The sequence below is a fragment of the Pseudophryne corroboree genome, chromosome 1 (genome assembly GCF_028390025.1).
Source record: "Pseudophryne corroboree isolate aPseCor3 chromosome 1, aPseCor3.hap2, whole genome shotgun sequence".
NCBI classification, from domain to species: domain Eukaryota; kingdom Metazoa; phylum Chordata; class Amphibia; order Anura; family Myobatrachidae; genus Pseudophryne; species Pseudophryne corroboree.
This window is the reverse complement of record NC_086444.1, coordinates 885,270,806-885,847,521: the sequence shown is the minus strand read 5'-3', so window position 1 is coordinate 885,847,521 and position 576,716 is coordinate 885,270,806. Positions and strand designations below refer to the sequence as shown.

General features: G+C 46.3%; 3 protein-coding genes, 1 long non-coding RNA gene, 19 other non-coding genes and 3 pseudogenes across 32 annotated transcripts; 3 read left to right on the top strand and 23 right to left on the bottom strand.

Moving 5' to 3' along the window:
• Positions 1-450: 450 nt before the first annotated feature.
• Positions 451-523, bottom strand: TRNAK-UUU (transfer RNA lysine (anticodon UUU)). Its single transcript has one exon. It is a non-coding gene; the product is annotated as a tRNA-Lys (tRNA).
• A 579-nt stretch (positions 524-1,102) lies between these two features.
• On the bottom strand, positions 1,103-1,175 carry TRNAK-UUU (transfer RNA lysine (anticodon UUU)). Its single transcript has one exon. It is a non-coding gene; the product is annotated as a tRNA-Lys (tRNA).
• A 6,804-nt stretch (positions 1,176-7,979) lies between these two features.
• Positions 7,980-8,052, bottom strand: TRNAK-UUU (transfer RNA lysine (anticodon UUU)). Its single transcript has one exon. It is a non-coding gene; the product is annotated as a tRNA-Lys (tRNA).
• Positions 8,053-9,283: 1,231 nt separating this feature from the next.
• TRNAK-UUU (transfer RNA lysine (anticodon UUU)) lies at positions 9,284-9,356 on the bottom strand. The gene has a single exon. It is a non-coding gene; the product is annotated as a tRNA-Lys (tRNA).
• Positions 9,357-9,935: 579 nt separating this feature from the next.
• TRNAK-UUU (transfer RNA lysine (anticodon UUU)) lies at positions 9,936-10,008 on the bottom strand. The gene has a single exon. It is a non-coding gene; the product is annotated as a tRNA-Lys (tRNA).
• Positions 10,009-10,586: 578 nt separating this feature from the next.
• Positions 10,587-10,659, bottom strand: TRNAK-UUU (transfer RNA lysine (anticodon UUU)). Its single transcript has one exon. It is a non-coding gene; the product is annotated as a tRNA-Lys (tRNA).
• A 579-nt stretch (positions 10,660-11,238) lies between these two features.
• On the bottom strand, positions 11,239-11,311 carry TRNAK-UUU (transfer RNA lysine (anticodon UUU)). The gene has a single exon. It is a non-coding gene; the product is annotated as a tRNA-Lys (tRNA).
• Positions 11,312-12,542: 1,231 nt separating this feature from the next.
• On the bottom strand, positions 12,543-12,615 carry TRNAK-UUU (transfer RNA lysine (anticodon UUU)). The gene has a single exon. It is a non-coding gene; the product is annotated as a tRNA-Lys (tRNA).
• Positions 12,616-13,843: 1,228 nt separating this feature from the next.
• Positions 13,844-13,916, bottom strand: TRNAK-UUU (transfer RNA lysine (anticodon UUU)). The gene has a single exon. It is a non-coding gene; the product is annotated as a tRNA-Lys (tRNA).
• A 579-nt stretch (positions 13,917-14,495) lies between these two features.
• TRNAK-UUU (transfer RNA lysine (anticodon UUU)) lies at positions 14,496-14,568 on the bottom strand. The gene has a single exon. It is a non-coding gene; the product is annotated as a tRNA-Lys (tRNA).
• Positions 14,569-15,147: 579 nt separating this feature from the next.
• Positions 15,148-15,220, bottom strand: TRNAK-UUU (transfer RNA lysine (anticodon UUU)). Its single transcript has one exon. It is a non-coding gene; the product is annotated as a tRNA-Lys (tRNA).
• A 579-nt stretch (positions 15,221-15,799) lies between these two features.
• TRNAK-UUU (transfer RNA lysine (anticodon UUU)) lies at positions 15,800-15,872 on the bottom strand. Its single transcript has one exon. It is a non-coding gene; the product is annotated as a tRNA-Lys (tRNA).
• A 579-nt stretch (positions 15,873-16,451) lies between these two features.
• Positions 16,452-16,524, bottom strand: TRNAK-UUU (transfer RNA lysine (anticodon UUU)). Its single transcript has one exon. It is a non-coding gene; the product is annotated as a tRNA-Lys (tRNA).
• A 579-nt stretch (positions 16,525-17,103) lies between these two features.
• Positions 17,104-17,176, bottom strand: TRNAK-UUU (transfer RNA lysine (anticodon UUU)). The gene has a single exon. It is a non-coding gene; the product is annotated as a tRNA-Lys (tRNA).
• A 579-nt stretch (positions 17,177-17,755) lies between these two features.
• Positions 17,756-17,828, bottom strand: TRNAK-UUU (transfer RNA lysine (anticodon UUU)). The gene has a single exon. It is a non-coding gene; the product is annotated as a tRNA-Lys (tRNA).
• A 1,231-nt stretch (positions 17,829-19,059) lies between these two features.
• On the bottom strand, positions 19,060-19,132 carry TRNAK-UUU (transfer RNA lysine (anticodon UUU)). The gene has a single exon. It is a non-coding gene; the product is annotated as a tRNA-Lys (tRNA).
• A 1,231-nt stretch (positions 19,133-20,363) lies between these two features.
• Positions 20,364-20,436, bottom strand: TRNAK-UUU (transfer RNA lysine (anticodon UUU)). The gene has a single exon. It is a non-coding gene; the product is annotated as a tRNA-Lys (tRNA).
• Positions 20,437-21,661: 1,225 nt separating this feature from the next.
• On the bottom strand, positions 21,662-21,734 carry TRNAK-UUU (transfer RNA lysine (anticodon UUU)). Its single transcript has one exon. It is a non-coding gene; the product is annotated as a tRNA-Lys (tRNA).
• A 1,231-nt stretch (positions 21,735-22,965) lies between these two features.
• Positions 22,966-23,038, bottom strand: TRNAK-UUU (transfer RNA lysine (anticodon UUU)). Its single transcript has one exon. It is a non-coding gene; the product is annotated as a tRNA-Lys (tRNA).
• Positions 23,039-29,790: 6,752 nt separating this feature from the next.
• Positions 29,791-29,909, bottom strand: LOC134937009 (5S ribosomal RNA; annotated as a pseudogene).
• An 8,577-nt stretch (positions 29,910-38,486) lies between these two features.
• Positions 38,487-38,605, top strand: LOC134941571 (5S ribosomal RNA; annotated as a pseudogene).
• Positions 38,606-40,255: 1,650 nt separating this feature from the next.
• LOC135050077 (uncharacterized) lies at positions 40,256-41,972 on the top strand (annotated as a pseudogene).
• Positions 41,973-91,886: 49,914 nt separating this feature from the next.
• On the bottom strand, positions 91,887-94,208 carry LOC134915497 (uncharacterized). The gene is made up of 3 exons (XM_063920128.1): positions 93,978-94,208; positions 93,730-93,873; positions 91,887-93,625 (listed from the first exon to the last, which is right to left on the bottom strand). Exons 1-3 carry the CDS (start codon positions 94,132-94,134, stop codon positions 92,418-92,420), a joined length of 1,509 nt encoding a protein of 502 aa, XP_063776198.1. The 5' UTR covers positions 94,135-94,208; the 3' UTR covers positions 91,887-92,417.
• A 21,345-nt stretch (positions 94,209-115,553) lies between these two features.
• RUFY3 (RUN and FYVE domain containing 3) lies at positions 115,554-398,322 on the top strand. Of its 8 annotated transcripts, none has more exons than XM_063920120.1 (19): positions 115,556-116,407; positions 284,261-284,314; positions 298,827-299,000; positions 299,545-299,662; positions 299,927-300,028; positions 302,197-302,320; positions 302,530-302,591; positions 309,915-309,980; positions 318,036-318,105; positions 318,200-318,280; positions 324,625-324,708; positions 325,335-325,502; positions 345,141-345,238; positions 350,628-350,747; positions 374,845-374,980; positions 383,210-383,283; positions 392,913-392,946; positions 394,556-394,630; positions 397,442-398,322. In XM_063920120.1, the coding sequence occupies exons 1-19, from the start codon at positions 115,945-115,947 to the stop codon at positions 397,583-397,585; spliced, it is 2,247 nt and encodes a 748-aa protein (XP_063776190.1). In that variant the 5' UTR covers positions 115,556-115,944; the 3' UTR covers positions 397,586-398,322. The 8 variants fall into 8 exon arrangements, with proteins under 8 accessions (XP_063776195.1, XP_063776190.1, XP_063776191.1 ...); XM_063920123.1 differs by lacking the exon at positions 115,556-116,407 and adding an exon at positions 273,950-274,739; XM_063920121.1 differs by lacking the exon at positions 284,261-284,314 and having other exon boundaries at positions 115,557-116,407.
• LOC134915486 (uncharacterized) lies at positions 369,537-370,329 on the bottom strand. The gene is made up of 4 exons (XR_010177393.1): positions 370,249-370,329; positions 370,106-370,168; positions 369,953-370,012; positions 369,537-369,737 (listed from the first exon to the last, which is right to left on the bottom strand). It is a non-coding gene; the product is annotated as an uncharacterized LOC134915486 (long non-coding RNA).
• A 16,146-nt stretch (positions 398,323-414,468) lies between the features above and the next one.
• Positions 414,469-548,753, bottom strand: GRSF1 (G-rich RNA sequence binding factor 1). 3 transcript variants are annotated; one of them, XM_063920118.1, is made up of 10 exons: positions 548,405-548,732; positions 489,429-489,579; positions 488,267-488,422; positions 480,853-481,041; positions 478,037-478,175; positions 476,872-477,047; positions 442,589-442,710; positions 442,285-442,423; positions 423,015-423,101; positions 414,469-415,118 (listed from the first exon to the last, which is right to left on the bottom strand). In XM_063920118.1, exons 1-9 carry the CDS (start codon positions 548,585-548,587, stop codon positions 423,052-423,054), a joined length of 1,305 nt encoding a protein of 434 aa, XP_063776188.1. In that variant the 5' UTR covers positions 548,588-548,732; the 3' UTR covers positions 414,469-415,118; positions 423,015-423,051. The 3 variants fall into 3 exon arrangements, with proteins under 3 accessions (XP_063776188.1, XP_063776189.1, XP_063776187.1); XM_063920119.1 differs by lacking the exon at positions 414,469-415,118 and adding an exon at positions 415,125-415,405 and having other exon boundaries at positions 548,637-548,753; XM_063920117.1 differs by lacking the exon at positions 414,469-415,118 and adding an exon at positions 415,125-415,405.
• Positions 548,754-576,716: the final 27,963 nt, after the last annotated feature.

Genomic DNA, 576,716 nt, shown 5'->3' with positions numbered 1-576,716 from the left:
TAGGGTCTCTTGATGAAATATATTTTAGTTTCCTCTGTGTTTAAGATGTAAATCCTTAGATTCGTTAAGTATCACCTTACTTCAATAATCACATTCAATTATTTTTGTCAAATAGGTTTGATTTATTACTTGTCTAATTTAATCACTGTGTGCCTATCAAAGAAGGATGGATTTGAGTTCCTGATGAAATAAAGTCTTTAGAACTGACATGTAGCGATACTACTTTGTGAAGATTATATTACTAGATGCCAATAATGTGTGCCTATTGAAGAGTGATAAAGTCCATTCTTAATATTCTACAGAATCTTTCCAATCTATTCACCTTCCCATTGAATAATGAACATAATCAGCATAAACAATTAAAAGATGGCTGCCTGCAGGAATGGATAATTTTAAACTCTGCAAAATTGTCCATTTCACAAACAAAAACACCATTGTTTAAAAGACACTCGCCTGAACAGGGACTTGAACCCTGGACCCTCAGATTAAAAGTCTGACGCTCTACCGACTGAGCTATCCAGGCTCTGAGCACTGAAGTTGCCATATTGGAAACTGCTCGAAATATATAAAACATGACAATTTGCTGTGCAATTACAAAAAATGTGGAAAAATATATGTGTTACTGCAATCATGAACTGAAAGACTTGGCTTGTAGGGTCTCTTGATGAAATATATTTTAGTTTCCTCTGTGTTTAAGATGTAAATCCTTAGATTCGTTAAGTATCACCTTACTTCAATAATCACATTCAATTATTTTTGTCAAATAGGTTTGATTTATTACTTGTCTAATTTAATCACTGTGTGCCTATCAAAGAAGGATGGATTTGAGTTCCTGATGAAATAAAGTCTTTAGAACTGACATGTAGCGATAATACATTGTGATGATTATATTACTAGATGCCAATAATGTGTGCCTATTGAAGAGTGATAAAGTCCATTCTTAATATTCTAAAGAATCTTTCCAATCTATACCCCTTCCCATTGAATAATGAACATAATCAGCATCAGCAATTAAAAGATGGCTGCCTGCAGGAATGGATGATTTTAAACTCTGCAAAATTGTCCATTTCACAAACAAAAACACCATTGTTTAAAAGACACTCGCCTGAACAGGGACTTGAACCCTGGACCCTCAGATTAAAAGTCTGATGCTCTACCGACTGAGCTATCCTGGCTCTGAGCAAGGAACATGCCATATTGGAAACTACTCGAAATATATAAAACATTACAATTTGCTGTGCAATTACAAAAAATGTGGAAAAATATATGTGTTACTGCAATCATGAACTGAAAGACTTGGCTTGTAGGGTCTCTTGATGAAATATATTTTAGTTTCCTCTGTGTTTAAGATGTAAATCCTAAGGACTTCCGGTTCCGGGACCCATGGAGTGAGCCGCACGCTGCAGGAGCTCCGTCCCGCCGCCCACCGCAACTAACCTTTTCAAGGCTGATACAGCCTCTACATCACCCGGCATACCCTCTGCAAATTCAGCGGTCAGCATGGATCGCTATGTGACGCCCATGGCCGCGGCTGCACAGGCTCCGGCAGGCGTAAATGCGAGGCTGGAAAAGCGCCGCGCGGGAACCAACATGGCGCCTGGCGCCGGCCCTGAAGTCACCTCCCCAGCCTCCAAAAAAGTTGCGGCCGAGGGGACAGACATCACAGGATCACAGGTATGCCGTGACCCTGAAGCCCCTGTAACGTATGGAGATGTAGTGGCAGCAATAAAGGCAACCATGGCCCCTCTGTTATCACAGGCTGTCACTGATATCACTACACAGCTGCAGCACTTACAGCAGAGAGTCACTCACACTGAATCCCAGCTGCAAGCTGCAACCCATGATATTGAGGGACTGCATCACTCAGTAAAATCTCTTACCACAGAGAATTATCAAATATGGAATAAGCTAGATGATACGGAAAATCGCTCAAGAAGAAATAATATCAGATTGGTGGGTTTACCAGAGTCACTTAAGGGCACAGCACTAGCTCATTTTGTACGTGTCACCCTGCCTACACTTTTGGGCATAGAACGAGACTGCAGTGATCTAGTTATTGAGAGGGTCCATCGTGTGGGCCCTGTCCCCACCCCCGCCAGACCGCGTCCACGGGTAACACTATTTCGCTGTCTAAACTACCTTCATAAAATGGCATTCTGGTCTGCATCCCGAAAAATGAAAGATATCCAATGGGAGGGTAACAAGCTTTTCATATTCCAGGACTATTCGGTGGAACTGACCCGGGCCCGTAAAGCGTTTTCACCTATTTGCACTCAACTTGTGTCCGAGGGCCGCAAGTTTGGATTACTCTACCCCGCACGCTTACGCATTTATGAGGGTACCTCCCACAAAGATTTTCTATCACCCGCAGACGCAGTGGCCTACCTCCGTAATATCTCTAGAGAAGACACCACAGATATTACAGATCTCCCTTCGGCGGCTGCTGGATTGTAATATACAGGTTTTCCCCCTGCGATTCCATCATATCTTCTGATCAGTGCTGGTTCTTTTTGCTAATGATCTCTTGCATCATAGTGACTGCTGCCGCTCTATATTTGATTCGGCTTCATTATAGCTTCGATATGATTACATATATACAAAACAAGAAAGAAAAAAAAAATGTTCTATAATTGTTTATCATGTTACTTGCATAGGCTGGGGACTCCCCCATTATCATGGACTTCCGTGGTTATGTTTACTTATTTGTAATCCTTCCCATATATTCTTTACATTACTCGACTCACTACATTTCACCCAAGAGCTGTTGTTTTTAGGAATATGCTGTTACCCTGCTTATTTTTTGAGGGATGCTGGGTGGGTATAGATAATAGAATTATGGCGGTGGGGAGGGGATCCTCCTTTCCTGCTAGTGCCCATCACTGTATACTCAGGCGCGGGTACACCATCACTGGTGCTTGCTCATGTTTGCTGACCGGAGGTCACTGGCCACTGGCATATTAGTGACTTTTAAAATTGTACTTCTACGATTGTACGGCCTGTTACTCACGACTGCCTCCTATCTCCCTTTTTCTTCTCTTGTTTTGTCTCTCTCCACCCCCCACTTCCCCACCCCCCATCCATCAGGTTGTGATTATGTCGCTGTTTCTTGTGAAGGTGGTAAAGAACGCATCTGTTTTGCCTTTTCCTCTGACATATGGCTGACCTGACGGTAGGATCCTGGAATGTTGGGGGCTTTAATTCCCCAGCAAAGAGACGGAAAATACTTCTCTATCTTAATAAACAACGGGTAGACCTGGCGTTCCTCCAGGAAACACACCTGACTTCAGAGGAGACGGCAAAACTAAATGCTTTGAATTGGCGAGTATTGGGGTTTGCCTCTTTCAATTCTAAAGCCAGAGGTGTTGCTATATTGATCAAACGTTCTATCCCGGCGGAAGTTCTGTCCACTGTGGCTGATCCTGAGGGTCGTTATGTGATACTATCTGTTAAGATACATGGTAGAGTTTATTCAATGTGTAATGTATATGCACCTAACGTCTATTCTAAGAAATTTTTTCAGTCCTTACTGGCCAAACTGACTCCCTCCCTCACAGATCCCTTGATACTCAGTGGGGATTTCAACCTTATCTCCTCCTACCTAGACAGATCACACCCACCAGCAAGACCTCTCTCATTGCCCAAATTCGGGGTACCCCTGCTGGCTGAAAGACTGCAGGTAGTAGATATTTGGAGAGCCTTACACCCCACAGACAAAGAATACACCTGCCTCTCTGCGGCCCATCATACATTGTCTAGGATAGACTACATTTTATTATCCCATTCTCTTCTACCACATATATCCGACTCTCAAATCGAGGCAATATCTCTGTCGGACCATGCTCTAGTCACAGCGACCCTTCACTTTCCAGACGCTCCCTCATCTCCCAAATTGTGGAGATTCCCTACATATCTAGCCAACTCCCTGAAATTTCAACAAAGACTGGAATCTTCTTGGGAATCTTATAAGACTAATAATTCATCCCATTTAGATGAGGACCCTATATTATTTTGGATGACCGCAAAGTCGGTTCTCCGAGGTGATATAATATCCTATGTCTCCGCCACTAACAAGAAATACGCCTCTAAGTACCTAGAGTTCCAGAGACCCCTGTCAACGGCCTATCAGCAATACAAATCCTCTCCTACTCCACACAACCGTCTCCTTTATTTGGAGGCCAAAACACATTTCGATGAATTTATGTCCTCCATGGGTAATAGGTTCTCCTTTTCAGTGAATCACAGGTTTTATAAGTTTGGCAATAGAACTGGAAAATTGCTAACGACTCTTCTTACTGGTTCCCGACCTCCCATGGTCACCCATCCCTTACGCACCACCACTGGCGCATTAACTACAAACAACCAGGAAATCTCGGAGATAATGAAATCTTACTATAACGATTTATACTCCTCAACACCACATCCCTCCCCCTCCACGGAACCCACCCCTTCACCATGGCCCAAGGAGTTTTGGGACACTCTTCCTATCCCCCAACTTCAACCCTCCATGGTACAATCATTGCTTGATCCGATCTCATTGGAAGAAGTCCAGAGTGTCATTGGTCAATTTGGCAGAGATAAAGCACCGGGCCCTGATGGCTTTAGCGCCGATTTTTATAAAATCCTTTTACCCCGCATAGGGGACACTCTAGTGTCTGTACTAAATGCGATTTTGTCCTCTGACACTCTTCCCAGACATTTTAATACTGCTGTCCTTAAAGTCCTTCCTAAACCAGGTAGAGATTTGTCCCAGCCTGGATCATATCGCCCGATCTCATTGTTAAATCTTGATTATAAGTTACTCACTAAAATATTAGCAAATCGAATTAAATTATTACTCCCCCAAATTATACACAAGGATCAAACTGGATTCATTTGGGGTAGACACTCAGAGATCAATGTACGGAGAGTTTTAACTGCCATTTATACAGCTTCCTCTTTTTCTTCTCCTTCTTCCACTCCTCTTTCCCCTCCCCCAGTTATTCTCTCCCTTGACGCTGAGAAAGCGTTCGACCTCGTGGATTGGGACCATCTTTTCTCTACTCTCCTGCACTTTGGCTTTCCTAACGACTTTGTGAATCTTCTAAAACTACTTTATACTGCTCCACAAACCCAGATTTCCTGTAATGGGGTACTGTCCTCCTCATTTGAGATACAACGAGGTACTAGACAGGGCTGCCCTTTATCGCCCTTACTATTTGCAATAGCACTGGAGCCCCTAGCGATAGCCCTACGCCAATCGAGAGTTTTTAAGGGAATCAAAATTGGAGACATTGACCTCCGTCTTGCTCTTTTTGCCGATGACATGCTGTTATTCGTTTCTGATCCATCGACCTCCATCCCGGAGATCCTAGGATTGATACAAGCATTCGGAACTAGGGCGGGATATAGAATTAATGTAGCCAAGTCAGAGCTTCTACCCCTGGGCCCTTCTGCCCATAACATTTCCAAACTCATCCCATCTCTTTCCTTTAAAATCTCCCACACAAAGCTTACCTACCTGGGGATTCAAATCCCAGCAAATCTCTCCAGACTATATGTGGAGAACTACACCCCTGCCTTAACACGTGTCACCTCGTTGCTAGATAGCTGGAAATTGCTGCCTCTGTCACTGTTGGGGAGGATAGCCGTCTTGCAAAGCATAGTCTTCCCGAAATTATTTTATCTTATGCAGATGCTCCCGATCCGCCTTAAGACTCAAGACATCCAATATTTACGAAAAATCATGTCAAAATTCCTATGGAAAGGGAAAAAAGCATTTATCACTTTGGATAAACTAATGGCCCCTAAGGCCGCAGGAGGCTTTGGAGTACCTGATTATATGTCCTACTCTATGGCGACTCTATTCCGATGTGCTGCTGATTGGCTGTTTGACAGGGAACTCTTCACAGACACTGCTCTAGATGAGGCCTTATTTACTCCCTACTCCCCGGGAGCATTGCTTCTGTCCAAACCCTCCCTGATCCCAACTCACATCCTTAACAATCCTCTTTTCCATGATATTTATTACAACTGGCGCACCCTACACAAGAAATTTAAATGTAACCCTGAGGTGTCTGTATGTATTCCGCTATGGGGCAACCCCGCCTTTCCCCCATCTCTCACTAACTCCAATTACCGGCTCTGGAAAGAGAAGGGTCTGTCAAACTCTTCCAAAGTGTTTGACCCGGGGGGCTCTATATATCCATTCTCATCGCTCCGAGAGAAATATGACCTGCCTCACTCTCATTTTTTCATGTATCTCCAGACCCGACACTATCTAGACTCAATAACTCGTATGCGCAACATACCACATGACTCATCCCCTTCCACTCACCCATTGTTAGTCACACTTAATATTCACAAAGCCGGACCAACACGCATTAGACAGATTTATACCATCCTGACTTCTCGCACAACAGAGAGTAGATGGGACAGACTATTTACCCAATGGTGTAAGGATATACCTGGCATAACTAATCACCATCAACTTAGTGATCATTATGTCTCTACCCTGAAAGCCCTGGCTTCACCTTACTTACAAGAGGTTCACCTCCGAACTTTGCAGAGAGCCTATATCTCCCCAACCCAACATGCTCGATTTCACCCCTTGGAAACCGGGGAATGCCCCAAATGTCATGTTCGAATAGCTTCCTTCTATCACATGTTTTGGGAGTGTGGTCTGATCCGACGTTTCTGGCACAAATTATTAGCCTACATTAATCAGCTATTGAATATACGTGTATCAGCAACGCCCCTTTCTTGTTTATGGGCAAATTTTTCGGAATGGGATCTAGGACCTGGGAAACGGCGAATTATTCCATTTCTCACTATCTTAGTAACAGTATCAAAGAAAATTATTTTATCCCACTGGTTATCGTCTTCTTCACCTACATTGGTAGAAGTTCATAGTAAGTTGTTACAGATCTTATATTACGACAGAAAATCGGCTCAAGTAAATATAGAGTCAGGTGTCAAAACTTTCTACAAAAAGTGGGGCCTTTACATTGACTCGCGGGATCAGACCACACAGGCCCAAATATTTAAGGTATTTGAGCACACTGAATGGTTCCTTCACAGGAAGATATTGGAAGAATCCATGTTATGAAACTATTTTCCGTACCTTAAGATAAGCCCTGGAGTTGAAATTTAGTACTCTCCGTCCTGATATTGAAGTATCAATTGCTACCATACTTTGTCTTTATGAATAAAAAACATCCTGATTCTTCCTCCCTACTTATCCTTATGTGTTTCCCTGTCCTCCCCCCCCCCCCCTCCCTACTTTCTCTCTACTATTCTTCTATCTCCCCCTTTTCTTATGGACTTATGTTTGATATAATGTTTCTAATGTTCTACTTCAAGGAAGGGTTTCCTGAGGTTTGATTTTTGGAGTACTATTTGACTCCAGTGCAATGTGTTCTTATTGATGAATCACATCTACTCCACGACTTTGACAATATTATAGATTTGATTCCTGACATTGATTGATGTACACACCAATGTTGTTTTTGTGCTTTATTCGTCAAATAATTGCTATCTGTTTCTGTCTTACATTGTACTCTATGAAAATCATAATAAACAGATTTAAAAAAAAAAAGATGTAAATCCTTAGATTCGTTAAGTATCACCTTACTTCAATAATCACATTCAATTATTTTTGTCAAATAGGTTTGATTTATTACTTGTCTAATTTAATCACTGTGTGCCTATCAAAGAAGGATGGATTTGAGTTCCTGATGAAATAAAGTCTTTAGAACTGACATGTAGCGATACTACTTTGTGATGATTATATTACTAGATGCCAATAATGTGTGCCTATTGAAGAGTGATAAACTCCATTCTTAATATTCTACAGAATCTTTCCAATCTATACACCTTCCCATTGAATAATGAACATAATCAGCATCAACAATTTAAAGATGGCTGCCTGCAGGAATGGATTATTTTAAACTCTGCAAAATTGTCCATTTCACAAACAAAAACACCATTGTTTAAAAGAAACTTGCCTAAACAGGGACTTGTACCCTGGACCCTCAGATTAAAAGTCTGATGCTCTACCGACTGAGCTATCCAGGCTCTGAGTGCTGAAGTTGCCATATTGGAAACTGCTCGAAATATATAAAACATGACAATTTGCTGTGCAATTACAAAAAATGTGGAAAAATATATGTGTTACTGCAATCATGAACTGAAAGACTTGGCTTGTAGGGTCTCTTGATGAAATATATTTTAGTTTCCTCTGTGTTTAAGATGTAAATCCTTAGATTCGTTAAGTATCACCTTACTTCAATAATCACATTCAATTATTTTTGTCAAAGAGGTTTGATTTATTACTTGTCTAATTTAATCACTGTGTGCCTATCAAAGAAGGATGGATTTGAGTTCCTGATGAAATAAAGTCTTTAGAACTGACATGTAGCGAAAATACATTGTGATGATTATATTACTAGTTGCCAATAATGTGTGCCTATTGAAGAGTGATAAAGTCCATTCTTAATATTCTAAAGAATCTTTCCAATCTATACCCCTTCCCATTGAATAATGAATATAATCAGCATCAACAATTAAAAGATGGCTGCCTGCAGGAATGGATGATTTTAAACTCTGCAAAATTGTCCATTTCACAAACAAAAACACCATTGTTTAAAAGACACTCGCCTGAACAGGGACTTGTACCCTGGACCCTCAGATTAAAAGTCTGATGCTCTACCGACTGAGCTATCCTGGCTTTGAGCAAGGAAGATGCCATATTGGAAACTACTCGAAATATATAAAACATTACAATTTGCTGTGCAATTACAAAAAATGTGGAAAAATATATGTGTTACTGCAATGAAGAACTGAAAGACTTGGCTTGTAGGGTCTCTTGATGAAATATATTTTAGTTTCCTCTGTGTTTAAGATGTAAATCCTTAGATTCGTTAAGTATCACCTTACTTCAATAATCACATTCAATTATTTTTGTCAAATAGGTTTGATTTATTACTTGTCTAATTTAATCACTGTGTGCCTATCAAAGAAGGATGGATTTGAGTTCCTGATGAAATAAAGTCTTTAGAACTGACATGTAGCGATACTACTTTGTGATGATTATATTACTAGATGCCAATAATGTGTGCCTATTGAAGAGTGATAAAGTCCATTCTTAATATTCTACAGAATCTTTCCAATCTATTCACCTTCCCATTGAATAATGAACATAATCAGCATAAACAATTAAAAGATGGCTGCCTGCAGGAATGGATAATTTTAAACTCTGCAAAATTGTCCATTTCACAAACAAAAACACCATTGTTTAAAAGACACTCGCCTTAACAGGGACTTGAACCCTGGACCCTCAGATTAAAAGTCTGACGCTCTACCGACTGAGCTATCCTGGCTCTGAGCACTGCAGTTGCCATATTGGAAACTGCTCGAAATATATAAAACATGACAATTTGCTGTGCAATTACAAAAAATGTGGAAAAATATATGTGTTACTGCAATCATGAACTGAAAGACTTGGCTTGTAGGGTCTCTTGATTAAATATATTTTAGTTTCCTCTGTGTTTAAGATGTAAATCCTTAGATTCGTTAAGTATCACCTTACTTCAATAATCACATTCAATTATTTTTGTCAAATAGGTTTGATTTATTACTTGTCTAATTTAATCACTGTGTGCCTATCAAAGAAGGATGGATTTGAGTTCCTGATGAAATAAAGTCTTTAGAACTGACATGTAGCGATACTACTTTGTGATGATTATATTACTAGATGCCAATAATGTGTGCCTATTGAAGAGTGATAAACTCCATTCTTAATATTCTACAGAATCTTTCCAATCTATACACCTTCCCATTGAATAATGAACATAATGAGCATCAACAATTTAAAGATGGCTGCCTGCAGGAATGGATTATTTTAAACTCTGCAAAATTGTCCATTTCACAAACAAAAACACCATTGTTTAAAAGAAACTTGCCTAAACAGGGACTTGAACCCTGGACCCTCAGATTAAAAGTCTGATGCTCTACCGACTGAGCTATCCAGGCTCTGAGTGCTGAAGTTGCCATATTGAAACTGCTCGAAATATATAAAACATGACAATTTGCTGTGCAATTACAAAAAATGTGGAAAAATATATGTGTTACTGCAATCATGAACTGAAAGACTTGGCTTGTAGGGTCTCTTGATGAAATATATTTTAGTTTCCTCTGTGTTTAAGATGTAAATCCTTAGATTCGTTAAGTATCACCTTACTTCAATAATCACATTCAATTATTTTTGTCAAAGAGGTTTGATTTATTACTTGTCTAATTTAATCACTGTGTGCCTATCAAAGAAGGATGGATTTGAGTTCCTGATGAAATAAAGTCTTTAGAACTGACATGTAGCGATAATACATTGTGATGATTATATTACTAGATGCCAATAATGTGTGCCTATTGAAGAGTGATAAAGTCCATTCTTAATATTCTAAAGAATCTTTCCAATCTATACCCCTTCCCATTGAATAATGAACATAATCAGCATCAGCAATTAAAAGATGGCTGCCTGCAGGAATGGGTGATTTTAAACTCTGCAAAATTGTCCATTTCACAAACAAAAACACCATTGTTTAAAAGACACTCGCCTGAACAGGGACTTGAACCCTGGATCCTCAGATTAAAAGTCTGATGCTCTACCGACTGAGCTATCCTGGCTCTGAACAAGGAAGATGCCATATTGGAAACTACTCGAAATATATAAAACATTACAATTTGCTGTGCAATTACAAAAAATGTGGAAAAATATATGTGTTACTGCAATCATGAACTGAAAGACTTGGCTTGTAGGGTCTCTTGATGAAATATATTTTAGTTTCCTCTGTGTTTAAGATGTAAATCCTTAGATTCGTTAAGTATCACCTTACTTCAATAATCACATTCAATTATTTTTGTCAAATAGGTTTGATTTATTACTTGTCTAATTTAATCACTGTGTGCCTATCAAAGAAGGATGGATTTGAGTTCCTGATGAAATAAAGTCTTTAGAACTGACATGTAGCGATACTACTTTGTGAAGATTATATTACTAGATGCCAATAATGTGTGCCTATTGAATAGTGATAAAGTCCATTCTTAATATTCTACAGAATCTTTCCAATCTATTCACCTTCCCATTGAATAATGAACATAATCAGCATAAACAATTAAAAGATGGCTGCCTGCAGGAATGGATAATTTTAAACTCTGCAAAATTGTCCATTTCACAAACAAAAACACCATTGTTTAAAAGACACTCGCCTGAACAGGGACTTGAACCCTGGACCCTCAGATTAAAAGTCTGACGCTCTACCGACTGAGCTATCCAGGCTCTGAGCACTGAATTTGCCATATTGGAAACTGCTCGAAATATATAAAACATGACAATTTGCTGTGCAATTACAAAAAATGTGGAAAAATATATGTGTTACTGCAATCATGAACTGAAAGACTTGGCTTGTAGGGTCTCTTGATGAAATATATTTTAGTTTCCTCTGTGTTTAAGATGCAAATCCTTAGATTCGTTAAGTATCACCTTACTTCAATAATCACATTCAATTATTTTTGTCAAATAGGTTTGATTTATTACTTGTCTAATTTAATCACTGTGTGCCTATCAAAGAAGGATGGATTTGAGTTCCTGATGAAATAAAGTCTTTAGAACTGACATGTAGCGATACTACTTTGTGATGATTATATTACTAGATGCCAATAATGTGTGCCTATTGATGAGTGATAAACTCCATTCTTAATATTCTACAGAATCTTTCCAATCTATACACCTTCCCATTGAATAATGAACATAATCAGCATCAACAATTTAAAGATGGCTGCCTGCAGGAATGGATTATTTTAAACTCTGCAAAATTGTCCATTTCACAAACAAAAACACCATTGTTTAAAAGAAACTTGCCTAAACAGGGACTTGTACCCTGGACCCTCAGATTAAAAGTATGATGCTCTACCGACTGAGCTATCCAGGCTCTGAGTGCTGAAGTTGCCATATTGGAAACTGCTCGAAATATATAAAACATGACAATTTGCTGTACAATTACAAAAAATGTGGAAAAATATATGTGTTACTGCAATCATGAACTGAAAGACTTGGCTTGTAGGGTCTCTTGATGAAATATATTTTAGTTTCCTCTGTGTTTAAGATGTAAATCCTTAGATTCGTTAAGTATCACCTTACTTCAATAATCACATTCAATTATTTTTGTCAAATAGGTTTGATTTATTACTTGTCTAATTTAATCACTGTGTGCCTATCAAAGAAGGATGGATTTGAGTTCCTGATGAAATAAAGTCTTTAGAACTGACATGTAGCGATACTACTTTGTGATGATTATATTACTAGATGCCAATAATGTGTGCCTATTGAAGAGTGATAAACTCCATTCTTAATATTCTACAGAATCTTTCCAATCTATACACCTTCCCATTGAATAATGAACATAATGAGCATCAACAATTTAAAGATGGCTGCCTGCAGGAATGGATTATTTTAAACTCTGCAAAATTGTCCATTTCACAAACAAAAACACCATTGTTTAAAAGAAACTTGCCTAAACAGGGACTTGAACCCTGGACCCTCAGATTAAAAGTCTGATGCTCTACCGACTGAGCTATCCAGGCTCTGAGTGCTGAAGTTGCCATATTGAAACTGCTCGAAATATATAAAACATGACAATTTGCTGTGCAATTACAAAAAATGTGGAAAAATATGTGTTACTGCAATCATGAACTGAAAGACTTGGCTTGTAGGGTCTCTTGATGAAATATATTTTAGTTTCCTCTGTGTTTAAGATGTAAATCCTTAGATTCGTTAAGTATCACCTTACTTCAATAATCACATTCAATTATTTTTGTCAAAGAGGTTTGATTTATTACTTGTCTAATTTAATCACTGTGTGCCTATCAAAGAAGGATGGATTTGAGTTCCTGATGAAATAAAGTCTTTAGAACTGACATGTAGCGATAATACATTGTGATGATTATATTACTAGATGCCAATAATGTGTGCCTATTGAAGAGTGATAAAGTCCATTCTTAATATTCTAAAGAATCTTTCCAATCTATACCCCTTCCCATTGAATAATGAACATAATCAGCATCAGCAATTAAAAGATGGCTGCCTGCAGGAATGGGTGATTTTAAACTCTGCAAAATTGTCCATTTCACAAACAAAAACACCATTGTTTAAAAGACACTCGCCTGAACAGGGACTTGAACCCTGGATCCTCAGATTAAAAGCCTGATGCTCTACCGACTGAGCTATCCTGGCTCTGAGCAAGGAAGATGCCATATTGGAAACTACTCGAAATATATAAAACATTACAATTTGCTGTGCAATTACAAAAAATGTGGAAAAATATATGTGTTACTGCAATCATGAACTGAAAGACTTGGCTTGTAGGGTCTCTTGATGAAATATATTTTAGTTTCCTCTGTGTTTAAGATGTAAATCCTTAGATTCGTTAAGTATCACCTTACTTCAATAATCACATTCAATTATTTTTGTCAAAGAGGTTTGATTTATTACTTGTCTAATTTAATCACTGTGTGCCTATCAAAGAAGGATGGATTTGAGTTCCTGATGAAATAAAGTCTTTAGAACTGACATGTAGCGATAATACATTGTGATGATTATATTACTAGATGCCAATAATGTGTGCCTATTGAAGAGTGATAAAGTCCATTCTTAATATTCTAAAGAATCTTTCCAATCTATACCCCTTCCCATTGAATAATGAACATAATCAGCATCAGCAATTAAAAGATGGCTGCCTGCAGGAATGGGTGATTTTAAACTCTGCAAAATTGTCCATTTCACAAACAAAAACACCATTGTTTAAAAGACACTCGCCTGAACAGGGACTTGAACCCTGGATCCTCAGATTAAAAGTCTGATGCTCTACCGACTGAGCTATCCTGGCTCTGAGCAAGGAAGATGCCATATTGGAAACTACTCGAAATATATAAAACATTACAATTTGCTGTGCAATTACAAAAAATGTGGAAAAATATATGTGTTACTGCAATCATGAACTGAAAGACTTGGCTTGTAGGGTCTCTTGATGAAATATATTTTAGTTTCCTCTGTGTTTAAGATGTAAATCCTTAGATTCGTTAAGTATCACCTTACTTCAATAATCACATTCAATTATTTTTGTCAAATAGGTTTGATTTATTACTTGTCTAATTTAATCACTGTGTGCCTATCAAAGAAGGATGGATTTGAGTTCCTGATGAAATAAAGTCTTTAGAACTGACATGTAGCGATACTACTTTGTGAAGATTATATTACTAGATGCCAATAATGTGTGCCTATTGAATAGTGATAAAGTCCATTCTTAATATTCTACAGAATCTTTCCAATCTATTCACCTTCCCATTGAATAATGAACATAATCAGCATAAACAATTAAAAGATGGCTGCCTGCAGGAATGGATAATTTTAAACTCTGCAAAATTGTCCATTTCACAAACAAAAACACCATTGTTTAAAAGACACTCGCCTGAACAGGGACTTGAACCCTGGACCCTCAGATTAAAAGTCTGACGCTCTACCGACTGAGCTATCCAGGCTCTGAGCACTGAAGTTGCCATATTGGAAACTGCTCGAAATATATAAAACATGACAATTTGCTGTGCAATTACAAAAAATGTGGAAAAATATATGTGTTACTGCAATCATGAACTGAAAGACTTGGCTTGTAGGGTCTCTTGATGAAATATATTTTAGTTTCCTCTGTGTTTAAGATGTAAATCCTTAGATTCGTTAAGTATCACCTTACTTCAATAATCACATTCAATTATTTTTGTCAAATAGGTTTGATTTATTACTTGTCTAATTTAATCACTGTGTGCCTATCAAAGAAGGATGGATTTGAGTTCCTGATGAAATAAAGTCTTTAGAACTGACATGTAGCGATACTACTTTGTGATGATTATATTACTAGATGCCAATAATGTGTGCCTATTGATGAGTGATAAACTCCATTCTTAATATTCTACAGAATCTTTCCAATCTATACACCTTCCCATTGAATAATGAACATAATCAGCATCAACAATTTAAAGATGGCTGCCTGCAGGAATGGATTATTTTAAACTCTGCAAAATTGTCCATTTCACAAACAAAAACACCATTGTTTAAAAGAAACTTGCCTAAACAGGGACTTGTACCCTGGACCCTCAGATTAAAAGTCTGATGCTTTACCGACTGAGCTATCCAGGCTCTGAGTGCTGAAGTTGCCATATTGGAAACTGCTCGAAATATATAAAACATGACAATTTGCTGTGCAATTACAAAAAATGTGGAAAAATATATGTGTTACTGCAATCATGAACTGAAAGACTTGGCTTGTAGGGTCTCTTAATGAAATATATTTTAGTTTCCTCTGTGTTTAAGATGTAAATCCTTAGATTCGTTAAGTATCACCTTACTTCAATAATCACATTCAATTATTTTTGTCAAAGAGGTTTGATTTATTACTTGTCTAATTTAATCACTGTGTGCCTATCAAAGAAGGATGGATTTGAGTTCCTGATGAAATAAAGTCTTTAGAACTGACATGTAGCGATAATACATTGTGATGATTATATTACTAGATGCCAATAACGTGTGCCTATTGAAGAGTGATAAAGTCCATTCTTAATATTCTAAAGAATCTTTCCAATCTATACCCCTTCCCATTGAATAATGAATATAATCAGCATCAACAATTAAAAGATGGCTGCCTGCAGGAATGGATGATTTTAAACTCTGCAAAATTGTCCATTTCACAAACAAAAACACCATTGTTTAAAAGACACTCGCCTGAACAGGGACTTGAACCCTGGACCCTCAGATTAAAAGTCTGATGCTCTACCGACTGAGCTATCCTGGCTTTGAGCAAGGAAGATGCCATATTGGAAACTACTCGAAATATATAAAACATTACAATTTGCTGTGCAATTACAAAAAATGTGGAAAAATATATGTGTTACTGCAATGAAGAACTGAAAGACTTGGCTTGTAGGGTCTCTTGATGAAATATATTTTAGTTTCCTCTGTGTTTAAGATGTAAATCCTTAGATTCGTTAAGTATCACCTTACTTCAATAATCACATTCAATTATTTTTGTCAAATAGGTTTGATTTATTACTTGTCTAATTTAATCACTGTGTGCCTATCAAAGAAGGATGGATTTGAGTTCCTGATGAAATAAAGTCTTTAGAACTGACATGTAGCGATACTACTTTGTGATGATTATATTACTAGATGCCAATAATGTGTGCCTATTGAAGAGTGATAAACTCCATTCTTAATATTCTACAGAATCTTTCCAATCTATACACCTTCCCATTGAATAATGAACATAATCAGCATCAACAATTTAAAGATGGCTGCCTGCAGGAATGGATTATTTTAAACTCTGCAAAATTGTCCATTTCACAAACAAAAACACCATTGTTTAAAAGAAACTCGCCTAAACAGGGACTTGAACCCTGGACCCTCAGATTAAAAGTCTGATGCTCTACCGACTGAGCTATCCAGGCTCTGAGCACTGAAGTTGCCATATTGGAAACTGCTCGAAATATATAAAACATGACAATTTGCTGTGCAATTACAAAAAATGTGGAAAAATATATGTGTTACTGCAATCATGAACTGAAAGACTTGGCTTGTAGGGTCTCTTGATGAAATATATTTTAGTTTCCTCTGTGTTTAAGATGTAAATCCTTAGATTCGTTAAGTATCACCTTACTTCAATAATCACATTCAATTATTTTTGTCAAATAGGTTTGATTTATTACTTGTCTAATTTAATCACTGTGTGCCTATCAAAGAAGGATGGATTTGAGTTCCTGATGAAATAAAGTCTTTAGAACTGACATGTAGCGATACTACTTTGTGATGATTATATTACTAGATGCCAATAATGTGTGCCTATTGAAGAGTGATAAAGTCCATTCTTAATATTCTACAGAATCTTTCCAATCTATTCACCTTCCCATTGAATAATGAACATAATCAGCATAAACAATTAAAAGATGGCTGCCTGCAGGAATGGATAATTTTAAACTCTGCAAAATTGTCCATTTCACAAACAAAAACACCATTGTTTAAAAGACACTCGCCTGAACAGGGACTTGAACCCTAGACCCTCAGATTAAAAGTCTGATGCTCTACCGACTGAGCTATCCAGGCTCTGAGCACTGAAGTTGCCATATTGGAAACTGCTCGAAATATATAAAACATGACAATTTGCTGTGCAATTACAAAAAATGTGGAAAAATATATGTGTTACTGCAATCATGAACTGAAAGACTTGGCTTGTAGGGTCTCTTGATGAAATATATTTTAGTTTCCTCTGTGTTTAAGATGTAAATCCTAAGATTCGTTAAGTATCACCTTACTTCAATAATCACATTCAATTATTTTTGTCAAATAGGTTTGATTTATTACTTGTCTAATTTAATCACTGTGTGCCTATCAAAGAAGGATGGATTTGAGTTCCTGATGAAATAAAGTCTTTGGAACTGACATGTAGCGATACTACTTTGTGATGATTATATTACTAGATGCCAATAATGTGTGCCTATTGAAGAGTGATAAAGTCCATTCTTAATATTCTACAGAATCTTTCCAATCTATTCACCTTCCCATTGAATAATGAACATAATCAGCATAAACAATTAAAAGATGGCTGCCTGCAGGAATGGATAATTTTAAACTCTGCAAAATTGTCCATTTCACAAACAAAAACACCATTGTTTAAAAGACACTCGCCTGAACAGGGACTTGAACCCTAGACCCTCAGATTAAAAGTCTGATGCTCTACCGACTGAGCTATCCAGGCTCTGAGCACTGAAGTTGCCATATTGGAAACTGCTCGAAATATATAAAACATGACAATTTGCTGTGCAATTACAAAAAATGTGGAAAAATATATGTGTTACTGCAATGAAGAACTGAAAGACTTGGCTTGTAGGGTCTCTTGATGAAATATATTTTAGTTTCCTCTGTGTTTAAGATGTAAATCCTTAGATTCGTTAAGTATCACCTTACTTCAATAATCACATTCAATTATTTTTGTCAAAGAGGTTTGATTTATTACTTGTCAAATTTAATCACTGTGTGCCTATCAAAGAAGGATGGATTTGAGTTCCTGATTAAATAAAGTCTTTAGAACTGACATGTAGCGATACTACTTTGTGATGATTATATTACTAGATGCCAATAATGTGTGCCTATTGAAGAGTGATAAAGTCCATTCTTAATATTCTACAGAATCTTTCCAATCTATTCACCTTCCCATTGAATAATGAACATAATCAGCATCAACAATTAAAAGATGGCTGCCTGCAGGAATGGATAATTTTAAACTCTGCAAAATTGTCCATTTCACAAACAAAAACACCATTGTTTAAAAAACACTCGCCTTAACAGGGACTTGAACCATGGACCCTCAGATTAAAAGTCTGATGCTCTACCGACTGAGCTATCCTGGCTCTGAGCACTGGAGTTGCCATATTGGAAACTGCTCGAAATATATAAAACATGACAATTTGCTGTGCAATTACAAAAAATGTGGAAAAATATATGTGTTACTGCAATCATGAACTGAAAGACTTGGCTTGTAGGGTATCTTGATGAAATATATTTTAGTTTCCTCTGTGTTTAAGATGTAAATCCTTAGATTCGTTAAGTATCACCTTACTTCAATAATCACATTCAATTATTTTTGTCAAAGAGGTTTGATTTATTACTTGTCTAATTTAATCACTGTGTGCCTATCAAAGAAGGATGGAATTGAGTTCCTGATGAAATAAAGTCTTTAGAACTGACATGTAGCGATACTACTTTGTGATGATTATATTACTAGATGCCAATAATGTGTGCCTATTGAAGAGTGATAAAGTCCATTCTTAATATTCTACAGAATCTTTCCAATCTATTCACCTTCCCATTGAATAATGAACAAAATCAGCATCAACAATTAAAAGATGGCTGCCTGCAGGAATGGATAATTTTAAACTCTGCAAAATTGTCCATTTCACAAACAAAAACACCATTGTTTAAAAGACACTCGCCTTAACAGGGACTTGAACCCTGGACCCTCAGATTAAAAGTCTGATGCTCTACCGACTGAGCTATCCAGGCTCTGAGCACTGAAGTTGCCATATTGGAAACTGCTCGAAATATATAAAACATGACAATTTGCTGTGCAATTACAAAAAATGTGGAAAAATATATGTGTTACTGCAATCATGAACTGAAAGACTTGGCTTGTAGGGTCTCTTGATGAAATATATTTTAGTTTCCTCTGTGTTTAAGATGTAAATCCTTAGATTCGTTAAGTGTCACCTTACTTCAATAATCACATTCAATTATTTTTGTCAAATAGGTTTGATTTATTACTTGTCTAATTTAATCACTGTGTGCCTATCAAAGAAGGATGGATTTGAGTTCCTGATGAAATAAAGTCTTTAGAACTGACATGTAGCGATACTACTTTGTGATGATTATATTACTAGATGCCAATAATGTGTGCCTATTGAAGAGTGATAAAGTCCATTCTTAATATTCTACAGAATCTTTCCAATCTATTCACCTTCCCATTGAATAATGAACATAATCAGCATAAACAATTAAAAGATGGCTGCCTGCAGGAATGGATAATTTTAAACTCTGCAAAATTGTCCATTTCACAAACAAAAACACCATTGTTTAAAAGACACTCGCCTGAACAGGGACTTGAACCCTAGACCCTCAGATTAAAAGTCTGATGCTCTACCGACTGACCTATCCAGGCTCTGAGCACTGAAGTTGCCATATTGGAAACTGCTCGAAATATATAAAACATGACAATTTGCTGTGCAATTACAAAAAATGTGGAAAAATATATGTGTTACTGCAATCATGAACTGAAAGACTTGGCTTGTAGGGTCTCTTGATGAAATATATTTTAGTTTCCTCTGTGTTTAAGATGTAAATCCTAAGATTCGTTAAGTATCACCTTACTTCAATAATCACATTCAATTATTTTTGTCAAATAGGTTTGATTTATTACTTGTCTAATTTAATCACTGTGTGCCTATCAAAGAAGGATGGATTTGAGTTCCTGATGAAATAAAGTCTTTAGAACTGACATGTAGCGATACTACTTTGTGATGATTATATTACTAGATGCCAATAATGTGTGCCTATTGAAGAGTGATAAACTCCATTCTTAATATTCTAAAGAATCTTTCCAATCTATACACCTTCCCATTGAATAATGAACATAATCAGCATCAACAATTAAAAGATGGCTGCCTGCAGGAATGGATTATTTTAAACTCTGCAAAATTGTCCATTTCACAAACAAAAAAACCATTGTTTAAAAGAAACTTGCCTAAACAGGGACTTGAACCCTGGACCCTCAGATTAAAAGTCTGATGCTCTACCGACTGAGCTATCCAGGCTCTGAGTGCTGAAGTTGCCATATTGGAAACTGCTCGAAATATATAAAACATGAGAATTTGCTGTGCAATTACAAAAAATGTGGAAAAATATATGTGTTACTGCAATCATGAACTGAAAGACTTGGCTTGTAGGGTCTCTTGATGAAATATATTATAGTTTCCTCTGTGTTTAAGTTGTAAATCCTTAGATGCTTTAAGTATCACCTCACTTCAATAATCACATTCAATTATTTTCGTCAAAGAGGTTTGATTTATTACTTGTCTAATTTAATCACTGTGTGCCTATCAAAGAAGGATGGATTTGAGTTCCTGATGAAATAAAGTCTTTAGAACTGACATGTAGCGATACTACTTTGTGATGATTATATTACTAGATGCCAATAATGTGTGCCTATTGAAGAGTGATAAACTCCATTCTTAATATTCTACAGAATCTTTCCAATCTATACACCTTCCCATTGAATAATGAACATAATCAGCATCAACAATTAAAAGATGGCTGCCTGCAGGAATGGATGATTTTAAACTCTGCAAAATTGTCCATTTCACAAACAAAAACACCATTGTTTGAAAGACATTCGCCTGAACAGGAACCCTGGACCCTCAGATTAAAAGTCTGATGCTCTACCGACTGAGCTATCCAGGCTCTGAGGGCTGAAGTTGCCATATTGGAAACTGCTCGAAATATATAAAACATGACAATTTGCTGTGCAATTACAAAAAATGTGGAAAAATATATGTGTTACTGCAATCATGAACTGAAAGACTTGGCTTGTAGGGTCTCTTGATGAAATATATTTTAGTTTCCTCTGTGTTTAAGATGTAAATCCTTAGATTCGTTAAGTATCACCTTACTTCAATAATCACATTCAATTATTTTTGTCAAAGAGGTTTGATTTATTACTTGTCTAATTTAATCACTGTGTGCCTATCAAAGAAGGATGGATTTGAGTTCCTGATGAAATAAAGTCTTTAGAACTGACATGTAGCGATACTACTTTGTGATGATTATATTACTAGATGCCAATAATGTGTGCCTATTGAAGAGTGATAAAGTCCATTCTTAATATTCTACAGAATCTTTCCAATCTATACACCTTCCCATTGAATAATGAACATAATCAGCATCAACAATTAAAAGATGGCTGCCTGCAGGAATGGATGATTTTAAACTCTGCAAAATTGTCCATTTCACAAACAAAAACACCATTGTTTAAAAGACACTCGCCTGAACAGGGACTTGAACCCCGGACCCTCAGATTAAAAGTCTGATGCTCTACCGACTGAGCTATCCAGGCTCTGAGTGCTGAAGTTGCCATATTGGAAACTGCTCGAAATATATAAAACATGACAATTTGCTGTGCAATTACAAAAAATGTGGAAAAATATATGTGTTACTGCAATCATGAACTGAAAGACTTGGCTTGTAGGGTCTCTTGATGAAATATAATTTAGTTTCCTCTGTGTTTAAGTTGTAAATCCTTAGATGCTTTAAGTTTCAACTCACTTCAATAATCACATTCAATTATTTTTGTCAAAGAGGTTTGATTTATTACTTGTCTAATTTAATCACTGTGTGCCTATCAAAGAAGGATGGATTTGAGTACCTGATGAAACAAAGTCTTTAGAACTGACATGTAGTGATACTACTTTGTGATGACTATATTACTAGATGCCAATAATGTATGCCTATTGAAGAGTGATAAAGTCCATTCTTAATATTCTAAAGAATCTTTCCAATCTATACACCTTCCCATTGAATAATGAACATAATCAGCATCAACAATTAAAAGATGGCTGCCTGCAGGAATGGATGATTTTAAACTCTGCAAAATTGTACATTTCACAAACAAAAACACCATTGTTTAAAAGACACTCGCCTGAACAGGGACTTGAACCCTGGACCCTCAGATTAAAAGTCTGATGCACTACCGATTGAGCTATCCAGGATCTGAGCACTGAAGTTGCCATATTGGAAACTGCTCGAAATATATAAAACATGACAATTTGCTGTGCAATTACAAAAAATGTGAAAAAATATATGTGTTACTGCAATCATGAACTGAAAGACTTGGCTTGTAGGGTCTCTTGATGAAATATATTTTAGTTTCCTCTGTGTTTAAGTTGTAAATCCTTAGATGCTTTAAGTATCACTTCACTTCAATAATCACATTCAATTATTTTCGTCAAAGAGGTTGGATTTATTACTTGTCTAATTTAATCACTGTGTGCCTATCAAAGAAGGATGGATTTGATTTCCTGATGAAACAAAGTCTTTAGAACTGACATGTAGTGATACTACTTTGTGATGACTATATTACTAGATGCCAATAATGTGTGCCTATTGAAGAGTGATAAAGTCCATTCTTAATATTCTAAAGAATCTTTCCAATCTATACACCTTCCCATTGAATAATGAACATAATCAGCATCAACAATTAAAAGATGGCTGCCTGCAGGAATGGATGATTTTAAACTCTGCAAAATTGTCCATTTCACAAACAAAAACACCATTGTTTAAAAGACACTCGCCTGAACAGGGACTTGAACCCTGGACCCTCAGATTAAAAGTCTGATGCTCTTCCGACTGAGCTATCCAGACTCTGAGTGCTAAAGTTGCCATATTGGAAACTGCTCGAAATATATAAAACATGACAATTTGCTGTGCAATTACAAAAAATGTGGTAAAATATATGTGTTACTGCAATCATGAACTGAAAGACTTGGCTTGTAGGGTCTCTTGATGAAATATATTTTAGTTTCCTCTGAGTTTAAGATGTAAATCCTTAGATTCGTTAAGTATCACCTTACTTCAATAATCACATTCAATTATTTTTGTCAAAGAGGTTTGATTTATTACTTGTCTAATTTAATCACTGTGTGCCTATCAAAGAAGGATGGATTTGAGTTCCTGATGAAATAAAGTCTTTAGAACTGACATGTAGCGATACTACTTTGTGATGATTATATTACTAGATGCCAATAATGTGTGCCTATTGAAGAGTGATAAAGTCCATTCTTAATATTCTAAAGAATCTTTCCAATCTATACCCCTTCCCATTGAATAATGAACATAATCAGCATCAACAATTAAAAGATGGCTGCCTGCAGGAATGGATGATTTTAAACTCTGTAAAATTGTCCATTTCACAAACAAAACACCATTGTTTAAAAGACACTCACCTGAACAGGGACTTGAACCCTGGACCCTCAGATTAAAAGTCTGATACTCTACCGAATGAACTACCCAGGCTCTGAGTGCTGAAGTTGCCATATTGGAAACTGCTCGAAATATATAAAACATGACAATTTGCTGTGCAATTACAAAAAATGTGGAAAAATATATGTGTTACTGCAATCATGAACTGAAAGACTTGGCTTGTAGGGTCTCTTGATGAAATATATTTTAGTTTCCATGGGTATGTTGTTTAGTGGTGTACTGCAGGGGCGTCACTGCCCCTGGTGACACCCGGTGTGGGAGGTCGCGAAATGGGAGTGTGGCCTACCATAAGGGGGCGTGACCTCACGGGGGACTCCCATTTTCGGCACTCCAGGGGGTTAAGAAGATGTTAGCTGCCCCTCCAGGAAGTGCCTCTATCCCTCATACATGCCCACTCTGTCCCTTCCTTCCCCCATCCGACCCCTTCCCCCCTCCTAAGCCTGCAGCCTGAGGCTCCTGAGTCTCTCACCTGTGTCCGGTCTGCATGTGAGTGTGCGGCACTGCCGGCGGGTGAAGCTGCGGCAAGTCTCTCGCGCACAGGCTGAATGCAGAATGCAGTACCAGATCCTACACAGGGACAGGAGCCAGGTTCTGCATGTATTGTTACAGTGCAGCACCCGGTTCCTGTCACTGAGCAGGAGCCGGCATTTTGGTGCCACCCCTCAGCGGGTGACACCTGGGTGCGGGCCGCACACCCGCACCCACGTTGTGACGCCACTGGTGTAGTGCAGCATAAAAGGGCACTTAGTATAGTGATGTAGTACTGTATGTTGTGCAGTGATGTGGTGCAATGTGTGGGGACACACATGGGGCATGTGGAGAATACGCTGTTGGGGGGCCATGTGACAGATGCTTTGCAGCACATGGCGCGCAATATTGTCCAATGATATCCACTTTTTTTCTAAATATTTGGTAATATGATACTTTTTGGTGTAAGAAGGGGGGGGTGGCGCAAAATTGCTTCCTTGCCCCAGGTGATGAAAAATGTAGTTTCGGCCCTGCCATCCGGTGCAGAATATAGAAGAAAGAGGGCAGAGAAGGAAGCTGAATTTCAGGAAAGTAGAAATAAATGTATGAACTTGCAAGACTATTTTACATCGTCTAATGCTATAGCTGTGAATGAAAAGTAGAGATGTGCACCGGAAATTTTTCGGGTTTTGTGTTTTGGTTTTGGATTCGGTTCCGCAGCCGTGTTTTGGATTCGGATGCGTTTTGGCAAAACCTCCATGAAAATTTTTTGTCGGATTCGGGTGTGTTTTGGATACGGGTGTTTTTTTTTCAAAAACCCCTCAAAAACAGCTTAAATCATAGAATTTGGGGGTAATTTTGATCCCATAGTATTATTAACCTCAATAACCATGATTTAAACTCATTTCAAGTCTATTCTGAACACCTCACAATATTATTTTTAGTCCTAAAATTTGCACAGAGGTCGCTGGATGACTAAGCTAAGCGACCCAAGTGGCCGGCACAAACACCTGGCCCATCGAGGAGTGGCACTGCAGTGTCAGACAGGATGGCACTTAAAAAATTAGCCCCAAACATCACATGATGCAAAGATAAACTAAAAAAAAAAGAGGTGCAAGATGGAATTGTCCTTGGGCCCTCCCACCCACCCTTATGTTGTATAAACAGGACATGCACACGTTAACAAACCCATCATTTCAGCCACAGGGTCTGCCACACAACTGTGGCTGAAATGACTGGTTGGTTTGGGCCCCCACCAAAAAAAAAGCAATCAATCTCTCCTTGCACAAACTGGCTCTACAGAGGCAAGATGTCCACCTCCTCCTCATCGTCCGATTCCTCACCCTCACTGTGTACATCCTCCTCACAGAGTATTAATTCGTCCCCAATGGAATCCACCATCTCAGGTCCCTGTGTACTTTCTGGAGGCAATTGCTGGTGAATGTCTCCACTGAGGAATTGATTATAATTCATTTTGATGAACATCATTTTCTCTACATTTTCTGGAAGAAATCTCGTACGCCGATTGCAGACACTTTCGGAGTACACACTGGAGGGGGGGCAACTTAGGTAAAATAAAGCCAGTTTGTGCAAGGGCCTCCAAATTGCCTCTTTTTCCTGCCAGTATACGTACGAACTGTCTGACATGCCTACTTGGATTCGGTCACTCATATAATCCTCCACCATTCTTTCAATGTTGACAGAATCATATGCAGTGACAGTAGACGACATGTCAGTAATCGTTGTCAGGTCCTTCAGTCCGGACCAGATGTCAGCACTCGCTCCAGACTGCCCTGCATCACCACCAGCAGGTGGGCTCAGAATTCTTAGCCTTTTCCTTGCAGCCCCAGTTGCGGGAGAATGTGAAGGAGGAGCTGTTGACGGGTCACATTCCGCTTGACTTGACGAGTGTCTCACCAGCAGGTCTTTGAACATGTGCAGACTTGTGTCTGCCGGAAAGAGAGATACAACGTATGCTTTAAACCTAGGATCGAGCATGGTGGCCAAAATGTAGTGCTCTGATTTCAACAGATTGACCACCCGTGAATCCTGGTTAGGCAAATTAAGGGCTCCATTCACAAGTCCCACATGCCTAGCGTAATCGCTCCATTTTAGCTCCTCCTTCAATCTCTCCAGCTGCTTCTGCAAAAGCCTGATGAGGGGAATGACCTGACTCAGGCTGGCAGTGTCTGAACTGACTTCATGTGTGGCAAGTTCAAAGGGTTTCAGAACCTTGCACAACGTTGAAATCATTCTCCACTGTGCTTGAGTCAGGTGCATTCCCCCTCCTTTGCCTATATCATAGGCAGATGTATAGGCTTGAATGGCCTTTTGCTGCTCCTCCATCCTCTGAAGCATATAGAGGGTTGAATTCCCCCTCGTTATCACCTCTTGCTTCAGATGATGGCGGGGCAGGTTCAGGAGTGTTTGCTGGTGCTCCAGTCTTCGGCATGCGGTGGCTGAATGCCAAAAGTTACCCGCAATTCTTCGGGCCACCGACAGCATCTCTTGCACGCCCCTGTCGTTTTTTTAAAAATTCTGCACCACCAAATTCAATGTATGTGCAAAACATGGGACGTGCTGGAATTTGCTTAGATGTAATGCACGCACAATATTAGTGGCGTTGTCTGATGTCACAAATCCACAGGAGAGTCCAATTGGGGTAAGCCATTCTGCGATGATGTTCCTCAGTTTCTGTAAGAGGTTGTCAGCTGTGTGCCTCTTATGGAAAGCGGTGATACAAAGCGTAGCCTGCCTAGGAACGAGTTGGCATTTGCGAGATGCTGCTACTGGTGCCGCCGCTGCTGTTCTTGCTGCGGGAGGCAATACATCTACCCAGTGGGCTGTCACAGTCATATAGTCCTGAGTCTGCCCTGCTTCACTTGTCCACATGTCCGTAGTTAAGTGGACATTGGGTACAACTGCATTTTTTAGGACACTGGTGACTCTTTTTCTGACATCTGTGTACATTCTCGGTATTGCCTGCCTAGAGAAGTGGAACCTAGATGGTATTTGGTACCGGGGACACACTAACTCAATATACTGTCTAATTCCCTGTGAATTAACGGTGGATACCGGACACACGTTTAACACCAACACAGCTGCCAAGGCCTGAGTTATCCGCTTTGCAGCAGGATGACTGCTGTGATACTTCATCTTCCTCGCAAAGGACTGTTGGACAGTCAATTGCTTACTGGAAGTAGTACAAGTGGTCTTCCGACTTCCCCTCTGGGATGACAATCGACTCCCAGCAGCAACAACAGCAGCGCCAGCAGCAGTAGGCGTTCCACTCAAGGATCCATCGGAGGAATCCCATTTAGGAGAGGACTCATCAGACTTGCCAGTGACATGGCCTGCAAGACCTGTCTAAGGAGGAAATTGACACCTAGGGAGTTGGTGGGGTGGTTTGCTGGAGCTTGGGTACAAGAGGAAGGGATTTAGTTGTCAGTGGACTGCTTCCGCTGCTACCCAAAGTTTTTGAACTTGTCAATGACTTCTGATGAATGCGCTACAGGTGACGTATAAGGGAGGATGTTCCTAGGTGGTTAACGTCCTTACCCCTACTTATTACAGCTTGACAAAGGCAACACATGGCTTGACACCTGTTGTCCGCATTTCTGTTAAATTAATTCCACACCGAAAAGGTGATTTTTTTTTGTAATTTGACCAGGCATATCAATGGCCATATTCATCCCACGGACAACAGGTGTCTCCCTGGGTGCCTGACTTAAACAAACCACCTCACCATCAGAATCCTCCTTGTCAATTTCCTCCTCAGTGCCAGCAACACCCATATCCTCATCCTGGTGTACTTCAACAGTGACATCTTCAATTTGACTATCAGGAACTGGACTGTGGGTGCTCCTTCCAGCACTTGCAGGGGGCGTGCAAATGGTGGAAGGCGCCACCTCTTCCCATCCAGTGTTGGGAAGGTCAGGCATCGCAACCGACACAATTGGACTTTCCTTGGGGATTTGTGATTTAGAAGAACGCACAGTTCATTGCTGTGCTTTTGCCAGCTTAACTCTTTTCAGTTTTCTAGCGGGAGGATGAGTGCTTCCATCCTCATGTGAAGCTATACCACTAGCCATGAACATAGGCCAGGGCCTCAGCCGTTCCTTGCCACTCCGTGTCGTAAATGGCATATTGGCAAGTTTACGTTTCTCCTCAGACACTTTTAATTTAGATTTTTGGGTCATTTTACTGAACTTAAGTTTTTTGGATTTTACATGCTCTCTACTAAGACATTGGGCATCGGCTTTGGCAGATGACGTTGATGGCATTTCATCATCTCAGCCATGACTAGTGGCAGCAGCTTCAGCACGAGGTGGAAGTGGATCTTGATCTTTCCCTATTTTACCCTCCACATTTTTGTTCTCCATTTTTTAATGTGTGGAATTATATGCCAGTAATATATCAATAGCAATGGCCTACTGTACTGTACAATGTATGTATACTGTTGGTCACCAAAATGCTGCACTGTAATACTATATATACTGCTCACAAAAATGCAGCACAGATATGGAATGGATACTTGAAGTGACACAGAGCTGCAAGATACAGCAATGGCCTACTGTACAACTATATACTGTTGGTCACTAAAATGCTGCACTGTAATACTATATATACTGCTCACAAGAATGCAGCACAGATATGGAATGGATACTTGTAGTGACACAGAGCTGCAAGATACAGCAATGGCATACTATACAACTATATACTGTTGGTCACCAAAATGCTGCACTGTAATACTATATATACTGCTCACAAAAATGCAGCACAGATATGGAATGGATACTTGCAGTGACACAGAGCTGCAAGATACAGCAATGGCCTACTGTACAACTATATATTGTTGGTCACCAAAATGCTGCACTGTAATACTATATATACTGCTCACAATAATGCAGCACAGATATGGAATGGATACTTGCAGTGACACAGAGCTGCAAGATGCAGCAATGGCCTACTGTACAACTACTGTATATACTGTTGGTCACCAAAATGCTGCACTGTAATACTATATATACTGCTCACAAAAATGCAGCACAGATATGGAATGGATACTTGCAGTGACACAGAGCTGCAAGATACAGCAATGGCATACTGTACGACTATATACTGTTGGTCACCAAAATGCTGCACTGTAATACTATATACAGTATACTGCTCACAATAATGCAGTACAGATATGGAATGGATACTTGCAGTGACACAGAGCTGCAAGATACAGCAATGGCCTACTGTACAACTATATACTGTTGGTCACCAAAATGCTGCACTGTAACACTATATATACTGCTCACAAAAATGCAGCACAGATATGGAATAGATACTTGCAGTGACACAGAGCTAATAAAGGGAAGAAAAGTAAAGAAAAAGTGACCTTTGTTGGGAGCACTCACTCTTGGAAACAGTTATGATTTAATTTATGCATAATAATGTGAATATGAGAAAATTAAAACGTAACCTTTAATTATTTTAAAATAAAATAAGAGTACACCAGAATTTTTTACTGTGTTTAAAAATATGGTTAGACAATGTAAACCATCGGTTTGAAACTAAGACTGTGAATATATAGATGAATAAATAAGGCAAAAAATACCAAGCCCTCCAGGCATTGATTTCTAAGGTTAGTGCAATAGCCGATGTATTGCCATCAGAAAAACCTACAACACCTGGTATTCCTTAGTGGTCAACCACCTAAGTACTGACCAGGCCCAACACCGTATTGCTTCCAAGATCAGACGAGATTGGGCATGTGCGGTGTGGTATGGTAGTAGATTTAAGGTTGATAAGGCAAAACCCTGCAGCTGGTATGCAGCTATTAGATACACCATAAGCCTGGTTGTTATGATGGGCAGATGATCTCTTAATAGAGAAACATATGTTTGACCGTCATTGCACCAAATTGTACCCCAAATGTATAGGTATACGGAGGTTTAAATCATATGGTCAATGAGTTTTGCCAACAGGAACCGCCTGTATGTTGCTTTTTGTGCTGTGCAACATCATTCAGAATGGGTTTTTATCGTTTGGTAAGGCAAAAATAAACCCTTGTTACACTGAGGACATGCCAACAAAATTAGTAAACATCCAAGCATAAATATGTTTGAAGTGATATAGTGTCATTAAAGCTGAAACTGAAATGATCTAGAACATTCCACCTTCCTCCCCCTCCACCCTCACAAAAGGTATAGGGTAGGAAATGAAAATGAACCAGAAAACATATTTGTCAGCTGAGAAGACAGATTTGAACAAGTGGATTAGGTAGATAGGAAATATATCTCCAGAGACACAATCTCTATTATCCACAGAGAGGCTAACTAACCCAGTAGAGCCTGAAGTACTGTCTTTGTAACAATATTGTTGAGCTAGTATGCTTTCAATAAAACAATTATGCATGTATCCACAGTGTATCCACAATGTATCAATCAAAATTGTGACATATGTCCATGCCAGGTATCATTTGTGTTGTCATAGCAAGGGTATATACTCTGGTTTTATGCCTGTATTTAGAACCTGTGTAGACAAACCCAGTGCTGATTTCGCAGGAATAAGAGAGTGACAACGCCTGTACAATAATTGCCACAATCCTAAATGGTAGCGGATTATTCCTGATTATAATGTGTCAGCCACATGAGGACACAGAGTTATCAAATTTCACCATATATTTTTATAGCACCTAAAAAGCAAAAGTTTTCATATGTAGTAAGTAATGCCTTTAGTGGATGGCATAGATTTGCCGGTAAAGACCAGTGGACATAGCGTTAAATTACATTAGTGCGTGGCTGGAGAGCGGGAGACCAATGGTGTGCAGGATAAGAAAAAAATATATACTTATGACCAAATGGTGTATGTTTCCTGCTCGCTAAGTGCCGCTGACCGCTCGAGTTCACGAGCTGTATGTCTATGCGGCTCGCCTGGTCTCCTCTCCTGCCGGTCTGCTGGTCACGTGAGCGCGCTCACCGTGACCACGTCCACCTCCCCGACGTACGTTTCACAGTTGCTTGTTCACGGGTAGTGTGAACACACAGTGTCTGGACCGGGCTTAAATCTGCAAGGGTAATCACCAATTGGCTGCACATGTTAGTCATTAACATGATAGGGTCAGACAACGTGTAGTGAGCTGCATGTTAATGCAGAAATAGGTAATTACTGAATAGATGTCCTGCACACAGCTATGGAGGGTATCCTAAAAGGGAAATTAAATGCTATCTTGATTTAGTATGAGTGAAAATGAGGGGTTTTTTTTATAAAAGTTGTATGAATAAAAATTAGTGATAGAATAAAACATTGTTTGTTGTATATATAAAAAATATCATTATATAGACTTATATAAATTGAAAAAGAATTTAATAGGTGTGATTAGTGGTGGGTAAATGGATGAATTGTGTAGTGTAGGAAAAATAGTGAGCCGTGTTAATTAGTGGTGCGTAAAGTTTTTAATTGCAATGAGGGTGTTGTGATGGGAGTGGAGGTGTGTGTGGGGAGAAAGGGAAGAGCAGAGGAAAAATGTGTGTGAAGTGAAAGAGTTATAACCTAAATAGTGGATTACTGTGAAAAATATGTTGTGAAAGTGCTATGAATGATTATGGAAATATATGTAGTACTAATATAGAAAAAAGAGGATGTTTGATGCTGGATGAGAAATTGTGAGAAAATTTGTGTGATGCTTATGTGAATATCTATATTGTGATGATATCCAACTTGTGAGTAGGTGAGATTGCTAAAAAGGGGGGGAGGGAGAGGGGGGGAGTTATTTTTTTTGGGGGGAAAGGGGGGGAAAGAAGGGGGAAAAAGGGGGGGAGAAAGAGGAAGGAAGGAGGGGAGTGAGAAGGGAAGGGGAAGGAGGGGGGGGGGGGGGGTGGGGGGGCGGGGGGAGGGGGGGAATAAAGTTAATCCTATTTGAAGATAATAGTTATTGCTAGCGTGATTCCCTAAAGTACACATGCAAACAGTAATAAATTAATCAGGTTGGAAGGAATGCTCCAAAATTAATGGTTTCATTAAGTCCTTGAGGATGTAGTGAGTCCAGTCTGAAAGTCCACTCACATTCCTTCCGTAAGAGGGTATTGGTCCAGTCTCCTCCTCGTATGCCAAGTTTAACTTGCTCTAGTCCACAGACTCTGAGTTCATCCCACCGACCTGCATGGTTGGAGACGAAGTGTCGTGCTACAGAGGTAATTTGCTTCATTTTTTGTAGATCTTTTGCCGCATTGCGAATGGATCCAACGTGTTCCAGAATTCTTTGCTTGAGGGCTCTGGTCGTCATGCCCACATATCTTTGTCCACACCCGCATACTATACAGTAGATCACTCCTTCCGTTGAACAGTTGATGAAATGTCTGAATTTGATATCTTTTCCATAACGGTCCTGGATATGATCAGTCTTAAGGATGTATTGACATGCTTTACAGTGACCACATGGATGTGTGCCGGTCGTGGGCTGTGATTTTCCTCGAGTTGTTTGGAAATGGCTGGACACCAGTCTATCTTTCAAATTTCTCAATCTCCTCCAACTCATGGATACTTGTGGTCCAAGTTTTTGAGATAGAATGGGATCCAGGTGGAGGATTCCCCAATGTTTTTGGATGGCTTGTTTGACCTGATGCCACTCTTGACAGAAGCCCCCTACAAATCTGATGGTGTTGTCCTCTTGTGTCTTTTGTTTCTTTTCAAAAATTAAATGCTCTCTCTGGATAGTCTGAATGTTTCTGCTAGATTTCTTAATAGAAGTATTGCTGTATCCTCTCTCGCGTAATCTCTTCGAGAGGTCTTTGCTTTGTTCCGCAAAGTCCTGGTCGTTGGAGCAGTTCCTTCTTAAGCGTAGATATTCCCCCTTAGGTATGTTCACAATTGTTGGAGGAAAATGGGAGCTAGTTTGATGTAACAAAGTGTTGGAAGATGTCTCCTTCCTATACAGTTTCGTTGAGAGCATTTCATTTTCATCTTTGTAAGTTAGAACATCCAGAAATGGGAGTTCATCTTGACTGATATGATGGGTAAGTCGAATATTAAGATTGTTGTTATTGAGATGTTCAATAAATAAGAGGAGCATCTGTACATCACCTTCCCATATCATCAAAATGTCATCGATGTACCTCACCCACATGATGATATTGGCTGTAAAGACATCGTTGCTGTCGCTGAACACAAATTCGCGTTCCCACCATCCTAAGAAGATATTAGCATACGTGGGGGCACAAGCTGCCCCCATAGCTGTGCCCCTGGTCTGTAAAAAGAATCTATTATTGAAAGTAAAAAGATTGTGACTGAGTATGAATTGAAGTAAGTCGGCAAGAAACACATGAAATTTCTCCATACCCTCCATATTCATGAAGTAGTTAACAGCTTCAAGTCCTCTATCATGGTCATTTGAAGTATATAGTGCCTCAACGTCCAGAGAGACTAAATATTGATTTGTTTCTAGTTTGACATCATGAATCTTGCGAAGAACGTCTGTGGTGTCCTGGACAAAAGAAGGAAGACCCAAAACGTGGTGTCGCAGATGTAAGTCGACAAAGAAGCTGGCTTTTTCAGTGAGTGATCCTATCCCCGATACAATCGGTCTGCCTGGTGGTTGCCTCATGTTCTTATGTATCTTGGGGAGCATATAGAATGTAGGAATGCTGGGATGTGCTGTCTGAAGATACTGATATTCCGAAGATGTTATAGTCCCTTCCACATGTGCATCGGCCAGGATCTTATTATATAATGTCTTGTAGTTTTCCATGGGGTTCAGTAATACTCTTTGATAGCACGTCTGGTCTTCCAACTATCGGTATGCTTCCTGTATGTATTGTTCTCGGGGCCATATCACCACGTTTCCCCCTTTGTCTGATGGCTTAATGATGACATCCTACCATGATTCGATCTCTCTTAGAGCATTCAGTTCTTTCCTGGATAAATTGGAATTGTACAATCTTCTAGTTTTCCGGAGGTGTATGTGATCGAATTCTTTAGATACTAATTTAGTAAATATCTGTATCTCCGGGCTCGTCTGTTCCGTTGGAAAAAATGAAGATCTTTTCTTGCAAATAAACCTCGTACTGACCTCCCATTGGTGGTCTGTGATTGGTGTTGATTCTAATTCCAATGCTTGTAGGGCCTCCAGAGCCTCCAGTTCTGGTCCTGTCAGATTTAATGTATTCATGTTGTCACTTGTTTCGGTCTGATTGGATTGGGTACAGTCAGTTTTAGAGGTAAATATTTTGTTATGAAACTTCGTGAGGAGTAACTTTCTACTGAATAGTCTTAAGTCTTTTTCCCATTTGAATCTGTTAAATTTTTCAGTTGGAGAATAGGAAAGGCCTTTGCTCAAAACTTGGATTTGATCGGGATCTAAATTGTGTGCTGAAAGATTGATAATTTTGAGTTGTGAAGAGGTGTCAGTTGGGGTTGAAGAGTCCGAAGTTACTTTCTGCGTGTATTCTGTGCTGGTTGTCTCCTTGGTGGTAATTGGTCCCACTGTTGTTGACGACCTCTTCCTCCTCTTGCGCCCCCTCTTTGTCTTTCGTTTGCTGGGTGCCTTGATCCCCTTCCCCTGGGGAGATCCCCTAAAAAATGTTGTTGATGATATTGGGTGGAGCTGTTACCCTCACTTCTGAAATTCGTGGTTAGCGATGCGTTGGGGGTATATTCGGGGATTTCTTCAGCTCCAGATGTATCAGCATCTGATGATGAGTAGTGTTCCGGGTTTCTAGGGGGTCGTTGCTGCCAAGAAGGTTTATTCCATTTGAATATTTTGCCTGATGCAAAGTCCTTTTTGTCTCTGGCAAATTTGTTTCTTTTCCTGTCAATTATAGTTTGTTCATATGTCAAAAGATCTGGTTTATTTTTCTCGAAGCAGCGTTGAAATTGTGTGTCCTTCTCCCAGGGCTCCAATTTCTTACTCAGTTCGTCCAAATCACGTTCGCAGCCTTCAAGTATGAGATGGTTATGTTTAATCAAAATGCCCATGAGTTCCATGGAGCACTTGAGGAGACTGTTGTCCCATTCAGTTTTGAGATTTTCACTGGCTAGATTGAAAGTAGGGAAAACCCTACATCGATGACATTTTGATGATATGGGAAGGTGATGTACAGATGCTCCTCTTATTTATTGAACATCTCAATAACAACAATCTTAATATTCGACTTACCCATCATATCAGTCAAGATGAACTCCCATTTCTGGATGTTCTAATTTACAAAGATGAAAATGAAATGCTCTCAACGAAACTGTATAGGAAGGAGACATCTTCCAACACTTTGTTACATCAAACTAGCTCCCATTTTCCTCCAACAATTGTGAACATACCTAAGGGGGAATATCTACGCTTAAGAAGGAACTGCTCCAACGACCAGGACTTTGCGGAACAAAGCAAAGACCTCTCGAAGAGATTACGCGAGAGAGGATACAGCAATACTTCTATTAAGAAAGCTAGCAGAAACATTCAGACTATCCAGAGAGAGCATTTAATTTTTGAAAAGAAACAAAAGACACAAGAGGACAACACCATCAGATTTGTAGGGGGCTTCTGTCAAGAGTGGCATCAGGTCAAACAAGCCATCCAAAAACATTGGGGAATCCTCCACCTGGATCCCATTCTATCTCAAAAACTTGGACCACAAGTATCCATGAGTTGGAGGAGATTGAGAAATTTGAAAGATAGACTGGTGTCCAGCCATTTCCAAACAACTCGAGGAAAATCACAGCCCATGACCGGCACACATCCATGTGGTCACTGTAAAGCATGTCAATACATCCTTAAGACTGATCATATCCAGGACTGTTATGGAAAAGATATCAAATTCAGACATTTCATCAACTGTTCAACAGAAGGAGTGATCTACTGTATAGTATGCGGGTGTGGACAAAGATATGTGGGCATGACGACCAGAGCCCTCAAGCAAAGAATTCTGGAACACGTTGGATCCATTCGCAATGCGGCAAAAGATCTACAAAAAATGAAGCAAATTACCTCTGTAGCACGACACTTCGTCTCCAACCATGCAGGTCGGTGGGATGAACTCAGAGTCTGTGAACTAGAGCAAGTTAAACTTGGCGTACGAGGAGGAGACTGGACCAATACCCTCTTACGGAAGGAATGTGAGTGGACTTTCAGACTGGACTCACTACATCCTCAAGGACTTAATGAAACCATTAATTTTGGAGCATTCCTTCCAACCTGATTAATTTATTACTGTTTGCATGTGTACTTTAGGGAATCACGCTAGCAATAACTATTATCATCAAATGGGATTAACTTTATTTTTTTTTCCCTCCCCCCCGGGCCCCACCCCTCCTTCCCCTTCCCTTCTCACTCCCCTCCTTCCTTCCTCTTTCTCCCCCCCTTTTTTCCCCTTCTTTTTCCCCCCTCCCCCCCCTTTTTCCCCCCCAAAATAACCCCCCCCCCTCTCCCCCCCCCCTTTTTAGCAATCTCACCTACTCACAAGTTGGATATCATCACAATATAGATATTCACATAAGCATCACACAAATTTTCTCACAGTTTCTCATCCAGCATCAAACATCCCCTTTTTTCTATATTAGTACTACATATATTTCCATAATCATTCATAGCACTTTCACGACATATTTTTCACAGTAATCCACTATTTAGGTTATAACTCTTTCACTTCACACACATTTTTCCTCTGCTCTTCCCTTTCTCCCCACACACACCTCCACTCCCATCACAACACCCTCATTGCAATTAAAAACTTTACGCACCATTAATTAACACGGCTCACTATTTTTCCTACACTACACAATTCATCCATTTACCCACCACTAATCACACCTATTAAATTATTTTTCAATTTATATAAGTCTATATAATTATATTTTTATATATACAACAAACAATGTTTTATTCTATCACTAATTTTTATTCATACAACTTTTATCAAAAAAACCCTCATTTTCACTCATACTAAATCAAGATAGCATTTAATTTCCCTTTTAGGATACCCTCCATAGCTGTGTGCAGGACATCTATTCAGTAATTACCTATTTCTGCATTAACATGCAGCTCACTACACGTTGTCTGACCCTATCATGTTAATGACTAACATGTGCAGCCAATTGGTGATTACCCTTGCAGATTTAAGCCCGGTCCGGACACTGTGTGTTCACACTACCCGTGAACAAGCAACTGTGAAACGTACATCGGGGAGGTGGACGTGGTCACGGTGAGCGCGCTCACGTGACCAGCAGACTGGCAGGAGAGGAGACCAGGCGAGCCGCATAGACATACAGCTCATGAAGTCGAGCGGTCAGCGGCACTTAGCGAGCAGGAAACATACACCATTTGGTCATAAGTATATATTTTTTTCTTATCCTGCACACCATTGGTCTCCCGCTCTCCAGCCACGCACTAATGTAATTTAACGCTATGTGCACTGGTCTTTACCGGCAAATCTATGCCATCCACTAAAGGCATTACTTACTACATATGAAAACTTTTGCTTTTTAGGTGCTATAAAAATATATGGTGAAATTTGATAACTCTGTGTCCTCATGTGGCTGACACATTATAATCAGGAATAATCCGCTACCATTTAGGATTGTGGCAATTATTGTACAGGTGTTGTCACTCTCTTATTCCTGTGAAATCAGCACTGGGTTTGTCTGCACAGGTTCTAAATACAGGCATAAAACCAGAGTATATACCCTTGCTATGACAACACAAATGATACCTGGCATGGACATATGTCACAATTTTGATTGATACATTGTGGATACACTGTGGATACATGCATAATTGTTTTATTGAAAGCATACTAGCTCAACAATATTGTTACAAAGACAGTACTTCAGGCTCTACTGGGTTAGTTAGCCTCTCTGTGGATAATAGAGATTGTGTCTCTGGAGATATATTTCCTATCTACCTAATCCACTTGTTCAAATCTGTCTTCTCAGCTGACAAATATGTTTTCTGGTCCATTTTCATTTCCTGCCCTATACCTTTTGTGAGGGTGGAGGGGGAGGAAGGTGGAATGTTCTAGATCATTTCAGTTTCAGCTTTAATGACACTATATCACTTCAAACATATTTATGCTTGGATGTTTACTAATTTTGTTGGCATGTCCTCAGTGTAACAAGGGTTTATTTTTGCCTTACCAAACGATAAAAACCCATTCTGAATGATGTTGCACAGCACAAAAAGCAACATACAGGCGGTTCCTGTTGGCAAAACTCATTGACCATATGATTTAAACCTCCGTATACCTATACATTTGGGGTACAATTTGGTGCAATGACGGTCAAACATATGTTTCTCTATTAAGAGATCATCTGCCCATCATAACAACCAGGCTTATGGTATATCTAATAGCTGCATACCAGCTGCAGGGTTTTGCCTTATCAACCTTAAATCTACTACCATACCACACCGCACATGCCCAATCTCGTCTGATCTTGGAAGCAATACGGTGTTGGGCCTGGTCTGTACTTAGGTGGTTGACCACTAAGGAATACCAGGTGTTGTAGGTTTTTCTGATGGCAATACATCGGCTATTGCACTAACCTTAGAAATCAATGCCTGGAGGGCTTGGTATTTTTTGCCTTATTTATTCATCTATATATTCACAGTCTTAGTTTCAAACCGATGGTTTACATTGTCTAACCATATTTTTAAACACAGTAAAAAATTCTGGTGTACTCTTATTTTATTTTAAAATAATTAAAGGTTACGTTTTAATTTTCTCATATTTACATTATTATGCATAAATTAAATCATAACTGTTTCCAAGAGTGAGTGCTCCCAACAAAGGTCACTTTTTCTTTACTTTTCTTCCCTTTATTACCTATGTAATAGACCTATGGGAGCACCATCGACAATCACCTTCTTTATCTACCTATAAAAATTTTCTCCTCAATGGTAGATGGTGATAAATTCCGAAAGTTTTCTTTGGGTTGGTCGGTTTTCTTGGAAACATACTCAAATCACTAATTTTCTTAACATCACTCAGTCCTGTGCGGCATCCTTAACCCAATTCTCTACTGCATAGTGACACAGAGCTGCAAGATACAGCAATGGCCTACTGTACTGTACTACTATTATACTGGTGGTCCCCAGTCCCCACAATAAAGCACACTGAGCACAGATATTTGCAGCACACTGAGCACAGATATGGAGCGTTTTCAGGCAGAGAACGTAGATATTTTCAGCACACTGAGCACAGATATTTGCAGCACACTAAGCACAGATATTTGCAGCACACTGAGCACAGATTACGGAGCTTTTCAGGGAGAGAACGCAGCCATTTCCTCTCCGTTCAATCTCCAATGCACAAGTGAAAATGGTGGCGACGCGCGGCTCTTTATATAGAATACGAATCTCGCGAGAATCTGACAGCGGGATGATGACATTTGGGAGTGTTCGGGTTAACCGAGCAAGGCTGGAAGATCCGAGGCTGCCTCGGAACCGTGTAAAATAGGTGAAGTTTGGGGGGGGTTCGGATCTCGGAGAACTGAACCCGCTCATCTCTAATGAAAAGTCTAATGAAGAGCTGCCTACAACTTCTGTGATATCTTCATTGTGTGACTCAAATAACAATATTGCAGATATTCCAAAGGAAGATGAACCAGATTTGCAGTCTGATGTTTCTGAAGTGGTTGATGTCGAAACATATGCAACCTCTTCTGAATCTATCAGACCCTGATGTATGGCTTAAATGTCTTAATAGTAAAATTATAGATCAGTTGGTTGTTCGAGGTCCACAACAAGTTCAGCGTAAACAATATCCACGTTATGCAAATGGTCGTCATTTCTCAAATGTTCATTATAGTCGTACACTTCCAAATGGTGAATGTACACAACGTAGATGGTTAATGTATTCTGAAACGAAAGATTGCATATTCTGTTTCTCTTGTTTATGTTTTGATCATAGTTCAAGATAATTTTTAGGGAGTGTACTAGGTGTCAATGATTGGAGTCATGTGTCATCAATCCTCAAAGCACACAAAAATGTTTCAAGTCACATGTTAGCTTATCAGTCATGGATATAAACTGAAACAAGACTTAAATCTGGAAAAACAATTGATAGAGTAGAACAACTGTTAATTGTGAAAGAATCAGAGCATTGGACAAATATTTTGAATAGATTGATGAGTATAATTCTATATCTTGCAGAAAATAATATGGCATTTCGGGGTTCTTCTGATAAATTGTATACCAAAAACAATGGAAAATACTCCGGTCTTATTCAGTTATTGGCAAAATTTGATCCAGTTATGCAAGAACATGTTGGTCGTATTTTGAAAGATGAACTGGCAGTTCATTACTGTGGAAAGAATATTTTAAATGAACTTATTCAGCAAATGGCTGAAGAAGTTCATTCTAAAATAATCTCCTCCATACAAAATGCTAAATATTTTTCAATAATTGCTGACTGTACACCAGACATAAGTCATGATGAGCAATTGTCTTTGACTATAAGGTATGTTGACTTAGCAAATAACAATGTTGAAATCTGTGAACAGTTCTTGGGATTCACCCCAATAGTCAACTCCACTGGTAAAGGTCTTTCAGATGAAATTGCTTGGAAAAAATAAAATCAACTTGAAGCATTGTAGAGGTCAGGGATATGCCAATGGGTCAAACATGAAAGGGAAAAATAGTGGAGTCCAAAAGAGAATCTTTGAACATAATTCACTGGCATTTTTATGCCTTGCAGATGCCATAACTTGAACCTTGTGCTGTGCGATGCTGCAAAAATCCTCTGTCAAATCTTTGTCTTTATTTGGAACTGTTGGCCGACTATAATCTCTTTTTGCTGCTTCTGTTTATCGCTGGCAGATTTTGATTGACCATGTAAATTCTTTTACTCTAGAAAGACCTAGTGACACACGTTGGAAGGCTAAACTCTCCAGTGTGAAAGCGATTCGATACCAAGTTGCAGATATTCATGATGCACTTATTTGTCTTTCTGAAAAAGAGGAAAAACATGACCATGAAATTGCACATGAAGCAATTACTTTATCTTGTCAACTGAAAGATTTTCGTTTTCTTGTTTCGTTGGGGATTTGGTACAATATACTTTTTCAAGTAAATGTCATCAGTAAATCGATGCAGAGTCAGAGTATGGATGTAATGAAAACCATGGAATTAACACATGGTTGTATCAAGTTTTTGGAAGAATATAAAAAAACGGCTATGAGACTGCTATATCAAGTGCCAAAGAGCTTGCAAAACTTCTTGAAGTTGTGCCTGAATTTCAAGCAACAAAAAGAATATGTTGTGAAACGACATTTTGATTATGAAAGTAGAGATGATCACATTGTTAAAACACCCAAGAAACAATTTGAAGATTAATTTTTTATTACATTGCTTGACGTTGCCATCATGTCCATTCGAGAGAGATTTCAGCAACTTAATCAGCATGCAGAAACATGGGGTTTCCTTTACTAGATAACTGAACTACCAAATAGAGAGCAGCTTGAAAAGCACTGCAGTGATCACCAGCTTGCTCTGACTACTGGTGAGGATGCGTATATTGAAGGTGGTCCTCTATGTGATGAACTGATCAGTATCCGGAAGTTTGTAGAAAACATGGCAATGCCAAAGCCACTCAACATACTGAATTTTATTAAAACATCAAAGCTAGAAGATCTATATCCGAATATATGGGTTTCTTTGAGAATCTTATTAACTACACAAGTTTCTGTGGCTAGTGAAGAGAGAAGATTCTCAAAATTGAAATTAATAAAAACATATCTGCGATCCTCTATGTCTCAAGAAATGTTGAGTTCATTAGAACCCTTTCTATTGAAAATGATGTAGCTCAAAACAAAGATTTTTCAGATTTGATAAAAAAAAATTGCTAATAAAAAATCAAGAAAAGTTATATTTTCTTGAGGATGAATATTTTCTATTTTTTTACTCAATATTCCTATTTTTGTTATTCTTGAGAATTGCAGTCTTTAATGGATCAATACCAAGAACAATCTCTTCTTTTTTGTTTACTCAGTCTGCTGTATTGTTGAAAGAATCATTAATGGATCTATGCCCAGAACAGTATCTTTTTTTTTGTCTACTCAGGCTGTTGTATTGTTGAGTCTTTAGTGGATCATTACCCAGAACAGTATCTTCTTTTTGTCTACTCAGGCTGTTGTATTGTTGAGAGTCTTTAATGGACCTATGCCCAGAGCAGTCTCTTCTTTTTGGTCTGTTCAGGCTGTTGTATTGTTGAGAGAGTCTTTAATGGACCTATGCCCAGAGCAGTCTCTTCTTTTTGTCTACTCAGGCTGTTGTATTGTTGAGTCTTTAGTGGATCATTACCCAGAACAGTATCTTCTTTTTGTCTACTCAGGCTGTTGTATTGTTAAGAGTCTTTAATGGACCTATGCCCAGAGCAGTTTCTTCTTTTTGGTCTGTTCAGGCTGTTGTATTGTTGAGAGAGTCTTTAATGGACCTATGCCCAGAGCAGTCTCTTCTTTTTGGTCTACTCAGGATATTGTATTGTTGAGAGAGTCTTTAATGGACATATGACCAGAGCAGTCTCTTCTTTTTGGTCTACTCAGGCTGTTGTATTGTTGAGAGAGTCTTTAATGGACCTATGCCCAGAGCAGTCTCTTCTTTTTGGTCTACTCAGGCTGTTGTATTGTTGAGAGAGTCTTTAATGGATCTATGACCAGAGCAGTCTCTTCTTTTTGGTCTACTCAGGATGCTGTATTGTTGAGAGAGTCTTTAATGGACCTATGACCAGAGCAGTCTCTTCTTTTTGGTCTACTCAGGCTGTTGTATTGTTGACAGAGACTTTAGTGGATCATTACCCAGAACATTATCTTCTTCTTTTTGTCTACTGGAGCGGTTTCATTGATAACTTGAGTCCTTAATAGATCAATGCCCAGAACAGTATCTTCTTTTTGTCTACTCAGGCAGTTGTATTGTTGAGAGAGTCTTTAATGGATCAGTGCCGATAAACAGTATCTTCTTTTTGACTACTGGCGGGACCTAGCAACACACGACGGGAGGCTAAAATCTCCACTGTGAAAGAGGTTCGATACCAAGTTGCAGATATTCATTATGCACTCATTTCTCTTTCTGAAATAGAAAAACCTAATCCTGAAATTGTATATGAAGCAATTACTTTAATGAAAGATTTTACTTTTCTTGTTTCATTGGTGATTTGGTACGATATACTTTTTTAAGTAAATGTAATCTGTAAATCGATGTAAAGTCAGATGTATGGATGTAATCAAAACCATGTAATTAACAAGTGGTTGTATCAAGTTTTTAATGAATCAATTCCCAGAACTGTATCTTCTTTTTGGTCTGCTCAGGCTGTTATATTGTTGAGAGTCTTTAATGGACCTATGGCCAGAGCAGTCTCTTCATTTTGGCCTACAAAAGCTGTTGTATTGTTGAGAGACTCTTTGTCAGGGCTGACTGTTTTTGTGAATCCATTAACCCTGGACCAACCGAAGGTGTAGGTGCTGGAGTACGGTGAAAACAGGGAAGATGAATAAAGTTCTATTTCATAATTTTATTAAAAGACGATTCCAATAATGAGTTAATTGACAATCAATAGTCACCGTATGTAAACTGTTGTACTGCAATGAATGGCATAATGATAAGCTGGAACAGTATTATAGATACATTGAAGAAATGTTCATACAACTGAGTTTGAACAGGTTTGAGAATGAATGCAGAATTGTCCAAATGAAGCAATGACTGGTGCCAAACTGAAAGGAGTATTAACTGGATATTGTAGACATAAATGAATAACTGTAGAGACTTTTACTGAAGCTTAAAGGTTAAACTGGAAGGCTGTAAAGAATTGTCCTTGAATGAGGCAACAATGAAGATACAATACTGAATGGAATACTTGCATGTTTGTGAAGATAATACTTTGAAGCACTGTGAAGAGCTGCAGCAGACGACAACGGTGAAGAATGAGTTAAACTGGATGATGAGAGAATGAGAACCAGGAGTAAATAGAAAGTTCCACAGACTGTGTGATTACAGCAGGCAGTCACTGAACAAACAGGGAAACCTCTCACAAGACTCCAGGAATTCACTTGTTTCCACTTGGAGAGCGATTAACCAACAGCACAGCAGGGAGCTGGTGGATTTCTTGTGGAGAAGGCTGCAGGCAGACAACTGGGAGCGGAGGCGATGTCAGGACCACTGGAACCACACAGGATATCACGGAGAGAGCACAGAGCTAAGGCATAGAGTAGATACAACAAAGCACTGGCTCAGAGTAACATAATCCCAGCCTACTTAAAGGCAGCACAAGCACGGGATTGGCTAACACTTAACCACAGGTGTTTCACAAGTGCTCACAGGTGCTCATTTGGTCTCCAACATGGCCACCTCCTATACTGCAGACACACAGCTGCGCCTTCGGGCAATCTGTCCCCGCACTCCCAGCTCCCAGAACCTGCATCATCTCTGCCGCTGACCGCACAACATGCCCACACGGCCACACAGCACCGTGAGCAACCACGCCGGCAATGGACGGACCTCACTACCCGCAGCGGTGAGTGATTGGTTTGTGACATTAATGGACCTATGACCAGAGCAGTCTCTTCTTTTTGGTCTACTCAGGCTGTTGTATTGTTGAGAGAGTCTTTAGTGGATCATTACCCAGAACAGTATCTTCTTCTTTTTGTCTACTGGATCGATTTCACTGATAAATTGAGTCTTTAATAGATCAATGGCCAGAACAGTATCTTCTTTTTGTCTACTCAGGCTGTTGTATTGTTGAGAGAGTCTTTAATGAACCTATGCCCAGAGCAGTCTCTTCTTTTTGGGCTACTCAGACTGTTGTATTATTGAGAGTCTTTAATGGACCTATGCCCAGAGCAGTCTCTTCTTTTTGGTCTACTCAGGCTATTGTATTGTTGAGAGAGTCTTTAATGGACCTATGCCCAGAGCAGTTTCTTCTTTTTGCCCTACTCAGGATGCTGTATTGTTGAGAGAGTCTTTAATGGACCTATGACCAGAGCAGTCTCTTCTTTTTGTCTAGAGGTGCTGTATCATTGAGAAATGGAGTCTTTAATGGATCAATATTAAACAGTACAGTAGGCGCTGCTGAATCGCATACCAAAAAAAACAAATTTAGATGTGCTTACAAATAGAAACAAATTATTTAATCAAATTGACAATATAAATAAATTTGTGAACTGTATCTTCTTTTTGTCTACTGGTGCTGTATCGTTGAGAAATTCAGTATTTAATGGATCAAGACCCATAACAGTATTTATATTGTTTACTCATTCTATTTTATTGATAAATGTAGTATGTAATGGATCAATACCCATAACAGTATTTACATTATTTAATCATGCTGTTGCTTCTTGAGAGACAGATTATGTAATCAATAAATTTAATATGTTGCTAAAATTGAGTACTTTGTATTTTTGTGGATGAATTTCTTTAATAAAATTTACTGTTAACAAAACTATTGGGGGGGGGGGGGCACTTCAACGTTTCTCGCTCGGGGTGCTAGGATTCCTGGAGCTGGCCCTGGATGTCACAATCTGCTTGGGCTATGCTTGGAGTTAGAGCCTGCATTTGCTTGCTGGCAGCCACTTGAGGGAGACATACACCAGGAATTGCAGTGTATCAAAGATTCTTCCAGCTTTTCCAGCATATGCTTTACAACCTCCAGCAGTCGGTATGGAGACACAAAACATGCCCAAAAACAGGACTACAGTAAGTCTAGAATTTAGGAATTAATTTAGAAGAAATTGAATTTCTTTGCTCGTAAATTTGAATTCATGATTGAGACCTAGGTAGGCCTCACATCCTGATGGCTCCCCAGCGTTTAAATTTGCCTTAAGTAGAGGTCGGGAATTTATAAAGACAAGAAGTAGACACACTATGAGACTCCACAGAGGAGGTTTCAGGAGTCTTCATCAATTGCACCATTTAAAAGTTAAAGCAATTAGAGAATACAATGTTGTGACAATGTAACCCTATTTGCAAAACAGCACTCAATCAGTTTGGCAGTGCAAGATATTTGCACATGCACATGGAAAACACATGGGGAAAAATGGATTCAGGAGTCAGTCAGTCTATTTTTGAGGACAGAATGGAAAACGTGCACCAGTCCTGGAGATACTAAAAGTATGCACCTCCATACCTTACTGCTTGCCAGACCCTCTTGCTGCTGTAACTAGATTTTGCACACCTAGGTCATCCTTCTGCTGCTCTATCTACATTTAGCAGCAGCGACGACAAGGAGGCAGGTACGCTCACACACACACACTGCATAGCTCCCAACTTTTTCCTTCTGTAAAGAGGGACACACGCGCGGCAAAGCCGTGCGCTCCCGAAAAGGGGGTGTGGCCTACGAAAAGGGGGCGTGGCTTCGAGGGAGGACCCGCGCTCGCGAGCCACGCCCCCGCTTTCATCACTGAAGGGGCATGCCCAGCGCTCTGTGAGCTGCTGGCATGCCCCCTCTCCCTCTGTCTCCAATGAATAGACGCTGTGCGCATGCGCACAGCGTCTATTCACCGCTGCTCTGTTAAGCAGGGCAGCGAGAGACAGAGCCTCCCAACTTCCCCCCCCCCCCACCACCACCACCACCGCGGGACACTGCGGCCCGCGGGTGGTACAGTGGGACAGTCCCCAAAAAACGGGACTGTCCCGCGAAAATCGGGACAGTTGGGAGGTATGCACACTGCTGTTTCCCATCAAATTCTCTCAGGATGGCTGGCTGGATGATGCACAATCATTTGCATGTGCTATGCCTCTAACACACATCTAAAAGATGGCTTCCAGCCTTCCTGGCACCATGCTATTCATTTGACATTGTAGTCAATCAGGCAGTGTGACATTATTCAATGGAAGGTTCTCTGGCTGTGTGGAGCCCTCCGCAATGGAATCCTGTAGAACCATGGAAGTCATTCCGAGTTGTTCGCTCGCAAGGCGATTTTAGCAGAGTTGCTCACGCTAAGCCGCCGCCTACTGGGAGTGAATCTTAGCATCTTAAAATTGCGAACGAAGTAATCGCAATATTGCGATTACACACCTCGTAGCAGTTTCTGAGTAGCTTCAGACTTACTCGGCATCTGCGATCAGTTCAGTGCTTGTCGTTCCTGGTTTGACGTCACAAACACACCCAGCGTTCGCCCAGACACTCCTCCATTTCTCCAGCCACTCCTGCGTTTTTTCCGGAAACGGTAGCGTTTTTTCCAACACGCCCATAAAACGGCCTGTTTCCGCCCAGTAACACCCATTTCCTGTCAATCACATTACGATCGCCAGACCGATGAAAAAGCCGTGAGTAAAATTACTAAGTGCATAGCAAATTTACTTGGCGCAGTCGCAGTGCGGACATTGCGCATGCGCATTAAGCGGAAAATCGCTGCGATGCGAAGATTTTTACAGAGCGAACAACTCGGAATGAGGGCCCATATTCCTTAATCTGGCAGCTAGCAGTTCCTGTCACTGCTGGTGTCAGGAAGGGCTCTAGGGTGCCTTTTCTGTGATGCTTGTTCTGTGATGTGAGGATTTGCTGGTGGTGTTCCATTTTCCATATGATGTGAGGATTTGCTGCTGGTGTTCCATATTCCGTATGTCAGTATTTGCTGGTGGTGTTCATTGTTCCGTATGAATCAGGATTTGCTGGTGGTGTTCCGTGTGCTATCACAATCTACTGGGGCTTTGTTTGAGGTTTGAGCCAGCATTTGCTTGCTGACAGCCACTTGAAGGAGACACACACCAGGAATTGCAGTATATCAGAGATTCTTTCTGCCTTTCCAGCAGATGCTTTACAATAGCGGTTGCTAACCCGTCGCTCGCAGCCGCAATCCATGTCACTCGACATGCGCTGGCTGCTGCCGCTGGCAAACTTCGGGGGGAGTCTGCAATTAATGCCCCCCTCCCCTGCTGGTCCGTAGCACTCCTCCATCAAGGAGGAGACAGACGCTAGAGATCATACTTGACCTTTAGCGTCTGCCAGTGTCAGGCCAACGCTATAATTACCCGGAAGTGATGGGAGCAGAGCTGGCCATAGCTATAGGCAAACTAGGCAATTGCCTAGGGCATTTGATATGCCTAGGGGCATCTGCAGCTTCTGCTGATTAAAATGATATGCGGCATGCCTATATTCTGTATAGCATTTCATATGCAGATACAGCCACAGTCTCACACAGTATATAGGCATGCTGCATACCATTTTAATCAGCAGAATCTGCTTGTGCATCCTAGCCACATAGCATTGCAAATAAGATGCATTTTCATAAAAAAAAAGGTGCCCGACGTTAGCATTGAGGCAAGATTTATGAGGACACATCTGTATCCAAGCAGAGGCAGAGGTCACAGTGTTAGTGGAAGTGTGAGTGCTGTGTGCATGTGAGTGGGTTGGTTGTGCAGTAGTGTTCGGAATATGTGTAAGGAGCATTATGTGTGTCATGTAAAAATGCATTAATAATGTGCAACACATGTGTAAGGGGCACTATGTGTGTCATTATGTGTATAAGGGCATTAATAATGTGTGGCATATGTGTAACAGGGTACTACTGTATGTGTGTCATTATGTGTATAGGGGCACTAATAATGTGCAGCAAATGTGTAGGGGGCACTATGTGTCATTATGTGTATAAGGGCATTAATAATGTGCGGCATATATGTAAGGGACATTATGTGTAAAAGGGCATTAATAAAGGTTGTCATAATGTGTAAGGCACATTATGTTTATAAGGACATTAATAATGTGTAAGGGGCATTACTGTGTGGAATTATGTGTATAAATGCATTACTAATGTGTGGCATTATGTGTATAGGGTGCTCTACTATGTGGTGTTGCGTAAAGAAAGGGCACTACTGTGTCATCTAATATGAATAAAGAGCAATAGGGTGTGGTGTAATGTGAATAAGGAGCAATTCAATGTGATGTTATGTGAATAAGGGGCTCTACTGTGAGGAGTAATGTTTATAAGGTAAAGTAATACTACTGTGGGATGTAATATGAATTATGGACACTATCGCATGATCAAATGTGAATAAAGTTGCAATACTGTGTGGCGTAAATTGGAATTGGGGTTACTATTGTGTGGCCATGCCCCTTGCCAGCAAAAACACACCCTTTTTGGGCTGTGCGCCAAATGTGCGAACTGTTCCTATTTAAAATATAGGGGGTACAAACACCAAAATAAGGACTGCTATGGGTGAGGGGTGATGGTGCTGGGAAAGAGGTGCAACCAGTGGTAGTGCTAGGGGGCACCAGCCAAAATCTTGCCTAGGGCATCATATTGGTTAGGGCCGGCCCTGGATGGGAGCAATCTGAGCTGGCTCTCCCGGCACTTCCATTACATGCGACAGTTGTGTGAGGGGGGGTGAGGTGGCTAGGGTGCTGGGGCACAGAGGCACAGAGAATGCTGGCGGGCAGGGGACACACACGCACCACACACACCCCACACAAACACACACTCTCTTGTCAATGAGCTGCATTGACAGGAGGGAGAGCCGCAGCTAGGCTACCTCCTCCAGCGTGGCGGCGGGGTAACACTGTGGCAGCGCCCTCATCATCTTGCACATGCTCTATGCAGCTGCGTACCCCACGTATGCAGTGGACTGACCCTGATTACACCCCTGAAATGAGCATTACGCCCCTGGCAACAAGACCCCTAACAACAAGCATGGCACACAGAGAGTTACACCCCTGGCAATGAACATTACACCACTGCCAACAAGATCTCTGGCTATGAGCATGAGACCCCTGGCAACAAGCATGGAACCCAGAGCATGACACCCCTGGCAACAAGCATAGAACCCAGAGCATGACACCCCTGGCAACAAGCATAGAACCCAGAGCATGACACCCCTGGCAACGAGCATAAAACACCTGGCAATGAACATGAGACCCCAGACAATGATCAGGTAATTTAAAAATAATTAGAAGCCTTATTGGGGAGGATAATGCATAATGGGCATTACATTGTGTGGCATAATGTATAACTGGCATTGCGGTGTGTTATATAATGTTTAATGGGCATTATGGTGTGTGGCATTACGGTGTGTATAACCAGCATTGCGGTGTGAGATAAAATGTGTAATGGGCATTATGGTGTGTGGCATACTGTATCATGGGCATTGCGGTGTGTGATATAATGTGTAATTAGCATAACGGTGTGTGGCATAATGTATCACGGGCATTGCAGTGTGTGACATAATGTATCACGGGCACTGCGGTGTGTGGCATAATGTATCACGGGCATTGCGGTGTGTGGCATAATGTGTCAGGAGCATTGCGGTGTGTGGCATAATGTGTCAGGGTCATTGCGGTGTGTGGCATAATGTGTCACGGGCATTGCGGTGTGTGGAACAATGTGTAAGCGGCATTACTATTAGGAGGAAAAATGCCAAATAATGTAAAGGGCATGAATCAAGATTTTTTTTTTTCCTGTGGTGGCCAATGTCTGGGTGTGCAGATTGCAAAACTGGGATAAAAGGTAGTCTCTTCCTGCAATGCCACACACCTTTCAGTGAGGCCACACCCTCTTTTTGGAGCACGTGTGCACCGTAGGCGCGCACTAATTCTTTACTTTTAATATAGCAATGGGAGGGGCGCCAGAAACCTTTTTTGCCCACGAGTCCAGTCTTAACACTGAGAGCGCGCCAGCAACCATTCAAGTACAGCTTTTTTTTTCAAAAACTTTAGTAGCTCCTCAGGAGGTTTAATTTTTCTCGAGTAGCTCACACCCCAATTAAGGTTGGAGACCACTGCTTTACAACCTCCTGCAGCCGGTATGGAGACACAAAAAAAATGCCCAAAAACAGGATTACAGTAAGTCAAGAATTTAGAAACTGGGTGATTAATTGTGGCCTACGGGCGCTGTTCACACCGTCGTAAGGGGCTACGCCCCCTTAACCCTTGCACACCCTTGTGGCGTGCAATATTTTTATTATATGATGGAGTATTACCTCCAATCATAATTGTGTGCGTGGTTAAATATTGCACGGACAAAGGGCGTGCAATGGTTAAGGGGTCGAAGCCCCTTGCAATGGCGTGAACAGCGCACGGAGGGCCTAGTAGGTGCTTTGGTTGAGGGAGTGGCGGGTGTGGGGAAGACTTGGATTGGATCTGGGGGTGCCGTGGGAGGGGCGGTTGCGGTGGTGCCACAGGTGGGGGAGGGGCTGGTGCGGTGGTGCTGCGGTTGGGGGAGGGTTGCGTGGGTGCCGCGGGTGGGGGTCCGGAAGCACCGTGGGTGGGGGAGGAGCAGTAGGGGGGGTTCCCCAGGTGGGGGAGGGGCGGATGCGGTGGTGCAGTGGGAGGGGCGGGTGCGGGGTTTCTGCGGGTGGGGGTCCAGAGCTACCGTGGGTGCTGGAGGGGGCGTGTTGTGGTGCCGCGGATGGATCCCGGAGGAACTGTGAGTGGGGCAGGGGCGGATGATGCTTATCCTGCTTCTCCACCTGTCAGCAGCTAAGCTGCTGTCCTCCCTTTGGCAATAGCTCTCCCAGAGACTTGCACAGCAGCCAGTCACTATTGTTAGCGCTAGTGTCCCAACGCGCTGCATTACAGGGAAGAAGCTGCACTCAATAAACTACAGCTCCCAGCGGCCCTAAGGGCCGGAATGTTTCGGCGCTAAGGGCTGCTGGGAGCTGTAGTTTATTTAGTGCGTCTACATCCCAGTAATGCGGCGCATTGGGACACTGGTGCCAACAATAGTGACTGGCTGGTGTCACACATGCAGCGGCGCCAGCAGCACAAAGCCTCCTCTCCCCCTCCCCTTCCCTGTGTGACATTCAGTGGCCGGACGGGAGCAAAAGGGGGAGGAGCTAGATGGGAATAAGGGGTGGAGCTAGATGGGACCATGCCGCAGCAGGAGGATAAGCTGCTACTGCTTCGACCAGCCAGACTTCATAAGGTAAGTGTCTGGAAAGAGAGAGAGAGAGAGAGAGTGTGTGTGTGTGTGTGTGTGTGTGTGTGTGTGTGTGTGTGTGTGTGTGTGTGTGTGTGTGTGTGTGTGTTTGTGTGTGTGTGTGTGTGTGTGTGTGTGTGTGTGTATACAGTGTCTGTGTATACTGTATATATGTGTGACTGTGTATGTGTGTAATGTATGTACAGTATGTATGTGTGTGTGTGTGTGTTTGTATATATATATATATATATATATGTGTCTGTTGTGTGTGTACTGTATGTGTGACTGCGGCACAATGTGTGTAAGCTGCACTGGTACAGGGGGCGTTACGTGTGTAAGCGGTACTGGTACAGGGGGCGTTATGTGTGTAAGCGGTACTGGTAAAGGGGGCATTACGTATGTAAGCAGCCCTGGTACAGGGGGCGCTACGTGTGTAAGCTGCCCTGGTACAGGGGGCGTTACGTGTGTAAGCGGCACTGGTACAGGGGGTGTTACGTGTGTAAGCGGCACTGCTACAGGGGGCGTCACGTGTGTAAGCGGCACTGGTACAGGGGCCGTTACATGTGTAGGCGGCACTGCTACAGGGGGTGTTACGTGTGTAAGCGGCACTGGTAAAGAGGGCATTACGTGTGTAAGCATCACTGGTACAGGGGGGCGTTACGTGTGTAAACGTCACTGGTACAGGGGGGGCTACGTGTCTAAGTGGCACTGGTACAGGGGCCGTTACGTGTCTAAGCAGCACAGATACAGGGGCGTTACGTGTCTAAGCAGCACTGGTACAGAGGGCATTACGTGTCTAAGCGGCACTGGTACAGAGGGCGTTACGTGTGTAAACGTCACTGCTACAGGGGGCATTATGTGTGTAAGCGTCACTGCTACAGGGGACATTACGTGTGTAAGCGTCACTGCTACAGGGGGCGTTACGTGTGTAAGCATCACTGGTACAGGGGGCGTTACGTGTGTAAGCATCACTGGCAGGAGCGGATCTTGGTGCGGGCAAGCAGTGCCTTTGCCCGGGGCGCTGCGGCCTGGGGGCGCGGCCGCAGTCACCCCGCAGGCACCGCTGCCTGCCCGCACTCCGCTCCCCGCTCCACGGCTGCAGCAGACGCCGTGGGCTGTGTGGGCGTCCGCTGCCGCCGGCTCCAGGCACAGACACTAGAGATCGTTATTGACCTCTAGTGTCTGTGCGGCGCTATGGGAGAGACGTCAATGACGTCTCTCCCATAGAGAGGAGCGGGCGGCCAGACTGACGGAGCAGCAGCAGCAGCAGAAGAAGCAGGAGCGGGGCAGTGGTAAGTATTGTTTTTATTATTTTGTGTGTGTGTGTGTTTGTAAGCGGGGGGCACAGCAACAGGGGGCAAATACAGAGGGGGCACAACAACTGGGGGCAAATAAAGAGGAGGCACAAATACTGGGGGAAAATAAAGAAGGGGCACAACTACTGGGGGCAAATATAGAGGAGGCACAAATACTGGGGGCACATAAAGAGGGGGCACAACTACTGGGGGCAAATAAAGAGGAGGCACAAATACTGGGAGCAAATAAGGAGGGGGCACAACTACTGGGGGCAAATAAAGAGGGGGCATATCTACAGGGGCAAATCAACTGGGGGGCACAGCTACTGTGAGCATAACTGTCCACGCCCCTCCCCTATGAAGCCACGCCCCCCATCCCGCACACTAACTATTTTGCCACGGGGGGGGGGGCGCCAGTGGAAACTCTCGCACTGGGCGCCACAAGGGGTAGAACCGGCCCTGATCACTGGTACAGGGTGGTGTTACGTGTGTAAGCGTCACTGGTACAGGGGTGCGTTATGTGTGTAAGTGTCACTGGTACAGAAGGCGTTACGTGTGTAAGCATCACTGCTACAGGGGGTGTTACTTGTGTAAGTGTCACTGGTACAGGGAGGTGTTACATGTGTGTAACCCTGATTTAGGGTTTAAACAACACTTATACTGAGGTAGTTATAATATGGTGACTAAAATGGAGTATAAGCATATATATTATTCATATAAAAGTTAATGGATGTTGTAATACTGTATGCATGTTTTGAGGTAAATAATACAGTTCACATATATGTAATTGTATGTACATTGATGTAAATGTAGTGGTGAATACAATTAAGGCTTATTTTATGGTTTCACAGTGTATCTAAAGGGTTAATGTCCTTGTGCTCCTAACTGTCAATCACCTAGTGGGGTGATTGCCAGTGGGCGGGGCATCACCTCAGAGTGGGTCATGTGACTACTAGAGAGGGGTGGAGAGGTGCTGTGAGTATAGCTGAGGGAGAGACTGCATATCCCTTGGTGAGAGGACATAGTTTTTTGCTGCTCCGGCCGTCGCCCGCATTAGAGCTGAGCGGTATACATTGCGGTGGCCGGAGGGGGCTTAGTGTGTGTAGCCAGAACAGGGCTTCCTTACTGTAAAGGTGGTGACAGCAGCATTGAGACTCAGCACTGTTCATAGAACCCGGCATTAGCGCTAGTCAACTCACCCAGCAGTATTGGAAGGGCGCACCGGTGACAGGGAGGCAGAGAGGGTTCCTTCCTACCTATTACCGGCACAGACTCTGACAGCCACAACAAAGAAGCCAGGACCAGCAGCAGAGGCTCCATTCTGTGTGGCTGTAAGTGTAAGGGAGGAGTCGGGGGAGCAGCTTGCAGCAGCATCACTAGATGGTAGAAGTGTGAGTGCATAATCCAGCCATTTATATTACCCCTACACTAAGCACAGCAAGCCATAGGTGACTATTGTGCATAGTCAATTTCATATTGGGACTAAGGACTCCAGGGCTAGCCCGCAATAATGGCTATTAAGCAGTAGGATAGTAATAGGTCACAGTAGACAGAGTGACCTATAATTACAGTTCCATGTATGGCTTAATCATAGTGCTAAGGAGAAGGTAGAAAGCACTGGGTATATATATGTAACAGGAGGAGTGGAGTGAAACTTGAACTGTTTAACGCTTCATAAATAGTTTTAAAGCTCCCCCATATATCAGCATCACATCAGTCAAAAGTGAGACAGAGACATTGTTCCGCAGCGCTAAATAGAAAGTAACACCCTAAAGCTGCCACCTAATGTGTGTATTTATGCCCCTGAATTAGCAGAATTAGAGTCAAGGACATTAAAGGTAGCCATACTACAGTGACATTGGATGGATGTTAAAGCCTCTTAGCCACAAAGGATTAGAATATCATCCCGATTCAAGGACTAGCTTGTGGCACTTTAATACAACTGTGTTATATGTATATTCGTGAACCCGTAAGAAGGACTGACACGTAAGAGACTATTAGTTTTAAAGTTAAAGGATTTGAGCTCGCTGTGACTATGATAAGAGAAACCATCTCTTGCAGATAATTTAATATAGACTCATCCTAAGAGACAACAATAATTTGAGGCATACAGGAATTGAAAAGCTATATATGCTCTGAAATATAGAAAGCATCAGCTACTTCAAATGGACACAAGGATGCAGCATAACAAAGGTTTATCATACCAGCTTCTTAGGAGTTTAGTTTAATACTGGACAACTACGGTAACATTTTTACTGAGGAAAGGATACAGATTCCTTGGTAATCAACTGTTGATGTTACTATCTATGAGCTAAATAGATACTTTCTATTATCTGCCAAGGAGGAACTATAAGTAACCTTATAGGAGAAAGTAATCGCTACCATAAGTAGACTGAGCCAAACATCTTTCTCTTTAACTGAAGGGAGAACTGATAGTTGATACTAAAACATAGGGGTATATTTACTAAGGTCCCGATTTTGACCGAGATGCCGTTTTTTCATCAAAGTGTCATCTCGGTAATTTACTAAGCAAAAATCACGGCAGTGATGAGGGCATTCGTAATATTTTGGAAGTCCTAGGAAAAAATCACGAATCAATACACCATCGGTCAAATACGCCTGCAATTTGCTAGAAATCGGGAATTTACTAAAAAGTGCAAAACACAAACACTGCCGACAATAGCCAAACACTGCCGTGATAAAATACAAATCGTGAAAAAGTGCTAAAAAAAACAGACCTGCTTTTTTATCCCGTGTTTGTATAGGCATGTTTTTCAGTGGGAAGGGGGGGGAAATGTTCTAAATTTTTGGGGAAAAAATTGTGTAGGGTCCCCCCTCCTAAGGCAAACCAGCCTCGGGCTCTTTGAGCCGATCCTGGTTGCAGAAATATGGGGGGGAAATGGACAGGGGTTCCCCCATATTTAAGCAACCAGCATCGGGCTCTGCGCCTGGTCCTGGTTCCAAAAATACGGGGGACAAAAAGAGTAGGGGTCCCCCGTATTTTTGAAACCAGCACCGGGCTCCACTAGCTGGACAGATAATGCCACAGCCGGGGGTCACTTTTATACAGTGCCTTGCGTCCGTGGCATCAAATATCCAACTAGTCACCCCTGGCCGGGGTACCCTGGGGGAGTGGGGATCCCTTCAATCAAGGGGTCCCCCCCCCAGCCACCCAAGGGCCAGGGGTGAAGCCCGAGGCTGTCCCCCCATCCAATTGGCTGCGGATGGGGGGCTGATAGCCTTTGTGATAAGTGTTTGATATTGTTTTTAGTAGCAGTACTACAAGGCCCAGCAAGCCTCCCCCGCAAGCTGGTACTTGGAGAACCACAAGTACCAGCATGCGGCGGAAAAATGGGCCCGCTGGTACCTGTAGTACTACTACTAAAAAAATACCACAATAAAGACATTACACACACCTTGACAGTATAACTTTAATACATCCATCCACACCTCCATATACACATACTTACCTTATGTTCCCACGCAGGTCGGTCCTCTTCTCCAGTAGAATCCATGGTGTACCTGTTGAAAAAATTATACTCACATAATCCATGGTTGAAGGCTCCTCGGTAACTCCTTTTGTAATCCACGTACTTGAAAAAATAAAAAAACGGATACCCGACCACGAACTGAAAGGGGACCCATGTTTTCACATGGGCCCCCTTTCCCCGAATGCCAGAAACCCACTCTGACTGATGTCTAAGTGGGTTTCTTCAGCCAATCAGGGAGCGCCACGTTGTGGCACCCTCCTGATCGGCTGTGTGCTCCTGTACTGTCTGACAGGCGGCACATGGCAGTGTTACAATGTAGCGCCTATGCGCTCCATTGTAACTAATGGTGGGAACTTTCAGGTCAGCGGTTGACCGAAAGTGACCTCACCGCTGACCTGAAAGTTCCCACCATTGGTTACAATGGAGCGCATAGGCGCTACATTGTAACACTGCCGTGTGCCGCCTGTCAGACAGTACAGGAGCACACAGCCGATCAGGAGGGTGCCACAACGTGGCGCTCCCTGATTGGCTGAAGAAACCCACTTAGACATCAGTCAGAGTGGGTTTCTGGCATTCGGGGAAAGGGGGCCCATGTGAAAACATGGGTCCCCTTTCAGTTCGTGGTCGGGTATCCGTTTTTTTATTTTTTCAAGTACGTGGATTACAAAAGGAGTTACCGAGGAGCCTTCAACCATGGATTATGTGAGTATAATTTTTTCAACAGGTACACCATGGATTCTACTGGAGAAGAGGACCGACCTGCGTGGGAACATAAGGTAAGTATGTGTATATGGAGGTGTGGATGGATGTATTAAAGTTATACTGTCAAGGTGTGTGTATAATGTCTTTATTGTGGTATTTTTTTAGTAGTAGTACTACAGGTACCAGCGGGCCCATTTTTCTGCCACATGCTGGTACTTGTGGTTCTCCAAGTACCAGCTTGCGGGGGAGGCTTGCTGGGCCTTGTAGTACTGCTACTAAAAACAATATCAAACACTTATCACAAAGGCTATCAGCCCCCCATCTGCAGCCCATTGGATGGGGGGGACAGCCTCGGGCTTCACCCCTGGCCCTTGGGTGGCTGGGGGGGAGAACACCTTGATTGAAGGGGTCCCCACTCCCCCAGGGTACCCTGGCCAGGGGTGACTAGTTGGATATTTGATGCCACGGACGCAAGGCACTGTATAAAAGTGACCCCCGGCTGTGGCATTATCTGTCCAGCTAGTGGAGCCCGGTGCTGGTTTCAAAAATACGGGGGACCCCTACTCTTTTTGTCCCCCGTATTTTTGGAACCAGGACCAGGCGCAGAGCCCGATGCTGGTTGCTTAAATATGGGGGAACCCCTGTCCATTTTTTTCCCATATTTCTGCAACCAGGATCGGCTCAAAGAGCCCGAGGCTGGTTTGCCTTAGGAGCGGGGACCCCACGCAATTTTTTTTTAACATTTAAACTTTATTTTATTTTTAAACAAAGTGCACAATGAAGCCCAGCACAGATCTCTCAGATCCGGCCGAGATTCATTGTATTAAAGTCGGCAGTGCTTTACAAGTCACTCACGTAAAACACTGCCAAAAAAAACGAATGACATCGACATCGGAAAACCCGAAAATGCAGAATACGGCAGCTTAGTAAATTAGTCGTAATCAATTCAAAAAGTTGCATATTTACATTTTCGATGTCATTCGTGATTGAACTTTGACCTCAAACGGGAAAACACGAATCTTAGTAAATTTACCCCTAAGTGTCAGACATTCTGTATTAACTGCTGTTATTTTTAGGAAGTTTATGGGCCCTTATAGTGCACTATCATATTAAGAGTACCCGGGTCACTCTAACACCTAAGGGTGTCTTGAAAAGAAAAAGGATTTGTTGTATTGCATGCAGGTACTGTGTATAGGCCTAATTGACAGGGGGTTAGCATGGATTAATGACTTAAAGGGGAATGTGTAATTGATGAAATGTTAATGTATACTTAATCCATTTGGTACTGGTCATTAAAGTGTTATACTTTCCATGTGTGTCTGGTCCGTCTGGAAGTTGATCTGAAGATCCTGGAAGAAAGAGACAGGTATATTAGATAATATATCTATGATATAAGGGAATCATCCCCTAAGGATAGAGATCAGGCTTACTCAAGCAAGCCTTAACGGTAGTTAAATACTACACATAGCTTGAGTGGAGGCACAGCTATTAGGTAACCATCCCTTAATAGAATACATAGACAGCTCTCGTTCAAGGTATTGAGGGTAGGGTTACATTTGGAGGCACTGCTGAGATAGAAGTTACACTCAGGCCCTGTTACACCACAGGTGTCAGCTGCCATTAATTATTATTGATAAAGTCCTCACATCCCTAAAAATAAAATACAAATATGGGAAAGAAGCAAAGGAACAGGGAGAAGGTTGGACATAAAGCCATTGCTGTATCAGTTGGGAGAGTTGAAGCCAATAGAGAATGTAAAAGTATGGACAAACAAGAGTACCATAAGGGACCAGGCTTAAAGGAAGAGGTGACATGCAAGTTTGTGGGAACTTTTGTAAATAACCTAGGTGTGATAAATGAAAAAATATTAGATGTCCCTGTAGAGTTGGAGAAGAGAAAGAAAAAATCAAAGGACAAGAAAGTCAGACTTGATCCCCACCTAAAGGATAGTGTGGGAGGTGTTAGTGACAACCTTGCTCATACTTTGGTCGCTAACATGGATTATGGAATGAAAGGAGATAAGAATGTTCTATCACTGAAAGAGAGAGTTCCAGGGGAAGTGAAGATAGATGTAGGTATACAGAAATTAGAAACTGTGCTAAAGCAAATAGCTGAGGATTATATGAAACATGGACAATTAGTATTAGCTCTGCCAAAAGATCAACAGAAGGACCTGCTTTCCCTGTTTCCAACTTTCATTGAGGAACCAACAAGAAGAGATAGCCCAGTGGATCTACAGACCCCGATAGAGGTGATAAGACATATAGCACTGGACAGGTCTAAACATATTTATCAGTTGTTGGAGGTTCTAGATGAAACCCGATGGAAGCTAAAAGAAGAACAGATGTTTAACACCAAAATTGATGAGAGGAACAAAGAGCTTGAAAGAGAACTTTGGTTTATACAGAGAGAGATGGAAACCATGGCATCTGATGAAAGACAAACCAGAGTGGATCAGGAGCAACAAAAGTTGATAATGTACCAGCAGCAGGAAGACAATATTCATTCTCTGGAATCAAAAATAACTGAGTTGTCTGAATTATTGGAAGTGGGTAAAGAAACTGAAAAGGAGGATCATATTCGTCTGAATGAAATGAAAGAAAGACTGTCTCAGCTAGAATCTGAGAATAAAATACTCAAGGATGCCAACTTCCTAAACAACTGTCCTGAAGACCGTATCCATGAATTTTCTATGCGACCGGATACTAAGGACATAGCATTACAGACTGAGGTAGTGGATGGTATATTGCTGAGACAATCTTCTATGAATAAAGTTGATAGTAAAGGGACACAGTATATGTCTCTTAAAATGACTGGCACAGTAATATGGTTCCACGTGAAGAAAGGCTATGGCTTCATTAAAAGGCATGACACCGGAGAAGACATATTTGTACATTGGACATCCATAATGAAGAATAACCCCCTAAAACTGTTGTACAGTGTAGGAGATGGAGAGAAAGTAGAATTTGAAGTGTTGGAAGGGGAAAAGGGTGTACATGCAGCAAATGTGACTGGCATAGGTGGAGTACCAGTGAAAGGGAGTCGATTTGCTCCAAACCGACGAGGATCATACAGTTATTGTTATCAACCACGAGAAAAAGCGGTTGCTGAAGGAAGTGCATATTCAGAACAAAGGCAAGGGAGAGATCCAGCTCCATGTCATCCTTCTACAACCTTACATTACCGACCTCTCTCGAGATTCAATGGTAGAGTAAATCAGTCCCAGGATCAAGAAATGGAAAATTCAGATGCTAAAGACTTGATAACTTTAGAAGCTTCGTCAGAGAAAGAAACTAGACTCAGTGACAATCGTAGTGAGGTACATGATAACTTTACCCTAGCACAATCTCTTAAATCTTCCATCCGAAGTCCAGTACTAAAAGAAGTCAATAAATCAGGTGTAGAAGAGCTAGGGAAACTAGCACAATCAGAGAACACTATCCCTGGGAGGCATGAAGGCTATGTAGTTCCATCCCTCCCTATTTGGCCAACAGTTAAAATGGTTGAGATGAGGTGGCTTGCTAATGGATGTGAATGAATATATACTATTTTAGCATAGTGAGTAAGGTAGATGGTGCATTGGCACCTAAAGATGTTAAACAGTGACAATGCACCAGGGGGAGAAATGTAACCCTGATTTAGGGTTTAAACAACACTTATACTGAGGTAGTTATAATATGGTGACTAAAATGGAGTATAAGCATATATATTATTCATATAAAAGTTAATGGATGTTGTAATACTGTATGCATGTTTTGAGGTAAATAATATAGTTCACATATATGTAATTGTATGTACATTGATGTAAATGTAGTGGTGAATACAATTAAGGCTTATTTTATGGTTTCACAGTGTATCTAAAGGGTTAATGTCCTTGTGCTCCTAACTGTCAATCACCTAGTGGGGTGATTGCCAGTGGGCGGGGCATCACCTCAGAGTGGGTCATGTGACTACTAGAGAGGGGTGGAGAGGTGCTGTGAGTATAGCTGAGGGAGAACCTGCATATCCCTTGGTGAGAGGACATAGTTTTTTGCTGCTCCGGCCGTCGCCCGCATTAGAGCTGAGCGGTATACATTGCGGTGGCCGGAGGGGGCTTAGTGTGTGTAGCCAGAACAGGGCTTCCTTACTGTAAAGGTGGTGACAGCAGCATTGAGACTCAGCACTGTTCATAGAACCCGGCATTAGCGCTAGTCAACTCACCCAGCAGTATTGGAAGGGCGCACCGGTGACAGGGAGGCAGAGAGGGTTCCTTCCTACCTATTACCGGCACAGACTCTGACAGCCACAACAAAGAAGCCAGGACCAGCAGCAGAGGCTCCATTCTGTGTGGCTGTAAGTGTAAGGGAGGAGTCGGGGGAGCAGCTTGCAGCAGCATCACTAGATGATAGAAGTGTGAGTGCATAATCCAGCCATTTATATTACCCCTACACTAAGCACAGCAAGCCATAGGTGACTATTGTGCATAGTCAATTTCATATTGGGACTAAGGACTCCAGGGCTAGCCCGCAATAATGGCTATTAAGCAGGAGGATAGTAATAGGTCACAGTAGTCAGAGTGACCTATAATTACAGTTCCATATATGGCTTAATCATAGTGCTAAGGAGAAGGTGGAAAGCACTGGGTATATATATGTAACAGGAGGAGTGGAGTGAAACTTGAACTGTTTAACGCTTCATAAATAGTTTTAAAGCTCCCCCATATATCAGCATCACATCAGTCAAAGGAGAGCCAGAGACATTGTTCCGCAGCGCTAAATAGAAAGTAACACCCTAAAGCTGCCACCTAATGTGTGTATTTATGCCCCTGAATTAGCAGAATTAGAGTTAAGGACATTAAAGGTAGCCATACTACAGTGACATTGGATGGATGTTAAAGCCTCTTAGCCACAAAGGATTAGAATATCATCCCGATTCAAGGACTAGCTTGTGGCACTTTAATACAACTGTGTTATATGTATATTCGTGAACCCGTAAGAAGGACTGACACGTAAGAGACTATTAGTTTTAAAGTTAAAGGATTTGAGCTCGCTGTGACTATGATAAGAGAAACCATCTCTTGCAGATAATTTAATATAGACTCATCCTAAGAGACAACAATAATTTGAGGCATACAGGAATTGAAAGCTATATATGCTCTGAAATATAGAAAGCATCAGCTACTTCAAATGGACACAAGGATGCAGCATAACAAAGGTTTATCATACTAGCTTCTTAGGAGTTTAGTTTAATACTGGACAACTACGGTAACATTTTTACTGAGGAAAGGATACAGATTCCTTGGTAATCAACTGTTGATGTTACTATCTATGAGCTTGTCAAAGTCAGAAAAATATCATGATGCACACTGCCATATTTGCACCTCATACATGTCCGCGCTGCGCATGTGTGCGCTCTCCCGTGCGTACGCATACCCGCTGTTACGTGCACCCGCAGGCGCACGGTATGCGCATTTACGGTAGAGTTTGTATGCGTCTAGCGTGCGACTCAATCGTTACATGTTTTAGCCATATAATGTATTTTGTAGATTATGGTCCCTTTGATAGAATCTGAAAGTTTAGTTAATATAGCATGTTCATAGACAAAGAGATCCCTCTTTGTTTGATACGAAGGGTCAGACAGGGGTTATACAGTGGTGTTTAGTATCCATCGGAAGAGTATTTAATTAGCAATATTCCGGTGTTGGTTTGAAGCGGATAACACGCTCGTGCGAATAGTTATGGACATAAGAAGTTTATGGACTTTTACTATATTTGCACTTTATTATCCATGCGGCGGGAAACCTAGTTTCCCACCCACCTGAGCAGTTGGAAATAGTCACAGCCCACCTGTATGAATCAACCTATGACCTTTTGTTATAATGCGAAGACGAATTCCTGTGTCCAATGAACAATAAGAATATAGGGACCATTGTACTGTATTGTGTGCAGTGTATATAAGGTCAGCCAGCCTGAACAGCTCCCCCACTCTCTCCACAAAGGGTTATCATATTGACAAACTTGGGGTCTGGTACCAGGCTGCGCTGCGATCGTTCCCAGTGTGTGTATGTAAGTAATTCTCTGTGATCATCTCGCTCTTTGTTTGTATTGGCCACATTCTCTCTCTTTCTGTTTAGTTTAAGATTGTAACTTTATTGTATATTTCTGTCTAGATATTCTGTTAGATTTATATGTTAGTATGTAGTGTATGACTTGTAAACTGTTTTTCCCCTTTCCGATATAACTTAAAGCTTGTTAGTAAAAGGTGTTGGATCCTTAGCACGGTATTGTGTATTCATTTTATTGCAGAGGGTAATAGGAGCGTCTCTATCGCTCAAACAGCTTTAGTGTAAACAAGGTTAAGCAGCGTTATATCGCTACAGTGTTTCAGTACAAGGTCTACAGTATAAGAATATCATTTCTGTGTGTTTCATTCAAGGACTACTGATTGTTATCTTGTGAGCGTCTGCGCCGCTCGTGATCTCCTCGTGGTCTCGAGCGTCCGCTACGCTGATAGCGTAGCATTACGGTAGTCGCTCACCTATAGTGTGCCCGATACCAACAGCGTATTCTCGCGAGCGTTCGTGTCGCTCGAGCGGCTCGCTCCCGATACAGCGTCCGCTACGCTAAGAGCGTACCCTTACGGTGCATCGTGCGCCAATTGCGTACTGTGTCTCTTAACCTCTTTATAGTGTGTTAATAAGGTAATCAATATCAGCATTCTCAATTGAGGGCTCGTCCGTCCTCCACACATCCATCCGCACTAGCGAAAACAGACTTTATCTGTCAGCAAAGGGCGGGAACGCTGTATCCTTTCGTATCCGTATTGGTGGTGAGGGATACAGTGGTGCTGACTTGATAAGCGTCTGTTACGCTACGCTGAAGGAGTGCTGGGGTGGAATCCGAAACCGGAGGTAAGAACAATACGCTATTTGTCTTTTAAAACTGTTTATTTACGCTTCTGCATACGCACACACGCATGCACGCACACATCTACATAGTTGCAGCTCACTTTTTTGTTGCCATTAGAATTGATTATTAGACACGTGCTGAAGAAATCTGGTGCTATTTAGTTGAGATTAAAATAAAGACACGCACACAGCATAACAAATACTGTGTGGTGTACGGTAAGCGATTTCTGTTGAATATTGTTTACATTGATAGAAGCGTGTTGATTGTGTCGCTGTGGGTATATCTGCAATTTGTGCATGTGTCTCGGACAACGTGCGAAAGCACGTACGTGACGCAAAGGCATACGCACGTGGCGTGTTTTACGTATTAGTTAAAAGAAAACCTTTTTCTACTGCAAACCCAGGGATTGGACTCCTACCTGTATGAAAGGAATTTCTGTACAGAAAGATTAAAAGTGTATATGAGTTCATAGGAGTGAGTGTGGAACTTAAGGTATTATTTTTGTGAACCCACAAATCGGGATCCCGTCGGAGACCACATCAGGTGAGTGGACACTTGATGGCGTGGGACTGGCTTGCCCGCGTTAACATTGTATAAGAAAAAGGAGCAAGTAGTTTCCGCAGACAAAAGGACTGCGAGGTATTTAAGCGCAGCCCCGGGGGGGTTTGGCGTAACACCCATATAGTCAAGGTAAAAGCTCCAGCTGAAGGTTTCACAGCCTAAACAACCGATTCCGTTGGTCGTAAGGCGGATAAGTAATAGTTACTTATACGCAGTGCGACTGTACCGCACGTAATTGTGTGCATTAGTTTGTTACCTTGATACCCATTAACAATTTACTGTGGGATCATAAACGCTATTTGTACATTCTAACGTGATTTGTGTAGGTTTTTGTTATTTTAAGGGAGTTTCGCTGTTCACTAAGGAAATCTCCAACAACCAATACTTACTGGGGAGGGATCGCATACTCCCACACGCCCCAGTAAATAGAGGTTACCGGAAAGCAGAAGTGAGTGAAAGCACTGGTTAAACTTTCACCGTCGCCTTACCGCGGGCAAATTTGGTCTGTTTGTAAGAATTAGCTAAGACAGCAATATCTACAAACGATGGGGGCCAGTTGCTCAAGGAAGGGACGTCCAACAAGGGTTCACGTTGGTAGTTGCTGGCCCAAAGGGTCCGCAAGGTATCAGGTATTATGCAACGAATGGGAACGTATGACAGAGGATGATGGGGAACAGTCTCCCCGGGTAGGCAGTCTGAACCCTGAGGTATTGCAGAACCCACGAAAAAGGATAGGTCTAATAAAATCTGCCAAGCAGAAGATTAGACAAAATGATTGTTTACAGTTATGGCAACGGGAAAGTGAAATACAAGGAGAGTTAGCTCATACAGCTGACTCTCACCTTGGTGAGAGAAATGTGGCAATGAAAGAGAAGGTGGTTACAGAGAATGACACACTGGTGAATGATAAAAATGCACTTAGTAACTGTATTAAGAATGAAAGTAACAAATGTAATAATGTTTATGAAAATGAAAGTGTAAAAATTACAAATGTTAACCTGTGCAAGTTGCACCCCATGTCAAACTCCCCTCAGGACTACAAGCAAGTACGTGAGCCCAGCACGATATCGGCACCTCTTCCAGCATCCAGCCTACGAGACATCCAGGTGGACGCGACCAAATTGGTAAAGACAGTAATCAAACCCCCTAACGGAGGGTCAGGTGAGGTCGTGTCCACAGGTACGTACAGTGTTATATATCACGCACAAACAAATGTACCCTATATTGTAAGACCAACACAAGGTGATGTAATTGAATTTAGTCCTGTCAGGGTGATCACAGTCCCCAATGGGAAGACTGACGATCAGGGAATCATTCCCGTCAAGGACAGTGCAATGCGCCATCCCTGGTCCCGGACAGAATTGAGATCAATCATGTCTGATTTCCCAGATCCTAGGAAAGATCTAGATGCATGTCAGAGATTCATTAAAGAACTAGGAAACTCAACAGAACCCACCAACAAAGATTGGCGGACAGTGCTGAGGGCATGTTTGCCCTCCAGCGTTGACCCTGCGAAATTTATTGCTGATTGTAAAGTAGACACAGAGGTACCTCGTACGGAGGAAAACAATCAGGAATGTATTAAGCAGATCAACCGACAGTTAGGAGTATATTTCCCGGCCATTGTCGAGTGGAACAAAATTTTCTCCATAAAACAAAACGAAGGGGAAAGTATTTCTGATTATTTCCATCGGGCATTGCAGGACATGACTAGGTACACAGGTATAGGAAACATTGAAACAAGTGCACCGCACAGAGAAGTAGCGGTTAAGGTATTAATGAATGGTTTAAAGGAGGTGTTAAGAACAAGGATACAGACCACCAACCCAAACTGGAGAAATATCTCGGTGGCTGCATTAAGAGAGGCCGCTATTGATCATGATCTGAACATTAGCAAACACCTGAAGTCACAAGGCAGTAAGCAAATGACTACCAGTGGAAAAGCCCTGACAACAAAGCAACACCAGCTTAAGCCCCAAACCCCTGCGAGAAAGTCAAAGATGATAAAGTGTTACAATTGCCAGAAGGAAGGTCATTTTGCACGTAAGTGTATGATCAAAGATTCACAGAAGGTATATCAACTCCCTAGACAACGACATAACCATGGTATCCAAGGAGTCAGGGAAGTACAGGGAAAGCGGTTGATGGTGATGAGCATCCAAGCGTTTGAGGAGGCATCAAATCAACCAAGACCTCAGGTCACTGGCACTTGGAGGAAGCCCAGGGCTTGTTATCTTTGTAAAAGAGAAGGGCATTATGCCAGTAACTGTAACAGCCCACATAAAATCAGACCCCCTAGACAAGAACATGAGCAGAGTTATGATACACAAAATCGTAATGGTACCACATATGTAAAATTTTGAGCTACACCCATAATATGTAGTCAGGAAAGGTGATCATTAGGACTGATGGTAAGCCTGAGGTTATTGTTAACAAGTTGGGAGGTCATTCCTTGAGGACACAGGAATGACCGAGTAAAATTTGTAATGTATATGTGAAATTATTTCTTTTTCCCCATCTCTGACGGTCATCGGCAGGACTCAAACATTGCATAGCTACCTGGTCCTTGCAGAAGTCTATCAAACCCCAGCATGACCTACCCGCATCAATGTATCCTGGCCAGATACAGAGGGTGGAGTATGGAGGTGCTGGTGGGAGGGACTGCGCAAGGAAACCATTGGACATGTAGATATGACAGCCTGATGAACAATGTTTTAAAGTGTTTGAAAAATGTGTTTGAAAAAAAAATGTTTTTTTTCCTGTTGTTTATTGTTGATTTATGTGATATATACATATATGAATTGTTCTCTCTCTCTTTTGTTTTTTTTTTGTTTTCTCTCTTCTCACTCATGTTTTCATGTTTTAAAGATGGTATGTCACACATCAGTTAGACAAATGGTAATGCAAGATTTTTGCTCCTTACAGAAAGATCGCTGGTTTGGAAGGAATATTGTATCACCAGAGTGTTCGTTTGGAAGACTGAGAGACAGCACCTTTGAGATGACAGCAGAACAAGAAGAACAACAAGACTAGAGAACTAATTATCGTAACAAGTTTCTCTCCCCCTCAAATTTTTATTCTGTACCCCCATTACAAATTTCTCCTTTTCTCCTCCTGTAAGATGGACTTGCCCCAAGAGACTGTGATATGGATTTTCCTGTTGACTATGATGTTGACCAGAGCAGTCTGTTTCGGTGAGAGTACCAGTGAGGTCGAGAAAGGATCCAGAAAGGTTCTGATGACTGAGACGGAGGTGTAAATTTCCAATAGCAACACAACCACCAAGCAAAGGCGAGTACCGGAAACGATCTAGCAGCCATGTTATTTGTAAACATTGTGAAGGATTGTAAGCTAAAAAGAACTGTATCTGTAGACACTGTGTAGTTTAGGATGGATGCATCAAGAGATGCCAATCCAGTTTTAATATCCATATGGACCGGCATCCATTGAGTGACTATCACTCCTTAGTGGGTAAAGTGTTAAATCAGACAGATTGTTGGGTATGCTCTCAAGTACCTCAAGGCCATAGTAAATCAGGCTTAGTACCATTCCCTTTAACGGTAGGGGAGGTACTTGAGTTAAGTGGTGGGAGGCCGGTGGACAAGAGGTTTAGTATCTCTAGTCCTCCTAGTTTAAAGCTCCACCAATACCATGTGGATAGGTCTTTAGTGTGCTATAACATTTCCAATCCCCGAAAGCCGGGAAATTGGGAAGTGTCATGGAATAACAAGACCATGACATTCTCACATAGAGCAGACGAATTGCTAACAGATACAGAGCTTATACGCCACATAGCCGGTAGTGGAAAATCTTTCCGATATAGGTATACCCTAGGAAGTAAGACCATGAAAATTGGAGAGGTATCACCAGGATACTGTGCAAACTGATACGTGTATTAAACAGATGGGAGAATTAGGGCTAGGAAATTTTATATGGAAAATGTGTAATATGGTTATGTCCTACTCCGTCCCATATGTTCTCCCCGATGATACATATTTCATATGTGGGAGGAAGGCGTATAAGTGGCTTACCCCAAACTCAGAAGGATTATGTTATATTGGAAAAGTACTGCCTGAGGTAATGACTGTACAGCATACAAAAATGAAAGATATTCACCGTGTTGCCCAAGCTCCTTATACTCATACTCATTACGAGCACATCGTTAAACGTCATCTAATAGAGAGAACAGAGCATCCGGCCTCTGACCTGATCAGTGAATCCACCGGGATTCAATTCCTAATCGCATTAGATATCACTCGTACCGCCAGAGGAGTGATAAATTATAAATATATATCTGCGCTTGCAAATTTATTAGACAATATCACTGAAATGTATGATGACACATTTAGGTATACTGGAAGGAAGCTCCAAGCTTATAAAACAGAACTGGTTCAGCATAGGATGGTTCTTAATTATCTCACGGCAGTGACAGGCGGATATTGTGTCACCCTAGCAACGCAGTACGGCGTAAAATGCTGCACTTATATTACGAATAGCACCGAGGATCCGGTCGAGGTCATAGACCAAAAGATGGACGACATTCTCCAATTAAAATGGGAATTTCGCAGGAGACATAATCTCACCCTTGCTGCTGTGGGTAATGAGCTGACCGGTTGGGTGTCATGGTTGAACCCGCGAAATTGGTTCTCTGGTTTAGGAGAATGGGCTCAAGGAGTCATAATGGATGTAGGGAAGTTTCTCCTATGTATCCTGGGTGTTGTCATATCGATTGGTTTGATATTTAGATGCGTTCAGGCTTTAACGAAGTGTAAACGAAGTACTAAGGTGATGAGTTTAAGGAGTGAGGACATTATAATTCCAATGGATTTGATTTATGACCCAACGATAGAGACAATGATGTGATGAAAATGCGATTCTGCGGTCCGTTTCTTTCACCTGTTTCTCGTTTTTCTCCAAGGTAAAAAGACCCGCTTGGAAGAGGAATTTGGCGAACCTATATACAGACAACAGATGGATTAAAGAAGAAGTTCTGACAACCTTGTACACAGATAATTGATGAACTATGCCATAGACCCCCAGTTTCCCTAGAAATTTTAAATTTACGCTAGCCCAACATTTTTGTAAGTCTATGGACATTGACAAAGCTTTTTGCCCGCACTTTTTGGCAAAAGCCCAAAGAAGACTGCATTCAACAGACACCAGACAAGACTTCAACCGACAAATGTTCATTAACCTGACATAGAATACCACTGCATTTACCATAATTGTTTCTTATCTTCATCTCTACAACCTTCAGGTAAAGCACACACATAGGCGATAGGGAATACCGGCACAGATATCAGCATTCACATATTCCCCCATTCATGTATCATCAACTAAAATGTGCTCCCCATTTGTTGCAACCAAAAGCCGAAGAGAGCTCGGTAAAGTTTGACAGCCCATCCACAGACCCGTACCACGGGATAAGAAGGAATTCAAATGTATACTTCGCAATACCTCGAAGCTTGATTTAAAACACGTACGGCACGATGATACATGACCCCCCAAACATGGATTCATACACACATGCTTCTGCTATCTCACTAGGTCATACCCTTTCCTACCTTCTCCTCTCCTCCCCTACCCAACCATAGAAATATTAACACATGACATATATTTTTTCTCTTTTTGAAATGTTTTAGAAAGTGGCAGTTATTGGTGACTGCCAAAGGGTGGACTGTCAAAGTCAGAAAAATATCATGATGCACACTGCCATATTTGCACCTCATACATGTCCGCGCTGCGCATGCGTGCGCTCTCCCGTGCATACGCATACCCGCTGTTACGTGCACCCGCAGGCGCACGGTATGCGCATTTACGGTAGAGTTTGTATGCGTCTAGCGTGCGACTCAATCGTTACATGTTTTAGCCATATAATGTATTTTGTAGATTATGGTCCCTTTGATAGAATCTGAAAGTTTAGTTAATATAGCATGTTCATAGACAAAGAGATCCCTCTTTGTTTGATACGAAGGGTCAGACAGGGGTTATACAGTGGTGTTTAGAATCCATCGGAAGAGTATTTAATTAGCAATATTCCGGTGTTGGTTTGAAGCGGATAACTCGCTCGTGCGAATAGTTATGGACATAAGAAGTTTATGGACTTTTACTATATTTGCACTTTATTATCCATGCGGCGGGAAACCTAGTTTCCCACCCACCTGAGCAGTTGGAAATAGTCACAGCCCACCTGTATGAATCAACCTATGACCTTTTGTTATAATGCGAAGACGAATTCCTGTGTCCAATGAACAATAAGAATATAGGGACCATTGTACTGTATTGTGTGCAGTGTATATAAGGTCAGCCAGCCTGAACAGCTCCCCCACTCTCTCCACAAAGGGTTATCATATTGACAAACTTGGGGTCTGGTACCAGGCTGCGCTGCGATCGTTCCCAGTGTGTGTATGTAAGTAATTCTCTGTGATCATCTCGCTCTTTGTTTGTATTGGCCACATTCTCTCTCTTTCTGTTTAGTTTAAGATTGTAACTTTATTGTATATTTCTGTCTAGATATTCTGTTAGATTTATATGTTAGTATGTAGTGTATGACTTGTAAACTGTTTTTCCCCTTTCCGATATAACTTAAAGCTTGTTAGTAAAAGGTGTTGGATCCTTAGCACGGTATTGTGTATTTATTTTATTGCAGAGGGTAATAGGAGCGTCTCTATCGCTCAAACAGCTTTAGTGTAAACAAGGTTAAGCAGCGTTATATCGCTACAGTGTTTCAGTACAAGGTCTACAGTATAAGAATATCATTTCTGTGTGTTTCATTCAAGGACTACTGATTGTTATCTTGTGAGCGTCTGCGCCGCTCGTGATCTCCTCGTGATCTCGAGCGTCCGCTACGCTGATAGCGTAGCATTACGGTAGTCGCTCACCTATAGTGTGCCCGATACCAACAGCGTATTCTCGCGAGCGTTCGTGTCGCTCGAGCGGCTCGCTCCCGATACAGCGTCCGCTATGCTAAGAGCGTACCCTTACAGTGCCTCGTGCGCCAATTGCGTACTGTGTCTCTTAACCTCTTTATAGTGTGTTAATAAGGTAATCAATATCAGCATTCTCAAGCTAAATAGATACTTTCTGTTATCTGCCAAGGAGGAACTATAAGTAACCTTATAGGAGAAAGTAATCGCTACCATAAGTAGACTGAGCCAAACATCTTTCTCTTTAACTGAAGGGAGAACTGATAGTTGATACTAAAACATAGTGTCAGACATTCTGTATTAACTGCTGTTATTTTTAGGAAGTTTATGGGCCCTTATAGTGCACTATCATATTAAGAGTACCCGGGTCACTCTAACACCTAAGGGTGTCTTGAAAAGAAAAAGGATTTGTTGTATTGCATGCAGGTACTGTGTATAGGCCTAATTGACAGGGGGTTAGCATGGATTAATGACTTAAAGGGGAATGTGTAATTGATGAAATGTTAATGTATACTTAATCCATTTGGTACTGGTCATTAAAGTGTTATACTTTCCATGTGTGTCTGGTCCGTCTGGAAGTTGATCTGAAGATCCTGGAAGAAAGAGACAGGTATATTAGATAATATATCTATGATATAAGGGAATCATCCCCTAAGGATAGAGATCAGGCTTACTCAAGCAAGCCTTAACGGTAGTTAAATACTACACATAGCTTGAGTGGAGGCACAGCTATTAGGTAACCATCCCTTAATAGAATACATAGACAGCTCTCGTTCAAGGTATTGAGGGTAGGGTTACATGTGTAAGCATCACTGGTTCAGGGGGCATTACTTGTGTAAGCGTCTATGGTACAGGGGGCGTTACATGTGTAAGTGTCTCTACTACAGGGGGTATTATATGCGCTGTGCCTTTGTAAAGTATGCAAGGGTGCAAATTAATAGTTTGCAGGGACGCGCCGAACACACTAGCACCGGCCCTGACTGCACATCCACTGCACTGCACAGCACTGTCACCTTTCAGCGTCCAAACATTACCCTCCGCGATATCACCCACTCTTTCCGTTACATTATCCATCTTGGGGCTTCCAGGCCGGCACCGCAGGTGCTGTGTTGCGGAGTCAGGGCCTCTGGGGATCTGGGCGCGGCTGTGGCTGGGTGGCTCCGGGGCTCAGAGAGTATGCGGCACAGGGAGGGCTATGAAAGGTTTCCACTGCGCCGCTTTCATACACATCTATGCCGGTGGCCGCGGCAGCTTTTGTGCCACCTGCGCCGCGGCTAGGGAGTGGGGATTGTTGATGCCGGAGGGGGCAGGCGGACTGGCAGCAGGACATAGGATGCTGCAGTAAAAGGATGTTTTTTCCCCTATTTACAGCGCAGACACTTGCTGCAGATGCAGTGGTATACCCTCCAAATGTACCTTTTTGGCAGGTACAGTTGCTTTTTATGGTCTGTACCGATTTTTTACTCTCTAAGCTTCCATTGAAAGTATTGGAAATGGGGCGTGACCACGCCGCTGTACCCGTGGCCACACCCCCTTTTCGAATTTGTATCAATTTTTATGTGTAAATTGTTGGAGGGTATGTTGTTGCAGATGCAGTGGGCCTATTTTGGGGTATGGGGCTGGAGTTGCAGCCAAAGGGCAGAGCCTCCCATTGGTTGTAACTTGTGTGGGAGGGCATTTCTCACCCAATCAGCTGTAGGCTGGGTGTGACAGACCTGCCTCTAACCCAATGAGAGCTCCTGGCCACGCCCAGCGTTAGAGGCCCAGGCACAGAGTCACAGATCTGGGCTATTATATAGGAGATTAATTTAGAAGTAATAAATTGAGTTTGTTTGCTTGTAAATGGAAATTCAGGATTGAGGCCTTAGGTAGGCCACACATACTTATGGACCCCCAGCTTTTAAAATTGTCTTGGATAGAGGTAGGGAATTCAATGGAGAAAAGAAGTAGACTTAATATGAGACTCCACAGAGCAGTTTTCAGGTGTCTTTATCAATTGTAGCATTTAAAACTTAAATCAATTAGGGAATACAATGTTGTGACAATACAACCCTAATTGTAAAACAGCACACAATCAGTTTGGCAATGCAAGACATTTGCACATGCGCATGGAAAATACATGGGAAAAATGGATTCAGTAGTAAGTCTATTTTTTGAGGACAGAATAGGAAAGGTGCACTGGGCCTGGAAGTACTGGAGGTATGCACCTCCATACCTGATTGCTTGCTAGACCCTTCTGCTGCTGTAACTAGATTTTGCACACCTAGGTCACTCTCCTGCTGATCTATCTACATTTAGCAGCAGTGGCGACAAGCAGGCAGGCACGCTCGCACACACACTCCTGCGTTCCACCAGTTTTTTTCTGGATGGCTGGCTGAATTATGTACAATCATTTGCATGTGCAATGCCTCCAACACACATCCAAGAGGCGGCTGCCAGCATTCCTGTCTCCGTGCTTTTCTTTTCAATCATGCAGTGTGACATTCTTCAATGGAAGGTTCTCTGGCTGTGTGGAACCTTCCGCAATGGAATACTGTAGAATCCGAATTTCTTAATCCGGCAGCTAGCAGTTCCTGTCACTGCTGGTGGCAGGAAGTGCTGTGGGGTGCCTGTTCTGTGATGCTTGTTCTGTGATGTCAGGATTTGCTGGCGGTGTTCCGTGTGATGTCAGGATTTGCTGGTGGTGTTCTGTGTTCCATATGAAGTCAGGATTTGCTGGTGGTGTTCCGTGTTCCGTATGATGTCAGTATTTGTTGGTGGTTTTCCGTGTTCCATATGATGTCAGGATTTGCTGGTGGTGTTCCGTGTGATGTCACAATCTGACGCTTTACAACCTCCTGCAGCCGGTATGGAGACACAAAACATGCCCAAAAACAGGACTACAGTAAGTCATGAATTTAGAAATTAATTTAGAAGTAAGAAATTGAGTTTGTTTGCTTGCAAATTTAAATTCAGGATTGAGGCCTAGGTAGGCCTCACATCCTGATGGACACACAGCGTTTAAATTCTTCCTTGGATAGAGGTAGGTAATTCAATAGAGACAAAAAGTAGACACAAAATGTGACTCCACAAAGCAGTTTTCAGGTGTAAAGTGCACTAAACTATATATATATATATATATATATATATATATATATATATATACAATTCGTATAACCGGCACTCACACTTCCTGTAATAATGCCGCAGTGCTCATTCCATAATGTGTAAAAGTTCCAACATACGGGACTCAGTGGGCTTAATCATCCGAAATAAATCACAATGCAGGCAGCATAAGCTTTGCAACGTTTCGGCACTTTATTTGCCTTCGTCAAGCAGCATAACCATCACCATACAGTGTAAAAGTGAATCTTAAATACCCTTACCTCTCTCCATCGCGTCTCGGCCTCCCTCCCGTATCTGGACACGTCACTACCGCCTTCCGGGTGAAGCACACTCCTCCTTCCGTACACGATACTCCGTGTATTGTCATGGCAACCCGCGTCTATTGATAGTCGCGCTTGTTGCCAGGTTACGTCACAGTGAGAGTTAGCACGGCTTGAGGGAGCTCCCCCGGATCAGTCACATGACGCTCCATATTGCAGGATAAGGAGTACCCAGGCATCTACAATACATTTAAAACCATAACATATACTTTAAAAACAAATGAATACACAGCTCATGTATATAGATCATCATGAAAGACACAAATAGAGATAGTGTTAACTGTACGATAAGCAATCATTAGGTCATGGCTAGTATCATACTAATTTCTAATTTATACAAATACACTGTGCTTATCGTACAGTTAACACTATCTCTATTTGTGTCTTTCATGATGATCTATATACATGAGCTGTGTATTCATTTGTTTTTAAAGTATATGTTATGGTTTTAAATGTATTGTTCTTTCACTTCTTATGGTATATCCCCTCTTCAGATGCCTGGGTACTCCTTATCCTGCAATATGGAGCGTCATGTTACTGATCCGGGGGAGCTCCCTCAAGCCGTGCTAACTCTCACTGTGACGTAACCTGGCAACAAGCGCGACTATCAATAGACGCGGGTTGCCATGACAATACACGGAGTATCGTGTACGGAAGGAGGAGTGTGCTGCACCCGGAAGGCGGTAGTGACGTGTCCGGATACGGGAGGGAGGCCTAGACGCGATGGAGAGAGGTAAGGGTATTTAAGATTCACTTTTACACTGTATGGTGATGGTTATGCTGCTTGACGAAGGCAAATAAAGTGGCGAAACGTTGCAAAGCTTATGCTGCCTGCATTGTGATTTATTTCGGATGATTAAGCCCGCTGAGTGCCGTATGTTGGAACTTTTATATATATATATAAATATATATATATATATTAGAGATGAGCGGGTTCGGTTCTCCGAGAACTGAACCCCCCCGAACTCCACGTGGTTTACACGGGTCCGAGGCAGCCTAGGTTCTTCCCGCCTGACTTGGAAAACCCGAACGAGGCAAAACGTCATCATCCCGCTGTTGGATTCTCGCGAGATTCGGATTCCATATAAAGAGCCGCGCGTCGCCGCCATTTTCACTCGTGCATTGTAGAGAGAGCAAGAGGACGTGGCTATGTTCTCTGAGTGGAAAGCTCAATATCAGCTCAATATCAGTGCTCATTATCAGTGCTGCATTGTGGTGACCAGTATACCACAGTACCAGGGCCGGTTCAAGCCCGCTCTGCGCCCCGGGCAGGAAATGGGGGCGTGGCTTAATACAGGGGGGTGGTCAATTACGCCCCCTGTACAGTAGTAGCGCTGCTTAAATGCTGAGCGGTGCGCGATGACGTCATCGCGCACCGCACAGCAAAATGTCCTCTCCACGAAGGAAAACTAGACGCGTAGCGTCTAGTTCCCTTCGTGGAGAGGACATTTGCTGTGCGGTGCGCGATGACATCATCGCGCACCGCTCAGCAAAGGTCCTCTCCACGAAGGGAAACTAGACGCTACGCGTCTAGTTCCCTTCACAGGAGGCACAGCCGGGGGACACAGCGGGCAGCGGAGGGCACAGCAGTGGCGGATCTTGCCATGGTGCGGCGCCCTCCGGATGGCGCCAGCGCCCTCTGGAAGGCGGCGCCCTGGGCAAAAGTTCTGCTTGACCGTGGAAAGATCCGCTACTGTACAGTACAATAGTCCAGTGCTGCATCTCGCTGCTCAGTGTCAGTTCTAGTATCCTCATCAGTGCTCAGGATCAGTGCTCATTGTCTTGTGCTGCATTGTGGTGAATAGTACACTACAGTACAATAGTCCAATGCTGCATCTCGCTGCTCAGTGTCAGTTCTAGTATCCTCATCAGTGCTCGGTATCACTGCTCATTGTCTTGTGCTGCATTGTGGTGACCAGTATACCAGGGACGTGCAGTCAGGGGAGGCAGGGGAGGCAGTGCCTCCCCTGTCATAATGATTAAAATAATAAAAAGAAGATATTTATAACAGAGTCTGTTATCAATATCTTTCTTCCTTATTTTAATAATCCCCCCCTGTGGCTGCTTGTGAGGGTGGGAGGCAGCGGGAGAGGTGCCTCCCGCTGCTAACATTAAAAATCCGGGCAGCGGGGGGCGGGCAGGGGGCGGGGCGCAGCAATGGGCTGTGAAAGCCCATTGAAAATGAATGGACAAGCGGCACCTATACTGGTGCCGCAATGACAGGGGCGTGCGATGAATGCACGCCCCTGTCAGTGTCCAGATGTGATTGGCCCAGCGGATCCAGTGCTGGATCCGCTGTCCAATCACCCCCTTCCCGGCTGCAGCAGGCGCCGTGGGCTGTGTGGGCGCCCGCTGCAGGCAGCGCCGCTACTATGGGAGAGACGTCATGAGTCATGACGTCTCTCCCATAGTACAGAAGAGACGAGCCGACGGAAGACGGACGGAGGACAGCGCTGCAAAAGCGGTAAGTATGTGTGTGTGTGTGTGTGTGTGTGTGTGTGTGTGTTTTTTTTTTTATGTGTTTGTGTTGGGGCACAGCAAGAGGGGCACAACAACTGGGGGGCACAGCAACTGGCACAGCAAGAGGGGCACAGCAACAGGGGCACTGCAAGAGGGGCACAGCAACTGGGGGGCACAACAACAAGGGGCACAGCAACTGGGGGGCACTGCAACAGGGGCACAGCAACTGGGGGGCACAACAACAAGGGGCACAGCAAGAGGGACACAGCAACTGGGGGGCACAGCAACTGGGGGGCACAACAACAAGGGGCACAGCAACAGGGGCACAGCAACTGGGGGGCGCATCAACAAGGGGCACAGCAACAGGGGCACAGCAACTAGGGGGCACAACAACAAGGGGCACAGCAACAGGGGCACAGCAACTGGGGGGCACAACAACAAGGGGCACAGCAACAGGGGCACAGCAACTGGGGGGCACAACAACAAGGGGCACAGCTATAAGGGGCACAAGTACAAGGGGCACAGCAACTGGGGGGCACAATTACAAGGGGCACAGCAACTGGGGGGCACAACTACAAGGGGCACAGCAATTGGGGGGCTCAACTACAAGGGGCACAGCAACTGGGGGCACAATTACAGGGGTCACAGCTACTGGGGGCAAAGCGACTGGGGGCACAGCGACAGGGGGCACAACTACTTCGGGCACAGCTAGGGGCAAAGCTACAAGGGGCACAGCGACTGGGGTCACAACTACTGGGGGCACAGCGACTGGGGGCACAACTACAAGGGGCACAGCAACGGGCACAGCAACTGGGAGGCGCAACAACAAGGGGCACAGCAACAGGGGCACAGCAACTGGGGGGCACAACAACAAGGGGCACAGCAACTGGGGGGCGCAACAACAAGGGGCACAGCAACTGGGGGGCGCAACAACAAGGGGCACAGCAACAGGGGCACAGCAACTGGGGGGCACATCAACAAGGGGCACAGCAACTGGGGGGCACAACAACAAGGGGCACAGCAACAGGGGCACAACAACAAGGGGCACAGCTATAAGGGGCACAAGTACAAGGGGCACAGCAACTGGGGGGCACAGCCACAAGGGGCAAAGCTACAGGGGGCACAGCGACTGGGGGCACAATTACAGGGGTCACAACTACTCGGGGCACTGCTACTGGGGGCACTGCTACAGGGGGCAAAGCTACTAGGGGTACAGCTACTAGGCTCACAACTATTGGGGGAGCCTGCTCCATCATCCCAGTTAGCAGCAGCACTCTCCCCTGTCTGTGCTAACGTCTTCCCGCGTCAGCGAGGGCATAATATTCATTAATTTCTCTCTCTCTCTCTCTCTCTCTCTCTCTCTCGCTCTCTCTCTCTCTCCTCCTGTGGATTACTTTGTTTGTAAGTATAATTTTCATTTTTACAGGTACCCCTTTTGGATTCTACTGGACAAGTGGACGTGACCGGCGTGGGATGTAGGTAAGTGATCTCTCTCTCATTTTTACAGGAACCACCTATTGGATTCTACTGGACAAGTGGACGTGACCGGCGTGGGATGTAGGTAAGTATGTGTGAGTGTGTAAGTGTGTTTTAATAAATTTTTACTTTCACGGTGTGTGTGTTGTGTTTTTATTTGGGTATTTTTTTTGTTTTAGAACTACAGGTACCAGCGGGCCCGTTATTTCCCCGCATGCTGGCACTTGAGGTTCTCCAAGTACCAGCAAGCGGGGGAGGCTTGCTGGGCCTTGTAGTTCCACAACAAAAAACAATATTCTTTTTTATACACACTTATGGCTATCAGCCCGGCACCCACCGCCCAGGGGTGCTGGGGACAGCCTCGGGCTTCACCCCTGGCCCTTGGGTGCCTGGAGGGGGGACCTCTTGATTTAAGGGGTACCCACTCCTCCAGGGAACCCCGGCCAGGGGTGACTAGTTGGGGGGGGTAATGCCACGGCCGCAGGGACCTACATAAATGTGTCCCCCGGCTGTGGCATTATGTCCATGGCTAGTGGAGTCCGGTGCTGGTTTTAAAAATACGGGGGACCCCTACATCTTTTGTCCCCCGTATTTTTGGAACCAGGACCGGTCTAAGAGCCCGGTGCTGGTTGTCTAAATACGGGGAACCCCTGTCCAATTTTTTCCCAGTATTTAAACAACCAGGACCGGCTCAAAGAGCCTGAGGCTGGTTATACTTAGGAAGGGGGACCTCACGCATTTTTTTTTTACATTTAACCCATTCAGATCCTTCTCCATTAAGTTAATGGAAGCCCTGGACAACAAAATTGCATTCATGTCCTCCTCCCACTCCCTTCCCAAACACTAATTTTTATTTTTTTCTATAAAAATGTACAATATATCACAAGTATGATGAGCAGGCAGGCAGCGGGCATTGGCGGCATCGGACTGAGGTGCAAATTAGTGGCGGAGGGCTGGGTCAGTTGATGGTGGGCTAGTTTGTAAGCCATTGGCTGTGGCAGCAGGCATCGGCTAAGTGGCAGTAGTGGGCATTGGCTCGGCGGCGGTAGGGGTCATCGGCAGGATTCGGCGGACATTATGGCTGTAGTGCCTCACCAGCCTCTGACCTCACCGCACGCCACTGCAGTATACTACAGTACAATAGTCCAGTGCTGCATCTTGCTGCCCAGTGTCAGTTCTAGTATCCTCATCAGTGCTCAGGATCAGTGCTCATTGTCTTGTGCTGCATTGTGGTGACCAGTATACTACAGTACAATAGTCCAGTGCTGCATCTTGCTGGCCAGTGTCAGTTCTAGTATCCTCATCAGTGCTCAGTATCACTGCTCATTGGTGGTCATTCCGAGTTGTTCGCTCGTTGCCGATATTCGCAGCGGAGCGATTAAGGCAAAAATGCGCAGTGCGCATGCGCTAAGTATTTTAGCACAAAACTTAGTAGATTTACTCACGTGCGAATGAAGAATTTTCATCGTTGAAGTGATCGGAGTGTGATTGACAGGAAGTGGGTGTTTCTGGGCGGAAACGGCCCGTTTTCTGGGAGTGTGCGGAAAAACGCAGGCGTGCCAGAATAAAACGCAGGAGTGTCTGGAGAAACGGGGGAGTGGCTGGCCGAACGCAGGGCGTGTTTGTGACATCAAACCAGGAACGAAACGGGCTGAGCTGATCGCAGTGTAGGAGTAAGTCTCGAGCTACTCAGAAACTGCTAAGAATTATTTATTCGCAATTCTGCTAATCTTTCATTCGCAAATCTGCTATGCTAAGATACACTCCCAGAGGGCGGCGGCCTAGCGTGTGCAATGCTGCTAAAAGCAGCTAGCGGGCGAACAACTCGGAAGGAGGGCCATTGTCTTGTGCTGCATTGTGGTGACATGTATACTACAGTACAATAGTCCAGTGCTGTTCTCGCTGCTCAGTGTCAGTTCTAGTATCCTCATATGTGCTCAGTATCACTACTCATTGTCTTGTGCTGCATTGTGGTGACCAGTATACTACAGTACAATAGTCCAGTGCTGTTCTCGCTGCCCAGTGTCAGTTCTAGTATCCTCATCAGTACTCAGTATCATTACTCATTGTCTTGCTGCTGCATTGTGGTGACCAGTATACTACAGTACAATAGTCCAGTGCTGTTCTCGCTGCCCAGTGTCAGTTCTAGTATCCTCATCAGTGCTCAGTATCACTACTCATTGTCTTGCTGCTGCATTGTGGTGACCAGTATACTACAGTACAATAGTCCAGTGCTGTTCTCACTGCCCAGTGTCAGTTCTAGTATCCGCATCAGTGCTCAGTATCACTACTCATTGTCTTGTGCTGCATTGTGGTGACATGTATACTACAGTACAATAGTCCACTGCTGCATCTCGCTGCTCAGTGTCATCTCTAGTATCCTCATCAGTGCTCAGTATCAGTGCTCATTGTCTTGTGCTGCATTGTGGTGACCAGTATACTACAGTACATTACTAAAAGTCCAGTGTCTTGTGCTGCATCTTGCTGCTGTAGTGTGCTGTGGTAGTTTCCTGTCACTGTGCATAGGAGTAGATAAAGTCAACCTTTCTGTCAAACTTGACAGTTGTTAACGCCCCCTTGCCCTAGGACCCGCCCCCTTTTAATATTAAATGATAGTGTTTTATATCGCTTAATATAAAATTAATATAAAATTTATAGTGTTCGATATTAAACCGTATTAAAAATTGTCGCGTAACACCAGTCGCAGAGTGTCGCGCAACACCCCGTCGCAGTATGTCACGCAACGCGGCGCGTCAAATCAGGCGGATGAAAGATGCATATTACACAGTGTTAAAACCAGGTAGTTTTAGCGGTATTGATAAATATTATGGGTCGGTTAAAAATAAATTTAAAAGATCCGACGTAAGAAAGTGGTTACAAGAACAAGACGCCTACACGCTGCACAAGCCAGCAAGAAAAAACTATAAAAGGAACATGATTTGTGTATCGGGTATAAACCAACAGTGGCAATGCGATTTGGTCTCGCTGATAGATTTGTCAAAATACAACGATGGCGTTAAATACATATTAACAATCATCGATATATTCAGTAAGAGGGTGTGGGGTGAAAGTCTGGCCGCTAAGAATGCAGCAACAGTCGCTAATGCTTTTGAAAAAATATTCCAGCGCGGTGATGTGCCGATGAAGCTACAAACCGATAATGGTAAAGAGTTTCTAAACAGAAGCCTAAAAAAGGTGTTAGAAAAATACGGTATAAAACATTTCACGACCAATAACGATGTGAAAGCGGCTGTTATAGAGCGCTTCAATAGGACTTTAAAAACACGCATGTGGCGCTATTTCACGGCAAAGAATACCTACAGATATATAGACGTTTTACAAGACTTCATACGCAGCTATAATAACACATACCATAGAACGATTAAGTGCGCTCCAAACGATGTGAATGACTCTAACGCGTTGAGTGTCTTCAAAACGACCTACGGTGATTACTTTAGAAGTAAGAAAGCCCCAGTTTGTTTAGGAATCGGTGACCACGTCCGTATTTCTAAATATAAGGACATATTTCAGAAAGGTTACGAACAGAGCTTTTCTGAGGAGATTTTTGTTGTACATAGTGTGAACACTAAAGGGATTAAACCGCTTTATAAGTTGGCAGATCTGTACGGTGAAGTTATAACAGGTAGTTTTTACCCCGAAGAGCTTCAAAGCATACCAAAAAACTATAACAGAGTTTACAAAGTGGAAAAGATTTTAAAAAATAAGACGGTCAGAGGCCGTAAATACGCTTTAGTCAAGTGGCGCGGTTACCCCGCAAAATTTAACAGTTGGGTCGCAGCATCGGTGATAAAAGACATATAAAGATCATCAGTATCTAACAAGACGAGCGATGGATGACAAGTCGTTCTACATAACCTTACCCAGCAACGCATCGGCTGTTACCTTCCCGCAAAATAAGATTTCTAACTATACGACAAAGTTGGCTAAACCGATAGACTTAAATGGCGAATGGGAAGTGGCACTTACTGAGATACAATACCCGCATACGTGGAATACATTGGATTTACAAGATTGTAGACTGCAATTATCATGGGATGGAACGGCGGAACAGCCGGTGGCGAGAGTCGCGAGTTTGTGCATTAAACCCGGTTTTTATGAGACAATCGAAGCGTTACTGAACGTAATCAACGCTGAAATTGTACAACTGAAACTGGACGTTGGATTAAGACTAACGTATGATCCATTTGCACGCGTTGTAACATGTGACAGTAAACTGTTGTATCAAATCCACGCCGGTTCTAAGCTGACATGGATACTGGGTTTACAACCTAAAACTAATATTTCTAAACCATGCGCCGACATCAAAGGCGGCCAATATACGATGTACGTGTACACAGACATTATCGAACACCAACGGGTCGGGGATAGTTATGTACCGCTACTTCGCACTGTTGAAATGAAGGGTTATAACAATGAGGTTGTCACAATACGATACGAGAAACCCGATTACGTACCATTGTGCAAAACACATTTTGACACGATAGCCATAGAGATAAAGAACGACCAAAACGAGAACATGGCATTTAAGTTTGGGAAAGCGATCGTGAAGCTACACTTCAGGCGCCGCAAAACTGAATTTTATTAACTAAGCAGAATGGTCGCTGTAAAAAATTATGGCGATCCGGGACTCTATGCGCAATATTATAAAACTCAAGCCGGTAATGGATTACCAGGTTTTCACGGCAGCGCATACATGTACGGCTGCGGTTTAGGCGGTATTTTTCGAAGTCTTTTCAGAAAAGCTGTTCCTCTTTTCCGGAGAGGTTTAGAGTTGGCTAAACCGCATATGAAGACAGCGGTTCGTAATATAGCGAAAGATGTTATCGGGCAAGCCACAACGGCCGTTGTGAATAAGATACACGAGGCGAACCAGGCAAAGCAAGACGGTTCAGGACTAATATATACAAGAAAAGGCGTGTCTAAAAGAAAACGGAAGCGTATGATAACGCTTCCGCCTTGGGACATACCCTTTTTAAATAAAAAACAGAGACGACGCAACTCAAAGAAGAAGAGAAAGCCGAAGAGTGCCGTTGGTGATATTTTTTAAACATGTCTTTCATACACCACGAATCCGTTGAATGTGCAAAAACAGAGCTGGATCTTTTTGACGTGCCCCCGACACAAACTAGCATAGAAAAAAGTCTATACGTCGAAGTTCAACCTTTAGCGGCGTTATCCGACACAGCACCGCTTGAATTTTATATAGCAGCCAGCGGTGAACACTACTACGATCTGAACAATACGCTGTTGTACGTGACATGCAAGATCGTACGAACCGATAACACGCCGATACCGCAAGGTGCGCGGGTCGCGCTTATTAATTACCCAATAGCGACCTTATTCAACCAAGTGGATGTAACTCTGGGCGACAGGCTCATATCACAATCCAACAATCTTTACGCATACCGCGCGTACATTGAGACTATATTAAATTACAGCTCGGACGCGTTGTCAACAAAACACACAACAGGACTATTTTACAAAGATGTGGATGGTGAATTTAACAACACGGCGCTGGACGGCCCGAATACGGGATTCAAAAAACGAGCAGGCGCAACAACGCAGAGTCGCACTGTTGAACTGCTAGGTCCGCTTCACTGCGACCTTTTCCATCAACATAAACTAATTTTAAACGCCGTTGATCTGAAGATTAAACTAACCAGAAACAAAGACGCATTCTGCTTAATGTCATCTGAGGCGGATGCCTTTAAAATACAGATCACAGCTGCATCCCTGTTCGTGAAAAGAGTTCAGGTCTCACCGGCCGTGCGGATTGGGCACGCGCAGGCTCTGTTAAACGGTAACGCGAAATACGCGATTGACCGCGTTGGGATGAAAATCTACAGCGTACCAGCAGGCAGTAGAGTATTTAATCTAGAAAATTTATTTTTAGGACAAGTGCCGAAAACAGTTATAGCCGGTTTCGTGGATAACGAATCATTTTCAGGAATACATAACAGGAACCCCCTGTGCTTTGAACACAAAAATGTAAGTTTTGCGTCCCTTTATCTGGATGGAACGCCGCACCCCGCCAAGCCATTTCAACCCGACTTTGAAAGCGGTAATGCTGTAAGAGAGTATATGTCACTCATACAGATCACAAATAAGCAGAAATCTGACAATGGTATACTGATTGACCGCGAAGAGTACATCAGGGGCTACACGCTATTTGCTTTTGACCTTTCACCAGAACAGGAGTGTGGAGAACACCTTTCCCTGATAAGAACAGGCAATCTACGTGCCGAATTCCGCTTTGCAGAAGCGTTGGACCGGACAGTCAATGTGATAATATATGCTCTATTTGATAACATCATCGAGATTAATCAAAGGCGCGATGTGCTGTACGATTATCTATAAATGAAATAAACTAACACTATGCTGCTGAAAAAATGAACACATTACAGATAAACTGTATTCTGTACGCCGTGCAAAGCACAAGGCATATTTTTAAAGGAACGTATCCGTGCGATATGTTGCCGGTCAGTAAACTGTCGCAATACCCCTGCGCGTTTGTAATCAATACGCATAGCAGCGGGCAGCCGGGTGAGCACTGGCTGGCCGCTTATTTTAACGAACAGCGTGAATGTTACTTTTTTGATTCTTACGGGTTAGCCCCTGACAGCCCCCTATTCCCAAAAGCGATAATAAATTTTTTAAACTTGAATTCAAAAAGTGTTTATCACCAAAATAAGCAGTTGCAAAATTTTAACAGCACCGTTTGCGGTCAATATTGCATATACTTTATATTTTACATGTGTAAAAAATACAAATATGTGGATGTACTGGCCCGTTTTAGTGATGACACAAAACGTAATGATTGTTTTGTTTCAAATTTTGTAAGACGACTCCCAAGAAGCCATTGTCTGAGTCATTATGAATATAGATATATACAGAATTGTGTAACTTGTAACCAACGCTGTGCGTGAAGCGTTTTATGTACAACGTGTCATAACTATGACACGTTGTACATAAAACGCTTCACGCACAACGCTGTGTGTGAAGCGTGTTACGCACAACGTTGTATTGTTTGTGTAACTTGTAATCAACATTCTGTTTGATACGTTTTATGTACAACGCATCATATCTATGATGTTTTTCTAATAAACAACGTTGTTTATTAAACTTTATATCGTGTGCTTGAAATTTCTTCCGTTTACAGCAATAGAAACAAAGAACAAAACGTTGTTTTATAAAGCATAAGCATATTTTATTGATATATGTATATATATATATATATAACACGGTAAAGATGCATTTAAAACATTACATAAAATATTATTGACATAAGTTAAACATTGTGGCGCAAAATACCAACACAAAATACAGTGTATAAAAATAATATAAATTAGTTATATGTTATAGTTTCAGCCACTGTGAATCCTGAAATAGATTTACGGATCTTTTCCTAGGCAGTAAGTAACCGTGCGGTGTTGTTAAACCTGGGGGACTTAAAACATTTATTCGCCCTTTGTTAAGGGTTTGTAACGACATGGGCGATGTCACAGCGCCATCAGAGTCATCCTGCATCTCAGCTTTTAATCGTTCTAAACACATTCTATTCCCCGCATTGGCTATGACGGTTGAGGGAATATTCAATTCAGACATAGCCCGCATAAATTCAGGCCAACCATTCGGTATATTACGGATCGACACACCGTTACTTTGCGTGATGCTTCTTATTAAATCTAACATGTTGGAACCAGGCACAGTGACACCTTTGTACAGAAACTCCCCTTTACTGTTCCAGTCTGTGATGTGTTTAGAGCGTGTCATTTTACTCAATAGTATTTCACAGTTTTTCTTATACCGGTCATTAACACCGCTCAAAAGCTCATGATAAACAGCATCGGGGGCAATAGGCTGTGTCGTATTATTTGATTCATCAACAGATTTTGCAACGGGTGATAAAAGAGCTAAAGTTGACATTTCACTATCAGCCTGCTTACTCAACACCAGGTATCTCTGCAACAACATTGTATATCGCTTTGCTTTTTCATATTCTGATAAATCATTATTCTGTAGTATTTTCACGATCTCTACATCTAGACCGTGCGTTGCTGTTTTACGTATGTCGTCGCTGTTCGTTTTATTATGTAAACGTTCTATCTGATTCTGAGGCACCAGATACATTTTCTCAGCGTACTCCATCAGCGATTAGACAATAGTCCTGTAATTAGCGGTATAGCAAAACCAAGCAGCGAGCCGATAAAACCACCCGACTGTTTAACCAGAATCTTCTTTTTTCCAATGGCACATTTCTTATTACAAAGTGATTTTATAAGCGCACGCTTCTTTTTAAGGTAGTTCAGCTGCCGCTGAGACAGCGGTATTTTGCCTTTAAGCGTGTTGAGCGCTATCTCACAAATGGCCGTGACTAAATCGTTTGAAGCGTTGGATAAAATAGCATTTCTTTGGATTGGTGTTGCTTTAATTAACGTTTTTAAAAGCACCCAATTACGTCTTATCCGCCCCGACATGTTCACCGTTGTTAGAATGGCAACAAGTGACTAAAGGTTGTACTGTTATAGCTTTATAGAACCACGCTTCTTAATGACAAAAGCGACAGGCTTGTCTGGTGGGAATAAGCCGCTTCGTAAACGATAATCGTCAAGAGCGTTGTTTCTTAAATCAACCAGCAAATACCCATAAGGGGCAGCCGTCGCGGATTCATAGGATTCGAGAAAAAAACGATGTTTCGATGGGTACATTTGTCTAGCCAGAATGCCCACCTGCATTTTATCCCTGGGGTTTTTGAACAGGACCATATATTTTGTGTTTAAATGTATAGTTCTGCTCTTTTTACCTTGACAAAATATGTTTTGGACAAGGTACAGGATACTGAGATTACGATGATGTACATACTTTGTGAAAGCCTTCTCAACCTCAGAATTATTACTTGCCGCGTCCATCAAATCATCAATCACTGTTAAATTAACCTTATCAGGGGGAAAAAGTTGATCATCGCTAAAAGACTCTGGTAACCCCTCTATAAAGCGCGTACCGGGGTAATCACGCAGAAGTTGGTCGTATATAGGTTGCCAACAGGTGTAAAACCAAACAACATTATCAGGTACATGAGTCATATGTGTTGCAGCGTGTTGCAACAGCGTTTTGACAAAATAACTTTTACCCGAATTGGACGGCCCCGCTAAAATACATGAGAAAGGGTGTTGAAATCTGGTGTCCATCTTAATAGCCGAACGGCAGTGTTGTGAAGTTGTCCGTAAGAGACCGTTTAGTATAAACACACCTTTGCGTCTTCTGCAAAGTACGCGTCTCTATCTGCCAGCACTTTTTCACACGTACTATACCGGGTTGACGGATCACAACCTTTTTCTGGTCATCGCCTTCGGGGTTTAAAGGATAATCTAAGACCAGTTCTTTCAGGCTGTCAAAGTTAACGTGCTGCGCATTATCAACATTGAGCGTTATACCTTTAACTTTTAAACAGGTCTTTCCGTTGTTTAGTCGATAGCCGTATGACTTGGGACCGGCTGAGACAAATTCTGTTATATGTGTGCCTGTGGGCAGTTCGCTGGTCAACTCACCTAAATAATCACCCAATGGCGGGCTCCAGTCACCGGGTCTACTGACAAAAATTACAGAATCGGTGTCGTGATAAAGACATCTATCTTGTAATCTATACAGTAGTTTGTACAGTTCAACACGTGCATAAGCCGTTGTAAAGATGGCTATAGTTACATTTGAAATTGCACCCCTGGTGTAATGATCTTTGGAATACTTCCAATTTACCATAACTGTATCATCGTCAATAAAATCCAAAGCGGACACGTCATAGTACGGTAAGAACGCGTATTCAAAAAGTTTGTCGGGGTCAGTCACTAGACACGTATTGGGCATGTTGCTACGTTGACCAAATTTACCCCATAAGGAATTTAAAAACAATTTTGAAATTTGTCTTTTAGCGGGGTTGATTTCTATGTGTTCGGGTCGTAAAGACACGCCTTCATTTTTTTGATAGGCGTCTATATACTCTTGGCGTTTCTCGGCGTCTGTACACCATTCGGGATAACCAGAGGCCTCTTGTTTATCCCTGAGGTGCGTTTTAATGTAGCCTGAAAACAATTTGTCAGATCTCTCATCAAAATGCCACACCTCATAGATTTTACATACCTTGTAACCCATTTCTACAGCCAAGTTTAGTTCCACGGTACACCATGTACCGATGAGCGCACGTTTTTCTGAATCATGAACGCACGGCTCAGTCTGTCCAGACTCAGCGCATGTGCGACATAATGGAAACATTAACTTGCCGCCCATTTTAACCGGCAGAACCGGAAAGAATAGGCCACGAGGTGGGTAAACTTTAACCCTGGCAAAACCGAAATACTTTGTGACATCACCAAAGTCCTTATAAATAATGCGTGGGTGCTGTATAGGATACGTTTTGGTTTTATTAACATACGGATAGAGGCTGGTGAAATCAAAATAGTGTATTTTTTCATCACAGCCTGTTTTGTGATACAGCTTTATGGCGTTTGTGCGCCCGCCATAAAGAGCATCACGTGGCTCCAAGGGTTCGGGTAAATCTTTACCCTTCAGAAAAGCCTGTAGATCCGCATCAGAATCTAGCATAGACTTCCATTCACAACCCCAGATTTCACGTATCTGAAATCCACAACGTTTAAGGTAGTGCAACTTTACCTGCGTCTTGTGGTGTAATTGACCGTAGGTCGTTTTAGTCAGTTTGTTTTTATCATCGGCGTTGTAACAAGCACCACAGCCGTGGTAAAAACAACCTTGGAATTCAAATGCAGTGGGTGTTCCGTTAATCACGGCATAACCATCCAGGCTGTATTTACCAACTTTCTTCTCACCCCCTTGTAAAGCGTGTCTTATACTCACCCCTTCTTTGTGTTCTATGTACATTAACCACTGTATGGCGGGCGTTGAGTAACGCTTCTGCGTCTTGTGATAGTTATCACCCGGTACAAGCGCCAGTGTCTTTTCCTGTAAAAATTTACACCGGTACATGGCCATGCATACGCTCGCCAACGTGACTAATTGAAAAGCCTCGATGTGACGTTTAACCACAACCTTTTTTTTTTTCTTTGTTATTAGAAACTCCTGTTCTGTCATGGCTATAACAGCAGATCTGAAAGCATCACAAGCTTTTTGTAATATTTTCACATCGTCTTTACAATATCGCACGAGCTCTTTTTGAAAGTTAAACGGTTTGTGTACGCACTGTTTATACCAAGCTGTAAACTCAGATAATTCATCAGGCATCATGTATTGTGGACCAAAATACTCTATTGACGGCATAGTTCCTATGTAATTTTGGTTATCAGCTGTGTTAAAAAAATGTGGGAAATAACCTTTGGTACCGTCAAACCCCATCGCCTTTGGTAACTTGCTAAGCCGCATGGGTAAAAAATTTAAAGAGTCGATAAATCTTATCTTCAAATCTTTTACCGTGATGCACATTATGTTGCCGCCTCTAGATAATAATTCAATCTTTAATTTCTCCTTAATCAGCTGGCGCAGCACAAAATATGCATCATAGCGACCTGCATTATGGGCTATGAATGTGTAATGCTCAAATTTTGGTTTCATGAACGTCTTTACAAAGTCTTCGATACACGCAACACCCTTAAACTCCCAGTCTTTCTCACCCGTTAATGTTAAAGCGTAACAGTAGTTTGGTATGTGCACACCCGTCTCCTGCATACACTCAAAATCATAAAAGATGTATTTCTTTGTGGGCTCTTCCGGCTTGATGGTTTGTATATAGCACAAATGGTTCGAAAACCCATCAACGAACACCTTACAAATGGGGCACTTTAGGCCTCTGCAGTTATGATCTGTTCGCCTGTAGAGACAACACTTGTCACAATATACATGTTCAAGACAGGATATTTTGTGATCAAGAGCTAAAGCTTTGTGTAGCTCTAAACACTCGTTTGATCGACAAAATACCCTACACACCGAACACCTTAAAGCCGTCACACCGTCGTCAATACAAGCCGGCCTGTGACAAGCCTTACAAAAGAAAAGACAATCGTGATTATTTCTATGATGGTAAGCGCTATGACAACGGACGCAGTAATATCGGGCACCAAGAAACGCTTTGATATCGAGTATCCCATAAAAGTGACAATCGTGATATAGCACAAAGATCGTGTCTTTGTAACGACTGTCTGCACTGTAGTATTTCCAAGACCCTTGACTGTAATAGAGGAGATTGATGGATACTTTTAAATAATTTTCAAAAATTGCAACATCGCTAAAGCTGACCGCTTTATCAAGCGGCAGATTCAAAGCTTTATGTAGTTGGATCGCTCTCTCCTGTATTACATGATCATTGGCATTGTTACCTTTATCCAGAAGTTTACAGACGCTAGCGGCCAAACACAGGTTATTACCTACGCGTCTGAAGTCATAGAGATATCTCTTTCTTTTATCTATTATTAAACTTTGGGGCAGGCGCTGTAAACTACGCCCAGTCAAACCAGACCCTGCCCTGTTTTTAAAAATACTGATCACAAATCTTAAGCCTGTGGATAATAAGAATTCAGCGTTACTTTGAAGCGTGTTTGTAATCTGATTCAAAAAACTGGCAGCGTCTAATGTTTCTTGCGGCTTACGATGCGAATAGATGGCATTGTGTAACCCACCCCCCTCCAATCTAAGCTGAACGCGGTCGGCCGGATCCACGCCCGCAAGGACACCATCGAGCATGGCCTGTATAGCCGTATGAATGGCTCGAACCCCCTCTACAAATGATGTAACCCTGTCCAAATTAACAAACCGATAGTGATTGTGGTACTCAACGGCTCTGAAATTCGGTCGTTGTCGTTCATAACTGTTAATTGCCTCTAAGTATACATGTTGCCGACCTTCGTCATTACCGGGTGACTCAACACGGCCTGCATCATCATATATGGGGCTTGCATCGCGCTCAATATTGTCAGCCTGTGATTCGTCATTCGGTAATGCATGGGGTGGGGATTGATCTAAATCTACACGCCTCGCACTGTGCTGACCGCCTACCACATGTTCCCTGTGCCGCTTGCGTTTTCTCAATTGGCCACCTACCGCATGTTCCCTGTGCCGCTTGCGCTTTCTCGATCTGATTAATGTTGTTACAGCCTGTTTCACCTTTGCGCGTCGGAATAACTGTGAGATCTTGTATGTTAAACAAGGTTTAATTCGTGGTTTTTTTTTACAGTCATTTAAATTTAAAACACGTTTCAAACCATTGCCTAGCATGCCTAGTCACGGATCAGTTTCATTTATTTCTGCAAAATGATGTATGTTGGCTTTAATAAATTCAGTGGTCTTAACCGACCGATCTATGTATTTTGACATGACATTCATATACGTCTCAACAACTTCTTTAACAATGTCTTGTTTACATTTACTACCGTGGCACACACCTTTAATGTGTTTTAACAAGTATCCGGCTTTTACGCCCATGTTCTCAACATCTTCCCGTATCTTACCCAACAGCGCGTAAAATTGTATTTCAGCGTCTTGGCCTAATTGTTCTGAATTTTGACATTCATCAACTATGTCGGGCGCTAGCCCTCGCGCCGGTACACAAGCATCAGCCGATGCGTGTACCAGGGCTGTCGTTGTAAAAATATTGGGCATTGATGTTACACAATCAACCGTTGTAGTATCACCAGGTATTCCTGCAACGGCTGATAATACTTCATCAGAACTATTCTGCGGATCTTGTGTCGTTGACTCTACACAGTTTGTAATAAGCTCTTGCCCATTTATGTCATCAATATCTGATATCACAGGATTACCGGCTATGTGTCTTGTTTCTGTTTCAGAGCAATCCTGTGTATCGGTAATAGTGATGACATCGGATTGCGACAATTGCTTAACATTACTTCTTGAGTCAATATTTGATAACAAACCAATGCCTGCTATGTGTCTTGTTTCTGTTTCAGAACAAACCTGTGTATCTGGAATTGTGATTACAGCGGATTGCGACAATTGCTTAACATTACTTCTTGAGAGACGCGATGCCCTCTTAACCTTTACAGTCTTTGTATTACCAGCGACATCCCGGTCTGCAGTGTTAAACGCTGTGTGTTTTGATGTTACAGCAACATCATTACTTACGCATGATACAGTTTGTAACGCGATCCTTCTCCGTTGCGGCTTATCATTTTCGGAATATGACAATTTTCTTTTCAGATCTGTAAATGTTGAATTATGACTTCTCTCATTCGTTCTTGGTCGAGCTGGCTTTCGTTTGTTCGGGACGATACAGCCGTTATGCACAGCCATAACTGATGACCTAGCAACGTCCTTATGTACAATTGCCGGCGTTACGAATTGATGGTTCTCCGCTTCAGCGGCGGTTGTGCGTTTTGATATTTTCCCGCTTGTACTAGGTCTGTGTATCTGCGCGCATGTATCACTGACTGTTGGTATCAAAGGAGCATAGCGTCTTGCTACAGCATCATCTGTAATACATATATTATAAAATAAATATAAACGACTCTGCATGTAAATCAGTATTTAAATCACCGCATAACAATATACCATATAACAGTGTTTGATTACACACCTGCTGCTGCGAATTGATGGCTTTCCGTTTCAGCGGCGGTTGTGCGTTTTGATATTTTCCCGCTTGTACTAAGACGGGGTATTTGCGCTACTGTATCACATCCTGATGGTATCGTCGGCGCATAACGCATTGCTACAGCGTCATCTGTAATACATATATTATAAAATAAATATAAACAACGCTGCCTGAAAATCAGCATTTAAATCAACGCATAACAATATACCATATAACAGTGCTTGATTACACACCTGCTTTATATTCGAATGTTTTAGCACGACCCCCTGTCGCGTGTGGGAAAAACGGTTGCTCATCAACAACATTGCTGTTCTGTATAGATGTGTTGTGACAATAATCAGGTTTGTTCAATATATCCCGTAGAATAACATCAGCCGTCGCATCATCCATTTTTGTGGCATCTTTAGCCGGTGAAAAATGAAAAATAAAAATAAAAAAAATAAAAAATATTACATACGGTATAAAATTAGAATAACATGAAAAAGCGATTCATTACTGAGAATATAAAGTGTGTACAGTTGACAACAAATCAGCACAACTGTACAAGGTTTATTTTTAATTCTTTAGCCGTGGAAAAATAAAAAATAAAATGAAAAATAAATAAAGATATCATGTTACTCACAATCTGGCGCCAATTCCAAAATATTATTAAAATCCGGTATAGCGCTGAAGTCTAAGCCAAAGGGACTATCAACAGACAAATCGAGATTCTCTGTATTTGTGATTACTGTCAAATCGTGGGAAATAAAAATGAGAAAATAATAATTATTTAATAATTACTATTTAATAATTACTTATCAATGTATCCAGACTGTTGTACGTTCATACTATTTAAACTTTTAAAAATGAACAAATTGTAGACCTTGACTATAATTTCATACTATTTAAACTTGAAATATAAATAAAAACGCGTCAATGTCCTTTATAGACATAGCTTACTTTGAGAGGTTTGATAACTTGGCAAAGCATCATCATCATCAGAAGAAGAAGATCTGTTTCTAACCATGAAAGTGTTTTTGTTGTTGATGTTCTGCATTGTCTGTCTCTGAAAATGAGAGACGGTTAATTTTAGTTGAAATATTGTGTTGGCGCATTCCCAAAATGAACCACTAGATGTCGCTATTACCACATATTTAAATAACATTCAGACAGCCACATTATTAAAACTATATGTTCTATGTGTTACAATGCATCGCTAAACAACTACATCAATGTGGTATACCCACATTGATGTTGCTGTTTAGCGATGCATTTCACATATGAGTGCATAATGCGCTTTGTACAATAGGTTTGAAATATTAACATATTATACATGTATGCCTAAAAACAAAGGATGCAATGGCAGGACAGAATCGTGTAACAGTGTGTATATCGTGGCATAGAAACAACATATTTAAACAGCATTCAGAGCCATATTTGTAAAATAAATAAAAAATAAAAAATAAAAAAAAAAAAAAAATGCAATATGTATAAATATAATAATAATAATAATAATTATGATAATAATAATAATAATAATAATAACAACAACACTTACCATTATAACTTCAAGTGTGTATAGCTGTGCGGCTTCAGTTGAAATTTCTTCTCAGTGCACTTCAGTGATGTGGTCTGTTCTTATAACACTGGCTGTGAGCCATATGGCCCCCACCAACCTGTGGTACGCCGTCCCACATTTCCAAGATGCTTGGGCGGGACTTTTAAATATATAAATTCTAGTCTATAATTTAGTAAATGTGATAAATATTTTCAGTTACAATAAAGATATAATCTTTTAGCTGTTTCTTAAATGTCATACACAGTGCATCAAACGCATACCAAATACATTTATATTATATATACAGAAGAAAAAAAATAAATAAATAAATAAAAAAAATAAAAATCCTGAGTGGTCTAAACTACTTGTATAGATTGAATGGAAGTCATTCCAAATGGGTATATCTTATACTGTAGAATATGAGGCTCATAAAAAGCGCATAAATTATTTAATAATAAAATGAATTTATAAAAAGCATTATACAGAAGTTCTTATGAACTAATGTGCATGAATACAAAATTATTTTATGATTCCATAAATATACACTGGCTTACTGATTTGTAGCTAAAATTACAAAAAATATTGTCTTTGTATATGAATACAAAATTATTTTATGATTCCATAAATATACACGGGCTTACTGATTTGATTAGGACCCATCACCATGATATCTCATTATGGTATGTAATGAATCCAAAAGTTGGAAAAATCCGATTTGAGTTAACACATAAACCTGTAGGTGGTGCTAATGTTCCTCTACAGAGATAACAATCGAAAATGGTCATGGTCAAATTATAAGCAATGGTCATGGTCAAATTTGCACATCGTGCTTCTGAGGGGTTTCTGTGACATTTAAAATGACCTTTGTGACATTTTAAAATGATCTTTTAATTAGTGCCATGTGTGATGAACCCTTGCTTCTAAGAATGGTCATGGTTAAATTGTACATCGTGGCTTCTGAGGGGTTTCTGTGACATTTAAAATGACCTTTGTGACATTTTAAAATGATCTTTTAAATTAGTGCCATGTGTGATGAACCCTTGCTTCTAAGAATTGTCATGGTTAAATTGTACATCGTGGCTTCTGAGGGGTTTCTGTGACATTTAAAATGACCTTTGTGACATTTTAAAATGACCTTTTAAATTAGTGCCATGTGTGATGAACCCTTGCTTCTAAGAATGGTCATGGTCATTAGTGATTATCCTTTTTAAAACTGTAACATGTGTGACTCATGAAGTTTCAGCTGCTGGAATGTAAGAACATTTTGTGTTACAAAAAAAAAAAAAAAAAAAGATGTATTTTAAAGTGTGTGTCATATGTGACATTCTGCGACGGGGTGTTGCGCGACACTCTGCGACTGGTGTTACGCGACAATTTTTAATACGGTTTAATATCGAACACTATAAATTTTATATTAATTTTATATTAAGCGATATAAAACACTATCATTTAATATTAAAAGGGGGCGGGTCCTAGGGCAAGGGGGCGTTAACAACTGTCAAGTTTGACAGAAAGGTTGACTTTATCTACTCATAGGTCATCATCATTCCAGTCACAGTGGTATCTGGTATCTATCTAGTGGTATCTAATTCCAGACATTACTGCCGTCTAATTCCAGATATATTACTGGCATATAATTCCACACATTAAAAAATGGAGAACAAAACTTTGGAGGGTAAAATAGGGAAAGATCAAGATCCACTTCCACATAGTGCTGAGGCTGCTGCCACTAGTCATGGCAGAGACGATTCAATGCCATCAACGTCGTCTGCCAAGGCCGATGCCCAATGTCATAGTAGAGAGCATGTAAAATCCAAAAAATAAAAGTTCAGTAAAATGACCCAAAAAACAAAATTAAAAGCATCTGAGGAGAAGCGTAAACTTGCCAATATGCCATTTACGACACGGAGTGGCAAGGAACGGCTGAGGCCCTGGCCTTTGTTCATGGCTAGTGGTTCAGCTTCACATGAGGATGGAAGCACTCATCCTCCCGCTAGAAAACTGAAAAGAGTTAAGCTGGCAAAAGCACAGCAAAGAACTGTGCGTTCTTCTAAATTACAAATCCCCAAGGAGAGTCCAATTGTGTCGGTTGCGATGCCTGACCTTCCCAACACTGGACGGGAAGAGGTGGCGCCTTCCACCATTTGCACGCCCCCTGCAAGTGCTGGAAGGAGCACCCACAATCCAGTTCCTGATATTCAAATTGAAGATGTCACTGTTGAAGTACACCAGGATGAGGATATGGGTGTTGCTGGCACTGAGGAGGAAATTGACAAGGAGGATTCTGATGGTAAGGTGGTTTGTTTAAGTCAGGCACCCGGGGAGACACCTGTTGTCCGTGGGATGAATAAGGCCATTGACATGCTTGGTCAAAATACAAAAGAAATCACCTCTTCGGTGTGGAATTATTTTAACAGAAATGCGGACAACAGGTGTCAAGCCGTGTGTTGCCTTTGTCAAGCTGTAATAAGTAGGGGTAAGGACGTTAACCACCTAGGAACATCCTCCCTTATACGTCACCTGGAGCGCATTCATCAGAAGTCATTGACAAGTTCAAAAACTTTGGGTGACAGCGGAAGCAGTCCACTGACAACTAAATCCCTTCTTCCTCTTGTACCCAAGCGCCTGCAAACTACCCCACCAACTCCCTCAATGTCAATTTCCTCCTTAGACAGGAACACAAATAGTCCTGTAGGCCATGTCACTGGTAAGTCTGACGAGTCCTCTCCTAACTGGGATTCCTCCGATGGATCCTTGAGTGGAACGCCTACTGATGCTGTTGCTGCTGGCGCTGCTCTTGTTGCTGCTGGGAGTCGATCGTCATCTCAGAGGGGAAGTCAGAAGACCACTTGTACTACTTCCAGTAAGCAATTGACTGTCCAACAGTCCTTTGCGAGGAAAATGAAATATCACCGCAGTCATCCTGTTGCAAAGCGGATAACTCAGGCCCTGACAACTATGTTGGTGTTAGACGTGCGTCCGGTATCCGCCGTTAGTTCACAGGGGCTTAGAGAATTGCTTGAGCTAGTGTGTCCCCAGTACCAAATACCATCTATGTTCCACTTCTCTAGGCAGGCGATACCGAGAATGTACACAGACGTCAGAAAAAGAGTCACCAGTGTCCTAAAAAATGCAGTTGTACCCAATGTCCACTTAACCACAGACATGTGGACAAGTGGAGCAGGGCAGACTAAGGACTATATGACTGTGACAGCCCCGTAGATGTATTGCCTCCTGTAGCAACAACAGCAGCAGCGGCACCAGTAGCAGCATCTCGCAAACGCCAACTCGTTCCTAGGCAGGCTATGCTTTGTATCACCGCTTTCCATAAGGGGCACACAGCTGACAACCTCTTACAGAAACTGAGGAACATCATCGCAGATTGGCTTACCCCAATTGGACTCTCCTGGGGATTTGTGACATCGGACAACGCCACCAATTTTGTGCGTGCATTACATATGGGCAAACTCCAGCACGTCCCATGTTTTGTACATACAATGAATTTGGTGGTGCAGAAATTTCTTAAAAACAACAGGGGCGTGCAGGAGATGCTGTCGGTGGCCCGAAGAATTGCGGGCCACTTTCGGCATTCAGCCACCGCGTGCCGAAGACTGGAGCACCAGCAAACACTCCTTACCCACCAACAGCTCCTCCTTCATTTTCTACCGCCACTGGAGCTGCCAGGAAAAGGATAAAATTTCCAAAACCACCTGCTGGCGGTGATGCAGGGCAGTCAGGAGCAAGTGCTGACATCTGGTCCGGACTGAAGAACCTGCCAACGATTGCTGACATGTCGTCTACTGTCACTGCATATGATTCTGTCACTATTGGAAGAATGGTGGAGGATTATATGAGTGACAGCATCACTGTAGGCATGTCAGACAGTCCGTACGTATACTGGCAGGAAAAAGAGGCATTTAGGAGGCCCTTGCACAAACTGGCTTTATTTTACCTAAGTTGCCCCCCCTCCAGTGTGTACCCCGAAAGAGTGTTTAGTGCAGCTGGTAACCTTGTCAGCGATCGGCGTAGGAGGTTACTTCCAGAAAATGTGGAGAAGATGATGTTCATCAAAATGAATTATAATAAATTCCTCCGTGGAGACATTTACCAGCAATTGCCTCCAGAAAGTACACAGGGACCTGTGATGGTGGATTCCAGTGGGGACGAATTAATACTCTCTGAGGAGGGGGATGTACACAGTGAAAGGGGTGAGGAATCGGAGGAGGAGGAGGAGGTGGACATCTTGCCTCTGTAGAGCCAGTTTGTGCAAGGAGAGATTGATTGCTTCTTTTTTGGTGGGGGCCCAAACCAACCAATAATTTCAGCCACAGTCGTGTGGCAGACCCTGTGGCTGAAATGATGGGTTTGTTAACGTGTGCATGTCCTGTTTATACAACATAAGGGTGGGTGGGAAAGCCCAAAGACAATTCTATCTTGCACCTCTTTTTTTTATTTATCTTTGCATCATGTGCTGTTTGGGGACTATTTTTTTAAGTGCCATCCTGTCTGACACTGCAGTGCCACTCCTAGATGGGTCAGATGTTTGTGCCGCCCACTTGGGTCGCTTAGCTTAGTCATCCAGCGACCTCGGTGCAAATTTTAGGACTAAAAATAATATTGTGAGGTGTGAGGTGTTCAGAATAGACTGGAAATGAGTAGAAATTATGGTTATTGAGGTTAATAATACTATAGGAACAAAATTACCCCCAAATTCTATGATTTAAGCTGTTTTTGAGGGGTTTTTGAAAAAAAACACCCGAATCCTACAAAAATTCTTAAGGGAGGTTTTGCCAAAACGCGCCCGAATCCAAAACACGACCGCGGAACCGAATCCAAAACCAAAACACAAAACCCGAAAAATGCCCGCTGCACATCTCTAATATATATATATATATATATATATTCTATTAATGTGCAGCTCGGTTCAAACTGTTTGGATCACAGGGCTTTAAGTTGCACGTGAACAAAGTGCACAATGTAACGCGCACCAAATGGTACAATTTATAACAGTCTGCAGCATGCTCCTGTACACTCAGCCACTATACTACAAAGCCATTTAGTCTGGTGTCTCTGGATGGACACAGCAGGGCCAAAACAGCAGAGTAGAGCGCAGCGTGCCCCTATATACACTGTCACTATACTGCACAGCCACTTAATCTGTAGTCTCTGGATGTACACAGCACAGGCAAAACAGCAGAGTATAACACACCGTGCAGTGTGTCCGGGTCCCTATATACAGTTACTATACTGCACAGCCACTTAGGCCGATATCCTATTAGGTGCTTTGAAGCCCAATAACGCTATCAGGCTATCCTATTACAGCCCACTTTTGCTGTGTGGTAACTCACCCATTATCGGCCAATAACACATGGGCCCTCATTCCGAGTTGTTCGCTCGTTCTTTTTCATCGCATCGCAGTGAAAATCCGCTTAGTACGCATGCGCAAAGTTCGCACTGCGACTGCGCCAAGTAACTTTACTATGAAGAAAGTATTTTTACTCACGGCTTTTTCTTCGCTCCGGCGATCGTAATGTGATTGACAGGAAATGGGTGTTACTGGGCGGAAACACGGCGTTTCAGGGGCGTGTGGCTGAAAACGCTACCGTTTCCGGAAAAAACGCAGGAGTGGCCGGAGAAACGGTGGGAGTGCCTGGGCGAACGCTGGGTGTGTTTGTGACGTCAACCAGGAACGACAAGCACTGAACTGATCGCACAGGCAGAGTAAGTCTGGAGCTACTCTGAAACTGCTAAGTAGTTAGTAATCGCAATATTGCGAATACATCGGTCGCAATTTTAAGAAGCTAAGATTCACTCCCAGTAGGCGGCGGCTTAGCGTGTGTAACTCTGCTAAATTCGCCTTGCGACCGATCAACTCGGAATGAGGGCCATGGTATCCATGTTAACATTGCTAACCCATGTGTTCGGGTAACAGGTCTCTGGGGGCTGGTTATTGGGGATTCTGCTTCGCATGCCTCAGAATCCCTGATAAGTGCCGGCTTATGGGGTTAATAGGATAACCCAGCCGGAAACCTTTAGCTGCAGTAACTCACCGCAGCTAATAGGATATTGGCCTTAGTCTGGAGTCTCTGGATGGACACAGCACAGTAAACACAACCGAGTATAGCGCAGCATGCATCAGCGTGCATTGAATGAAATAGAATGAAAAGTGGGAGCTAAAAATTAAATAAAGATAAGTAGAAGATATATTAATAAACAGCTGCTCACACAAAGAGGATCTGGTTATCCTCAAAATAAAGGAACACTGGACCTAGAGAATTCGTATTTTAAGTGTGAGCGCACAGAGAAATATGGAACTTTGTATTTATTTACAGGCTGCTGGTTTAATAAAATAATCCTTTATTAATCTCCTAAAAACAATGAATTATATAGACATTTACCAAGAAAACAGCTCAATAAAAATAACAATAAAAAATACAATATAAAATATGTATCAGCTCTGGCCAATTGGACTTTTTGGTCAATTAGTAATTTGCATGCATACCGGTAGGTTAGTGGTTAGTTTAAGCAAAGCACAGTCTTTTCATGCAGTCCTGTTGGTTAATAAATCTGTTATCTCCCTCCAAGGAATTTTTGGCATCAGTGTTAAAAAGCTGTTAAAGATGCATAATTAGAACTCTCAGGAAAAGTCACAGTCCTGTATTACTGATTGCTGAAATGTTCATTACTATGTAGCAGTTTCATTCAGGCAACAGTGTATGTTATTAGTTTACACTGATCATGGAATGCAGTGCTGGCTGACTTTAAGATCACTTTTTCCCCGGTGGGACACTCATATGGGCAATGCTTACCCCTCCACTCTGCGGTGGTTCTGGTGTCTCCTGTCGGGCTATATTGCACCGGCGGCGTGCAGCTGTCTCCGGCTGAGCGGTAACACGCTGAAAGCGTGTGGTGTGGCAGGGAGCGCTTGGTCACGTGCCGCGACTTCTGGGTTTTTCGGAGCTTCCGTCTTCCGGTGCGTTCCAACTGACGTTCTCAATCACCTGACGCATTTCTCCGCCTTTTGTGGGTGGCGGTTTCCTCTGAGGTTTAGATGTCAATTAGCACAGCCTATATTTATCCCCCTCAGGTACTCCTCATTGGTCAGAGATTTATTAACCATTGTTGGTAACATCTATTTGGTTCTTACTTGAGATACCATAATTAGACCAGCTGTTTCAATCCAATCATACCATTTTATAGAAATCTTTTATATTTAATGATATACAATATAAAAAATGTTTTATATACATATATAAAAAAATTAATATGTAAAGAAACTATTACATATGCTAATGACCACATTGAGGTGTCACATCGGTCCTAAGATAGATATCTAGTTTATACATATACATTTCAATTATCACTCAGACGGTTTGGGCCATTGATGGCAAGTAATTGTAATTATGATCACAGAGGATACTTTCAAGCCTTAATGGCTAAGAGATACTAAGCCTGTATTATTGCTACTGATTTCCTTATTTGTGCTCATCCTTTGAGATGGATCTGTATAATCTGTATACATATCTTTATGTTTGTGTGTATGTCTTTATTCCATTCTATTCTACTTATGCTTATGGTTGTCTATTAAGGAGAAAATAGGCTTAGTATCTCTTAGCCATTAAGGCTTGAAAGTATCCTCTGCAATCATAATTACAATTAATTGCCATCAATGGCCCAAACCATCTGAGTGCTAATTGAAATGTATATCATAGGTGTGTGCAGGGGGGGTGCCTGGTGCGCACAGGCACCCCCTAATGTCTGGCACCCCGATCTCACATGCCTGATGCAGCAATTGCCGAGCAGGCTGATTACTGTCCCCTCTGCGCTGCACCCTGCAGGACTGCATTACTGACCGGACGCCTGGGTTAATCAAGGGTGCCACTGCCACCGGCTTTCAACTACCCAGCTCCACCTCCATGTACAAAAACAGTGTGATGTGATGTGATTACGTCATGCTGCTCGCACGTCCATCCGTCACACGCCCACCTCTCTCCTTCTATGCTATGCCAACGCCAGCCACTGATGAGGAGCAGCATGCAGCCAGCGTTCCTCTTAGGAAGACAAATTCAATACTGGCAGACGGCCGGCAGCAGCTTCGACACGTCACTCGTTTTTCCAGCAGCAGCAGTAACTAGTCTGCGACTGTCAGTGTCAGTGAGTGACTGACTTGTAAGTAAGCTGCTGCAGCTTGCAGGGGAAAGAGAGGGGGAGCCAGACCAGGCTGAGGAGGAGCACTGTAATTGCATGAGTGCCATCAGGGGTGTTTGGTGCACACCACAACATCTGAGAATGTATCTGCTTTATTAGGATTGGTACAAAGGTGGATATTTTATATGCGTTGACCATCAATAGATGGTGCTAGACACACCCAAAAGGCGGTGCTAGACACACCCCTCCGACGGTGCACCCCCTAATAAAATGTGCTGCGCACGCCAGTGTATATGTATAAACTAGATATCTATCTTAGGACTGATGTGACACCTCAATGTGGTCATTAGAATATGTAATAGTTTCTTTACATATTAATTTTTTTATATATGTATATAATTTTTTTTATATTGTATATTATTAAATATAAAAGATTTCTATAAAATGGTATGATTGGATTGAAACAGCTGGTCTAATTATGGTATCTTATCAATGGTTAATAAATCTCTGACCAATGTGGAGTCCCTGAGGGGTATAAATAGAGACTGTGCTAACTGACATCTAAACCTCTGAGGAAACCACCACCCACAAAAGGCGGAGAATCAAGTCAGGTGATTGAGAACGTCAGGTGGAACGCAGGTGGAACGCACCGGAAGCTCCGGAAAAAACGGAAGTCGCGGCACGCGACCAATCGCTCCCTGCCACACCACACGCTTTCAGCGTGTTACTGCTCAGCCGGAGACAGCTGCACGCCGCCGGTGTAATATAGCCCGCAGGAGACACCAGAACCGCCGCAGAGTGGAGGGGTAAGCATTGCCCATATGAGTGTCCCGCCGGGGAAAAAGTGATCTTAAAGTCAGCCAGCACTGCATTCCATGACCAGTGTAAACTAATACACTGTTGTCTGAATGAAACTGCTACATAGTAATGAACATTTCAGCAATCAGTAATACAGGAATGTGACTTTTCCTGAGAGTTCTAATTATGCATCTTTAACAGCTTTTTAACACTGATGCCAAAAATTCCCTGGAGGGAGATAACAGATTTATTAACCAACAGGACTGCATGAAAAGACTGTGCTTTGCTTAAACTAACCACTAACCTTACGGTATGCATGCAAATTACTAATTGACCAAAAAGTCCAATTGGCCAGAGCTGATACATATTTTATATTGTATTTTTTATTGTTATTTTTATTGAGATGTTTTCTTGGTAAATGTCTATATAATTCATTGTTTTTAGGAGATTAATATAGGATTATTTTATTAAACCAGCAGCCTGTAAATAAATAAAAAGTTGAATGAAATAGCGCAGAGCCCCGGTTGTGGTGCCTTATATGGAATCCAAGTCCTATAAGAATCCAAGTCCTGGAGTATGATGTTCGGCCTCACCATGGGATCCAAGTCTGACGGGAACACCTGCGGCTCTGGTGGACTTGGATCCCCAAGGAAATCCAAGGAATCAGAACCACTAATCTCTTATTTCTATATTAATATATATTTATAGGTCTTTATATATGTGTGTGTGTGTTTTTGTATCTATCTATCTATCTATCTATCTATCTATCTATCTATCTATCTATCTATCTATCTATAATTCAAAAAAGTGGGAGCATTCACCAGTCTTCAGTAGCAATAACTTTTAATCAGACCATCAAGAGGCAAGGATATACATTAACGTTTCGGTCCTGGTTCAGACCAGTGACGTAACTACAGCCCCTGCAGACCCCGCCGTGGCATGGGGGCGCGGCGCCGGACAGGGACTGACACCCAGTAGCAGATTTACCGCTAGGCAACGCTGGATTACTTAGCAGTATAACTGCTACTGCTCATCAGTGCTGCCCGCCAGCAGTGTCAGCCAGTTCACCCGCTGCATGTCCGGCCGCCCTCAGGTAAGGTGGTTTAATTAGTACGGACGGGAAAAAGGGGGTGGCGGGCAGCGGATGAAAGACCCTCCTCTCCCTCCTCCAGAGATTACCACCTTGGCGCCTTCAGGACCTACACTCAGTGCTACCAGCTGGTGTTAACGTCCGTCACCGGGGAGCTTCTAACATCATGCACCTGATGTCACATGCACTACGTCCCGGGCCCAGCTATCCAGTCCCCAGCCAGCGCGAACATGAGATCCTGCCTCACTCTGCTTGTATATGCATTGCCCGCTGCTGGTTGCAGTAGCTGCCAGCTAGCTACTGTATGTGGAACGGGAGAGGGGTTGTCGGCTACTGCAGGTTAGTGGTATGTGTTGTATGCTTGTGTACGGGGGGGTTCAGGGTGGGCTCTGTCTGACCGCAGCTTAACTGAGAGGAGGACGGACATGGTGTGCCAGCCACTGCCTGTTGTGTTCTGGGGGTGGGGATGGGGGGAGGAGAGAGAGAGAGGAGGAGAGTGTAGGATAGCTAATGTGTGCGGTGGTGGGGGGTATATATATATATATATATATATATATATATTTATATAATGTAGAAAGCAGTAGACTGGTGGCGGCACTCATTAGGGACTTAGTCAGTGGCGATAAAAGAAGAGACTGCGCTCTAAACTGTGTTTACGTTTCAGTTATATTTAACTTTCGTCAGAACCAACAACATGTGTACAACAACATACCATTATACCTTCACCCTTCCATGTGCTGGCTTGCAAACGGCCCGGCGCGCTCGGCGGGGATTGCTGATGTCATCACTCCACAACCTGTGCAGTGCGCTCCATGCCCCGTCATCGCTCCGGTTACCATGGTAGATGATAAACAAAAAACATATCACTGTGATTAATCCTAATACCGTCACCATGGGGAGCCGGTAGTTTACAACACATTGAAGAATTTACCTGTCAGGCAACTGAATACATTACATTAAAGATTTAACTACGGAGTAACTGTATACACCTTACAAAACTTGTGTAAGATCAACATGTCATAATCACATTGAGTAGGAGACACATATACAAAGCTTTTTACAACATAACCATATATCTGATAGTTCTTTATTTAATAAGGCAATTTAAACTGAACTGCTCATTAAGTCCCCCTGGGACCACTGTGTTGAGGCGATGTATCCACCTTGCCTCCCGCTGCAGTAATAGTTTGTTTCTATCCCCTCTGCAGATGTTATTAGGCTGTTGATCTATTATTTTATACTTTAATGTAGATAAGTTGTATTTAAATTTCTGAAAATGCCTCACTACTGGTTGTGCTTGGCAATCACCCTCTAAGGCAGCACAGATGGCTGATCTATGCATCGCCATTCTTTCATGAAACTGGCACGTTGGTTTCCCCACATAAAGAAGTCTGCATGGGCATCTATTAAAATAAATGAAGTGAGTACTAGTACAAGTCAAGATTTTATCAATTTTGATAAATTTGCCTGAAAGGATGAGAGAAACCAGGGCCAACTTTCATGTAGCTGCATGTAGTGCAGCCTGAGCCAACACATTGTAACACCCTGGTTTTTTGGACAAGAACGTTTGTTTAGGACTAGGTTTAATGCCAGAGATGTCATTACATACTAGATAATCCTTCAGGCATCTATTCTTGGTGTAACTAGGCAAAAAAGTAACATCCTTAATAACACTTAACTGGCATGGTCAGATTTCATGCAGCTGCGTCGTCCCACCCTGTCCCCCCGTTTTTGATGAGGAGATCCGTTCTGCAGATGTACATAATATAATGTTTAAATATTTAAAAAAATACTTTTTCAACTTTATTAAATAAAATAAATTTTAAAAAACACTGTTTATAACGCCTTTGAAGGGAAAAATCGTCAGTTAAGTGGTTTTAAAGGTACTCAGATCTTTATCTGATGTAATGATGGGCCACGTATCCCTAACCTGTTTAGCATTTTCTTTACTTGCAGAGGAATATCTTAGTACAAATGGGATTTTATTCTCCATAGCACGGGATTTAGCTTGAGATCCATTTAATAAATCCTCTCTATTCATACTCAACACTTTAGCTTTAGTTTTCATGAGCTCACTCCACTTGTAACCCCTAGCTTTAAACCTCAAGGCCATCTCATCAATTTCAGAAACAGTATTTAATAAATTATCCGAGATTCTCTGGAATCTTAAGAATTGTGATTATGGTAAACTAAACTTAGTGGAGGATGGATGGAAACTAGATGCCTGTAACAATGTATTTTTGTCAGTGGATTTCTTATCCAAGTTGGTATGTAACTGGCCATCTTCCACTGAAATCTCCATATCCAGGTAATTAACTTTGACACTACTAATATTAGATGTAAATTTAATATTAATATCACTATCATTGATACATGTTATCACATCACTTAATTGTTCCTCCGTGCCAGACCAAATCAGGAACAGGTCATCTATGTACCTGACAAAAAATATCACTTTACTGGCAATGCTTAAATCAGAGAAAAACAGATCCTTTTCTATCTCGAACATAAAGCAGTTGGCAAACGCCGGGGAAACACAACTACCCATTGCGCATCCCTGATGCTGCTCAAACCCTTAGAGGGGGTCATTCAGACCTGATCGCTCGCTAGTGGTTTTTTGCAGTCCTGCGTTTGCATAGTCGCCGCCCACTGGGGAGTGTATTTTAGCTGTGCAAGTGTGCGATCGCATGTGCAGCCGAGCGGTACAAAAACACTTTGTGCAGTTTCTGAATTGCCCAGAACTTACTCAGTCACTGCGATCACTTCAGCCTGTCCGAGGCCGGAATTGACGTCAGGATCACTCCCTGCAAATGCTTGGACACGCCAGCGTTTTTCCAACCACTCCCTGAAAACGGTCAGTTGCCACCCACAAATGCCTTCTTCCTGTCAGTCTCCTTGCGATCGGCTGTGCGAATGGATTCTTCGTAAAAACCCATCACACAGCAACGATCCGCTTTGTACCCGTGCGACGTGCCTGCGCATTGCGATGCATACGCATGCTCAGTTCTGACCTGATCACATCGCTGCAAAAAACGCTAGCGAGCAATTAGGTCACTCTCCCTGTCACTGCTGTCACTCTCTCTCCCTGACCCTGAATTGTGGATCATACTGTATGGGATATTGTGAAATTTGGCTCATACTATGTGGCATATTGTGAATTTTGGTTCATTCCGTGAGGCATACAGTGAATTTTGGCTCAATCCGTGTGGCGTAATGTGAGTTTTGGCTCATTCTGTGGGAATTCTGGCTCATTCTGTGTGGCGTAATGTGAAATTTGACTCATACTGTGTGGCATAATGTGAATTTTGGCATATTCCGTGGGAATTTTGGCTCATTCTGTGTGGCATAATGTGAATTTTGGCTCATTCCGGGAGGGATAATGTGTAAGGGGCACCAGTACTAGATAGTATAAGGGGTCCTACTATTGTGGTGCATAATGTGTATATGGGGGGTCATTCTGAGTTGATCGTAGCTGTGCTAAATATAGCACAGCTACGATCAGGCACTCAGACATGCGGGGGGACGCCCAGCACAGGGCTAGTCCGCCCCGCATATCAGTGCCAGCCCCCCTCCGTAGAAATGCAAAGGCATCGCACAGCGGTGATGCTTTTGCATTTGAGGAGTAACTCCCGGCCAGCGCAGCTTCTGCGGCTGGCCGGGAGTACCTCTTCGTTGCCTGGGTCCCAGCGGTTGCGTGTGACGTCACGCAGCCATCGTGGCCCGCCCCCCCAACGGTCCGGCCACGCCTTCGTTGGCCGGACCGCGTCCTCTAAATTGCGGCCCTAACGCCGCTGTCCAGCCCCCTCCCGCCCAGCGACCGCCTCTGCCTGTCAATCATACGGCGCATGCGCAGTACTGACCCGATCGCACTGCTGTGATAAACTGCAGCGTGCGATCGGGTCAGAATGACCCCCCACGGTATGGTACACTACACTTAGGGACATGGCCCATTTTGAGTAACCAAGCCCCCTTTTGGGTGGCCACGACCCCTTTTTCCAGGGTGCGCGCATAACAGGGGCGTAGGGGCCAAAGATGGCTACCGTAGCCCTATAAGGGAGAGGGTCGCAGGCAGCCCGGGGGCCAACGGCGGGAATCCCGGAGGGGGGAGGAAGGGGGGGAGGGCGCTGGCAGGCTGGCAGGTCCCCTTCCTAACACCTGGCCGGCCCTGCTAATTACGGAGGAGGGGGCAGACGAGGGGTTAAAACGGGCTGCCGGGGGATAGAGGGCCCTCTTACCTCACAGCGCGGCAGGACACACAGCACCAGCAGTAGCAGCAGGCGGCGCGGCACCAGTACGCAGACAGTGGGGATCTACAGCAGCGGCAGGCGGACCAGGGCTGCAAAAGGCTTTCTGCAGCAGCGAGGACCGGGAAACCAAACGCACAGCCACATAATCCAGGGTCAGCGGGAGCAGCCACCCAGGAAGCATGGAGGTACAGAGGGGCACAGCCCACAGCCGAGCGACCGGAGAGGAGGAGGGCGCTCCCGACACGTTACAGGGAGGACGAGATGCAGGAGCACAGCAGGACTTCCTGCCATTCAAGCCGGCAGCCAAGTCGCAGGCAGAAGAGCTCGAGAGTGCCATCTGGTGGTCGGAGGCCCAGCAGCAGGAAACAAAGGGATACAGGCAAGTCCTCAGCAAGAGCGCACAGGCAGCAGAGGGCGCCATCACCCGGGGTAACAGCGGCAGCGGGGGATTACCAGCAAGTGCTAGTGGACTTACTACAGGAGGCCACCGAATCAGACTGTCCAGAGTCAGGGGGGGAGGAGCAGAGGCCCCGCATGTTGCAGCAGGGATATAAACCCCCTCCCGTAGAAACACAGCCGCAGCGACTCTCGCCACCCATCCGGCCAAGTAACAGACAAGACTCGAGGCGCAGGGAAGAGAGTAGAAGCCGGCCGCAGTCGCCAGAAACACGGGGGAAATGGGTGTTCATAGCTGAGACATAGCGGTATAACAGCCCCGCACGGCACCCGGGTTTTACCCCTAGATTCTAGGACATTAGTGGGCAGCGCGGGGGGGCCACCGTGGACAAGGGGTCGCTATGGGGGCTACAGGATTATCTCACACACTCCCCCCGGTACACCTCACCCCGCAGAAGGTCGTACCAGGAGCTTTTAGCCCCCGCCAGCAGGCAGCCGTTAATTGCAAGGCCGGGGTTGAGTCGGGAGACACCAGGGGCTGTGGCAGGAAGGCAGAGGGCTATTATTGAGGGCAATGGACACATGCAGCAAGGAGGTCAAGAGCAGCTCGACCAGGGGGACCTGTTGCAGACTCTCCTGACGCAAGCTAGGGGAGGAACCCAGTCGGGAGACAGCGCACCCAAGAGCGACACGGCCCACGCATCGTACGGCGGGGAAGCAGCGCAGCCGAGCGCCATCGCAAGCGCAGCACAGGCTCCGACGACCGCCGGCGCCCAGGCAAGCAAGGCGCAGAGACCTACCGACTCGTCACAAGGGAACGGTGAGATGAATCATGTTTATAATGTGCACACTGTAGATAACATGTTGACATAGGGTAATGAAATGCAAAGTGGGTTTGTCAATGTGGTTAGCGCGGGCAAGCCGCACAGCGATAACGCTAGTCTGGTTTAAAGTACAGCGGTTCAAGGGGCCAGCAGTGGCGCACAGGCCAAAGAGAGTGGTAGCGCAGGTGCGCAGGTCAGCAAGGGAGGCGATAGCGAGTCTGAGTCAGAGGACGACGAGTCCTGCAGGGTCCTGAAGGAGCAGCTGCGCTCAGCTAGGGCTAGTTGTAAAAGGAAAAGATTTTCAGGCCCAGGGGCAGACGCTGCACTGAGTAAGATGGGTCAGGCGGGGATAGCTAAGTCAGAATTCTTGCATTAGAGGAGCATTAGATCATGAGCTAGGCGCGCTGGATGCGCATTTGCCCATGCGGCTCAGGAAGGAAATTGAAAAGGGAGATTTCATTGATATATGCTCCCTTACCGAGGAAGGCTTGAGGGACAAGGAAAGATGCAGCGAAAAAGGAGGATGGCAAAAAGAGTCCTAAAAGACCATCGAGCATTGGGTGAGTGGTATGTTAGCTTACTCAGGCTGTTACATACAAGCATACCTGGATATGGCCATGAATATGCTGAAGTACGTCAACCTCATCTATACTATTTACAAGGATCAGGGGGGGCCAGGCATGGCGTCGATACGATGAAGCGTTTAGGCTTAGGGCGCAGGGGCAGAAACCCATTAAGTTTGGCACAAGAGACATCGATCTGTGGTTTAAGGGGCAGGCGAGAGGTGGAGTCGATAAGGGCAGTACGTTGCATAAGCCGACAGGGAGGCCTAACACGCCCAGACAGGCATAAGTGTTATGCCTTTAACGATGCGCAGTGCACCAGAACCGCCTGTAGATTCAAGCACGCTCTGTAGCCGGAACCATCCGGCAAAAGAGTGCTATAAGCAGAAGGGAAAGCAGGGAGAGAAGGTATCCGGAGCGCCTGTGCCTGGCAAAGGCAACTAGCCCAGTGAGGCTAGGGGGGATCCGGGAGTGGCTATCCCGGTACCCCAAGCGTCCGGAAGCCAAGTTGCTGCAGGAGGGGTTCCAATGGGGGTTTAGGATCCCGATAAAAAGGTGGTTACCCCAAGCGCATGCAGCAGAAACCTGCGTTCCATCAGCGAGCATTGAATCAGCATTTAGGCTGCTCCCCCTACACCCGAATAGTTTCCACCTCATGGGTTTTCGCTTGGAGGGAAAAATTTTCGTGGACAAATGCCTGCCCATGGGCTGTGCCATATCCTGCGCTTTGTTCGAAACCTTCAGCTCATTCTTGCAATGGTGTCTGGAAGTGCGTGTGGGGCACAGGTCGGTGGCACATTTATTTTTTGCTGGCAGGCCCACGGCAGTCAGACCAGTGCGCGCAGTCGCTGCGGGAGCTCGAGGATATGCTGGATGAATTTGGGGTCCCCATTGCCAGGGAAAAAACCGAAGGCCCTCAGACAATTATTTCGTACCTGGGCATCGAGATTGACACAGAAAGAATGCAATGCCGCCTGCCAGAGGAAAAGGTCAGGAAGCTAGGCAGGGAAATCAGTACATGCGCCAGGGCCGAGAAAGTGACCCTAGAGAGGATGCAATCTTTCCTGGGTTTGCTCAACTTCGCCTGCCGGGTAATCCCCATGGGCAGGATTTTCAAGAGGCGTTTAGAGAGGGCCACCGCGGGGGTGAAGAAAATGCATCACCTCATCCGCATCAATAGGGAGTTGAGAGAGGATCTGTTGGTATGGGAAGATTTCTTGCGGCAGTTCAATGGCGTGCGCATCTGGCCCAGCCCCGGCCAGTCTAACCACACATTGGAGTTATTCACAGACGCGGCTGGGGCCATAGGTTTTGGTGCTTATTTGCAAGGGGAGTGGTGTGCGGAAACATGGCCAGACAGTTGGAGGGAAAAAGGCCTCACAAAAAACATGGCAGCATTGGAGCTATTCCCTGTGGTGGTAGCCACCTGCATCTGGGGCCGCAGGCTGGCCAACAGATCCATCCTGTTCTGGTGCGACAACATGGGTGTGGTGCAAGCCATAAACAATCAGTCGGCTACATCGCCCCCGGTAATTAGATTGCTGTGAAGCCTAGTGGCGGCATGCCTCCGGCACAACATCGCATTCAGGGCGAAGCACGTGCCAGGGAAACAGAATGTGATTGCAGATGTCTTGTCGCGACAGAAATGGGAGCTATTTAGGGCAGCAGCGCTTGAGAAACAGGCTTAACATGCCTCTCTCATCTTTGGCAGATAGTCGAGCCGATCTAAGCGAGTTGGTGGAAATGTCCATGGCGCCTAAGACGTGGAGAGCCTACAGGGCAGCATGGGTGAGATGGCAGCAGTTCCAGGGGAGGGGCAGTTCGGAGGGGCTGGATCCACTCAGGCAGTTACTCTCTTTTCTGGGACAAATGAGGCAGGAGCGGGCATCAAAAGCCACGGCCAACACCACACTGGAGGGTATATCTTTCTTTTCTAAGCTGCATGGCAAAGGGGACCACACTAAGGCATTTGTCATGCGCACCATCATGAGAGGTTGGGCCAGAGCCGAGCCAAGGAGGCCGGACACGCGCGAACCGGTAACAATAGAAAGGCTCGCCACAGGATTAGCCACTTCTTGCCCGGGGTGTGTAGCAACAAGTACGAAGTGGTGCTTTTCAGGGCAGCATTTACCATGGCCTTTAGTGAAGCGTTCAGAGTGGGAGAGCTCGTAGCAGAGTCGAATAGGGCAGAGAGTTCTGGGCTGCTATTCAAGAATGTAGTATTGAGCGAGGGCAGGGTATTGTGCAGGATCCACAAGTCAAAGACGGACCAGGGAGGAAAAGGGAGATGGATCCAGCAGTCCAAGCACCAGGACGCAGCAGTTTGCCCATTTGTGGCGGCGCGTAATTTTGCAGAAGTTAGGCCGGCACGGGGAGAGAATTTCCTCATTCACGTGGACAGGGCGGCACTCACCAGGTACCAGTTCAAAGCAGTCTTTAAGAGATGCATCACGGGATTGGGCTGGGATGCCAAAAAATTCGGAACCCACTCAGAATCGGTGCTGCAACATCCGCGGCCTGTCAGGGTCGGTCAGTGGAAGAGATAAAAGGGCTAGGAAGGTGGAGGTCAGACAGTTACAAAGCGTATGTCAGACCCGTGGTTGCGACGCCACCACAAGATTAATTGTTGTAAGCTGCTGATGACATCCTCCCCCCCCCTCATGTTTCACAGAAATCGGTAGGAGGAAGCGGGTGTGGATCATTGGGCATTCGTACGTACACTGGGCAGCGGAGCGGGCTGCGGGCAGGCCATATGGGCGGCAGCTGGGACTGCGGCAGGAGACGGGAACAGTATTCTGGTTCGGCCACAGGGGTATGTCATGGGTGCAGGCCAGAGAGGCCTTGCGCAAGGCCGAATGGGAGGCGGGCCGGCCCAACGCGATTGTGTTTCACCTTGGGGGAAACGACCTCGGTAAGATCAAATCACTAGATATTATTAAGCTTGCCCGGGAAGACATGGCTTGGATAAAGGCGCAGTGGGGCAACGTACACATAATATGGTCAAAAATCATCCCGAGTTTAACTTGGAGGGGAGCCAGGGTGGGGTCAGGAATTGACAGGGCCAGAAAGAAGGTAAATGCAGCCATCAGTAAGTTGGTCACAGCCAGTGGCGGAAGCACCATTCAGCACAACGACTTGGCCATAAGGTGCACCTGTCCAGCATAGGCCTGGACATATTCAACAACGCTGTGCAGGATGCCCTGGAAGAGTTAGGGTGGTAGCCGCAGGGTGGGGCTTCGGTCCCCCGGTCAAGGGGACCTCGGGTGGCGGGGACGGAGCAGTGCACAAGGCATGAAAGTAGGGGATTGTCAGAATGCCTCGCATATTCACCAATAGGTGGCCGCACGCCTGGTTCCAGCAATAATGCGGAATGGGCCATACGGGTTGCGCGCCAGGTCAGGGTGCTGTGCGGATGGTAGCTGGTCCCAAAATGGTAGGGGGCGTGGTCGCGTACCTACAAGGTTGGGACGGGCACGCCCCAGGTGGTACAACATTGATAGAGCCATTACGCACCGCTTCCCCTCTTGCCCTGCGATCTGGTTTGTTGTGTTTAAGTGATTAATAAATAAAGCTGTGACCTATTTAATTTGCCCAAAAGTACATAGTCTTGTCTCAGTTATTGGTTGGCCCCCAGGTGGGGGCGCCGGTAAGTCGGCCTCTCCATCCTTATTACTACCTTCACTTTTCCATACCCCCACTCCAAAATTTCCACTTCGACTACTCTATCTATCTATCTATCTATCTATCTATCTATCTATCTATCTATCTAGCTATATATATGTGTTTGTGTCCACCTTTAACTATATATGAATACATCTATGGGTACAGATCTATATCTATACGTAGAGTTTAGGCAGAAACACAGAGAGAGAGAGAGAGAGAGAGAGAGAGAGAGAGAGAGAGAGAGAGAGAGAGAGTGAGTGAGTGTTACTGTAGACAGTTTTTGGAATTACAGTCCGCTCACCAGTTATGCATACAAAAACTAGCTAAATACTACATTTATTCATCGAGAACACTTACTATACTACAAGTATTTGTTTTGTCTACATCTAATGCATTGAATCTCATGATAAATCCAGTTTTATTAAATCAATCTTGCTAATAGCGAGTCGCTGTCGCTCATGCACACACTGTCTGCAGTGTCACCAGCAGGCGTGTGTGGCTACAGCCTTAGGAGGGGTGTGATGAGGGCGGAGCAGCAGCTAAGGAAGAGCCCGAGTCTGTGTAGTGTCTGCTTCCTCCTCTGGCTGACGGGAGAGTTCCGGGCGTACTGTACGTACGTTGGCCGGGAGAGAGTGTCCTTCTCTATGACTGACGTCTGCTAGTTAGCTTCTAGCTAGGGGTGCGCTGCTCCCTCCTCACCCCGGTGTGACTCCCGTGTGTAGCCTGACACTCTCCGCTCCCTCAGCGTGTGTCAGCATGGAGTGTGAGTGAGCAGGGCTGGCAGGGGGAGACACGCAGAGGATAAGGCACAGTAAGGATGATCAGAGGAGCTTTGTGAGGGTACCAGCAGATAGAGCCTCAGAGCAGCGCCAAAGCAAGCACCGACAGCATCAGCAGGGAGCGGAGACACTCGTCACACCCCGTGCAGCTGAGCATGGAAGGGGAGCAGCAGCAGGAGGAGAACGGCTTCCAGCCCGGCACAGGGGTGCACGGCAATGGCAGCCCCCAGGGGACAGCTCTGCATGGGCGTGACATGAAAGCTATCCCTCTACACCTGGAGGAGAGCGTCTGCCAGCAAGCAGAGCATTCCCCCCCTGCATCTCCATTGCCTCCGCCCATATTCCTTTATCCAGGTGCAAGGAGGCACAAGCAGCATGTGAGATCTGCCCCCTGCAGTGCTCCTGAAGCTGGGGTGCAGCTCCTACACGAATACTCCCGCGCCTCTCCCTCCTCTTCCTTGTCCTCATCTTCCTCATCCCAGCCAGGGAACCCAGACCTCCCATCACCCGGACCAGGGGCTCTTTCCCCCACATCCTCCCTGCAGCTCATGATGCTGATGATGAATTACACGGGGCCAGGCAGTGCGGGCACCAACAGTACAGACAAAGTGCAGAAAAGTGAGTAAAAATTATGCTTCATTATTACTGTAGGCTTCTGATTACAGTGATGAGCCGCTTATATTTCTGTGTAATAAGGTGTGTTTTGTTTATGTGCAGTTACAACAAATGTTGCTTTGTATTCAAGATTTTCATTTCATGTTGTAGACCTAATATTGGGGCAAATGTATTAAGCCTGGAGAAGAGATTGAGAAGTGATTCAGCAGTGGTAAGCGCAAGGTGATAACGCTCCAGCCAATTAGCGTATAACTGTCATTTTTTGAATCCATTATGATTGGCTGGTACGTTATCACTGCTTTATCACTTTTTTATTCCTTCTCAAGGTTAATACATCTGCGCCAATGTTTTAAGTGAGAGTGTGAGACACTCCTCCACCCTCCCGATAGTGTATTTCCCCAGGAGGCAGCTGCTTGGAGTACTACATCTCCCACCAGCCCCTGGGACTCCCATCAGCCCTCTCCCCAGTACAGAGATGGAGGGGAGATCACCGGGAGCTGCAGAGACCACAGAAGGGTTCAGTATAATTTGTTTTCCACTCGCGCTGCAGGGTTTTTAGCATTGAAAACCCAGCGACCACTATTTTAAACTTTGATACCATGGTTATCGGGAGCGTGCACACCCGTGGTAATCCAAAATTGGGCAAAGAACAACAGATAGCCAAAGACCGACATGTCAGTGATTTAACTGGTTATAAATATTTGAATGACAACTGTCAGGTATCTGGTACTACAGTACTTAATATATTTTTGCCATATTGCAGATTTCGCTGAACACAGCTATATGAAAGAGTAGGTATAGCAGGGGTGGGGTACCTCCGGCCCGCGGGCACTATAAGGCCCGCAAAGCCGTTGGTTCCGGCCCACCCGCTTGTGTCGGTGAGACGCTGCCGCTCAGTCCGGCGGCAGCGTGTCTCAGCTGTCAGGGAGGAGAGTGCTGCAGCAGCTATGTCCGGCGGCAGGTAAGTTCTCAAATCATCCGCCTGTTCATGAGCCAATCAGAGCTTGCGGACCGGCAGCCAGTCAGGAGCCGCCGCTGTCGGTCCGCAAGCTCTGATTGTCTCACGAACCGGCGGCTGGTTTGAGGTCCTACACGCCGCCGCCCGACATAGCCGCGCTCTCCTCCCTGTCCTGTCCCCGACACCCGCTGGATGGAGCAGCGGTGAGCAGCAAAGTAGGGGGGGGGGGGTGGGCATTTGTGGACCTGGCACTGTTGGGGGCATTTGTATACCTGACACTGTTGGGGGGCATTTGTATACCTGAATGAAAAGAAACAAAGTTACCACCTGCGCTCCTTGCTGGTAAACCGGCTGCTGGAACTAGAAGTGACTTCACCAATCACAAGAATACAATACAAATAAAGAAAAAGGTTCCTGCGCACTTAAGAAGGTATATGACACTCCTTATTCGGTGTCTTACGGATATGAAGCCAATCCTTCTAGTTGTAAATGGATAGGATCATACTAAATTTTAAAATAAATTCTTCCAGAGACTTTTTTCTCAAAGCAGAAATCTCTCAATTATAGAACATGAATGTCCCAATAGAGTCAATCAGTCAAAAAGTCAAGAATTAGATAAATCTCTTATCTGGTCTCCTCCTGAATACTCCAACCACTGGAAATATCCGATGGTTATAAAACTTGTAGTAAGTCGTCCCCACCGCTCTGCGTCTCTGTATCCCTTCCCTACCGCTCTGCGTCTCTGTATCCCCTCCCTACCGCCCGCGTCTCTGTATCCCCTCCGTACCGGCCTGCGTCTCTGTATCCCCTCCCTTCCGCCCTGCGCCGCTGCATTCCCTCCCTACTGCCCTGTGTCTCTGTATCCCCTCCCTACTGCCCTGCGTCTCTCTATCCCCTTCCGACCGCCCCACGTCTCTCTATCCCGTCCCTACCGCCCCTGCCTCTGTATCCCGTCCCTACCGCCCCTGCCTCTGTATCCCGTCCCTACCGCCCCTGCCTCTGTATCCCCTCCCTACTGCCCTGCGCCGCTGCATCCCCTCCCTACCGCCCTGTCTCTCTGTATCCCCTCCCTGCATCTCTCTATCCCCTTCCTACCGCCCCGTGTCTCTCTATCCCCTTCCTACCGCCCCCCGTCACTGCGTCCCTTCCATACCGCCACGTGTCTCTGCGTCCCTTCCATACCGCCACGCGTCTCTGTATCCCCTCCCTACCGCTCTGCGTCTCTGTATCCCCTCCCTACCTCCCCACGTCTCTATCCGCTCCTCCCTACGCCTCTGTATCCCCTCCCTACCTCCCCGCTTCTCTGTATCCCCTCCCTACCGCCCGCGTCTCTGTATCCCCTCCGTACCGGCCTGCATCTCTGTATCCCCTCCCTACCGCCCCGCCTCTCTGTATACCCTCCCTACCACTTAGGGCAGCAGTCAAGAAACACTGTCATTGCTAATGATCATAATTATAGTATTACTGTTCACAATGCCTACACACAGTGGAAGTAGCCATTTTGGCGGCTCAAACAATGTTTGTGAAACACAGCTGATCATTTCATTGAGAATTAGTGACTTCACAAAGGCTTTGGGAACTATAGACTATATCTCATTTTGTTTGATCAGCTCACAAAAACCTTCCTGGAACTGGTGGCCGATGTAAAGATTCCATACATAACAATGATTCTTTTTGTAAATATAAGCATATGGTGACATCTGATGCTGCTCCATCGCAAACGTGCACTCCCGGTGTGACTAGGCGATCCGGCGCCTAGCCACGCCACGGGAGTGCACAGAAACGCTCCCATTGCAATGAATAGGGCGCGTGCTCTCTGACACAAAATAGAGACTTTATCTCTCTGACAAAGTGATAGGCGCGCACAGACGGAGGCACTATTAGTGTGGCTCCATCTGTTCAGTGAAACATACAGGGGCTGGTGCAGTCAGTTTTGCAGATGTTTGTTTTGTGCTTTTGCCCTGTGTGCTCTCTGTAGTCAAGCATATACAATTACGAGGGTTGTTGAGTCATACACAATTCAGTCTAATTTCCACTTGTGGCTTAATGGGCGTAACTGGGTGGTACTATGGTGTTGGCAAGTTTAGCTGGGATTTGTCCTGTGCGTGTCAATGGAAGTGCGGACCGCGCATAGTTGTATGGAAGTGTAAATTCAGATGGATCTATCACACCAAGGAAGTGCAAGTTCACACTGATGGCTTTGAAACCAAGCATAGAGATAGGCACATGGTGACATATTTATTAAGCATTGGAGAGAGATAAAGTACCATTCAATCAGCTCATGTCATTTTTCAAGCACAGCCTGTAACATGGCAGTTAGGCGCTGGTTGGCTGGGACTTTCTCTCTCCAAGAGAGGACTGTAATGGGGTGTCAGAATAACAACGCAAGAGATTTGTCCGGCAGGGTCCACAGGTTATCCGCAGGATAACAATGGGATATGATGAAGCGACAGCGAATTTGCACCAATCGGTCAAAGCTTTTCCGGCCTCCGAGCATGCAACGGGCCCGTCCATATATCCCCGCCTCCTTGCTCAGGCCAATCATTTTTTTTGTTTGGTGCTTCAGGAGCCGTACCATGGTCAGAGGGCTACTGGTTTTTAGCAGCCCTAAGCTTTCTTAATTTATTTTTATAGTCTTATTATTTTTCTGAGTGATCTTTCTAAACAGCGTCTTATATGTACCTTAGAGTCGCGCCAACAAATCTCCGCCGGGTCGCGACAACACTTGTCAACGAGTACAGTGCTGTTTCGGCGGGCATCTGTGTCTGATATACTAGCAGGTCCAGCAGACGTTACCAGGCTGTGCCGGAGCACGGTGAGAAGGTAAGGTATCGGTTCCGCTTAGAAGGGTAATACGGACACAGCCGCTCTGTTTTGTGAGGAGACCACCAAACAGTCGTTGACGCTGCTGCCACCTTGGGTGCACCAGCGTTAGGCCTTAGGGATCAGAGGCTCCAGGAATAGTATGAGGCTGAGATCCCTAGGGTTGATGTCAGCAGTGGGGATTCAGACGCTCTCCTGGTCGCTCCTTCCCCCCGGTTCATGACCAGTTTCCTCCGAGTCTCCCGCCATGAACTGTTTCCCGCTTCTGTCTCAGATGCCGTACACGAAGGGGACCTAGTCGCAGCATAGGCGGTTGTGTGACTGGTGCATTCGTGTTCACTGAGCGCCTGTGTTCACTATAGGTTCATGGAGTGGCAGTGTACACTAGTAACGTCTGGATTCACTCAGCATTTGCTAACGTATTGATCAGTCCCGGTTATACAGCACTTAGGGGGTCATTCCGAGTTGATCGTAGCCATGCTAAATTAAGCACACCTACTATCAGGCACTCAGACATGCGGGTGGACATTCAGCACAGGGCTAGTCCGCCCCACATGTCAGTGACGCCCCCCCCCTTTTTTTTTTGCATTTCAGGAGTACCTCTCCGCTGCCCGGGTCGCAGCGGCTGCGTGTAACGTCACGCAGCCATCGTGGCCCGCCCCCCAATGGTCCGGCCATGTCTGTGTTGGCCAGACCGCGCCCTTTAAACCACGGCTTAACGCCGCCATCCAGCCTCCTCCCGCCCAGCAACCACCTCTGCCTGTCAATCAGGCAGAGGCAATCACTAGGCAACGACGGCCTTTGGCCCTTCTGGCATGCGCCTGCGTGCATTTCTGACCCGATCGCACCGCTGCAAACAAATGCAGCGTGCGATCGGGTCAGAATGACCCCCTAAGTCTCTATCTACCCTTAGAGTACGAATAGTTAGACAAGTGCCTATTGCATTTGAGTCTGTATACATTTCCTGTGGTTTCTTTCGCATTGCGTCTGAATATGTTAGATCAGTTTAAACATGATGCAGTAATATGTTCTCCTACATACTTAAAATGTAGTTGCTGATGTGCTCATATTGCTTATTATACTAATGTATAACGTGACTGACTGCTAGTGTGATTGCTGACTTTACTATATTTCTGTCAGTTTGTTTATTCCGATCCTCAATGCTGGTGCATGGGTAGGGTCGGATTGTAGATCATTTTAAGAAATTTAAAGTGATTACAGTCACAAATTGTGTAGTACACTGTGGAAGTGTTGATTATTTATCATGTCTAAGAGCGGCAAAGGTGAGGAAGGTACACTCACAGCAACACCAACACTCATATCATGTTTGTCTTGCAAAGCTGTGTTATACTCTCAGGATCTGGTTCAGGATGGTTTGTGTGCAAATTGTTTTAGCTTTCACCAGGGGTTAATGAAAAATACAAGGCAGATTCAGGTGCAGATGAATCCACCTTGGGCTATGTTTGCACAGACTTTATCCAGTATAGCTGAACGGATAATTACTCCAACTCCTGTACCGGGGATAGGTTACACTATTAACCCTTACATGCAGCTCCCCACCAATGGTGTATAACTTCCAGCAGCAGCCTCTCAAAAGAAACAAGCTGATAAGCCGGTGGTAAGCAAATCTTCACCCTGACAGACTACACATGATTCAGATGAGGGTTCATCGGAAGATGAAAGCTCAATTAATTCTCCTTCGGCATACGAAGAGGGGGAGGACGGTCTCAGCTCAGTGGATATAGCTGAGTTAATTAAAGCAATGAAAGCCATTATATCCTTAGAGGATTCAGCAGAGCCTGTTAAAACCAAGGCACCTGTGTTTAAACATCCCAAAACAGTTATGACTGAGTTTCCAGGGTCAGATCAGCTGTTTCCAGGGTCAGATCAGCTGATGGAAATTATGGAAGAGGCTTGGGCTACGCCCAATAAGAAGTTTAGAATTCCTAAGAAATGGAATTCCTATTATCCTCCTCAAGCTGGGGATTGTTTGAAAAGGGAGGTGGCTCCTAAAGTAGATACGCATGTAATTCGAATAGTGCGAAAATCTGCATTACCTTTACCATCATTAAATGATGTCACGGATAGGAGAGTGGATGGTTTTCTAAAAACCATTTTTTTCCCTGTCTGGGGCAGTCATAAGGCCAGCCATGGCTTCAGCTTGGATGGCAAAGGCAGTGGCTGCCTGGGCTGATGCATTGGAGGGGGATTTTTCTATAGCTTCTAGAGAGCAAAAATCCCATATAGCACATATAAAACAGGCTGCAATGTTCCTGGAAGAAGCAGCATTGGATATGGGTACTATTGCCTCCAGGGCATCAGCTTCAACAATAGCTGCCTGCAGAGCAGTTTGGCTACGTACGTGGAAAACTGATTCAGAATCTAAGAAGGTTTTGAAATCTTTGCCCTTTTCTGGAGATATTCTTTTTGGTAAAGAATTGACAGATATTCTGGAGTCAGAAGCAGACTCCAAGAAGATCAGGTTTCCTTCCACATACAATTTCAAACCTAAAGTTCCGGCTTTTCTGCCCTTTCGGTCTCAAGGAAAAGCTAAAAAAAGGTAGGAAAAAGTGATGGCAAGCAGCCCCAATACAACAAGTCTGGTAAGACTAAAAAGCATTGGGCTACCAGAGGACCGGTTGGGAAGACAGATAATAAGCCATCAGCCTGATGGTGCGGGACTCAACCTGGGGGACCCCAGGGTGGAGGGCCGACTTCTTCAGTTTGCACAGATCTGACAGCAGTCTACAACAGATGCCTGGGTGCAGGACCAGCCCGTCTCGGGTAGAGTCGAAGGCCAGGGCTTTGTTAGAAGCAGTTCAGAAATTGCTTCAGTCAGGAGTAGTCATTCCAGTTCCACCTGCACAACGAGGACATGGTTTTCACTCCAACCTGTTTTTAGTTCAGAAGCCAAATGGGTCATTTTGGCTCAATCTCAAAGTACTGAACAGATACATTTGGGTACCTCTGTTTCACATGGAGACGTTACGTTCCATTATTTTGGTCATGGAGTCAGGGGATTATATGCTATCCCTGGATATACAGGATACTTACCTACATGTTCCTATAGCACTGTCCCATCAGTGCTATCTCAGGTTCGCTATCCTCCAACAGCATTTTCAGTTCCTGGCTTTACCTATTGGGTTAGCCACAGCTCCCAGAGTATTTACCAAGATTTCTCTATCGTCCTAGTGGATGCTGGGGTTCCTGAAAGGACCATGGGGAATAGCGGCTCCGCAGGAGACAGGGCACAAAAAGTAAAGCTTTTTCAGATCAGGTGGTGTGCACTGGCTCCTCCCCCTATGACCCTCCTCCAGACTCCAGTTAGATTTTTGTGCCCGGCCGAGAAGGGTGCAATCTAGGTGGCTCTCCTAAAGAGCTGCTTAGAAAAAGTTTAGCTAGGTTTTTTATTTTACAGTGATTCCTGCTGGCAACAGGATCACTGCAGCGAGGGACTGAGGGGAGAAGGAGTCAACTCACCTGCGTGCAGGATGGATTGGCTTCTTGGCTACTGGACATCAAGCTCCAGAGGGACGATCACAGGTACAGCCTGGATGGTCACCGGAGCCGCGCCGCCGGCCCCCTTGCAGATGCTGAAGTCAGAAGAGGTCCAGAATCGGCGGCTGAAGACTCCTGCAGTCTTCTAAAGGTAGCGCACAGCACTGCAGCTGTGCGCCATTTTCCTCTCAGCACACTTCACACGGCAGTCACTGAGGGTGCAGGGCGCTGGGAGGGGGGCGCCCTGGGAGGCAAATGAATACCTATAAAGGCTAAAAATACCTCACATATAGCCCCTAGAGGCTATATGGAGATATTTAACCCCTGCCTGATTTTTCTAAATAGCGGGAGACGAGCCCGCCAGAAAAGGGGCGGGGCCTATCTCCTCAGCACACGGCGCCATTTCCTCTCACAGCTCCGCTGGTCAGGACGGCTCCCAAGTCTCTCCCCTGCACTGCACTACAGAAACAGGGTAAAACAGAGAGGGGGGGGCAAATTTATGGCGATATTTTGATATAACAAAGCAGCTATAAGGGAGCACTTATTATAAGGCTATCCCTGATATATATATAGCGCTTTTGGTGTGTGCTGGCAAACTCTCCCTCTGTCTCCCCAAAGGGCTAGTGGGTCCTGTCTTCGTTAGGAGCATTCCCTGTGTGTCTGCTGTGTGTCGGTACGTGTGTGTCGACATGTATGAGGACGATATTGGTGTGGAGGCGGAGCAATTGCCAAATATGAGGATGTCACCCCCTAGGGAGTCGACACCAGAATGGATGCCTTTATTTATGGAACTACGGGATAGTGTCAACACGCTAAAGCAGTCGTTTGACGACATGAGGCGGCCGGACAATCAATTAGTGCCTGTCCAGGCGACTCAAACACCGTCAGGGGCTGTGAAACGCCCTTTGCCTCAGTCGGTCGACACAGACCCAGACGCAGGCACTGACTCCAGTGGTGACGGTGACGATTCAACCGTATTTTCCAGTAGGGCCACACGTTATATGATTTTGGCAATGAAGGAGGCGTTACATTTAGCTGATACTACAGGTACCACTAAACAGGGTATTATGTGGGGTATGAAAAAACTACCTATAGTTTTTCCTGAATCAGAAGAATTAAATGACGTGTGTAATGAAGCGTGGGTTGCCCCTGATAAAAAGCTGATAATTTCAAAGAAATTATTGGCATTATACCCTTTCCCGCCAGAGGTTAGGGAGCGCTGGGAAACACCTCCTAGGGTGGACAAGGCGCTAACACGCTTATCTAAACAAGTGGCGTTACCCTCTCCTGAGACGGCCGCACTTAAAGATCCATCAGATAGGCGGATGGAAAATATCCAAAAAAGTATATACACACATGCAGGTGTTATACTACGACCAGCTGTAGCGACTGCCTGGATGGGCAGTGCTGGGGTAGTTTGGTCAGAGTCCCTGATTGAAAATATTGATACCCTGGACAGGGACAATATTTTACTGTCGTTAGAACAAATAAAGGATGCATTTCTTTATATGCGTGATGCACAGAGGGATATCTGCACACTGGCATCACGGGTAAGTGCTATGTCCATTTCGGCCAGAAGAGCTTTATGGACGCGACAGTGGACAGGCGATGCGGATTCAAAACGGCATATGGAAGTTTTGCCGTATAAAGGGGAGGAGTTATTTGGAGTCGGTCTATCAGATTTGGTGGCCACGGCTACAGCCGGGAAATCCACCTTTCTACCTCAAGTCACTCCCCAACAGAAAAAGGCACCGACTTTTCAACCGCAGCCCTTTCGTTCCTTTAAAAATAAGAGAGCAAAGGGCTATTCATATCTGCCACGAGGCAGAGGTCGAGGGAAGAGACAGCAACACGCAGCTCCTTCCCAGGAACAGAAGCCCTCCCCGGCTTCTACAAAAGCCTCAGCATGACGCTGGGGCTTCTCAAGCGGACTCGGGGACGGTGGGCGGTCGTCTCAAAAATTACAGCGCGCAGTGGGCTCACTCGCAGGTAGATCCCTGGATCCTGCAGATAATATCTCAAGGGTACAGGTTGGAATTAGAGACAGATCCACCTCGCCGTTTCCTGAAGTCTGCTTTACCAACGTCCCCCTCCGAAAGGGAGACGGTTTTGGAAGCCATTCACAAGCTGTACTCTCAGCAGGTGATAGTCAAGGTACCTCTTCTACAACAAGGGAAGGGGTATTATTCCACTCTTTTTGTGGTACCGAAGCCGGATGGCTCGGTAAGGCCTATTCTAAATCTGAAGTCCTTGAACCTGTACATAAAGAAGTTCAAGTTCAAGATGGAGTCACTCAGAGCAGTGATAGCGAACCTGGAAGAGGGGGACTTTATGGTATCCTTGGACATCAAGGATGCGTATCTCCACGTTCCAATTTACCCCTCACACCAGGGGTACCTCAGGTTCGTTGTACAAAACTGTCACTATCAGTTTCAGACGCTGCCGTTCGGATTGTCCACGGCACCTCGGATCTTTACAAAGGTAATGGCCGAGATGATGATTCTTCTTCGAAGAAAAGGCATATTAATTATCCCATACTTGGACGATCTCCTAATAAGGGCGAGGTCCAGAGAACAGCTAGAGATGGGATTAGCACTGTCTCAAGAAGTGCTAAAACAGCACGGGTGGATTCTGAATATTCCAAAATCCCAGTTAATGCCGACAACTCGTCTGCTGTTCCTAGGGATGATTCTGGACACGGTTCAGAAAAAGGTTTTTCTCCCGGAGGAAAAAGCCAAGGAGTTATCCGACCTTGTCAGGAACCTCCTAAAACCAGGAAAGGTGTCTGTACATCAATGCACAAGAGTCCTGGGAAAAATGGTGGCTTCTTACGAAGCAATTCCATTCGGCAGATTCCACGCAAGAATTTTCCAAAGGGATCTGTTGGACAAATGGTCAGGGTCGCATCTTCAGATGCACCTACGGATAACCCTGTCTCCAAGGACAAGGGTGTCTCTTCTGTGGTGGTTGCAGAGTCCTCATCTATTGGAGGGCCGCAGATTCGGCATACAGGATTGGATCCTGGTGACCACGGACGCCAGCCTGAGAGGCTGGGGAGCAGTCACACAAGGAAGAAACTTCCAGGGAGTATGGACGAGCCTGGAAACGTCTCTTCACATAAACATTCTGGAACTAAGAGCAATATACAATGCTCTAAGCCAGGCAGAACCTCTGCTTCAGGGAAAACCGGTGTTGATCCAGTCGGACAACATCACGGCAGTCGCCCATGTGAACAGACAGGGCGGCACAAGAAGCAGGAGTGCAATGGCAGAAGCTGCAAGGATTCTTCGCTGGGCAGAGAATCATGTGATGGCACTGTCAGCAGTGTTCATCCCGGGAGTGGACAACTGGGAAGCAGACTTCCTCAGCAGACACGATCTTCACCCGGGAGAGTGGGGACTTCATCCAGAAGTCTTCCACATGCTGGTAACCCGTTGGGAAAGACCAATGGTGGACATGATGGCGTCTCGCCTCAACAAAAAACTGGACAGGTATTGCGCCAGGTCAAGAGATCCGCAGGCAATAGCTGTGGACGCGCTGGTAACGCCTTGGGTGTACCAGTCGGTGTATGTGTTTCCTCCTCTGCCTCTCATACCAAAAGTATTGAGAATTATACGGCAAAGAGGCGTAAGAACGATACTAGTGGTTCCGGATTGGCCAAGAAGGACTTGGTACCCGGAACTTCAAGAGATGATCACGGAAGATCCGTGGCCTCTACCTCTAAGGAGGGACTTGCTTCAGCAGGGTCCCTGTCTGTTTCAAGACTTACCGCGGCTGCGTTTGACGGCATGGCGGTTGAACGCCGGATCCTAAAGGAAAAAGGCATGCCGGAAGAAGTCATTCCTACTTTGATTAAAGCAAGGAAGGAAGTAACCGTGCAACATTATCACCGAATTTGGCGAAAATATGTTGCGTGGTGCGAAGATCGGAGTGCTCCGACGGAGGAATTTCAACTGGGTCGATTCCTACATTTCCTGCAATCAGGATTGTCTATGGGTCTCAAATTGGGATCTATTAAGGTTCAAATTTCGGCCCTGTCGATTTTCTTTCAAAAAGAATTGGCTTCAGTCCCTGAAGTCCAGACCTTTGTTAAGGGAGTGCTGCATATACAGCCTCCTGTGGTGCCTCCAGTGGCACCGTGGGATCTCAATGTGGTTTTGGACTTTCTAAAATCTCATTGGTTTGAACCACTAAATAAGGTGGATTTGAAATATCTCACTTGGAAAGTGACCATGCTGCTAGCCCTGGCTTCTGCCAGGAGAGTATCAGAATTGGCAGCTTTATCTTATAAAAGCCCATATCTGATTTTCCATTCGGACAGGGCAGAACTGCGGACTCGTCCGCATTTTCTCCCTAAGGTGGTGTCAGCATTTCATCTGAACCAGCCTATTGTAGTGCCTGCGGCTACAAGTGACTTGGAGGACTCCAAGTTACTGGACGTTGTCAGAGCATTAAAAATATATATTGCAAGGACAGCTGGAGTCAGAAAATCTGACTCGTTGTTTATATTGTATGCACCCAACAAGATGGGTGCTCCTGCGTCTAAGCAGACGATTGCTCGTTGGATCTGTAGCACAATCCAACTTGCACATTCTGTGGCAGGCCTGCCACAGCCTAAATCTGTAAAGGCCCACTCCACAAGGAAGGTGGGCTCATCTTGGGCGGCTGCCCGAGGGGTCTCGGCATTACAACTTTGCCGAGCAGCTACGTGGTCAGGGGAGAACACGTTTGTAAAATTTTACAAATTTGATACTCTGGCTAAGGAGGACCTGGAGTTCTCTCATTCGGTGCTGCAGAGTCATCCGCACTCTCCCGCCCGTTTGGGAGCTTTGGTATAATCCCCATGGTCCTTTCAGGAACCCCAGCATCCACTAGGACGATAGAGAAAATAAGATTTTACTTACCGATAAATCTATTTCTCGGAGTCCGTAGTGGATGCTGGGCGCCCATCCCAAGCGCGGATTATCTGCATAAATTGTACATAGTTATTGTTAACTAATTCGGGTTATTGTTGAAGGAAGCCATCTTTCAGAGGCTCCGCTGTTATCATACTGTTAACTGGGTTTAGATCACAGGTTGTACGGTGTGATTGGTGTGGCTGGTATGAGTCTTACCCGGGATTCAAAATCCTCCCTTATTGTGTACGCTCGTCCGGGCACAGTACCTAACTGGAGTCTGGAGGAGGGTCATAGGGGGAGGAGCCAGTGCACACCACCTGATCTGAAAAAGCTTTACTTTTTGTGCCCTGTCTCCTGCGGAGCCGCTATTCCCCATGGTCCTTTCAGGAACCCCAGCATCCACTACGGACTCCGAGAAATAGATTTATCGGTAAGTAAAATCTTATTTATGGTGGTAATGGCTTATAAATTGAGCAAAATCGTCTCTGGTTGTGTCACAACGGATGACTCACTTGGGGGCTGTACTGGATTCAAGTCTTCAGAGAGTCATTTTACCTCTGAACAAGATATCCAAGGTCCAGTCAAGGATTCAGGACTTGTTACACAGTCAAAAGGTATCCATTCACGCAGCAATGCGCGTGATGGGTTTGATGGTGTCAACATTCGACATGGTGGAGTATGCACAGTTCCACTCGAGGCCTCTGCAGCATCTGATTCTTGCCAAATGGAATGGGTTGCATCAGACGATAAAAACACAGACTCTGGGGTACATTTACTAAGGTGGGAGTTTTTTTTAGAACTGGTGATGTTGCCCATAGCAACCAGTCAGATTCTATCTATTATCTTCTAAAAGCAGCTTGATAAATGTTAAGTAGAATCTGATTGGTTGCTATGGGTAACATCACCAGTTTAAAAAAAAAACTCCCACCTTAGTAAGTTTACCCCTATGTGTCTTACGATAGATGTAAGGAGGTCATTAGCCTGGTGGCTACAGACATTCCATCTGGACAAGGGGAGACCCTTTTGAATATCAGATTGGGAAATTCTGACGACATATGCCAGTCTCCAGGGCTGGAGAGCAGTGTCAGGAAGGTTGTGTTTTCAGGGGCAATGGACCAAGGAAGAAAGTTGCCTGCCAATAAACACATTGGAACTTCGGGCCATATACATGGCACTGATTCAGGCAAAGGACATTCTTCTGGGAAAACCAGTCCAGATCCGCTCAGACAATGCGACGGCAGTGGCGTACCTCAACCATCAAGGAGGAACTCACAGACGAAAAGCGATGAAGGAGGTAAGTCACATACTAAAGTGGGCAGAACTTCATCATCCAGCCTTGTATGCAGTGTTCGTTCCGGGAGTCCTAAACTGGGAAGCGGACTTTCTCAGTCGACACGCCATTCAGGCAAGTGAATGGGCTCTACACCCGGAGGTCTTCCAGACTCTAGTAGACAAGTTGGGGTTGCCAGAGATAGATCTCATAGCGTCCCGTCTGAACAACGAAGTTCTCACACACGGGTCAAGAACAAAGGATCCCAGAGCGATCTTTGTGGATGCCCTGTCGGTGAGATGGTATTTTCATCTGGCTTATGTGGGTTTTTTTAAAGTGGCAATCATTTACATGGCAAAATCTACCTGGTTTAGCCATATAAATGGTTGCCACTTAAAAAAAAAACATCAGGAGAACTCTCTCAAAGTCTCTCACTTTCTGATTCTCACACCCTATTACATTTTCATTGACAGTGCATGTATTATATGGTTTTGATTGTACTTCAGCAAATGTATATAAATTTACATTTATGTGACAGAAAAACTGAGACGCCTGTCTAGTAACGTGTAATGTGTAGGTCTTCTTTTCGATTGGATTACAGTACCAACACGACAGGGTATGTACTGTGTAGATGGTAATGGTCCACAAATCCCAAATATTAACTGATCTGTTCAAATCTTGTCGGTTGTTACACTGCATGCCAAACTACGCTGTCCACAATTTCACAGAGTTTTTTCGGCAGCCACAGTGGTGTTGCACGCTGGATGTCTTCCATGATGATGTTGTGTAGTTTGATTTCACCTATGAAATTGTTGCACGTAAAAATTCAAATTTGGTGTTGACTTCAGAGATTGAGTGACCCATTTGGCACCCGCTATCATGCTTCATCCGAAGGGCATTATTCAGCTTTAGTTACAAAAGTGCTAAATCGTAAATTGGACGATTATCGGGTACATGCGTTGTGTGTGCAAAAGCTGAACTGCGACCGCAGTGCAGGATCAGCAAGGGGTGATCACATAGCGATTGATAGGAAGTAATTGTTTGTGGGAGGTTACAAGGTGTTTGTGGGGAGTGGTTGGGAAAATGCAGACGTGCCATGGCCATTTTTGGGGCGTGCATCTGACGTCAGCTGTGATCTTGAACATGACGCTGCTGCTGCGACTGCTGCCGCGTATATCCTGCGTATGCATGGGTCAAACAGAATTGTTGATGGTACTCTATTTCTACGTATGGATCGCAACTCTGCAATTGCATATACTGAGTTGCGATCGCATTGGTGGGTGTCTTACATTTCTGGGCGGCTCTTCACATGCTTTTTTTTTACTTTTTTTTAGCAGAAACTGTTCTCAGAAAATCGCAGTTTCTATCTCAATAGCGATCCAAGCTGAAAGATATCCAAAGTCTCTTAAATCTTGATATGCTACAATCTTCATTGCCAATTATGCGACAGCGGATTGCAGAGATACTTGCCTATATATTTCACATCAGTTATGGAAGATACCGTAGTAATAGTGATTTTCCTCATTCAATATCTAGGTAAACATTACAAGAGTTAAAGGCCTTACACACTTGATGATAGTGAGTATGCATCAACAATGATCGATGCGCGGCCACTCAGTCGTTCATCGTTGATCTATCCTTGTTTATACATACAAATCAATTTGGACGATATAGATGTATGTACTGTCATATCGTCCAAATAGGCCATCGATATTGTCCAGTGTTTAGGCAAAAATCGTTGATGAAAAAATAGACCAACAATATTATTAAATCGCTAAACTCTCCCAGTGTGTAGGGCCCTTATGGTGAGTGTATTTGATCTATAGCCCTCGTAAACCTGGTTAGAATGCTACTAGTGCAGTGCTGCACAGATCTTGCTGTTCATCATACTTGTGTTTCTCTTATGTCCTAGAGCAGGCCTGGCCAACCTGTGGCTCTCCAGATGTGAAACTACACATCCCAGCATGCCCTGCCACAGTTATAGCATTCCCTAATAGCAAAACTGTGGCAAAGCATGATGGGACTTGTAGTTTTACAATGGCTGGAGAGCCACAGGTTGGCCAGGCTTGTCCTAGAGGATGCTGGGGACTCCGTAAGGACCATGGGGTATAGACGGGCTCCGCAGGAGACGTGGGCACTTTAAGACCTTTAATGGGCGTGAACTGGCTCCTCCCTCTATGCCCCTCCTCCAGACTCCAGTTAGATCCTGTGCCCAGATGAGACTGGTCACACACTAGGGGAGCTCTACCGAATTTCTCTAGAAAATAGACTTTGTTAGGTTTTTTATGTTCAGGGAGACCTGCTGGCAACAGACTCCCTGCTTCGTGGGACTGAGGAGAGAGAAGCAGACCCACTTTCCTGGACTGATGGGCTCTGCTTCTTAGGCTACTGGACACCATTAGCTCCAGAGGGTCTGAACACTGGTGTCATCTAGCTGTTCGTTCCCGGAGCCGCGCCGCCGTCCTCCTCACAGAGCCGGAAGATTGAAGCCGGGTGAGTATAGGAAGAAAGAAGACTTCATAGGCGACAGAAGACATCAGAGCTTCGGAAGGTACTGCTCAGCGGTCGCGCTGTGCGCCTTTGTTCCTGCACACACGCTAGGCGCTGCAAGGGTGCAGGGCGCAGGGGGGGCGTCCTGGGCAGCAAGGAGTACCTCATAAAAACGACTGGCAAGCTATATACACTGCATTACAGGGTATTTGATACCCCCGCCAGTATAAATATTAGCGGGACCGAAGCCCGCCGTCAAGGGGGCGGGGCTTCGTCCCTCAGCTCTAACCAGCGCCATTTTCTCCACAGCTTGGCTGCAGAGACGCTGCTCCCGGACCCTGCCCTGATATCTGCAAGTAACAGGGTACAAAACGAGGGGGGGGGGCACAATATTTGGTGCTGATTTGATATATATATTATATATATAAAACGCGCTATACAGGTCTGGGGTATTGTTATATTTCAGACTGTGGCGGCGTTGGGTGTGAGCTGGCAAACTTCCTCTCTGTCTCTCCTGTAATTCAGTGTGTGTGGGGGTGTCAGTATGTGTGTGTCGACATGTCTGAGGCGGAAGGCTATTCGAGCGAGGAAGAGGAGCAAAATGTGATAGTGACTGCGTCGGCACCGCCGACTGCTGATTTGGGTAGACATGTGGAATGTTTTGAATGCAAGTGTGGCTTTATTGCATAAAAGATTGGACAAAGCTGAGTCTCAGAATCAAGCATGGAGTCAATCCATGGATATTGCTGTGTCTCAAAACCCGTCAGGGTCCCAGAAACGTCCCATTACCCAGATAGCAGACACTGATACCGACACGGATTCCGACTCCAGTGTCGACTATGATGAGGCGAGGTTACACCCACGGGTGGCCAAGAGTATTCAGTACATGATTGTAGCAATAAGGGATGTATTACATATCACAGAGGACCCTTCTGTCCCTGACACAAGGGTCTGTATGTTTAAAGAGAAGAAACGTGAGGTAACGTTTCCCCCATCTCATGAACTGAACGCGCTATTTGAAAAGGCTTGGGAAACTCCAGACAAGAGGCTGCAGGTTCCCAAGAGAATTATTATGGCGTATCCTTTTCCCTCACAGGACAGGTTACGGTGGGAATCCTCTCCCTCGGTGGATAAAGCCTTAACGCGGTTATCCAAAAAAGTGGCCCTACCGTCGCCGGACACGGCGACACTAAAGGATCCTGCAGACCGCAAGCAGGAAACCACTTTAAAATCAATTTATGCGACTACGGGAGCCCTCCTCAGACCGGCAGTTGCGTCGGCATGGGTGAGTAGCGCGATTGCAGCTTGGGCAGATAACTTGTCATCTGACACGGACACCCTCGACAGGGATACGGTTCTGTTAACTTTAAGTCACATCAAAGACGCAGCGTTATACCTGAGGGAGGCTGCGAGGGATATTGGCCTCTTGGGATCAAGGGCCAATGCCATGGCAATTTCAGCTAGGAGGTCGCTGTGGACCCGTCAATGGACTGGTGATGCTGACTCCAAGAGACTTATGGAGGCTCTGCCTTACAAGAGTGAAATTTTGTTTGGGGATGGCCTCGCGGACCTGGTTTCCACAGCTACCGCGGGTAAGTCTTCTTTTTTGCCTTTTGTTCCCCCACAGCAAAAGAAAACGCCTCAGTACCAGATGCAGTCCTTTCGGTCTCATAAATTCAGAAAGGGGCGTGGATCGTCTTTCCTCGCCAGAGGTAGAGGAAAAGGGAAAAGAACACCAGCTACGGCTAGTTCCCAGGAGCAAAAGTCCTCTCCGGCTACTGCCAAATCCACCGCATGACGCTGGGGCTCCCCTGCGGGAGTCCGCACCGGTGGGGGCACGTCTTCGGCTCTTCAGCCAGGTCTGGGTTCAGTCGGACCTGGATCCTTGGGTGCTAGGAATTGTGACCCAAGGGTACAAACTGGAGTTCGAAGACGTGCCTCCACACCAATTTTTCAAATCGGCCTTACCAGCTTCTCTCCCAGAGAGAACAATAGTTTCAGCGGCAATACAAAAGCTGTGTCAACAGCAAGTGATTATCATGGTTCCCCGGTTACAACAGGGGAAGTGGTTTTATTCAACTCTTTTCGTGGTCCCGAAGCCGGACGGCTCAGTCAGACCGATTCTAAACCTAAAATCCCTAAACCTGTATTTGAGAAGATTCAAATTCAAGATGGAATCTCTACGAGCGGTGATCTCCAGTCTGGACGGGGGGGGGGGGGGGGGGGGGGAGTTTATGGTCTCACTGGACATAAAGGATGCATACCTTCATGTCCCCATATACCCTCCACATCAGGCATTCCTGAGATTCGCTGTACAGGATTGTCATTACCAATTTCAGACGTTGCCGTTTGGGCTTTCCACGGCCCCGAGGATTTTCACCAAGGTAATTGCAGAAATTGTGGTGCTCCTGCGCAAGCAGGGGGTCGCAATTATCCCGTACTTGGACGATCTCTTGATAAAAGCGAGAACAATTACTGAAAAATGTGGAGCTCTCTCTGAGGGTTCTACAACAACACGGCTGGCTTCTAAATTTGCAGAAGTCGCAGTTGGTTCCGACAACTCGGCTGTCGTTCTTAGGCATGATTCTGGATACGGAAAGACATAGGGTTTTTCTTCCAGTGGAAAAAGCTCGGGAAATCCAGACCATGGTCAAGAATCTGCTAAAACCAAAAAGAGTATCGATTCATCAATGCACTCGAGTGTTGGGAAAGATGGTGGCGGCCTATGAGGCCATTCCGTTTGGCAGGTTTCATGCAAGAGCTTTTCAGTGGGACCTACTGAACAAGTGGTCAGGGTCCCATCTCCAAATGCATCGGTTGATATGCCTGTCCTCCAGGGCCAGGATCTCTCTCCTGTGGTGGCTCCAGGGGGCTCACCTTCTAGAGGGTCGCAGGTTCGGAATTCAGGATTGGGTTCTCGTGACCACGGACGCGAGCCTCCGAGGATGGGGAGCGGTCACACGGGGAATAAACTTTCAGGGAATATGGTCAAGCCAGGAGGCTTGTCTGCACATAAATGTGCTGGAATTAAGGGCCATATACAACGGCCTGAGACAGGCGGAGCACCTTCTTCGCAACCTACTGGTTCTGATCCAGTCAGACAACGTCACAGCCGTGGCGCATGTAAACCGACAAGGCGGAACAAGGAGCAGAGCAGCAATGGCAGAGACCACCAGGATTCTTCGCTGAGCGGAAAATCACGTGAGTGCTCTGTCAGCAGTATTCATTCCAGTAGTGGACAACTGGGAAGCAGACTTCCTCAGCAGACACGATCTCCATCCAGGAGAGTGGGGACTTCATCAAGAGGACTTTGCAGAAGTGACAAGTTGCTGGGGACTCCCTCAAATAGATATGATGGCGTCACGCCTCAACAAGAAGCTTCGTACGTATTGTTCAAGGTCAAGGGACCCTCAGGCGATAGCGGTGGACGCGCTGGTAACACCATGGGTGTATCAGGCGGTCTATGTGTTCCCTCCACTTCCGCTCATCTCGAAAATATTGAGGAGAAGAAGAAGAAGAACAAAGGTTCAGACGATACTCATTGTTCCAGATTGGCCTCGAAGGGCCTGGTATCCAGATCTTCAGGAAATGCTCATGGAAGATCCTTGGCCTCTTCCTCTCAGAGAGGACCTGTCACAACAGGGGCCATGTGTGTTCCAGGACTTACCGCGATTACGTTTGACGGCATGGCGGTTTAACGCCAGATCCTAGCTAGGAAAGGTATTCCAGGGGAAGTCATCCCTACTCTACTTAAAGCTAGGAAGGAGGTAACGGCGAAGCACTATCACCGTATCTGGAGGAAGTATGTGTCTTGGTGTGAATCCAAGAATGCTCTTACGGAGGATTTCCAGCTGGGTCGTTTTCTCCATTTTCTACAGACAGGAGTGGATATGGGCCTGAAGTTAGGCTCCATTAAGGTGCAGATTTAGGCATTATCAATATTCTTTCAGAAGGAATTGGCTTCTCTTCCAGCAGTGCAGACTTTTGTGAAGGGAGTACTGCACATCCAACCTCCTTTTGTGCCCCCAGTGGCACCGTGGGACCTTAACGTGGTGTTACAGTTCCTTAAATCACATTGGTTTGAACCTCTTCAAACTGTTGACTTGAAATTTCTCACTTGGAAAGTGGTCATGTTATTGGCCTTGGCTTCGGCAAGGCGGGTATCGGAATTGGCGGCCTTGTCTCACAAGAGCCCCCATCTGATTTTCCATGTAGATAGAGCGGATTTGAGAACTCGTCCTCAATTTCTACCCAAGGTGGTTTCGTCGTTTCACATGAACCAACCTATTGTGGTGCCGGTGGCTACAGATGTCATGGAGGATTCCAAGTTCCTTGATGTGGTCAGGGCTTTAAAAATCTATGTAGCCAGAATGGCTCGTATTAGGAAAACAGAGGCAATGTTTGTCCTGTATGCGGCCAACAAGATTGGCGCGCCTGCTTTCAGGCAGACTATTGCACACTGGATCTGTAACACGATTCAGCAGGCTCATTCTACGGCTGGTTTGCCGTTACCAAAATCGGTAAAGGCCCATTCCACTAGGAAGGTGGGCTCATCTTGGGCGGCTGCCCGAGGCGTCTCGGCATTACAGCTTTGCCGAGCAGCTACTTGGTCGGGGTCAAACACTTTTGCAAAGTTCTACAAGTTTGATACCCTGGCTGATGACGACCTCATGTTTGCTCAATCGGTGCTGCAGAGCCATCCGCACTCTCCCGCCCGGTCTGGAGCTTTGGTATAAACCCCATTGTCCTAACGGAGTCCCCAGCATCCTCTAGGACGTAAGAGAAATTAAGATTTGAAACCTACCGGTAAATCTTTTTCTCCTAGTCCGTAGAGGATGCTGGGCGCCTGTCCCAGTGTGGACTGAAATCTGCAATAATTGTACATAGTTATTGATAAGGTACACACAGGGTGTGTTGCTGTTGAAATCAGGTTGTGCTATTTTCTGTTGTTCATACTGTTAACTGGTTTACTTATATACCATGTTGTACGGTGTTTTTGTGGTGTGAGCTGGTATGTGTCCCACCCTTGATTAACAAAATCCTTTTCCTCGAAATGTCCGTCTCCTCTGGGCACAGTTCCTAAACCTGGAGTCTGGAGGAGGGGCATAGAGGGAGAAGACAGTTCACGCCAATTAAAGGTCTTAAAGTGCCCATGTCTCCTGCGGAGCCTGTCTATACCCCATGGTCCTTACGGAGTCCCCAGCATCCTCTACGGACTAGGAGAAAAAGATTTACCGGTAGGTTTAAAATCTTATTTTTTATGCAATTGGGAGGTTTTATTTTTATTTGTTTCTTTTTTGCAAAAGCATGTTACGTTTGAAGTTTTTTTTTTTAATTACACTCAACGTGTTTAACTCACCATGGGCCCATTATTGTAAAATACAAATATCTATCAATTATGGAACTTTCTTTGCATAAGTTTACTGGGACTTTTCAGCGAATCAAGCTAGAAATTTTTTTTTAAGACTTCCAAATTTCTATCAATAGATTGAAAATAAAATGACATCTCCGATGGGCAGAAAGGGGCTTTAACTGCGCTGTATATGTATGTAAAAGCTGCTCAATATATGGTAACACGATAATAGATTAAAAAAAAATGAGCACTAAAAATTATTATGTGGCACCTGTAGGGAAACATTGGTTAAAAGAATATGTTTACAGCCCCTTTTGGGGTAATTAGAGTGTCCACAGTCCGTGCGGGTAGCTGCTGTTTGTATTAGCATCTCCCTGACTTGCCCTACCTTGTGGCCTCAGATGTTGTAATCTCCGTGTACCGTCCGTGCTGGGTTACAAGCTTGCTTCCTCCCAGACACTTCAGATCGCTGCATCCAGCGATCGTGGATCCTGGCGGGTGAAGTCACGGCAAGCCGCCGGCGGAGTGCAGAAAGCCGGCCAAGCAGACAACTGTGTCTCGTTGCCTCGTTGGCAATGAGACACGGCATCAGGACTTGTCTGCTTGGCCGGCTTTCTGCACTCCGCCGGCGGCTTGCCGTGATGTCACCGGCCGGGATCCACGATCGCTGGATGCAGCGATCTGAAGTGCCTGGGAGGAAACAAGCTTGTAACCCAGCACGGACGGTACACGGAGATTACAACATCTGAGGCCACAAGGTAGGGCAAGTCAGGGAGATGCTAATACAAACAGCAGCTACCCGCACGGACTATGGACACTCTAATTACCCCAAAAGGGGCTGTAAACATATTCTTTTTACCAATGTTTCCCTACAGGTGCCAAATAATAATTTTTAGTGCTCATTTTTTTATCTTTTACCTCCGATGGGCAGATTAATTTTTACTTTTATTTATATATATATATATATATATATATATATATATATATATATATATATATATATAATACACTTAATAACTGCTCCCAATTACCTTAATAAATTAGAATATGCTGAACTGGATTGGCAGTGTGCATAAATAATGCTGCTTTCACATCGCAAAGCCTGCTTTTGAAATGGTTCTTTAAACGGTTCTTAAAACGGGTCTGAGCAGTTAAACCCCCTTCACATTGCATGTTGTAACCAGTATATTACCATTTCATTACCAGTTTGGTACCTTTCACACTGAACCCGTTTCACCCATACAAAACATTGGTTGTCATTTTAAATGTTTATTTCCTGCTTCTGCCTGGTGACATCGCACATGGAGACAGCCTATCACCTTCTGGGGCTTGCAAATACCGTTTCAGACCCTTTCACACTGCACAATGAAACGGGTCTGAAACGGGTAGGACCCTGCTTTTTTACAGTTTCAAAATACCGGTATTTTGAAAACAGTAAATTGAAGGTGACCCTTTCACATCGCAGCTCGAACCGTTTAGGAAGCCTTAAAAATCTGCAATTTACCGGGTTCAAGCTGCGGTGTGAAAGGGGTATTAGTGTGGTATAAATTAGTGCTCTGCTGTAACGCACACAGCTGACTGTAGGGGTCATTATTGCCAGTGTAATTCAGCTGTTCGAAAAGTGAATACCTTTTTCAGTTACTCGAGTTTAAAACCTGCCCCCTGCTTGCATACTGTCGCTATAAAATGAATGTTGGAGTGTCTTGTACATGCTATTTAAAAATAATAAATTCTTTAACTAGTTGCAGGAAAAATCAACTTTAGGCATGTTAGAAAAAAAAAGCAAAGAAAATGTGACATGCATTAGCAGTTGCAGGATTTTTATTATCCGATAATGTATAGGTGTATTGCCATTTGTTCCGCTGCTTGAAGCATACATGTACTAAAGCCGAAAATGCGGGCAAACTCCGAAAATTTGGCTGCATTTCCATATATGCCAAGTTTGGACCCGGAGCGTAACGCCATCAGTATGTGGCGTTACCCAATGAAAGCCTATGGGCTTCTTTTTCGCATTTCCCCATGAGAGGGATCAAATCAGATCCCTCCCAGGACCCTCCGCGGTGTGCGTCCCGCCCACAATGAGTATAGGAGTTTCTCTATCGTCCTAGTGGATGCTGGGGTTCCTGAAAGGACCATGGGGAATAGCGGCTCCGCAGGAGACAGGGCACAAAAGTAAAGCTTTCCGATCAGGTGGTGTGCACTGGCTCCTCCCCCTATGACCCTCCTACAAGCCAGTTAGATTTTTGTGCCCGGCCGAGAAGGGTGCAATCTAGGTGGCTCTCCTAAAGAGCTGCTTAGAAAAGTTTAGCTTAGGTTTTTTATTTTACAGTGAGTCCTGCTGGCAACAGGATCACTGCAACGAGGGACTTAGGGGAGAAGAAGTGAACTCACCTGCGTGCAGGATGGATTGGCTTCTTGGCTACTGGACATCAGCTCCAGAGGGACGATCACAGGTACAGCCTGGATGGTCACCGGAGCCTTGCCGCCGGCCCCCTTGCAGATGCTGAAATAAGAAGAGGTCCAGAATCGGCGGCAGAAGACTCCTCAGTCTTCTAAAGGTAGCGCACAGCACTGCAGCTGTGCGCCATTTTCCTCTCAGCACACTTCACACGGCAGTCACTGAGGGTGCAGGGCGCTGGGAGGGGGGCGCCCTGGGAGGCAAATGAAAACCTATTTTGGCTAAAAATACCTCACATATAGCCTCCGGGGGCTATATGGAGATATTTAACCCCTGCCAGAATCCGTTAAGAGCGGGAGACGAGGCCGCCGAAAAAGGGGCGGGGCCTATCTCCTCAGCACACAGCGCCATTTTCCCTCACAGAAAGGCTGGAGGGAAGGCTCCCAGGCTCTCCCCTGCACTGCACTACAGAAACAGGGTTAAAACAGAGAGGGGGGGCACTAATTTGGCGTTAGAAATATATAAAAAAGATGCTATAAGGGAAAACACTTATATAAGGTTGTCCCTATATAATTATAGCGTTTTTGGTGTGTGCTGGCAAACTCTCCCTCTGTCTCTCCAAAGGGCTAGTGGGTCCTGTCCTCTATCAGAGCATTCCCTGTGTGTGTGCTGTGTGTCGGTACGTGTGTGTCGACATGTAGGAGGACGATGTTGGTGAGGAGGCGGAGCAATTGCCTGTAATGGTGATGTCACGCTCTAGGGAGTCGACACCGGAATGGATGGCTTATTTAGGGAATTACGTGATAATGTCAACACGCTGCAAGGTCGGTTGACGACATGAGACGGCCGACAAACAATTAGTACCGGTCCAGACGTCTCAAAAACACCGTCAGGGGTTTTAAAACGCCCGTTTACTTTAGTCGGTCGACACAGACACAGACAGGGACACTGAATCCAGTGTCGACGGTGAATAAACAAACGTATTCCTTATTAGGGCCACACGTTAAAGGCAATGAAGGAGGTGTTACATATTTCTGATACTACAAGTACCACAAAAGAGGGTATTATGTGGGATGTGAAAAAACTACCATAGTTTTTCCTGAATCAGATAAATTAAATAAAGTGTGTGATGATGCGTGGGTTCCCCCCGATAGAAAATTATGGGCGGTATACCCTTTCCCGCCAGAAGTTAGGGCACGTTGGGAAACACCCCTTAGGGTGGATAAGGCGCTCACACGCTTATCAAAACAAGTGGCGGTACCGTCTATAGATAGGGCCGTCCTCAAGGACCAGCTGACAGGAGGCTGGAAAATATCATAAAAAGTATATACACACATACTGGTGTTATACTGCGACCAGCGATCGCCTCAGCCTGGATGTGCAGAGCTGGGGTGGCTTGGTCGGATTCCCTGACTAAAAATATTAATACCCTTGACAGGGACAGTATTTTATTGACTATAGAGCATTTAAAGGATGCATTTCTATATATGCGAGATGCACAGAGGGATATTTGCACTCTGGCATCAAGAGTAAATGCGATGTCCATAACTGCCAGAAGATGTTATGGACACGACAGGGGTCAGGTGATGCAGATTCCAAACGGCACAAAGGTGTATTGCCGTATAAAGGAAGAGGAGTTATTTGGGGTCGGTCCATCGGACCTGGTGGCCACGGCAACTGCTGGAAAATCCACCGTTTTTACCCTAAGTCACATCTCTGCAGAAAAAGACACCGTCTTTTCAGCCTCAGTCCTTTCGTCCCTATAAGATCATATCTGCCCAGGGATAGAGGAAAGGGAAGAAGACTGCAGCAGGCAGCCCATTCCCAGGAACAGAAGCGTTCCACCGCTTCTGACAAGTTCTCAGCATGGCGCTGAGACCGTACAGGACCCCTGGATCCTACAAGTAGTATCCCAGGGGTACAGATTGGAATGTCGAGACGTTTCCCCTTCGCAGGCTCCTGAAGTCTGCTTTACCAAGGTCTCCCTCCGACAAGGAGGCAGTATGGGAAAAAATTCACAAGCTGTATTCCCAGCAGGTGATAATTAAATTACCCCTCCTACTACAAGAAAAGGGGTATTATTCCACACTATATTGTGGTACTGAAGCCAGAAGGCTAGGTGAGACTTATTCTAAATCTAAAAAATTTTTGAACACTTACAAAGGTTCAAATCAAGATGGAGTCACTCAGAGCAGTGATAACGAACAGGAAGAAGGGGACTATATAGTGTCCCGGGACATCAGGGATGCTTACCTCTATGTCCCAAATTTGCCCTTCTCACTAAGGGTACCTCAGGTTCGTGGTGCAGAACTGTCACTATCAGTTTCAGACGCTGCCGTTTGGATTGTCCACGGCACCCCGGGTCTTTACTAAGGTAATGGCCGAAATGATGATTCTTCTTCGAAGAAAAGGCGTCTTAATTATCCCTTACTTGGACGATCTCCTGATAAGGGCATAGTCCAGGGAACAGTTGGAGGTAGGAGTAGCACTATCTCGGATACTGCTACAACCGCACGGGTGGATTCTAAATATTCCAAAATCGCAGCTGATCCCGACGACACGTCTGCTGTGCCTAGGGATGATTCTGGACACAGTCCAGAAAAAGGTGTTTCTCCCGAAAGAGAAAGCCAGGGAGTTATCCGAGCTAGTCAGGAACCTCCTAAAAACAGTGCATCATTGCACAAGGGTCCTGGTAGAAAATGGTGGCTTCCTACGAAGCAATTCCATTCGGCAGATTTCACGCAAGAACTTTTCAGTGGGATCTGCTGGACAAATGGTCCGGATCGCATCTTCAGATGCATCAGCGGATAACCCTATATCCAAGGACAAGGGTGTCTCTCCTGTGGTGGTTATAGAGTGCTCATCTTCTAGAGGGCCGCAGATTCGGCATTCAGGATCGGATGCTGGTGACCACGGAGCCCAGCCCGAGAGGCTGGGGAGCAGTCACACAAGGAAAAAATTTCCAGGGAGTGTGATCAAGTCTGGAGACTTTTCTCCACATAAATATACTGGAGCTAAGGGTAAATTTATAATGCTCTAAGCTTAGCAAGACCTCTGCTTCAAGGTCAGCCGGTATTGATCCAGTGGGAAAAACATCACGGCAGTCGCCCACGTAAACAGACAGGGCGACACAAGAAGCAGGAGGGCAATGGCAAAAACTGCAAGGACTTTTCGCTGGGCGGAAAATCATGTGATAGCACTGTCAGCAGTGTTTCATCCCGGGAATGGACACGACCTCCACCCGGGAGAGTGGAAACTTCATCGGGAAGTTTTTTCCACATGATTGTAAACCGTTGGGAAATACCAAAGGTGGACATGATGGCGTCCCGTCTGAACAAAAAACGGGACAGGTATTGCGCCAGGTCAAGAGACCCTCAGGCAATAGCTGTGGACGTTCTGGTAACACCGTGGGTGTACCAGTCGGTGTATGTGTTCCCTCCTCTGCTTCTCATACCTAAGGTGCTGAGAATTATAAGACATGGAGGAGTAAGAACTATACTCATGGCTCCGGATTGGCCAAGAAGGACTTGGTACCCGGAACTTCAAGAGATGTTTACAGAGGTCTTATGGCCTCTGCCGCTAAGAAGGGACTTGCTTCAGCAAGTACCATGTCTGTTCCAAGACTTACCGCAGCTGCGTTTGTTGGCATGGCGGTGGAACGCCGGATCCTAAGGGAAAAAGGCATTCCGGAAGAGGTCATTCCTACCCTGGTCAAAGCCAGAAAGGAGGTGACCGCACAACATTATCACCACATGTGGCGAAAATATGTTGCGTGGTGTGAGGCCAGGAAGGCCCCACAAAGAAATTTCAACTCGGTCGATTCCTGCATTTCCTGCAAACAGGAGTGTCTATGGGCCTCAAATTGGGGTCCATTAAGGTTCAAATTTCGGCCCTGTCAATTTTCTTCCAGAAAGAATTGGCTTCAGTTCCTGAAGTCCAGAACTTTGTCAAGGGAGTATTGCATATACAACCCTCTTTTGTGCCTCCAGTGGCACTGGGGGATCTCAACGTAGTTCTGGGATTCTTCAAATCACATTGGTTTAAAACCAGTCAAATCTGTGGATTTGAAGCATCTCACATGAAAAGTGACCATGTTCTTGGCCCTGGCCTGGACCAGGCGAGTGTCAAATTGGTGGTTTTTTTCTCAAAAAAGCCCATATTTGTTTGTCCATTCGGACAGGGCAGAGCTGCGGACTCGTCCCCAGTTCTCTCCCTAAGGTGGTGTCAGTGTTTCACCTGAACCAGCTTATTGTGGTGCCTTGCACCTACTAGGGACTTGGAGGACTCCAAGTTGCTAGATGTTGTCAGGGCCCTGAAAATATAGGTTCCAGGACGGCTGGAGTCAGGAAAACTGACTTGCTGTTATCCTGTATGCACCCAACAAACTGGGTGCTCTTGCTTTTAAGCAGACTATTGCTAGTTGGATGTGTAATACAATTCAGCTTGCACATTCTGTGGCAGGCCTGCCACAGCCAAAATATGTAAATGCCCATTCCACAAGGAAGGTGGGCTCATCTTGGGCGGCTGCCCGAGGGGTCTCGGCTTTACAACTTTGCCGAGCGGTTATGTAGTCAGGGGCAAACACGTTTGTAAAATCCTACAAATTTGATACCCTGGCTAAGGAGGACCTGGAGTTCTCTCATTCGGTGCTGCAGAGTCATCCGCACTCTCCCGCCCGTTTGGGAGCTTTGGTATAATCCCCATGGTCCTTTCAGGAACCCCAGCATCCACTAGGACGATAGAGAAAATAAGAATTTACTTACCGATAATTCTATTTCTCGGAGTCCGTAGTGGATGCTGGGCGCCCATCCCAAGTGCGGATTATCTGCAATACTTGTACATAGTTACAAAAATCGGGTTATTATTGTTGTGAGCCATCTTTTCAGAGACTCCGCTGTTATCATACTGTTAACTGGGTTTAGATCACAAGTTGTACGGTGTGATTGGTGTGGCTGGTATGAGTCTTACCCGGGATTCAAAATTCCTCCCTTATTGTGTACGCTCGTCCGGGCACAGTACCTAACTGGCTTGGAGGAGGGTCATAGGGGGAGGAGCCAGTGCACACCACCTGATCGGAAAGCTTTACTTTTGTGCCCTGTCTCCTGCGGAGCCGCTATTCCCCATGGTCCTTTCAGGAACCCCAGCATCCACTACGGACTCCGAGAAATAGAATTATCGGTAAGTAAATTCTTATTTTTTGCTCTTTTGGGACTAGTCCAGTTTTTATGTTGTAGTGAAAACATCTTTTCTCTTACCCCATGGGGTATAGACGGGTCCACCAGGAGCCATTGGCACTTTAAGAGTTTGAGAGTGTGGGCTGGCTCCTCCCTCTATCCCTCTATGCCCCTCCTACCAGACTCAGTTTAGAAAATGTGCACAGAGGAGCCGGTCACAGCTAGGGGAGCTCTACAGAGTTTCTCTAGTAAAGTTTATTTTAGAGTTTAATATTTTACAGGGAGGTTGCTGGCAACAGGGTCTGAGCCACTATCTCCGCTGACAGTACACTGAGCTTCTGAGGGGATAGATCGTTCCCCGCCACAGGGAATCGCTCACCCCAGCAGCATGCAGCCACCCCCTTACAGAGCTGAAGATCGGTGGCGAGTGAGTCACCCACCCTCCTAGCAAACAGGGGGTCGGTGTGAAGATGGCGGCATCGGGGTAGGAGCGCAGTTAAGGCTCAGCGGTACATAGTGTGGCGCTGTGAGGGGCGCCCTTAACCAGCGCCTACACCCTACAATGGTCACACAGCCTGTCGTGGTCCTAGGATCTCAGCCAGCATAAACCTCAGGCCAGTATAATCCTATGAAGAGCAGGAAGACAGCGCCATTTTGGGGGCGGAGCTTCTCCTCAGAGTGGACCCAGCAGCGCTCAGCACCATTTTCCTGCCTGCACAACGCTGTCAGTGAAGAGCAAGTCCCTCCACAGCATTTCCAGCTATCTCTCACGGTACCAGGGGGTTGTAGAAGGGGGGGGGGGTGGCTGCAAATTGACTGTGTATCCTATTAAGGTGCACAGTCAGCGCTGATAGGGGATCTCCCTTTATATTAAAAGTGCTGTGTGTGGGTTGGCTCCAATCTCTGTATCTCTCTTGCCCAGGCTTGCCTACCCTCCCGCATTTAGCGGGAGGCTCACGTTTTTTAATTGAGCCTCCCGCTGCCCCGCAAACTCTGCTTGTCCTCCCGCATTTTGCGGTCTCGGCTCGAAAAATTCTGACTGCGCATGTGCAAATACCTGAGGATGGGACCTGAACAGGAGATGTCATGACTTTTGACATCATGTTACCTAAGCGCCGGCCACCGCGAATTGTCAGTAGCGGTGGCCGTTCTGCAGTGCACAGAGGAAGCCGGGGGGCGGGGCAGTCTGTGGAGGAGACAGCAGCGGCGAGTTCTGGTGCAGAATGTAGCAGCCGGCAGGAAGAGGATGTCCCAGCTTCCAAGAAGTTACCCATATCTATGTGCTTGTGCACTGGAGCCCTGACATTCCCCAGTGGGTAAGGAGAGGGTGGGCATGGGTTTGGGGGGGGGGGATTCTGTGCTCACCAGTGTGTCACAGCCTTTCCTTCAGCTGCCAGAGAAGGAACAGCCTCCAGGCATCCTCCGTACAGTCCCAGCCAGGCCCCGGGACTTCATAGCTGCTGCTGGGTGCTCTTCTCTCACACTCCGGCTGGTAGCCCCGCCCCCTCCAGTTCCAAGTCAGTCAGAGCTGGACTCGGGCAGAGGGAGACTGAGATGACTGGGGCAGGGCAGAGGTATATATGTTTGAGGGAGGTTAAGTTACTGGGTGCCAAGCTGTGTCATATGGTTGTGCAAGAGGTTGCTATGTGCAGGGCTGGGTCATGTATGTGAGGGAGGCTGTTGTATGCAGGGCTGGGTCATGTGTGGGAGGATGGCTGTTGTATGCAGGGCTGGGTCATGTGTGGGAGGATGGCTGTTGTATGCAGGGCTGGGTCATGTGTGTTAGGGAGATTGCTGGGTGCAGGGCTGGGTCATGTGTGTGAGGGAGGCTGCTGGTCAGACTTGCCTAAATGTGGGAGGCTCCCGCTTTTTTACCAGTGTCCCCTTCTGCCCCGCAAACTAAAGTGCAGCTCCCGGATTTCCACAGTGCACGCCCCCCCCCCCCCCAATAGAATATGAACCGCGCATACGCGAGTATGGAATTAACGGGGCTGGTAGGACTGTGGGAAGGAACGCATGTAGCCCCACTCCCGTAACACATCACTCACCATGCTTTCCTTACAGCACACCGGCAGCTACAGAGACTCCGCAGCTTAGAGGAGCCTGAGCTTCTCCAGCCACCAGTCCACGGCGGCATCTACTGTGACAGCATGTTCAGTACAACAGTCACACGTAGCAGAGCCACAGAGGTCCTATTATCCAGCAGGGTAGGCTCTGTTTGCAGAGAGGCTTGTTTCCTTAGGCTTTCACTTTCTCCCCTCATAGCTGCAGACTTCCCCCTTCCCTATCCGCAGCACCCCCAACCCCCTCTCATGGCACCTGGCTGCTGAAGTCTTGATGCCGGCAGCTCCCCACAGCTACCTCCATGCTGCCTGGTTAGTGTTCTCTTCTGCAGGACCTGATTCCTGACCTGATTCCTGTTGGGGTTGGAAAGAAGATCCGCCTTCAGATCTCTCTCTGACACCCCCCTATCTCTCTATCCTTTACACCCTCTCTCTCTCCCCTCTCTCTCCCCTCTCTCTCATCCCATCTCTATCCCTTCCTGACACCCTCTCTCCCTATCCCTGACACCATCTCTCTCTTACGCCCTCTGTCTCTCTCTACTCCTGACACCCTCTCTCTCTATCCCTGACACCCTCTCTCTTCTCTCTCGCCCCCTCTCTCTTCTCTCTCGCCCCCTCTCTCTATCCCTGAGACCATCTCACCCCCTCTCTCTATCCCTGACACCATCTCTCTCTAAGCCCCCTCTCTATCAATGAAACCCTCTCTCTCTCTCAACCCCTCTCTCTCTATCCCTGACACCCTCTCTCTTCCCTCTCACCCCCTCTCTCTATCCCTGACACCATCTCACCCCCTCTCTCTCTCTCTATCCCTGACACCATCTCTCTCTAACCCCCCTCTCTATCAATGAAACCCTCTCTCTCTCACCCCCCTATCTCTATCCCTGACACCCTCTCTCTCACCCTCTTCTCTATCAATGACACGTTCCTCACTTTCCCTGACATCCTCTCTCTCCCTCTCACCCCTCCCTCTCTCGCTCTCCCCTTCTCATTTTCTCACTTACTCTGACCCGCCCCCCACACCTCTCCCTGACACTGGAAAAGATCCCCCCCCCCCCCTTAGTAGTTATCACCAGGGCTGGATAAAAGTTTGTCAAATGTATATGTCACATATACTGTATGTGTATAATGATGTAAGTGTGATGTCAGTTTTATGTTCTGCTGTGTAATGTAGCTGCGATGTCTGTGTAGCCAGTACTGAGCTTTGTACTTTGGCTTTCTCCTGCCACTGCAGGACACACCCCTGATTGACAGTAGATACGCCCATAGGTGGAGATAGACACGCCCATTGGGTGGAATGTGACACGCCCCCTCAATGGTGCGCCACACGGCCCATTAGAGTGCAATCTATAATCTCCCTGAAGCTACTTTTCAAAAGTAGGCAAGTATGCTCTTGCCATTCTTGGTGGTGAAACTCTGTCCTCCCCTGTGTGTGTGTGGAGTGTCTGTGGTCTCCATTAAGCAATGTCCAGGGACTCTGTCATATGCTGCGGAGGATATGTCCTCTCAGGATGATCCCATTCCATGTAATCAGGATTGCACTGGTTTAGCACAGATTCCAGCAAGGGAGCCTGAGTGGTTATCTTCTATCAAATCAATGATTTCTCAGATTTCAAATAGGGTTGCACAAAATGAATCTGCAGCTCAGGCTTTACAGAACTTTATGGCAGTCTGGCCCAGTTCTGGTACCTCAGGGCTCCCTGCTGTATATTCACATGAATGTGCTCTTGAACAGATCATACAGGATGATACCGATTCTGATACTGCAGACGGTGACGGAGATGTGTTGCGGGGGGCAGCATCTCTTGCAAAAGGGGTGCAGTTGATGATAGAGGCTATTAGGGATGTGTTGAATATTGCTGATACAACACCCGAGCAGGTTGAGGAGGCTTACTTCACTGAAAATAAGAAAGCCTCACTAACTTTCCCTGTTTAAAAGGAATTAAATGCTATTTTTGATAAGGCTTGGGAAAACCCGGATAAAAAATTCCAGATACCTAAAAGGGTCCTGGTAGCGTTTCCTTTCCCGGTAGAGGATAGGAAAAAAATGGAAAAACCCGACTATTGTTAACGCGTCAGTATCCAGACTCACAAAAAAGGTGGTTTTACCTGTTCCAGGATCTACCGCCTTGAAAGAGCCGGCTGACCGTAAAATTGATAATACGCTCAAATCCATGTACACGGCTTCTGGGGCAATACTACGTCCCACTATTGCCAGTGCTTGGATTGCCAAAGCTATAGTAAAGTGGTTGGGCATGTTACTTGAAAACTTGGATACTATGGAGAAATGTGATGTTGAATTGTTTTTACGTAACATTCAGGATTCGGCAGGATTTCTGGTAGAATCCATGAAAGACCTGGGTTCCATGGCTTCGGGAATTTCTTCCATGTCAGTATCCGCTCGTCGAGGACTGTGGTTGCACCAGTGGTCTGCCGACGCGGAATCCAGGAGAAGTGTGGAGACCCTACCCCTACACAGGTCAGGCTCTCTTTGGGGAAGCGTAAGATGCGTGGATCTCCACGTCTACTGCTGGTAAGTCACCCTTTCTTCCCTCAGCTACACCTGCTCTGAAGAAACCCTTTTCTTCAGTTACATCACAGCCCTTTCGGTCTACCAAGCCCAGAAAGGCCAAGCAGTCCAACACCTTCTTTCGGGGAGGTCGGCCCAAGTCCAAGAAACTGCGGCCGCAGGTTCCCAGGAACAGAAATTGCTTCAGGTACACCAAAGTCCTCCGCATGACGGTGGACTGCACGCCCCAGAGGTGGGGCCGGTAGGAGCAAGACTCAGACATTTCAGTCATGTCTGGGTGTCCTCCGGCCTGGACCCCTGGGTGCAAGATATTGTGCCCCAGGGAGTACAGGCTGGAATTTCAAAATCTCCCTCCTCACCGATTTTTCAGATCAGGCTTGCCAGCTCTGCTGGCAGACAGGACTGTACTGCAAGAAGCCATCCAGAAGTTGGTTGAGGCACAGGTCATTGTGCCAGTACCACTTCACATGCAAAACAAAGGTTACTATTCGAACCTTTTCGTGGTACCGAAACCGGATGGTTCGGTCAGGCCCATTCTGAACTTAAAATCACCAAACCCCTTTCTGAGGGAGTTCAAGTTCAAAATGGAGTCTCTAAGGACAGTGATATCAGGTCTGGAGGAGGGGAAATTCCTGGTATCCCTGGATATCAAGGATGCGTACCTCCACATTCCGATATGGCTGCCGCATCAAGCTTATCTTCAATTCGCACAGTTGGACTGTCACTTTCAGTTCCAGGCCCTCCCATTCCGTGTCTCCACAGCACCGAGGGTATTCACCAAGGTGATGGCGGAAATGATGATCCTCCTCCACAGACGGGGTAAACATACAGATGTAGCCACCTTTATCTTGACCGATTCTCCGCCTAGACCGACGTTTAGTCACGCTAAGGCGATAGCTTAGCTTGCTGAGTTTAATCACAGGCAGGCGCGTTGAGGCGATTCTAGATACTCAGCATGCATTACACATCTCCACCACTGGGTGGCTAATGCTCCACTAATCCAGTACTTTCGATCGTATAGTGGCGGATTGATCTACAGCTCTGGCAAATGGTCAGTGACGACTGTAATGTTAATAGATGGTGACCAATGGTCAGACGGTGAGGGTTCTCAATATAAATAAATTGTTTATGCAGACACAAACGAACATGTTAAAACACTTGTGTATGCAGACGCAAGATTGTGCATGGAGACGCAACTAATTGTGTAAAAGGAAGTATGTACAATGCATAAACACCGTGCTTTTGAAATACATGTACAGTATGAGCTTCTGAGTTCCCGTGACATTCACTTTATTATAATTTTTTTTCTTTGTTATACATTCAATGGAAGGGTGCACACAGGTTTCACATAAATCTTGTCTTGTAGCCTGATCGGAACTCCCTAACTGTCTACTGCATGAACTGTGCAGGCTCCCAGGGAGGAAGGGGAAAGTGGGATGGGAGTAGGGTGAAGCAGTGGAAAATACCGTGTTCAAAGAACGGGCCAATGCTGAAGGAGCGTCAGAATCCCCTAGCTAAAATACACAGGGTCGATAGGGATAAGCGAGGTCTATGCACATAACGATACACCAGACCCCATCGCATCACAAAGTGACAAAATGTCCGAGGCACATGAACCCCCTCTTGTAGCATTATGTGCTTAGACCTCACTTAACCCTATCACCCCTGTGTATTTTAACTAGGGGATTCCGACGCTCCTTCAGCACTGCCCCGAAGCCTGAGTGCTGAGTGCTGACACAAGGTGGATGTTCATGTGCCTTGGACATTTTGTCACTTTGTGATGCGATGGGGTCTGGGGTATCGTTAAGTGCATAGACCTTGCTTATCCCTATCGACCTTGTGTATTTTAGCTAGGGGATTCTGACGCTCCTTCAGCATTGCCCCGTGACCTACAAAACCTGTGCTGTTACTTGCTCCATAGCCGAGGGTCTCCATGGGGCAAGGAGTCACAGGCGGTAGCCATTTCAATTGAGTCTGCCCTGCTACAGAATTGTATGTGTACCGTATGGTGCATAGAACCTTAACAGTACAACCGCTCCTGCAGCTTTGCCCTGGTTTATGTGAATAACTCCCTCCCTGTCTACTGCATGACATGTGCAGACTCCCAGGGGGAAAGGGCGATGGGCTAGTGGGAGGCGGTGGAAAATACCATGATTTTGAAATGCAAGTACTGTATGAGTCCGAGTCCCCAGTATGTTCTTGTGTACTAATTAGCACGGACAGCTGTTAACGTACAGTGGCAAGTTTAATCTTTCTATGTATAATGGAGAGATAAAAGCTCCTCCCTAAGTTCCTAGATGCCAAATCACCGTCCTTAGTATCTCTGTACAGTATGTTCTACTAGTGTACTAATTAGCACGAACAGCTTGTAACGTACAGTGGCAAGTTTAATCTTTTTATGTATAATGGAGAGAGATAAAAGCACCTCAGTAAGTTCCTGGATACCAAATCACCGTACTTAGTATCTCTGTACAGTATGTTCTATTAGGGTACTAATTAGCTGTTCGTGCTAATTAGTACCCTAATAAAAAATACTATACAGAGATACTAAGGACGTTGATTTGACAACCAGGAACGTAGGGAGGAGCTTTTATCTCTCTATTATACAAAGAAAGATTAAACTTGCCACTGTACGTTACAAGCTGCTCGTGCTAATTAGTACACTAGTAGAACATACTGTACAGAGATACTAAGGACGGTAATTTGGCAACCAGGAATTTAGGGAGGAGCTTTTATCTCTCTCCATTATATTTAGAAAGATTACAATGAAGAGAGATTAAAGCTCCTCCCTAAATTCGTGGATGCCAAATCACTGTACTTAGTATCTCTGTACAGTATGTTCTACTAGTGTACTAATTAGCACGAACAGCTTGTAACGTACAGTGGCAAGTGTAATTTTTCTAAGTATAATGGAGAGAGATAAAAACTCCTCCCTATGTTCCTGGATGTCAAATACCATGCTTAGCATTTTTGTACAGTATTACCTATCTAGCCAGAAACCCTGCATCCTGTGCAAGCTAGGCGGACAACTGGAGGGGACCCGATACACAGTTGCTTCCCGTTTCCCTTTCCAGTGTCACATAAACTAGTGGTTGATCTGCTCCGAAAGCCAAGAGTCTCCTCTTTTGTATGGTACCAGTCCTGAGTCACTGGGACACCCAAAACCAGAGATATCAGTACGCAAAGTGGACCCATTTTCCCATAGACTATAATGGGCCCGTTAATTCAGACCCACCATGGGTTCCGACGCTTGCCATGAACCTTGTGGGAGTCACAGAAACTTGGGGTTGGTACCTTCTGGTAGCTAATCGTCTCCCCTTCCTAACCAACCTAGCGATGAAGGCTCCCACCTCCCACGCTGAGAGTCCCAGGCTTGAGTCCCAAAGTGCCAACCTTTTTTCTCTAACGTCCTAGTGGATGCTGGGGACTCCGTAAGGACCATGGGGAATAGACGGGCTCCGCAGGAGACAGGGCAATTTAAGAAAGAATTTGGATGCTGGTGTGCTCTGGCTCCTCCCTCTATGTCCCTCCTCCAGACCTCAGTTTGAATCTGTGCCCGGACGAGCTGGGTGCAACTTAGTGAGCTCTCCTGAGCTTGCTATAAGAAAGTATTTTGTTAGGTTTTTTTATTTTCAGAGAGATCTGCTGGCAACAGACTCTCTGCAGCGTGAGACTGAGGGGAGAGAAGCAGCCCTACTCACTGAAGATAGGTCCTGCTTCTTAGGCTACTGGACACCATTAGCTCCAGAGGGATCGTACACAGGATCTCACCCTTTGTCGTCCGATCCCGGAGCCGCGCCGCCGTCCCCCTCGCAGAGCCGGAAGACAGAAGCCGGTGAAAGAAGCAAGAAGACTTCGAAATCGGCGGCAGAAGACTCCAGTCTTCACTGAGGTAGCGCACAGCACTGCAGCTGTGCGCCATTGCTCCCACATTAAACCCACATACTCCGGTCACTGTAGGGTGCAGGGCGCAGGGGGGGTCGCTTTGGGCAGCAAATAGAGACCTCTTTGGCAAAAGTTTGCATAATATACAGTTGGGCACTGTATATATGTATGAGCCCCCGCCAAAATTGTACATGAAAGCGGGACAGAAGCCATTGTGTCGGCATGGGTTTATAGCGCTGTGGCAGCGTGGACGGGTACCTTATCAGCAGAGATTGAGACCCTAGTAAGTAGATATATATATATATAGGTATATATATAAATATATTAAAGATGCTGTCTTAAGATAGATATATATATATATATATATATATATATATATATAAAACATGCCCAAAGAGACATGAGTATACTGGGTCCTAGAGTCAAAGCTATGTCGATTTCTGCTTGACGTGTCCTGTACAATATGCAATGGACAGATGATGCCGACTTAAGAGGCATATGGAAGGCTGAGGATTGTGTGGAGAAGGGTTCTCGGACCTGGTCTCCACAGCTATAGCTGGTAATTCTGATATTTTGCCTTATATTCATGCACAGCCTAGGAAAGCACGACATTATCAAATGCAGCCTTTCGAACAAAGAAACAGGAAAGTCCGAGGTGCGTCCTTTCTTGCCAGAGGCGGGAGCAGAGGAAAGAAGCCTCACAACACAGCTAGTTCCCAGGAACAGAAGTCCTTCCCGGCCTCTACAAAAATCCACCGCATGTCGCTGGGGCTCCACAGGCGGAGCTAGGCCCGGTGGGGGCACGCCTTCGTAAGTTCAGCCACAAGTGGGTTCACTCCCTGTTAGATCCCTGGGCAATAGATATTGTGTCTCAGGGATGCAAGCTGGACTTTGAGAAGATGCCCCCTCACCGACGGCCCTGCCGGCTTCCCCCCACGAGAGGGAAACTGTGTTAACTGCAACTCACAAATTGTATCTTCAACAGGTGGTGGTCAAGGTTCCCCTCCTTCAACAAGGGGGTTATTATTCGACCATGTGGTAGTCCCGAAACCGGACGGTTCGGTCAGACCCATATTGAATTTAAAATCCCTGAACATATACCTGAAAAGGTTCAAGATGGAATCGCTTAGAGCGGTCATTGCAAGCCTGAAAGGGGGAGATTTTATGGTGACTCGGGACATAAAGGATGCATACCTTCATGTCCCCATTTATCCACCTCATCAGGCGTACCTCAGAATTGCGGTACGGGATTGTCATTACCAATTTCAGATGTTGCCGTTTGGTCTCTCCACGGCCCCGAGAATGTTCACCACGGTAATGGCGGAAATGATGGTGCTCCTGCGGAAGCAAGGTGTCACTATTATCACGTACTTGGACGATCTCCTCATAAAAGCGAGATCAAGAGAGCAGTGGGTGAACAGCGTATCACTTTCTCTGGAAGTGTAACGGCAACACGGCTGGATTCTATATATTCCAAAGTCGCAGTTGGTTCCTACAGCTCATCTGCCTCTCCTAGGCATGATCCTAGACACAGACCAGAAAAGGGTTTATCTCCCGATAGAGAGAGCTCAGGAGCTCGTGACACTGGTCAGGAATCTATTAAAACCAAAACAGGTGTCAGTGCATCACTGCACTCGAGTCCTGGGAAGGATGGTGGCATCATACGAGGCCATTCCCTTCGGCAGGTTCCATGCGAGGACCTTCCAATGGGACTTACTGGACAAGTGGTCCGGATCACATCTTCAGATGCATCGGTTAATCACCCTATCCCCCAGGGCCAGGGTGTCTCTCCTGTGGTGGCTGCAGAGTGCTCACCTTCTCGAAGGTCGCAGATTCGGCATTCAGGACTGGGGCCTGGTGACCACGGATGCAAGCCTCCGAGGGTGGGGGGCAGTCACATAGGGAAGAAATTTCCAAGGGCTGTGGTCAAGTCAGGAGACTTGCCTTCACATCAACATCCTGGAACTAAAGGCCATATACAACGCCCTACGTCAAGCGGAGTCCCTGCTTCGCGACCAACCGGTTCTGATTCAGTCAGACAATATCACCGCAGTGGCTCTTGTAAACCGCCAAGGCGGCACAAGGAGCAGGGTGGCGATGGTAGAAGCCACCAGAATTCTTCGCTGGGCGGAGAATCACGTAAGAGCACTGTCAGCAGTGTTCATTCCGGGAGTGGACAACTGGGAAGCAGACTTCCTCAGCAGACACGACCTCCACCCAGGAGAGTGGGGACTTCATCAAGTGTTGTGTTTGCTCATTCGGTGCTGCAGAGTCATCCGCATTCTCCCGCCCGTTTGGGAGCTTTGGTATAATCCCCATGGTCCTTACGGAGTCCCCAGCATCCACTAGGACGTTAGAGAAAATAAGATTTTACTTACCGGTAAATCTATTTCTCGTAGTCCGTAGTGGATGCTGGGGACTCCGTAAGGACCATGGGGATAGACTGGCTCCGCAGGAGACATGGGCACTTTAAGAAAGAATTTAGGTTCTGGTGTGCACTGGCTCCTCCCTCTATGCCCCTCCTCCAGACCTCAGTTAGAGAAACTGTGCCCAGAAGAGCTGACAGTACAAGGAAAGGATTTTGGTAATCCAGGGCAAGATTCATACCAGCCACACCAATCACACCGTATAACATGTGATAACAACCAGTTAACAGTATGACAAATAACAGAGCATCAGGTCAAACCCTGATGCAACCATAACTTAACCCTTATTGAAGCAATAACTATACACAAGTATTGCAGAAGAAGTCCGCACTTGGGACGGGCGCCCAGCCTCCACTACGGACTACGAGAAATAGATTTACCGGTAAGTAAAATCTTATTTCTCTGACGTCCTAGTGGATGCTGGGACTCCGTCAGGACCATGGGGATTAGCGGCTCCGCAGGAGACAGGGCACAAAAATAAAAGCTTTAGGACTAGGTGGTGTGCACTGGCTCCTCCCCCTATGACCCTCCTCCAAGCCTCAGTTAGGTTTTTGTGCCCGTCCGAGCAGGGTGCAATCTAGGTGGCTCTCCTAAAGAGCTGCTTAGAAAAAGTTATTAGGTTTTTTATTTTCAGTGAGTCCTGCTGGCAACAGGCTCACTGCAACGAGGGACTTAGGGGAGAAGAAGTGAACTCACCTGCGTGCAGGATGGATTGGCTTCTTAGGCTACTGGACACCATTAGCTCCAGAGGGATCGAACACAGGCCCAGCCATGGAGTCCGGTCCCGGAGCCGCGCCGCCGACCCCCTTGCAGATGCCGAAAAGTGAAGAGGTCCAGAAACCGGCGGCAGAAGACTTTTCAGTCTTCATGAGGTAGCGCACAGCACTGCAGCTGTGCGCCATTGTTGTCAGCACACTTCACACCAGCGGTCACTGAGGGTGCAGGGCGCTGGGGGGGGGGCGCCCTGGGCAGCAATGATAATACCTTGTTCTGGCTAAAAATACATCACATATAGCCCCTGGGGCTATATGGATGTATTTAACCCCTGCCAGGTCTCACAAACACCGGGAGAAGAGCCCGCCGAAATAGGGGGCGGGGCCTATCTCCTCAGCACACAGCGCCATTTTCCTGCACAGCTCCGCTGCGAGGAAGGCTCCCAGGACTCTCCCCTGCACTGCACTACAGTAACAGGGTAAAAAAACAGAGAGGGGGGGGCACTTTTTTGGCGATATTGATATATTAAGCTGCTATAAAGGAAACAACACTTCTGTAGGGTTGTTCCTATATATTTATAGCGCTTGGGTGTGTGCTGGCAAACTCTCCCTCTGTCTCCCCAAAGGGCTAGTGGGGTCCTGTCTTCGATAAGAGCATTCCCTGTGTGTCTGCTGTGTGTCGGTACGTGTGTGTCGACATGTATGAGGACGATGTTGGTGTGGAGGCGGAGCAATTGCCGGTAATGGTGATGTCACCCCCTAGGGAGTCGACACCGGAATGGATGGCTTTGTTTATGGAATTACGTGATAATGTCAGCACGTTACAAAAATCAGTTGACGACATGAGACGGCCGGCAAACCAGTTAGTACCTGTCCAGGCGTCTCAGACACCGTCAGGGGCTGTAAAACGCCCTTTACCTCAGTCGGTCGACACAGACCCAGACACGGACACCGAATCTAGTGTCGACGGTGAAGAAACAAACGTATTTTCCAGTAGGGCCACACGTTATATGATCACGGCAATGAAGGAGGCTTTGCATATCTCTGATACTGCAAGTACCACAAAAAGGGGTATTATGTGGGGTCTGAAAAAACTACCTGTAGTTTTTCCTGAATCAGAGGAATTGAATGAAGTGTGTGATGAAGCGTGGGTTAACCCCGATAGAAAACTGCTAATTTCAAAGAAGTTATTGGCATTATATCCTTTCCCGCCAGAGGTTAGGGCGCGCTGGGAAACACCCCCTAGGGTGGATAAGGCACTCACACACTTATCAAAACAAGTGGCGTTACCGTCTCCTGAAACGGCCGCCCTCAAGGATCCAGCTGATAGGAGGCTGGAAACTACCCTGAAAAGTATATACACTCATACTGGTGTTATACTGCGACCAGCCATCGCCTCAGCATGGATGTGCAGTGCTGGGGTGGTTTGGTCGGATTCCCTGACTGAAAATATTGATACCCTGGATAGGGACAGTATTTTATTGACTATAGAGCAATTAAAGGATGCTTTTCTTTATATGCGAGATGCTCAGAGGGATATTTGCACTCTGGCATCGAGAGTAAGTGCGATGTCCATATCTGCCAGAAGAAGTTTATGGACGCGACAGTGGTCAGGTGATGCGGATTCCAAACGGCATATGGAAGTATTGCCGTATAAAGGGGAGGAATTATTTGGGGTCGGTCTATCGGATTTGGTGGCCACGGCAACAGCCGGGAAATCCACCTTTTTACCTCAGGTCCCCTCCCAACAGAAAAAGACACCGTCTTTTCAGCCGCAGTCCTTTCGTTCCTATAAGAACAAGCGGGCAAAAGGACAGTCATATCTGCCCCGAGGCAAAGGAAAGGGTAAGAGAGTGCACCAAGCAGCTCCCTCCCAGGAGCAGAAGCCCTCCCCGGCTTCTGCAAAGCCCTCAGCATGACGTTGGGGCTTTACAAGCGGACTCAGGGGCGGTGGGGGGTCGACTCAAGAATTTCAGCGCACAGTGGGCTCACTCACAGGTGGACCCCTGGATCCTGCAGGTAGTATCTCAGGGTTACAGGTTGGAATTCGAGAAGTCTCCCCCTCGCCGGTTCCTAAAGTCTGCTCTGCCAACGTCTCCCTCAGACAGGGCGACGGTATTGGAAGCCATTCACAAGCTGTATTCTCAGCAGGTGATAGTCAAGGTACCCCTCCTACAACAGGGAAAGGGGTATTATTCCACACTATTTGTGGTACCGAAGCCGGACGGCTCGGTAAGACCTATTCTAAATCTGAAATCTTTGAACCTGTACATACAAAAATTCAAGTTCAAGATGGAGTCACTCAGAGCAGTGATAGCGAATCTGGAAGAAGGGGACTTTATGGTGTCCCTGGACATCAAGGATGCTTACCTGCATGTCCCAATTTGCCCTTCACATCAAGGGTACCTCAGGTTCGTGGTGCAAAACTGTCATTATCAGTTTCAGACGCTGCCGTTTGGATTGTCCACGGCACCTCGGGTCTTTACCAAAGTAATGGCCGAAATGATGTTTCTTCTGCGAAGAAAAGGCGTATTAATTATCCCTTACTTGGACGATCTCCTGATAAGGGCAAGGTCCAGAGAACAGCTGGAGGACGTAGTAGCACTAACCCAAGTAGTGCTGCAACAGCACGGGTGGATTCTGAATTTTCCAAAATCTCAATTGACCCCGACGACACGTCTGCTGTTCCTGGGATTGAATCTGGACACGGTTCAGAAAAAGGTGTTTCTTCCGGAGGAGAAAGCCAGGGAGTTATCCGAACTTGTCAGGAACCTCCTAAAACCAGGAAAAGTGTCTGTGCATCAATGCACAAGAGTCCTGGGAAAAATGGTGGCTTCTTACGAAGCGATTCCATTCGGCAGATTCCACGCACAAACTTTTCAGTGGGATCTGCTGGACAAATGGTCCGGATCGCATCTGCAGATGCATCAGCGGATAACTTTGTCTCCACGGACAAGGGTGTCTCTTCTGTGGTGGTTGCAGAGTGCTCATCTGTTAGAGGGCCGCAGATTCGGCATACAGGACTGGGTCCTGGTGACCACGGATGCCAGTCTGAGAGGCTGGGGAGCGGTCACACAGGGAAGAAACTTCCAGGGAGTGTGGTCAAGCCTGGAGATGACTCTTCACATAAATATACTGGAGCTAAGAGCGATTTACAATGCTCTAAGCCTGGCAAAACCCCTGCTTCAGGGTCAGCCGGTGTTGATCCAGTCGGACAACATCACGGCAGTCGCCCACGTAAACAGACAGGGCGGCACAAGAAGCAGGAGGGCAATGGCAGAAGCTGCAAGGATTCTTCGCTGGGCGGAAGATCATGTGATAGCACTGTCAGCAGTGTTCATTCCGGGAGTGGACAACTGGGAAGCGGACTTCCTCAGCAGACACGATCTACACCCGGGAGAGTGGAGACTTCATCCAGAAGTCTTCCACATGATTGTGAACCGTTGGGAAAAACCAAAGGTGGATATGATGGCGTCCCGCCTCAACAAAAAACTGGACAGGTATTGCGCCAGGTCAAGAGACCCTCAGGCAATAGCTGTGGACGCTCTGGTAACACCGTGGGTGTTCCAGTCAGTGTATGTGTTTCCTCCTCTGCCTCTCATACCAAAAGTACTGAGAATTATACGGCAAAGGGGAGTAAGAACGATACTCGTGGCTCCGGATTGGCCAAGAAGAACTTGGTACCCGGAACTTCAGGAGATGCTCACGGAAGATCCGTGGCCTCTACCTCTAAGACGGGACCTGCTTCAGCAGGGACCGTGTCTATTCCAAGACTTACCGCGGCTGCGTTTGACGGCATGGCGGTTGAACGCCGAATTCTAAGGGAAAAAGGCATTCCGGAAGAGGTCATCCCTACCCTGGTAAAAGCCAGGAAGGAGGTGACTGCACAACATTATCACCGCATTTGGAGAAAATATGTTGCGTGGTGTGAGGCCAGGAAGGCCCCGACGGAGGAATTTCAACTGGGTCGATTCCTACATTTCCTGCAAACAGGATTGTCTATGGGCCTCAAATTAGGGTCCATTAAGGTTCAAATTTTGGCCCTGTCGATTTTCTTCCAGAAAGAATTGGCTTCAGTTCCTGAAGTCCAGACTTTTGTAAAAGGAGTACTACATATACAGCCCCCGGTTGTGCCCCCAGTGGCTCCGTGGGATCTTAATGTAGTTTTGGATTTTCTCAAATCCCATTGGTTTGAGCCACTCAAATCGGTGGATTTGAAATATCTTACATGGAAAGTAACCATGCTACTGGCCCTGGCTTCAGCCAGGAGAGTGTCAGAATTGGCGGCTTTATCGTATAAAAGCCCATATCTGATTTTCCATTCGGACAGGGCAGAACTGCGGACGCGTCCTCAGTTTCTGCCTAAGGTGGTTTCAGCGTTTCACCTGAACCAGCCTATTGTGGTGCCTGCGGCTACTAGCGATTTGGAGGATTCCAAGTTGCTGGACGTTGTCAGGGCATTGAAAATATATATTTCAAGGACGGCTGGAGTCAGAAAATCTGACTCGCTGTTTATACTGTATGCACCCAACAAGCTGGGTGCTCCTGCTTCTAAGCAGACGATTGCTCGTTGGATTTGTAGCACAATCCAACTTGCACATTCTGTGGCAGGCCTGCCACAGCCTAAATCTATCAAGGCCCATTCCACAAGGAAGGTGGGCTCATCTTGGGCGGCTGCCCGAGGGGTCTCGGCATTACAACTCTGCCGAGCAGCTACGTGGTCGGGGGAGAACACGTTTGTAAAATTCTACAAATTTGATACCCTGGCTAAAGAGGACCTGGAGTTCTCTCATTCGGTGCTGCAGAGTCATCCGCACTCTCCCGCCCGTTTGGGAGCTTTGGTATAATCCCCATGGTCCTGACGGAGTCCCAGCATCCACTAGGACGTCGGAGAAAATAAGATTTTACTTACCGATAAATCTATTTCTCGTAGTCCGTAGTGGATGCTGGGCGCCCATCCCAAGTGCGGATTGTCTGCAATACTTGTACATAGTTATTGTTACAAAAAATCGGGTTGTTATTGTTGTGAGCCGTCTGTTCAGAGGCTCCTACGTTTGTCATACTGTTAACTGGGTTCAGATCACAGGTTGTACGGTGTGATTGGTGTGGCTGGTATGAGTCTTACCCGGGATTCAAAATCCTTCCTTATTGTGTACGCTCGTCCGGGCACAGTATCCTAACTGAGGCTTGGAGGAGGGTCATAGGGTGAGGAGCCAGTGCACACCACCTAGTCCTAAAGCTTTTATTTTTGTGCCCTGTCTCCTGCGGAGCCGCTAATCCCCATGGTCCTGACGGAGTCCCAGCATCCACTATGGACTACGAGAAATAGATTTATCGGTAAGTAAAATCTTATTTTCTCTAACGTCCTAGTGGATGCTGGGGACTCCGTAAGGACCATGGGGATTATACCAAAGCTCCCAAACGGGCGGGAGAGTGCGGATGACTCTGCAGCACCGATTGAGCAAACACAAGGTCCTCCTCAGCCAGGGTATCAAACTTGTAGAACTTTGCAAAAGTGTTTGATCCTGACCAAGTAGCCGCTCGGCAAAGCTGTAATGCCGAGACCCCTCGGGCAGCCGCCCAAGAAGAGCCCACCTTCCTAGTGGAATGGGCCTTAACTGATTTTGGCAGCGGCAATCCAGCTGCAGAATGAGCCTGCTGAATCGTGTTACAGATCCAGCAAGCAATAGTTTGCTTTGAAGCAGGAGCACCAAGCTTGTTGGAAGCATACAGGATAAACAAAGACTCTGTTTTCCTGACCCTAGCCGTTCTGGCTACATAAACCTTCAAAGCCCTGACCACATCAAGTAACTCGGAATCCTCCAAGTCAGTAGTAGCCACAGGCACCACAATAGGTTGGTTTATATGAAAGGATGAAACCACTTTCGGCAGAAATTGTGGACGGGTCCGCAATTCTGCTCTATCCGCATGGAAAACCAGATAGGGGCTTTTATGTGACAAAGCCGCCAACTCTGACACACGCCTAGCCGAAGCCAAGGTTAATAGCATGACCACCTTCCACGTGAGATATTTCAACTCCACAGTTTTGAGTGGTTCAAACCAGTGGGATTTCAGGAAACTCAACACCACGTTAAGATCCCAAGGTGCCACTGGAGGCACGAAAGGGGGCTGAATATGCAGCACTCCCTTTACAAACGTCTGAACTTCAGGTAGAGAAGCCAACTCCTTTTGAAAGAAAATGGATAGGGCCGAAATCTGGACCTTAATGGAACCCAATTTTAGGCCCAAATTCACTCCGGACTGTAGGAAGTGAAGGAAACGGCCCAGCTGGAATTCCTCCGTCGGAGCATTCCTGGCCTCACACCAAGCAACATATTTTCGCCATATACGGTGATAATGTTGAGCTGTCACGTCCTTCCTAGCCTTTATCAGCGTAGGAATGACCTCATCCGGAATGCCTTTCTCTGCTAGGATCCGGCGTTCAACCGCCATGTCGTCAAACGCAGCCGCGGTAAGTCTTGGAACAGACAGGGCCCCTGTTGCAACAAGTCCTGTCTTAGAGGAAGAGGCCACGGGTCCTCTGTGAGCATTTCTTGCAGATCTGGATACCAAGTCCTTCGTGGCCAATCTGGAACAATGAGTATTGTTCTCACTCCTCTTTTTCTTATTATCCTCAGCACCTTGGGTATGAGAGGAAGAGGAGGAAATACATAGACCGACTGGAACACCCACGGTGTCACCAGGGCGTCTACAGCTATTGCCTGAGGGTCTCTTGACCTGGCGCAATACCTCTGTTGCTTTTTGTTGAGGCGGGATGCCATCATGTCCACCTGTGGCAGTTCCCACCGACTTGTAATCTGTGCGAAGACTTCCTGATGAAGTCCCCACTCTCCCGGGTGGAGGTCGTGTCTGCTGAGGAAGTCTGCTTCCCAGTTGTCCACTCCCGGGATGAACACTGCTGACAGTGCGCTTACGTGATTCTCCGCCATCGACACTCTGCTCCTTGTGCCGCCTTGGCGGTTTACATGAGCCACTGCGGTGATGTTGTCTGACTGAATCAGAACCGGTTGGTAGCGAAGCAGGGTCTCTGCTTGACGTAGGGCGTTGTATATGGCCCTTAGTTCCAGGATGTTGATGTGAAGGCAAGTCTCTTGACTTGACCACAGACCTTGGAAATTTCTTCCCTGTGTGACTGCACCCCAACCTCGGAGGCTTGCGTCCGTGGTCACCAGGACCCAGTCCTGAATGCCGAATCTGCGTCCCTCGAGAAGGTGAGCGCTCTGCAGTCACCACAGGAGTGACACCCTGGCCCTGGGGGATAGAGTGATTAACCGATGCATCTGAAGATGTGATCCGGACCACTTGTCCAGTAAGTCCCATTGAAAAGTCCTCGCATGGTACCTGCCGAAGGGAATGGCCTCGTATGATGCCACCATCTTTCCCAGGACACGAGTGCAGTGATGCACTGACACCTGTTTTTGTTTTAAAAGGTTCCTGACCAGTGTCATGAGTTCCTGAGCTTTCTCCATCGGGCGATTAAACCCTTTTCTGGTCTGTGTCTAGAATCATGCCCAGGAAAGGCAGACGAGTCGTAGGAACCAACTGCGACTTTGAAATATTTAGAATCCAGCCGTGTTGCCGTAACACTTCCAGAGAAAGTGCTACGCTGATCAGCAACTGCTCTCTTGATCTCGCTTTTATGAGGAGATCGTCCAAGTATGGGATAATTGTGACTCCTTGCTTCCGCAGGAGTACCATCATTTCCGCCATTACCTTGGTAAATATTCTCAGTGCCGTGGAAAGACCAAACGGCAACGTCTGAAATTGGTAATGACAATCCTGTACCACAAATCTGAGGTACGCCTGATGAGGTGGATAAATGAGGACATGAAGGTATGCATCCTTTATGTCCAGAGACACCATAAAATCCCACCCTTCCAGGCTTGCGATGACCGCTCTCAGCGATTCCATCTTGAACTTGAACCTTTTCAGGTATATGTTCAGGGATTTTAAATTCAATATAGGTCTGACCGAACCGTCCGGTTTCGGGACTACAAACATGGTCGAATAATAACCCCTTCCTTGTTGAAGGAGGGGAACCTTGACCACCACCTGTTGAAGATACAATTTGTGAATTGGAGTTAACACAGTTTCCCTCTCGTGGGGGGAAGCTGGCAGGGCCGATTTGAGGTATCGGTGAGGGGGCATCTCCTCGAATTCCAGCTTGTATCCCTGAGACACAATATCTATTGCCCAGGGATCCAACTGGGAGTGAACCCACTTGTGGCTGAAATTTCGAAGACGTGCCCCCACCGGGCCTAGCTCCGCCTGTGGAGCCCCAGCATCATGCAGTGGATTTTGTAGAGGCCGGGGAGGACTTCTGTTCCTGGGAACTAGCTGTGTTGTGCAGCTTCTTTCCTCTGCCCCTGCCTCTGGCAAGAAAGGACGCACCTCGGACTTTCTTGTTTTTCTGTGATCGAAAGGACTGCATTTGATAATACGGTGCTCTCTTAGGCTGTGAGAAAACATATGGCAAAAAATTTGACTTTCCAGCAGTAGCTGTGGAGACCAGGTCCGAGAGACCCTCCCCAAACAATTCCTCTACCTTGTAAGGTAAAACCTCCATATGCCTTTTTGAGTTGGCATCACCTGTCCATTGCCGAGTCCACAGGACCCTTCTGGCAGAAATTGGCATAGCATTTATTCTAGAACCCAGTAGACTAATGTCTCTTTGAGCATCTCTCATATATAGGACAGCGTCTTTAATATGCCCCAAGGTCAACAATATAGTATCCTTGTCTAAGGTATCAATTTCCTCAGACACGGTATCCGTCCATGTTGCTACACCACTACACACCCAGGCCGACGCGATCGCCAGCCTCAGTAAGGTACCTGAATGTGTATAAATGGACTTCAGGGTAACCTCCTGTTTGCGATCCGCAGCATCTTTGAGGGTAGCCGTATCCTGTGACGGCAGGGCTACCTTCTTGGATAAGCGTGTTAAAGCTTTGTCCACCTTAGGGGAGGATTCCCAGCGTAACCTGTCCGTTGGCGGGAAAGGATACGCCATAAGAATCCTTTTGGAAATCTGCAGTTTTTTATCTGGAGATTCCCAAGCCTTTTCACATAACTCATTTAGCTCGTGTGAGGGGGGAAAGGTTACCTCCGGCTTCTTTTCCCCATACATATGTACCCTCTTGTCAGGGACTGGGATTTCCTCTGTGATGTGCAACACATCCTTAATTGCTATAATCGTATAACGGATGGATTTAGCCAATTTTGGCTGTAACTTTGCATCATCGTAATCGACACTGGAGTCAGAATCCATGTCGGTATCTGTGCCAACAATTTGGGATAGTGGGCGCTTCTGAGACCCTGACGGCCTCTGCAACATAGAATCAGGCATGGGTTGGGACCCTGACTGTCCTGAGGCTTCAGCTTTTTCTAACCTTTTATGCAAGGAATTAACATTATCATTTAAAACCTTCCACATATCCATCCAATCAGGTGTCGGCGCCGTCGGCGGAGACACCACATTCATTTGCTCCTGCTCTGCTTCCACATAGCCTTCCTCATCAGACATGTCGACACAAGCGTACCGACACACCACACACACAGGGAATGCCCTTTTTGAAGACCGTTCCCCCACAAGGCCCTTAGGAGAGACAGAGAGAGAGTATGCCAGCACACACCCCAGCGCTATAAACCCAGGAATAACACAGTAACTTAATGTTAACCCAGTAGCTGCTTTTTATATATTGTTTTTTGCGCCTAATTATGTGCCCCCCCTCTCTTTTTACCCTCTTCTACCATGTATCTGCAGGGGAGAGCCTGGGGAGCTTCCTCTCAGCGGAGCTGTGGAGAAAAAATGGTGCTGGTGAGTGCGGAGGAAGAAGCTCCGCCCCCTCGGCGGCGGGCTTCTGTCCTGCTTAAATATGCAATTTTTGGCGGGTGCTCATACATATATACAGTGCCCAGCTGTATATATGTTCAACTTTTGCCAAAAGAGGTCCCAAATCACAAATGCTGCCCAGGGCGCCCCTGCGCCCTGCACCCTTACAGTGACCGGAGTATGTGAGGTGTGTGGGAGCAATGGCGCACAGCTGCAGTGCTGTGCGTTACCTCAGTGAAGAACGGAGTCTTCTGCCGCCTGTGAAGTCTTCTTTGCTTCTCATACTCACCCGGCTTCTGTCTTCCGGCTTTGCGAGGGGGACGGCGGCGCGGCTCTGGGATCGGACGGGTGAGATCCTGCGTACGATCCCTCTGGAGCTAATGGTGTCCAGTAGCCTAAGAAGCAGGACCTAGCTTCAGAGAGTAGGGCTGCTTCTCTCCCCTCAGTCCCACGATGCAGGGAGTCTGTTGCCAGCAGAGCTCCCTGAAAATAAAAAACCTAACAAAATACTTTCTCTCAGCAAACTCAGGAGAGCTCATTGAAAAGCACCCAGCTCGTCTGGACACAATATCAAACTGAGGTCTGGAGGAGGAGCATAGAGGGAGGAGCCAGTGCACACCAGAACCTAAATTCTTTCTTAAAGTGCCCATGTCTCCTGCGGAGCCCGTCTATCCCCATGGTCCTTACAGAGTCCCCAGCATCCACTAGGACGTTAGAGTAATACCGTGTTCAAAGAAAAGGCATAATCAAGACCATGGGGAACTATGCGGTGTATCATTAAGTGCATAGACCTCGCTTATCCCCATCACCCCTGTGTATTTTAGCTAGGGGATTCTGACGCTCCTTCAGCATTGCCCCATGTTCTACAAAATCTGTGCTGTTACTTGCTCCATAGCCGAGGGTCTCCATGGGGCAAGGAGTCACAGGCGGTAGCCATTTCAATTGAGTCTGCCCTGCTACAGAATTGTATGTGTACCGTATGGTGCATAGAACCTTAACAGTACAACCACTCCTGCAGCTTTGCCCTGGTTTATGTGAATAACTCCCTCCCTGTCTACTGCATGACCTGTGCAGGCTCCCAGGGGGGAAGGGCGATGGGCTAGCAGGAGGCGGTGGAAAATACCGTGCTTTTGAAATGCAAGTACTGTATGAGTCCGAGTCCCCAGTATGTTCTTCTAGTGTACTAATTAGCACGTACAGTGGCAAGTTTAATCTTTCTATGTATAATGGGGAGATAAAAGCTCCTCCCTAAGTTCCTAGATGCCAAATCACCGTCCTTAGTATCTCTGTACAGTATGTTCTACTAGTGTACTAATTAGCACGAACAGCTTTTAACTGGATGCCAAATCAACGTACTTAGTATCTCTGTACAGTATGTTCTATTAGGGTACTAATTAGCACGAACAGCTTGTAACGTACAGCGGCAAATTTAAACTTTCTATGTATAATGGAGAGAGATAAAAGCTCCTCAGTAAGTTCCTGGATGCCAAATCACTGTGCTTAATATCTCTGTACAGTATTTTCTATTAGGGTACTATTTAGCTGTTCGTGCTAATTAGTACCCTAATATAAAATACTATACAGAGATACTAAGGACGGAGATTTGGCAACCAGGAACTTAGGGAGGAGCTTTTATCTCTCTATATTATACATATAAAGATTAAAGTTGCCACTGTACGTTACAAGCTGTTCGTGCTAATTAGTACACTAGTAGAACATACTGTACAGAGATACTAAGTACAGTGCTTTGGCATCCAAGAACTTAGGGAGGAGCTTTAATCTCTCCATTGTAATCTTTCTAAGTATAATAGAGAGAGATAAAAGCTCCTCCCTAAATTCCTGGGTGCCAAATTACCGTCCTTAGTATCTCTGTACTCTATGTTCTACTAGTGTACTAATTAGCATGAACATCTTGTAACGTTATACATTATACATAGAGAGATTAAACTTGCCACTGTACGTTACAAGCTGTTCGTGCTAATTAGTACACTAGTAGAACATAGAGTACAGAGATACTAAGGACGGTAATTTGGCACCCAGGAATTTAGGGAGGAGCTTTTATCTCTCTATTATACTTAGAAAGATTACAATGGAGAGAGTTTAAAGCTCCTCCCTAAGTACTTGGATGCCAAATCACTGTACTTAGTATCTCTGTACAGTATGTTCTACTAGTGTACTAATTAGCACGAACAGCTTGTAACGTACAGTGGCAAGTGTAATATTTCGAAGTATAATGCAGAGAGATAAAAGCTCCCCAGTAAGTTCCTAGATACCAAATCACCATACTTAGTATCTCTGTACATTATGTTCTATTAGGGTACTAATTAGCTGTTCGCGCTAATTAGTACCCTAATAGAAAATACTATACAGAGATACTAAGGACGGTGATTTGGCAACCATGGACTTAGGGAGGAGCTTTTTTCTCTCTATATTATGCTTAGAAAGATTACAATGGAGAGAGATTAAAGCTCCTCCCTAAGTTCTTGGATGCCAAATCACTGTACTTAGTATCTCTGTACAGTATGTTCTATTAGGGTAGTAATTAGCACAGACAGCTTTTAACGTACAGTGGCAAGTTTAATCTTTCTATGTATAATGGAGAGAGATAAAAGCTCCTCAGTAAGTTCCTGGATGCCAAATCACCATACTTAGTATCTTTGTACAGTTTGTTCTATAAGGGTACTAATTAGCTGTTCGTGCTAATTAGTACCCTAATAGAAAATACTATACAGAGATACTAAGGACGGTGATTTGGCAACCATGAACTTAGGGAGGAGCTTTTATCTCTCTATGTTATACATAACGTAACGTACAGTGGCAGGTTTGATCGTTCTATGTATAATGTAGAGAGATAAAAGCTCCTCCCTAAGTTCATGGTTGCCAAATCACCATCCTTAGTATCTCTGTATAGTATTTTTTATTAGGGTACTAATTAGCACGAACAGCTAATTAGTACCCTAATAGAACGTACTGTACAGAGATACTAAGTACGGTGATTTGGCATCCAGGAACTTACTGAGGCAGTGGAAAATACCGTGTTCAAAGAAAAGGCATAATCAAAACCATGGGGAACTTTGCGGTGTATCGTTATGTGCATAGACCTCGCTTATCCCTATCACCCCTGTGTATTTTAGCTAGGGGATTCTGACGCTCCTTCAGCATTATCCCGTAGCCTGCAAAACCTATGCCGCTGCTCGCTCCATAGCTGAGTGCTGCCACAAGGCAGGGGTTCATGTGCCTCGGACATTTTGTCACTTTGCGATGCGATGGGGTCCGGTGTATCGTTATGTGCATAGAGCTCGCTTATCCCTATCGCCCCTGTGTATTTTAGCTAGGGGATTCTGACGCTCCTTCAGCATTGCCCTGTTGCCTGCAAAATCTGTGCTGTTACTTGCTCCATAGCCGAGTGCCTCCATGGAGCTAGGAGTCACAGGCGGTAGCCTTTTCAATTGAGTCTGCCCTGCTATAGAATTGTATGTGTACCGTATGGTGCATAGAACCTTGACAGTAGAAACTCTCCTGCAGCTTTGCCCTGCTTTATGTAAAACTTGTGTTTTGTCAGTTTGCTATGCGATTGAGCCTGGTGTAACGTAATGTGCATAGACCTCGCTTATCTCTATCGCCCCTGTGAATTTTGGATAGGGGATTGTGATGCTCCTTCAGCATTGCCCTGTAGCCTGCAAAATTTATGCCATCTCTCTCTCCATATCCGAGCGCTGCCTGCCATGTGGTGGGGGTTTAGGGGCGGTGGCCATTTTGCCAGTGTGCTATGTGATTGAGTCCGGTGTACCGTAATGTGCATAGACCTCGCTTATTCCTATCGCCCCATTGTATTTTAGCTAGGGGATTGTGACGCTCCTTCAGCATTGCCCCATAGCCTGCAAAATCTGGACTGTTACTTGCTCCCTAGCCTAGGGCCTCCGTGGGGCAAGGAGTCATAGGTGGTAGCCATTTCTATTGAGTCTGCCCTGCTACAGAATTGTATGTGTACTGTACACCATAGAACCTTAACAGTAGAACCGCTCCTGCAGTTTTGCCCTGGTTTATGTGAATAAAAATAATAATAAAGTGTCTGGAAAAAACTAACATGCATTCGTACTTTAGGAATCGAACTCGGGACTCTGAGTATAGGAAGCGGAACACTTCACCACTTCGCCGCAGACAGATTAATAAATCCATTGGTTTTGATTATGCTGTAATGGCTACGGGATTAGGACGCTAACATACTGTACAAAATTCCTAATCTCAAGAGGCAATAGTGAACTTCTAACACGTCCATTTGCGACAGTGTGCACTACTGGTTTTATGTTGTTTTGTCTGCGGGACTTGGACGCTCACATATTCATAAAGTACTGTAGATGGATCATATACTGTATGCTGTACTATTTGCGTCTGTACCATATATACTGTATTAAATAATGCAGCGTAATGAGTACTGTATTAAATAATGCAGCGTAATGAGTCTTTACTGTATGCAGCGTAATGAGACACCTTAGTAAAGTAGTCCTTATTATATATTTCAGTATTGTATTTTACGGGAGACCACACGCATGCGCAGTGGTGATTGTAAAAAGTGACATCGGGTGGATGATCGCAGGTATTACACGTAAAGGTAACGCCAAACGCTCTGTCTGCCTCTCTGTGACTAGGCGCGCCTCCCTACGCCCCGGTACGCTGCGTATGCTCGATCGGGACAAACGCCTCAGCCAGTCAAGATAAAGGTGGCTACATCTGTAGTTCCGTATCTGGACGATCTGCTGATATAGGCATTGTCCAATGAGAAGCTGTAACGGTCCATAACACTCACGACCCAGCTTCTCAGGAAATATGGTTGGATCCTGAATCTTCCAAAGTCACATTTGGAACCAACCAGAAGGTTGTCCTTTCTGGGAATGATCCTCGACACGGAGGTGCAGAGGGTGTTTCTCCCAGAGGAAAAGGCGTTGGTGATTCAAACGATGATCCGGGATGTCCTGAAACAAGCCCGGGTGTCAGTTCATCAGTGCATTCGCCTTCTAGGGAAGATGCAGTACGGGAGGTTTTACGCTCGGTCCTTCCAACTGGATCTCATGGACAAATGGTCGGGATCCCGTCTACACGTGCACCAGAGAATACGTCTGTCGCCAAAGGCCAATATTTCACTCCTCTGGTGGCTGCAAATACCTTACCTTCTGGAGGACCGCAGGTTCGGGATTCAGGACTGGATACTTCTAACCACAGATTCAAGTGTCCGGGGCTGGGGCGCAGTCACTCAAGGCAAAACTTTCTAAGGAAGGTGGTCAAGTCTGAAAGCCGGCCTGCCGATAAACATTCTGGAACTAATATCCGTCTACAACTGTCTTTTATCCAAGCGGCCCATCTCCTGAAAAATCAGGCCATTCAAGTGCAGTCGGACAATGTGACAACAGTGGCTTACATAAACCGACAGGCCGGAACGAAGTGCAGAGCTGCAATGGCAGAGGTAACAAGAATCATCCTCTGGGCAGAAAAACACGCGTTGGCACTGTCAGCAGTCTTCATTCTGGGAGTAGACAACTGGGAAGCGGACTTCCTCCGCAGACACGCTCTCCATCCAGGGAAGTGGGGTCTCCATCCGGAGGTGTTCATGGAAGTAACAGATCTTTGGGGCGTACCCCAGATCGACATGATGGCCTCTCGTCTCAACAAGAAGCTTCCGGCAGTACTGTTCTAGGTCGAGGGACCCACAAGCTGTGGCGGTGGACGCCCTAGTGACTCCGTGGGTGTTCTGGTCAGTGTACGTGTTTCCCCCACTTCCACTCATCCCAAGAGTTCTAAAGCTCATAAGGAGAACAAAGGTTCAAGCGATCCTCATTACTCCAGACTGGCAAAGAAGGGCTTGGTACGCGGATTTTCTGGATCTACTGCAAGAAGAGCCGAGGCCTCTTCCTCTTCGGGAGGACCTGCTGCAGCAGGGGCCATTCGCCTATCAAGACTTACCGCGGCTACGTTTGACGGCATGGAGGTTAAACGCCTGATACTAGCTCGGAAGGCATTCCGAACAAGGTTCTTGCTACCCTGATATAGGCTAGGAAAGGAGTAACGTCTAAACATTACCATCGAATTTGGAAAAAATATGTATCTTAGTGTGAGTCCAAGAAATTTCCTATGGTGGAGTTTCAACTGGGACGGTTTCTCCTCTTCCTACAAGCTGGGGTGGATATGGGCCTGAAGTTGGGATCTGTGAATGTCCAGATTTCAGCCCTATCCATTTTCTTCCAAAAACAATTGGCTGCTCTCCCTTAGGTTCAGACCTTTTTGAAGGGAGTTCTGCACATCCAACCTCCCTTTGTACCACCTACGGCGCCTTGGGACCTAAACGTGGTGTTGCAGTTCCTCCAATCGGAATGGTTCGAGCCTCTACAGGAGGTTGAGGTCAAATTTCTAATATGGAAGGATGTAACTTTGTTGGCTTTAGCTTCTGCTAGACTTGTGTCGGAGTTGGGGGCTTTGTCCTGTAAAAGCTCATACTTGATCTTCCACAAAGATAGAGCTGAGCTCCGGATATGTCAGCAGTTTCTCCCGAAGGTTGTGTTGGCATTTCATATCAACCAACCTATTGTGGTGCCAGTGGCTACTGACTCCTCAATTTCCTCAAAGTCTTCGGTTGTTGTAAGGGCTCTGAAAATATATGTGAAAAGAGGACTGCTCGTCACAGGAAATCGGACTCTGTTTGTCCTGTATGATCCCAATAAACTTGGGTATCCTGCTTCTAAGCAGACGATCTCTCGCTGGATCAGGTTCTCTATCCGGCATGCGAACTCTATGGCAGGCTTGCCATGTCCTACGTCTGTCAAGGCCCACTCTACTCGTAAGGTGGGGTCTTCCTGGGCGGCTGCCCGGGGTGTCTCAGCGTTACAACTTTGCCGAGCTGCAATTTGGTCTGGGTCGAACATGTTTGCAAAGTTCTACAAGTTCGATACTTTGGCCTCTGATGATCTGAAGTTCAGTCAATCAGTTCTGAAGGAGCCTCCGTACTCTCCCTCCCGTTCTGGGAGCTTTGGTACATCCCCATGGTACTAATGTGGAACCCAGCATTCTCTAGAACGTAAGAGAAAATTGGATTTTGGTTACTTACTGGTAAATCCTTTTCTCGTAGTCCGTAGAGGATGCTGGGGGCCCGCCCAGCGCTTCGTTTTCCTGCTTTCATTATTTGGTTCAGTACAACTTCGTTTTAGTTGAGTACTGCATTGTTACTTGGTAAGTAATGTTTCAGCGGTTGCTGCATTTCAAGCTAGTTAGATTGATGTGCCTTGTATGTGTGAGCTGGTGTGAATCTCGCCACTATCTGTGTTAAATCCTTTTCTCAAAGATGTCCGTCTCCTCGGGCACAGTTTTTAGACTGAGTCTGGTAGGAGGGGCATAGACGGAGGAGCCAGCCCACACTCTCAAACTCTTAAAGTGCCAATGGCTCCTGGTGGACCCATCTATACCCCATGGAACTAATGTGGACCCCAGCATCCTCTATGGACTACGAGAAAAGGATTTACCAGTAGGTAACCAAAATCCTATTTTACGTTATTGTGTATATAAAAAAAAAAAGGCACTAGACAGATCATACCTACTTGTGACAGTGAACGTGTTAACCCACAGCTCCAGAAATGTGTCCCAGATTATATGGGTTAACGCACATTAGTGGGTAACTTACTGTGCAAGGAAAAGGGGGTGTAATTGAATAGCCCCGGGTAGTAAAGCCCGAGGCTACCACACGTTTCCCAGCGCAGTAAATTACAGCATCTAATTGAATCCGGTTAGTCTTTTATTAAATGAACTGTTTATTGTTTGAGCTTTATGGACTGCTTTTTAGCCATGTATTTATATAATCAGGCAAAGCTGCATTTTCTTTTTAATTTTGAGTACATTGTTTATTATTTATTATTATTATTATTATTATTATTATTATTATTATTGTTGTTAATATTTGATAAATAACATTCAGTTATCCAAATTAAAGCAAAAGTCACTCCCCATGACTCAGCACAGATGGTTAAATCAAATTGACTAAAGTGCTAATTTAATCACCTGTGGCCAAGCATGGATACATTTAAAACCAGGACCGTTGGGGTGCTTTGAGGACCGCGTTTGGGAACCTCTGCATTAAGGAGTAAATTAAATTCAACGCAATATGCCCCCTGAGCATCCCCACAATGCCCAGCTGGGCATTTGGCCACCATCACAAGTTTTCCCTGGCAACTTTAAATTTGTGATGCTGGCAGGTGCGATGTTATGTTCCAGACTATTGCACTAAGGGGGGAATTCAGTGCCGGGCGCCTGATGGAGCAATTCAATTGTTGTTCCATTCAGGTGTGAACAGCTGCCAGTACTGGTATTTCTGCTTACAGCCCTGAGCTGGTGAGCAGAAATGTGTGAAAAGTGACCGGTATGGATGCCCAAATGGCACTTTTTGTGTTGCACCCAGCACTTTATGCACATTGCCAGGTTTAGCTTGCTATGAGTCTAATCAGTGTTATAAAAAAAAACAAAAAAAAACAAAACTATTCAATAACGCCCCTGATCTCCCATCACTTTAGACCGGGGGTGGGGAACCTTTGGCCCCCCAGCTGTTGTTGAACTACACATACTAGTATGCCCTGCTACAGTTTTACTATTTGGCCATGCTGAAACTGTTGCAAGGCATGCTGGGATCTGTAGTTCACAACAGCTGGAGGGCCGCAGGTTCCCCACCCTGCTTTAGATGGAAGATTGGGTGCACATAAACAATTGAATTGCCCCTGCTGGGTGTCTTTAGCAATAGACGTCAATCAGAGCTATTCAATTGTTACTTTGATCAGACACCCATTGCTAGTTTGTCAGCTTTGGGTTTAGCTGCACAAAGTAACTAAACCCTTCTAAAAAGCCCAAATGGGCATCCAAAGTCGGGTTTAGGTGATTTTGCCGCGCAGTCTACAAACTTTTTAACACATTTTTTTTTTCTCGCACCTCCAGGGGGTTGCGAGAAATAATGTGCTGCGCCTAATGGGCGTCTCTCGGAGCAACAATTTGAATAGCTCCGATAGATACCCATTCTTCAGGCGGCCAGCAGGTGGCACGTGCCACAATTGAATCAGTTATGGTTCAATAGATCTACAGTAAGAGAGGTTTACAATCAATAGGTCGACACTAAATGGTCGACAGTGAGAAAGTTGACATGGACAAAAGGTCGACATAGTTACTATTCCCAATTGTAGTCCACGTGAATGGTAAAGTAAAAATAAAAAACATGGGGGTCAATTCTATTCAGCGACAGTTGAATTAGCTCCCGTCGCTATTTAATTCAGCTAAAGATAAGTCGGCGAATGCCCGTTATCGTTGACTTAACAGGTTGTTTTGTCGGGAGAACGGGCATTCTTCGACTTAACCACCCGCGGCGATGCTGATTCCTGACAGAATCAGCCTCACGCCGTCCGCGCGGCAGCCCTTTTGTCGAATTTCTTCTCTCACCCTCCGGGGGTGAGAGAAGAATTCCCAACAATTGAGGGTAACTAGTCGCTGTATTGAATAGCGTTGGGGGCTAATTCCCGGCGCTATTCAACTGTTGCTGAATTGAATCGGCCCCATGACAACCGTTGGCATGTCGACCATGTGAACTGGTTGACCTTTTGTACCTGTCGACCATCTGCGCTGTCGACCTTTCATAGGTCCACCCAATGATCATGTTGTTATTTTGACCATGTTGATCATATGGTGTCAACATATTGACTGTCTACCTAGACACTGTAGATCTATAGACCGCATACCATTGAATCGGACCCTAAGTGTCCATTGGAATTAATGAAGGAGTATTTAAACATTACTATTACTGTATGTGAAAGGCAAGAAATGCTGGAACTGACAAAGTAGGAGTGTCTCGGAGTGCGCAACCTGGAGGCTGCTTCTGGCCTGATACACAAATGAGGGAATCCCACACCTCTTGCATATAATGAGAAAAAAAATTATAGTGATAGGATTAGATAGCACCTGCCTATAATGTGCAGTTTTCTGCTTCCCAATTATTATTATTATTATTATTATTATTATTATTATTATTTTATTATTTATTATTATTATTATTATTTATTATTATTACTACTACTACCAGTTATTTATATAGCGCACACATATTCCGCAGCACTTTACGGAGAATATCTGGCTATTCACTTCAGTCCCTGCCCCATTGGAGCTTACAATCTATATTCCTTATCACATGTATACGCACACACATACACACTAGGATTAATTTTTGTCGGGAGACAATTAACCTACCAGTATATTTTTGGTTTGTGGGAGGAAACCCACGTAAGTACGGGGAGAATATACAAACTCTACAACGTTGGGGCCTTGATGGGAATCTAACCCACAACCTACATGCTGTAAGGCAGTAAACCATTACATACTGCCCGTACAATTCTTGATGTGTCTCTCTCACAAATGCAAAATAGAGGAAAACATTTAAAATTAAAATGTAATACAGGTTGAGTATCCCTTATCCAAAATGCTTGGGACCAGAGGTATTTTGGATATGGGATTTTTCTGTATTTTGGAATAATTACATACCATAATGAGATATCATGGCGATGGGACCTAAATCTAAGCACAGAAGGCATTTATGTTTCATATACACCTTATACACACAGCCTGAAGGTCATTTTAGCCAATATTTTTTATAACTTTGTGCATTAAACAAAATGTGTGTACATTCACACAATTCATTTATGTTTCATATACACACAGCCTGAAGGTCATTTAATACAATATTTTTAATAACTTTGTGTATTAAACAAAATTTGTGTCCATTGAGCCATCAAAAAACAAAGGTTTCACTATCTCACTCTCACTCAAAAAAGTCCGTATTTCGGAATATTCCATATTTCGGAATATTTGGATATGGGATACTCAACCTGTATAAAAGTTCTTAAAAACAATTGACATTAAAATTAATAAAATCTTGCATGAGCACAAATGACAGAAGTTATCCTATAGTAGTTTAAAGAGGGCAATTACCAGCTAAAAAGAGAACTGACAATGGACAGTTCTCAAGAAGAGTGTGTGGTATAATCACCAAAGTGCATCCTGGGCTGACGTTCTGGGTCTCTCCTCTTAAGGGGGGTACACACGGAGAGATCCGTGCTTAAAATCTAAGCAATCTTGCTAGATTGCTTAGATTTTAAGCACGGATCTGCTGTGTGTATGCCCTCCAGCGATAGCGATGCGCGGCCCCGCGCATCGCTATCGCCGATGCTAGATTGAGCTGCATGCAGGCTCAATCTAGCGGGTCGCTCACTTCACCGTTGTGTGAAGTGAGCGGCCCCCCGTCGGCTTTCCCCCTCGCTCAGCACATCGCGCTGTGCTGAGCGGGGTGAGAGATGTGTGCTGAGCGGTCTGTGTTAAGATCGCTCAGCACTCATCTCCCCCGTGAGTACCCCCCTTTAGTCAAGGTGATGTCCACTCAAGTACCACTAGTCACAGATAACCTGGTCCAACACTGATGTGTTTTGACCAGCTCTAGTGTGCTCTCCTAATCACCTATCCCTCTTTAAATACCAGTAATAGCCAATCAGAAATACAATGCAATCCTAACCTGGAACAGAAATCCATAAAAAAAACAAAAAACGTTTTCATGATTAAATGCAGAAAGCAGTCTGGTACCTAGGCCTGATCATTGTTATCTTACAGTATATATGGGTATGTGAAAAACAAAATTGGCCCATGCGAGGGCTGCTGTGTGGCAGAAATGGGAAAAAAATAAGCAATTATTAGTTTCTCTCTGTAGTCACCATACAGAAATGTGTATATAAAGTTTTAAAGCTCCATTCCCAGTTACTACTGTACATTACCAGTCATATTGTTATCATGTCAGTGGGAGGACCAGTAACAATCTGTGAGCTCTGTGTTTGTGGCTGTTTATTGCACAGTCACACACCCACAAGATATATGCAATAAGTCAGTGATGTAATACAGAAACAAAGCAGACCCATTAAAACTGTTTCAGTGTGCTCTTCCCAGGGCTACACTAAAGACAAGGAGCAGGTGAATGAACATTTTAATAAGGGATTAAATTGGCAACTGTTCCCTTCATGTAAAAAATAGCAGCTCTTATTTAAAAGATAATTGGCAGAGACAGGGAAACAGATGCATGTGAGATGGACATAGATTTCTTATATTGGGCTTCAGTGATTTGCCACTATGATGTTATGAGCAGATCAGTGTGGTTAACTGAGTTCACAGCGTTGTGCTGGAGCCATATGAAGACAGTTTGTGTCGCTGTGATGACTCTGCATTGAGCGTCACCCTTCAGATCATTCTACAGTGTTGATCTAGTTTGAGTGTGGCTTAAAGCATAGGATATTCCTCACTTCCATTCTACACTGGGTGAGTCCTGATGACACCTTCACCAGTTGTGGAACTGTTGTTGACATGAACGAGATGAGATTTTATTTCTTATTCTAGCATCACATTTTATTTTTGTTCTTTTTGTTGAGGAGCTAACATTGATTATTAATGTGTACATACGTGTCTGTGTGAGGAGAAGCTTGTGATGAAATGGCAGCATCTGTTTGTCTTTTTTGCTCTCAAGCATTGACCTCTCTGTCTGTGCCCCTTGTTGTTTCTGTGGTTTCTTGCCATTTTAATCAACATTGATTTTTAAAGTTTATTCATGTCCTTCGTATGACAACCCCTTGTACCTAATTTGCATGTTACACAATAGAGAACAGGTATTCTATAGTTAGAATAATAATCCTGCCAGGAACAACTCCTGGCTGTTCCCTGAACTCACAAACGTGACAGTCACCACAGACTTTCCTTTGTTTCTGCTTTATTGGTGAACTTGGCAATATGTGTATATATAAATGATCTACAAGGTAGAAATTGCAGTATAGTCTACCTGTTAGCAAATGGCCTGCCAACACAAGTTTATGTGTACAATGGTGTCGCACAAAATAATGTTTCTTAGATGAATGAATGCAGTAAACATTTGTTTCTATGTTGCATTAAGCATTTTTAGTCTGAATACAATGTTTTTTTCAGACATTTAATTTACTTTACTGTAGCCCCCATAAATGCATTTGTTTCTATTGTAGAGGTTTTGTTCTGTTTGGCCTGCCATGTCTGTCCTGTCCCTATAATCAATAAACCTGTGACTTTTTATAATGTGGGAGGGATGGCCATTTGTGTATTTAAAATCGATAGTTAAACTGGGAAAGACCATCAATGGTAGCAGACTATGCAATGGATGTGTCACAGACCAAACTAAGAGAACCCGTGTGTGCACTAAACTATACCACTTCATAGCAGTACATCACTCACCTGTTCCACAGGACATGTTTTCCAGAAACGTCATGCATATTGGCGCCGGCACTGCCAGGACATGGGCGCCGCATTTTGCTCTGAATCAGCTGATCACAGTGCAGCATCCCAGGATGCAACATTAGATCACCTGCGACTCCATCAGCCGGCTGCCTATTGTTTGTCAAGTTTTATGGTCCACGTAAAATGTTAAATGTTTATAAAAAAATAATATATATATATATATATATAATATGTGTGTGTCATTCATTCAATACAGGGTTAAGTATGCAATTTATTTTTATTTTACTACTTAGTTCATCCCTCCCAATGGTCCCAATTCTGAACTGCGGTCCGACCCGGCATATTGCCGGGTTGGTGACGTCACCACTGACGCTACCAGAGGTGGTGCTTGGAGATAATCCTCTCCAAGCACCGCCTCCTCCTACGCAGAGAACGGGTGCCGGGTCGCCTTGACCCGGCTTACCCATTCACACTGCACCGCATCCCGGGGTCGATTCTGGCTTCAACCCAGGTCGAGACCTGGGATGAAATGCCGGGACGCTCGACCCGGGGTATTCTTTCTGGACCCTTTCACACTGAGCAAATTCGTTTGCATCTGTATACACTATTTTTATTTATTGGTTTCTTTTTTCTCTATCGTCCTAAGTGGATGCTGGGGTTCCTGAAAGGACCATGGGGAATAGCGGCTCCGCAGGAGACAGGGCACAAAAAAGTAAAGCTTTACTAGGTCAGGTGGTGTGCACTGGCTCCTCCCCCTATGACCCTCCTCCAGACTCCAGTTAGATTTTGTGCCCGAACGAGAAGGGTGCAATCTAGGTGGCTCTCCTAAAGAGCTGCTTAGAGAAAGTTTAGTTTAGGTTTTTTTCTTTACAGTGAGTCCTGCTGGCAACAGGATCACTGCAACGTGGGACTTAGGGGGAAAGTAGTAAACTCACCTGCATGCAGAGTGGATTTGCTGCTTGGCTACTGGACACCATTAGCTCCAGAGGGATCGAACACAGGCCCAGCCGTGGAGTCCGGTCCCGGAGCCGCGCCGCCGACCCCCTTGCAGATGCTGAAGCGTGAAGAGGTCCGGAAACCGGCGGCTGAAGACTCCTCAGTCTTCATAAGGTAGCGCACAGCACTGCAGCTGTGCGCCATTTTCCTCTCAGCACACTTCACTGGGCAGTCACTGAGGGTGCAGAGCGCTGGGGGGGGGCGCTCTGAGAGGCAAATATAAACCTTATACAAGGCTAAAAATACCTCACATATAGCCCATAGGGGCTATATGGAGATATTTAACCCCTGCCTGACTGGAAAAATAGCGGGAGAAGAACCCGCCGAAAAAGGGGCGGGGCCTATCTCCTCAGCACACGGCGCCATTTTCTGTCACAGCTCCGCTGGTCAGAACGGCTCCCAGGTCTCTCCCCTGCACTGCACTACAGAAACAGGGTAAAACAGAGAGGGGGGGCACATTAATGGCTATATATATATATATTAAAGCAGCTATAAGGGAGCACTTAATATAAGGATATCCCTTGTATATATAGCGCTTTGTGGTGTGTGCTGGCAGACTCTCCCTCTGTCTCCCCAAAAGGGCTAGTGGGTCCTGTCTTCATTAGAGCATTCCCTGTGAGTTTGCGGTGTGTGTCGGTACGTGGTGTCGACATGTATGAGGACGATATTGGTGTGGAGGCGGAGCAATTGCCAAATATGCAGATGTCACCCCCCAGGGGGTCGACACCAGAATGGATGCCTTTATTTGTGGAATTACGTGATGGTTTATCTTCCCTTAAACAGTCAGTTGAGGACATGAGGCGGCCGGACAATCAATTAATGCCTGTCCAGGCGCCTCAAACACCGTCAGGGGCTGTAAAACGCCCTTTGCCTCAGTCGGTCGACACAGACCCAGACACGGGCACTGATTCCAGTGACGACGGTAGAAATTCAAACGTATTTTCCAGTAGGGCCACACGTTATATGATTTTGGCAATGAAGGAGACGTTACATTTAGCTGATACTACAGATACCGTAAAACAGGGTATTATGTATGGTGTGAAAAAACTACAAACAGTTTTTCCTGAATCAGAAGAATTAAATGACGTGTGTGATGAAGCGTGGGTTGCTCCTGATAAAAAGTTGATAATTTCAAAAAAGTTATTGGCATTATACCCTTTCCCGCCAGAGGTTAGGGCGCGCTGGGAAACACCCCCTAAGGTGGACAAGGCGCTCACACGCTTATCCAAACAAGTGGCGTTACCCTCTCCTGAGACGGCCGCACTTAAGGATCCATCAGATAGAAAGATGGAAGTTATTCAAAAGAATATATACACACATGCAGGTGTTATACTACGACCAGCTATAGCAACTGCCTGGATGTGCAGTGCTGGAGTAGTTTGGTCAGAATCCCTGATTGAAAATATTGATACCCTAGATAGGGACAATGTTTTACTGTCGTTAGAACAAATAAAGGATGCATTTATCTATATGCGTGATGCACAGAGGGATATTTGCACACTGGCATCTCGGGTGAGTGCTATGTCCATTTCAGCCAGAAGAGCCTTATGGACACGACAGTGGACAGGCGATGCGGATTCAAAACGTCACATGGAGGTTTTGCCGTATAAAGGGGAGGAGTTATTTGGAGTTGGTCTATCAGACTTGGTGGCCACGGCTACTGCCGGGAAATCCACTTTTTTACCTCAAGTCACTCCCCAACAGAGAAAGGCACCGACCTTTCAACCGCAGCCTTTTCGCTCCTACAAAAATAAGAGAGCAAAGGGCTTGTCGTACCTGCCACGAGGCAGAGGAAGAGGGAAGAGACACCAACAGGCAGCTCCTTCCCAGGAACAGAAGCCCTCCCCGGCTCCTGCAAAAACCTCAGCATGACGCTGGGGCCTCTCAAGCGGACTCGGGGACAGTGGGGGGCCGTCTCAAAAATTACAGCGCGCAGTGGGCTCACTCGCAGGTAGACCCCTGGATCCTGCAGATAATATCTCAGGGGTACAGGTTGGAATTAGAGACGGATCCTCCTCATCGTTTCCTGAAGTCTGCCTTACCAACCGTCTCTTCCGAAAGGGAGAGGGTGTTGGAAGCCATTCACAAGCTGTACGCTCAGCAGGTGATAGTCAAAGTACCCCTATTACAACAAGGAAAGGGGTATTATTCCACTCTATTTGTGGTACCGAAGCCGGATGGCTCGGTAAGGCCTATTCTAAATCTGAAGTCCTTGAACCTCTACATAAAAAAGTTCAAGTTCAAGATGGAGTCACTCAGAGCAGTGATAGCGAACCTGGAAGAAGGGGACTTATGGTATCCTTGGACATCAAGGATGCGTATCTACACGTTCCGATTTACCCCGCACACCAGGGGTACCTCAGGTTCATTGTTCAAAACTGTCACTATCAGTTTCAGACGCTGCCGTTCGGATTGTCCACGGCGCCTCGGGTCTTTACCAAGGTAATGGCCGAGATGATGATTCTTCTTCGAAGAAAAGGCGTATTAGTTATCCCATACTTGGACGATCTCCTAATAAGGGCAAGGTCCAGAGAACAGCTGGAGACAGCTTTAGCACTATCTCAAGAGGTGCTAAGACAACACGGGTGGATTCTGAATATTCCAAAATCCCATTTAATCCCGACAACTCGTCTGCTGTTCCTAGGAATGATTCTGGACACGGTTCAGAAAAAGGTTTTCCTTCCAGAGGAAAAAGCCAAGGAGTTATCCGATCTGGTCAGGAACCTCCTAAAACCAGGAAAAGTGTCAGTACATCAATGCACAAGAGTCCTGGGAAAAATGGTGGCTTCTTACGAAGCAATTCCATTCGGCAGATTCCATGCAAGAATATTCCAAAGGGATCTGTTGGACAAATGGTCAGGGTCGCATCTGCAGATGCACCTGCGAATAACCCTGTCACCAAAGACAAGGGTGTCACTTCTGTGGTGGTTGCAGAAGGCTCACCTATTAGAAGGCCGCAGATTCGGCATTCAGGATTGGATCCTGGTGACCACGGACGCCAGCCTGAGAGGCTGGGGAGCAGTCACACAAGGAAGAAACTTCCAGGGAGTATGGACGAGTCTGGAAAAGTCTCTTCACATAAACATTCTGGAACTAAGAGCAATCTACAATGCTCTAAGCCAGGCGGAACTTCTCCTGCAAGGAAAGCCGGTGTTGATTCAGTCGGACAACATCACGGCGGTCGCCCATGTAAACAGGCAGGGCGGCACAAGAAGCAGGAGTGCAATGGCAGAAGCTGCCAAGATTCTTCGCTGGGCGGAGAATCACGTGATAGCACTGTCAGCAGTGTTCATCCCGGGCGTGGACAACTGGGAAGCAGACTTCCTCAGCAGACACGATCTTCATCCGGGAGAGTGGGGTCTACATCCAGAAGTCTTCAACATGTTAATAGACCGTTGGGAAAGACCAATTGTAGACATGATGGCGTCTCGCCTCAACAAAAAACTGGACAAATATTGCGCCAGGTCAAGAGATCCACAGGCAATAGCTGTGGACGCACTGGTAACTCCTTGGGTGTACCAGTCAGTGTATGTGTTTCCTCCTCTGCCGCTCATACCAAAGGTATTGAAGATCATACGGCAAAGAAGAGTAAGAACAATACTAGTGGTTCCGGATTGGCCGAGAAGGACTTGGTATCCGGAACTTCAAGAGATGCTCACGGACGAACCGTGGCCTCTACCTCTGAGAAGGGACCTGCTACAGCAGGGTCCCTGTCTTTTTCAAGACTTACCGCGGCTGCGTTTGACGGCATGGCGGTTGAACGCCAGATCCTAAAAGGGAAAGGCATTCCAGAAGAAGTCATTCCTACCTTGATTAAGGCACGGAAGGAAGTCACCGTGAAACATTATCACCGCATTTGGCGAAAATATGTAGCGTGGTGCGAGGATCGGAGGGTTCCGACGGAGGAATTCCAACTGGGTCGTTTCCTACATTTCCTGCAATCAGGATTATCTATGGGTCTCAAATTGGGATCCATTAAGGTTCAAATTTCGGCCCTGTCAATATTCTTCCAAAAAGAATTGGCCTCTGTCCCTGAGGTCCAGACTTTTGTCAAGGGAGTACTGCATATACAGCCTCCTGTGGTGCCTCCGGTGGCACCGTGGGATCTAAATGTAGTTTTAGATTTCCTCAAATCCCATTGGTTTGAACCATTGAAAAAGGTGGATTTGAAATATCTCACATTGAAAGTGACTATGTTACTAGCCCTGGCCTCTGCCAGGAGAGTATCTGAATTGGCGGCTTTATCTTATAAAAGTCCTTATCTAATCTTCCATTCGGATAGGGCAGAACTGCGGACTCGTCCGCATTTTCTCCCTAAAGTGGTATCAGCATTTCATCTGAACCAACCTATTGTGGTGCCTGCGGCCACTAGCGACTTGGAGGACTCCAAGTTGTTGGACGTTGTCAGAGCCTTAAAAATATACATTGCAAGGACGGCTGGAGTCAGAAAATCTGACTCGCTGTTTATATTGTATGCACCCAACAAGTTGGGCGCACCTGCTTCTAAGCAGTCGATTGCTCGTTGGATTTGTAACACAATTCAACTTGCACATTCTGTGGCAGGCCTGCCACAGCCTAAAACTGTAAAAGCCCACTCCACAAGGAAGGTGGGCTCATCTTGGGCGGCTGCCCGAGGGGTCTCGGCATTACAACTCTGCCGAGCAGCTACGTGGTCGGGGGAGAACACGTTTGTAAAATTTTACAAATTTGATACCCTGGCAAAGGAGGACCTGGAGTTCTCTCATTCGGTGCTGCAGAGTCATCCGCACTCTCCCGCCCGTTTGGGAGCTTTGGTATAATCCCCATGGTCCTTTCAGGAACCCCAGCATCCACTTAGGACGATAGAGAAAATAAGAATTTACTTACCGATAATTCTATTTCTCGGAGTCCGTAGTGGATGCTGGGCGCCCATCCCAAGTGCGGATTATCTGCAATACTTGTACATAGTTATTGTTAACTAATTCGGGTTATTGTTAAGGAGCCATCTTTAAGAGGCCCTTTCTGTTGTCATACTGTTAACTGGGTTTAGATCACAAGTTGTACGGTGTGATTGGTGTGGCTGGTATGAGTCTTACCCGGGATTCAAAATGCCTCCCTTATTGTGTATGCTCGTCCGGGCACAGTACCTAACTGGAGTCTGGAGGAGGGTCATAGGGGGAGGAGCCAGTGCACACCACCTGACCTAGTAAAGCTTTACTTTTTTGTGCCCTGTCTCCTGCGGAGCCGCTATTCCCCATGGTCCTTTCAGGAACCCCAGCATCCACTACGGACTCCGAGAAATAGAATTATCGGTAAGTAAATTCTTATTTTTTTTGGGTCCCGACAGAGAGTGAATATTTTCGACAGCGTCTCCGAACTCACCACCTCCCCCTTCCCCCTCCCCTGAGAGACTGATCTTTTCAGTCAAAGGGGCCAACACAGTATGTAAATGAAGGGCTGATACTACAGTCGCTTTGCTTGGGGGAAAGACGGTACAGTACTGTGCTATGGATTTGTGTGTCAGATGCCCGACAGTTATGGGAACAGGTCCTTTACTTAATAAAGTGTCAAGAAGAAAAAAAACAAAGGCATTCGCACTTTGGGAATCGAATCTGGGTCTCTGAGCATGGGATGCAGGACACTTCACCGCTTGGCCACAACGCCTGGTGATAGAAACACAAGCTCATGTGTAAATGTAAGCAGTGATCTCTTCCCATGGGTACGAGACTTGAACGCTCACATACAGTACTGTATGCCTAACATCAATGGACCATTGCTGTAACACGTTCATTTGCGTCTGTATACAATATTTTTATTTATTGATTAGTCTACGGGACTTGGATGCTCACATAACCTGTCAATGGACCATTGCTTTAACACATTTGCTTGCGTCTGTATACACTAATTTTATTGATTGATTTATTGGTTTCTTTTTTTTAAATTGACTCTCTCCATCTGACCATTGGTTTGTGTGTAAAGTATACAGTAACATTACAGTCGTCACTGACCATTTGCCAGAGTTTGTAGATCATTCCGCTGCTATTTGCTCAACAGTACTGGATTAGTGTAGCATTAGCCGCTTAGTGGTAAAGATGTGTATTGTATGCCGCATATGTAGTCATACCTCAACGCGCCTGTCCGTGCAACAACTGAGCAACCTGAGCTATCGCTTAGGCGTGACTAATCCTCCGTTTAGGCAGAGAAACAGCAACGATGAGGAAGGCTCCATCTGTAGGAGTGTATGTACCATGAAGTGCTGTGTGAGGCACAGGGAGGTAGTATGTGGAGGTTAGGAGTGTATGTAGAATGATGTGCTGTGTATGGCACAGGGAAGCAGTATGTGGGGGGTATAGGACGGTATGTACCATGAGAGCACAGAGAGGCAATATATAGGTCTGTGAGTAGAGTAAACAGTAAGACATCACCTTTCAGGTGCAGGAGGCACACGTCAGGCAAATAACTTTGTAATGCGCAGCACAGAGAAGTGGGCAGTACTCCGCATGTAAGGGTTAACACACGTGTGTGGGCGCCTCTCTTACCTTTGGGAAGGTCGCCTCTCTTTGGTGGTTCTTGGCTGGCCAGACTGTCCCAGTTCCAGCATCAGGTAGAGGGAGAAGATCACCACGCAGAACATAGATGCATGGTGATAACATGGTAGCCTTGGCAGCTATGCCGACGCAACCTGGACCACACCAACGAGCTCTCCCCTGATGTGCACAGTCACACCTGATTTAAATTGTAGAGTGGCGCTGGTGGGCAGAGAGGGAAGGACGTAGGTCTCAGGCTGCGATTGGATAAGGACAGCGCTGTCTGCGGTGAGACAGAAGCCTGTTATTGGCTGGCCATTGCCTCTGGCAGGATCTGCTATCTTTTGTAAACAGGGTCCTAAAATGCCTGTAGCACGTAAAAATGTCCTAGAAGATCCTGGGCATGGGGTATAGACCGGTCCACTAGGAGCCATGGGCACTTTAAGAATTTGAAAGCATGGGCTGGCTCCTCCCTCTATGCCTCTCCTACCAGACTCTGTTTAGAAAATGTGCCCAGAGGAGCCAGTCACGCTTTTGGAAGCTGAAGAGTTTTCTGCATTTATTTTATATGTTTGTTTTCTCTTACGTCCTAGAGGATACTCTGGTCCATTTAGTACAATGGGACATAGACGGGTCCACTAGGAGCCTTGGGCACTTAAAGAAATCAATAGTGTGTGCTGGCTCCTCCCTCTATGCCCCTCCTACCAGACTCTGTTTAGAAAATGTGCCTGGAGGAGCCGGTCACGCTTAGGGAAGATCCTGAAGAGTTTTCTGCATTTATTTTCGGTTTGTTATTTTCAGACAGGGCTGGTTAGCACCAGCCTGTCTGCTTCGTGGGACTTAGGGGAAGTGGGGGGACGGGACGGCCCAACTTTCCTCTAGGATTAATGGTCCCATTCCCTGCTGACAGGACACCGAGCTACTGAGGGAACCATTCGCAAGCCCCAACACGGCGAGCGTACATTCCCGCAGCACGCTGCCACCCCTAACAGAAGTTAGAAGAGTGGTGAGTACTATGCCGGTATCTTGGTTAGCGGGTCGCCGGCTATTATGGCGGCACAAGGCTAGGAGCACAGCTCTGAGTACAGGCTGCATCTCCGGGCTCAGGTCAGCATTGCTGTACCGCTATGAGGGGCGAGCTGAGACTCTTTTAAACAACTACCCACACTGGCACAACGCTTACAGGGGCTTTGACCCACTGTTAAGCACCAAAATCACCTCAGCCAGTATAAAAAAAACTGGGGAGGCCCTGCGCCATAGAGGGGGCGGGACTTCATTATGAGCGGATCCAGCAGCTCACCAGCGCCATTTTCTCTATCGTCCTAGTGGATGCTGGGGTTCCTGAAAGGACCATGGGGAATAGCGGCTCCGCAGGAGACAGGGCACAAAAAGTAAAGCTTTAGGATCAGGTGGTGTGCACTGGCTCCTCCCCCTATGACCCTCCTCCAAGCCTCAGTTAGATTTTTGTGCCCGGCCGAGAAGGGTGCAATCTAGGTGGCTCTCCTAAAGAGAGAAAAGTTTAGCTTAGGTTTTTTATTTTACAGTGAGTCCTGCTGGCAACAGGATCACTGCAACGAGGGACTTAGGGGAGAAGAAGTGAACTCACCTGCGTGCAGGATGGATTGGCTTCTTTGGCTACTGGACATTAGCTCCAGAGGGACGATCACAGGTACAGCCTGGATGGTCACCGGAGCCTCGCCGCCGGCCCCCTTGCAGATGCTGAAACAAGAAGAAGGTCCAGAATCGGCGGCATGAAGACTCCTCAGTCTTCTTAAGGTAGCGCACAGCACTGCAGCTGTGCGCCATTTCCTCTCAGCACACTTCACACGGCAGTCACTGAGGGTGCAGGGCGCTGGGAGGGGGGCGCCCTGGGAGGCAATGAAAACCTATTTTTGGCTAAAAATACCTCACATATAGCCTCCGGGGGCTATATGGAGATATTTAACCCCTGCCAGAATCCGTTAAGAGCGGGAGACGAGGCCGCCGAAAAAGGGGCGGGGCCTATCTCCTCAGCACACAGCGCCATTTTCCCTCACAGAAAGGCTGGAGGGAAGGCTCCCAGGCTCTCCCCTGCACTGCACTACAGAAACAGGGTTAAAACAGAGAGGGGGGGCACTAATTTGGCGTTAGAAATATATAAAAAAGATGCTATAAGGGAAAACACTTATATAAGGTTGTCCCTATATAATTATAGCGTTTTTGGTGTGTGCTGGCAAACTCTCCCTCTGTCTCTCCAAAGGGCTAGTAGGTCCTGTCCTCTATCAGAGCATTCCCTGTGTGTGTGCTGTGTGTCGGTACGTGTGTGTCGACATGTATGAGGACGATGTTGGTGAGGAGGCGGAGCAATTGCCTGTAATGGTGATGTCACTCTCTAGGGAGTCGACACCGGAATGGATGGCTTATTTAGGGAATTACGTGATAATGTCAACACGCGCCAAGGTCGGTTGACGACATGAGACGGCCGACAAACAATTAGTACCGGTCCAGACGTCTCAAAAACACCGTATGGGGTTTTAAAACGCCCGTTTACTTTAGTCGGTCGACACAGACACAGACAGGGACACTGAATCCAGTGTCGACGGTGAATAAACAAACGTATTCCTTATTAGGGCCACACGTTAAGGGCAATGAAGGAGGTGTTACATATTTCTGATACTACAAGTACCACAAAAGAGGGTATTATGTGGGATGTGAAAAAACTACAGTAGTTTTTCCTGAATCAGATAAATTAAATGAAGTGTGTGATGATGCGTGGGTTCCCCCCGATAGAAAATATGGGCGGTATACCCTTTCCCGCCAGAAGTTAGGGCGCGTTGGGGAACACCCCTTAGGGTGGATAAGGCGCTCACACGCTTATCAGAACAAGTGGCGGTACCGTCTATAGATAGGGCCGTCCTCAAGGAGCCAGCTGACAGGAGGCTGGAAAATATCATAAAAAGTATATACACACATACTGGTGTTATACTGCGACCAGCGATCGCCTCAGCCTGGATGTGCAGAGCTGGGGTGGCTTGGTCGGATTCCCTGACTAAAAATATTGATACCCTTGACAGGGACAGTATTTTATTGACTATAGAGCATTTAAGGATGCATTTCTATATATGCGAGATGCACAGAGGGATATTTGCACTCTGGCATCAAGAGTAAGTGCGATGTCCATATCTGCCAGAAGATGTTTATGGACACGACAGTGGTCAGGTGATGCAGATTCCAAACGGCACAAAGGTGTATTGCCGTATAAAGGAAGAGGAGTTATTTGGGGTCGGTCCATCGGACCTGGTGGCCACGGCAACTGCTGGAAAATCCACCGTTTTTACCCTAAGTCACATCTCTGCAGAAAAAGACACCGTCTTTTCAGCTTCAGTCCTTTCGTCCCTATAAGAGTCATATCTGCCCAGGGATAGAGGAAAGGGAAGAAGACTGCAGCAGGCAGCCCATTCCCAGGAACAGAAGCGTTCCACCGCTTCTGACAAGCTCTCAGCATGACGCTGAGACCGTACAGGACCCCTGGATCCTACAAGTAGTATCCCAGGGGTACAGATTGGAATGTCGAGACGTTTCCCCTGCGCAGGCTCCTGAAGTCTGCTTTACCAAGGTCTCCCTCCGACAAGGAGGCAGTATGGGAAACAATTCACGAGCTGTATTCCCAGCAGGTGATAATTAAATTACCCCTCCTACAACAAGAAAAGGGGTATTATTCCACACTATATTGTGGTACTGAAGCCAGAAGGCTAGGTGAGACCTATTCTAAATCTAAAAAAATTTGAACACTTACAAAGGTTCAAATCAAGATGGAGTCACTCAGAGCAGTGATAACGAACCGGGAAGAAGGGGACTATATGGTGTCCCGAGACATCAGGGATGCTTACCTCCATGTCCCAAATTTGCCCTTATCACTAAGGGTACCTCAGGTTCGTGGTACAGAACTGTCACTATCAGTTTCAGACGCTGTCGTTTGGATTGTCCACGGCACCCCGGGTCTTTACCAAGGTAATGGCCGAAATGATGGTTCTTCTTCGAAGAAAAGGCGTCTTAATTATCCCTTACTTGGACGATCTCCTGATAAGGGCAAAGTCCAGGGAACAGTTGGAGGTCGGAGTAGCACTATCTCGGATACTGTTACAACAGCAGGGGTGGATTCTAAATATTCCAAAATCGCAGCTGATCCCGACAACAAGTCTCCTGTGCTTAGGGATGATTCTGGACACAGTCCAGAAAAAGGTGTTTCTCCCGGAAGAGAAAGCCAGGGAGTTATCCGAGCTAGTCAGGAACCTCCTAAAATCAGTGCATCATTGCACAAGGGCCATGGTAAAAAAAATGGTGACTTCCTTCGAAGCAATTCCAGTCGGCAGATTTCATGCAAGAACTTTTCAGTGGGATCTGCTGGACAAATGGTCCGGATCGCATCTTCAGATGCATCAGCGGATAACCCTATATCCAAGGACAAGGGTGTCTCTCCTGTGGTGGTTACAGAGTGCTCATCTTCTAGAGGGCCGCAGATTCGGCATTCAGTTTTGGATGTTGGTGACCACGGAGGCCAGCCCGAGAGGCTGGGGAGCAGTCACACAAGGAAAAAATTTCCAGGGAGTGTGATCAAGTCTGGAGATTTTTCTCCACATAAATATACTGGAGCTAAGGGCAATTTACAATGCTCTAAGCTTAGCAAGACCTCTGCTTCAAGGTCAGCCGGTATTGATCCAGTGGGATAAAACATCACGGCAGTCGCCCACGTAAATAGACAGGGCGGCACAAGAAGCAGGAGGGCAGTGGCAAAAACTGCAAGGACTTTTCGCTGGGCGGAAAATCATGTGATAGCACTGTCAGCAGTGTTTCATTCCGGGAATGGAAACTGGGAAGCAGACTTCCTCAGTAGGCACGACCTCCACCCGGCAGAGTGGGAACTTCATGGGGAAGTTTTCCACATGATTGTAAACCGTTGGGAATTACCAAAGGTGGACATGATGGCGTCCCGTCTGAACAAAAAACGGGACAGGTATTGCGCCAGGTTAAGAGACCCTCAGGCAATAGCTGTGGACGTTCTGGTAACACCGTGGGTGTACCAGTCGGTGTATGTGTTCCATCCTCTGCTTTTCATACCTAAGGTACTGAGAATTATAAGACGTAGAGGAGTAAGAACTATACTCATGGCTCCGGATTGGCCAAGAAGGACTTGGTACCCGGAACTTCAAGAGATGCTCACAGAGGACTTATGGCCTCTGCCGCTAAGAAGGGACTTGTTTCAGCAAGTACCATGTCTGTTCCAAGACTTACCGCGGCTGCGTTTGACGGCATGGCGGTGGAACGCCGGATCCTAAGGGAAAAGGCATTCAGGAAGAGGTCATTCCTACCCTGGTCAAAGCCAGAAAGGAGGTGACCGCACAACATTATCACCACATGTGGCGAAAATATGTTGCGTGGTGTGAGGCCAGGAAGGCCCCACGAAGAAATTTCAACTCGGTCGATTCCTGCATTTCCTGCAAACAGGAGTGTCTATGGGCCTCAAATTGGGGTCCATTAAGGTTCAAATTTCGGCCCTGTCGATTTTTCTTCCAGAAAGAATTGGCTTCAGTTCCTGAAGTCCAGAAGTTTGTCAAGGGAGTATTGCATATACAACCCCCTTTTGTGCCTCCAGTGGCACTGTGGGATCTCAACGTAGTTCTGGGATTCCTCAAAACACATTGGTTTAAAACCAGTCAAATCTGTGGATTTGAAGCATCTCACATGAAAAGTGAACATGCTCTTGGACCTGGCCTGGACCAGGCGAGTGTCAAATTGGTGTTTTTTTTCTCAAAAAAGCCCATATCTGTTTGTCCATTCGGACAGGGCAGAGCTGCGGACTCGTCCCCAGTTCTCTCCCTAAGGTGGTGTCAGTGTTTCACCTGAACCAGCTTATTGTGGTGTCTTGCGCCTACTAGGGACTTGGAGGACTCCAAGTTGCTAGATGTGGTCAGGGCCCTGAAAATATAGGTTCCAGGACGGCTGGAGTCAGGAAAACTGACTTGCTGTTATCCTGTATGCACCCAACAAACTGGGTGCTCTTGCTTCTAAGCAGACTTTTGCTAGTTGGATGTGTAATACAATTCAGCTTGCACATTCTGTGGCAGGCCTGCCACAGCCAAAATATGTAAATGCCCATTCCACAAGGAAGGTGGGCTCATCTTGGGCGGCTGCCCGAGGGGTCTCGGCTTTACAACTTTGCCGAGCGGCTATTTAGTCAGGGGCAAACACGTTTGTAAAATCCTACAAATTTGATACCCTGGCTAAGGAGGACCTGGAGTTCTCTCATTCGGTGCTGCAGAGTCATCCGCACTCTCCCGCCCGTTTGGGAGCTTTGGTATAATCCCCATGGTCCTTTCAGGAACCCCAGCATCCACTAGGACGATAGAGAAAATAAGAATTTACTTACCGATAATTCTATTTCTCGGAGTCCGTAGTGGATGCTGGGCGCCCATCCCAAGTGCGGATTATCTGCATTACTTGTACATAGTTACAAACATCGGGTTATTATTTGTTGTGAGCCATCTTTTCAGAGGCTCCGCTGTTATCATACTGTTAACTGGGTTCAGATCACAGGTTGTACAGTGTGATTGGTGTGGCTGGTATGAGTCTTACCCGGGATTCATAAATCCTTCCTTATTGTGTACGCTCGTCCGGGCACAGTATCCTAACTGAGGCTTGGAGGAGGGTCATAGGGGGAGGAGCCAGTGCACACCACCTGATCCTAAAGCTTTACTTTTTGTGCCCTGTCTCCTGCGGAGCCGCTATTCCCCATGGTCCTTTCAGGAACCCCAGCATCCACTACGGACTCCGAGAAATAGAATTATCGGTAAGTAAATTCTTATTTTCCTTCTGCAGCTTACACAGACAGATTGGCAGGGAAGCGCAGCTCCTAAACAAGGACTCCAGATTACTTCAGCGGTACCAGGGGGTCATAGCAAGGGGTGGGCAATATTAGAATTCTAAGTCCTATTAAGGGTACTTAGTTTGCGACCCAGCTAAGCTTGGCATTAGCTATAAGGGCGCGGTGTGGCTGGCTCCATCATACTCTGTGTCTCACTAGAGGGCTGTGTGTGGGTTAACTGCTTTTAACCTTTCTCCTGTGTGGGTGTGTTCTTTCACATTTTACAATGTCAAAAGAGTGTGTCTCATGCACGGCAAAGTGTTTTCCTTCCCCAGGGGGATCACTACAGTGTACTCATGATAGTACACATTCTCAGGCTAGTGGGTCCGAACCAGTATGGTTGGATTCATTAAAAGGGATGATCTCAAATATTTCACATAAATTGTCCCAAAATGAGAAAGAGACGCAATACTTAAGACAGTCTGTGGATGACCTGTTGAATAGAGATTCAGTGTCCTTACCAGCGTCTCAGACCCCTACCATTTGTCCACAAAAGCATACACTGGCCCAAATCCTGCAGACTGACACTGATGATGATGTATCAGATGCAGAGGAGGGTGAGGTGGACTCGGGGAGGGGGGGGGGGGGTGATGCAGCTCTGTCTCAAGGAATACAGGCCCTGACAGAAGCTATTAGAGACGTACTGCACATTCCTGACAAAGTGATAGAGGAAGATGAGGAATCTTGTTTTAATGTAAAAAAATCCTTTGCTACTTTCCCTGTATCTAAGGAATTAATTTCCCTATTTGAAGAAACTTTGATTAATCCTGACAAAAAGTTTCAGGTTCCTAAAAGGTTACTGGCATCCTTCCCTTTTCCTCAGGATGATAGGAAAAAATGGGAAAACCCAACGATTGTTGATGCATCGGTATCTCGGTTGTCACATAAGATAATCTTACCTGTCCCGAGGGCAGCCTCCTTAAAGGACACGGCGGACCGCAAGATTGAGACCACTCTCAAATCTCTGTACACAGCTGCTGGGGTGGGCCAAAGACCCACTATATCTTGTGCGTGGATCACCAGCGCCATTGCAAAATGATCAGGTAACCTAATTGAGGGGTTAGATTCCTTACCCAGAGGGGAGGTAGTTTTACTCCTACAGCATATACAGGACTCTGCAAATTTTATGGTGGAGGTCATAAAAGAGAGAGATTTGGCCCATGCAAGCACCACGGCCATGGCAGTGTCAGCACGCAGGGGCCTATGGCTACGTCAGTGGACTGCGGATGCGGATTCCAGAAAAGGTGTGGAAAGCCTACCATTCACAGATGAGGCCCTGTTTGGAGATGAACTGGATACATGGATATCCAAGGCTACGGCGGGTAAGTCTACCTACCTTCCTTCTGCATCCCCCCCCAGCTAGAAAGACCTACTCTGCTCCAACTCTGCAGTCCTTTTGGACAGAAAAATGACAAAAATAAAACCAAAGGTTCTTCAAAAACAAAACCAAAGGTTCTTCAAAGGCAATAGAGGTAAATCCGGAAAACAAGCAACTGCATGTTCACAGGAACAGAACTCAGGTTCTGTTTCCTCAAAGCCTTCAGCATGATTGTGGACCGCACTGCCTGGAAGACAGGCAGGTGGGAGCCCGATTAAGAGATTTGAGTCACATATGGGCGACATCATGCCAGTATCCCTGGGTCAAAGAGCTCATCGCCCAGGGGTACAGACTGGAGTTTCAGGAACTCCCACCTCACAGATTCTTCAAATCAGGCTTGCCAGCTTCTCAGGAGGCAAGTATCATTTTACAGGATGCAATTCAAAAACTGGTACAGACTCAGGTCATTGTTCCAGTTCCACCTCAGCTACAGAACAAAGGTTATTATTTCAACCTGTTTGTGGTACTGAAACCGGACGGTTCAGAAAAACCCATTTTAAACCTCAAGTCACTGAACCCGTATTTACGGGTGTTCAAATTCAAGATGGAGTCTCTGAGAGTGGTGATCTCAGGTCTGGAGGAAGGGGAATTCTTGATGTCATCGGATATCAAGGATGCGTACCTTCATATCCCAATCTGGCTGCCTCATAAGGCTTATCTAAGGTTTGCATTACAGGACTGTCACTACCAGTTCCAGGCCGAGCCATTTGGCCTCTCCACGGCGCTGAGGGTGTTCACCAAGGTAATGGCAAAGATTATGTTTCTCCTCCGCAAACAGGGAGTGAACATAATCCCGTACCTGGACGATCGGTAGATAAAGGTGCCGTCCAGGGAGAGGTGGCTGGACAGCATTGGTCTCTCAACCAAACTTTTCCAGGATCACGGTAGATTCTGAACCTTTCGAAATCTTACCTAGAGCCAACACGGAGGCTCCCATTCCTGGGAATGATACTGTACATGGAGTCGCAGAAAGTATTCCTTCCATTGGAAAAGGCATTGGTAATCCAGTCGATGGTTCAGGATGTACTGAAGCCAACACGGATATCGGTGCATCTATGCATTCTAAATAATATATATTAGGCGCTAAGTTTGTACTATCAAATTTAAATAGTAATTGCAGCTCACACAAGGAGGATCTGGAAGTCCTCCTGAACAAAGGGAACTGTCCCTATACACAAATTTAAAACGTATGAGCGCACAAATATTCAAAAGTGGTTAATTAGGCTGCTGGTTTGGTAAATAAAATATATTTTTATTAAAAGAACAGCAAACTAAATAAACATTCATAGATATAAAAACATCATGCTGGAAATCGCAGAATAATTAGTATCATACTTATAATCACTGCATGAAATTCAATAGATACCCCCGCATTAGCCAATTGGACTAATAATTAATTTAAAGCATGCATGCTTAATTGGTTAGCTGGTTAGTTAGTTGGACCAGTAATCAGTCCCAGTATACAGTCCTGGTTGTTAGTAACTGTTAATCCCTCCAGGGATTTTGTTATATTGATGTTAATAATTAGTTTGGTTAGATAGACAGAAATGTCCCTGGGTATATATGTCAACACAGTCCTTTTAAGATAGTGAAACTTTCTTCTGGTGATATTTCTGTGCCAGTTTATTCCATATAATGTAATATTGAGAGATTTACATAACCACTTAGTAACCCATCGTGGCACTCATAGGGGCACTGCTTACCCTCCACTCTGCGGCGGTATTGGTGTCCACGATTGGGTTGAGGCACTGTATAGCTGGAAAGTTTCCTATCTGGCTGAGGCGGTGACACGCTGCCTGCGTGTAGCTGGGAGCGCTTGGCCGCGTGTCGCGGCTTCCGGGTTGTGCAAAGCTTCCGGCTTACGATGCGCTCCAGCTGCGTTCCACTTGACGTCGTTAGGGTCACCTGACGCGTTTCTCCGCCTTTTGTGGGTGGCGGTTTCTTCAGAGGTTTTTCAAAACCTCTGAAGAAACCGCCACCCACAAAAGGCGGAGAAACGCGTCAGGTGACCCTAACGACGTCAAGTGGAACGCAGCTGGAGCGCATCGTAAGCCGGAAGCTTTGCACAACCCGGAAGCCGCGACACGCGGCCAAGCGCTCCCAGCTACACGCAGGCAGCGTGTCACCGCCTCAGCCAGATAGGAAACTTTCCAGCTATACAGTGCCTCAACCCAATCGTGGACACCAATACCGCCGCAGAGTGGAGGGTAAGCAGTGCCCCTATGAGTGCCACGATGGGTTACTAAGTGGTTATGTAAATCTCTCAATATTACATTATATGGAATAAACTGGCACAGAAATATCACCAGAAGAAAGTTTCACTATCTTAAAAGGACTGTGTTGACATATATACCCAGGGACATTTCTGTCTATCTAACCAAACTAATTATTAACATCAATATAACAAAATCCCTGGAGGGATTAACAGTTACTAACAACCAGGACTGTATACTGGGACTGATTACTGGTCCAACTAACTAACCAGCTAACCAATTAAGCATGCATGCTTTAAATTAATTATTAGTCCAATTGGCTAATGCGGGGGTATCTATTGAATTTCATGCAGTGATTATAAGTATGATACTAATTATTCTGCGATTTCCAGCATGATGTTTTTATATCTATGAATGTTCATCTATGCATTCGCCTTCTGAGGAAAATGGTGGCCTCTTATGAGGTGCTTCTATGCCGAAGGTTTCACGCAAGACCCTTCCAGGTCGATCTGTTGGACAAATGGTCCGGACTACATCTTCACATACACCAGAGGATCCGTCTGTCGCCAAAACCCAGGATTTCTCTTTTGTGGTGGCTATAGATTTCTCACCTCGTCGAGGGTCGGAGGTTAAGAATTCAAGACTAGATCCTGTTAACCACGGACGCAAGCCTCAGAGGTTGGGGAACAGTTTCAAGGAAGATGGTCAAGTCAGGAAGTCATCCTTCCAATCAACATTCTGCAGCTCAGGGCCATATACAACGTCCTTCTGCAGGCCTCACATCTTCACGATCGGGCCATTCTGGTCCAGTTGGACAATGTGATAGTAGTGACATACATAAACCGACAGGGCGGACCGAAAAGCAGAGCAGCAATGTCAGAGGTGTCAAGAATTCTCCTCTGGGCAGAAAAAAACGCTGTGGCGTTGTCAGCGGTCTTCATTCCGGGAGTAGACAACTGGGAAGCAGACTTCCTCAGCAGACACGACCTGCACCCGGGGGACTGGGGCCATCACCCGTAAGTATTCAGGTGCTTGACACGTCAGTGGGGATATCCACAAATCGACATGATGGCCTATCATCTCAACAAAAAGCTCAAGCGGTATTGTTCCAGGTCGAGAGACCCACAGGCAGTGGCGGTAGACGCTCTGGCAACTCCATGGGTCTATCAGATGGTGTATGTGTTTCCTCTGATCCCAAGAATTCTCAAAAGGATAAAAAGGGAAAAAGTTCAAGCAATACGGCTACGTTTGACGGCATGGACGTTGAACGGCTGATTCTAGCCAGTAGAGGGATCCCTAACAAAGTTATCCCGACTATGGGGGTCATAGTGTTCACTCTAGAATCTGGGCAGGGCGCTGGTTCTAGGGGGGCACTAGCGCGCCTAAAAGGGGGCGCGCCCATAAAAAATGGGGGGGGTCATCGCGGGTAATAAAAGTGGGCGGGCGGCGGCGTCACTGTTGGGGGCGTGCCCAGCACCTACGGAGGTGCTGGGCTTCCCCCAAGCGCTCTCTCAGCGTGGCGGCATCTTTACGCGCTGTGAGGGCAGGTAGCGGGCGGCAGTTTTAGCAGGGCGCCGCAGAAAGGGCAGGGCGGGTTTTGCCCTTCAAAAAATCGGGCAGGGCGCGGCGCCCTGCTAAAACTGCCTAGTGTGAACACTAGGGTCATTCCGAGTTGATCGCTCGCTAGCAGTTTTTAGCAGCCGCGCAAACGCATTGTCGCCGTCCACCGGGGAGTGTATTTTTGCTTTGCAGAAGTGCGAACGCCTGTGCAGCAGAGCGCCTGCAAAAGCATTTTGTGCAAAATAAGACCAGCCCTGGACTTACTCTTCGTGTGCGTTGATTCTAACATTGGAGGGATGGCTTTTGACGTCACACACCCACCCAGCGTTCGCCCAGCCACGCCTGTGTTTTCCCCGGCACGCCTGCGTTTTTCCAAACAACGGTCAGTTGACACCCAGAAACGCCCCCTTACTGTCAGTCTTCTTGCGTTGTGTTGTGCGACTGAAAGCTTCGCTAGAACCTGTGCAAAACCACAAAGGACTTTGTACCCATACGTCGCGCATGCGCATTTCGGTGCATGCGCAGAAATGCCGATTTTTAGCCTGATTGCTGCGCTGCGAACGGCAGCTAGCGATCAACTCGGAATGACCCCCTATAATCCAAGCCAGGAAGGGGGTAACGTCTAAATATTACCACCGTATTTGGAAGAAATACGTCTCTTGGTGTGAGAGCTGAACTTATTCTGCTGTGGAATTTCACCTGGGACGTTTCCTGCTTTTTCTGCAGGTGTGGATGTGAGCCTACGTCTGGGCTCCATAAAAGTCCAGATTTCGGCCTTGTCCATTTTCTTTCAGAAACAATTGGCTTCTCTCCCTGAGGTCCATACGTTTTTGAAAGGTGTTCTGCGCATCCAACCTCCCTTTTTGCCTACCACTGCACCTTGGGGTCTAAATTTGGTGCTGCAGTTCCTCCAATCAGACTGGTTTGAACCATTAGAGGAGGTGGACGTAAAATATCTTACGTTGAAGACCGTCACACTGTTGGCCTTGGCTTCAGCTAGACATGTGTCCGAGCTGGGGGCTTTGTCTCACAAGAGCCCCTATTTAATTTTCCATGAGGACAGAGCTAAATTCAGAGCTCGAGAGGCAAATTTCTTCCAAAAGAGGTGTTTGCGTTTTACATCAACCAACCTATTGTGGTTCTGGTTATCACCAACACTTCTGCTACTTCAAAGTCTTTGGATGTTGTGAGGGCTTTGAAGGTATACGTAAAGAGGACAGCTCGTCACAGGAAATCCGACTCGCTGTTCGTTCTATATGATCCCAATAAAATTGGGTGTCCTGCTTCAAAGCAGACAACTGCATGCTGCATCAGGCTTACTATCCAGCATGCTTATTCCACAGCAGGATTGCCGGTTCCAAGATCTGTACAGGCCCACTCTACTAGGTCGGTGGGTTCTTCTTGGGTGGCTGCCCGGGTTGTCTTGGCTTTACAGCTCTGCCGAGCAGCTACCTTGGTCAGGTTCGAACACGTTTGCCAAGTTCTGCAAGTTCGATACTTTGACCAATCTGAAGGTCCGCAGAGGCCAATCAGTTCTGCAGGAACCTCAGCACTCTCCCACCCGGTCTGGGAGCTTTGGTACATCCCTATGGTAGTAATGTGGACCCCAGTATCCTCTAGGATGTAAGAGAAAATAGGATTTTAATTACCTTCCGGTAAATCCTTTTTCTCTGACGTCCTAGTGGATGCTGGGAACTCCGTAAGGACCATGGGGAATAGCGGCTCCGCAGAAGACTGGGCACAACTAAAGAAAGCTTTAGGACTACCTGGTGTGCACTGGCTCCTCCCCCTATGACCCTCCTCCAAGCCTCAGTTAGATTTTTGTGCCCGGCCGAGATGGGTGCAATCTAGGGGGCTCTCCTGAGCTTCTTAGAAAAAAGTTAGTTTTAGGTTTTTTATTTTCAGTGAGACCTGCTGGCAACAGGCTCACTGCATCGAGGGACTAAGGGGAGAAGAAGCGAACCTGCCTGCTTGCAGCCAGCTTGGGCTTCTTAGGCTACTGGACACCATTAGCTCCAGAGGGATCGAACACAGGCCCAGCCTCGGAGTCCGGTCCCAGAGCCGCGCCGCCGGCCCCCTTACAGAGCCAGAAGCAAGAAGAAGTCCGGAAAATCGGCGGCAGAAGACATCAGTCTTCATCAAGGTAGCGCACAGCACTGCAGCTGTGCGCCATTGCTCCTCATGCACCTCACACTGCGGTCACTGATGGGTGCTGGGGGGGGAGGGGGCGCCCTGAGCAGCAATATTAACACCTTGGCTGGCAAAAATACATCACATATAACCCCCAGGGCTATATGGATGTACATTAACCCCTGCCAGAATCCATAAGAATGCGGGAGAAAAGTCAGCGAAAAAGGGGCGGAGCTATCTCCCTCAGCACACTGGCGCCATTTTTCCCTCACAGCTCCGTTGGAGGGAAGCTCCCTGGCTCTCCCCTGCAGTAACTACACTACAGAAAGGGTTAAAAAAGAGAGGGGGGGGCACAAATTAGGCGCAGTATACAATATATGCAGCTATAAGGGAAAACACTTTTTTATAGGTGCTATCCCTGTGATATATAGCGCCCTGGTGTGTGCTGGCATACTCTCCCTCTGTCTCCCCAAAGGGCTTTGTGGGGTCCTGTCCTCTATCAGAGCTTTCCCTGTGTGTGGGCTGTGTGTCGGTACGGCTGTGTCGACATGTATGTGGAGGATAATGAGGTGGAGGCGGAGCGAATGCCTGTAAATATGTTGTCATCCCCTGCGGGGTCGACACCGGTGTGGTTGAATTTATGGAAGGATTACGTGAAAGTGTCAACTCCTTACATAAAAGGTCGACGACACAGAACAGCCGGCTACTCAGCTTGTGCCTGTTCCAGCGTCTCAAATGTCATGGGGGGCTCTAAAAACGCCCGCTACCTCAGATAGCAGACACAGATGTCGACACGGATGCCGACTCCAGTGTCGACGACGATGAGACTAGTGTACCCTCCAAATAGGTCCACCCGTTACATGATTGAGGCAATGAAAAATGTATTACACATTTATGATTATACCCCAGATACCACATAAAAAGGGTATTGTGTTTGGTGAGAGAAAACTATTAGTAGTTTTTCCTGCATCTGAGAAATTAAATGAGGTGTGTGAGGAAGCGTGGTCTTCTCCCGATAAGAAATTGATAATTTCAAAACGGTTATTGGCAGCGTACCCTTTCCCGCCAGAGGATAGGTCACGCGGTGAAACACCCCATAGGGGTAGATACAGCGTTTACACGCTTATCAGAAAAGGTGGCACTACCGTCTCCGGATACGGCCGTCCTGAAGGAACCTGCTGATAGAAAGCAGGAGGTTACCCTATAAGATATAGTCACACACTAGGGCATTATATTGCGACCAGCCGTTGCTTCGGCATGGATGTGCAGTGCTCCCGCTGCATGGTCAGATTCCCTGTCGGAAAATAACTATGGATAGGGACAATATTTTGCTGACAATAGAGCATATAAAAGACGTGGTCTTATACATGCGTGATGCACAGAGGGATAATTGCCGACTGGCATCAAAAATAAGCGCTAGGTCCATTGCCGCCAGACGGGGGTTATGGACTCGGCAATGGTCAGGCGATGCCGACTCGAATCGGCACATGGAAGTTTGCCCTATAAGGGGGTAAAACTGTTTGGGGGATGGTCTGTCAGACCTCGTTTCCACAGCTACTGCTGGGAAATCTACTTTTTTGCCACAGGTTACCCCACAACAATAGAAAGCACCGTATCATCAAGTACAGTCCTTTCGGCCCCAGAAAAGCAAGAGGGCTAGAGGCTCATCCTTTCTGCCGAGAGGCAAAGGTAGAGGTAAAAGCAACAGCTAGTTCCCAAGAGCAGAAGTCCTCCCCTGCGTCCGGTACGCCCACAGCATGACGCTGGGGCTGCTTAGGCGGACCCGGGTACGGTGGGGGCCCGTCTCAGAAATTTCAGCGCCCAGTGGGCTCTCTCACATGGATCCCTGGGTCCTTCAGGTAGTTTCTCAGGGGTACAGGCTGGAGTTCGAGATGTTCGCCTCCCCCGCCGTTTCATAAAATCTGCCTTACCGGCACCTCCCACTGCCAGGGAGGCGGTGTTGGTGACTATTCAACACTATAATCACAACAAGTGATTGTCAAGGTGCCCCTCCTTCAGCAAGGAAGGGGTTACTATACCACAATGGTCGTGGTACCGAAACAGAACGGTTCGGTGAGACCCATCTTAAAATTAAAATGCTTGAATTTTTTATATCAGAAGATTCATGTTCAAGATGGAATCGCTCAGGGCGGTTATTACGAGCCTGGACGAGGGGGATTACAGGGTCTCCCTGGACATCAAGGATGCGTACCTGCATGTCCCCATTTACCCTCTTTACCAGGAGTACCTCAGATGTGTGGTACAGGACTGTCACTATCAGTTCCAGATGCTGCCGTTGGAGTTGCCCACGGCTCCGAAGGTCTTTACCAAGGTAATGATCGAAATGATACTCCTTCACAAGAAGGAAGTTTTTATTATCCCGTATTTGGACGATCTCCTGATAAAGGCGAGGTCCAAAGAACAGTTGGTAATAGGGGTAGCACTCTCTAGGGAAGTGCTACAACAGCACGGCTGGATTCTCAATTTTCCAAAGTCACAGCTGGTCCCGACGACACGTCTTCTGTTCCTGGGAATGATTCTGGACACAGACCAGAAAAGAGTGTTTCTCTATCGTCCTAGTGGATGCTGGGGTTCCTGAAAGGACCATGGGGAATAGCGGCTCCGCAGGAGACAGGGCACAAAAAGTAAAGCTTTAGGATCAGGTGGTGTGCACTGGCTCCTCCCCCTATGACCCTCCTCCAAGCCTCAGTTAGATTTTTGTGCCCGGCCGAGAAGGGTGCAATCTAGGTGGCTCTCCTAAAGAGCTGCTTAGAAAAGTTTAGCTTAGGTTTTTTATTTTACAGTGAGTCCTGCTGGCAACAGGATCACTGCAACGAGGGACTTAGGGGAGAAGAAGTGAACTCACCTGCGTGCAGGATGGATTGGCTTCTTTGGCTACTGGACATTAGCTCCAGAGGGACGATCACAGGTACAGCCTGGATGGTCACCGGAGCCTCGCCGCCGGCCCCCTTGCAGATGCTGAAACAAGAAGAAGGTCCAGAATCGGCGGCATGAAGACTCCTCAGTCTTCTTAAGGTAGCGCACAGCACTGCAGCTGTGCGCCATTTCCTCTCAGCACACTTCACACGGCAGTCACTGAGGGTGCAGGGCGCTGGGAGGGGGGCGCCCTGGGAGGCAATGAAAACCTATTTTTGGCTAAAAATACCTCACATATAGCCTCCGGGGGCTATATGGAGATATTTAACCCCTGCCAGAATCCGTTAAGAGCGGGAGACGAGGCCGCCGAAAAAGGGGCGGGGCCTATCTCCTCAGCACACAGCGCCATTTTCCCTCACAGAAAGGCTGGAGGGAAGGCTCCCAGGCTCTCCCCTGCACTGCACTACAGAAACAGGGTTAAAACAGAGAGGGGGGGCACTAATTTGGCGTTAGAAATATATAAAAAAGATGCTATAAGGGAAAACACTTATATAAGGTTGTCCCTATATAATTATAGCGTTTTTGGTGTGTGCTGGCAAACTCTCCCTCTGTCTCTCCAAAGGGCTAGTAGGTCCTGTCCTCTATCAGAGCATTCCCTGTGTGTGTGCTGTGTGTCGGTACGTGTGTGTCGACATGTATGAGGACGATGTTGGTGAGGAGGCGGAGCAATTGCCTGTAATGGTGATGTCACTCTCTAGGGAGTCGACACCGGAATGGATGGCTTATTTAGGGAATTACGTGATAATGTCAACACGCGCCAAGGTCGGTTGACGACATGAGACGGCCGACAAACAATTAGTACCGGTCCAGACGTCTCAAAAACACCGTCAGGGGTTTTAAAACGCCCGTTTACTTTAGTCGGTCGACACAGACACAGACAGGGACACTGAATCCAGTGTCGACGGTGAATAAACAAACGTATTCCTTATTAGGGCCACACGTTAAGGGCAATGAAGGAGGCGTTACATATTTCTGATACTACAAGTACCACAAAAGAGGGTATTATGTGGGATGTGAAAAAACTACCGTAGTTTTTCCTGAATCAGATAAATTAAATGAAGTGTGTGATGATGCGTGGGTTCCCCCCGATAGAAAATATGGGCGGTATACCCTTTCCCGCCAGAAGTTAGGGCGCGTTGGGAAACACCCCTTAGGGTGGATAAGGCGCTCACACGCTTATCAGAACAAGTGGCGGTACCGTCTATAGATAGGGCCGTCCTCAAGGAGCCAGCTGACAGGAGGCTGGAAAATATCATAAAAAGTATATACACGCATACTGGTGTTATACTGCGACCAGCGATCGCCTCAGCCTGGATGTGCAGAGCTGGGGTGGCTTGGTCGGATTCCCTGACTAAAAATATTGATACCCTTGACAGGGACAGTATTTTATTGACTATAGAGCATTTAAGGATGCATTTCTATATATGCGAGATGCACAGAGGGATATTTGCACTCTGGCATCAAGAGTAAGTGCGATGTCCATATCTGCCAGAAGATGTTTATGGACACGACAGTGGTCAGGTGATGCAGATTCCAAACGGCACAAAGGTGTATTGCCGTATAAAGGAAGAGGAGTTATTTGGGGTCGGTCCATCGGACCTGGTGGCCACGGCAACTGCTGGAAAATCCACCGTTTTTACCCTAAGTCACATCTCTGCAGAAAAAGACACCGTCTTTTCAGCTTCAGTCCTTTCGTCCCTATAAGAGTCATATCTGCCCAGGGATAGAGGAAAGGGAAGAAGACTGCAGCAGGCAGCCCATTCCCAGGAACAGAAGCGTTCCACCGCTTCTGACAAGCTCTCAGCATGACGCTGAGACCGTACAGGACCCCTGGATCCTACAAGTAGTATCCCAGGGGTACAGATTGGAATGTCGAGACGTTTCCCCTGCGCAGGCTCCTGAAGTCTGCTTTACCAAGGTCTCCCTCCGACAAGGAGGCAGTATGGGAAACAATTCACGAGCTGTATTCCCAGCAGGTGATAATTAAATTACCCCTCCTACAACAAGAAAAGGGGTATTATTCCACACTATATTGTGGTACTGAAGCCAGAAGGCTAGGTGAGACCTATTCTAAATCTAAAAAAATTTGAACACTTACAAAGGTTCAAATCAAGATGGAGTCACTCAGAGCAGTGATAACGAACCGGGAAGAAGGGGACTATATGGTGTCCCGAGACATCAGGGATGCTTACCTCCATGTCCCAAATTTGCCCTTATCACTAAGGGTACCTCAGGTTCGTGGTACAGAACTGTCACTATCAGTTTCAGACGCTGCCGTTTGGATTGTCCACGGCACCCCGGGTCTTTACCAAGGTAATGGCCGAAATGATGGTTCTTCTTCGAAGAAAAGGCGTCTTAATTATCCCTTACTTGGACGATCTCCTGATAAGGGCAAAGTCCAGGGAACAGTTGGAGGTCGGAGTACTGTTACAACAGCAGGGGTGGATTCTAAATATTCCAAAATCGCAGCTGATCCCGACAACAAGTCTCCTGTGCTTAGGGATGATTCTGGACACAGTCCAGAAAAAGGTGTTTCTCCCGGAAGAGAAAGCCAGGGAGTTATCCGAGCTAGTCAGGAACCTCCTAAAATCAGTGCATCATTGCACAAGGGCCATGGTAAAAAAAATGGTGACTTCCTTCGAAGCAATTCCAGTCGGCAGATTTCATGCAAGAACTTTTCAGTGGGATCTGCTGGACAAATGGTCCGGATCGCATCTTCAGATGCATCAGCGGATAACCCTATATCCAAGGACAAGGGTGTCTCTCCTGTGGTGGTTACAGAGTGCTCATCTTCTAGAGGGCCGCAGATTCGGCATTCAGTTTTGGATGTTGGTGACCACGGAGGCCAGCCCGAGAGGCTGGGGAGCAGTCACACAAGGAAAAAATTTCCAGGGAGTGTGATCAAGTCTGGAGATTTTTCTCCACATAAATATACTGGAGCTAAGGGCAATTTACAATGCTCTAAGCTTAGCAAGACCTCTGCTTCAAGGTCAGCCGGTATTGATCCAGTGGGATAAAACATCACGGCAGTCGCCCACGTAAATAGACAGGGCGGCACAAGAAGCAGGAGGGCAGTGGCAAAAACTGCAAGGACTTTTCGCTGGGCGGAAAATCATGTGATAGCACTGTCAGCAGTGTTTCATTCCGGGAATGGAAACTGGGAAGCAGACTTCCTCAGTAGGCACGACCTCCACCCGGCAGAGTGGGAACTTCATGGGGAAGTTTTCCACATGATTGTAAACCGTTGGGAATTACCAAAGGTGGACATGATGGCGTCCCGTCTGAACAAAAAACGGGACAGGTATTGCGCCAGGTTAAGAGACCCTCAGGCAATAGCTGTGGACGTTCTGGTAACACCGTGGGTGTACCAGTCGGTGTATGTGTTCCATCCTCTGCTTTTCATACCTAAGGTACTGAGAATTATAAGACGTAGAGGAGTAAGAACTATACTCATGGCTCCGGATTGGCCAAGAAGGACTTGGTACCCGGAACTTCAAGAGATGCTCACAGAGGACTTATGGCCTCTGCCGCTAAGAAGGGACTTGTTTCAGCAAGTTCCATGTCTGTTCCAAGACTTACCGCGGCTGCGTTTGACGGCATGGCGGTGGAACGCCGGATCCTAAGGGAAAAGGCATTCAGGAAGAGGTCATTCCTACCCTGGTCAAAGCCAGAAAGGAGGTGACCGCACAACATTATCACCACATGTGGCGAAAATATGTTGCGTGGTGTGAGGCCAGGAAGGCCCCACGAAGAAATTTCAACTCGGTCGATTCCTGCATTTCCTGCAAACAGGAGTGTCTATGGGCCTCAAATTGGGGTCCATTAAGGTTCAAATTTCGGCCCTGACGATTTTTCTTCCAGAAAGAATTGGCTTCAGTTCCTGAAGTCCAGAAGTTTGTCAAGGGAGTATTGCATATACAACCCCCTTTTGTGCCTCCAGTGGCACTGTGGGATCTCAACGTAGTTCTGGGATTCCTCAAAACACATTGGTTTAAAACCAGTCAAATCTGTGGATTTGAAGCATCTCACATGAAAAGTGAACATGCTCTTGGACCTGGCCTGGACCAGGCGAGTGTCAAATTGGTGTTTTTTTTCTCAAAAAAGCCCATATCTGTTTGTCCATTCGGACAGGGCAGAGCTGCGGACTCGTCCCCAGTTCTCTCCCTAAGGTGGTGTCAGTGTTTCACCTGAACCAGCTTATTGTGGTGTCTTGCGCCTACTAGGGACTTGGAGGACTCCAAGTTGCTAGATGTGGTCAGGGCCCTGAAAATATAGGTTCCATGACGGCTGGAGTCAGGAAAACTGACTTGCTGTTATCCTGTATGCACCCAACAAACTGGGTGCTCTTGCTTCTAAGCAGACTTTTGCTAGTTGGATGTGTAATACAATTCAGCTTGCACATTCTGTGGCTATTTAGTCAGGGGCAAACACATTTGTAAAATCCTACAAATTTGATACCCTGGCTAAGGAGGACCTGGAGTTCTCTCATTCGGTGCTGCAGAGTCATCCGCACTCTCCCGCCCGTTTGGGAGCTTTGGTATAATCCCCATGGTCCTTTCAGGAACCCCAGCATCCACTAGGACGATAGAGAAAATAAGAATTTACTTACCGATAATTCTATTTCTCGGAGTCCGTAGTGGATGCTGGGCGCCCATCCCAAGTGCGGATTATCTGCATTACTTGTACATAGTTACAAAAATCGGGTTATTATTTGTTGTGAGCCATCTTTTCAGAGGCTCCGCTGTTATCATACTGTTAACTGGGTTCAGATCACAGGTTGTACAGTGTGATTGGTGTGGCTGGTATGAGTCTTACCCGGGATTCATAAATCCTTCCTTATTGTGTACGCTCGTCCGGGCACAGTATCCTAACTGAGGCTTGGAGGAGGGTCATAGGGGGAGGAGCCAGTGCACACCACCTGATCCTAAAGCTTTACTTTTTGTGCCCTGTCTCCTGCGGAGCCGCTATTCCCCATGGTCCTTTCAGGAACCCCAGCATCCACTACGGACTCCGAGAAATAGAATTATCGGTAAGTAAATTCTTATTTTCTTCCAGTGGAAAAAGCCGAGGAGTTGTCATCTCTAGTCAGAGACATCCTGAAACCAGGACAAGTGTCGGCACATCAATGCACACGAGTCCTGGGAAAAAGGGTAGCTTCGTACGAAGCATAATTCCATTCGGAAGGTTCCACGCAAGGACATTCCAGTGGGGCCTGTGGGACAAATGGTCCGGGTCCCATCTACAGATACAACAGCGGATAACCCTGTCAGCAAGAAACAGGGTGTCGCTGCTGTGGTGGCTGCAGAGGGCTCATCTACTAGAGGGCCGCAGATTCGGAATACAGGACGGGGTCCTGGTGACCACGGATGCCAGCCTTCGGGGCTGGGGTGCAGTCACACAGGGAAGAAATTTCCAAGGAAATTTCGCCTCACATTAATATCCGGGAGCTAAGGGCTTTTTACAATGCCCTAAGTCAAGCAAGGCCCCTGCTTCAGAACCAGCCGGTACTGATCCAATCAGACAACATCACGGCGGTCGCCCATGTAAACAAACAGGGCGGCACAAGAAGCAGGATGGCAATGGCAGAAGCCACAAGGATTCTCCGATGGGCGACCTACACCCGGGAGAATGGGGACTTCATCCAGAAGTTTTCCAAATGCGGAAAAACCGTTGGGTATGACCACGGGTGGACATGATGGCGTCCCGCCTCAACAAAAAGTTGAAAAGATATTGCGCCAGGTCAAGGGACCCTCAGGCGATCGCTGGGGACGCTCTAGTGACACCGTGGGTGTACCAGTTGGTTTATGTGTTTCCTCCTCTGCCTCTCATTCCCAAGGTACTGAGAATCATATGAAAGCGAGGAGTGGAAACTATACTCGTGGTTCCGGATTGGCCACGAAGAGCTGGGTACCCGGAACTTTAAGAGATGCTTGCAGAGGACCCTTGGCCTCTGCCGCTCGGACAAGACCTGCTGCAGCAGGGATCCTGTCTGTTCCAAGACTTACCGCGGCTACGTTGGACGGCATGGCGATTGAACACCGGATCCTAATGGGCATTCCGGAGGAAGTCATCCCTACCCTGCTCAAAGCCAGGAAGGATGTCACCGCAAAACGTTATCACCGCATTGGGCGAAAATATGTTGCGTGGTGTGAGGCCAAGAAGGCCCCGACGAAGGAATGTCAGCTGGGTCGATTCCTACAATTCCTGCAAGCAGGAGTGACGTTGGGCCTCAAATTGGGGTCCATCAAGGTCCAGATTTCGGCTCTGTCGATTTTCTTCCAGAAAGAACGGGCTTCACTGCCTGTAGTTCAGACTTTTTGTCAAAGGAGTTCTGCATATTCAGCCTCCTTTTGTGCCCAGTGGCACCTTGGGATCTCAATGTGGTTTTGGAATTCCTGAAATCACATTGGTTCGAACCACTTAAGACTGTGGATTTAAAATATCTCATGTGGAAAGTGGTCATGCTGTTGGCCCTGGCTTCGGCCAGGTGAGTTTCAGAATTGGCGGCTTTGTCTTGTAAAAGCCTTTATCTGATTTTCCATATGGATAGGGCAGAATTGAGGACTCGTCCTCAGTTTCTCCCGAAGGTGGTCTCAGTTTTTCACTTGAACCAACCTATTGTGGTGCCTGCGGCTACTAGGGACTTGGAGGATTCCAAGTTGCTGGACGTAGTCAGGGCCCTGAAAATTTACGTTTCCAGGACGGCTGGAGTCAGAAAGTCTGACTCGCTGTTTATCCTGTATGCACCCAACAAGCTGGGTGCTCCTGCTTCTAAGCAGTCTATTGCGCGCTGGATGTGTAGCACTATTCAGCTGGCGCATTCTGCGGTGGGATTACCGCATCTTAAATCTGTTAAAGCCCATCCCACGAGGAAGGTGGGCTCATCTGGGGCGGCTGCCCGAGGGGTCTCGGCTTTACAACTTTGCCGAGCTGTTACTTGGTCAGGGGCAAACACGTTTGCAAAATTCTACAAATTTGATACCCTGGCTGAGGAGGACCTGGAGTTCTCTCATTCGGTGCTGCAGAGTCATCCGCACTCTCCCGCCCGTTTGGGAGCTTTGGTATAATCCCCATGGTCCTTACGGAGTGCCCAGCATCCACTAGGACGTCAGAGAAAATAAGAATTTACTTACCGATAATTCTATTTCTCGTAGTCCGTAGTGGATGCTGGGCGCCCATCCCAAGTGTGGATTGTCTGCAATACTTGTACATAGTTATTGTTAACTAAAACGGGTTATTGTTGTGAGCCATCTATTCAGAGGCTCCTCTATTATCATGCTGTTACCTGGGTTTCATATCACAAGTTGTACGGTGTGATTGGTGTGGCTGGTATGAGTCTTACCCGGGATTCAAAATCCTTCCTTATTGTGTACGCTCGTCCGGGCACAGTATCCTAACTGAGGCTTGGAGGAGGGTCATAGGGGGAGGAGCCAGTGCACACCAGGTAGTCCTAAAGCTTTCTTTAGTTGTGCCCAGTCTCCTGCGGAGCCGCTATTCCCCATGGTCCTTACGGAGTTCCCAGCATCCACTACGGACTACGAGAAATAGAATTATCGGTAAGTAAATTCTTATTTTTCGTAGTCCGTAGAGGATACTGGGCGCCCGCCCAGTGCTTCGTTTCTTCCTGCACTGTTACTTGGTTACGTATTGTTGGTTCAGCGGTTGCTGTTCCTGTTTAAAGTTGGGTTAGCATAGCTTTCTCTGGTTTGTGTGTGCTGGTTCGGAATCTCACCACTATCTTTATCTATGCTCTCAAAGTACTGTATGTCCGTCTCCTCGGGCACAGTTTCTCAGACTGAGTCTGGCAGGAGGGGCATAGAGGGAGGAGCCAACCCACGCTTTCAAATTCTTTAAAGTGCCCATGGCTCCTAGTTGTACTAACTGGAACCCCAGTATCCTCTACGGCAGGCATTCCCAACCACGGTCCTCAAGGCACACCAACAGTGCAGGTTTTAGTGATATCCAGGCTTCAGCACAGGTGACTTAATTAGTAGCTCAGTAATTTTGATTTAACCATCTGTGCTGCAGCCTGGATACAGGTTGAGTATCCCATATCCAAATATCCGAAATACGGAATATTCCGAAATACTGACTTTTTTGAGCGAGAGTGAGATAGTGAAACTTTTGTTTTCTGATGGCTCAATGTACACAAACTTTGTTTAATACACACAGTTATTAAAAATATTGTATTAAATGACGTTCAGACTGTGTATATAAGGTGTATATGAAACATAAATGAATTGTGTGAATGTAGACACACTTTGTTTAATGCACAAAGTTATAAAAAATATTGGCTAAAATTACCTTCAGGCTGTGTGTATAAGGTACATATAAAACATAAATGCATTCTGTGCTTAGATTTAGGTCCCATTGCCATGGTATCTCATTATGGTATGCAATTATTCCAAAATACGGAAAAATCCGATATCCAAAATACCTCTGGTCCCAAGCATTTTGGATAAGGGAGACTCAACCTGTATCACTAAAACCTGCACTGTTGGTGTGCCTTGAGGACCGTGGTTGGGAATGCCTGCTCTACGGACTACAATAAAAGGATTAACCGGTAGGTAATTAAAATCCTATTTATGCAATCACTGGTAGATAATGAATGTAGTTTAAAAAGAAAACAATAGCAGAGATAATTGAGAGAGATACTCTGTTTCACTTTTTCCTGATCAACACCATTAAAATCTGTTCTGAGTATACAGTAAAGTTCTGCTAAATGTAAGCAGTGTTTTCTTGTTTAATTTTAGTGATCCAAGCCCTAGCTGAGTATCTACCTATTGGGGTATATGCAATTGTGGTCGAATTCCCGAAATTGGCGAATTTCGGGTCATTTTCGACCAAAAAAAAAAATTTGCCTATGCAATGCAGTGCTTTCCGACCAAAAAACGGACTTTCAAAATTCGACTTTTTGAAATTCGACTTTTTGCAAATTCGACTTTTCTGCAATGATACAAGTGCTGCAATTCGACCAAAGCATATTCAATTCAAGTTTGGAAATTCGACAGCAGTGCTTTTAGACAGCAAATTCGTCATTTTCAATCCGCCACACTTTGGAGGGTGAAAACAAATAAAAAAATTTTAAACATGTTTTTTTTGGTGTTTTTTTTTTTTGGGAATAGCAGATCTATTTATATTAGAAGGGATTAGGTACTTTTTTTTGGGGGGGGGGGAGGCACAAATATTATTTATATATTTTTTTAAATATTATTATTATTTTTTTTTTTTTTTATTGCTGGAATGGTAAAATCAGAAAAAAAAATGGCGTGGGGTCCCCCCTCCAAAGCATAACCAGCCTCGGGCTCATTGAGCTGGTCCTGGTTCTAAAAATGCGGGGAAAAAATTGACAGGGGATCCCCCGTATTTTTAAAACCAGCACCGGGCTCTGCGCCTGGTGCTGGTGCCAAAAATACGGGGGACAAAAAGAGTAGGGGTCCCCCGTATTTTTAACACCAGCATCGGGCTCCACTAGCTGGACAGATAATGCCACAGCCGGGGGTCACTTTTATGCCGTGCCCTGCGGCCGTGGCATCAAATATCCAACTAGTCACCCCTGGCCGGGGTACCCTGGGGGAGTGGGGACCCCTTCAATCAAGGGGTCCCCCCCCCCCAGCCACCCAAGGGCCAGGGGTGAAGCCCGAGGCTGTCCCCCCCCATCCAATGGGCTGCGGATGGGGGGGCTGATAGCCTTTGTGATAAAAAAAAGATATTGTTTTTTCCATTAGTACTACAAGTCCCAGCAAGCCACCCCCGCAAGCTGGTACTTGGAGAACCACAAGTACCAGCATGCGGGAGAAAAGCGGGCCCGCTGGTACCTGTAGTACTACTGGGAAAAAAATACCCAAATAAAAACAGGACACACACACCGTCGACAGTAAAACTTTATTTCACACTACCGACACACACATACTTACCTATGTTCACACGCCGACATCGGTCCTCTTCTCCATGTAGAATCCACGGATACCTGAAAAGCAAAGTTCAATATACTCACCTCAGGGTCCAGAGATAAATCCACGTACTTGGCAAAAAAAGAAAACGCAAATACCCGCTCCAGAACGGACTGAAAGGGGTCCCATGCTGACACATGGGACACCTTTCCACGAATGAGACCTGTCAGTGACAGCTGTCACTGACAGGTCTCTAAGCCAATCAGGAAGCGCAACTTCGTTGCGCTCACCTGATTGGCTGATCGCTGTGACAGCGCATCGCACAGCTCCCTCCATTATATTCAATGGTGGGAACTTAGCGGCTAGCGGTGAGGTCACCCGCCGGTCAGCGGCTGACCGGCGGGTGACCCCACCGCTAGCCGCAAAGTTCCCACCATTGAAAGTAATGGAGCGGCTTTGCGAGGCGCTGTCAGAGTACAGACGGCGTCCAGCCAATCAGGTGAGCGCCACGGCAGTAGCGCTTCCTGATTGGCTGAAGGGACATCAGTGACAGGAGTCACGTGATGTCCCGGCATTCGGGGAAAGGAGTCTAATGTGAAAACATTGGACCCCTTTCATTAGTCCGGTGGATCGTGTTCGGTTTGTTTTTTTACAAAGTACGTGGATTTACCTCTGGACCTGGACCTCTGGACGCTGGAAGGTGAGTATAATTTTTTGACAGGTACCCTCGGATCGTCGGAGATCGTTGCAGTCGGCGTGTCAACACAGGTAAGTATGTGTGTGTCGGCGTATGAAATAAAGTTTTACTATCAAGGTGTGTGTGTCCTGTTTTTATTTGGGTATTTTTTTCCCAGTAGTACTACAGGTACCAGCGGGCCCGTTTTTCTCCCGCATGCTGGTACTTGTGGTTCTCCAAGTACCAGCTTGCGGGGGAGGCTTGCTGGGACTTGTAGTACTAATGGAAAAAACAATATCTTTTTTTTTATCACAAAGGCTATCAGCCCCCCCATCCGCAGCCCATTGGATGGGGGGGGACAGCCTCGGGCTTCACCCCTGGCCCTTGGGTGGCTGGGGGGGGGGGACCCCTTGATTGAAGGGGTCCCCACTCCCCCAGGGTACCCCGGCCAGGGGTGACTAGTTGGATATTTGATGCCACGGCCGCAGGGCACGGCATAAAAGTGACCCCCGGCTGTGGCATTATCTGTCCAGCTAGTGGAGCCCGATGCTGGTGTTAAAAATACGGGGGACCCCTACTCTTTTTGTCCCCCGTATTTTTGGCACCAGCATCAGGCGCAGAGCCCGGTGCTGGTTTTAAAAATACGGGGGATCCCTGGCCGATTTTTCCCCTGCATTTTTAGAACCAGGACCAGCTCGATGAGCCCGAGGCTGGTTATGCTTTGGAGGGGGGACCCCACGCCATTTTTTTTTCGGGTTTTTCCCCGTTTTTTCCCGTTTTTTTAAAATCGCGGCAAAATCCGCCAAATCGGCCGATTTTCGCCCGCGACTCTGGCGAATCCGTTTTTCATTGCATATGGTGAATTCCGGAAGCCACCTTCCGGAATTCACCTGGCGAATTTGGTCGAATTGAAAAAACGGCGATAATTGCCGCGAATTCGCCCGCTATTGCATATACCCCATTGTGTCTTTGATCTCAAGTGCTCTGGATGACTAAGGCTCCTAAAAGTGTAGTCTGCTAATGCAGGCCATACATCTATAGCCTGATTTCCCAGCGCCACCGATTGGCAGACATTGATGATAGTCATTCTATCCGGTAATTGCCAAATAACAGCATGTTAAAATTCCTGACTCACCGATCCCAAACATTTTTGGTCAGAATCTGCATATCAAGGATTTCCAACATGTAGGTTTCCCCCCGATGCTCTGACCCATGCATAGGGAGGACAGGGAACTGCCCCGATTCTCTCCTAACATATTCTCTCCCTTAGTCTAGAAATGCAAACTGTATATTTGGACAGGGTCATGTTATTCTTAACTCAATTAAAACCAATGTTTGGCTTATTGAGGCAGCGAAACAGGACAATGCAGTGAATGTTTTTTGGCCAGCACAGCAAATCTGAGACATCCTGTTTACTGCAAGACTGTTAGGCTATAAACTGATAATTGGAAACAACTTGTTGAAGTTTTGCTGTTTTGACCTTGTTGCAGAGGAACCTTGTGATACCACTATAGATTATTATTATTTCTCTGACGTCCTAAGTGGATGCTGGGACTCCGTAAGGACCATGGGGAATAGCGGCTCCGCAGGAGACTGGGCACAACTAAAAGAAAGCTTTAGACTACTGGTGTGCACTGGCTCCTCCCACTATGACCCTCCTCCAGACTTCAGTTAGAATCTTGTGCCCGGCTGAGCTGGATGCACACTAGGGGCTCTCCTGAGCTCCTAGAAAGAAAGTATATTTTAGGTTTTTTATTTTACAGTGAGATCTGCTGGCAACAGACTCACTGCAGCGAGGGACTAAGGGGAGAAGAAGCGAACCTACCTAACTGGTGGTAGCTTGGGCTTCTTAGGCTACTGGACACCATTAGCTCCAGAGGGATCGACCACAGGCCCCGACCTCGCTGTTCGGTCCCGGAGCCGCGCCGCCGGCCCCCTTACAGAGCCAGAAGCAAGAAGTGTTCCTGAAAATCGGCGGCAGAAGACTTCTGTCTTCAACAAGGTAGCGCACAGCACTGCAGCTGTGCGCCATTGCTCCTCATGCACACCTCACACTCCGGTCACTGATGGGTGCAGGGCGCTGGGGGGGGGCGCCCTGAGGGCAATATAAGACACCTTGGCTGGCAAATCTACACCATATATAGTCAGGAAGGCTATATAGGTGTAAAAATACCCCTGCCAGAATTCCAGAAAAAGCGGGAGAAGTCCGCCGGAAAAGGGGCGGGGCCATCTCCCTCAGCACACTGGCGCCATTTTTCCCTCACAGCTCCGCTGGAAGGACGCTCCCTGGCTCTCCCCTGCAGTGTACAAGCTACAGAAGGGTAAAAAAGAGAGGGGGGGGGGCACTAAATCTAGGCGCAGTATATATAATATAAGCAGCTATAAGGGAAAAACACTCATTTATAGTGGGATCCCTGTGTTATATAGCGCTCTGGTGTGTGCTGGCATACTCTCTCTCTGTCTCCCCAAAGGGCTTTGTGGGGTCCTGTCCTCTGTCAGAGCATTCCCTGTGTGTATGCGGTGTGTCGGTATGGCTGTGTCGACATGTTTGATGAGGAGGCTTATGTGGAGGCGGAACAGATGCCGATAAATGTGATGTCACCCCCTGCGGGGTCGACACCTGAGTGAATGGTGCTGTGGAAGGAATTACGCGACAGTGTCGACTCCTTGCATAAAAGGTTTGACGACATACCAAATGTGGGACAGCCGGCTTCTCAGCCTGTGCCTGCCCAGGCGTCTCAAAAGCCATCAGGGGCTCTAAAACGCCCGCTACCTCAGATGGCAGACACGGATACTGACTCCAGTGTCAACGACGATGAGACTAATGTAACTTCCAATAGGGCCACACGTTACATGATTGAGGCAATGAAAAATGTGTTGCACATTTCTGATGTTACCCCGGGTACCACAAAAAAGGGTATTATGTTTGGATAGAAAAAACTACCAGTTGTTTTTCCTCCATCTGAGGAATTAAATGAAGTGTGTGAAGAAGCGTGGGCTTCCCCTGATAAGAAATTGGTAATTTCTAAGAGGTTACTAATGGCGTACCCTTTCCAGCCAGAGGATAGGTCACGTTGGGAAACATCCCCTAGGGTGGATAAAGCGCTCACACGCTTGTCAAAGAAGGTGGCACTACCGTCTCCGGATACGGCCGCCCTGAAGGAATCTGCTGATAGAAAGCAGGAGGCTATCCTGAAGTCTATATATACACACACAGGTGTTATACTGAGACCAGCTATTGCTTCAGCATGGATGTGCAGTGCTGCAGCTGCATGGTCAGATTCCCTGTCGGAAAATATTTATACCCTAGACAGGGACACTATATTGCTAACCGTAGAGCATATTAAAGACGCACTCTTCTACATGAGGGATGCACAGAGGGATATTTGCCGGCTGGCATCTAAAATAAGTGCAATGTCCATTTCTGCCAGGAGAGGGTTATGGACTCGGCAGTGGACAGGAGATGCAGATTCTAAAAGGCACATGGAAGTTTTGCCTTATAAGGGTGAGGAGTTGTTCGGGGATGGTCTCTCGGACCTCGTTTCCACAGCAACGGCTGGGAAGTCTACATTTTTACCCCATGTTCCCTCACAGCCAAAGAAAGCACCGTATTATCAGGTACAGTCCTTTCGGCCCAATAAGGGCAAGTGGGTTAGGGGCGCGTCCTTTCTGCCCAGAGGCAGAGGTAGAGGGAAAAAGCTGCAGCATACAGCCAGTTCCCAGGAGCAAAAGTCCTCCCCCGCTTCCTCTAAGTCCACAGCATGACGCTGAGGCTCCACAGGCGGAGCCAGGTACGGTGGGGGCCCGTCTCAAAAATTTCAGCAATCAGTGGGCTCGCTCACGAGTGGATCCCTGGGTCTTTCAAGTAGTATCTCAGGGGTACAAGCTGGAATTCGAGACGTCTCCCCCCCGCCGTTTCCTCAAATCTGCCTTACCAACAACTCCCTCAGGCAGGGAGGCAGTGTTACAGGCAATTCACAAGCTGTATTCACAACAGGTGATAGTAAAGGTGCCCCTACTTCAACAAGGACGGGGTTACTATTCCACAATGTTTGTGGTACCGAAACCGGACGGTTCGGTGAGACCCATTTTAAATTTGAAATCCTTGAACACGTATGTATAAAAAAAATTCAAGTTCAAGATGGAATCGCTCAGGGCGGTTATTGCAAGCCTGGACGAGGGGGATTACATGGTATCACTGGACATCAAGGATGCTTACCTGCATGTCCCCATTTACCATCCTCACCAGGAGTACCTCAGATTTGTGGTACAGGATTGTCATTACCAATTCCAGACGTTGCCGTTCGGTCTATCCACGGCTCCGAGGGTCTTTACCAAGGTAATGGCCGAAATGATGATACTCCTTCGAAAGAAGGGAGTTTTATTTATCCCGTACTTGGACGATCTCCTGATAAAGGCGAGGTCCAGGGAGCAGTTGTTGGTCGGGGTAGCACTATCTCGGGAGGTGCTACAACAGCACGGCTGGATTCTAAATATTCCAAAGTCACAGCTGATCCCTACGACACGTCTACTGTTCCTGGGGATGGTTCTGGACACAGAACAGAAAAAAGGAGCTGTCATCTCTAGTCAGAGGCCTCCTAAAACCAAAACAGGTGTCGGTGCATCACTGCACATGGATCCTGGGAAAGATGGTAGCTTCCTACGAAGCAATTCCATTCGGCAGGTTCCATGCAAGAACCTTTCAGTGGGACCTGTTGGACAAGTGGTCCGGATCGCATCTTCAGATGCATCGGCTGATAACCCTGTCTCCAAGGACCAGGGTGTCTCTGCTGTGGTGGCTACAGAGTGCTCATCTTCAAGAGGGCCGCAGATTCGGCATACAGGACTGGGTCCTGGTGACCACGGATGCCAGCCTTCGAGGCTGGGGGGCAGTCACACAGGGAAGAAACTTCCAAGGACTATGGTCAAGTCAGGAGACTTCCCTGCACATAAATATTCTGGAACTGAGGGCCATTTACAATGCCCTAAGTCAGGCAAAACCCCTGCTTCAAAACCAGCCGGTACTGATCCAGTCAGACAACATCACGGCGGTCGCCCATGTAAACCGACAGGGCGGCACGAGAAGCAGCACGGCGATGGCAGAAGCCACAAGGATTCTCCGATGGGCGGAAAATCACGTGTTAGCACTGTCAGCAGTGTTCATTCCGGGAGTGGACAACTGGGAAGCAGACTTCCTCAGCAGGCACGACCTCCACCCGGGAGAGTGGGGACTTCATCCAGAAGTCTTCCAACTGATTGTAAACCGTTGGGAAAGGCCACAGGTGGACATGATGGCGTCCCGCCTAAACAAAAAGCTAGAAAAGTATTGCGCCAGGTCAAGAGACCCGCAGGCGATAGCTGTGGATGCTCTGGTGACACCGTGGGTGTACCGGTCGGTTTATGTGTTCCCTCCTCTTCCTCTCATACCGAAGGTACTGAGGATAATAAGGAGAAGAGGAGTAAGAACTATACTCATTGTTCCGGATTGGCCAAGAAGAGCTTGGTACCCGGAACTTCAAGAAATGATCTCAGAGGACCCATGGCCTTTGCCGCTCAGACAGGACCTGCTGCAGCAGGGGCCCTGTCTGTTCCAAGACTTACCGCGGCTGCGTTTATCGGCATGGCGGTTGAACACCGGATCCTGAAGGAAAAGGGCATTCCGGAGGAAGTCATTCCTACGCTGATTAAAGCTAGGAAAGAAGTAACTGCAAACCATTATCACCGCATATGGTGAAAATATGTTGCGCGGTGTGAGGCCAGGAAGGCCCCAACGGAAGAATTTCAGCTGGGCCGTTTCCTGCACTTTCTACAGTCAGGGGTGACTATGGGCCTAAAATTGGGTTCCATTAAGGTCCAGATTTCGGCTCTATTGATTTTCTTTCAGAGAGAACTGGCTTCACTACCTGAAGTTCAAACTTTTGTTAAGGGAGTGCTGCATATTCAGCCCCCTTTTGTGCCTCCAGTGGCACCTTGGGATCTCAACGTGGTGTTGGATTTCCTAAAGTCACATTGGTTTGAGCCACTTAAAACCGTGGAATTGAAATATCTCACGTCATGTTGTTGGCATTGGCTTCGGCCAGGCGTGTATCAGAATTGGCGGCTTTGTCATGTAAAAGCCCTTATCTGATTTTCCATATGGATAGTGCAGAATTGAGGACTCGTCCCCAATTTCTCCCTAAGGTGGTATCAGCCTTTCATCTGAACCAACCTATCGTGGTGCCTGCGGCTACTAAAGACTTGGAGGCTTCCAAGTCGTTGGATGTAGTCAGGGCCCTGAAAATTTGTGTCCAGGACAGCTGGAGTCAGAAAGACTGACTCGCTATTTATCCTGTATGCGCCCAACAAGTTGGGTGCACCTGCTTCAAAGCAGACTATTGCTCGCTGGATCTGTAGTACGATTCAGCTTGCACATTCTGCGGCTGGACTGCCGCATCCTAAATCAGTGAAAGCCCATTCCACGAGGAAGGTGGGCTCTTCTTGGGCGGCTGCCCGAGGGGTCTCGGCTCTACAACTTTGCCGAGCAGCTACTTGGTCGGGGTCAAACACATTTGCTAAATTCTACAAGTTTGACACCCTGGCTGAGGAGGACCTAGAGTTTGCCCATTCGGTGCTGCAGAGTCATCCGCGCTCTCCCGCCCGTTTGGGAGCTTTGGTATAATCCCCATGGTCCTTACGGAGTCCCAGCATCCACTTAGGACGTCAGAGAAAATAAGAATTTACTCACCGGTAATTCTATTTCTCGTAGTCCGTAGTGGATGCTGGGCGCCCATCCCAAGTGTGGATTGTCTGCAATACTTGTATATAGTTATTGTTTAACTAAAGGGTTATTGTTGAGCCATCTGTTGAGAGGCTCCGTTGTTATCATACTGTTAACTGGGTATTGTATCACGAGTTATACGGTGTGATTGGTGTGGCTGGTATGAGTCTTACCCGGGATTCAAAATCCTTCCTTATTGTGTCAGCTCTTCCGGGCACAGTATCCTAACTGAAGTCTGGAGGAGGGTCATAGTGGGAGGAGCCAGTGCACACCAGTAGTCTAAAGCTTTCTTTTAGTTGTGCCCAGTCTCCTGCAGAGCCGCTATTCCCCATGGTCCTTACGGAGTCCCAGAATCCACTACGGACTACGAGAAATAGAATTACCGGTGAGTAAATTCTTATTTTTTTTTTTGTAGTACAGTAGCGATTTTGCTTTTACAGGCTGCAGTGAGCTTTGTATAACTCGGGATACGGTTGTTAGGTCGACATGCATTAGGTCGACATGTACTAGGTTTTCAATTTTTTTTTATTTTTTGGACCTTTTCATACTTGACAATCCACATGGACTACAATTGGGGACGGTAACCTGTGCCGAGCGAGGGGACACGGTGCACTAATTGGGGTTCCCCGTCACTTTACGAAGAAAACAACACCGAAAAAAACCCATGTCGACCTTTTGACCTGTCGACCTAGTACATGTCGACATATTGTCCCTAGCGACCTAATGCATGTCGACCTTCCATGGTCGACCTAATGACTGTCGACCTAAGCTGAGTCGACCCATACCCGTAGAACTCCATTATTTTCCACAGAACTATTGAGCACTTGGAGAACGGGATCGGACACTCATTGGTGCTTAATTTTACAAAAGGTGTTTTTCAAAGTTGCTATATTTTTTTGTCAGAATGTGTTACAGTATTCAAAGCAAGAAATAGTAATACTAAATGCAGAACATGCCTGGGGCTGAAGGACTTAATATTATTTTTCCTGAAGCAACAATGCTAAAAATCACTGATTTTGAAAAACGTATCACGATAAATAAACATCTTTGAGTTATGCAAAGAATCAGAGTTCATGCAAGTAAATTGTATCTTTTTTTGAAAAAAATAAAATAAATTTCTACTGTTTGTGTCATACTTACCTACTTTTTAATTGTGCCATCTGGGAGATTCAGGGAGGGAAAGCTCCAATGTGCAGGGCATGGGTCTTCAACCTGTGGCCCTCCAGCTGTTGTGGAACTACACATCCCAGCATGGCCTGCTCAGTTTTAGCATGCCTTAATAGCAAAACTGTGGCAGGGCATGCTGGGATTTGCAGTTCCACAGCAGCTGGAGGGCCGCAGGTGGAAGACCTATGGTGCAGGGTGTACTGTAGCCTTCCCCCTGCAGTGCATTACATTACAGGGTCCTAAGCCAGAGAGATAATGCCATTCACAGGGAACCACATCATCATGGCCCCTGAGAAAGGACAATCCTCTTGTATCTTGCCAACTTCTCCAGTAAAGTGGTCAGGATCCAGGAGGGTTGTTCCTTCTCAGGAATAAGCTGGTTACACACTATGATGACTACTCAGAAGATCAGACAAACTCTCCAATCCTCAGAGCGTTTATTTGATTGGTGTAACCCCATATACACTGAGCTAGAAATTTCTCCACATGTACGTTCTTTTGGGATCGGGAGGTTAGGCAGTTTAATATTTAAACTGCACATATGATGCAATCCAGCAGAAGTGCTTTAAGCCATGTATCCGGTAACAGTCTGCATACACAACTATACAATCAACACAACTATACAATCATCGGATCAAACTATCAATATCAAGTGATTGGCCCGAAGATTGTATCTGTGTGTACCCAGCTTTAGTAGGAGATGTACTAAGCGGTGAAAAGAGTGGAGATGTGAGCCAGTGGAGAAGTTGCCCATGGCAACCAGTCGGCTGCTCTGTATAATTTTATAGTACGCACATGATAAATGTTACTTCACTGCTGATTGGTTGCCGTGGGCAACTTCTCCACTGGCTCACTACTCCAATCTTTTCGCTGCTTAGTACATCTTTCCCTTAAGAGCCCCATACACTAGTATGATTTCTCTTACGTCCTAGAGGATGCTGGGGTTCACATTATTACCATGGGGTATAGACGGGTCCACGGGGTCTGAGCCACTGTCTCTGCTGACTGGACACTGAGCTCCAGAGGAGTCTGATCGTTCTCCGCCCCAGGGGACCGCTCGCCCCAGCAGCATGCCGCCACCCCCTTGCAGAGCTGAAGAATCGGTGGCGAGTGAGACACTGACCCCCCTAGCAAGCAGGGGGTTGGTGTGAAGATGGCGGCAACAGGGTAGGAGCGCAGTATTAACTGCGCTCTGGGGATGGCTCAGCGGTACATGATGTGGCGCTGTGAGGGTTGTCCTGAGCCAGCGCTACAACCTACACTGGTCCAGAAGCCTGTCGGGGTCCCTGGATCTCAGCGAGCACTAAATTCTCAGGCCAGTATAAGCAGAAGAAGAGCGGGAAGACAGCGTCATTTTGGGGGCGGAGCTTCTCAGAGCGGACCCAGCAGCGTTTCAGCACCGTTTTCCTGCCTGCACAGCACTGACCAGGAAAGAAGGTCCCTCCACAGCAATTCCAGGGGGTTGTAGAAGGGGGGGGTGTGGGGGGATGCTGCAATACGACTGTGTATCCTATTAAGGTGCACAGTCAGCGCTGACAAGGGGTCTCCCTTTGGTAAAAGCGCTGTGTGTGGGTTGGCTCCAATCTCTTTGTCTCTTGCCATTCTTGGGGGGGAAACTCTGTCTGCCCTCACCTGTGTGTGTGGAGTGTTTGGTGGTCTCCATTAGCTATGTCCAGGGACACTGTGTCATATGCTGCGGAGGATATGTCCTCACAGGATGATCCCATTCCATGTAATCAGGATAGCACTGCTTTAGCACAGATTCCTGCAAGGGAGCCTGAATGGTTTTCCTCTAACAAAGCTTGGATTACTCAGATTTCTGACAGGGTTACGAGTAATGACTTTGCAACCCAGATATTACAGACTTCCATGGCAGTATGGCCGGGTGGTATTCATGTGACCGACGGTCGGGAGACCGACGGTCACATGACCTCCTCCAGCATCCCGACCCCCACTATCCCGATGGTCGGCATGCCGACCAACAGGGACTATTTCCACTCGTGGGTGTCCACGACACCCATAGAGTGGGAATAGAACCCGTGGCGACCGTAGGTCGCCACCGAGCCCGCAGCGTGGCGAGCGCAGCGAGCCCGCAAGGGGCTTGCTGCACTCGCCCCTCCCCGCCGGGATCCCGGCGTCGGTAAGCTGACCGGCGGTCAGGAGACCGCCGGTCAGCCATACTACACCCAGTATGGCCCGATTCTGGTACCTCAGGATGCCCCGCTATATACCCCCACAAATGTACGCCTGTTAACATCACGCAAGATGACACGGATACCGATTCTGAAACCACAGACGGTAATGAGGATGTGTTGCGGGGGTCTGCCTCTCTTGTAAAGGGGGTACAATTAATGATAGAGGCTATCAGGTATGTGTTAAATATAAATGATACCACACCTGACAACGTTTCCTTGCGTCAAAGGAATTGAATGCTATATTTGAGAAAGCATGGGAAAACCCGGAGAAAAAATTCCAGATCCCTAAAAGGGTCCAGGTGGCGTTTCCTTTCCCTGAGGAGGATAGGAAAAAATGGGAAAACCCGACAATTGCTGACGCATCTTTGTCCAGACTCTCAAAAAAGGTGGTTTTACCTGTTTCAGGATCTACCGCCTTAAAGGAGTCGGCTGATAGAAAAATTTATAATACATTTAAATCAATGTACACTGCTTCAGAAGCCATATTACGTCCCACTATTACTAGTGCATGGATTGCAAGGGCTATAGTAAAGTGGTCGGCTACCTTCCTAGAGGAATTGGATACGATGGAGAATTATTTTGCGTAACATTCCCGATTCAGCAGGTTTTATGGTAGAATCCATGAAAGTTCCATGGCTGCGGGGATCTCTTCCATGTCTGTTTCAGCTTGTCAGGGACTGTGGCTGCGCCAGTGGTCTGCCGACGCGGAATCTTGGAAAAGTATGGAGTCCCTACCCTACACAGGTCAGGCTCTCTTTGGGGAAGCTTTAGATGCGTGGATATCCACGGCTACAGCGGGTAAGTCTCCGTTTCTTCCCTCAGCTGCTCCTGCTCTCCATCAGCATCTCAGTCCTTTCGGCCTAACAAGCCTAGAAAGGCCAAACCATCCAATACCTTCTTTAGGGGAGGTCAAGTTAAATCCAAGAAACCTGCTGCTGCAGGTTCCCAGGAACAAAAGCCTGCTTCAGGTACGCCAAAGTCCTCCGCATGACGGTGGACCGCGCGGCCTGGAGGTGGGACCGGTGGGGCGAGACTCCGACAGTTCAGTCTCGTCTGGGTATCGTCTGGCCTGGATCCCTGGGTGATAGATATTGTGTCCCAGGGATACAGGCTGGAATTTCAAAATCTCCCTCCTCACTGATTTTTCAAATCAGGCTTGCCAGTTCTACTGGCAGACAGAACTTTACTACAGGAAGCTGTCCAGAAGTTGGTGGAGGCACAGGTTATTGTGCCAGTTCTTCCTCATTTACAAACCACAGGTTACTATTCGAACCTTTTCGTTGTACCGAAACCTGATGGTTTGGTCAGGCCCATTCTGAACCTAAAATCACTGAACCCCTTTCTAAAGGAGTTCAAGATGGAGTCTCTCAGGGCGGTGATATCAGGTCTGCAAGAGGGGGAATTCCTGGTATCACTGGATATCAAGGATGCGGACCTCCACATTCCAATTTGGCTGCCGCATACGGCTTATCTCCGTTTCGCATTATTGGACTGTCATTTCCAGTTCCAGGCCCTGCCATTCGGCCTCTAAACAGCACCGAGGGTGTTCACCAAGGTGATGGCAGAGATGATGGTTCTCTTCTGCAAACAAGGGGTGAACATCATTCCATATCTGGACGATCTTCTAATAAAGGCTTCGTCCAAGGAGAAGCTGTTGCAGTCCATTGTTCTCACAACGCACCTACTCAGAGTCCACGGTTGGATTTTGAATCTCCCAAAGTCACATTTGGAACCGACCCAGAGGTTGTCTTTTCTGGGGATGATCCTCGACACAGAAGTGCAGAGGGTGTTTATTCCGCAGGAAAAGGCGTTGGTGATACAAACAATGGTCCGGGAGGTCCTGAAGCCAGCCCGGGTGTTAGTTCATCACTGCATTGCCTTTTGGGAAAGATGGTGGCCTCTTACGAGGCTCTCCAATACGGGAGGTTCCATGATCGGGCCTTCCAACTGGATCTCCTGGACAAGTGGTCAGGATCTCACCTCCACATGCACCAGAGGATTCTTCTGTCGCCAAAGGCCAGGATTTCACTCCTCTGGTGGCTCCAATTGCCTCACCTTCTGGAGGGCCGCAGGTTTGGGATTCAGAACTGAGTCCTTCTAACCACGGATGCGAGCCTTCGGGGCTGGTGCGCAGTCACTCAGGGGGAAACATTCCAAGGAAGGTGGTCAAGTCTGGAAGCCAGCCTGCCCATCAACATCCTGGAACTAAGAGCCGTCTACAACCGTCTTCTTTAGGCGGCCCATCTTCTAAGATATCGGGCCATTCAAGTGCAGTCGGACAATGTAACGACAGTGGCCTACATAAACCGACAGGGCAGAATAAAGAGCAGAGCTGCAATGTCAGAGGTGACAAGAATCATCCTCTGAGCAGAAAGACACGCGTTGGTGCTCTCAGCAATCTTCATTCCGGGAGTAGACAACTGGGAAGCAGACTTCCTCAGCAGACACGTTCTCCATCCAAGGGAATGGGGTCTCCATCCGGAGGTGTTCATGGAAATTATAGACCTTTGGGGGTTACCCCAAATAGACATGATGGCCTCTCGTCTCAACAAGAAGCTTCGACGCTATTGTTCCAGGTCCAGGGACCCACAAGCAGTGGCAGTGGACGCCCTGGTGTCTCCGTGGGTGTTCCGGTCAGTGTATGTGTTTCCAGCTCTTCCACTCATTCCAAGAGTTCTAAAGCTCATAAGGGGATCAAGGGTTCAGTCGATCCTCATTGCTCCGGACTGGCCAAGGCGTGCTTGGTACGCGGACCTTCTGAATCTCTTGCAGGAAGAGCCGAGTCCTCTTCCTCTTCGGGAGGATCTGCTGCTGCAGGGACCATTCGCCTATCAAGACTTACCGCGGCTTCGTTTGACGGCATGGAGGTTGAACGCCTGATACTAGCCCGGAAGGGCATTCCGAAGAAGGTCATTCCTACCCTGATACAGGCTAGGAAAGGGGTAACATTACTATCGTATTTGGAAGAAATATGTTTCTTGGTGTGAATCCAAGAAGTTTCCTACGGTGGAGTTTCAAATCTGACGTTTTCTCATCTTCCTGCAAGCAGGTGTGGATATGGGCCTGAGGTTGGGATCTGTGAAGGTCCAGATTCGGCCCTCTCTATCTTCTTCCAGAAATAATTGGCTGCTCTCCCTGAGGTTCAGACTTTTTTGAAGGGAGTTCTGCACATCCAACCTCCCTTTGTACCGCCTACGGCGCCTTGGGACCTTAACGTGGTGTTGCAGTTTCTCCAGTCGGATTGGTTTGAACCTCTACAGGAGGTTGTGGATAATTTTCTTACTTGGAAGGCGGTCACGTTGTTGGTCTTAGCTTCTGCTAGACGTGTGTCGGAATTAGGGGCTTTGTCCTGTAAAAGTCCTTACTTGATCTTCTACGAAGATAGAGCTGAGCTCCGGACACGTCAGCAGTTTCTTCCGAAGGTTGTGTCGGTTTTTCATATCAACCAACCTATTGTGCCAGTAGCTACTGACTCCTCAATTACATCAAAGTGCTTGGATGTTGTAAGGGTTCTGAAGATATATGTGAAGAGAACTTCTCGTCACAGAAAGTTGGACTCTGTTTGTCCTATATGATCCCAACAAGATTGGGTGTCCTGCTTCTAAGCAGACTATTTCTCGCTGGATTCTGTTCACTATACAGCACGCTTATTCTACGGCAGGACTGCCGTGTTCAAAATCTGTTAAGGCCCATTCTACTCGTAAGGTAGGGTCTTCCTGGGCGGCTGCCCAGGGTGTCTCGGCATTGCAACTTTGCCGAGCTACAACTTGGTCTGGGTCGAACACGTTTGCAAAGTTATACAAGTTGGATACTTTGACTGAACTTCAGATCACCAGAGGCCAATCAGTTCTGCAGGAGTCTCCGCGCTCTCCCTCTCATTCTGGGAGCTTTGGTACATCCCCATGGTACTAATGTGGACCCCAGCATCCTCTAGGACGTAAGAGTAAATAGGATTTTGGTTACCTACCGGTAAATCCTTTTCTCCTAGTCCGTAGAGGATGCTGGGCGCCCGCCCAGTGCTTCGTTTTCTTGCATCCTTTATCTGGTTCAGTACGACTTTGTTTAGTTATGTGCCAATGGCTCCTAGTGGACCCATCTATACCCATGGTACTAATGTGGACCCCAGCATCCTCTACGGACTACTAGAAAAGGGTTTACCGGTAGGTAACCAAAATCCTATTTTTACATGATTTCATACAATTCCGATATATTTGTCTGATATATTGTATGAAATTGTGTACAATCATATTTGTTTTAGATCGTATCCAATCTGATGCGCATCCCCGTGGCTGACTAGGATGCCCTAGGTCGTTGGTGCTGCACTAATGAGATATCGGAATTATATGGAATCGGATGAAAAAAGTGTGTTTTTGTGCATGTGATATATCGCAAGCGATGTATCACAGGGTAGTTTGACTGGCATTCTCAGGACATTCTAAGCCCCCGTAGCCCTCTATCCAGCCCATCAGATATATCTCATGGTACAGTTGTATGCCGTACGATATATTGCATGCTATGTATAGCGGCTTCATCAATCGCATGCGATATATCTTATGCAAAAATAGCACAAAAGTACCAAATCATATGGAATCACTCCCGGGAAGGTCCCGGGGGAGTTCAAGGGAAATTACATCCGACTTCAGCCTCAGACATATCATTGTAGTGTATGGGGCCCTTAAGTCTTCTGGACTTTCCGGGAGAGTAGGTAAGTATGATTTGTGTTTTTTGTGCACATTAAAGTTATCCTGTTTCATGTTGCTGTAATATAAAATCTGTTTTTGTAATGGTTATCATATTGCTGGTTTTAGTGTTCCTGAATCAGGTGAATAACACATGCAATCCATAGTTGTTATGATTAACACATTACCCACTTTTATTACATGTATACTTGAACTGATGGGAGCAAGATATAAACCAGATCTGTCCCTAATATAAGAGCTAAAAACACAAACTGTATAGGCAGGGCTCGACAAATTTTAGTCCTGGTGACCAGATATTGTCAAATAGCAGCTCCCTGAGTCACATGGCTGGCGCACTCATTGATGGTCAGCAGGAAGCCCAGCCTGTACACCAGTCTAGTCTAGTGATGCCTGCCTCTCACCTGCCGCTTCCTTTAGCACTGCTGGCTCCACCTCCTATTCCACCCGCACCCCCACAGCACACAGAGCACTACCGAAGCCTTCCCCTGCAGCCACTCCAGGTTGCTGGCGCTGACAAGTACAGGCACTACTGTCACAATCCTGCAGCGCTATGAATAGACAAGATTAAACAATAGTTAGCAGCACTGTAAAACCCTGTACGTAGTGCTTTATTACAGTAAGTATACATACTGTTCCAGTGCAATAATACAGTAGATGTGTATATACTGGTTCAATATTGTCGATGATAATAATAATGATAAACAGTATTTATAAGTGCAGTTTGGTTGAATATGTATTATTTTTTAACATCTCATATGGTGAGTGCCATACCCACAGTGTTCACAACATACCATAGAAATGGAACTTGAAATAGTTGTAACTTTAAAAAAACAACAGACCAATTACTCCCACCTGCAAGCCTAAAAACACTGGTCCCACTCATAAAGCAACCCAATATGCCAGTCCATTACCTTGTATCCCAATTTTCATAACTTTGCATGTTTTTTACCCTAAATATTATGTCATTATTGGGCAATTTAAAAATAATGAAAAACTTCTAAGTGCCTAATTAGTCATTCAGGGGGAGAGGGGTGGTTCCAGGGGCTCTTAACCAAATCCATAATTTCTGCTGCTGGGTACACTGGGCTCCACAAGGATAGACACAGGGGTGTAGAGTAGGATCTTGATCCGAGGCACCAACAGGCTGAAAAGCTTTGACTGTTCCCAGAATGCATAGCGCCGCCTCCTCTCTAACCCCGCCTCCCTGCACAGGAGCTCAGTTTTGTAGTTGGTGCCGCAGATAGCAGGCACATAACAGAGGGGCTGCTCTGGGCAGCCCTAAGAATAGCTTTTTTGAAGGAAAAAGTGAAGACTACAAGGGCAGCAGCGGTGTGTAAATGTCAGAAGACATTCACTGCTGCAGCTCCAGCTCTCCCCAGCGGCGCTGTACACTCCCGAGCCCTGGTTGCCGGGTAACTACAGCAGGCGGCTCCGGTTTTCTTCCATGGTCAGGCACACCCGACGGAGGCTCTCCGGGATCGTGTCGCCGCGCTTCGGGAGGTGGTGAGTGGGACTTTATCGCGATCCGGCGCAGTCAGTGGGAGGCGGGCCGCACGCGCTGGCGGTGGACACTGTGACCGTACAGGCGATCCCACTAGATCACCAGGGCATGGGTGCAGGTCAGGTTTTCCCTTAAAACCATTTTAATTGTAGCCCACAGTACCCGGTGGTTTTGCCAGCAGGGGGATAAGGCTTAGACCTGGAGACCCTCCCCCAGCCCCAGGGCGCCATTTCCCGCAAATGTTCCTGCCCTGGAGCTGCATATCTCTCTCTCCCTGTCAGTGTCTGGGCGCCATTTCTCTCAGCTACACCGTTCCTAGGACTGCTTGGGCAAATCTTCCTGTATAAAGCCGCCTGGTTGTCAGCGCTGTGACTTTACATGACACTTAAGTATTCTACCTGCCTATTAGACAGTGTTAGGTAAGAAAGAGTGCATTTAGCAAGGGTTTTCTAGTACAATTACCCTGTGATATACATCCAATTCTTACTGTGCAGTGTTATATTTATTGACTACATAGCTATATAAGCTGGTCCAGTGCAGTATTATTGTTAGTAATAACCTCTGCATTGTACAACTGTGACTATATGTGTGTGCATTAGCTTGCTGAGTGGTTTCCATTTTGTGTCTCTCACTCAACTTGCTATCCCTATATTCTGTAACCTGAGGGGGCTTGGTGCGTCAGGTTTTATATAGGATTTTCACAAGATATACTTTAATACGTATTTTTCTCTGTGATTTTAGTCACCATATCTCTCCTATGTCTCTGCTTGTGCTGACTACACTGCGCAGGGGTTTGGGTAAGAGGTATTGTGCTGCTGCCAATTGTACTGTGTTACCTGATACTGCAAGTTATATCATGTCTGCTTCTGAAGGTAACGGTTCTGGGGCGGAACACACTGCAGGTGTTGCTGAAGCCACAGATCCATATGAGGAGAATATAGCAGCTGTGGGCTCTGGTTCTGGGGGATCCTTGCCCCCCAGTGGGACTGTGGCAACGGAGGTACATAATGACCCACCATGGGCTGCTTTTTCCACGCTTCTGCATACGCTAGTTAATAAACTAACACCCCCTATGGGACCCCCTATGCCGGTGCAACCGTATGTGGTCCCTGCAGCTATCCCACTGTGGATGGACAATTTATCTGCTCAATTGAAGAAGTTGAACCAGTCCCTGACTACTAAAAAGTCTGACCCTCGCTCGCCCAAGCCTAAGGGGTCCTCTAAGCGAGCTCTTATCTCCTCACAATCCACTGCTGTCAATGACACCTCGTCTGATGAAGATGGCACTTACACTGACACCACAGTTTCTGACACAGATACTGCTGATGGGGAGGGTAGTTCACATGTGGATGTTCCTGATCTTTTGGAGGCTATTAAATTGATTTTACAGATTACGGATGATCCCGACCAATCCGTCCCTCCTAAGAAACCAGATAGGTTCAAGCGTCAGAAGGTGGTTAAACAAGTTTTACCTCACTCTGACCACCTAGTGGATATACGTCAGGAACCCTGGGAAAACCCGGGTAAGAAGTTTGTGCCTCAAAAGAAGATGCTGGCTCGCTATCCCCTTGCGCCAGAGCTGTCTAAAAATTGGGAAACGCCTCCTCCAGTAGACTCACATGTGGCTAGGATGGTGGTTTCCTCAGCTCTACCTGTCACTACCGTCACGTCTCTAAAAGAGCCTACGGATAAACGTGTGGAAGGTTGTCTGAAAGCGATTTACACCCTCACAGGTGCTGCACAAAGGCCTACTATTGCAGCAACATGGGCTGCAGAGGCTATTGAAGCATGGGCCTTGGAGTTAGAAGCTGAAATCTCTTCTGACCATGCTAGACAATGCTTGTCATATATTGTCACAGCTTCTCACTATATTAAACAGGCGGCTTCTGATGCCGGTATCCTAGCAGCAAAGGTCTCTACTACATCAGCCTGGCTCGCCGGATATTGTGGCTGAGATCCTGGTCTGTGGATCTGGACTCTAGAAAAACCCTGGAGGTACTCCCTTTCAAGGGAGATATTCTGTTTGGGGAGGACTTAAATAAGATTGTGTCTGACTTGGCTACTGCCAAAACTGCCTGTCTGCCAAGTACCGCTCCTTCTGTGTCGAAGGTTAAAGGTACTTCTTTTCGCCCCTTTCGTCCTTCAGGTAAAGCAAAAGGTCAGGCGTACAACAAGCAGGCCCGCACTTCCAAACCTGGTAAGCCAAAGCCCAAAAAAACCTGGGCAGCCCGTCAGCCAGCTTCCAAGACCGATAAGCCTGCCGCATGACGGGGCGGGCCTCCCCCTGGGGGAACCCAGGGTGGGGGGCCGGCTTCTAGGGTATACCCAGGAATGGTTGAAGACCACTTCAGATGCCTGGGTATGGGAAGTCGTCACTCGAGGTTACGCCATAGCCTTCGAAAACCGCCCCCCCTCATCGATTTTGCCGGACAGACAAAGGCAAACACTCTACATTCGGTGGTACAGACCCTCCTGGATACAGGAGTCGTAGTACAGGTGCCTGTTGCGTAGACGGGCCGGGGGTACTATTCTCCGCTGTTTCTAGTCCCGAAACCGAATGGGTCTTCTCGGCCCATTCTCAACCTCAAGGCATTGAACAGGTTTGTGAAAGTTTCCAAGTTCTGTATGGAAACTATTCGCTCTCTAGTTCTGGCCTACATGGTCTCCCTGGACATACAGGATGCTTACCTGCATATTCCTATAGCAGCATCACATCAGCAATACCTGAGGTTTGCGATTAGCAACCTCCATTACCAGTTTCGGGCGTTACCTTTTGGTTTAACTACGGCTCCGCGAGTCTTCACCAAAGTTATGGCGGTGATGACGGTGGTACTCCACCGTCAAGGGGTCAAGATACTGCCGTATCTGAACGACTTGTAATCCTGACAAATTCCCCAGAACTTCTCCTACGTCATCTGGATATGACTGTCCGGTTTCTACAAGCCCACGGGTGGCTCATCAACTGGAAGAAATCCTCCCTGGTCCCAGCTCAGAGCATGGTGCACCTGGGAGCGCTATTGGACACTCACAACCAGTGGTTGTTCTTGTCTCAGGAGAAAGTCCTGAAGCTTCAGGACAGGATTCGTTGCTTCCTTTCTCGTCCGCAAGTGTCGATACATTCGGCAATGCAGGTGCTGGGCCTCATGGTGTCAGCATTCGACATGGTGGAGTATTCTCAATTCCATTCTCGCCCGCCCCCCCAGAGGCTGATTCTAGCCAAGTGGGACGGCCTGCCTCACCGGATCAGGTCTCACATGATCTCTTTGACTCCCGAGGTCCGTCTGTCGCTGCTCTGGTGGCTCCAGAACCGACAATTGTGCAGGGGCCGTCCCTTCTGGATATCCTACTGGGTCCTGTTGACGACAGATGCCAGTCTAAGAGGTTGGGGCGCGGTGCTGGAGCAACACTCCCTTCAGGGTCGGTGGACCAAGGAGGAATCCCTCCTCTCAATCAACATTCTGGAATTGCGGGCAGTCTTCAATGCGTTGAACCTGACCCAGCATTTAATTCAGAACCGTCCTGTTCAAGTACAGTTGGACAACGCCACCACAGTGGCTTACATAAATCATCAAGGCGGCACTTGAAGCCGCTTGGCAATGAAGGAAGTCTCACGGATTCTACATTGGGCGGAACGCCATCTACCGGCCATATCGGCAATATTCATTCCGGGAGTCCTGAATAGGGAAGCGGACTTTCTCAGTCGTCAGGACGTACATGCCGGCGAGTGGGGCCTCCATCCAGAAGTGTTTCAACTCCTAGTGGAAAAGTGGGGCCTTCCAGACGTAGATCTTATGGCGTCTCGACACAATAACAAGGTTCCGGTCTTCGGAGCAAGGACAAGTGATCCTCAAGCAGCATTCGTGGATGCGCTGGCGGTGCAGTGGAGGTTTCGGCTGCCGTACGTGTTCCCTCCGGTGTCACTTCTGCCCAGGGTAATTCGGAAGTTCAAGCAAGAAAAAGGAATTCTGCTTCTCATAGCTCCAGCGTGACCCAGACGGCACTGGTTCTCAGACCTGCAAGGCCTATCGTCAGAGCGTCCACTTCTACTTCCACAACACCCAGACCTCCTCGTTCAGGGCCCCTGTGTCTACCAGGAACTGGCCCGGCTGTCTTTGACGGCGTGGCTCTTGAAGCTTCCGTCTTGAGGGCTAAAGGGTTTTCTGAGTCGGTCATTCAAACTATGTTGCGGGCCCGGAAACCGGCTTCTGCTCGGATATACTATAGGGTCTGGCATTCTTACTTTGATTGGTGCGCATCTAACGATTATGACGCTTCCAAGTTTAGTATAGCCAAGTTGTTGGCTTTTCTTCAGCAGGGCCTGGACTTAGGCCTGCGTCTGGCCTCCCTCAAGGTTCAAATATCTGCCTTGTCGGTGTGGTTTCAGAGAAAAATTGCGACCTTACCTGATGTGCATACCTTTACTCAGGGTGTGTTGCGTATCCAACCTCCCTATGTCCCGCCTGTGGCTCCTTGGGACTTGTCGTGGTTTTGGAGGCATTACAAGAGTCTCCGTTTGAACCTCTTGGTTCAGCTGATCTTAAGTGGCTTTCCCTTAAGGTGGTGTTTCTGCTGGCTATTGCTTCAGCTGGAAGAGTGTCGGATTTGGGTGCCTTGTCCTGTAGTTCCCCATATCTGATATTTCACCGTGAGCGGGCGGTTCTTAGGACTCGTCCCAGATATTTACCTAAGGTGGTTTCTTCATTCCACCTTAACCAGGAGATTGTGGTTCCTGCACTTGTTTCTCCTGATCTGTCTCCCAAAGAGCGGTCTTTGGATGTGGTACGGGCTCTCCATATCTATGTGAAGAGAACTGCTTCGATTAGAAAACCTGATTCTCTCTTTTTGTGCTGTTTGGATTTCACAAACGGGGCTGGCCTGCTCACAAGCTGACTTTGGCCAGATGGATTAGAATGGTGATTGCACATGCTTATGTGAAGGCTGGTCTATCCGCTCCTGCTCACATTACGGCCCATTCTACTCGGTCTGTTGGACCTTCTTGGGTGGCCCGCCGTGGTGCAACCCTTGAACAATTGTGCAAGGCGGCTACGTGGTCCTCTGTGAACACGTTCATAAGATTCTATGCCTTCGATACTGCCGCTTCCCAGGATGCTTCCTTTGGACGCCGGGTTCTTGTGCCCGCTACAGTGCGTCCCCTCCCATAAGGAACTGCTTTAGGACATCCCCTATGTCTATCCTTGTGGAGATCAGTGTACCCCGCAGCAGAAAACGAGTTTTATGGTAATAACTTACCTTTGTTAAAACCCTTTCTGCGAGGTACACTGGGCTCCGCAAGGCGCCCACCCTGACGCACTTAGCTTCTTTGGGTTGGTATGGCATTAGCCGCTGACACTTCTCCTGCCGTGAGAGTGTGGTGTATGTGGCTACTAACTGTTGTCGTCTCTTTTCCTGCTACTGCATTGGGCTGGTTAACTAAAAACTGAGCTCCTGTGCAGGGAGGCGGGGTTATAGAGGAGGCGGCGCTATGCATTCTGGGAACAGTCAAAGCTTTTCAGCCTGTTGGTGCCTCGGATCAAGATCCTACTCTACACCACTATGTCTATCCTTGTGGAGCCCAGTGTACCTCACAGAAAGAGTTTTAACAAAGGTAAGTTCTTACCATAAAACTCGTTTTTTTTCTCCTTAAAATAGGGATTTTGTATTACTTATCACCTGCTCAGAGATGGTTAACAGAAATCCACAATAAACCACCCTATGGAGAGTTATCGGCATTACCTTACTGCCGCTAATAGGATGCCGAATTATCGCATTTGTGATTCATTTAACAGCAAAAACACGTTATCGTGTCTTATGGGATACCCCCCCCCCCAAAGAGTTAAATCCATTTTCTCTGACGTCCTAAGTGGATGCTGGGGACTCCGTCAGGACCATGGGGATTAGCGGCTCCGCAGGAGACAGGGCACAAAACTAAAGCTTTAGGATCAGGTGGTGTGTACTGGCTTCTCCCCCCATGACCCTCCTCCAAGCCTCAGTTAGGTTTTTGTGCCCGTCCGAGCAGGGTGCAATCTAGGTGGCTCTCTTAAGGAGCTGCTTAGAAAAAGTTTTTAGGTTTCTTATTTTCAGTGAGTCCTGCTGGCAACAGGCTCACTGCATTGAGGGACTTAGGGGAGAGAAGTTCAACTCACCTGCGTGCAGGATGGATTGGCTTCTTAGGCTACTGGACACCATTAGCTCCAGAGGGAGTCGGAACACAGGTCTCACCCTGGGGTTCGTCCCGGAGCCGCGCCGCCGACCCCCCTTGCAGATGCTGAAGATTGAAGGTCCAGAAACCGGCGGCAGAAGGCTTTTCAGTCTTCATGAAGGTAGCGCACAGCACTGCAGCTGTGCGCCATTGTTGTCACACACTTCACACCAACGGTCACGGAGGGTGCAGGGCGTTGCTGGGGGCGCCCTGGGCAGCAATGTATAATACCTTATTCTGGCTAAAAATACATCACATATAGCCCCTGGAGGCTATATGGATGTATTTAACCCCTGCCAGGTCTCAGAAAAACGGGAGAAGAAGCCCGCCGAAAAGGGGGCGGGGCCTATTCTCCTCAGCACACAGCGCCATTTTCCCTCACAGAAAGGCTGGTGGGGAAGGCTCCCAGGCTCTCCCCTGCACTGCACTACAGAAACAGGGTTAAAACAGAGAGGGGGGGCACTTATTTGGCGATATGTATATATATATATTAAAATGCTATAAGGGAAAAACACTTATATAAAGGTTGTCCCTGTATAATATAGCGTTTTTGGTGTGTGCTGGCAAACTCTCCCTCTGTCTCCCCAAAGGGCTAGTGGGGTCCTGTCCTCTATCAGAGCATTCCCTGTGTGTGTGCTGTGTGTCGGTACTTGTGTGTCGACATGTATGAGGACGATGTTGGTGAGGAGGCGGAGCAATTGCCGGTAATGGTGATGTCACTCTCTAGGGAGTTGACACCGGAATGGATGGCTTATTTAAGGAATTACGTGATAATGTCAACACGCTGCAAGGTCGGTTGACGACATGAGACGGCCGGCAAACCAATTAGTACCTGTCCAGGCGTCTAAAACACCGTCAGGGGCGTTAAAACGTCCTTTTACCTCAGTCGGTCGACACAGACACGGACACTGACTCCAGTGTCGACGGTGAAGAAACAAACGTATTTTCCTTTAGGGCCACACGTTACTTGTTAAGGGCAATGAAGGAGATGTTACATATTTCTGATACTACAAGTACCACAAAAAAGGGTATTATGTGGAGTGTGAAAAAACTACATGTGGTTTTTCCTGAATCAGATAAATTAAATGAAGTGTGTGATGATGCGTGGGTTTCCCCCGATAGAAAATTATTGGCGGTATACCCTTTCCCGCCAGAAGTTATGGCGCGTTGGGAAACACACCTTAGGGTGGATAAGGCGCTCACACGCTTATAAAAACAAGTGGCGTTACCGTCTCCAGATACGGACGCCCTCAAGGAGCCAACTGATAGGAGGTTGGAAAATATCCTAAAAAGTATATACACACATACTGGTGTTATACTGCGACCAGCGATCGCCTCAGCCTGGATGGGCAGCGCTGGGGTGGCTTGGTCGGATTCCCTGACTGGAAATATTGATACCCTTGACAGGGACAGTATTTTATTGACTATAGAGCATTTAAAAGATGCATTTCTATATATGCGAAACTCTGGCATCAAGAGTAAGTGCGATGTCCATATCTGCCAGACGATGTTTATGGACACGACAGTGGTCAGGTGATGCAGATTCCAAACGGCACATGGAAGTATTGCCGTATAAAGGGGAGGAGTTATTTGGGGTCGGTCCATCGGACCTGGTGGCCACGGCAACAGCTAGAAAATCCACCTTTTTTACCCCAAGTCACATCTCAGCAGAAAAAGACATAGTCTTTTCAGCCTCAGTCCTTTCGTCCCCATAATATCTGCCCAGGGATAGAGGTAAGGGAAGAAGACTGCAGCAGGCAGCCCATTCCCAGGAACAGAAGCCTTCCACCGCTTCTGCCAAGTCCTCAGCATGACGCTGGGGCCGTACAAACAGGTGCGGTGGGGGGTCGTCTCAAGAGTTTCAGCACGCAGTGGGCTCACTCGCAAGTGGACCCCTGGATCCTACAAGTAGTATCCCAGGGGTACAGATTGGAAATTCGAGACGTCTCCCCCTCGCAGGTTCCTGAAGTTTGCTTTACCAACGTCTACCTCCGACAGGGAGGCAGTATTGGAAACAATTCACAAGCTGTATTCCCAGCAGGTGATAATCAAAGTACCCCTCCTACAACAAGTAAAGGGGTATTATTCCACACTATATTGTGGTACTGAAGCCAGACGGCTCGGTGAGACCTATTCTAAATGGAGTCACTCAGAGCAGTGATAGCGAACCAGGAAGAAGGGGACTATATGGTGTCCCTGGACATCAAGGATGCTTACCTCCATGTCCAAATTTGCCCTTCTCACAAAGGGTACCTCAGGTTCGTGGTACAAAACTGTCACTATCAGTTTCAGACGCTGCCGTTTGGATTGTCCACGGCACCCCGGGTCTTTACCAAGGTAATGGCCGAAATGATGATTCTTCTTCAAAGAAAAGGCGTCTTAATTATCCCTTACTTGGACGATCTCCTGATAAGGGCAAGGTCCAGAGAACAGTTGGAGGTCTGAGTAGCACTATCTCAAGTAGTTCTACGACAGCACGGGTGGATTCTAAATATTCCAAAATCGCAGCTGTCTCCGACGACACGTCTGCTGTCCCTAGGGATGATTCTGGACACAGTCCAGAAAAAGGTGTTTCTCCCGGAGGAGAAAGCCAGGGAGTTATCCGAGCTAGTCAGGAACCTCCAAAAACCAGGAAAAGTGTCAGTGCATCATTGCACAAGGGTCCTGGGAAAAATGGTGGCTTCTTACGAAGCGATTCCATTCGGCAGATTTCACGCAAGAACTTTTCAGTGGGATCTGCTGGACAAATGGTCCGGATCGCATCTTCAGATGCATCAGCGGATAACCCTGTCTTCAAGGACAAGGGTGTCTCTTCTGTGGTGGCTGCAGAGTGCTCATCTACTAAAGTGCCACAGTTATGCATTCAGGACTGGGTCCTGGTGACCACGGATTCCAGCTTGAAAGGCTGGGGAGCAGTCACACAGGGAAAAAATTTCCAGGGAGTGTGATCAAGTCTGGGGACTTCTCTCCGCATAAATATACTGGAGCTAAGAGCAATTTACAATGCTCTAAGCTTAGCAAGACCTCTGCTTCAAGGTCAGCCGGTATTGATCCAGTGGGACAACATCACGGCAGTCGCCCACGTAAACAGACAGGGCGGCACAAGAAGCAGGAGGACAATGGCAGAAACTGCAAGGATTCTTCGCTGGGCGGAAAATCATGTGATAGCACTGTCAGCAGTTTTCATTCCGGGAGTGGACAACTGGGAAGCAGACTTCCTCAGCACGACCTCCACCCGGGAGAGTGGGGACTTCATCGAGAAGTTGTTTCCACATGATTGTGCACCGTTGGGAAAGACCAAAGGTGGACATGATGGCGTCCCGCCTGAACAAAAAACTGGACAGGTATTGCGCCAGGTCAAGAGACCCTCAGGAAATAGCTGTGGACGTTCTGGTAACACCATGGGTGTACCAGTCGGTGTATGTGTTCCCTCCTCTGCTTCTCATACCAAAGGTACTGAGAATTATAAGACGTAGAGGAGTAAGAACTATACTCGTGGCTCCGGATGGGCCAAGAAGGACTTGGTACCCGGAACTTCATGAGATGCTCACAGAGGACTCAGGGCCTCTGCCGATAAGAAGGGACTTGCTTCAGCAAGTACTGTGTCTGTTCCAAGACTTACCGCGGGTGCGTTTGACGGCATGGCGGTTGAACGCCGGATCCTAAGGGAAAAAAAGGCATTCCGGAAGAGGTCATTCCTACCCTGGTCAAAGCCAGGAAGGAGGTGACTGCACAACATTATCACCGCATTTGGAGAAAATATGTTGCGTGGTGTGAGGCCAGGAAGGCCCCCACGGAGGAATTTCAACTGGGTCGATTCCTACATTTCCTGCAAACAGGATTGTCTATGGGCCTCAAATTGGGGTCCATTAAGGTTCAAATTTCGGCCCTGTTGATTTTCTTCCAGAAAGAATTGGCTTCAGTTCCTGAAGTCCAGACTTTTGTAAAAGGAGTACTACATATACAGCCCCCGGTTGTGCCCCCAGTGGCACCGTGGGATCTTAATGTAGTCTTGGATTTTCTCAAATCCCACTGGTTTGAGCCGCTCAAATCGGTGGAGTTGAAGTATCTTACATGGAAAGTAACCATGCTACTGGCCCTGGCTTCAGCCAGGAGAGTATCAGAATTGGCGGCTTTATCATATAAGAGCCCATATCTGATTTTCCATACGGACAGGGCAGAACTGCGGACGCGTCCTCATTTTCTGCCTAAGGTGGTGTCAGCGTTTCACCTGAACCAGCCTATTGTGGTGCCTGCGGCTACTAACGATTTGGAGGATTCCAAGTTGTTGGACGTGGTCCGGGCATTGAAAATATATATTTCAAGAACGGCGGGAGTCAGAAAGTCTGACTCACTGTTTATATTGTATGCACCCAACAAGATGGGTGCTCCTGCTTCTAAGCAGACGATTGCTCGTTGGATTTGTAGCACAATTCAACTTGCACATTCTGTGGCAGGCTTGCCACAACCTAAATCTGTCAAGGCCCATTCCACAAGGAAAGTGGGCTCATCCTGGGCGGCTGCCCGGGGGGTCTCGGCATTACAACTCTGCCGAGCTGCTACTTGGTCAGGGGCAAACACGTTTGCAAAATTCTACAAATTTGATACCCTGGCTGAGGAGGACCTTGAGTTCTCTCATTCGGTGCTGCAGAGTCATCCGCACTCTCCCGCCCGTTTGGGAGCTTTGGTACCACTTAGGACGTTAGAGAAAATAAGAATTTACTTACCGATAATTCTATTTCTCGTAGTCCGTAGTGGATGCTGGGCGCCCATCCCAAGTGCGGATTGTCTGCAATACTTGTACATAGTTATTGTTACAAAAAATCGGGTTGTTATTGTTGTGAGCCGTCTGTTCAGAGGCTCCTACGTTTGTCATACTGTTAACTGGGTTCAGATCACAGGTTATACGGTGTGATTGGTGTGGCTGGTATGAGTCTTACCCGGGATTCAATATCCTTCCTTATTGTGTACGCTCGTCCGGGCACAGTATCCTAACTGAGGCTTGGAGGAGGGTCATGGGGGGAGGAGCCAGTACACACCACCTGATCCTAAAGCTTTAGTTTTGTGCCCTGTCTCCTGCGGAGCCGCTAATCCCCATGGTCCTGACGGAGTCCCCAGCATCCACTACGGACTACGAGAAATAGATTTATCGGTAAGTAAAATCTTATTTTATAGTTTGTATAAACTTTTCTTGCAAAGCATATTTTTTTTATTTATCTGGTACAGGACTGTTTGTTCAAAGAGGGACTGCAGGGATTCACTGCTGTAGATACTCCAAGTTCCAGACTTGATTCTGTAGAGCAATATAGTTTCTTTTGGTGGCCTTCTGCGGACCTAAGAGCTGCATGTTTACAATTACAATGAGTCAAAGTACAGTAGAAGGCTGAGTAGCTGGTATAACTGGTTCCTGGGTGGGGATATATTACTCCTGGTTTGTTTGCAAGGTGAATTATTTGGAAGAAAAAAAATAAATCTCTTTGGTCATTTTGGTCACAGCTGGCCCTTTTGAGAGTAATGTCAGACTACTGCACTGTATGTTTCCAAAGCAACTGTGATGGACATTGGGTATTCAAAAATATGTTGTTCCTCATTCCTCTTTTATTCCATGGTTGGAAGGGGAGTGCTAGACAAATCAGAGGATTCTCCCAATTCATGGATTAGTTCTTAACTATACTGATCAGTAATCGCATGTGTCCTACTCCATTGTTTCTGGGTCCCATCACATATTATGCGGAGTGAGGGCAGGCAGCAGTTGGGACAGTGCTGGGGTCAGGTAGCAGTTGAGGTAGAGGGGGGTTAAGGTCCAGCAGCAGTAGAGCTGAGGGTAGAGGCAGGGAAAAGTTGGAGGCAGGTAGTGCTGGAAGAAGGGAGGGGGTAAGTGCAGACACCAGTTGGACAGTTCTGGGGCACAGGTAGGGATTAGGGGCAGGCAGTACTGGGGTAGGAAGGGGACAAGGGTAGACAGCAGCTATGACAGTACAGGGGGCAAGGAGGGATTTAGGGACAGGCATTGCTGGTGGTAGGTAGGGGGGGGCAAGGGTAGATGGGAGCTGTGGGTAAAGAGAAGAATCTACCAGGGCAGGGGTCAGGGAACTTTTTTACCTTTTACCTCAAAATGTATTTAGATACGCCGAAGATACCCCCTTGATTTGAAAGGAAGGAAATCATATATTATTGTGCATATATACTTGTCATCACTGTCTATAAGGCATCTCCGGATACTGTGTGTGTGTGTGTGTGTGTGTGTGTGTGTGTGTGTGTGTGTGTGTATGTATATATATATATATATATATATATATGTATATGTAGCAAAATTGAGTCGGCACTCGCATGCTGTCAAACACTGCTGCTCCGGTGCCCTCCCTGAGACACTTGGACCCTCGTATATTGCCGCCCATATATGCTATATATATATGTATATATATATATATATACCCAAAACACCAAAATGAATGTAAGAATGATGGATGAGGGAAGAAGGGGGTGGACACGACTTTTATGAGACAGATGGTCACATCCTCACCTCAGTAATTTCAGTGGGAATTTCCCACTGCTATGTGGGCCACTGTCTGATTCTGCGTAACTCCGTCAGCGGTCAGCCACAGAACACTTCAAGTTCTGTGTGTGGGTTGGTGGGCCGCGGGCGGGAGGAACACAGCACATGGCCAGGAACACAGCACAGAGCGGCCAGGAGCGCAGGGCGGGCAGGAGGGAGCGAGGTGTGACATCAGCACGTCACATTGAGAGTCGGCCGGTGCTGGACGGGGCAGTGTTTTGGCAGTGCGACTGTCCATTACCCCCAGCAATTTCATTTTTACCCTGTTCCCTGACCACTGTACTAGGGATACCGATGCCTGTTGGAATGCTGACACCGGGATCCAGAACGTAAGTATCCGGGGAGCTAGGCCCTGGGTGGGGGAGGGTTAGGGTCAGGCTGCGGGCAGGGGAGGTTAGAGTTAGGCTGCAGAAAGGGAGGGTTAGGTTTAGGCTGCGTGGAGGAAAGGGTAGGTTAGGAGAGTAAGAGGATTAGGGTTAACTGCCTCCTGAGCCCGTCGGGATTTCAAACAGGATGCCAGTGTCGGTATTCTGACTGTCTGCATTCTGACTGCTGGTATCCTGTACCCAACCCCAAGGAGGACGCTATGGGCAGGCAGTACTTTGGCTTGGGAGGGGGCAGGGGTAGATAGCAGCAGGGGCAGTATTGGCGGTGCAAGGAGGAGGTTAGGGGCAGGCAGTACTGGGGGGGTATGGAGAGGTGTTAATGGGGGTTGGGTATGTGTTAACGGCAGTGTGGATGCCGGCATTTAGTATACAGACGCCGGCATCCCGACAGTGAAAAACCCGACAGGGGTGAGCTACTCATGTTCACCCCTAACCCCTAACCCTCCATTCCTGCAGCCTAATCCTAACCTCCCCCGTTGTTGCCTAAACCTAACCACCCCCTTTTCCCGCAGACTAAATCTATCCCTCCCCCAGTGGTGCCTAACCCCCCCCCCCCCCTCCCCGCAGCCTGACCCTAACCTCTCCCTGACCGCAGCCTAACCCTAAACTCCCGGGGTAGCACCTAAACCTAATTCCCCCCCACCCCCAGCCATAAACCTAACCATCCCGCTATACTCACATTCGGCATGCTGTCTGTCTGAATTCCTGCATTGGTATCCTGACCATTTTCAGTGGCCGCTGCCTACTAGCCCCCACACTGTATTGTTAAGAGCACTCCCACATGCAACAGCACCAAACTGCCACCCATTAGCCCGCTACCTGCTTAATTGAAAGGTAGGGAGTGCATCCAGATGCAGACACAGTCACTGTACAGTCCTCCCTGCAGCCAGGCCAGGAAGTCATCAGTCATTTAATCAGGAGCCAGGAGATTGGCTGCAGCGGAGTGTGTCCCCGTGTACCCACCCATTCTGCAAAAGTTCTCATTTTCGTGAAAAATATGTACTATAGTGCATATTTGCGAAAACTGCTGATACTCTTCCAGTGTTATCAATATGAAGTGATATTTGCTTAGAACTGAAATATAAATATAAGTTATTGGGGGGGGGGGGGGGGTATTCAATTACCCGTGGTCAATGTATCGCGGGAGCTATCCTATTAGCTCTGATGCAGTGGCCTCCTCCCCTCGATGCCAGCACTTATCGCGGATTATGCTTTAGGTGCTTCAGGCACCTGAAGCATAATTAGCTATAAGCGTGCTGCCAGAGCTGCGATAACCCACGTGATCGCAGGTCCATTTTCAGCCAGTGAAAACGGCATGCAATAGGATACCGCGATAATGACCATCAGTCATTAATCACGATATCCGGCCATTTTCATCCGACGAAACGGCATCGCGTGTAATTGGATGCCCCCCAATGTGTTAATAAGTGGCTGCATACTACCATATTTATTTGTGTATATAGCAATATACGTGAATCCTGGATATGTGACACTAGGCGGTATATGTATTACATGAATATTTGCTTTTCTTTCTTTTTTTAGGGTTTTTTTGCCATAGTTTTTTGAGAGTTTTTATTTTCTCTCGATGCCAGCCAAATGTTCAACAAGAGATCTCTCTCCATCTTCTGCTTGCATTTTCTGTTAAGCATGTGCAGCGATATATCCATGCTTGCTTATATTGTTTATCATACTGAGTGCCAGGAAGTAGCTCGGGAGACGTATGACGCTGGAACTGTTGCTCTCCAGCGTCAGTGTGTTTTTCTATATATTTATGTATAAAATAAGTAAAGAGGTTTGACGAACAATTAAACTGGGTATACACTAGCGCGAACGAATCCCCGTCAGCCGGAATTGCCCCATACACACTGGCGCAACTTTAATTAAGGACGGATCGACCATGTTCCAGCCTTCATTAACATAACACAGGAAGCTAGTGAGGCCGCTTGGTTTGATGTGCAGCACATCAAAGCGTATGTCGCATGCGATCGTGGTCTCCGTTTTGGAGCGACAGCACTCCAGTGTGTACCCAGCTTTACAATTGATGTTCTGCCAATTTATACATAAGTTCCACTAACCACATCCTTTAATAAACAAAATTTCATAATAACAAAAACTGCAGAGGCATACGCTCCATGGTCCGAATTGATATGTGGTTGGGGAGTGCTTTGCGGCTGCTTACTCGGAAGTAGCAGCGATGCACTTGTATGGTAAGGCAGCATGAGGCGTCTGGTAAATGTAGATGGGGTCGTGCAAGCTGGCCATCACAGTTCCTAGAGAGGCCAGGAAATCTCGGTCTTCTTTTGGGAAACAGACACCATCCATATCTATCTCTCTCTGCACATGTTACACCTGCCCCACCTGCAGTGCACATGGTTTTGCCCTTTTAGAGAAACATTTTGCGGCTGCGATCAGGTCTGAATTAGGCCCAGTGTTCCATGCTTCATCAGCATAAACAAGGATGCTAGCGTCGGACGCTAGGTTTGATGTGCAGCACAACAAACCTAGCATCGATCACTAGCGACCATGAGCAATCTTGTATAAACACTGAGCGATGTAAGCGATATGTCGTTTCAAAGCAGCGTTTTGGAATGACATCGCTCCAGTGTGTACCCAGTTTAAGACTCAACTTCACTGATTACACTCTTCATTCTGAATGGTGTTTGGTTTTCTTGGGATACATATTTGCCATCTTCGTCCCCACAGTGCTGAATAGAGGCTGTGTAATCTGGTGTATTTACCGGTGATTAGCCACTTTGCATGGGATTATGAATTAGTCCCATTTCTTAGGAGATTTGGCACTTCATCTGTTCAACAGAGCAGTTCTCTGCCGGTTTCAACTAAATAATTAAAGCAGCACTAATATTAAGTGCAAAGCCCAGTGTGTTTTGTACCAGTACTAGTAGTGACATTTAATGATTTGAGCTCAAACCTGCTGAGAAGCGCTTAAACCCTTAAAAAAAAAAACTAATATGTCTGCCAGTGGGCTGTGCCCTGCAACCTCAGCATCTTAAGTAAATATGTGCCATGTAAGACATTTTAAAATATGTGCAATGCGAAAAGTCCCGTTTGGGCACACAAACGGGTCACTTTTCATTCATTACAGCTCGCCCCTCCCAGGAGTAGTGAGCTGAAATTATGTTAACATGGCCGCCGGCAGCAACAATTAAATAGCTGCCAGCGGATGCATTTAGGGGGAAAACAATTGGATACCGCTCTGAGCTCATTCTGGGATGTATGAAGTGTCAGAAATTCATTGCTGCTTGGATTAATGTGATTACGGAGCTCTCTGGACGATGGGGTTAATTCAGATTGGATCGCTGCTACGGCAGCAATCGCAGTCTGAATTACTATTCGCAGTCGCAGGCTCACTGCGCATGTGCAGCCAGTGAGATGCGGTCACGGGCGGGAGGGGGTGTGCTAATGGCATTAGAACGCCGTTGGTGGGGCACGGTCCAGACAACGGGGGCGTGTCCGGACCGTTGGGGTGGCAGGCCTTGCGGCTGCGTGACATCACATGCAGCCGCTGCAATCCGGGACCCGGCCAGTAGCTCCCTGCCAGAGCGCAGCAGCTGCGCTGGCAGGGAGCTACTTGTCAGGTAAAAAAGCATCGCAGCCATGGAGGGAGGCCGGGGTTGGGCCTTTGCGTCCCCCCGCATGTCAGAGTAATGGCCCGTATTCACGAGCAGATGTAATGAGAGATGCGAACTGCTCAGCACACATCTCTCCCCGTGCTCAGCACAGCGCGATGTGTGCTGAGCATGTGTGTGTGTGTGGGGGGGCAATCTAGCACCAGCGATAGCGATGCGCGGGGCTGCGCATTGCTATCGATGTGAGGGGTACACACGGAGTGATCGCTGCTTAAAATCTAAGCAATCTGGTCAGATTGCTTAGATTTTAAGCAGCGATTGCTCCGTGAGTACCCCCCTTAAGGGATCGTAGATGTGCTAAATTTAGCACATCTGTGATCAACTCTGCATTACAACCCCTATGTATGTTGTGTTAATCTACTCTGAAAGCTGATGCCAAATATATAATTGAAATTTCCATTTCATTAGGTGATGTGTATGTTCTTACCATATTTTAATTTTATGACGGTATTCAATTGTTTTATTGCCGACAGACAGTAGATGTTGCTAATTGGAACTATTCAATTGTTGCTTCATTCTTATGCAATTGGCTGTCAGCGCCGGCATTTCAGCTTGCCACCCCCTGGGGGTGGCGAGTTGAAATAAGCGAAAAGTAACCCATTTATGTGCTTAAATGGGACGTTTCGCATTGCGTCCATTAGATTGGTCGCATTAAGCCAGTATACACGGCCAAACCCAACACTTATTGGTGCAATAAAAAACCCATTAAATATTGCCCCTTGATCTCCCGTCACTGTAGACGGGAGATCGGGCATGATATAACAATTGAATACTGCCCTTAATCTTATAAATTAAGTACTGTCCAGTACAATGGGCAAACAATACCTCCTCTTATGTTGCACTGCTTTTAACGTACAGGTATTTAAGGTATTTCGAAAATAAGTTTGCGCAGCAATGTGTCATTCACTTCCTGGAATCTGGCTCCTCATGCTGGGGAATCTTTTCCTAATGGTGATACAGTAGTTCTGGTTATTGCAGCTGAGATGCTAAAGGGAGGTTAACAGTAGACTGAATGCAACAACTTGTTTGACATGTGTCGCAAAAGTCTACATGTCTTATTTTCCTGGCTGTAGAGAAAGTCCAAATATAAATCCATTACCATAAATGTAAAATGTATGACATCAATGTTTTCCTTAGCCGTTGTCAAAAAAATAAATAACCCATGATAAGTCCCAAAAACTTTAGTACTGTAGCAGAAAGTGTTAGGTTTGCTACATCACATCAGCTTGTACATGTAAGTGTTTTTATCTGGAAGATAGGTAGTGGACACACGGTTCCATTTGAAATGAATGTACAATGCTGTATCCTTGTACAGACAAGCTATACAAAAGCTATTCAACTATCAAAGCAGCAATTGTACACATATGGTATAGAAATTGGGCATCAGAGACTTTGGTATTTGTGTTTGCTTCCTCACAGCCATGCCAGTAAGGCTGGATACACACTATGCCAGCATAACAGCCGATTTGGGAAGCATGCACACTTATCAATCAGCCGGTCAGTGTGTATCTCCTGGCATCACACCTGGGTGGACATGTGAATTTGGCCGCCCAGCTGTGATGCCAGTCCCTGCAGCCACTGTATGGGCAGTCAGCGGGTTGCCTGTATACACAGCCAACAGCCGGATATATCTGCATCAGCTGTGCTGCATGGCCAACCCAATGTGCACTGAAATATCGGGTGTATACACCTGCCGATACACTACAGCTATATCGCCTGTCCAATGGATATATCATGGATTGCAGATATATCGGCATGTCTGGCTGTGTGTACAGGCAACCTCCTGACTGCCCGTACACTGGCTGCAGGGACTGACATCACAGCTAGCCAGGCATATTCAAATCATCTTCATTGTGTGTACCAAGACGTGGCAAAGGGGGATGTCGTTGGAATCCCGAAAACCTGTCTGAATGCCGACGCCAGAATCTCGAACGTAAGTATGCTGGGGAGGGTTATGGTTAGGTTGCGGGAAGTGAGGGCTAAGGTTAGTTTAGTTGCACACCCCTGTCGGGATTATGGCAGTTGGAATGTTAGGGACGGTATTCTGACCGCTGGCATCCCATATCCACCCCAGCGAAGGAGTATAAAGAAATCTATAGTTAATGTAGTCTGGTGAATGTTCTTGGTCTGTATGTTTTATGTGGAGGAGCCTAATGCTGGGCATACACTATACAATTACCCGTCAGATCATCTGCCAGATCCAGCTGGTTGGAATCCAAAATCTGGTAATGGATGAGAGCAAATGACAATCGACCATTTGCTCCCAAACACTTGAAAACGGACAGAAACTGTCGTTCATTCAATTTGTTAAATCCATGATTCAACAAATTTGTCTTAACAATAGGTTTTGTCCATTTTCCAGTGTTTGGGAGCAAATAGGCCATTGTCATTTGCTCTCATCCATTACCAGATTTTAATATCAACCAGCCGGTTCTGTCAGATAATTGAATAGCATATGACCAGTTTAAAGCACATAGGGGGACATTTACTAAGCAGTGATAAAAGTGGAGAAGTGAGCCAGTGGAGAAGTTGCCCATGGCAGCCAATCAGCATTGACGTAACATTTATCATTTGCATACTATAACAGTATACAGAGCAGCTGATTGGTTGACGTGGGCAACTTCTCCACTGGCTCACTTCTCCACTTTTATAACTGCTTAGTAAATGTCCCCCATAGTGCTGTGGGAAATCACTGCAGCAGGAGGGCTGCATTTCTGAGAGAAGGCGTACATGGTACAGTAGTGTATGTGTGTGTACATATACTGTATATACTGTGTGTGTGTATGTATGTATGTATGTATGTATGTGTATATATATATATATATATATATATATATATTATATATACACACTAGTGTATATACTGTGTGTGTGTGTGTGTGTGTGTGTATATATATATATATATATATATTCTCTGACGTCCTAGTGGATGCTGGGGACTCCGTAAGGACCATGGGCAATAGCGGCTCCGCAGGAGACTGGGCACAGCTAAGAAAGATTTAGGACTACCTGGTGTGCACTGGCTCCTCCCACTATGACCCTCCTCCAGACTTCAGTTAGAATCCTGTGCCCGGCTGAGCTGGATGCACACTAGGGGCTCTCCTGAGCTCCTAGAGAGAAAGTATATTTTAGGTTTTTTATTTTACAGTGAGATCTGCTGGCAACAGACTCACTGCAGCGAGGGACTAAGGGGAGAAGAAGCGAACCTACCTAACTGGTGGTAGCTTGGGCTTCTTAGGCTACTGGACACCATTAGCTCCAGAGGGATCGACCGCATGGAACCGGCCATTGGTGTTCGGTCCCGGAGCCGCGCCGCCGGCCCCCTTACAGAGCCAGAAGCAAGAAGAATCCGGAAAATCGGCGGCAGAAGACATCAGTCTCCACCAAGGTAGCGCACAGCACTGCAGCTGTGCGCCATTGCTCCTCATACACACTTCACACTCCGGTCACTGAGGGTGCAGGGCGCTGGGGGGGGCGCCCTGAGAAGCAATAAATACACCTTGGCTGGCAAATATATCACAATATATAGCCCCAGAGGCTATATATGTGATAAATACCCCTGCCAGAATCCATAAAAAAGCGGGAGAAAAGTCAGCCGAAAAAGGGGCGGAGCTATCTCCCTCAGCACACTAGCGCCATTTCTCCCTCACAGCTCCGCTGGAAGGAAGCTCCCTGGCTCTCCCCTGCAGTCTACACTACAGAAAAGGGTAAAAAAGAGAGGGGGGGCACTAAATTTAGGCGCAATATACATATAGCAGCTATAAGGGGATATAATTTAGTTAATCCCTGATTTATATGGCGCTCTGGTGTGTGCTGGCATACTCTCTCTCTGTCTCCCCAAAGGGCTTTGTGGGGTCCTGTCTTCTGTCAGAGTATTCCCTGTGTGTGTGCGGTGTGTCGGTACGGCTGTGTCGACATGTTTGATGAGGAGACTTATGTGGAGGAGGAGCAGGTGCCTATAAATGTGTTGTCACCCCCACACCGGAGTGGATGGACTTGTGGAAGGAATTACGCGAAAGTGTCGACTCCTTACATAAAAAATTTGACGACATGCCAAATGCGGGGCAGCCGGCTTCTCAGCCCGTGCCTGCCCAGACGTCTCAAAAGTCATCAGGGGCTCTAAAACGCCCGCTACCTCAGATGGCAGACAAAGATGTCGACACGGATACTGATACCAGTGTCGACGACGAAGAGACTAATGTAATGTCCAATAGGGCCACTCGTTATATGATTGAGGCAATGAAAAATGTTTTACACATTTCTGAGGTGACCCCAGGTACCACAAAAAAGGGTATTATGTTTGGGGAGAAAAAACTACCAGTAGTTTTTCCCCCTTCTGAAGAATTGAATGAAGTGTGTGAACTAGCGTGGGCTTCCCCCGATAAAAAAATTGGTAATTTCAAAAAAATTACTAATGGCGTACCCTTTCCCGCCAGAGGATAGGTCACGTTGGGAAACACCCCCTAGGGTGGATAAAGCACTTACGCGCTTATCAAAAAAGGTGGCACTGCCGTCCCAGGATACGGCCGCCCTAAAGGAACCTGCTGACAGAAAGCAGGAGGCTCTCCAGAAAGCTATATATATACACACACTGGTATTATACCGAGACCAGCTATTGCCTCAGCATGGATGTGCAGTGCTGCAGCTGCATGGTCAGACTCCCTGTCAGAAAACATTGACACCCTAGACAGGGACACTATATTGCTAAACGTAGAGCATATTAAAGACGCTGTCTTTTACATAAGAGATGCACAGAGGGATATTTGCCGGCTGGCATCAAAAATAAGTGCACTATCCATTTGTACCAGGAGAGGGTTATGGACCCGGCAGTGGACAGGTGATGCAGATTCTAAAAGGCACATGGAAGTTTTGCCTTATAAGGGTGAGGAGTTGTTCGGGGATGGTCTTTCAGACTTAGTGTCCACAGCAACAGCTGGGAAGTCAGCATTTTTGCCACATGTCCCCTCACAACCAAAGAGAGCACCGTATTATCAGGTGCAATCCTTTCGCCCCCAAAAGAGCAGACGGGGTAGAGGCGCGTCCTTTCTGCCCAGAGGCAGAGGTAGGGGAAAAAAGCTGCAGCATACAGCCACTTCCCAGGAACAAAAGTCCTCACCCGCTTCTTCTGCTAAGTCCGCCGCATGACGCTGGGGCTCAGCAGGCGGAGCCAGGTACGGTGGGGGGCCGTCTCAAAAACTTCAGCAATCAGTGGGCTCGCTCACAGGTAGATCCCTGGATCCTTCAAGTGGTATCTCAGGGGTACAGGCTGGAATTCGAGACATCCCCCCCCCTCCCCCCCCCCCCCCCCCCCCCCCCCGCCGTTTCCTCAAATCTGCCTTACCAACGACTCCTTCAGAAAGGGAGGCTGTGTTAGAGGCAATTCACAAGCTGTATTCCCAGCAGGTGATAGTCAAGGTGCCCCTACTTCAACAAGGACAGGGTTACTATTCCACAATGTTTGTGGTACCGAAACCGGACGGTTCGGTGAGACCCATTTTAAATTTGAAATCCTTGAACACATATTTAAGAAAATTCAAGTTCAAGATGGAATCGCTCAGGGCGTTTATTGCAAGCCTGGAAGAGGGAGATTACATGGTATCTCTGGACATCAAGGATGCTTACCTGCATGTCCCCATTTACCATCCTCACCAGGAGTACCTCAGATTTGTGGTACAGGATTGTCATTACCAATTCCAGACGTTGCCGTTCGGCCTGTCCACGGCACCGAGGGTATTTACCAAGGTAATGGCCGAAATTATGATACTCCTTCGGAGTGTTTCTCCCAGAGGAGAAAGCCAAGGAGCTGTCATCTCTAGTGAGAGGCCTCCTGAAACCAAAACAGGTGTCGGTGCATCATTGCACACGAGTCCTGGGAAAGATGGTAGCTTCCTACGAAGCGATTCCATTCGGCAGGTTCCATGCCAGAACCTTTCAGTGGGACCTGTTGGACCAATGGTCCGGATCGCATCTTCAAATGCATCGGTTAATAACCCTGTCTCCAAGGACCAGGGTGTCTCTGCTGTGGTGGCTGCAGAGTGCTCATCTCAGAGAGGGCCGCAGATTCGGCATACAGGACTGGGTCCTGGTGACCACGGATGCCAGCCTTCGGGGCTGGGGTGCAGTCACACGGGGAAGAAACTTCCAAGGACTTTGGTCAAGTCAGGAGACTTCCCTACACATAAATGTTCTGGAACTGAGGGCCATTTACAATGCCCTAAGTCAAGCAAAGCCCCTGCTTCAAAACCAGCCGGTTCTGATCCAGTCAGACAACATCACGGCAGTCGCCCATGTAAATCGACAGGGCGGCACAAGAAGCAGGACGGCGATGGCAGAAGCCACAAGGATTCTCCGATGGCGGAAAATCACGTGTTAGCACTGTCAGCAGTGTTCATTCCGGGAGTGGACAACTGGGAAGCAGCCTTCCTCAGCAGGCACGACCTCCACCCGGGAGAGTGGGGACTTCATCCAGAAGTCTTCCAACTGATTGTAAACCGTTGGGAAAAGCCACAGGTGGACATGATGGCGTCCCGCTTAAACAAAAAGCTAGAAAAATATTGCGCCAGGTCAAGAGACCCTCAGGCGATAGCTGTGGACGCTCTAGTGACACCGTGGGTGTACCGGTCAGTTTATGTGTTCCCTCCTCTTCCTCTCATACCCAAGGTACTGAGGATAATAAAGAAAAGAGGAGTAAGAACTATTCTCATTGTTCCAGATGGGCCAAGAAGGTCTTGGTACCCGGAACTTCAAGAATTAATCTCAGAGGACCCATGGCCTCTGCCGCTCAGACAGGACCTGCTGCTGCAGGGGCCCTGTCTGTTCCAAAACTTACCGCGGCTGCGTTTAACGGCATGGCGGTTGAACACCGGATCCTAAAAGAAAAGGGTATTCCGGAGGAAGTCATTCCTACGCTTATTAAAGCTAGAAAAGATGTAACCGTACAACATTATCACCGCATATGGCAAAATTATGTTGCGTGGTGTGAGGCCAGGAAGGCCGCAACGGAGGAATTCCAGCTAGGTCGATTTCTGCACTTCCTACAGTCAGGGGTGACTATGGGCCTAAAACTGGGTTCCATTAAGGTCCAGATTTCGGCTCTGTCGATTTTCTTCCAAAAAGAACTGGCTTCACTGCCTGAAGTTCAGACATTTGTCAAGGGAGTGCTGCATATTCAGCCCCCTTTTGTGCCTCCAGTGGCACCGTGGGACCTCAACGTGATGTTGGGTTTCCTAAAGTCACATTGGTTTGAGCCACTCAAAACCGTGGATTTAAAATATCTCATGTGGAAAGTGGTCATGCTTTTGGCCTTGGCTTCGGCAAGGCGTGTGTCAGAATTGGCGGCTTTGTCATGTAAAAGCCCCTATTTGATTTTCCATATGGATAGGGCAGAATTGAGGACTCGTCCCCAGTTTCTTCCTAAGGTGGTATCAGCTTTTCACTTGAACCAACCTATCGTGGTGCCTGCGGCTACTAGGGACTTGGAGGGCTCCAAGTTACTGGACGTAGTCAGGGCCTTGAAAATTTATGTTTCTCTGACGTCCTAGTGGATGCTGGGGACTCCGTAAGGACCATGGGGAATAGCGGCTCCGCAGGAGACTGGGCACAAAAGTAAAGCTTTAGAACTACCTGGTGTGCACTGGCTCCTCCCCCCATGACCCTCCTCCAAGCCTCAGTTAGATTTTTGTGCCCGAACGAGAAGGGTGCAGACTAGGTGGCTCTCCTGAGCTGCTTAGTGAAAAGTTTAGTTTTAGGTTTTTTATGTTCAGTGAGACCTGCTGGCAACAGGCTCACTGCATCGAGGGACTAAGGGGAGAAGAAGCGAACTCACCTGCGTGCAGAGTGGATTGGGCTTCTTAGGCTACTGGACATTAGCTCCAGAGGGACCGATCACAGGCCCAGCCATGGATAGGTCCCAGAGCCGCGCCGCCGGCCCCCTTACAGAGCCAGAAGACAGAAGAGGTCCGGAAAATCGGCGGCAGAAGACGTCCTGTCTTCAACAAGGTAGCGCACAGCACTGCAGCTGTGCGCCATTGCTCTCAGCACACTTCACACTCCGGTCACTGAGGGTGCAGGGCGCTGGGGGGGGGCGCCCTGAGACGCAATAAAAACACCTTGGATGGCAAAAAAATGCATCACATATAGCTCCTGGGCTATATGGATGAATTTAACCCCTGCCAGAATTCACAGAAAAACGGGAGATAAGGCCGCCGAGAAGGGGGCGGAGCCTATCTCCTCAGCACACTGGCGCCATTTTCCCTCACAGCTCCGTTGGAGGGAAGCTCCCTGGCTCTCCCCTGCAGTCACTACACTACAGAAAGGGTTAAAAAAGAGAGGGGGGCACTAATTAGGCGCAGTATTAAAGATACAGCAGCTATAATGGGAAAAACACTTATATAAGGTTATCCCTGTATATATATAGCGCTCTGGTGTGTGCTGGCAAACTCTCCCTCTGTCTCCCCAAAGGGCTAGTGGGGTCCTGTCCTCTATCAGAGCATTCCCTGTGTGTGTGCTGTGTGTCGGTACGTTTGTGTCGACATGTATGAGGAGAAAAATGATGTGGAGACGGAGCAGATTGCCTGTAATAGCGATGTCACCCCCTAGGGGGTCGACACCTGAGTGGATGAACTGTTGGAAGGAATTACGTGACAGTGTCAGCTCTGTATAAAAGACAGTGGTTGACATGAGACAGCCGGCTACTCAGCTTGTGCCTGTCCAGACGTCTCATAGGCCGTCAGGGGCTCTAAAGCGCCCGTTACCTCAGATGGCAGATATAGACGCCGACACGGATACTGACTCCAGTGTCGACGGTGAAGAGACAAATGTGACTTCCAGTAGGGCCACACGTTACATGATTGAGGCAATGAAAAATGTTTTACACATTTCTGATAATACGAGTACCACCAAAAAGGTGTATTATGTTCGGTGAGGAAAAACTACCTGTAGTTTTCCTGAATCTGAGAAATTAAATGAGGTGTGTGATGATGCGTGGGTTTCCCCCGATAACAACTGATAATTTCTAAAATGTTATTGGCATTATATCCTTTCCCGCCAGAGGTTAGGGTGCGTTGGGAAACATCCCCTAGGGTGGATAAAGCGCTCACACGCTTGTAAGAACAAGGGCTCTACCCTCTCCTGAGATGGCCGCCCTTAAGGATCCTGCTGATAGAAAGCAGGAGGGTATCCTAAAATGTATTAACACACATACTGGTGTTATACTGCGACCAGCAATCGCCTCAGCCTGGATGTGCAGTGCTGGGTTGGTGTGGTCGGATTCCCTGACTGAAAATATTGATACCCTAGATAGGGACAGTATATTATTGCCTATAGAACATTTAAAAGATGCATTTCTATATATGCGTGATGCACAGCGGAATATTTGCCGACTGGCATCAAGTCTAAGTGCGTTGTTCATTTCTGCCAGTAGAGGGTTATGGACACGACAGTGGTCAGGTGATGCGAATTCCAAACGGCATTTGGAAGTATTGCCTTATTAAAGGGAGGAGTTATTTGGGGTCGGTCTTTCAGACCTGGTGGCCACGGCAACAGCTGGGAAATCCACGTTTGTACCCCAGGTCGCCTCTCAACATAAGAAGACGCCGTATTATCAGGCGCAGTCTTTTCGTGGGCACGCGGTCAAAAGGTTCCTCATTTCTGCCCCGTGACAGAGGGAGAGGAAAAAGGCTGCAGAAATCAGCCAGTTCCCAGGAACAGAAGCCCTCTCCCGCCTCTGCCAAGCCCTCAGTATGACGCTGGGGCTTTACAAGCAGAATCAGGCACGGTGGGGGCCCGTCTCAATGAATTTCAGCGCGCAGTGGGCTCACTCGCAAGTAGACCCCTGGATCCTTCAAGGGATATCTCAGGGGTACAAATTGGAATTCGAGACGTCTCCCCCTCGCCGTTTCCTAAAGTCAGCTTTACCGATGTCTCCCTCTGACAGGGAGGCAGTTTTGGAAGCCATTCACAAGCTGTATTCCCAGCAGGTGATAATCAAGGTACCCCTCCTGCAACAGGGAACGGGGTATTATTCCACACTGTTGTGGTACCGAAGCCGGACGGCTCGGTGAGACCGATTCTAAATCTAAAATCTTGAACACTTACATACGGAGGTTCAAATTCAAGATTGAGTCACTCAGAGCAGTGATTGCGAACCTGGAAGAAGGGGACTACATGATGTCTCGGGACATCAAGGATGCTTACCTTCATGTCAAAATTTACCTTTCTCACCAAGGGTACCTCATGTTTGTGGTACAGAACTGTCACTATCAGTTCAGACGCTGCCGTATGGATGGTCCACGGCACCCCGGGTCTTTACCAAGGTAATGGCCGAAATGATGATACTCCTTCAAAGGAAGGGAATTTTAGTTATCCCTTACTTGGACGATTCCCTGATAAGGGTAAGATCCAGGGAACAGTTGGAGGTCGGTGTAGCACTATCTCAGGTAGTGTTGCGGCAGCACAATTGGATTCTCAATATTCCAAAATCGCAGCTGATTCCGACGACTCGTCTTCTGTTCCTAGGGGATGATCCTGGACACAGTCCAGAAAAAGGTGTTTCTCCCGGAGGAGAAAGTCAGGGAGTTATCCGAGCTAGTCGGGAACCTCCTATAACCGAGCCAAGTCTCAGTACATCAATGAAAGGGTTCTGGGAAAAATGGTGGCTTCCTACGAAGCAATCCCATTCGGCAGATTCCACGCAAGAACTTTCCAGTGGGACCTGCTGGACAAATGGTCCGGGTCGCATCTTCAGATGCATCAGCGGATAACCCTGTCACCAAGGACAAGGGTGTCTCTCCTGTGGTGGTTGCAGAGTGCTCATCTTCTAGAGGGCCGCAGATTCGGCATTCAGGACTGGGTCCTGGTGACCACGGATGCCAGCCTGCGAGGCTGGGGGGCAGTCACACAGGGAAGGAATTTCCAGGGCTTATGGTCAAGCCTGGAGACATCACTTCACATAAATATCCTGAAGCTAAGGGCCATTTACAATGCTCTAAGCTTAGCAAGACCTCTGCTTCAAGGTCAGCCGGGGTTGATCCAGTCGGACAACATCACGGCAGTCACCCACGTAAACAGACAGGGTGGCACAAGAAGCAGGAGGGCAATGGCAGAAGCTGCAAGGATTCTTCGCTGGGCGGAAAATCATGAGATAGCACTGTCAGCAGTATTCATTCCGGGAGTGGACAACTGGGAAGCAGACTTCCTCAGCAGATACGACCTCCACCCGGGAGAGTGGGGACTTCACCCAGAAGTCTTCCACATGATTATAAACCGTTGGGAAAAACTCGACAGGTATTGCGCCAGGTCAAGGGACCCTCAGGCAATAGCTGTAGACGCTCTGGTAACACCATGGGTGTACCAGTCAGTGTATGTGTTCCCTCCTCTGCCTCTCATACCCAAGGTACTGAGAATTATAAGATGGAGAGGAGTAAGCACTATATTAGTGGCTCCGGATTGGCCAAGAAGGACTTGGTAACCGGAACTTCAAGAGATGCTCACGGAAGATCCGTGGCCTCTACCTCTAAGAAGGGACCTGCTCCAGCAAGGACCCTGTCTGTTCCAAGACTTACCGCGGCTGCGTTTGACGGCATGGCGGTTGAACGCCGGATCCTGAAGGAAAAAGGCATTCCGGATGAAGTCATCCCTATCCTGATCAAAGCCAGGAAGGATGTAACCGCAAAACATTATCACCGCATTTGGCGAAAATATGTTGCGTGGTGCGAGGCCAGTAAGGCCCGACGGAGGAAATTCAACTGGGTCGATTACTACATTTCCTGCAAACAGGAGTGTCTATGGGCCTGAAATTGGGGTCCATTAAGGTTCAAATTTCGGCCCTGTCAATTTTCTTCCAAAAAGAACTAGCTTCAGTCCCTGAAGTTCAGACGTTTGTAAAAGGGGTACTGCATATACAGCCTCCTTTTGTGCCTCCAGTGGCACCTTGGGATCTCAATGTAGTTTTTTGGGTTCCAAAAGTCACATTGGTTTGAACCACTTAAATCTGTGGAGTTAAAATATCTCACATGGAAAGTGGTCATGCTGTTGGCCCTGGCCTGGGCCAGGCGCGCGTCAGAATTGGCGGCTTTATCCTGTAAAAGCCCTTATCTGATTTTCCATTCGGACAGGGCGGAATTGAGGACTCGTCCTCAGTTTCTCCCTAAGGTGTTTTCAGCGTTTCACCTGAACCAACCTATGGTGGTGCCTGCGGCTACTAGGGACTTGGAGGACTCCAGGTTGCTAGACGTTGTCAGGGCCCTGAAAATATATGTTTCCAGGACGGCTGGAGTCAGAAAATCTGACTCGCTGTTTATCCTGTATGCACCCAACAAGCTGGGTGCTCCTGCTTCTAAGCAGACTATTGCTCGTTGGATTTGTAGTACAATTCAGCTTGCACATTCTGTGGCAGGCCTGCCACAGCCAAATATCTGTAAATGCCCACTCCACAAGGAAGGTGGGCTCATCTTGGGCGGCTGCCCGAGGGGTCTCGGCTTTACAACTTTGCCGAGCAGCTACTTGGTCAGGAGCAAATACGTTTGTAAAAATTCTACAAATTTGATACCCTGGCTGAGGAGGACCTGGAGTTCTCTCATTTGGTGCTGCAGAGTCATCCGCACTCTCCCGCCCGTTTGGGAGCTTTGGTATAATCCCTATGGTCCTTACGGAGTCCCCAGCATCCACTAGGACGTCAGAGAAAATAAGAATTTACTTACCGATAATTCTATTTCTCGTAGTCCGTAGTGGATGCTGGGCGCCCATCCCAAGTCCGGATTGTCTGCAATACTGGTACATAGTTATTGTTACCAAAAATCGGGTTATTGCTGTAGTGAGCCATCTTTTCTAGAGGCTCCTCTGTTATCATGCTGTTAACTGGGTTTAGATCACAAGTTATACGGTGTGATTGGTGTGGCTGGTATGAGTCTTACCCGGGATTCAAAATCCTTCCTTATTGTGTACGCTCGTCCGGGCACAGTATCCTAACTGAGGCTTGGAGGAGGGTCATGGGGGGAGGAGCCAGTGCACACCAGGTAGTTCTAAAGCTTTACTTTTGTGCCCAGTCTCCTGCGGAGCCGCTATTCCCCATGGTCCTTACGGAGTCCCCAGCATCCACTACGGACTACGAGAAATAGAATTATCGGTAAGTAAATTCTTATTTTCCAGGACGGCTGGAGTCAGGAAGACTGACTCGCTATTTATCCTGTATGCACCAAACAAAATGGGTGCTCCTGCTTCAAAGCAGACTATTGCTCGCTGGATTTGTAGCACAATTCAGCTTGCGCATTCGGTGACTGGCCTGCCGCAGCCTAAATCTGTAAAAGCCCATTCCACAAGGAAAGTGGGCTCTTCTTGGGCGGCTGCCCGAGGGGTCTCGGCTTTACAACTTTGCCGAGCTGCTACTTGGTCAGGGGCAAACACATTTGCAAAATTCTACAAATTTGATACCATGGCTGAGGAGGACCTTGAGTTCTCTCATTCGGTGCTGCAGAGTCATCCGCCCTCTCCCGCCCGTTTGTGAGCTTTGGTATAATCCCCATGGTCCTTACGGAGTCCCCAGCATCCACTAGGACGTCAGAGAAAATAAGATTTTACTCACCGGTAAATCTATTTCTCGTAGTCCGTAGTGGATGCTGGGCGCCCGTCCCAAGTGCGGACTGTCTGCAATACTTGTATATAGTTATTGTTAACTACAAGGGTTATTGTTGAGCCATCCTTTGAGAGGCTCTGTTGTGTTCATACTGTTAACTGGGTATATTATCACGAGTTATACGGTGTGATTGGTGTGGCTGGTATGAGTCTTACCCGGGATTCAAAATCCTTCCTTATTGTGTCAGCTCTTCCGGGCACAGTATCCTTACTGAAGTCTGGAGGAGGGTCATAGTGGGAGGAGCCAGTGCACACCAGGTAGTCCTAAATCTTTCTTAGCTGTGCCCAGTCTCCTGCGGAGCCGCTATTCCCCATGGTCCTTACGGAGTCCCCAGCATCCACTACGGACTACGAGAAATAGATTTACCGGTGAGTAAAATCTTATTTTCTCTGACGTCCTAGTGGATGCTGGGGACTCCGTAAGGACCATGGGGAATAGACGGCTCCGCAGGAGACTGGGCACATCTAAAGAAAGCTTTAGGACTATCTGGTGTGCACTGGCTCCTCCCCCTATGACCCTCCTCCAAGCCTCAGTTAGATTTCTGTGCCCGGCTGAGCTGGATGCACACTAGGGGCTCTCCTGAGCTCCTGGGAAGAAAGTATATGTTAGGTTTTTTATTTTCAGTGAGACCTGCTGGCAACAGGCTCACTGCACCGAGGGACTAAGGGGAGAAGAAGCGAACCTACCTAAGTGGTGGTAGCTTGGGCTTCTTAGGCTACTGGACACCATTAGCTCCAGAGGGATCGAACACAGGACCCGACCTCGTCGTCCGTTCCCGGAGCCGCGCCGCCGTCCCCCTTACAGAGCCAGAAGCAAGAAGGTGGTCCGGAAAATCGGCGGCTGAAGACTTCGGTCTTCTCCAAGGTAGCGCACAGCACTGCAGCTGTGCGCCATTGCTCCTCATGCACACCACACACTGCGGTCACTGATGGGTGCAGGGCGCTGGGGGGGGGGCGCCCTGAGCAGCAATATTAACACCTTGGCTGGCGAACTGACACCATATATAGCCCCAGGGGCTATATAGGTGTTTATTAACCCCTGCCAGAACTTTTACAATAACGGGAGAAAGCCAGCCGAAAAAGGGGCGGAGCCATCTCCCTCAGCACACTGGCGCCATTTTCCCTTACAGCTCTGCTGGAGGGATCGCTCCCTGACTCTCCCCTGCAGTCCTGCACTACAGAAAAGGGTTAAAAAGAGAGGGGGGGCACAAATTAGGCGCAGTATATATATATATTTCTCTATCGTCCTAAGTGGATGCTGGGGTTCCTGAAAGGACCATGGGGAATAGCGGCTCCGCAGGAGACAGGGCACAAAAGTAAAGCTTTTACAGGTCAGGTGGTGTGTACTGGCTCCTCCCCCTATGACCCTCCTCCAGACTCCAGTTAGATTTTTGTGCCCGGCCGAGAAGGGTGCAATTCTAGGTGGCTCTCATAAAGAGCTGCTTAGAGAGTTTAGCTTAGGTTTTTTATTTTACAGTGATTCCTGCTGGCAACAGGATCACTGCAACGAGGGACAGAGGGGAGAAGAAGTGAACTCACCTGCGTGCAGGATGGATTGGCTTCTTGGCTACTGGACATGAAGCTCCAGAGGGACGATCACAGGTACAGCCTGGATGGTCACCGGAGCCACGCCGCCGGCCCCCTCACAGATGCTGAAGCAAGAAGAGGTCCAGAATCGGCGGCTGAAGACTCCTGCAGTCTTCTTAAGGTAGCGCACAGCACTGCAGCTGTGCGCCATTTTCCTCTCAGCACACTTCACACGGCAGTCACTGAGGGTGCAGGGCGCTGGGGGGGGGGGCGCCCTGGGAGGCAAATGAAAACCTTTAAAAAGGCTAAAAATACCTCACATATAGCCCCAGAGGCTATATGGAGATATTTACCCCTGCCTAAATGTACTAAATAGCGGGAGACGAGCCCGCCGAAAAAGGGGCGGGGCCTATCTCCTCAGCACACGGCGCCATTTTCTGTCACAGCTCCGCTGGTCAGGAAGGCTCCCAGGTCTCTCCCCTGCACTGCACTACAGAAACAGGGTATAACAGAGAGGGGGGGCAAAATAAATGGCAATATATTAATACAAAAGCAGCTATAAGGGAGCACTTAATCATAAGGCTATCCCTGTCATATATAGCGCTTTTTGGTGTGTGCTGGCAGACTCTCCCTCTGTCTCCCCAAAGGGCTAGTGGGTCCTGTCTTCGTATAGAGCATTCCCTGTGTGTCTGCTGTGTGTCGGTACGTGTGTGTCGACATGTATGAGGACGTTATTGGTGTGGAGGCGGAGCAATTGCCAAATATGAGGATGTCACCTCCTAGGGGGTCGACACCAGAATGGATGCCTTTATTTGTGGAATTACGGGATAGCGTCAACTCGCTTAAGCAGTCGTTTGCCGACATGAGGCGGCCGGACACTCAATTAGTGCCTGTCCAGGCGCCTCAAACACCGTCAGGGGCTGTAAAACGCCCCTTGCCTCAGTCGGTCGACACAGACCCAGACACAGGCACTGATTCCGGTGGTGAAGGTGACGAATCAACCGTATTTTCCAGTAGGGCCACACGTTATATGATTTTGGCAATAAAGGAGATGTTACATTTAGCTGATACTACAGGTACCACTAAACAGGGTATTATGTGGGGTGTGAAAAAACTACCAGTAGTTTTTACCGAATCAGAAGAATTAAATGACGTGTGTGATGAAGCGTGGGGTGCCCCGATAAAAAACTGCTAATTTCAAAGAAGTTATTGGCTTTATACCCTTTCCCGCCAGAGGTTAGGGAGCGCTGGGAAACACCTCCTAGGGTGGACAAAGCGCTAACACGCTTATCAAAACAAGTGGCGTTACCCTCTCCTGAGACGGCCGCACTTAAAGATCCATCAGATAGGAGGATGGAAAATATCCAAAAAGGTATATACACACATGCAGGTGTTATACTACGACCAGCTATTGCGACTGCCTGGATGTGCAGTGCTGGGGTAGTTTGGTCAGAGTCCCTGATCGAAAATATTGATACCCTGGACAGGGACAATATTTTACTGTCGTTAGAACAAATAAAGGATGCATTTCTTTATATGCGTGATGCACAGAGAGATATCTGCACACTGGCATCACGGGTAAGTGCTATGTCCATTTCGGCCAGAAGAGCTTTATGGACACGACAGTGGACAGGCGATGCGTAGAGGAGTTATTTGGGGTCGGTCTATCGGATTTGGTGGCCACGGCTACGGCCGGGAAATCCACCTTTCTACCTCAAGTCACTCCCCAACAGAAAAAGGCACCGACCTTTCAACCGCAGCCCTTTCGTTCCTTTAAAAATAAGAGAGCAAAGGGCTATTCATATCTGCCACGAGGCAGAGGACGAGGGAAGAGACAGCAACAGGCAGCTCCTTCCCAGGAACAGAAGCCCTCCCCGGCTTCTACAAAAGCCTCAGCATGACACTGGGGCTTCGCAAGCGGACTCGGGGGCGGTAGGCGGTCGTCTCAAGAATTACAGCGCGCAGTGGGCTCACTCGCAGGTAAATCCCTGGATCCTGCAGATAATATCTCAGGGGTACAGGTTGAAATTAGAGACAGAGCCACCTCGCCGTTTCCTGAAGTCTGCTTTACCAACGTCCCCCTCAGAAAGGGAGACGGTTTTGGAAGCCATTCACAAGCTGTATTCTCAGCAGGTGATAGTCAAGGTACCTCCTCTACAACAAGGGAAGGGGTATTATTCCACTCTTTTTGTGGTACCGAAGCCGGATGGCTCGGTAAGGCCTATTCTAAATCTGAAGTCCTTGAACCTGTACATAAAGAAGTTCAAGTTCAAGATGGAGTCACTCAGAGCAGTGATAGCGAACCTGGAAGAAGGGGACTTTATGGTATCCTTGGACATCAAGGATGCGTATCTCCACGTTCCAATTACCCCTCACACCAGGGGTACCTCAGGTTCGTTTTACAAAACTGTCACTATCAGTTTCAGACGCTGCCGTTTGGTTTGTCCACGGCACCTCGGGTCTTTACAAAGGTAATGGCCGAGATAATATTTCTTCTTCGAAGAAAAGGCGTATTAATTATCCCATACTTGGACGATCTCCTAATAAGGGCAAGGTCCAGAGAACAGCTAGAGATGGGTTTAGCACTATCTCAAGAGGTGCTAAAGCAGCACGGATGGATTCTGAATATTCCAAAATCCCAATTAATGCCGACAACTCGTCTGCTGTTCCTGGGGATGATTCTGGACACAGTTCAGAAAAAGGTTTTTCTTCCCGAAGAAAAAGCCAAGGAGTTATCTGACCTGGTCAGGAACCTCCTAAAACCAGGAAAGGTGTCTGTACATCAATGCACAAGAGTCCTGGGAAAAAATGGTAGCTTCTTACGAAGCAATCCCTTTCGGCAGATTCCATGCAAAGGGATCTGTTGGACAAATGGTCAGGGTCGCATCTTCAGATGCACCTGCGGATAACCCTGTCGCCGAGGACAAGGGTATCCCTTCTGTGGTGGTTGCAGGAGGCTCATCTATTGGAGGGCCGCAGATTCGGCATGCAGGATTGGATCCTGGTGACCACGGATGCCAGCCTGAGAGGCTGGGGAGCAGTCACACAGGGAAGAAATTTCCAGGGAGTGTGGTCGAGCCTGAAAAAGTCTCTTCACATAAGCATTCTGGAACTAAGAGCAATCTACAATGCTCTAAGCCAGGCGGAACCTCTGCTTCAAGGAAGACCGGTGTTGATCCAGTCGGACAACATCACGGCAGTCGCCCATGTAAACAGACAGGGCGGCACAAGAAGCAGGAGGGCAATGGCAGAAGCTGCCAGGATCCTTCGCTGGGCGGAGAATCACGTGATAGCACTGTCAGCAGTATTCATCCCGGGCGTGGACAACTGGGAAGCAGACTTCCTCAGCAGACACGACCTTCACCCGGGAGAGTGGGGACTTCATCCAGAAGTTTTCCACATGCTATTAAACCGTTGGGTAAAACCAATGGTGGACAGGATGGCGTCTCGCCTCAACAATACACTAGACAGGTATTGCGCCAGGTCAAGAGATCCGCAGGCAATAGCTGTGGACGCGCTGGTAACACCTTGGGTGTACCAGTCGGTATATGTGTTTCCTCCTCTGCCTCTCATACCAAAGGTATTGAGGATTATACGGCAAAGAGGAGTAAGACTAGTGGCTCCGGATTGGCCAAGAAGGACTTGGTACCCGGAACTTCAAGAGATGGTCACGGACGATCCGTGGCCTCTACTTCTGAGAAGGGACCTGCTTCAGCAGGGTCCTTGTCTTTTTCAAGACTTACCGCGGCTGCGTTTGACGGCATGGCGTTTGAATGCCAGATCCTAAAAGGAAAAGGCATTCCAGAAGAAGTCATTCCTACCTTGATAAAGGCAAGGAAGGAAGTCACCGCGAAGCATTATCGCCGTATTTGGCGAAAATATGTTGCGTGGTGCGAGCAGCGGAGTGCTCCGATGGAGGAATTTCAACTGGGTCGTTTTCCTACATTTCCTGCAATCAGGATTGTCTAGGGGTCTCAAATTGGGATCTATTAAGGTTCAAATTTCGGCCCTATCAATATTCTTCCAAAAAGAATTGGCCTCAGTCCCTGAGGTCCAGATTTTTATCAAAGGAGTACTGCATATACAGCCTCCTGTGGTGCCTAAGGTGGCACCGTGGGATCTAAATGTAGTTTTAGATTTCCTCAAATCCAATTGGTTTGAACCACTAAAGAATGTGGATTTGAAATATCTCACATGGAAAGTGACTATGTTACTGGCCCTGGCTTCGGCCGGGAGAGTATCTGCACTGGCGGCTTTGTTTTATAAAAGCCCTTATTTAATTTTCCATTCGACATAGGGCAGAGCTGCGGACGCGTCCGCATTTTCTCCCTAAGGTGGTATCAGCGTTTCACCTGAACCAGCCTATTGTAGTGCCTGCGGCTACAGACGACTTGAAGGACTCCAAGTTGTTGGACGTTGTCAGAGCCTTAAAAATATACATTTAAAGGACGGCTGGAGTCAGAAAATCTGACTCGCTGTTTATACTGTATGCACCCAACAAGTTGGGTGCACCTGCTTCTAAGCAGTCGATTGCTCGTTGGATTTGTAACAAAATTCAACTTGTACATTCTGTGGCAGGCCTGCCACAGCCTAAATCTGTTAAGGCCCATTCCGCAAGGAAGGTGGGCTCATCTTGGGCGGCTGCCCGAGGGGTCTCGGCATTACAACTCTGCCGAGCAGCTACGTGGTCAGGGGAGAACACGTTTGTAAATTTTTACAAATTTGATACCCTGGCAAAGGAGGACCTGGAGTTCTCTCATTCGGTGCTGCAGAGTCATCCGCACTCTCCCGCCCGTTTGGGAGCTTTGGTATAATCCCCATGGTCCTTTCAGGAACCCCAGCATCCACTTAGGACGATAGAGAAAATAAGAATTTACTTACCGATAATTCTATTTCTCGGAGTCCGTAGTGGATGCTGGGCGCCCATCCCAAGTGCGGATTATCTGCAATACTTGTACATAGTTATTGTTAACTAATTCGGGTTATTGTTTAGGAAGCCATCTTTCAGAGGCTCCTCTGTTATCATACTGTTAACTGGGTTTAGATCACAAGTTGTACGGTGTGATTGGTGTGGCTGGTATGAGTCTTACCCGGGATTCAAAATCCTCCCTTATTGTGTACGCTCGTCCGGGCACAGTACCTAACTGGAGTCTGGAGGAGGGTCATAGGGGGAGGAGCCAGTACACACCACCTGACCTGTAAAAGCTTTACTTTTGTGCCCTGTCTCCTGCGGAGCCGCTATTCCCCATGGTCCTTTCAGGAACCCCAGCATCCACTACGGACTCCGAGAAATAGAATTATCGGTAAGTAAATTCTTATTATTATGCAGCTATAAGGGAAAACACTCTCTATAGGTGATATCCCTGTGATATATAGCGCTCTGGTGTGTGCTGGCATACTCTCCCTCTGTCTCCCCAAAGGGCTTTGTGGGGTCCTGTCCTCTGTCAGAGCATTCCCTGTGTGTGTGCTGTGTGTCGGTACTGCTGTGTCGACATGTATGATGAGGATAATGATGTGGAGGCGGAGCAAATGCCTGTGAATGGCATGTCACCCCCTGTGGGGTCGACACCGGTGTGGATGGACTTATGGAAGGAATTACGTGACAGTGTCAACTCCTTACATAAAAGGTTTGACGACATAGGACAGCCGGCTGCTCAGCTTGTGCCTGTCCAAGCGTCTCACATGTCATCAGGGGCTCTAAAACGCCCGCTACCTCAGATGGCAGACACAGATGTTGACACGGATACCGACTCCAGTGTCGACGATGATGAGACTAGTGTACCTTCCAATAGGGCCACCCGTTACATGATTGAGGCAATTAAAAATTTATTACACATTTCTGATAATACCCCAGATACCACAAAAAAGGGTATTATGTTTGGTGACAGAAAACTACCAGTAGTTTTCCTGCATCTGAGGAATTGATATGAGGTGTGTGAGGAAGCGTGGACTTCCCCCGATAAGAAATTGATAATTTCTAAGCAGCGTATCCTTTTCCGCCAGAGGATAGGTCACGTTGGGAAATAACCCCTAGGGTAGATAAAGCGGTTACACGCTTATTAAAAAAGGTGGCACTACCGTCACGGATACGGCCGCCCTGAAGGACCTGCTGATAGAAAGCAGAAAACTACCCTTAAAGCTATACACACACACACGGGCATTATATTGAGACCTGCTATTGCCTCGGCATGGATGTGCAGTGCGGCAGCTGCGTGGTCAGATTCCCTGTCGGATAATATTTATACTATAGATAGGGACAATATTTTGCTGAAAATAGAGCATATAAAAGACGCTGTCTTATACATGTGTGATGCACAGAGGGATATTTGCCGACTGGCATCACTAATAAGCGCTATGTAAAACCATTGCCGCCAGACGGGGGTTATGGACTCGGCAATGGTCGGGCGATGCCGATTCAAAACGGCACATGGAAGTTTGCCCTAGAAGGGGGTGGAACTGTTTGGGGATGGTCTTTCAGACCTCGTTTCCACAGCTACGGCTGGGAAATCAAAACTTTTGCCACAAGCTACCCCACAGCAAAAGTAAGCACTGTATTATCAGGTACAGTCCCTTCGGCCCCAGAAAAGTAGAGGGCTAGAGGCTCATCTTTTCTGCCAAGAGGAAAAGGTAGAGGGAAAAAGCTGCAGCACACAGCTAGTTCCCAGGAGCAGAAGTCCTCCCCTGCGTCCGGTAAGTCCACAGCATGACGCTGGGGCTGCTCAGGCGGACCCGGGTACGGTGGGGGCCCGTCTCAGAAATTTTCAGCGCACAGTGGGCTCTCTCACAGGTGGATCCCTGGGTTCTTCATACAGTATCTCAGAGGTACAGGCTGGAATTCGAGACGTCTCCCCCCCGCCGTTTCCTAAAATCTGCCTTACCGGCAACTCCCTCTGCCAGGGAGGCAGTGTTGGTGGCTATCCAAAAAACTGTATTCACAGCAAGTGATTATCAAGGTACCCCTCCTTCAACAGGAAAAGGGTTACCTTTCCACAATGTTTGTGGTACTGAAACCGGACGGTTCGGTGAGACCCATCTTAAATTTAAAATCCTTGAACACATATAACAAAAGATTCAAGTTCAAGATGGAATCGCTCAGGGCGATTATTGCGATCCTGGACGAGGGGGATTACAGGGTCTCTCTGGACATCAAGGATACTTACCTGCATGTCCCCATTTACCCTCCTCACCAGGAGTACCTCAAGATTGTGGTACCGGACTGTCACTATCCGTTCCAGACGCTGCCGTTTGGATTATCCACGGCACCGAGGGTCTTTACCATGGGTAATGACCGAAATGATGATACTCCTTCGCAAGAAGGGAGTTTTAATTATCCCGTACTTGGACAATCTCCGGATAAAGGCGAGGTCCAAGGAACAGTTGGTAAGGGGGTAGCACTTTCTCGGGAAGTGCTGCAACAGCAGGACTGGATTCTCAATTCCAAAGTCACAGCTGGTCCCGACGACACGTCTTATGTTCCTGGGAATGATTCTGGAAACAGACCAGAAAAAAGTGTTTCTTCCAATGGAAAAAGCCGAGGAGTTGTCATCTCTAGTCAGAAACCTCCTAAGACCGGGACAGGTGTCGGTACATCAATGCACACGAGTCCTGGGAAAAATGGTAGCTTCGTATGAAGAAATTCCATTCGGAAAGTTCCACGCAAGGATTTTCCAGTGGGACCTGTTGGACAAATGGTCCGGATCCCATCTCCAGATACAGCAGCGGATAACCCGGTCGGCAAGAACCAGGGTGTCGCTGCGGTGGTGGCTGCAGAGGGCTCATCTACTAGAGGGCCGCAGATTCGGAATACAGGACTGGGTCCTGGTAAACACGGATGCCAGCCTTCGGGGCTGGGGTGCAGTCACACAGGGAGTAAAATTCCAAGGACTGTGGTCCAAACAGGAGATTTCACTTCACATAAATTTTCTGGAGCTAAGAGCCCTTTACAAGGCCGTAAGCCAAACAAGGCCCCTGCTTCAAAACCAGCCGTACTGATCCAATCAGACAACATCACGGCGCTCGCCCATGTAAACAGGCAGGGCGGCACAAGAAGCAGGAGGGCAATGGCAGAAGCCACAAGGATTCCCCGTTGGGCGGAAAATCATGTGGTAGCACTGGCAGCAGTGTTCATTCCGGGAGTGGACAACTGGGAAGCAGACTTCCGCAGCAGACTCCACCCGGGAGAATAGGGACTTCATCCAGAAGTCTTCCAAATGCTGGTAAACCGTTGGGAAAGACCACAGGTGGACATGATGGCGTCCCGCCTCAATAAAAAAGATATTGCGCCAGGTCAAGGGAACCTCAGGCGATCGCTGTGGACGCTCTAGTGACACCGCGGGCGTACCAGTCGGTTTATGTGTTCCCTCCTCTCCCTCTCATACCCAAGGTACTGAGGATAATAAGGAAAAGAGGAGTAAGAACTATACTCATTGTTCCGGATTGGCCTAGAAGGGCTTGGTACCTGGAACTTCAGGAGTTGATCTCAGAGGACCCATGACCTCTGCCACTCAGACAGGATCTGCTGCAGCAGGGGCCCTGTCTGTTCAAAAACTTACCGTGGCTGCATTGACGGCATGGCGGTTGAACACCGGATCCTGAGTGAAAAAGGCATTCCGGAGGAAGTCATTCTTATCCTGATCAAAGCCAGGAAGGATGTCAGCCTGAAGTGCAGACGTTGTAAGGGAGTGCTGCATATTCAGCCCCTTTTTTGTGCCCCAGTGGCACCTTGGGATCTCAATGTGGTTTTGAAGTTCCTGGAATCACATTGGTTTGAGCCACTTAAAACCGTGGATTTGAAATATCTCACATGAAAAGTGGTCATGTGTTGGCTCTGGCTTCGGCCAGGCATGTGTCAGAATTGGCGGCTTTGTCATAAAAAAGCCCTTACCTGACTTTCCATATGGATAGGGCAGAGTTGAGGACTCGTCCTCACTTTCTCCCGAAGGTGGTATCAGGTTTTCACTTGTACAAACCTGTTGTGGTGCCTGCGCTACTAGGGACTTGGAGGATTCCAAGTTACTGGACGTAGTCAGGGCCCTGAAAAATTATATTTCCAGGACGGCTGGAGTCAGGAAAACTGACTCGCTGTTATCCTAGATGCACCCAACATGCTGGGTGCTCCTGCTTCTAAGCAGACTATAGCGCGCTGGATTTGTAGCACTATTCAGCTTGCGCATTCTGCGGTGGGACTACCGCAGCCTAAATCTGTAAAAGCCCATTCCACATGGAAGGGGGCTCATCTTGGGCGGCTGCCCGAGGGGTCTCGGCTTTACAACTTGGCCGAGCTGCTACTTGGTCAGGGGCAAACACGTTGCAAAATTCTACAAATTTAATACCCTGGCTGAGAAGGACCTTGAGTTCTCTCATTAGGTGCTGCAGAGTCATCCGCACTCTCCCGCCCGTTTGGGAGCTTTGGTATAATCCCCATGGTCCTTACGGAGTCCCCAGCATCCACTAGGACGTCAGAGAAAATAAGATTTTACTCACCGGTAAATCTATTTCTCGTAGTCCGTAGTGGATGCTGGGCGCCCATCCCTAGTGCGGATTGTCTGCAATACTTGTAAATAGTTATTGTTACACAAATCGGGTTGTTATTGCGAACCATCTATTCAGAGGTTCCATTGTTATCATACTGTTAACCGGGGTTCCTATCACGAGTTATATGGTGTGATTGGTGTGGCTGGTATGAGTCTTACCCGGGATTCAAACTCCTTCCTTATTGTGTCAGCTCTTCCGGGCACAGTGTCCTAACTGAGGCTTGGAGGAGGGTCATAGGGGGAGGAGCCAGTGCACACCAGATAGTCCTAAAGCTTTCTTTAGATGTGCCCAGTCTCCTGCGGAGCCGTCTATTCCCCATGGTCCTTACGGAGTCCCCAGCATCCACTACGGACTACGAGAAATAGATTTACCGGTGAGTAAAATCTTATTATATATATATATATATATATATATATATATATATATATATATATATACACACACACCTATATATTTCACACATATATGTATCTATAAAAAAATATGTGAAATTAGGTAGTTTTATAAAGTATTTAAGAAAAATGTGTACATAGAATTGTTTTGCACTTACGCAGTATACATTTACACTGTAAGGAACGTGGGCTGGATTTGTTTGTATATGAGAAATTAGCAACATATAAAGTATTGTATGAGTAAAGGGGTCTTATGTTTATGAAATTCATCTGTTTACTCTATAGCTTTTATAATGATGCTTTACCAATCATGTTTAGCTGTTTCCTAGATTAACCTGCTGCTTGGGGTGATGGAATGAATAACTACGGTATAGCTTCATTGTGTTGCAAGGATTCTCTGTTTGCTAGTAGAGTCTGAATAAAGGAGGAGTTACTGAGTGGGGAGGAGAAGGCTGTCACTGAGAAAGCCGTGGGGTTGGGTACTGGAGGAGAGAACATTTTAATTGCTCTCCCTGCATCAGCAGCATCTACACAGCATCCTGGGACTTGCTTACGTTCCTAGCATCTCTGGTCACATGAGTGTGAATTTTCTCTTCTCTTCATTAGTCAGCCATTTTGGTCAACACCCTGCTTACTGCGCACAACCAATCCTACAAGATCACAAGTGCCTGGGCTGTGCAGACCTGCTGCCCTCTTTGAAACATTTGGATTCCATGAATTGCCTCTTTTGTCATTTGTGTCCTAGTGGATGATTGCAGTGACTTTTATCTTAATGACTCGGACAAAGGAGAGTCTTATAATCTGGAGTTAGTGCTTTAGCAAGCAGCTTTGACGCATGACGATTGACAGCAAAATAGCAGGGGGGCGGAAGAGGCAGAGACGACTCACCGGAATCCAGAGCAGCCCAGAGAGGAGTAGCATCTCTCCATTATTGTTGTAAAACTGAAGACATTTCCTTGTAACATTTTAAAATCTATATATACATTCTCTCTTTGCATGTTCATTGTGCAATTTTACCTCTGAGCTCACAGCCTTCCTAACTTGCGCATAATCATTTTTGGACTCCTTAAAGGCTCTTCCTGCTGCTATTCTTTTTCTTTATTTCTAATTTATTTAAGTGGTTGTTATACAAACTGAGCCATCATGTCGGCTCTCACTCCTCAAAGCGACATGCCAACCCCCACGACTGACAAGATAACACAAGCTGCCATGGAGACCATCTACCTTTGCAAATTCCGCGTCTCTATGGATGGCGAATGGCTTTGCTTGCGTGAACTTGATGACATCTCGCTTACGCCAGACCCCGAACCTAACCCTGAAGGTATGGGCTAAATCGCTGCCATGACAACATCCCATAATCTCCTGCTGTAGAATTCTTGAATCTTACATATCCATATCCTGTGCATGGTCCCTAGTAGAAAACAGTAATTTATTACTTTTCCGACGATTTTTTGTCAAAAGCAACTTTGCTAAAAAATGTCCTTACAGATAATTTGATACATTGTAAATATAAAATTTAGGAGGTTAATATTCTCTATTCTTTTTAGAATGGAACATGCTATTTAGGCTTTTTCTAGTAAGGATTTTAAGGAAACAAATCCTGGTTTTCTTATATGGTATAGACTTGTGAAGGTCAGTTGTATCCCATCTTGCTGTGATGTAAACGATATGTATGTGCTCTATATCAATATGACTAGATTATAAATATCTTATTTGTATCTCACTGGTCCATAATGGACTTAATATTGATCATGTTATCATATGCCTTTCTATCCCGTTATAATCAGTAACCTTCATATTACCTTTGTTATATACTGTATGGTGCAGTGAAATACGCCACAGCACTGGATGAATTCCTGTAATATGCTTCTAGGCCTGCATGGATGGATACAGTATATATGCTGGGCCATCTGGTTGCTGTCATTTTTGTGGTGTGTGCAGCAGTGAAGTGGTTAAATGGCACTGCCTCCTCCCTTGTTGTAGAGCTCATGTCATTCTGCCTAAATAGTTTTTAGACAAAAGGCCAGGAAAGCATACTGAGGGCTGCTGTCAGTCTGTAATCCCTAGTTTAATGTACTTTCACTCCCTCTCCCGCGTGATTTGTGCCCTATTCCAACTCCTCCATTGTGATCTTTTCTTGTTTGCTTGTTTTTAGGGAGATCTCAAATACAAAGAGCTCATTTGAAATTTATAATTTTACATGTATTAATTATCTGGATGCACAGAACATCTCTGTGTGTGTATAAATAACTTCGTATACTACCCTATAGTTAGTAATTACCAGCAGGTTTGCAATAATAAAATGGAATTCTATGCAACACATTTGTTTGGGCCTTAGGTAGGTGGTGAGACACACCCCCTTATGACTTGAGAACATACTGTATGGCAACGTAAGTCCATATTTGCAAATTCATGTTTTAAAATTTTGTAGATCCTTATTTGGGTATGACTTAGAAAATTAGCAATGTTTTTGTTATATGCATTCACTGTACGTTTGATTACCTCTGATTTGAAGTACATGTCATGGTATCCAATAGGAGTGTGGAGTTTTCTCCATTTTAACACATGTTCAATATAGAACTTTCCTTTTGAGAGTCATTAGAGTAATTACTGGAGACCATGTGTTACACCTCTGATTTCTGTCTATTAGATGTGTTATGTAGTCAGTACTCCACACTATATATCAAATATATTGAGCCCTATAGTTTGTCTTTTATGTTAAATTATTGGGGGAAAAATATATTTGAAATATTATTTTCCCCATATGTCTCACGTATATCCCTGGACATCTGTGTATTTGGAGTTTACAGTGTATTTAGTCAATAAATACTTAGTGATGCACTCTATTCGGTTATGCCAGTCATACCATCAGTGGCTCCAAGTGAAGTACATCTGTGACCTACTGTAACTTAAGTGGAAGTTATGATTTAAGACAATAGGGTTGTGGTGTTGTTTTCCCATTGTGACAACTAGTTGGAAATATATATAATGTTTGTAAATCTTTGCTGAGGACAGCAATACCACTCCTACAGACCTGCCAGAATGCCTCTTTTCTGTTACATTTTTATCTCTTGCCTCTCACATTTGATATATTATGGTCTGGCCATAGAGGAAGTGCACATGACATCAGCTCCCGCTGTATCAGGGCCACATATAACAGATAAACAGTGCAGGCTTTTACCCACAACACTTGCCTGCTGTCAGCCACCTTTATTATCTTATTGTCCTGATCTGTCATTTAATCTGACAGAGAGACTTTTTTGTAAGCCAGTACTAAAAGTTGGGACTAGGACCAGCAATTTTGCGAATGAAGAGAAAATGTACATTTAGTATAGTATTAATGCAGTAGGATACAGTATTAGCATTTAATACATGAATGACTGTCTCTTCTGTTGTTGTTACCATTATGAACATTAGTGAACATAGATAGTAGCAACTGTGTTGTGGAGGACCATCGATGGTTTCACCCACAGAGGTCATCCATGCTCTTTCGCTGACTGGCCCATGGGCTAAACAGAATCTGGGGGCTAGCTTTACAGGAACATAGGGGTGAAGATAGGCTTATTGTCCTGGCACCAAATAAGTGGTGGTGGGGAGGGGGGGGAAACCATTTCTACCACCGATGGCAAATCTATCTAATGTTAACATTTAGCAATCGATAGTTTGTTGCCATCAATTGTCAATGGCCAACTCTAGTTGTTACAACAGCTTAGTGCTTTGTTTTCAGCAGTACAGAACACAATTCAGGTTTCCATTTGCAATGCTCTTTGTAGCTGAAATTATAACAGGGCTAACATTATATTATAGTCTATTTAGTGAGGGTGTGAAGACTGCTCATTATATTTTAGTGTCAATGGATAAGCAGGTTATTGCATGTTACAGTGCATATGTGCTTGTTTAGCCTCAAACTTGTGCTTTCACTGTGCTAGGTAGTTTGCCCCTTACCCCTTCACTAATCACTGGCGTAGGAATGGGGATCATGGATTTAAAAAAGTAGCTTGTCATGGTCATGTAGGCCAGCCCTGATTGTTGTTACAGTCTCCTATGGGGTAGGAGTAAGTACAATAATTATGATTTCTGCTGCTCTCAGCGGACACTAGCAACAAACCTGACCAAGGGGTCTATTCATGAAGCAGTGAAAAGTGTGGAGAAGTTGCCCATGGCAACCAATCAGCATTGCCGTAACATTTAGAATTTGCATACAATACAGTTGTACGGAACAGCTGATTGGTTGCCATGGGCAACTTCGCCACAGGCTCCCTTCTCCACTCTTTTCACTGCTTCATGACAGACCACCAAGTACGAAGTTCTATGCAATGTTCCTAGGCTATTTGCATTTACTACCTCCATTTTCCAACAGTCTTCAGTCATTGTATATAATGTGTAATGCTAGGTACACACTTGTAGATATATCTACAGATCAATTGATCTGTAGATATATCTACAGATCAATTGATCTGCAGATATATCTACAGACGGACCGGGCAGTGTGTTGTGCATACACACTGCCCGATCTGTCGGGGCTGACATCACGAACTGAGCGGGCATTTAAAAGTGCCCGCCGAGTTGTGCTGTCAATCACCGCTGGTGTCTGCAGCCAGTGTATGGGTGGTCGGCTGACCGCCCGTACACACAGCACGACACGCCAATATATCGTTGGATATATTGGCCATCGGCTGTGCTGCAGGGCTGACGTGAGATGTCTGTGAACGACAGCGTTCACAGACATATCGGTCGTACACACTGGCCGATATATCGGCCAGTGTATACACACCTTAAGAGATATATTAAAGTTTAGTTTGGAGGCATATGTAAGTAACAGGTAGGTAGCGCTGCTGGGGCCATTTTAATTGCCAGTGCTTTTACATTGCCACTGATCAGCATACAGAAATATGCACACAATATTTACTCTAGTAGTCTTAGTCTGTGTTTGCTCAGGGGTCTCCTATACTTTCTGCCTTGGAGTATGCTTGGATTAGAAAAGCCATATAGCAAGCTCAGGAAATTTTGGGAGAATATAAATGTTAAAAATAAAAGCTCCAATAAATGTGTATTTTATATAAATTTAGTTTTGATATTTAGTGTACACAAGGGTCTGAATATAACCTACTGTAATTTCCACTGCCTACTTAGCCCCCACAATGAGACTTTAATGAGTCCTAGGGGCAAATTACGCAAAGGTATTTTTCAAAGCGGTTGGAATTCTGGAAGCTAGTTTTAAAGGAGCCCTAGTTTTTGTATTTAATGTTATTGCCCCTTTAAACCCAGTGGCCGAAGCTGTCAAAGCTTTGGTGACTTCGAGAAAGTGGCTCTAGTTTTGATGTTTGCTTTAGTACAAGGAATGTACTGTTTAGAAAGCTATGTGTCCTGACAGAGAGTTTTTAAACACACAGGTAATGTCAAATGTGAAGCCAGCAGTTTAAGTACATATCCCAAGATGCTTTGGATCATCTATAAAGAAAATAGCAAAAACTTGCTTTTGGTTTTTCCATACTGTTGGAGTGAGGCTCTGAACAGAAAAATAATTAACTTATTTATATAGCGCACACAAATTCAGCAGCACTTTGCAGAGAGGATTTGGCCATTCATATCAGTCCAAGGCCCAGTGGAGCTCACACTCTATATTACCTACCACATGGACAAACGCATATATACTATGGTTCATTTTGCTGTCATAATTCAGTTAACCTATCATTATGTTTTTGGTATGTGGGAAGACAACAGAGCACCCAGAGGATTCTGAAGCAAACAGGAATACATAAAGACTCCACACAGATGGGGCCTTGGTGGGAATAGAGCTCAAGGGGTGGTATTCATGTGACCGGCGGTCTGCTGACCGACAGTCACATGACCTCCTCCACCATCCCGCCGGCTCAGTATCCCGATGGTCGGCATGCCGACCAACAGGGACAATTTCCACTCGTGGGTGTCCACGACACCCATAGAGTGGGAATAGAACCCGTGGCGACCGCAGGTCGCCATCGAGCCCGCAGCGTGGCGAGCACAGCGAGCCCGCAAGGGGCTTGCTGCACTCGCCCCTCCCCGCCGGGATCCCGGCGTCGGTAAGCTGACCGGCGGTCAGCCATACTACACCCGAGCTCAAGCCATCTATGCCAACCATTAATTTTTAATCATTATGTGTGTTATGTTCACATGTACATGACTTCAAAGAAAAATGACAGAAACAGATCAGAATGCTTTATGCATCTGTACAGTATAAACAGCATTAACCTATTCTCTCAAATGTGTAATCTAATGTACTGAAAACATAGATAAAGGCAAGTGAAAATATACAGGGGGAATTCAGTTAGCTCTGTTTTTTTTTTTTTTTGGGTGTGTGTGAAAAATGCCTCAAAATCGTCGAAAACAGCCCACGTTTTCGCCAGCACAGGTGAGAAAACATGTGGATTCTACAATCCACATGTTTTTTGCTCCTGCTGAATTTTATGCCTAGGCGGAAAAACAGCCCTGCTATTGAATAGGGCGAATCCCCATTAACCCTAAATATAGTAAAAAGTCCTAGGCGAAAAAAACGGACCTTATTGAATACCTTGCATAGGGGGGAATTTATTTAGCTGCAGTTAACTTAGTGCAATCTAACTTTTCACTGTTCTCTCATGGAGAATGCAGTGAAAAGTTTGTGGGGTTTTTTTTTTTGTGGGTACAGGCACTCTTGCAATTCGAGCTATTCAATTGCAAATGCGCAAACTTCATGCGATAATTCTTGCCGGCAAAACCAGACAAAAGTGTAGGTGAAAATGGGGAATTCTGCCTGTACCTCTAAAAACCCCCCCCAAAAAAAACCCAAACTAATAAACTAATATAGGAAGACAGCATAGAAGTCTATTGGTGGTCATAATAAAAAGATTTGGGGTACTTAAGTTGTGCATTTAAAAAAAAAAAAAGTGTAAACATTATAGAAAGCATATATAAGGGTTTTCTAGCATAGTGCTCAAATTCAATTTTGGGTACGTATCAAAATACTTCTCAAAAAAACTGATAACTCACACCTGCAAGCTTAAAAACACTTGTTCCACTTATAAAGCACCCCAGTATCCTAGTCCCATACCTTGTACCCCAAATTCCATCATTATGTGCTTTTTGACCCCAAAATTGACATCATTATTGGCCTATTTAAAATAATTAAAAACTTCTAAGTGCCTAATTAGCATTCAGGTAGGTGTCCCAGGGTTTCTGAACCAAATCCCGACACTTCTAGATTTAAGATAAGGATTTTTTTCCAATTTATCACCTGCTCAGTAGGTATGGCCATCAGTTGGACACCCATTGGTGATGACCATCGATGGCACGCACCGCTCAATGCCTGCCACTAGCAGGTGTTGGCCAGGCTGCGGACCCATAAAAAAAACAAGTGTGGGGCTTAACGGGCAGCCGGAGGCGTAGCTAAGCTCCGTGTTCGTAAAAAAAATTTGGTTCTACTCAGCCATCAATGGCAGAGAACCATTGGCTTTCTGTACTCGATGGTAAAACAATTGACCATCGGTAGTTATCCATTGATGGTTGATGACCATCCCTACTGCTCAGGAGGTGGAGAAAATAAATTTGTTGTAAACCTATGGAGAAATATCACAGACAAATGAATAGCGACTTTTTGCTGGTTGCGATAAAACCCCATTGTTATCACAAAAACTGCATTTCGCAGCTTATTGCATTCCCTTCATAGTACTGTCCAGGAAAATCTTTGTAACTCTTTTAAATAAAACACGTGTCTACCAATCCCATGCATTTTCTTCACTTATTATCAGTTTGTAGAAGGAACTATAGTATTATTGTAATTATGCCAAGTTGAACATGATTAACTAAGGTGATGTGAGCGATATCCAGTTGAAATATCGACAGTGTCTAGGTCGACACTACATGAAAATCAACAGATGAATAGTCCACAGTGGAAAGGTAGACAGGTTCAAAAGGTTAACACAAAAATTTGAGACACATTTTTTTCTACATTTTTAGGATAGGCTATGTGGGGACAAATAGGGTTAGGCTACGGGAGGGGACGGATAGGGTTAGGCAGTGGGGGGCGGTTAAAAAACGAAAAATTGATGACCATTTGTGTGTCAGCCATTCACACATTGACCTTTTGTACTTGACGACCTTAAGCACTTTCGAACGCTTATATGTTGACATTTTGTCACTGTTGACCTAATGCATGTTGATTATGTGGTGCTGGCCTATAGATTGTCTACCTAGACATTGTCGATCTGTAAATCCACACCCGATGTGAGCATTGACTGCCTGAAGTACATATTTTGGGTATTCCTTAAAAAAACATTTCCATTCTGTTTTATGCTTAGAGAATAAACTCTCTATGGAATAGCAGAAGTCTAACTATTTTATTAGGATTAAAGTTGTAGTGGGATAGATGCAACTTAATAGCTTTCAACCATAAATAATGCAGCAAGGACATTCTAATACCCCATTCACGTCACAAAAATAACCCGGTATCAGGTCGACATGGGTCAGTGTGCAATGTGAAAGGGCCCGTGGAGAATTCCCGGGTCGCCTGACCCGGTAATTCAACCCGGGCAATAAGAAGGGTTATTCCTGGGGTTGAATACCCGGTCAGTGGCCGTGTGAACGGGCTCCCAGGTCGATGCGACCCGGGACCCGTTTACTACATAGGGAGAGAAGGCGCGGAGATGAGCTCATCTCCCAGCGTGGCCCTCCACCCCCTCCCCCACTGCCGGCTCCGTACCCCGCGGCTATGGCAATTGACCCGGTATATTGCCGGATAGGAAAGCCAGCGCAGAGGCTCCAATGCCGGATCCCACACGGGAAGGACACGTTTTCAATTCCCGGGTGGTATCCGGCATTAGAGATGTGAAAGGGGTATTAGAATAAAAGGTATCACATACTCATAGCTCGTTACTAAGAAATGGGTCTGTTACACAGGTACTACCAGCATAGCCTTAATGTTCAGCCTAGACAATGTGATTATAGTATTTTAACGCAGTGCAATACAAACAACGTTTATTTTTATTTATCAATCTAAATATTGTATTTAATAATACAGTGAAAAGGGTTGAGCCTAATTGCAGGTTTTCCCTGAAATAATAGAGGGAGAGTGTTTGGACTGTGTCCCTGGGCTTCCGAAAGACAGCCCAGCCCTTTTTTCAGCATGCACATATGCCTACAGAATGTTAATGTTTTTGATCCTTGCACAGCCCCCAAGTCTTGTGAGTATTATCCTTGCTCTGAGCGTGTATTCCCAGAAGTGGCAGTAGCCAGATTTTAAAGCGATACATCACATGGACGGAGACAAGAAAATGGATCTTGTGTCTCCTGGGAGCTGCACACATTCAGTGCACAGCTAGATCGGATATCAGTATGTTATATATGTTTAAGCCAGACCCTATGCATTGTATTGGCAAATGGCGTGTATCTATTTCTATAGTATTTTTCTTAAACCAAAATAAAAAATCATATCTTCCTATATTCAAGACAAAATTTAGTCGTGCTGTTTTCAGAATGCAGAGATTTGGGACACATTTTGCCAAATAACAGGAAGTTACTAAACTTGTGTAAATGCACTAATACAGTTTGCTTTGGGTACCGCTTAATAAGTAAAAATGTGTGCTGCTTGAGCATGGAAATCTTTTCAAAATTTTGCCAATTCAAAATAAATTGTGAATCATCTTTTTATGCCACACACAAATCACAGTGAATCTAATGGGATATGATCTGTGTCCAGTTTGGTCTAAAAATGAACAGCTTAAGAAATGTAACAAGGCACTATGGGGGTCATTCCGAGTTGATCGCTAGCTGCCGTTGTTCGCAGCGCATGCATATGGTGCGCACGCGCGTCGTACTTTCACAAAAGCCGATGTCGTTTCACACAAGGTCTAGCGACGCTTTTCAGTCGCACTGCTGATCGTTCAGTGAATGACAGGAAGTGGGTGTTTCTGGGTGGTAACTGACCGTTTTCTGGGAGTGTGTGTAAAAACAGAGGCGTGCCAGATAAAAACGCAGGAGTGGCTGGGGAAACGGGGGAGTGGCTGGCCGAACGCAGGGCGTGTATGTGACGTCAAAACAGGAACTAAACAGACTGAAGTGATCGCTAGCTAGGAGTTGGTCTCGAGCTACTCTGAAACTGCACAATCTTTTTTTGTAACAATGCTGCGATCCTTTCGTTCGCACTTCTAAGCTAAGATACACTCCCAGAGGGCGGTGGCTTAGTGTTTGCACGGCTGCTGAAAGCAGCTAGTGAGCGAACAACTCGGAATGAGGGCCTATGTACACAATTAAGATACATTAATCTAAACATTTTGATTTCTAATAACTGCTGAATACAATTAAATCAAAATATGAACATAAATTAAAACACTTCATGATAAATTTGCACTTGTGTATATGCTGCTGTTACCAGAATTACCATTGTGCGGCTCAAATGCAATATTTTAGGCGTTGGCTGAAAATCATTTGAATTCAATGAAATATAGTTGTGTAGGATATGTATAACAAATACTCCTTTTTTTTTCTGATCACACCATATCCATACCATTACTTCTTTTACTATTAATATTTATACTGTGCTATTTCATGTTAAGGATATATTTTGTCTTTGTGACTTTTTCCTGTTGCATGCTACTGTTGTACTGTTTTTAGATTGTGTATCTTGTGACCACGCCGTGGTTTTAGATTAGAAAACCGTTTTCATATGATTTTAAATGAAATCATTTGAATGAACAGCATTGTCTAGCAGTAGTAAATGTAGCGTTACTGATGTTATTCCGGACTTTTATTTGCATGACATGATTTTTGTTTGTTTCTTTTTCCTTCCTTTGTTTTATTTAATATTTATTTTTTTTGCTATTTGCAAAGACTCTTGGGAGGATTTGACAGAGTTGATGGAGCAAATGCGTCATGATACAGAAGGTGCGTTCCTCACCACCTCACCAAATACGCTAGTTAGGTATTTGTTTATATGCATTATATTGTGAACAGGCATTATGTTTACACTCTTTGTAGTTTAGAACATACAGATTGCGGGTGGAACCTATGAAAGGATAATTCCACACAAAACCAATATTTGTTTTAAGCGAGAATTATAAAAACATTGGTGGAGATGTAGTAAGCCTTGGATAATTTGCCACAGTCTAGCTGATCCTCCGGTACTATTCAGTTAGACCCGAATGCAGCCCACATGCTGTAGTTAATGGGGATTTCTGGGGGGTCCTAGTAGACCCAAAAACAAATCCCCCATAAATTGCCTGTTTTCAGGTACCACAAAACCGTTAAATCATAGATCTGGAAACTTATCCCAGATTCTCTGTGTTAATGCTCAAAAACAGTTAATCTACCTTGTGAGAAAAAGGGTCTCTATTTGAATAGCCCCGGACGTTAAATCCCGAGGCTCCCACCCTTTTTCACATCCATTAAATTGAATTCCCTCCTAAGGCTTAGTACATCTGTGCCAATGTCACTGTAATGTAGTCATTGCCCCTCCAATATTCCAAACCAGTGTGTCATATATTGGCCTCATGCTTTAATCATTGCACGGCTTCAGGTGGCTCACAGTTGAGGCCACAGCAGCGATAGTATGGCAGTATGACAGACACAGAAAGTAAGGCTAATATATGCCTATTCTTGAGTCTCCTTATTTGAGTTATGAGGTTGGACAGTTATTTAGCAAGATTTTTGATACCAGGGCACTTATTAAAATTAATATGCTGTAGAGAAGATTAAACAGTTCTGTATACTTTGATCAAGGCTTATCAATAAAAACTTCTGTCTGAGTTTTCATGTAAATAAATCCCAGGTTTAATGAACAAACCTATTCCCAGCATGCAACCTGAGGTCTCATACACATGTGTGATGAAGTAAGCACTCAAGGGGGTGATGTATCAAACCTTTCCCTACATGCGGTGACACCCGGTGGGGGAACATAGCATGGCCTTGTGGGCAAGGGGCATGGCCTTGTGGCCCAAACCCCTGTTTTAGTCACTCCAGGGTTCACAGAGACCAGTCTGTGTGCAGTGTCTGCTCCTACACTGTGGCAGGAGCTGGGTGCTGCACATAGTTACAGTGCAGCACCCAACTCCTGTCACTGAGTAGTCGTCACTTTGGTGTCAACGCTTGGTGAGGGTGACACCCGAGTGCGGCCCACCCCTCCGTAGTGATGCAACTGGGATAAATTGCCCATAGCAACCAATCCAATTCTATCGTTTCATAGACTGTGCTAGATAAAAGTTTGGTAGTTCTAGGCAACCTCTCCACTTTCTCGAAGGGTTGATACATTTTTCCCAAAAAGCATAAAATGTAAATATAATCAAATGGACATGTACAGGCCTTCATCAAGGGGATTGGGCAGGGGGGGGGGGGGGGGATTATATATATTTTACTAAACAAAGTCATGTCAAGGGGTGTCTCAATTTCTCATTTCATGAAAACAAGTCTCATCCCTCTGGCAGAAAGATTTCAACCTACACCTGTTGTATTCTTAGTGGAGGTGGCCATTATATGAGCTGGCCAAATATTCATGAAGGATCTTTAGTGATCTAGTGGTACCTTATGCCTTAAGTTGAGTAAACACTGAGACAATGTGTACCAGGACGATATGGTGGCCAACGGGGTCGACATATAGTTCCGTGGTACACATCAGAGTGATCTTACTGAACAGTGTTCCATGCTTCTTTAGCATACACCATGTCGCTAGCGTTATCACCCTGTCGGCCGTGCAGCAGGGTTGACAAGGAAATGACCGCGGTTACCGAGCATACACACTGAACGATGTTCCAGATATCTCATTCTGATTCAGCCGGAAACTACATATCTGACCGATATCTTCTCAGTGTGTACCCGGCTTTAGTGATGTCAATAGTACATCATTTATATGATTACTATTGTATCTGCCCACAAAATTGCTTCCTCTAGTTTGAGTGGGTGACTGGCCACTTTCAGTGCCTTGGCAAACCAGCAATAAAATCAGTGTGGACAGTATTCAATTGTTCCACTCCCTCCCGCACCCATGTGTGCCTGCCGGCAGCTATTCAGTTGTTTCTGCCAACAGGTGCGCTAACGTCATACATTAGCTTTACGCAGCTAATCCTGACACTGAGTGCAGTTTAAAAAAGCACAATTTTAAATATCGCCCGCAATCTCTCATCACTTTAGACGGCACAATCTAACAATTGAATACCGGCCAGTGTGTGAAAAATTACTTTCTGATTACACCTTTCTGCCAGTATTGTATAAACAGTATAAGATTGTAAAGTGATGGGCATCATTCTTTTGGAATTCACAATGTTGACATGAACTATGCCTCGCATACGTATGTCCCAAGTGTTGGAGTTGAGTTTTACTAGTTTCCTTTTATTTATTTATTTATTTATTTTTATTTCCTTTCAAAGATTTTTTTTTATGTCTGGTGAGGAGCTTTCAGTCTCCTTTTTCATTCTTCCTTATTTAGACACAAAAACACAGTGTCTGTCCAGCTTTTAAGATGAACCTGCTCTTCTTTTTCATCTTTAATTAAGATATGTTGTCAACTATTTAACGTACTTAAGTCTATTAGATGGGAGTCACCCAAGGACAACAGCCTTTTCTTAACTTGTATGATTAAACAGTTAAAAGCATGTTCATGAGTAGCTGTGATCAGTGGAGTTCTACTTTCCTATACTCTGACTTCTGTTTAAAAGCAGGCTTTAAAACTATCTGTTTTCTGTTTGTATTTATTTTTTTATTTTTTTATTTAATACATTTATCCACAGTATTTAACTCCATGCAGGAACAGTTAAGGTTTATGGAGGTTAATTGTAAAGTGAATAGGAATTGTGTAATTAATTTCTAATACTTAATTCTGGAATTGATTAGTATTAAACTGCTGCTTTGAGAATCAGATTGCTGTAGAAAACGGGTGGCAGCAAAAAGGCTGGTTATCCCTTTCCCTCATGTTTTATTTCAATTTTCCATATTTTTGTATACAATGGCCCCTTTCTTTTTTCTCTGGTCGTTTCGTTGTACCTACAATCTTCCATACTTCATTTAGAGGTCGACCTTTAGTTTTGTGTATCCCACTCTGACAAACTCGCTGCCTTGCAGTTTGAAAGGCCACCACTTTAGCAACAACCCAAGTACTTGGTTCTCTTTTTACAAGAAGCTTGAATAAACTAACCTAAATTACAGTTAATATAATCTTTAATCTCTGTCGGGTGATTTATAAAATCTTGGACATAGATAAAGTAGCAACCAATGTTCTCTACTATGCTGGCCAGATTGAGTTGTCTGTTTCCAATGCACACGTGCTATGTGGAGAGCAATACAGAGGGTAATAGAGACAGACTCAGGTGAGTTGTAAGAAAGGCAGCTAGAGTGACACAAACACTAAGTGTTGTTAAAACAAACATGGTCACGGCAGACAAGTCCCCATGGTACAGCAAGTGTAATCTTCTGATCATGGACTACCTCTTGGCTGGTTCACACTCCTGCAGGATTTTGTACAGTGCTTGAAATAGGCAGAGTATGAAAGAGGCACGTGCCATTACCCAATAATAGAGATATAAGGGGGGGGGGGGGGTCAAAGGTGCACAGCCTGTACACATGTAGAGTGCACTACCACCTATCTAAAATGGCTGTTGGGAGAATTTCTTTGCTGGTGGACTAATAGGATGCTGGAAAATTCCTTATTGCGACTTCTGATCTCTCTCACCCTTTACATCAAAAAGCCCTAATTTTTGGCTAGGCCAATGGATTGAACTACTGTTCTCCAAAGATGAGCCTATGTGCATTTAGTGACTGGTGTCTCGGGTAGTAGGATTTTCTTTTCAACCTAACTGGCATTGTAGCTTTAATGTTTGAGTTAGTTGAATGGATGTTTTTAGTTCATAACCAAGCAATATTGTTATCTGACTTGCACTGAATGGGGCCTTTTGTTGAAACTTTGCTTGCAAAGATCTAGCATTCATTTCTAGTGTGATTAAAGGTGGATAAAACCAGTTTGGGCGGCCAGACTGCCCTGATCTTGTGAAGGGCCCACACTATGAGGAGATTGACAAAGAAATGCATAAGGGTAAATAGTAATTAATCCATTTTCGAAGCTTCTGTGAATTGTAATCTGTACAAAATTATTGGGGTATGTGTGCTGGGAAGGAACTGCAAAGAGATCTACATCTGGGATCATGAATATCTGGAGTATTCTCTGGAATTACATAACTTTAAATATGAATAGAGTTCCCGTTAGGTACCAGGCAGGGTTGGATGCAGAGGTGCCGGTACAGGATTACGCAAGCTCAAAAAGGGGGGCATGGCCCCACCCACATCACTATTGGGGGCAGCGCAGCCCCCTTAATGTCTCTAATGAGAGTGTTCCCCAGCCATTGGCATCATTAATGGGGCATGCCCAGCACTTACAAAGGTGCTGGGTTTCTCCCAAGCTCCCCCTTTAATGTGAATATATGCCATCGTGCACACAGCAGCTAAACACGCTGCAGCACTGTACCGGGCAGCCTGTTTAAGCAGGGCACCACTAAAGGGGCAGGATGCGGTGCCCTGCTAAAACAGCCTTGAGTGAACACTACATGAAGAGACACATGCTGAGATAAGTGTCCAGTGTCCTACTGAATTTCACCAGCGTGTAAGGAAGAAGGAAAATCTTCCTATGCAGCATTTGACAGCTTTTTGTGGACTTCTTTTAGAGGAGGATTTTGAATAGTGTTCCACACCCCCATTTTATAAAGGACACTACTTTTCTGTTGTCCATAAAAAGGAGCATCCACACCCCGTATACAATATAGGACCAATGCTCTCAAAAATGATTTTGCAGTGTGATCTGAACATCAGATTCTGACTCTGCCACTGAGCTGATAGTTCCAGGGTGATGCCTGCCCAGCCTCTGAGAGATGCGTCTTTGGTGGGCCTTCTAAAATTAAGTGCCTCCACCATTATGCATTGAGGCTGGCAGGAGACAGACATTCATGCATTTCTCACTTCTCTTGTGGGGGAAATATTCCATATTAAACTCTCTTTAAGCAACTGATGCTGAAAGTACAGCTATAAGACTATCCTCTTCCTTATCATTTGGACCAGTTATTTGAGAGACCATGCTGGATATTGGAGAGCAAGAATGATAAAATTCTGTGTCACCACCAATTTATGTGGAGTGACAGAGAATTGATGTCAAACTCCAGGAAGATGATAGACTATAGATGCCTGAGAACATAATTTTAAATAATGTATCATAAATTCCATAACTGGTTATAGTGTGAGGGTGACTTTTCTGTGCTCTAGGAGTGTATGGTCTTTATGGCGTAGAAGCATGTCATCCATGTCACAAGGCTAAGAATCTACTAGATGGAATTATTGACAGCTGATATTAACATTGTAGGGGATGCCGGAATCCCAACAGCAGTGAAAATGGCGGTGGTCGAAATCCTAATTGCTTCCCAGTATTCCCACTCGGGTGGTGGCCCACGCCACCACCCAAGGGCGAATATGGTTTTGCTCACCACCAAGCCCGCGAGGGGACACGCTGTGCTCTAGGTCGGGATTCCGGCATCTGTATTTTGACCGCCGGGATCCCGACAGTTGGGTTTTCATACCGAATCCCATTATAGAGGTGTACGGTCCTATTGCTAATCCAAATACAAACCATTAGACCAGTCTGACATTTGTCTGTGACTTTAATGGGTAGCAAAAAATGGAAAGGTTATCCTCTCCCAAGTCTGAAAAACCTTCCACGTGGAAGTGTCTGGTTGTTAAATTCAAGGATAATAAATTCAGAACTCTTTATGGGCAAAAACTGACTGACCCATATATTTAAAACGGTTACACGGAGTACTGCATCCAACTGGAAAGAGCATTTTAAAAGGGCTTCTTGTATCGACCATTGGGGGTAATTCAGAGTTCATCGCAGCAGCAAGTTTGTAAGCAGTTGGGCAAAACCAATGTGCACTGCAGGGGAGGCAGATATAACATGTGCAGAGAGAGTTAGATTTGGGTGGGGTGTGTTCAAACTAAAATCTAAATTTCAGTGTAAAATTAAATCAGCCAGTATTTACCCTGCAAAGAAGCAAAATAACTCGCCCAAATCTAACTCTCTCTGCAAATGTTATGTCTGCCCCCCCTGCAGTGCACATGGTTTTGCCCAACTGCTAACAGATTTGCTGCTGCGATCAACTCTGAATTACCTCATTTGTTCTTTTAACAAACTACACTTCCTCTTTGAAATTCAGACTGAACAGGTGTCAATTATCTCCCTTTTCCACCTAAATGCTGGGTCCGACTCAGGTTTTCGGACATGGTTCGGACCTGGGCCAGACTACATTTACAACATTAACATTGACGTAGATTGGGCAGCCATGCAGCCTCTGAGTCTGAGCTGTCTCAAACTCCACAGCTCACCTTAAACAGAGCCCTCATGCGGCTAGGGAGATCGCAAAGGTTGATTTATGCACGCCAATGAAACTTTGAATGGTCCCGAAACCCCCACGTTCATTTCACCACTCGTTACCTTCCCCAAATGCTGGCTGATTGTCACTCCCTTTCATTGTCCGAGGGTAGCGCAGCTTTAGCGCATACGTAGTGGATAACAATCGCTCGAGTTGCATTACCATAAGCTGTCCGCATCTCAATCAGGCCCACTGTGGGTCTCTCTTTGCAACAGTACCTTTGTGCGTACACTCTGTATAGTGCATGCACTGTAGGAGTTTCTAGAGATTTTCACAAATGCAACAGTAACAGAAAAAATGCTCAACTACGTGAACACTCAGCATTACGCCCTCAGTCTTATAGCCTATGTAAACCAATTTAAAATTGTCTTACCGAATCAAATTTGTGTGAAAAAGCATAAAAGAATAATATGTGACAGTTCGAATCCGCACTCATTTTACTTCAGTATGATTGATTTAGAAACTGCTTCGCATGTTTTTGGGTCCAGTGATTTCTTACTACTTTAATCTAACCTTAATTGCAGTGTTTGCGTCTTTTAATAATGGTGTTGCTGGGATGCTGTGCAGTAATTATTAAATGAACTATGGCATTTCTGTGTTAAGGGAAACAATGTCCAATTTATCTGAATACTCTGCGATGGTGTAATTAAGGGAACAGAAATATGCATTACCATGAGCGCAGACAGAGATAAGTGGAAGGGCTCTCCATCCTCTGTATAAATTCCCAGCAAGTAATCACATTATTACTGGGGTTCTCTTGCTGCGGACACTGTTCTGTAATGTCTGCTCAAGTACTCAGTTTTGTCTTCTCGCTGATGAAGCCAAAATCTGATCTTAGCCAATCGATTATCAGTTTTGGTGCTCTACCGTCTTGTGTGAAGATTGAACTGACCGATATTCTTACAAAAGGTAAACCGATTCTTCCATACAAGCAAGCTCAATTCTGCTCAGCTTTTTCTGTTTATGCACATTATAGTGCATTTACTGTAATGTAACTATGGATATATTGCTGCACCTATAGGAATAGTAGTGTCTTCTTTGTTTTTTTTTGTTTTTTTTATCAGTGTCCCCACCACATCAAAATTTAAATTAGCTTTGAGCTCCTAAAAAAAAAAATATATATATATATATATATATATATATATATAAATATATATATATATAAATATATATATATATATATATATATATATATATATACATACATACATACATATTTGTTGTCTGTATACTTCAGTGGCGATTTTTTAACACACAGTTTTTGTAACCCCAAAGCATTTATTTTTAAACATATAAAGGAGGGCCTGCTGTTAATCTAATACAGTGGTCCGTTTTAATGTTGCATTAGTTTCATTTTTCTATTGAGGTACTTTGCTGGAATTAAGACTGAAATACTTTTACAGAAGAGCTGTGTTAATAGTGCTAATAAAGCATGGTGCAATTCAGGGCCCAGGCTCACGTCCTTGAAATGAGTCTGTAAAATGTTATATCTAAAAAAAATTAAGTTTGCAACAATAATTTTTATTTGGTTATGTTTTGAGGTGGATAAAAGCAAACACACTCAATAAAATGTAATGGTTTAACCTTAGGTAGTTATCTAACAGGTTGGTGGTAAGTAAGCCTTAAACTAGGTACTCACAGCAGCTGCAGGTCAGAGGATCAGATGTAGATGGCGCTGTACTGTAAAAATGAATTAGTATTATATTAACTAGCAAAACTACATATTGGTTAGAGACTACAGTGCTGCATGGCAGCTATACAGAACACATCATTTTGTACCATGTTGGAGTAGACAGCCCTGGCACAGTTAATTCACATTTTTCTTTTTGCGTCTGTGCTTGGAGAAAAGATGGGTCGTTAGTAAAGTTAGTAAAGTTGTAATCCATTGAACAAGAAAATTGCAGGCTTCTGGAAATAGTAGTTTCAACTAAAACTTGTACAGTAAAAGCCATGGTTGGGGTATAGTGCTTCTTTTCAGCATGCCTCACTACTTTTTAATGCTCTTTTCTCTAACGTCCTAGTGGATGCTGGGGACTCCGTCAGGACCATGGGGAATAGCGGCTCCGCAGGAGACAGGGCACAAAAGCAAGCTTTTAGGATCACATGGTGTGTACTGGCTCCTCCCCCTATGACCCTCCTCCAAGCCTCAGTTAGGTTTTTGTGCCCGGCCGAGAAGGGTGCAATCTAGGTGGCTCTCTTAAAGAGTTGCTTAGAAAAAGTTTTTAGGTTCTTTATTTTCAGTGAGTCCTGCTGGCAACAGGCTCACTGCATCGAGGGACTTAGGGGAGAGATTTTCAACTCACCTGCGTGCAGGATGGATTGGATTCTTAGGCTACTGGACATAGCTCCAGAGGGAGTCGGAACACAGGGCTCGCCCTGGGGTTCGTCCCGGAGCCGCGCCGCCGACCCCCCTTGCAGATGCTGAAGATGAAGAGGTCCGGAACCAGGCGGCAGAAGACTCTCAGTCTTCATCAGGTAGCGCACAGCACTGCAGCTGTGCGCCATTGTTGTCAGCACACTTCACACAGCGGTCACGGAGGGTGCAGGGCGCTGGGGGGGGGCGCCCTGGGCAGCAATGTATAATACCTGTATGGCGAAAAATACATCACATATAGCCCTTGAGGCTATATGGATGTGTTTAACCCCTGCCAGATATCTAAAACTCCGGAGAAGAAGCCCGCCGAAAAGGGGGCGGGGCCTATTCTCCTCAGCACACAGCGCCATTTTCCCTCACAGAAAGGCTGGTGGGAAGGCTCCCATGATCTCCCCTGCACTGCACTACAGAAACAGGGTTAAAACAGAGAGGGGGGGCACTGATTTGGCGATATGTATATATATTAAAATGCTATAAAAGGAACACTTATATAAAGGTTGTCCCTGGATAATTATAGCGTTTTGGTGTGTGCTGGCAAACTCTCCCTCTGTCTCCCCAAAGGGCTAGTGGGTCCTGTCCTCTATCAGAGCATTCCCTATGTGTGTGCTGTATGTCGGTACGTGTGTGTCGACATGTATGAGGAAAATATTGGTGAGGAGGCGGAGCAAATTGCCTGTAATGGTGATGTCACTCTCTAGGGAGTCGACACCGGAATGGATGGCTTATTTATGGAAATTACGTGACAATGTCAACACGCTGCAAGCCGGTTGACGACATGAGAGGGCCGGCGAACAAATTAGTATCTGTCCAGGCGTCTCAAACACCGTCAGGGGCTGTAAAATGCCCATTTACCTAAGTCGGTCGACACAGACCCAGACACGGACACTGATTTCAGTGTCGACGGTGAAGAAACAAACGTATTTTCTTTTAGGGCCACACGTTAAGGGCAATGAAGGAGGTGTTACATATTTCTGATACTCCAAGTACCACAAAAAAGGGTATTATGTGTGAGGTGAAAAAACTACCTGTAGTTTTTCCTGAATCAGATAAATTAAATGAAGTGTGTGATGATGCGTGGGTTTCCCCCGATAGAAAATTATTGGCGGTATACCCTTTCCCGCCAGAAGTTAAGGCGCGGTGGGAAACACCCCTCAGGGTGGATAAGGCGCTCACACGCTTATCAGAACAAGTGGCGGTACCATCTACGGATAGGGCCGTACTTAAGGAGCCAGCTGATAGGAGGCTGAAAAATATCCTAAAAAGTATACACACACATGCTGGTGTTATACTGCGACCAGCGATCGCCTCAGCCTGGATGTGCAGAGCTGAGGTGGCTTGGTCGGATTCCCTGACTAAAAATATTGATACCTTTGACAGGGACAGTATTTTATTGACTATAGAGCATTTAAAGGATGCATTTCTATATATGCGAGATGCGCAGAGGGATATTTGCACTCTGGCATCAAGAGTAAATGCGATGTCCATATCTGCAAGAAGATGTTTATGGACACGACAGTGGTCAGGTGATGCAGATTCCAAACGGCACAAAGATGTATTGCCGTATAAAGGGGAGGAGTTATTTGGGGTCGGTCCATGGGACCTGGTGGCCAGGGCAACTGCTGGAAAATCCACCGTTTTTTACCCTAAGTCACATCTCTGCAGAAAAAGACACCGTCTTTTCAGCCTCAGTCCTTTCGTCCCTATAAGAGTCATATCTGCCCAGGGATAGAGGAAAGGGAAGAAGACTGCAGCAGGCAGCCCATTCCCAGGAACAGAAGCCCTCCACCGCTTCTACCAAGTTCTCAGCATGACGCTGGGACCGTACAGGACCCCTGGATCCTACAAGTAGTATCCAAGGGGTACAGATTGGAATGTCGAGAGGTTTCCCCCCTCGCAGGTTCCTGTAGTCTGCTGTACCAATGTCTCCCTCCGACAGGGAGGCAGTATTGAAAACAATTCACAAGCTGTATTCCCAGCAGGTGATAATAAAATTACCCCTCCGACAACAAGGAAAGGGGTATTACTCCACACTATATGGTGGTACTGAAGGCTAGGTGAGACCTATTCTAAATCTGAAAAATTTGAACACTTGCAAGGGTTCAAATCCAGATGGAGTCACTCAGAGCAGTGATAGCAAAGAACAAGGGGACTATATGGTGTCCCGGGACATCAGGGATGCTTACCTCCATGTCCCAAAATTTGCCTTTTCTCACCAAGGGTACCTCAGGTTCGTGGTACAGAACTGTCACTATCAGTTTCAAGACGATGCCGTTGGATTGTCCAAGGCACCCCGGGTCCTTACCAAGGTAATGACCGAAAGGAGGATTCGTCTTCAAAGAAAATGGACGACCTCCTGATAAGAACAAGGTCCAGAGAACAGTTGGAGGTCGGAGTAGCACTATCTCAAGTAGTTCTACGACAGCACGGGTGGATTCTAAATATTCCAAAACCGCAGTTGTTCCGACGACACGTCTGCTGGTCCTAGGGATGATTCTGGACACAGTCCAGGAAAAGGTGTTTCTCCCAGAGGAGAAAGCCAGGGAGTTATCCGAGCTAATCGGGATCCTCCTAAAACCAGGAAAAGTGTCAGTGCATCATTGCACAAGAGTCCTGGTAAAAATGGTGGCTTATTACGAAGCGCTTCCATTCGGCAGATTTCACGCAAGAACTCTTCAGTGGGATCTGCTGGACAAATGGTCCGGATCGCATCTTCAGATGCATCAGCGGATAACCCTATATCCAAGGACAAGGGTGTCTCTCCTGTGGTGATTACAGAGTGCTCATCTTCTAGAGGGCCGCAGATTCGGCATTCAGGATTGGATGTTGGTGACCACGGAGGCCAGCCTGAGAGGCTGGGGAGCAGTCACACAAGGAGTGTGATCAAGTCTGGAGTATTCTCTCCACATAAATATACTGGAGCTAAGAGCAAATTTATAATCCTCTAAGCTTAGCAAGACCTCTGCTTCAAGGTCAGCCGGTATTGATCCAGTGGGATAACATCACGGCAGTCGCCCACGTAAAAAGCAGGAGGGCAGTGGCAAAACTGCAAGGATTTTTCGCTAGGCGGAAAATCATGTGATAGCACTGTCAGCAGTGTTCATTCCGGGAGTGGACGACTGGGAAGCAGACTTCCCCAGCAGGCACGACCTCCACCCGGGAGAGTGGGAACTTCATCGGGAAGTTTTCCGCATGATTGTGAACCGTTGGGAAAGACCAAAGGTGGACATGATGGCGTCCCGCCCGAAAAAAATAAATAAATAAATAAAAAAAAATGGGACAGGTATTGCGCCAGGTCACGAGACCTTCAGGCGATAGCTGTGGACGTCCTGGTAACACCGTGGGTGTAACAGTCGGTGTATGTGTTCCCTCCTCTGCTTCTCATAACCAAGGTATTGAGAATTATAAGACATAGAGGAGTAAGAACTATACTCGTGGCTCCGGATTGGCCAAGAGGGACTTGGTAACCGGAACTTCAAGAGATGCTCACAGAGGACTAATGGCCTCGGGAGCTAAGAAGGGATTTGCTTTCAGCAAGTACCATGTCTGTTCCAAGAGGAACCGTGGCATCGGCCTTTAAGAAAGGACCTGCTCCAGCAGGGACCTTGTCTGTTCCAAGACTTACCGCGACTGCGTTTGACGGCATGGCGGTTTTGAACGCCGGATCCTAAGGGAAAAGGCATTCCGGAAGAGGTCATACCTACCCTGGTCAAAGCCAGGAAGGAGGTGACCGCACAACGTTATCACCACATGTGGTAAAAATATGTTGCGTGGGTGAGGCCAGGAAGGCCCCACGAAAAAAATTTCAACTAGGTCAATTTCTGCACTTCCTGCAAACAGGAGTGTCTATGAGCCTCAAATTGGGGTCCATTAAGGTTCAAGTTTCGGCCCTATAGATTTTCTTCCAGAAAGAATTGGCTTCAGTTCCTGAAGTCCAGACGTTTGTCAAGGGAGTATTGCATATACAGCCCTTGTGTGCCTCCAGTGGCACCGTGGGATCTCAACGTAGTGTTGGGATTCCTCAAATCATATTGGTTTGAACCACTCAAATCTGTGGATTTGAAATATCTCACATGGAAAGTGACCATGCTGTTGGCCCTGGCCTCGGCCAGGCGATTGTCAAAATTGGCGGCTTTGTCTTACAAAAGCCCATATTTGATTTTCCATTCGGACAGGGCAGAACTGCGGACTCGTCCCCAGTTTCTTCCTAAGGTGGTGTCAGCGTTTCACCTGAAACAACCTATTGTGGTGCCTGCGGCTACTAGGGACTTGGAGGACTCCAAGTTGCTAGACGTTGTCAGGGCCCTGAAAATATATATATATATATATATAATTCCAGGACGGCTGGAGTCAGAAAGTCTGACTTGCTGTTTATATTGTTGACACCCAAAAAGCTGGGTGCTCCTGCTTCTAAGCAGACTATTGCTCGTTGGATTTGTAGTACAATTCAGCTTGCACATTCTGTGGCAGGCCTGCCACAGCCAAAATCTGTAAATGCCCATTCCACAAGGAAGGTGGGCTCATCTTGGGCGGCTGCCCGAGGGGTCTCGGCTTTACAACTTTGCCGAGCAGCTACTTGGTCAGGGGCAAACACGTTTGCAAAATTCTACAAATTTGATACCCTGGCTGAGGAGGACCTGGAGTTCTCTCATTCGGTGCTGCAGAGTCATCCGCACTCTCCCGCCCGTTTGGGAGCTTTGGTATAATCCCCATGGTCCTGACGGAGTCCCCAGCATCCACTAGGACGTTAGAGAAAATAAGATTTTACTTACCGATAAATCTATTTCTCATAGTCCGTAGTGGATGCTGGGCGCCCATCCCAAGTGCGGATTGTCTGCATTACTTGTACATAGTTATTGTTACAAAAAATCGGGTTATTTTTGTTGTGAGCCATCTTTTTTAGAGGCTACTTCATTGTTATCATACTGTTAACTGGGTTCAAATCACAAGTTGTACGGTGTGATTGGTGTGGCTGGTATGAGTCTTACCCGGGATTCAAGATCCTTCCTTATTGTGTACGCTCGTCCGGGCACAGTACCTAACTGAGGCTTGGAGGAGGGTCATAGGGGGAGGAGCCAGTACACACCATGTGATCCTAAAAGCTTGCTTTTGTGCCCTGTCTCCTGCGGAGCCGCTATTCCCCATGGTCCTGACGGAGTCCCCAGCATCCACTACGGACTATGAGAAATAGATTTATCGGTAAGTAAAATCTTATTATTGTGCAATAAAGGCTTATACAGTATATAAAATCTAAGAAGATAGATATTATATTTATCAATAAAAGTATGTTTTGGTTATTTTCAAACTATACACCGTACATGGAGATGCCTCCTCTACTATAAGGTGCCACAGGCTTAGTGCAGCAGGAACCAGGATGGAACAGTGACCAGGCTTCACATTAGTTTGCATTCCTGATTATCTCTGTACTGGAGTACTGTGTGTTCTGGACATGATGTTCCCACAATTACTAATTTAGAGTATATTATTTGTCAGTGCCCTAAAGCTGCATAAACCATAAATCTTGTTTTTAACACGGCTGATAATGAATAATTCATCAACCTTTCTAGAGAACTTTGTGCTATATGCGTGCACCTTTTTTCCCTGTTTTTAAAGTGTGATATTTTTTTTCTAGATCCCAATTATCTTATGGCCAACGAACGGATGAACCTCATGAATATGGCAAAGTTGAGTATAAAGGGTTTAATTGAGTCTGCTTTGAATCTTGGTCGGACCCTGGACTCGGACTATGCACCTTTGCAGCAGTTCTTTGTGGTGATGGAACACTGTCTGAAACATGGATTAAAAGGTAGGAACACCAGCACTTGGTGGTTATGTCATATTTATGAAACTAAATGCTTTTGTTACCACCTTCTTGCCATAGTCTAGTTTAGAAATTGGGCATTGATTTAGGGAGGGATAATGATTAATCTACACTTCGTTGGCCTGTAATGTCAACAGCATATGTAAGCCGAGTAATGTATGCAGATGGCAGGTTGCTCTGTTCTGTTTTTTCATCTCTCCACCATCTTGTTAAATAACATTAGGGGGAGAGGTATCAAAGCTTAGAGAGAGAAAGTACCAACCAATCGGCCCTTAACTGTCCTTTTTCAAACACATCCTGTAAAATAGCAGTAAGAAGTCGATTGGTTTGTATTTTCTCTCTCCAAGGTTTGATACACCAGCTCCTTAGTCAGTTGCATGGCTTATAGTCTTTGCAGTCTCTATTACTTTATACAGCTGCTCAGAATTTCAACCCCCATTTTCTAAAGTCACTTGCTACAGACTATAGACCGGCTATAGTTCATCCTGCTGCATTTTATATAGAGGTAAAATCTGTTATTGTATAATAGGTAAGAAGACGTTTCTAGGACAGAATAAATCATTCTGGGGACCTCTGGAACTTGTGGAGAAACTTGTACCTGAAGCGTCAGAAATCACAGCTAGTGTGAAGGACCTACCTGGGCTCAAGTAAGTGGCATTTTGCATAACTGCAGCTTGTCTGAAATTTCTGCTCTAAAAAACAAGTGTTTTACAACCTCATGCATTCACACATGCTACCTATACAACAACAACGACAACAGCAGCAGCAGAACGGTACAGTGAATGAACAGTGCTTTAAAAGCACATCACTGCCTGGAGTGAGCATTGATTCCAATTAAACTGGCCAGTGTTTTTGCTGTCATATAAATTTTGTATATTTGATTTCTTTATTAACTGATTTTTCATTGACAGGACACCTGTGGGCAGAGGCCGAGCCTGGCTGCGTTTAGCGCTGATGCAGAAAAAACTTTCCGAGTACATGAAAGCCCTTATCAATAGAAAAGATCTTCTGAGGTAACATGGCAAATATTTCTTTCTTTTTGGATTAGAGATCTTCCTGGACTTCAGGTTCCCGTGCACAGACTTTTCCAGCTTCTTGGCAAAACTGCCAAGCGGCATAATATTTGTCATACACTTGTGTATGCAGTCGTGTGTCTTTGTACCTGTGTGGTCTGTATATATGGCACTTGTGCTGAATAGCCAGATCCAAAAGGTCTTCAAAAATAAAGCAGATCTTAAAGAATTGACTTTGATTTAAATTCCAGTCTCATGGTGCTTGTGAATATCAGACGTTTTAAGGGGGGAATTCAAGCAGCCCGGACATTTTTTTTAGGTGGGACCTACTGTATGTGTTTTTGCGGCTGTGAAAACAGGGCTGATATTGGGGATTTTTTGTCGCCTGATGAGTACTGGCTTTCAGGACCAATTGGGTAGCCCCCAGCAGATCAGTTACTGCACCTGATTGAATCCCCCCTTCAGCTGGGTACACACTATTACGATCACTTTGCTGATTGTGAGAATGCTCCCGATCAGCAGAGCAGTTTACCCCTTGCTTTACCTACTGCCAGCCTCCTTGCAGCCCGTCAAAGTCCATCAGTATATACTGCCTTGAAAAAGAGACCAGATAGTCCCGAAACGCATTGGCATCACCCACCTGTGTCCTATTTGACTGATGGACTTTGACGACTGATTGGGGACTCATACTGGGAATCTAAGGGTTGGAACCATAAGCAGGGCGTCTTGTCCGGGAATACTCTGCTTTACTAGATCTGCGGCTCCATTTACCTTAACCAGTATGATTATGTTCCCATTTGACTTAATGTTTCAAATCTGCATGATACATGTGTTTATTTGTATTTTATTACTTTTTGCACTTTAATTATTCATATAAGTGTGAAGCTTTTCTCATAATTTGCACCCTGCAATCGGTGTACTACATATGCACATTACACCCTATACAAAAGGGTGAAGGATTTAGCGCCAAAGGAAAGTGTCACTTTTTCCAGTTTTGCACTATCTTGGGAGTTCGTTAGGGGAACTCCAGCACACTTCCCAGGCCAGCTCAAACATCCTTATACAGTGCAGAGACCTAACCCTAAACCCCATTTTTTGTCTCCACCAACAGTATCTGTGTAATATAACTACCTAAATGTTGTTCTTTCTAGTTATGTTTTCACAAAACAAGCATAACCTGGCAGCTTAATCATATCTCTGCAAATAAATGCAACAATGATAACTGTATTTCTATTATTATGTAGTTTACAAATCTCATTGCTGATACTTTTCAGTGTCCTGGGGGAAAATTCTGCCTTTTATTCTTGTTTAGAATGACCCCTCCTTTTCATGCACCTGAGAAGGATTACTAAAGGGATTGACCATATACCATTTTATATTGCTGTTTTTACAAAAGCAAGAAAGACATTTTGTGCTTTCCCTGCCTGTCTGTATATACTCGGTTAACAGGCTCTGCCCTCATGCTTGATGTAATGCAAGGTGAAATACTCCTATATATGAGGGATTACCTCATGAAAACAAATTGATTTCTTGAATGTTAGACTGAGAGTGCTTAGAAATTATATGTGACTAATTATGAGTCCATTGCTGGCTTTTCTGGATCCCAGCACTGCTTTCAAATGCAAAATGTGATCCCGATGCATGATAAAAATGTTCCGGACATATAGCACAAGGAGGCAGGTGCACAGTGCAGTACCACACAGTGTCTTAAATGATTCACAGAAAAGCAAATGGTTCCTCTTATTGATTAGTAGTTAAGTGTTTACAACAGGGTTTATTGTGCCGTCTGGGCTAACAATGGTGCTAGAGAGGCAGCTGTGCCACATAGTCACAATGGGACAGATGTATTAAGCCTGGAAACAGCATAAGGAAGTGATAAACCAGTGATAAGTGCAAGGTGATAAACATACCAGCCAATCAGCTCCTAACTGTTCATTTACATTATTTCACACTATACGCACTTTTGATGGATGTGTGTGTATATATATATATATTTAAAATCATTAACGGGCTGTTATTAGATGGGGCCTAGAGCAGAATAGTGAGCACAAAATATGGTTGGGGTGATAAATCTGTATTTTAATTTGCAGTAAAATAAAGTAAACAGTTATCTTTTAAAATAAAAAATGAAATTGTGACGTTATGTTTTGTTCTTATGTTTATTATAGTGAATTTTATGAGCCCAATGCACTAATGATGGAAGAGGAAGGCGCCATCATTTCTGGGCTTCTGGTTGGACTCAATGTGATTGATGCTAATTTTTGTATGAAAGGAGAAGACCTAGATTCTCAGGTGTGTATGACCGGTATCCTAATGTTACAGGAGAAGTAGTCTGCATTGCAACAGAAATAGCAATGAAATCTACTTGATACGACACAGTGACGACGTATAGCTTACTGCGAAAATTACAGACCGTATTATTTCTCCGTGTCTACCAAAAGTTGTTGCGGCCGTTATGTACTAGTCAGGTTAATTTTCTTGTGTTTTTGTTGAATTTCCAGGTTGGAGTGATTGATTTTTCAATGTACTTAAAAGAAGGCCCCATAACTAAGTGCAGTGAAGGGTAAGTACAATGCAGCCATTTAGATAATGTAGCTGATATTGTGGGACAAATCTCAGTCAGTCCGTGGTCAGAGATGAGTTTTCACTGCTTGTATTGACACAGTCCCATTATGATGACGATAGAGAGCAATGTAACGTGCAGCAGGATGTAATGGAGTCCGAGATCGCTGGAGGTGCGGTATGCCGGCCTATCTTGGACGTTTTTTAAAGTGGCAATCCCTTACAAGTAGAGATGTGCACCGGACATTTTTCGGGTTTCGGTTTTGGATTCGGTTCCGCGGCCGTGTTTTGGATTCGGCCGCGTTTTGGCAAAACCTCCCTTAAGAATTTTTGTCGGATTCGGGTGTGTTTTGGATTCGGGTGGTTTTTTTTTTCAAAAACAGCTTAAATCATAGAATTTGGGGGTAATTTTGATCCTATAGTATTGTTAACCTCAATAACCATAATTTCCACTCATTTCCAGTCTATTCTGAACACCTCACAATATTATTTTTAGTCCTAAACTTTGCACCGAGGTCGCTGCATGACTAAGCTAAGTGACCCAAGTGGGCGGCACAAACACCTGGCCCATCTAGGAGTGGCACTGCAGTGTCAGACAAGATGGCACTTAAAAAAAATTGGCCCCAAACATGACATGATGCAAAGATAAATAATTAAAAAAAAAGAGGTGCAAGATGGAATTGTCCTTGGGCCCTCCCACCCACCCTTATGTTGTATAAACAAGACACGCACACTTTATCAAACCCATCATTTCAGCGACAGGGTCTGCCACACGACTGTGGCGGAAAGGACTGGTTGGTTTGGGCCCCCACCAAAAAAGAAGCAATCAATCTCTCCTTGCACAAACTGGCTCTACAGAGGCAAGATGTCCACCTCCTCCTCATCATCCGATTCCTCACCCCTTTCACTGTGTACATCCCCCTCCTCACAGAGTATTAATTCGTCCCCACTGGAATCCACCATCACAGGTCCCTGTCTACTTTCTGGAGGCAATTGCTGGTAAATGTCTCCATGGAGGAATTGATTATAATTCATTTTGATGAACATCATCTTCTACACATTTTCTAGAAGTAACCTCCTACGCCGATCGCTGATAAGGTTACCGGCTGCACTAAACACTCTTTCGGAGTACACACTGGAGGGGGGGGGCAACTTAGGTAAAATAAAGCCAGTTTGTGCAAGGGCCTCCAAATTGCCTCTTTTTCCTGCCAGTATACGTACGGACTGTCTGACATGCATACTTGGATGCTGTCACTCATATAATCCTCCACCATTCTTTCAATGGTGACAGAATCATATGCAGTGACAGTAGACGACATGTCAGTAATCGTTGGCAGGTCCTTCAGACCGGACCAGATGTCAGCTATCGCTCCAGACTGCCCTGCATCACCGCCAGCAGGTGGTTTTGGAAATGTTATCCTTTTTCCTGGCAACTCCAGTGGCGGGAGAAAATGAAGGAGGAGCTGTTGGCGGGTCACGTTCCGCTTGACTAGACAATTGTCTCACCAGCAGGTCTTTGAACATCTGCAGACTTGTGTCTGCCGGAAAGAGAGATACAACGTAGGCTTTAAACCTAGGATCGAGCACGGTGGCCAAAATGTATTGCTCTGATTTCAACAGATTGACCACCCGTGAATCCTGGTTAAGCGAATGAAGGGCTCCATCCACAAGTCCCACATGCCTAGCGGAATCGCTCCGTTTTAGCTCCACCTTCAATCTTTCCAGCTGCTTCTGCAAAAGCCTGATGAGGGGAATGACCTGACTCAGGCTGGCAGTGTCTGAACTGACTTCACGTGTGGCAAGTTCAAAGGTTTGCAGAACCTTGCACAACGTTGAAATCATTCTCCACTGCGCTTGAGTCAGGTGCATTCCCCCTCCTTTGCCTATATCGTAGGCTTGAATGGCCTTTTGCGGCTCCTCCATCCTCTGAAGCATATAGAGTATTGAATTCCACCTCGTTACCACCTCTTGCTTCAGCTGATGGCGGGGCATGTTCAGGAGTATTTGCTGGTGCTCCAGTCTTCGGCACACGGTGGCTGAATGCCGAAAGTGGCCCGCAATTCTTCGGGCCACCGACAGTATCTCTTGCACGCCCCTGTAGTTTTTTTCAAATTCTGCACCACCAAATTCATTGTATGTGCAAAACATGGGACGTGCTGGAATTTGCCCACATGTAATGCACGCACAATATTGGTGGCGTTGTCCGATGTCACAAATTCCCAGGAGAGTCCAATTGGGGTAAGTTAATCTGCGATGATGTTCCTCAGTTTCCGTAAGAGGTTGTCAGTTGTGTGCCTCTTATGGAAAGCGGTGATACAAAGCGTAGCTTGCCTAGGAACGAGTTGGCGTTTGCGAGATGCTGCTACTGGTGCCGCTGCTGCTGCTGTTGCTGCGGGAGGCAATACATCTGCCCAGTGGGCTGTCAGTGTCATACCGGATGCACGTCTAACACCAACATAGTTGTCAAGGCCTGAGTTATCCGCTTTGCAACAGGATGACTGCCGTGATATTTCATCTTCCTCGCAAAGGACTGTTGGACAGCCAATTGCTTACTGGAAGTAGTACAAGTGGTCTTCCGACTTCCCCTCTGGGATGACGATCGACGCCCAGCAACAACAACAGCAGTGCCAGCAGCAGTAGGCGTTACACTCAAGGATCCATCGGAGGAATCCCAGTTAGGAGAGGACTCGTCAGACTTGCCAGTGACATGGCCTGCAGGACTATTGGCGTTCCTGTCTAAGGAGGAAATTGACACTGAGGGAGTTGGTGGGGTGGTTTGCAGGAGCTTGGGTAAAAGAGGAAGAAGGGATTTAGTTGTCAGTGGACTGCTTCCGCTGTCACCCAAAGTTTTTGAACTTGTCAATGACTTCTGATGAATGCGCAACAGGTGACGTATAAGGGAGGATGTTCCTAGGTGGTTAACGGACTTACCCCTACTTATTACAGCTTGACAAAGGCAACACACGGCACGACACCTGTTGTCTGCATTTCTGTTGAAATAATTCCACACCGAAGAGGTGATTTTTTTTTTGTATTTTGACCAGGCATGTCAATGGCCTTATTCATCCCACGGACAACAGGTGTCTCTCCGGGTGCCTGACTTAAACAAACCACCTCTCCATCAGAATCCTCCTTGTCAATTTCCTCCTCAGCACCAGCAACACCCATATCCTCATCCTGGTGTACTTCAACAGTGACATCTTCAATTTGACAATCATGAACTGGACTGTGGGTGCTCCTACCAGCACTTGCAGGGGACGTACAAATGGTGGAAGGAGCCACCTCTTCCCGTCCAGTGTTGGGAAGGTCAGGCATCGCAACTGACACAATTGGACTCTCCTTGGGGATTTGCGATTTAGAAGAATGCACAGGTTTTTGCTGGGCTTTTGCCAGCTTAACTCTTTTCATTTTTCTAGCGGGAGGATAAGAGCTTACATCCTCATGTGAAGCTGAACCACTAGCCATGAACATAGGCCAGGGCCTCAGCCGTTCCTTGCCACTCCGTGTCATAAATGGCATATTGGCAAGTTTACGCTTCTCTTCAGACGCTTTTAATTTAGATTTTTGGGTCATTTTACTGAACTTTAGTTTTTTGGATTTTACATGCTCTCTACTATGACATCGGGCATCGGCCTTGGCAGACGACGTTGATGGCATTTCCTCGTCTCTGCCATGACTAGTGGCAGCAGCTTCAGCACTAGGTGGAAGTGGATCTTGATCTTTCCCTATTTTACCCTCCACGTTTTTGTTCTCCATTTTTTAATGTGTGGAATTATATGCCAGTAATATATCTGGAATTAGACGGCAGTAATGTCTGGAATTAGATACCACTAGACCACTGTGACTGGAATGATGATGACCTATGCACAGTGACAGGACACTACCACAGCACCCTACAGCAGCAAGATGCAGCACAAGACACTGGACTTTTAGTCACCACAATGCAGCACTGATACTGAGCACAGATATTGAGCACTGTTTAGGATAATAGAACTGACACGGGGCAGCAAAATACAGCAATGGACTATTGTACTGTACTACTATATACTGGTCAGTGGTCACCACAATGCAGCAATGATAATAATGAGCACAGATACTGAGCACTGTTAAGGATAATAGATCTGACACGGGGCAGCAAAATACAGCAATGGACTACTGTACTGTACTACTATATACTGGTCAGTGGTCACCACAATGCAGCAATGATAATAATGAGCACAGATACTGAGCACTGTTCTGGATAACAGAACTGACACGGAGCAGCAAAATACAGCAATGGGCTACTGTACTGTACATATATATATATATATTCTGGTCACCACAATGCAGCACTGATACTGAGCGCTGAGATTTAGCTGATATTGGGCCATTCAGGCAGAGAACGTAGCCGTCCTCTCGCTATCTCAACAATGCACGAGTGAAAATGGCGGCGACGCGCGGCTCTTTTTATGGAATCCGAATCTAGCAAGAATCCGACAGCGGGATGATGCCGTTTTCCTCCGTTCAGGTTTTGCGTGTTCGGCGGGAAGAACCGATGCTTCCTCGGACCCGTGTAAACCACGTGAAGTTCGGGGGGGTTCGGATCTCGACGAACCGAACCCGCTCATCTCTACTTACAAGGCGTGGTTTTGCCTTGTTTGCCCTTTTAAAAAAAGGTCAGAGATCGTCCGGCATCCCACACCTCTGGCGATCTAGGACTCCATTACATACCAGCCAAAGTATGTAACATCCCACTCTGCAATTACTATTAAAGTATAGGACACGTGCAAAGCACATTACCATATGGTTAAGGGGTCGTGTTTCTACTCCCTTCTCTCCAGCACTTGCTGTCACATGGGCCATGTTTTCATTGCTTAACAAGTAATCTGGTTACACCGGTATATTGATAAATAACATCTAATTTATTATAATATTTGTATGTAGATATTTATTATAAATAGGCCACTGCAGATTATAGATCTGTGAAAATTTGTATTGAAATGTTTAATGTGATGCTTTCTGGTTTGTTTATTATTTATGTGATAGATTGTTAAAGGCAAAACCTAATATTTTGTTTTAGATTTCTTTCATCAATTCAAAATGTATTTATGGATATATGAAATCTGTAATGTATGTGAGAGAAAAAAACCTTTTAAGAGAACCACTTCTGCCAACCAGTATTAGAGGACAGGTTATGTTTCTGTAACTGCTTATTTAAGTGTTGTTATTAAATATGTGATTGATTAATCTGCTCAATGCATTATTTAGGATGTTCAGTCCCTTAAAATTACATGGTTACATCCAGATGAGAGTGAAACTCCACTGTGAAATGAAGTGTTAACCGTTCTATACAGTATAGGGGGTTTCCAGTTAGATGCTCTACTTTAGCAGACGGAAAAAGCAGGCTAGTATCGCAAATTTAGCTTGATGGTCATTATCAGCCTAGCAAAATACAGTCCATTTTTTTCAGCTTAATAAAATTACACGTTTTCGGGTGAGACACATGGGAAACAGGATAAGTATCCAGATTGATGTGTAATCACCTCTCTGTAGGCTTGGCATTGGGCAATTATGCGCATGTAAAGCATAATTCCCAATAAGTGCCGGGTATCGGGGCTAATTGGGTAGCACCTGTCTAATCCATTACTGTCGCTAAATGTATACCACCCATAATGTTACAGAGATCATTTTTCTTGACATCCGTAAAGAGACCATTATCAACGTGTATCCAGCCATGGGCAAATCCCTGAGTGGATTTATTTTAATTTTTAACGCCAGACAAAATTAAAAACCAATGCTGTTTAAGAAGGTCTCTGTTGAGCATGTTTTTAAATCCTAAACTGTTCTGTACTAAGTATTGCAAATGTTTAAGTAAAAAAATAAAAATTAGTAAAAATGTTTATATCAATATGTGTGTGCCATTTGAAATTTAAATGGGCCACTAAACCACCACAAATGTAATTCACAAATATGAACCTTAATGGTAAAATACAATGTGCACGGATGATATTCCACTGAAGTTATGTTTAAAAGTAAAGTATCACTTCTCCTGCTGCATAGGGGACAGCTGAGGCTGGAATCGTATCTTTACGAAAATAAAGCTCAGCTATGCATCTACCAATCCATACTGTGCATTTCAACAAAGCAAGTCTGTCTAGCTGTCGGGCATTGAGCGGTATTCTATTAGTTGTGGTGAGTTACCACACTGTAATAACAGGTTTTTTAGCGCGATAACACCATAGGGCTGTCCAATTACAGCACGTTTTTACAGTGCAGTAACTCACCCGTTATCTGCTGATAACGAATAGGATCTGTGATAACATCGTGGACCCATGTGGTCGCATCCGATAATTGGTCTTCCATTGTGCTGCTTATTGTGGACGCGAAGCACAATCCCTGTTAAATGCCAGTTTATGGGACTATTAGGATATCCCTGGGGGATTATTCCTGGGTCGGCCCCTTTCACACTGCATCTGTGTGTGTTTCTTCCCCCTGCCAGCACTTGGAGATAACATCATCTTCTAGCACCAGTGATCCGGCTCTCCATAGGCTTTAAACAGGACCCGGGTTGGATGACCGGGGTCACCCATTTACACTGCGCCGTTACCCAGGTCCTTCGCAGCTCCCACCTTGGTAGCTACCTTGGTCGGATTCCTGGGTAACTGGACCCTGGTTATTATTTTTTTCCCTCTTCCACTGAGCCATGACACAGGTTATTTCAGTAGTAGAAAAGGTGTAGTAGAGAAACGCCTCCCTTCAAAGGTAGGTGCCTGCCGCAGAGGAGTGACAGAGCACACTTGACATATATTCATAAGTAGAAACACCATTATTATCTCTGGTGTATTATTCAAAGCATATGACTCCTCACTGACGTAATTGTACCATAATGGGGATCATAAAGTTCTTCATGTAGGTGAGAGACTTTTATTGATTTTACTGGAAAACCTCATTGAACAGGATGAACAGAATAATCTATGTCTACGCCATCTTTACAGATATGACTTCCACCAGTTAACATAAAAAATTAGCTTCTGCATTATTATACTTGAATGAAACTATCAAAGGCTGATATTGATCAAAATTTATGCAAATTTCTACAGGTAACTGCAAAAAATGGTGTTACTCTTCATAACTCTTCATAACTTATTTAGCCCCAAATTATCATTATATTACAATAATACAACTTAGATAATGAAAGCATATATCTGACTGCCAAGGTAGACACCTTATCATAGTTTAAATGTTCTAAATTATTTGTTAAAGGTTATGTGGTAGAACCAAGATTCATTGTTATACTATGTTATGATTTTCCTGCGTTCTCTGACTAATTTCATTCTATATATAGAGATGGCCAGATAACTGCCATACTTGATCAGAAGAATTATGTAGAAGAACTCAACAGACAACTAAGGTATGGTATGATTATTTAACAATTTAAATTGGGCAAAAGAAATTTGGTCATATAAGGGATAATTTCACTTCTTCAGAAAGGAAAATAGATACCAGCACCTTTTTTTCTGTATCATTTTTAAGTTTTAGAACTAGTTCTACAGACAGGACTGTGAAGTGATATTTATTAGTAAATTAATAAAATAAGCATGTGGAAACTTCTCCTGAGTGTGGAAGCTACTGTACATTTTGTATTAACTTGTAAGTTTAAGTGAGCTCTGATCCCTTTTTTAATAGAAAAAAAGCACTGTACAGATGTTTTCTGATACATTTAGCCTCAATAGGGCATGTGACGCGAGATGCCTGGTGTCAGAGAGCCTCTATCTTTTTTGCGCGAGCATGTGTCTTAAGGTCCCCACACACGGAACGATATAGCTGACAGCTATCGTTCCGTGTCTATGCATGATACAGTTCATTTCACACTCCCGTGGGGTCATCCATCTCTTTCTGTATGTTCAAAAGATCAGGCGATGCGGCTGACGATCCCATGCAGCACTATGCAAGGGGAGGGCTTAGCAGGCGGTCGGGCTCCGGATTGCCCCATGTGTAGAGACCACCCGATATGTCGGTCCTCGGATTTTTGGTCACATCATCGGTACACATTGTACCATGGGTGGTGGTGGGGGGGGACTTTAGTCTCAATATGATGCAGCAAAACCACTTCACTAGTCTGCTCTAAATATTTGATTTTTATGAAATATATGTATTACTGATTAAATGAAATATTGTATTTTTTTTTTTGGAGAAAGACTCGCAAGTCTCTCCAATATTTTTACTAGTTTCTATATGTTATACATACCCCGTATGTTACAGCACCAGGGGTGGATTGGGAACAAAAAGCGGCCCGGGAAAAATTTGTACTAGTGGCCCCACATGGGCAGCACCAGAGGTGTAAGGTCTAGCCATGGGCCATGGCAGCAGCACCCTCCCCCCAAAACTTTCCAGTTAGTGGGCATGTCCAGCATCAAGGGGGAAGTTAAAAAGATATAAAATTAAATATTATGAGCACATTATATGATACACTTTCAGAATTTAGGAAACTATATAATTCTTTAGAAATATATATATTTTCTTATTACACCAACCGTATCCCAATCACTATTCACTCAATCTTATATGTCAGCCAAGCAGGCAGACAGAGCATACACTAGATCATCTGCAATTTTCATGTATGCAAATTATTTAGCATCTTATTCATTATGTCTATAAAAAGGACCACATGTCCTCAAACAAAACAGGCCGCACTGGTGCGTCGGCCCACCGGGAAACTTCCCTGTGGACCCTATGGCCAATCCGCCTCTGTCCAGCACTGTCCTCTTACCTATTATTTAAAATGAAGGGGGAGTTGTACTAAGCAGTTGAAAGAGTGGAGAAGTTGCCCATGGCAACCAATCAGCATTGAAGTAACACTTATAATTTGCATACTATAACATTATACAAAGTAGCTGATTGGTTGCCGTGAACAGCAAGTGGTGTGCTGTAAGTCTTTATTCACTCTTCCTTGTTTTAAATTGTTCTGAATGTAATTTACTTAATGTATTTTTGTTTTATGGCACCAACTATTTTATATCCTAATAACTATCATTGCATTATATAAAAAAAATAATTCTTATTTACTTACTAGTCTATCTGCGCTCCCCGGTACTTTTCTTGTTATATGTACAATACATGCTTGTAATTAAACGCAAATAAAGTTCTTTCATTTAGCCCATGTGCTTATGGTTGATTTCAGGGGTAATTATAATGACACGGTTACTCTGCTGGGGGTAGTGGGTGGGGGGAGGGGGGACAATATGTTCTTAACAGTGCTACTATTAGCTTGTATAGTGAGAAACATTAAATGTAAAGTGCATACATTTGCTTGTAATTTATACATTTGAGGTTTATGGAGTGCTAAGCGTGAATAATTGAAGGGCTGATGAGGAAATTTCCGTTTTGCCCCCAAGCAGATCAGTAATTTAAGTTCACTCCATTTGTCCCATTAGCACTGCACTGATATGAATAGCTTCCTGTGGTGGCGTAGGATGAGCATAGTCACAAATAGAAGCTGTGCCATTAATAACTTCAGGAAGTGTTTCTTACATGTAATGCTTCATTTTAAGGGGGAAAAAATCCACTATCACCCATAATATTTTTGATCTATGTCAAACATTTTAATTTTGTCATAGCTAAAATAAAGATGTGCTTATACAACTCGCCATGGATAGAGTACTACTCACATCACCTCTTCACTTGGTCTCTCCCAGTGGACCTCCTCACCCTCCCATGTGAATGGGAGCTCACTGGATCTGGTCTTCACTCACCGCTGTGATATTTCTGATTTTTCCAACTCCCCATTTCCCCTCTCTGACCACCACCTGCTCTCCTTTAACCTATCTCTCTCGATTTCCCCATCTCTACCTCCTAAGGCTACCATCACTAAGCGTAACATTGAAGCTATTGACACCACATTCCTTTCCTCCCTGTTTGACTCACTTCTCTCTCCTATACTGTCTCTCTCATGCCCTGAACAAGCCACTTCCACATACAATGCATCCCTTACTTCTGCTCTTGACTCTGTTGCTCCACCAACCACTATTCACCCTCGCAAATTAACACCTCAACCCTGGCACACCAAATGCACCAGATATCTGCAAAAATGCTCACGTACTGCTGAGCGACACTGGAGGAAATCACGCTCTAAGGCAGACTTCCTCCATTTCAAACTTATGCTCTCATCCTTCAGTGCTGCCCTTTCTCTTGCTAAACAGTCATACTTCAAGAACCTCATCTCCTCCCAGTCTTCCAACCCCCGGCGCCTCTTTGCCACTCTCAACTCACTCCTCTGCCCACCTCCACCTCGTCTCCCTTCCTCACTCTCTGCTCTTGACTTTACCACTTACTTCACATCCAAAATTGACTCCATACGTCAGGACATCACACCACACCAGACCATCAGTAACCAGCTTTCTCCCATCCCTTACCAACCCTCACCATCCCTCGCACCTACTCTGACATCTTTCTCCCATGCATCTGGAGAGGAAGTCATGGCCCTCATTTGTTCCTGTCCCCTCACCACCTCCCCACTTGACCCTATCCCCTCCCGCTTCCTCCGCTACCTCTCTCCTTCTGCTTGTTCCCATCTTTCCCACCTTCTCAATCTATCCCTCTCATCAGGCACTGTCCCCTCTGCCTTCAAGCATGCACTCATCTCTCCTTTTGCCTCCAAACTCCTTGAGCGTATTGTCTACAACCTCCTTGCTTCCTTTCTTTCCTTACACTCACTGCTTGACCCATTCCAGTCTGGCTTCCGTTCTCTCAACTCCACTGAAACTGCCCTTACAAAAGTATGCAATGACCTCCATGCTGCTAAATCTAAGGGACACTACTCTATACTTATTCTACTTGATCTCTCAGCTACTTTTGACACTGTGGACCATCCTCTCCTACTGCAAATTCTTCACTCCATTGGTCTGCGTGACACTGCCCTCTCTTGGCTGTCCTCCTACCTTTCTGACCGTTCTTTCTCTGTCTCCTCTCATGACTCCACCTCCCCCTCACTTCCACTAACTGTAGGGGTACCCCAAGGTTCTGTCCTTGGTCCTCTTCTCTTCTCTCTCTATACGTCCTCACTAGGTAAGCTCATTAGTTCTTTTGGTTTCCAATATCATCTCTATGCTGATGACACCCAAATCTATCTTTCCTCTCTAGACCTCTCCCCTGGTCTCCTCACTCGTATCTCCAACTGTCTCTCTGCTACCTCTTCCTGGATGTCCCAGCGCTTTCTTAAACTTAACATGTCTAAGACCGAGCTGATCATCTTCCCTCCCTCCCGCATAACCTCACCTCCTACAATCTCATTATCTATTGATGGCACTACTATCTCCTCTAGCCCTCAAGTGCGCTGTCTTGGAGTAATCCTTGACTCCTCCCTCTCCTTCAAACCACACATTCAGCACCTCTCACAGACCTGCCATTTTCTTCTAAAAAATATTTCCAGGATCAGACCCTTTCTGACCCAGGATGCTACTAAGACTCTTATCCACTCACTGGTCATCTCCAGACTGGACTACTGTAATCTCCTCCTGACTGACATTCCTGACAGATACCTCTCTCCACTCCAATCTATCCTCAATGCTGCTGCTTGGCTCATCTTCCTCACCAAACGCACTACGTCCACCTCTCCTCTCTTACTAGACCTTCACTGGCTCCCCTTCCCTTTCAGAATCCATTTCAAGCTTCTCACACTCGCTTACAAAAGCCCTCACCCACTCCTCTCCCATCTACATCTCTAACCTTATCTCCCTTTACACTCCCACCCGTCCTCTTCGCTCTGCTAATGCACGCCGACTCTCCTGCCTACGGATTACTTCCTCCCACTCCTACCCAAATTTTTCACGTGCTGCACCACTTCTCTGGAATTCCCTACCTCTCCCCCTCAGACTCTCCACCTCTCTACAAAACTTCAAACGGGCTCTCAAGACCCACTTCTTCACCAAACCCAGCCAAATCTCATCCTAACCCTCTGTTCTACGCTCTCTATGTACCCCATCTGTGTCACCCCTGTCTGTCTACCCCTCCCCTTTAGAATGTAAACTCTCACGAGCAGGGCCCACTTCCCTCATGTGCTTATCCTTTCTTACTTTAATAATCTTCAACTGCACCAAATCCATAAGTCTTCTGCCGCCTAATACTTATTCCAGTGTCATCTGCTGATGTAACTATGTTTATTTACCCTGTACTTGTCCTATACTGTCATCAACTGTAAGTTGCTGTTTTCCTGTTTGATTATTTGTTTATGTACTCTGTAATTGGGCGCTGCGGAACCCTTGTGGCGCCATATAAATAAAGGATAATAATAATAATCATTGCAGCACATCACTGAAGATTAGAAAAACTAGTCTTGCTCGCTGCTATATTTTGGTGTAGCATTCTTTTCTGAAATTCCTCTTCCATACCTCTGGTGTTTTACCTGCTGAAGTCTACAGTTCACTGATAGTAATGCAGGGCATACACTGCCCGATAAAATGAGACAGACACTTTATCTAACGGCATGAAAGCTATCAGATACAGTGCATCCGGAAAGTATCACTGCGCTTCATTTTTACCACATTTTGTTCTACACACACTACCCCATAATGATAACGTGAAAAAAAGTTTTTTTTAGATTTTTGCAAATTGATTAAAAATAAAAAACTAAGAAATCACATGTACATAAGTATTCTCAGCCTCTGCTCAATACTTTGTTGACGCACCTTTGGCAGCAATTACAGCCGCAAGTCTTTTTGAATATGATGCCACATGCTTGGCACACCTGTCTTTGGGCAGTTTCACCCATTCCTCTTTGCAGCACCTCTCAAGCTCTATCAGGTTGGATGGGAAGCATCGGTGCACAGCCATTTTCGGATCTCTCCAGAGATGTTCAATCAGATTCAAGTCTGAGCTATGGCTGGGCCACTCAAGGACATTCACAGAGTTGTCCTGAAGCCACTCCTTTGATATCTTGGCTGTGTGCTTAGGGTCGTTGTCCTGCTGAAAGATGAACCGTCGCCCCAGTCCGAGGTCAAGAGCGCTCTGGAGCAGGTTTCATCCAGGATGTCTCTGTACATTGCTGCATTCATCTTTTCCTCTATCCTGACTAGTCTCCCAGTTCCTGTCGCTGAAAAACATCCCCACAGCGTGATGCTGCCACCACCATGCTTTACTGTAGGGATGGTATTGGTCTGGTGATGAGCAGTGCCTGGTTTCCTCCAAACATGACGCCTGGCATTCACACCAAAGAGTTCAATCTTCAGACCAGAGAATTTTGTTTCTCGTGGTCTGAGAGTCCTTCAGGTGCATATTGGCAAACTCCAGGTGGGCTGCCATGTGCTTTTTACTAAGGAGTGGCTTCCGTCTGGCCACTCTACCATACAGGCCTGATTTGTGGATTGCTGCAGAGATGGTTGTCCTTCTGGAAGGTTCTTCTCTCTCCACAGAGGAATTCTGTAGCTCGGGTTCTTGGTCACCTCCCTGACTAGGGCTCTTCTCCCCCGATCGCTCAGTTTAGACGGCCGGCCAGCTCTAGGAAGAGTCCTGGTGATTCCCAACTTCTTCCATTTATGGATGATGGAGGCCACTGTGCTCATTGGGACCTTTAAAGCAGCAGATATTTTTCTGTACACTTCCCCAGATTTTACCTCAAGACAATCCTGTCTCGGAGGTCTACAGACAATTCCTTTGACTTCATGCTTGGTTTGTGCTCAGACATGCACTGTCAAGTGTGGGACCTTATATAGGTGGTTATTCCAAGTTGATCGCTAGCTGCATTCGTTCGCTGTGCAGCAATGAGGCAAAAAAACGGCACTTCTGCGCATGAGGCGCAATCTACTATTACAACGAACGATGTAGTTTCACAAATGGTCTAGCGAAGCATTTGAGTCGCACTGCTGGCCGCAGAGTGATTGACATGAAGTGGGCGTTTCTGGGTGTCAACTGACTGTTTCCAGGGAGTGTTAGAAAAACGCAGGCGTCCCAGGAAAACGCAGGCGTGGTTGGGCAAACGCAGGGCGTGTTTGTGACGTCAAATCAGGAACTGAACAGTCTGAAGTGATCGCAAGCGCTGAGTAGGTATTGAGCTACTCTAAAACTGCACGAAAAAACTTTGCCGCCGCTCTGTGATCCTTTCGTTTGCACTTCTGCTAAGCTAAAATACACTCCCTGTGGGAGGCGGCATAGCATTTGCACGGCTGCTAAAAACTGCTAGCGAGCGATCAACTCGGAATGACCACCATAGACAGGTGTGTGCCTTTCCAAATCAGGTCCAATCAACTGAATTTACCACATATGGACTCCAATTAAGCTGTAGGAACATCTCAAGGATGATCATTGGAAACAGGATGCACCTGAGCTCAATATTGAGCTTCATGGCAAAGGCTGTGAATACTTATGTACATGTGATTTCTTAGTTTTTTATTTTTAATAAATTTGCAAAGAGCTAAAAAAAACAAAACTTTTTTCACGTTGTCATTATGGGGTATTGTGAGTAGAATTTTGAGGGAAACAATGAATTTATTTCAGTTTGTAATAAGGCTGTAACATAACAAAATGTGGAAAAAGTGAAGCGCTGTGAATACTTTCCGTATGCACTGTATCATGGCCATACACTGTGAGATATGTCACGACATCTGCTTTCCTTCCCTAGGGAGGAGACATTTACCCGTTCCTCCCTTGTGAAGGAACATGGGAAATGTAAGATGGCTGGACACGTCAGTGCTACACTGCTAGATGTCGCGGACGAATGATCACGTCTATGAGACATGCTGGACAATTTCAGAATGTCCTGCAAACCATTCATCACTGACCAGTCACAGCCACACACTATGCAATTACCAGCCCGATAATCAGCGGATTAGGATAATCACATAATGTATACCCAGCATAAGTGTGGTGTTAATTATAATCTGTTGATATTCTAAACATGAAACATAATAGAATCCCTTGTATATAATGCAGACACTGTGATAGCATTGTCCTATAAATGTGCTTCATTAGCTAATGACTTGATATTAGTATTGACTGAAAGTATGTCAGAGGAATATATCACTGTACAAAATTACTACTTCAGTATTTTGTCTCCATGAAGTCATGAATTATACATTTTCCTTTACTGGAAATGACTGTATACATTTGGAATCTAGTGCAAATACAGGTATTGATGACTATGCAGTATTGCTATATTTTTCATTCTTTTTACGGAAAAACCCAAATAATAGCAAAAATAAACATTAATTAGCTGTGCTCAAACAATAAGAGCAATTAAACATATAAACAAGTTAACTATAGGTAGGACACGACTAACAGTCAAACGTAAAATCATATCTACAACATTACAAAATAGGTTGACGTTTCGGCTATGAAGGGTCATTTTCAAGACAGTCAACAAAGGGCAACAGCACAGCATGCCTCCTGTTTGCATGCTGTGCTGTTGCCCTTTCTTGAATGGTACTATAGGCATTTTTTCTAAGCCATAATTGTACTGTTTCCCTCTATATTACAGTGCAACTGTCAACAACTTGCAGGCAAAGGTGGACGCATTAGAGAAATCCAATACAAAGTTAACTGAGGAGGTAAGCCAACGAACGTACATTTTTGAGGTTTGCCTACTCGGACACTATAATAAAGGTACTTGGGTAACTAATGTGTATCCTGACCTATTTTCAGCTTGCTGTGGCAAACAACCGAATCATTACCATGCAGGAGGAGATGGAGAGGATGAAAGATGACGGTTCTTACTATTTTAAGGTGGACTGCTGCACAAAGATGACACACTTTCTAGTTAATTGTCATGTACACTACATTGGGGGTCATTCAGATCTGATCGATACTGTGCGTTTTCACACAGCGGACAATCAGGTACTAAATGCGTATGCACCACAATGAGCATGCGCGTCGGACAACAACAAAGGGCATCGCTGGTCAGCGGCGGGATGGTGTGAAAAAGTTTACAAGGTGATTGACAGGAGGAAAGCCGTTTGTGGGTGGTAACTGACCGTTTACTGGGAGTATTCGGAAAAACGCAGGCGTGCACAAGCGTTTTCAGGGAGGGTGTCTGACGTCCGCTCCGGCCCAGATTAGCCTGATGTGATCACACTGCAGGAGTAAGTCCTGGGCTCCGCAGAGACTGCACACGCTGAATTTTAGCAGCTCAGCGTACCCAGAGCGTCGCACGCTTGCACGGCGAATATACACTCCCCTGTAGGCGGCGACTATCTGAATGCAGGACAACAAAAATCGCAGCCCAGCGATCAGATCTGAATGACCCCCATTGTACTAACAGTTTATTGTTTTGTACATCTTAAAATGTAAGAATTTTAAGGGGGAAAAAAACTGAACACAGTGCACAAAGTAAGACTGCCATTAAATGCATGTTTCTCTAACGTCCTAGAGGATGCTGGGACTCCGTAAGGACCATGGGGAATAGACGTGCCCCGCAGGAGATAAAGCACTTTAAGAAAGCTTTGGATTCTGGGTGTGCACTGGCTCCTCCCTCTATGCCCCTCCTCCAGACCTCAGTTTTACACTGTGCCCAGAGTGAAATGGGTGCACTGCAGGGAGCTCCCCTGAGTTCTCTGCCTAGAAAGCATTTTTGTTTGGATTTTTTCTCTATTTTTTACAGGGAGCACTGCTGGCAACAGGCTCCCTGCATCGAGGGACTGAGGAGAGAGGGGCAGACCTACTTAAATGATATGCTCTGCTTCCTCGGCTACTGGACACCATTAGCTCCAGAGGGGGTGAACACAGGTTCGTCCTGGGCGTTCACTCCCAGAGCCGCGCCGCCGTTCTCCTCACAGAGCCAGAAGAAAAGAAGTCAGAAGACGTCTCAGGCGGCAGAAGCCTTCAGAGCTTCACTGAGGTAACGCACAGCATTGCAGCTGTGCGTCATTGCTCCCATACACCTCACACACTCCGGTCACTGTAAGGGTGCAGGGCGCAGGGGGGGCGCCCTGGGCAGCAATATAAACACCTCTCTGATGGCAAAAGACTATATACATGTACAGGTGGGCACTGTACATGTATATAAAAGAGCCCCCGCCATTTTTAATAACTTTGAGCGGGACAGAAGCTCGCCGCCGAGGGGGCGGGGCTTCTCCCTCAGCACTCACCAGCGCCATTTCTCTCCACAGCACCGCTGAGAGGAAGTTCCCCGGACTCTCCCTTCTTTACACACGGTGAAAGGGGGTTTTGAAGGAGGGGGGGGGGAAGGCACATAATTGTCGTTTTATTACTACACAGCGCTACTGGGGAAAAGCATTCTGTGTTTCTTTCCTGGGGTATAGCGCTGGGGTGTGTGCTGGCATACTCTCTCTCTCTGTCTCTCCAAAGGGCCTTAAAGGGGATACTGTCTTCAGTAAAATAGTTTCCCTGTGTGGGTGAAGTGTGTCGGTACGCGTGTGTCGACATGTTTGACGAGGAAGGCTCGCTTAATGGAGGGGGAGTGCTTGAATGTCATGTCGCCGTCGGCAACACTGACACCGGACTGGGTGGATATGTTGAATGTCTTAAATGCAAATGTAAATTTACTGCATAAAAGGTTAGACAAGGCTGAAGCTAGGGATCAGTCAGGTAGCCAGATCATGCCTGTCCCTGTGGCGCCAGGACCTTCGGGGTCTCAAAAGCGCACCATATCCCAGGTCAATGACACAGAAACCGACACAGATACTGACTCTAGTGTCGACTATGAAGATGCAAAATTACAGCCGAAGGTGGCAAAGGGTATTCGTTACATGATTATTGCCATTATAGAGGTTTTGCATATCACTGAGGAAGCCCCTGTCCCTGACACGAGGGTTCACATGTATAAAGGGAAAAAGCCTGAGGTCACTTTTCCGTACTCATTTGAGCTAAGAGAATTGTGCGAAAAGGCTTGGGAATCTCCAGATAGGAGACTACAAGTTCCCAAAAGGATTCTTATGGCGTATCCCTTTCCACAAAAGGATAGGATACGATGGGAATCTTCGCCTAAAGTAGACAAGGCGCTGACACGCTTATCCAAGAAGGTGGCACTACCTTCTCAGGATACAGCTTCCCTCAAGGATCCTGCTGATCGCAAGCAGGAAATTACCATGAAGCACATTTACACACATTCAGGTACTATTGTTAGACCGGCTATGGCGGCTGCCTGGGTTTGTAGTGCCGTCGTGGCATGGGCAGATTCCTTATCTACGGAGCTTGACACCTTAGATAGGGATGCCATTTTAATGACCATAGAGCATATCAGAGATGCTGCCTTGTATATGAGAGATGCTCAAAGAGACATTTGTTTACTAAGCTCCAGAATAACCGCTATGTCTATTTCTGCTAGGTGACTCTTGTGGACCCGACAGTGGACGGGAGACGCCGACTCAAAGCGGCATATGGAGTCATTGCCTTACAAGGGGGAGGAGTTGTTTGGAGACGGCCTCTCGGACCTTGTCTCTACTGCTACGGCCGGTAAATCGAATTTTTTACCTTATGTGCCCCCGCAGCATGCTAAGAAGGTACCCCATTATCAGATGCAGTCCTTTTGTTCCAATAAGAGCAAGAAGGTACGGGGATCGTCCTTTTTTTCCAGAGGTAAAGGCAAGGGAAAAAAGCTGCACACAGCTAGTCCCCAGGAGCAGAAGTCCTCCCCTGCATCTGCAAAGTCCACCGCATGACGCTGGGGCTTCCCGGGGGGAGGCAGATCAAGTGGGGGCATGTCTTCGATTTTTCAGCCACGTCTGGGTTCACTCGCAGGTGGATCCCTGGGCATTAGAGATTGTTTCTCAGGGATACAGACTGGAATTCGAAGACATGCCTCCTCGCCGGTTTTTCAAATCTGCTCTGCCGACTTCCCCATCAGAGAGGGAGCTAGTGTTAGCTGCAATCCAAAAATTGTATATTCAACAGGTGATAGTCAAAGTTCCTCATCTCCAACAAGGAGAGGGATATTACTCACCCCTGTTTGTGGTCCCGAAACCGGACGGTTCGGTCAGACCCATTTTAAATCTAAAATCCCTGAACCTGTACTTGAAGAGATTCAAGTTCAAAATGGAATCACTCAGGGCAGTCATCGCCAGCCTGGAGGGGGGGGGATTGGATGGTGTCCCTGGACATAAAGGATGCATACCTTCGTGTTCCGATTTCCCCCCCTCACCAGGCGTTCCTGAGATTTGCAGTACAGGACTGTCACTACCAATTTCAGACGTTGCCGTTTGGGCTTCCCACGGCCCCGAGAATTTTCACCAAAGGTAATGGCGGAAATGATGGTGCCCCTGCGCAAGCAGGGTGTCACAATTATCCCATACTTGGGCGATCTCCTCATAAAGGCGAGGTCTCGGGAGAAGTTGCTGGACAGCGTGTCTCTGTCCATGAAGACGTTGCAAATGCACGGCTGGATTCTCAATATACCGAAGTCCCAGCTAGTCCCTGCAACGCGTCTGACCTTTTTGGGCCTGATTCTAGACACAGACCAGAAGAGGGTTTTTCTTCCGATGGAAAAGGTTCAGGAGCTCATAGCCCTGGTCAGGAACCTATTGAAGCCAAAAAAGGTTTCAGTGCATCATTGCACACGGGTTCTGGGGAAGATGGTGGCTTCATACGAGGCCATCCCCTTCGGCAGGTTCCATGCGAGGACCTTTCAATGGGAACTATTGGACAAATGGTCCGGGTCCCTTTTACAAATGCATCAAAGGATAACCCTGTCTCCCAGGACCAGGGTATCTCTCCTGTGGTGGCTACACAGTGCTCACCTACTAGAGGGTCGCAGGTTCGGCATTCAGGACTGGGTCCTGGTGACCACGGACGCAAGCCTCTGAGGCTGGGGAGCGGTCACGCTATGAAGAAATTTCCAAGGTCTCTGGTCAAATCTAGAGACTTGTCTCCACATCAACGTCCTAAAGTGGAGGGCCATATACAACGCCCTACGTCAGGCGGAGGAATTGCTTTGGGACAAACCGGTTCTGATTCAGTCGGACAATGTCACGGCAGTGGCTCATGTAAACCGCCAAGGCGGAACAAGGAGCAGAGTGGCCATGGCAGAAGCGACCAGGATTCTAAGCTGGGCGGAAGGCCATGTAAGCGCACTATCAGCAGTGTTCATCCCGGGGGTGGACAACTGGGAAGGCGGACTTCCTCAGCAGGCACGACCTGCATCCGGGAGAGTGGGGACTTCATCAAGAAGTCTTCGCACAGATCACGGGTCGGTGGGGACTGCCACAGATAGACATGATGGCATCCCGTCTCAACAAAAAGCTAAAGTGGTATTGCGCCAGGTCAAGAGACCCTCAGGCGGTAGCGGTAGACGCTCTGGTGACACCTTGGGTGTTCAGATCGGTTTATGTGTTTCCTCCTCTACCTCTCATACCCAAGGTGTTGAGAATAATAAGAATAAGCAGGGTCAGAACAATCCTCATTGTTCCAGATTGGCTACGGAGGACTTGGTATCCGGAGCTGCAAGAGTTGCTCACGGAAGATCCGTGGCCTCTAAGGCAGGACCTGCTGCAGCAGGGGCCCTGTCTGTTCCAAGACTTACCGCGGCTGCGTTTGACAGCATGGCGGTTGAACGCCGGATCCTAGCGGAAAAAGGGATTCCGGAAGAGGTCATTCCTACCCTGATCAAGGCTAGGAAGGACGTGACATCGAAACATTATCACCGTATATGGCGAAAATATGTTTCTTGGTGTGAGGCCAGAGCTGCTCCTACGGAGGAGTTCCATTTGGGCCGTCTACTTCACTTCCTTCAAACATGAGTGAATTTGGGCCTTAAACTAGGGTCCATAAAGGTCCAAATTTCGGCCTTATCCATTTTCTTTCAAAGAGAATTGGCCTCTCTTCCTGAAGTACAGACTTTTGTTAAGGGGGTGCTGCATATTCAGCCTCCTTTTGTACCTCCGGTGGCGCCTTGGATCTTAACGTGGTATTACGTTTCCTCAAGTCCCCTTGGTTTGAACCACTCAAAACAGTGGAGTTGAAATACCTCACTTGGAAAGTGGTCATGTTGTTGGCATTAGCTTCGGCAAGGCGTGTTTCAGAATTGGCGGCTTTATCACATAAAAGCCCATACCTGGTTTTTCACGTGGATAGGGCGGAGTTGAGGACTCATCCTCAATTTCTGCCAAAAGTGGTCTCATCTTTTCATATGAACCAACCTATTGTCGTGCCTGTGGCTTCACGGGACTTGGAGGATTCAGAGTCCCTGGATGTGGTCAGGGCTTTGAAGATTTATGTGACCAGAACAGCTAGGATCAGGAAGACTGAGGCTCTGTTTGTTCTGTATGCGGCCTACAAGGTTGGCGCTCCTGCTTCAAAGCAGACAATTGCTCGCTGGATCTGTAACACGATTCAGCAGGCGCATTCTACGGCAGGATTGCCATTGCCTAAATCGGTTAAGGCCCATTCCACTAGGAAGGTGGGCTCTTCTTGGGCGGCTGCCCGAGGGGTCTCGGCACTACAACTGTGCCGAGCTGCTACTTGGTCGGGGTCAAACACCTTTGCAAAGTTCTATAAGTTTGATACCCTGGCTGAGGAGGACCTCCTGTTTGCTCAATCGGTACTGCAGAGTCATCCGCACTCTCCCGCCCGTTTGGGAGCTTTGGTATAATCCCCATGGTCCTTACGGAGTCCCAGCATCCTCTAGGACGTTAGAGAAAATAGGATTTTACTTACCGGTAAATCTATTTCTCGTAGTCCGTAGAGGATGCTGGGCGCCCGTCCCAAGTGCGGACTTCTTCTGCATGACTTGTATATAGTTATGGCTTACATAAGGGTTATGTTGTAGTTTTATCGGTTGGACCGAGGCTATGTTGTTGTTCAATCTGTTAACTGGGTATCACAAGTTATACGGTGTGATTGGTGTGGCTGGTATGAATCTCGCCCTTAGATTTACAAAAATCCTTCCTCGTACTGTCCATCTCCTCTGGGCACAGTTTCCCTAACTGAGGTCTGGAGGAGGGGCACAGAGGGAGGAGCCAGTGCACACCCAGAATCCAAAGCTTTCTTAAAGTGCCCTATCTCCTGCAGAGCCCGTCTATTCCCCATGGTCCTTACGGAGTCCCAGCATCCTCTACGGACTACGAGAAATCGATTTACCGGTAAGTAAAATCCTATTTTTTCTTTCATGGACCTAGGGAAACAAGCAAGAGAGGACTGCTGATGCACAGATGCTTGGTGAAGTCAGGAAGCACTTAAAGGAAGAAACCCAGTTGCGACTGGTAAGACCATGATCTCAAATGTAACAGCAGTCTGCAATTCAGATGTCAGTCGGTATGTGGCCTCATGTGAAATGGGTGTAGCTATAACAGTGATGTGTTGTTCAGAGGAGTGACCAAACGTGGCCTGTTGGAAGGTATCATCACTTAGTACCGCAGCAGCTTTGCACATAAATTAGGAGTAGGCCATATGTGTAAAGTGTTGTCTTTGATTACATTATTTACTCTTATCAGTGTAAAGGAAAGTGCTGTCTTATATTTTAAATGCTTAGAAAGTTCCTGGCTCAGTCTCTCCTCTTTTATACTGTACCTGCCAGCATTATTTATGTTTGGCTGGCAATGCCAGTAGGAATAAGAGGAAGCTGATTAAACAGATGAGACCTATAAATCCAAGCATTTAGAGATGTGATTTTCTAGTAATTTTATTGGGGGGGGGGGTTATTACTTAAATATAATTATAAAAGTTAATACTAGTCTCTTCTGAAATTATTTCATATTTTGTTTATTCACTTGCTATTTTGAAACTTTGTTGTAGACATGGCTCATGGTTGTATAACCGTATCAGTCTATTACTAGGGCTTTTAAGAGGTGTTTTTCATTTTGTTTCTAATATCTTCTCTTTGTTTTAGGATGTAGAGAAGGAACTAGAGGTACAGATAGGAATAAGGCAAGAGATGGAGATGGCCATGAAAATGCTGGATAAGGATGTGTGTGATAAGCAAGATACTCTAGCAGCACTCAGACAGCAGCTTGATGATCTCAGGGCCTTAAAACATGAACTCTCCTTTAAACTGCAGGTCAGCAGCCAGTATTGAAACAAAGATTTTAATCATTTCTGGTTGTTGGATGGGCGGTGTTGTGAGCGTGAATGAGTGCGGCACCTGATTGGATGGTTTTGGGGTCTGTATAATCAGATGTCACGTTCATTACCTTCTTCCCAGTTTGTATTGCTTGCCCTGTTGTCAGGAGAATCTTCTAGATATCAAACTCTGTCAGGCACTGATCATCAGGTAAAAGTGTGAGGGAGGAGAGGTTGCCTATTTACTATATTATAACCAAAAAAGAATCAGTCTCTCTCTTTCCCTCCCCCTCTCTCCACTGAAAACACATGATAGTATGCATAGTAAAGTGCCAAAGCTTATTGCGTTCAATTTTAGTTGGAGGCATACACCCTGGTGGTGTTGAACTGTACTGTATATTAAAGCTCTTAAGCATGTCATTTTAATCTCTATACAGGTTGAGTATCCCTTATCCAAAATGCTTGGGACCAGAGGTATTTTGGATATGGGATTTTTCCGTAGTTTGGAATAATTGCATACCATAATGAGATATCATGGCGATAGGACCCTAGTCTAAGCACAGAATGCATTTATGTTACATATACACCTTATACACATAGCCTGAAGGTCATTTTAGCCATTATTTCTCTGACGTCCTAGTGGATGCTGGGTACTCCGTAAGGACCATGGGGTATAGACGGGCTCCGCAGGAGACTGGGCACTCTTAAAAGAAAGATTAGGTACTATATCTGGTGTGCACTGGCTCCTCCCTCTATGCCCCTCCTCCAGACCTCAGTTAGTATCTGTGCCCGGCCAGAGCTGGATGCACCCTAGGGGCTCTCCTGAGCTTCCTAGAAAAGAAAGTATTTGTTAGGTTTTTTATTTTCAGTGAGATCTGCTGGCAACAGACTCACTGCTACGTGGGACTGAGGGGAGAGAAGCGAACCTACCTGCTTGCAGCTAGCTTGGGCTTCTAAGGCTACTGGACACCATTAGCTCCAGAGGGATCGAACACAGGCCCAGTCCTCGGTCGTCCGGTCCCGGAGCCGCGCCGCCGTCCCCCTTGCAGAGCCAGAAGAACGAAGATAAGTTGAAAATCGGCGGCTGAAGACTCTGGTCTTCATTAAGGTAGCGCACAGCACTGCAGCTGTGCGCCATTGCTCCCTTAGCACACCACACACTCCGGTCACTGATGGGTGCAGGGCGCTGGGGGGGGGGCGCCCTGGGCAGCAATTAGATTACCTTACTTGGCGAAAAGCACATAATACAGTCTGATAAACTGTATATGTGCATTAACCCCCGCCATTAAAGTACATAAAAGGACAGAAGCCCGCCGCTGAGGGGGCCGGGCCTTCTTCCTCAGCACACCAGCGCCATTTTCTGTTCACAGCTCAGCTAGAAGGAAGCTCCCCAGGCTCTCCCCTGCAGTATCCTGGTACACAAAGGGTAAAAAAGAGGGGGGGGGCACATAAATTTAGGCGCAAAACTGTGTATATAAGCTGCTATAGGGGAAAAATCACTCAGTATAGTGTACATCCCTGTATTATATAGCGCTGTGGTGTGTGCTGGCATACTCTCTCCGTGTCTCTCCAAAGGGCCTGGTGGGGGAACTGTCTTCAAATAGAGCATCCCCTGTGTGTGTGGTGTGTCGGTACGCGTGTGTCGACATGTCTGAGGTAAAAGGCTACTCTAAGGAGGTGATAGAGCAGATAAGTGTGTGGGAGGGTGTCTCCGTCAACAACACCGACACCTGTTTGGATATGTGTAAGTGCTGAGGTAAAATTATTGCACAAAAGGTTAGGGAACAGAAAGGAAATCTACCCTGGTCTGTCCCTATGTCACAGAGTCCTTCAGAGTCTCTCTATGCTCACTATCCAAAATAACAAAGTATCGACACGGAGTTTAACTCCACTGTCGACTACGATAATGCAAAGTTACAGCCAAGAGGGCTAAAAGATATTCAATATATGATTATTGGAATAAAAGATGATTTGCATATCACTGATGACTCATCTGTCCCTGACACGAGAGTACACATGTTAAGGGGAAGAATGCTGAGGTAAATTTCCCTCCTCTCATGAGGAAAAAGAGCGGGAATCTCCAGACAAGAGACGGCAGCTTCCCACAAGAGAATTCTCAGGCTGTATCCTTTCCCCACTAGGGCCAGGATGTGTTGAGAATCTTCCCCTTGGGTGTCCTGTTTGCACTAGCTATTCTCAGGGATCCTGCAGATAGTGCGCACATTCTAGTATACTACCCAGACCGGCGATTGTGTCGGCATGGGTTTATAGCGCTGTGGCAGCGTGGACAGGTACCTTATCAGCAGAGATTGAGACCCTAGTATGTATATAAATATTTTAAGATGCTGTCTTAAGTGATAGATATATAATTATAAAGCATGCCCAAAGGGTCCTAGAGACAAAAGCTATGTCGATTTCTGCTTGACGTGTCCTGTAGAATATACATTGGACAGATGATGCCGACTTAAGAGGCATATGGAAGGCTGAGGATTGTGTGGAGAAAGGTTCTCGGGCCTGGTCTCCACAGCTATAGCTGGTAATTCTGATATTTTGCCTTATATTCCTGCACAGCCTAGGAAAGCACGACATTATTAAATGCAGCTTTTCGAATAAAGAAACAAGAAAGTCTGAGGTGCGTCCTTTCTTGTCAGAGCCGGGGGCAGAGGAAAGAAGCTGTACATCACAGCTAGTCCCCAGGAACATAAGTCCTCCCCGGCCTCTACAAAAATCCACCGCATGTCGCTGGGGCTCCACAGGCGGAGCTAGGCCCGGTGGGGACACGCCTTCGTAAGTTCAGCCACAAGTGGGTTCACTCCCTGTTAGATCCCTGGGCAATAGAAATTGTATCGCAGGGATACAGGCTGGACTGTGAGAAGATGCCCCCTCACCGAGGACCCGGCGGGCTTCCCCCCAAGAGAGGGAGCCAGTGTTAACTGTAATTCGTAAATTGTATTTTCAACAGGTGGTGGTCAAGGGTCCCCTCCTTCAACAAGAGAGTGTTATTATTCGACCATGTTATAATCCCGAAACCAGACGGTTCGGTTAGACCCATATTGAATTAAAATCCCTGAACATATACCTGAAAAGGTTCAGGTACAAGATGGAATCGCTAAGAGCGGTCATTGCAAGCCTGAAATGAATCAGGACATAAGGGATGCATACCTTCGTGTCCCCATTTATCCACCTCATCAGGCGTACCTCAGAATTGCGGTACGGGATTGTCATTACCAATTTCACCAAGGTAATGGCGGATATGATGGTGCTCCTGAGGAAGCAAGGTGTCACTATTATCACATACTTGGATGATCTCCTCATAAAAGCGAGATCAAGAGAGCAGTTGCTGGACAGCGTATCACCTTCTCTGGAAGTGAAACGGCAACACGACTGGATTTTATATATTCCGAAGTCGCAGTTGGTTCCTACAGCTCATCTGCCTCGCCATGATCCTAGACACAGACCAGAAGAGGGTTTATCTCCCGATAGAGAGAGCTCAGGAGCTCATGACACTGGTCAGGAATCTATTGAAAACCAAAACAGGTGTCAGTGCATCACTGCACTCGAGTCCTGGGAAGGATGATGGCATCATACGAGGCCATCCCCTTCGGCTGGTTCCATGCAAGGACAATGGAACTTACTGGACAAGTGGTCCGGATCACATCTTCAGATGCATCGGTTAATCACCCTATCCCCCAGGACCAGGGTGTCTCTCCTGTGGTGGCTGCGGAGTGCTCACCTTCTCGAGGGCCGCAGATTCGGCATTCAGGACTGGGTCTTGGTGACCACGGATGCAAGCCTCCGAGGGGTGGGGGGCAGTTACACAGGGAAGAAAATTCCAAGGTTTGTGGTCAAGCCAACAGACTTGCCTTCACATCAATATCCTGGAACTAAGGGCCATATACAACGCCCTAAGTCAAGCGGAGTTCCTGCTTCGCGACCAACCGGTTCTGATCCAGTCAGACCGCAGGGGCTCATGTAAACCGCCAGGGCGGCACAAGGAGCAGGGTGGCGAGGGTAGAAGCCACCAGAATTCTTCGCTGGGCGGAGAATCAAGTAAGCGCACTGTCAGCAGTGTTCATTCCGGGAGTGGACACGACCTCCACCCGGGAAAGTGGTGACTTCATCAGGAAGTCTTCACGCAGTTTTGCAAATTAAAAAGATAAAAAAGGTTTTACGCTGGGTCAAGGGACTCTCAGGCGATAGCTGTGGTCGCACTAGTAACACCGTGGGTGTTCCAGTCGGTCTATATATTCCCTCCTCTTCCTCTCAGACCCAAGGGCTGAGAATTGTAATAAACGGAGGAGTGTGAACAATATTCTTTGCTCCGGATTGGCCAAGAAGGACTCGGTACCCGGAACTGCAAGAAATGCTCTCAGAGGACCCATGGTCTCTGCCTCTCAGTCAGGACATGTTACAACAGGGACCCTGTCTGATCCAAGACTTACCGCGGCTGCGTTGGACGGCATGGCGGTTGAACGCCGGATCCTAGCGGAAAAGGGCATTCCGGATGCAGTTATTCCTACGCTGATAAAGGCTAGGAAAGACGTGACAGCAAGACTTTTTCACTGTATATGGCGAAAATAGGTTGCTTGGTGTGTGGCCGGGAAGGCCCTACAGAGGAATTCCAGGGGGGTCGATTCCTGCACTTCCTACAGTCAGGAGTGATTATGGGCCTAAAATTAGGATCCATAAAGGCCAAGATTTCGGCCCTATCCCTTTTTCTCTCAAAAAGAACTGGCTTCACTGCCTGAAGTTCGGACGTTGTTACAGGGGTGCTGCATATTCAGCCCCTTTTGTGCCTCCAGTGGCACCTTGGGATCTTAACGTGTGTTGGATTCCTAAAATCCCACTGGTTTGAGCCACTTAAGACCGTGGAGCTAAAATATCTCACGTGGAAAGTGGTCATGCTTTTGGCCTTAGCTTGGACTAGGCGTGTGTCAGAATTGGCGGCTTTGTCATGTAAAAGCCCATATCTGATCTTCCATATGGAAAGGGCAGAATGGAGGACTCGTCCCCAATTTCTCCCTAATGTGGTATCATCGTTTCATTTGAACCAACCTATTGTGGTGCCTGCGGCTACTAGGGACTTGGAGGATTCCAAGTTGCTGGACGTAGTCCGGGCCCTGAAACTTTATGTTTCCAGGACGGCTAGAGTCAGGAAAACTGACTCGCTATTTATCCTGCATGCACCCAACAAGCTGGGTGCTCCTGCTTCAAAGCAGACTATTGCTCGCTGGATCTGTAGCACGATTCAGCTTGCACATTCTGCGGCTGGACTGCCGCATCCTAAATCAGTAAAAGCCCATTCCACGAGGAAGGGGGCTCTTCTTGGGCGGCTGCCCGAGGGGTCTCGGCTTTACAACTTTGCCGAGCTGCTACTTGGTCGGGTTCAAACACTTTTGCAAAATTCTACAAGTTTGATACCCTGGCTGAGGAGGACCTTGAGTTTGCTCATTCGGTGCTGCAGAGTCATCCGCACTCTCCCGCCCGTTTGGGAGCTTTGGTATAATCCCCATGGTCCTTACGGAGTACCCAGCATCCACTAGGACGTCAGAGAAAATAAGAATTTACTCACCGGTAATTCTATTTCTCGTAGTCCGTAGTGGATGCTGGGAGCCCGTCCCAAGTGCAGACTCTCTGCAATACATGTATATAGTTATTGCTTAACTAAAGGGTTATTGTATGAGCCATCTGTTGAGAGAGGCTCAGTTATTGTTCATACTGTTAACTGGGTATAGTTATCACGAGTTGTACGGTGTGATTGGTGTGGCTGGTATGAGTCTTACCCTGGATTCCAAATCCTTTCCTAGTAATGTCAGCTCTTCCGGGCACAGTTGCCCTAACTGAGGTCTGGAGGAGGGGCATAGAGGGAGGAGCCAGTGCACACCAGATATAGTACCTAATCTTTCTTTTAAGAGTGCCCAGTCTCCTGCGGAGCCCGTCTATACCCCATGGTCCTTACGGAGTACCCAGCATCCACTACGGACTACGAGAAATAGAATTACCGGTGAGTAAATTCTTATTTTTTTATAAGTTTGTGCATTAAACAAAGTGTGTCTACATTCACACAATTCATTTATGTTCCATATACACCTTATACACACAGCCTGAAGGTCATTTAATAAAATCTTTTTAATAACTTTGTGTATTAAACAAAGTTTGTGTACATTGAGCCATCAAAAAACAAACTTTTCACTATCTCACTCTCACTTAAAAAAGTCCGTATTTCGGAATATTCCGTATTTCGGAATATTTGGATATGGGATACTCAACCTGTACTACATGTTACAGTACTAATGTAATTCATATTTCTCTAACGTCCTAGAGGATGCTGGGGACTCCGTAAAGACCATGGAGAATAGACGGGCTCCGCAGGAGATAGGGCACTTTAAGAAAGCTTTGGATTCTGGGTGTGCACTGGCTCCTCCCTCTATGTCCCTTCTCCAGACCTCAGTTTTACACTGTGCCCAGAGGATGAAGGGCGCACTGCAGGGAGCTCTCTTGAGTTCTTTGCTACAGAAAGCATTTTTGTTTGGATTTTTACTTTTTCACAGGGAGCACTGCTGGCAACAGGCTCCCTGCATCGAGGGACTGAGGAGAGAGGGGCAGACCTACTTAATTGATAGGATCTGCTTCCTCGGCTACTGGACACCATTAGCTTCAGAGGGGGTGAACACAGGTTCGTCCTGTGCGTCCACCCCCGGAGCCACGCCGCCGTTCTCCTCACAGTGCCAGAAGAACAGAAGCAAGAAGACGTCTCAGGCGGCAGAAGCCTTCAGCTTTACAGAGGTAACGCACAGCACTGCAGCTGTGCGTCATTGCTCCACATCACCTCACACACTCCGGTCACTGTATGGGTGCAGGGCGCAGGGGGGGCGCCCTGGGCAGCAATAATAACACCTCTTAGATGGCAAATAGGTATATACATGTACAGCTGGGCACTGTACATGTATATAATTGAGCCCCTGCCATTTTACACGATTTTAAACGGGACAGAAGCCCGCCACCGAGGGGGCGGGGCTTCTCCCGCAGCACTCACCAGCGCCATTTCTCTCTCCGCAGAACGCTGAGAGGAAGCTCCCCGGACTCTCCCCTGCTTACACACGGTGAAGGGAGTTTAAAAAGAGAGGGGGGGGGGGGGCACATAATTGGCAGATAAAGTATAATACAGCGCTGCTGGGGAAAAGCATTCTGTGTTGGACTCCAGGTTGTTGCGCTGGGGTGTGTGCTGGCCTACTCTCTCTCTGTCTCTCCAAAGGGCCTTTCAGGGGATACTGTCTTCAGAAAAAGTTTCCCTGGGTGTGTGCAGTGTGTCGGTACGTGTGTGTCGACATGTTTGATGAGGAAGGCTCGCTTAATGTGGAGGGGGAGTGCTTGAATGTCAGGTCGCCATCGGCAACGCCGACACCGGACTGGGTGGATATGCTGAATGTCTTAAATGCAAATGTAAATCTCCTGCATAAAAGATTAGACAAGGCTGAAGCTAGGGATCAGTCAGGTAGCCAGTCCGTGCCTGTCCCTGTGGTGCCAGGTCCTTCAGGGTCTCAAAAGCGCCCCATATCCCAGGTCGCTGACACAGATACCGACACAGATACTGACTCTAGTGTCGACTATGAGGACGCAAAATTGCAGCCGAAGGTGGCAAAAGGTATTAGGTACATGATTATTGCCATAAAAGAGGTTTTGCATATCACGGAGGAACCCCCTGTCCCTGACACGAGGGTACACGTATAAAGGGAAAAAGCCTGAGGTCACGTTTCCGTCCTCATTTGAGCTAAGCGAATTATGCGAAAAGGCTTGGGAATCTCCAGATAGGAGACTCCATATTCCCAAAATGATTCTCATGGCGTATCCTTTTCCACAGAAGGATCGGATACGATGGGAATCTGCGCCTAAAGTAGACAAGGCGCTGACACGCTTATCCAAGAAGGTGGCACTGCCTTCTCCGGATACTACTTCTCTCAAGGTTCCTGCTGATCGCAAGCAGGAAATTACCATGAAGCACATTTACACACATTCAGGAACTATAGTTAGGCCGGCCATGGCGTCGGCCTGGGTTTGTAGTGCTGTCGTGGCATGGGCAGACTCCTTATCTACGGAGATGGACACCATAGATAGGGATGCCATTCTAATGACCATGGAGCATATCAGAGATGCTGCCTTGTATATGAGGGATGCTCAGAGAGACATTTGTTTACTAAGCTCTAGAATAAACGCTATGTCTATTTCTGCTAGGCGGCTCTTGTGGACCCGACAGTGGACGGGAGACGCCGACTCAAAGCGGCATATGGAGTCATTGCATTACAAGGGGGAGGAGTTGTTTGGAGAAGGCCTCTCGGACCTAGTCTCTACTGCTACGGCCGGTAAATCGAATTTTTTACCTTATGTTTCCCCGCAGCATTCTAAGAAGGTACCACTTTATCAAATGCAGTCCTTTCGTTCCAATAAAAACAAGAAGGTACGAGGATCGTCCTTCGTTGCCAGATATAAAGGCAAGGGAAAAAAGCTGCACTCAGCTAGTTCCCAGGAGCAGAAGTCCTCCCCTACTTCCGCAAAGTCCACAGCATGACGCTGGGGCTTTCCGGGGGGGGGGTCAGATCAAGTGGGGGCACGTCTTCGTCTTTTCAGCCACGTCTGGGTTCAATCACAGGTGGATCCCTGGGCAATAGAGATTGTTTCCCAGGGATACAGACTGGAATTCGAAGACATGCCCCCTCGCCGGTTTTTTAAATCGGCTCTGCCGGCTTCCCCGTCAGAGAGGGAGCTAGTGTTAGCGGCAATTCACAAATTGTACATTCAACAGGTGATAATCAAGGTTCCTCATCTCCAGCAAGGAGAGGGTTATTATTCATCCCTGTTTGTGGTACCGAAACCGGACGGTTCGGTCAGACCCATTCTAAATCTAAAATCCCTGAACCTGTACTTGAAGAGGTTCAAGTTCAAAATGGAATCGCTCAGAATGGTCATCGCCAGCCTGGAGGGAGGGGATTGGATGGTGTCCCATGTTCCGATTTTCCACCCTCACCAGGCGTTTCTGAGATTTGCAGTACAGGATTGTCACTACCAATTTCAGACGTTGCCGTTTGGTCTTTCCACGGCCCCGAGAATTTTCACCAAGGTAATGGCGGAAATGATGGTGCTCCTGCGCAAGCAGGAAGTCACAATTATCCCGTACTTGGACGATCTCCTTATAAAGGCGAGATCTCGGGAGAAGTTGCTGGACAGCGTGTCTCTGTCCGTGAAGACGTTGCAGATGCACGGCTGGATTCTCAATTTACCGAAATCCCAGCTAGTACCTGCAACGCGTCTGACCTTTTTGGGCCTGATTCTAGACACAGACCAAAAAAGAGTTTTTCTTCCGGTGAAGAAGGCTCAGGAGCTCATAGCCCTGGTCAGGAACCTTTTAAAGCCAAACAAAAGTTTCGGTGCATCATTGCACAAAGGTTCTGGGGAAGATGGTGGCTTCATACGAGGCCATCCCCTTCGGCAGGTTCCATGCGAGGACTTTCCAATGGGACCTATTGGACAGATGGTCCGGGTCCCATCTACATATGCAGAAACGGATCACCCTGTCTCCCAGGGCCAGGGTATCTCTCCTGTGGTGGCTGCACAGTGCTCACCTCCTAGAGGGTCGCAGGTTCGGCATTCAGGACTGGATCCTGGTGACCACGGACGCGAGCCTCCGAGGTTGGGGGGCTGTCGCACTGGGAAGAAATTTCCAAGGTCTCTGGTCAAGCCTAGAGACTTGTCTCCACATCAATGTCCTGGAGTTAAGGGCCATTTACAACGCCCTACGCCAGGCGGAGGAATGGCTTCAGAACAAACCGGTTCTGATTCAGTCGGACAATATCACGGCAGTGACTCATGTAAACCGCCAAGGCGGCTCAAGGAGCAGAGTGGCCATGGCATAGACCAGGATTCTGCGCTGGGCGGAAGGCCATGTAAGCGCACTATCAGCAGTGTTCATCCCGGGGGTGGACAACTGGGAGGCGGACTTCCTCAGCAGGCACGACCTGCATCCGGGAGAGTGGGGACTTCATCAAGAAGTCTTCACACAGATCGTGGATCGGTGGGGACTGCCTCAAATAGATATGATGGCGTCCCATCTCAACAAAAAGCTAAAGAGGTATTGCGCCAGGTCAAGAGACCCTCAGGCGGTAGCGGTAGACGCTCTGGTGACACCATGGGTGTTCAGATCGGTCTATGTGTTTCCTCCTCTGCCTCTCATACCCAAGGTGTTGAGAATAATAAGACTAAGAAGGGTCAGAACAATTCTCATTGTTCCAGATTGGCCAAGGAGGACTTGGTATCCGGATCTGCAAGAGTTGCTCACAGAAGATCCGTGGCCTCTTCCTCTAAGGCAGGACCTGCTGCAGCAGGGGCCCTGTCTGTTCCAAGACTTAATGCGGCTGCGTTTGACGGCATGGCGGTTGAACGCCGGATCCTAGCTGAAAAAGGGATTCCGGAGGAGGTCATTATCGTATATGGCGGAAATATGTTTCTTGGTGTGAGGCCAGAGCTGCTCCTACGGAGGAGTTCCATTTGGGCCGTCTGCTTCACTTCCTTCAAACGGGAGTGAATTTGGGCCTAAAGGTAGGGTCCATAAAGGTCCAAATTTCGGCCTTATCCATTTTCTTTCAAAGAGAATTGGCTTCTCTTCCTCAAGTACAGACTTTTGTGAAGGGAGTGCTGCATATTCAGCCTCCCTTTGTACCTCCGGTGGCGCCTTGGGATCTTAACGTGGTATTAAGTTTCCTCAAGTCACCTTGGTTTGAACCACTCAAAACAGTGGAGTTGAAATACCTCACTTGGAAAGTAGTCATGTTGTTGGCCTTAGCTTCTGCAAGGCGTGTTTCGGAATTAGCGGCTTTATCATATAAAAACCCATACCTGATTTTTCACGTGGATAGTGCAGAGTTGAGGACTCGTCCTCAATTTCTGCCCAAGGTGGTCTCATCTTTTCATATGAACCAACCTATTGTCGTGCCTGTGGCTACACGGGACTTGGAGGACTCAGAGTCCCTGGATGTGGTCAGGGCTTTGAAGATTTACGTGACCAGAACAGCTAGGATCAGGAAGACTGAAGCTCTGTTTGTTCTGTATACGGCCAACAAGGTTGGCGCTCCTGCTTCAAAGCAGACAATTGCTCGCTGGATCTGTAACACGATTCAGCAGGCGCATTCTATGGCAGGATTGCCATTGCCTAAATTGGTTAAGGCCCGTTCCACTAGGAAGGTGGGCTCTTCTTGGGCGGCTGCCTGAGGGGTCTCGGCACTACAACTGTGCCGAGCTGCTACTTGGTCGGGGTCAAACACCTTTGCAAAGTTCTATAAGTTTGATACCCTGGCTGAGGAGGACCTCCTGTTTGCTCAATCGGTGCTGCAGAGTCATCCGCATTCTCCCGCCCGTTTGGGAGCTTTGGTATAATCCCCATGGTCCTTACGGAGTCCCCAGCATCCTCTAGAACATTAGAGAAAATAGGATTTTACTTACCGGTAAATCGATTTCTCGTAGTCCGTAGAGGATGCTGGGCGCCCGTCCCAAGTGCGGACTTCTTCTGCAAGACTTGTATATAGTTATTGCTTACATAAGGGTTATGTTGTAGTTGGTCGGTCTTGAACCGAGGCTATGTTACTTGTTCATACTGTTAACTGGGTAGTTTATCACAAGTTATACGGTGTGATTGGTGTGGCTGGTATGAATCTCGCCCTTAGGTTACATAAATCCTTTCCTCGTACCGTTCATCTCCTCTGGGCACAGTTTCTCTAACTGAGGTCTGGAGGAGGGACATAGAGGGAGGAGCCAGTGCACACCCAGAATCCAAAGCTTTCTTAGTGCCCTATCTCCTGCGGAGCCCGTCTATTCCCCATGGTCCTTACGGAGTCCCCAGCATCCTCTACGGACTACGAGAAATAGATTTACCGGTAAGTAAAATCCTATAATATATATATATATATATATATATATATATATATATATATATATAAATGGATGTATGTGTATATATGTGTTCCAGCATAACTCTGGAATGCCTGGAGCAATTTACTTCAAACTTGGTACACATATGCCTTACAATCTGGGGAAAATATACGGTGAGGGTAAGACACCCCTAGCACCCCTGGGGGCGGGGGTGGGAAGGGGGTGACATGTAAAAATGCATATGTTTCATGGTCGCGGAGTTGAATAGTGACACTCCCGATGCCGCTTTAGTCCAAGTTCAGCCCTCATCAGCATGGGGGGTGAGAAGGGGTAGTGAACTTAAATTAGAAGATGGGCGCAAAGCAAATAGGCTTTCTGCGGTAGGATTTCCACGCGGGCGAAGCTGCTGACTAAAAGGTAGTGTGTGTGTGTGTGTGTGTGTGTGTGTGTGTGTGTGTGTATCTATATATAGCAAATACCACTGACTCATCAGAAAATCTCCTAAACCATAAGGAAATTTGGACAGTAGCTTGCCTTTGTGACACAGGCACCCACTAAGAAGGGATTTTTCAAAATTCCACCCACATAGGGTTAAAAGGGATGACATGATTATTGGAAATTCCCCTCTTCACAGAGGAGAGTCATGGTGCCGGCAATACCAAGTCATGGAGGAGGGAGGACACAATGCTCTGTTCCTGGAAAGCTTGATCGTTAGCAACTGCTTATCTGCTGTATAAAGGGTACCAACAGCTCTACCAGTGACCTTAAGTGTTGTGCAAAATCTTTACCTTTTTACCTCAAAGGAGGAGCCCTACAGAGAGCAAGAAACTAAGCAGGGAGACCTAGGGCCCTTTTGAAATAGTCAGCCTGCAAACCTTACATGATTAACAGACAGCGGGTGGAGCTTGGCCTGTCGTCCTAGTATTTACAGCACTGAGCAGGGAAGCATCAGAGGCGGGATGGGGCAGAGAAGGAGGCATATTATTCTCCTCAGCACCAGCATTTTGACAGCATCAATCCGGAGAAGGCCAGAGATGCGACCTGACAAAGATTGGCATTATTCTTTAAATTCCGAAGCACGGTTATTCAGCTAGTTACACTATATAGCAATACTCCTACAAAACCATAGTTACAGTATGTGCAGAAAACTCTTGGTTACAGCACAACTGTCTTTTATAACCACAGTCTGCACTTATGCAAATGGTAGGGTGTAGTATGAGTGGTCGGCAGCCGGGATCCCGGGGGCCAGCATACCGGCGCCGGGATCCCGACCATCGGCATACCGACAGCTTAACAAGCGCTAATGAGCCTCTTGCGGGCTCGCTGACCTTGCCACGCTGCGGGCACGATGGTGCGCTACGCGCGCCATGCTATTTATTCTCCCTCCAGGGGGGTCGTGGACCCCCAAGAGGGAGAATTTGTCGACATGCCGGCAGTCAGGATCCCGGCCGGCGGCATACTGAAGACCACACATATGGTAATAGTGCATATTATTTACCATGGGAACCACAATGGGCCTTACTTTTATGGATTGAAGGAAACATAGGAATAGGTTATTTTTGTTCTAATTGTATATCATATTACTGGTAATAGACTAGTGGTTTTATGGGCCAAAACTAATGGTGGTAAATGCAAAGATACAGGGTACACATTGTGGCAATTGTGATTTATTTATTTTTGACCATGCCCTTATTTAATATGTACGAACTGCACAAAATTGCTACATTAGTTGAGCGTACAGTGATGTAACGTACAGGTTCACCTGCTCTCTCTGCTTCCTTCAGAATGAGAAGGCAAAATGTTGCTGCCTTTGTGAATAAATAGTGAAAAAAAGCCTCCATTTCTCTATCGTCCTAAGTGGATGCTGGGGTTCCTGAAAGGACCATGGGGAATAGCGGCTCCGCAGGAGACAGGGCACAAAAAAGTAAAGCTTTACTAGGTCAGGTGGTGTGCACTGGCTCCTCCCCCTATGACCCTCCTCCAGACTCCAGTTAGATTTTGTGCCCGAACGAGAAGGGTGCAATCTAGGTGGCTCTCCTAAAGAGCTGCTTAGAGAAAGTTTAGTTTAGGTTTTTTTCTTTACAGTGAGTCCTGCTGGCAACAGGATCACTGCAACGTGGGACTTAGGGGGAAAGTAGTAAACTCACCTGCATGCAGAGTGGATTTGCTGCTTGGCTACTGGACACCATTAGCTCCAGAGGGATCGAACACAGGCCCAGCCGTGGAGTCCGGTCCCGGAGCCGCGCCGCCGACCCCCTTGCAGATGCTGAAGCGTGAAGAGGTCCGGAAACCGGCGGCTGAAGACTCCTCAGTCTTCATAAGGTAGCGCACAGCACTGCAGCTGTGCGCCATTTTCCTCTCAGCACACTTCACTGGGCAGTCACTGAGGGTGCAGAGCGCTGGGGGGGGGCGCTCTGAGAGGCAAATATAAACCTTATACAAGGCTAAAAATACCTCACATATAGCCCATAGGGGCTATATGGAGATATTTAACCCCTGCCTGACTGGAAAAATAGCGGGAGAAGAACCCGCCGAAAAAGGGGCGGGGCCTATCTCCTCAGCACACGGCGCCATTTTCTGTCACAGCTCCGCTGGTCAGAACGGCTCCCAGGTCTCTCCCCTGCACTGCACTACAGAAACAGGGTAAAACAGAGAGGGGGGGCACATTAATGGCTATATATATATATATTAAAGCAGCTATAAGGGAGCACTTAATATAAGGATATCCCTTGTATATATAGCGCTTTGTGGTGTGTGCTGGCAGACTCTCCCTCTGTCTCCCCAAAAGGGCTAGTGGGTCCTGTCTTCATTAGAGCATTCCCTGTGAGTTTGCGGTGTGTGTCGGTACGTGCTGTCGACATGTATGAGGACGATATTGGTGTGGAGGCGGAGCAATTGCCAAATATGCAGATGTCACCCCCCAGGGGGTCGACACCAGAATGGATGCCTTTATTTGTGGAATTACGTGATGGTTTATCTTCCCTTAAACAGTCAGTTGAGGACATGAGGCGGCCGGACAATCAATTAATGCCTGTCCAGGCGCCTCAAACACCGTCAGGGGCTGTAAAACGCCCTTTGCCTCAGTCGGTCGACACAGACCCAGACACGGGCACTGATTCCAGTGACGACGGTAGAAATTCAAACGTATTTTCCAGTAGGGCCACACGTTATATGATTTTGGCAATGAAGGAGACGTTACATTTAGCTGATACTACAGATACCGTAAAACAGGGTATTATGTATGGTGTGAAAAAACTACAAACAGTTTTTCCTGAATCAGAAGAATTAAATGACGTGTGTGATGAAGCGTGGGTTGCTCCTGATAAAAAGTTGATAATTTCAAAAAAGTTATTGGCATTATACCCTTTCCCGCCAGAGGTTAGGGCGCGCTGGGAAACACCCCCTAAGGTGGACAAGGCGCTCACACGCTTATCCAAACAAGTGGCGTTACCCTCTCCTGAGACGGCCGCACTTAAGGATCCATCAGATAGAAAGATGGAAGTTATTCAAAAGAATATATACACACATGCAGGTGTTATACTACGACCAGCTATAGCAACTGCCTGGATGTGCAGTGCTGGAGTAGTTTGGTCAGAATCCCTGATTGAAAATATTGATACCCTAGATAGGGACAATGTTTTACTGTCGTTAGAACAAATAAAGGATGCATTTATCTATATGCGTGATGCACAGAGGGATATTTGCACACTGGCATCTCGGGTGAGTGCTATGTCCATTTCAGCCAGAAGAGCCTTATGGACACGACAGTGGACAGGCGATGCGGATTCAAAACGTCACATGGAGGTTTTGCCGTATAAAGGGGAGGAGTTATTTGGAGTTAGTCTATCAGACTGGGTGGCCACGGCTACTGCCGGGAAATCCACTTTTTTACCTCAAGTCACTCCCCAACAGAGAAAGGCACCGACCTTTCAACCGCAGCCTTTTCGCTCCTACAAAAATAAGAGAGCAAAGGGCTTGTCGTACCTGCCACGAGGCAGAGGAAGAGGGAAGAGACACCAACAGGCAGCTCCTTCCCAGGAACAGAAGCCCTCCCCGGCTCCTGCAAAAACCTCAGCATGACGCTGGGGCCTCTCAAGCGGACTCGGGGACAGTGGGGGGCCGTCTCAAAAATTACAGCGCGCAGTGGGCTCACTCGCAGGTAGACCCCTGGATCCTGCAGATAATATCTCAGGGGTACAGGTTGGAATTAGAGACGGATCCTCCTCATCGTTTCCTGAAGTCTGCCTTACCAACCGTCTCTTCCGAAAGGGAGAGGGTGTTGGAAGCCATTCACAAGCTGTACGCTCAGCAGGTGATAGTCAAAGTACCCCTATTACAACAAGGAAAGGGGTATTATTCCACTCTATTTGTGGTACCGAAGCCGGATGGCTCGGTAAGGCCTATTCTAAATCTGAAGTCCTTGAACCTCTACATAAAAAAGTTCAAGTTCAAGATGGAGTCACTCAGAGCAGTGATAGCGAACCTGGAAGAAGGGGACTTTATGGTATCCTTGGACATCAAGGATGCGTATCTACACGTTCCGATTTACCCCGCACACCAGGGGTACCTCAGGTTCATTGTTCAAAACTGTCACTATCAGTTTCAGACGCTGCCGTTCGGATTGTCCACGGCGCCTCGGGTCTTTACCAAGGTAATGGCCGAGATGATGATTCTTCTTCGAAGAAAAGGCGTATTAGTTATCCCATACTTGGACGATCTCCTAATAAGGGCAAGGTCCAGAGAACAGCTGGAGACAGCTTTAGCACTATCTCAAGAGGTGCTAAGACAACACGGGTGGATTCTGAATATTCCAAAATCCCATTTAATCCCGACAACTCGTCTGCTGTTCCTAGGAATGATTCTGGACACGGTTCAGAAAAAGGTTTTCCTTCCAGAGGAAAAAGCCAAGGAGTTATCCGATCTGGTCAGGAACCTCCTAAAACCAGGAAAAGTGTCAGTACATCAATGCACAAGAGTCCTGGGAAAAATGGTGGCTTCTTACGAAGCAATTCCATTCGGCAGATTCCATGCAAGAATATTCCAAAGGGATCTGTTGGACAAATGGTCAGGGTCGCATCTGCAGATGCACCTGCGAATAACCCTGTCACCAAAGACAAGGGTGTCACTTCTGTGGTGGTTGCAGAAGGCTCACCTATTAGAAGGCCGCAGATTCGGCATTCAGGATTGGATCCTGGTGACCACGGACGCCAGCCTGAGAGGCTGGGGAGCAGTCACACAAGGAAGAAACTTCCAGGGAGTATGGACGAGTCTGGAAAAGTCTCTTCACATAAACATTCTGGAACTAAGAGCAATCTACAATGCTCTAAGCCAGGCGGAACTTCTCCTGCAAGGAAAGCCGGTGTTGATTCAGTCGGACAACATCACGGCGGTCGCCCATGTAAACAGGCAGGGCGGCACAAGAAGCAGGAGTGCAATGGCAGAAGCTGCCAAGATTCTTCGCTGGGCGGAGAATCACGTGATAGCACTGTCAGCAGTGTTCATCCCGGGCGTGGACAACTGGGAAGCAGACTTCCTCAGCAGACACGATCTTCATCCGGGAGAGTGGGGTCTACATCCAGAAGTCTTCAACATGTTAATAGACCGTTGGGAAAGACCAATTGTAGACATGATGGCGTCTCGCCTCAACAAGAAACTGGACAAATATTGCGCCAGGTCAAGAGATCCACAGGCAATAGCTGTGGACGCACTGGTAACTCCTTGGGTGTACCAGTCAGTGTATGTGTTTCCTCCTCTGCCGCTCATACCAAAGGTATTGAAGATCATACGGCAAAGAAGAGTAAGAACAATACTAGTGGTTCCGGATTGGCCGAGAAGGACTTGGTATCCGGAACTTCAAGAGATGCTCACGGACGAACCGTGGCCTCTACCTCTGAGAAGGGACCTGCTACAGCAGGGTCCCTGTCTTTTTCAAGACTTACCGCGGCTGCGTTTGACGGCATGGCGGTTGAACGCCAGATCCTAAAAGGGAAAGGCATTCCAGAAGAAGTCATTCCTACCTTGATTAAGGCACGGAAGGAAGTCACCGTGAAACATTATCACCGCATTTGGCGAAAATATGTAGCGTGGTGCGAGGATCGGAGGGTTCCGACGGAGGAATTCCAACTGGGTCGTTTCCTACATTTCCTGCAATCAGGATTATCTATGGGTCTCAAATTGGGATCCATTAAGGTTCAAATTTCGGCCCTGTCAATATTCTTCCAAAAAGAATTGGCCTCTGTCCCTGAGGTCCAGACTTTTGTCAAGGGAGTACTGCATATACAGCCTCCTGTGGTGCCTCCGGTGGCACCGTGGGATCTAAATGTAGTTTTAGATTTCCTCAAATCCCATTGGTTTGAACCATTGAAAAAGGTGGATTTGAAATATCTCACATTGAAAGTGACTATGTTACTAGCCCTGGCCTCTGCCAGGAGAGTATCTGAATTGGCGGCTTTATCTTATAAAAGTCCTTATCTAATCTTCCATTCGGATAGGGCAGAACTGCGGACTCGTCCGCATTTTCTCCCTAAAGTGGTATCAGCATTTCATCTGAACCAACCTATTGTGGTGCCTGCGGCCACTAGCGACTTGGAGGACTCCAAGTTGTTGGACGTTGTCAGAGCCTTAAAAATATACATTGCAAGGACGGCTGGAGTCAGAAAATCTGACTCGCTGTTTATATTGTATGCACCCAACAAGTTGGGCGCACCTGCTTCTAAGCAGTCGATTGCTCGTTGGATTTGTAACACAATTCAACTTGCACATTCTGTGGCAGGCCTGCCACAGCCTAAAACTGTAAAAGCCCACTCCACAAGGAAGGTGGGCTCATCTTGGGCGGCTGCCCGAGGGGTCTCGGCATTACAACTCTGCCGAGCAGCTACGTGGTCGGGGGAGAACACGTTTGTAAAATTTTACAAATTTGATACCCTGGCAAAGGAGGACCTGGAGTTCTCTCATTCGGTGCTGCAGAGTCATCCGCACTCTCCCGCCCGTTTGGGAGCTTTGGTATAATCCCCATGGTCCTTTCAGGAACCCCAGCATCCACTTAGGACGATAGAGAAAATAAGAATTTACTTACCGATAATTCTATTTCTCGGAGTCCGTAGTGGATGCTGGGCGCCCATCCCAAGTGCGGATTATCTGCAATACTTGTACATAGTTATTGTTAACTAATTCGGGTTATTGTTAAGGAGCCATCTTTAAGAGGCCCTTTCTGTTGTCATACTGTTAACTGGGTTTAGATCACAAGTTGTACGGTGTGATTGGTGTGGCTGGTATGAGTCTTACCCGGGATTCAAAATGCCTCCCTTATTGTGTATGCTCGTCCGGGCACAGTACCTAACTGGAGTCTGGAGGAGGGTCATAGGGGGAGGAGCCAGTGCACACCACCTGACCTAGTAAAGCTTTACTTTTTTGTGCCCTGTCTCCTGCGGAGCCGCTATTCCCCATGGTCCTTTCAGGAACCCCAGCATCCACTACGGACTCCGAGAAATAGAATTATCGGTAAGTAAATTCTTATTTTCTGTCAGTAATATGGTTCTAACGTGGCCACAACAAATATTCAGAAAGTGATTATTTATATTTATTGTAACCTTTAATTAGCATCAGTGTGGAAGAGATTCCCCATGTTTCTTCACACCAAAATCTAACTCTAAATAATCTTGTATTAATCTTCTACTTGTGCAACTTCCTATCATTAGTAATTGTGTTCCTTCCCCTGCAGAGCTCAGACCTTGCAGTGAAACAGAAAAGTGAGTTGAACAGTCGTTTAGAAGAGAAGACCAGTCAGATGGCAGCTACCATTAAACAGCTGGAGCAGAGGTAACACATGCTTTACTCACAAACATTTTACATACACTGGTGTGCATTTGGCTGGGAGGTAACAATAATATCATTTAATAACGTCTAATATCGTCACATTTAAATATTGTCTTCTTGGTTTAAACACTTTCCAATCAAATCAGTGAACATCACATTCTTGAATTGTTTTCCCACCTAATACAGTGTTGTTAAAGGAAAAATATATTGCTTACATTTTATCATTTTTGCAACAACAGAGAATGTTAGATTGCAACTTGTGTTAATGCAGAGAGTGAGCACATTATTTTTTGTCTTATTTGAAGATTTTTCTCAACCTATCAAGACCTGTGACACATTTAGTAGTACAGTAAGTAGTACCTAGCAGACTAATTCCCAAGCCACAAGTATGTTGCGGAAATCTATAGTATGAACTCAGTCTGCTGAAATGTTTAGGCACATATACTTACCGCAGGTTGCATAGTGTGCATGCTGACTATATGTAACAGTCCCACAGATCTGAATCCGACGTAGACACTCTTTGATTGTAACATACTTAACACTTGGTTTGGTTTCTAAAACACAGATTAACCAGTTAAAATGTCTGCATGTTGTCTGTTGCAAAATAAAAAATCTGAATTCTATTATGAATATTTGCCATGTTTTAGTTTCAATAATAGATTGTTTGAGAACCACTATACCAGTGATAGACAACCTGCTACATTTTAAGGGATACATTTGCTCCTTTACCCTTCAAAAGGGCGACATATTACACCTGGGGGAAAATTTAATCAGCTGCGAAAATGTAACTGGTTCGAAAAATTGGGGGTAGCCTCGAGCTTTTTTGCATATTTTTTTTTTTTATAGCTTCAGGCTATTCAATTAGAGCTTATTTTTTGCACCTGTTAAAAAATTTTTGTTTTGGGGTGAAAACACATCGGTCCATGAACTTATCACGCATTGTATGTGCTTTCACTGCCATAATTGCAAAAACGGGGTAATTATCAGGGATTTTTTTTTTTGCAGAGGCTGTTGAGGTCCTGAAAAAAAATAAGACCAGGAGCACACCCAGGGGCAGATGTACTAAGCCTTGGAAAGTGATAAAGTGGAGAGACATAAAGTACCATCCAATGAAGCATGTTACAGGCTGTGTTTGATAAATGACAGCTAGGAGCTGATTGGTTGGTAGTTTATCTTCTTCTACTTTACGTCTTTCCCAACACAATACTGCACATAGGCTTCCATCCACTAATATGTTACACTTGTTTTTTTTTTGTTTCTTGTTTTTTTTTAATTGGTAAAGAGAGTTCACATATGTAAGTGGACTAAAAATTGCATTTAGTACATAGCAGGGCCTTCCTTAACACTTGACTTTAATGAAGTAAGTGGTAATCATGTCCAGTCTTATTTTTGGTTTTATGACCTGGCAATCATCATTTGCTGCCTCAGCTTCTAATAAATAAGATTATGGCTGGGGTTGACGTTTGGCAGGGAATAAGAGCTAGGGCTGAGAGGACATAAAGCTGATGACAAGACTGATGGGTCATGAAGCTGGGAGAATATGAAGACTGCTGTTCTCTGTCACTGGTATATGCTGCTCAAGACGAGTGCATGCTCACAGTTCACTTACTTTCTTTCCTGCAGCTATTTTTTTTATTTTCTTGTCACTATGTGACAATTTCAAGGTAATATTTAATGCAACTCTTTATAGCAAATTTATTACAACATACAGTATTCTGCAGCAGGACAGAGCCCCAACTAAAGTCTTTGCTGCTGTAAGAAACTGCATTCTTTCACTATTTAATTAGACTATGGGGGTCATTCCGAGTTGTTCGCTCACTAGCTGCTTTTAGCAGCATTGCACACGCTAGGCCGCCGCCCTCTGGGAGTGTATCTTAGCTTAGCAGAATTGCGAACTAAAGATTAGCAGAATTGCGAATAGAAAATTCTTAGCAGTTTCTGAGTAGCTCGAGACTTAATCTTACACTGCGATCAGCTCAGCCCGTTTCGTTCCTGGTTTGACGTCACAAACACACCCTGCGTTCGCCCAGCCACTCCCCCGTTTCTCCAGACACTCCCACGTTTTATCCTTGCACACCTGCGTTTTTCCGCACACTCCCAGAAAACGGACAGTTTCCGCCCAGAAACACCCACTTCCTGTCAATCACACTCCGATCACTTCTACGGTGGAAATTCTTCGTTCGGACGTGAGTAAATCTACTAAGTTTTGTTCTAAAATACTTAGCGCATGCGTGCTGCGTACCATGCACATGCGCATTTATGCCTTAATCGCTCCGTTGCGAAAATCGTCAACGAGTGAACAACTCTGAATGACCCCCTATGTGCAAAAAAATTTTCATCACCTTTGCTTTAAGGAGCTTTATTAAATATGCCTGTATAGTCATAATATTGAACACAATAATCTTGCCCTCCAACTCTTGTTAAACAGTTATAAATTGAATTGTTCATCAAATGTTATTCAAACATCATCTTTGTAACCAGGAGCCCTCAACTCTGTATATCTGAAACACCATCTGTTGTAGAGCATTAGAGAGTTTGCCACTTTTGCTTAAAAGTACTTTTTGCAGTTCTCGCTGTACTATAGATTTTGGAAGAAAAAGCGCAGTTTGCAGTGTCTTTGACTCCAGAGTGAGCACAACCTATTAGTGCACTGTGCTTAAATTATGTTTCTCTTCCAAGTTCTGCCATATACTGTGTTACTTGTTCCCAGACAGCTCGTGTTGTAGGATGTCACACACGAGTGAGCAGAAGATAGTTTTGGGGTAGGGGGAGGTTGCTGTTTTTACCCACCTCAGTGCATAAGGAACTAAGGAAATACTTTATTCACAAGTGACCGGTTCTCTTCAACAATGTGTTTTTATAAATCTGTATGAGTTTCTTACTGACCTTTCTCTCTTGGTGTTCTCTGTCCTATTAATCATTTGCCCGTGTCTCTCATCTGACTTTTCTGTTTTTTTGTTCACATTGTTACTTTAAATTAACAAACCAGTGAAAAAGATTTGGTGAAGCAGGCAAAAACCTTAAGCAGTACAGCAAGTAAACTTCTACAGAAGCAGCACTAGGTGTCTAACACGAGGCCCCCTGACCAACACTAACAGCAGTTCGGTAGCAGGAGGAAGGGAGGAATTCTGCCTTGTTGCAAGCTACTACATAGATGTTAAATGTTGCCTACTGTTGATTTGGAAATTGCTGCATTTTGAAGCCATGGCTCCTCCGTTCTGTTATCCTTTTTTCTCCCACACCCTCCCTGTAGATGGAATCCTTGTTAGAACCCCCAAAATATTTGCCAAATAAAATTTTTAAAACCACTTCTGTGTGACATTTAATGAATCTAATATACTTTTTACCTTTGCATGGTCACGGTAGGTCCTGACCTACAGGTCTCACAATTTTTTATATGACAGATGAGCAGGGACTGTGACAGTTGTCAAATAGAGTGGAGGCAGAACATTGAAGGCTAGAGCTTTCATGGCCTTGTTAAATTATATGTTTATTAATACTACTGATTGATAAAACAATGCTCCTTTCTAGATTTAGTACTCTGCAGATTTGTATTATAAAACATTTTAAGTATTTGTAATTGTACAGGTAGAATTCTAGTTTTCTACATAATAGTAGAGAAAACCCCAACAAATAATTATTGTATCTATTTTCAACCTAGTTTAAAGCTGGGTACACACTGGAGCGATGTGTATCTAGTCGATATGTCGGCTTGACGGGCCGACATATCGGAACCCGGTACACATTAGGTGATGTTAATGAAGGACAGAACGATCAATATTCCATCCTCCATTAGCATACATGGTGTCGCTAGCACATCAGACCTGACGTCACTAGCGACTGCGGGCACACGCATATCGGGCATACACATTGCCCGATATGCGCTAGTGTGAGAGATATGTCGGTCCTATTTGCCGGATCAGACAATAGATCGCTCAGTGTGTGCCCAGCTTAAGGCTGTAGAAATACATGTCCAATATTCAGCACATAGAAATAGGAACTTTATTTCTAACTAGTGGTTGCTTGCGCAGATGTCTTCCAAAAACAAAAAAGTCTCTATAGTTTATAAACAGTCCCTAGAAGTATATTTCTCCCAAAAAAATTATATTTATATACATAGTTATTCTGGACTTAAGGACCCTGCACACTGCATGCGCCGAGTTTCAAGCATCTGTTTTTTCCTTTATTGCTCAGCTCCCTGATATCACATTGAGATAATACCTCCGTTTCTTTCTAGGTCACTCAGCTATACAACAGTGAAGACCCCATCCAAATACATCCTGTAGTTTTTGTGTGATGCCGAAACGAACAGACAAATAAAAATGTATACATTATTTAGATATATTTCTATTCAAATATGGAGGAGTAGCCATATTTTGGATTATCTTATATTATTAATTATTCCACTAAGAAACATTTTCAAAACACAATATCATGCTGACTGATAAGGCATCTACAGTACCCAATGGTTTTAGAAGATATGGGAGTGGATTTCCGTATATGGCAGTATTTCCCAGCTTTCTTGAATCACGGCATCCTAGCGAATCAGCATTTATTTTATGGCACCCCTTGGATGAAAGTGTGCTGTTGTGCTTCTGAGGTTGTCGACGTCTTATGGTTGGCAGCCACTAACACTGGTTTTGCCTATCACTTTGACCATAAATAATTTGATTTGGTCCTGAACCCGTTTACTTGTTCAATTATTGTTCATATCGAAGATCAACTACTACCCAAAATTGTTATATAGGATTATGCAACTATGTAAATGCCCTAGATAAATTGGCAGTGCCACTCAAGGATGACACAATATAGCTATATTTGGGGAACAGGAGGCTTCTTTATTAAGCTTCTGGTTTTAAATCGCAGCGCTTCTGATCCTGTTTATTCCCTAAATAGGATGAGGTTATTGTTTTAGTAGTAAAACACAGCTAGTAAAAGCATAGCCCTTATAAATTTCAGGCATAAATGCACTCAGAAGCGTCGGGTTCTAGAACTCGACGCTTAGTAAATAAAACCCCCAGGTTTCAGAATTCCACTTCTCACTAGAATTCTTTCACCAAACTATGGATCATTATATACTTCAGTCTGCTTATTGAAACATTCCAACTGCTGATTACAATAAGACTAATCTACAACATTTAATAATTTGAACCATTAAAATTAATATTTTATGGTATTACATACATAATTTTAAATCCATTTTGCCTGATTCACCACTATTCTGTTTTCATTCTTACAATTTTATTTTCATGTATTCTATCCATTCTAATTTTCCCATCATTTACCTTTTGGGTTTTATATTTATTTTGGTTATTAAAGTCCCATCCTTGTCCCTACCACCTCCATGGTTTTTGTTTTGTTTTTACTACCCATTCATGTGGCTCAAATCCAGGTTGCGAGTTGTGGAGCGAGATCGTCTGGCAGCTGAGGAAGCCAACCGACTTTTCAAGCAAGAGTTTGGAGACAAGATTGAGAGTCTACAGATGGAAGTGGATCAGCTCCGAAAGCAGCGGTGAAGAAATGATTGTTTGGTGTAGTACTAGTCACAAGCAGCGGTGATGCCATCTTGGCATCTCTGGTGCCAGCCAATTGCTTAACCTCTTGCAGGTGGTGATATCTTTCATTGGACCCACATAATAGTATTCTGAGATGCCGTTGTCTGCAAATTTTCAGGATTATCTGAACCTCCTTTTTGTGAATTGATCAAATATTGAAATTTATTATACTGTAACTAGTGATGTCACAACCTGCAATGAAAAGTACTAACCATAGCTAACGAAAATGTTGACTGGTCTGTTTTCACGGTCACATTTTTGAATTTGTGTCCCATCCACAGTTTTCATATACAGGTTTGGGATCTTTAGCCTGAGTGCTTGTTGGCAGAAATTTTAGAAACTTTTTTTTTTTTTTTTTTTTTTTTATAAAATATGTTTAGTGTAAAATGTCATAGTCACAGTCTTGATCACCAAGCTTCTTCTCTGGTGATGAGCGAGGAGCACTGCTATACAAGCTAATAAGGTTAAGAATACAAGAGACAGTATAAAGATAGCCTTGCCATAATCCTTTAATCCAGGACACCTGTGATTTACACGGGTGCTGTGGCTGATTAGAACCAGGTGAAATGCAGGCTTGAATTTAGCCAGCCAAAGAACCGGTGTAAATCATAGGTGTTCTGGATTAAAGAGATATTATGGCAACCCTAAATGAAGACGACAGAGGTCATTGGCAATTTAAGTTACATTTTTGTGCATTTTTGTTATGGTGCTCTATGTTACAGAAAATAAGTATCCCCCCAAAAAATACAATTTGCAAGTGTTCTGAATAATATTACCTATACTGCATCTCATTTTAAAATTGCAGATGGTTGACACAATTATAACTACCTGCTGCATGGAGCAGCCCTTGGGGAAGGGAGAAGGAGCAGATAAGTTAGTGGTTTGTCTCATAGGCCTGGCCCATAACCAGTGTTCTCCTATCAATTATAAAACAAAATCTAGTTTACAAACAAAAAATAGTGAAATAAATGTGCTGAAAAAGCATCAACTGAAAGAATGCTCACATTCAGGTCTGTGTCAACACTCCAAAAGCAGGGAAAGTGAAGTAAAAACATAAATACAAACTTAGATATAACGTGGATTAACGTACGGTATATTAAAATGCATAAAGTCTCATATAGAGCTAGAATTTTTCAATGTAATGCTTAGTATTAATGGGTCGCAGTTCATTTCCCGGCGGTCAGGACACCGACGCCGGAATCCCAACAGCCGATGAAATACTGACGGAATCCCGACAAAAACTCAGTATTCCCCCTCGGTTGGTGGGTCCACGCCACCAACCGAGGGGGAATATAATAGTGTGGCGAAGGAAGCGTGGTGAGCACAGTGAGCCCACAAAGGTTTTCGATGCGACACTGTCGGGATTCCGGTGTCTGCCTCCTGACTGCCGGGATCCCGATCCTCGGGTAATCATACCGAATCCGTATCAATACAGGTATATAATCTCGTACACATGACACTAAATCTCACTCAGAAGTAGAATTCCTCCCAGTGATACATACATGTGTAATCGTTTCCAGGGGTATTAATTGCACTTTTATGTCTGAGGAATTTAGCCATACATCTGTAACACCAGTGTAAATAAACCCTAGATAAGCTAATTTCCATGTGCATTTAATAAACATTGAATATATTTTTGAGGTATCCATATGAAAAATGACTACACTATCAGCACTATCTTGGTGTGCATATGGTTTGTGATTACCTACAGAAGCCATCTGGCAGGGGTCTTCCAAGCTGAGCAACTGACTGTTTTATTAATTTTAAAAATAATAGGCCCTATATGGTTAGAAATAGAATATAAATCCTTTTATTCTTTGTTGATGGGTTGGTTTGTTTGTTTGTGTTTGTTTGTTTGTTTGTTTGTTTGTTTTAGGTTGATAGTTAATCCAGTCAGGAACAGTGTCCCTAGCAATAGGTTTTCTGAACTTGTCCACTGACTGAATCTGACCAATTTTGCTACCCACTTTTGGTGACCAAATTGGAAACCCCATCTGCAGTCATTTCAATATCCATGAACCAGCCAGCAAATATTTTATGTTTTGCAGCAATGCATATGAATCAAGTGCCGTACATGTACTACAATGCAATCATGGGAATTATCTTTCTGTGAACCATCATACCCTGCGCTATACTTCAATTAGCACACAATCCCATTGTTAATCTGTGGTACAATGTAATTCAATTGGACCACAATATTATTATTTAACTGTGGTAATATTGATCCACTGAGGAAGCTGACCAAAAATTAATTACCCAATTATCTCTTTAAAGCATTAATCACAATAATTATTGAACTCCATAAGTTACAGTGACACTTCTGGCTCAGTACTGTTAAGATACTTATGCATTAAACCAGGGGTGGCCAGACTTTTGGAGTCGGCAATCTACTTTGAAATCTGAAAAGCTTTCATGATCTACCTGGGTGGAACATTAGTGCACCGGGGGCATGGCCCCACTGCACAGGTTGTAGGGACTGTCTCGCCTGAAATCACACATCGGCTCCTACAGTAATAAATACATTGCCTCACACAGGAAAAAAACCTCAAACACATTGCCCTCACAGGAAGAGCCTCAAACACATTGCCCCCACAGGAGAAAAAATTGTCCCCCACAATAAAATAAAACCTATATTAAACTGCCTCGACCTCCTCCTCATGTCCCCTTTTCTCACATAATACAAATACCCCCAAACGCTACCTCCAGGCGCGGCTTCTGCACTTCCAGAACGTGTGCTGCGATTAGTCCAGAGATGTACTTGGCGCTGTGAGGAGCCTACATGCCAGTGCGTTCAATACACAGAGGGCAGCCATGCGGTACAGCAGCTCCCTGTGATAGTCTGCACACTCTGTAAGATGCAGGCTAAGCAGTCGAACAGCAGCAAGCAATATGTCGTCACTGGCCCCCACACAGGAGCTGGGCTTCTGAGGCCTCACATGCCATATCGGGTTTATTTTAGTTATGTTGGTTGCGATATACCGGTGGATTCCCCGTGTGCTATCTGTAGATCGCGATTGACCTTTTGACCAGGTCTCCCTTTAAATTGATATGGCCTTAAAATAGCCTACTTTACTGACTTCTAAAACTGAAACTAATATCACTATAGCCTTTTTGAAAACTGGGCTCTATCGGTAACTGTACCACATGTCTGGAATTCTAGCCCTCTTAAGCTTAAATTGCCTACCCTGTACCCTAACAAGTCACATTTGTGGCATCATTTGCATTAGGTCATATATGTGAGTACCATAAGTTGTCTATGAAGAAAGGTTGAAGCAGTAATGCACATAAATCACACTTAACAGAACACAGCTACTGGGTATACCATGGTCATTCTAGCAGAGGAAATATAATAAACAGAAAGGGGTTGGGTATGCGTGACCAGCGGTCAGGAGGCCACCGGTCACCACATAGACGCTGGGATCCCGGCTTTTAGATATCCGGTGGGGGGGGAAGAGGGACACACACACACACACACACACAAACACACACACACACACACACACACAAAAACAAAGCCCCTAGCAGGCTCCAGTTATATTCCCACTCTATGGGTGTCGTGGACACCCACGAGTGGGAATAGTCCCTGTTAGTTGGCATGGCGACTGTCGAGACTGTAAGGGTGTGGGATTCCGGCATCTGTATTTTGACCACTGGTCACGTAACTGCCTCCCACAGAAAGGGGAGACTGCTTAGTAGGGATATATAGCCATTTCAGGGGCACTATCAAATTCATAAGTGAACTCCATTTAATCATGTTTAAATTAAATACAATTTCAAACACACCAATGTGTAGAGATCTAATGGTTAGTTTGTATAAATTATTGTTGGTTTTTATTTTTAGCCATTTACAGGTTGATTTCCTAACCCTGGAATCTATTGATGTCAGTTTGAGCTATAAATACCCAGACTCCTAAATCTCTAAAGAAATAAACAAACCAATCAGCAAATCACTGAAATTGCCTTTCAGTGCTCAGTATACAACAGATGAATCTATGAAAAACTGATTTATTAACCACTTAACTAATTTTATTTCTCTTACGTCCTAAGTGGATGCTGGGGACTCCGTAAGGACCATGGGGAATAGCGGCTCCGCAGGAGACTGGGCACATGTAAAGAAAGCTTTAGGACTAACTGGTGTGCACTGGCTCCTCCCCCTATGACCCTCCTCCAAGCCCCAGTTAGATTTCTGTGCCCGACGAGAAGGGTGCACACTAGGGGCTCTCCTGAGCTTCTTAGTGAAAGTTTTAGTTTAGGTTTGTTATTTTCAGTGAGACCTGCTGGCAACAGGCTCACTGCATCGTGGGACTAAGGGGAGAAGAAGCGAACTCACCTGACTGCAGAGTGGATTGGGCTTCTTGGCTACTGGACATTAGCTCCAGAGGGACGATCACAGGTTCAGCCTGGATGGGTCCCGGAGCCGCGCCGCCGGCCCCCTTACAGAGCCAGAAGAGCGAAGAGGTCCGGAAAAATCGGCGGCAGAAGACGTTCCTGTCTTCAATAAGGTAGCGCACAGCACTGCAGCTGTGCGCCATTGCTCTCAGCACACTTCACACTCCGGTCACTGAGGGTGCAGGGCGCTGGGGGGGAGCGCCCTGAGACGCAATACAACATGTTTAAACCTTATATGGCTAAAGAAATACATCACATATAGCTCCTGGGCTATATGGATGCATTTCACCCCTGCCAGTTTTCCTAAAAAAAGCGGGAGAAAAGGCCGCCGTGAAGGGGGCGGAGCCTATCTCCTCAGCACACAAGCGCCATTTTCCCTCACAACTCCGTTGGAGGGAAGCTCCCTGGCTCTCCCCTGCAGTCACTACACTACAGAAAGGGTTAAAAAAGAGAGGGGGGCACTAATTAGGCGCAGTATTAACTATACAGCAGCTATAAGGGGAAAAACACTTATATAAGGTTATCCTTGTATATATATAGCGCTCTGGTGTGTGCTGGCAAACTCTCCCTCTGTCTCCCCAAAGGGCTAGTGGGGTCCTGTCCTCTATCAGAGCATTCCCTGTGTGTGTGCTGTGTGTCGGTACGTTTGTGTCGACATGTATGAGGAGAAAAATGATGTGGAGACGGAGCAGAGTGTCTGTAACAGTGATGTCACCACCTAGGGGGTCGACACCTGAGTGGATGTACTGTTGAAAATTACGTGACAGTGTCAGCTCTGTATAAAAAAACAGTGGTTGACATGAGACAGCCGGCTACTCAGCTTGTGCCTGTCCAGACGTCTCATAGGCCGTCAGGGGCTTTAAAGCGCCCGTTACCTCAGATGGCAGATACAGACGCCGACACGGATACTGACTCCTGTGTCGACGGTGAAGAGACAACCGTGATTTCCAGTAGGGCCACGCGTTACACGATTGAGACAATGGAAAATGTTTTATACATTTCTGATAATACGAGTACCACCAAAAAGGGGTATTATGTTCGGTGAGGGAATAACTACCTGTAGTTTTCCTGAATCTGAGAAATAAAATGTGTGATGATGATGCGTGGGTTTCCCCCCGATAACAATGATAATTTCTTAAAAAGTATTGGCTGTATACCCTTTCCCGCCAGAGGTTAGGGTGCGTTGGGAAACACCCCCTAGGGGGGGTAAGGCGCTCACACGCTTGTAAGAACAAGGGCTCTACCCTCTCATGAGATGGCCGCCCTTAAGGATCCTGCTGATAGAAAGCAGGAGGGTATCCAAAAATGTATTCACACACATACTGGTGTTATACTGCGACCAGCAATCGCCTCAGCCTGGAGGTGCAGTGCTGGGTTGGCATGGTCGGATTCCCTGACTGGAAATATTGATATCCTAGATAAGGATAGTATATTATTGCCTATAGAGCATTTAAAAGATGCATTTCTATATATGCAGGATGCACAGCGGAATAATTGCCGACTGGCATCAAGTATAAGTGCGTTGTCCAATTCTACCAGTAAAATGGTCAGGTGATGCGGATTCCAAACGGCATTTGGAAGTATTGCCTTTGAAAGGGGACATTTGGGGTCAGTCTTTTAGACCTGGTGGCCATGGCAACAACTGGGAAATCCACGTTTGTACCCCAGGTCGCCTCTCAAAATAAGACGCCGTATTATCAGGCGCAGTCCTTTGTTGGCAAGCGGACAAAAGGTTCCTCTTTTCTGCTCGTGACAGAGGGAGAGGAAAAAAGGCTGAAGAGATTACCCAGTTCCCAGGAACAGAAATCCTTTCCCGCCTCTGCAAAGCCCTCAGTATGACGCTAGGGCCTTACAAGCTCAGGCATGGTGGGGGCCCGTTCTCAATGAATTTCAGTGCGCAGTGGGCTCACTCGCAAGTAGACCCCTGGATCCTTCAGGTAATATCTCAAGGGTACATATTGAAATTCGAGACGTCTCCCCCTCGCCGTTTCCAAAGGTCGGCTTTACCGACGTCTCCCTCTGACAGGGAGGCAGTTTTGGAAGCCATTCACAAGCTGTATTCCCAGCAGGTGATAATCAAGGTACCCCTCCTGCAACAGGGAACGGGGTATTATTCCACACTATTGTGGTACCGAAGCCAGACGGCTCGGTGAGACCGATTCTAAATCTAAAATCTAAAATCTTTGAACACTTACATACAGAGGTTCAAATTCAAGATTGAGTCACTCAGAGCAGTGATTGCGAACCTGGAAGAAGGGGACTACATGATGTCTCGGGACATCAAGGATGCTTACCTTCATGTCAAAATTTACCCTTCTCACCAAGGGTACCTCAGGTTATGGTACAGAACTGTCACTATCAGTTCAGACGCTGCCGTAGGGATGGTCCACGACACCCCGGGTCTTTACCAAGGTAATGGCCGAAATGATATCCCTTCGAAGGAAGGGAATTTTAGTTATCCCTTACTTGGACGATTCCCTGATAAGGGTAAGATCCAGGGAACAGTTGGAAGTCGGTGTAGCACTGCACTATCTCAGGTAGTGTTGAGGCAGCACGATTGGATTCTCAATATTCCAAAATCGCAGCTGGTTCCGAAGACTTGTCTTCTGTTTCCTAGGGATGTTCCTGGACACAGTCCAGAAAAAAGGTGTTTCTCCCGGAAGAGAAAGCCAGGGAGTTATCCGAGCTAGTCAGGAACCTCCTAAAATCGAACCAAGTCTCAGTGCATCAATGCACAAGGGTTCTGGGTAAAAATGGTGGCTTCCTACAAAGCAATCCCATTCGTTAGATTCCACGCAAGAACTTTCCAGTGGAACCTACTGGACAAATGGTCCGGGTCGCATTTTCAGATGCATCAGCGGATAACCCTGTCACCAAGGACAAGGGTATCCATCCTGTGGTGGTTGCAGAGTGCTCATCTTCTAGAGGGCCGCATATTCGGCATTCAGGACTGGGTCCTGGTGACCACGGATGCCAGCCTGCGAGGCTGGGGAGCAGTCACACAGGGAAGGAATATCCAGGGCTTAGGGTCAAGCCTGGATACATCACTTCACATAAATATCCTGAAGCTAAGGGCCATTTACAATGCTCTATGCTTAGCAAGACCTCTGCTTCAAGGTCAGCCGGTATTGATCCAGTCGGACAACATCATGGCAGTCACCCACGTAAACAGACAGGGTGGCACAAGAAGCAGGAGGGCAATGGCAGAAGCTGCAGGGATTCTTCGCTGGGCGGAAAATCATGTGATAGCACTGTCAACAGTATTCATTCCGGGAGTGGACAACTGGGAAGCAGACTTCCTCAGCACGACCTCCACCCGGGAGAGTGGGGACTTCACCCAGAAGTCGTCCACATGATTAAAAAACTCGACAGGTATTGCGCCAGGTCAAGAGACCCTCAGGCAATAGTTGTAGACGCTCTGGTAACACCGTGGGTGTACCAGTCAGTGTAGGTGTTCCCTCCTCTGCCTCTCATACCCAAGGTACTGAGATTGATAAGATAGAGAGGAGAAAGCACTATATTCGTGGCTCCGGATTGGCCAAGAAGGACTTGGTAACCGGAACTTCAAGAGATGCTCACGGAGGATCCGTGGCCTCTACCTCTAAGAAGGGACCTGCTCCAGCAAGGACCCTGTGTGTTCCAAGACTTACCGCGGCTGCGTTTGACGACATGGCGGTTGAACGCCGGATCCTGAAGGAAAAAAGGCATTCCGGATGAAGTCATCCCTATCCTGATCAAAGCCAGGAAGGATGTAACCGCAAAAACATTATCACCGCAATTGGCGAAAATATGTTGCGTGGTGCGAGGCCAGTAAGGCCCGACGGAGGAAATTCAACTGGGTCGATTCCTACATTTCCTGCAAACAGGAGTGTCTATGGGCCTGAAATTGGGGTCCATTAAGGTTCAAATTTCGGCCCTGTCAATTTTCTTCCAAAAAAGAACTAGCTTCAGTCCCTGAAGTTCAGACGTTTGTAAAAGGGGGTACTGCATATACAGCCTCCTTTTGTGCCTCCAGTGGCACTTTGGGATCTCAATGTAGTTTTTGGTTCCAAAAGTCACATTGGTTTGAACCACTTAAATCTGTGGAGTTAAAATATCTCACATGGAAAGTGGTCATGCTGTTGGCCCTGGCCTGGGCCAGGCGCGTGTCAGAATTGGCGGCTTTATCCTGAAAAAGCCCTTATCTGATTTTCCATTCGGACAGGGCGGAATTGAGGACTCGTCCTCAGTTTCTCCCTAAGGTGGTTTCAGCGTCTCACCTGAACCAACCTATTGGTGGTGCCTGCGGCTACTAGGGACTTGGAGGCCTCCAAGTTGCTAGACGTTGTCAGTGCCCTGAAAATATATGTTTCCAGGACGGCTGGAGTCAGGAAATCTGACTCGCTGTTTATCCTGTGTGCACCCAACAAGCTGGGTGCTCCTGCTTCTAAGCAGACTATTGCTCGTTGGATTTGTAGTACAATTCAGCTTGCACATTCTGTGGCGGGCCTGCCACAGCCAAAATCTGTTAAAGCCCATTCCACAAGGAAGGTGGGCTCATCTTGGGCGGCTGCCCGAGGGGTCTCGGCTTTACAACTTTGCCGAGCAGCTACTTGGTCAGGAGCAAATACGTTTGTAAAAGTCTACAAAATTGATATCCTGGCTGAGGAGGACCTGGAGTTCTCTCATTCGGTGCTGCAGAGTCATCCGCACTCTCCCGCCCGTTTGGGAGCTTTGGTATAATCCCCATGGTCCTTACGGAGTCCCCAGCATCCACTTAGGACGTTAGAGAAAATAAGAATTTACTTACCGATAATTCTATTTCTCATAGTCCGTAGTGGATGCTGGGCGCCCATCCCAAGTGCGGATTGTCTGCAATACTTGTACATAGTTATTGTTACAAAAATCGGGTTATTATTGTTGTGAGCCATCTTTCAGAGGCTCCTCTGTTATCATGCTGTTAACTGGGTTCAGATCACAGGTTATACGGTGTGATTGGTGTGGCTGGTATGAGTCTTACCCGGGATTCAAAATCCTTCCTTATTGTGTACGCTCGTCCGGGCACAGTATCCTAACTGAGGCTTGGAGGAGGGTCATAGGGGGAGGGGCCAGTGCACACCAGTTAGTCCTAAAGCTTTCTTTAGATGTGCCCAGTCTCCTGCGGAGCCGCTATTCCCCATGGTCCTTACGGAGTCCCCAGCATCCACTACGGACTACGAGAAATAGAATTATCGGTAAGTAAATTCTTATTTTTTCAGAAGTTACCTCAAAAATTGTCAATATTTATTTTTTAAAATGTATTTAAAAAAAAAAAACCACACACACACAAATTTAAGATATGGTGAGGCCCCATTCTTCCTCAGAGTTCTTAGTGGCTGCTAGGAATGACATACACCATCTTACAGCCACTCAATGTAAACAGAGAGAGTCTTATGAAAGCACATTACCTCATCTCCCCTCGCCTCTCACTGAAGCTCTCCATAGACAGCACAGCAGTGCCGGCCCTAGGCATAGGCAAACTAGGCAAATGCCTAGGGCATTTGGTATGCCTAGGGGCATCAGCAGCTTCTGCTGATTAAATTGATATGCAGCATGCCTATATTCTGTGTGTACCATTTCAAATGCAGATACAGTCACAGTCTCACACAGTATACACTATAGTAGGGGTGGGCAAAATACGGCCCGTGGGCCGGATCCGGCCCGCGAACCGATCCTGCCCGGCCCGCTGCCGCCCACCTGCACGCAATGACAAGCGGCCCAACCAGCTGAGCTGCTTGTCATTGCTCGGCAGTACTACCTCCAAGATACCGGCGCCAGTCCAGGGGCGGAACTGCCGGAGACAATGGAGTCTTTTGCCGCAGTGCTCCAGCCCTGATGTGGGCACTTCGACTCCATTGTCCCGGCCAGCTTCCAGCCCAGGTCAACGGCAGCGGCTGCGAGCTGATACCTGCAGCTGCGCGGCTCTATTAGCCGCAGCCGGCACTATGTGATGTTTCCCCTCCTGCTCCTTGTCAGCCTGCACAGCTCCTCCTCCTCCTTGGCCTGCTACTCTCACCCTCCGAGTCCCAGCCAGCCAGGCAAAGATCCGCCTATGAGACAAGGGGAAGGACTTTGCTTTGCACTGCAGTCAGAGGTGGGCTCTCAGTCACAGGGGTCTCTCGGGCATGTGTCCTGGGCCCCCCTCCTTCAATGGGACATCCCTGATTACCAGAAAGGAGGAAGCAGTGTCCCAGCAGGGGTGGGGGCGGGGCTACCCAGCACGGAGCACAGCCCTGATGCTCCTGCACTTTAACATGCAACATGCATGGCACTGGCAGATAGGATGATGGACCTGTCAAAGTTTCCATGCAGTGACCGTGTTTAAGGTATGAGGGACCATAAATGATATTATGTCTGTGTAACTGTATATGATAATGTGCCTGTAACTCTGTGTATGTGTCTGTATATGTCTCTGTGTAACTCTATATGTGTCTGTAGCTCTGTATGTGTGTCTGTAGCTCTGTATATGTGTCTGTGTAACTCTGTGTATACTGTATGTCTGTAACTCTGTATATGTATCTGTGTAACTATGCATCTGTAATTCTGTGTATGTGTTGGATCAGTATGATTCACCGCCGTTTGGGATCCCGGCGGTCAAAATACAGACGCCAGGATCCCTATATCTCGAAACCGACAGGGTGAGTAAGGGGTGTTCTCCCCTCTCCCCATCCCCCTAACCCTCCCTCCCCGCAGCATAATGCTAACCTCCTCCCTTGGTGCCTAACCCTTACCACCCCCCATGTTTGCCTAAACCCAACCCCCTGTCCCCGCTGCCTAAACCTAACCTCCCCCCCGTAGCCTAACCCTCCGAGGGTGGTGCCCAACCCTAACCTCCCCTCCTCGCAGCCTAATCCTAACCCACCTGGACGCAGCCTAACCAAAACCCTCCCCCCCCTACAGTGTGTAAAAGAGAGTTCTACCTGCTGTAATGTGTCATGTAAAGGGGGGTTTTACCTGCCGTGATGTGTAATAGGGGCTCTACCTGGAGTAATCTGTAAAATGGGTCTCTACCTGGCATAATGTGTGACGGGCTCTGCTGGCGTAATATGTGTAAAAGGGGCTCTACCTGGTGTAATGTGTGTAAGTGGCGCTACTGTGTGGCGTAATTTGAATAATGGATACTATTGTGCAGCCTAATATGAATCTGTATTATGTTGTGGCCACGCCCCTTCCACACGAAGCCACGTCCCTATATTTTTGGCGCATGGGGGGGGGGGGGCTGCTATTTTGTGTGTAGCCCCCGAATACTGACAGGAAAGTGTCAAGTGGCCCCTCAGCTGAAATAATTGCCCACCCCTGCACTATAGGCATGCTGCATTTCATTTTAATCAGCAGAAGCTGCTTGTGCATCCTAGCCACAGAGCAATGAAAATAAGATACAGTTTCACAAGAAAAGTCACCCGACATTAGCACAGAGGCAAGATTTATGAGGACACATCTGTATCCAAGCAGAGGTCACAGTGTTAGCGGCTGTGTGAGTGCTTTGTGTGAGTGGGTTGGTTGTGCAGTAGTGATTGGCATGTGTGTAAGGGGCATTATGTGAGTCATGTGTAAAGATGCATTAATAATGTGCAGTAAATGTGTAAGGGGCACTATGTGTGTCATTATGTGTATAAGGGCATTAATAATGTGCGGCATATATGTAAGGGACATTATGTGTGTCATTATGTGTATAAGGGCATTAATAATATGCGGCATATGTGTAAGGGGCATTATGTGTGTCATGTGTATAAGGGCATTAATAATGTGCGACATGTGTAAGGGACATTATGTGTATAAGAACATTAATAAAGGTTGTCATAATGTGTAAGGCGCATTATGTTTATAAGCACATTAATAATGTGTCATATGTGTATGGGGCATAACTGTGTGGTATTATGTGTATAAATAGGATTTTAATACCTACCGGTAAATCCTTTTCTCTTAGTCCGTAGAGGATGCTGGGGTTCCAAAAGGACCATGGGGTATAGACGGGATCCACAGGAGCTTGGGCACACTAAAAAGACTTTGACTGGGTGTGAACTGGCTCCTCCCTCTATGCCCCTCCCCCAGACCTCAGTTATAGAACTGTGCCCAGGAGAGATGGACATTTCGAGGAAAGAATTTATTATTTAAACACGGTGAGTGTCAAACCAGCTCACACCACGAACATACCGCAGAATGTGGCGTTCAATAGAATACCAGCCAACGGTATGAAAAAATACACAGCCACATGCTGAGAGAATATGTAACACAACCTGTGTGTCAACACAACCAATAAGAAAACACTGCATGCCATGGCATGAACAACGTCAGCAACAGGCTGACAGAAAGAAACACCACCAGAGTGTAACCATAACCAATTACTGCAGACACAGTACCCACTGGGACGGGCGCCCAGCATCCTCTACGGACTAAGAGAAAAGGATTTACCGGTAGGTATTAAAATCCTATTTTCTTCTACGTCCTAGAGGATGCTGGGGTTCCAAAAGGACCGTGGGGTTTATACCAAAGCTCCAGACTGGGCGGGAGAGTGCGGACGACTCTGCAGCACCGATTGAGCAACAAAAGGTCCCCATCAGCCAGGGTATCAAACTTGTAGGCATAACAAAAGTGTTTGAACCCGACCAAGCAGCCGCTCGGCAAAGTTGAACCGCGGAGATTCCTTGGGCATCCGCCCAAGAAGAACCCATCTTCCTAGTAAAATAGGTCTCCACCGACTTCGGTAACAACAATCCAGCCGTAGAACGAGCACGCCGAATCGTATCACAGATCCAGCGTGTAACCGACTGCATAGACGCAGGCGCCCCAATCACGCTGGAAACATACCAGACAAACAGAGCCTCTGTTTTCCCAATCTGAGCCAAATTGGCGACCTAAATATTCAAAGCCCTGACTATATCAAAAGACTTTGACTCAGCTAATGCCTAAGTAACCAACGGCATCAAAATAGACTGATTTCTGCGAAACCCAGAAAACACATTTGGCAGAACTATTATCCGAGTTCTCAAATCCTCTCTATTCACACGGAAGATCAAACGGCTCTTGTGAGACAAGGCCGCTACTTCGAACACCCGCATTGCGGATACCAAAGCCAATATCATGACCACTCTCCAAAGAGAAATTTTAACACAACCCTTCACAAAGGTACCAAACAGTGTGACACAAGAAAACGCAACACCACGTCAAGGTCCCATGGTGCCAACGGGGGCACAAATGGAGGTTGGATGTGCAGTACTCCTTTCACGAAGGTCAGAACTTCCGGAAAGGCTGGCAATTCTTTCTTGAAAGAAAATTTATAAGGTCAAACACCGCACTTAAAAGGAGCCAAACTTTAGGCCTGCACCTACACCTGCTTGCAAAGAATGGAGAAGAACGACCCAGCTGAAAGTCTACCGTAGTAGCCTTCTTAGAATCCCACCAAGACACATATAGTCTCCAAACACGGTGGTAAGGCTTTGCCGTTACTGCTTTTTTGGTTATGATATGGCATTAAACCGCCACGCTATCAAACGCAACCGCGGTAACTCTTGATACACGCCCGGATCTTGCTGTAACAGTTCCTCACGTAGAGGAAGAGGATACAGAGTCCTCCTTGGTTAGACCGGAACAATGAGGATCACCTGAACCTTTGTTCTTCTTTAGTTCATCACCTTCCAAAGAGTAAAAACGGAGGGGATACATAGCCCGACTGAAAAAACCCAAGGTGTCCCAAGGACTTCCACTGCTATAGCTTGAGTGTCCCCTGACCTGGAACAATATCCCCGAGGTCTCTCGTCGAGGCGAGACGCCAACCTGTTCAATTGAGGCACTCCTCAACGACTTGTCACTTCAGGGAAAACTTCTCTATGACTACTGTATCTTTTCCGGATGAAGACCGCATCTGCAGAGGAAACTATTTCTCCATTGTTCACAACCGGAACGAAGACCGCCGACCTAGCGTTTACCAGTCTTTCCACCCAATGGAAAACTTTTTCCGGCTTCTGCCATTGTCGCTTTTCTCCTTGTTCCGCCCTAGCGGCTTACTTACTGCTGTCAAGACGTCCGACAGAAGTAACACGGGCAGATCACTAAGCATATGCTCATTGAAAATAGCTCTTAATTCAAGAAAGCTTATTGCAGTCAAGCTTGACCTTTTCCTCTGGAAATACTTCCCTCACAAGGACTGCTCCCCAGTCTCTGAGATCTGCATGCATGGACACCAGAATCTCATCCTGGATACCGAACCTTTGTCCCTCTAGGAGGTGAGAACTGAGCAGACACCACAGGAGCGATATCCTGGCCATTAGGAATATATTTCGGCGCACGTGCAGGTGAGGCCCGGGCCACATTCCTAAGTGACCCCGTGAAACCCACTCTGGCATTTGACCCGCTCACCGAAAAAGGCCTCTTAGGGCGCACCCATCTTCTTCATCGACGGAACATATTGATGGATTGTCACTGCAAATCTGATCCGACTTCGGATCCTCTCAGGAACACAGAGAACTTCAACCGTTTCTTATCTACCCCGATATCCACCTGCGACGTTAGGAGTAACAGTCTTCCCCTGTGTTGAAGAACCGTCAGAGAGAAAACAACGATTTGCACCACTTGAGTCTTGACCTCGCCTTAATCAGGAGAGTGTCCCAGTACAGACTAACAATGGCTCTCACTATTGAAAGAATACCATCCTACTACCATCACACAGGTGAAATAGCAAAGACCATCCTGGATATCCACCCAGGTAATCTGAGTGCGGAGAACAACGCATTCAACCTCTAGTCATTGTTTTTTTGTTTGTTTTTTAAACCAGTGACAGCAGGACAATGCCCTGAACCTGACGCACCTCTGGTATGGCGTCGCGCACCCCCTCCCCATCCAGAGGGGAACGGCAAGATCTATTAGAAAAATCAGTGAGGGGAAACATCTGTAACGCCAGAATGTCCCCCTTAGGATTCTATAATTAACTCACAGGTCCTAGTCTATTCCTGGACTGACTAAAAAGTATTAGACGAGTTCCCACCAGGGTGGCCTCCAGCCAGGTAGACTCCGCGACATGTGATGTATGTGGTAGAAACAGACAACGACATCCGCTTCTGTGAACCGAACAAGGCTGCAGAACTCTTACCTTTTTCTCCACTGTCTGCACAGAAAAGGAAAAGAGAACGGTATCGAACCGGTTAAAACGACTACATCCCACAAAATAATGCGTCACCAACCGTTGTGAAGGAGACTAACTCACGCAGTTAGAATCACCAGCAGTATCCCCCGGGATTGACTGAACTGAGGTATCCCCAAACAGTGGTACACCGTCCCAGGGAAAAACTCCAGTATCTCTCGGAGACCGCCCCAGCATTTCCCCGGCCACACCTCCTGTATACGTACAGCAGCCGCCGCAATGTTATAAAGAAGAACCAACAGAAGGAACAAACCTTACACACTTTAGGTTAATTCTATTGGATGCCTTTCCGAATATAAACACTCCCTCGTGTGCATGTAATGCAAACAAGCTCAAAGCATAGAAATAAAATATCACTTGGCTTCCTGTATACGATCCTTTGTGACAGGGCCCCGTGTCGACCAGAAGTTGACTTCCACAGCATTCTCTCCGCGTCGGGAAGAGAATAAACCTTCTGACTCCTTGAGAGGATTGAAGACCCACTCGTCACTGCCAACCTAGAGCTTAATCAACAGAGCGACCAGCACATGAAAAAGAATACTATTACTTCAGCATTCATGAATATACATAATGTAATACACAATATATCACACAAATCCTAACCATGTGTATATATATATATATGTGGATTGTCCGGACCCAACAGGTCCCTATTGACAGTAATGTGTTCTGAATGTGTATAATCATGTACTGACATGCCCCAGTTGTGGATCTACCAGGAACGTTATGGTCGACAGAAACCTAGTATTCGTCGACAGCAGGGATTAGTAAGCAGGCAAAATTAACATTCTTGGAACCCCGAGGGGTCTGAGGGAAGCATACATATATAATTTCAAAACACTCCCCCCACATATACCTATAAATATATATACAGGTATAAGGCAGTTACAGCATGTTAATTTTCACCCAGTAAAAACAGTTGATGCCGACAGGGCACCCACATACGACTGTGTCTCCCATACCGTGTTTACTTTTATAAGCATACAACCACCAACCTGCTGATACTAAATCTTTCGAATCAAGGACCAATAGGCGTCGGCGATGCCGGCAGTGATCCCCACAGCTGCTTGTGACAGAGCCCTCACACATGTCGACATATGTCGACTAAACTATAGTGGGTAATCTGACAGGAAAACACAGAGATTCATGTACCACAACAATGATTATGCGCCCATTAATGAACGTAGTGCTATATTTTTCACCATATGGCACTAAAAAACTGTGCCCCCCCTCCTTTGTGCTATAAACCCAGCCTTGGCGGGGACATGGAAGAAAATGGCGCTGACTCTGTTGTGAGGGCTAAGCTCCGCCCCTTCCCGGCGTGCTTAAGCCCCGTTAAAATAAATATATATATTGAGCTGGGGGTGTGTGTATATATATATATATATATATATATATATATATATATATATATATATATATATATATATATATATATATATATATATAAAATATAGCAGTAATACCCTGTGTGTGTGTGTGTGTGTGTGTGTGTGTGTGTGTGTGTGTGTGTGTATATATATATATATATATATATATATATATATATATATATTATTGATTCCCAGAGCGCCCCCCCTGTGCCCAGCACCCTCGCAAGCCGTTGGTGTGTGGGAGCAATGGCGCGCAGCGCGACCGCTGCGGTACACTGGCGGGGGCACCTAGTATGTCCCCCTGCCAGCTATCTTGACGCTCAGAAACATGCTGCCCAGGGCGCTCCCCCCTAGCGCCCTGCACCCTCGTACAAACCGTTGGCGCTTGTGAGCAATGGCGCGCAGCGTGACTGCGTTATCCGGCGGGGGTATCGTAAACGGTGTCCAGGCACCGAATCAGTAGTTATGCCAGGGTTAAAAACATTCAGTAACCTGCTGCCCAGACCACACCTTCCCCCCTCCCAGCGCCCTGCACCCTGTGAGTCCGTTGGTGTGTGGGAGCATGAAGCACAGCGCTACCACTGCGGTTACCTCCGTTACTGAAGTCTTCTGCTGTCACTGAAGTCTTCTTCTCTTCCAATACTCGCCCGGCTTCTTTCTTCTGGCTTCTGTTAGGGGGGTGACGGCGCGGCTCTGGGAACAAGCAGCTAGGCGAACCAAGTGATCGAACCCTCTGGAGCTAATGGTGTCCAGTAGCCTAAGAAGCAGAGCCCTTAACTAAGAAGAAGTAGGTCTGACTTCTCTCCCCTCAGTCCCACGATGCAGGGAGCCTGTAGCCAGCAGGTCTTCCTGAAAATAAAAAACCTAACATAAAGTCTTTTAGAGAAACTCAGTAGAGCTCCCCTTGTGTGTGTCCAGTCACTCCTGGGCACAAAGTCTAACTGAGGTCTGGGGGAGGGGCATAGAGGAAGGAGCCAGTTCACACCCAGTCAAAGTCTTTTTAGTGTGCTCAAGCTCCTGCGGATCCCGTCTATACGCCATGGTCCTTTTGGAACCCCAGCATCCTCTAGGACGTAGGAGAAAATGCATTACTTATGTGTATAAGGCGCTCTACTGTGTGGCGTAATGTATAAAAAGGGCACTACTGGGTGGTCTAATGTGAATAAAGAGCAATATGGTTTGGTGTAATGTGAATAAGGAGCAATTCAGTGTGGTGTAATGTGAATAAGGGGCACTACTGTGAAGAGTAATGGATATAAGGTATAGCGGTACTACTGTGTGATGTAACGTGAATTAAGGACACTATCGCATGATAAAATGTGACTAAATTTGTAGTACTGTGTGGCGTAATTTGAATTGGGGATACTATTGTGTGGCCACGCCCCTTGCCAGCAAAAACACACCCCTTTTTGGGCTGTACACCAAATGTGCACACTGTTCCTATTTAAAATTTAGGGAGTATGAAACTCAAAATAAGGACTGCTATGGGTGAGGGGTGATGGTGCTGGGAAAGGGGTGCACTGACAGAGGTGGAACTAGTGGTGGTGCTAGGGGGCACCAGTCAAAATCTTGCCTAGGGCATCATATTGGTTAGGGCTGGCTCTGCAGCACAGTCACCCACTGACCTCTGTAGTCGCCATGGTCTCCCAGCCACTGATGTTGCCAGGACACTACTATACTGTATCCTTTGGCAAGTGTAACACCAACGTATGGGTACATGTATAAACACTGTACACTTTATACATACACTGTACACAGTATGTGTGTATATATATATATATATATATATCCTTGGAAAGTCCTGCACTCTCATCAATACACAGTAACGACGGCGGGTGCTCCTAATGACCAAATAGGCCACCAATATACCGCAACTACCACCTAGGTGGAAGGTGCACTCACGCCCAGAAATCAGTCTCTGAAATCACTTGTAGGTTCAATTTATTTTAATCAGGTTCACTGTTGATGCCGTTTTTCATCGACGTTTCGGTCCATATAAGGACCTTTATCAAGATTGGCACTTAAAACACCTAAACAATCGGAAACAATTAAAATCAATATATACAAAAAACCAGATTATCAACACCAACACCACCAGTGCCTCCCAGGCCCTAAAGACTGTCACCAAGTAGCATAAAGATACTTTAATGGAAAGAAAAACTCAATCCATGTGTGATTTAGAGACGCCTCCACCCTCAGAGCTCACCTCACACAGAGTAGATACTTCATCTTAACAACTAATTACCTGGACAACGCACTAGGTCATACTGAAGTGATGGATTGCTTCTTCAACACATTGAAGATGCTATAATAATAAAAATTATGGCCTATTAGATAAACTTCCAGATCATTGAATAGTGTAAGACCAACACCTGGGGCCACCCAATAAGCATCATACCTGATAGTTTATTAAAACAACGAATGGCAGCTGAGGGCTCAATGCATATTTCCAACACTAGATCTGCAATTGAAAGGTAAGGAAAAAATAAACACCAACCGTAATCCTATGTCAGAGGGTAGCTGCAAGGGAACCATACTCACTGTTCAAGTGTCCAGAGCCAAATGAGAGCTGCATAATGTTCAGCCTCAGCTGACAGCTATTTAAGGGTCAGCCACAGGATGTGTCACTTAAGGTGATTAGCAATTACTACACAACACTGCAGAAAAACAACTGCTCAAAAAACGAAACCAGACCCGCTGGACAAGTACTATACAGCCTAGAGATCAGGCTGTATAAGTATCGCTATCATAGGCAAGCTAAAAATAAGAGAAAATTTGTAATTACTGGGGCAAACGCCGGAGACGCGACTTCCGCGTTCCACCGGCAGGAAGTCCCTGCGTTCCACTCGGCGGAAGTGCCGCTGCTCGGCACGTGAACGAACCGTATCGTAGTAATATACATGTATGTAGCTAGATAAGAAGTGCTAACAATGGGCAACATTCGCCAGGGTCAAAAACTCAGCTCTAAAGTCCACACGTAACCTATTAGGAACGAGTGGATCATAACTAGGATCAGCTTTACCGGAAGTGACATCATTACCTATGCTAGGCTTACCAATGGAGTGGGAAGGCTGTCAATCACCAAAACGTCATATATACAATTCTGACAACAATTAGAAAGTAAGAGAGCCCAGGAGCCAATGATCTCACTCACCCTATATATCAGAACCAACATACATCTTGTCAATGGAATATATTAAATACTACACTAATGTACTAGTATGACAAAAATAGTATTAATAATAATAAATAGACAAAGGCGCGGGGGGGTGGTGAGATCATTAGGCTCAATGAGCCCTCGTGACATATCAAGGACCTGGGTTGGCTCCGGGAAACATACAAACATACACAAAACACATATATAGATGCCCTTAATTTCCTATTCATTATACATAGAAAAAACATGCTAGACAGCACATCAGAAATAATAATAATGAAAAATAAATTGTTAAATATGAACACAAATTCAGACCCACACATTATGTAATCGTCATGCCAAAGTACCCTACGTCCTATATACGCAAGACATCATGAAGAAAATCCAACATCCAAAAAAAATTGGAGTTTAAAGAAAAATGTTAAGAGGGTTGGCCTCATTGAGGCCCCTAGGTGACACCGTACTGAGTTTGTGTATCCAGAAACTTTCCCTCTGTTTAAGCAGTGAGGTACGATCACCTCCACTTAAAGGCGGAGGCACCCAATCAATAAGCTGACATTTCAAAGCAGATACTTGGTGTCTAGCTGACACAAAATGTCGTGCTACCGGTTTATCAGAGGAGCCCACGTTAAGGGCCGTATGAATAGATGACCGATGGTTAGCCATCCGGTCACGAAAAGGACCATGTAATTTACCTTCTAAAATGTCCCTGTGGGTTATGCTACGTCGGGTTGACGACGCGTCCTTTTCGTGACCGGATGGCTAACCATCGGTCATCTATTCATACGGCCCTTAACGTGGGCTCCTCTGATAAACCGGTAGCACGACATTTTGTGTCAGCTAGACACCAAGTATCTGCTTTGAAATGTCAGCTTATTGATTGGGTGCCTCCGCCTTTAAGTGGAGGTGATCGTACCTCACTGCTTAAACAGAGGGAAAGTTTCTGGATACACAAACTCAGTACGGTGTCACCTAGGGGCCTCAATGAGGCCAACCCTCTTAACATTTTTCTTTAAACTCCAATTTTTTTTGGATGTTGGATTTTCTTCATGATGTCTTGCGTATATAGGCCCTCATTCCGAGTTGTTCGCTCGGTATTTTTCATCGCATCGCAGTGAAAATCCGCTTAGTACGCATGCGCAATGTTCGCACTGCGACTGCGCCAAGTAACTTTACTATGAAGAAAGTATTTTTACTCACGGCTTTTTCTTCGCTCCGGCGATCGTAATGTGATTGACAGGAAATGGGTGTTACTGGGCGGATACACGGCGTTTCAGGGGCGTGTGGCTGAAAACGCTACCGTTTCCGGAAAAAACGCAGGAGTGGCCGGGGAAACGGTGGGAGTGCCTGGGCGAACGCTGGGTGTGTTTGTGACGTCAACCAGGAACGACAAGCACTGAAATGATCGCACAGGCAGAGTAAGTCTGGAGCTACTCTGAAACTGCTAACTCGTTTGTAATCGCAATATTGCGCGTACGTCGGTCGCAATTTTAAGAAGCTAAGATTCACTCCCAGTAGGCGGCGGCTTAGCGTGTGTAACTCTGCTACATTCGCCTTGCGAGCGAACAACTCGGAATGAGGGCCATAGGACGTAGGGTACTTTGGCATGACGATTACATAATGTGTGGGTCTGAATTTGTGTTCATATTTAACAATTTATTTTTCATTATTATTATTTCTGATGTGCTGTCTAGCATGTTTTTTCTATGTATAGTGAATAGGAAATTAAGGGCATCTATATATGTGTTTTCTGTATGTTTGTATGTTTCCCGGAGCCAACCCAGGTCCTTGATATGTCACGAGGGCTCATTGAGCCTAATGATCTCACCACCCCCCGCGCCTTTGTCTATTTATTATTATTAATACTATTTTTGTCATACTAGTACATTAGTGTAGTATTTAATATATTCCATTGACAAGATGTATGTTGGTTCTGATATATAGGGTGAGTGAGATCATTGGCTCCTGGGCTCTCTTACTTTCTAATTGTTGTCAGAATTGTATATATGACGTTTTGGTGATTGACAGCCTTCCCACTCCATTGGTAAGCCTAGCATAGGTAATGATGTCACTTCCGGTAAAGCTGATCCTAGTTATGATCCACTCGTTCCTAATAGGTTACGTGTGGACTTTAGAGCTGAGTTTTTGACCCTGGCGAATGTTGCCCATTGTTAGCACTTCTTATCTAGCTACATACATGTATATTACTACGATTCGGTTCGTTCACGTGCCGAGCAGCGGCACTTCCGCCGAGTGGAACGCAGGGACTTCCTGCCGGTGGAACGCGGAAGTCGCGTCTCCGGCGTTTGCCCCAGTAATTACAAACTTTCTCTTATTTTTAGCTTGCCTATGATAGCGATACTTATACAGCCTGATCTCTAGGCTGTATAGTACTTGTCCAGCGGGTCTAGTTTCGTTTTTTGAGCAGTTGTTTTTCTGCAGTGTTGTCTAGTAATTGCTAATCACCTTAAGTGACACATCCTGTGGCTGACCCTTAAATAGCTGTCAGCTGAGGCTGAACATTATGCAGCTCTCATTTGGCTCTGGACACTTGAACAGTGAGTATGGTTCCCTTGCAGCTACCCTCTGACATAGGATTACGGTTGGTGTTTATTTTTTCCTTACCTTTCAATTGCAGATCTAGTGTTGGAAATATGCATTGAGCCCTCAGCTGCCATTCGTTGTTTTAATAAACTATCAGGTATGATGCTTATTGGGTGGCCCCAGGTGTTGGTCTTACACTATTCAATGATCTGGAAGTTTATCTAATAGGCCATAATTTTTATTATTATAGCATCTTCAATGTGTTGAAGAAGCAATCCATCACTTCAGTATGACCTAGTGTGTTGTCCAGGTAATTAGTTGTTAAGATGAAGTATCTACTCTGTGTGAGGTGAGCTCTGAGGGTGGAGGCGTCTCTAAATCACACATGGATTGAGTTTTTCTTTCCATTAAAGTATCTTTATGCTACTTGGTGACAGTCTTTAGGGCCTGGGAGGCACTGGTGGTGTTGGTGTTGATAATCTGTTTTTTTGTATATATTGATTTTAATTGTTTCCGATTGTTTAGGTGTTTTAAGTGCCAATCTTGATAAAGGTCCTTATATGGACCGAAACGTCGATGAGAAACGGCATCAACAGTGAACCTGATTAAAATAAATTGAACCTACAAGTGATTTCAGAGACTGATTTCTGGGCGTGAGTGCACCTTCCACCTAGGTGGTAGTTGCGGTATATATATATATATATATATATATATATATATATATATCACATATATATATATATATATATATCACATATATTCGCAGGAAACAGGTGGGATAATGGGATAATTACTGACCAAGCAAAATAGATTAACTCCCCTGTGCATAATTAAAGAGATTTACAAAACATTACCTTTTGGTGTCATTGAGAACCATCGCCATAGATACTATATACACTTTAAACACTCTGCTTATATACTCTATACCTTAAGAATACTATATATACTATACTATTTATATATAATATATATTACTGTGTCATAATATCCCTTTAATGTAGGACACCTATGACGTACATAGGTTATGTGGCTGGATAAATTCAAGCCTGCATTTCACCTGGATTTAGTTAGCCACAGAACCGGAGTAAATCGTAGGTATCCTGAATTAAAGGGATAGTCTAGTAAGAATACATATATAGCTTAATTTCCAGCTGTTACGGAACTGCGAATCCCAGTATGTCCCGACAGCCTCTGGCTAGTAGTGCATGTTCGGACTTGTAGTTTAAAAATATCTAGGAGCAGCAGGTTGCCTCAAATCGAGCAATAGTTTAATGAGTTTATGAACATATTGCAGACTATCAGATGCAGTATTGTCATGTCTTTAGAAGGCTTCACCTAATCTAGCCTCACTGCCTACATTACAGATCATTCATCTTTTAGGGAATGGACTACTTAATATATCATTAAGTATACCTTTTTATCCTGTTCAACTTTAGTTCTCATTATGAATCTGAACTGAAGAAGGAACGAAGCAGACGCTCTTCTGGAAATCAAAGAGAGAAAGAATCCCCTGAAAATAAATATACACCTTTGAGAATACCACAACTTCTCCAAAAAAGCACAGTGAAAACGGTAATCTAGAGTTCAAACTTTTATTAGTCAGGGACTTCAGTTAATTTCCTAAGATTAGAATATCCACTTAACATCTACGTACCAATTAATAATATTATCTGGCATCTAGAACGCATACATGAATTACAGATTTCTAATCAATCCAAATACTCAATGGATACACGCCCTTTATTTCCTGGCTCTTCAGCCTGAAAACATGTTGGGGCATTAGCAGAGACTGCTTTGTCTCTAGTCAACCTCTTGGTTCTGTTTAAACGGGATGTAGTTAAGTAACCGGCGGTCAGGAGACCTCCCTATACATCCCGCCCAGTTACAATCCCTACAGTCGGCATGCCGACTATCAGGGACTATTCCCACTCGTGGGTGTCCACGACACCCATACAGTGGGAATAGAACCCATGGAGAGCCACCCCCCGCCGGTCATGCATACCTAAACCGTTTAAACATATATTCTCACTATAATAAAAGCACAACTGTAAAATGGCAAAAGGTTTGAGCAAATAAAAAACCAAAAATGTAAATGCTGCACGTCCAATAATGAATGGCATATAGGCAATGCTCGTAATCTGATTAAACTGCAAATTCTAAGGTTTCAATGTGCTGTGGAAATATTCTGTGCCCAGTTGTATCTTTGTGTTTCATTGATACAATGGCTGCAGTGTTTATCCATATAGGAATACTAGGGGCCTTTGGACAGCTGCTTACCTGCGCTGTGTTCCACCTTGTTTTTCACATATATCATTCAGCATCAAAAATAACAGTCTGCACATGAGGATGTACACCGATCAGCCCTAACATTAAAACGACCGGCCTAATATTTTGTAGGTCCCCCTCATAGACCCGTCAAGATCAAGACCTGGGAAAGTGTCCTGTGCTATCTGGCACCAAGACTGTAGCTAAAGACCCTTTGGGGGGAATTCAATTATTTTCTCATGCCCAATCTGTCTAAAGTGGGAGTGATAGTCAATTGATCGCACCCATATCAGTCGGGTTTAGCCACGTAAAGCAGCAAAACCCGACTAAATGAGTGGGTGCAACGTGAAAAGTCCCGCTTGGGCGCCCAAATAGGTAATTTTTTGTGGATTTCAGCTTGCCACCCCCTGGAATAGTGAACTGAAATTAAGCTCTTGTGCTCATCGGCAGAAACATTTGAATAGCTGCCGGCACGCGTGGACCCGCGCTCAGAATTTAATTCTGCCCTATAAGTCCTGTAAATTGGTGTACTTGATCTGCAGCAATATTTAGGTAGGTGGTATGTGTCAAATTAACATCCGCGTGAATGCTAAGACCCATACACAGCAAGCTGTGATACACTGTGTATTCTGACACCATACTATCCTAGCCAGCATTCTTTTTCAGCAATTTGTGCTACAGAAGCTTTTCTGTGGGATAGATCCAGACAGCTTTGCTTTCGCTTCTCATGCAAATCAGTGAGCCTTGGGCGTCCTTTACTCAGTCGCTGGTTCACAGATTGTCCTTCCTTGGACCCATTTTGGTAGGTACTAGCCACTGTTTACCAGGAACACCCCCACAGATCCTGCTGTTTGGGAGATGATGTAACTCGGTTGTCTACCCATCATTATTTGTCCCTGGTCAAAGTCACTCAGATCATTACGCTTGCCCATTTTTCCTGCTTCCAACACATCAACTTCAAGAGGCGAGTGTTCACTTGCTACTTTGACAGGTACCGTTTTAATGAGATAATCAATGACCTGTCAGTGGTTTTAATGTTATGGGTGATTAGTGTACACATGACTAGAAGGATAAATAAAAGTTTGATTACTATCAGTCAAATTAGTTTGGAGACACTAATTAAGTCACTGTCTCGTATCAAAGTAAAGTCACAGTTTCAGGCACCATTATTTTTATTCTTATTATCATTCATTTATATGGCGCCACAAGGGTTCTGCAGCACCCAATTACAGAGTACATATGCACATTATCAGAACAGGAAAACAGTGACTTACAGTTGAAGACAATAGAGGACAAGTACAGGGTAACTAAGCATAACTACACCAGTAGACGACAGAGATAAGTTTCAAGGTGGCCAAAAAACTGCAGGAATTGGGCAGTTGAGGTAGAAGTAAGAAAAGGATAAGCACATGAGGGAAGAGGGCCCTGCTCGTGAGAGCTTACATTCTAAAGGGGAGGGGCTGACAGACAGGGGTGACAGCATGGCGGTTGAGCGCCAGATCTTAGCTCGGAAGGGGTAGACCGAGCATAGGACAGGGGGTTAGGATGAGATTTGGCTGGGTTTGGTAAAGAAGGGGAGCTTAAGAGCCCGTTTGAAGTTCTTTAGAGAGGTGGAGAGTCTGAAGGGGAGAGGTAAAGAATTCCAGAGAAAGGGAGCAGCACGTAAAAAATCTTGGAGATAAAAGTGGGAGGAAACACTAATGTTTATTCAAGTGCCTGTACTGCCACACCCCCCCCCCCCCTCTCAAAATCCACTCATATTCAGGAGAATAAGCAATGCAATTAATAAGGCAGCACTTAATGCTTTAGAGTATGCAGCTGAATATCTGTGTACAGATGCCCTGTTTCTCTGACGTCCTAAGTGGATGCTGGGGACTCCGTCAGGACCATGGGGATTAGCGGCTCCGCAGGAGACAGGGCACAAAAGTAAAAGCTTTAGGATCAGGTGGTGTGCACTGGCTCCTCCCCCTATGACCCTCCTCCAAGCCTCAGTTAGATTTTTGTGCCCGGCCGAGAAGGGTGCAATCTAGGTGGCTCTCCTAAAGAGCTGCTTAGAGTAAAAGTTTGTTAGGTTTTTTATTTTCAGTTAGTCCTGCTGGCAACAGGCTCACTGCTACGAGGGACTTAGGGGAGAGAAGTGAACTCACCTGCGTGCAGGATGGATTGGCTTCTTAGGCTACTGGACACCGTTAGCTCCAGAGGGAGTCGGAACACAGGTCTCACCCTGGGGTTCGTCCCGGAGCCGCGCCGCCGACCCCCCTTGCAGATGCCGAAAAGTGAAGAGGTCCAGAAACGGCGGCAGAAGACTCTTCAGTCTTCATAAGGTAGCGCACAGCACTGCAGCTGTGCGCCATTGTTGTCAGCACACTTCATAGCAGCGGTCACTGAGGGTGCAGGGCGCTGGGTGGGGGCGCCCTGGGCAGCAATGATAGTACCTTATTCTGGCTAAAAATACATCACATATAGCCCCTGGGGGCTATATGGATGTATTTAACCCCTGCCAGGTCTCAGAAAAACGGGAGAAGAAGCCCGCCGAAAAGGGGGCGGGGCCTATTCTCCTCAGCACACAGCGCCATTTTCCCTCACAGAAATGCTGGTGGGAAGGCTCCCAGGCTCTCCCCTGCACTGCACTACAGAAACAGGGTTAAAACAGAGAGGGGGGGCACTTATTTGGCGATATGTATATATATATATTAAAATGCTATAAGGGAAAAACACTTATATAAAGGTTGTCCCTGTATAATTATAGCGTTTTTGGTGTGTGCTGGCAAACTCTCCCTCTGTCTCCCCAAAGGGCTAGTGGGGTCCTGTCCTCTATCAGAGCATTCCCTGTGTGTGTGCTGTGTGTCGGTACGTGTGTGTCGACATGTATGAGGACGCTGTTGGTGAGGAGGCGGAGCAATTGCCTGAAATGGTGATGTCACTCTCTAGGGAGTCGACACCGGAATGGATGGCTTATTTAAGGAATTACGTGATAATGTCAACACGCTGCAAGGTCGGTTGACGACATGAGACGGCCGGCAAACAAATTAGTACCTGTCCAGGCGTCTCAAACACCGTCAGGGGCTGTAAAACGCTCATTTACCTCAGTCGGTCGACACAGACACGGACACTGACTCCAGTTTCGACGGTGAAGAAACAAACGTATTTTCCTTTAGGGCCACACGTTACATGTTAAGGGCAATGAAGGAGGTGTTACATATTTCTGATACTACAAGTACCTCAAGAAGGGTATTATGTGGGGTGTGAAAAAACTACCTGTAGTTTTTCCTGAATCAGATAAATTAAATGAAGTGTGTGATGATGCGTGGGTTTCCCCCGATAGAAAATTATTGGCGGTATACCCTTTCCCGCCAGAAGTTAGGGCGCGTTGGTAAACACCCTTTAGGGTGGATAAGGCGCTCACACGCTTATCAAAACAAGTGGCGGTACCGTCTCCAGATAGGGCCGCCCTCAAGGAGCCAGCTGAGAGGCTGGAAAATATCCTAAAAAGGTATATACACACATACTGGTGTTATACAGCGACCAGCGATCGCCTCAGCCTGGATGTGCAGCGCTGGGGTGGCTTGGTCGGATTCCCTGACTGAAAATATTGATACCCTTGACAGGGACAGTATTTTATTGACTATAAAGGATGCATTTCTATATATGCGAGATGCACAGAGGGATATTTGCACTCTGGCATCAAGAGTAAGTGCGATGTCCATATCTGCCAGAAGATGTTTATGGACACGACAGTGGTCAGGTGATGCAGAATCCAAACGGCACATGGAAGTATTGCCGTATCAAGGGGAGGAGTTATTTGGGGTCGGTCTATCGGACCTGGTGGCCTCGGCAACAGCTGGAAAATCCACCTTTTTTACCCCAAATCACATCTCAGCAGAAAAAGACACCGTCTTTTCAGCCTCAGTCCTTTCGTCCCCATAAGGGCAAGCGGGCAAAAGGCCAGTCATATCTGCCCAGGGATAGAGGAAAGGGAAGAAGACTGCAGCAGGCAGCCCATTCCCAGGAACAGAAGCCCTCCACAGCTTTTGCCAAGTCCTCAGCATGACGCTGGGGCCGTACAAGCGGACTCAAGTGCGGTGGGGGGTCGTCTCAAGAGTTTCAGCGCGTAGTGGGCTCACTCGCAAGTGGACCCCTGGATCCTACAAGTAGTATCCCAGGGGTACAGACTGGAAATTCGAGATGTCTCCCCCTCGCAGGCTTCTGATGTCTGCTTTACCAACGTCTTCCTCCGACAGGGAGGCAGTATTGGAAACAATTCACAAGCTGTATTCCCAGCAGGTGATAATCAAAGTACCCCTCCTACAACAAGGAAAGGGGTATTATTCCACACTATATTGTGGTACTGAAGCCAGACTGCTCCGTGAGACCTATTCTAAATGGGAAATCTTTGAACACTTACATACAAAGGTTCAAATCAAGATGGAGTCACTCAGAGCAGTGATAGCGAACCAGGAAGAAGGGGACTATATGGTGTCCCTGGACATCAAGGATGCTTACCTCCATGTCCCAAATTGCCCTTCTCACCAAGGGTACCTCAGGTTCGTGGTACGGAACTGTCACTATCAGTTTCAGACGCTGCCGTTTGGATTGTCCACGGCACCCCGGGTCTTTACCAAAGTAATGGCCGAAATGATGATTCTTCTTCAAAGAAAAGGCGTCTTAATTATCCCTTACTTGGACGATCTCCTGATAAGGGCAAGGTCCAGAGAACAGTTGGATGTCGGAGTAGCACTATCTCAAGTAGTTCTACGACAGCACGGGTGGATTCTAAATATCCAAAATCGCAGCCGTTTCCGACGACACGTCTGCTGTTCCTAGGGATGGTTCTGGACACAGTCCAGAAAAAGGTGTTTCTCCCGGAGGAGAAAGCCAGGGAGTTATCCGAGCTAGTCAGGAACCTCCTAAAACCAGGAAAAGTGTCAGTGCATCATTGCACAAGAGTCCTGGGAAAAATGGTGGCTTATTACGAAGCGATTCCATTCGGCAGATTCCACGCAAGAACTTTTCAGTGGGATCTGCTGGACAAATGGTCCGGATCGCATTTTCAGATGCATCAGCGGATAACCCTATCTCCAAGGACAAGGGTGTCTCTCCTGTGGTGGTTACAGAGTGCTCATCTTCTAGAGGGCCGCAGATTCGGCATTCAGGATTGGATGCTGGTGACCACGGAGGCCAGCCTGAGAGGCTGGGGAGCAGTCACACAGGGAAAAAATTTCCAGGGAGTGTGATCAAGTCTGGAGATTTTTCTCCACATAAATATACTGGAGCTAAGGGCAATTTACAATGCTCTAAGCTTAGCAAGACCTCTGCTTCAAGGTCAGCCGGTATTGATCCAGTGGGACAACATCACGGCAGTCGCCCACGTAAACAGACAGGGTGGCACAAGAAGCAGGAGGGCAATGGCAGAAACTGCAAGGATTTTTCGCTGGGCGGAAAATCATGTGATAGCACTGTCAGCAGTGTTCATTCCGGGAGTGGACAACTGGGAAGCAGACTTCCTCAGCAGGCACAACCTCCACCCGGGAGAGTGGGGACTTCATCGGGAAGTCTTCCACATGATTGTGAACCGTTGGAAAAGACCAAAGGTGGACATGATGGCGTCCCGCCTGAACAAAAAACTGGACAAGTATTGCGCCAGGTCAAAAGACCCTCAGGCAATAGCTGTGGACGTTCTGGTAACACCGTGGGTGTACCAGTCGGTGTATGTCTTCCCTCCTCTGCTTCTCATACCCAAGGTATTGAGAATTATAAGACGTAGAGGAGTAAGAACTATACTCGTGGCTCCGGATTGGCCAAGAAGGACTTGGTACCCGGAACTTCAAGAGATGCTCACAGAGGACTCATGGCCTCTGCCGCTAAGAAGGGACTTGCTTCAGCAAGTACCATGTCTGTTCCAAGACTTACCGCGGCTGCGTTTGACGGCATGGCGGTTGAACGCCGGATCCTAAGGGAAAAAGGCATTCCGGAAGAGGTCATTCCTACCCTGGTCAAAGCCAGGAAGGAGGTGACCGCACAACATTATCACCATATGTGGCGAAAATATGTTGCGTGGTGTGAGGCCAGGAAGGCCCCATGAAGAAATTTCAACTCGGTCGTTTCCTGCATTTCCTGCAAACAGGAGTGTCTATGGGCCTCAAATTGGGGTCCATTAAGGTTCAAATTTTGGCCCTGTCGATTTTCTTCCAGAAAGAATTGGCTTCAGTTCCTGAAGTCCAGAAGTTTGTCAAGGGAGTACTGCATATACAACCCCCTTTTGTGCCTCCAGTGGCACTGTGGGATCTCAACGTAGTTCTGGGATTCCTCAAATCACATTGGTTTAAACCGCTCAAATCTGTGGATTTGAAATATCTCACAGGGAAAGTGACCATGCTGTTGGCCCTGGCCTCGGCCAGGCGAGTGTCAGAATTGGCGGCGTTTGTCTCAAAAAAGCCCATATCTGATTGTCCATTCGGACGGGGCAGAGCTGCGGACTCATCCCCAGTTTCTCCCTAAGGTGGTGTCAATGTTTCACCCGAACCAGCTTATTGTGGTACCTGCGGCTACTAGGGACTTGGAGGACTCCAAGTTGCTAGATGTTGTCAGGGCCCTGAAAATATAGTTTCCAGGACGGCTGGAGTCAGGAAAACTGACTTGCTGTTATCCTGTATGCACCCAACAAACTGGGTGCTCTTGCTTCTAAGCAGACGATTGCTAGTTGGATGTGTAGTACAATTCAGCTTGCACATTCTGTGGCAGGCCTGCCACAGCCAAAATATGTAAATGCCCATTCCACAAGGAAGGTGGGCTCATCTTGGGCGGCTGCCCGAGGGGTCTCGGCTTTACAACTTTGCCGAGCTGATACTTGGTCAGGGGCACACCCTGACTGAGGAGGACCTGGAGTTCTCTCATTCGGTGCTGCAGAGTCATCCGCACTCTCCCGCCCGTTTGGGAGCTTTGGTATAATCCCCATGGTCCTGACGGAGTCCCCAGCATCCACTTAGGACGTCAGAGAAAATAAGAATTTACTTACCGATAATTCTATTTCTCGTAGTCCGTAGTGGATGCTGGGCGCCCATCCCAAGTGCGGATTGTCTGCAATACTTGTACATAGTTATTGTTACAAAAATCGGGTTATTATTGTTGTGAGACCTCTTTTCAGAGGCTCCGCTGTTATCATGCTGTTAACTGGGTTCAGATCACAGGTTGTACAGTGTGATTGGTGTGGCTGGTATGAGTCTTACCCGGGATTCAAAATCCTTCCTTATTGTGTACGCTCGTCCGGGCACAGTATCCTAACTGAGGCTTGGAGGAGGGTCATAGGGGGAGGAGCCAGTGCACACCACCTGATCCTAAAGCTTTTACTTTTGTGCCCTGTCTCCTGCGGAGCCGCTAATCCCCATGGTCCTGACGGAGTCCCCAGCATCCACTACAGACTACGAGAAATAGAATTATCGGTAAGTAAATTCTTATTTTTGCCCTTGTTAGGATTTTGTAAGGTAGCATTTTCTGGTCAGCATGTTAAAATCTAATTATACTGATTTATACACGCAGAATGCACAACATAAAGGAATGGATGAAAAGATGAGAGCAGCTGTGAATGAAGCCCACAACACCACTCAAAACAAGTATGTCACGCTATATTTGATGTCAAATCTGTATAACAGGAATATTATGTTACCGTGTCATGTATACATCTTGCAGGGTTCAAAATAGCTAAACAGATCTCTTCAGTCCGTGATATGAGATTCATACTGGAAACTGTACTGCCCTGTTGATAGTAGTAACATTAGAAAGCCTTAAAAGGGAGGCTCATTGTATGTAGTTGACAACATTTAGAACGTCAAGAAACACTATGTGAACCATGGGTACGCCGGCACCTTTAAATTGGTAGGCTACAGTACGTAAAGCATTTCTCACACGCCAGCACTACAACTGTAAGCATGATGATGTTCCTTCGACTGCTGGTGCCCGTGAATGCTTTAAGTAGTATTGTCGATCTCCTGGTAGTGGTATTGCAGGGTCCACATACTGCTTGTTGATTTTCTGAATGTCAACAAGATGTTTATTTCCCTTTCCATTACCAATAATGATACCATTGTATTGTGTTTGTTACATTTCAAATAGACCTTTTTTTTCTCTAGCATCCATAAGTGATATTTGGGACAGATTTAGTACGATGGGTATAGACGGGTCCAAAGGAGTCAGTGCACTTTAAATTTCTTCAACTGGGTCTGCTGGCTCCTCCCCTCTATCCCCCCCACAGGCAGTTTAGAAAAAAGTGCCCTCAGGAGACGATGCACACTCTGCAAGCTCCAGAGTTTTTTCTTCAATTTCATCTAAACTTTTACTTATTTCTGTATGCTGTTTGGGCAACAGCATACCTGCGCCGTGGGAGTCAGGGGTAGACGGTTACCGGCCTCATGAGGTGCAGAGCCGCTTCTCCACTGCAGGACCACTGTCTTGAGGGGCTGTTTGTTTAGCGGGGCACTGCACCTTAGCTGTCGCAGCTTGCCGCACACCCCTAACAGAGCCTAAAGGTGATCGTCGTGGTGAGTACAAACCAGGGGCCCGATAGGGGGGCCCCCCGGTTCATTATGTGGCAGATGCGTGGGGGGGACCCGCGGGTGCCCCTGCGTGAGACTGGTTGGACGGGTGTTGTGCCAAGCATTTATGTGAGGCTACATAGCCTGTGGAGACATTGCCAGTATAAAACTTATTATTAGCTGCGGTGCTATAGCGGGGGTGCAGCTACATCAGAGCGGGCTCAACGGCATTTTGACGCCTTCCTCTGCATAAGCAAGCAGCAGCCTCATGCAGCTCCTCAAAACGGTCATAGGATCACTGGTACCGGGTGTAGAGGGGGAGAGACGCTATTAGTGCACAGTTTACATTCCTCTGGGGAATTCTCTGTACAGCAGTATCACTGTTATATGTTACTACACAAAACGCTGACAGTCTCACTGGGGCTGTACAGCGTTGGGTGTACTGGTGTCCTCTCTTCTGCGTCTCCTCTCACATGCAATAGGGCAGGCTTTTATTGTATTCAGTCTGTGTTGTATGTGTATTGTTTCGGTATTTCATTATGGTGAAACAGAAGTCATGCAATGTATGTAATGCCAGATTCTCCCCTAATTAATTGGGCTCCATATCCTGTGAGCAGTGTAGTCAGTAATCACAAAATGCTGATAACAACATGGGGTAGAGTCCAGAGCCTTCCTGGCTGGGGGGCTATAAAATTCATGATGTCGGATATGTCATCTCCGCTCAATGCCAATGCCAATAAAACACAAGAACTGCAACAAGCAGTGTCTAGCCTAACTGCCAAGGCTGATGCTTCCCATTCTCCGCTGTCTACTACAGGTGCACAAAAATGTGCTTTGCCTGCAATCCTATCAGATTCTGATGATGTACAGGTGGATGGGGGATGATGGGGATCCCATTAGTGAAGATTCCACCCCTACACAGGGTATCGAACCTCTCATATTGGTTATACGGGATGTGTTAAAGCTCCCCCTGGAGGATGCTACTAATCAGCAGTAATTTTTCCTCCCACAAGACAAACTGACAGTCACCTTTCCTGATTCCAAAGAATTGGATGTTTTATTTAAAATAGCCTGGAAAAATCCAGATAAAAAAATATCAGGTGTCCAAAAGGTTTTTAAATACCTTCCTATTTGCTCCTGAAGGCAGGAAATTCTGGGAAGAATCTCCAGCAGTAGACGTCTCAGTCTCTCGCCTTTCTAAAAAGATGGTGCTCCCTGCTCCGTGCTCTTTTTTACGGTAAAGGACCCGGGGGATAGGAAAATAGAGACCACTCTAAAATCTATCTACACTGCTGCAGGTGTAGCTCAAAGGCCGGTCATTGATGTTTGCTGGATGACGCATGCCATTCATACGTGGGCTACTCAGATTCAAGAGGGTCTTTAGGTCATATGACCGTGGTTACTACTGTAACTTTCCTAAAACACATTCAGGACACGGAAAGAGTCCTCTGTGACTCCCTTAAAGAGATTGGCAATATAAATGCTAGAACCACTGCTATGGCTGTGTCTGCCCACAGAGGTTGCGTCAGTGGATTGCAGACACTGACTCCAAACGTAATGTGGAATCTCTTCCCTTCACAGGTGAATGGCTCTTCGGAGATGAATTGTACGCATGGATCTCCAAAGCTACTGCAGGGAAATCCACGTTTCTCCCTGCAGGGGATCCGCCTGCTAGGCGTACCTACCTGAGACCGTCTACTCAGTCCTTTCGGTCCTACAGATTTTGATCTTGGGCCCAGGTTGCCTCCAATGCAGCTAGAGGCTCCAGAGGTAAGCCTAAGAAACCAGCCAGGAATAGAGCACCAGTTCAGCTTCCACAAAGACTTCGGCATGGCGGTGCCCACCCACCCCGAGGGGATCTCATGGTGGAAGCTCAGTTACGTCATTACAGCCACATCTGGGATGGTTCCTGCCAAGATGCCTGGGTAAGGGACCTTATCTCTCAGGGTTACAAGCTGGAGTTCGACAGTGCTCCTCCCCAACGATTTTTCAAATCAGGTTGCCAGTTTTGGAAAATATGCGTGTTACGCTACTACTGGCCATATACAAGTTGGTCTAGTCCCGGGACATTGTTTCAGTACCCTTGCTACAGCAGGGACAAGGTTACTACTCCAGTCTGTTCGTAGTGCTAAAACCAGACTGATCTGTGAGACCCATTTTGAATCTGTAGTCCTTGAATCCTTACCTGAAGGTTTTCAAATTCAAGATGGAATCTTTGAAAGCGGTGATCACGGGCCTGGAACAGGAATTCCTCGTGCCCCTGGATATCAAGGATGCCTACCTACATATCCCAATTAGGCCTCCTCATCAGGCCTATCTGCGGTTCGCCCTACTGAAGATCACTACCAGTTTCAGGCGTTGCCCTTCGCCCTGTCTACAGCTCCGAGGGTGTTCACGAAGGTGATGGCGGAAATGATGTTCCAGCTCAGATAACAGCAAGTTCCAGGGAGCTGCTTCTGCTCCATATAGATCGCACTATCCAACTTCTGTCTCACCACGGGTGGATCTTCAGTCTACAGAAGTCTCAACTGGAACCGTCTCAAAGGCTCCTGTTTCTGGGTATGATACTGGATACGGTAGCTCAGAGAGTGTTCCTCCCAGAGGACAAGGTGAGAACACTTTAAGAGTTGGTTCGCATGGTTTTCCGACCTGCTCGAGTTTCCATTCATCTTTGCATAAAATTGTTGGGAAAAATGGTGGCCTCGTACGAGGCGATACAGCTCGGAAGGTTCCATGCCAGACCCTTCCAAATGGACATCCTGAACAAGTGGTCCGGTTCACAGGTGATTCAGCTATCACCCCAGGCCAGGATTTCACTCCTGTGGTGGTTACAAACTTCCAACCTGCTGGATGGTCGACGTTTCGGGATTCAGGATTGGATCCTCCTCACGATGGATGCAAACCTGAGAGGATGGTGAGCGGTCACCCAGTGGGCGCAGTTCCAAGGCCTGCCCAAGAGGCCCTACTTAATGCTTTGATTCAGGCCTCCCCTCTACTCAGGGATCAGGCGATCCAGGTTCAGTCGGACAACGCCACAGCAGTGGCATACATCAATCCACAGGGAGGGACAAAAAGCAGGGCCTGCATGCTAGAAGTGTCAAAAATACTTCTCTGGGCGGAAAGAAATGCAAGTGCGCTTTCCGCAATTTCCATTCCAGGAGTGGACAACTGGGAAGAAGACTTCCTGAGTCGCCACGACCTCCACCCGGGGGAGTGGGGATTACATCCTTGGGTGTTTCAACAGATTGTCGACAGGTGGGGATACCCGCAGATCGACATGATGACGTCTCGCCTCGACAAGAAGCTTCGCTGCTACTGCTCGCGAACCAGAGACCCTCAGGCGAGTGCAGTGGATGCGCTGACGTCGCCTTGGACTTACCGGCTGGTCTACCTATTTCCTCCGATTCCGTTGATCCCAAGGGTGCTCCAACGGATCAGATATCACAGAGTACAAGCAATCCTGATTGCGCCGGATTGGCCCTGAAGGGCGTGGTACGCAACTCTTCTGGACATGTCTATAGAAGACCCTTGGCCTCTGCCACTAAGAGAGTATTTTCTCCAGCAAGGACCGTTCGTCTACTCAGACTTACAGCGGCTTCGTTTGACGGCATGGAAGTTGAGCGGAACATCCTAGCTCACAAAGCAAAGGGCTTTCCAAAAAAGTAATTGCCACTATGGTGCAAACCAGAAAACCTGTGACTTCAAAACACTATCATCATATCTGGAGGAGATATGTCTCTTGGTGCGAGGAACTCGCGTATCCACCTGCAGAGTTTCACTTGGGACATTTCCTACAGGCTGGGTGGATAAGGGCTTACGTCTGGGCTCCGTTAAGGTCCAGATTTCAGCTCTCAATTTTCTTTCAGAAGAATTTGGCTGTGTTGCCAGAAGTTCAGAACCTCCTTACAAAGGGTACTCCACATACAACCGCTCTTTGTGCCGTCTACGGCCTAGGGCTTTGGATGTAGTGTTGACATTTCTACAGTCCCCCTGGTTTGAGCCTCTGATGACGGTAGAAGACAAGTACCTCACATGGAAGACAGTGATGTTATTGGCCCTCTCTTCTGTTAGACGCGTCTCAGAATTGGGGTCCTTATCGTGTAAAAGTCTGTACTTAGGGGGTAATTCCAAGTTGATCGCAGCAGGGAATTTTTTAGCAGTTGGGCAAAACCATGTGCACTGCAGGGGGGGCAGATATAACATTTACAGAGAGAGTTAGATTTGGGTGGGTTATTTTGTTTCTGTGCAGGGTAAATACTGGCTGCTTTATTTTTACACTGCAGATTGAACACACCCCACCCAAATCCATCTCTGCACATGTTATATCTGCCTCCCCTGCAGTGCACATGGTTTTGCCCAACTGCTAACAAAGTTCCTGCTGTGATCAACTCAGAATTACCCCCTTAGGGCCTAGTTCTGAGTTGATCGCAGCAGCAAATTTGTTAGCATTTGGGCAAAACCATGTGCACTGCAGGGGGGACAGATATAACATGTGCAGAAGGAGTTAGATTTGGGTGGGGTGTATTCAAGCTGAAATCTAAATTGCAGTGTAAAAATAAAGCAGCCAGCATTTACCCTGCACAGAAACTAAATAACCCACCCAAATCTAACATGGTTTTGCCCAATTGCTAACAAACTTGCTGCTGCGATCAACTCAGAATTACCCCCTTAGTCTTTTACGAGGACAGAGCGGAGCTCCGGACTAGACAGCAGTTCCTGCTGAAGATCGTCTCCGCATTTCACCTGAATCAACCTGTTGTGGTACCGTCCTGTTCTGACGCTTCGGCTCCTCCGGAGTCTTTGGATGTTGTGTGTGCTTTGAAGATCTGTGTCAGGCGCACAGCTCGGGTCAGAAAGACGGATTCCTTATTCGTGCTTTATGATGCTCAGAAAAAGAGTTGTCCTGCTTCAAAACAGACCATTGCTCGTTGGATTAGGCTTACTATCCAACAGGCCTATGTGTCGGCAGCCTTACATGAGCCTCAGTCTCTGATGGCCCACTCTACAAGGTCAGTGGGCTCTTCCTGGGCGGCTGCCCGTGGAGTCTTGGCCTTGCAACTATGCTGAGCGGCTTCCTGGTCTGGGAAGAACACTTTTGTGAAATTCTACAAATTTGATACCCTTGCCAAAGAGGATACCCAGTTTGGTCAGGCTGTGCTACAGCAGTCTCTGCACGTTCCCGCCCGTTCTGGAAGCTTTGGGACATCCCCATCGTACTAAATCTGTCCCCAAATATCCCTTATGGATGCTAGAGAAAATAGGATTTTAAATACCTACCGGTAAATCCTTTTCTCGTAGTCCATAAGGGATATTGGGCGCCCACCTCTGTGTGGTGAGTTTCTGCAGGTTCTCTGTTATGTGTTAGAGTTCAGCTGTTGCTGTTCCTGTTGCTGGCCAGGTTATGTTATGGTGTGCTGGTGTGTAAATCTCACCACACTTATTGTTATGTTCCTTCTCTCAAGTATGTCCTTTCTCCTTTGGTCACTGTTTTACCTAGAACTGCCTGTGGGAGGGGGCATAGAGGGAAGGAGCCAGCACACCCAGTTGAAGAAATTTAAAGTGCACTGGCTCCTTTGGACTTGTCTGTACCCATCTTACTAAATCTGTCCCCAATATCCCTTATGAACTACGAGAAAAGGATTTACTGATAGGTTTTTAAAATCCTATTTTTACCCATTCATTACTTGCAAACATACTGAGAAATAAGGTCATCAATACTCACTTGTGAGAATATATTTAAGTGAAGGAAAATAAAATGAACATAAATCCTGGAATTGTGAAAATTGTCATGTATGATTGTAAACCTCTTTTAGGACACTGGATAGAAAAGTGTTTGAGTAACACAGAACTTGGTGATGCAATTCATTGATATCTACACATAAATAACTACCTCCAATCTTCAATTACTCTTTGCTACCTTAACTCTCTCTCCTCTGCCCTTTCATTACTCCTGCTCTTCACAATACCTACTTCTCATTCAAAATTGACACCACCTTGCCCTCCTTTCCCACCACTGGTTTCTGTCCCCTTCAGTCCACAGAAAGCGCCTGCACTGAGGTCCTCTTGAACTCACCGCCAAAGCAAATGGTCATTTCTCAATTTTCATCTTCTTAGATCTATGTGCTGCCTTTGACACGGTCTATAACCTGCTTCTCCTTCAAACTCTCCTTTGCTTGTATTGTATTGTCCGTATGTCTTCTTATGGCTCACCTCATTAGGCAAATGTAATTGGGTACGAATTTCAGCCGGGATTGTCCATATTTTTAAAGTGGCAATCATTTATAATGAAAAATTTAAAAAATATGGACAATCTCGGCTGAAATCCAGATCTCTCACTTAACCGTTTTTTTTCTTTACTTCTGATTCCATCTCCCCTTCCCATAACTGTCTGCATTCTCCGAGGATCCATCCTCCATTGGAAAGGCCACCAGCTCCTTCAGTCTCTAATACCACCTGTACACTGATAATACTCAAATGGTTCCTAGTCTCTTCTGACCTCTCTCTCTCTCTCAGTCCTCAGTCATGTCTCTTCCTGACTCTCTGCAGTCTCATCCTTGATTTCCCAGCGCTTCTCAAATTAAACATGACCTCTCCTTCACGCCACGTATTCAAATATCTCTCTCACTTTTTTCCTGTTTCCACCTCCGTAACATATCTAGAATTAGACCTTTTCTCACCTTTAACGCTACAAAAAATGTAAAACATGCACTCATCCTCTCTGTAACAAACGTTTCTCTGGCATCTCCTTATCTTGCCTTTCCCTAATTCACTCTATTTTTAACACTGCTGCTCATCCAATTTCTGTATCTAGTCACTTTGCGCCAGCCTCACCCCTTTGCAAGGTACTTCACGCTCTGCCCCCTCCACTGGAGCCCTATCCTTCAACAAGTCAGACTTCTACCCAGGGGCGGATCCAGGAAAAAACGACAGGGGGGGCACCCTGTGCACGCCTTCGGCATGCGGTCCCATGAAGGTGCGCGTGGCCTCACAACAAGGGCAGTAGGAGGAGGGAAGGGGGGATATGGAGGGTAGGGCAGCAGTGTGGGGGGTCTCCTCCATATGGGAGGGCAGCAGTGGGAGGAGGGAAGGGGGATATGGAGGGTAGGGCAGCAGTGAGGGGGTCTTCTCCATATGGAAGGCCAATAGTGGGGGGGGGGGGTTATTCTACAGAGGGGAGGGAAGCACCAACTGGCTATATATACACACATTAATACAGTTACATACATACATTATGTGTGCTTAATTATAAAAACGTCCAGACTGACAGAAGTTGATCCAAGAGTTCAATAAAGACTATATTCCTCTGAGCTTAAATGCACCCAGCTAATTATATTCAAAAGTCACCAGTAATTATGTCCAAATATCTGTGTGTATAAGAATCAAACGGTCACAGGTAACTTAATCACTCTGGGGGAGATGTACTAAGCCTGAAAAGTGATAAATATCACTGTGATAAAGCACCAGCCAATAGGCTCCTAACTGCCATGTCACAGGCTGTGTTTGAAAAATGACAGTTAGGAGCCGATTGGCTGGTGCTTTATCACAGTGATATTTATCACTTTTCAAGCTTAATACATCTGTCCCTCTGTCCCTTATGCTTATAGTGAGGGACCTATTTATAGGTACGAGGAGTTTGTGCAGCCCGAGCGTCCCCGGGTATGCACAGTCTGCATAGCTGATATTCGTTACCTGCAGACCGGGACGGTATCCTGGAATCGGCTGGCGGCTTCTATCTGTGCGGCTGAATGTATTAGCACTGGTGGGAAGCTTCCGTCTGAGCCGCAAGCAGCTTCAACAGGCCGGTTGTCTCTCCTGATGCTCCCGTTCAAAATAGCCAAGCACTAAGCCGCTCCAGCCAGCAGAAATCTCTCCACCGCGGAACTGACACGATGGTGACTTAGCCCTTACGATCAGTGGCTAAAAGATGCCGGGTGTTTTGGATATGCCAGACAAGGATGCGTCCTCCTGTACCTCTCTCCTCTCAATGGTGGAATCGCCAGTCCGCTCTGCTCGCCTCCCACTGGCTCCCAGCTTCTAACACACTGGCCGCGGCTGCAGCGTACTGTAATGAGTCAGTCTGACTCATTAGTACTGCTGCCGTCGCCACTAGACCCTTTATCGCGGTGGGCGCCAGTGAACCGCACTGTCTGTGCCGCCGCTTCTTTTTTCAAGGGACTGTTGTTGGGTTTTTTTTTAAGTGCCAGACATGACAGGGGGGGCACGGGCCCGTGTGCCCCCCCCCCTGGATCCGCCACTGCTTCTACCATTCTCATCAGATTCAAACCTGAGCTGAAACTATACATTTTCTACGAATCCTACAGCCTATTCTTGTAATTCTCCACTTTCCTCCCCACCCTTGACATGCTGCTCTTCACAGTTCACTTTCACATTTTTTACCACACCACTGGCTGGTCGATGTGTCTGTCCAGACTCATTGGGCGCTGAAATGCATTCCCCTCCCTGCTTGCCCTAGTCTTGACCCTTGTCCTCATCCTAACTAGTCTGTTTCATATCTGTATTGTTCCAAAAATATGTACATTTATATTTTGTGTACTTATGATATGTTTACGTTACACTTTTTACAAACAGTCCATTTACAATGCTATAGAGCCTTAAAAATAAGATAATTATCTCGTTTTTTTTATTCATTAACTATTTCTATTTAGTTTTTAATTTTAAGAATCATGTTGTCATTTTATTCTGTTTTCTAGTTCACTGTCTTCTTCTGTTAACCACGAAATTGAGGTTTGTATACAATCGGATGATTTCTTCTCTCTATAGTGTATATATGGACAAAATATTTTTGATTTTTGTGTTAAAATACGGCATACAGTGGTGGGAAAAAAATGTATTGATTTTTTCTGTTTTTGTGTATTTGTTACACCTGTTTCAGATCTTCAAACAAAATTGAACCTGAGTAACCTCAATGTCCAGTTTTGAAATGATCATTTAATTTAATGAATGAACAAAGTTATCCATCACCAGCTGACCCTGTGTGAAATACTAATTGCCCTCTTAGTAATGCTGGGCATTCCTGTCCACATCAGCCCGATCAGCTGATAATTATCTGATTGTGCTGATAATTGAACTGTGTATTGCAATGACGGATCACTAATTCTTGGTCTGTCGGACATACTGAAATCTTCCAGCATGTCCAATAGATCTGATAGTTGATCTGCCGTATCTGATAGTGTATGCTCTGCTGCGGCCAACAGCCCAACAGTTCCCCTGTTCCTTTGTAGGGCAGGAATGGGGTAATGTCTCCTCCCCAGTTGAGGAACGTAGATATCGTGGCCATAAACTGTGCGCTATCTCACAGTGTAAGGCCATGACATTTGATGGGTTTCAGCTTGTCAGATAAAATGTCATTTGGTCTGACAGATATTTTATCTGACAGTGTATGTCCAGCTTTACTAATTCAACCAGTAAACTACATGGAATTGATGAGTAGGTTCCATTGGACTAGATACAATCAGGCTTGATTACTACCAGGCACTAGAACCTTTTCAGCAATGTAAAGTTGGTTAAAACGTCTAAATAAGTAGCACAGTATGCTGAGATTAAAAGAAATTCCAGAAGAGATGCAATAGAAAATTATTGAACTATATAAGTCTGCAAAAGGTTACAAAGCTACTTCTAAAGCTGGGTTCACCCTGGAGTGACTTGACAGCGGACCCGTCGTCGCCCCGACAGAGCGACCAATTCAGGTGAGCATATACATTTACAGATCGAACACTTGATATGTCAGATCACAGATGAGCAGGCATTTCAATTTGCCCACCCATCTGTGACACGAGTTCCTGTAGCCAGTGTGTGGGCAGTCGGCGAGCAGATGCGCTGCTGTATCTGCAGATATATTGGGAATTGGCTCGGCTGCAGGGCCAATGCAATGTGTGTGGACACACTCACCGAACCTATCACAATATATTTGCCGATATATAGCGCCCATAATGTATCCAGCTTAAGTTTCTGTGACTTACACTCATACAGTGGTGAATCTTACCAGGAGTTCCTCCAAACGAGCATAGATAACTCATCCAGGAAGTCACAAAAGAACCCAGGTGCTACATCTATGGAACTGTAGGTCTTGCTCGCCTCAGTTAATGTCAGCGTATATGATTCCACCATAAGAAAGAGACTGGTAACAAAGAGGAACACAAAGGCTTGTCTCATTATTATTTTTCCTTCAATAAATTAAATGATCATTTAATAAATCGTATTTCGCATTTACTCAGGTTGCCTTTGCTTTTCACACCACTGTACATTCACTACCAATTTCTCCTCCTCCTCACTTAGCTGTAGTGAATAATATAACGTGACAAATTTGATAATTAATACTTATCTTCTATTGCAGGATCAAGAGAGTGAAAAGAAGATACTTCAAATGTGCCAGCTGTGTCGGGAGGAATCCAGTATATTGCTTACTAAGGTAGCCACTTCCTGCTAAAAATGGAGCAATAAGTTGCCTCAGAAAGGGCTTTTAGTCATTTTCCTCATTGTGTTTATAGAAAAATATAGACTAGGACATGGCACAAACACGGCCTGACTGGTCATCTGACACTTATGGCAAATGACAGAAGCGCTGATGGGTCGGTCTTGGTGCACAGAGCAGCCCTGCCTCCTGGCACTCTGCTTGACTTCCTGACATACAGAGAGACTAGGCTTCCGTGACTGTTATTGCATAATGCATGCCCAAGCATAATCAGCTGCATGTTACATATGAACTGTAAATGTAACATTGCTGACACTCATTAGCATTGGTGTATATCTGTCCTTGATAGATTTTTGGTACAAACTTTGGTAATAAGATCTTTGTATTGAATCTGAGACATCACAGCTATGGGCACAACTAACTTATCAATATCCCTTTTAGAAAGGGGTTTGCTACATAGGGGTCTATTCAATGCATGTTGGATCCTCCCCGATGGAGAGGATCCGACTGTGTAGTATTCAATTAGCGGGCATTTCAGACAGGTTTTGCCCGTTTCCGACAATGCTGATCCGACTTTTTTTAAAGTCGGATCAGCATTGTCGAAAACGGGCCAAAAAAACGAATCCACCAATCCACGTGTTTTCCGACAAGTCGGAAAAATGGCAGCTCCATTGAATAGGTCCAAAAAAAGTCGGAAACTTCCGACTTGACGGCAATTCAGGCTTCAATTGAACAGACCCCTTAATAAAACAGTCAATCACGGCAAAAAAAAAATGTTTTTTCATTTATATAATGTTTGGCTACAGACAGCAGTTACTTATTACAACTCTAATTATAAACAGGTAACTGGTTAACTTAGTTTAATATAAATGTTTATTGTCTAGTGTAGTTTTATTTTCATTTTACTTTTGCACATTTTTTATGTTTCGCGGTCATTAGTGGTTAAACTATAAGGCTAGAGCCAATAATTTTCCTGCTAATATTTTTATTACTATTGACCTGAAATGCCCAATAGTGAATATTCCCTGTTTTTGGAGTCAAATATTGAGATGTTAAATTGGCAAGATTATGTTTAAGCGGAGTACACTATATTATTTATTGTGCAATTTTAGTACTTTCGACCAATCTGGGTGACCATTGCATAGTGTGTACACACAATCTATCGTTTATATACATCGTTAATCACATCGTCCCATCTGATGAGTAGCAGATGCAACAAATTATGTTGTTCAATAATCTGACACATTGGGGTAAATTTACTAAGGTGGTAGTTTTTTTTTTTAGAACTGGTAATGTTGCCCATAGAAACCAGTTAGATTCTACTTAACATTTATCTTACTGCTTCTAGAAGACAATAGATAAAATCTAATTGGTTGCTATGGGCAACATCACCAGTTCTAAAAAAAACGTTCACCTTCGTAAATTTACCCCATTCGGTGAGATGCAGCAAGCTGATAAATGCGGGCAGACATCTGTAAATGCAGTTTCCAGAGGTTTTGCCAGGTACCGCATATGCACCAAGACCCAGAATATGATAGATTCTGGAGCTTCTATCGCACTGCCTCTTCTGAGGGGGATCCAACCAGATCCCTCCCAGCAACCCCCCCTGGCATGTGCGTCACTAGACGCATGCGCAGACGGACTCCAGGGTCATAAACCCAGAAGTCCACACATTGCAAAGGACAGCTGCATCCGCAAGAGCTGTCTTTCGTGATTTATTTATTTTGTGCATACGGCATTAGTAAAAGCCGCTATGCATGTGGAGAGTGGTGGCGATGATTGGAATCCTGGCGGTCTGAATATCGATGGTCAAAATACAGACGCCAGAATCCTGACCGCCAGAATGCTGGCAGTGCCGCCACAGCTATTCCCACTCCTGGGTGTCCTCATTTATTATTACCATTCTAAATTCCAAGTCCAAACCCACTGCTGTGTAGTGATATACAAACCTATAGGTCTTATCAATCAACCTTGGTTCCTAATACTTTGAACGTGTCTACATAGAAATTATTCCTTTACGAAATGCCATTTGTCTCATTTCCTACATTCAATTGAATGGGGTTTTTTTTCTTTTGGAATTTAGTTAAGTTTTTTATTAAGTTTGTTTGGAATATTCTTGTGTTGAATTATTTGATAATCATCATGTCAGCAGCCGTGTTTTATTGTTAAAATATTTAACTATAGATCCATGACTACATAATGTAATCACTACAGTGACCGCTCCACCCTTTCCTATTGATCAGTTCCAGTTAAGTCATGCAATATTGGGGTGTTGAGTAGAGGTTTGGGAAAGTAATAACAAGAATGACAAATCTATTTTTTTCACATTAGGGTCATTTTCAAATCAAATAGTTACTATAATTACAGTTTTGACTCTTTAGTAATGGTTGGTGATGGTGACAACATCTGTGTCTTCCACATCTATAGGGTTATAAAGTATAATTTACATACCACTAGCATTTATAGCATGCATGAATTTTTAGTGTCTCAGTCATGGGCCATTTGCAACAACATGTTAGCACCTACATACAGTATGTGTAAGAGCTTGTTCAGGATTTTTCAAACGCAGTCCTTAAGGCACACTACCAGTCCAGGTTTTCACAATATTCATGCTTGTGCACAGATGGTATGATCATACAGACCGAAGTACTCATTGTCACTTGTGCTTAAGCATGGATAAACCTGGTAGTGTGCCTTGATGATTGCTTTTAGGAATCACTGATTTAGTTGATGAAATATGTGATCCAATAAATGTGGTTATTGCATCATGGCATTTGTTTCTCACCTGTCATTATTGCTGTATTTCAGAACGAGTGCAAGAATTGTGGTGGGATATTTTGCTCCACATGTTCATCCAATGAGATTCCACTTCCTTCTTCCATTAATCCTGAGCGAGTCTGTAACCTCTGTCACAAGAAACTGATACAGCAATATTGTAGCAGTCCATCGTAAACACCAATGTATAGATCATGGACAATACAGTGTGTGCAATATATGGAATAGACACTAATCAGCACACCACAGCCATCCACATTTATCAACCATCTAGAAATGGATTTTCAGTGTTTTTCGGAAGAGCCAATGACTATTTATCTGTAAACCTGAAAATGTGTGCATTCTTAATGACAAAATCTACCTTTAACAATCTCCCTGTATTATAACAAGGAGCTCTGTCACAGATGGGTGGGTGTACCAGTTTGTAAAACTTTTTGGCATTTTTTTAAACTAAGGTGGAGATTCAGTTATAATAAATCACAGGTTATGGGCCCTACACACTTGGCGATCCGCCGCCGAGCTGCCCAACGGCGGCTACGGCCAACCCGGCAGCGGGGGGGGGGGGGGGGGTTTAGTTTCTTCACTCCTCCCGTCACCTGGCTCCATAGCAGTGCATGCTAATATGGACGAGATTGTCCATATTGGCCTGCATGCATAAGCGACCCGGCACCAACGATTAATGAGTGCATCGTTAATCGTTGGTGCCTACACACTGCACGATATGAGAACATTCATATAGTGCAGTGAGATCTGTAAGTGTGTAGGGCCCATTATTCAGGAAGGAAAATAAGGGAAGTTTTCCTTTTGATTACCCGCAATGTGAGCAGCGACTTTGCGCTTTGTTGTAACCCACACTTTTTGTTGTTTTTGACATAGCACCTTCCTTTCATTAAACATATTGCTGTTTAAATGTTTCATGGATAAAATCCTAATTAATTGTAAATTATAGTTGGAATGCCATATGATTGAGAATGACTGCAAAATCTATGTAAAGGATTCCACAAAGGTTGATCATTTTTCCTTGGCTCTTCTGCACAGAGACAGCTGTGTGGAATTCATTTACAGTATCTGTAAAGTATTTTAAATCTACACACTGAAATTGGATGGCTCTGTCCAGACCTCATATCTTCTTTTTCAGGTGTTAGGAGGGTATATTTGACATCAGTTAGGAAATACTGTAAGTAGGGTTTCTGTGTTACAGTTTAGAACCCAAAGAAACTAGTCAGGGATTTGGATTCATTTAAATTATTTATCAGATTAGTCGTGAATTTGCAGGGTTTTCTTTCCTGTAAACATACTGTAGTATAGCAAAGCATGCGCTAGAATATGTGATATTGGCTTTTTAAAAAATATTGTGCTCTCTTCATTTGGCAAATTTTAATCCTTTGCTGGTAATGATAAAACTGACAGTTATGATTTACAGTAACAAATACAAAACGATATGTTTCTTACTTCAGCCACAACCTTGTAATTGCACTTTGAGACACAGTTCCTAGCTCAGTATAATGTTTTGGTTTTTGTTAGCAGGGTTGCCCCCTATTAGAGCACCAAATTATTATGCACCACTTTAGACTAGGGCAAGTAGTAATCCTTTGTTGAGTAATGTGCTTTCCATGGGCAGAACAAAATTTTGGGGTAGATTTACTAAAGATTCTAAAATTAAAAGTGGTGGCGATGTTGCCCATAGCAACCTGTCAGATAGCTACCTTTTCTCAAATTATGGAATCTGATTAGTTGCTATGGGCACCACCAATTGTCTATTTTTAAGAAGTTTTAGTACATTTACCTCAGTCAGTAATTTGTCCTGTTAGAAAAAAATAAATTAAATATAAATATATTTAGGCTGTACTATTGGTATTGATGCTCTAAATACAGAAAGCAAAGGTTACATTAGCTTGTCTTATTTCCCCAATATTCCAGTGGTTTTCAAACTCTGTCCTCAGGATCCCAAACAGTTCATGTTTTCCAGGTCACCTAGCTGTATGACCAACTGACACATTTTAAAGATCCATAGATGACCTGAAAAACGTGAACTGTCTGTTATATTCAATGACATATACAATAAAATTGGATGATAATATGGTCAGCAGTAGTTATATTGCAAGTATTCAATATAGGATTATAAATTTCTGAATTCGTTAAATTATGTATTACACTTCCTCCTCATAAAAAAAAAATACTTTTAGATCAGGGGCAGGTGACATGTGGCACTATACATCCCACTATGCCATGCCAAGGTTTTAATAGCAAAACTGTGGTAGGACCAGCTGGTGTGTGTAATACCACAAGGTCCCTACCCTTATTCTAGATTGTTTTTTTCTTAAATTAGACTAAAGCAGCCCCCCCTAGTGACTGATTGTACGGACTGTCAAAACAGAGTTAGGAGGTACATTATATTTGTACCTGTGACCTAAAAATAAGCGTTTAATACCTACTGGTAATTCCTTTTCTCTGACGTCCTAGTGGATGCTGGGAACTCCGTAAGGACCATGGGAATAGCGGCTCCGCAGGAGACTGGGCACAAAAGTAAAGCTTTAGGACTACCTGGTGTGCACTGGCTCCTCCCCCTATGACCCTCCTCCAAGCCTCAGTTAGATTTTTGTGCCCGGCCGAGAAGGGTGCATTCTAGGAGGCTCTCCTGAGTTTCTTAGAAAAAGTTTAGTTTTAGGTTTTTTATTTTCAGTGAGACCTGCTGGCAACAGGCTCACTGCATCGAGGGACTAAGGGGAGAAGAAGCGAACCTGCCTGCTTGCAGCCAGCTTGGGCTTCTTGGCTACTGGACACCATTAGCTCCAGAGGGACCGAACACAGGCCCAGCCTCGGAGTCCGGTCCCAGAGCCGCGCCGCTGGCCCCCTTACAGAGCCAGAAGCAAGAAGAGGTCCGGAAAATCGGCGGCAGAAGACATCAGTCTTCACCAAGGTAGCGCACAGCACTGCAGCTGTGCGCCATTGCTCCTCAGGCACACTTCACACTCCGGTCACTGAGGGTGCAGGGCGCTGGGGGGGGGGGGGCGGCGGCGCCCTGAGCAGCAATAAAAACACCTTGGCTGGCGAAAATACATCACATATAACCCCCAGGGCTATATGGATGTATTTTAACCCATGCCAGAATCCATAAAAATGCGGGAGAAAAGTCCGCGAAAAAAGGGGCGGAGCCTATCTCCTCAGCACACTGGCGCCATTTTTCCTCACAGCTCCGTTGGAGGGAAGCTCCCTGGCTCTCCCCTGCAGTTACTACACTACAGAAAGGGTTAAAAAAGAGAGGGGGGCACTAATTAGGCGCAGTATTAATAAAACAGCAGCTATAAGGGGAAAAACACTTCTATAAGGTTATCCCTGTATATATATAGCGCTCTGGTGTGTGCTGGCATACTCTCCCTCTGTCTCCCCAAAGGGCTAGTGGGGTCCTGTCCTCTATCAGAGCATTCCCTGTGTGTGTGCTGTGTGTCGGTACGATTGTGTCGACATGTATGAGGAGGAAAATGGTGTGGAGGCGGAGCAATTGCCTGTAATGGAGTTGTCACCCCCTAGGGAGTCGACACCTGAGTGGCTGAGCTTATGGAAGGAATTACGTGACAAAAATGATGACATGAGACAGCCGGCTACTCAGCTTGTGCCTGTCCAGGCGTCTCAAAAGCCATCAGGGGCTCTAAAACGCCCGTTACCTCAGATGGCAGATACAGACGCCGACACGGATACTGACTCCAGTGTCGACGATGAAGAGACGAATGTGTAGGGCCACACGTTACATGATTGAGGCTATGAAAAAATGTTTTACATATTTCTGATAATACAAGTACCACTAAAAAGGGTATTATGTTTGGTGAGAAAAAACTGCCTGTAGTTTTTCCTGCATCTGAGGAATTAAATGAAGTGTGTGATGAAGCGTGGGTTTCCCCCGATAAAAAACTGATAATTCCTAAAAGGTTATTAGCATCATACCCCTTCCCGCCAGAGGATAGGGCACGTTGGGAAACACCCCCTAGGGTGGATAAAGCGCTCACACGTTTGTCTAAACAGGTGGCACTACCGTCTCCTGATACGGCCGCCCTTAAGGAACCTGCTGACAGAAAGCAGGAGAATATCCTAAAATGTATATACACTCACACGGGGGTTATACTGCGACCAGCAATCGCCTCAGCCTGGATGTGCAGTGCTGGGGTGGCGGGGTCGGATTCCCTGACTGAAAATATTGATACCCTAGATAGGGACAGTATATTACTGACTATAGAGCATTTAAAAGATGCATTTCTATATATGCGTGATGCACAGAGGGATATTTGCCGACTGGCATCAAGAGTAAGTGCGTTGTCCATTTCTGCCAGAAGAGGGTTATGGACGAGGCAGTGGTCAGGTGATGCTGACTCCAAAAGGCATATGGAAGTATTGCCTTATAAAATCTCAGGGGTACAAATTGGAATTCGAGACGTCTCCCCCTCGCTGTTTCCTAAAGTCTGCTTTACCGACGTCTCCCTCCGACAGGGAGGCGGTATTGGAAGCCATTCACAAGCTGTATTCCCAGCAGGTGATAATCAAGGTACCCCTCCTGCAACAGGGAAGGGGTATTATTCCACGCTGTTTGTGGTACCGAAGCCGGACGGCTCGGTGAGACCTATTTTAAATCTGAAATCCTTGAACACTTACATACAAAGGTTCAAATTCAAGATGGAGTCACTCAGAGCGGTGATTGCGAACCTGGAAGAAGGGGATTATATGGTGTCTTTGGACATCAAGGATGCTTACCTCCATGTCCCAATTTACCCTTCTCACCAAGGGTACCTCAGGTTTGTGGTACAGAACTGTCACTATCAGTTTCAGACGCTGCCGTTTGGTTTGTCCACGGCAACCCGGGTCTTTACCAAGGTAATGGCCGAAATGATGATACTCCTTCGAAGGAAGGGAGTTTTATTTATCCCTTACTTGGACGATCTCCTGATAAGGGCAAGATCCAGGGAACAGTTGGTAGTCGGGGTAGCACTATCTCAAGTAGTGTTGCGGCAGCACGGTTGGATTCTCAATATTCCAAAGTCGCAGCTGATCCCGACGACACGTCTTCTATTCCTAGGAATGATCCTGGACACAGTCCAGAAAAAGGTGTTTCTCCCGGAGGAGAAAGCCAGGGAGTTATCCGAACTAATCAGAAACCTCCTAAAACCAGGCCAAGTGTCAGTGCATCTATGCACAAGGGGTCCTGGGAAAAATGGTGGCTTCCTACGAAGCAATTCCATTCGGCAGATTCCACGCAAGAACTTTTTAGTGGGACCTGCTAGAAAAATGGTCCGGATCGCATCTTCAGATGCATCAGCGGATAACCCTGTCACCAAGGACAAGGGTGTCTCTCCTGTGGTGGTTGCAGAGTGCTCATCTTCTAGAGGGCCGCAGATTCGGCATTCAGGACTGGGTCCTGGTGACCACAGATGCCAGCCTGCGAGGCTGAGGAGCAGTCACACAGGGAAGGAATTTCCAGGGCTTGTGGTCAAGCCTGGAGACATCACTTCACATAAGTATCCTGGCAAGGATTCTTCGCTGGGCGGAAAATCATGTGATAGCACTGTCAGCAGTGTTCATTCCGGGAGTGGACAACTGGGAAGCAGACTTCCTCAGCAGGAACGACCTCCACCCGGGAGAGTGGGGACTTCACCCAGAAGTCTTCCACATGATTGTGAACCGTTGGGAAAAACCAAAGGTGGACATGATGGCGTCCCGCCTCAACAAAAAACTGGACAGGTATTGCGCCAGGTCAAGGGACCCTCAGGCAATAGCTGTGGACGCTCTGGTAACACCGTGGGTGTACCAGTCAGTGTATGTGTTCCCTCCTCTGCCTCTCATACCCAAGGTACTGAGAATTATAAGACGGAGAGGAGTAAGAACTATACTCGTGGCTCCGGATTGGCCAAGAAGGACTTGGTACCCGGAACTTCAAGAGATGCTCACAGAGGACCCGTGGCCTCTACCTCTAAGAAGGGACCTGCTCCAGCAAGGACCCTGTCTGTTCCAAGACTTACCGCGGCTGCGTTGACGGCATGGCGGTTGAACGCCGGATCCTGAAGGAAAAAGGCATTCCGGATGAAGTCATCCCTACCCTGATCAAAGCCAGGAAGGATGTAACCGCAAAACATTATCACCGCATTTGGCGTAAATATGTTGCGTGGTGCGAGGCCAGGAAGGCCCCTACAGAGGAATTTCAACTGGGTCGATTCCTGCATTTCCTGCAAACAGGAGTGTCTATGGGCCTAAAATTAGGATCCATTAAGGTTCAGATTTCAGCCCTGTCGATTTTCTTCCAGAAAGAGCTGGCTTCAGTTCCTGAAGTTCAGACGTTTGTAAAAGGGGTACTGCATATACAGCCTCCTTTTGTGCCTCCAGTGGCACCTTGGGATCTCAATGTAGTTTTGGGGTTCCTAAAATCACATTGGTTTGAACCGCTTAAATCTGTGGATTTGAAATATCTCACATGGAGAGTGGTCATGCTGTTGGCCTTGGCTTCGGCCAGGCGCGTGTCAGAATTGGCGGTTTTATCTTATAAAAGCCTTACCTGATTTTTCATACGGACAGGGTAGAATTGAGGACTCGTCCTCAATTTCTCCCTAAGGTGGTTTCAGCGTTTCACCTGAACCAGCCTATTGTGGTACCTGCGGCTACTAGGAACTTGGAGGACTCCAAGTTGCTGGACGTTGTCAGGGCCCTGAAAATATATGTTTCCAGGACGGCTGGAGTCAGAAAATCTGACTCGCTGTTTATCCTGTATGCACCCAACAAGCTGGGTGCTCCTGCTTCTAAGCAGACTATTGCTCGTTGGATTTGTAGTACAATTCAGCTTGTACATTCTGTGGCAGGCCTGCCACAGCCAAAATCTGTAAATGCCCACTCCACAAGGAAGGTGGGCTCATCTTGGGCGGCTGCCCGAGAGGTCTCGGCTTTACAACTTTGCCGAGCAGCTACTTGGTCAGGGGCAAACACGTTTGATAAATTCTACAAATTTGATACCCTGGCTGAGGAGGACCTGGTGTTCTCTCATTCGGTGCTGCAGAGTCATCCGCACTCTCCCGCCCGTTTGGGAGCTTTGGTATAATCCCCATGGTCCTTACGGAGTTCCCAGCATCCACTAGGACGTCAGAGAAAATAAGAATTTACTTACCAATAATTCTATTTCTTGTAGTCCGTAGTGGATGCTGGGCGCCCATCCCAAGTGCGGATTGTCTGCAATACTTGTACATAGTTATTGTTAACTAAATCGGGTTATTGTTGTTGTGAGCCATCTTTCCAGAGGCTCCTCTGTTATCATGCTGTTAACTGGGTTCAGATCACAGGTTGTACGGTGTGATTGGTGTGGCTGGTATGATTTTTACCCGGGATTCATAAATCCTTCCTTATTGTGTACGCTCGTCCGGGCACAGTATCCTAACTGAGGCTTGGAGGAGGGTCATAGGGGGAGGAGCCAGTGCACACCAGGTAGTCCTAAAGCTTTACTTTTGTGCCCAGTCTCCTGCGGAGCCGCTATTCCCATGGTCCTTACGGAGTTCCCAGCATCCACTACGGACTACAAGAAATAGAATTATCGGTAAGTAAATTCTTATTTTCTCATAGTCCGTACGGGATACTGGTATTGTATAGTACCATGGGGTGCAGATTGGGTCCATTGGAGCCTGACACTTTAAGAAATCTTCAGTGTGTGCTGGCTCCTCCCCTCTATGCCCCTCCTGCAGACTCGGTCTAGAAAAACTGCCCGAGGAGACTGACATACTTTGAGAGAAGGAAATAGATAACAGCGGTGAGACAATGAACCAACACACAACAGTAACGAAGGATAACAACGCTAACCAGAACAGGCAACAGCAGACCCAACCAGGAAAACTTACAAACTGGTAAGCAGGTAACACGAAGCACTGAGGCGGGTGCCCAGTATCCCCTACGAACTACGAGAAAAGGAATTACCGGTAGGTATTAAATTCCTATTTTCTCTAACATCCTAGGGGATAGTGGGATGGTATTAGTACCATGGGGAAGTCCCAAAGCTGCCAGAACGGGTGGGAGAGTGCCAAGACCCCTCCAAAACCGCCTGACCAAATTGAAGATCATCACCGGCCAAGGTATCGAACTTATAGAACTTCACAAACGTGTTTGAACCAGACCAAGTAGTAGCTCTGCACAACTGTAAGGCCGAGACGCCACGGACAGCCGCCCAGGAAGAACCCACTGACCTAGTAGAGTGGGCCTGAATAGAACTCTGTAGTGGCAAGGCTGCCGAAGAATAAGCCTGTTGGATAATCAACCTAAGCCAACGAGCAATGGACTTCTTGGAGGCAGAACATCCAATCTTGGTAGCGTCGTAAAGGACAAAGAGGGAGTCAGACTTCCTGTGACGAGCTGTCCTTTTGACGAAAATCCTCAAAGCCCGAACCACGTCCAAGGACTTTGGGGCAACCAAAGTGTCCAACTTCACCGGAACCACTATCGGTTTAATGTGAAAGGCCAACAAAACATTTGGCAAAAACTGTGGGCGAGTCATGAGCTTCGCCCTATCCTCATTAAATATCCAATAAGGGCTCTTACAGGATAAGGCTCCCGATTTCGACACACGCCTTGCAAAGGCCAATGCCAGCAACATGGCAGTTTTCCAAGTAAGATATTTCAAGTCCACCCTGTTTAAAGGCTCAAACCAGTCCGATTGGAGAAAGGTCAGGACCACAGTGGGATCCCGCGGAGCCGTGGGAGGGACAAAGGGTGGTTGAATGCGAAGGACACCCTTTAAGAACGTCTGTACCTCTGGAATTACAGCTAAGCTGTGTCTGGAAGAATATGGATAGAGACGAAATTGGAACTTTGATGGAGCCTAAGCGTAGGCCCATATCCACGCCTGCTTGCAGGAAGAGCAGAAAACGGCCAAGTTGAAATTCCACAGGAGAATATTTTCTACCCTCACACCAAGAAACATATTTCTTCCAGATACGGTGGTAATTCACAAAGATCATGGCAGTCATGGTAGCAAAATGGAGATAGTGGTAACGGTGAAGGGGGAGGAGCCAGCTGTGCATAATTTTTTTGTATTTCGTTGTCCTATGTCTAGTCTGCATCCTTCACACGCCAGCTGTTTAGACCTCCACTGTCCCTGTGTGGATTCAGAGAAATGGATTTATCGGTAAGTACCAAAATCCTCTTTTTGCAGTAAAAAAACAACTCTTCATTAGGTTCCGTCTCTTATCTGGTATATTGAGGACTTACCTAATGGAATATATTTGCACTTCCACACCCTGAGACAGAGTATTGTCACCAATGTCTACTTCCACTTCACCCTCTTCCAAATCTGCCATTTCATTTTCAGAGTCCGATTAGAGTACATGTGGGAGTGTGCGTTTATGAGAGACCAGCAAGGGGATTTTTTTAAGCATTTGTTTTAGTTTTCCTGACTGGCAGTAGCTAATTCAGAATTAACATTAGCTATCATTCCCTTATGGTGCCCATACACACATGAGATTATCGGTACTATCCTTCGATTTCGACCACATCTGTGAGAGAAATCGAAGGACTGTATGCACATTTTAGTACCTTTCGACGCAATGCGCGGACACGCTGGACGAATATCGCATCTCAAGATATGTGCTGCACATAATATTTATCGAATCGCAGTGCGATCGCATGTGTTTCTAGAAACATGCTATATATCGCACTGCGATGGGCACCCGCCGGGAGCGGCCCACTCGGCGGTGACGTGCCCATCACGTGATTACCATGCGATCTATTGCATGATCGCATGGTAATCTTTTTGGCAGTTCAGGTGCGATGCCCCGTCGCATCGCACAAGTGTATAGGCACCATTAGATAAATCCAGCCAGTCTGGCTCCTGAGTACTGCTTCCCTGAGAAGGGAGAGAGCACTGATTACATAAGAGATTCCCCTGGAGAAGGGGAAAACTTTGTGTTGCAGGAAGGACACACAGCCCTTTTAACAGAACACACACAGTAGTAGTTAAATAACACAGAACCCCAGACAACCTGAATGGAGTTATATAGAGAGGGATAAGACCAGCACACAACGCCATAACAGCTAAAGCAGCGCTTTGCCGGGCATAAACCAGAGCCTTCGATAATGGAACTAGTTTTGTGACAATATATATGTTCCCCCTCCCCTTCTATAAAACCCCCTTGTACCAGTACAAGGTGACGTTTGTAGGATCTCTGGAGGAGCAGCGCTTCCCTGCATGGAGTCTAAAGCAGCAGGAAATGGCACCTCTGAGCCGCTGGTCCCGCTCTCTGGGAAGCTCCTCCCCTGTAATGGCACACAGTCCCTGTGTGTAATTATACTGGCAGTTAACTCCTAATTGCAGAAAACAGGGTTAAAACCCCTTTCTGTACCGGCGCCAGTGTTCGCAGCAGGCACCGCAGCCATGTGCCCGCCGCGTCCTCATGCTGTGATAGTAACCCACTAACCAGTGCCCCAGTGTCTGTACTCACCGCACCCGTGTCTTCAGCATCTGTTACGGGTGGCAACATGCTGTTGGCATGCACACATACCCTGGGGGTAATGCGAAACAGCACCTCAGGAGATTTGTCTTATCAGCGGGGATCCGGACCATTAACCCCATAAGAGGTTGGTTCGGTCCCCCCCTAAGTCCCACGGCGCAGGCAGACTGGTGCCAGCCAGTGCTGCCTGAAAATAAACTAAAATATTGAATGAAACTCTCTGGAGCTTCAGAGAATGCACCTGGCTCCTTGGGCACATTTTTCTAAACGGAGTCTGTAGGAGGGGGAAAGAGGGGACGAGCCAGCACACACTGAAGGTTTCTTAAAGTGCCAGGCTCCAATGGGCCCAATCTATACCCCATGGTACTAATACCATCCCCGTATCCCCTAGGACGTAAGAGATATAGTAAATTAAAGTGTCTGTTCTGCTCCTCCCTTGTCAAATGCAGTATGCTAGATTTGTTTGAGCACTGTAAGCTGTAATTGCTGATCAGCTACTGGACAGAATGTGTTGAAAGCAACATGCAGATGTGATAAAGTAAGACCATGTGTTAAACAAATATAGCAATTTGTGAGTTTGCCAGCCAAGTGATACTATCCGAATCGGTCACTGAGTGTGTTTCTGGACACCAGTGAATATATTAGACTATGCAGTTACACAACAAATCACTGATGAATAACTTTGTGCTGTTTAATGCTGACCAGTCACTTGCTGCTATGGATGCTTTTGTACATTTGCTGTATATATTGAAAGAATATATTATGGAAACCTCAAAAAGACAATAAATACTGTATAAAACAATGGCTACTGGAGTCTCCTCCATTTACTGCTCTTGCAGTCAGGGTCTCTGTACTTTACTCCTAAATGTCATTTGTTGGATTGAAATTATACATTATATATTTTTTTATTATGACATAGTTGGTCAATTCTGCTTTTCTCAAACATCCTAGAGGATGCTGGGACTCCGTAAGGATCATGGGGAAGATGGGCACCGCAGGAGGCATGGGCACTTTAAGAAAGACTTTGGACTCTGGGTGTGCATTGGCTCCTCCCTCTATGCCCCTCCTCCTGACCCCAGTTTTAGACTGTGCCCAGAGGAGAATGGGTGCACTGCAGGGAGCTCTCCTGAGTTTCCTGCTTAGAAAGCATTTTTGTTAGGATTTTTTCTCTTTTTCAGGGAGCACTGCTGGCAACAGGCTCCCTGCATCGAGGGACTGAGGAGAGAGGAGCAGACCTACTTAAATGATAGGCTCTGCTTCCTCGGCTACTGGACACCATTAGCTCCAGAGGGAGTGAACACAGGTTCGTCCTGGGCGTTCACCCCAGAGCTGCGCCGCCGTTCTCCTCACAGAGCCAGAAGAAACGAAGACAGAAGACATCTCAGGCGGCAGAAGCCTTCGGTGCTTCACTGAGGTAACGCACAGCACCGCAGCTGTGCGTCATTGCTCCCATACACCTCACACACTCCGGTCACTGCAGGGGGGCACCCTGGGCAGCAATAAAACACCTCTCCTATGGCAAAAGTCTATATACATGTACAGGTGGGCACTGTACATGTATATAAAAGAGCCCTCACCATTTTTTAGTAAGTTTGAGCGGGACAGAAGCCTGCCGCAGAGGGGGCGGGGCTTCTCCCTCAGCACTCACCAGCGCCATTTTCTCTCCACAGCACCGCTGAGAGGAAGTTCCCCGGACTCTCCCCTGCTTGACACACGGTGAAAGGGGGTTTTAAAGTAGTGATGAGCGAGGTTCGGTTTTACTCGGTTTTCAAAACGGCATCTTATTGGCTATCCAAAACACGTGACATCCGTGAGCCAATAAGATGCCGTTTTGAGAACCGAGTAAAACCGAGTAAAACCGAATCCGCTCATCACTATTTTAAAGTAGAGGGGGGGGCACATTATTGGCGTTTATACATTAAGCAGCGCTACTGGGTAAACAATCTGTGTTTTTCTCCAGGGTTATATAGCGCTGGGGTGTGTGCTGGCATACTCTGTCTCTCCAAGGGGCCTCAGGGGGAACCTGTCTTCAGAAAAAAGATTCCCTGTGTGTGTGAAGTGTGTCGGTACGTGTGTGTCGACATGTTTGACGAGGAAGGCTCACCTAAGGAGGAGGAGGAGTGCATGGTGGTCAGGTCGCCGTCGACAACGCCGACACCGGACTGGGTGGATATGTGGAATTTCTTGAATGCAAATTTACTGCATAAACGATTAGACAAGGCTGAAGCTAGGGATCAGTCAGGTAGTCAGACCATGCCTGCCCCTGTGGCACCAGGACCTTCGGGGTCTCAAAAACGCACCATATCCCAGATCACTGACACAGATACCGACTCTAGTGTCGACTATGAGGATGCAAAATTACAGCCAAAGGTGGCAAAAGGTATTCGTTACATGATTATTGCCATTAAAAGCGACTTGTGCTAAAAGGCTTGGGAATCTCCAGATAGGAGACTACAAGTTCCCAAAAGGATTCTTATGGCGAATCCCTTTCCACAAAAGGACAGGATACGATGGGAATCTTCGCAGAAGGTAGACAAGGCGCTGACACGCTTATCCAAGAAGGTGGCACTGCCTTCTCAGGATACGGCTTCCCTCAAGGATCCTGCTGATCGCAGGCAGGAAATTACCATGAAGCACATTTACACACATTCCGGTACTATCGTTAGACCGGCTATGGCATCGGCCTGGGTGTGCAGTGCTGTCGCAGCATGGACAGATTCCTTATCTACGGAACTTGACACCCTAGATAAGGATACCATTCTAATGACCCTAGAGCATATCAAAGATGCTGCTTTATATATGAGGGATGCTCAGAGACATTTGTTTACTAAGCTCCAGAATAAATGCTATGTCTATTCCTGCTAGGCGACTCCTGTGGACCGGGGATGCCGACTCAAAGCGGCATATGGAGTCGTTGCCTTACAAGGGGGAGGAGTTGTTTGAAGAAGGCCTCTCGGACCTTGTCTCTACTGCTACGGCCGGTAAATCGAATTTCTTACCTTATGTCCCCCCGCAGCATACTAAAAAGGCACCTCATTATCAAATGCAGTCCTTTCGTTCCAATAAAGCAAGAAGGTACGGGGATCGTCCTTCCTTGCCAGAGGAAAAGTCAAGGGAAAAAAAGCTGCTGGCAGCTAGTTCCCAGGAGCAGAAGTCCTCCCCTACATCTGTAAAGTCCACCACATGACGCTGGGGCTTCCCGGGGGGGAATCAGCTCAAGTGGGGGCACATCTGCGATTTTTCAGCCAGGTCTGGGTTCACTCACAGGTGGATCCCTGGGCTATAGAGATTTTCTCAGGGATACAGGCTGGAATTCGAAGACGTGCCTCCTCGCCGGTTTTTCAAATCGGCTCTGCCAGCTTCCCCGTCAGAGAGGGAGTTAGTGTTGACTGCAATTCAAAAATTGTATCTTCAACAGGTGATAGTCAAAGTTCCTCTTCTCCAGCAAGGAAAGGGGTATTACTCAACCCTGTTTGTGGTCCCAAAACCAGACGGTTTGGTCAGGCCCATTTTGAATCTAAAATCCCTGAACTTGTACTTGAAAAAGTTCAAGTTCAAGATGGAATCGCTCAGAGCGGTCATCGCCAGCCTGGAGGGGGGGGATTGGATGGTGTCCCTGGACATAAAGGATGCATACCTTCATGTTCCGATTTTCCCTCCTCACCAGGCGTTCCTGAGATTTGCAGTACAGGACTGCCATTACCAATTTCAGACATTGCCGTTTGGGCTTTCCACAGCCCCGAGAATTTTCACCAAGGTAATGGCGGAAATGATGGTGCTCCTGCGCAAGCAGGGTGTCACAATTATCCCATACTTGGACGATCTCATAAAGGCGAGATCTCGGGAGAAATTGCTGGACAGCGTGTCGCTGTCGGTGAGGATGTTGCAGGGACACGGCTGGATTCTCAATATACCGAAGTCCCAGCTAGCCCTACAACGCGCCTGACTTTTCTGGGTCTGATTCTAGACACAGACCAGAAAAAGGTTTTTCTTCCGATGGAAAAGACTCAGGAGCTCACAGCCCTGGTCAGGAACCTATTAAAGCTAAAATAGGTTTCAGTGCATCACTGCACGCGTGTCCTGCATCAGAGGATCACCCTGTCTCCCAGAGCCAGGGTATCTCTCCTGTGGTGGCTGCACAGTGCTCACCTCCTAGAAGGCCGCAGGTTCGGAATTCAGGACTGGATCCTGGTGACCACGGACGCAAGCCTCCGAGGTTGGGGAGCAGTCACACTGGGAAGAAATTTCCAAGGTCTCTGGTCGAATCTAGAGACTTGTCTCCACATCAACGTCCTGGAGTTGAGGGCCATATACAACGCCCTACGCCAGGCGGAGGCATTGCTTCTGGACAAACCGGTTCTGATTTAGTCAGACAATGTCACAGCAGTGGCTCATGTAAACCACCAAGGCGGCACAAGGAGCAGAGCGGCCATGGCAGAAGCGACCAGGATTTTTCGCTGGGCGGAAGGCCATGTAAGCGCCCTATCAGCGGTATTCATCCCGGGGGTGGACAACTTGGAAGCGGACTTCCTCAGCAGGCACGACCTGCATCCGGGAGAGTGGGGACTTCATCAAGAAATCTTCGCACAGATCGTGTGTCGGTGGGGACTGCCTCAGATAGACATGATGGCGTCCCGTCTCAACAAAAAGCTAAAGCGGTATTGCGCCAGGTCAAGAGACCCTCAGGTGGTAGCGGTGGACGCTCTAGTGACACCTTGGGTGTTCAGATCGGTCTATGTGTTCCCTCCTCTACCTCTCATACCAAAGGTGTTGAGAATAATAAGACTAAGAAGAGTAAGAACAATCCTCATTGTTCCAGATTGGCCACAAAGGACTTGGTATCCGGATCTGCAAGAGTTGCTCACAGAAGATCCGTGGCCTCTTCCTCTAAGACTGGACCTGCTGCAGCAGGGGCCCTGACTGTTCCAAGACTTACCGCGGCTGCGTTTGATGGCATGGCGGTTGAACGCCGGATCCTAGCGAAAAAAGGTATTCCGGAGGTGGTCATTCCTACCCTGATCAAGGCTAGGAAGGACGTGACATTGAAACATTATCACCGTATATGGCGAAAATATGTTTCTTGGTGTGAGGCCAGTACTGCTCCTACGGAGGAGATCCATTTGGGTCGTCTGCTTCACTTCCTGCAAACAGGAGTGACTTTGGGCCTAAAATTAGGGTCCATAAAGGTCCAAATTTCGGCCTTATCCATTTTCTTTCAAAAGGAATTGGCTTCTCTTCCTGAAGTACAGACATTCGTGAAGGGGGTGCTGCATATTCAGCCTCCTTTTGTACCTCCGGTGGCGCCGTGGGATCTTAATGTGGTATTAAGTTTCCTCAAGTCACCTTGGTTTGAACCACTCACAACAGTGGAGTTGAAATATCTCACTTGGAAAGTGGTCATGTTGTTGGCCTTGGCTTCTGCGAGGCGTGTTTCGGAATTAGCGGCTTTGTCACATAAAAGCCCCTATCTGGTTTTCCACGTGTATAGGGCAGAATTGAGGACTCATCCTCAATTTCTGCCTAAAGTGGTCTCTTCTTTTCATATGAATCAACCTATTGTCATGCCTGTGGCTACACGGGACTTGGAGGATTCAGAGTCCCTTGATGTGGTCAGGGCTTTGAAGATTTATGTGGCCAGAACAGCGAGGGTTAGGAAAACTGAAGCACTGTTTGTTCTGTATGCAGCCAACAAAGTTTGTGCGCCTGCTTCAAAGCAGACTATTGCTCGCTGGATCTGTAACACGATTCAGCAGGCGCATTTTACGGCAGGATTGCCATTGCCTAAATCGGTTAAGGCCCATTCCACTAGGAAGGTGGGCTCGTCTTGGGCGGCTGCCCGAGGGGTCTCGGCATTACAGTTGTGCCGAGCAGCTACTTGGTCGTGGTCAAACACCTTTGCAAAGTTCTATAAATTTGATACCCTGGCTGAGGAGGACCTCCCTGTTTGCTCAATCGGTGCTGCAGAGTCATCCGCACTCTCCCACCCTTTTGGGAGCTTTGGTATAATCCCCATGGTCCTTACGGAGTCCCAGCATCCTCTAGGACGTTAGAGAAAATAAGAATTTACACTTACCGGTAAATCTTTTTCTCGTAGTCCGTAGAGGATGCTAGGCGCCCGTCCCAAGTGCGGACTTCTTCTGCAAGACTTGTATATAGTTATTGCTTACATAAGGGTTATGTTATAGTTTCATCGGTTTAGACCGAGACTATGTTGTTTGTTCATACTATTAACTGGGTAGTTATCACAAGTTATATGGTGTGATTGGTATGGCTGGTATGAATCTTGCCCTGGGATTCCCAAAAATCCTTTCCTCGTACTGTCAATCTCCTCTGGGCACAGTTTCTCTAACTGGGGTCTGGAGGACGGGCATAGAGGGAGGAGCCAGTGCACACCCAGAGTCCAAAGTCTTTCTTAAAGGGCCCATGCCTCCTGCGGAGCCCGTCTATTCCCCATGGCCCTTACGGAGTCCCAGCATCCTCTACGGACTACGAGAAATAGATTTACTGGTAAGTGTAAAATCTTATTTTTTATTTCCCATTGAACAACATGAAGAAAAACCCCACCCAAGCTGAATGCTAGAATGAATAAAACTCTGACAATATGGTAATTTTGTTTTATTAGACGCTACCTTAATAATGGCATAGTCTGAACATACAACCACAGTAGACAATAAAAAGTATTCAAGACAACAGCAAAAAGTAATGTATTTCATGTTTATTCCACTTCATCCCCACCCTAAAACACTACTATATTCATGTAACTTTTACATAGACTGAGATTTCATTGCTAATCAGTTATGCAAGGAATGAATCCACATCACCTAAGTGTTTTATTCCTTCCTTAACAGTTGCCAATTGATCATTGCCTGTTACTGTACCATTTACCAATGGATGTTTTTACAACTAAAAAAGGAGGATTTAGGACTTCAATCACTTTTCATTCTCGGCATATAAGCAAGAGGCATTACAGTGCAAATCATTCTCAGTATTAAACTTAGGCACTTTGATGAAACAACAAGAATACACAGCTGGTTTGCAACATTTATTCCAATCGGAACTATTTTTTTTCCAGAACCAATATTTACTTTTGAATGGGTACACTTTAGTGGGGGATGTCTTTTACTTGTCTCCTGCTGAATTAGTACCAGTTATCCTTTTACATTCAGCAGGATAACAAATATCTGTGTATGTATAAAGATTTTATTTCTGTTGAATGGCATATGAGGTGGTGAAATTACTCTCGTTCAGTCCTGAAACCAAAAAAAAAAAAAAAAAAAAAGCAACGTTAAGTTTGAAAACCTAGTAATGAATCGGATAAATTTATAAATAGCTTTAAAAAAAACCCTTTGTTTATATTTGATAAAGCAGTATTAAAATGGTGTATGCATGGTAACCTAAAATGCCAATTCTCAGTCCCATAACAAAAATGCATTCATCAGTTACACAGGAGAAAGCTGCACAAGTATTCATGACGAGCCAGCCTATCCATTCAATAACAACCAAAGCCCCGTGAATCAGTGGGTGAAGGCATCAGTTCCTAGTTAAAAAAAAAAAAAAAAAACATTAAAAAAAAACATTGATGCTTCCACTAGATGTAACAGGTGCACTTTATGGCACTGGGAATTTACAGACAGACAAAGGCCTTCCTAGTCCACTATGCTACATTCTCATACTGGTTTATAGAAAAGCTTTTTATGAAAATCAAAACACTAGGTGATTAATCGCGCCTTGTGGGCACTCTTCACACCATCATAAGGTGCTACGCCCCCTTAACCCTTGCACGCCCTTGTGGCATGCAATATTTTTATTATATGGAGTATTATCTCCGATCATAATTGTGTGAGTGGTTAAATATTGCACGGACAAAGGGTCGTAGCCCCTTACAACCCGTGAACAGCGCACGCAGGGCCTGATGAATCACCTAGTAGGTGCTATGGTTGGGGGAGTGGAGGTGCCGCAGGTGGGGGAAGGGCGGGTAATGTAAAAGGTGACAGTGCTGTGCAGTACAGTGACACTGACACTGCACAGTACTCTCACTTTTTATATTGATTCAGCAAGTCAGTCAGTTCTGCCAGCCAGTCACTATTGTTAGCGCTGGTGTCCCAACGTGTCACATTACAGAGAAGATGATGCACTCAATAAACTACAACTCCCAGCAGCCCTTAGCGCCAGAATGCTTCGGCGCTAAGGGCTGCTGGGAGCTGTAGTTTATTGCGTGCGTCTACTTCCCTGTAATGCGGTGCGTTGGGACGCCAGCTCTAACAGTGACTGGTTGGCAGAACTGACTGACTTGCTGAATCAATATAAAAAGTGAGAGTGCTGTGCAGTGTCAGTGACACTGTACTGCACAGCACTGTCACCTTTTACATTGATTCATCGTCCAGACATTACCCTCCGTGATATCACCCACTCTATCCGTTACATTAGCCATCTCAGGGCTTCCAGGCCGGCAGCCCAGGTGCTGTGTTGCAGAGTCAGGGCCTCTGGGGATCTGGGCGCGGCTGTGGCAGGGAGGCACTTCTGTGACATCACACGCAAAGGAGGCTCCGGGGCTCAGAGAGTATGCGGCGCAGGGACGGCTATGAAAGCCTTCTGCTGCGCCGCTTTCATACACATCTATGCTGGTGACCACAGCAGCTTTTGTTCCACACGCGCAGCAGCTAGGGAGTGAGGATTGTTGATGCCACAGGGGGAAGTTAGACTGGCAGTAGGATGCTGCAGTAAAAGGTTTTTTCTTTTCCCTATCTACAGCGCAGAGACTTGCTTCATACCCTCCAACGGTACCTTTTTGGCAGATACAGTATCTTTTTTTTTTATGGTCTGTACCGATTTTTGGCTCTCCAAACTTCCATTGAAAGTATAGGAAAAGGGGCGTGACCATGCCCCTTTACCCATGGACACGCCCACTTTTAGAATTTGACCCGATTTTTGTGTGTAAATTGTTGGAGGGTATGTTGCTGCAGATGCAGTGGGCCTATTTTGGGGTGTGGGCCTGGAGCAGCAGCTCCATCAGCCCCATTATTTCTCTAACGTCCTAGTGGATGCTGGGGACTCCGAAAGGACCATGGGGAATAGCGGCTCCGCAGGAGACTGGGCACAAAGTAAAAGCTTTAGGACTAGCTGGTGTGCACTGGCTCCTCCCCCTATGACCCTCCTCCAAGCCTCAGTTAAGATTTTGTGCCCGAACGAGAAGGGTGCAATCTAGGTGGCTCTCCTGAGCTGCTTAGAGTAAAAGTTTAAATAGGTTTTTTATTTTCAGTGAGACCTGCTGGCAACAGGCTCACTGCATCGAGGGACTAAGGGGAGAAGAAGCGAACTCACCTGCGTGCAGAGTGGATTGGGCTTCTTAGGCTACTGGACATTAGCTCCAGAGGGACGATCACAGGCCCAGCCATGGATGGGTCCCGGAGCCGCGCCGCCGGCCCCCTTACAGATGCTGAAGCAAGAAGAGGTCCATAAATCGGCGGCAGAAGACTTTCCTGTCTTCATAAGGTAGCGCACAGCACTGCAGCTGTGCGCCATTGCTCTCAGCACACTTCACACTTCGGTCACTGAGGGTGCAGGACGCTGGGGGGGGGCGCCCTGGGAAGCAATGAATTTACCTTATTTGGCAAAAAATACATCACATATAGCTCCTGGGCTATATGGATGTATTTAACCCCTGCCAGTTTAAAAAGCGGGAGAAGAGCCCGCCGTGAAGGGGGCGGGGCCTATCTCCTCAGCACACAGCGCCATTTTTCCCACACAGCTCCGCTGGTAGGAAGGCTCCCAGAATCTCCCCTGCATCCTGCAACTACAGAAACAGGGTAAAAAAGAGAGGGGGGCACTTATTTGGCAAAATAACAGATATAAGCAGATATAAGGGATAGACACTTATTGTAAGGTTGTCCCTATACATATATAGCGCTCTGGTGTGTGCTGGCAAACTCTCCCTCTGTCTCCCCAAGGGGCTAAATGGGTCCTGTCCTCTATCAGAGCATTCCCTGTGTGTGTGCTGGGTGTCGGTACGTGTGTGTCGACATGTATGAGGAGGAAAATGATGTGGAGGCGGAGCAATTGCCTATAATGGTGATGTCACCCCCTAGGGAGTCGACACCTGAATGGATGGCCGTAATTAAGGAATTACGTGACAGTGTCGGCACGTTACAGAAAACTGTTGACGACATGAGACAGCCGGCAGCTCAGTTAGTGCCTGTCCAGGCGTCTCAAACACCGTCAGGGGCTATTAAACGCCCGTTACCTCAGTGGGTCGACACGGACCCAGACACAGACACCGACTCCAGTGTCGACGGTGAAGAAACAAACGTATTTTACAGTAGGGCCACACGTTACATGATCACGGCAATGAAGGAGGTTTTGCACATCTCTGATACTGCAAGTACCACAAAAAGGGGTATTATGTGGGGTGTGAAAAAACTACCCGTAGTTTTTCCTGAATCAGATGAATTGAATGAAGTGTGTGATGAAGCGTGGGTTACCCCCGACAAAAAACTGCTAATTTCTAAAAAATTATTGGCACTATATCCCTTCCCACCAGAGGTTAGGGCTCGTTGGGAAACACCCCCTAGGGTGGATAAGGCGCTCACACGCTTATCAAAACAAGTGGCGTTACCGTCTCCAGAAACGGCCGCCCTTAAGGAGCCAGCAGATAGGAGGCTGGAAAATATCCTTAAAAGTATATACACTCATACTGGTGTTATACTGCGACCAGCAATCGCCTCAGCCTGGATGTGCAGTGCTGGGGTGGCTTGGTCGGATTCCCTGACTGAAAATATTGATACCCTGGACAGGGACAATATATTATTGACTATAGAGCATTTAAAGGATGCATTCCTATATATGCGAGATGCACATAGAGACATTTGCACTCTGGCATCAAGAGTAAGTGCGATGTCCATTTCTGCCAGAAGAGGATTATGGACGCGACAGTGGTCAGGGGATGCGGATTCCAAACGGCATATGGAAGTATTGCTGTATAAAGGGGAGGAGTTATTTGGGGGCGGTCTATCGGACCTGGTGGCCACGGCAACGGCTGGGAAATCCACCTTTTTACCCCAAGTCACCTCGCAGCAGAAAAAGATACCGTCTTTTCAGGCTCAGTCCTTTCGTCCCCATAAGGGCAAGCGGGCAAAAGGCCACTCATATCTGCCCCGGGGCAGAGGAAGGGGAAAAAGACTGCAACAGACAGCTTCTTCCCACGAACAGAAGCCCTCCCCCGCTTCTGCCAAGTCCTCAGCATGACGCTGGGGCCTTACAAGCGGACTCAGGCACGGTGGGGGCCCGTCTCAAGAATTTCAGCGCACAGTGGGCTCACTCGCAAGTGGACCCCTGGATCCTGCAGGTAGTATCTCAGGGGTACAAATTGGAATTCGAGACGTCTCCCCCTCGCCGGTTCCTGAAGTCTGCTTTACCAACGTCTACCCCCGACAGGGAGGCGGTATTGGAAGCCATTCATAAGCTGTATTCCCAGCAAGTGATAATCAAGGTACCCCTCCTACAACAGGGAAAGGGGTATTACTCCACGCTGTTTGTGGTACCGAAGCCGGACGGCTCGGTGAGACCCATTTTAAATCTGAAAGCCTTGAACACTTACATAAAAAGGTTCAAGTTCAAGATGGAGTCACTCAGAGCAGTGATAGCGAACCTGGAAGAAGGGGACTACATGGTGTCTCTGGACATCAAGGATGCTTACCTCCATGTCCCAATTTGCCCTTCTCACCAAGGGTACCTCAGGTTTGTGGTACAGAACTGTCACTATCAGTTTCAGACGCTGCCGTTTGGATTGTCCACAGCACCCCGGGTCTTTACCAAGGTAATGGCCGAAATGATGATTCTTCTTCGAAGAAAAGGCGTCTTAATTATCCCTTACTTGGACGATCTCCTGATAAGGGCACGGTCCAGAGAACAGTTAGAGGTCGGAGTAGCACTATCTCAAATAGTACTACGACAGCACGGATGGATTCTAAATATTCCAAAATCGCAGCTGATTCCGACGACACGTCTGCTGTTCCTAGGGATGATTCTGGACACAGTACAGAAAAAGGTGTTTCTCCCGGAAGAGAAAGCCAGGGAGTTATCCGACCTAGTCAGGAAACTCCTAAGACCAGGCCAGGTGTCAGTGCATCAGTGCACAAGGGTCCTGGGAAAGATGGTGGCTTCTTACGAAGCGATTCCATTCGGCAGATTCCACGCAAGAACTTTTCAGTTGGATCTGCTAGACAAATGGTCCGGATCGCATCTTCAAATGCATCAGCGGATAACCCTGTCTCCAAGGACAAGGGTGTCTCTCCTGTGGTGGTTACAGAGTGCTCATCTCCTAGAGGGCCGCAGATTCGGCATTCAGGATTGGGTCCTGGTGACCACGGATGCCAGCCTGAGAGGCTGGGGAGCAGTCACACAGGGAAAAAATTTCCAGGGCTTGTGGTCAAGCATGGAAATGTCACTTCACATAAATATCCTGGAACTAAGGGCCATTTACAATGCCCTAAGTCAGGCAAGGCCTCTGCTTCAGGGTCAGCCAGTATTGATCCAGTCGGACAACATCACGGCAGTCGCCCACGTAAACAGACAGGGCGGCACAAGAAGCAGGAGGGCAATGACGGAAGTGGCAAGGATTCTTCGCTGGGCGGAAAATCATGTGATAGCACTGTCAGCAGTGTTCATTCCGGGAGTGGACAACTGGGAAGCAGACTTCCTCAGCAGACACGATCTTCACCCGGGGGAGTGGGGACTTAACCCAGAAGTCTTCCACATGATTGTAAACCGTTGGGAAAAACCAAAGGTGGACATGATGGCGTCTCGCCTCAACAAAAAACTGGACAGATATTGCTCCAGGTCAAGGGACCCTCAGGCAATAGCTGTGGACGCTCTGGTAACACCGTGGGTGTACCGGTCAGTGTATGTGTTCCCTCCTCTTCCTCTCATACCAAAAGTACTGAGAATCATAAGAAGGAGAGGAGTAAAGACTATACTCGTGGCTCCGGATTGGCCAAGAAGGACTTGGTACCCGGAAATTCAAGAGATGCTCACGGAAGACCCGTGGCCTCTACCTCTAAGACAGGACCTGCTCCAGCAGGGACCATGTCTGTTCCAAGACTTACCGCGGCTGCGTTTGACGGCATGGCGGTTGAACGCCGGATCCTGAAGGAAAAAGGCATTCCGGATGAAGTCATCCCTACCCTGATCAAAGCCAGGAAGGATGTAACCGTACAACATTATCACCGTATTTGGCGTAAATATGTTGCGTGGTGCGAGGCCAGGAAGGCCCCTACGGAGGAATTTCAACTGGGTCGATTCCTGCATTTCCTGCAAACAGGACTGTCTATGGGCCTCAAATTAGGGTCCATTAAGGTTCAAATTTCGGCCCTGTCGATATTCTTCCAAAAAGAACTAGCTTCTGTTCCTGAAGTTCAGACGTTTGTCAAGGGAGTACTGCATATACAGCCTCCTTTTGTGCCTCCAGTGGCACCTTGGGATCTCAATGTAGTGTTGGGATTCCTAAAATCACATTGGTTTGAACCACTCACCACTGTGGACTTGAAATATCTCACATGGAAAGTGGTAATGCTGTTAGCCCTGGCTTCAGCCAGGCGTGTATCAGAATTGGCGGCTTTATCCTATAAAAGCCCTTACCTAATTTTTCATACGGACAGGGCAGAATTGAGGACTCGTCCTCAATTTCTCCCTAAGGTGGTTTCAGCATTTCACTTAAACCAACCTATTGTGGTGCCTGCGGCTACTAGGGACTTGGAGGATTCCAAGTTGCTGGACGTAGTCAGGGCCCTGAAAATATATGTTTCCAGGACGGCTGGAGTCAGAAAATCTGACTCGCTATTTATCCTGTATGCACCCAACAAGCTGGGTGCTCCTGCTTCTAAGCAGACGATTGCTCGTTGGATTTGTAGTACAATTCAGCTTGCACATTCTGTGGCAGGCCTGCCACAGCCAAAATCTGTAAAAGCCCATTCCACACGGAAAGTGGGCTCATCTTGGGCGGCTGCCCGAGGGGTCTCGGCTTTACAACTTTGCCGAGCAGCTACTTGGTCAGGGGCAAACACGTTTGCTAAATTCTACAAATTTGATACCCTGGCTGAGGAGGACCTGGAGTTCTCTCATTCGGTGCTGCAGAGTCATCCGCACTCTCCCGCCCGTTTGGGAGCTTTGGTATAATCCCCATGGTCCTTTCGGAGTCCCCAGCATCCACTAGGACGTTAGAGAAAATAAGAATTTACTTACCGATAATTCTATTTCTCATAGTCCGTAGTGGATGCTGGGCGCCCATCCCAAGTGCGGATTGTCTGCATTACTTGTACATAGTTATTGTTACAAAAATCGGGTTATTGTTGTTGTGAGCCATCTTTTCAGAGGCTCCTTCTGTTATCATGCTGTTAACTGGGTTCAGATCACAAGTTGTACGGTGTGATTGGTGTGGCTGGTATGAGTCTTACCCGGGATTCAAAATCCTTCCTTATTGTGTACGCTCGTCCGGGCACAGTATCCTAACTGAGGCTTGGAGGAGGGTCATAGGGGGAGGAGCCAGTGCACACCAGCTAGTCCTAAAGCTTTTACTTTGTGCCCAGTCTCCTGCGGAGCCGCTATTCCCCATGGTCCTTTCGGAGTCCCCAGCATCCACTACGGACTATGAGAAATAGAATTATCGGTAAGTAAATTCTTATTATTCCTGCTCTAGGAACACACAGCAGCCAAAGGGCAGAGCTTCCCATTGGATGTAACCTGTGTGGGAGGGCGTTTCTCACCCAATCAGCTGTGGACTAGGTGTGACCCAGTGAGAGCTCCTAGCCATGCCCAGCATTATACTCAGTCACAGATCTGGGCTATTATATAGGGCAGGCAATCCCAACCACAGTCCTCAAGGCACACTAACAGTGCAGGTTTTAGTGATATACAGGTTTCAGCACAGGCGACTTTATTAGTAGCTCAGTTATTTTGGTTATATATGGTTATAACCATCTGTGTTGCCGCCTGGATATCACTAAAACCTGCACTGATGGTGTAGGGGATAACATGCATCAAAGGCTGATGTAAGTCATATGCAGGAGACGTGGTTTAAGCTAAACTAAATTAGTTAATATATATTAAGCAGTTTAATCCTAGTGCCATTGTATTGCAATTTATGTACTAAATACCTTTTGTGCGTGTGCAACGGAACTGCCAATATGGATTTCATTTGCCATCCGGTGATGAATTCAGAAACAATTCTAAGTATCCTTGTTCTAGGAGGACGGGGAAAAAAAAAAATCTTATAAAAGATGAAATTACATACAGTGAAGTACATTGCATTAACTGGTAATAAACTGGTGAAGCCTTATCTTTGACGTGATTCATGAATCATTTTCAAGCCAGGCAAGATCCGTAATGGCTTTCAATGAGGTATGGAAAATAGAGCCATTGTAAGCACCTCATTAGTATAGCAGAGCTGCATTGTTACATGCAGTCATTGAGGGACAATTTAGGGTAAGATAACAATGCTCCTGCCTGTAATTCCATGCAGCAAAAATTAAGTGAAACCTGAGTGTCAGTGCAAGTCTCCACATTGCATTAATAAGTTACATTTTAGGTTACAACACAAAAAGCAGTAGTGGGAAAATAAGATTTTAAACCTACCGGTAAATCTTTTTCTCCTAGTCCGTAGAGGATGCTGGGGACTCCGTAAGGACCATGGGGATAGACTGGCTCCGCAGGAGACATGGGCACTAAGAAAGAACTTTAGGTATGGGTGTGCACTGGCTCCTCCCTCTATGCCCCTCCTCCAGACCTCAGTTAGAGAAACTGTGCCCAGAGGAGACGGACAGTACGAGGAAAGGATTTGTTAATCCAAGGGCAAGATTCATACCAGCCCACACCATTCACACCGTATAACTAGGAATATACGAACCAGTTAACAGTATGAAACAACACAACATCAGACAGAGACTGATGAAAACTGTAACATAACCCTTATGTAAGCAAAAACTATATACAAGTCTTGCAGAAGTAGTCCGCACTTGGGACGGGCGCCCAGCATCCTCTACGGACTAGGAGAAAAAGATTTACCGGTAGGTTTAAAATCTTATTTTCTCTTACGTCCTAGAGGATGCTGGGGACTCCGTAAGGACCATGGGGATTATACCAAAGCTCCCAAACGGGCGGGAGAGTGCGGATGACTCTGCAGCACCGACTGAGCAAACAGGAGGTCCTCCTCAGCCAGGGTATCAAACTTGTAGAACTTTGCAAAGGTGTTTGAACCTGACCAAGTAGCAGCTCGGCACAACTGCAATGCCGATACCCCTCAGGCAGCCGCCCACGAAGAGCCCACCTTCCTAGTGGAATGGGCCTTAATCGATTTTGGTAACGGCAATCCAGCCGTTGAATGAGCCTACTGAATCGTGTTACAGATCCAGCAAGCAATAGTCTGCTTGGAAGCAGGAGCGCCAACCTTGTTGGCTGCATACAGGACAAACAGTGCTTCTGTTTTCCTGACCCTAGCCGTTCTGGCCACGTAAATTTTCAAAGCCCTGACCACATCAAGGGACTCGGAATCCTCCAAGTCTCGCGTAGCCACAGGCACCACAGTAGGTTGGTTCATATGAAAAGATGAAACCACCTTAGGCAAGAATTGAGGACGGGTCCGCAATTCCGCTCTATCCATATGAGAAACTAGATAGGGGCTTTTATGAGACAAAGCCGCCAATTCCGACACTCGCCTAGCCGAAGCCAAGGCTAACATGACCACTTTCCAAGTGAGGTATTTTAATTTCACCGTTTTAAGTGGTTCAAACCAGTGCGACTTAAGGAAACTCAACGCCACGTTAAAGGTCCCAAGGCGCCACCGGAGGTACAAAAGGAGGCTGGATATGCAGCACTCCCTTCACAAAAGTCTGTACTTCTGGGAGAGAAGCCAATTCCTTCTGAAAGAAAATGGATAGGGCCGAAATCTGAACCTTAATGGAGCCTAATTTTAGGACCCAATTCACTCCAGTTTGTAGTAAGTGAAGGAAACAGCCCAGATGGAATTCTTCCGTATGAGCATTCCTGGCCTCACACCAAGAAACATACTTCCGCCATATACGGTGATAATGTTTAGCGGTCACGTCCTTCCTAGCCTTTATTAGAGTAGGAATGACCTCATCCGGAATGCCCTTTTCCGCTAGGATCCGGCGTTCAACCGCCATGCCGTCAAATGCAGCCACGGTAAGTCTTGGAACAGACAGAACCCCTGTTGTAACAGGTCCTGTCTTAGAGGAAGAGGCCACGGATCTTCTGTGAGCATTTCCTGCAGATCCGGATACCAGGCCCTTCGCGGCCAATCTGGAACAATGAGAATTGTCTGTACTCCTCTCATTCTTATTATTCTCAACACCTTGGGGATGAGAGGAAGAGGAGGAAACACATAGACCGACTGGAACACCCACGGTGTCACTAGAGCGTCCACTGCTACCGCCTGAGGGTCTCTTGACCTGGCGCAATACCTCTGTAGTTTTTTGTTTAGGCGGGACGCCATCATGTCTATCTGGGGCAGGCCCCACTGACTTGCAATCTGTGCGAAGACTTCCTGATGAAGTCCCCACTCTCCTGGATGTAGATAGTGTCTGCTGAGGAAGTCTGCTTCCCAGTTGTCCACTCCCGGAATGAACACTGCTGACAGTGCGCCTACATGATTTTCCGCCCAGCGAAGAATCCTGGTGGCTTCCGCCATTGCCACTCTGCTCCTTGTGCCGCCCTGGCGGTTTACATGAGCTACTGCGGTGATGTTGTCTGACTGGATCAGAACCGGTAGGTCGCGAAGCAAAGTCTCTGCTTGACGAAGGGCGTTGTATATGACCCTCAGTTCCAGGACGTTGATGTGGAGACAAGTCTCTTGACTTGACCAAAGACCTTGGAAGTTTCTTTCCTGTGTGACTGCTCCCCAACCTCGGAGGCTCGCGTCCGTGGTCACCAGAACCCAGTCCTGGATGCCGAATCTGCGACCCTTCAGAAGGTGAGCACTCTGCAGCCACCACAGGAGAGACACCTTGACCCTGGGGGACAGGGTGATCAACTGATGAATCTGTAGATGTGACCCGGACCACTTGTCCAGTAGGTCCCATTGGAAGGTCCTCGCATGGAACCTGCCGCAAGGAATGGCCTCGTAAGATGCCACCATCTTTCCCAGGACTCGAGTGCAGTGATGCACAGACACCTGTTTTGGCTTCAATAGGTCCCTGACCAGAGTCATGAGTTCCTGAGCCTTTTCTATCGGAAGATAAACCCTTTTCTGGTCCGTATCCAGAATCATGCCTAAGAAGGTCAAACGAGTCGTAGGAACCAACTGTGACTTCGGGATATTGAGAATCCAGCCGTGTTGCTGTAACATCTTCAGTGAAAGTGACACGCTGTTCAACAACTGCTCTCGTGATCTCGCTTTTATGAGGAGATCGTCCAAGTATGGGATAATTGTGACACCCTGCTTGCGCAGGAGCACCATCATTTCCGCCATTACCTTGGTGAAAATCCTCGGGGCCGTGGAAAGCAAAAACGGCAACGTCTGAAATTGGTAATGACAATCCTGTACCGCAAATCTCAGGTACGCCTGATGAGGAGGATATATGGGAATATGAAGGTATGCATTCTTTATGTCCAGGGATACCATAAAATCCCCCCTTCTAGGCTGGCGATGACCGCTCTGAGCAATTCCATCTTGAACTTGAACCTTTTCACGTATAGGTTCAAGGATTTTAAATTTAAAATGGGTCTGACCGAACCGTCCGGTTTCGGGTCTACAAATAGGGTTGAGTAATACCCCCTCCCTTGTTGAAGCAGGGGAACTTTGACCACCACCTGTTGAAGACACAATTTTTGAATTGCATTTAAAACTAGAGATGAGCGCCTGAAATTTTTCGGGTTTTGTGTTTTGGTTTTGGGTTCGGTTCCGCGGCCGTGTTTTGGGTTCGAACGCGTTTTGGCAAAACCTCACCGAATTATTTTTGTCGGATTCGGGTGTGTTTTGGATTCGGGTGTTTTTTTCAAAAAACCCTAAAAAACAGCTTAAATCATAGAATTTGGGGGTAATTTTGATCCCAAAGTATTATTAACCTCAAAAAACATAATTTACACTCATTTTCAGCCTATTCTGAACACATCACACCTCACAATATTATTTTTAGTCCTAAAATTTGCACCGAGGTCGCTGTGTGAGTAAGATAAGCGACCCTAGTGGCCGACACAAACACCGGGCCCATCTAGGAGTGGCACTGCAGTGTCACGCAGGATGTCCCTTCCAAAAAACCCTCCCCAAACAGCACATGACGCAAAGAAAAAAAGAGGCGCAATGAGGTAGCTGTGTGAGTAAGATTAGCGACCCTAGTGGCCGACACAAACACCGGGCCCATCTAGGAGTGGCACTGCAGTGTCACGCAGGATGGCCCTTCCAAAAAACCCTCCCCAAACAGCACATGACGCAAAGAAAAAAAGAGGCGCAATGAGGTAGCTGTGTGAGTAAGATTAGCGACCCTAGTGGCCGACACAAACACCGGGCCCATCTAGGAGTGGCACTGCAGTGTCACGCAGGATGGCCCTTCCAAAAAACCCTCCCCAAACAGCACATGACGCAAAGAAAAAAAGAGGCGCAATGAGGTAGCTGACTGTGTGAGTAAGATAAGCGACCCTAGTGGCCGACACAAACACCGGGCCCATCTAGGAGTGGCACTGCAGTGTCACGCAGGATGTCCCTTCCAAAAAACCCTCCCCAAACAGCACATGACGCAAAGAAAAAAAGAGGCGCAATGAGGTAGCTGTGTGAGTAAGATTAGCGACCCTAGTGGCCGACACAAACACCGGGCCCATCTAGGAGTGGCACTGCAGTGTCACGCAGGATGGCCCTTCCAAAAAACCCTCCCCAAACAGCACATGACGCAAAGAAAAAAAGAGGCGCAATGAGGTAGCTGTGTGAGTAAGATTAGCGACCCTAGTGGCCGACACAAACACCGGGCCCATCTAGGAGTGGCACTGCAGTGTCACGCAGGATGGCCCTTCCAAAAAACCCTCCCCAAACAGCACATGACGCAAAGAAAAAAAGAGGCGCAATGAGGTAGCTGACTGTGTGAGTAAGATTAGCGACCCTAGTGGCCGACACAAACACCGGGCCCATCTAGGAGTGGCACTGCAGTGTCACGCAGGATGTCCCTTCCAAAAAACCCTCCCCAAACAGCACATGACGCAAAGAAAAAAAGAGGCGCAATGAGGTAGCTGTGTGAGTAAGATTAGCGACCCTAGTGGCCGACACAAACACCGGGCCCATCTAGGAGTGGCACTGCAGTGTCACGCAGGATGTCCCTTCCAAAAAACCCTCCCCAATCAGCACATGATGCAAAGAAAAAGAAAAGAAAAAAGAGGTGCAAGATGGAATTATCCTTGGGCCCTCCCACCCACCCTTATGTTGTATAAACAAAACAGGACATGCACACTTTAACCAACCCATCATTTCAGTGACAGGGTCTGCCACACGACTGTGACTGATATGACGGGTTGGTTTGGACCCCCCCCAAAAAAGAAGCAATTAATCTCTCCTTGCACAAACTGGCTCTACAGAGGCAAGATGTCCACCTCATCTTCACCCTCCGATATATCACCGTGTACATCCCCCTCCTCACAGATTATCAATTCGTCCCCACTGGAATCCACCATCTCAGCTCCCTGTGTACTTTGTGGAGGCAATTGCTGCTGGTCAATGTCTCCGCGGAGGAATTGATTATAATTCATTTTAATGAACATCATCTTCTCCACATTTTCTGGATGTAACCTCGTACGCCGATTGCTGACAAGGTGAGCGGCGGCACTAAACACTCTTTCGGAGTACACACTTGTGGGAGGGCAACTTAGGTAGAATAAAGCCAGTTTGTGCAAGGGCCTCCAAATTGCCTCTTTTTCCTGCCAGTATAAGTACGGACTGTGTGACGTGCCTACTTGGATGCGGTCACTCATATAATCCTCCACCATTCTATCAATGTTGAGAGAATCATATGCAGTGACAGTAGACGACATGTCCGTAATCGTTGTCAGGTCCTTCAGTCCGGACCAGATGTCAGCATCAGCAGTCGCTCCAGACTGCCCTGCATCACCGCCAGCGGGTGGGCTCGGAATTCTGAGCCTTTTCCTCGCACCCCCAGTTGCGGGAGAATGTGAAGGAGGAGATGTTGACAGGTCGCGTTCCGCTTGACTTGACAATTTTGTCACCAGCAGGTCTTTCAACCCCAGCAGACCTGTGTCTGCCGGAAAGAGAGATCCAAGGTAGGCTTTAAATCTAGGATCGAGCACGGTGGCCAAAATGTAGTGCTCTGATTTCAACAGATTGACCACCCGTGAATCCTTGTTAAGCGAATTAAGGGCTGCATCCACAAGTCCCACATGCCTAGCGGAATCGCTCCGTGTTAGCTCCTTCTTCAATGCCTCCAGCTTCTTCTGCTAAAGCCTGATGAGGGGAATGACCTGACTCAGGCTGGCAGTGTCTGAACTGACTTCACGTGTGGCAAGTTCAAAGGGCATCAGAACCTTGCACAACGTTGAAATCATTCTCCACTGCACTTGAGACAGGTGCATTCCATCTCCTATATCGTGCTCAATTGTATAGGCTTGAATGGCCTTTTGCTGCTCCTCCAACCTCTGAAGCATATAGAGGGTTGAATTCCACCTCGTTACCACTTCTTGCTTCAGATGATGGCAGGGCAGGTTCAGTAGTTTTTGGTGGTGCTCCAGTCTTCTGTACGTGGTGCCTGTACGCCGAAAGTGTCCCGCAATTTTTCTGGCCACCGACAGCATCTCTTGCACGCCCCTGTCGTTTTTTAAAAAATTCTGCACCACCAAATTCAAGGTATGTGCAAAACATGGGACGTGCTGGAATTTGCCCATATTTAATGCACACACAATATTGCTGGCGTTGTCCGATGCCACAAATCCACAGGAGAGTCCAATTGGGGTAAGCCATTCCGCGATGATCTTCCTCAGTTGCCGTAAGAGGTTTTCAGCTGTGTGCGTATTCTGGAAAGCGGTGATACAAAGCGTAGCCTGCCTAGGAAAGAGTTGGCGTTTGCGAGATGCTGCTACTGGTGCCGCCGCTGCTGTTCTTGCGGCGGGAGTCCATACATCTACCCAGTGGGCTGTCACAGTCATATAGTCCTGACCCTGCCCTGCTCCACTTGTCCACATGTCCGTGGTTAAGTGGACATTGGGTACAACTGCATTTTTTAGGACACTGGTGAGTCTTTTTCTGACGTCCGTGTACATTCTCGGTATCGCCTGCCTAGAGAAGTGGAACCTAGATGGTATTTGGTAACGGGGGCACACTGCCTCAATAAATTGTCTAGTTCCCTGTGAACTAACGGCGGATACCGGACGCACGTCTAACACCAACATAGTTGTCAAGGACTCAGTTATCCGCTTTGCAGTAGGATGACTGCTGTGATATTTCATCTTCCTCGCAAAGGACTGTTGAACAGTCAATTGCTTACTGGAAGTAGTACAAGTGGGCTTACGACTTCCCCTCTGGGATGACCATCGACTCCCAGCGGCAACAACAGCAGCGCCAGCAGCAGTAGGCGTTACACGCAAGGATGCATCGGAGGAATCCCAGGCAGGAAAGGACTCGTCAGACTTGCCAGTGACATGGCCTGCAGGACTATTGGCATTCCTGGGGAAGGAGGAAATTGACACTGAGGGAGTTGGTGGGGTGGTTTGCGTGAGCTTGGTTACAAGAGGAAGGGATTTACTGGTCAGTGGACTGCTTCCGCTGTCACCCAAAGTTTTTGAACTTGTCACTGACTTATTATGAATGCGCTGCAGGTGACGTATAAGGGAGGATGTTCCGAGGTGGTTAACGTCCTTACCCCTACTTATTACAGCTTGACAAAGGGAACACACGGCTTGACACCTGTTGTCCGCATTTCTGGTGAAATACCTCCACACCGAAGAGCTGATTTTTTTGGTATTTTCACCTGGCATGTCAACGGCCATATTCCTCCCACGGACAACAGGTGTCTCCCCGGGTGCCTGACTTAAACAAACCACCTCACCATCAGAATCCTCCTGGTCAATTTCCTCCCCAGCGCCAGCAACACCCATATCCTCCTCATCCTGGTGTACTTCAACACTGACATCTTCAATCTGACTATCAGGAACTGGACTGCGGGTGCTCCTTCCAGCACTTGCAGGGGGCATGCAAATAGTGGAAGGCGCATGCTCTTCACGTCCAGTGTTGGGAAGGTCAGGCATCGCAAACGGCACAATTGGACTCTCCTTGTGGATTTGGGATTTCAAAGAACGCACAGTTCTTTGCGGTGCTTTTGCCAGCTTGAGTCTTTTCAGTTTTCTAGCGAGAGGCTGAGTGCTTCCATCCTCATGTGAAGCTGAACCACTAGCCATGAACATAGGCCAGGGCCTCAGCCGTTCCTTGCCACTCCGTGTGGTAAATGGCATATTGGCAAGTTTACGCTTCTCCTCCGACAATTTTATTTTAGGTTTTGGAGTCCTTTTTTTTCTGATATTTGGTGTTTTGGATTTGACATGCTCTGTACTATGACATTGGGCATCGGCCTTGGCAGACGACGTTGCTGGCATTTCATCGTCTCGGCCATGACTAGTGGCAGCAGCTTCAGCACGAGGTGGAAGTGGATCTTGATCTTTCCCTAATTTTGGAACCTCAACTTTTTTGTTCTCCATATTTTATAGGCAGAACTAAAAGGCACCTCAGGTAAACAATGGAGATGGATGGATTGGATAGTTTACTAGTATACAATTATGGACGGACTGCCACGGTTAGGTGGTATAAAAAAACCACGGTTAGGTGGTATATATTATAATAATAATACAATTATGGATGGACGGACTGCCTGCCGACTGCCGACACAGAGGTAGCCACAGCCGTGAACTACCGCACTGTACACTGGTTGATAAAGAGATAGTAGTATACTCGTAACAACTAGTATGACACTATGACGACGGTATAAAGAATGGGAAAAAAACCACGGTTAGGTGGTATATATTATAATAATAATACAATTATGGATGGACGGACTGCCTGCCGACTGCCGACACAGAGGTAGCCACAGCCGTGAACTACCGCACTGTACACTGGTTGATAAAGAGATAGTAGTATACTCGTAACAACTAGTATGACACTATGACGACGGTATAAAGAATGGAAAAAAAACCACGGTTAGGTGGTATATATTATAATAATAATAATACAATTATGGATGGACGGACTGCCTGCCGACTGCCGACACAGAGGTAGCCACAGCCGTGAACTACCGCACTGTACACTGGTTGATAAAGAGATAGTAGTATACTCGTAACAACTAGTATGACACTATGACGACGGTATAAAGAATGAAAAAAAAACCACGGTTAGGTGGTATATATTATAATAATAATACAATTATGGATGGACGGACTGCCTGCCGACTGCCGACACAGAGGTAGCCACAGCCGTGAACTACCGCACTGTACACTGGTTGATAAAGAGATAATAAGAATTTACTTACCGATAATTCTATTTCTCGGAGTCCGTAGTGGATGCTGGGGTTCCTGAAAGGACCATGGGGAATAGCGGCTCCGCAGGAGACAGGGCACAAAAAAGTAAAGCTTTACTAGGTCAGGTGGTGTGCACTGGCTCCTCCCCCTATGACCCTCCTCCAGACTCCAGTTAGGTACTGTGCCCGGACGAGCATACACAATAAGGGAGGCATTTTGAATCCCGGGTAAGACTCATACCAGCCACACCAATCACACCGTACAACTTGTGATCTAAACCCAGTTAACAGTATGACAACAGAAAGGGCCTCTTAAAGATGGCTCCTTAACAATAACCCGAATTAGTTAACAATAACTATGTACAAGTATTGCAGATAATCCGCACTTGGGATGGGCGCCCAGCATCCACTACGGACTCCGAGAAATAGAATTATCGGTAAGTAAATTCTTATTTTCTCTATCGTCCTAAGTGGATGCTGGGGTTCCTGAAAGGACCATGGGGATTATACCAAAGCTCCCAAACGGGCGGGAGAGTGCGGATGACTCTGCAGCACCGAATGAGAGAACTCCAGGTCCTCCTTTGCCAGGGTATCAAAGTTGTAAAATTTTACAAACGTGTTCTCCCCCGACCACGTAGCTGCTCGGCAGAGTTGTAATGCCGAGACCCCTCGGGCAGCCGCCCAAGATGAGCCCACCTTCCTTGTGGAGTGGGCTTTTACAGTTTTAGGCTGTGGCAGGCCTGCCACAGAATGTGCAAGTTGAATTGTGTTACAAATCCAACGAGCAATCGACTGCTTAGAAGCAGGTGCGCCCAACTTGTTGGGTGCATACAATATAAACAGCGAGTCAGATTTTCTGACTCCAGCCGTCCTTGCAATGTATATTTTTAAGGCTCTGACAACGTCCAACAACTTGGAGTCCTCCAAGTCGCTAGTGGCCGCAGGCACCACAATAGGTTGGTTCAGATGAAATGCTGATACCACTTTAGGGAGAAAATGCGGACGAGTCCGCAGTTCTGCCCTATCCGAATGGAAGATTAGATAAGGACTTTTATAAGATAAAGCCGCCAATTCAGATACTCTCCTGGCAGAGGCCAGGGCTAGTAACATAGTCACTTTCAATGTGAGATATTTCAAATCCACCTTTTTCAATGGTTCAAACCAATGGGATTTGAGGAAATCTAAAACTACATTTAGATCCCACGGTGCCACCGGAGGCACCACAGGAGGCTGTATATGCAGTACTCCCTTGACAAAAGTCTGGACCTCAGGGACAGAGGCCAATTCTTTTTGGAAGAATATTGACAGGGCCGAAATTTGAACCTTAATGGATCCCAATTTGAGACCCATAGATAATCCTGATTGCAGGAAATGTAGGAAACGACCCAGTTGGAATTCCTCCGTCGGAACCCTCCGATCCTCGCACCACGCTACATATTTTCGCCAAATGCGGTGATAATGTTTCACGGTGACTTCCTTCCGTGCCTTAATCAAGGTAGGAATGACTTCTTCTGGAATGCCTTTCCCTTTTAGGATCTGGCGTTCAACCGCCATGCCGTCAAACGCAGCCGCGGTAAGTCTTGAAAAAGACAGGGACCCTGCTGTAGCAGGTCCCTTCTCAGAGGTAGAGGCCACGGTTCGTCCGTGAGCATCTCTTGAAGTTCCGGATACCAAGTCCTTCTCGGCCAATCCGGAACCACTAGTATTGTTCTTACTCTTCTTTGCCGTATGATCTTCAATACCTTTGGTATGAGCGGCAGAGGAGGAAACACATACACTGACTGGTACACCCAAGGAGTTACCAGTGCGTCCACAGCTATTGCCTGTGGATCTCTTGACCTGGCGCAATATTTGTCCAGTTTTTTGTTGAGGCGAGACGCCATCATGTCTACAATTGGTCTTTCCCAACGGTCTATTAACATGTTGAAGACTTCTGGATGTAGACCCCACTCTCCCGGATGAAGATCGTGTCTGCTGAGGAAGTCTGCTTCCCAGTTGTCCACGCCCGGGATGAACACTGCTGACAGTGCTATCACGTGATTCTCCGCCCAGCGAAGAATCTTGGCAGCTTCTGCCATTGCACTCCTGCTTCTTGTGCCGCCCTGCCTGTTTACATGGGCGACCGCCGTGATGTTGTCCGACTGAATCAACACCGGCTTTCCTTGCAGGAGAAGTTCCGCCTGGCTTAGAGCATTGTAGATTGCTCTTAGTTCCAGAATGTTTATGTGAAGAGACTTTTCCAGACTCGTCCATACTCCCTGGAAGTTTCTTCCTTGTGTGACTGCTCCCCAGCCTCTCAGGCTGGCGTCCGTGGTCACCAGGATCCAATCCTGAATGCCGAATCTGCGGCCTTCTAATAGGTGAGCCTTCTGCAACCACCACAGAAGTGACACCCTTGTCTTTGGTGACAGGGTTATTCGCAGGTGCATCTGCAGATGCGACCCTGACCATTTGTCCAACAGATCCCTTTGGAATATTCTTGCATGGAATCTGCCGAATGGAATTGCTTCGTAAGAAGCCACCATTTTTCCCAGGACTCTTGTGCATTGATGTACTGACACTTTTCCTGGTTTTAGGAGGTTCCTGACCAGATCGGATAACTCCTTGGCTTTTTCCTCTGGAAGGAAAACCTTTTTCTGAACCGTGTCCAGAATCATTCCTAGGAACAGCAGACGAGTTGTCGGGATTAAATGGGATTTTGGAATATTCAGAATCCACCCGTGTTGTCTTAGCACCTCTTGAGATAGTGCTAAAGCTGTCTCCAGCTGTTCTCTGGACCTTGCCCTTATTAGGAGATCGTCCAAGTATGGGATAACTAATACGCCTTTTCTTCGAAGAAGAATCATCATCTCGGCCATTACCTTGGTAAAGACCCGAGGCGCCGTGGACAATCCGAACGGCAGCGTCTGAAACTGATAGTGACAGTTTTGAACAATGAACCTGAGGTACCCCTGGTGTGCGGGGTAAATCGGAACGTGTAGATACGCATCCTTGATGTCCAAGGATACCATAAAGTCCCCTTCTTCCAGGTTCGCTATCACTGCTCTGAGTGACTCCATCTTGAACTTGAACTTTTTTATGTAGAGGTTCAAGGACTTCAGATTTAGAATAGGCCTTACCGAGCCATCCGGCTTCGGTACCACAAATAGAGTGGAATAATACCCCTTTCCTTGTTGTAATAGGGGTACTTTGACTATCACCTGCTGAGCGTACAGCTTGTGAATGGCTTCCAACACCCTCTCCCTTTCGGAAGAGACGGTTGGTAAGGCAGACTTCAGGAAACGATGAGGAGGATCCGTCTCTAATTCCAACCTGTACCCCTGAGATATTATCTGCAGGATCCAGGGGTCTACCTGCGAGTGAGCCCACTGCGCGCTGTAATTTTTGAGACGGCCCCCCACTGTCCCCGAGTCCGCTTGAGAGGCCCCAGCGTCATGCTGAGGTTTTTGCAGGAGCCGGGGAGGGCTTCTGTTCCTGGGAAGGAGCTGCCTGTTGGTGTCTCTTCCCTCTTCCTCTGCCTCGTGGCAGGTACGACAAGCCCTTTGCTCTCTTATTTTTGTAGGAGCGAAAAGGCTGCGGTTGAAAGGTCGGTGCCTTTCTCTGTTGGGGAGTGACTTGAGGTAAAAAAGTGGATTTCCCGGCAGTAGCCGTGGCCACCAAGTCTGATAGACCAACTCCAAATAACTCCTCCCCTTTATACGGCAAAACCTCCATGTGACGTTTTGAATCCGCATCGCCTGTCCACTGTCGTGTCCATAAGGCTCTTCTGGCTGAAATGGACATAGCACTCACCCGAGATGCCAGTGTGCAAATATCCCTCTGTGCATCACGCATATAGATAAATGCATCCTTTATTTGTTCTAACGACAGTAAAACATTGTCCCTATCTAGGGTATCAATATTTTCAATCAGGGATTCTGACCAAACTACTCCAGCACTGCACATCCAGGCAGTTGCTATAGCTGGTCGTAGTATAACACCTGCATGTGTGTATATATTCTTTTGAATAACTTCCATCTTTCTATCTGATGGATCCTTAAGTGCGGCCGTCTCAGGAGAGGGTAACGCCACTTGTTTGGATAAGCGTGTGAGCGCCTTGTCCACCTTAGGGGGTGTTTCCCAGCGCGCCCTAACCTCTGGCGGGAAAGGGTATAATGCCAATAACTTTTTTGAAATTATCAACTTTTTATCAGGAGCAACCCACGCTTCATCACACACGTCATTTAATTCTTCTGATTCAGGAAAAACTGTTTGTAGTTTTTTCACACCATACATAATACCCTGTTTTACGGTATCTGTAGTATCAGCTAAATGTAACGTCTCCTTCATTGCCAAAATCATATAACGTGTGGCCCTACTGGAAAATACGTTTGAATTTCTACCGTCGTCACTGGAATCAGTGCCCGTGTCTGGGTCTGTGTCGACCGACTGAGGCAAAGGGCGTTTTACAGCCCCTGACGGTGTTTGAGGCGCCTGGACAGGCATTAATTGATTGTCCGGCCGCCTCATGTCCTCAACTGACTGTTTAAGGGAAGATAAACCATCACGTAATTCCACAAATAAAGGCATCCATTCTGGTGTCGACCCCCTGGGGGGTGACATCTGCATATTTGGCAATTGCTCCGCCTCCACACCAATATCGTCCTCATACATGTCGACACCACGTACCGACACACACCGCAAACTCACAGGGAATGCTCTAATGAAGACAGGACCCACTAGCCCTTTTGGGGAGACAGAGGGAGAGTCTGCCAGCACACACCACAAAGCGCTATATATACAAGGGATATCCTTATATTAAGTGCTCCCTTATAGCTGCTTTAATATATATATATATAGCCATTAATGTGCCCCCCCTCTCTGTTTTACCCTGTTTCTGTAGTGCAGTGCAGGGGAGAGACCTGGGAGCCGTTCTGACCAGCGGAGCTGTGACAGAAAATGGCGCCGTGTGCTGAGGAGATAGGCCCCGCCCCTTTTTCGGCGGGTTCTTCTCCCGCTATTTTTCCAGTCAGGCAGGGGTTAAATATCTCCATATAGCCCCTATGGGCTATATGTGAGGTATTTTTAGCCTTGTATAAGGTTTATATTTGCCTCTCAGAGCGCCCCCCCCCAGCGCTCTGCACCCTCAGTGACTGCCCAGTGAAGTGTGCTGAGAGGAAAATGGCGCACAGCTGCAGTGCTGTGCGCTACCTTATGAAGACTGAGGAGTCTTCAGCCGCCGGTTTCCGGACCTCTTCACGCTTCAGCATCTGCAAGGGGGTCGGCGGCGCGGCTCCGGGACCGGACTCCACGGCTGGGCCTGTGTTCGATCCCTCTGGAGCTAATGGTGTCCAGTAGCCAAGCAGCAAATCCACTCTGCATGCAGGTGAGTTTACTACTTTCCCCCTAAGTCCCACGTTGCAGTGATCCTGTTGCCAGCAGGACTCACTGTAAAGAAAAAAACCTAAACTAAACTTTCTCTAAGCAGCTCTTTAGGAGAGCCACCTAGATTGCACCCTTCTCGTTCGGGCACAAAATCTAACTGGAGTCTGGAGGAGGGTCATAGGGGGAGGAGCCAGTGCACACCACCTGACCTAGTAAAGCTTTACTTTTTTGTGCCCTGTCTCCTGCGGAGCCGCTATTCCCCATGGTCCTTTCAGGAACCCCAGCATCCACTTAGGACGATAGAGAAAGTAGTATACTCGTAACAACTAGTATGACACTATGACGACGGTATAAAGAATGAAAAAAAAACCACGGTTAGGTGGTATATATTATAATAATAATACAATTATGGATGGACGGACTGCCTGCCGACTGCCGACACAGAGGTAGCCACAGCCGTGAACTACCGCACTGTACACTGGTTGATAAAGAGATAGTAGTATACTCGTAACAACTCGTATGACACTATGACGACGGTATAAAGAATGGAAAAAAAACCACGGTTAGGTGGTATATATTATAATAATAATACAATTATGGATGGACGGACTGCCTGCCGACTGCCGACACAGAGGTAGCCACAGCCGTGAACTACCGCACTGTACACTGGTTGATAAAGAGATAGTAGTATACTCGTAACAACTAGTATGACACTATGACGACGGTATAAAGAATGGAAAAAAAACCACGGTTAGGTGGTATATATTATAATAATAATACAATTATGGATGGACGGACTGCCTGCCGACTGCCGACACAGAGGTAGCCACAGCCGTGAACTACCGCACTGTACACTGGTTGATAAAGAGATAGTAGTATACTCGTAACAACTAGTATGACACTATGACGGTATAAAGAAAGAAAAAAAAAATACCACGGTTAGGTGGTATATATTGTAATACAATTATGGATGGACGGACTGCCTGCCGAGTTCCGACTGCCGACACAGAGGTAGCCACAGCCGTGAACTACCGCACTGTACTGTGTCTGCTGCTAATATAGACTGGTTGATAAAGAGATAGTATACAATACATACAACAATGAATATACTACTATACTGGTGGTCAGGCACTGGTCACCACTAGTCACACTGGCAGTGGCACTCCTGCAGCAAAAGTGTGCACTGTTTAATTTTAAATTAATATAATATTATGTACTCCTGGGGGCTCCTGCTATAACAACCTGCAGTGCTCCCCAGTCTCCCCCACAATTATTATAAGCTTTGCCTTTTATACATTGATGTGCAGCACACTGGGCTGAGCTGAGTGCACACAGACTGAGTCACACTGTGTGACTGGCTGCTGCTGTGTATCGTTTTTTTTCAGGCAGAGAACGGATATAGCAGAGAACGGATATATATTAAAATAAATAAAAGTTAACTAACAACAACTGCACTGGTCACTGTGGTAAACTCTGTCTGACTCTGCACAATCTCTCTCTCTCTTCTAATCTAATTTCTAATGGAGAGGACGCCAGCCACGTCCTCTCCCTATCAATCTCAATGCACGTGTGAAAATGGCGGCGACGCGCGGCTCCTTATATAGAATCCGAGTCTCGCGAGAATCCGACAGCGTCATGATGACGTTCGGGCGCGCTCGGGTTAACCGAGCAAGGCGGGAGGATCCGAGTCTGCTCGGACCCGTGAAAAAAACATGAAGTTCGTGCGGGTTCGGTTTCAGAGAAACCGAACCCGCTCATCTCTATTTAAAACACTCTCCCTTTCTGGGGGAGAAGCTGGTAGGGCCGATTTGAAAAACCGGCGAGGAGGCACCTCTTCGAATTCCAGCTTGTAACCCTGGGAAACAATTTCTATTGCCCAGGGATCCACCTGTGAGTGAACCCAGATGTGGCTGAAAAGTCGGAAGACGTGCCCCCACTGGGGCGGACTCCCTCAGCGGAGCCCCAGCGTCATGCGGTGGATTTTGTAGAGGCCGGGGAGGACTCCTGCTCCTGGGAACTAGCTGTGGTTGGCAGCTTTTTCCCTCTGCCCTTACCTCTGGCAAGAAAGGACGATCCTCGTGCTCTCTTGTGTTTATTTGACCGAAAGGACTGCATTTGATAATGTGGCGCTTTCTTAGGCTGTGAGGGAATATAAGGCAAAAAATTTGATTTACTAGCCGTAGCAGTGGAGACCAGGTCCGAGAGACCTTCCCCAAACAATTCCTCACCCCTCTAAGGTAAAACCACCATATGCCTCTGAGTCGGCATCACCTGTCCATTGCCGGGTCCATAGGACTCGTCTTGCAGAAATCGACATAGCATTGACTCTAGAACCCAGCAGGACAATGTCTCTGAGCATCTCTCATATATAAGACAGCATCTTTAATATGACCCAGGGTTAATAAAATGGTATCCTTATCCAGGGTATCCAATTCCGCCGATAAGGTATCTGTCCACGCTGCTACAGCGCAACAAACCCAAGCCGACGCTTTCGCCGGTCTGAGTAAAGTACCAGAATGTGTGTAAGTGGACTTCAAAGTCGCCTCCTGCTTGCGATCAGCAGGATCCCTGAGGGTAGCCATATCTTGGGATGGCAGCGCTACCTTTTTGGATAAGCGTGTCAACGCTTTGTCCACCCTAGGGGAGGATTCCCACCGTATCCTGTCCTTAGCCGGGAAAGGATACGCCATAAGAACCCTTTTGGGAATCTGCAGTTTCTTGTCTGGAGATTCCCAAGCTTTTTCACATAACTCGTTAAGCTCATGAGAGGGGGGAAAGGTTACGTCAGCTTTCTTCCCCTTAAACATGTGTACCCTCGTGTCAGGGACAGAGGGCTCATCAGTGATATGCAGTACATCCTTTATTGCAATAATCATATATTGAATATTTTTAGCCAATCTTGGCTGTAACTTTGCATCATCGTAGTCGACACTGGAGTCAGAATCCGTGTCGGTATCAGTGTCTACTATTTTGGATAGTGGGCGCTTTTGAGACCCCGAAGGTCCCTGCGACATAGGGGCAGGCAGGGGTTGACTCCCTGCCTGTTCCCTGGCTTCAGCTTTGTCCAACCTTTTGTGCAATAAATTCACATTAGCACTTAAAACATTCCACATATCCACCCAGTCAAGTGTCGGTGTTGCCGACGGAGACACCACATTTATTTGCTCCACCTCCTCACTAGGAAAGCCTTCTACCTCAGACATGCCGACACATGCGTACCGACACACCACACGCTCAAGGAAACCTCTTATCTGAAGACAGTTCCCCCACAAAGGCCCTTTGGAGAGACAGAGAGAGAGTATGCCAGCACACACCCAGCGCTAATGACCCAGGAAAAAAAAAACACTATGTTTTACCCAGATAGCGCTGTAATATCTATTTTGCGCCAAATTATGTGCCCCCCTTCCCTAAAACCCTCTTTCACCGTGGTTAAGCAGGGGAGAGTCCGGGGAGCTTCCTCTCAGCGGTGTGCTGTGGAGAAAATGGCGCTGGTGAGTGCTGAGGAACGAGCTCCGCCCCCTCATCGGTGGGCTTTGGTCTCGCTTAAAATTTCAAAATATGGCGGGGATCTCTCTTATATACAGTGCCCAGCCTGTATATAAGTTTATTGCCACCTTTGGAGGTCCATATTGCTGCCCAGGGCGCCCCCTCCCTGCACCCTTACAGTGACTGCCGTTTGTGTGTGCTGTGTGGGAGCAATGGCGCACAGCGCTACCGCTGTGCGTTACCTCAGTGAAGATCTGAAGTCTTCTGCCGCCTTTGAAGTCTTCTTTCTTCACATACTCAACCGGCTTCTATCTTCCGGCTCTGCAAGGAGGACGGCGGCGCGGCTCTGGGACGAACTGCGGGGTGAGACCTGCGTTCCATTCCCTCTGGAGCTAATGGTGTCCAGTAGCCTAAGAAACAGAGCCTAACATTAAAGTAGGTCTGTTTCTCTCCCCTCAGTCCCTCGCTGCAGGGAGTCTGTTGCCAGCAGGCTCCCTGAAAATAAAAAACCTAACAAATACTTTCTTTTCAGGAAAACTCAGGAGAGCTCCCTGTAATGCACCCAGTCTCCTCTGGGCATAGTAATAAACGGAGGTCTGGAGGAGAGGCATAGAGGGAGGAGCCAGTGCACACCCATACCTAAAGTTCTTTCTTAGTGCCCATGTCTCCTGCGGAGCCCGTCTATCCCCATGGTCCTTACGGAGTCCCCAGCATCCTCTAGGACGTAAGAGAAAGGATGTGTTATATTATCAAGCATGCTGAAAGTTCACCCTTTCCTTGAATTGACCTTTTCATGAGTGTTCAGAAGCACTCCTCAGATTAGTGTGAAAAACAGTGATCATGAATCTATATATTAAATATTCACTGCAACACAGCAAATGTGCCGCTTTGTATACCCTAGGCTCAAATACCATTTTGTATACCCTTCCAAAAATCCCAACGAAAAATACATATTAAAAAAAACAACACTTTAAATATAGAAATGTAGCTAACAGTGGGATCAGCACTGATAAACCCTAGGTATTTATAAACACAATCAGACCCAACAGATCGTAGCTACACTTACGCATATGGCATCTGTTTTTGGCCATGGCGGTTACAGCATCCTCATGAGTCAAAAATCTTACAACCGCTTCCCCAGAGGCACCGCCTGCATCAGCGCTAAACTCAATATTAATCTTCAGTGGCATCACAGGATGGAAGAACTATTGGAAGAAGACAAGTCATCATATCACACTGTGCAGATATGTATTACTAGTTATTTTGCAGTTATGTAAACACTGGCCACCAATGCCCTCCTCTAAGTATACTGTAATTAGAGAAAGGCATTCTAATAATGATCAAAAGCCTTGTGTAGATATTTAACTTACATTTGCAATATCTTGCCCTGAAGCATGGAATGGGATTCCTCGAATGTGGATATCGTGGACTGGTGATACAACTGTGAAATCATTAGCATCCATACACTTTCCAGACATGTCCTTAACATAATCTGTGGGGAAATAATTAAAACCACTAATTAATCCATGTGGTTAAAACAAAATATGATCAAGATTTCAAAACTACATTTTTAGACTTCATACTATAAATAGTATTTTAATTACCTACCGGTAAATCCTTTTCTCGTAGTCCATAAGGGATATTGGAGAATCTAGTACGATGGAGTATAGATGGGGTCGAAAGGAGCCGGTGCACTTTAAATTTCTTCACTGGGTGTGCTGGCTCCTCCCCTCTATGCCCCCGCACACAGGCAGTTATAGGTAAAAACATGCCCGAAGGAGAAAGGACATATATGAGAAGGAAACAAGACAACAAAGAGTAGTGAAATTTATAAACCAGCACACCACTAACATACAATGACCAGCAACAGCTGGAAACAACAACAGCTGGACAGGTAACCACATAAAAGAGAACCTGCAGAAAAGGCGCCCAATATCCCTTATTGACTACGAGAAAAAGATTTACCGGTAGGTATTTAAAATCCCATTTTCTCTAGCATCCATAAGGGATATTGGGGAATCTAGTACGATGGGGGAAGTCCCAAAGTTTCCAGAACGGGGCGAGAACGTGCGGAGACTGCTGCAGCACCGCCTGCCCAAACTGGGTGTCCTCTTTGGCCAGGGTATCAAATTTGTAGAACTTCACAAAGGTGTTATTCCCCGACCAGGTAGCCGCTCGGCATAGTTGCAAGGCCGAGACTCCACGGGCAGCCACCCAAGCAGTGCGCCCGACATAGATCTTCAAAGCACGAACAACATCCAAAGACTCCGGAGAAGCCGAAGCATCAGAACAGGATGGAACCACAATAGGTTGATTCAGGTGGAATGCAGAGACAATCTTCGGCAGGAACTGCTGTCTCGTCCGGAGCTCCGCTCTGTCCTCGTAAAAGACCAAGTAGGGACTTTTACACTATAAGGCCCCCAATTCCGAAACACATCGAGCAGAAGCCAGGGCCAGTAACATCACTGTCTTCCACGTGAGGTACTTGTCTTCTACCATCATCAGAGGCTCAAACAAGAGAGCTGTAGAAATGTCAACACTACATCCAAAGCACAGGGTGCCGTAGGTGGTACAAAAGGAGGTTGCATGTGGAGTACCCCTTGTAAGAAGGTCTGAACTTCTGGCAACACAGCCAATTTCTTCTGAAAGCAAATTGAGAGAGCTGAAATCTGGACCTTAACGGAACCCAGATGCAAGCCCTTATCCACACCAGACTGCAGGAAACCGAGGAAATGTCCCACGTGAAACTCTGCAGGCGGATACGTGCGTTCCTCGCACCAAGAGACATCTCCAGATATGATCGTGTTTTCACGTCACAGGTTTTCTGGCTTGCACCCTAGTGGCAATGACTTTTTTGGAAAGCCCTTTGTGAGCTAGGATGTTCCACTCAACTTCCATGCCGTCAAACTAAGTCGCCGTAAGTCCGGCTAGACGAACGGTCCTTGTTGAAGAAGATCCTTTCCTAGTGGCAGAGGCCAACGGTCTTCTATGGACATGTCCAGAAGAGCTGCGTACCACGCCCTTCGGGGCCAATCCAGCGCAATCAGGATTGCTTGTACTCTGTGATGTCTGATCCGCTGGAGCACCCTTGGGAGCCACGGAATCGGAGAGAATAGGTAGACCAGCCCGTAAGGCCAAGGCGACGTCAGCGCCTCCACTGAACTCGCCTGAGGGTCTCTGGTTCGCGAGCAGTAGCAGTGAAGCTTCTTGTTGAAGCGAGACGCCATCATGTCGATCTGCGGGTATCCCCACCTGTCGACAATCTGTTGAAACACCCGAGGATGTAATCCCCCCTCACCCGGGTCGTGGCGACTCAGGAAGTCCGCTTCCCAGTTCACTCCTGGAATAAAAATTGCGGACACCACTCTTGCATTTCTTTCCACCCAGAGAAGTATTTTTGACACTTCTCGCATGCAAGCCCTGCTTTTTATCCCTCCCTGTCGATTGATGTATGCCACTGCTGTGGTGTTGTCCAACTGAACCTGGATCGCCTGATCCCGGAGTAGAGGGGAGGCCTGAATCAGAGCATTGTAGATAGCCCGAAGTTCCAGAATGTTGATCGGAAGTAGGGCCTCTTGGGCAGACCACCTGCCCTGGAACTGCACCCCCTGGGTGACAGCTCCCCATCCTCTTAGGCTCGCATTCGTCGTGAGGAGGATCCAATCCTGAATCCCGAAACATCGACCTTCCAGCAGGTTGGAAGACTGTAACCACCACAGGAGTGAAATCCTGGCCTGGGGTGACAGCTGAATCATCCGGTGCATATGAAGATTTGAACCGGACCACTTGTTCAGGATGTCCAGTTGGAAGGGTCTGGCATGGAACCTTCCGAACTGTATCGCCTCGTACGAGGTCACCATTTTTCCCAACAATTTTATGCGAGCAGGTCGGAGAACCATGCAAACCATCTCTTGAAGTGTTCTCACCTTGTCCTCTGGGAGGAACACTCTCTGAGCTACAGTATCCAGTATCGTACCCAGAAACAGGAGCCTTTGAGACAGTTCCAGTTGAGACTTTTGTAAATTGAAGATCCACCCGTGGTAAGACAGAAGTTGGATAGTGCGATCTATATGGAGCAGCAGAAGCTCCCTGGAACTTGCTTTTATCAGAAGATCGTCCAGGTAAGGGACAATGTTGACCCCCTGGACTCTGAGCTGGATAATCATGTCCGCCATCACCTTCGTGAACACCCTCGGAGCTGTAGACAGGCCGAAGGGCAACACCTGAAACTGGTAGTGATCATTCAGTAGGGCAAACCGCAGATAGGCCTGATGAGGAGGCCAAATTGGGATATGTAGGTAGCCGTCCTTGATATCCAGGGACACGAGGAATTCCTGTTGTTCAAGGCCCGCGATCTCCGCTCTCAAAGATTCCATCTTGAATTTGAAAATCTTCAGGTAAGGATTCAAGGACTTCAGATTCAAAATGTATCTCACAGACCCATCTGATTTTGGTACTACAAACAGACTGGAGTAGTAACCTTGTCCTTGCTGTAGCAGGGGTACAGGAACAATGACCTGGGACTGGACCAACCTTGTCGATGGCCAGTAGCAGCTTAACACACATATCTTCCAAAACTGGCAAGCCTGATTTAAAAAATCGTTGGGGAGGAGCACCGTCGAACTCCATCTTGTAACCCTGAGAGACAAGGTCCCTTACCCAGGCATCTTGGCAGGAAACGTCCCAGATGTGGCTGTAGTGACGTAACCGAGCTCCCACAATGAGATCCCCTCGGGGTGGGTGGGCACCGTCATACCAAAGTCTTTGTGGAAGCTGAACTGGTGCTCTGTTCCTGAGAGCCAGCAACGGTTAGTTTCTTAGGCTTACCTCTGGAGCCTCTAGCTGCATTGGAGGCATCCCAGGCCCTAGATCGAAATCTGTAGGACAGAAAGGACTTAGTAGACGGTCCCAGGTAGGTACGCATAGCTGGCAGAGCCCCTGAAGGGAGAAACGTGGATTCCCAGTAGTAGCTTTGGAGGTCCATGCGTCCAATTCAGCTCCGAAGAGTCATTCACCTGTGAAGGGAAGAGATTCCACATTACGTTTGGAGTCAGCGTCTGCCATCCACCGACGCAGCCATATGGCTCTGCGTGCAGACACAGCCATAGCAGTGGTTCTAGCATTTATATTGCCAATCTCTTTAAGGGAGTCACAGAGGACTCTTGCCGTGTCCTGAACCAAGTAGTAACCAAGGTCATATCACCCTAAAGACCCTCTTGAATCTGAGTAGCCCATGTACGAATGGCATGTGTCATCCAGCAATGATCTGTCTTTGAGATACACCTGCAGCAGTGTAGATAGATTTCAGAGTGATCTCAATTTTCCTATCCCCAGAGTCCTTTACTGTAAAACAGCCCAGAGCAGGGAGCACCACTTTTTAGAAAGGCGAGAGACTGAGACGTCTACTGCTGGAGATTCTTCCCAGAATTTCCTGCCTTCACAAGAAGCAGGGTGGCAATGGCGGAAGCCGCCGGGATTCTTCGTTGGGCGGAGAACAACGTGCAAGCACTGTCAGCAGTGTTCATTCCGGGAGTGGACAACTGGGAAGCAGACTTCCTCAGCAGGGACGACCTCCACCCGGGAGAGTGGGGACTTCATCAAGAAGTCTTCACGCAAATTGCAAATCGATGGGAACTGCCACAGGTGGACATGATGGCGTCCCGCCTCAACAAAAAGCTAAAAAGGTATTGCGCCAGGTCAAGGGACCCTCAGGCGATAGCTGTGGACGCACTAGTAACACCGTGGGTGTTCCAGTCGGTCTATGTGTTTCCTCCTCTTCCTCTCATACCCAAGGTGCTGAGAATCGTAAGAAAAAGAGGAGTGAGAACAATACTCATTGTTCCGGATTGGCCAAGAAGGACTTGGTACCCGGAACTGCAAGAAATGCTCACAGAGGACCCATGGCCTCTGCCTCTCAGACAGGACCTGTTGCAACAGGGACCCTGTCTGTTCCAAGACTTACTGCGGCTGTGTTTGACGGCATGGCGGTTGAACGATGGATCCTAGCGGGAAAAGGCATTCCGGATGAAGTTATTCCTACGCTAATAAAGGCTAGGAAGGACGTGACAGCAAAGCACTATCACCGTATATGGCGAAAATATGTTGCTTGGTGTGAGGCCAGGAAGGCCCCTACAGAGGAATTCCAGCTGGGCCGGTTCCTGCACTTCCTACAGTCAGGAGTGACTATGGGCTTAAAATTGGGGTCCATAAAGGTCCAGATTTCAGCCCTATCCATTTTCTTTCAAAAAGAACTGGCTTCTCTTCCTGAGGTTCAGACGTTTGTTAAGGGAGTGCTACATATTCAGCCCCCTTTTGTGCCACCAGTGGCACCTTGGGATCTCAACGTGGTGTTGGGTTTCCTGAAATCCCATTGGTTTGAGCCACTTAAGACCGTGGAGCTAAAGTATCTCACGTGGAAAGTGGTCATGCTATTGGCCTTAGCTTCGGCTAGGCGTGTGTCAGAATTGGCGGCTTTGTCATGTAAAAGCCCCTATCTGGTTTTCCATATGGACAGGGCAGAATTACGGACTCGTCCGCAGTTTCTGTCGAAGGTGGTGTCATCCTTTCATTTGAACCAACCTATTGTGGTTACTACTCGTGACTTGGAGGATTCCAAGTTGCTTGATGTAGTCAGGGCTTTGAAGATTTATGTAGCCAGAACGGCTGGAGTCAGAAAAACTGACTCGCTGTTTATCCTGTATGCATCCAACAAGCTGGGTGCTCCTGCTTCAAAGCAGACTATTACTCGCTGGATTTGTAACACGATCCAGCAGGCTCATTCTGCGGCTGGCTTGCCGCATCCAAAATCAGTAAAAGCCCATTCCACAAGGAAAGTGGGCTCTTCTTGGGCGGCTGCCCGAGGGGTCTCGGCATTATTACAGCTTTGCCGAGCTGCTACTTGGTCGGGTTCAAACACCTTTGCAAAATTCTACAAGTTTGATACCCTGGCTGAGGAGGACCTTGTGTTTGCCCATTCGGTGCTGCAGAGTCATCCGCACTCTCCCGCCCGTTTGGGAGCTTTGGTATAATCCCCATGGTCCTTACGGAGTCCCCAGCATCCACTAGGACGTTAGAGAAAATAAGATTTTACTCACCGGTAAATCTATTTCTCGTAGTCCGTAGTGGGTGCTGGGCGCCCGTCCCAAGTGCGGACTTTCTGCAATACATGTATATAGTTATTGCTTAATAAAGGGTTATGTTATGTGGCATCCGTTGAGTGATGCTCGTTTGTTGTTCATACTGTTAACTGGATGTGTTATCACAAGTTGTACGGTGTGATTGGTGTGGCTGGTATGAGTCTTACCCTGGATTCCAAAATCCTTTCCTTGTAATGTCAGCTCTTCCGGGCAGTTTCCTTAACGGAGGTCTGGAGGAGGGGCATAGAGGGAGGAGCCAGTGCACACTATTAGTACTAATTCTTTCTTAGAGTGCCCAGTCTCCTGCGGAGCCCGTCTATTCCCCATGGTCTTTACGGAGTCCCCAGCATCCACTACGGACTACGAGAAATAGATTTACCGGTGAGTAAAATCTTATTTTTCCAGGCTAATTTAAATAAATCATCCAATTCCTTGGAATCAGGAAAAGTGACTGTCAGTTTGTTTTGTGCGCGCCAGCTACTGTTTGGTAGTCTCCTCCCAAAAAAGTGTGGCTGTGTCCATATTCCCCTTCTAAGCGGAACCGATGCCTTATCTTCTCCCCGTGCTCCGGCCACAGCCTGCTGGACCTGCAAGTAACATCCGACACAGACGCCCGTCGAGACAGCACTTGTACCATGGGTAAGCGTTGTTGCGACCCGGCGGAGAGTTGTTGGAGCGACTCTTTCAAATATGCGTGTAAGACGCTGTTAGGAAAGATCACTCAGAACACTTAGTAAGACTATAAAAAGAAATTACATAAAGCTAGGGCTGCCAAACACAGCAGCCCTGTGACCATGGTCCGGCTCCTGCCGCAACAAACAAAAAACTGATTTGACTGAGTCGGTGGGCGGGATTATATGGATGAGCCCGTTGCATCCTGGGAGGCCAGAAAGCTTGTGATAGTTTGGTGCCAATCCGCTGTCACTCCATCATATCCCAATGTTATCCTGTGGATAACCTGTGGACCCTGCCGGAGAAAGGACTGCTGATTAGTAGCGTCCTCCAAGGGGAGCTTTAACACATCCCGGATGGCCAATATGAGGGATTCAATACCATGTGTAGGGGTGGAATCCCCACTGATGGGATCCCCATCAGAATCTGATAGGATTGCAGGCAAAACACGTTTTTGTGCACCTGTAGTAGACAGCGGAGGACGGGAAGCATCAGCCTTGGAAGTTAGGCTAGCCACTGCTTGTTGCAGTTCTTGTGTTTTATTGGCAGTGAGCCGAGATGACATATCGGACATCATGGTTTTTATATCCCCCCAGCCAGGAAGGCTCTGGACTCTCCCCCATGTTATCGTCAGCATTTTGTGATGACTAACTACACTGCTCACAGGATATGGAGCCCGATGAATTAGGGGAGAATCTGGCATTACATACAGTGCATGACTTCTGTTTCACCATAATGAAATACAGAAACAATATACATACAACACAGACTGAATACAATACAAGCCTGCCCTATTGCATGTGAGAGGAGACACAGAAGAGAGGACACCAGCGCACCTAACGCTGTACAGCCCCAGTGAGACGGTCAGCGTTTTATGTAGTAAAATAGAACAGTTATACTGCTGTACAGAGAATTCCCCAGAGAAATGTAAACTGTGCACTAATAGCGGCTCTCCCCTCTACACCTGGTACCAGTGATCCTGTGACTGTTCGGAGGAGCTGTATGAGGCTGCTTCTGCTTATGCAGAGGAAGGCGCCGCTCTGATGTAGCTCCACCCCCGCTATGGCGCCGGAGCTACTAATACGTTTTATACTGGCAATGTCTCCACAGGCTGAGTAGCCTCACATAAATGCTTGGTACCACACACCTCCTGCCCGTCTCATGCAGGGGCACCCACAGGTCCCCCCCAGGAGGGACGCGTACACCTCACCCACGCTTCTGCCGCACAATGAACCTGGGCGCCCCCCTAACGGGGCCCCCGGTTTGTACTCACCACAAAGATCAACTTCAGGCTCTCTTCGGGGTGTTCGACAGCTCAGGCGCAGTGCCCCGCTAAACAAACAGCCTCTCAGGGCGGTGGTCCTGCAGCGGAGGAGCAGCTCTGCACCTCGTGAGGCCGGTGACCGTCTCCCTCCCCCCCCCCTCCCCCCTAACTACCACGACGCAGATATGCTGTTGCCCAAAGAGCATACCGAAATAAGTAAAAGTTTAAATGAAATTGAAGAAAAACTGGAGCTTGCAGAGTGTACATCCTCTCCTGAGGGCACTTTTTTCGAAACTGCTTGTGGGAGGGGGCATAGAGGGGAGAAGCCAGCACACCCAGTTGAAGAAATTTAAAGTGCACTGGCTTCTTTGGACCAGTCTATACCCCAATGCACCAGCACGGAGGATCAGAAGATGCAACTGACAAACATATATTAAAGTCAGCAATCACACTAGCAGTCAGTCACATGTTATATACACTGCTCAAAAAAATAAAGGGAACACTAAAATAACACATCCTAGATCTGAATGAATGAAATATTCTTATTAAATACTTTGTTCTTTACATAGTTGAATGTGCTGACAACAGAATCACACAAAAATTATCAATGGAAATCACATTTATTAACCCATGGAGGTCTGGATTTGGAGTCACCCTCAAAATTAAAGTGGAAAAACACACTACAGGCTGATCCAACTTTGATGTAATGTCCTTAAAACAAGTCAAAATGAGGCTCAGTAGTGTGTGTGGCCTCCACGTGCCTGTATGACCTCCCTACAATGCCTGGGCATGCTCCTGATGAGGTGGCGGATGGTCTCCTGAGGGATCTCCTCCCAGACCTGGACTAAAGCATCCGCCAACTCCTGGACAGTCTGTGGTGCAACGTAGCGTTGGTGGATGGAGCGAGACATGATGTCCCAGATGTGCTCAATTGGATTCAGGTCTGGGGAACGGGCGGGCCAGTCCATAGCATCAATGCCTTTGTCTTGCAGGAACTGCTGACACACTCCAGCCACATGAGGTCTAGTATTGTCTTGCATTAGGAGGAACCCAGGGCCAACCGCACCAGCATATGGTCTAACAAGGGGTCTGAGGATCTCATCTCGGTACCTAATAACAGTCAGGCTACCTCTGGCGATCACATGGAGGGCTGTGCGGCCCCCCAAAGAAATGCCACCCCACACCATTACTGACCCACTGCCAAACTGATCATGCTGGAGGATGTTGCAGGCAGCAGAACGTTCTCCTTGGCGTCTCCAGACTCTGTCACGTCTGTCACATGTGCTCAGTGAGAACCTGCTTTCATCTGTGAAGAGCACAGGGCGCCAGTGGCAAATTTGCCAATCTTGGTGTTTTCTGGAAAATGCCAAACGTCCTGTACGGTGTTGGGCTGTAAGCACAATCCCCACCTGTGGACGTCAGGCCCTCATACCACCCTCGTGGAGTCTGTTACTGATCGTTTGAATACACACATGCACATTTGTGGCTTGCTGGAGGTCATTTTGCAGGGCTCCGGCAGTGCTCCTCCTGTTCCTCCTTGCACAAAGGCGGAGGTAGCGGTCCTGCTGCTGGGTTGTTGCCCTCCTACAGCCTCCTCCACGTCTCCTGATGTACTGGCCTGTCTGCTGGTAGCCCCTCCATGCTCTGGACACTACGCTGACAGACATAGCAAACCTTCTTGCCACAGCTCGCATTGATGTGCCATCCTGGATGAGCTGCACTACCTGAGCCACTTGTGTGGGTTGTAGGGAGGTCATACAGGCACGTGGAGGCCACACACACACTACTGAACCTCATTGTGACTTGATTTAAGGACATTACATCAAAGTTAGATCAGCCTGTAGTGTGTTTTTCCACTTTAATTTTGAGGATGACTCCAAATCCAGACCTCCATGGGTTAATAAATGTGATTTCCATTGATCATTTTTGTGTGATTTTGTTGTCAGCACATTCAACTATGTAAAGAATAAAAGTATTTAATAAGAATATTTCATTCACTCAGATCTAGGATGTGTTATTTTAGTGTTCCCTTTATTTTTTTGAGCAGTGTATTAGTCATATGAGCACATAATCAACTACAAACACATTTTAAAGTATGTAGGAGTACATATTACGGAATTCTGTTTTATACAGATCTTAAAGTATTCAGAAGCAATGCGAAGAAAACCACAGTAATGTACACAGACTCATATGCAATAGGCACTTAAACTTAACTATACATACTGACAAAAGTAGCTAGAAATTTAGTGCTGTATAACCCGTACTCAGAGTGGGATACAGGGAGACTCACCTCACTTCCAAGATCGATTAATACGTTAGCGAACGCTGAGTGGATCCAGACGCTACTAGTGTACACTGCCGCTCCGGGAACTTTAAGTGGACACAGACGCACTGGTCATACAGACGCCTTTACTGCGACCGTGTCTCCTCGCGGTAGCTCTTAGTGAACACAGACGCAGCGGCCTATGCTGCGACCAAGACCCCTCGTGGTAGCGTCTGAGACGGAAGTGAGGCAACAGTTCATGGCGGGAGACTCGCGGAAACTGGTCATGAACTGGGGGAGGAGCGACCAGGAGAGCGTGTAACTCACCACCGCTGACATCAACCCTAGGGATCGCAGCCTCATACTAATCCTGGTGCCTTTTGATCCCTAAGGCCTAGCGCTGGAGCACCCGTGGTGGCGGTGCGTCAGCTACTGTTTCGTAGTCTCCTCCCAATACAGTGCGGCTGTGTCCGTATTCCCAGACTACGTAGAACCGATGCCTTACCTTCTCCCCATGCTCCGGCCACAGCCTGGTAACGTCTGCTGGACCTGCTAGTATATCAGACACAGACGTCTGTTGAGACAGCACTGTACACATGGGTAAGCGCTGTTGCGTCCCGGCAGAGAGTTGTTGGAACGACTCTTTCCAATGTGCGTATAAGACGCGGCTAAGAAAGATCGCTCAAAAACATAGTAAGACTATAGAAATAAAATAAGAAAGCTTAGGGCTGCCAAGAACAGCAGCCCTCTGACCATGGTCCGGCTCCTGCCGCACCAAATAAAAAACTGATTTGCCTGAGCCAGTGGGCGGGGATATATGGACGGGCCCGTTGCATCCTGGGAGGACTGAAAGCTTGTGATCGTTTGGTGCCAATCCGCTGTCGCTCCATCATATCCCATTGTTATCCTGTGGATAACCTGTGGACCCTGCCGGAGAAATGCGCCTTACCGAACCGTCCGATTTCGGTACCACAAACAGATTGGAGTAATAACCCTTGCCACGTAGTAGTATTGGTACTGGAACAATGACGTGGGACTGGACCAACTTTAGGATGGCCTATTGCAACGTAACCTGCATATCCTCCAAAGCTGGTAAGCTTCATTTGAAAAATCGTTGGGGAGGAGCACTGTCGAACTCTAGCTTGTAGCCTTGAGAAACAAGATCCCTGACCCAGGTATCCTGGCAGGAATCCTCCCAGCCGCGGCTGAAGTGATGCAGTAGAGCTCCTACCTCAAGATCCCCTCAGGGTGGGCGGGCACTATCATGCTGAGGCCTTTGTGGAAGCAGAACTGGTGGTCTGTTCCTGAGAGCTGGTGGTTGCAGGCTTTCTTTACTTACCTCTGGTTCCTCTAGTCACATTGGAGGCACCTCTGGCCTTAGATAAAAATCTATGAGACCGAAAGGACTGTACAGACGGCCCCGGGTAGGAGCGTCTCGCTGGCAGCGCCCCAGAGGGGAGAAACGTGGATTTCCCAGCCGTAACTTTGGAAATCCATGTATCCAATTCAACCCCAAAGAGCCATTCCCTTGAAAAGGGGAGGGATTCCGCAATGCGTTTGGATTCCGCGTCCACTATGCACTGATGCAACCACAACGCCCTGCGCGCCAACACTGCCATGGCAGAGGTCCTAGCATTAATGTTCCCCATCTCCTTGAGGGAATCACAGAGGACGCGTGTAGGGTCCTGAATGTGCTTTAGGAGGGTCACCATAGTGACCAGGAGCATATAGCCCTGGAGAGGCCCTCCTGAATTTGAGCGATGAATGAATGAATGAATGAATGAATGAATGAATGAATGAATGAATGGCATGGGTCATACAGCAACCCGCAATGACCAGCCTTTGCGATACACCTGCTGCCATGTAAATAGATTTGAGCGTAGCTTCTATTTTCCTATCCACAGGATCCTTTATGGTAAAAGGAGCCTGGGACAGGCAGCACCGCCTTTTTGGACAGTCGAGAGACTGATACATCAACCCACGGGGGGTTCCTCCCAAAATGTCCTACCTTCAGGAGCAAATGGGAAAGTGCGCAAAAACTTTTTTGACACTTGGAATTTTTTGTCTGGATTTTTCCAGGCCAGCTTGAATAGGTCATCTAACTGCAGAATCAGGGAAAATAGGATTTTAATTACCTACCGGTAAATCCTTTTCTCGTAGTCCGTAGAGAATGCTGGGGTCCACATTAGTACCATGGGGTATAGATGGGTCCACTAGGAGCCATGGGCACTTTAAGAGTTTGAGAGTGTGGGCTGGCTCCTCCCTCTATTGCCCCTCCTACCAGACTCAGTATAGAAACTGTGCTCGAGGAGACGGACACCTTCGAGAGAAGGATTTAACACAGATAGTGGCGAGATTCATACCAGCTAACACACATAAGGCAAACCAAGCTAACAAGCTTGGAAACTCAGCAACCGCTGAAACAGTACTTACCAAGTAACAATGCAGTACTTTACTAAAAACAAAGTTGTACTGAACCAGAAAACCACTGCAGGAAAACGAAGCGCTGGGCCGGCGCCCAGCATCCTCTACGGACTACGAGAAAAGGACTTACCGGTACGTAATTAAAATCCTATTTTCTCTTACGTCCTAGAGGATGCTGGGGTCCACATTAGTAATATGGGGATGTACCAAAGCTCTCAGAACGGGAGGGAGAGCGCGGAGGCTTCTGTAGAAGTGATTGACCAAACTTTAGTTCCTCAGAGGCCAAAGTATCGAACTTGCAGAACTTTGCAAACGTGTTTGACCCAGACCAAGTAGCCGCTCGGCAGAGTTATAAAGCCGAGACACCCCGGGCAGTCGCCCAGGAAGAACCCACCTTATGAGTAGAGTGGGCCTTAACAGACGTAGGACATGGCAAGCCTGCCGTAGAATACGCATGCTGGATAGTGAATCTGATCCAGCGAGAGATCGTCTGCTTAGAAGCAGGACACCCAATTTTCTTGGGATCATACAGGACAGAGAGTCCGATTTTCTGTGACGAGCAGCCCGCCTCATAAATTTTTAGAGCCCTTACAACATCTAAGGACTTTGATGAAATTGAGGAGTCAGTCGCAACTGGCACCACAATAGGTTGGTTGATATGAAATGCCGACACAACCTTCGGAAGAAACTGCCGACGTGTCCGAAGCTCAGCTCTATCTTCATGGAAGATCAAGTATGGGCCTTTATATGACAAAGCCCCCAACTCCGACACACGTCTAGCAGAAGCTAAGGCCAACAAATTGACAGTCGTCTACGTGAGAAACTTGACCTCAACCTCCTGTAGAGGCTCAAACCAGTCCGACTGGAGGAACTGCAACACCGCGTTAAAATCCCAGGGTGCCGTAGGCGGTACAAAGGGAGGTTGGATGTGCAGAACTCCCTTCAAAAAAGTCTGAACCTCAGGGAGGGCAGCCAACTGTTTCTGGAAGAAAATGAAAAGTGCCGAAATCTGGACCTTCACGGATCCTAACCTCAGGCCCATAGCCACACCTGCTTGCAGGAAAAGGAGAAAACATCCCAGTTGAAACTCCACCGTAGGAAACTTCTTGGACTCGCACCAAGATACATCTTTTTTCCAAATACGATGGTAATGTTTAGACGTTACTCCTTTCCTAGCCTGTATCAGGGTAGGAATAACCTTGTTCGGAAAGCCCTTCCGAGCTAGTATCTGGCGTTCAAACTCCATGCTGTCAAACGTAGCCGTGGTAAGTCTTGATAGGCGAACGGCCCCCTGCTGCAGCAGGTCCTCCCGAAGAGGAAGAGGCCTTGGCTCTTCTAGCAGTAGAACCAGAAGATCCGCATACCAAGACCTTCTTGGCCAGTCTGGAGCAATGAGGATCGCTTGAACCCTTGTTTTCCTTATGAGCTTTAGCACTCATTCCAAGAGTGAGAGTGGTGGAAGCACGTACACCGACTGGAATACTATACTATAATAGGTTTCTGTTCCTGCGAACCCGCAGCAGGTTTCTTGGATTTTGGCCGACCTCCTCTAAAGAAGGCGTTAGATGGCTTGGTCTTTCTTGCCTTGGCTGTCCGAAAGGACTGAGATGCAGCTGAAGAAAAGGGTTTCTTCATAGCAGGTGCAGCTGAGGGAAGAAAAGGAGACTTACCCGCTGTAGCCGTGGAAATCCACGCATCACCAAAGAGAGCCTGACCTGTGTAGGGTAGGGTCTCCACACCTCTCCTGGATTCTGCGTCGGCAGACCACTGGCGCAGCCAAAGTCCCCTACGAGCTGAGACAGACATGGAAGATATCCCTGCAGCCATGGAACCCAGGTCTTTCATGGATTCCACCATAAATACTGCAGAATCCTGAATGTTACGTAAAAACAATTCAACATCACTTTTTTATCCAAATTCTCAAGTAACGTGCCTGACCACTTTACTATATAGTTTGGAAATCCATGCACAGGCGATAGTAGGACGTAGTATCGCCCCTGAAGCAGTGTATATGGATTTGAGCGTAGTGTCAATTTTGCGATCAGCCGGCTCTTTTAAGGCGGTAGATCCTGTAACAGGTAAAACCACCTTATTTGAGAGTCTGGATACAGACGCGTCAACTATGGGTGGGTTTTCCCATTTTTTCCTATCCTCCTCAGGGAAGGGGAAAGCAACCAGAACCCTTCTAGGAATCTGGAATTTTTTCTCTGGGTTTTCCCATGCTTTCTCAAATATAGCATTTAATTCTTTAGACGCAGGGAAGGTTATTATTATTATTATATTTTATTTATAGGGCGCCACAAGTGTTTCGCAGCGCCGTACAAAGGACAGTACAGGGAGACAAAACTTAGGATAACAGTAAATAAATAACAAAAATGGAGTGCAGGTAACAAAGAACACCACAATTCTCAAAACATAATACAGCTTAGATGTAAGTAGCGAGGGAGTAATCATTGTACTACTTGGGGAATGCGGCCATAGATAGAGAGGGGCCATTTACCAGTAGGAGAAAAAGCAGGTAAAGATGGTCGCTGAGTGAAATGTGTCGAGAAGAGGGCTTAGACAAGAGGAAAGAGGGCCCTGCTCTGAAGAGCTAACAATCTAGTGGGGAAGGGCGACAGACAGATGACATGAGGTACAACCAAGCAGATAGAAGCCTGATGGTGGTATGCGAGCAAAGCAGAGATGTCCAAGGCATGGGGATGGAGGAGCAGCCTAAGGACTAGGTCAGGGGTGGCCAGACTCTCGGACTTGGAGATCTACTCCAAATTTCAAAAATCTTTTGTGATCTACCATAGTACAAAATCATCATAATGCATTAGTTTTTAGGGAACTGTGAGGCAATGAACACATGGAACGAACTAAACATCAATGTTAGCCTAATTAACGGGTGTTTTTCACATAAACTAAAGTTATTGACAGTGTGAAGTTGACGACGCATGAGGCTGCATGTCTGCTGTTAACTTGCTAAAACACGGTTCCAAGTTAGTTAGGCACATATGAAGGCAGTATTTTAAATGTTCATCAGTCATACGGCTTCTGTATCTTGATTTAATTATCTTCATTTGTGAAAAAGCAGATTCACAAAGATAAGTTGACCCAAAAAATGCTGTCAAGTGAAGAGCTAATGATCTCAAGCTTGGGTACAGTTCTTCACTTATTAGTTTCCAGAAATTAATATCAGAAGCTCTTGCTTTCAAAGGGATATCAGATTGCAGCTTTAATATTTCTTCCTCTACACTTGATGTATTCATATTGAACATAGAGGAGATATTACCAGAAATTTCATCAATGTCAACATCAGCAAATGGAAATGACATGAAGACTAGGATAGGCTCAAGCTGTTTAATGTCTTAAAATCGCCTCTCTAGTTCTTCCCAAAGATTTTGGATCTCAGCACAGAATGTATTATATGTGCTGCTGCCTTCAGGATTCTCTTCTATCACTTTCTCAAAACTAGGGAAGTTCCTCAAAATTCCCTTTGCGAGCTGTGACTTTAAAAACTGCAATTTTGATTTAAAAGCATTTATTGAACTAATTAATTGGATAATATTTTTATCCTTGCCCTGAAGTTCAAGGTTGAATGCATTGCAGTGACTGGTTAAATCTGTTATAAAAGCCAACTGTAGCAACCATGATGAATCATGCAGCTGAGATGGACTTTCTCCAAGTGATTCCAAGAATTCAGTAATGTCAGGCAGCAAGGACTGGAATCGTTCTAAGAACTGCCCCCGACTAAGCTACCTAATATCATTATACAACAGCAAATCTTCATATTCAGACTCACTTTCCTCCAGTAAGGTACGGAAAAGTCGTCTTCGTAAACTCCTTGCACGAACTGAGTTTACGATTTTCATGGCAATGTCCATAACATCAGCCATGTTTAAAACTTTAGCACACAGTGCATTCTGATGTATAACACAATGGATTCTTGTAAAATCAGGAAAATCCTAATTTTTTTGACACAGTGCAAGAAACCCATTATTCTTGCCAACCATGGTCGGGGCACCATCAGTAGCAATGCACACTAGTTTGCTAAGAGGAAGACTAGTTTCCTTGGCAAAACTAGCAAAGCCTTTGTAAATGTCTTCACCTCTAGTTTTACCCTTCATAGGGATGAGTTAAAAACTCCTCCTTATAACTCATATCAGGAAATACCATTCTTATAAAAACAATTAATTGAGAAGTATCCACTAGATCAGTGGATTCATCAAACTGCAAGGAGAAGTAACAACAGTTACTGATGTGTTTTCTCAGCTGGTTATGTAAGTCATTGCCAATTGCCTCTACTCGTCTCACTGTAGTTTGACGAGATATTGGCATATCTTTAATTGCTTTCGAAATGTCATCTTTATTTTTAAATGTTTCAAATAAAACATTTCCAGCATTAAGGAAAGCTTCCTTCAACATTTCACTATCCTGGAAAGGTTTCCTATGTTTCACTAAAATATTTGTAATACGGAAAGATGCTTCAGCCGCTGCCTGGGACTGCAAAATAGGTTTTGTGAATGTGAGCTGTTGCGCTCCTAAATTAGTTTTCATGGATTTCAGTTTAGTCTTCCTTAATTCACTAATAGGTGGAAAGTCTTGATCATATTTCTGATGCAGACTTGAGTAATGTCTCTGTAAATTCCCCTTCTTCGCCAGACCAACTTTAGCACGGCATATTAAACATATGCATTTGTCTTTAAACATTGTAAAAAAAAAATCATGTTCCCATTCTTCGTAAAAATTGTAGTTTTTTGGCCTTTTAGAAACACTCATGTTCAGTAAGTGTGTTAAACAATTTATATATAAAAATCTCTTCTGTAATGAACACTATAACAGGGTAAGAAGGTACACAGATACCTGTGTTTTCAGATAAATTACAGCCAGCAGGAAGTACACAGATCCCTGTTTTTAAGATAAATTACAGCAGTTCACAGATCCCTGTGTTTAAGAAAAATTACAGGCAGGAGTACAGATCCCTGTGTTTAAGAAAAATTACAGGCAGGAGTACAGATCCCTGTGTTTAAGAAAAATTACAGCAGTACACAGATCCCTGTGTTTAAGAAAAATTACAGCCAGGAATACAGATCCCTGTGTTTAAAAAAAATTACAGCCAGGGTACAGATCCCTGTGTTTAAGAAAAATTACAGCCAGGGTACAGATCCCTGTGTTTAAGAAAAATTACAGCCAGCAGTACACAGATCCCTGTGTTTTTAAGATAAAATTACAGCCAGCAGTACACAGATCCCTGTGTTTAAATTACAGCCAGCAGTATACAGATCCCTGTGTTTTTAAGATAAATTACAGCCAGCAGTATACAGATCCCTGTGTTTTTAAGATAAATTACAGCCAGCAGTACACAGATCCCTGTGTTTAAATTACAGCCAGCAGTATACAGATCCCTGTGTTTTTAAGATAAATTACAGCCAGCAGTATACAGATCCCTGTGTTTTTAAGATAAATTACAGCCAGCAGTACACAGATCCCTGTGTTTAAATTACAGCCAGCAGTATACAGATCCCTGTGTTTTTAAGATAAATTACAGCCAGCAGTATACAGATCCCTGTGTTTTTAAGATAAATTACAGCCAGCAGTATACAGATCCCTGTGTTTTTAAGATAAATTACAGCCACAGTATACAGATCCCTGTGTTTTTAAGATAAATTACAGCCAGGAGTACACAGATCCCTGTGTTTTTAAGATAAATTACAGCCAGCAGTATACAGATCCCTGTGTTTAAGATAAATTACAGCCAGGAGTACACAGATCCCCTGTGTTTAAATTACAGCCAGGAGTAAACAGATCCCTGTGTTTTTAAGATAAATTACAGCCAGCAGTATACAGATCCCTGTGTTTTTAAGATAAATTACAGCCAGGAGTACACAGATCCCTGTGTTTAAATTACAGCCAGGAGTACACAGATCCCTGTGTTTTTAAGATAAATTACAGCCAGCAGTATACAGATCCCTGTGTTTTTAAGATAAATTACAGCCAGGAGTACACAGATCCCTGTGTTTAAATTACAGCCAGCAGTATACAGATCCCTGTGTTTAAATTACAGCCAGGAGTACACAGATCCCTGTGCTTAAATTACAGCACAGGATTTCTCTTAATTATGTAACAAAAAACCCTCCAATTTTTTTTATATCAAACAACACAGTGAGCTCTCTTCACAGGTCTGCTCACTGTCAGTGTTAACAGCAAATGGCGGGCAGTAAGGAAAGCTGACGCAGGGACACTACGGAGACATGTGAGATCAAAATCCAATAGGCTGGCGCTGTACCACATGACCGGGACAGTGGCCAATAGAAACCACCCGCCCCGACTTCCAATCACGGCCCACGCCTGCTAATTTAGCTGTTTCCGGAGGTGGAGGGGGAGTGTCGGAGGCAGAGGGGGAGTGTCTGCCACACATCACGGCTACAGATGGGTGTGTGTTATTATTATTATTATATACATCGACGTATATAATAATAATAATAATAATAATAATAATAATAATAATAATTATTATTATTATTATTATTATTATTATTAATGACACACTACTCATCGCTGTCAGCCGCAGCACCACACTGCGCACACCGGCGGCAGCACAAGGGTTAACCACCCTTTCATTGCAGCCGCGCCATACATGTACATAGGGGTGACAGTTACCCAGCTCCCCCGCACACTGCATCTGCTCCCCGGCTTACCTGCTCACTGCTGCTGCCTCTGCTCCCCGGCTCTCCTGGTCATCGCCGCTGCCTCGCTGCCCGGCTCTCCCGCACCCGTCGCTGCTGCCTCTGCTCCCCGGCTCTCTGCTCACCGCCGCTGCCTCTGCCCTCCTGGACATCGCCGCTGCCTCGGTCCCCGGCTCTCCCGCACCTGTCGCTGCTGCCTCTGCTCCCCGGCTCTCTGCTCACCGCCGCTGCCTCTGCCCTCCTGGACATCGCCGCTGCCTCGGTCCCCGGCTCTCCCGCACCTGTCGCTGCTGCCTCTGCTCCCCGGCTTACCTGCTCACCGCCGCTGCCTCTGCCCTCCTGGACATCGCCGCTGACTCGGTCCCCGGCTCTCCCGCACCCGTCGCTGCTGCCTCTGCTCCCCGGCTCTCTGCTGCACTTCGTCAGCGCTGCTGCCTCGGCTCCCCGGCTCCCCCTGCTACAGCGTTTGTGTGTGACTGGACGGGCGGCTGTGTGTGGACGGGCAGATGATCGCGATCGACTGGTCGCATGTCCGCGATCGACCAGTCGATCGTGATCGACTGTTTGGCCACCACTGGACTAGGTTATGCATTGGAGGGGTACGCTTTGATAAATAGGTGGGTTTTCAGTGCCTGTTTGAAGCTTTGCAAGGTCGGGGAGAGTCTAATGGAGCGGGGGAGCGCATTCCACTGAAGGGGTGCAGCACGGGCAAAATCCTGAACTCGTGCATGGGAAGCAGTGACCAAGGCAGAGGAGAGGCAACGGTAGTCAGCCGACCGTAGTGGGCGGGTGGGAGTATGAAGGGAGAGGAGGTTGGAGATGTAGGGAGCAGTGGAATTGGAGATGGCCTTGTATGTGAGGGTGAGGAGTTTGAAGAGGATTATGTAGGGGAATGGGTGCCAGTGTAGATTTTGTTGAAGGGGAGTGGCAGAAGTGGAGCGGCGGGAGAGGAAGATGAGCCTAGCTGCGGAGACAGATTGGAGGGGAGCGATGTGGGAGCATGTGAGGCCAGTGAGGAGCACATTGCACTAGTCGAGTCGTGAGATGACCAGTGAGTGGATGATAAGTTTGGTTAGCGAGGCTTTCTTATTGTCAGTGAAGTAAGCCTCCTGAACCTGTTCAGGTGTTGTATCAGCAATATTCAACACATCTCTAATAGCCTCTATCATCAACTGCACCCCTTTTGCAAGAGATGCCACCCCCCGCAGCACATCCCCCTCAACGTCTGCCGTGTCAGAATCGGTATCATCTTGCATAATCTGGGCAAGAGCACGTTTGTGGGAACATACAGTAGGGGGTCCTGAAGTATAAGAACCGGACCAAACTGCCATAGAGTTCTGTAAAACCAGAGTAGCAGATTCATTCTGTGCAACCCTAGTAGAAATCTGAGAAATCATAGTTTTAATAGAGGATAACCATTCAGGCTCCCTTGCTGGTATCTGCGCCAAGACAGTGCAATCCTGATTACATGGAATGGGATCATCCTGAGAGGACATATCCTCTGCAGCATATGACAGAGTTCCTGGACATAGCTTAATAGAAACCACAGACGCTCCACACACACAGGGGAGGACAGACTGAGTTTCACCCCCAAGAATGGCAAGAGAGAGACAGAGATTGGAGCCAACCCACACACAGCGCTTTTAAGGTATCGGGAGACCCCCAATCATCGCCGACTGTGCACCTTAATAGGTTATACAGACTTTACACAGCCCCCCCCCCCCCCCCTCTGGTACCGTAAGAGATAGCTGGAGTTGAATTGGAGGGACAGCTCTCACTGACAACGCTTCTGCAGGCAGGAAAATGGCGCTGAACGCTGATGGGTCCGCTGAAAAACTCCGCCCCCTTCATGGCGCTGTCTTCCCACTCTTCTGAAGATTATACTGGCCTGAGGAATTGTGCTGGCAGCGATCCTGGGACCCTGACAGGCTTGGATGTCGGTGTAGGGTGTAGGTGCTGGCTCAGGGCGCCCCTCACAGCGCCACACTATGTACCGCTGAGCCCCAGAGCGCAGTTAGTACTGCGCTCCATATCCTGTTGCCGCCATCTTCCCACCGGCCCCCCGCTTGCTAGGGGGGCCGGTGACTAACTCACCACTAATCTTCTGGCTATGTAAGGGGGTGGCGGCATGCTGCTGGGGTGAGCGATCCCCTGTGGCGGGGAACGTTCGATCCCCTCAGGAGCTCAGTGTCCTGTCAGCGGAGATAGTGGCTCAGACCCCACAGGGCGGACACTACTCCCCTCCTTAGTTCCACGAAGCAGGGAGACTGTTGCCAGCAGCCTCCCTGTAAAATAATAAACTCTAAAAATAAAAACTTACCAGAGAAGCTCTGTAGAGCTCCCCTAGCTGTGACCGGCTCCTCCGGGCACATTTTCTAAACGGAGTCTGGTAGGAGGGGCATAGAGGGAGGAGCCAGCCCACACTCTCAAACTCTTTAAGTGCCAATGGCTCCTAGTGGACCAGTCTCTACCCCATGGTACTAATGTGGACCCCAGCATCCTCTAGGAGGTAAGAGAAAGTGACATTAGGCTTGTTTTGTGTAAAGAAAAATGACTGCTGTGACGCAGTGTCCTCTAGAGGGAGAATTAACACGTCCCCTATAGCCAGAATAGGGGTTCAATACCCTGAGCAGAATTGGTATCCCCACTAAAGGGGGCCAAGTCCTCCCCATCCTCCTGTAAATCCTCATCTGTGTCAGACAGAGCAGGCAAACCACGCTTTTGTGGACCTGCATGAGAGGAGGGGGGGCTGTGTAACATCTGCCCTAGCAGCTAAATCAGCAACAGCCTGTTGTAGTAGCTGAGTTTTCTGAAAATTAGCAGTGAGCTGGGATGACATATCAGACATCATATTTTTCAGAGACCCTAGCCATGGGGGCTCTTGACCCTCTCTTCCAGCCCCTTCACAGATTTGTCAAGATTGGCTGCATTGTTCTCAAGAAACAGAGTCAGATGATACAGGAGAGAATCTAGTGTGACATACACTGCACAGCTTGTGTTTACCCATGTTTCACATAAAGCACAATAACATACACACAGACCGTAATATATATCTCAAGCCTGCCCTTACTGTATGTGAGAGGAGACACACAGAGAGAAGGACACCAGCACACCATGAGCTGCACAGCCCCAGTGAGGCTGACAGCTAACTATATCACAGTAAACACTAATAATGTCTGTCCTGTAGAGGACCCAGATAGTGTACAATAGCGACTCTCCCCCTTTGCTACACCCTGTACCAGTTTTCCAGTGTGTCTTGTGAGGCAGGAAGCGCTGTGTGTGCGGTCTGTGGCTGCATTAAGCAGAGGAAGGCACCAAAATGCCTCTGGTCCTGCTCCAATGGCGCCGAAGCTAAAGTGATTATTTAAAATGGCAATGTCTCCTGTTTGCTTAAAAACATCACACAAGTGCTAGTTCAAGCGATTGTCAGCCAGTCTACACGGGGGACCCCAGTGGGACCCCCCCAGCACTTTGGACCGGTGGACATCCCTAGGGGGGACCCCGGTATGTACTCACCAGATGTCACCTTCAGGCAGTGTCAGGGGTGTGCGGCGTGCTGAGATTGTGACAGCCAAGGCGCAGTGCCCCACCGAACAACAACTCCTCAGGACGGTGGTCCTGCAGCGGGGAAAAAGCTCTGCAACTCACAAGGCCGGTGGCCGCCCCCTGCCCCTAACTCCCACGGTGCAGGTATGGTGTTGCCCAAACAGCGTACCGAAAATAACAAACATTAAAAAGAAATTGAAGAAAACTCTCTGGAGCTCAGAGATGTGCATCATCTCATGAGGGCACTTTTTTCTAAAACCGCCTGTGGGAGGGGGCATAGAGGGGAGGAGCCAGCAAACCCAGTGTAGAAATTTAAAGTGCACCAGCTCCTTTGGACCCAGTCTATACCCTATCGTACTAGATTTCCCAATATCCCTTATGGATGCTAGAGGGAAAAAAAATTGTAATGAAAAATAAGATTTTACTTACCGATAAATCTATTTCTCGTAGTCCGTAGTGGATGCTGGGACTCCGTCAGGACCATGGGGAATAGCGGCTCCGCAGGAGACAGGGCACAAAATTTAAAAGTTTGACCACTAGGTGGTGTGTACTGGCTCCTCCCCCTATGACCCTCCTCCAAGCCTCAGTTAGGATACTGTGCCCGGACGAGCGTACACAATAAGGAAGGATTTTGAATCCCGGGTAAGACTCATACCAGCCACACCAATCACACCGTACAACTTGTGATCTGAACCCAGTTAACAGTATGACAAACGTAGGAGCCTCTGAACAGACGGCTCACAACAATAACAACCCGATTTTTTTGTAACAATAACTATGTACAAGTATTGCAGACAATCCGCACTTGGGATGGGCGCCCAGCATCCACTACGGACTACGAGAAATAGATTTATCGGTAAGTAAAATCTTATTTTCTCTGACGTCCTAGTGGATGCTGGGACTCCGTCAGGACCATGGGGATTATACCAAAGCTCCCAAACGGGCGGGAGAGTGCGGATGACTCTGCAGCACCGAATGGGAGAACTCCAGGTCCTCCTTAGCCAGGGTATCAAATTTGTAGAATTTTACAAACGTGTTCTCCCCTGACCACGTAGCTGCTCGGCAGAGTTGTAATGCCGAGACCCCTCGGGCAGCCGCCCAAGATGAGCCCACCTTCCTTGTGGAATGGGCCTTGACAGATTTAGGCTGTGGCAGGCCTGCCACAGAATGTGCAAGTTGAATTGTGCTACAAATCCAACGAGCAATCGTCTGCTTAGAAGCAGGAGCACCCAGCTTGTTGGGTGCATACAGTATAAACAGCGAGTCAGATTTTCTGACTCCAGCCGTCCTTGAAATATATATTTTCAATGCTCTGACAACGTCCAGCAACTTGGAATCCTCCAAATCGCTAGTAGCCGCAGGCACCACAATAGGCTGGTTCAGGTGAAACGCTGAAACCACCTTAGGCAGAAAGTGAGGACGCGTCCGCAGTTCTGCCCTGTCCGAATGGAAAATCAGATATGGGCTTTTATACGATAAAGCCGCCAATTCTGACACTCTCCTGGCTGAAGCCAGGGCCAGTAGCATGGTTACTTTCCATGTAAGATATTTCAAATCCACCGATTTGAGTGGCTCAAACCAATGGGATTTGAGAAAATCCAAAACTACATTAAGATCCCACGGTGCCACTGGGGGCACAACCGGGGGCTGTATATGTAGTACTCCTTTTACAAAAGTCTGGACTTCAGGAACTGAAGCCAATTCTTTCTGGAAGAAAATCGACAGGGCCGAAATTTGAACCTTAATGGACCCTAATTTGAGGCCCATAGACAATCCTGTTTGCAGGAAATGTAGGAATCGACCCAGTTGAAATTCCTCCGTCGGGGCCTTCCTGGCCTCACACCACGCAACATATTTTCTCCAAATGCGGTGATAATGTTGTGCAGTCACCTCCTTCCTGGCTTTTACCAGGGTAGGGATGACCTCTTCCGGAATGCCTTTTTCCCTTAGGATTCAGCGTTCAACCGCCATGCCGTCAAACGCAGCCGCGGTAAGTCTTGGAATAGACACGGTCCCTGCTGAAGCAGGTCCCGTCTTAGAGGTAGAGGACACGGATCTTCCGTGAGCATCTCCTGAATTTCCGGGTACCAAGTTCTTCTTGGCCAATCCGGAGCCACGAGTATCGTTCTTACTCCCCTTTGCCGTATAATTCTCAGTACTTTTGGTATGAGAGGCAGAGGAGGAAACACATACACTGACTGGTACACCCATGGTGTTACCAGAGCGTCTACAGCTATTGCCTGAGGGTCTCTTGACCTGGCACAATACCTGTCCACAGCTGACAGTGCTAACACATGATTTTCTGCCCAGCGGAGAATCCTTGCAGCTTCTGCCATTGCCCTCCTGCTTCTTGTGCCGCCCTGTCTGTTTACGTGGGCGACTGCCGTGATGTTGTCCGACTGAATCAACACCGGCTGACCCTGAAGCAGAGGTTTTGCCAGGCTTAGAGCACTGTAGATTGCTCTTAGCTCCAGTATATTTATGTGAAGAGACGTCTCCAGGCTTGACCACACGCCCTGGAAGTTTCTTCCCTGTGTGACCGCTCCCCAGCCTCTCAGGCTGGCATCCGTGGTCACTAGGACCCAGTTCTGTATGCCGAATCTGCGGCCCTCTAACAGATGAGCACTCTGCAACCACCATAGCAGAGACACTCTTGTCCTTGTGGACAATTTTATCCGCTGATGCATCTGCAGATGCGATCCGGACCATTTGTCCAGCAGATCCCACTGAAAAGTTCGTGCATGGAATCTGCCGAATGGAATCGCTTCGTAAGAAGCTACCATTTTTCCCAGGACTCTTGTGCATTGATGCACAGATACTTTTCCTGGTTTTAGGAGGTTCCTGACTAGATCGGATAACTCCCTGGCTTTCTCCTCCGGAAGAAATACCTTTTTCTGAACAGTGTCCAGAATCATCCCTAGGAACAACAGACGTGTCGTCGGGATCAGTTGGGATTTTGGAAAATTCAGAATCCACCCGTGTTGTTGGAGCACTACTTGGGTTAGTGCTACTCCGACCTCCAGCTGTTCTCTGGATCTTGTTGTAGGAGGGGTACCTTGACTATCACCTGCTGAGAATACAGCTTGTGAATGGCCTCCAATACCGTCGCCCTGTCGGAGGGAGACGTTGGCAAAGCAGACTTTAGGAAACGGCGAGGAGGGGACTTCTCGAATTCCAACCTGTAACCCTGAGATACTACCTGCAGGATCCAGGGGTCCACCTGCGAGTGAGCCCACTGTGCGCTGAAATGTTTGAGGCGACCCCCCACCGCCCCCGAGTCTGCTTGTAAGGTCCCAGCGTCATGCTGACGCCTTTGTAGAAGCCGGGGAGGGCTTCTGCTCCTGGGAAGGAGCTGCTTGTTGCAGTCTCTTACCCTTTCCTTTGCCTCGGGGCAAATAGGAATGTCCTTTTGCTCGTTTGTTCTTATAGGAACGAAAGGACTGCGGCTTTTTCTGCTGGGAGGTGACCTGGGGTAAAAAGGTGGATTTTCCGGCCGTTGCCGTGGCCACCAGATCCGATAGACCGACCCCAAATAATTCCTCCCCCTTATACGGCAATACTTCCATATGTCGTTTGGAATCCGCATCACCTGACCACTGGCGCGTCCATAAACTTCTTCTGGCAGATATGGACATCGCACTTACTCTTGATGCCAGAGTGCAAATATCTCTCTGTGCATCTCGCATATAAAGAAATGCATCCTTTAACTGCTCTATAGTCCGTAAAATACTGTCCCTATCCAGGGTATCAATATTTTCAGACAGTGACTCCGACCAAGCCACGCCAGCACTGCACATCCGGCTGAGGCGATTGCTGGTCTCAGTATATACTTTTTAATGTATTCTCCAGCCTCCTATCAGCTGGATCCTTGAGGGCGGCCGTATCAGGAGACGGTAACGCCACTTGCTTTGATAAGCGTGTGAGCGCCTTATCCACCCTAGGAGGTGTTTCCCAGCGCGCCCTAACCTCTGGCGGGAAAGGGTATAATGCCAATAACTTCTTTGAAATTAGCAGTTTTCTATCTGGGGTAACCCACGCTTCATCACACACTTCATTCAGTTCCTCTGATTCAGGAAAAACTATCGGTAGTTTTTTCACACCCCACATAATACCCCTTTTTGTGGTACTTGCAGTATCAGAGATATGCAAAGCCTCCTTCATTGCCGTGATCATATAACGTGTGGCCCTACTGGAAAATACGTTTGTTTCTTCACCGTCGACACTGGATTCAGTGTCAGTGTCAGTGTCTGGGTCTGTGTCGACCGACTGAGGTAAAGGGCGTTTTACAGCCCCTGACGGTGTCTGAGACGCCTGGACAGGTACTAACTGGTTTGCCGGCTGTCTCATGTCGTCAACCGACTTTTGTAGCGTGCGGACACTATCCCGTAATTACATAAACAAAGCCATCCATTCTGGTGTCGACTCCCTAGGGGGTGACATCACCCTTACAGGCAATTGCTCCGCCTCCACGCCAACATCGTCCTCATACATGTCGACACACACGTACCGACACAGTAGACACACAGGGAATGCTCTGATAGAAGACAGGACCCCACTAGCCCTTTGGGGAGACAGAGGGAGAGTTTGCCAGCACACACCCAAGCGCTATAAATATATATAGGGACAACCATAATAAGTGTGTTCCCTTTATAGCAGCTCAAATATTATAAATATCGCCAATAAGTGCCCCCCCTCTCTGTTTTTACCCTGTTTCTGTAGTGCAGTGCAGGGAAGAGTCCTGGGAGCCTTCCTCGCAGCGGAGCTGGGCAGGAAAATGGCGCTGTGTGCTGAGGAGAATAGGCCCCGCCCCCTTTTCGGCGGGCTTCTTCTCCCGTTTTTTTTGGAACCTGGCAGGGGTTAAATACATCCATATAGCCCCAGGGGCTATATGTGATATATTTTAGCCAGAATAGGTATATTACATTGCTGCCCAGGGCGCCCCCCCCCAGCGCCCTGCACCCTCAGTGACCGCTGGTGTGAAGTGTGCGGAGAGCAATGGCGCACAGCTGCAGTGCTGTGCGCTACCTCATGAAGACTGCGACGTCTTCTGCCGCCGGTTTCTGGACCTCTTCTCTATTCGGCATCTGCAAGGGGGTCGGCGGCGCGGCTCCGGTGACCCATCCAGGCTGTACCTGTGATCGTCCCTCTGGAGCTAGTGTCCAGTAGCCTAAGAAGCAAATCCATCCTGCACGCAGGTGAGTTCACTTCTTCTCCCCTAAGTCCCTCGTTGCAGTGAGCCTGTTGCCAGCAGGACTCACTGAAAATAAAAAACCTAACAAACTTTTTCTAAGCAGCTCTTTAGGAGAGCCACCTAGATTGCACCCTGCTCGGACGGGCACAAAAACCTAACTGAGGCTTGGAGGAGGGTCATAGGGGGAGGAGCCAGTACACACCACCTAGTGGTCAAACTTTTAAATTTTGTGCCCTGTCTCCTGCGGAGCCGCTATTCCCCATGGTCCTGACGGAGTCCCAGCATCCACTAGGACGTCAGAGAAATAAGAATTTACTTACCGATAATTCTATTTCTCATAGTCCGTAGTGGATGCTGGGAACTCCGTAAGGACCATGGGGAATAGCGGCTCCGCAGGAGACTGGGCACAAAAAGTAAAAGCTTTAGACTAGCTGGTGTGCACTGGCTCCTCCCCCTATGACCCTCCTCCAAGCCTCAGTTAAGATACTGTGCCCGGACGAGCGTACATAATAAGGAAGGATCTTGAATCCCGGGTAAGACTCATACCAGCCACACCAATCACACCGTACAACTCGTGATCTGAACCCAGTTAACAGTATGATAACCGTAGGAGCCTCTGAAAAGATGGCTTCCAACAATAAACAACCCGATTTGTTTGTAACAATAACTATATACAAGTATTGCAGACAATCCGCACTTGGGATGGGCGCCCAGCATCCACTACGGACTATGAGAAATAGAATTATCGGTAAGTAAATTCTTATTTTCTCTGACGTCCTAGTGGATGCTGGGAACTCCGTAAGGACCATGGGGATTATACCAAAGCTCCCAAACGGGCGGGAGAGTGCGGATGACTCTGCAGCACCGAGTGAGAGAACTCCAGGTCCTCCTCAGCCAGGGTATCAAATTTGTAGAATTTAGCAAACGTGTTTGCCCCTGACCAAGTAGCTGCTCGGCAAAGTTGTAAAGCCGAGACCCCTCGGGCAGCCGCCCAAGATGAGCCCACCTTCCGTGTGGAATGGGCTTTTACAGATTTTGGCTGTGGCAGGCCTGCCACAGAATGTGCAAGTTGAATTGTACTACAAATCCAACGAGCAATCGTCTGCTTAGAAGCAGGAGCACCCAGCTTGTTGGGTGCATACAGTATAAACAGCGAGTCAGATTTTCTGACTCCAGCCGTCCTGGAAACATATTTTCAGGGCCCTGACTACGTCCAGCAACTTGGAGTCCTCCAAGTCCCTAGTAGCCACAGGTACCACAATAGGTTGATTCATGTGAAACGCTGAAACCACCTTAGGGAGAAATGGAGGACGAGTCCTCAATTCCGCCCTATCCGAATGAAATATCAGGTAAGGGCTTTTATAGGATAAAGCCGCCAATTCTGATACGCGCCTGGCTGAAGCCAGGGCCAACAGCATTACCACTTTCCATGTGAGATATTTCAAATCCACTGAGGCAAGTGGTTCAAACCAATGTGATTTTAGGAACCCTAAAACTACATTGAGATCCCAAGGTGCCACTGGAGGCACAAAAGGAGGCTGTATATGCAGTACCCCTTTGACAAACGTCTGAACTTCAGGCACTGAAGCCAGTTCTTTCTGGAAGAAGATCGACAGGGCCGAAATTTGAACCTTAATGGATCCTAATTTTAGGCCCATAGACAATCCTGCTTGCAGGAAATGTAGGAAACGACCCAGTTGAAATTCCTCTGTAGGGGCCTTCTTGGCCTCACACCACGCAACATATTTTCGCCAAATGCGATGATAATGTTTTGCAGTTACATCCTTCCTGGCCTTGATCAGGGTAGGGATGACTTCATCTGGAATGCCTTTTTCCTTCAGGATCCGGCGTTCAACCGCCATGCCGTCAAACGCAGCCGCGGTAAGTCTTGGAACAGACAAGGTCCCTGCTGGAGCAGGTCCTTCCTTAGAGGTAGAGGCCACGGGTCCTCCGTGAGCATCTCTTGCAGCTCCGGGTACCAAGTTCTTCTTGGCCAATCCGGAGCCACGAGTATCATTCTTACTCCTCTCCTTCTTATGATTCTCAGTACTTTTGGTATGAGAGGAAGAGGAGGGAACACATATACCGACTGGAACACCCACGGAGTTACCAGAGCGTCCACCGCTATTGCCTGAGGGTCCCTTGACCTGGCGCAATATCTGTCCAGTTTCTTGTTGAGACGGGACGCCATCATGTCCACCTTTGGTTTTTCCCAACGGTTTACAATCACTTGGAAGACTTCTGGATGAAGTTCCCACTCCCCCGGGTGGAGGTCGTGTCTGCTGAGGAAGTCTGCTTCCCAGTTGTCCACTCCCGGAATGAACACTGCTGACAGTGCTATCACATGATTTTCCGCCCAGCGGAGAATCCTTGCAGCTTCTGCCATTGCCCTCCTGCTTCTTGTGCCGCCCTGTCTGTTTACGTGGGCGACAGCCGTGATTTTGTCCGACTGGATCAATACCGGTTGACCCTAAAGCAGAGGCCTTGCTTGACTTAGGGCATTGTAAATGGCCCTTAGCTCTAGGATATTTATGTGAAGAGACGTTTCCATGCTTGACCACAAGCCCTGGAAATTTCTTCCCTGTGTGACTGCTCCCCAGCCTCTCAGGCTGGCATCCGTGGTTACCAGCATCCAATCCTGAATGCCGAATCTGCGGCCCTCTAGAAGATGAGCCTTCTGTAACCACCACAGGAGAGATACCCTTGTCCTTGGAGATAGGGTTATCCGCTGATGCATCTGAAAATGCAATCCGGACCATTTGTCCAGTAGATCCCACTGAAACGTTCTTGCATGGAATCTTCCGAATGGAATCGCTTCGTAAGAAGCCACCATTTTTCCCAGGACTCTCGTGCACTGATGCACTGACACTTGTCCTGGTTTTAGGAGGTTCCTGACTAGCTCGGATAACTCCCTGGCCTTCTCCTCCGGGAGAAACACCTTTTTCTGGACTGTGTCCAGAATCATCCCTAGGAACAGTAGACGTGTTGTTGGAATCAGCTGTGATTTTGGGATTTAGAATCCACCCGTGCTGACGTAGCACTACCTGAGATAGTGCTACTCCGACCTCTAACTGTTCCCTGGACCTTGCCCTTATCAGGAGATCGTCCAAGTAAGGGATAATTAAGACGCCTTTTCTTCGAAGAAGAATCATCATTTCGGCCATTACCTTGGTAAAGACCCGTGGTGCCGTGGACAATCCAAACGGCAGCGTCTGAAACTGATAATGACAGTTTTGTATCACAAACCTGAGGTACCCTTGGTGAGAAGGGTAGATTGGGACATGGAGATAAGCATCCTTGATGTCTAGAGATACCATATAGTCCCCTTCTTCCAGGTTCGCTATCACTGCTCTGAGTGACTCCATCTTGAATTTGAACCTTTTTATGTAAGTGTTCAAAGATTTTAGATTTAAAATTGGTCTCACCGAGCCGTCCGGCTTCGGTACCACAAACAGCGTGGAATAATACCCCTTTCCCTGTTGTAGGAGGGGTACCTTGATTATCACCTGCTGGGAATACAGCTTGTGAATAGCTTCCAATACCGCCTCCCTGTCGGAGGGAGACGTTGGTAGAGCAGACTTCAGGAACCGGCGAGGGGGAGATGTCTCGAATTCCAATTTGTACCCCTGTGATACTACCTGCAGGATCCAGGGGTCCACTTGCGAGTGAGCCCACTGCGCGCTGAAATTCTTGAGACGGCCCCCCACCGTGCCCGAGTCTGCTTGCAGAGCCCCAGCGTCATGCTGAGGACTTGGCAGAAGCGGGGGAGGGCTTCTGCTCCTGGGAAGAGGCTGCGTGGTGCAGTCTTTTTCCCCTTCCTCTGCCCCGGGGCAGGAACGAGCGGCCTTTTTCCCTCTTGCCCTTATAGGGACGAAAGGACTGGGTTTGAAAAGACGGTGTCTTTTTCTGCTGAGAGGTGACCTGGGGTAAAAAGGTGGATTTTCCAGCCGTTGCTGTGGCCACCAGGTCCGATAGACCGACCCCAAATAACTCCTCCCCTTTATACGGCAATACTTCCATATGTCGTTTGGAATCCGCATCACCTGACCACTGTCGCGTCCATAACGTTCTTCTGGCAGAAATGGACATCGCACTAACTCTAGATGCCAGGGTGCAAATATCCCTCTGTGCATCTCGCATATATAGTAATGCATCTTTTAAATGCTCTATAGTTAACAATATACTGTCCCTATCCAGGGTATCAATATTTTCAGTCAGGGAATCCGACCAAGCCACTCCAGCGCTGCACATCCAGGCTGAGGCGATCGCTGGTCGCAGTATAACACCGGTATGTGTGTATATACCTTTTAAGATATTTTCCAGCCTTCTATCAGCTGGTTCCTTGAGAGCGGCCGTATCAGGAGACGGTAACGCCACTTGTTTTGATAAGCGTGTGAGCGCCTTATCTACCCTAGGGGGTGTTTCCCAACGTGCCCTAACCTCTGGCGGGAAAGGGTATAGTGCCAATAATTTATTAGAAATCAGCAGTTTTTTATCGGGGGAAACCCACGCTTTATCACACACCTCATTTAAATCATCTGACTCAGGAAAAACCACTGGTAGTTTTCACACCCCACATAATACCCTTTTTTGTGGTACTTGTAGTGTCAGAAATGTGCAATGTGTCGACCATCTGAGGTAACGGGCGTTTTAGCGCCCCTGGCGGTGTCTGAGACGCCTGAACAGGCACTAATTGATTTGTCGGCTGTCTCATGTCGTCAACAGTTTTTTGCAAAGTGCTGACATTGTCACGTAATTCTTTAATTACTACCATCCAGTCAGGTGTCGACTCCCTAGGGGGTGACATCACTAACACAGGCAATTGCTCTGCTTCCACATCATTTTCCTCCTCATACGTGTCGACACAATCGTACCGACACCCAGCACACACACAGGGAATGCTCTGATAGAGGACAGGACCCCACTAGCCCTTTGGGGAGACAGAGGGAGAGTTTGCCAGCACACACCAGAGCGCTATATATATACAGGGATAACCTTATATAAGTGTTACTCCCTGTTATAGCTGCTGTATTTATATATTAGCTGCCAATAGTGCCCCCCTCTCTGTTTTACCCTGTTTCTGTAGTGCAGGACTGCAGGGGAGAGTCAGGGAGCCGTCCTTCCAGCGGAGCTGTGAAAGAAAATGGCGCTTGTGTGCTGAGGAGAAAGGCTCCGCCCCCTTCACGGCGGCCTTTTCTCCCGCTTTTTTCAGGAAACAGGCAGGGGATAAATGCATCCATATAGCCCAGGAGCTATATGTGATGCATTTTATTTAGCCATATAAGGTTTTTATATCATTTTTATTGCGTCTCAGGGCGCTCCCCCCCAGCGCCCTGCACCCTCAGTGACCGGAGTGTGAAGTGTGCTGAGAGCAATGGCGCACAGCTGCAGTGCTGTGCGCTACCTTATTTGAAGACAGGAACGTCTTCTGCCGCCGCTTTCTCCGGACCTCTACGCTCTTCTGGCTCTGTAAGGGGGCCGGCGGCGCGGCTCCGGGACCCATCCAGGCTGAATCTGTGATCGTCCTTTAAACTTTTACTTCTAAGCAGCTCAGGAGAGCCACCTAGCTTGCACCCTTCTCGTTCGGGCACAAAAATCTAACTGAGGCTTGGAGGAGGGTCATAGGGGGAGGAGCCAGTGCACACCAGCTAGTCTAAAGCTTTTACTTTTTGTGCCCAGTCTCCTGCGGAGCCGCTATTCCCCATGGTCCTTACGGAGTTCCCAGCATCCACTAGGACGTCAGAGAAAAATACAAAACAAAATATACGAGAGAAAGACCAGAAAAACTACAAGCACATACTGAGCCGCGAACACTTGTACTAGTAACATGAGCGTCTCAGCCAAATAAAAGAGATGTTATGCATGTGTGTTGATCATGGCATTGCTGTTGGCAGATGGGCAATACTGGTCACTTTGTAGTAGTGGTTTGGTGTTCATGTGGACATAGGGTAGACATCAATCTGTATTGGATTAATCAGTCTTCAAACTGCTCCAGACAGTGATCATCAATAGAGGTCCACTCATTTGCTACAAGGGAGGATTAAATATAAAAGAGTGACATCCTAAAGTGGCAAATTATTTTGTATGTGTCATTAATTTGGTTTATTTTGTTTCTTCCATCTATTCATACATTGCCCACCCTACCCACGCCCCAGTCATTATTGGTAATTGCTTGAGGAATCCTCTCTGAGCTCCAGGATAAGTGGAAGCAATGAATGGAGTGATCATGGTATGAAAGTGCAGCAGAAAAAGGTATTACAATAAATATTAACAACAATTTCTCTATTATATTGTAGGAGGGGGAATCATTCATAAGGTAGGGCAAAAAAACAAAACTGATCAGCAAGAGATGTGTGGGAATGTGAATCTGCGGTCCTAATTTATTGCTTTGCATTCTGCACTTTTAACATGCAGTGCGTGTACTTGGCATTCTAGAGGTTAAATTAAGCCACGTCACTCATTTATTAGAAAAAAGAAGTGTCTCACCATTCATGTGATTGTTCTCACTTGATAAATCAGCTTGTCTGTCTTTATTTTCATTACTATGAGGATTGTTTGGGTCGTAAAGGTCTTTCATGGTTGGATCAAACGCTTTTCTTCTTCTAACAGGAAAATTAGCACTCTGACTTTCACTTCTCCGGCTTGTGAAGATTTCAATGTACCTAAAAATGGAGACAAATTGTAAAAAAGGTTAAGTCCAAGGCAAGAGGCCCTACAAGCTCCGATTCAAGGATGGTTTGCTCTTTAAGGACTACAGCCATTTTAAATGGGTTTACGCTGTTCTCTATACATCGTTATCTATGCACTGACAAATTATTATATGAAAACCTGGCATATTTCATGACATGAACATTTACCTGAACAGATTTTAACTGTGTATGTGCAGCAGAGCACAGTACACAGTACATTGTTATTTCTGACAATTTCAGCCAAACTTTTAAGACATGATTTTTCGTATAACCACTTCACTGGTGCATTGCTGGTGAGCTAGATAAAAATATTGGCAGCTGTTATCTTCCTGAAAGGATCTAAATCGTATACACCAGAGGAAGGTAACCTATGATACTCCAGCAGCTGTGGAACGACACATCACATGCTGTACTAACAAGCAATGCAGTTCCACAGGTTGCCTACCCCTGCTATACACAAATAGAATGAGTAACACACTGGCCGTTAACTAGAGTGCAGGTAGAAAGTATCGCCTGCTATTCGCGTTACAATTATCTGTACTCTAGCAGTACCTTGATATAACTTTTACAAAGACCGGATTTGCATTCAAGAACCAAAACTTAATAGCTTATACAAAATGTTAAACCTTTAATTTACATAATTCTTTATTGTGCACCACTTTGAGGCAACTCTGTTCTCTCTTTGTGCATACAATTCTACTTGGCCTTCGGTAGCACCACACGCCAAAGATTATCTATACAAATACAATAAATGGTACTCTCTTTTGAAAAAATTTTGGTGACTTGTGCGACCTTCTTTCTAAGTTCAGTATGTACTCAGACCTACTGACTGATACCGACTGTGATGCAGCGGCGTATGGCCACAAGGAATCTCCCAGTACCCAAGCTTACAGGCTTTTAGTACAATGGCAGGTTTTTGACTCTTCTAAATTCAGCAAACACTGGCAGCATCTGACTCTTACCTGCTTCCTATTTCCTGCTTGTGTCTCAAAAGTGCCTGATCTGCGTGTTCTTGAGAAATAAACTGTACAAATGCCTCCCCTGACTTACGTCCCCTCTGGTCAAAGACAAAATTTATGCCTTCATTGGCTATGGTCAGACCTGCGAGAACACAAATTATATAAGAAAAAAAAAACATAATGGGGGGGGGGGGGGGGGACACGACTTAAATTCTTAAGAATTACATGCACAGACATTTCTATACTTTGCAGTTACTTTTCAGAGCAAAATTACGCTACATGTAAACATACATATTTGTTTTTTTTCCCCCATTCCACATTTTCAGCAGGTGAAGGAGGACAGATGTGGAATCATAGTGATCTGAGCTGTATGAAAACGTGACAAGTGCCCTCAAAAGGTGAATGATGGAACAGAAAAAGGAGGAAGTAACACACTCTACTGTTCAGGGCTTTGGAGTCAAAGGGCAAGATTCAAATCTCCGCCCCCTACCGTCTGCTGGCAGTATTCTAATGTTACTGCAGACAGGCATGACAAGTTCATTTCAGCTCACTATCCCCTGCGGTAGCGAACTAAAATGCACGTAGAGAGACCCGTTTGTACACTCAAACAGGTCTTTTCACGCTCGCACCCATTACTTTAAAACGGGTTTAGGTGCTTTGCGCGCCTAAACCAGAGTATAATAGAGGCGATCAGCGCGATAAGTGGGGGCATTTGAATATCGCTTCGTCACTCTAGACGGGAGATCGGGGGTGCGATAACATTTGAATTCCCCCCTAAGACTATTTTGGGTTGAGCTGGAAAAAATGTACCGACTCCAGCTTCAAAGTATAAATATCAGCGCTGGCATTAATACATGTACAGGCGTGTTGGTAGCAATACAGGGGATAGGCTGTGTACTAATGTTGGCCCTGATTTGGTGCAAGTTGCACTTTTTGAACAAACTGTGTAGCAAGGTGTGCAAATGCATATTTATTTTTGCTTGCAATGATAATACTGCATAGTTTTACATGCTGCATGCACATAGCGCTCAGCTCTATTTTTACACTGCATTATAGAGTTAGGCTAGTCTGCACCACCACATCAAACTACATTATATTGTGTGTGCATTTTTTATATTCCCCCTGCAACACAATATGGGTTTTCAGGTGCAAATTGAACCCAATTTGCCTCAACGCTAAGTCAGCTGGAATTTTTACTACAGTAAATTTGTTAGTTATAATATACAGTATATTTACCATTAATGATTGAGTCAAACAGTAGTACTAGAATAGTCTAAGGTTTGGTGGACAGACTCCACAGCCCTGCTACTATCCCCACGTCTGTCCAGGTAGAACAACCATGTGAAATTCCGAAAGCATCTCTCTACAGAATCACTGACCCTTTTAAAGCCTTTGTGCTTTTCTTTTGGTTAAAATAAAAAAATAAAAAAACACACCCACTGGAAAGACTAAACTTGGAGAAGTGCAAAGGGTTGTGGATCCTCTAGTGCAAAAGTGGTATTATAGAAGGACAATTAACACTTATTTTTCTAACAGTAATTTTATTTTCTAAAAAAGTTCATGGATAATATACACATGGTAATCAATGGTTTAAAATGAATATGGTGTCATATGTACGCTATAACTGATAAATCTAATACCGGTATACAAACATTTAGACAACATATAACATAGAAGGAATATGTGAGGTTGAAAGTGAAATTAGAGATGATATCCAATAGTTCTTGCAAATTTTAGTGATGGTTGCAAGTCTCCTCTGGGTTAAGAATACGCTTTAGTGGCGTTTTACTTCTTACCCCTTAGTGTATCTGTTGGGGGAATTTGAATGGCAATAGTAACTGTGCGCGCTGTGTGACCGGCAGTTTTAACGGCGCAGCATCGCCACCGGCATCTCCACCTTCTCGCCGTTACGGTGTTTACTTCACACTCCAGACGTCAGACAGAATCACGTCACTGGAGAGCCCTGTTGGAGAGGGCGGTTATCGGTCATCTCCATCTTATACATGATTCTACTTTTCCTGCGTGCTTCCATAAATTACATGTGGATGTGTTTACTTCCACGGTTTGAAGAATGATCTTGAGGAAAGAAAAATTCCCCCAACAGATACACTAAGGGGTAAGAAGTAAAATGCCACTAAAGCGTATTCTTAACCCAGAGGAGACTTGCAACCATCACTAAAATTTGCAAGAACTATTGAACATCATCTCTAATTTCACTTTCAACCTCACATATTCTATTCCTTCTATGTTATATGTTGTCTAAATGTTTGTATACCAGTATTAGGTTTATCAGTTATAGCGTACATATGACCCCATGTTCATTTTAAACCATTGATTACCATGTGTATATTATCCATGAACTTTTTTAGAAAATAAAATTACTGTTAGAAAAATAAGTGTTAATTGTCCTTTATAATACCCCTTTTGCGCTAGAGGATCCACAACCCTTTGCATGTATATAGATTACCTATAATATATCTACTGGTAACCTACTGAGGTATTTTGGGAGTATACCTCGTTCCTCACAGCAGCAATAGTGTCACTTGACAGGCACCCTTATTTGAGCGCAGAACCCCTATTCCCCCTATCTTGTATATCTAAACTTGGAGAAGGTATTCTATTTACACTTTGAATTCAAATGATTCCGTCACTATTTGCTTTTAATCCTGAGAAATAAGCCTGTGCACAGCAGTCAGCTGTTCTCATAATCAAAAGGCAATTGCTGTATGAATAGAGATGTTCTTAGAACACATACAAATATCTTAACTGTAACAATGTCAATTATATGGTTTAAAATAAAAATAAATAAAAAAAATAACCTGAAAAGAAATTGACTATGTCCTGTTCACTACAGCTATATGGAAGACCACGTAGCCGCACCGTGCTGTCATTTGGCGTTACAGACATGGACTGTCCAGACTGTGATAGAGAGGACTGAGTAGTGGGTGACATGACAGCTTGCAGTCTTTGTAACAGTGACTCTGCATCTTTCGGGCTCATTTCAAACACTGCAAAACAGAAATTATGCTATTAATATCCGTATTTTCAAAGTTATATATATGTATGTGCTGCAATATTTAAGGTATGTACGAGGAAAAAAAAAATAAGTATTTACTTACCGATAATTCTATTTCTCGGAGTCCGTAGTGGATGCTGGGGTTCCTGAAAGGACCATGGGGAATAGCGGCTCCGCAGGAGACAGGGCACAAAAAGTAAAGCTTTAGGATCAGGTGGTGTGCACTGGCTCCTCCCCCTATGACCCTCCTCCAAGCCAGTTAGGTACTGTGCCCGGACGAGCGTACACAATAAGGGAGGAATTTTGAATCCCGGGTAAGACTCATACCAGCCACACCAATCACACCGTACAACTTGTGATCTAAACCCAGTTAACAGTATGATAACAGCGGAGCCTCTGAAAAGATGGCTCACAACAATAATAACCCGATTTTTGTAACTATGTACAAGTATTGCAGATAATCCGCACTTGGGAGGGGCGCCCAGCATCCACTACGGACTCCGAGAAATAGAATTATCGGTAAGTAAATTCTTATTTTCTCTATCGTCCTAGTGGATGCTGGGGTTCCTGAAAGGACCATGGGGATTATACCAAAGCTCCCAAACGGGCGGGAGAGTGCGGATGACTCTGCAGCACCGAATGAGAGAACTCCAGGTCCTCTTTTGCCAGGATATCAAATTTGTAGAATTTTACAAACGTGTTCTCCCCTGACCACGTAGCTGCTCGGCAGAGTTGTAATGCCGAGACCTCTCGGGCAGCCGCCCAAGATGAGCCCACCTTCCTTGTGGAATGGGCCTTAACCGATTTAGACTGTGGCAGGCCTGCCTCAGAATGTGCAAGTTGAATTGTGTTACAAATCCAACGAGCAATCGACTGCTTAGAAGCAGGCGCACCCAACTTGTTGGGTGCATACAGTATAAACAGCGAGTCAGATTTTCTGACTCCAGCTGTCCTGGAATATATTTTCAGGGCCCTGACAACTTCTAGCAACTTGGAGTCCTCCAAGTCCCTAGTAGGTGCAAGGCACCACAATAAGCTGGTTCAGGTGAAACACTGACACCACCTTAGGGAGAGAACTGGGGACGAGTCCGCAGCTCTGCCCTGTCCGAATGGACAAACAGATATGGGCTTTTTTGAGAAAAAACCACCAATTTGACACTCGCCTGGTCCAGGCCAGGGCCAAGAGCATGGTCACTTTTTATGTGAGATGCTGCAAATCCACATATTTGACTGGTTTTAAACCAATGTGATTTGAGAAATCCCAGAACTACGTTGAGATCCCACAGTGCCACTGGAGGCACAAAAAAGGGGTTTGTATATGCAATACTCCCTTGACAAACTTCTGGACTTCAGGAACTGAAGCCAATTCTTTCTGGAAGAAAATTTACAGGGCCGAATTTGAACCTTAATGGACCCCAATTTGAGGCCCATAGACACTCCTGTTTGCAGGAAATGCAGGAAACGACCGAGTTGAAATTTCTTTGTGGGGCCTTCCTGGCCTCACACCACGCAACAAATTTTCGCCACACGTGGTGATAATGTTGTGCGGTCACCTCCTTTCTGGCTTTGACCAGGGTAGGAATGACCTCTTCCGGAATGCCTTTTTTCCCTTAGGATCCGGCTTTCCATCGCCATGCCGACAAACGCAGCTGCGGTAAGTCTTGGAACAGACATGGTACTTGCTGAAGCAAGTCCCTTCTTAGCGGCAGAGGCCATAAGACCTCTGTAAGCATCTCTTGAAGTTCCGGGTACCAAGTCCTTCTTGGCCAATCCGGAGCCATGAGTATAGTTCTTACTCCTCTACGTCTTATAATTCTCAGCACCTTAGGTATGAGAAGCAGAGGAGGGAACACATACACCGACTGGTACACCCACGGTGTTACCAGAACGTCCACATCTATTGCCTGAGGGTCCCTTGACCTGGCGCAATACCTGTCCCGTTTTTTGTTCAGACGGGACGCCATCATGTCCACCTTTGGTATTTCCCAACGGTTTACAATCATGTGGAAAAAACTTCTCAATGAAGTTTCCACTCTCCCGGGTGGAGGTCGTGCTGAGGAAGTCTGCTTCCCAGTTTCCATTCCCGGGATGAAAAACTGCTGACAGTGTTATCACATGATTTTCCGCCCAGCGAAAAGTCCTTGCAGTTTCTGCCATTGCCCTCCTGCTTCTTGTGTCGCCCTGTCTGTTTACGTGGGCGACTGCCGTGATGTTTTTCCCCCTGGATCAATACCGGCTGACCTTGAAGCAGAGGTCTTGCTAAGCTTAGAGCATTATAAATTTACCCTTAGCTCCAGTATATTTATGTGGAGAAAAGTCTCCATACTTGATCACACTCCCTGGAAATTTTTCCCTTGTGTGACTGCTCCCCAGCCTCTCAGGCTGGGCTCCGTGGTTACCAGCATCCAATCCTGAATGCCGAATCTGCGGCCCTCTAGAAGATGAGCACTCTATAACCACCACAGGAGAGACACCCTTGTCCTTGGATATTGGGTTATCCGCTGATGCATCTGAAGATACGATCCGGACCATTTGTCCAGCAGATCCCACTGAAAAGTTCTTACGTGAAATCTGCCGAATGGAATTGCTTCGTAGGAAGCCACCATTTTTACCAGGACCCTTGTGCAATGATGCACTGTTTTTAGGAGGTTCCTGACTTGCTCGGATAACTCCCTGGCTTTCTCTTCCGGGAGAAACACCTTTTTCTGGACTGTGTCCAGAATCATCCCTAGGCACAGCAGACGTGTCGTCGGGATCAGCTGCGATTTTGGAATATTTAGAATCCACCCGTGCTGATTGTAGCAGTAGCCGAGATAGTGCTACTCCGACCTCCAACTGTTCCCTGGACTATGCCCCTATCAGGAGATCGTCCAAGTAAGGGATAATTAAGACGCCTTTTCTTCGAAGAAGAATCATCAATTCGGCCATTACCTTGGTAAAGACCCCGGGGTGCCGTGGACAATCCAAACGGCAGCGTCTGAAACTGATAGTGACAGTTCTGCACCACGAACCTGAGGTACCCTTAGTGAGAAGGGCAAATTTGGGACATAGAGGTAAGCATCCCTGATGTCCCGGGACACTATATAGTCCCCTTCTTCCTGGTTCGTTATCACTGCTCTGAGTGACTTCATCTTAATTTGAACCTTTGTAAGTGTTCAAAAAAAATTTTTAGAATAAGTCTCACCTAGCCTTCTGGCTTCAGTACCACAATATAGTGTGGAATAATACCCCTTTTCTGTAGTAGGAGGGGTAATTTAATTGTCACCTGCTGGGAACACAGCTTGTGAATTTTTTCCCATACTACCTCCTTGTCGGAGGGAGACTTGGTAAAGCAGACTTCAGGAGCCTGCGAAGGGGAAACGTCTCGACATTCCCATCTGTACCCCCGGGATACTACTTGTAGGATCCAGGGGTCCTGTACGGTCTCAGCGCCATGCTCAGAACTTGTCAGACGCGGTGGAACGCTTCTGTTCCTGGGAATAGGCTGCCTGTTGCAGTCTTCTTCCCTTTCCTCTATCCCTGGGCAGATATGATCTTATAGGGACGAGAGGACTGAGGCTGAAAAGACGGTGTCTTTTTCTGCAGAGATGTGACTTAGGGTAAAAAACGGTGGATTTTCCAGCAGTTGCCGTGACCACCAGGTCCGATGGACCGACCCCAAACAAGTCCTCTTCCTTTATACGGCCATACTGTGCCGTTTGGAATCTGCATCACCTGACCACTGTCGTGTCCATAACATCTTCTGGCAGTTATGGACATCGCGTTTATTCATGATGCCAGAGTGCAAATATCCCTCTGTGCATCTCGCATATATAGAAATGCTCTATAGTCAATAAAATACTGTCCCTGTCAAGGGTATCAATATTTTTAGTCAGGGAATCCGACCAAGCCACCCTAGCTCTGCACATCCAGGCTGAGGCGATCGCTGGCCGCAGTATAACACCAGTATGTGTGTATATACTTTTTATTATATTTTCCAGCCTTGTCAGCTGGTCCTTGAGGACGGCCCTATCTATAGACGGTACCGCCACTTGTTTTGATAAGCGTGTGAGCGCCTTATCCACCTTAAGGGGTGTTTCCCAACGCGCCCTAACTTCTGGCGGGAAAGGGTATACCGCCCATAATTTTCTATCGGGGGGAACCCACGCATCATCACACACTTTATTTAATTTATCTGATTCAGGAAAAACTATGGTAGTTTTTTCACATCCCACATAATACCCTCTTTTGTGGTACTTGTAGTATCAGAAATACGTAACACCTCCTTCATTGCCTTTAACGTGTGGCCCTAATAAGGAATACGTTTGTTTATTCACCGTCGACACTGGATTCAGTGTCCCTGTCTGTGTCTGTGTCGACCGACTAAAGTAAACGGGCGTTTTAAAACCCTTGACTGTGTTTTTGAGACGTCTGGACCGTACTAATTGTTTGTCGGCCGTCTCATGTCGTCAACCGACCTTGCAGCGTGTTGACATTATCACGTAATTTCCTAAATAAGCCATCCATTCCGGTGTCGACTCCCTAGAGAGTGACATCACCATTACAGGCAATTGCTCCGCCTCCTCACCAACATCGTCCTCCTACCTGTCGACACACACGTACCGACACACAGCACACACACAGGGAATGCTCTGATAGAGGACAGGACCCACTAGCCCTTTGGAGAGACAGAGGGAGAGTTTGCCAGCACACACCAAAAACGCTATAATTATATAGGGACAACCTTATATAAGTGTTTTCCCTTATAGCATCTTAATATATATATAAGCATATCGCCAAATTAGTGCCCCCCCTCTCTGTTTTAACCCTGTTTCTGTAGTGCAGTGCAGGGGAGAGCTTGGGAGCCTTCCCTCCAGCCTTTCTGTGAGGGAAAATGGCGCTGTGTGCTGAGGAGATAGGCCCCGCCCCTTTTTCGGCGGCCTCGTCTCCCGCTCTTAACGGATTCTGGCAGGGGTTAAATATCTCCATATAGCCTCCGGAGGCTATATGTGAGGTATTTTTAGCCAAAATAGGTATTCATTTGCCTCCCAGGGCGCCCCCCTCCCAGCGCCCTGCACCCTCAGTGACTGCCGTGTGAAGTGTGCTGAGAGGAAAATGGCGCACAGCTGCAGTGCTGTGCGCTACCTTTAGAAGACTGAGGAGTCTTCTGCCGCCGATTCTGGACCTCTTCTTACTTCAGCATCTGCAAGGGGGCCGGCGGCAAGGCTCCGGTGACCATCCAGGCTGTACCTGTGATCGTCCCTCTGGAGCTGATGTCCAGTAGCCAAGAAGCCAATCCATCCTGCACGCAGGTGAGTTCACTTCTTCTCCCCTAAGTCCCTCGTTGCAGTGATCCTGTTGCCAGCAGGACTCACTGTAAAATAAAAAACCTAAGCTAAACTTTCCTAAGCAGCTCTTTAGGAGAGCCACCTAGATTGCACCCTTCTCGGCCGGGCACAAAATCTAACTGGCTTGGAGGAGGGTCATAGGGGGAGGAGCCAGTGCACACCACCTGATCCTAAAGCTTTACTTTTTGTGCCCTGTCTCCTGCGGAGCCGCTATTCCCCATGGTCCTTTCAGGAACCCCAGCATCCACTAGGACGATAGAGAAATAATAATTCTATAGTTCTTAAGTATACCGAATGTATTTTGTCTACAGCATGCAGTAAGCAGAAATGAAATGTCACTAGACAAACTCCCCCCTTTCTTCAAAATAAGGGATTTCGCATTGTGATTCAATACTTTCTGCAAAAGTATATATAGATGAGTAAAATGACTTGGGATGAAACCCTACAACGACAAAGCTATACAATTTTAGTAAAATAATTCCTTTTCCAGTCTTATTACTTCCCATAGCTTCCATCATTCCCAGGTTATTGTTGGTCAAACAAGGAGAAGGCGGGGAGCACTTGTTGGATGACAGTATACAGTACAAAATTATACTCTTTTTCCATCAGTATAGAGATGATACTTTGGGATGGCCTTTACATGCTTAAGAGGGAAAAGTGCTGATGAACAGCAGCCACTTAGTTGACTTGTATGACCAATACAGCCACCTGATGAAAATTATATTTCGGGCAATGGGCTCCAGATTCAGAGCTGTTGACAGCATAGAAACTTTTCATATGATTGGATTGACCACTAAAAGTCACTCATCTCCAGAAAATGATCTCTAGTGGGTGCAGTGCTAGAAGATAAGTCACACATCAGATACACCTTAGTGAAAAGCCCATCACAGAAATGACAGCCAGCTATTTTAGCAATTCAAATGACAATTGGGGTAATTCCAAGTTGATCGCAGCAGGAATTTTTTTAGCAATTGAGCAAAACCATGTGCACTGCAGGGGGGACAGATATAACATGTGCAGAGAGAGTTAGATTTGGGTGGGGTGTGTTCAAACTGAAATCTAAATTGCAGTGTAAAAATAAAGCAGCCGGTATTTACCCTGCACAGAAATAAAATAACCCACCTAAATCTAACTCTCTCTGCAAATGTTACAGTATATCTGCCACACCTGCAGTGCACATGGTTTTGCCCAACTGCTAATAAATTTGCTCCTGAATTAACAACTCTGAATTACCCCAATGACACAAGAGTCTAGCTAGATTGAAACCCTGTGATGGCTAATGCTCCCAAACTCAAAGCATTGTACAAATAAATGTTTTGACCAGCAAGCCATAGATTTTACAGCTCTGCTGTCTAAAAGGGGAACAAACATTTTTTGTCAACAGATTATCTGCTGTCCAGACCAATTTATGGGACAATTTGTCCCATTTTGAGAAATATACATTCTGGAAAGCCCATGATGGAACACAGTAGACTGCACAGCTCGGAAGGACTTGACTTAATGACTCACAATGTGAGAAGGGAGAAAATGTAGCTTATTCAGATTTAGATCTATGCACTAATTTTATGGCAAAAACATTTATTAAGTAAGGCTAATTGTCACAAAAATGAAATCTCTTCTGCAGACCTTTAAAAGGAGCATTGGGGTATATCACCTCAGGGATTAGCGGCAGGTGAGCGGATGCTGCTTAGGCTAACTGATCAGAGTCAGCAATGGCATGCTGACCCGCCCCTTTTAAATGACTGCTGGAAGCACTAGAATGTGGCAGTTGCTAACCACAGCTGATCGTATTTCTCCTTTAATACATATATTTAGGTTTAGGGGGATGAAGACTAACAAATCTGATACATTTACTACACCAGCATATAATAAGTAAGTTAGCTTGCTCACCTTCTACATAGCGCTGCCCCAAGTACCTTTTGTGCTGTTCTAAAGCTTTTGCCAAGTCATCTGCTGTCTCAAGCTCTATGACTGCATCTCCTCGTGGTTTGCCATCTCTGTTAAACATGAAATGCACTCCATCTTCCCCGTTCCGTATATTGCAACCTGGAGAGTGAAATGGTGGCTCAATGTTCACAAGGTAAGGTAAAATGCTACAAAATATAATTATACCAAAAGGATGAGCAAATTTTGCTTCCGTAGCAGTTGTTGGACATGTAATTGCAGGAATTCAATGCACCATAGCTGGAGGCTGCCCGTCATTGGTAGCTTTAATACGCCCAGTATTTAGTATATTTATAACTAGTTTACAACTTAATAGGTCATTGTGTAAAACCTATTTTATAAGTCTGCCAATGACCAAGATCCTTTTATGCTTAAAAAAAATATATGACTCAAATGAAGGAGGAAAGGAACAGATTTATCTTGCCTGTTTTTTAGGCTACAATGATCACAGGACCAGTATGGGATTAATAGGCCAAATATATCTTATGTGTTTTTACGCCTCATACAAGAGGTAGTAGTTTTGGACAAAATAACAAGTGCATAAAAAACTTCTCGTATACTTTGTATTTGTATTCCCTCAATGACCGATTCCCACATGCTTGCCCTTTCCGAAGTGATATGTACGTCACACATACAGTACCTCAATCATTTAACTAGCTTATGTTTTGGTATACTTTAATTGGTCTCTCTTTAGTAACAGGAAAGTTATCACACAGATATGTTTTGCAAGATAATTTTGTATGTGTCTATGTGGTACTACATAGAGCAAGAGTGCTGTTGGGTGTACTATGGAGTACAGTGCAGTCAACAGCCGATATAAAGGAATAAAGCAGAAAAAGTATCTTCAGTAGTTTATGAATAACTGCAAAATCTATTCCCTTTGTCACTCTCTGGCATGAATGAGGGGGCACTGCTGTGAAAAAAGACATGCTGAAAACTATTCATATCAGAGTGCTGGAAATAAGAGCTCTTTCACAGTCATCTATATAAGTATTCACACAACTTCCACGGTACATACCTATTCTACTAAACTTTTCAATGGTCCATGTGCTAATTTTAACTTCTATATCAATTACTTGCCCCATATTACCAGAGTGGAAGGACATACCAGAGAAAAAATTCAGCACATCTTCAGCAGTGCAAGACCATGGCAATCCTCTAGCACGCACAATGAACATCTCGCTTCGTTCTTTGCCTATAACCTCTGTTTCATACTCTGGTAAGGCAGGATATTCGTTTGCATATGAACTGGTCTGTTCCTGACAAGAGGAAAGAAGAACACTAAGTGGTGCAGTTATACAGTTTATTACAATTAAGTCCATGCCAGTAAGATACATTTAAAAACTTAATTTTCATATCCTGAGAAACTGAAGGTCATTGGCAACACACAAAAAAAATAAAAAAAAAATGTAGTACAGACCAATGGTTCCCACACTGTGTGGCTCGAGCTGGTGGTCCAGGAACAAATAACATTTATCTATGGTCAAAGAGACAGGAAAACCATGCTAGTGGCTGGCAACCATAAAACGTGAACAGAAGCACTATACACCACATAACTGAACCTAAGTATGTAGGGTAGGCCCAAAATATTTATATATATATTGGATTATGCAGTAATCTTTAATACAAGTTTTGACTACTGAACAGACTGAGTGCCGCTGAATATTTACTACACATTATATATATATATATATATATATATATATATATATATATATATATATATATATATATATATATATATATATATATATATATATATATATGTATACACACATATATACATACACACACACAAACTCCTAGCGCTATTCTACTGTCGCTGAATAGAATTGACCCCACTGACAACATGCCAGCCACCAACCTCACCCCCAAAATACATTATGAAGTGTATGATATATCCCCAATAAATCCAGGTCATGTACAGAGATTAGATTCTGTTTATATTTACACCACACAGATCATGAAGACCTACTGAATAAACCAGATAGCTACAGGATAATATATTAAAAGTTTCAGTATTCGTATCTATTATCCACATACACAATGAGGAGGTTATTCAGAGTTAGCAAAACCAAAAAAAGCACACTAATGGGCAAAACCATGCTGAACTGCAGGTGGGGCAGAGGTAACGTGCAGAGAGAGTTAGATTTGGGTGGGTGATATTGTTTCTGTACTGGGTAAATACTGGCTGCTTTGTTTTTACACTGCAATTTAGATTTCAGTTTGAACACACCGCACCCAAATCTAACTCTCTGCACGTTACATCTGCCCCACCTGCAGTGCAACATGGTTTTACCCATAATACCCCTTTCACACAAATTGTGAAATTACCAGGTGAAGAAGTGCCACCCGGCAATTTGACAATTCACACGGGTCCTTGTTCTGTGTGAAAGAATCAACCCGAGTTGAAACTCCCAGGACTTTCAACCCAGGGTGACCCTTTCACACAGACCAAATACCAGTGCTGATCCGCAATTTACCAGGTGGAAATTCTTGACAGGTAATTTGCTTGCCTGTGTGAAATGGTGGTCAGGCAGGGACCGGCAAAACGACCGGCATTGAAATGCCTGGTAAAAGCCGGGACTTTCAGACATTTCTGTCTGAAAGTGTATTAGTGTGCTTTTTTTGCTTTGCACACAACTCTGGATAAGGCCCAATGTCAACATCTACATATCGATGTGGTAGTAATGTAATGGGAGGCATTGTATCCACATCTGTAAACATGACAGTAAGGCATCAACATTTACAGTTCTAAAGCCACACCGTTACAATGCTTTAAAATCACATTACTAATGCTGGGAATACACAGGCAGACAAAATGCCTGTCAGACTGACAGGCATTCTATCGGATACTGCAGATAATATGATTTTAATACCTACCGGTAAATCCTTTTCTCTTAGTCCGTAGAGGATGCTAGGGACACCATAAGAACCATGGGGTATAGACGGGATCCGCAGGAGACATGGGCACTTTAAAACTTTGAAAGGGGTGTGAACTGGCTCCTACCTCTATGCCCCTCCTCCAGACTCCAGTTATAGGAACTGTGCCCAGGGAGACTGACATTTCGAGGAAAAGGATTTATTGTTAAACTAAGGTGAGATACATACCAGCTCCCACCTCAAACACGCCATACAACATGGCATTTAACAGAACTCCAGTCAACGGCATGAACAATGTCAGCAACAGGCTGACTATAAAATAACACAACCCGTGTGTAAACATAACTAATAACTGCAGATAGAGTCCGCACAGGGACAGGCGCCCAGCATCCTCTACGGACTAAGAAAAAAATGATTTACCAGTAGGTATTAAAATCCTATTTTCTCATACGTCCTAGAGGATGCTGGGGACACCATAAGAACCATGGGGTTTATACCAAAGCTCCAGAACGGGCGGCAGAGTGCGGATGACTCTGCAGCACCGATTGACCAAACATGAGGCCCTCATCAGCCAGGGTATCAAACTTGTAAAATTTAGCAAAAAAAAAAAGTGTTTGAACCCAACCAAGTAGCTGCTCGGCAAAGTTGTAACGACGAGACCCCCCGGGCAGCCGCCCAGGATGAGCCCACCTTTCTGGTAGAGTGGGCCTTCACCGATTTCGGTAACGACAATCCAGCCGTAGAATGAGCATGCTGAATCGTATTACAGATCCAGCGCGCAATAGTCTGCTTGGAAGCAGGCGTCCCAATCTTGTCGTCATCATACAGAACAAACAGAGCTTCCGTTTTCCTAAGTTGAGCCATTCTGGAGACATAAATCTTTAAGGCCCTGACAACGTCGAGAGATTTTGACTCCGCGAAGGCGTCAGTAGCCACCGGTACCACAAAAGGCTGGTTCATGTGGAACGATGAAACCACCTTCGGCAGAAATTGTTGACGAGTCCTCAACTCTGCTCTATCTTCATAGAAGATTAAATAAGGGCTCTTGTGAGACAAAGCCGCTAACTCAGACACCCGCCTTGCGGATGCTAAGGCCAATAGCATGACCACTTTCCAAGTGAGAGATTTCAACTCCACCTTCTGTAAAGGTTCAAACCAATGTGATTGAAGGAACTGCAACACCACGTTTAAGATCCCACGGTGCCACTGGGGGCACAAATGGAGGTTGGATGTGCAAAACTCCTTTCACGAAAGTCTGAACTTCTGGAAGGGAGGCCAATTGTTTTTGAAAGAAAACCGATAAGGCCGAAATTTGTACTTTAAATCGAGCCTAACTTTAGGCCCGCATCCACACCTGCTTGCAAGAAATGGAGAAAACGCCCTAGCTGAAATTCTTTCGTAAGAGCCTTCTTGGAGTCACACCAAGACACACATTTTCTCCAAATACGGTGATAAAGTTTAGACGTTACTCCTTTTCTAGCCTGAAGAAGAGTGGGAATGACTTCACTGGGAATACCCTTTCGGGCTAGGAACCGGCATTCAACCGTCAAGCCGTCAAACGTAGCCGCGGTAAGCAGTGATATACGCACGGCCCCTGCTGTAACAGATCCTCTCGTAGAGCAAGAAGCCAGGGATCTCTTATGAGTAATTCCTGAAGATCTGGATACCAAGCCCTCCTTGGCCAGTCCGGAACAATGAGGATCGTCTGAACCTTTGTTCTTCTTATGATCTTTAGCACCTTTGGAATGAGTGGAAGTGGAGGGAACACATACACCGACTGAAACACCCATGGTGTCACCTGCGCGTCCACTGCTATTGCTTGAGGGTCCCTCGACCTGGAACAATATCTCTGAAGTTTCTTGTTGAGGCGAGACGCCATCATGTCTATTTGAGGAATTCCCCAAAAACTTGTCACTTCTGTGAAGACCTCTTGATGAAGACCCCACTCTCCTGGATGGAGATCGTGTCTGCTGAGGAAGTCTGCTTCCCAGTTGTCCACTCTTGGAATGAAGATTGCTGACAGAGCGCTTGCATGTCTTTCCGCCCAGCGGAGAACTTTTGTGGTCTCTGCCATTGCCGCTCTGCGATTTGTTCAGCCCTGGCGGTTTATGTGCGCTACTGCTGTTATATTGTCCGACTATATTAGGACGGGCAGATTGCGAAGAAGACGTTCCGCTTGAAGAAGGCCGTTGTAAATGGCCCTTAACTCTAGAACGTTTATGAGTAGACAAACTTCCTGGCTTGACCATTTTCCCTGGAAGGTTTCCCCCTGTGTGACTGCTCCCCAGCCTCGGAGACTCGCATCCATGGTTACTAGGATCCAGTCCTGGATCCCGAACCTGCGTCACTCTAGGAGGTGAGAGCTGTGCAGCCACCACAGTAGCGAGATTCTGGTCTTGGAGGACAGGATTATTTTCCGGTGCATGTGCAGATGGGATCCGGACCACTTGTCCAAAAGGTCCCACTGAAACATTCTGGCATGGAATCTGCCAAATTGAATGGCCTTGTAGGCTGCCACCATATTCCCCAGCAATCGAGTGCATTGATGGATTGATACTCTCGCTGGTTTCAGAATTTGTTTGACCAAACTCTGACTTTCCAGTGCCTCCTCTTCTGGAAGAAAAACTCTAATTCTGTGTCCAGAATAATTCCCAAAAACAACAGCCATTTTGTCTGATTCAACTGTTACTTCGGCAAGTTTAGGAGCCAACCATGTTGTTGCAGAACTGTCAGGTAGAGCGCAATGTCCTGCTCCAGCTTGTCTTTGGATCTCGCCTTTATCAGGAGATCGTCCAAGTAAGGGATAATTGTGACTCCTTGCTTCCGAAGTAGAACCATAATATCCGCCATTACCTTGGTGAAAATCCTCGAAGCCGTGGACAGACCAAACGGCAACGTCTGAAATTGGTAATGACAATCCTGAATAGCAAATCTCAGGTAAGCCTGATGCGGAGGATATATGGGGACGTGTAAGTAGGCATCCTTTATGTCGACTAACACCATGAAATCCCCTTCCTCCAGACTGGAGATCACTGCTCGGAGAGATTCCATCTTGAATTTGAATTTTCTTAGGTAAAGATTTAGGGACTTTAGGTTCAGAATTGGTCTGACCGAGCCGTACGGTTTCGGGACCACAAACAGGCTCAAATAAAAGCCTTCTCCCTGTTGTGACGGGGGAACCCTGATAATGGACTTGATTCAGACACAACTTTTGTATTGCATCGCATACTACCTCCCTGTTCTTTTATTGCCACAATCATGTACTGAATGCGCTTTGCCAATTTTGGGTCTAATCTGGTATCACTATAGTCGACAGTGGAGTCAGTGTCCGTGTCGGTATCTGCCAACTGAGCAAACGAACGTTTGTGTGACCCCGAGGGGGTCTGGACCTGTGATAACACATCCTCCACAGATTTCTTCCATGTCTGGTTCTGAGACTCAGATTTATCTAATCTCTTATTAATAAGCGCCACATTAGCATTCAACGCATTTACCCAATCAGGAGTCGGCGGCGCCGACAGGGTCACTCCCACAGCCGTTTCTGCCCCTAACACAGTCTCCTCCTGGGAAGAGCACTCCGCCTCAGACATGCCGACACACATGTACCGACACCCACAGACACACTGGGCAAAAAGGGGACAGACTCACAGTAAAGCCTGTCAGAGAAACACAGGAGTTTGCCAGCTTCTATAATAACTTATTGAAGCACCAAATTAACTGTACCACCCCCCCCCCCCCCCCCCCGTTTTGCACCCTGTTACTTGTACAGCAGTGGTGATGAAGGACCAGCGTCTTGCAGCTCTGTGAAGAGAAAATGGCGCTGATGAGAGCTGCGTGGGCTAAGCCCCGCCCCATAATAAAGCGCTTCAGCCCCGCTATTTTTCAAATTATACTGGGGGGGGTAAGGATTCAGTGCCTAGGCACTTCAATCACACTTTGCCAGTCTCAAATGAGGAGTTTTATGCTGCCCACGGCGCCCCCCCGCGCCCTGCACCCTGTAGTGCCGATGTATGTGGGAGCATGGCGCCCAGCGCGATCGCTGTGCGGTACCTCAGAAGCCGTCACTGAAGTCTTCTATCTTCTTCTACTCACCTGTCTTCTGACTTATGGATCTGCAAGGGGGGTGACGGCGGGCTCTGGGAATGAACCCCTAGGCGTACCTAGTGTTCCAAACCCTCAGGTGCTAATGGTGTCCTGTAGCCAAGAAGCAGAGCCTTTAAACTCACTGGAAGTAGGTCTGACTTCTCTCCCCTAAGTCCCACGATGCAGGGAGACCGTTGCCAGCAGTGCTCCCTGAAAATAAAAAACCTAAAAGTATTTTCCGAGAAACTCAGTAGAGCTCCTCAGTGTGTATCCAGTCTACCTGGGCACAGATTCTAAACTGGAGTCTGGAGGAGGGGCATAGAGGGAGGAGCCAGTTCACACCCCTTCAAAGTCTTAAAGTGCCCATGTCTCCTGCGGATACAGTCTATACCCCATGGTTCTTATGGTGTCCCCAGCATCCTCTAGGACGCATGAGAAATCGCAGGCACACATTATGAGATCTCTCACAGTGTAGTGGCTGTAATACCGGCACTCCAACCCCTCTGCTCCTTGAGTGTGGATCATAGGGTCGACAGTCATTAGGTTGACCACTATTGGTCAACAGTGACTAGGTTGACACCTGAAATAGGTCAACACGGTCATTAGGTTGACATGAACAAAGTCGACATGGAAAAAGGGCGACATGTTTTTTATTATTCTTTTGGTGTCGGTTTCTTCGTAAAGTGTGACCGGGAATCCCAATTAGTGCGCCGTGTCCCCTCGCAGGTTCGGGCAAGGTTACTATTCTAAATCGTAGTCCACATGGATTGCAAAAGTATGAAAAGGTTAAAAAAAATTGTGAAAAACTCATGTCGACCTAGTGACCATGTCAAACTATGTCGACCAATACTGCTCGACCTAGTGACTGTCGACCTAAGTGTGGTCAACCTAGAGGATGGATATCCCTCCCCTTTACCCCGGGAAGCAGACATTTCGCCGTTCCTTTCCATGAGAAGGAACAGAGGAAATGTCCATCGGTATGTCGCGGCAAGGCATACACTGTCCGATGCGGCCGACATGACACATTCAAAATATCGAATCTGAGGGATATGCTGGACAACCCAGCATGTCCGACCAGTTGAAATTACCAGCTCGATCGCCCGCACACTGCAATTTTCTGGCTGATCAGCCGATATCAGGCGTTTTGGCAAAATAATTGTAGCATGTATGCCCAGTATAACATGTCAGTGTGCCAGGTTTCAGATAACTCTACCTTTAATACCATTCTGAATATGAACGTTAACTATATCCCCAAACATCTATATGCACTCTAAGGGGATAATTTACGTGCTTTTAAAAGCAGCCAATGCTTGCTGGGGTTGGCCTCAAAATGTGAATTAAAACTGTAATATTTAAGTTTATAACATGTTGTGTTTTGTTTCTAATATCGCATTTTTAAATGTCACCATCAAACCCACAAAGAAGTGTGGCTTGCAATGCTCGTTATATGGAGATTGTTAACACTCCCTGCAAAATACAAATAGCTAAAGACAGCCAGGCAACACATTCATACAGGTATCATAAACCGCAATCTTTCCTGCAATGTATTACTGTACATGTTCATACCTATGGGTAAATTGTGTGTTTCAGCAATACTTAACTGGTACGGTTTAAGTAATATCAAATTAATGAAGGCCAGTAAACATTATGGGCAGCATGGTGTTATACCGCTGGCCATAATCCTCAGGATATGTGAAACGCATTGTTAAGTGGAAAAGATTAATTGGCTATTTGATGCATTCTGAACTAAAAACCCTCTGTAAATGTGTTATTTTCAAAATAATTTATTGAATGCACCAAAATAACATAGAAATGGTGAGAAAAGAACATTTTAAGCACATTGCACTTGTCTGACAAACAGTGTAAGCAGGAAACAAAATCAACAGTACATTTTTCATGGGAGGAAGAAGAGGAAGAAGAGGAAGAGGTATAGGAAAGGGGCAGGAGATCCACATGGAGAGGAATGGACATGCAACAGTTCCAGATGTCAATGGACGAATTTCTACCAAAAATTATGTCATGAGCTCCAGGAAAGAACAGAGGATTTACTCAGGATGCTCGTGATGCAAATCATTTGATACACGTGCCAGACCCTGCTACAGAGTGAGGCAATAATGGGGAAGGGGGTGCGTGGGGTCAGTGAGTGCTTCTAGGAGGTGGAAATTTGGCGCAGCGCTCCTATGATGTAGCAATTTCAAGGTGTGTTCAGTGCAGTCTGGAACAGGGAGAGGAAGAAGCAGTATATACTTTGCGTCATGAACAATTGTAGATTGAGAATCTGGGAAGCTAGGGTAATGAGTTCCTTCCAAAAGGGCTGGAGCTTGGGGCTGCTCCACCAGATGTGCACAAAAAAAATAAACTTTGCTGACCGCAATTCCTTTTTTAAAGGCTTGGATCCCAAATGACTTTTGTGACTGTGTAAAACCATTTGTTTTTGTTTTTTATAAAGTATTGTGCATATTGCAGTATGAATTTGCATATATTTTAGCACTGAGTTTTATACAGGTTGAGTATCCCATATCCAAAATGCTTGAAGCCAGAAGTATTTTGGATATCTGATTTTCCGTATTTTGGAATAATTGCGTACCATAATGAGATAGCATTTGTTTCATTTACACCTTATACACACAGCCTGAAGGTCACTGAATACAATATTTTTTTAATAACTGTGTGTATTAAACAAAGTTTGTGTACATTGAGCCATCAGAAAACAAAAATTTCACTATCTCTCTATTCGAATATTCGAATATGGGATACTCAACCTGTATATGGGTGAAAATGTAAACACATTCATTTTATCATCTGGTAACTAATTCAAAGATAAGAGTGAATTAACTTTAAGCATACTTCTATTAATCCCCCAAATGTATTTGGTACAGCTTGAGTCTCCCTTATCCAAAATGCTTGGGACCAGAGGTATTTTGGATATGGGATTTTTCCGTATTTTGGAATAATTGCATACCATAATGAGATATCATGGTGATGGGATCTAAATCTAAGCACAGAATGCATTTATGTTACACAGGCACCTTATACACACAGCCTGAAGGTCATTTTAGCCAATATTTTTTATAACTTTGTGCATTAAACAAAGTGTGTGTACATAAACACAATTAATTTATGTTTCATATACACCTTATACACACAGCCTGAAGGTCATTTAATACAATATTTTTAATAACTGTGTATTAAACAAAATTTGTGTACATTGAGCCATCAGAAAACAAAGTTTTCACTATCTCAGTCTCACTCAAAAAAGTCTGTATTTCGGAATATTCGGATATGGGATACTCAACCTGTATTTTGTTTTCAGTATTCTATTGTTATGTTAATAAGATTGTGAAGAATGAATTATGGATGCAGCTGCACCATCTTTACATATTTATTATAGTAACCACTTGGTTTTCTGACCAGGGAGACTACCAAACAAATGCCATGACCTCTCTGTATGTGAAACTTGCACTATGACACACTGCGTTCTGACTTAACTCTAAGGGTGTGCACACACGGTGAGATATTTTCTTTCGATTTCGACTATATAGTCAAAATCGCAAGAAAAGTTAGTGCAGATCGCAAGGTGAAAGTCACCTTGCGATCCCGATTCAATCCAGATGCGCTGTCCTGCCAGGTCGGCATCGCAAGAAAAGATAGATTGTGCAGGCAAGTCAATCCTTGCTAGATCGTTGTACTATCTAGTTTATCTCACATGTTAATGACATCTCACATAAGCCAAAATCGTAAGCACACACAGTCCATATCTCAAGAAAAGTTAGTCAAAATCTGTGCTATCTGGGCTCCAGGGAGTTCAAGGGAAAATCGCAAGTGAAAATCGGCCATAGCAAGGATCTCACCGTGTGTACACACCCTAGGTGTGTACATATGGTGAGATAAATCTGCAAGATTTTGACTATATAGTCAAAATCTTATGAAAAGTTAGTGCATATCTCAAGGTGTTAGGCAGCTTGTGATACAGATTCAATCCCGATGTGCGCTCCCGTGGGGTCGGTATCATAAGGCTAGATAGACTGTGCAGGCAAGTCAATCTTGACTATCTAGTGTACTATCTAGTACAAAGTATAGTCAAAATTGGCACTTAGTCAAATTTTGACTATCTGTGTTTGAGTTTTTGTCTATGTACGATTTTGACTATCTGTGCTACCTGGGTTCTGGGGGAGTTCAAGGGAAAGCTCAGTGAAAATCGAACATAGCAGGGATCTCACCGTGTGTACACACCTTATAAGAGTAACAATCAGCTGAACCTGGTAACTTGATCCAAATGTTTAAAGAAACATACCTTTGTTCTTCCAATTTGTGGATACATTTTGCAGCCCTATACCATCCGAGGCAATTGATGGTCTTAAATAAAAAATTTATATTGTTTCTATGGTCACACTTTTTCTGAAGTGGATGATTACATTTACTTTCCTCTTATATCCTCTTTAAACTGTTCCTGGGCAATTACAAAGTAGCGGATGTAACTCTCAAATACAATCTTTGTGATAAACATCTGGATTGCTTCAAATTTAAAATGCACATAAAAAAGCTAATTTTACCACAATTGTATCTACCACTGGTGTATACAAATATTAAGTGTGAACAAGCCTCACCATTGTGGTTTGCTGTAAATAATACATTGTTTAAATGTAACCGGGATAGGACATGGTAATTTCTGACATAAAATACATGTTTGATGTCTCTGAAACTACAACAGATAATTATTCCATAGTATTTTACAATAAAGTATAAACCACACAGATTGTTTTAGTACAATTTTTAGGAAAATCATTATTATCTTGAAAATATTTAATGTGTATGTGTAACGGGCGTAACCCGAAAATTGTCACGGACATATCAAATACATTAATCAGGAAATGAAAAAGGCCCCTTGCATTAACTGGTACAGGGTCATTTACCGATGGGTACCATATCTCATCATCTTTGTTTTAACTCTTTCACCAACATAAGCCACATGAAACACTGATTATCAACATATAATTTCTGACAGTACACACCCTCAACTTTTGTTATAAACTACAATAATCCAAGTTTCTTACCTTTGTTTTCAGAAAATAGGATTTTAATTAACTACCAGTAAATCCTTTTCTCGTAGTCCATAGAGGATGCTGGGGTCCACATTAGTACCATGGGGTATAGATGGGTCCACTAGGAGCCACTGGCACTTTAAGAGTTTAAATAGTGTGGGCTGGCTGCTCCCTCTATGCCCCTCCTACCAGACCCAGTCTAGAAACGTTGCCCGAGGAGACGACATACTTCGAGAGTAGGAAATACACAGATAGTGGTGAGATTAACACCAGCTCACACTTAACAGAAAACCAAGCTAACCAGCTTGAAACAAGTCAGCAACGGCTGAACAACAGCACTTAACTAAGTAACAAATGCAGGAAAACAAAGCGCTGGGCGGGCGCCCAGCATCCTCTACGGATTACGAGAAAGGATTTACCGGTAAGTAATTAAAATCCTATTTTCTCTTACGTCCTAGAGGATGCTGGGGTCCACATTAGTACTATGGGGATGTACCAAAGCTCCCAGTATGGGAGGAAGAGCGGGGAGGCTCCTGCAGAACAGATTGACCAAACTTTAGGTCCTTTATGAGTAGAGTGGGCCTCAACAAATCTTGGACACGGCAAGTCTGCCGTAGAATAAGCATGCTGGATAGTAAACCTGATCCAGCGAGAAATCGGCTGCTTAGAAGCAGGACACCCAACCTTCTTGGGATCATAAAGGACAAACAAACAGAGCGTCCGATTTTCTGTGACGAGAAGTTCTCTTCACATAAATCTTCAAAGCCCTTACAACATCCAAAGATTTTGAAGTAATTGAGGAGTCAGTAGCCACTGGCACCACAATAGGTTGGTCGATATGAAAAGCCGACAACCTTCGGAAGAAATTGCCGACGCGTCCTGAGCTCAGCTCTATCTTCATGGAAAATCAAGTAGGGGCTCTTGCAGGACAATGCCCCCAACTCCGACACACGTCTAGCAGATGCCAATGCCAATAGTGTGACCGCCTTCCAAGTAAGAAATTTGACATCAACCTCCTGTAAAGGTTCGAACCAATCCGACTACAGGAACTGCAGCACCACGTTAAGATCCCAGGGTGCCGTTGGCGCCACAAAGGGAGGCTGGATGTACAGAACCCCTTTCAAAAAGGTATGAACCTCAGGGAGGGCAGCTAACTGTTTCTGGAAGAAAATGGATAGGGCCGAAATCTGGACCTTTATGGACCCCAAACGCAGACCCATATCCACACTTGCAGAAAGAGGAGAAACCGCCCTAGTTGAAACTCCACCGTAGGAAACTTCTTGGATTCACACCAAGACACATACTTTTTCCAAATTTGATGGTAATGTTTAGACGTTACTCCTTTCCTAGCCTGTATCAGGGTAGGAATAACCTTGTTCGGAATGACCTTCCGAACTAAGATCTGGCGTTCAACCTCCATGCTGTCAAACGTAGCCGTGTAGTCTTGATAAGCGAACGGCCCATGTTGCAGAAGGTCCTCGGATCTTCCAGCAGTAACTCCAGAAGATCCGCGTTTCAAGCCCTTCTTGGCCAGTCTGGAGCAATGAGGATCGCCTGAACTCCTATTCTTTTTATTAGTTTGAGAATCCATGGGATGAGTGGAAGTGGAGGGAACACATACACTGACTGGAACACACACACGGCGTTACCAGGGCGTTCACCGCCACTGCCTGTGGGTCTCTCGACCTGGAACAGTACCTCCAAAACTTCTTGTTGAGGCGGGAGGCCATCATGTCTATATGAGGTACGCCCCAAAGACTTGTCACCTCCGAACACCTCCGGGTGGAGGCCCCACTCTCCTGGATGGAGATGGTGTCTGCTGAGGAAGTCCGCTTCCCAGTTGTCCACACCCGGAATGAAGAATGATGATAGCGCCACCGCGTGCTTTTCCGCCCAGAGGATAAGACTTGTTACCTCTGAAATTGCAGCTCTGCTCTTCGTTCCGCCTTGTCGGTTTATGTAGGCTACTGTCGTTACATTGTCCGACTGAACCTGAATGGCCTGATCTTTCAGAAGATGTGCCACTTGTAGAAGACCATTGTACACAGCCTTTAGTTCCAGAATGTTTATCTGAAGGATGGATTCCAGATTTGACCACCTTCCCTGGAAGTTTTCCCCTTGGGTGACTGCACCCCAGCCTCTGAGACTTGCATCCGTGGTTAGGAGGATCCAAGTCTGAATCCCAAACCTGCAGCCCCTAGTAGGTGAGAAGTTAGCAGCCACCAGAGGAGCGAGATTTTGGCTTTCGGTGACAGACGTATCCTCTGGTGCACGTGAAGATGAGATCCCGACCATTTGTCCAAGAGATCCAGTTGGAAATACCGTGCATGAAATCTTCCGTACTGTAGAGCCTTGTAGGAGGCAATCATCTTCCCCAGAAGGCGAATGCACTGATGAACCGATACCCGGGCTGGCTTCAGGACATCCCGGATAATTGTTTGCATCACCAACGCTTTCTCCGCTGGCAGAAACACCCTCTGTACTTCTGTGTCGAGGATCACCCCAGGAAGGACAGTCTCCTTGTCAACTCCAAATGTGACTTTGGAAGATTCAGGATCCATCCATGATCCTGGAGTAGTTGAGTTGAGAGAGCAATGCTCTGTAACAGCTTCTCCCTGGAAGACGCTTTTAATCAGCAGATTGTCCAGATAAGGAATTATGTTCACACCCTGCTTGCGGGGGGGAGTAGCATAATCTCCGCCATGACCTTGGTGAACACCCTCTGTGCTGTGGAGAGGCCAAACGGCAGTGCCTGGAACGGATAGGGACAGTCCAGCAGTGCAAATCTTAGATAATAAAAAAATGATGGACGAACTCCAAGCGCTGCTATGAACAGGAACTCCTTGTGTCTGAAAAACCCTCGAAGGAAACAGAATACACAATATCCTTATGGAAACTTCAGCATACGGTTATTCACTTGAGATATCCTTCAATGACTGACCTTTATTATAGGCCCTATATTCACATAAGGGTATCTTTGTCTTCTATTAAATACACCGCAATCACATCATCTATGGTATATCGCTTATTGGAATAAAGCTCACCTTTATGATAAGCCCTATGTACATCCAAAGGTATCTTTAACGAATCCGCCCACACTGGGATCTTTCAGTGGTCTTGTAAGTACATCCACAACCTCACGATAGATTAAAACTCCATCAGTCCGTTTTAGATAAAAAAGTTCTGATTTTCTTTAATTTTTTCAAACAATTAAAAATCTTAAAAATCCATACAGTTGGTGTTTGCTGTAGAGGACCCCCGGCTGTATCTGACCGCTCACTAGGACATCCTCCGGATTGGCTTTATACCCTGATCCTTGTTGGTTTGTACCTATTCCCCTAGTTCCATCTTAGGGGTGTGAGTGGAAGTGATCCTGCCGGCTCAGTTTATTGGGTGCCTCCATTTTCTGTATGGATTTTTAAGATTTTTAATTGTTTGAAAAAATTAAAGAAAATCAGAACTTTTTTATCTAAAACGGACTGATGGAGTTTTAATCTATCGTGAGGTTGTGGATGTACTTACAAGACCACTGAAAGATCCCAGTGTGGGCGGATTCGTTAAAGATACCTTTGGATGTACATAGGGCTTATCATAAAGGTGAGCTTTATTCCAATAAGCGATATACCATAGATGATGTGATTGCGGTGTATTTAATAGAAGACAAAGATACCCTTATGTGAATATAGGGCCTATAATAAAGGTCAGTCATTGAAGGATATCTCAAGTGAATAACCGTATGCTGAAGTTTCCATAAGGATATTGTGTATTCTGTTTCCTTCGAGGGTTTTTCAGACACAAGGAGTTCCTGTTCATAGCAGCGCTTGGAGTTCGTCCATCATTTTTTTAGTAGCTAGAAAAGAAGTGGTGTTCTTTGGGACGTGTTTTCAAGCTGCGGCTAGGGCGCAAGTCATTGTTTCATTTTCTTTAATTCAAATCTTAGATAAGCCTGATGAGGCGGCCAGATCGGAATGTGAAGGTACGCATCCTTGATATCTAGGGATACCAGGAATTCCCCCTCCTCCAGACCTGAGATCACCACTCAGAGACTCCATCTTGAATTTGAATTCCCTCAAATAAGGGTTCAATGACTTTAGGTTCAGTATTGGCCTGACCGAACCATCCGGTTTCGGTACCACAAACAGGCTTGAGTAAAATCCCTTGGTTGTGAGGCGAGGTGGAACTGGAACAATGACATTTGCCTTTAGCAATTTTTGAATGGCTTCCTGTAGGATAGCACTTTCTGTCAGCAAAGCTGGTAAGCCTGATTTGAAGTATCTGTGAGGTAGGAGTTCTTGAAACTCCAGTCTGTACCCCTGGGTAACAATATCTTGTACCCAGGAGTCTAGGCATGATGACGCCCAGATATGACTGAAATTTTTGAGTCTTGCTTCCACCTGCCCGACCTCCAGGCTGGGAGGTCCACCGTCATGCCAAGGATTTTGAGGAAGCAGAACCAGGTTTCTGTTCCTGGGAACCTGTTGGAGCAGGTTTTCTGGATTTCCCCCGACCTCCCCTAAAGAAAGTGGAAGGGGGTTTGGACTTTCTAACTTTCGCGGTCCTAAAGAACTGCATAGTAGACGTAGGATAAGATTTCCTAGTTGGCGGTGTTGCTGAGGGAAGGAAGGTTGACTTACCCGCAGTTGCCGTGGAGATCCACGCATCTAATGCTTCCCCAAACAGAGTCTGACCTGTGAAGGGCAGGTTCTCTACACTCTTCTTGGATTACGCATCCGCAGACCATTGGCGCAGCCAGAGTCCCCTGCGTGCAGAGACAGCCATGGAAGAAGCCCTCGCATTAAGATGGCCAAGGTCCTTCATGGCCTCCACCATGAAACCTGCAGAATCCTGTATGGGACATAAAAACAATTCAATGTCACTTCTAGCCATAGAATACAACTCCTCTAGTAATGTGCCTGACCACTTTGCTATGGCTTTAGAAATCCACGCACAGGCAATAGTGGGTCTTAAAGCTATGCCAGTAGCTGTATATAGTGATTTGAGCGCAGTCTCAATCTTGCGGTCAGCTGGCTCTTTTAAAGTGGTGGACCCAGGGACAGGTAAAATCATCTTCTTTGACAACCTAGAAACAGAAGAGTCTACTACCGGCGGGATTTCCCACTTTTTCCTGTCCTCAAAGAAAGGAAAAGCAATGAGAACCCTTTTTGGGATCTGGATTTTTTTCTCCGGGTTTTCCCAGGATGTTTCAAACAATGCGTTTAGTTCCTTAGACGCAGGGAATGTAAGGGAGGATTTCTTATTGTCAGCAAAGTAAGCCTCCTCTACTTGCTCAGGTACCTTATCAGTAATGTGTAAAATGTCCCTGATTGAGGCTATCATGAGTTGCACCCCCTTAGCAAAGGATGCACCCGCCACCCCCCCCCCCCCCCTGCATATTCCCATCACCGTCCCCTGTATCAGAGTCGGTATCCATGTCAGCTTGCATTATCTGGGCAGGTGCACGCTTTTTAGGGTATACCAGTGAAGTCTCAGATGAGGTAGTGGGAGCTGAATACGACAAAACCTCAGACTTTTTCAAAACCTGTGTTTCAGCCTCATTTTGATCTATCCGAGGGGAAATCTGGGATATCATTCCCTTAATAAAATCCACCCATGGATGTTTGGATTCAGAAGGCTGAGACAGTATATTACAGTCCTAAGTACATGGAATAAACTCTTCAGGAGAAGATACACACTCTGCCGCACAAGATATAGAGTTCTTAGACATGTTTATGTGAGCTATACAAATACACGCACACAGGAAAATGCAGACACAGTTTCCCCCAGAGTACCTTCAGGGAGACACAGAGTATATGGAGCCAGCACACACAGCGCCCCAGTAGGCAGTTAATACACTAAACTGCCGGTGCTGACTGAATAACCTTAATAGATTAAACAGTGATATTACACTCTCTCGTCCCTGTCTATAACACCCTGGTACCGCAGAGGTATGCTGGAATTATGTGGAGGGCAGCGCTCCCTGTCAGCGTCTCTTCTGTGTGATCTGCAGGGAGAAAATGGCGCTGGTGAGTGCTGGATCCGCTCTGAGAAGCCCCGCCCTGTAATGGTGCGTCTTCCCGCTTTCACTGATTATACTGGCCTGAGGTGATTTAGCTGCTAACAGTGGATTAGCCCCTGTTAGCATGTGACCAGTGTAGGGTATTTTCACTGGCCCAGGGTGCCCCTCACAGCGCTGCACATCAAGTACCGCTGAGCTCTCCGGAGCACAGCCTGTCAGAGCTGTGCTTCCACCCTTGGGCCACCATTCTCTCCACCGGCCCGCTTACCGGGTTACCAGCGTCATACTGACCACTCTTCTATCTTCTGGCTCTGTTAGGGGGGGGCGGCCGTGCTGCGGGAGTGAGTGGTCGCCTCGTGGGCTTGCGATCAGCACCCTAAGGAGCTCAGTGTCCTGTTAGCGGAGATAGAGAACCCTTAACTTCTAGAGTTGGTTCCTACTCCCCCCTAAGTCCCACGAAGCAGGGAGGCTGTTGCGAGCAGCCTGCCTGTACCTAACACTCTTAAAAAAATAAGAATTTACTTACCGATAATTCTATTTCTCGTAGTCCGTAGTGGATGCTGGGCACTCCGTAAGGACCATGGGGAATAGCGGCTCCGCAGGAGACTGGGCACAAAAAGAAAAGCTTTAGGACTACCTGGTGTGCACTGGCTCCTCCCCCTATGACCCTCCTCCAAGCCTCAGTTAAGATACTGTGCCCGGACGAGCGTACACAATAAGGAAGGATTTTGAATCCCGGGTAAGACTCATACCAGCCACACCAATCACACCGTACAACTTGTGATATAAACCCAGTTAACAGCATGATAACAGAGGAGCCTCTGGATAGATGGCTCACAACAACAATAACCCGATTTGTTAACAATAACTATGTACAAGTATTGCAGATAATCCGCACTTGGGATGGGCGCCCAGCATCCACTACGGACTACGAGAAATAGAATTATCGGTAAGTAAATTCTTATTTTCTCTGACGTCCTAGTGGATGCTGGGAACTCCGTAAGGACCATGGGGATTATACCAAAGCTCCCAAACGGGCGGGAGAGTGCGGATGACTCTGCAGCACCGAGTGAGAAAACTCCAGGTCCTCCTCAGCCAGAGTGTCAAATTTGTAAAATTTTACAAAAGTATTTGACCCTGACCAAGTAGCAGCTCGGCAGAGTTGTAAAGCCGAGACCCCTCGGGCAGCCGCCCAAGAAGAGCCCACCTTCCTTGTGGAGTGGGCTTTTACAGATTTTGGCTGTGGCAGGCCTGCCACAGAATGCGCAAGCTGAATTGTACTACAAATCCAGCGAGCAATAGTCTGCTTAGAAGCAGGAGCACCCAGCTTGTTGGGTGCATACAGAATAAATAGCGAGTCAGATTTTCTGACTCCAGCCGTCCTGGAAACATATTTTCAGGGCCCTGACAACGTCCAGCAACTTGGAGTCCTCCAAGTCCTTAGTAGCCGCAGGTACCACAATAGGCTGGTTCAGATGAAACGCTGAAACCACCTTTGGGAGAAATTGAGGACGCGTCCTTAATTCTGCCCTGTCCGTATGAAAAATCAGGTAAGGGCTTTTACAGGATAAAGCCGCCAATTCGGACACACGCCTGGCTGAAGCCAGGGCCAACAACATGACCACTTTCCATGTGAGATATTTTAATACCACAGTGTTGAGTGGTTCAAACCAATGTGATTTTAGGAAATCCAAAACAACATTCAGATCCCAGGGTGCCACTGGAGGCACAAAAGGAGGCTGTATATGTAGCACTCCCTTAACAAACGTCTGGACTTCAGGCACTGAAGCCAGTTCTCTCTGAAAGAAAATCGACAGGGCCGAAATCTGGACCTTAATGGATCCTAATTTTAGGCCCATAGACACTCCTGCTTGCAGGAAATGCAGGAATCGACCCAATTGAAATTCCTCCGTCGGGGCCTTTTTGGCCTCGCACCACGCAACATATTTCCGCCAGATGCGGTGATAATGCTTTGCGGTTACATCCTTTCTGGCTTTTATCAAAGTAGGGATGACTTCGTCTGGAATGCCTTTTTCCTTTAGGATCCGGCGTTCAACCGCCATGCCGTCAAACGCAGCCGCGGTAAGTCTTGGAACAGACAGGGTCCCTGCTGGAGCAGGTCCCTTCTCAGAGGTAGAGGCCACGGGTCCTCTGTGAGCATCTCTTGAAGTTCCGGGTACCAAGTCCTTCTTGGCCAATCCGGAGCCACGAGAATAGATCTTACTCCTCCCCGACGTATAATTCTCAGCACCTTGGGTATGAGATGCAGAGGAGGGAACACATACACCGACTAGTACACCCACGGTGTTACCAGAGCGTCCACAGCTATTGCTTGAGGGTCCCTTGACCTGGCGCAATACCTGTCCAGTTTTTTGTTGAGGCGGGACGCCATCATGTCCACCTTTGGTTTTTCCCAACGGTTTATCATCATGTGGAAGACTTCTGGGTGAAGTCCCCACTCTCCCGGGTGGAGGTCGTGCCTGCTGAGGAAGTCTGCTTCCCAGTTGTCCACTCCCGGAATGAACACTGCCGACAGTGCTATCACATGATTTTCCGCCCAGCGAAGAATCCTTGCAGCTTCTGCCATTGCCCTCCTGCTTCTTGTGCCACCCTGTCTGTTTACGTGGGCGACTGCCGTGATGTTGTCCGACTGGATCAGCACCGGCTGACCTTGAAGCAGAGGTCTTGCTTGGCTTAGAGCATTGTAAATGGCTCTTAACTCCAGGATATTTATGTGAAGTGATGTCTCCAGGCTTGACCACAAGCCCTGGAAGTTTCTTCCCTGTGTGACTGCTCCCCAGCCTTGCAGGCTGGCATCCGTGGTCACCAGAACCCAGTCCTGAATGCCGAATCTGCGGCCCTCTAGAAGATGAGCACTCTGCAACCACCACAGGAGAGACACCCTTGTCCTCGGGGACAGGGTTATTCGCTGATGCATCTGAAGATGCGATCCGGACCATTTGTCCAGCAGGTCCCACTGGAATGTTCTTGCGTGGAATCTGCCGAATGGGATTGCTTCGTAGGAAGCTACCATTTTTCCCAGGACCCTTGTGCATTGGTGCACTGATACTTGGCCTGGTTTTAGGAGGTTTCTGACTAGCTCGGATAACTCTCTGGCTTTCTCTTCCGGGAGAAACACCTTTTTCTGGACTGTGTCCAGGATCATCCCTAGGAACAGAAGACGTGTCGTCGGGATCAGCTGCGATTTTGGGATATTGAGAATCCAACCGTGCTGCCGCAGCACTACTTGAGATAGTGCTACTCCGACTACCAACTGTTCCTTGGATCTTGCCCTTATCAGGAGATCGTCCAAGTAAGGGATAATTAAAACTCCCTTCCTTCGAAGGAGTATCATCATTTTGGCCATTACTTTGGTAAAGACCCGGGGCGCCGTGGACAATCCAAACGGCAGCGTCTGAAACAGATAGTGGCAGTTCTGTACCACAAACCTGAGGTACCCTTGGTGAGAAGGGTAAATTGGGACATGGAGGTAAGCATCCTTGATGTCCAGAGACACCATATAATCCCCTTCTTCCTGGTTCGCGATCACCGCTCTGAGTGACTCCATCTTGAATTTGAACCTCTGTATGTAAGTGTTCAAAGATTTTAGATTTAAAATAGGTCTCACCGAGCCATCCGGCTTCGGTACCACAAACAGCGTGGAATAATACCCCTTTCCCTGTTGCAGGAGGGGTACCTTGATTATCACCTGCTGTGAATACAGCTTGTGAATGGCTTCCAATACCGCCTCTCTGTCGGAGGGAGACGTCGGTAAGGCAGACTTTAGGAAACGGCGAGGGGTAGACGTCTCGAATTCCAATTTGTACCCCTGAGATACCACCTGAAGGATCCAGGGGTCCACTTGTGAGTGAGCCCACTGCGCGCTGAAATTCTTGAGACGGGCCCCCACCGTGCCTGAGTCCGCTTGTAGAGCCCCAGCGTCATGCTGAGGACTTGGCGGGAGAGGGCTTCTGTTCCTGGGAACTGGCTGTTTGCTGCAGCTTTTTTCCTCTCCCTTTGCCACGGGGCAGAAATGAGGAGCCTTTCGCCCGCTTGCCCTTATGGGGCCGAAAGGACTGCGCCTGATAATACGGCGTCTTTTTATGTTGAGAGGCTACCTGGGGTAAAAATGTGGATTTCCCAGCAGTTGCCGTGGATACCAGGTCCGATAGACCTACCCCAAATAACTCCTCCCCTTTATAAGGCAATACTTCCATATGCCTTTTGGAATCAGCATCACCTGACCACTGCAGCGTCCATAACCCTCTTCTGGCAGATATGGACAGCGCACTTACTCTTGATGCCAGTCGGCAAATATCCCTCTGTGCATCACGCATATATAAAAATGCATCTTTTAAATGCTCTATAGTCAGTAATATACTGTCCCTATCCAGGGTATCAATATTTTCAGTCAGGGAATCCGACCAAGCCACCCCAGCACTGCACATCCAGGCTGAGGCGATTGCTGGTCGCAGTATAACACCCGTGTGAGTGTATATACATTTTAGGATATTCTCCTGCTTTCTGTCAGCAGGTTCCTTAAGGGCGGCCGTATCAGGAGACGGTAGTGCCACCTGTTTAGACAAGCGTGTGAGCACTTTATCCACCCTAGGAGGTGTTTCCCAACATGCCCTATCCTCTGGCGGGAAGGGGTATGATGCCAATAACTTTTAAGGAATTATCAGTTTTTTATCAGGAGAAACCCACGCTTCATCACACACTTCATTTAATTCCTCAGATGCAGGAAAAACTACAGGTAGTTTTTTCTCACCAAACATAATACCCTTTTTAGTGGTACTTGTACTATCAGAAATGTGTAAAACATTTTTCATTGCCTCAATCATGTAACGTGTGGCCCTACTGGAAGTCACATTCGTCTCTTCATCGTCGACACTGGAGTCAGTATCCGTGTCGGCGTCTGTATCTGCCATCTGAGGTAGCGGGCGTTTTAGAGCCCCTGATGGTCTTTGAGACGCCTGGACAGGCACCAGCTGAGTAGCCGGCTGTCTCATGTCATCAACCGTCTTTTGTAAAGAGCTGACACTTTCACGTAAATCCTTCCATAAGCTCATCCACTCAGGTGTCGACTCCCTAGGGGGTGACATCACCATTACAGGCAATTGCTCCGCCTCCACATCATTTTCCTCTTCATACATGTCGACACAGTCGTACCGACACACAGCGCACACACACAGGGAATGCTCTGATAGAGGACAGGACCCCACTAGCCCTTTGGGGAGACAGAGGGAGAGTATGCCAGCACACACCAGAGCGCTATATATATGTTGGGATAACACCAAACAGAGTGTTTTTCCCTTTATAGCTGCTGTGTATATTATACTGCGCCTAATTAGTGCCCCCCCCCCTCTTGTTTTACCCTTTTCTGTAGCGCAGGACTGCAGGGGAGAGTCAGGGAGACGTCCTTCCAGCGGAGCTGTGAGGGAAAATGGCGCCAGTGTGCTGAGGAGATAGGCTCCGCCCCCTTCTCGGCTGACTTTTCTCCCGCTTTTTTCAGGAATCTGGCAGGGGTTAATATACATCCATATAGCCCTGGGGGTTATATGTGATGTAATTTAGCCAGCCAAGGTGTTTATATTGCTGCTCAGGGCGCCCCCCCCCCCAGCGCCCTGCACCCATCAGTGACCGGAGCGTGTGGTGCATGAGGAGCAATGGCGCACAGCTGCAGTGCTGTGCGCTACCTTGGTGAAGACTGATGTCTTCTGCCGCCGATTTTCCGGACCTCTTCTTGCTTCTGGCTCTGTAAGGGGGCCGGCGGCGCGGCTCTGGGACCGGACTCCGAGGCTGGGCCTGTGTTCGGTCCCTCTGGAGCTAATGGTGTCCAGTAGCCTAAGAAGCCCAAGCTGGCTGCAAGCAGGCAGGTTCGCTTCTTCTCCCCTTAGTCCCTCGATGCAGTGAGCCTGTTGCCAGCAGGTCTCACTGAAAATAAAAAACCTAAAACTAACTTTTCCTAAGAAGCTCAGGAGAGCCTCCTAGATTGCACCCAGCTCGGTCGGGCACAAAAATCTAACTGAGGCTTGGAGGAGGGTCATAGGGGGAGGAACCAGTGCACACCAGGTAGTCCTAAAGCTTTTCTTTTTGTGCCCAGTCTCCTGCGGAGCCGCTATTCCCCATGGTCCTTACGGAGTTCCCAGCATCCACTAGGACGTCAGAGAAAAACATTAAAACTAGAAAAACTCCTAGAAGCTCCCCTAGCTGTGACCGGCTCCACCGGGCACATTTTCTAAACCGGGTCTGGTAGGAGGGGCATAGAGGAGCAGCCCACACTATTAAACTCTTAAAGTGCCCATGGCTCCCAAGGGACCCGTATATACCCCCATGGTACTAATGTGGACCTCTGCATCCTCTAGGACGTAAGAGAAAAATGGGTTGGTAACAGTGCGTCACATGACATGCTGCTGTTTTGTATTATTTCAGTAATGGCTACCAGGCATTAGGCAGACACTGATTGTGACCACTGATTATATATTGCTGTTTTTTTAACTACTAAAGACTATGACTGATGCACTGGGAAATTAATGTTTTGAATATTCCAACTTTTTTTTCCATGACCCATGTCCACTTTTGGTTGGAATTCCCCTCCTCCACATTCTTATTTATTTCATGCCCTGCACACTGGGATCTTCTACAGCAGCGATTCTCAAACTCTGGGGCAGATGTATTAACCTGGAGAAGGCATAAGGAAGTGATAAACCAGTGATATGTGCAAGGTGATAAAGGCACCAGCCAATCAGATCCTAACTGTTAATTTACATACTGGAGCTGATTGGCTGGTGCCTTTATCACCTTGCACATATCACTGGTTTATCACTTCCTTATGCCTTCTCCAGGTTAATACATCTGCCCCACTGTCCTCGGGACCCCACACAGTTCACATTTTTCCATGTCATCTAGCTGGTGTATGGCCAACTGTCACAATTCAAAGATCCACAGGTGACCTGTAAAAAATAAACTGTGTGGGGTCCTGAGGGCAGAGTTTGAGAACCACTGCTCTATGGACATGGGTAGACCAAGGTTCCACCAGATTTCCATTTCCATCCAAGATGCAAAGTACAAAATGGAGTGGCTACTTTAAAATATTGCATATACAATACTGTGCAAAAGGTTTAGGCAGGTGTGGAAAAAATGCTGCAAAGTAAAAATGCTTTCAAAAATAGAAGTGTTAAGTTTATTTTTATCAATTAACAAAAAGGCAAATTGAATGTACATTAAAGAAATCTAAAAATCAATCAATATTTGGTGACACCGCTCTTTGCCTTCAAAACAGCATTAATTCTTCTAGGTACACTTGCACAGGGATGGCATGGATTTTGTAGGATTATAGTCAGATGCATGAATAACAAAATCATACCAACAGGTGATAAAGAATTTTCAAATGTAGGTTGAAACAGTCATTAACTGAAACAGAAACAGCTGTGGAGGAGGCTTAAAAGTGGGTAAGGAACAGCCAACCACTGCTACAAAGGTGAGTTTCTGGAAGACCATTTCATGTCACAGGTCACACACACCATGTTAAGACTGAGCACAGCAACAAGACATAAGGTAGTTATACTGCATCAGCAAAGTCTCTCCCAGGCAAAGATTTCAAAACAGACTGGGGTTTCAAGATGTGCTGTTTATTATTATTATTATTATTATTATTTATTTATTACCAATTATTTATATAGCGCACACATATTCCGCAGCGCTTTACAGAGAATATTTGGCCATTCACATTAGTCCCTGCCCCAGTGGAGCTTACAATCCATATTCCCTACCACATGTACACACACACACACACACATACATTCAGGCTAGGGTTAATTTTGTTGGGAGCCAATTAACCTACCAGTATATTTTTGGATTGTGGGAGGAAAACGGAGTATCCAGGGAAAACCCACGCAAGCACGGGAGAATTTACAAACTCCACACAGTTAGGGCCATGGTGGGAATCGAACCCATGACCACAGTTCTGTGAGGCAGTAATGCTAACCAGTACACTGTCCGTGCTGTTCATGCTCTTTTAAGGAAGCACAAAGAAACGAGCAATGCTGAGGACCGTAGACGTAGTGGTCGGCTAAGGAAACTGCATCAGATGAAAGACTCATCATGCTTACTTCCCTTCGAAATCAGATGACTAGCAGTGCCATCAGCTCAGAACTGATAGAAACCAGTGGGGCCCAGTACACCCATCTACTGTTGTGAGAATCTGGCCAAGTGGTTTTCATGGAGGAATTGTAGCCAAAAAGCCATCCCTTTGACGTAGAAACAAGGTCAAGCAACTCAACTATGCACAAAAAACATAGGAACTGGGGTGCAGAAAAATAACAGCAGGTGCTCTGGACTGAAGACTTAAAATTTTAAATATCAGAAGGCGGTTTGTTTACCGAAGGGCTGGATAGCAGTACAATAATGAGTGTCAGCTGGCAACAGTGAAGAATGAGGAGGTTACTTGCAAATTTGGGGCTGTATTTGAGCAAATGGAGTTGGAGATTTGGTTAGAATTAATGATGTCCTCAATGCCGAGAAATATAGGCAGGTACTTATCCATCAAGCAGTACCATCGGGGAGGCGTCTGATTGGCTCCAAATTCAGCAAAACAATGACCCCAAACATACAGCCAATGTTATTAAGAACTATCTTCAGCGCAAAGAAGAACAAGGTGTCCTGGAAGCGATGATATGGCCCCCACAGAACCCTGATCTTAAAAATCATTGAGTCCGTCTAGGATTACATGAATAAACAGAAGTAACTGAGTAAGCCTACATCCACAGAAGATCTGTGGTTAGTTCCCCAAGATCTTTGGACAACCTCCCTGAGGAGTTCCTTTAAAAACTGTGCAAGTGTACCTAGAAGAATTGATGCTGTTTTGAAGACAAAGAGGCGTATGCAATTAGTTCCGATTACATCTCGGAGCTAATGAATTCGCCCCACTCGTATTCATTTAGGGCTGTTTTCGGCAGTTTTGAAGGCATTTTCGCCAATGCCTTTTCACCTTCTTTTATTAAATTAAAAGGAATTGGCGAAAAATGCCTCAAAATCGTGAAAATGGCCCGCATTTTAGACGGAAAACAAGTGGATTCGCTGATCTACGTGTTTTTCACCAGTCACCTTTTTTGCCTAGGCAAAAATATTGCATAGGGTGAATCTCCATTCGCCCTAAAAATAGCAAAAAAGCTCTGTTTTTTCACATAGACGAAAAAACTGAGCTAATTGCATACACCCCAAAGGGTGGTCACACAAAATATTGATTTGATTTAGATTTGTCTTTTGTTCATTCCCTTTGCATTTTGTTAATTGATAGAACTATCAACACTTCTATTTTTGAAAGCATTCTTACTTTGCAGCATTTTTTTCACTTTTGCACAGTACTGTATATTAAGATCATATATCATCATGATGCAATATATAGTAATGTCTTGTACCCATTCAGAAAAACGTCCCAGGGGGTTGTGAACCAAATACCAACATGGTTACCTTAAAATATAGATTTTCCCCAACTCTACACCTGCTCAGAGTAGGTGAAGTGAAATTCATAGTAAAATTATCGACGATAAATTATTGCGGCTAACTGAATAAGGGTCTTTCATGATTTGCAGTCAAATTGCAGTTTTTCGTGCAAAAAACGGGTTATCACAGCTAATTTAATACTCCCCTATGTGTAGATTAGAAATCTGTACATATACATAGGGGTATATGCAATTGCTGTCGAATTCCCGAAATTGTCGGAAAACAGGACTTTTTCGCCCAAAAAAAAAAAAAAAAAAAAATCGACAATGCAATTCAGTACTTTCCGTCAAAAAAACGGACTTTCAAAATTCGACTTTTTGAAATTCGACATTTGTCAAATTCGACATTTCTGCAATGGTACAAATGCAGCAATTCGCCAAAAGTATATTCAATTGAAGTTTGGAAATTCGACAACAGTGCTTTTAGACAGTAAATTCGTCATTTTCAATCCGCCACACTTTGGTGGGGGAATCTAATAAAAAAAAATTAAAACATGTTTTTTTTTTGGTGTTTTTTTTATTGGTAATAGCATATCTATTTATATTAGAAGGGATTAGGTACTTGGTTTGTCTATTTTGGAGGCACAAGTATTATTTATATATTTGTAAAAATATATATATATTTTTTTTTTTTAATGGAATGGTAAAATCCCGAAAAAAAATGGCGTGGGGTCCCCCCTCCAAAGCATAACCAGCCTCGGGCTCTTCGAGCCGGTCCTGGTTCTAAAAATCCGGGGGGGAAAATGACAGGGGATCCTCCGTATTTTTAAAATCAGCACCGGGCTCTGCGCCTGGTGCAAAAAATACGGGGGACAAAAAGAGTAGGGGTCCCCCGTATTTTTTACACCAGCATCGGGCTCCACTAGCTGGATAATGCCACAGCCGGGGGTCACTTTTATACAGCGCCCTGTGGCCGTGGCATTAAATATCCAACTAGTCACCCCTGGCCGGGGTACCCTGGGGGAGTGGGGACCCCTTCAATCAAAAATGAAAGAATATTGTTTTTTCCAGTAGTACTACAAGTCCCAGCAAGCCTCCCCCGCAAGCTGGTACTTGGAGAACCACAAGTACCAGCATGCGGGAGAAAAACGGGCCCGCTGGTACCTGTAGTTCTACTGGAAAAAAAATACCCAAATAAAAACAGGACACAGACACCTTGAAAGTACAACTTTATTTCACACCTGCCGACACACACATACTTACCTATGTTGACACGACGTTCGGTCCACCTGTCCAAGTAGAATCCGGGGTACCTGTGAATAAAATTATACTCACCTCAATCCAGTGTCCAGGTTATAATCCACGTACTTGGCAAAACAACAAAACGGCAACCCGGATCAAACGGACTGAAAGGGGTCCCATGTTTACACATGGGACCCCTTTCCACGAATGCCGGTACCCCACGTGACTGCTGTCACAGAAGGTCCCTTCAGCCAATCAGGAAGCGCTACTTCGTGGCACTCACCTGATTGGCTGTATGCGCGTCTGCTGTCAGACAGCGCATCGCACAGCTCCCTCCATTAGTTTCAATGGTGGGAACTTTGCGGGTAGCGGTGGGGTATATACCCCATAGAGATATACAAATGAAAATACTCCGCTGGTGGGCAAAATTATACCTAATGGCAATTTTCGTTTTTAAGGAGAAACGTAATTAAACATTAAAATGCTCATACAGGCAATCAAAATACCATTATTTTTCTTTCATAGCCTTTTAAAGTATACTTTAAACCAAAAAGGGACACAACTCATTTGCCTTAGTTTGATAATTCTAATTGAACCCACTTTTTTTTTTTTCACCAAAACAATTATTAAGTATGAAGGATAGGAATGTATAATGAACGCTCAGAGTCAGGTAAGATTGATAAAGCATTTTTTTATGGAATCTCCATATTTTGATTGACAAAGGGGTCGATTCAATTCACCGACAGTTGAATAGCGGTGGGAATTAGCTCCCGGCGCTATTCAATTCAGCTCAAGTTAAATCGGCGAATGTCCGTTGTCCCTGACTTAACAGGTTGATTTGTCGTGAGAACGGGCATTCTCCGACTTAACTCCCTGCCGCGATGCTCATTCCCGACAGAATAAGCCTCGCGTCGGCCACGCAGCAGCAGCACTTTTGTCGGATTTCCTCTCTCATCCCCCGGGGGTGAGAGAAGAATTCCAGACAATTGAGTGTCACTTGGCACTAATTCCAGCGCTATTCAACTGTCGGTGAATTGAATCGAACCCATAGGGTCAAAATTTCAAAGTGATAAGTGGATTAGGCACTGAGATGTGAATTTTTTTTCCAGATACACCTCCGAAAATAAATAAATAAACTGTATCAGGAGTGGCTTTTCCCAGCATTTTTATTTTAACTTTAACCCCCTCTCTCTCTCTGTGAGGCCTAGAGAATAAAAATTTTACATGGGTTAGTATCTATGTGGTAGCGTCAAGTGTACAAAGTATCATGGGTGTCATGCCTGGGTGAACTGGCACGGAATGACCCTGCTGCAATTGCTTGCACAGGATTAGAAAATGTTAGAAACAAATGTGGAACCAAATTCTGTCTATAATTGAGAAGGAAAAAAAAGGATGGTTGTGAAAAATATTAGACAAATGTGAGCAGAATGTGGGGTGTGACCACAGATCTTATAATAAGATTTTACTCACCGGTAAATCTATTTCTCGTAGTCCGTAGTGGATGCTGGGGACTCCGTAAGGACCATGGGGAATAGCGGCTCCGCAGGAGACTGGGCACAGCTAAGAAAGATTTAGGACTACCTGGTGTGCACTGGCTCCTCCCACTATGACCCTCCTCCAGACTTCAGTAAGGATACTGTGCCCGGAAGAGCTGACACAATAAGGAAGGATTTTGAATCCCGGGTAAGACTCATACCAGCCACACCAATCACACCGTATAACTCGTGATAATATACCCAGTTAACAGTATGAACACAACAGAGCCTCTCAAAGGATGGCTCAACAATAACCCTTGTAGTTAACAATAACTATATACAAGTATTGCAGACAGTCCGCACTTGGGACGGGCGCCCAGCATCCACTACGGACTACGAGAAATAGATTTACCGGTGAGTAAAATCTTATTTTCTCTGACGTCCTAGTGGATGCTGGGGACTCCGTAAGGACCATGGGGATTATACCAAAGCTCCCAAACGGGCGGGAGAGTGCGGATGACTCTGCAGCACCGAATGAGAGAACTCAAGGTCCTCCTCAGCCAGGGTATCAAATTTGTAGAATTTTGCAAACGTGTTTGCCCCTGACCAAGTAGTAGCTCGGCAAAGTTGTAAAGCCGAAACCCCTCGGGCAGCCGCCCAAGAAGAGCCCACTTTCCTCGTGGAATGGGCTTTTACAGACTTAGGCTGCGGCAGGCCAGCCACCGAATGCGCAAGCTGAATTGTGCTACAAATCCAGCGAGCAATAGTCTGCTTTGAAGCAGGAGCACCCATCTTGTTTGGTGCATACAGGATAAATAGCGAGTCAGTCTTCCTGACTCCAGCCGTCCTGGAAACATAAATTTTCAAGGCCCTGACTACGTCCAGTAACTTGGAGTCCTCCAAGTCCCTAGTAGCCGCAGGCACCACGATAGGTTGGTTCAAGTGAAAAGCTGATACCACCTTAGGAAGAAACTGGGGACGAGTCCTCAATTCTGCCCTATCCATATGGAAAATCAAATAGGGGCTTTTACATGACAAAGCCGCCAATTCTGACACACGCCTTGCTGAAGCCAAGGCCAAAAGCATGACCACTTTCCACGTGAGATATTTTAAATCCACGGTTTTGAGTGGCTCAAACCAATGTGACTTTAGGAAACCCAACACCACGTTGAGGTCCCACGGTGCCACTGGAGGCACAAAAGGAAGCTGAATATGCAGCACTCCCTTGACAAATGTCTGAACTTCAGGCAGTGAAGCCAGTTCTTTTTGGAAGAAAATCGACAGAGCCGAAATCTGGACCTTAATGGAACCCAGTTTTAGGCCCATAGTCACCCCTGACTGTAGGAAGTGCAGAAATCGACCTAGCTGGAATTTTTCCGTTGGGGCCTTCCTGGCCTCACACCACGCAACATATTTTCGCCATATGCGGTGATAATGTTGTACGGTAACATCTTTTCTAGCTTTAATAAGCGTAGGAATGACTTCCTCCGGAATACCCTTTTCTTTTAGGATCCGGTGTTCAACCGCCATGCCGTTAAACGCAGCCGCGGTAAGTCTTGGAACAGACAGGGCCCCTGCAGCAGCAGGTCCTGTCTGAGCGGCAGAGGCCATGGGTCCTCTGAGATTAATTCTTGAAGTTCCGGGTACCAAGACCTTCTTGGCCAATCTGGAACAATGAGAACAGTTCTTACTCCTCTTTTCTTTATTATCCTCAGTACCTTGGGTATGAGAGGAAGAGGAGGGAACACATAAACCGACCGGTACACCCACGGTGTCACTAGAGCGTCCACAGCTATCGCCTGAGGGTCTCTTGACCTGGCGCAATATTTTTCTAGCTTTTTGTTTAAGCGGGACGCCATCATGTCCACCTGTGGCTTTTCCCAACAGTTTACAATCAGTTGGAAGACTTCTGGATGAAGTCCCCACTCTCCCGGGTGGAGGTCGTGCCTGCTGAGGAAGTCTGCTTCCCAGTTGTCCACTCCCGGAATGAACACTGCTGACAGTGCTAACACGTGATTTTCCGCCCATCGGAGAATCCTTGTGGCTTCTGCCATCGCCGTCCTGCTTCTTGTGCCGCCCTGTCGATTTACATGGGCGACTGCCGTGATGTTGTCTGACTGGTTCAGAACCGGCTGGTTTTGAAGCAGGGGCTTTGCTTGACTTAGGGCATTGTAAATGGCCCTCAGTTCCAGAACATTTATGTGTAGGGAAGTCTCCTGACTTGACCAAAGTCCTTGGAAGTTTCTTCCCCGTGTGACTGCACCCCAGCCCCGAAGGCTGGCATCCGTGGTCACCAGGACCCAGTCCTGTATGCCGAATCTGCGGCCCTCTCTGAGATGAGCACTCTGCAGCCACCACAGCAGAGACACCCTGGTCCTTGGAGACAGGGTTATCAACCGATGCATTTGAAGATGCGATCCGGACCATTGGTCCAACAGGTCCCACTGAAAGGTTCTGGCATGGAACCTGCCGAATGGAATCGCTTCGTAGGAAGCTACCATCTTTCCCAGGACTCGCGTGCAATGATGCACCGACACCTGTTTTGGTTTCAGGAGGCCTCTCACTAGAGATGACAGCTCCTTGGCTTTCTCCTCTGGGAGAAACACTTTTTCTGGACTGTGTCCAGAATCATCCCCAGGAACAGTAGACGTGTCGCCGGAACCAGCTGAGACTTTGGAATATTCAGAATCCAACCGTGCTGGTGTAGCACCTCCTGAGATAATGCTACGCCGACCAACAACTGCTCTCTGGACCTCGCCCTTATCAGGAGATCGTCCAAGTATGGGATAATTCAAACTCCCTTTTTCCGAAGGAGTATCATCATTTCGGCAATTACCTTGGTAAATACCCTCGGTGCCGTGGACAGGCCGAACGGCAACGTCTGGAATTGGTAATGACAATCCTGTACCACAAATCTGAGGTACTCCTGTTGAGGATGGTAAATGGGGACATGCAGGTAAGCATCCTTGATGTCCAGAGATACCATGTAATCTCCCTCTTCCAGGCTTGCAATAACCGCCCTGAGCGATTCCATCTTGAACTTGAATTTTCTTAAATATGTGTTCAATGATTTAAAATTTAAAATGGGTCTCACCGAACCGTCCGGTTTCGGTACCACAAACATTGTGGAATAGTAACCCCGTCCTTGTTGAAGTAGGGGCACCTTGACCATCACCTGCTGGGAATACAGCTTGTGAATTGCCTCTAACACAGCCTCCCTTTCTGAAGGAGTCGTTGGTAAGGCAGATTTGAGGAAACGGCGGGGGGGGGGGGGGATGTCTCGAATTCCAGCCTGTACCCCTGAGATACCACTTGAAGGATCCAGGGATCTACCTGTGAGCGAGCCCACTGATTGCTGAAGTTTTTGAGACGGCCCCCCACCGTACCTGGCTCCGCCTGCTGAGCCCCAGCGTCATGCGGCGGACTTAGCAGAAGAAGCGGGGGAGGACTTTTGTTCCTGGGAAGTGGCTGTATGCTGCAGCTTTTTTCCCCTACCTCTGCCTCTGGGCAGAAAGGACGCGCCTCTACCCCGTCTGCTCTTTTGGGGGCGAAAGGACTGCACCTGATAATACGGTGCTCTCTTTGGTTGTGAGGGGACATGTGGCAAAAATGCTGACTTCCCAGCTGTTGCTGTGGACACTAAGTCTGAAAGACCATCCCCGAACAACTCCTCACCCTTATAAGGCAAAACTTCCATGTGCCTTTTAGAATCTGCATCACCTGTCCACTGCCGGGTCCATAACCCTCTCCTGGCACAAATGGACAGTGCACTTATTTTTGATGCCAGCCAGCAAATATCCCTCTGTGCATCTCTTATGTAAAAGACAGCGTCTTTAATATGCTCTACGTTTAGCAATATAGTGTCCCTGTCTAGGGTGTCAATGTTTTCTGACAGGGAGTCTGACCATGCAGCTGCAGCACTGCACATCCATGCTGAGGCAATAGCTGGCCTCAGTATAATACCAGTGTGTGTATATATAGCTTTCTGGAGAGCCTCCTGCTTTCTGTTAGCAGGTTCCTTTAGGGCGGCCGTATCCTGGGACGGCAGTGCCACCTTTTTTGATAAGCGCGTAAGTGCTTTATCCACCCTAGGGGGTGTTTCCCAACGTGACCTATCCTCTGGCGGGAAAGGGTACGCCATTAGTAATTTTTTTTTTTTTAAATTACCAATTTTTTATCGGGGGAAGCCCACGCTAGTTCACACACTTCATTCAATTCTTCAGAAGGGGGAAAAACTACTGGTAGTTTTTTCTCCCCAAACATAATACCCTTTTTTGTGGTACCTGGGGTAACATCAGAAATGTGTAAAACATTTTTCATTGCCTCAATCATATAACGAGTGGCCCTATTGGACATTACATTAGTCTCTTCGTTGTCGACACTGGTATCAGTATCCGTGTCGACATCTGTGTCTGCCATCTGAGGTAGCGGGCGTTTTAGAGCCCCTGATGACTTTCGAGACGTCTGGGCAGGCACGGGCTGAGAAGCCGGCTGCCCCGCATTTGGCATGTCGTCAAATTTTTTATGTAAGGAGTCGACACTTTCGCGTAATTCCTTCCACAAGTCCATCCACTCCGGTGTCTGCCCCGCAGGGGGTGACAACACATTTATAGGCACCTGTTCCTCCTCCACATAAGTCTCCTCATCAAACATGTCGACACAGCCGTACCGACACACCGCACACACACAGGGAATGCTCTGACAGAAGACAGGACCCCACAAAGCCCTTTGGGGAGACAGAGAGAGAGTATGCCAGCACACACCAGAGCGCTATATAAATCAGGGATTAACTAAATTATATCCCCTTATAGCTGCTATATGTATATTGCGCCTAAATTTAGTGCCCCCCCCCCTCTCTTTTTTACCCTTTTCTGTAGTGTAGACTGCAGGGGAGAGCCAGGGAGCTTCCTTCCAGCGGAGCTGTGAGGGAGAAATGGCGCCAGTGTGCTGAGGGAGATAGCTCCGCCCCTTTTTCGGCTGACTTTTCTCCCACTTTTTTATGGATTCTGGCAGGGGTATTTATCACATATATAGCCTCTGGGGCTATATATTGTGATATATTTGCCAGCCAAGGTGTATTTATTGCTTCTCAGGGCGCGCGCCCCCGCCCCCCCCCCCCCCCCCCATCCAGTTCAGCCGGGCACAGGATTCTAACTGAAGTCTGGAGGAGGGTCATAGTGGGAGGAGCCAGTGCACACCAGGTAGTCCTAAATCTTTCTTAGCTGTGCCCAGTCTCCTGCGGAGCCGCTATTCCCCATGGTCCTTACGGAGTCCCCAGCATCCACTAGGACGTCAGAGAAATATTAAGAGGAAGAATGTCTAAGTAAAGGCCCATACACAATGGGCGATTTTGAGCTCAAAATAACTCACTTTTGGCATTTTGAGCTCAAACCCGGCCAGTGTGTGTGGGCGGGCAATGAGCGGTGAGCGCCGATGTGCGCTCCTGCATCATCGCTGGCCGCCACCGTCCGTCGGGCTGTTTGAACAGCCGAGTGAAGCACTTTGCACAGTCTCCTACTGTGGAAAGTGCTCCACCCCCCCCCACCCTTCCCCTGTGAACATCGCTAGGCACAGGGAAAATAGCGCAGTGTGTATGCACTGAGCTATATTCCTGATAGCGATGTTCCCAATCATCGCTGTGCATACACGCTGGGCAAAACACCCAGTGTGTATGCACCTTAACACTACACTAAGTCTGTCGAAAGTTATCACAACTACTGCAACTGCTTCCCATGTTTTCTGAAGAGACAGGAGAGGAAGTTTGTAGGCTAGTGAATAATGTCATGGAATTACCACAGGCCTGTCTCTGTGCACTCTGTGGCTGAATGGTGGGTGATGCATAGTGGATACAGTGATACGATTAAATATTAACCAAGTGCTACAAGAAAAGCAAGCCAACCAATGTCTAAATCAGGCATGTCAAAATCCCAACTGGGTCAAATGATAGTGCCCGTATAGTGGCAGACACAAGTAATGGCCCCAATATAGTGCCAGTTCCACAGAAAGTCCCTCAGTATAGTGCATGATACACATAATGCCCCATTACATCTCCATCCCCATGTGAGGAATGCCCCAGAGACTTATGTTAGCAGGATGCTCCTTCGTGGGCATGCTGCTTCAGGGGTCATGCTCAGGCTGTAAGGGCTGCAGCTTTAAGGCCCCGGTGGTCAGGGTTGCGGCTGTCTGTCAGGGATCTTCGGCTCCCTGCTTCACACCGCCGCATGGGTGCCGGTGGGCAGTGCAGGCAGCGGGGCAATGTCACAGTAAGCAGACGGAGGGAGAATGCCAGCGACACAGTTATGCCCTGTTCCGACCATCGAATGGGCCACAAAAGGACCCCTGCCCGTGGGCCACAAAATGATGCAGTAGGGGTCGCGAGTTTGACATCCCTGGTCTAAATGATCTGTTTGCATGGAATAACTGAGTAGCTATGAACATGGCATACAAATATTATTTAAGGTGTATGTATCATCCTTGGTCATCCCCACGAGGTGATGGCAACGTACAGTGCCTTACTAAAGTATTCACCCCCTTGCCTTTTTACCTACTGTATTTTGTTACATTACAACCTGCAATTTCAGTTTTTTTATCTGAATTTCATGTGATGAATCTGCACAAAATAGTCTAAGTTGGTGAAGTGAAGTGAGAGAGAAAAAAAAAAAAAATTTAAAATTTGAAAATTGGCATGTGCATATGTATTCACCCCCTTTGCTATGAAGCCCCTCTAAAGTTCTAGTGCAACCAATTACCTTCAGAAGTCACATAATTAGTGAAATGAAGTCCACCTGTGTGCAATCTAAGTGTCACGTGATCTGTCAGTATAAACACACCTTTTCTGAAAGGCCCCAGATGCTGCAACACCACTAAGCAAGAGGCATCACACCATGAAGACCAAGGAGCTCTCCAAACAAGTCAGGGACAAAGTAGTTGAGAAGTACAAGTCAGGGTTGGGTTATAAAAAAAAATTACCCAAATCTTTGATGATTACCTGGAGCACCATCAAATCCATCATCTTGAAATGGAAAGAACATGGTACCACAACAAACCTGCCAAGAGAGGGCTGGCCACCAAAACTCACAGACCAGGCAAGGAGGGCATCAGAGAAGCAGCACAGAGACCAAAGGTAACCCCTGAAGGAGCTGCAGAGTTCCACAGCCGAGACTGGTGTCATGTGACTGGTGTCATGTGACCACAATAAGCAGTACACTCCATACAGCTGGGCTTTATGAAAGAGTGCCCCAAAAAAATAACATTGCTTAGTGTTAAAAGTAAGAAGGCACGTTTTGAGTTTGCCAAAAGGCATGTGGACGACGGTGCTCTGGTCAGACTAAAATTGAAGCACAAAAGGAAAACGCTATGTCTGGTGCAAACCCAAACACATCCCATCACCCCAAGAACACCACAGTGAAACATGGTGTTGGCAGCATCATGCTGTGGGGATGTTTTTCAGCAGCAGGGACTGGTAATCTATTTCGAGTCGGATTTTCTTGAGCAAAACCTGTTTCAGTCTGCCTGTGATTTGAGACTGGGGCGGAGGGTCACCTTCCAGCAGGACAATGACCCGAAGCATATTGCTAAAGCAACACTCGAGTGGTTTAAGGGGAAACATTTAAATGTGTTGGAATGGCCTAGTCAAAGCCCGGATCTCAATCCAATTGAGAATCTGTGGTCATACTTGAAGCTTGCTATTCACAAGCAGAAACCATCCAACATTAAGGAGCTGGAGCAGTTTTGAGGAATGGGCAAAAATCCCAGTAGCAAGATGTGGCAAGCTCATAGAGACTAATCCAAAGCGACTTGCAGCTGTAATTGCCGCAAAAGGTGGCTATACAAAGTACTGACTTTAGGGGGGGGTGAATAGTTATGCACGCTGAAGTTTTCTGTTATTTTGTCCTATTTGTTGTTTGCTTCACAATAAAAAAAAAATAAAAAAATTAAAAAAAAACCCATATTCAAAGTTGTAGGCATGTTCTGTGAATGAAATGATGCAACCCTTCAAACAATCCATTTTAATTCCAGGTTGTGAGGCAACAAAACACGAAAAATGCAAAGGGGGGGGTGAATACTTTAGCAAGGCACTGTATATTACTATATGTACAGGCCTGTTTTGTCTGTCATTTATATTAAATCAATTAAAAATTTAGAGCTGTTGACTATTTCTAAGTAAAAAAAAATATATATATATATATATGTTAAAAGGTTATATTGGCATTAAAAAATTACCTAGATGAATAAAATAAGGGTAATAAAAAAAATATAAAATATTATTATTATTATTATTATTATTATTATTAGATTTTAATTACCGACCGGTAAATCCTTTTCTCGTAGTCCGTAGAGGATGCTGGGGTCCACATTAGTACCATGGGGATGTACCAAAGCTCCCAGAACGGGAGAGAGAGCGCGGAGGCTCCTGCAGACCTGATTAGCCTCTGAGGACCTAAAGTTTGGTCAAAGTATGTAGAACTTAGCAAGCGTGTTCGACCCTGACCAAGTAGTCGCTCGGCAAAGCTGTAAAGCCGAAACACCCCGGGCAGCTGCCCAGGAAGAAACTACCTTACGAGTAGAGTGGGCCTTAACAGATTTCGGACACGGCAATCCTGCCGTAGAATATGCATGCTGGATAGTGAACCTGATCCAGCGAGAAATTGTCTGCTTTGAAGCAGGACACCCAATTTTTTGGGGGATCATACAGTACAAACAGAGAGTCCGATTTTCTGTGACGAGCAGTCCTCTTCACATAGATTCTCAAAGCCCTCACAATATCCAAGGACTTTGACGTAATTGAGGAGTCAGTAGCCACTGGCACCACAATAGGTTGGTTGATATGAAAAGCCGACACAACCTTTGGAAGGAACTGCTGACACGTCCTGAACTCCGCGCTATCTTCATGGAAAATTTAATTAGGGGCTTTTACAGGACAAAGCCCCCAATTCCGACACAAAGAGCAGAAGCTAAGGCCAACAAAGTGACAGCCTTCCACGTGAGAAACTTAAGCTCAGCCTCCTGTAAAGGCTCAAACCAATCCGAATGCAGGAACTGCAATACCACGTTAAGATCCCAGGGTGCCGTTGGCACCACAAAGGGAGGCTGGATGTACAGAACCCCTTTCAAAAAGGTCTGAACCTCAGGGAGAGCAGCCAATTGTTTCTGGAAGAAAACGGATAAAGCCGAAATCTGGACCTTTATGGACCCCAAACGCGGACCCATATCCACACTTGCAGGAAGAGGAGAAAACATCCAAGTTGAAACTCCACTGTAGGAAATTTCTTGGATTCACACCAAGACACATTTTTTCCAAATGCGATGGTAATGTTTAGATGTTACCCCTTTCCTAGCCTGTATCAGGGTAGGAATAACCTTGCTTGGAATACCCTTTCGGGCTAAGATCTGGCGTTCAACTACCATGCCGTCAAATGTAGCCGCGGTAAGTCCTGATAAGCGAATGGCCCCTGTTGCAGAAGGTCCTCGCGAAGAGGAAGAGGCCATGGTTCTTCTAGCAGTAGGTCCAGAAGATCCAAGTACCAAGCTCGCCTTGGCTAGTCCGGAGCAATGAGAATTGCCTGAACCCTTGTTCTCTTTATGAGCTTTAGAATTCTTGGAATAAGTGGAAGTGGAGGGAACGTGTACACAGACTTAAACACCCACCGAGTTACCAGGGAATCCACCACCATTGCTTGAGGGTCTCTCGACCTGGAACAGTACCTCCAAAGTTTCTTGTTGAGACGTGAGGCCATCATGTCTATTTGAGGCACGCCCCAATGACTGGTCACGTCTGCGAACACCTCCGGATGATGGCACCATTCTCCTAGATGGAGGTTGTGTCTGCTGAGGAAGTCTGCTTCCCAGCTGTCCACTCCTGGGAGGAAGCTCGCCGACAGCGCCAACGCGTGCCTTTCTGCCCAGAGGAGGATTCTTGTCACCTCTGACATTGCAGCTCTGCTCTTTGTTCCTCCCTGTCGGTTTACGTAGGCTACCATCATGTGTTCACTCTAGGATTTTTTTAGGGCAGGGTGCTGACCTTGGGGAGGACACGTTTTAATTTAGTAGGGCAAAATTATGTACATACTGTAATATGTATGCAGGGGTCTTAAACTGGCAGCACACTGTATCTTATAAACCATCCTGGGACACCTTCACTTCAACCTGACAGCACATTTTAAGTTTAAATGTGCTGTCAGATTTAAACTTAAAATGTGCTGTCAGATTGAAGCGAAGGTGTCCCAGAATGGTTTACATAGCATTCATGTGCTGCCAGTATATTTCTGAAGTATCTCAATAGGGTTTATATAGTTTATTAAAACTATATAAACCCTATTGAGACACTACAGAATTAAACTGGCAGCACGTGTTGCTATATAAACCCTATTGAGACACTTCAGAAAAAAACTGGCAGGACATTTTGCTATATAAACCATATTGAGACACTTCAGAAATAAACTGGCAGCACATCGTATCTTAAGTTTAAATATGCTGTCAGACTGAAGCGAAGGTGTCCCAGGATGGTTTATATAGCATTCATGTGCTGCCAGTTTATTTCTGAAGTGTCTCAATAGGGTTTATATAGTTTAATAAACTATATAAACCCTATTGAGACACTTCAGAATGTATCAGGGCTGTTTAGAAACTGGGGGCTTTCCAGGGTAAACAAGCAGGGGATATCCTCTTGAATCTAAAGCCTAATAGGTTACATCAATTATTAGATTGTATAAAGCATGTAGGATTTCCCAATGCTATCATAATGTTTTCTGCAGCTACAAATACATTGCCAAAAACTGTTGGCCATTAGAAAAAAAAAAACGTCACCATTGTCTCCAGTGGTAGAAACTAGCAGTTTGTTAGGACTGGGCTTAGATCTCTTACACATTCATTTGTAATTCATAGGTAATGTGTCACAATAAGATTAGAGTTGAGTGCTGCCAGATTAAAACTAAAGGGGCACCTGGCGATCTATACAGGATACATAGCTTAGTCTGGCAGCACTATTCTTAGATGATGTTTGTGTGTCAATTCAACTTACTGGAGGCTGATGCTGTGGAAGTAAGCGTGCGCGCTAGTTCCCCCTCACACACCGCAGAGCTAGATGAAAATGGCCGCCACAATGATCCTCCCTGGCGTCCTCTTTTATAGGGTCATGTACACAGAGGGGGGCTGGGTTTGCCTCAGTGGGAGAGGCAAATCCAGCCCTCCTCATCTCACCAGATCCCTAGCAGCCTACAGTATTGCCTTCAGCAGACAGCTGTCAGCGCGACAAGCCTAAGGGAGCGCAGCAGGGAGGAGTGACAGCGCGGCGGGGATGAGTGACAGCGTGGCAGTGAGTAAGGCAGTCCTTTGGTAATCAGCAGGGCAGGCACAAAAGGGCAGGGCGCATTCTGTCACTTAGAAAAGGGGCAGGGCGCAGCGCCCCGCAAAAGAAAGCCAGCGTGAACGCTACGTCATTATATTGTCCGACTGTACTTCAATGGCCCAATCTTGTAGAAGATGAGTCACTTGGAGAAGACCGTTGTACAAGGCTCTTAATTCCAGAATGTTTATTGGAAGAATGGCTTCCTGATTTGACCATCTTCCTTGGAAGGTTTCCCCCTGGGTGACCACTCCCCAACCTCTGAGACTTGCAACCGTGGTCAGAAGGATCCAGTTCTGAATTCCGAACCTGCGGCACTCCAGAAGGTGAGGCATTTGCAGCCACCAGAGGAGCGAAATCCATGCACTCGGTGAGAGACGTATCCTCTGGTGCATGTGAAGATGAGATCCCGACCATTTGTCTAGGAGATCCAGCTGGAAGGGTCGAGCATGGAATCTTCCGTACTGTAGAGCCTCATAGGAGGCAACCATCTTCCCCAGAAGGCGAATGCACTGATGAACCGATATCCGGGCAGGCTTCAAGACATCCCGAGCCATAGATTGTATCACCAACGCTTTCTCCAGTGTTAGAAACATCATCTGCACTTCCGTGTCGAGGATCATCCCCAGGAAAGACCATCTCCTTGTCAGCTCAAAAATAAGAATTTACTTACCGATAATTCTATTTCTCGGAGTCCGTAGTGGATGCTGGGGTTCCTGAAAGGACCATGGGGAATAGCGGCTCCGCAGGAGACAGGGCACAAAAAGTAAAGCTTTAGGATCAGGTGGTGTGCACTGGCTCCTCCCCCCATGACCCCCCTCCAAGCCTCAGTTAGGTACCGTGCCCGGACGAGCGTACACAATAAGGAAGGATTTATGAATCCCGGGTAAGACTCATACCAGCCACACCAATCACACTGTACAACCTGTGATCTGAACCCAGTTAACAGTATGATAACAGCGGAGCCTCTGAAAAGATGGCTCACAACAATAATAACCCGATTTTTGTAACTATGTACAAGTAATGCAGATAATCCGCACTTGGGATGGGCGCCCAGCATCCACTACGGACTCCGAGAAATAGAATTATCGGTAAGTAAATTCTTATTTTCTCTATCGTCCTAGTGGATGCTGGGGTTCCTGAAAGGACCATGGGGATTATACCAAAGCTCCCAAACGGGCGGGAGAGTGCGGATGACTCTGCAGCACCGAATGAGAGAACTCCAGGTCCTCCTTAGCCAGGGTATCAAATTTGTAGGATTTTACAAACGTGTTTGCCCCTGACTAAATAGCCGCTCGGCAAAGTTGTAAAGCCGAGACCCCTCGGGCAGCCGCCCAAGATGAGCCCACCTTCCTTGTGGAATGGGCATTTACATATTTTGGCTGTGGCAGGCCTGCCACAGAATGTGCAAGCTGAATTGTATTACACATCCAACTAGCAAAAGTCTGCTTAAAAGCAAGAGCACCCAGTTTGTTGGGTGCATACAGGATAACAGCAAGTCAGTTTTCCTGACTCCAGCCGTCCTGGAACCTATATTTTCAGGGCCCTGACCACATCTAGCAACTTGGAGTCCTCCAAGTCCCTAGTAGGCGCAAGACACCACAATAAGCTGGTTCAGGTGAAACACTGACACCACCTTAGGGAGAGAACTGGGGACGAGTCCGCAGCTCTGCCCTCTCCGAATGGACAAACAGATATGGGCTTTTTTGAGAAAAAAACCACCAATTTGACACTCGCCTGGTCCAGGCCAGGTCCAAGAGCATGTTCACTTTTCATGTGAGATGCTTCAAATCCACAGATTTGACTGGTTTTAAACCAATGTGTTTTGAGGAATCCCAGAACTACGTTGAGATCCCACAGTGCCACTGGAGGCACAAAAGGGGGTTGTATATGCAATACTCCCTTGACAAACTTCTGGACTTCAGGAACTGAAGCCAATTCTTTCTGGAAGAAAAATCGACAGGGCCGAAATTTGAACCTTAATGGACCCCAATTTGAGGCCCATAGACACTCCTGTTTGCAAGAAATGCAGGAATCGACCGAGTTGAAATTTCTTCGTGGGGCCTTCCTGGCCTCACACCACGCAACATATTTTCGCCACATGTGGTGATAATGTTGTGCGGTCACCTCCTTTCTGGCTTTGACCAGGGTAGGAATGACCTCTTCCTGAATGCCTTTTCCCTTAGGATCCGGCGTTCCACCGCCATGCCGTCAAACGCAGCTGCGGTAAGTCTTGGAACAGACATGGTACTTGCTGAAACAAGTCCCTTCTTAGCGGCAGAGGCCATAAGTCCTCTGTGAGCATCTCTTGAAGTTCCGGGTACCAAGTCCTTCTTGGCCAATCCGGAGCCATGAGTATAGTTCTTACTCCTCTACGTCTTATAATTCTCAGTACCTTAGGTATGAAAAGCAGAGGATGGAACACATACACCGACTGGTACACCCACGGTGTTACCAGAACGTCCACAGCTATTGCCTGAGGGTCTCTTAACCTGGCGCAATACCTGTCCCGTTTTTTGTTCAGACGGGACGCCATCATGTCCACCTTTGGTAATTCCCAACGGTTTACAATTATGTGGAAAACTTCCCCATGAAGTTCCCACTCTGCCGGGTGGAGGTCGTGCCTACTGAGGAAGTCTGCTTCCCAGTTTCCATTCCCGGAATGAAACACTGCTGACAGTGCTATCACATGATTTTCCGCCCAGCGAAAAGTCCTTGCAGTTTTTGCACTGCCCTCCTGCTTCTTGTGCCGCCCTGTCTATTTACGTGGGCGACTGCCGTGATGTTTTATCCCACTGGATCAATACCGGCTGACCTTGAAGCAGAGGTCTTGCTAAGCTTAGAGCATTATAAATTTACCCTTAGCTATATTTATGTGGAGAAAAATATCCAGACTTGATCACACTCCCTGGAAATTTTTTCCTTGTGTGACTGCTCCCCAGCCTCTCGGGCTGGCCTCCGTGGTCACCAACATCCAAAACTGAATGCCGAATCTGCGGCCCTCTAGAAGATGGAGCACTCTGTAACCACCACAGGAGAGACACCCTTGTCCTTGGATATAGGATTATCCGCTGATGCATCTGAAGATGCGATCCGGACCATTTGTCCAGCAGATCCCACTGAAAAGTTCTTGCATGAAATCTGCCGACTGGAATTGCTTCGAAGGAAGTCACCATTTTTTTACCATGGCCCTTGTGCAATGATGCACTGATTTTAGGAGGTTCCTGACTAGCTTGGATAACTCCCTGGCTTTCTCTTCCGGGAGAAACACCTTTTTCTGGACTGTGTCCAGAATCATCCCTAAGCACAGGAGACTTGTTGTCGGGATCAGCTGCGATTTTGGAATCTTTAGAATCCACCCCTGCTGTTGTAACAGTATCCGAGATAGTGCTACTCCGACCTCCAACTGTTCCCTGGACTTTGCCCTTATCAGGAGATCGTCCAAGTAAGGGATAATTAAGACGCCTTTTCTTCGAAGAAGAACCATCATTTCGGCCATTACCTTGGTAAAGACCCGGGGTGCCGTAGACAATCCAAACGGCAGCGTCTGAAACTGATAGTGACAGTTCTGTACCACGAACCTGAGGTACCCTTAGTGATAAGGGCAAATTTGGGACATGGAGGTAAGCATCCCTGATGTCTCGGGACACCATATAGTCCCCTTCTTCCCGGTTCGTTTTCACTGCTCTGAGTGACTCCATCTTGATTTGAACCTTTGTAAGTGTTCAAATTTTTTTAGATTTAGAATAGGTCTCACCTAGCCTTCTGGCTTCAGTACCACAATATAGTGTGGAATAATACCCCTTTTCTTGTTGTAGGAGGGGTAATTTAATTATCACCTGCTGGGAATACAGCTCGTGAATTTTTTCCCATACTGCCTCCTTGTCGGAGGGAGACCTTGGTAAAGCAGCCTTCAGGAGCCTGCGCAGGGGAAACGTCTCGACATTCCAAACTGTACCCCTGGGATACTACTTGTAGGATCCAGGGGTCCTGTACGGTCTCAGCGTCATGCTGAGAGCTTGTCAGAAGCGGTGGAACGCTTCTGTTCCTGGGAATGGGCTGCCTGCTGCAGTCTTCTTCCCTTTCCTCTATCCCTGGGCAGATATGACTCTTATAGGGACGAAAGGACTGAAGCTGAAAAGACGGTGTCTTTTTCTGCAGAGATGTGACTTAGGGTAAAAACGGTGGATTTTCCAGCAGTTGCCGTGGCCACCAGGTCCGATGGACCGACCCCAAATAACTCCTCTTCCTTTATACGGCAATACACCTTTGTGCCGTTTGGAATCTGCATCACCTGACCACTGTCGTGTCCATAAACATCTTCTGGCAGATATGGACATCGCACTTACTCTTGATGCCAGAGTGCAAATATCCCTCTGTGCATCTCGCATATATAGAAATACATCCTTTAAATGCTCTATAGTCAATAAAATACTGTCCCTGTCAAGGGTATCAATATTTTTAGTCAGGGAATCCGACCAAGCCACCCCAGCTCTGCACATCCAGGCTGAGGCGATCGCTGGTCGCAGTATAACACCAGTATGTGTGTATATACTTTTTATGATATTTTTCCAGCCTCCTGTCAGCTGGCTCCTTGAGGACGGCCCTATCTATAGACGGTACCGCCACTTGTTCTGATAAGCGTGTGAGCGCCTTATCCACCCTAAGGGGTGTTTCCCAACGCGCCCTAACTTCTGGCGGGAAAGGGTATACCGCCCATATTTTCTATCGGGGGGAACCCACGCATCATCACACACTTTATTTAATTTATCTGATTCAGGAAAAACTATGGTAGTTTTTTCACATCCCACATAATACCCTCTTTTGTGGTACTTGTAGTATCAGAAATATGTAACACCTCCTTCATTGCCCTTAACGTGTGGCCCTAATAAGGAATACGTTTGTTTATTCACCGTCGACACTGGATTCAGTGTCCCTGTCTGTGTCTGTGTCGACCGACTAAAGTAAACGGGCGTTTTAAAACCCCTGACGGTGTTTTTGAGACGTCTGGACCGGTACTAATCGTTTGTCGGCCGTCTCATGTCGTCAACCGACCTTGGCGCGTGTTGACATTATCACGTAATTCCCTAAATAAGCCATCCATTCCGGTGTCGACTCCCTAGAGAGTGACATCACCATTACAGGCAATTGCTCCGCCTCCTCACCAACATCGTCCTCATACATGTCGACACACACGTACCGACACACAGCACACACACAGGGAATGCTCTGATAGAGGACAGGACCTACTAGCCCTTTGGAGAGACAGAGGGAGAGTTTGCCAGCACACACCAAAAACGCTATAATTATATAGGGACAACCTTATACAAGTGTTTTCCCTTATAGCATCTTTTTTATATATTTCTAACGCCAAATTAGTGCCCCCCCTCTCTGTTTTAACCCTGTTTCTGTAATGCAGTGCAGGGGAGAGCCTGGGAGCCTTCCCTCCAGCCTTTCCGTGAGGGAAAATGGCGCTGTGTGCTGAGGAGATAGGCCCCGCCCCTTTTTCGGCGGCCTCGTCTCCCGCTCTTAACGGATTCTGGCAGGGGTTAAATATCTCCATATAGCTCCCGGAGGCTATATGTGAGGTATTTTTAGCCAAAAAAGGTTTTCATTTGCCTCCCAGGGCGCCCCCCTCCCAGCGCCCTGCACCCTCAGTGACTGCCGTGTGAAGTGTGCTGAGAGGAAAATGGCGCACAGCTGCAGTGCTGTGCGCTACCTTAAGAAGACTGAGGAGTCTTCTGCCGCCGATTCTGGACCTCTTCTCGTTTCAGCATCTGCAAGGGGGCCGGCGGCGAGGCTCCGGTGACCATCCAGGCTGTACCTGTGATCGTCCCTCTGGAGCTAATGTCCAGTAGCCAAGAAGCCAATCCATCCTGCACGCAGGTGAGTTCACTTCTTCTCCCCTAAGTCCCTCGTTGCAGTGATCCTGTTGCCAGCAGGACTCACTGTAAAATAAAAAAACCTAAGCTAAACTTTTCTAAGCAGCTCTTTAGGAGAGCCACCTAGATTGCACCCTTCTCGGCCGGGCACAAAAATCTAACTGAGGCTTGGAGGGGGGTCATGGGGGGAGGAGCCAGTGCACACCACCTGATCCTAAAGCTTTACTTTTTGTGCCCTGTCTCCTGCGGAGCCGCTATTCCCCATGGTCCTTTCAGGAACCCCAGCATCCACTAGGACGATAGAGAAATGTGATTTTGGAAGGTTCAGGATCCAACCGTGATTCCTGAGCAGTCGAGTCGTAAGAGCAATGGACTGCAACAACCTCTCCCTGGACACTGCCTTTATCAGCAGATCGTCCAGGTACGGAATTATGTTCACACCCTGCCTGCGCAGGAGAACCATCATCTCTGCCATCACCTTGGTGAACACCCTCGGTGCCTTGGAGAGACCGAATGGCAGTGCCTGGAACTGAAAGTGACTGTCTAACAGTGTGAATCGGAGATTAGCCTGATGGGGCTGCCAAATTGGAATGTGGAGGTACGCATCCTTGATATCCAGGGAAACCATGAACTCTCCCTCCTCCAGACCTGAGATTACCGCTCTCAGAGATCTATTTTGAATTTGAAGTCCCTCAGATAGGGGTTTAACGATTTCAAATTCAAAATTGGCCTGACCGAACCATCCAGTTTCGGTACCACAAAAAGGTTCGAATAATAACCCGTTTTGCATATGAGGTGGAACTGGGACAATGACGTGACCCTACCAATTTTTGGATGGCTTCCTGTAGGATACCCCTGTCTGCCAGCAAAGCTGGTAAGCCCGATTTGAAGAATCGGTGAGGCGGGAGGTCTTGAAACTCCAGCCTGTACCCCTGGGACACAATATCCTGCACCCAGGGGTCCAGGCCGGACGCCGCTCAAACGTGGCCGAGCTTTTTTAGCGTTGCTCCCTCTGGTCCTTCCTCCAGGCCGTGCGGTCCACTGTCATGCAGAGGATTTTGATGTACCAGAAGTAGGCTTCTGGTCTTGGGAGCCTGCAGTAGCAGGTTTTGGGGATTTTGCCCAACCTCCTCTAAAGATGGTGTTGGGCTGCTTGTTCCTTCTTGTTTTAGGCGTCTGAAAGGACTGTGATGTAGCTGAAGAAAAAGGTTTCTTCGTAGCAGGCGCAGCTGAAGGAAGAAAAGGTGACTTACCCGCAGTTGCTGTGGAAATCCACGCATCTAGCGCTTCCCCAAAAAGAGCCTGACCTGTGTAGGGTAGGTTCTCCACACTTCTCCTGGATTCCGTGTCGGCAGACCATTGGCACAGCCAGAGTCCTCTACGAGCCGAGACAGACATGGAAGAAATCCCTGCAGCCATCGAACCCAGGTGTTTCATGGATTCACCGTAAATCCCGCAGAATCCTGTATGTTACGTAAGAACAATTCAACGTCACTTTTATCCATTATATCCAATTCCTCAAGTAACGTGCCAGACCACTTTACTATAGCCTTAGCAATCCACACACAGGCAATGGTAGGCCGTAATATCGCCCCCGAAGCGTGTATTTGGATTTGAGCGTAGTGTCAATCTTGCGATCAGCCAGTTCTTTTAACGTGGCAGATCCCGGGACAGGTAAAAACACCTTCTTTGACAGTCTGGACACAGATGCGTCAACTACGGGTGGGTTTTCCCATTTTTTTCTATCCTCCTCAGGGAAGGGGAATGCAACCAGAACCTTTCTTGGGATCTGGAATTTTTTGTCTGGATTTTCCCAAGATTTTTCAAATATAGCATTTAACTCTTGACGCAGGAAAGGTTAGCGAGGCTTTCTTATTATCCGTGAATTAAGCCTCCTCAACCTGCTCCGGTATTGCTTTGGCAATATTTAACACATCTCTAATGGTTTAAATTATCAACTGCATCCCTTTTGCAAGAGATGCCGCCCCCCTTAGCATATCCCCATCACAGTCTACCATGTCAGAGTCGGTATCCGTGTCGTCCCGCATAATCTGGGCAAGAGCACATTTTTGAGAGTGAGTGCCAGGGGACCCTGAAGGTACCGAACCGGACCAAACAGCCATAGAGTTCTGCAAAACCTGAATTGCAGTTTCATTTTGTGCTACCCTAGAAGAAATCTGAGAAATAATCCTTTTAATAGAGGATAACCACTCCGGTTCTCTTATAGGAATCTGTGCTAAAACAGTGCAATCCTGATTACATGGAATGGGATCATCCTGAGAGGACATATCTTCTTCAGCATATGACACGGAGTCCCTAGACATGATTCTTTTTGTGAGCAAACAAGAACCCCCCCCACACACACACACACACACACGGAAATGCAGACAGAGTATGCCAAGAGAGACACAAAGTTTGGAGCCAACCCACACACAGCGCTTCCCAAAGATAAAGGACACCCTTTACCAGGGCCAACTGTGTACCTTAATAGGTTACACAGTCTATTACACAGTCTATTACACCGCCTCCCCCTTCTGCAACCCCCTGGTACCATACAGATAGCTGGAGTTGAAGTGGAGGGACAGCTCTCCCCTGTCAGCGACTCTGCATGCAGGAAAGATGGCGCTGAGCGCTGCTGGGTCCGCTCTGAGGAGAATCTTCGCCCCCTTTTCTGGCACTGGCTCCTACTCTTGTTTGAATTTATACTGGCCTGAGGTATATTGCTGGCGGTGATCCAAGGTCCCTGACAGGCTGTGTGACCAGTTTAGGGTGTAGGCGCTGGCTCAGGGCGCCCCTCACAGCGCCGCACCATCTACCGCTGAGCCCCAGAGCGCAGCCAGTACTGCGCTCCCTACCCTGTTGCCGTCATCTTCACAAATGCTCCCCGCTTGCCAGGGGGCCGGTGACTCACTCGCCACTGAAGTCTTCTGGCTCTGTAAGGGGGTTGGCGGCATGCTGCTGGGGTGAGCGATCCCCAACGATCAATCTGTCCCCTCAGGAGCTCAGCGTCCTGTCAGCGGAGATAGTGGCTCAGACCCCTTAGGGCAGACACTACTCCCCCACTTAGTCCTACAAAGCAGGGAGGCTGTTGCCAGCAGCCTCCCTGTGCCTAAACTCTTTCACAATAAAAAAAAACTAAAGAAACTCCTATGGAGCTCCCCTAGCTGTGACCGGCTCCTCCGGGCACATTTTCTAAACGGAGTCTGGTAGGAGGGGCAGAGAGGGAGGAGCCAGCCCACACTCTCAAACTCTTAAAGTGCCAATGGCTCCTGGTGGACCCATCTATACCCCATGGTACTAATGTGGACCCCAGCATCCTCTAGGACGTAAGAGAAACATTACAATTTGGCAAGAGAACTTAAAATCACTAGGACCCAAAGACATGGGTCATAAAAGAAACTGAGTAACAAAAGTAAATCAAGGGACCGTAAAAACAGATTTTGCTCATACTAATCTACCAAACATATTCTTTGCATACAGTCTGCTAACAGCCTTTCACTACATATCAACTAGCGCCACAGAACATCTCCAATCAGAATATACCATCAGAGAGGTTATTCACAGAAGATGCATCTAGTCACTGAGATCACAGCATTAGCAGAGTAGCACAAGGCACAACTAATACCCCTTTCACACCGCAGCTTGAACCCGGTAAATTGCCGATTTTTCAGGCTTCCTAAACGGTTCGAGCTGCGATGTGAAAGGATCACCTTCAATTTATCGTTTTCAAAAATAAGAATTTACTCACCGGTAATTCTATTTCTCGTAGTCCGTAGTGGATGCTGGGAACTCCGTAAGGACCATGGGGAATAGCGGGCTCCGAAGGAGGCTGGGCACTCTAGAAAGATCTTAGACTACCTGGTGTGCACTGGCTCCTCCCACTATGACCCTCCTCCAAGCCTCAGTTAGGTACTGTGCCCGGACGAGCGTACACAATAAGGAAGGATTTTGAATCCCGGGTAAGACTCATACCAGCCACACCAATCACACCGTACAACTCGTGATATGAAACACAGTTAACAGTATGAAACAATAGAGCCTCTCAACAGATGGCTCAACAATAACCCGATTTAGTTAACAATAACTATGTACAAGTATTGCAGATAAACCGCACTTGGGATGGGCGCCCAGCATCCACTACGGACTACGAGAAATAGAATTACCGGTGAGTAAATTCTTATTTTCTCTGACGTCCTAGTGGATGCTGGGAACTCCGTAAGGACCATGGGGATTATACCAAAGCTCCCAAACGGGCGGGAGAGTGCGGATGACTCTGCAGCACCGAATGAGAGAACTCCAGGTCCTCCTCAGCCAGGGTATCAAATTTATAGAATTTTGCAAAGGTGTTTGCCCCTGACCAAGTAGCAGCTCGGCAAAGTTGTAAAGCCGAGACCCCTCGGGCAGCCGCCCAAGATGAGCCCACCTTCCTTGTGGAATGGGCATTGACAGATTTTGGCTGTGGCAGGCCTGCCACAGTATATGCAAGCTGAATTGTACTACAAATCCAACGAGCAATAGTCTGCTTAGAAGCAGGAGCACCCAGCTTGTTGGGTGCATACAGGATAAACAGCGAGTCAGATTTTCTGACTCCAGCCGTCCTGGAAACATATATTTTCAGGGCCCTGACAACGTCTAGCAACTTGGAGTCCTCCAAATCCTTAGTAGCCGCAGGCACCACAATAGGCTGGTTCAGGTGAAACGCTGACACCACCTTAGGGAGAAACTGGGGACGAGTCCTCAATTCTGCCCTATCCATATGGAAAATCAGATAAGGGCTTTTACATGATAAAGCCGCCAACTCTGACACTCGCCTGGCTGAAGCCAAGGCCAATAACATGACCACTTTCCACGGGAGATATTTCAGATCCACGGTTTTTAGTGGCTCAAACCAATGTGATTTTAAGAAACTCAACATCACGTTGAGATCCCAAGGTGCCACAGGAGGCACAAATGGGGGCTGAATATGCAGCACTCCTTTCACAAATGTCTGAACTTCAGGTACTGAAGCTAGTTCTTTTTGAAAGAAAATTGACAGAGCCGAGATCTGTACCTTAATGGATCCCAGTTTTAGGCCCATATTCACTCCTGCTTGCAGGAAATGCAGAAATCGACCTAGTTGAAATTCCTCTGTTGGGGCCTTTTTGGCCTCGCACCATGCAACATATTTCTGCCATATGCGGTGATAATGCTTTGCCGTAACATCTGTCCTGGCTTTAATAAGCGTAGGAATGACTTCCTCCGGAATGCCCTTTTCCTTCAGGATCCGGCGTTCAACCGCCATGCCGTCAAACGCAGCCGCGGTAAGTCTTGGAACAGACAGGGGCCCTGCTGCAGCAGGTCTTGTCTGAGCGGCAGAGACCACGGGTCCTCTGAGATCATCTCTTGAAGTTCCGGGTACCACGCTCTTCTCGGCCAATCCGGAACCACGAGAATTGTGCTTACTCCTCGCTTTCTTATTATTCTCAATACCTTTGGTATGAGAGGTAGAGGAGGGAACACATAAACTGACCGGTACACCCACGGTGTCACTAGAGCGTCCACAGCTATCGCCTGAGGGTCTCTTGACCTGGCGCAATACTTCTCTAGTTTTTTGTTTAGGCGGGACGCCATCATGTCCACCTGTGGACGACCCCATTGATTTACAATCATTTGGAAGACTTCTGGATGAAGTCCCCACTCTCCCGGGTGGAGGTCGTGCCTGCTGAGAAAGTCTGCTACCCAGTTGTCCACTCCTGGGATGAACCCTGCTGACAGTGCTAGTACATGATTCTCCGCCCATCGGAGAATTTTTGTGGCTTCTGCCATCGCCGTCCTGCTTCTTGTGCCGCCCTGTCGATTCACATGGGCGACTGCCGTGATGTTGTCTGACTGGATCAGCACCGGCTGGTGTAGGAGCAGGGATTTTGCTTGACTTAGGGCATTGTAAATGGCCCTTAGTTCCAGAATATTTATGTGAAGGGCAGTCTCCTGACTTGACCATAGTCCTTGGAAATTTCTTCCCTTTGTGACTGCCCCCCAGCCTCGTAGGCTGGCATCCGTGGTCACCAGGACCCAGTCCTGTATGCCGAATCTGCGGCCCTCCAGAAGATGAGCACTGTGCAGCCACCACAGAAGAGACACCCTGGTTCGTGGAGACAGGGTTATTAAACGATGCATCTGAAGATGCGATCCGGACCACTTGTCCAACAGGTCCCACTGAAAAATTCTGGCATGGAACCTGCCGAATGGAATTGCTTCGTAAGAAGCTACCATCTTTCCCAGGACCCGCGTGCAGTGATGCACCGATACCTGTTTTGGTTTTAGGAGGTCTCTGACTAGAGAAGACAACTCCCTGGCTTTCTCCTCCGGGAGAAACACTTTTTTCTGGGCCGTGTCCAGAATCATTCCCAGGAACATTAGACGTGTCGTGGGGACCAGCTGTGACTTTGGGATATTCAGAATCCAACCGTGCTGGCTCAGCACTTCCTGAGATAGTGCTACTCCCACTAACAACTGTTCCTTGGATCGTGCCTTTATTAGGAGATCGTCCAAGTATGGGATAATTAAAACTCCCTTTTTTCGAAGGAGTATCATCATTTCCGCCATAACCTTGGTAAATACCCTCGGTGCCGTGGAGAGTCCAAACGGCAGCGTCTGGAATTGGTAATGGCAATCCTGTACCACAAATCTGAGGTACTCCTGGTGAGAATTGTAAATGGGGACATGCAGGTAAGCATCCTTGATGTCCAGGGATACCATGTAATCCCCCTCGTCCAGGCTTGCAATAACCGCCCTGAGCGATTCCATCTTGAACTTGAATTTTTTTATGTATGTGTTCAAGGATTTCAAATTTAAAATGGGTCTCACCGAACCGTCCGGTTTCGGCACCACAAAAAGTGTGGAATAGTAACCCCGGCCTTGTTGAAGTAGGGGTACCTTGATTATCACTTGCTTGGAATACAGCTTGTGAATCGCTGCTAGCACCGCCTCCCTGTCTGAGGGAGCAATCGGCAAGGCGGATTTTAGGAAACGGCGGGGTGGAGTCGCCTCGAATTCCAGCCTGTATCCCTGAGATACTATTTGAAGGATCCAGGAATCCACCTGTGAGCGAGCCCACTGATCGCTGAAATTCCTGAGGCGGGCCCCCACCGTACCTGGCTCCGCCTGTGAAGCCCCACCGTCATGCGGCGGACTTGGAAGAGGAAGCGGGGGAGGACTTTTGTTCCTGGGAACCTGCTGTTTGCTGCAGCCTTTTTCCCCTGCCTCTGCCTCTTGACAGAAAAGACCCTCCTTTTCCCCGCTTGTTTTTCTGGGACCGAAAGGACTGAACCTGATAAAATGGCGCCTTCTTAGGCTGTGAGGGGACATGGGGTAAAAATGCTGACTTCCCAGACGTTGCTGTGGAAACTAGGTCGGAGAGACCATCCCCAAATAATTCCTCCCCCTTATAAGGCAAAACTTCCATGTGCCTTTTGGAATCTGCATCTCCAGTCCACTGGCGAGTCCATAAGCATCTCCTAGCAGAGATGGATAATGCACTTACTTTAGATGCCAGCCGGCAGATTTCCCTCTGTGCATCTCTCATGTATGAGACTGAGTCTTTGATATGGTCAATTGTTAGCAGGATCGTGTCTCTGTCTAACGTGTCAATATTTTCTGACAGTTTATCTGACCACGCAGCGGCAGCACTGCACATCCATGCTGACGCAATAGCTGGTCTGAGTATAATGCCTGAGTGTGTATATACAGACTTCAGGATCGCCTCCTGCTTTCTATCAGCAGGTTCCTTAAGGGCGGCCGTATCCAGGGACGGTAGTGCCACCTTTTTAGACAAACGTGTGAGCGCTTTATCCACCCTCGGGGGTGTTTCCCAACGTAACCTATCCTGTGGCGGGAAAGGGAACGCCATTAGTAGCTTCTTAGGAATTACCAATTTCTTATCAGGGGAAGCCCACGCTTCTTCACACACTTCATTTAATTCATCTGACGGGGGAAAAACTACAGGTAGTTTTTTCTCCCCAAACATAATACCCTTTTTTGTGGTACCTGGATGTAAATCAGAAATATTTAACACCTCTTTCATTGCCTCAATCATGCAGTGAATGGCCTTAACGGGCATTAAATTTGACTCATCGTCGTCGACACTGGTGTCAGTATCCGTGTCGACATCTACTTGTGCCACCTTAGATAGCGGGCGTTTCAGAGCCCCTGATGACTTTTGAGACACCTGGACAGGCACGAGCTGAAGACTCGGCTGTCCCACAGTCGGCATGTCGTCAAATTTTTTATGTAAGGAGTCTATACGTGCACTCATTTCCTGCCATAATACCATCCACTCAGGTGTCTGACCCCCAGGGGGTGACATCCCTGCTAAAGGCATCTGCTCCCCCTCCACATCATTATCCTCCTCAAACATGTCGACACAGCCGTACCGACACACTCCACACACACAGGGAATGCTCCAACAGAGGACAGGACCCACAAAAGCCCTTTGGGGGGACAGAGTAAGAGTATGCCAGCACACACCAGAGCGCTATATATATATATATACATATATACAGGGACTAACTGAGTTATGTCCCTAATAGCTGCTTTTCAATATAATATACTGTATACAGTGCCAATTTTAATGCCCCCCCCCTCTCTTTTCCCTCTTACTGTACTGTAGAATTGCAGGGAAGAGCCAGGGAGCTTCCATCCAGCCGAGCTGTGAGGGAAAAATGGCGCCAGTGTGCTGAGGAGATAGGCTCCGCCCCTTTTTCGCGGCGTATTCTCCCGCTTTTTATGGGATTCTGGCAGGGGTATTTACCTCATATATAGCCCCAGGGGCTATATATTGAGGTATTTTAGCCAGCCAAGGTGTTTTTATTGCTGCCTCAGGGCGCCCCCCCCCCCCAGCGCCCTGCACCCTCAGTGACCGGAGTGTGAAGTGTGTATGAGGAGCAATGGCGCACAGCTGCAGTGCTGTGCGCTACCTTGGTGAAGACAGGATGTCTTCATGCCGCCGATTTTCCGGACCATCTTCTTGCTTCTGGCTCTGTAAGGGGGACGGCGGCGCGGCTCCGGGACCGAACATCAAGGCTGGGCCTGCGGTCGATCCCTCTGGAGCTAATGGTGTCCAGTAGCCTAAGAAGCCCAATCCGGCTGCAAGCAGGCGAGTTCGCTTCTTCTCCCCTTAGTCCCTCGCTGCAGTGAGCCTGTTGCCAGCAGGTCTCACTGAAAATAACAAATTCTAAGACTATAACTTTCTAAGAGCTCAGGAGAGCCCCTAGTGTGCATCCAACCTCGGCCGGGCACGAAATCTAACTGAGGCTTGGAGGAGGGTCATAGTGGGAGGAGCCAGTGCACACCAGGTAGTCTAAGATCTTTCTAGAGTGCCCAGCCTCCTTCGGAGCCCGCTATTCCCCATGGTCCTTACGGAGTTCCCAGCATCCACTAGGACGTCAGAGAAATACTGGTATTTTGAAACGGTAAAAAAGCAGGGTCCTACCCGTTTCAGACCCGTTTCATTGTGCAGTGTGAAAGGGTCTGAAACGGTATTTGCAAGCCCCAGAAGGTGATAGGCTGTCTCCATGTGTGATGTCACCAGGCAGAAGCTGGAAATAAACATTTAAAATAACAACCAATGTTTTGTATGGGTGAAACGGGTTCAGTGTGAAAGGTACCAAAACGGTAATGAAATGGTAATATACTGGTTACAACATGCGATGTGAAGGGGGTTTAACTGCTCAGACCCGTTTTAAGAACCGATTCAAAAGCAGGTTTTGCGATGTGAAAGCAGCCTAATGGAGCAGCATCTCTTCTCCTGTGGCCTCATCAAAGCATAAAAAAATTCACACTTTCCTGGACCCAAATACTGAACCCCAAACAAAATCGTTGTCTGAAACTGGGTAATACACCATGGATATACTAACTGAGACGTAACCTGTCTGCATGGTTCTGGGAACCAAACTGTACAAAAAAAAAAAAGAAACACCGATAACAAAAAATACTAATAAAAAATCCAAATTTGTTAACAAAGAGGTAGCACCTCAATGGTTCAGACTCTGGTGATCAAAGGACCCAATTAGATGAAAGTTATGGAAAATGCATGACTGAACAGTCTTAAGAAATTTTGTAAATTTATGGCAATTACTGACACAGTAATCATTAAGTTTGTTTAGCATCTAATTCTACGACATTGTAAACTTTCCGATTAACCATTATCTTTGCTGGGCTCTAACTCCATCGACAGAACATGTCCACTCCATCTGACTCGGGGGTATATTTACTAAGCCTTGGATGGAGATAAATTTGCTGGAGATAAAGTACCAGCCAATCATGGGGCAGATGTATTAAGCCTGGAGAAGTGATAAAGCAGTGATAAGAGGAAGATGATAACGCACCAGCCAGTCAGCTCTCACTGTCATTTTTCAAATTCGTAATGATTGGCTTGTGCATTATCACCTTGCGCTTATCACTAGTTAATCCCTTCTCTAGGCTTAATACATCTGACCCCAGTCCCTAACTGACATTTTTCAAACACAGCCTGTGACATGTCAGTTAGGAGCCGATTGGCTGGAAATTTATCTCCAGCTACTTTATCTCCATCCAAGGCTTAGCAAATAGACCCCTAAACCACTTAACTCCGCTCGACCAACCTCCATTCTATCACCCCAATGAACTGTCAATAATGGTTACTCACTGCTGATTTGACTTCTCTGGCCTGTTCCTGAGCTGTCCTGAAACTCAGTTGGCTATTCCATTGCCATAGTACAGTGGTTCTCAAACTCGGTCCTCAGGACCCCACACAGTGCATGTATTGCAGGTAACCCAGTAGGTGCACAGGTGTATTCATTACTCACTGACACATTTTAAAAGGTCCACATGTGGAGCTAATTATGTCACTTGTGATTCTGTGAGGAGACCTGCAAAACATGCACTGTGTGGGATCCTGAGGACCGAGTTTGAGAACCTGTGCCATAGTAGATAGGTTGATTCTATATCGGAAGGGGAGAAGGGACCTTATGACGTACCTAGGGGAGGAGACACATCACCAGGGGGAGGAGCTACAGGTGAACAGGGTACCCGAAAAGTAACCTTGCGGGCTTGCTTCGCTCGCCACCTGATTACTAAAGGTAATAGTTGGTGGCGTGGATAGTAGAGGAACTATCCCGCTGGCCTAGCCCCTCCCCCCTTGTGTCGTAACTCCTCCCCCTTGCAGAAAAGGTCCCTTAGCCCACTTGGATCTAGCTTCAACCATAGTAGATAGGTTTCCACATGACATGAATGTAAGATGACATGATAAAATATTCTTAATTTGCTAATTTTTGATTGCAGGGGGGGGGGGGGGGGGGGGGGAACACATTTTAGCATTACAGTAATTTGTGTGAAACATGACCCACAAGACTACAACTGAACCTCACAGCTAACTGAATTACTACCTATGTCCCTTTTTTTCTATCCCCAAATACCATTTCTTTTTTTACATTTATTTACAGTTTCTTATATTAGTGCAGCAAATTCCATTGTGCTTTACAACTGGAAACAACAATGATAAAACAAAACTGGGTTATAACAACAGTCAGAGGTAGGAAGGCCCTGCTCACAAGCTTACAATCTTTACTATGTGGTGGAACAAAATTCAACGCGATATACTGCCAGGCATTGCCACACATGCATTGTCCAATTACGGTAGCCCTGGCATTGAAAGTTTTCCTGCACACCTCGGAGTGTAAAATATAACTTGCGATGGAGACTAACGCATGAATGGCAAGTCACTTCCAATGTCAAGAGTGGAACTCCCCCCTATGCAAATATAATTTATGTTGAGTACAACCTGAACAGATACAGTGTTCGTTCTAGCAATGAACGCTATATCTGTAGGTTATCGGTGGGAGAGTACACCCAATATGTCTGAATGACGTTGTTCACAGACATATCACATACACCTGCAGCACAGCCGATATATATCAGCATGTCAAGCTGTGTGTAGGGACCACCCTGGGTGAACAAATTAAAATGTGTGGCCCGACAGATTGGTGTGTATAGCTTACCTAGTCAACCACTCGGTTGGCAGAGAAACCTTTGCAAGGAATACCCGGCCTTAGCAGCAGCTATTGACTGGATAGGCAACCATTAGAAAAGGCTCAGATGACAGATGCAGAGGTGGGACTGGTATAAGTGTGGCAAATGGTGGGGACAACTCCCATATACTACTGCCAGAGTCAGCACAGCATTGGCCAGTGTTCAGGAGAGAAGAATGACAGGAGATATTTGGGGTCAGATGTATCAAATTTTGTGAAGAGGACCAGTGTTGCCCATAGCAACCAATCATTCTGTAGCTATCATTTTATAGAATGTACTATACAAGTAATAGCTAAAATATGATTGGTTACTATGGGCAGCAACTCCACTGTTTCTTTTCAGAAAGTCTGACAAATCTGTTAAGTATCCCAGCTAGAAAGTTTGTAGATAAGGGCTGGAGAGTGTGGTAATTATGTTGCAGTTTTTAGCACAAAGAGTCATGGCTGCCATACTTTAATCTTATTTATTATGTTTCAATACAAAAGTTACAGAAGTATATATACTTCGGGCTATTACTTTAGTGGCACCTGGGTGTGTAGAGAGAGCTAGTCGCAGTGTGGTCAGCAGTGAGTGGTGAGATGCGGTCACCTCTGTCCTGGGCACCAGCAAGGGAGTAGGATTATTACCTGGGTGCTGCTGCAGAACGAGTTCTCCAGCCTTCTGCTCTCCTGCCCAGGACCCCACACTCTCCCCGCCCGCCCCACGTAGCTCTGCTGCCCGGGCCTTCCTCTCCACAGCAGTGCGGCTCCCCGGCCCCGCAGCAGCAGCTGAGCTATCGAGGCGCTGATGACTCTGCAGCTCCCGGCCATGCAGAGGAAGGGCAGACACCTCACCCGGAAACCTAGCAGGGCAGCTCACCAAAGACAGGCCGGCCGACGCCACCAGCAGCCTGACACAGGAAGCAGAACTACAACTCCCAGCAAGCAGCTCCTCCTCATGCTTCCCGATGGCCACACGTGAGAGGCCTCGAAGACTACATTTCCCAGGAACCTTCCCTCTTTACTGACCAATCCCAAGCAGCGATCGCATAGACGTAGAAGCGTACTACAAATCCTGGCATGAGCAGAGACTACATCTCCCATCATGCAACGGGCTGTGCGGCGGTCGCCGGGCTCAGACATAGCAGTGATCACATGGGCCACGCCGCCGGTCACAGTGACACGGTGACATTGCTGGTCAGTGGTCACATGACCTCACCTGTCCTCCCCTCTTCACCCTTTAGGCTGCTGTATTTTTAAATGTCTGACCTGCACCTGATTTATAGCAATATGACCCGTTTACTTCACTGTTACAGTAACTTGGAGTAAATTAAATAATTGGTGGGAAAGGCAGGATATTTTCCTTTTATGTCAGACTGGTTTACATTTCGGTATGCAAGACAATTTTCTCTGACGTCCTAGTGGATGCTGGGGACTCCGTAAGGACCATGGGGAATAGCGGGCTCCGCAGGAGACTGGGCACTCTAAAGAAAGATTCAGTACTATCTGGTGTGCACTGGCTCCTCCCTCTATGCCCCTCCTCCAGACCTCAGTTAGAATCTGTGCCCGGACAGAGCTGGGTGCTTTTAGTGAGCTCTCCTGAGCTTGCTAATAAGAAAGTATTTTAGTTAGGTTTTTTATTTTCAGAGAGCTTCTGCTGGCAACAGACTCTCTGCTACGAGGGACTGAGGGGAGAGAAGCAAACCTACTAACTGCGGCTAGGTTGCGCTTCTTAGGCTACTGGACACCATTAGCTCCAGAGGGATCGAACACAGGATCTGACCTTGTCGTCCGTTCCCGGAGCCGCGCCGCCGTCCCCCTCGCAGAGCCAGAAGACAGAAGCCGGCAGAAGCGGAGAAGACATCGAAATCGGCGGCAGAAGACTCCTGTCTTCACATGAGGTAGCGCACAGCAATGCAGCTGTGCGCCATTGCGCCCACACTAACCCACACACTCCGGTCACTGTAGGGTGCAGGGCGCGGGGGGGGGGGGGGCGCCCTGGGCAGCAATTGTTACCTCCTGGCGAATGCTGCATATAGACAGTGGCACACTGTTATATGTATGAGCCCCCGCCATTTATTTTACAAGAAATCGCGGGACAGAAGCCCGCCGCTGAGGGGGCGGGGCCTTCTTCCTCAGCACACACCAGCGCCATTTTCCTTCCACAGCTCCGCTGAGAGGAAGCTCCCCAGGCTCTCCCCTGCAGAATCACGGTAGAAGAGTAAAAAAGAGAGGGGGAGCACATAAATTTAGGCGCATAAATCATAATACAGCAGCTACTGGGTAAACACTAAGTTACTGTGTAATCCCTGCGTTATATAGCGCTGGGGTGTGTGCTGGCAAACTCTCTCTGTCTCTCCAAAAGGCCTTGTGGGGGTCCTGTCCTCATTTAGAGCTTCCCCTGTGTGTGTGGTGTGTCGGTACGCGTGTGTCGACATGTTTGACGAAGAGGGCTATGTGGAGGCAGAGCAAGTGCAGTTGACTGACGTGTCGCCGCCGACGGTGCCGACACCTGATTGGATGGATATGTGGAAGGTGTTAAATGATAATGTAAACTCCTCACATAAAAGGTTGGATAAAGCTGATACCTCGGACCAGTCAGGGTCTCAACCCATGCCTGATCCTACAGCGCAGAGGCCCTCAGGGTCTCAAAAGCGCCCACTATCCAAAATGGTTGACACAGATGTCGACACGGATTCTGACTCCAGTGTCGACGTCAATGATGCAAAATTGCAACCAAAAATGACAAAAGCTATACGTTACATGATTATAGCGATGAAGGATATTTCTCTATCGTCCTAGTGGATGCTGGGGTTCCTGAAAGGACCATGGGGAATAGCGGCTCCGCAGGAGACAGGGCACAAAAAGTAAAGCTTTAGGATCAGGTGGTGTGCACTGGCTCCTCCCCCTATGACCCTCCTCCAAGCCTCAGTTAGATTTTTGTGCCCGGCCGAGAAGGGTGCAATCTAGGTGGCTCTCCTAAAGAGCTGCTTAGAAAAGTTTAGCTTAGGTTTTTTATTTTACAGTGAGTCCTGCTGGCAACAGGATCACTGCAACGAGGGACTTAGGGGAGAAGAAGTGAACTCACCTGCGTGCAGGATGGATTGGCTTCTTTGGCTACTGGACATTAGCTCCAGAGGGACGATCACAGGTACAGCCTGGATGGTCACCGGAGCCTCGCCGCCGGCCCCCTTGCAGATGCTGAAACGAGAAGAGGTCCAGAATCGGCGACAGAAGACTCCTCAGTCTTCTTAAGGTAGCGCACAGCACTGCAGCTGTGCGCCATTTCCTCTCAGCACACTTCACACGGCAGTCACTGAGGGTGCAGGGCGCTGGGAGGGGGGCGCCCTGGGAGGCAAATGAAAACCTTTTTTGGCTAAAAATACCTCACATATAGCCTCCGGGGGCTATATGGAGATATTTAACCCCTGCCAGAATCCATTAAAGAGCGGGAGACGAGCCCGCCGGAAAAGGGGCGGGGCCTATCTCCTCAGCACACAGCGCCATTTTCCCTCACAGAAAGGCTGGAGGGAAGGCTCCCAGGCTCTCCCCTGCACTGCACTACAGAAACAGGGTTAAAACAGAGAGGGGGGGCACTAATTTGGCGTTAGAAATATATAAAAGATGCTATAAGGGAAAACACTTATATAAGGTTGTCCCTATATAATTATAGCGTTTTTGGTGTGTGCTGGCAAACTCTCCCTCTGTCTCTCCAAAGGGCTAGTGGGTCCTGTCCTCTATCAGAGCATTCCCTGTGTGTGTGCTGTGTGTCGGTACGTGTGTGTCGACATGTATGAGGACGATGTTGGGAGGAGGCGGAGCAATTGCCTGTAATGGTGATGTCACTCTCTAGGGAGTCGACACCGGAATGGATGGCTTATTTAGGGAATTACGTGATAATGTCAACACGCTGCAAGGTCGGTTGACGACATGAGACGGCCGACAAACAATTAGTACCGGTCCAGACGTCTCAGAAACACCGTCAGGGGTTTTAAAACGCCCGTTTACTTTAGTCGGTCGACACAGACACGGACACTGAATCCAGTGTCGACGGTGAATAAACAAACGTATTCCTTATTAGGGCCACACATTAAGGGCAATGAAGGAGGTGTTACATATTTCTGATACTACAAGTACCACAAAAGAGGGTATTATGTGGGATGTGAAAAAACTACCGTAGTTTTTCCTGAATCAGATAAATTAAATGAGGTGTGTGATGATGCGTGGGTTCCCCCCGATAGAAAATTATGGGCGGTATACCCTTTCCCGCCAGAAGTTAGGGCGCGTTGGGAAACACCCCTTAGGGTGGATAAGGCGCTCACACGCTTATCAAAACAAGTGGCGGTACCGTCTATAGATAGGGCCGTCCTCAAGGAGCCAGCTGACAGGAGGCTGGAAAATATCATAAAAAGTATATACACACATACTGGTGTTATACTGCGACCAGCGATCGCCTCAGCCTGGATGTGCAGAGCTGGGGTGGCTTGGTCGGATTCCCTGACTAAAAATATTGATACCCTTGACAGGGACAGTATTTTATTGACTATAGAGCATTTTAAGGATGCATTTTCTATATATGCGAGATGCACAGAGGGATATTTGCACTCTGGCATCAAGAGTAAGTGCGATGTCCATATCTGCCAGAAGATGTTTATGGACACGACAGTGGTCAGGTGATGCAGATTCCAAACGGCACAAAGGTGTATTGCCGTATAAAGGAAGAGGAGTTATTTGGGGTCGGTCCATCGGACCTGGTGGCCACGGCAACTGCTGGAAAATCCACCGTTTTTACCCTAAGTCACATCTCTGCAGAAAAAGACACCGTCTTTTCAGCCTCAGTCCTTTCGTCCCTATAAGAGTCATATCTGCCCAGGGATAGAGGAAAGGGAAGAAGACTGCAGCAGGCAGCCCATTCCCAGGAACAGAAGCGTTCCACCGCTTCTGCCAAGCTCTCAGCATGACGCTGGGACCGTACAGGACCCCTGGATCCTACATGTAGTATCCCAGGGGTACAGATTGGAATGTCGAGACGTTTCCCCTTCGCAGGCTCCTGAAGTCTGGTTTACCAAGGTCTCCCTCCGACAAGGAGGCAGTATGGGAAACAATTCACAAGCTGTATTCCCAGCAGGTGATAATCAAATTACCCCTCCTACAACAAGAAAAGGGGTATTATTCCACATTATATTGTGGTACTGAAGCCAGAAGGCTAGGTGAGACCTATTCTAAATCTAAAAAAATTTGAACACTTACAAAGGTTCAAATCAAGATGGAGTCACTCAGAGCAGTGATAACGAACCAGGAAGAAGGGGACTATATAGTGTCCCGAGACATCAGGGATGCTTACCTCCATGTCCAAAATTTGCCCTTCTCACTAAGGGTACCTCAGGTTCGTGGTACAGAACTGTCACTATCAGTTTCAGACGCTGCCGTTTGGATTGTCCACGGCACCCCGGGTCTTTACCAAGGTAATGGCCGAAATGATGATTCTTCTTCGAAGAAAAGGCGTCTTAATTATCCCTTACTTGGACGATCTCCTGATAAGGGCAAAGTCCAGGGAACAGTTGGAGGTCGGAGTAGCACTATCTCGGATACTGCTACAACAGCACGGGTGGATTCTAAATATTCCAAAATCGCAGCTGATCCCGACGACAAGTCTGCTGTGCCTAGGGATGATTCTGGACACAGTCCAGAAAAAGGTGTTTCTCCCGGAAGAGAAAGCCAGGGAGTTATCCGAGCTAGTCAGGAACCTCCTAAAATCAGTGCATCATTGCACAAGGGTCCTGGTAAAGATGGTGACTTCCTACGAAGCAATTCCATACGGCAGATTTCACGCAATAATTTTTCAGTGGGATCTGCTGGACAAATGGTCCGGATCGCATCTTCAGATGCATCAGCGGATAACCCTATATCCAAGGACAAGGGTGTCTCTCCTGTGGTGGTTACAGAGTGCTCATCTTCTAGAGGGCCGCAGATTCGGCATTCAGGATTGGATGCTGGTGACCACGGAGGCCAGCCCGAGAGGCTGGGGAGCAGTCACACAAGGAAAAAATTTCCAGGGAGTGTGATCAAGTCTGGAGACTTTTCTCCACATAAATATACTGGAGCTAAGGGTAAATTTATAATACTCTAAGCTTAGCAAGACCTCTGCTTCAAGGTCAGCCGGTATTGATCCAGTGGGAAAAACATCACGGCAGTCGCCCACGTAAATAGACGGGGCGGCACAAGAAGCAGGAGGGCAATGGCAAAAACTGCAAGGACTTTTCGCTGGGCGGAAAATCATGTGATAGCACTGTCAGCAGTGTTTCATTCCGGGAATGGAAACTGGGAAGCAGACTTCCTCAGCAGGCACGACCTCCACCCGGCAGAGTGGAAACTTCATCGGGAAGTTTTCCACATGATTGTAAACCGTTGGGAAATACCAAAAATGGACATGATGGCGTCCCGTCTGAACAAAAAACGGGACAGGTATTGCGCCAGGTTAAGAGACCCTCAGGCAATAGCTGTGGACGTTCTGGTAACACTATGGATGTACCAGTCGGTGTATGTGTTCCATCCTCTGCTTCTCATACCTAAGGTACTGAGACTTATAAGACGTAGAGGAGTAAGAACTATACTCATGGCTCCGGATTGGCCAAGAAGGACTTGGTACCCGGAACTTCAAGAGATGCTCACAGAGGACTTATGGCCTCTGCCGCTAAGAAGGGACTTGTTTCAGCAAGTACCATGTCTGTTCCAAGACTTACCGCAGCTGCGTTTGACGGCATGGCGGTGGAACGCCGGATCCTAAGGGAAAAAGGCATTCCGGAAGAGGTCATTCCTACCCTGGTCAAAGCCAGAAAGGAGGTGACCGCACAACATTATCACCACATGTGGCAAAAATATGTTGCGTGGTGTGAGGCCAGAAAGGCCCCACGAAGAAATTTCAACTCGGTCGATTCCAGCATTTCCTGCAAACAGGAGTGTCTATGGGCCTCAAAATGGGGTCCATTAAGGTTCAAATTTCGGCCCTGTCGATTTTCTTCCAGAAAGAAGTGGCTTCAGTTCCTGAAGTCCAGAAGTTTGTCAAGGGAGTATTGCATATACAACCCCCTTTTGTGCCTCCAGTGGCACTGTGGGATCTCAACGTAGTTCTGGGATTCCTCAAATCACATTGGTTTAAAACCAGTCAAATCTGTGGATTTGAAGCATCTCACATGAAAAGTGACCATGCTCTTGGCCCTGGCCTGGACCAGGCGAGTGTCAAATTGGTGTTTTTTTTCTCAAAAAAGCCCATATCTGGTTGTCCATTTGGACAGGGCAGAGCTGCGGACTCGTCCCCAGTTCTCTCCCTAAGGTGGTGTCAGTGTTTCACCTGAACCAGCTTATTTTGGTGCCTTGCGCCTACTAGGGACTTGGAGGACTCCAGGTTGCTAGATGTTGTCAGGGCCCTGTAAATATAGGTTCCAGGACGGCTGGAGTCAGGAAAACTGACTTGCTGTTATCCTGTATGCACCCAACAAACTGGGTGCTCTTGCTTCTAAGCAGACTATTGCTAGTTGGATGTGTAATACAATTCAGCTTGCACATTTTGTGGCAGGCCTGCCACAGCCAAAATATGTAAATGCCCATTCCACAAGGAAGGTGGGCTTATCTTGGGCGGCTGCCCGAGGGGTCTCGGCTTTACAACTTTGCCGAGCGGCTATTTAGTCAGGGGCAAACACGTTGGTAAAATCCTACAAATTTGATACCCTGGCTAAGGAGGACCTGGAGTTCTCTCATTCGGTGCTGCAGAGTCATCCGCACTCTCCCGCCCGTTTGGGAGCTTTGGTATTATCCCCATGGTCCTTTCAGGAACCCCAGCATCCACTAGGACGATAGAGAAAATAAGAATTCACTTACCGATAATTCTATTTCTCGGAGTCCGTAGTGGATGCTGGGCGCCCATCCCAAGTGCGGATTATCTGCAATACTTGTACATAGTTACAAAAATCGGGTTATTATTGTTGTGAGCCATCTTTTCAGAGGCTCCGCTGTTATCATACTGTTAACTGGGTTCAGATCACAGGTTGTACAGTGTGATTGGTGTGGCTGGTATGAGTCTTACCCGGGATTCAAAATCCTTCCTTATTGTGTACGCTCGTCCGGGCACAGTATCCTAACTGAGGCTTGGAGGAGGGTCATAGGGGGAGGAGCCAGTGCACACCACCTGATCCTAAAGCTTTACTTTTTGTGCCCTGTCTCCTGCGGAGCCGCTATTCCCCATGGTCCTTTCAGGAACCCCAGCATCCACTACGGACTCCGAGAAATAGAATTATCGGTAAGTAAATTCTTATTTTTACACATATCAGAGGTAAACCCTGTCCCTGACAAGAGGGTTTATATGTATGGGGAGAAAAAGCAAGAGGTGACTTTTCCCCCTTCACATGAGTTAAATGAGTTATGTGAAAGAGCGTGGGATTCCCCAGATAAGAAAGTCTTGATTTCCAAAAGGTTACTTATGGCATACCCTTTCCCGCCAGAGGACAGGGTGCGCTGGGAATCCTCCCCTAGGGTAGATAAAGCTCTGACACGCTTATCTAAGAAGGTGGCCCTGCCATCGCAGGATACGGCCACCCTAAAGGATCCTGCAGATAGAAAGCAGGAAAGTATCCTGAAATCTGTTTATACACATTCAGGGACTCTACTGAGGCCGGCAATTGCGTCGGCGTGGATGTGTAGTGCTGTAGCAGCGTGGACAGATAATCTATCTGAGGAAATGGATACCTTAGACAGGGATACCATTATGCTAACCCTGGGGCATATAAAAGACACCGTCCTATATATGAGGGATGCCCAGAGGGACATTTGCCTACTGGGCTCTAGAATTAATGCAATGTCAATTTCTGCCAGGAGGGTCCTGTGGACTCTGCAGTGGACAGGTGATGCCGGCTCCAAAAAACACATGGAGGTGTTACCTTACAAGGGTGAGGAATTGTTTGGGGACGGTCTCTCGGACTTGGTTTCCACAGCTACTTCTGGGAAGTCAAACTTTTTGCCATATATTCCCTCACAACCGAAGAAAGCACCGTATTACCAAATGCAGTCCTTTCGCGCACAAAGAAGCAAGAAGGTCAGAGGTGCTTCCTTTCTTGCTAGAGGCAGGGGCAGAGGAAAAAAGCTGCACTTTACAGCTAGTTCCCAGGAACAGAAGTCCTCCCCGGCTTCCACTAAATCCACCGCATGACGCTGGGGCTCCACGGGTGGAGCCAGGAGTGGTGGGGGCGCGTCTCCGATATTTCAGCCACCAGTGGGTTCGCTCACAGGTGGATCCCTGGGCTATACAGATTGTGTCTCAGGGATACAAGCTGGAATTCGAGGTGATGCCCCCTCAACGTTACCTAAAATCGGCCCTGCCAGCTTCCCCCATAGAAAGGGAAATAGTGGTAGCGGCAATTCACAAGCTATTTCTCCAGCAGGTGGTGGTAAAGGTTCCCGTTCCTCAACAGGGGAAGGGATACTATTCCACAATGTTTGTGGTACCGAAACCGGACGGTTCGGTCAGACCTATATTAAATTTAAAGTCCCTGAACATTTATCTGAAAAGTTTCAAGTTCAAAATGGAATCGCTCAGAGCGGTCATTGCAAGCCTGGAAGAGGGGGATTTTATGGTGTCTCTGGACATCAAGGATGCTTACTTGCATGTCCCCATTTATCCGCCTCATCAGGAGTACCTCAGATTTGTGGTACAGGACTGTCATTACCAATTCCAGACGTTGTCGTTTGGTCTGTCCACGGCACCGAGAATATTTACCAAGGTAATGGCAGAAATGATGGTGATCCTGAGAAAGCAAGGAGTCACAGTTATCCCATACTTTGACGATCTCCTCATAAAGGCGAGGTCGAGGGAGCAGTTGCAGATCAGCGTAGCGCACTCACAGGAAGTGTTGCAACAGCATGGCTGGATTCTGAATATCCCAAAGTCGCAGCTGATTCCTACGACGCGTCTGCCCTTTCTGGGCATGATTCTGGACACAGACCAGAAGAAGGTGTTTCTCCCGACGGAGAAGGCTCAAGAGCTTGTGACTCTAGTCAGAGACCTCTTAAAACCGAAACAGGTGACGGTGCATCACTGCACGCGAGTCCTGGGAAAGATGGTGGCATCGTACGAAGCCATTCCCTACGGCAGGTTCCATGCGAGGATCTTTCAATGGGATCTGTTGGACAAATGGTCCAGATCGCATCTTCAGATGCATCGGCTGATCACACTGTCCCACAGGGCCAGGGTGTCTCTTCTGTGGTGGCTACAGAGTGCTCACCTTCTCGAGGGCCGCAGATTCGGCATACAGGACTGTGTCCTGGTGACCACGGATGCGAGCCTCCGAGGGTTGGGGGGCAGTCACTCAGGGAAGAAACTTCCAAGGGTTGTGGTCAAGTCAGGAAACTTGTCTGCACATTAATATCCTAGAACTAAGGGCCATATTCAACGCCCTGAGTCAAGCGGAGCCCCTGCTTCGCAACCAACCGGTGCTGATTCAGTCAGACAACATCACCGCGGTGGCTCATGTAAACCGCCAGGGCGGCACAAGAAGCAGAGTCGCGATGGCGGAGGCCACCAGGATTCCTCGGTGGGCGGAGAATCACGTACAAGCACTGTCAGCAGTGTTCATTCCGGGGGTGGACAACTGGGAAGCAGACTTCCTCAGCATGCACGACCTTCACCCGGGAGAGTGGGGACTTCATCACAAAGTCTTCATTCAGATTACAAATCGATGGGAACTGCCACAGGTAGACATGATGGCGTCCCATCTCAACAAAAAGCTGCAACGGTATTGCGCCAGGTCAAGAGACCCTCAGGCGATAGCTGTGGACGCCCTGGTAACACCGTGGGTGTTCCAGTCGGTCTATGTGTTCCCTCCTCTTCCTCTCATACCCAAGGTACTGAGAACCGTAAGAAGAAGAGGAGTGAGAACAATACTCATTGTTCCGGATTGGCCAAGAAGACCTTGGTACCCGGAATTGCAAGAAATGCTCACAAGGACCCATGGCCTCTGCCTCTCAGACAGGGCCTGTTGCAACAGGGGCCCTGCCAGTTCCAAGACTTACCGCGGCTGCGTTTGACGGCATGGCGGTTGAACGCCGGATCCTAGCGGAAAAAGGCATTCCGGAGGAAGTTATTCCTACGCTGATAAAGGCTAGGAAGGACATAACAGCAAAGCATTATCACTGCATATGGCGAAAATATGTTGCTTGGTGTGAGGCCAGGAAGGCCCCTACAGAGGAATTCCAACTGGGCAGATTTCTGCACTTTCTACAGTCTGGAGTGACTATGGGCTTGAAGTTGGGATCCATAAAGGTCCAGATTTCGGCCCTGTCCATTTTCTTTCAAAAGGAACTGGCGTCTCTTCCTGAAGTTCAGACGTTTGTTAAGGGAGTGCTACATATTCAGCCCCCTTTTGTGCCACCAGTGGCACCTTGGGAGCTCAACGTGGTGTTGGGTTTCCTACAATCCCACTGGTTTGAACCACTTAAGACCGTGGAGATAAAGTATCTCACGTGGAAGGTGGTCATGCTGTTGGCATTGGCTTCGGCTAGGCGTGTGTCAGAATTGGCGGCCTTGTCATGTAAAAGCCCCTATCTGGTTTTTCATATGGACAGGGCAGAATTGCGGATTCGTTCCCAATTTCTGCCAAAGGTGGTGTCATCTTTTCATTTGAACCAACCCATTGTAGTGCCTGCGGCTACTCGTGACTTGGAGGATTCCAGGTTACTAGATGTAGTCAGGGCTTTGAAGATTTATGTAGCCCGAACGGCTGGAGTCAGGAAAACTGACTCGCTGTTTATCCTATATGCCCCCAACAAGTTGGGTGCTCCTGCTTCAAAGCAAACCGTTGCCCGCTGGATCTGTAACACGATTCAGGGGGCTCATTCTGCGGCTGGATTGCTGCATCCAAAATCAGTGAAAGCCCATTCCACAAGGAAGGTGGGCTCTTCATGGGTGGCTGCCCGAGGGGTCTCGGCATTACAGCTTTGCCGAGCTGCTACTTGGTCGGGTTCAAACACATTTGCAAAATTCTACAAGTTTGATACCCTGGCTGAGGAGGACCTTGAGTTTGCCCATTCGGTGCTGCAGAGTCATCCGCACTCTCCCGCCCGTTTGGGAGCTTTGGTATAATCCCCATGGTCCTTACGGAGTCCCCAGCATCCACTAGGACGTCAGAGAAAATAAGATTTTACTTACCGGTAAATCTATTTCTCGTAGTCCGTAGTGGATGCTGGGCGCCCGTCCCAAGTGCGGAATTTCTGCAATACGTGTACATAGTTATTGCTTAATAATGGGTTATGTTATGTTGGCATCCATTGTTGATGCCCTGTTGTTGTTCATACTGTTGACTGGATAAGTGTGTATCACAAGTTATACGGTGTGATTGGTGTGGCTGGTATGAGTCTTACCCGAGATTCCAAAATCCTTTCCTTATAATGTCTGCTCTTCCGGGCACAGTTTCCTTAACTGAGGTCTGGAGGAGGGGCATAGAGGGAGGAGCCAGTGCACACCAGATAGTACTGAATCTTTCTTTAGAGTGCCCAGTCTCCTGCGGAGCCCGCTATTCCCCATGGTCCTTACGGAGTCCCCAGCATCCACTACGGACTACGAGAAATAGATTTACCGGTAAGTAAAATCTTATTTTTTGCCCTTCTAAAATGTAAGGCTTTCATTTTCCATTTAGTGCAAGATCTCGCTTTATGGAGTCTGTTTATAAATCCGTTTTATCGGATAATAGGGAGACAGGTCTGCTTTGTGCTGTGCATTTATTTAGAGAAAATGACATCTCTGGGTGGTTGTATGCACAATTTCAGATCCTGGTGGCATCTGTCTCGGCCATCACTCCTAAAGTAATCTCCAAAGGATGTGTATGATAATGGAGAACATCTCTACCTGCTGCATGAACATGAGGGAACAAACTATTGTCTAGACTTTCCTGGAAGTCAGATCAAGCTTTTTATGTACTAACTTATTCGTACGTTTTTTTTTAAATGGCTATCTGTACAAGGCAAAACCATGCCTTGTAAATTATTGTCACATTAAAAAAATGTCAGAGTTTGTCCGGGAACCTGCACCTCTGGCCAGCTCTGTCTTCATTACATTCGGCTCCTGATGGGTTTTGGTAGGGAACTTAATGCACACTGACTGCTTTTCTCACCTATTACAATTTTGCTCCCCCTCAACTTGTTTCCAGTGTCCTGCATAGGAAGTTGAATTATCTGTATATTAATAGCAGAGGGAGGACTTTGATGAGTGACAGTGGAAACTGACATTTATTTGCAGCAACCCACTAGCCAGGTATTTTTCTAAATTTCCCTCCTAATGGGTAAAATGTTCCGCCCAGCAAACTTTTGAATGGTTGAAACTGGGCACATCAGCTAGTTATTATTTATTTAAGTGTTTAGTACAATCTCTAGTCATGGTTTACTACAATTGCCACATGCTGGGTTTTTTCTTCCACAACTTTGAAAGCAGTATACTGCTGGAAATTTGGTGACCTTTGGTCAGAGATGTGCAGAAAAGGTAGGCATCACCAGCCATAGACTTTTTACTGCAGAGATTTGACTATAAAAATGATTAGGATAATACAAAGAAGGTATTACTGTATATTTTTTGTATTTTTCATATACTTTTTGTAGTCAAAACTCTGGAGTATACGGAAGTATGACATGAAAGGCTCTGCCTCACCTTACCGCATGTCACTGCAGTCCACCTGTACCCAATCTGTTAGTCTTTCTCATACGTCCTAGAGGATGCTGGGGTCCACTTTAGTACCATGGGGTATAGACTGTTCCGCAGGAGCCATGGACACTTTAAGACTTTTCAAGGGTGTGAACTGGCTCCTCCCTCTATGCCCCTCCTCCAGACCTCAGTTTAGAAATGTGCCCAGGCAGACTGGATGCACTCCAGGGGAGCTCTACTGAGTTTCTCTGAAATACTTTATGTTAGGTTTTTTATTTTCAGGGAGGACTGCTGGCAACAGTCTCCCTGCTTCGTGGGACTTAGGGGGCGGTAGATGCTAGAATCAAGTGGGCTAAGGGACCTTTTCCGTAAGGGGAAGGAGTTACGACACAAGGGGGAGGAGCTAGGCAAGCGGGACAGTTGCTCTACTATCCACGGCAGCAACTATTACCTTTAGTAATCAGGTGGCGAGCGGAGCGGAGCGAGCCACCGTTCGCGAGCCCGCGAGGGTACTTTTCGGGTACCCTGTTTGCCTGTAGCTCCTCCCCCTGGTGACGTGTCTCCTCCCCTAGATACGTCAGAAGGTCCCTTCTCCCACTCCGAAATAGAATCAACCCTTAGGGGGCAGAAGTAGGAGCCAACTTCCTGAATAGTTTCATGGCTCTGCTTCTGGCTGACAGGACACCATTAGCTCCTGAAGGGTACTGAACAGAAGCTGCGGCTATGCGCTCACTCCCACAGCCCGCCGTCACCCCCCTTACAGAGCCAGAAGTCAGAAGACAGGTGAGTGTACAGAAGAGGATCTTCAGTCATCGTGACGGCTAAAAGGTACCGCGCAGCGGGCGGGAACGCTGCGCGCCATGCTACCCTTCAACACAGGCACAGCAGGGGGGGGGGGATGCCCTGGGCAGCATGAAACCTAATCAAAACTGGCGAATAAGGGGACATAAGTTGCTGAGGCAGAGTCCTACCCCCACCAGTATAAAAATTAGTATTGAAATTGCTGAGGGGAAACGCGCCATTACGGGGACGGGGCTTCCTACTCAGTCAGCCTGCACACTGCTCAGCGCCATTTTCTCTCCTAGCAAGCTGCAGAGAATTACGCTGGTCCTCCTCCACTTCTGAACCAAGTAGCAGGGTGCAAAACGGGGGGGCACAGTGTAAATTGGTGCTGTATTGTGAATTTATCATTATAAAAGCGCTACAGGTCTGTGGGCATTTTTGTGTTACACAGGGTTTTTATCACTAGCGCTGGGTTGTGAGCTGGCAAATCCTTCTGTGTCCTTCTGACAGATTTTACTGTGGGTCTGTCCCCTATAAGTCCCGGAGTATCTGTGGTGTGGTTGTGAACGTGTGTGGCATGTCTGAGGCAGGGAGCTCTTCCCCTGAGGGAGCCATTTTAGGGACACAGAGTTGTAATGTGGTGGTGCTGCCGGCACACCACGAGCCTGAATGGGTGAAAGAATTACGTGATAGTGTGAATCATATCAGTAAGAGATTGGATAAGTCTGAGTCTCATGCAGAAAACTGGAGAAAATCAGTGGAAGATGTGATTTTTCATAGTTCTGCTTTTTCATCCACAGGAGATCCCTCTGGGTCACATAAAAGGTCATTTGCACAAATAGTACAAACTGATACCGACACGGACTCTGATTCCTGTGTCGACACTAGTGATTCCAGGGGAATAGATCCTAAATTGGCAAAAAGCATTCAATACATGATTGTTGCTATAAAGGAAGGTCTTGGAAGTTACGGAAGCCCCTCTTTTACCTCAGGAGAAGGCTTATTTTTATAAGGAAAAGAAAATTAATGTAACTTTCCCTCCTTCTCACGAGCTAAATACTCTCTTTGAGGGAGTTTGGGCAAACCCTGAAAAGAAATTTCAGATTCCCAAAAGAATTCAGGTTGCTTATCCTTTCCCGGCAGAGGACAGGAAAAGATGGGAGTCACCCCCCGTTCTAGACAGTGCCCTGTCACGTTTATCTAAAAAGGTGATTCTCCCTGCACCTGGGATGGCTTCACTAAAGGAGCCGGCAGACCGCAAGTTGGAGACTACGTTAAAATCTATTTCTCATATGTCCTAGAGGATGCTGGGGACTCCGTAAGGACGATGGGGTATAGACGGATCCGCAGGAGCATGGGCACACTATAAAGACTTAAACTGGGTGTGAACTGGCTCCTCCCTCTATGCCCCTCCTCCAGACCTCAGTTAGACTTTGTGCGCAGGAGTGATGGGTCACACACTAGGGGAGCTCTTCTGAGTTTCTCTAAAAGACTTTGTTAGGTTTTTTATTTTCAGAGAGACCTACTGGCTACAGGCTCACTGCATCGTGGGAGTGAGGGGGGAGAAGCAGGACCTACTTCTGTGAGTTTCAAGGCTCTGCTTCTCGGCTACTGGACACCATTAGCTCCAGAGGGTTCCATCACTTGGTGCGCCTAGCTGCTTGTTCCCGGAGCCACGCCGTCACCCCCTCACAGAAGCCAGTAGAAAGAAGCCGGGTGAGTATGTGAAGAACAGAAGACTTCAGTGAGGGCAGAAGACATCAGTAACGGAGGTACAGCGGTCGCGCTGCGCTCCATGCTCCCACACAACGGCACTCACAGGGTGCAGGGCGCTGGGGGGGGAGCGCCCTGGGCGGCAGGTTACTGTTGTTTTTTAATTCGACTGGCTTTGAAAACGTGTTCGGTGCCCGGGCACCGCGGCTCATTCCCCCGCCAGCATGGTAGAGCACCCTGAGCAGCAAATTATATTGTTTTATTTTGTGGGCAGAAGGGTTTGTGTTGGCGCTGTCGGGGGGCTCCGTGTCCGGACCCCCGCCAGCGCGTGTTAGTGCACTGCGCGCTTTTTTCTCCCCCTCCGCTGGCTCCCAAAACGGGTGCGGGGCGCTGGGGAGGGAGCGCTCTGAGCAGCATTTTACATATTGCGGGGGATAGAAAGGAACAGTAGGCTTATGTTGGCGCTGGCGGGGGCTCCGTGTCCCGGACCCCCGCCGGCGCGTGTTAACGCGCTGCGCGACCATTCTCCCCCGCTGCCGGCTTCCAGGGCCCCGGGCGCCGCACACAATACGGCGGACCTGCGCCGATGCTCCCACACACCAACGTTGTACCTGGGTGCAGGGCGCAGGGGGGGGCGCCCTGAACGGCAGTTTTAGATAGTATATAGTGTATCTACACTATATACGAGGCCAGCCAGTATATTTATGATAAGGGGCTGCAGAGCGCCGAGAAGGGGCGGACCTTAACCTCTCAGAGGAGTCGGCGCCATTTTCTTCAAGATCCCCGCCAGGACTTGCTGTATAGTAAGATGGAGGGGGACACTGTGGTTTTAATGCTATAGGGGTGTCATATAGCATTAACTTTGATAATGGACGCATATTCCTTGTTGTAATACATAATTTCGCTGTATCCCTATTTGTTTAACCACTATCAGTTAGTCGACATATGTCGGCAGGCGTGAGGGCTTGGTCACGAGCTGCTGTGGGGATAACTGACGGCTTCGCCGGTGCATGGCGATACTTGATTCGGAAAATTAAGTATTAGCAGATTGGTGTTTGTGTGCTTAAAACAGTAAACACGATAGGGAAGATACAGTCGTTTGTGGATGCCCTGTCGGCATCAACGGTATTTCCTTGGTAAAGAATTATCAGGCTGTCATTGCCTTGTACCTGTATATATATATATATATATATATATATGTATATTTATAGGTATATGTGGGGGGAGTGTTATCAAAATTGTATTTATATGACTCCCTCAGACCCCTCGGGGTTCCGTGGTTATTAGTGTTTTTTGCCCACTTACTTCTCCTTGCTGTCGACATTTACTAAGTTTCTGTCGACCATAATGTTCTTGGTAGATTCAGATCGGGGGCATGTCAGTACATGGTCATACACAGTCGCAACACATTACTGTCACTAGAGACCTGACGGGTCGGGACAATCCACTTGCGTATAGGTTATATCTATATGTATATATATATATATACGTAGATATGGGTTATATATGCATAGTTAGGATTTGTGTTTTATTGTGTATTACATGATGTATATCCATGAATGCTGAAATAATGGTATTCTTATCATGTGCTGATCGCTCTATTGCTTAAGCTCTAGATTGGCCGTGACGAGTTGGTTTCGATCCTCTCAAGGAGTCCAAATATTGGCCCTCATTCCGAGTTGATCGCTCGCAAGGCGATTTTAGCAGAGTTGCTCACGCTAAGCCGCCGCCTACTGGGAGTGTATCTTAGCATCTTAAAATTGCGAACGATGTATTCGCAATATTGCGATTACAAACTACTTAGCAGTTTCAGAGTAGCTCCACACTTACTCGGCATCTGCGATCAGTTCAGTGCTTGTCGTTCCTGGTTTGACGTCACAAACACACCCAGCGTTCGCCCAGACACTCCCCCGTTTCCCCGGCCACTCCTGCGTTTTTTCCGGAAACGGTAGCGTTTTTTCCCGCACGCCCATAAAACGGCCTGTTTCCGCCCAGTAACACCCATTTCCTGTCAATCACACTACGATCGCCGGTGCGATGAAAAAGCCGTGAGTAAAAATACTATCTCCATTGTAAAATTACTTGGCGCAGTCGCAGTGCGAATATTGCGCATGCGTACTAAGCGGAATTTCACTGCGATGCGATGAAAAATACCGAGCGAACGACTCGGAATGAGGGCCATTATTCTCTTCACAACGCGGAGAGAAAATCATGACAGTCAACTCCTGGTCGACGCAGAGCCCAGTCGCAAAGGATCATACACAGGCAGCTAAGTGAAATTTTATTTCTATTCTTTGACCTTATTTGCACTGCATGCATTTGAGGGAGTGTTGTGTTCGGGTAGGCATCCGACAAGATTACCCTACCCAGAGTGGGTAGGCTTGCCTATGTTTATTCTACCGTATAACATTACAGCAGGCTGCAAAGTGACAGCAGGAAGTGTGACCGGAAAAATGCGGGGGATGTCTCCGGGATATGCTGGTGGGAGGTATACAGCTGTTTGGTGTGGCCTCTGGTCAGTCAATCTCGGCGGATACCACTAGTAAGTCTAACTTCGTGAGTTAGCCTCCTTCGCAACGATGGGTGACGCATTCTTTTGTGGGATGCAGTCGTTTTAACCGGTGCAATACCGTTCCTTTCTTTTCATTTTCTGTGCAGACAGTGGAAGGGGAAAAGGTAAGTGTTCTGCAGCCTTGTTAGGTTCGCAGAAGTGGATGTCGTTTCTGTTTCCACTACATCCACCTCTTGTCGCTGAGTCTATTGGGCTGGTCCTCACTCCGATGAGCACTCGTCTACTAATTTTCAGCTAGTCCAGGAATAGACTTGGACCAGTGAGTTATTTATAGAATCCACAGGGGGACATTCTGACTTACGGTTGTTTCCCTTACTGTTGTTTCTAATAGATCTTGCCGTTCCCCTCTGGAAGGGGAGGTAGTACGCGACGCCATACAAAGGGGCGTCAGGTTCAGGACATTGTCTGATTGTCCCTGTATCAAGGTGCAAATTGTTGTTTCTCTGACGTCCTAAGTGGATGCTGGGACTCCGTAAGGACCATGGGGAATAGCAGCTCCGCAGGAGACTGGGCACAACTAAAAGAAAGCTTTAGACTAACTGGTGTGCACTGGCTCCTCCCACTATGACCCTCCTCCAGACTTCAGTTAGAATCTTGTGCCCGGCTGAGCTGGATGCACACTAGGGGCTCTCCTGAGCTCCTAGAAAGAAAGTATATTTTAGGTTTTTTATTTTACAGTGAGATCTGCTAGCAACAGACTCACTGCAGCGAGGGACTAAGGGGAGAAGAAGCGAACCTACCTGACTGGAGATAGTTTGGGCTTCTTAGGCTACTGGACACCATTAGCTCCAGAGGGATCGAACACAGGACCCGACCTCGATCGTTCGGACCCGGAGCCGCGCCGCAGTCCCCCTTACAGAGCCAGAAGCAAGAAGTGGTCCGGAAAATCGGCGGCAGAAGACCTCGGTCTTCAACAAGGTAGCGCACAGCACTGCAGCTGTGCGCCATTGCTCCTCATGCACACCTCACACTCCGGTCACTGATAGGTGCAGGGCGCTGGGGGGGGGCGCCCTGAGCAGCAATATAAACACCTTGGCTGGCAAATCATCACAATATATAGTCCCAGGGCTATAAATGTGATAAATTACCCCTGCCAGAATTCCTGAAAAAAGCGGGAGAAAAGTTCGCCGAAAAAGGGGCGGGGCTAACTCCCTCAGCACACTGGCGCCATTTTTCCCTCACAGCTCCGCTGGAAGGATCGCTCCCTGGCTCTCCCCTGCAGTATCAAGCTACAAAGGGTAAAAAAGAGAGGAGGAGGGGCACTAAATTTAGGCGCAGTATAACTTTTATAGCAGCTATAAGGGGAAATAATTCAGTTAATCCCTGTATTATTATAGCGCTCTGGTGTGTGCTGGCATACTCTCTCTCTGTCTCCCCAAAGGGCTTTGTGGGGTCCTGTCCTCTGTCAGAGCATTCCCGGTGTGTGTGCGGTGTGTCGGTACGGCTGTGTCGACATGTTTGATGAGGAGGCTTATGTGGAGGCGGAGCAGATGCCTATAAATGTGATGTCACCCCCTGCGGGGCCGACACCTGAGTGGATGGTTATGTGGAAGGAATTACGTGGCAGTGTCGACTCCTTACATAAAAGGTTTGGCGACATACCGAATATGGGAAAGCCGGCTTCTCAGCCTGTGCCTGCCCAGGCGTCTCAAAAGCCATCAGGGGCTCTAAAGCGCCCGCTACCTCAGATGGCAGACACAGATGTCGACACGGATACTGACTCCAGTGTCGACGACGATGAGACTAATGTAACTTCCAATAGGGCCACACGGTACATGATTGAGGCAATGAAAAATGTGTTGCACATTTCTGATGTTTCCCCAGGTACCACAAAAAAGGGTATTATGTTTGGAGAGAAAAAACTACCAGTAGTTTTTCCTCCATCTGAGGAGTTAAATGAAGTGTGTAAAGAAGCGTGGGCTTCCCCCGATAAGAAACTAGTAATTTCTAAAAGGTTACTAATGACGTACCCTTTCCCGCCAGAGGATAGGTCACGTTGGGAAACATCCCCTAGGGTGGATAAAGCGCTCACACGCTTGTCAAAGAAGGTGGCACTACCGTCTCCGGATACGGCCGCCCTAAAGGAACCTGCTGATAGAAAGCAGGAGGCTATCCTGAAGTCTGTATATACACACACAGGTATTATACTGAGACCAGCTATTGCTTCAGCATGGATGTGCAGTGCTGCAGCTGCGTGGTCAGATTCCCTGTCGGAAAATATTGATACCCTAGACAGGGACACTATATTGCTAACCGTAGAGCATATTAAAGACGCAGTCTTATACATGAGAGATGCACAGAGGGATATTTGCAGGCTGGCATCTAAAATAAGTGCAATGTCCATTTCTGCCAGGAGAGGGTTATGGACTCGGCAGTGGACAGGTGATGCAGACTCTAAAAGGCACATGGAAGTTTTGCCTTATAAAGGTGAGGAGTTGTTCGGGGATGGTCTCTCGGACCTAGTTTCCACAGCAACAGCTGGGAAGTCAGCATTTTTACCCCATGTTCCCTCACAGCCAAAGAAAGCACCGTATTATCAGGTACAGTCCTTTCGGCCCCATAAGGGCAAGCGGGTTAGAGGCGCGTCCTTTCTGCCCAGAGGCAGAGGTAGAGGGAAAAAGCTGCAGCATACAGCCAGTTCCCAGGAGCAAAAGTACTCCCCCGCTTCCTCTAAGTCCACCGCATGACGCTGGGGCTCCACAGGCGGAGCCAGGTACGGTGGGGGCCCGTCTCAAAAATTTCAGCGATCAGTGGGCTCGCTCACGGGTGGATCCCTGGATCTTTCAAGTAGTATCTCAGGGGTACAAGCTGGAATTCGAGACGTCTCCCCCCCGCCGTTTCCTCAAATCTGCCTTGCCAACAACTCCCTCAGGCAGGGAGGCAGTGATAGAGGCAATTCACAAGCTGTATTCCCAGCAGGTGATAGTAAAGGTGCCCCTACTTCAACAAGGACGGGGTTACTATTCCACAATGTTTGTGGTACCGAAACCGGACGGTTCGGTGAGACCCATTTTAAATTTGAAATCCTTGAACACATATATAAAAAAATTCAAGTTCAAGATGGAATAGCTGAGGGCGGTTATTGCAAGCCTGGACGAGGGGGATTACATGGTATCACTGGACATCAAGGATGCTTACCTGCATGTCCCCATTTACCATCCTCACCAGGAGTACCTCAGATTTGTGGTACAGGATTGTCATTACCAATTCCAGACGTTGCCGTTCGGTCTCTCCACGGCTCCGAGGGTCTTTACCAAGGTAATGGCCGAAATGATGATACTCCTTCGAAAGAAGGGAGTTTTAATTATCCCGTACTTGGACGATCTCCTGATAAAGGCGAGGTCCAGGGAGCAGTTGTTAGTCGGGGTAGCACTATCTCGGGAGGTGCTACAACAGCACGGCTGGATTCTAAATATTCCAAAGTCACAGCTGGTCCCTACGACACGTCTACTGTTCCTGGGGATGGTTCTGGACACAGAACAGAAAAAAGTGTTTCTCCCGGAGGAGAAGGCCAAGGAGCTGTCATCTCTAGTCAGAGGCCTCCTAAAACCAAAACAGGTGTCGGTGCATCACTGTACGCAGATCCTGGGAAAGATGGTAGCTTCCTACGAAGCAATTCCATTCGGCAGGTTCCATGCAAGAACTTTTCAGTGGGACCTGTTGGACAAGTGGTCCGGATCGCATCTTCAGATGCATCGGCTGATAACCCTGTCTCCAAGGACCAGGGTGTCTCTGCTGTGGTGGCTGCAAAGTGCTCATCTTCAAGAGGGCCGCAGATTCGGCATACAGGACTGGGTCCTGGTGACCACGGATGCCAGCCTTCGAGGTTGGGGGGCAGTCACACAGGGAAGAAACTTCCAAGGACTATGGTCAAGTCAGGAGACTTCCCTACACATAAATATTCTGGAACTGAGGGCCATTTACACTGCCCTAAGTCAGGCAAAACCCCTGCTTCAAAACCAGCCGGTACTGATCCAGTCAGACAACATCACGGCGGTCGCCCATGTAAACCGACAGGGCGGCATGAGAAGCAGGACGGCAATGGCAGAAGCCACAAGGATTCTCCGATGGGCGGAAAATCACATGTTAGCACTGTCAGCAGTGTTCATTCCGGGAGTGGACAACTGGGAAGCAGACTTCCTCAGCAGGCACGACCTCCACCCGGGAGAGTGGGGACTTCATCCAGAAGTCTTCCAACTGATTGTAAACCGTTGGGAAAGGCCACAGGTGGACATGATGGCGTCCCGCCTAAACAAAAAGCTAGAAAGATATTGCGCCAGGTCAAGAGACCCGCAGGCGATAGCTGTGGACGCTCTAGTGACACCGTGGGTGTACCGGTCGGTTTATGTGTTCCCTCCTCTTCCTCTCATACCAAAGGTACTGAGGATAATAAGGAGAAGAGGAGTAAGAACTATACTCATTGTTCCGGATTGGCCAAGAAGAGCTTGGTACCCGGAACTTCAAGAAATGATCTCAGAGGACCCATGGCCTCTGCCGCTCAGACAGGACCTGCTGCAGCAGGGGCCCTGTCTGTTCCAAGACTTACCGCGGCTGCGTTTGACGGCATGGCGGTTGAACACCGGATCCTGAAGGAAAAGGGCATTCCGGAGGAAGTCATTCCTACGCTGATTAAAGCTAGGAAAGAAGTAACCGCAAACCATTATCACCGCATATGGCGAAAATATGTTGCGTGGTGTGAGGCCAGGAAGGCCCCAACGGAGGAATTTCAGCTAGGCCGTTTCCTGCACTTCCTACAGTCAGGGGTGACTATGGGCCTAAAATTGGGTTCCATTGAGGTCCAGATTTCGGCTCTATCGATTTTCTTCCAGAGAGAACTGGCTTCACTACCTGAAGTTCAGACTTTTGTTAAGGGAGTGCTGCATATTCAGCCCCCTTTTGTGCCTCCAGTGGCACCTTGGGATCTCAACGTGGTGTTGGATTTCCTAAAGTCACATTGGTTTGAGCCACTTAAAACCGTGGAATTGAAGTATCTCACGTGGAAAGTGGTCATGTTGTTGGCCTTGGCTTCGGCCAGGCGTGTATCAGAATTGGCGGCTTTGTCATGTAAAAGCCCTTATCTGATTTTCCATATGGATAGGGCAGAATTGAGGACTCGTCCCCAATTTCTCCCTAAGGTGGTATCAGCCTTTCATCTGAACCAACCTATCGTGGTGCCTGCGGCTACTAAAGACTTGGAGGCTTCCAAGTTGTTGGACGTAGTCAGGGCCCTGAAAATTTATGTTTCCAGGACAGCTGGAGTCAGAAAGACTGACTCGCTGTTTATCCTGTATGCGCCCAACAAGTTGGGTGCACCTGCTTCAAAGCAGACTATTGCTAGCTGGATCTGTAGTACGATTCAGCTTGCACATTCTGCGGCTGGACTGCCGCATCCTAAATCAGTGAAAGCCCATTCCACGAGGAAGGTGGGCTCTTCTTGGGCGGCTGCCCGCGGGGTCTCGGCTCTACAACTTTGCCGAGCAGCTACTTGGTCAGGGTCAAACACATTTGCTAAATTCTACAAGTTTGACACCCTGGCTGAGGAGGACCTAGAGTTTGCCCATTCGGTGCTGCAGAGTCATCCGCACTCTCCCGTCCGTTTGGGAGCTTTGGTATAATCCCCATGGTCCTTACGGAGTCCCAGCATCCACTTAGGACGTCAGAGAAAATAAGAATTTACTCACCGGTAATTCTATTTCTCGTAGTCCGTAGTGGATGCTGGGCGCCCATCCCAAGTGCGGATTGTCTGCAATACTTGTATATAGTTATTGTTTAACTAAAGGGTTATTGTTGAGCCATCTGTTGAGAGGCTCAGTTGTTATCATACTGTTAACTGGGTATTGTATCACGAGTTATACGGTGTGATTGGTGTGGCTGGTATGAGTCTTACCCGGGATTCAAAATCCTTCCTTATTGTGTCAGCTCTTCCGGGCACAGTATGCTAACTGAAGTCTGGAGAAGGGTCATAGTGGGAGGAGACAGTGCACACCAGTTAGTCTAAAGCTTTCTTTTAGTTGTGCCCAGTCTCCTGCGGAGCCGCTATTCCCCATGGTGCTTACGGAGTCCCAGCATCCACTACGGACTACGAGAAATAGAATTACCAGTGAGTAAATTCTTATTTTCTCTCGGACTGTTCTTCGGCACAGGGATTGACTGTTGTTCCCAACGACGCAGAGGTCGAAAGGGGGTTTCAGAGTAGATACTGACCGGTTAAGGTCGGTGTTTTTCCTGTGGAAAGGGGTCTGAGGATCCAGAGTTGGATCGGCTTTGAGGTGACATCTCATCAATATGTTTCTGTTAATAAAACAGATGCGTGCGGCCTAAGAGGTCTTTTTCAGTAAGCAGGTCTAATACCAGAGTGGTGTTCAAGAGACCAGTTGGAAGGGTGATCCGGGTCTCACATGCGCATGCACCGGAATATAATCCTAACGGCCAGAACATCGCTCCTGTGGTGTCTGCTCGGTTCTCTCCTTCTAGAGGAATGAAGGTTCGGGATCCAGGTTTGGATCCTGGTGTCCGTGTATACAGATCTCCGAAGCTGGGGAGCAGTCCTGTGCAAGCGACATATTTCCGGAGGATAAGGTCATGTTGGGAAGCTTGTCTGTTATAAGCTTTCTTGAATTAAGAGCTTTATTCGACGAACGTATTCTTCGTGTTCTGCCCGTGTTAGTTTTGCCAGACGACTTGTCAGCAGTGGCGTAAGTAAGCCGCTAGGGCGGAACAAGGAGCAAAGCAGCAATGGCGGAAGATGCACAGTTTGCAGTTGAGTGGGAAGTCTGGTAACCGCTATGTTAGCAGTCTTCGTTCTGGAGGTAAATGACGGTGAAATAGAGTTCCTCTGCTGCAGCGATATCCAGCCGAGAAAAATTCAGTCGTCATCGGGAAGCTTTCCCAGACGTGACAAGTCTTTGAGGAGTGTCGCAATTGGACATGTTGGCGTCTCGCCTCAATGAGAGGCCTCAGGGAGATTGCTCCAGGTCAAGGAACACTCAAGATATAGCAGTGGCCATCCTCGTGACACCGTGGGTGGTCTTGGTCGGTCTATGTGGCCTCTCCGCTTTCAATTTTCTGACGATGGTAAGCGTAAGAGAATCAAAGGGTTCCGGCGATCCTCTTGAATCCGGTCTAGCCAGCGAGGGTTGACTATCCAGTTTTTCAGGGTTTACTCATAGAAGATTACTGCCCTCTTACTCTACGTGAGGTTATGTTTCAACAAGATCAGGGCGTGTATCATAACTTACCACGGCTGCGTCTGACGGCGGGGCGGTTGAATGCCATATTCTAAGCCGAACGGGTGTTCCCAGTGAAGGCGTTTCCTCCATTCTTCAGGCTAGGAGAGAACTAACGGCAAAGCGTTACCACCGTAGTTGGAGTAGTTATGTGTCTTGGTGTGTATCCAGGAAGGCTCCTATGGCAGACTTTCAGCTAGGTCGTACTTATCCATACTTTACTAGCCGGTGTGGATGCAAGCCTCATAAGTTTCTTTACAAGATTTCTCTCTTGAAAAGTGGTCTTGCTATTAGCATTGACGTCCGCAAGGCGGGTGTCGGAAGTAGTGGTTTTGTCTCACAAGTGCCTTATTTGATCTTTCAGGTGGATAGAGAGGAATTGTGTACTCGGTTGGTAATTCTACCAAGAGTGGTTTCTGGGTTTTGCAGAAATCGGCCTATTTTGATGCCGGTGGTTTATTAGGCATTAGCTGATTCAAATTCACTTGGTCTAGCCAGGGATTTGAGTATGTAGGTTGCCGATTTGGGCTCAGTTTGGAGAAATGGAGGCTCTCTTTATCTGGTATGTTCTCAACATGAGTTGGGAGTCTGCGTTCTGCAGTCTGTTACTCGCTGAATCTGTGATGAGGTTTGGCATGTTTGTTCTACGGCTGGATTGCAGTTACCGAAGTCGGTGGAAGTCCACTCTCATGGAAAGATGGGCTCTTCTTAGGCGGATGCCCGAGGAGTCTCGGCGGTTCAACTTTGCCGAGCAGATTCTTGGTCGGGATCAAACACTTTTGCTATGCTTTACAAGTTTGATGCCCTGTTTTTTTGGGGGGACCTTTGTTTGCTCATTCGGTGCTGCAGAGTCGTCCGCACTCTCCCGCCCGTTTTGTAGCTTTGGTATAATCCCCATGGTCCTTACAGTGTCCCCAGCATTCTCTAGGACGTATGATAAAATAGGATTTTAGTACCTACCGGTAAATCCTTTTCTCTTAGTCCGTAGAGGATGCTGGGCGCCCGTCCCAGTGCGTACTGTGTCTGCAGTTATTGTTTTGGTTACACTCTAGTGTTGTTTCTTCTGTCAGGCTGTTGCGGACGTTCTTCATGCCATGGCATGCGGTGTCTTATTATTGGTTGTGTTGCCACACAGGTTGTGTTGCATATTCTCTCAGCATGTGGCTGTGTATTTTTCATGCCGTCGGCTGGTTTTCTGTTGAATGCCACGTTCTGCGGTGTGTTCGTGGTGTGAGCTGGTATGACACTCACCGTGTTTATAAATTCTTTCCTCGAAATGTCCATCTCTCCTGGGCACAGTGTTCTAACTGAGGTCTGGAGGAGGGGCATAGAGGGAGGAGCCAGTTCACACCCAGTTTAAGTCTTTATAGTGTGCCCAAGCTCCTGCGGATCCGTCTATACCCCATGGTCCTTACGGAGTCCCCAGCATCCTCTATGGACTAAGAGAAAAGGATTTACCGGTAGGTACTAAAATCCTATTTTATGTGGCCAATGGTACGCTACTCAGGCCCACCATTGCTTGTGCGTGGGTGAGTAGTGCTATCGAAAAATGGTCAGACAACTTGTCATCTGAAATTGACACGATAGATAGAGACAAGATACTCCTAACGTTAGGTCATATTAAAGACGCTGCTGCATACATGCTAGAAGCCATGAAAGATATTGGGCTCTTGGGTTCAAAAGCCGATAACAATGCAGTAACATAGTAACATAGTATCTAAGGTTGAAAAAAGACAATTGTCCATCGAGTTCAACCTATTTGTGGTCTCCTATGCATGATGATTTGACTAAAATTTCGGACTGATGCTGCTGTCAGCCGTTGCATTTTATCCCTATTTATAGTAACTATAATGCATGACTATGCACCATACCCCTGGATATCCTTATCCATTAGGAATTTATCTAAGCCATTCTTAAAGGTGTTGACAGATTCCGCCATTACAACTCCTTCGGGCAGGGAATTCCAAACACGTATTGTCCTTACCGTGAAAAAGCCTTTCTCTAACGTCCTAAGTGGATGCTGGGGACTCCGTAAGGACCATGGGGAATAGCGGCTCCGCAGGAGACTGGGCACATCTAAAGAAAGCTTTAGGACTAACTGGTGTGCACTGGCTCCTCCCCCTATGACCCTCCTCCAAGCCTCAGTTAGATTTCTGTGCCCGACGAGAAGGGTGCACACTAGGGGCTCTCCTGAGCTCTTTGTGAAAGTTTTAGTTTAGGTTTATTATTTTCAGTGAGACCTGCTGGCAACAGGCTCACTGCATCGAGGGACTAAGGGGAGAAGAAACGAACTCACCTGCGTGCAGAGTGGATTGGGTTTCTTAGGCTACTGGACATTAGCTCCAGAGGGACGATCACAGGTTCAGCCTGGATGGGTCCCGGAGCCGCGCCGCCGGCCCCCTTACAGAGCCAGAAGAGCGAAGAGGTCCGGAAAATCGGCGGCAGAAGACGATCCTGTCTTCAGATAAGGTAGCGCACAGCACCGCAGCTGTGCGCCATTGCTCTCAGCACACTTCACACTCCGGTCACTGAGGGTGCAGGGCGCTGGGGGGGGCAGCGCCCTGAGACGCAATAAATCGATAAAAACCTTATATGGCTAAAATAAATGCATCACATATAACTCCTGGGCTATATGGATGCATTTAACCCCTGACAAAACATACAGAAAAACGGATGATAAGGACGCCGAGAAAGGGGCGGAGCCTATCTCCTCAGCACACTGGCGCCATTTTCCCTCACAGCTCAGTTGGAGGGAAGCTCCCTGGCTCTCCCCTGCAGTCACTACACTACAGAAAGGGGTTAAAAAAGAGAGGGGGGCACAAATTAGGCGCAGTATAAACAATACAGCAGCTATAAAGGGAAAAACACTTATATAAGGTTATCCCTGTATATATATGTAGCGCTCTGGTGTGTGCTGGCAAACTCTCCCTCTGTCTCCCCAAAGGGCTAGTGGGGTCCTGTCCTCTATCAGAGCATTCCCTGTGT

What these genes read in the sequence shown, in the direction of transcription:
- RUFY3 (XM_063920120.1), top strand. Translation starts at nt 115,945, where the DNA reads ATGGAAGGGGAGCAGCAGCAGGAGGAGAACGGCTTCCAGCCCGGCACA. An exon ending in AATGCGTCATGATACAGAAG is followed by an intron (nt 284,315 to 298,826) that starts GTGCGTTCCTCA and finishes TTTTTTTTCTAG; the next exon opens with ATCCCAATTATCTTATGGCC. An exon ending in AAGGACCTACCTGGGCTCAA is followed by an intron (nt 299,663 to 299,926) that starts GTAAGTGGCATT and finishes TTTCATTGACAG; the next exon opens with GACACCTGTGGGCAGAGGCC.
- LOC134915497 (XM_063920128.1), bottom strand. Translation starts at nt 94,134, where the DNA reads ATGGATGATGCGACGGCTGATGTTATTCTACGGGATATATTGAACAAA. An exon ending in AACATTCGAATATAAAGCAG is followed by an intron (nt 93,874 to 93,977) that starts GTGTGTAATCAA and finishes TATGTATTACAG; the next exon opens with ATGACGCTGTAGCAATGCGT. An exon ending in CCATCAATTCGCAGCAGCAG is followed by an intron (nt 93,626 to 93,729) that starts GTGTGTAATCAA and finishes TATGTATTACAG; the next exon opens with ATGATGCTGTAGCAAGACGC.
- GRSF1 (XM_063920118.1), bottom strand. Translation starts at nt 548,587, where the DNA reads ATGGCCGGGAGCTGCAGAGTCATCAGCGCCTCGATAGCTCAGCTGCTG. An exon ending in AAGCAGGAAATAGGAAGCAG is followed by an intron (nt 477,048 to 478,036) that starts GTAAGAGTCAGA and finishes CTCCATTTTTAG; the next exon opens with GTACATTGAAATCTTCACAA. An exon ending in CAGGGCAAGATATTGCAAAT is followed by an intron (nt 442,424 to 442,588) that starts GTAAGTTAAATA and finishes TTCTTCCAATAG; the next exon opens with TTCTTCCATCCTGTGATGCC.